General features: G+C 37.3%; 4 protein-coding genes and 1 pseudogene across 7 annotated transcripts; 2 read left to right on the forward strand and 3 right to left on the reverse strand.

Annotated features, from left to right (window-relative positions):
* Positions 1–1,038: 1,038 nt before the first annotated feature.
* ERICH3 (glutamate rich 3) lies at positions 1,039–96,941 on the forward strand (the record flags this gene model as incomplete). The annotated part of the gene is given in 19 exon segments (XM_080801687.1): positions 1,039–1,126; positions 2,132–2,157; positions 2,159–2,230; positions 2,232–2,289; positions 2,292–2,481; positions 24,100–24,193; positions 26,668–26,793; positions 30,593–30,664; positions 32,504–32,632; positions 37,313–37,471; positions 41,742–41,960; positions 53,791–53,971; positions 61,114–61,300; positions 65,126–65,424; positions 70,635–70,871; positions 80,863–81,309; positions 90,243–90,365; positions 93,832–96,163; positions 96,855–96,941. Coding segments are annotated over 18 exon segments (5,004 nt in total). The 3' UTR covers positions 96,129–96,163; positions 96,855–96,941.
* Positions 96,942–117,007: 20,066 nt separating this feature from the next.
* LOC308341472 (serine/threonine-protein kinase TNNI3K) lies at positions 117,008–429,278 on the reverse strand. Of its 2 annotated transcripts, XM_080801433.1 has the most exons (26): positions 429,174–429,278; positions 428,473–428,581; positions 411,948–412,033; positions 410,519–410,616; positions 388,753–388,863; positions 320,408–320,506; positions 315,133–315,271; positions 309,090–309,234; positions 308,899–309,003; positions 305,523–305,617; positions 304,784–304,933; positions 288,174–288,260; positions 287,532–287,588; positions 286,464–286,556; positions 286,324–286,381; positions 286,006–286,200; positions 285,153–285,257; positions 212,011–212,063; positions 211,635–211,687; positions 207,370–207,502; positions 195,672–195,781; positions 169,414–169,473; positions 166,396–166,565; positions 120,748–120,827; positions 119,360–119,439; positions 117,009–117,536 (listed from the first exon to the last, which is right to left on the reverse strand). In XM_080801433.1, the coding sequence occupies exons 1-26, from the start codon at positions 429,211–429,213 to the stop codon at positions 117,516–117,518; spliced, it is 2,532 nt and encodes an 843-aa protein (XP_080657559.1). In that variant the 5' UTR covers positions 429,214–429,278; the 3' UTR covers positions 117,009–117,515. The 2 variants fall into 2 exon arrangements, with proteins under 2 accessions (XP_080657560.1, XP_080657559.1); XM_080801434.1 differs by lacking the exon at positions 119,360–119,439 and having other exon boundaries at positions 117,008–117,536.
* On the forward strand, positions 176,568–190,611 carry LRRC53 (leucine rich repeat containing 53; the record flags this gene model as incomplete). The annotated part of the gene is given in 6 exon segments (XM_080800060.1): positions 176,568–176,655; positions 178,994–179,809; positions 185,091–185,606; positions 188,282–190,371; positions 190,375–190,509; positions 190,513–190,611. Coding segments are annotated over 6 exon segments (3,744 nt in total).
* On the reverse strand, positions 319,135–319,616 carry LOC308341474 (large ribosomal subunit protein uL23-like; annotated as a pseudogene). Its single transcript has one exon. The product of its transcript is annotated as a large ribosomal subunit protein uL23-like (transcript).
* Positions 429,279–455,008: 25,730 nt separating the features above from the next.
* Positions 455,009–462,787, reverse strand: FPGT (fucose-1-phosphate guanylyltransferase). 2 transcript variants are annotated; one of them, XM_080801435.1, is made up of 4 exons: positions 462,656–462,787; positions 461,191–461,358; positions 459,864–459,956; positions 455,009–458,069 (listed from the first exon to the last, which is right to left on the reverse strand). In XM_080801435.1, the coding sequence occupies exons 1-4, from the start codon at positions 462,735–462,737 to the stop codon at positions 456,610–456,612; spliced, it is 1,803 nt and encodes a 600-aa protein (XP_080657561.1). In that variant the 5' UTR covers positions 462,738–462,787; the 3' UTR covers positions 455,009–456,609. The 2 variants fall into 2 exon arrangements, with proteins under 2 accessions (XP_080657561.1, XP_080657562.1); XM_080801436.1 differs by having other exon boundaries at positions 456,970–457,252.
* Positions 462,788–490,690: the final 27,903 nt, after the last annotated feature.

Here is a 490,690-nt window from a genome sequence, read left to right on the forward strand (position 1 = left end):
ATAGTGTATTTTAATTTCCTTTCTCATTCCGCCAGTGAGCGAATACCACTTTCTATTTGCACAAATGAATTAATACGTACCAACTAGTACCTGTATAAGATTATCTTATTTACACCATCCTTAGGGGTTGGCAGCACTTGGGCAAATTATAATGTCTTTCTCTAGTACCCCCTCCCTCCTGGCCAATTTTTATCCAGGTGAAATGTAGCAACAGGGAGCACGAAGGACACCATCCAACGGGAGCCACAGGCAGTGGGAGTAGACATCTGTGGGGGCAGATCTGGCTCAAGTCCCAGTTGTGGCTGCACAGTGATTAGGGACCTATAGAAATTCCTTGTTGAAGCATAAGATGACTTTCACATCTCCTACCTTTTTTCTTGGACAACCTCTGCTTTTCTCTTTCTCTAACCTTGGTTCCCCAAAACAGCCTTGAACCCTCAGTCTCAGGATCTTGGCTGTTGAACTAGAACTCTATTTTCCCCCTGCTGGGATGGTTCTGATCTTTCAGGTCAGAAAGTTCTGATCGTGGAGGAAATTTGACGCCTGTGGCAACTCACAGGAATCATGGGGGAAGGAATGTTGTCATTGTTAAAACAAAACAAAACAAAACAAAACAAAACAAAACACCACTTGTGGGCTTTGGAATCAGACAGATTTGGATTTGAATCCTGTTTTTTTCCACTTAGGAGCTAAAGTAGAGTTCAAGCAAAATAATTAACTCCTCTGTGTCTTAGTTTGGATAGCTGTGAAGTGGAGGAGAAAACCCTCCTCACAGAGTAGAGAGGAGGATTAAATGAGATAATGAACAGTTAGTAAGTTCCCATTAAGTGCTGAGGAGTGTATTGAGTAAGCGGCCTATAAAAATACTACCATTCTGACAAGATATTAAAGAAATCTGTTCCCTTCATTTATGCACCAAATGTTTGTTGAATTGCTGTTTGCTTCTGAGAAGACCAAGAAATAAAATCCATGTACCACACAAAACAGAGGAGCTCACATTCAAGTAGAAAAGGCAACCATCTGCCAGCAAGTGCAGTCATGCAGAGTGTGGGTATAAAACAGAGGTGCGTAGAATGCGGCCCCGATGTGGGAGACATCAGCACACCTGGGGATATCCAAGAAGGAGGTGGGCAAGCTAAGGTTGAAAGATGCATAGAAGTTTGTCAAGTGGTCAAGGGAAGAAGAATGTTCCATTCACAGATAGTGTGAGATCTGGTTTTGCTAGTTTAGGATAGCAGAGGGGGAGAAAATGGTTACAGTGGGCCTGAGGAGGGATGCAGGGGTTCAGTTATGAGGGACCTTGAATATCAGGTGAAGGAAACTGACTCTGACATACTCAGTGGGTCTTTATGATGTGTGGGAGAGCAGAATGCTGTTAGTGAACTATGTCCAGTCTCCCTGTAAGTGTGTCTGAGCTAGAGGGGAGATCCATGGAGGGCTCAGTCACCACAGATGTGTCCAACCTGTCCCTTACACACGAGGAGCCTGAGGCCAGAGATCAAGTCCTACAAAAAACAACCTGACAAAGCAAAACAGGACTCGGAATAGTGTCATCTAAGTTCAGTGCTTTAGGCTTCCTCCACACCCAGGCCCTGTCATGTGAATCTAGGCTTTTTCACGGAAGGCCTGCCTTCTCTGTGCTGGATTCGAATACAGGTTCCATTCTAGCATCCTTCCCTGAGAAACTGCACCATCCCACCTTCTGGACTTCAGAACTATGGGCACTGCCTGCTGGGAGTGGGGACCTCAGTGGGAGCAAGGATGGCGATTTTTCCGAAGAGGAAATGAAGTTATTGCCATGCTTTCGAGATCTGAATCAAAATCAAAACCCAGAACAGATTGAGAAAAACCTATTTCTTTCTCTTGAACTTGGAATCCAAGGACTGTTTTACAACTGGAAACCCATGCATCACAGTGGCAGCTCTGGACTTTGATTACCTAACCTGCAGCCACCACCCAGCCCTTGCTTCCCCAAGGCCTAGCAGGAAGCACACCAGCCTAAATAGGTGTGCGTGTGTGTGTGTGTGTGTGTGTGTGTGTGTGTGCGCGCGCGCGCGTGTTTCAGATTACAGGTGCCTGGGGAACGCGCCCAGGGCAACAGAGCAGGGGCCTGGGTTTCCTCCCACATTAGGACCCAGAAAACGGGGCTGGAAGCTGAGCTTCACTTCCAGCTTCCCCAGGCTCGGTTCCAGCAGCGCTTGGGGCTCTCCCGAACCTCCGCGCTCGCCTTCCCTCCTCCCTTAGCAACCGCGAGGCTGTGGATACCGCCAGCGGGTGGGGGCCCGGGAGGCTACGGGGCAGCTCTGGGGAAGCGGCGGCCCAGCTCAGGTGCCCGGAGCACGGGCGGCCGCAGTGCGGAGTCACCCGGCGACCGCAAGTGTCGCTGCGCCAGTGCGCACGGGGCCCCGCGCACCCAACCTCCGCACCTGCCGCGGGGTCCAAAAGGGATCTTGCAAAAATGAGCCATTCTCACCCGGCTGGGTAAGTGACAACTGGAGCTTTTCCACCCCGCGGCTGGTGGCGGCTTCAGCCAGCGGCCCCTCCTCCTCCCTCCTGCAGCGGAGAAAGGGGCTAGAGGGGAAGCGAGAGGGAGGGCTGGGGAAGAAGAAACAAATAATAGGAATTCTGGGTTGCACTGAAGATGGCAGAAATCCCAGGTTTCCCATCTCCTCCCTCCCTTTCCTCGCTTCTTTCACCGACGTTCGCCTCTTTGAAATTTTCACTCTGGAAGGATTAAAAAATGGATGTGAAAAACGCATACATTAAGCAGGGACGTTAGCTGGGATCAAAAAGATCCTGTGGTGTGGGACATGTGCGTTTGAATGCAAAAGTAGAGGTCACCAAAATATGCATTCGTTTGGAGATTTGGGACTGAGAGAGAAATTTTCACTGTGGCCTCTTGCAGAGAAATGAGGTGTGAGTTGATTTAATGGCGAGGGAGGTTTTACTGTGAAGGGTGCCCCTTATTTCAGGGTCATGGGGGATGTTTAAAAGTATTTTGACCAGGGAAGGTGGTGTGATACTGGAGAGGAAGGAGAGAAGGAAGGAATTGTGCCCTCCTATGTTTACACATGATCTCCTGTTGCTTTGGGCAGGGTGACTCCTCAGAAGATGTATTTGGCAATTATTCAATCTATTCTACAAAGTTAACACAGTCATTATTGGATGTTGTTTAAAAAAAAAAAGTCTCTGTCCTTTTGTTGGAAGGGAGAATATCCAATTTCCTCCCGAATTAAACAATGTAATGCATATTAGATGGTTTTTTATTATGATACATCTAGTAAGCAGATAATATCCTAGTTGATCTTGCAACTAATTTGAAAATGTTTTCCTTTTTAATTGGATTTATTGCACATTTTCAAGAGCAGCAAATTAGTAGAGGACAACATATTTAAGATCATTTGGGGTTTGTGATGTCTAAAAGACCACATTAGTCGTTGTGTTTAGGATTGATAGTTGAACTTAAAGATTTTTATTTTTTAATGAATTCTCTAAGTGTAATGACATAAACAAAATGTTTTAAAAACTGGAGGTATACAAGGTGCCATGTTGGAAGTCAATTTCAGAACTCTTTTTGGAAAGCAGTGTAGCTACGACTAAACAAGCTTCTTCCCATTTTATCTCAAATTGAATTTAGTTTAGGTCCTTTACCACTTTGAGGCCGAACTCCTGTGCAATTTTAGTTAGCCGTGGGTCATGTGGGATGTAAATGGCACTATTTTTCTGCAGCTGCTGTTTGCAGTATGTCCACATACGGGAAAATGAATGTGTCAGTCATGGTTGTCTTCCTATGTTTTTCAAGTTTTTGGCTAAGTTAGAATCTTATTAGACCATTTAATCATCCATTTTAAAATGTGGAAAAACCTGTAGCTGCTTATTAAATTGTGCATGATTAAGATTTCAGAAACTGAAGTGAAATTTTTCTGAAGCTCCATTAGTTCCAAGCACATTGGGAAAAAGGAAAATTTATGATCTAGGGAAAGAGTATGCTTCATGGTACTCTTCAAGAAAGATACTAAGATGGCAGCACTAATTTTGCACTAAAATTGTAAGCTCCTGGAGAGTAGGCACCGTGTCTTATTAATCTTTGTGCCCCCTTCACCTAGGACAATGTTCTGCATAAAGTAAAGCTCAGTTAATGTTTGTTGAATGAATGGTGTGTTCTGACACTGCCTCCAGTCTAGAGGTGGATGTATTCACAAAGGAAAAGTGTATTAGAGCTGAACATTTGTTACCATAAGCTGAACAAGTGTTTGCCATGTGCCATGCTATAGAATAATGTTTTACATGAAATACCTCATTTAATTTCCCCACCCATTTCATGAGGCAGATTCTAGTCACCCTCATTCTCACAGGGAAGGAAACTGAGGTCTGAAAATTTTGAAAGGTCTCACAGGTAGGCAGGTGTCAGGGCTGGAAAGATAAAACCAGGCCATCCAGTTTCATTGCCTGTGCACTGAACAATTACACAGCATTGCATCTCATGACCAGTAGCTGAAATGTATTGGAGCCCTAGATGCATAGAAATTCCTATCCAGATCAGACCAACATCTGACAAGTGATTCCTGTACATAACTATCTGGCATTTTGATATATAATTAGAAAATTATTTTGTAATAGTGGGTATATGTGTATTTTTTTGTTTTTAGTTCATCAAAAGTAAATGAAAACAATAAACATAAGAATAACAACTCTAAATGCCTTAAAATTCATCCACGAAAAAAATTATTCAAATTGCTGAAGTTTTTCGTCAATATAAGTAGTGATTCTTTTTCTTGACTATGCCACCATTTGGAAATAATAAAAGCTTCAGTAGCAAATAAAAGGTTTCATTAAAGCTGAGAAAGCTTTTCCATCATTGCTGAAGCAGTTTGTACTTATTACATTTTAAGGATAAATGGTAATGAAGTGCAGTGGTACAATAAAACAGAAATTTCAAATCCCTAAAATTCCACCCATCAGTAAGTGACGCCCTGATGCTTTCTCTTGGTGCTTCCTTTGAGTGCCACTGCTTACTTAATTACGGCTTGAAACACTTGATGTAAAAATTGCGAAGGGCCTGTGCTGACTTGGTTCAGAAAGAGTTTGGAGTAAACAAAAGTGGTCTTAAAAACTTCTGCCAAAGATTATAATAGAGACTTTGAATCTGAGCTGCATTGTAATTTGGGCGAAGTCAACTATAAAACACAGCTCCTGGCACTGCCATCTCTCATGCAGTTGTTTCAGAGTGGAAAATTTCAGCTCATAGTCCCTCTAGTTCACTAAATCTCACCCTGGGTTGCTATTGGTGTGTGTGCGCGTGTGTTTGTGGGTTGCGCACTAGTCCTGGAGGTGGCATGGGGATTTTATACCCCTCAGTCATGCATGAGGATAAAATGATACGGCTCTTCTAACTCCTTCAAAGGATCGTCTCTGAATCCATGTGAAGTTGATTCCCTGTGTGAAAGATAAGCCTGGCTCTAAGTAGAGATAGTCACACTCCTCTGTAAATTTGCTTTGAGGAATTGGAAGAATGGGGAGCATTATGGTTTATGACAAGATGAAAATGCAGAAGATGTATGCTTGGAAAGATTGCTCCAAGGTTTAGACACACTTTTTTTTTAAAATTTAGACTTATTAATATATATCTTTTTAATGTAAACAAGTGTTTCTGTACTGACGGAGTACAGATCTCCTTCCACTTATGACGGGGTTATGATCCAATAAACCCCTTGTAATATAAGTCCAAAACGCACTTTATTCACCAAACCTGCTGAACATCGTAGCTTAGCCTTGCCTACCTTGAATGTACTCAGAACACTTACATTAGCTTACATATTGGGGCAAAATCATCTCACACGAAACCTATTGTATAATAAAGTGGTAAATATCTCATGCAATCTATTGAATGCTCTACTGAAGGTGAAAAACAGAATAGCTGTCCGGGTACATACGGAATGGTTTAAGGGTATCAGTTGTGTATCCTTGTGACTGTATGGCTGACTGGGAGCTGCCACTGCCCAGCATCACCAGAGTGCATCATACCACATATCACTGGCCTAGGAAAAGATCAGAATTCAGAATGGTTTCTCCTGGGTGCTTATTGCTTTTGTACAATTGTAGTCAAAAAGTTATAAGCCAAACCATTGTAAGTTGGGGACCATTGTATACAGAAGTATGGTATAGAAAGAATTAACACATCCCTAGTACTCGCTGGTAACTCAGTCCTTCTTCATCAAAGGCAGGGTGAAAACTGTTGGGAATGAAATTGTCAATTTTTAGATAGTGGATGTATATATCCAAAAGTGACAAAAAATTATAAGCCCACCATGTCATTTACAATTGGAATGCCCATTGCAGTTTGTCTCTGCCTTTTTTTGTTTGGTTGGTTCAACAGGGTACTTTTAAAAATTGTGATATAATTAACACATAACATTAGTTTCAGGTGTATGATATAATAATTCAATATTTGTATGTCCCACAAAATGACCAACACAAATACTTATATGATCTCACTTCTATATGAAGTCTAAAGCAGCAATAACAAATGAACTAATAGATACAGAGACAGGGAAGGGGTGGAGGGAGGGTGGTGATGATATGAGTGACGGGAGTCAAAAGGTACAATCTTCCAGTCGATAAATAAATCATTACAGCTAATAATACTCTTTTTTTTTAAATTTGAAAGTTGCTAAAAGAGTAGATCTTAAACATTCTTATACACACACACAATTTGTACCTATGTGTGGTGATGAATGCTGACTAGATTTAAAATTGTGCTGTCTCTGCCTTCTTACCAAAGTGTACTGCTTTGTATGGCTGTAGCAACTTTCTAGTCTCTTCGTTGCTCACCACTCACTCCTACTACCAAAATTATCTCTGTCACACAGGAAATCAGACTTAAAGTCATTAAATATTTGAATTCAAATTGGGTAGTTTCTACTCACCCTCTTGTTACATATTAACCATTTAACTTCAGAAATAAATTGTTTCTGATTAAAGGAGGTAAATTGAGTGTGTTCATTTGTCTTGACTTCTCTGATCATCTATTAGAGAGTCTGCTCTTTTTGTTATAGATGGGATCTCTTCTCTTACCCCTTTGCTTAACAAACCTGTGCACATACATAGATGGAATTGGAAGGGATTTATTTGTACATCACTCGGCTCTTTGAATTCCTTCAGAGTTATAGGCCAAAAATCACATAGTGATCTGTCGCCAAAAAGTGTTTTCAGGGATCTTTCAATGAGATCCTTCAATTGTGTTGAAAGCAAAGGGTTGGACTTTACTTGAGATCATATGTGTTGCCCAGTCATGAAGGCACTGTGTTAACATCTGTGCAATTTAGGTTGCCCCTTTTATTTTCCAGGTATCCTCCTAAATTCAGTGCACCCTGATAAGACACTGGGTGGTGAGAGGTGTGCCCTTCTTTTGTAAAAATGGAAAGATGATTATAAAAGGGAAGGGGGATGCAGATCATTCTGATGTGGAAGAGCATTTTCAGTCAGATCAGTTTTAGGCTAGCACTGAAGAAACTTGAGGGTCTAGAAATTAATTCCCCTAAAACTACCCTTGCCCGGGTTCCATTAGGAAAGTCTCTAGGTATCCAAGGAATGTGCGTATCCCAGTATGTACACTCCTTGTATAGAGAACGGGGTACTGTCAGATGCAATCTTCTGTAGCATCCCACATCCTTTCTCGCAATCTTTGCTGAAGAAAGGTCTCTCTAACTGTGAAAAGCGGAGACTTCCCCAACTTACTTTGATTATTGGTAACTATAAAAGTTTTTCAGGGAGGTGAGAAAATAAAACTTCTGTGACCCAATTTTCAAACCTAAAATCAGCCTCAAATAATCTGGGCCTGGGTGTTTATATATTTTCAAGACTCTAAGTTTCCAGAGATATCCTTTTCTTTTCTTTTTTTTTTTTAAGGTCAGTTTCTTTTTTAAAGATTTTATTTATTTGACAGAGAGAGATCACAAGTAGGCAGAGAGGCAGGCGGGGTGGGTTGGGGGGAAACAGGCTCCCCGCTGAGCGGAGAGCCTGATGCAGGGCTCAATCCCAGGACCCTGAGATCATGACCTGAGCCGAAGGCAGAGGCTTAACCCACTGAGCCACCCAGGCGCCCCTCCAGAGATATCATTTTCAATGAAAATTTCAGATTCTGGAAGATAGTACTGAAATAATCTTTTTAACTTTAATAATTTTTGCACAAACCGAGAGTAGTATGCAGATTGAATTATTGGATCTTTCCTGCCAATGATTTACTCAGTTCCCCCCACAAATAGTTGAAAATAGTGTAGACTTGGAATGATTCCATAAATGTCCATGGGTTTAAAGTAAACTATTAAATTAAGTGGTGGTAAAATTTGTAAAAGAGGAAAAAAATATCTAGGATTCAAAATTCATATAGATCTGCAAACATCTTTGTCACCTTTCCCTAAACTTGAAGTCCCAAGTGATATATTATAAATATGATTTATATTTTTCGAAAGGATAAGGGAAGAGGACCATCAGTTGAGTCACAGTCAAAGGAAAACCCTTGGCACCTCAAACACAAATAAATATAGTGAACTGATAGACTTTTATGCTTTCAGATAAACTATTTAAGGTTAATGTATTTATATATAGTTACCTTATTAAATTAATTTTTGGTTTGAATGATCAATTGCTGGTCCTGGTCACACTGAGTAAGATTTGGGCAATGCCCTCTAATGTGACTTATTTGAGTGTATAGACACTGCATTTTGATTTTTCTTTAGTTTCTTGCTTTGGCCTACCTCCATGGTTCTGAAACTTATGCATACAAAGAATTACTGAGTGGTGCGGCATACACAAAACCATGAGTATCATACTTTATGGATTAAGCTCATGATTTTTAAGAATATTTTTGACAATATAATACATTTGCATCTTGTGCTAACTACAACCCAAATGTTAGGTAGGATTCCACTATACCTCTGGTTTCTAACCGATCAGAAGCCTTTTTTTTTTTTTTTTTTTACTAACTAGAAGCTCTACATAACTGTCTTCTTCCAGGAATTCCAATTAGGGAATGCATCCTTCATTGACAACAGCATTGCTGCAGGTTGTTATATTAGAAAATATATTTGGATTAAAGTAATTCACCTGAGAGTTTGCATTTCTGGATTAATGTCTTTTCCAGAGAAAAGAGAAAAAGATGTTACAAGTTCAGTAGATGCAGCTTGAAAAATCATGTCTTACCGAGATTCTGTCAATATTAGGATGAGTTTTCTTGAGAGTCTTTGTCAAAGCATTGCTTTTATAGTGAGCCACAAGACACATACTTTAGAAGTGAAGAACATTTCAAAGTGTGGATGTATGGGTCAGACTTTCTTAATGGCTTCTCATTCTCTTTAGGGTCTCTTCTGACACTTGCTCTTCTTGTTTACTGGTTTCTTTCATATGGTTAACTCTTTTTTTGGTCTATGGGCAGATGACTGAGAGTTGTAATTTCTTCTTCTGCCCAGGGCTCTGGGGGATCTCTTTGGAGAGCTTCATTATCCTCTCCACATCCATCCAAACTACCTCCATGGATGTGGTGAGATAGAGAAGGTATCTGTCCCCCTTTTGGATGGATCATCAATGACCCTTTTCTGTTTGCCGACACAGATAATTTGAAATCAAAGTGTGGGTTTCTTTGTACTCAAGAAATACATTCCTTGTTTCTATCTAAATCCATGTTACATCGTTCAGTTGGTCATCTTTTTCACTGTGCTTGTGTTTTGGGCTGAATTGTAACCACACGCAAATTCATATTTGCTGTGCTAACTCCCAGCACCTCAGATGTGACTGTATTTTAAGATATGATCCTTAAGAGGTAATTATGGTTAAATGAGGTCAATGGGGTCATTCATCTAATATGACTGGTGTCGTTATAAGAAGGGGATGTTAGGACATAGGCATACACACAGAAAGAAGACCATGTGAAGATAGAGAGGAAAAATGGCCATCTGCAAGCTCAAGAGATAGGCCTGGAACAGATTTTCCCTCATTGCTTTCAGAAGAGACCAACCCTGTTGAGACCTTGATCTTGGACATCTAGTCTCCAGAACTGTGGACAATAAACTGTTGTTTAAGCCCCATAGTCTGTGATACTTCATTATGGCAGCTCTCCAGCACTAATACAACCTGTTTGTCACTGCTGATGCTCTTTTATTATGTGGTCCTGCAAAAGCTAAAGATGGCCTTTATGAGAAATATAGTCATTGGAAATAAATGATTTAATAAAACGAGGCTCATGAAGAGTGGAGATTGGAAGCCAAAAGTTGAAAAGGGAGATAAAACTCAAAGCAAACAGAAAATATGATTAAAGCACTAGTGAGGAGAAGTAATTAAGCTAATAAGTCAATGATCTCTACTGGTTAAGTATTGAACTTTTCTTTTTAGTCTGATTCGTAATCAAATTACTCCCCACCTCTCAGCATCTTACACTAGTTGGGCTAGCAAATTGAACATTTTAAGCTGGTGATCCATTTTTCTGTGACTGTTATTATTTTCTTATAATAGTAATAAACATTTATAAATTAATGAAAATTCTTAGGGCAAAATATTGAAACAAGGGAAAAACAGCAGGGAACTAAACAGACAATATAAATTGCACATAGTAGTTATGAAACAGCATTAAAAACTAAGGATTTTAAATTGAATTGAATCATAGTGTTTTATGGTAGCAGTTAATCTGACATTCTCTATATGCCATGGATTGTAATATTTTATATTTGTGAATATTATGTGGCTCTCATATTAAGAAGTTGTCTTTCTTCATAGCTTGCTCCAAGATGTTTACAATAATATTGTTTCTGTTGTTTAGATTCAAATAAAAATAATCTGCTGTAAATTAGAATAATAGACTTGGAGGAGATCTCAATGAGTCTCCGGGTACTAGGGATACAAGTTGTTTTTATTTTCTTCCTTATACTTATCTGTATTTTGAAAAATTTCTACTTTGAGCAAAAAAGAAAAGAAAAAAGAAAAACTGCTTGACAGCCTTCCATTGATAATCATAGTAGGGTTTTTTTGTCATTTTATTTTTTCTCCATTTTCCTATGTCTATCCTACTTTTAAAGCTATACTGACAAAGCTATATTGTTTGAAAGGCTGTTTCTAAGACAGTACTATTTTTAAAGTTACACCAACAAGTAAGGAAGGGCATTCCCTCGTAGCATTCCAGTCGTCTTTATATTTCCCTGTAACTACAAAGATCTTGAGGGTAGAGACCATACCTCTCTACATATTTTGGTCCTCCATGTACTTCAGGATTATACCCTGCACTTGGCTCAGTAATTGCTGACATAAGCAATCCCCTTGAAATCAGTAGCTTGGAATCTCTCAAACTACCAGCAAATGGCTCTTTCACCATAATTTGTGGGGATTTATATAAGGTTATCACTGTTAAATTTTTCTTTCCTACAAATTTTGCTTTCCTCTCAGTCGAACTTGACACTTAGAGCTTTGTCCAGGCAGGAATCTTTCAGAATAAGAAATGGGCTTAGGGAGTGAATGAGGCTGACCTGAGGCTGCATTCTATGTAGAGGGGTATTGAAGTTCCAGTCCTTGGTGAAGAGATTAGCCCACAGAAGAAGAAAAGGGAAAGTCTGAAGTTTCAGGACCAAATGCAAGAGCATGGGGAAGGAACCAGATCCCAAAGACCTATTTCAGGCAGCAGGGGAGGTCAAGAAGCAAGTTGGGAGACAAGGTCCAAGGAAAGGTAGAAACTGTTGGGGGAGTGTGGACGGAAGGTTAGAGCATTTCAAAGGGAGCCACAAACAAGGACTTGAAGTCTCAGAAAGATTGGAACTGTCTGAAAGTCATCTTATTTTTTTGTGTCCTTCTAAGTGAAAAGGAATGATATTCCACAGGGAAAATCAATGTTTCATTAAAAAAATATGAGATGAACATGCTACAGTAGGAAGAAGAATATTGTTGGGGTCAGATAGACATAGGTTTGAATCTCAGTTGTGCCTTATGGGGACTTAGGAAAGTTAATTTCCCTGTGCCTCACTTTCCTTTTTCAAAAATTGGGCTAATAAATACCTTCCTTGCAGGAATATTGGCACATATTAGAGACTCAGTGAGTGACAGCTATTGTGTGTCTATTTTGATCTTCATGCAAAGCATATGTTGCTTAAGTCTTTTTTGTTTTTTTCTTGTTTAATTTTTCCAGCTTTATGGAGATGTAATTGACAACATTATATAGGTTTAAGGTGCACAGTGTGAAGGTTTCATATATGTATGTTTTATGAAATGTTAGTTAACACATCTTTAAATCTTTAACATCTAATTCTTAAAGTACATCAACTCAATGGTAACTTCCAAAATCCACCGAGCATTTAGTATATGATAAGCAATTTGCTAGGTTTTTAGTATTGACTCATTTAATGCTCTCAATGATTTTCAAAAACAGCACTCTTATTATTTCCATTTTCAGAGGAAAATAGAAGGCACGGGGAAGTTAAGTACCTTGCCCCTCATTGCTAGTCTACTCAGTAGCTGATATGGTTAGATAGTTAAGTTTCAAACTGAGGAAATTGGACTTGAGAAGTGAAACTCTCAGCTACCATACTCTGCCTCCTCAAGGATACTGGTGGTAGAATAATTTAGTCATGCTGTTTCCCTGCTTAAAACCCTCCATGGCTACTAGAAAACTGGCCAGTCCCAGACCCGTTGGGCATACCATCTTACAGTCCACTCCTTTGACTTGTAAACAACTGTTCCTTTTATTAAGCCAAACTGTTCTCCCTGTACTTTCCCTCATCCTTTAGGATGCTCCTGCCTTCTTAGCATCTTTCACAGGTCAACCACGCACTTATCCGTCCAACATATGCTTTCTCTTTAGGCTGAGCCCTTCAGGACTGTTGACTGGACCTTGAAGAACACAGTTCAGCTTAGTGGTTCAAGCAGAACAGTCCCTGATTCGAATGGTGGATCTGCCTTTAACTAGTTATGAGCTGCTCATCTAAGCACTCTATTATTTTAGTTTACTCTTCCGTGAAGAGGGTGGATAATAGTACTTTACAGGGTCGTTTTGAGAATTAAAATACATAGCTCATGTTAGTAGAGTGTTTACTGTGTGCACTACAAAAATGTTAATGATCTACAAATACTAGTGATGAAAATTATTGGTTTCTAGAGCTTCCCCTCCTGTCACCTTTTCTCCAAACACCATCCTTATCTCCCTTGGTTTGCATGCTATTTTTCTATTAATGCATATTTCTTTAAGTGTTCACAATTTATTTTTTTCTCTCCAAAGAATTGAAATTCTTAAGCCTCCAGAGAAGAGCTTAGAGGCTCAAACCTCTTCTTTTGGGAACTGTCTACCTTAGGGAGTCCCAGGCCTACTGACTTCCCATGCACTAGTTTCCTGTTGCCTCATCTGTGAACACTGCAAAACTATCTCGCCAGTAGTCAGCACAGTTGGAGACTAGTTTTGTTTTTACTAGTCACTTCAAACCATCATATTAAGGCTATAAATAAAATAATATTATGGTTCTCATCTGTCTGCTTCGTTGGAATAAGCTGAGAGAAATTGTAAATCAATATTTAGCATAATTGCTAAGATCTGGCAGGTTTGGATACAAATAAAAAGAATGAAGAATGTAATATAAAATCATTTATATAATATTAGTTCAATCACCCTCTATAAAGTGGCAAGCAGCAGAGACTCATGGTCTAATTTTCGTTGGCAAAGAATTTTCTTATAAAGGTTTGGAAAATAATTGACCCTTATGTCAATTACTCTTCTGTATTGGTCTTTCTTCAAGTCTCTTCAAAAGGTTTTTCTTTTTTTCCTGTCTCCCTAGGAAATTTTCTTTCAATGCAATTTTGTAGCATACTGCAAAAGCATTTATTTGACAAAAACAAAACAAAACTAACATTGTCAGCATGATCATCCACACTGAGCGTTCTGAATTTTTAAAAAAAGCCAAAATATGTAAAGCATGCTTTTGAACCTCTTTTGGCATAAACTACTTTCAGTTATTATCCAAAAGAGGTTATGATCCTTACACATGGATTTTTTTTTAAAGGTTGTATGTCAAGGAATTGGACCAATGTATTTTGTTTCCATTAACGGATGTATAATCTCATTCATTTGGCAAGTATTGAAGTGTTTACTGTAGATATGGCATCACCGTACAACTTGTGAGAGGAAGGGATACATGGAGGCATCTTATATGAGTCTAAAGGGAGTGATCAAACATGATGAAAGAAATTCTGGTGCAAGGTAGCAACACAAGGGCCCAAGGAAAGGAACAGCTACAATTCTTTTTTTTTTTTTTTTTTAAGATTTTATTTATTTATTTGACAGAGAGAGATCACAAGTAGACAGAGAGACAGGCAGAGAGAGAGGGGGAAGCAGGCTCCCTGCCGAGCAGAGAGCCTGATGCGGGGCTCCATCCCAGGACCCCGGGATCATGACCTGAGCCGAAGGCAGAGGCTTTAACCCACTGAGCCACCCAGGCGCCCCAACAGCTACAATTCTATGGGAATTCCTGTGACATCCTGGCATCTTCTTTTTGAGTCCTTGGATGTGAGTTTACTGATGAGCTTTGCCTCCTTTTATAACCTCAGTGTCCTGAATGTAAAATAGGAGAGTTGACTAGACCTCATGTGGTCATTTCTATAATCCCGTGGCTCCAGGTAAATACATTTCCAGACCAGTAAACTTAGATCATCCACTTCAGGAAGCAGTCACAGCATTTGACTTCATGGTGATAATTGCAAAAAGAAAATTGAATTCGCCAGGGTCATGCATCTTGTAAGGGGTAGAATTAAGAATTTGACCTCAAGCTTTCTAGCCCCAAGTCTCATCCTTTTTTTTTTTTTTTTAAATCTCATAAAATTTATTTTGGGCTGAAGTATTTGATATAGATTTATTTGCCTTTAATATCTACAGGAAAATCATTGCACCTATTAAGAGTTAAGGTGTCTGGTCTTAAATTTTCTCACTCTTAAATGACAGAGATGCAGTTTTCAGTGATGGGAAGCTACACAGTTTATTTTTTTCTTTATTTGTCTGGTTATTTGTGCTGCTTTCAGTTATTTTGTTTGGAGAAGTTGTTCCTGTTTAAATTTTATTAACTTCTTTGCTAAAAATCTTGCTGAGATGCAAAAATCTTAGTTTTAGTTGGTTGTCTTGAGTGTGATGAGTGTCCTTATGGAGTTGCAATTCTGTAGATTCTTACAAATCTTTTTGATGGACAGTGAGAAAGTCAAATGGGTCAAGAGGTAGAGCTCTATTGCTTGTGAATTGTAGCAAAATGGCAAGCAAACCACAATATCCTATGATTTGTTTAACTTGCTTTCCCAGTACAAAGACTTGATAAGTGAGTTGCAGAAACATTTTATCTGGTTGTCATTGCTAGAAGCCTGCCTTGGCAGTGGAGTTTTGATGTAGGCCCTCCTGGAACACTATCAAACTCTACAAATTGCAGATTTAGTGACCTCTGAAATGCAAAGCACCTCTCGATTAGGCTCTTGTCTTTAGCAATAAAACTGTGCTCATTCACCTAAGTCTTATTTGATTTTGTTGAGCATAAAATGATGTAATCAGTTTTTCCAGATTTGTAGGTGAGTTGAACCTTTCCGTTTGTGGCAATGTAAAGAGATATCTTGCATAAAATTTCTTGATTGAAATGCTGCTGAAAATGTCAATGTGTTTGCTAGAGTCCTCGTGTTCTTTTTGTTGGGGATAGGAAATGGTTGAAGGAGTATATGAGCCCCTTTGGTCAAATATTGCATATAGAAGATAAATTTCTGGATAAAACTGTGTAAGGCATACTTCTGTATGTTGACTCATGTAATCAATCATTTTATTTAATAGCTCCTGTGATATATCTTGCTACTTATTTTTGAAATTAGTTAGTGGTGTGCTGGTAAACTGGAAAGAAAAAAGCCCAGATTTATAGTGTTTGTTAATTTCTGTGGTGTAAATACTCCCACGATGGCCAATTTCATGCTAACAATGGCTTGCAAAAACTCCTGAAAATCTTAACGGTTATCTCATTAGAGCCAGTATGAGTCAGCCCAATACTCCACAGTTATTACTTTTAAAATATAGTGTTGTATGCTTTCTAATTGTTTTATGTGGAAAATCCTTCTCTCTAATCTCATTTTGAGGCTTTTAATGGTAGGGATCCTGCCATATTCTTTCCTCTTCCCCAGATTTATTTATATATGTGCAGTAATTAAGCATACATAGTGACCTATTACATCAATATTAAGAAGGTTCTTTCACATTTTAACATTACTAAAATCATTTGTGCTTACATCAATGGCATGCTATAATGTAATTGGCAAAATTTTCTTCTTTCTTAGTGTTTCATATAATCATTATTTGAATTTCATGAAATATGTTAAGTGCTGATTAATTGATGTTTGACACAAGTGCAATTACATCCTATGGGCTAAACTGTCTTTTCACATATTACATTCGCCTAAAGAAGTTATCTCTCTATTGTTATCCTTATGAGAAAAATCTATTGTTTAAATATATTGACTCCTTAGCGTACCTCCTGTTCTTTTGTCTTAGTGCTCATATTTGGCACATCAGAATTTAGGCTCCAGTTTATGTTATACATCCTGGTATGGTGCCAAGAACTGTCTTCCTCCATTTGGGAAGTGTCCCTTTTGAAAGTGAGGATCACTGGCATGATTGAACGTGGCCCTTGAACAGTGTATATATTATTGCCATAACATTCAGCATCTAGTGTTTCTGCTCCCTGGCATCTGGCATATAGGAAAAGCCTTGTGATAGGCAGAATAATGAATGCCCCTCAAAGAAGTCCATCCCTGTATTAGTCTTCAGAACATGTGAAATTTACATGGCAAGGGGAAATTAAGTTTGCACATGGAATTAAGGTTGCTAATCAGCTGACCCTAAAAGAAAATGGGGGGAGCCTCTAGAATGCAGAAAATATCCTTCTTTAGAGGCTCCAGAAGGAATATAGTCCTGATGACACCTTGACTCTAGTCTAGTGAGACCCATTTTGAACTTTTGACCTCCAGAAGTATAAGGCAATAAATTCATGTTAAGCTACTAAGTTGTGGAACTTTGGTATAGTAGCAGTAATAAACTAGTACAAGCTTCATTAATTCAGATAGGCAAAACCACAATTTGATCTAAATAAAACTGGTTGTGTCAAAATTATTCTTTATATTCTCTCTGAACAAGTTTGCTAGGGAAATTTGTATCATAAGGCAGATTGCAGAAATATATATTAGAGAATAAGATAATTTAAAGATTTCAGAATATTGTTTTTATGCTAATGATATGGCTACTTACAAATGAAGTTATGCATTAATTTCATTTGTAAGTATTTTCATTTTAAAATTTTTCTATTTTTGTACCAGGGAATTTATGGAATTACATTTTTCTGTGATGATTTCTTGATTCTTATTTGTCTGTCATCATACTTAACATCCTGGTCCCCACCTTAGCAAGCCCTGGTGAGTGGTGTTCCACTGTGACTTGGCAAATATTATAAGGAACAAGTTTTAGGTTATATGATCTTTAGCAAGTGACTTAAACTAAGGTTTGTTTTCCTTATCCACAAAAGACAAAAAAGACAATTGTGCTTTCTGTTCTGGACCACATGCTTGTGTCCTCCTCAGATTCATATGCTGAAACCACAATCCCCAGTGCAATGATATTTGGAGCTGGGGCTTTTGAGAGGTAGGTCATGAGGATGGAGCCCTCATGATGGGATTAGTGCCCGTGTAAGAAGATAGGAGAAAGAGCTTGCCTTTCCGTCTGCTCCGTGCCACATGAGAATACAAAGACCAGATGGCTGTTCACCATCCAGGAAGAGGGCCTCACCAGGAGCCTGACTGTGCTGGCGCATTGACCTCAGACTTCCAGCCCCCGGAACTGGCAAATAAATATCTGTTGGTTAAGTCACCCAGTTCATTTTGTGACAGAGTCTGAACAGACTCAGAAAATGGTTCCAAGAAGTGGAATACTGCTATAACAAATACCTAAAAATGTGGAAGCAGGTTTGGAATTGGTAATGGAGTAGTGACTGGAAAAGTTTTGAGGTGCAAAAGGTTTTTTCCAGCTTTATTGAGCTATAATTGACATATAATATTGTGTAAGTCTAAGGTGTACAATGTGATGATTTGATAGATGTTGATATTGCAAAATGTTTACCACAATAACTTTCTTTAACACGTTCATCATCTTGCATAATTCTTTTTAAAATACATAATTTCTAAGCAACTTCCAAGTATGTGATACAACATTGTTAACTGTATTCACCATGGTGTACATTAGATCCCCAGAACTTATGCATCTTGTAACTGGAAATTTGTACCCTCTCACCAATATCTCTTCATTCCTCCTACGTGCAATCCCTGGCAACCATCATTCAGTATTTCTATTAGTTCATTTAAAAAATATCCACGTACAAGTGATATTGCACAGTATTTTTCTTTCTCTGACTTACCTAACTTAGTATAATGCCCTAAAATATATCCATGTTATTGCGAATGGCAGGATTTCCTTTCTTTAATGTGGAATAATAGTCCAGTGTGTGTGTGTGTGTGTGTGTGTATGTGTGTGTGTGTGTGTGTGTGTGTATTCACCACATTTTCCTTATCCTTTTATACATTGATGGACACTTAGATTGTTTCCATGAGTTGGCTATTATGAATAATGCTGCAGTGAACTTGGGGGTGCAAATATCTTTAGAAGATCATGATTTCATTTCTTTTGGAAGTATTTCCAGAAATGGGATTGATGGATCTTATGGGAATTCTATTTTTAATTTTTTGAGAAACCTCTATACTATTTTCCATAGTGTACCAATTTACACTCCCACCAATAATGTGCAAAGGTTCCCTCATCTCTCCCTTCTCACCAACACTTAAAATCTCTTATCTTTTGGAGAACAGCCATCTTAACAGATGTGAAGTGATTATCTCATTGTGGTTTTGATATCCATTTCCTTGATGATAAACTGAATATCACTTCACATACTTGCTGGCCATTTGTATTTTTCTTTCTTTCTTTTTTTTTTTTTTTTGAAAAAATGTCTTTTCGGGTCTTCTCCTCATTTTTAACTGGATTGTTGTTATAGTTATTATGCTTACTTTTGAGTTGTATGAGGTCCTTATATATTTTGGATATTAACCCCATATCAGACATATGGTTTGCAAGTATTTTCTTGTGAAGGAATTTTCCTGTAATTCTGGTGAGAGCTCAAAAAATAAAAGGGAGCTGGAGAAAAAGCTTCCTTCATCTTAGAGAACACATAGATAATCGTGTATAGAATGTTGGTAGAAATACGGATGGTAAAGGCCATTCCAATGAGGTCTGAGTTGGAAATGAGAAACATGCTATTGGAAACTGGAGGAAAAGCGATCCTAGTTATAGAGTGGTGAAGAACTTGGCCGCATCTTGTTCATGTTCTAGTGTCTTGTGGAAGGTAGAACAACCAAGGTATAGTAAGTCACTTGCTCCCAGTTACAGAACCAGTAATGGTGAAGCCAGGATTGAACTGGAGCTGGAGTCTTGACCACTGCCTCTGTCTCTCCCCTTAAAGGTAGACAGTTTGGGGAGAGGCAGTGCTGGGAGAGGGCTTAGGTTCCAGATCGCTGAGGCCAGAAGAAATTCTTCTATCACTGTGGTACGTGAAGAAGTGTTACCCTAGTCAGGCTTTTCTATGACTGGCTCAGGTTAAATGATAATCTTGTTTTAGAGATTTTCCATTTCAGGAAGATGGGAGCGCTGTACTAGCTTTCATTCCATGGGCCTAAAAGAAATCACGTGAGACTGTATGTGGCAGGGCTTTGTAATCTGCTAATGGGATGGGAATATTATACTTCTTGCCCAACTTAGGGCACAGAATCTGACATGGAGACACTTAAATATGCATTATCTATTTGTGAATGAATCGACCTATGACACAGGAAGAAATAAAGTATGCCCACGTGCTCACACACACACACACACACACTGTATGTATATGTATACTTTCCCCTTGTATACTAGATTGGGAACTCTGTGGGTGCAGTGTCTATGCCATCTCTGAATCACTGGTATCTTATGGAATGCCCTGAAAATAGTCAGTGCTCAATAAATGCTTTTGATTAATAATATTATAGTGCTTGTCTTTTCAGATGGGGTTTTTATGGGATAGATTCTCTTTGGGGGCAGATGGAGGGATTGATAGGAACCACCGACTTAATTACTTCAGAGCTCCATTTATATATTCTACACAGTGGGAGGCAGGGGTTCCAGGGTTAAGTGTTGAAGGACTGCAGCTGGGAAGGCAGCACTCCCAGTGACTCAGCAGCCTGCTCCTCTAATCCCTACACCGCAGGAATGTGGGGTGTTTATCAGAGTGGAGGAAACAGGACCCGTCATAGAGACAGGGTCATTCTGTTTCCTGGGGGACCGTCTTCCCTGGTGCATTGAGCCAGATAGTGGGTTGTTCTCCACTTGGTGACCAGAGGATGGGTAAGTAGGCTTGTCCATCAGATGAAGAAGCCAATGAGTTAGGCCTCTCTTAGCATTTAGCTGTGGGACTTGGCATGAACAGCATGGTCTTTGAATGATATAGTCACAGTGGCCTGGTAAATGCTGTGATCAGCGCAGTTGTTGATCTTATGGACCACAGCAGGGAGGATCATGGGACAGGGTAGCACGACCAGAAGTCCAGCTTTGACCAGTGGTGCAGAGAGTGACTTACAAAGGGAGTGGAGTGCTGCAGGTGCAACACAATCACCTCAGGTGAGGTGACCTCATCTGGCCCAGGGCTCTGCTGAGGGCAAGAGAGAAAAGAAAAGGGTGTGTGTATTGGGGGAACAGTGGCAGTGACTGGAGAGGACAAAGGCAGAAACATCAGAAAAGCTCTACTAATCAAAATTTGTGGCCGGGTCAGTAAAGCTCTTGTAATTGAGCAAGTGCAAAGGGAGGCCACAAACCCATACCAAGCACACAGGAAGAGAAGCAGAGCCGAGAGGATTAGACAGACCACGGTTGTGGCTGAGACACAGGATTACTACCATCTCCCTGTGGAGGTTTCATGGTCTGAACAAGGGTGACATTTGCATGGATACAATAGAAATGTTTGCTTTGACTGCTAATGTAGTCCCTTCAGTCTCCTAGGACAGACTACCACAGACTGGGTGGCTTAAACAACAGAAATATATTTCTCACAGTTCTAGAGGCTGGGATGTCCAAGATCTACGTGCCCGCAGATTCAGTGTCTTGTGAGAGCTGCTTTCTGGTTCAAACCGGGTTGTTTTCTTGCTGTCTCCTTATGTGGTGAAAGGGTCAAGGGCGCTCTCTGGGGTCTTTTTTATAAGGGCACCAATCTCATTCATGAGGGCTCCACGCTCTGATCCTATTACTTTGGAAGCCCACCACCTCCTAATACCATCACGCAGGAGTTAGGATTTTAACATGCGAATTTTAGGGGGAAGCAAACATTCAGTCCTTAACAACTGTTTTACTAACTCTGTATATAATTTACTTTAGTACAATTTCTTGTTATCAAACAGTTTGTTACTCTAAAGTTTCAGTTAAAAAAAAAAAAAATTAGGCACTGCTGAAAAAGAAATCAGTGACCCCGGATGGACCCAGCTAGTTATTTTTCAAATTTTCTGCCAAGGCCAGATATATGATAGTCAGGGAAAGAGTTGTTTTACAAATAGCATCCCAACCAGGGACTTTCAATCTTTAAAGGTGAGAAAGCTGATGTGTTCAAAGGTTTCAACTCCATTGGACCTTTCGGTAAGACTGGAGGAATGTCATGGACACATACTCATTTAGTATGAGGCTGAGGGGGCAGAATTAGGATGAGGTGTCGCCAAAGCTGGCTGAGCATTATTCTTAGGACCTAAATATTGAAAAAGTTACAAATTCTGAATTGAAAAAAGGGGATTCTTTTCAGCCAGTAGGGAAGTTAAAGTTCATGTTATCCTAACTTTTTGACCCTATTTCATTTAATCAGGGTTTTAGCACTCACAGCTATCCCAAAACTATTGATTTTTTTTAAACTAGAGCCTGAAAAACAGACAAAAGACTATATATGATATCTGTCTAATAATTTATCTTAAGAATCTGTGAACTGTGGAATCATGATTGTTAGGACCAAGAGACACCTGCTCACCTTTCTGATAAGAGTTGCTGAAAAGATATTCTGAGATTCAGAAAGGGTAAGGGATACAGTGTTGACCTTTTGGAGACAGGAAACCTTTGATGAACTATAGGACACCAAGACAGTTCATTTAAAAGATGGTTTCAAAGCATTATCTGGGGCTGGTTTCGTATGTGCATTACAGAAGCCCTCAGGTTGTCTTTTTACATAAACCCCATGAAATAATGGCTTCTCGTGTGGCATCTTGGCTTCTGGGCTTTGTAACTGCTTTCAGTGTCTTTTGTGGACAAAATTAAACTTTCTTTACCATTTGACAGCATATAACTTTCCTAAGATGGGCGTTAAGGAGAAAAGAAGCAGGAAAAGGTCACCAATACCATCTCTATGTAATTAAGGCAGCTAAATAAAATTGTCACTAATGACATTTACTTGACTGTATCATATGCGTCCCTGCTGTGGCCTCCAAGTAAGTTAAGGATTAAGTGCTCGTCACATGTATAGACTGTGAATCTTTGCTGCAGGTAATAGGGTATACATTTTTTTAAAGACAGCCTTATTTTAGGGATATGTTTAGGCTTGTGAATTCTCCCTCTTTGCCTCTTTCTCTCTACCTGTCTCTCTCTGCCTTCAGCTCTCTCTCTATATATACATGTATGTACCTACACTCACATTTATGTATATGGATGAACACACGTGCCTACCTGGATATACACATGTAAATGTGGGTGCATATGCTTTTGTAAGGTAATGATAATCAGTGGAGGGTAAGTTAAAACTTAGAAAAAATAGCTTTAGGGCCGCCTGGGTGGCTCAGAAGGTTAAGCGTCAGCCTTCAGCTCAGGTCATGATCCCAGGGTCCTGGGATCAAGCCCCGCATCAGGCTCTCTGCTCAGTGGGAAGCCTGCTTCTCCCTCTCTCACTCCCTGTGCTTGTGTTCCCTCTCTTGCTGTCTGTCTCTCTCTCTGTGTCAAATAAATAAATAAAATCTTTAAAAAAAAATAGCTTCAAACTTTGATTGTAGACTCGGAGTGACCACCTTCCAAGGTGTAAGATGTAATCAAGGAACAAATTTGTTTTCCTTTAACTCTTAAAATAAAAGACCCTAAAAATCAAAAGTAATCTATGAATTTTGCGGGGGAGGGGAGGAGTTCTGGATGTGGAATTCTTGAAATTGTGAGAGATATAGAGACATAGCTATAGATATAGATATGGAAGTTAAGACTTCCAGGCTGCTAAACTTAAACTTAGAAGTTTATACCAGTAGGAAAGAGACCCAAACAAAATTGTGTTTTCCCCTATTGAACACATCATTATTTGGGTACACAACAAATACTTCCATAGGGATACTAAGAATCACACAAGATCCTGCCCTTCCAATCTTATGTGATATGTAGTGTACCTCAAGGTTTTAGGGAAGGGGAGTGGAACATCCAGTTTGCACTGGGGAATATTTGCTGGGAGAAGAGATGATTGTGAATCTCTGATCCTATCCACTAGCTAACAGGTCAGAGAGAGGCCTTGGCAGTAGTGTCAGCGTTGTGTCCTGAAGATATGGAAGAATATGTTGAGGAAGTACATTTAAGTTTGCTGCTGGAATTTAGGGTAGGGGCTGAAGAGTCCTTGGAAGGAACTCCAGATTTCTCATCAGGCTTCCTCTGAGAAGACTTTCCTGACAACTGGAGTTGGTAGTCTCCCTCTCTGTGTCCCCATGAGTTTTGCATATTTCTATTGTTGGATTTTTCACACCCAGTATAATTGTTCATGTCTGATTTCCATACTTGTCTGCAAAATAAACAATGTCAGGACTGTCTCTCAGTTCTTATCATAAAACCTGGAAAACTGTAAGTCCTCAATACCTGTTTATTGAACACATACATGAATGACTAGCTGTCTGGAGGAGTGAATGATTATGCACAGTTTGGGGATGAGAAAGTCAAGAATCGCTTGGCTATCAGGCAGCACTTCATAAAACCTTAATGGTTCCATTTTTCTCTTCCAGATTGCTGGCGGCATATAATAGTCTTACCGATAAACACCTGACTGGATATTTCAACAACACAAGGATAAGACGGCATCTCTTAAGATCAGGGCTGGTAAGATTTGGCTTATTTCATACCTGCCCTCTTGTTTCATTAAATCCAGTAGTTCCCTCTCCCTTTTCTGGTTTCTTCTTTGAGCTAATTAGGGACAACATTCTCGTCGCTCCTTCATTTTAGAAAAATTACTTCTTTCCAGAGCTCTGATTTATCTTTTTGAAGCTGTGTTTCAAAAGATAGGAAGAGAGGTCACAATGACCGCTAAGGCTGCTTATAAATTATTGAGGAAAAACCCTAGGAGCTTCCAATAGCATATTTTACTTGTTTGTTTATTCATTCATTTATTCAACACATATTTATTGAACACATTGTATGAGCCAGGAACTGGTAGGGATTAAGCATAGAGAATACTTTACTGTCTTCAGGAAAAAAAATTGTTATTTTTAGTAATCACAGAATATCATGTGGAAGATATGAACAGTTCAAAATTTCCCCTTGAATTTTAAAAACCTGTTTCATTTCCTGGATGGTTTATTGGTAACTTCCGTGTCTTTCCTTAGGTCCAAAACTATCATTTCCACAAGATTTCCATTTCTCTAAATGTTCTTAATGTGAAAACCTTTAAAAAATACTATAGTTGTCCATTGAAAGAAGTGGGTGTGGTTATAGAAAGTGTGAGTAAGGATTTTAGCTGTTTACCTTCTTAAAACACAGTGAATTTCCTTAACCCTTGTTGCCATGGTGTTGAAAGGATATGCATTGTGTTTCTAATTGTTGTTATGTGCTTGGCACTCTGGCTGGGTAGGTCTCCAGAGAGCTTGCTTTTTGTCTCCCAGGGCTTTGTTATCAGACAGACCTGGCTGAAACCTGGCTCTGCCATTTACAAGTCATAGACTCTTGAGCAATTCACACAGCTCACTTTCTTAACTCCAGCTTCCTCAGTTGTTAAATGAAGACAATGCTACCCAGCCCTCAGGATTGCTGTGGCAATAAGAGATGTGTCATAAATGCTTGTTGCAATTATTGTGGTCACTATTAACATTACTTCTTTGGATAACAATCTGCGAACTTTATGTATAAATGGGAAGGACTTGGTATGTACTCATCAACACATTAACGAGCATTTTTTGAACATTGGTTACGCGCATGACAACTCAAATAAGGAAGATTTCTCTAGTACGGTGGTTCAAATACAGTTCCTGACTCAGCAGTGTTCAGCATCATTTGGGAACCTGTTAGAAAATGCAAATTTTAGAGCCCCACCCCAGACCTATTGAGTCAGCAGCTGTGGGCGAAGGCCCACCAATCTGTTTTTCAACTTGTTTTCTGATTCTGATGCAGGCTTAAGTTTAAGAACTTCTGCCCTTGTAGCAGCTTCCAATCTAGTTGGGGAAATCAGATCTCTCAGAGGGGAGAGGACGAGGACACCTGTTAAATGGGGAGGGGGCCACAGTACAAGATGTTCTCAACATTTTTTCTCATTTATCGTGCTATTTGTTGGAAACAAATAGCACGATATCCCATGGACAGACAACACATTTCAAAGACTGAGTTATTTGTGATTGGAAACACTTTTTAGAACGATACCCCTTTCTTCCATTGGGAGAAAAAAAGCTATATAAGAAAAGATCATCAGTATCCAATCACTTGTAACACAACTCTCCTTAGTCTCTGAGCTCCAATACATTGAACCAACAGTGTTATAAAACTAGTTATCAAAATTAAGGAGTATGTGGCCTTGGATTAGACCTGAAGGAGCAGAGCATAATTAAGTGGAAAGGAAGAAGATGAACAATCCAGAAAGGACAGCACCTTCCTTCTGTTTACAGAAGATACAGAAACATAATACCAAATAGGCCCTTAGGAAGGAGTAAGAGAAAAGAAAAACAAGTAAATAAAAAGCAGAAACTACGACTTCTGGCATTTTCAATGATGCCAGTTGAAATCAGTCTGGAATATTTTATATCTGCAGCCCTGCATAATCTGAAAAAAATCTGAATCATGACAAATTAAATTACATTCTGGGTTGGAGAGTGGAAGGAGAAAAAGCAGTGTGAAAATAATGAAACCAATTATTTTTAAAACAAACTGATGAGCACCTCTGTAGCTTACATGTTTTGACCTTCAGAGTCATTTCCTGTAAGATCATCAGTCCTGTGATCACTGCTCCTATTCATTGTTTCAAGGTGGCACCACACCTCCTCTTCCCAAATGTGTTAAAAAAAAAAAAAAAAAAGAAATGAAAGGAACACCTGGGTTCCATCAAGAAGACATTGTAACTCTAATGAAAACCTTGTTTTAAACGTCAAGTGCACCACCTGTGTGTGTTTTCTCAATGATGGGTATATGAGACTGATTTTTTTCTTTATGAAATATTCATTAAAAGTGAGCATTTATCAACTATAGTGGTATACTCTCTTATGCTTAGAAGACACTGCCACTCTCTCTGTCGCTTTCTAGCTCCCTTTTTGGTAAGGAACAGTACATTTTCTGCTTTGTATTTCCATGTCTGTTTTATTTATTCATGTCAGATCACAAGAAGTGGAAGGATACTTTCTGAAAAAGAATACAAACTAAATATCATGAAGAAGGATCACCAAAAATATATCCGGGAGTGCCTAGCTCAGGCTATTTTCCATAAGGTTCTTGACATGGAGGTAAAGTAATTACATTTTCTTTATAATAGATACTTTCTAATATGACAATTAATAACACTCCTATACCCAGAAGCAGAGGAATTCCTCTTGTATTTCATGGAAAAGGAATGGAACAATGTTCCCTGAGAAATACTCTTCTTCTCTCTAGGTAGCAAGACGCCAAGAGACTAAGCTTTTCTCCGTTTCAGTTAGGGAAAAATATGGACATCAGTATATATTTTGTGGTATTTAATTTAACAAATGTAGATTTTTAATCCATAATGGCTACTCAAAAACATACCGGCCCTCACCATCTGTACCTCAATTTCCATTTGCTAAAAAAAAAAAGTGACATCTGTTTAAATATCAGTAATTCCACTGCCATGAATTATTTCAGATTTGTTATTCTTTTAAGGCTCTGAAGCTAAGCCGTATGCTAAATTTCAGGGAAGAAGCATTGAAACATCTGCTGTCCCTCCTACTTTAGGCCACATTGGTCAGCGTAGATTCATAAACTAAGCATCAACAACTTTTTTTTTCAAGACTGACATGGCATTTTTAGTAGGATATCTAGCTAACTTGATAAATTATTTTAGCCTTGCTCCATGGAACTTATAGTTTCAAGCATCAACACCATTTTAATCTCCATGAAAAAGCATGTCACTTCTTCGCTTGGCCATGCAGCAGTAAATCAGAAAACTTGGCTGGTGAAAGCATTGAACTGTGAGTGCAGTAAACATTTATGAACAACTGTAGAATCACCAGTAAACCAATACTAAGTGTAGTGCCACTTAAAATATTTATTATTATGCTACCATTATATTGAGCAAGTGTTGCATTCAGATAAGATATGATCTGTTAATTTAGGAATTCATTTTATGTTTTATATCATGTGCATGAATTATGTGGGATCATTGTTTACGGTCCCCAAATTCACTTGCTTATAAGAGTATTAGTCGGAATTCTGCAACTAGTGTTAAGAGAATAGTACAGTAAATTAATCTATACCTAGTTTCAAATTTAACCAATAGGTACCAAGTTCGGTATTAGCTTTGATCTTTGAAGTTTAGTTTTCCAAATTTTCATGTAATTGACACATCATAACTGTTAAATATGTTATTATTTAAGAGTCTTCATACATTCTTAAAGTTTGGAATAGATACCTTAGATAAGTGTTAATATGTAATATATAATTTTATAAAATGTAATATATAATTGTGATATATAATATATTAATATAATTAACAAATGGAATATCTGTCTCTAAATTGTCACGTGTCTCACATTTAGTTTATGCCAATGCTGTTTACTAATGCTGTTATATATTAATATTCATGTATTCATACATACAAGAAACGTCAGTCATTAACTGTAGGCTTACCATGGGCCAGTATGAAGTTATGTGATGTAGCCATGAGATGTAAAAACAAAAAAAAAATCCAAAGCCAAAAAAAGCAAAAAACAAAATAAAAAACTATTGTGAAAAGTGATCACATGCTAGGAGAGAGGAAAAAACAACCGGGCTCAAGGAAGATTGGGATGATGACTTGCCTCTGTGAGAGTCAGAGGAGGCTGAACAGAGGTCCTGCTCTTTGAACTGGACCTGGAAGGCTAAATGAGGCACCACAGGAAAGCCTGAGAAAGGCATTGGAGAGACTGAGGACCGCAGGCCTGAGGTAAGAGAAGAGAGGACACCGTGGCTGGGCAAGAAAGCTCACTGAGGCCAGACCACACAGTGGGTTGGTTGAAAGAGCAGCAGGAAGTGACACTCTTCAGTAAGCCGGGCCCGGTTTCTGGAGGGCCTTGAGTCCCCAGCGAGGTTTGGAGTGTAGGTGATGAGGCGATGAGATGTTTTTTCAGCAGGGGCGTGAAATAAATGAGCAGAGCCGTGTTAGAAAGATGATGTTGCTAAAAATGTGGGAGATGGATTAATGAGCTGGAAAAGATTGGAGGTGGGAGGTCAATTAGGAAGCTGTTGCCGAAGGGTGAGGGCTAACAGCAGTCGTGGAGACGCTGGGGAGAGGCAGCTCTCCCAGATGAGAGGAGATGTGAACCGGGAGAAAGATTGACACTGACTGAACGAGGAGGGGCTGGGGAGAAGGAGCCAGAGCACCGCTGGGGGGGCGCTAGCGCGGCAGGTGGCGCGCGCGCTTGATGGCGCTCAGGGACTGCCGCGCGGGTGGGGGGGAGGCTGGGAGCTCAGGGACTGCAGCGGGACTAGGGGGGAGCTCTCGCCTGGTGGAAAACCAGACCCCACAGAGAGCTGGCAGGCTCTCACAGCTGGCAGGCTGCCGAAGGGTGAAACCCAGAAGTACTGGGGAAAAGAAGGAATTTGGTGTGACCGAGAAACAAAGACATTGGTGGCCTTGGTGAAGACAGGGAGGTTGAGGGAGAGGGCTGCAGATTTGGAAACAAATGGACAATGGAAAATGGCTGGTAGTGAGTGTAATGAGGTGTGGTGATCAGAGGGTGAGAGAAGAAGGGTGAGGGAGAGAAGAAAGGCAAGTGTCTGAAGAGGGCTGATGATGCTCGCTAGGGAAAGATCGAGCCTGCAGGGAGGGTCCCACGGGCTGCACGAGGGGATCAAGGACACAGAAAAAACACTTTTCAAATGCCCTCAAATGTGTCTGAATGATTTCAAATAGTATTGTAAGCAGCTTACTTTTACATGAGGTTTATTTTTAAATTATATAATTAATATATTACAGAAAATTAGGAAAACTCAAGAATGTACACAAAGGAAAATAACTTAATAGAATCCTTCCTCTCAGAGAGAACTGCTGTTGACATACATTTCCTTTTAATCTCTGTTCACATTTATGCATTAATAAAAACATACTAAAAATGTGGGGCCAGAGTCTTATGAAAAGTAAATAGGGGCGCCTGGGTGGCTCAGTGGATTAAAGCCTCTGCCTACGGCTCAGGTCATGATCTCGGGGTCCTGGGATGGAGCCCCACATCGGGCTCTCTGCTCAGCGGGGAGCCTGCTTCCCCCTCTCTCTCTGCCTGCCTCTCTGCCTACTTGTGATCTCTCTCTCTGTCAAATAAATTAAAAAAAAAAAGTAAATAAATAAGAGCAAAGAAACAGGAAGTTAGTGTCCAGCAGACTGAGCCCCAGATGACAGTTTCACCACTGACCAGATGTGTGACCTGGGAGCAAGTTCCTGGTCCTCTGCCTCCGTTTCTGCACTCATGCAATGAGACCGCTTAGCAATTAGCATTGTTCAAGAAGAGATGACGCCCACATGATGCCCCTTCCTGGCGCAGGGGCAGCCACACAGTTTGAACTTGATCAATTAAATTGTATTTCTGTGCAATTCCATATTTTACATTTTTCCCTCATGACATGTATTTTCCATTTTTTCTTTACAAAATCTTTATGAATCTTATTTTAATGATTATATTCTATCCCGTTATATGGATGTGCACCAGCGTTAACCATCCTCTTTAAGATTTATACTGCTTCTGAATTTTTACTTTGAAGAAAAAATTCCTTTCAGGTAGCATCTTTGTGTATAACACAGATATGTTTTCTTTTAATTCCGATTTCCTCCTAGGTTTGGAAGTGAAATGTGTCAGTTAAAGGGTAGGGACACTTTCACTGCTTTATATTAGGAATCGGCTTTCCAAAGAGTTGTACCAATTTATATTCCCACTTGCACACTTACACAGGTGATTCTTCTCCATCTCAGTGACAAGGTGGAGGAGGGGGTAAGTGGGGAATACAGTCAGCTGGTGAGATTATTTTCCTCTAAAAAAAAAAAAAAAACTTTGCTGTAATTGACATGATTCTCTCCTCTCTTCTTTCCCTTGTACTTAGCGTTATCATCAGCTTGAAATAAAAAGAAAACTGGAGACCTTAGCTAGGAAGGAGCGAATTCAGAGATTTAAGGTAAGGAGCTACATAATTCTTTTACTTCATAATATTATTTTATAATTTTAAAAAGTCAGTGGCACCACTATTGATGCTTTTTGAGGCACTTTACTTTTGAGTACTCTTGGCTGAAGTCAGTTGATGGTTTCACCAAGACTCTATCTTGGCCCCCAAAATAGGGGCAAAGCTCATGGCAAAATAGGGGCTTCTTCTGCAACTTTGTAAAGTATAAAGCTTTCAAAGCAAACATGGAAACACCCTTTTCAAGTTTGAAGTTTTGTTTTTGTCTTTTCTTGATTGATATGTGACAGAGACCCAAGGATTTTTGTTTTGTGTCTGAAAAAACTGAAAATAGATGGTGATGTTGCCAATGTGATGGAAAATGGCATTCTCAGAATTATCCAGTGGCACATTTTCATGCACAGGTGACCCTTGAATATAGTGGGAAAGATCTATCTTGGCAAACAAAAGCCTAAGATTTAGATGTTCTGTACAAGGCATTTAAAAATTTCCTTATTTGTTTTTATTTTTATTTTTATATTTGATATCCCTTCTTTGCAGTCAACTTATGAAGCATATACATTTGAATCAGGGGTTGAGAGGCTCAATTAAGCATGTCTGAAAGATTTCATTTGAGGTTGGCAGTTTTATTCAATTTCCTGAGCCAGTTGAATCAGGTAATTCTTCATTTTCAGTGTCGTGTCACAAATGTGGGGCCCAAGATACATTTCACAAACTAAGGAATATTTGTAAACCTTCTGGAGAATACGTTGCCACATATAAGGTGGTAATTTTTCCCTCTTGCCTAATAGACTCAAATCTGCCTATTCCATCATGATTAAAAGAGAATCTTGTTACAAAAGTATTGTTAAATAACAACAGATAGGTCATTTTTTCAAGATCAGAAAAGTTGGGGATGCCTGGGTGGCTCAGTGGGTTAAGCCTCTGCCCTCAGCTCAGGTCATGATCTCAGGGTCTTGGGATTGAGTCCCGCATTGGGCTCTCTGCTCGACAGAGAGCCTGCTTCCCCTCTCTCTCTGCCTGCCTCTCTGCCTACTTGTGATCTCTGTCAAATAAATAAATAAAAATCTTAAAAAAAAAAAAAGATCAGAAAAGTTGGTGTGTAGAGATTTGTGGTTAATTCAACTTTGCCAATATTATCCTACATCAAGGACTGAGTTATAAATTCTCTAACTTACTGCTGGAATGTTGGTGGAGAAAAATGGTCCCTGGAAATAGTGACAAACGCTGCCGGAAGCCGTGTGGGATTCACTTTCACCCCGGCTGGCGGACGCGCTGACTAAGCACGTGAACATGTTACAAACCTGGCAGAAATTCCTGAGAGACACTCCAGTTCCTCCCTATATGATTTTTATTTGTAACAATTTTCACTTTGTAGCTGCATTTGGTGAAAGACCTGTGATTTAAGTTCCCCATATAATATGCAACCTTTTTGCTTGGGGCATGATTTCATTATTTTTTTTAAGGTAGAAAAGTAGTAGTTTCTGGTAGTCTTTACTGACCAAAGCTGTGAGGAACACCGTGCTTCTTGTAGTGATCTGCTTAAAGCAGATTCATAAACATTGCTGCTAAAATCCACTGTATCCATAGCTGTTTCTTTGGGTACAGCCGTTTCTTCTAATATAGCAGACTGAAATTCCTGCCTCTCATTACCACACCCAATGTACCAGTACAACTATGGAAACTTTTTCTGTCATGATAGACCTCAGGAGGAACACTTTTGAAAGTAATGAGAAAGGACTTCTTTAGTAATACAGTATCTCTTAACCGTCAGGCAGTAACCTAACCTTCATTGCTAATTATGTATCAATTTGTTCAATCACTTTCTTATTCTAGGGAGAACCCACAAGGTGGTCTATAGAAAATAACATGCCAGTCCTGTCTCCCCACCCCCCAGCTGGCCCAAAGACTAATCGTGGCCATAGCGTCCTGGTTGATGAAGGACATTCCAGTCCAGTAACACTGGTGAGTCATATTAAATACTCTATCATGTACCATTCTGACTAAATAATATATACTTTCTAATTACTCTCAGAAGGAATTCTGAGTGCTTTTCTGTATAATTCTGTGAATCCTACTGAATGCCAGTGTGGTCTTCTATCTGTTCAACTGTCTTTATTGAACGTCTCACTTTCAATCAGTATCACCCTTGTCAAATCCATTTTGCTTGTTAGTGCTAGAGTAGTTTCTTTAAAGTGCAGATTACTTGTTACTTACATACCCAAATACCACAGAGCCTTCACTGGCTCTGTGACATTTTTTAGAAAAACCTAGACTTTTTCACCTGACATTTAAGACCCTAAGCCATATGACCTCAATTTAGCCAACCCAATATTTCCCCTCATGATTACCCTTTAGCACTCTACAATGCAGCAAGATTGAACTACTAGTCATTCCACATATGTCCTGTGTTTTCTGACCTCTGGACTTTGTCCTCACTGTTCCCTCCACTCTCACCTTATCTGTCAAACTTATTTTATGCACACAAATTCAATCATACCGTATAGCCTGTTGGGCCAGATACTTATATTTGTGTTTCTTTTATCAAAGCATGGGCACATACTCTAACGTAAACATAGTTAAATGTGTGGGGATTCTATTTAAAGAAATTGCCCAAACCAACGTTTCATCCCAGTTTGATTCATTTATAATATAGAGATGGGATTAATTTGAAGGAAGGTGAGGTAGCTTGAAACAATATATAGGTACAGGAAAAGATTTGCAGAATATTTGCTGGAGGTTGATGGTTTAAGTTGTAAATGAATTGCTTGGTCACATCTTTATTCTTGCTTTGTGTGGCCTAATATATTTCCTTGTTAACATGAACTTTTTTTGGATTGCACAATATTTAGGGAGAAATTGCAAAGCTTTCACAGATTGTTGAAGTAGGTTCATCTCGTATAGTGTTAAGCTTTGACATTTCTCAAAGGTAAATATGTTTTGACATTTCCCGATGAACAGCTCAAGTTATGAAAATCAACCATTTTCCCTTTGTTGTTACCATATTTCCAAGCTTCATTTAAATGTAGACATACACAAATAATGCTTTTTTTTTTTTGGATGGCAAATTCACTAGGCTCTCAAAAGCTTAAACTGGTTGAAACAAAAGAAACAATCAAGTGCTGTTTTCTATCTTCCCACCTGTTTCAGAGGGGAAAAACCCTTGAAAGGCTTTCTTTTCAATTTTCCAGCTGAACACCCTCAATAAGTAGTTTATGATACATCCAGGAGATCTTAATGTGGCAGGAGTGAGAAAGTAATTTTAAAATTACAGGAAACACTGACACCAGCACTTCAGAAGCCTTTCTGTCTGGTAAACCACGATTCTTCACTTGGTCACCCCCTAGGGTGCTTCTGCACCGTAAAGGATACCTATTGTGATCTTGGAACTGTGGTTCCCATTTTACAGAAATTCAAATCTTCATTTTCTTTCTCTCAGCCTGGATACATATCCTTTAAATTTGACTCCTGACCAGCAAGTGCCTTGGAGATGGAGATAATAATCCTCTTGGGATATTGCTGTTGATTTTTCTTTTAACTTTCTTGAAAAAAGAAAGAAAAAATCCAGTGAATAGTTATTGCACTTGGTCACTAATTGAACCTAAACCTTCAGAGTAGCAGATAGGCTTTTAGCTGCACCATTCCCATTAAAACTGTGGAAAGCCATTCAACTCATTCTGCACAAGCTTGGAAAATTCACCCCCAGAGATCGTCTAGTAAGAATTAGAAATGCTCAGCTAAGCTGGGTAATCACCAGGTAGTCAATTTCAATTCACATTCTAGTACAGTTTTGAAAATGTTAAGCTACAGAGCCATATTTATTCCAAGAAAATATATTGCAAACAGTTTAAAATATAGCAAATTTAAGGTGGCTTCTGATGTGAACTACAACAGTTTGTAGCTCACAGCTGTTAGTTGAATGATGCAAATTTGTTTTTAGATATAAATGTAATCAGTTAAACATTTGACTGCCATATTCATCTAACTGAATGATGTTTGTATGCAAATGTGGGAAATAAAATTTAGAGCGCAGAAGCCAATAGATCATGTTCTAGTTTATAGTAACCTGCTTTCTTAAATTCCTACATTAGATTTTCAGCATGCTTGTGTTCAGTTGAATTACTTGACAAGAGACAGTCTTAGGCATTATTTGTTTCACATAGTTCAAAAGAATTCTTTTGGGTGATCTGATTCTCTTGTTCAGAAACCTCTAGTTGGATTTATCTTTGTGGGTTTTAAGATATTTTGCCTTTTGGCTCATGTACTCTCCTGTCCTGTTTCTTTAAATCAAATGTTGCCTTAGTCAATCCACTTGGCTTTCTGTATTGGTCACGATATAGGTTTGTATGCAGAGACCCAAAATAACAATGACTTAAATGTAAGGATGCCCTCCCCACCCCAACACACTTAGGTGAATCTCAGCTGGTGTGCTCATCTCTACTCTATGAAGTCATCAAAAGCTCAGACTCCTAATTTGTCATTAATCTGCCAAATTTAGTGTGTTGCCCTCATTTACATAAGCCAAGATGGCAGATTGCCGTGTGAATAGTTCAGCCACAGGGAAGTGGGTAAAGGGAAAGTGATGGCACACTTCTTGTAAAGGCATGATCTGGAGGTTTCCTATATCACTTCTGCTCACATCTTATTGACCAAAACTGAGGCATATATCTGTACAGAGTTGCAAGAGATGCTAGGAAATATAGTCTTTATTTATGATAGCCATGTTCCCTGATAAAAAATTCTGTTACTAGTGAGGAAAGAAAAACAGATATTGGGGAATATTATTTCTGCTACCCTTCCCATGTCTGTGTCACAACTGGCTTTCTACCTACCTAGATACTCAAATTTATCATTTTTCTTCTCTGCTCACCCATTTTCTTCCCTTGCTTATACATTTGGATAAGATGCTTTTGTGAAAACTTGAATTTTTCCTAGCCTCGTAGGTTTATTCCAAATAACATTTAATTCTAAGTTCTGTTAGGTTTTAGATATTCTGTTATTGTTGTTTTGTCTGTTTGGCAGTATTTGTGTAGTTTATTTGGCACTAATTGTCATGTGTTGCCAATAGATGTTAAAAATTACTTTTCAATTTTCTCATACTGCGTATAGTCGGAATCCAATGAATGTTGACTTAACAAAATCAGACATTTGGCCACATATGACATGCTTGTCAAGATGGCACTCAGACCAATTTTTGGTGGTAGGAGCTGCCCTCTCATCATTTTTTTATGGATTACACAATGCTTTTCCAGAGTTGAATATTTGTTGTTCACTGCTCTTGACTCAGTGCATTAAGCATTGTTCATGAGTCATTTATACACCATCCTTCTAACCTAAATATACATGGATTATTCTTAACAGGTTTCCAACTTTTTTGTCGTAATAGAACAACAGGTCCCAAAGACTTGTTTTTTGTTTTTTCTTTTTGAAACATTGCTCATTTTTATACTAAACTTACAGTGTTCTGTCAGTGCCACAAACAGCATTTCTAATGCTCCATACTGGTCCTTTTGGTATTCTCTGCAGTACATTCTTGATTGGAAAATGCATCAGTCAGGGTCTCAGCAGGAAACAGATGGCTCACACATATAGGGTAATTAGGAAGAGTTTAATAAAGAAACTACTTACAAAGATGTCAGCAGGGTTAAGAAAAACCCACTGGGGATGTTAAGTATGTTGGGGTCAGCACCCTGGGAAGCATAGCACCTAGGCCAGAGAGGGAGAGAGAAGGACTGGGTCCCAGCACCAGCAGGCAGTCCTTATAAGCTAGGAGAGGACGGCCTGACAGGTGCTCTCGATTCTGTAGAGAGACCCAGCTGGCCCATCACAGCCTCGGTGGGAATGGTTCAGAAGAGTTAAGACCTCAACCACTAGCCTCTTGTCTTCTGATCTCCTGCCAGCACCTTCACTGGCCAAGTCCAACCAACATCCGGAGAGTAGTAGGTGTCATCCATGAAGAAATGACTCCCAGATGGCAGAGCAGGGCAGAGAAGGCAGAGAAGAAGAGCGAATGGAAACTATCCAGCCTGGAAAACATCTCCATTTTCACACAGTGTTTTCCAATTGCCAGTTACTGGTTCTCATTTTTACTTTCCTGGCATTTCTAGGGAGAAGTTGAAAAAGTGGTAATGCATTATAGTTAAGCATCATCTCTCTCCTTTTTGAATCATATTGTCTGCTTTTACTTCACCATTTTGAAGATGTAAAGAACTTACAGTAGTTTATGTTGAAAACATTTAAACAGAAATGAGTCCATTCCAATCATACTCCTTTAGATCTCGAAAATAGGAACATTATTCAAGGTAACATTTGATTGAGCAAAACCATTTTATGCACTGAATAAATTAGGTATTGTCAGCAAGTTTACAAAACGAATTAAATACGGGAACCTAACAGAGAACATTTCCTTTGTCTAGAATACTCTATAATTGTGGCATTTAGTTATGTAGAGGACTTCCACGCCATATGTTTTAACAAATACTTTGGGTCATAAGGCTATGTATAATGGAAGGACATAATTAAAGTTTAATCTGTTCAGTAAAAAGGCACCATTAATTACTCTAGGCAATTTGTTGGGTTATTAATTGGTTCTGGAAACATGTCAAGATACTAATTTAAATGGAATTTTTTCCCCTAATTGTCTAGACAGCCCCTCGACCATACACTGCCCCAGGAAATATGCAGCCTCCAATTCGATTAAAGCCTCTTCCCAGTAATCCTGTGGTGGGAACTGTTCCAAAGATAACTTCGGGATCCAGATCGAAAACCTCATTGCTGGAAAATGAAGCTCCATTTCCCATTGGGGTAAATGTTACTTCTTCAAGAAATATCTTTTTATTCTTCATTGGAATATTAGATTATCACAAGTTTTAAGATGCAAGATTCAATTAATCTACTCAGTGAAATTTATATTATGCACTTATTAAGCATTTACTAGGTACTTCTGTTTAATTATATTTTACTTTAACTGGAAGGCCTATAATTTCTGTGTTATTAAGGAAAATGAGAAGGAATAGATTTATAATAATATAAGGTTATCTTTCATTAATTTGAACAGTTGTATGAAAAACAAAGAGAAACTTCTTATATGACTTCTATCAGAACAGACCCAGTGTTGACTGATTCTAAATTTTACATACATGGAACCTAGAAAATGAAACTTTCCAAGAATAGGTTTGCATTTGCATGCTGACTTACTTTACCGTCAGTGTATGAAATTGCTTCAAGTTTGACTCTGGAGAAGGTTGGATATAGAAGAAAAAGTATGTCCCTCTTTAGAAAATGGTGAATTAATCACACATATGAGCTTAACTTTGCTTCCTTTTCAAGGTTATGTCTCTGGTAATTTTAACTTATTTTAAGAGAGCACCAGAGGGAAACATGGTAAACATAAAATACAAGTTACTCAAAGAGGGACAAATAATGAAGACATTCAGTAATTAGGGAGGGTATCGTTGTATTTCTAACATGAAGAAGAAACATTTGCCAGCTTAAGAAGGAACCTGTGTCATGAGAACAATTGTCACTGTGTTCAAATGGGTGAATTTAGTTCCATTTCTTATTAGGAAACCTAAGACATATGAGATTAAGATTTTTTTTTTTTTTGAAATTAAGATATTTTTATCTAGAACTGACAGATAACCTGGATACTAAGAAATTAATCCAGACAAATAAATGATTGTGTTTCATTATAAAAGTATAATATAACTCTACAAATAATAACCAATATTTTATCCATTTAATACGCTCTTCAGGTTATGAAGCACTTTTCACAAACCTTATTTTAGTTAATTAAACAGTATTTCCTAGAAAGAAGGAAAAATTAAATCAAGAGTGGTAGCGCTTTGTCTAAGGAGTAGTTCTTAAGTCTAGGCAGAAGCTTTTGGGGCATCAGTCAGTTAGGCTGACACTCTAGGATCTGGGGTCCACATTGAAAGCCTAGAGATTTCCTGTTTCAGCTAGTGTCCAGGAACAGATACATCCTGAGACATTGCCTCAAGTTAACAAGAATAACACAGAACAAGCTCATCTGTCTCCCTGTAGTAAACCAAAATCAGCAGCCAAATCATAATCAAGGGCCCTAAATTCACCAGATATCAAATAATCAAAGCTGTAGAAGCAGTCCATTATCCTGTTATAGACAGACCTCCGTGAGAAGCCAGATCACAATGAGAGGGTTGCCTAGTGAGCATGGAATCAGAATGAGGGTATATAGGGGAATGGAATCAGGTTAAAATGGGTTGATGTACCTATCTCATCTTAGGAATGGGCTTGCCAAAGGTACCAGAAAACTCAAAGGTCTTTGGCTAACTCCCTGTGTCTTTCAGGGATAACTTTGCCATTAGGACTAGAAATATTTAAAATCCAATGGGTGGGATTTTCTTTCCCCTAGATAGTGCTTGGATGGGTACATTCCACGTTTGTCAAGGTGATTTTATTATTTTTTCTAAGCTCCTATACTTTGATAGATTCTTTTTCCTATTAGGTATGTAAATACTACTAATCAAGTAATATTCAAGTTCTGCCAGCTAGGGAGGGATTTTTTTTTTCTTCAGCTGATTTTCCAGTTCTGCTCTGAGCCATTGGATGGATTTATTAGTTAAATCTGCATAGGGCCTTTTATTTTCCTGTTTGCAAGTTTTGGGGTATGAGTAATTGAGGGATAGGCACTTAATGGTAACTTTCTTAGGCTGACAAGACTGAGTTTAATTTCATATTAATTTAAACTAGCTAAACATACACTTTTCATTCAGTAAATATTTATTGGGCACTTACTATGGATTAGGTCCTGCTCTAGGCATTAGTGATATATCAATTATCAAGGCCTACAGAAGTCTCTAACTTACGGGAGCTTATACTGCAATGCTGTATAACCACGCTGTCAGAAGACATGTTATTTTTCCATGGTGTCGATGATGAAGAAGATTTAATGTAAAATCAGACAAGAAATTTCTAAAGAAGTAGTAGTCTTTATGAGTGCTGAGTATGTAGTGAGTACCCACCAAATTCTTATTGTTTTCTTAAAACGTAAAAGTTATGAATGTGGGAATTGTTGGAAGGGACAACAGACATTAGCAAGTTTCTAAGTATCAGGAGTGAAGGTCTTCAATTTAGGCAAAAACAATCTGGTCAAAAACAGAGTGGGTTAAGATGCAATTGAGTAAAAATCATGACTTAATTCATAATGATTATCCTTACAATAAGAGTTTCTCATACACTATTGGTAAGTATAGAAATTAGTATAACTATTTGTGAAGGCAGTCTGGGAATATGTACCAATATTTTAAATGCTCATGCATTTTTACATATAGGAATTTATTTTAGGAATATACAGATATGTGAAGAAGAATAGATTCAAGAATACTCAGTATTACAGTATTTGGAATAGTGAATAATTGAAAATACCTAACAATTTAATAGGATGTTGTTTAAAAACATTATAGTTTATTAAATTATGTTAAACAAAAAATATGAGGTAAACTTATTTTTAGCAGCATGGAAAGTTGTCTAAGACACTGTGGGCTAAAAAAGCAAGGTAAGGAATGGCATGGTAATTTTTTAAAAAATTTATTAAGCCATTTCCAAATAAGGCATACAACTGACCGATAACTACTTAGAAATAATAATTTTTAAAAATCTCCAAGTCCCCAAAGTTCTGGATTCATTGATTTTATTCTTATTATTTTCACTTAATTTATATTTGTTGTTACAATATCAATGCACACCATCACAGAAAAATTGGAAAGTGTAAGACGAGAAAAATGAGAACATAAATAGCTCCTGCAATATCACCTATTTTAACAGTTCTAAATTCATTGTTGAATATCTATTTAAATCCCTCTCTGTTCACATAAATGTTGTTTTCGATCAAAATATAGCCTATATGTGCCTTTATTTATCTTGCTTTTACTTATTAGCAGTGAGAAATGTTTGGAGAATGACTCCCATTTCTTAAAATAACTTTTTACTCTATTTAAGCATCTCAAAGAATAAATTGGCTGAAAAGAAATGTACCAAATAAATTGGTATAAAATAGGTAAAAGTGATTAAAGATGACTTCAAGTTTGGAAAGCTACCTCAGATGCACAAAAATGACCAATTTATGAAAATACCAAGATTCAAATATATTTGAAAAATGTGATATGATGATTGATTATACCTTTGGTGCTTTTTAATTTTTGATTAATACAGAGATACATTTTTTTTAAATAATACAAAGATATGTAAGGTGGAAAATGGTATCTCCCAATAATCTAAATCCCCAAAGGCAACCCTTAGTTCAAAGTCTTCCAGTCATCCCTGATTGTATCAAAATCCACATACAAATTCATTTAAAAGAATTGTGTGATCACATCACATAGACCTTTTTATGTCAGGATGAATAGATTCATAGTATTCTTTTTGAAGCCTGGTGAGAATCTATTACAAAGACAAAAAAAATTTTTAGTTAAATATTCTCCTTTTGATCGTTCAACTGAATTTGTTGTGTGTGTGTGTGTGTGTGTATCCTTTTACACATTTACATCAACATATTGTACAGTTATCTTGGTAGGATTTATTCCTACAAGTTGAATATGTAGGAAAAAATAAGCTGAATAGAATCTTTGGGTCAGAGTCCGCATTTGGTTCCTTGCCATTATATTATCAAGGAATATTATAACCCCTTGATGGATGAAATCAATGTGAGAAAAGAACTAACACCCCATTGTTAAGTGAACTATCCAACCCTGCCTCAAAGTACAATACTTCCACCTCCTTGATTTTAAATTGTTAAAGATTTAATGGATTTAATGGATTATTAAGGAAAAATCCCAAAGTACTATAACAATGTCATCACTGTGTATCTGACATAAAAATACACTTCAATAAGGTTAGGAAATCATGAAAATTTAACTTGCTGTAGATACTACAAAATGGCATTTTTCAATTAAAAAAATGAAGTGTTTTGAGTTTGCCTATTATTATCAGTTGTATTTACGTGCAATGTAAATCATACAGTCTTGTCTTTAATTTTGGGTTGCATCAGTCACTACTACTGTTTTACTGGTTGTTATGTCATGAAATGTGATTACAGGGCAAGAAGGCAGTGATGAAGTTCAAGAGCTCTATGGACAACTCACAGGGAGTGAATCGCTATCAACTACCAAACATTAACAATTACATGATGCCTATTCCTCCTCCACCTCCTCCCCCCAGTGGAAGAATCACAAGGGAAACTAGACTTGAATCATGGAGAAGGAGAAGATTCCGTCCAACCACTGCTCCAAATGGCTTAGATCCTCTCTTTACCAGGGTGAATATGTAATCAAGTTTTCTTTTATTAATTGAGCATAGATTACCTTGCGCTATTAAATTTCTAGATGTGCCGTACAAATGAATCTAGTGAAATCAAGTGCAAAATGCCTTTATATAAATATAATAATTTTATAAGTGTAATTATAAGCCTGGATGAGTCTGAAATCAAATATTTGAGTAGCTCAGTTCAGTAATTAATTTAGCACTATTAATAAAAAATCCACTAAATCTGGTGGTCAAATTTAGTTTATACTGTGCCCATTTCTAAATTATTTATTTCCTTCAGTTTGCCCATTCAATCACATGTTCTGAGAAGCATTTTGACATTTAATTTGTGAAAATTCAGGAACTTAAATATACCCCAAAACATAATATGCCATATGAAATATCTTATTAAAGCTCCTTTTAATGATTTTTGGGAAATTACTGTATGATACTTAGAAAATACTTTCTTTCAATGTTCTCTGAAAATATTGTAGCTTGTTGTACTCATTTTCTCAAAGTGCCAAAGAAAATAGTCCTACGGCAAGTTAGACTTTATATAGATAGATAAGGGCTAGTATGAAAGCAGAAGATCCCTTAGCTTTTATTGTGTAAAATAATAGTAACTTATAATATATGTATATAATTTATATATATTTATAAAATATGTAATTTATAATATTTATAAAAATAATAGTAATAGTAATTAGGTGTAACTGCTGTGATTATTAGCGGTTAGGAAGTCTGAGTTTCACTGAGAATCAGGGAGTGTGGTATGGAGCGGCCCAGAGGGCACACTGGTTCCTGTAAACCTGCCTCACTCCGACCTGCCTTACTCCCCCCTTGTCCATATCTCTGCCCCAGCAGCTCTCCTCATCAAGGACCTCAAAACACTGGACCTGTCTTCCGTAAGCTTGCTCCAGTTGTCTTTCAATTCCATTTTCACCAGTTTTCTTCCTTTGTTGTGGTTTCGGACAAAACACTGTATTCCCTCGTGTCTGAGGCCACTTCCACGCTGTGTCCTCGATTTTTACCTTTTTCCACTGCCCGTCGTTCTCCTCTCTGACTTGGATTTTCCTCCTCCTGTAACACTTACCGCTGCCGCGCTGCGTCTCTAGGCTTTGCCCAGAGTGACAGGATCCTCTCTTCACAGCCCTGGATTCCTCTTTTCTTCTCTTACTGCGAAGTTCTCCGCAGCGTAGTTGACTGTAGCTTCATCTAACAAACAACCCTGGGCAACTCAGCTGACAATGGCAAAGGTTTCTTTCTTTTTAACAGTTTCCATTTAAAATTGTTTATAAGATTACTTTACTGCAGCATCTCCTCGTTTCTTCCTTCTATTTGTCCTCTTTCCTTTCCTACTTGGCGAGATTTGGCCTTACATTCAAGGATCTTTTCGTGGTCTTTGTCCAAGTTCAGCCTAGGGATGACCCCCTGGGGAGGCTAAAAGCCCACGTGTATGGTTGAGCTGTGCCTTCTCTCGCCGCACTCCTTCAGCGTCGATGGCCCATTTCTCTCTGTCAACCTGGACGACTTTGCCAGTTTGCTGACTTTTGTAGTGCCCCACACAACACGTACTTCATCCCCTTTTCAGAGGGGTGTGACTCCAATGCCGTACTTCCGTCTCAGCTCTTCGGAAAGAGGGGAAGATGTGATCTTCCTGTGAACGTGGGAAGGTGCATTGAAATGCCACTCACGGTTCTTGCTCTTGTCAGAAGTCACAAAAGGATTGAGCTTCATTTTGGCCGCTGGTGCTTTGGCAATGGCCGTACAAGGGAAGAGCAAGGTTTATTGCTTGTTGCCATTATCATCTGGTGTTGGTCCGCTGCAATTCGGGGACCCAGACTGGAGGAAGAGACCCTGTCTGGGGCATGCTGCCCTCATGGACAACAGAACCGTAGAATGTTTCTAAGATTCTACTCAGCATGAAACATGTCACGTATACTTGAATTCCGTTGCCAAAGCATGACAACAAATGAGTAAGAAGTATCATCCTCTCACAGAGTGGGGCAGTGACTATTTGGAGCAATAATAAAATCTACCACAGCTACTAACTTCCAAACTCTACATGCTGGTGTTGGTCTCCCTCCACTAAGCCAGGCAACGTGTGCTTTTGAAGGATGCTGTCTCTACGTAGCAAACACAGTGATTTCCTCACCATATTCACATGCTGGCAGCATTAGATTTTCTGATGTTAAAAGTCTATTACTGGGATAAACTCTACCCAGTCATACTTAAAAAAAAAAAAAACACACACAAAACAGTTTAAATATCTCCTAAACCGTAAGAACCTATTAAATCTATATGTGCGGGGCCCCTGGGTGGCTCAGTAGGTTAAGTGTTTGCCTTCACCTCAGGTCATGATCTCAGGGTCCTGGGATTGAGTCTTGCATTGGGCTCCCTGCTCAGTGGGGAGCATGCTTCTCCCTCTGCCTGCCGCTGCTCACGCTCTCTCTCAAATAAATAAATAAAACCTTAAAAAAATAATAGTATTCAAGCAAACAGCCATGTACACATCATTATTTCCTAATGAAGTAGAGCACTGCTGCATAGCCTGAGCCCCCATTTCCTGCCCCATCACATCTCCTGCTTCTCCACAGAGCAACCATCCTACTGACTTCTGTGTTAACTGAGTCCTGTTTTTCTTTGAAACTCTATCATTTATAGGCATGAAACTTCAGACATAAGCTCAAATCTAACATTGTAATAAACAATATTTACAGGAGAAATAAGGTGAATGGAATCTTTGGGTTAGAGTCTGAATTCGGTTCCTTGACAGTTTAAAGAGCCTCTTCTGGAGAAGTCAGAGAGGGCAAGTCATGAGTGTTTCCTAGGAAAATGGGGCTCACCAGGGTCAGGGCATCTAGTCAGGTCTTGATGTGGATCAGCATGGCCACGGGACACCTGGCAGAAATATGATCAGGGGAATGGGTTTCCATAGCTGGGCACAGAGAGAACAGTGACTCCTCCAGCCTGTGGTCAGGATGAGTATCGCAGACAGGCACGAGAGCCAGCTTCCTCTGAGCACTCTGCCCCGAAGTTAGCAACACAGCATGGTGTCAGCTGGCATCCTGGCTTCGAAAGACCTTAACGTGTCTGTCTTTCTGAGTTACAAGGTTTTAGCCTGATTTGGCCTTTTGTTTTGTTTCCAAACTTCTATTCTATTTGGGGAATGAGACTACATTAATGCTACACTATACTACACTAATGCTCTAATATTCTTATCTTTTTCTCTCCTATTTTCTATTTCTTAGTCCTTTTGTTCTACTTGCTGGAGATTTCTTCAGTTTTATCTTCCACACATTCTACTGAGTTTTTTCTTCTGGTGCCTTTTTTAAATTCTAAGAACTACTTTTGTGTTCACCGAATGTTACTTTTCAAAAGCATCTGGCTCTGTAGGATTTTGATTTTTTGGTATTTGTGGAGACTTCTTTGTGGGCTAATATATGTTCAGTGTTTGTAAAGAAAATGAGCCTCTCAGTGTTGGGAGTAGAGTTCTACAAATGCCCATTAGATAAGAAATGTTAATTATGTCATTCCCATTTTCACATGCTTAGCATTCTTGTTTATCTGCTTTCTCAGTTCCTGAGTTCTAGAGATAATTCATTCTCTGTAATCGTAGATCTGTCCGTTTCTCCTTGTAATTATGTCAAATTCTGCTTTGTAAATGTTGAGACTACCTGGCTGTATGCTCTTAGCTTTAGGATTGCTCTATCTTACTGATGAGGTGATTCTTTATGATTAAAAAAATGATCCTCTTTATCACATTCCTTTTGGCCTTAAAATCTCTGTTGTCTCACGGTACTAATTTTCTTCAGATTAGCATTTAATATATAGTATTTAATAACATATATATTATATATATTCTTTTACTTTCAGCCTTTTAATGTCTTTGAATTTAAGCTTCAGCCTTTAAATGTATTTAGGTAGCATGTAATTTACACATTAAATTCACTCATTTTATGACTAGCATCCTCAAAACATCCTCCAAGTACTCTTAAAAGGGGGGGGGAGAGGGAAAAGACAAAGAGATATGGCTTGCTGGTGACCCACCCCTGTTCCCCTAGGAATGTGCAGAACATAGTCTCTGCCTTCTGTGTTGTATGTCTCTAGGGGATGGTCCATGGAACCAAATGACAAGGTGTGGTACATCCCACAGCCCAACGAGTTGCCAGTGTGCCCCATTGCTTTGTTTCCTCTTGTTCCAGGACTGGCAGAGCTTTTATACTTCTTTACAGAATCCATGTGACTTCTTAGATTTTGCTCTGAGGTTTTCCTCCACATATCCAGATTTTGTCCTCACACAGTATTGTTGGTTACCTATTCTATACAGCAGTCTGTTAAAATGGGGATGGTCCTATAAATAGTGTTTATGAATATAAAAAGATAGGCTTTCAAATAAGAAACTACTTAACCATTATGGTTATTAATTTAAAAACAAAACAAAACAAAACAAAGTTGGTTTCTGTTTTTTATGTGTTTTGTGTAATCGAGCTTCTCCAGGCATGAACGAGGCTGGGCTTCTTCTATATCTAGTCAAGGCCCCACCCCACCCCTCAGGTCCCTCAAGAGCCCTGTGGCATTGCTGATTGGTGCCTGATTGGTAGGGTCTCCTGCCCCTCAAATTTGACATGGTGAAGCACGCTTCTCCATTCAGGTACCTTGTATCTCATAAAGCAAGACCTTTTCCTCAATAAAAATCTCAAAATCTAGGCTCAAGACCTAGGCTTCCTTCTGTCTGCATCCCACATCAGTTAATTGCTAAATCTTCCAGATAGAGTATCCAATAAAAATATAATGCAAGTCACATATGCAACTTTAATTTTCTACTAACTACACTAGAAAATGTAAAAAGAAACCTGTGAAAGTAATTTTATTAACATAACTTTGTTTCATCAAGTATAGTCAACATACTGTCATTTCAACATGTAATCAGTGTGAGTTTTAATGAGTATCGAACAATTTTTTTTCATACCACATCTTTAAAATTCAGTAAACATTTTATATTTATGGCACATCTCATTCAAATGAGCCCCCTTTCCAATGCCCCCCAGCCAACAGGGTAGGCGGCTGCTGTCTCAGACTGCACAGCTCTGGCACGGGGACATGCGCTCATGTGTCCTATTCCTTTCTCAGTGCTATATCCCCAGGTCAGGGGCTTGCTACCTCATTCTTTACAGGGCTGTTGCAGTCATCTATGGGCTTAACGTTCTGCCTTTAAATCGACAAATAGCTCAATTTAGCTTTTATTGATTATGACAAGCACTGTGCTAGGTGCTGAGGTTACCAAGATGAGTAAAGCCAAATCCTTAGTCTCAGAAAGATTGCAGTTTAGCCCAGGAGTCAGAAATATCTACAACTAACCATGACACATTGTGGTGAGTACACTCATGGTGGTATAAATAAAGCACAATGAGAACGCAGAGAAAGGAAATGCTAGCTTTGAGGAGATTGAAGAGCGCTTTGGAGAGAAGATGGCATTTGAAATGGGCTTTGAAAGATGAGTAGGAAGTTAGCAGATGGAATCGGGGAGCAGAGGGTCAAAGGAAGAAAGGGTAAACAAGAGCAAGCAAAGTCCATCTCAGTATCGACAGATTCTACGTAACGAAATTAAATGAAGCTTGAGAGAAGAGCTCCCAACATGCCCCTCCCCTGCTTAAGACCTTCACCGGCTTCTTTCCTAAAGAAAGCAGGTATATTCTGCCTGGTTCTTTTAAAATGTAGATTTTATTATTGTTCGGGTATGTTGAGACCTATAGATCAAGAGATGATTACCACTGAAAAAACAGTTTGTCACTTAACAATTCCCAGGAGAGACATGCCATGTATATTGGTCAGGGTTCTATCCAGAATGTTTGACCACATGTGGGCATTGTGGCCCAGCTACATTGATAGATAAAATTATCCATCACACATGTCACACGGAGCCACCCAAGGCACCAGAGTTAGAGACTGGGGAAGTGGGAGGGAAACGTGGGCAAGAGCTTTTGTTGTGGTTTCTGAGAGAAGGAACAGGAGAGACAAGGTAAGCAGGTTCAGGATTGAATAATATGATAATTTTGGCAGGTGTTGGAGTGTGGAGGCTCTCCCTGAGTTGTCTGCTGCTTGATCCAGGGTGCTTAGGGCAAGAGAACGTTGGCCCAGAGTTTAAAAGCCAGATAGTGGAGGTAGGGGCAGGGTGGATGAGCTCCTGATGGGTTAGTTTGTCCATGAAAGGCACTCTTCCAGGCAAGTCATTTACCATCTCTAGGAATGAGTTACTCTGGGAGATGTGTCTCCCCCAGGGTCAGTAAGGCTCCAGATATCAAAACTTCAGAGTACAAAGACATGCTTAGATATGGGCATTCAAGGGCTTTCAGATTTTGAGTCCTTTCCAGCTTTCCACTCCCATCCAAGGCAAACTCAACTACTCCCTGGACCCTCAGCTGGTTGGTCCACCACTTCCACACCTCTGATCTGTGCGTTTTTCTATTTCTACTTTCGGCAGGCTATTCACTCACTTTTAAATCGTCTATACATTTTTTCCTATTCAAATTACCTTTGTTGGCTTTTAATGCAATAAAATGTTTATATGCCGTGTTGACAGCAATGGTTCTACCTTCTATTTAGTGAACTTTCAGCATGTGCTGGGAGTTTTGCTCCATGCGTTACATACATTTCCTCATTTAATACACACGATAAACTCCAGAAAGAGATAAAATAATGTCTCCATGTTAAAGATGAGGAAACTGAGGCAAGTAAGGTTAACTAAAAATAGGCTGGCCAAGGTCACATAACTAGTTAGTGACAGACTACATACACACGCTCAGTAGACTGACACTTAGAGCCTGCATTTGTAATCCTCAAACCCAAATTATATGGAATTTATCTATAAACTTGTTTCTCTCAAATCCCTGGAGATATTAATCACAATCAGTCAGGTGTTTCCTCAGTGCCAGATGCTCTCTCTCTGTGAATGCCTGTGGGCACCTGAGATAGAAGGATGTGTTCGAACGCACTTTTCCCAGCCTCTGTCAGAGGCTTTATGTTCTGTAGTGATTTCTGTACATTGTAATAGGATCCCTTCTCTTCCTCTCTTCAAAAGGATTTTCTTACTTATGCCCCTTACTCTGTTCTTCTTAGTATCAATACTCATGTACTTTTATTATTTGTTACTTCTACTCCCAGATTATGAAGCTTATTGAGGGCAGACATTTGATTTTACTTATATTTAATCAAGTGTTTATTAGTACTGTGTTCACAAACAGATATTATTGTATTATCCATACAAAAAATTAAACTCTTAATTATACTATTTATGTAAATATTATGGAAATAAATTATGCCTTCCAGACATAGATCCTTTTTCTTCAACAACCAATAGAGCCTAACAAATGTTAGTTTTGCTAGAGAGATTGCACATTTCTTTTGTTTGATTTTATTTTAAAATATTTTTTAAAAATTTCCATTTTAATCAATGTCTTATCTTGGTATTTTTTTTACTTGATTTTCCTCACCAGTAGACTGAGATTTGAGAATGAAAAAGGAAAGGATCAGCATGATTTTAATATAAGGTAATTCAACATATCTCATATAGGTTTGATTTATTTCAGGCACTTTCCTTTCAATAATGTTTTTGCTTAAAATTAACATTGCAGTTCAGTAACTACATCACTAGAAAGGACTTGAAAAATGGTTTAAATGTCAATTCAGCAGTCAAAATATCTTAGCAGCTGGCATCGCAGAATTAAACAATAGAAGGGAGAAAGAACCAAAGATGCTTCTGGAGGTCTGCAGCCCTTGGAGTTTAAGGGCAGACCTCGTAAGCTTTTCAGACCTTAACAAAAGCAAAATGCAGCTGGGTAATTTCTACCTCTTAGCTGACTTACTGAATTTATTCTACTGTGGGAGATGAGGAAGGGAAGGCTCCTGGGTCCACTCATCATCCTCAAAACCTGGAGCTCCAATACCTCCAGGAGGATGGAGGCATTTGGGGACATGCCAGGAATACGCATGAGACACGGGTTACAGGGTGGTCAGAAAAATGGGCAAGAGGAGAGTGAAAAGAGGGAGCATAGGAAAAGCAAAGGAAGGCGCAGGAGTGAACAAGGAAAAACCAGCGTGAAAAAGAAGAGAAAGAGAGAAACCAAGTGAGTAGAGCGAGCAGTTTCTATTACAACCAGCTGCTTCCTGAAGCCTTAGGCTGCAAACCCTGGAGGGCTCTTCCTCTGGCTCATTTGGAATTTGCTCCCCCTGCGGCCTGAATCAGAGTCAGCACGGGGACAGCCTGCTGTTCCTTATACAGGCTTTTAATCCATCTTTGTCAGAGGTGTTGTTTAACAGGACACCGTGAATCAGTGTTAGTGTTGTGGTACCTATAGAGTTCCTATAAATGCAGAAAGCTTCTGATGTAGGGCGGGGTCAACTTACTGTGGCTTCTGTCTCAGCAGAGGACAGACTGTGGAATCCCTAATTGTTCCATGTCTGTGTCCAGTCGGATCAATTTTACGAGGCCCTTGCTAGGTGTGAGCACTGGCGAGACACCGGGGGCATAAAGATCAGTGAGACATGCTCTCATCTACCAAGAGGGAGAGGAATGCAAGGCAACAGTTTCAAGGCCATGTGACTTAGAGAGTTCTATGGTTCGGGATATTAAAAACACCTGGGGAGTGTTTGGGGCACTCCAATTAGTGCAGCTGCTGGACCTTTAAATGTGTTAAAAGAAATTGCAAATAGTTGACAGATAGGAGGAGTTGAAAATATAAGACATTTTTTGTTAATTGAGGAAGGTTGACCCTTATCCCATGGATACTGGGGATTGTTGGAAGACCTTAAACAGGAGAGTCACATGATCTATTTAGTGACAATAGTTCACTCTGACTGGGGAGATACGAGGCTAGAAGTGGGGAGACGAGCTAGTAGAGTGACTACATCCCAGCTTTCCTGAAACAGTTCAAATTCGTGGGTTTTTTTTTTTCTCCTAGCATAATTATTAATAATGTCTTTTTCACTATGTCTCCCAGTTTGGATGATAAATTCCATGGCCGCCCTACTAACTAGAGATTTATTGCAGAGGTCTAGGTAAGACTCCGTGGCACCCGGAGTTCATCAGGGCTTGGCTAAATGGATGAAGAGGAATTACCGCTGAGCGCTATCAGTAAGAATAAGCCCTTTGACACCCTCTTGGTCTCTTTAATCCACCTCTCCTCCCCAATTCAGGCCTTAGCACAGATTAAAAAAAAAAAATCCCAGTGACAATTTAGTATATTAATTGAATGGTAGGTATTGCAATTACATAATCGCTGGCCAGTTAACCACCCAATGAGCTTGCTATTTATTTGTCAGCTCAGATTGTACTTGCCTGAGATATCTGAAAAGAAATGAGAAGGAAAGTCGTAAGCAAGTGGTGCAGAAAGGAAGGAAGATAAGCCTTAGTCGTGCGTGGGCATGAGCCCCTGCTCCGGTTCCTGAAATGGAATTTTCATGGGAGGTTTTGATATTTGCTTGAGGATGGCAGAAAGGGCCGTGAAAGCTTGCTAAAGTTTCATCAGTCTGGGTCCTTTATAACCTTGGAATATGGTAAGTATAGAGGCAATTTAGTCAACTGAAAGAAACAATTGTTCATTTCCTAGTGCATGTATTTAATCATGAGCTGTCACTCAGGCCTCCTGTTAGAATCCAGAAAAGGTTACATAGTGGCAATAATTGGGGAATATTTTTAAAAAGAAGGAAGTAACTAGACCCAAGAGAAAAGAGATGTTGCTGTCAGGTACACGCTTTAGAAGAAAAAAAAAAATGATTAAGAGTAAATGAAAAGGTGAAGGGCTGTCATTTCCTTTATTTTACTTTTAAACATTTCAGCTTCTCCTTTCTCATTTTGTACATCTGAGGCAGGCCTTTCCTCCACCCTCATCTCACTCTTACCTTGCATTTATTTATTTATTTATTATTATTTTTTTTTTAAGATTTTTTATTTATTTGACAGAGATCACAAGTAGGCAGAGAGGCAGGCAGAGAGAGAGGAGGAAGGGAAGCAGGCTCCCTGCTGAGCAGAGAGCCCAATGCGGGGCTCGGTCCCAGGACCCTGAGATCTTGACCCGAGCCGAAGGCAGAGGCCTTAACCCACTGAGCCACCCAGGCGCCCCTCTTACCTTGCATTTAGATAGAGCTTATCTCCCAGAAGTTCACAGGGCTACCTCCGCATCCATGCCACTTTGGAAAGTATTGCTTAACAAAAAGGAGGTGCTCTTATTTAATCCGTCCTATCATTAAATGTTCTAGTGGGAGCCGGATTTGCCATAGGCCGGTGATGGTGGACTGGGCCCCAGAAATGCGTGTCACGGCTGTGTAGCCGCCCAGGCAAGAGCAAACTTGGCGTGGCTTTGCAACTTGGAGCCAGGCCTGCCACCATCCCTTCGCTTTCAACTGTGACTCAGGGAAATGTTTCTGCAAAGAATTATCCAGTTTGCTGATTTACCTTTATAGCTACTGATGTCCTTGAATTATTTTTGTTGATTACCTCTCTATTTGGGAGCTCTGTTTGCCATAGGCAAGACAGTTTACTTAAATTTTAAAGGTTGGACTTCCTTCCCCATTTACACTTTATAGACTGTCATTTGCAGAATTTCATTTAATCAGATTTACTTCCTCTGGTTTTTGCTTCAGAGAAATGGAATTGAATGAGAAAAAAAAATCCTCTGAAGTGGAAGGGGATGGGTTTGAAGATGGAAGTATTTTAGTAGTTCCTTCAGAAATTCTTGTTGCAGCTTTGTTATTTGAAAAAAAATGCATCTTTCCGAGGCATCCATAATTCAATGAAATCAAACGCAAATAATTGCTTTGAATTCACTGAAAGTTGGTCTCTTCACATTTTTCATTTAGTTGAAAATTGATTTTTAGAAAAGTGAAGTAGATTAAATGTATTGCCCGGCCTCTGTATAATTGTCGAGCTAACAGTATTCTTACTAGGCTCTCTTGAAAGTCTCTCAACCAGCATCCTTTTCTTCCTTTTCCTGCTTCTTTCCTCATCTTCCTCTTGGAGGTTAAACACTTTGCTCATGCACTCTTGTGAAAATACTTCAGAATATAAATGAGGATACCAGGCAGAAGACATTTCTTTTCATCTCTGGCATATCAATTTATTGTTTATTTTATAAATAAATGTGTGGACACCATAGAACGGGGTTTTGTTGTTGCTGTTGTTGTTGGGTTTACTGCTCGATAAGAGAAATAATATTAATAATGCTGATTTTTCACTGAATGAATGCTTCCTGTAAAGATGGATAGTCCCAGGCATATAACACAGGTCTCTAATTCTCAGAGTGACCCTAGAAGGAATCGAGCATGTGTCATCCCTGTCTCACATAGAGGAAGTTTGGGGAAGGATACATTGACATCGCTGAAGTGTAAAGATAAAGCACTCAATTGCAAAAACAGTTGTTAAATCACAAAATCAATTCAAATGAGAACAAAATTATGTCACCAATATTTAATTAATTTGATTTGAATTTTTATCTGAGAAAAAGCTGAAAGAACCAAGAGCAGTTTCCTCTTAGTGTCACTGATATTTCTGTTGTATGTAAAGTGTGCACACACACACACACACACACACACACAAGTAGAATAAAAAGTGACAAACTTTGTCCAGATCTCTGGCATTTATACTAAAAATACAAAGCCAAAATGCATATAAATTGTTAGATTTCTTTGGTAACTGGCTTGACTTTTTGTACACTGGGAAAATTGACATTTTATCAAGGTTTTATTGCTAGAGAAGAGCCTTTTCTACTCCTCCTATTAATACCGTATCATTTCTCTCTGATTAGAAGGTAATTAATTAATAAACGCCCTTCTTTTGTTGATTCTAGGATTCAAGAAAGATTCATAAAACACCACCACATAGTAATGCAGCTATTACAATGATCTATTTGGGGAAAACTGTGCACCTGTCTCATGATCACCCAGACTTCCGGGATGAAATAAAAGTTTATCAACAGCATTGTGGTGGGGAAAACCTTTGTGTCTACAAAGGCAAACTACTAGAAAAAGGTACACATAAAATATGAATTTTTTACGTTGCTTTAAGTTGATGCTATAGATAAGCTATTGTTGGTCTCCTACCAAAATGACTTCAATCACTCTATGAAATTATGCATATCCAGGGACTTATAAACCAGCTGCCTCAAAGTAAATCTAGATTTACTGCTCCATGATTGAAACCGAAGCAGCAATTACTCTTGCAGATTGTGGAAGAAGGAATTTGGAGTGATTTAACCTGGTAACAGATTAATTTTGGGATAGAGATATATGATCATTAAAATGTTGCACGAATAAACTGTCCCCCAAATTACAAGTTAACTATTTGGCCTGCCATAGTGAATTATACCATACATTATTCTAAGGGAAAAATACCAGATTGGCAATTTGTTCTTTAGAAAAATGTTGAGATAAAATCACAAATCCAATAAACTTCAGGGTGAATCACACCTAAATAACTTGGTGCAGAATTTGGGTAGATGGATTTTAGTACATTTCTGCCTTCGTTTGATCATAAATCCATGTTTCTTAGCAGAAGATAATTTTTATATCCAATATAGGGCTTCACTTATTGTACTGAAGTGGTTTTCATCAGTGTTTAGTTGTGCGGAATAGCAGTAGAAAGGACAAGTTGTTACAGGATTATATTTGTTATTTCCTTGCTTAAGAAACTCTGTTTAGAATGTAATTGCATTTTTACTAAGTAGAAGAAATATTTATATCTGGGCTATCTTGATACAAGTTTAGGGAGTCTTAGGAGTTGGGGGCAAGAACGCAAATTGTTACTTTTGGCTTTTCTGATTTCTTTCATCACTCAAAAACAGTGACTGTTAGTTCTAAAAATTTCAAGTACTTAAAAAGAAACTGGACAGATTTAGGGATTAAATATTTAAAATTTTCCACTATAAGAAAGAGTAAACATTTGAATGGTAGTTTTAACTTTATGAAGATTTATAAAACTTATTTATAAAAAATAATGCTCAGTAATGCCAGACACTATTTTTCCCCATTTTATGTACCTGGCTGAAATGTAATTTACTCTGCCATTTTGTCATAGCATTTGAGAGTTCATTCCTGCTGTATTGTAGATGAGGAAAATGAGAGAAGTCCAGGGGTATGATGGCTTCCTAAGTTCATATGCAAATCTTGGGGTCTGGTCAATAGCAGGTCCTGGATGGCCAGTTAGCTATTCTTAGTGGCAAAAGGTTTCTTACATTTTCCTAATATGAGAGTTATGAAACCCCTAATGATAGTGCCATAGACACACTTAATTTTTAAAAGTGTAACTTTCAGGAATTAATTTAGAAGAATTGCTGAAATTAGCTATAGTCTACCATCGGAATGAACATAATGAAACTTTTCCTGGGTCTGGGATCACGCTTTCTTCAAGACAACGCTTATATGTCTATCTGCCTGCTGGAGAACATGGTCCATACAAAGGAAACAAGAACAAGGCTTATCTAGCTGGATGGTTTTCAGGGAGACCACATGTACTCTGTGGTAAAGTGCAAAACCAAAGAAAGAGCGAGGCAGAGTGTTCCTTGGCTGTGCTGTTTTGCATCCCTGTTGATCCTGGGACTGACTTCTGTTGTGTCACTGGACAGACTTCAGTTAACAGGATGGAATGGGGAGTTAAACAATTGAATCCTCTTCACATAATAATTTTGTCGCAGCTTGCCCTTTCATTGCCAGGAAAGTAATTGTTGAAAATTGAAAAGTTGGGTGGCTCAGAGTTGACTTGTGGTTCAGCAATCTTAGCAATTTAGCTGGTCTGAAAAGAATCTGCCCGTTTTATAAATCAAAGCTGTGCATGATTCAGTGAAATGTGAATAGGTTTTTAGAAGATTTCTGTTTAAAAAAAAAAAAGGCGTTTAACGTTCTGCTTGGAGCAGTAAACTAATTAAAAGTGTGGCATTTGTTAATTTGTCTTGCTTTTAGATGAGAAATAACAATAAAATTAATTATTTAGGAATGTGGCAAGTGCATCTTTTATTCCCTTAGTAATTCACTGATGTCCTACAGTCTGATTGTAGACATCAAGCCACATATTGATGGTTTATTATGTACACCTAGGAAGTCACAGAGTAATTCTGCTACTTGTAGAGAGTATAGTTCTCTGTGGGCATTTTTACTTACCATGTTCATCCTTTCAAATGAGGCAAACCTTGGCCTCCTGGGTTCATGTGGTTACAAAGAGCAACGTGACTTTTCTTTTCCCTGACCTTCGTAAAATCCCTTCCTTCTCTGCCCCATTTTCCTGTATTTTCATAACCTGATCCTTTGCACGGATTAGCGCATTCCTCATTACTCCCTCACAAACCAACTGCTTCACTCTTTTCCCCACCCACCGTGTGTTATCTTGTCTTTTGGAGCGCTATTTCTTTGTCTGCAGTAGGACAAAGGATTTTAAATTCAAGATAGGATTTTAAATTCAAATTTTATCCATCTCTTAAGATTCACATTGAGGCTATGAAGCTTTCTCAGCTGACTTCTGCTGTGGTTCATAGCTCTCTCCATGGCTGTGGCACTCAGTCTCCCCTGAGACCCCAAGCATTTCATTACTCTATGACTTACAGTAACTGTTTTTTATTGATCTTTAACTTGTTATATATATTGAGTTTTTAGTTTTTAAAAATAGCTTTAGTATTTAGTATTTAATTTAGTATTTAGTAGTATAGTTTTTATTTATTTATTTATTTAGATTTTATTTATTTATTTGACAGAGAGAGATCATAAGTAGGCAGAGAGGCAGGCAGAGAGAGAGGGGGAAGCAGGCTCCCCGCTGAGCAGAGAGCCCGATGTGGGGCTCGATCCCAGGACCCTGGGATCATGACCTGAGCTGAAGGCAGAGGCTTTAACCCATTGAGCCACCCAGGTGCCCCTAGTTTTTAGTTTTTAAAAATAGCTTATTGACCTATAACTTACATTCCACAATTCACCCATTGTGAGTGTACAATGCACTGATCTTTAAGCATCTTAGAGGGTTGTGCAGCCACTAGCACAAACCAGTTTTAGAATCTCTCTCACTTCAGAAAGTTCCCTTATGCCCCCTGGCGAAGAACACTTTTTTTTTGTAGCCAGCCATAGGCAGCCACTGATCCGCTTCCAGTCTCTACAGATACGTCTTTTCTGGACATTTCGCATAAATGAAATCATACAATAGGCAGCATTCGTGTCTTGCTTCATTCCGTAGCCTGATGTTTCAGAGAGCCATCTAGTCCCAGCATTTATCAATGGTTGCTCTCTTTGTAAAGCACGGAATGTATTCTACTAGCTACATGCACGTTTGGGCTGTTTCTAATTTGGGACCATTGTAAGTCATGCTGTGATAAATATACAGATACAAGGTTTTGTGTAGACATCTGGTTATTTCTCTTGAGCAGATGCCTGCGAGTAGATTCGATAGCTTTTTTCTCCCCCTGAATATGGGCCACACTTTTCTGCTTCTTACATACATGTCTTCTGACTTTGTTGTTGTTGTTGAAAACTGGACATTTTCGATCATGTATTACAGCAACTGTGGAGTCTAGATTCTGATGTTTCCCTCTGGTAGGTTATTGTTCTCCCTCTTTTTGTTGTCTGTTTAGTAACTTCTCTGAAATCCTTGAAATCCATGCCCTCCCCGCTCCTTGGTAGACAGCCAGTGCAATATCTCTGCTCAGATTTTATCTCTTTTTATTTTTTAGGCAGGCCTCCTTGGGTCGTCTCTGTGTTTTCATAGTTTAACGATCATCTAGTGATTTGTCGGAGGTCATGTTCAAAGACTTTGACCCAGTACCAAGTCAGAAGACTTTGAATGAAGGACAGCTGCCACCTTGTACCATGGATCTGTGTGTGGTGTATTTGTTTCCCGGGGCTAATGTCACAAATCCCCAAAACTGGTGGCTTAAAACAACAGTAATTTAATTCTCTCAAGGCTCTGGAGGCCAGGCATCTAAAATCAGGTATCATTAGCAGAGCCATCCTCCATCTAGTAGCTCTAGGGGAGAATCTTCCCTTGCCTCATCCAACTTCTGGTGATTCCCAGCAACCCCTGGCATTCCCTGGCTTGCAGTACAGCGTCCTCTGTCTTCACGTGTCATTCTTCCCTGTGTGTCTCTGTGTGTCCTGTCCTCTTCTTGTAAGGACATCAGTCACTGAATTTGTTTGACAAAACGGATGATTTCATCCTGATCCTTCACTAGTTGTATCTGCAAAGACCCTATTTCCGGATAAGGTCACATTGTGAGGTTCTGGGTGGTCGTGGATTTTTAGACAGCAATATTCAACCCAATGTAATGGTTCAGGAGTTCATCCAAAGTTCAGGCAGTTTTCAAGTCCGCTTTAACTTTTATTTTCCACCAGGCTTTCTTGTGTTTTCTTTGTTTGTGGGTGCAAGCTCCTGGTAGGCGAGGGATATGTGAATAAGTTGGGCCTACTCCAATCCATGCCACTTCCCATCAGCTGGGGATGTGTGGAGAGCCTATCTGTGTGTCTGTAATTGCCTTATGGCCTGTATCTCCCTGTTAAGTTTCTGGCTAGTCCACTGGCCTGCTGCTTGCCCTAATTACAAGGACAGTCTCAGCTAGCAGGATCTCTGACCTTCCACGTTAGCTTGCCTCTAAGATTGTTCCTTGTTACTGGTAGTGCCCCTGGCCAAGGCTTTTTTGTTTTCGGCTCCAGATGAAGTCAGCCCCCACTGACAGGGAAGCTGCTGGTTATTTATGGCCTGCCCTTCCCTTTTAGAACTCCGATGGTGAAATGCTGGGGGGGGGGGGGGGAGGAGGGGGAAGGGAGTAGCCCCAGGCAAGAATGTCTCAGATTCCCTCTGTTCTTATGAAAAGTTCAGTAATTTTTGATGAATAACTGCTATTCAGTTTGTTTTAAGTTTTTGGTCCATTTTTAGAGACAAAATTTTAAGGGGAGAGGATGTGGGGACCTCACTCCGGCAATCTGTCATATTATTTTTGTTTCTCCTACTAAATAATAACTTCTTGAGTCAGGACACCATATTTGATCTTTTTTTCAGTATTTTAGTTCCTCTTTAGTGCCTAAAACAGTGCAAGCCACTGCCAGTCAACCATGAATCATCGCACTTTACAAATAATGTAGAATGTCTTCTAACACTGTACAGTATATAATCCATAGGGCTACTCAGTGAAGCGGGTAGACTGGATTGCTCCCTCCACCCAACTCCTCCACCCACTCCCATGGCCCATCCTCATTTTATAGATGAGAATTCTGAAATGCAACAGTTCAATGACATACCAAGGGACATTCAACTTATAAGTGAAGAACTAGGACAGGGACTCAAATCTTCTGCCTTCTGGTCATTATATATGCTTTCCATTAATCCATGCAGACATCATTAAGTCAGGGTTGGAAAGTGTCACTTAATTTTAAAATGTAAAATTAAAAAAAAATAACAAGGGAAGAAAAGCAGAGGGTGTCAATTCTTGTTCAGTAAGTTTGAAAAAAAGAGAAAGGAACGGAATAATAGGGGAGGCACTCTCTAGCCACATGACTACATGATGGAAACAAGAAGTCCACCTCCTGGGCCCGTTCTCAGCACACTCTTCCTGGGCTGGGACCTCAGGTACTTTGCAGGTGTGATGCTGCAGCAGAATAGATCATAGGACATGAATGTCCCTTTCAAGTTTCTGGAAACAAAGCAGTCAAACTTGCTTTCTAGTCAATACTTAGGAGCCCATATATCATTAAGACAAGTGGATTTTTGTATATGTTGTATCTTAGTTTCCCCAGATGCTAACTTTTCAAAATTCTCTTCCCTTGCGTGTTTAATTGTATATCATAACACTAACATATAAATGATGGAATTAGCTTTCCGGTAATTCTATTCTTTAGTACAAGTTGCAACTGATTTAGACAGTTTTTAGGGGCAGAGTGTGGTATGAACATAGCATTTGTAGATGACTATGAAACAGGTTAAAATAATAATTCATTAATTAGTTCTTGGGGGTTTTCTATGCCATTGTCCTGCGACCTGGGGGAACAAAGATGAGTCAGACTAGTTCTAGCTCTCATGGATTTCACAAACATGCAGGACAGCAGACATCTACATCCGGGTTCTCACAGGGGGGTCCCTGGACCAGAAGATCAAGCATCACTTGGCAACTTAATAGAAATGCAAATTCTTGGGCTGTAGTGAATCAGAAACTCTGGGGGGACGCCCAGCAGTCTGTGTTACAATAAGCCTCTCAGGATATTCTGATGCACACTAAAGTTTGAGAAGCCCTGGTATAGCCATATTTTTAAACAATTATAATAACAGCAACAAGAAAGGTATACAGAGCAGAGAGATGAAATGATCAACTCCATCACTAGTGCAAGTGGAAAAGTCCAGGGAGAACTGTTTTGTAGGAAGTGACATTAGAAGTGTCATGAAAAGGAGGTTTCTGAGTCGCTCTGTAGCATAGGGTTTTCTTAGACCTAGAATTTGGGATCTCTAGGGTGAGATCTTTCCAAAGTGCATTATAAAGACTTGGGATGATAAAAGTTATTAACTACAAACAGTGGTTCTTAATTTATTGGTAGGACTTTTGGGTGGGTGGGGGGACAAGGAGACCCAAATCCAGGCAGAACTGAGAATGGATTTGAGATGGAATAATTCTACCTCATCCATATATGTATTAGGCTGGTTCAAGTCATAGTTAAAGACACACATTTATTTAAATGCATTACTGAGCTCACAGTAGCCTTTTGCCATATACATTATCAGTAGCTAAATAGCAAGATGGAATCTAGAGAGATATTTGGACTCCAACACTGATTTCTCCTCTTACCGTATGATCTTGGATAAATTACTGAGTTTCCTTGAACTTTAATTTCTACATATAGAAAGTAGTGATAATAATATTCTCACGTCATGTGTTCGTTGAGAAATAATACACCCAAAATAATCAGGCGTAATGTCTGGCCATAATAAGAGCTCATAAAATGTTATTATTTTATTAAAAATCAGAGTTTTATAATGCCTTGGAGTATTTATCGTAAATAAAAGTAACAGCATGTGTTTTTATGACTTAAAATTGTCCTCAAATTAAAAAGGTGATCTAGAGCATAATATTGTACTTATCTAATAGAAAAATGTCATTTTGAACATATTAGTCCAATGTTAGTTGCTTTCACTGATGTATTTACTTTTTTAATTCCAGAGACCTTTCAGTTTATTTCCAAAAGGCACCATGGTTTCCCCTTCAGTCTCACCTTTTTCCTGAATGGGATGCAGGTGAACAGGTTAAGCTCCTGCTGTGAATATAAGCATCGAAAAGGTTCCAGACTTGGAGGCAAACGAGGCTACTTTGGGTTTGTGTGCGTGGAGAGATCATCTCCTTGCTACAAGTATGGAAACAAATGTCCTTTGGTAGAGGGCAAGTTTTGCTACGTTCTTTCTTTTTATGCTTCTACTGATGCATTTCTCAGCATAGTTTGTTAACAAAGATTATCAGTGTAGATGAGCCTCAAATATCTAAGTTAAAGTTTGCTTATTATAACCGGGTGTGTTGTGTTTGAAATTATTAGATATAAATTAGATTTCCAGATATATTCTGTAAAGGGGATAAAACTGGTGGTGTTCCAAATTCTGCTTCTCTCGCTTTCCCTTTCCTCACACTGCTTTAAGTTCTGTTTCTGAAGTGAAGGAGAGAGGGCATTTTATTCTCATTCTTCTTACGAACTGGTTTGGGAGTCCAAAGCCCATGCCAAGCGTCTGTCTTACATGGTTGGGCATGACCGGTCATGTTTGCATCATGGTGTGGCCCAGTTCTCGTTCTCATGCCCCTAGTTTGAATCTCAGGCATAACAAAATGCATGATAAAGGGTCAATTTTGACTGTTGCTTGTCAACTTTCGTATTGGACATTCTGTTTGAAATGACGACACTTGCTTGTAGGGTTGCTTTCTTTCTTTCTTTTTCTTTTTCTTTTTTTTTTTCTGAAAGTACTCATGGAGAATTGTATATGCCAAGCCAGAAAACAGGAGTGAAACAACCAAAGTTCCTGCCCACGAGGAGCCCATTCTACCGGGGGAAAAGCAAATAACATATAAAGGAGTTAAGGAGATGGGTGTGTTGAGGTCAATTGCAAGTTCTCTGCTGATGGTTTCTATATTTTCTGTCAAACAAGAATTTGTCAGCCGAGGTTAAGCCTTAAGGAAGAAGGCACTGGAGGTTTCAGGGGGTAGAAAACATGTGGAAGAGTCATCCAGCCAGTGGGACAGTGAATAGTAGGAGTGCCCAGGTGTACCAAGGACCCACCTGAGGCTGTTTTCCTGTTCCAACTCAAATATGCTTTCTCCATATTGGTGGGCAAGTCATTTAACAAATTTGTGTTTGACTCCCAGGAAAGCTAATGAGCTATATACAATCATCCGTGCACAAATACATTGTACTCTTTGAGAGTTGCTGTATACTCCAAGCTGTAAATGTTTGGTTATAAACACTTCCTATGAAGGTTTTGTCATCAGTACTAAAATCGGATTGATGACATCTACTTTCCTATTTAACACTTATTAGTCTAGGTACAATTTTTTATTTGATTTCATTTGATTCCCTCTGGCTTCTTTGATCTTTTCAAATAATAAAAACAAAATGGTTGTGATGCTAAAGAATAAGGATTGTTAGGTCTGTTATCTTTTAAAAAATATTTTATTTACATAATACAAATATAAATATTTATAAAATATAATATAATTCATTTATAATATTACATAACCTCTTTGGGGCGGTGACATCCACCATAATACTTCTAATTATTTTAATTTGAATGTCTCTAATTTGTTAAAAAAGAAATTAATTTTGATTCATTTAAAAAATACTGGCTCTGGAACTTTGGTTATGAGGAGGGAATTATTTAAAACAACAATAGGGAGTTCTAGTTCTCAAAATGATCAGGCATTACCTGTTTAAGGTCTTCAGAAAACAAGGCAGGCTCAGCAGTGGTCATGTCCAAGTGGGGAGGTTCCACGCTTATACCCATCCCTCAGTCATGGAAACTGAAGAGACGAGCTAGTTGTTTTCAGCTGCTAGAGTGAGGCAGAGGGGGAAGAATTGCCTAGCCAAGTAGAAAGCAGGCTGCACTGAGCTTCAGTAATCAGAATCAACACCTCCAATTACACTCAGGAGTCAAATAGGTAGTCAGTGACGAGGAAAGCACAGATGTCGCTCACTTTGTTCGTCCAATTCCCCAGAGCAGCTGGGCAATAAAAAGTCTGTGCATGCAGGAGGGAGGCATCAAAGCCTCCATGTAGTCACAACATAAACTAAAAGTAACAGCAGATCAGATGCTCCAAATCGATGGATTTGGTGTTGCCATTGATAAGGGAAGAACAGCTTGAACAGAAGGCAATGCTAGTCATCATATTCTGTGAAGATTCATGACACCTTTATTCCACGGAAAGCAGTGTGTTAAGTACATCATCATTACAGGCAAGAAACATTTATCATGCTTAATATGGGGGAGGTAAGTGTATTCTTATTATCTCATTTTTTACAGCCTGATAGTTACTTTGAGTGCAAATCCTTTTAGCTTTATTTTATGGGGAGATATTGAAAAGATAAGTGATATAACTAAGTTCTCATAAGCTGGGAGAATTGATTCCTATGCTGCTTCTAGACTGGGGATGGCTGAAATTCAGTGACATCTTTAGCTCAAGAAATTACCATTGGATCTGATTCACGCGGAGGCGGTTTTCGTATTTTACATATTATTTCTGTTCTTCCTGGACGGACACATCTTGACTACATTCAGATTCGCTTTCACCTGTGCACTCTATTGATTCCATTTTCCAATAAGTCCTGTAGGGAAGGAGACACAGGTGGTTCTAGAGGATGAGGCTAGGGGAGGTTGACAATCGCCAGGCAGCTTTCTCAGGTCCCAGATCACCTCTAGGCCTTGGTGCAAACTTCTCCAGATTGTGCTCGTTTCTGGTGAAGAGTATGAACACTTTCCCTGGTGGGAAGTCCTGCAGTGTAACATCTGTCTGTGGGGCCATCCTTCTGGAAGGGCTACACCTGTAATCTAACAATATCTTTGTACCTTATTGTGAGGGGATGGAATCTAGCAATCCTGAGCCAGGGTCCAGCTCCATCCCTAACCTGCTCAGTGAGCTTGGGCAAGTCATGGAGGCCTGCCAGCCTCAGTTTCCTCATTTGTCAATTGTGATGATAGTTTTTAATGTATCATCCTGGGTAGGGTAATGAATCCTGTAAGATAGTGGATATACAGTACCCAGCAAAGAGCTTGGCACAGAGGGTATACTCAATAACCTTACTATTATCATAATCATATTTTCATTAACGTCTGTAGTGTTATCATAATTGGAATTTTTATTTCAATATTAACTTGAGAGACAGGGAAAAAAGCTACCAAAGGATTTATTCATGTTATTTTGTTATAACTGATCTTTAAAATATTTTTTAATGTCTTAATGCATTCAGATCATCTGCTTGTTTCACCAGATTTGACTTGGAATGACTTCATGACCTCTACAAATTGTTGCCATCTCCAAAGAATAAAAGCTTATTGCCAGGAAAAGTCACCAAAAGATTGTTGTACAGGCTTCAAAAGGCCATTCTAAAAACAATGATGACAGTTCTATTAAAATAAGCATGCAAGCTCTATGAGGTGTTTATTTGAAGGACACAACAACATTTGAGTGTATATGTTTCTTAAAAAATCAATCATATTTATTTAGAGTCAACCTTGTATATAAGTCTTTTGTTGTTGTGTTGTTGGAATAACAAATTATCTAAGACTGAATGGCACCTTTCTTCTGATTATTTTTATCTCAGCTTCCCTGTTTATATACCTGAATGTTCTTTTATCACATAATTTTCATTTAAGAACTTGAATGATACGTTTAGTGGACTCTGTAATAAGGCTAAAAACATGCTTTAAAGGCACAAGTTTTAGTTTGAGACAACTGTTCTTAATTGTTAAGTTGTTTTCTTGTTTATTACTGTGGGTAAAATTAATAATTGTGTTCATGTATAAAAATTTGGTATGAATGAGAAAATAGTTTATTCTAATGAACTATGTGTATTATAATAAAATATTTCTTATAATATTCTTACTGGAATAAGAAAGAAGTGATTTAAAAAGCTTTGAGCTTCCATTGTGTTATATATAAAAGTTAATAAGTACCTTATGTGTATCTATTTTTTTCATAGGTGCATTATTGCAATGGGCCTTGACAAAAATCCAACTTCACCAAAACCTAGGAAAGAGAAGAGTATTGAGAAAAGAGAAGAACTGAAGAAGGGTGAGGGGAAACTGAGGAAGGATAGAGGGCACAAGATACCAAGAAGGAGTGAGATGGAGGGGAACAAAACATCTTCAGTCATTTTTTCAGCTCAAGAAGAAAAAACAGGGATTGTGGAAGTGAGGACAGCTGTGGAAGAAATGGAACTTAAAGGAAAACCGGGACAAGATGTTTGGGAGGATGCCCAGGAAAATATATTTAAATACGGTAATGGATTCTACAGAGTTCTTTTGTTGTTGTTATTGTTGTTTTGCTTCAGTCTTTAAAATGCCCTTGTGGAAATGTGCAGCAAAACCCACTATTACAGTCTTCAGGCAGCTCTGTTACATGGAGGAATCCCTGACCACCTTTCTTCTCTGCTTTGCATGGAGTCCTGTGTCACCCACCTCAGAGGAGGGCAGGCCTCATTCTGGAGAGGTGAAGGTGTTTGCAGGGGCAGGAGGGGCATTTCTGTCTGCATGAGCCAGAAGCTCTATTCACTTCTGCAGAGAGAGACTTGGTTGACCAAAGAGAATTTTACTTTTTTTTTTTTTTTTTTTTTCTTCAGTATTTGAATGTACTTGCTTTGGTGAAATTGATGCTTGGGATTAGGTAGGCACAAAATGCTTATATAGTACTAGGAGTATTCCATAAGTAAAAACAGTTGACATAGGCTCGGGGTCCCAGAGCAGATCTGTCTGCCTTCCTTGTTATTCTCTCTCGTTCTCTTCTGCTTCCTCCCCTCCCTCCCTCTCTCCTCCCCTCCCTTCCTTCCTACATTCCTTCTTCTCTCTCTTCCTCTCTCTCCCTCTCTCTCTCTCTCACACACACACACACATACACACACACGTACACACTCTCATATGTAGAGTAGTGATAATCACAATAATGAAAGTGCCAGGCACTGAGCACTGGGCCAGAGTTTTCCACACACTTTTTTTTGTTTTGTTTCGTCTTGTTTTGTTAGAAAGAGAGGGTGCGTGGGGGGTTGTGGGCAGGAGAGGGCAGAGGGAGAGAGAGAGAATCCTAAGCAGGCTCCACGCCCAGTACAGAGCCCCACACTGGGCTCAGTCTCACGACCCTGAGATCATGAATTAAATCGAAATCAAGAGTCTGATGCTTAACTCACTGAGCCACCCAGGCTCCCCAACACACACTATTTAATTTTATCCTTACCTTTCATCGTGGTAGATATTATTACTCCCTCCATTTTGTGGGCTAGGAAACTGAAGCTCAGACAGAGAAACAGAAAGCAGCAGATCTACGATTTACACCGTAGGAGAGGAAAGGTTTTTCTTGGACCCATTTAGGTTCTTTGGCTGGGTCCTTGTAAATGAGACTGACAGAAGAGATTGAAACAGGAAAAACGGACAGAACTGTCTTAGCATGTGCTTCAGACATACACCCAGGAGCACTCAGTGCTGAGTAACTCAAGGGGGTGGTTAGAACTTGGGCTTATGTAATAGCATCTTAGCAAAAGAACAATAGACTTTTAGAAGTGACAAGACAAAGGAAAAGCACTGAGCTTCTGGGGCAGCAAATTATGGGAAGGCAAATATATGACAAAATTAATGCTAGATAAAGGCTGTTTTCAATGAGGTTTTTGATGCTGATTCCTCGGGTGCTTTTTTCTGGACTGATAAGGGTGTAGAGCTGTCTCCTTTGATTAACTTCTGTCCTTCCTGGGTAAAAGGGAGAAGGGAGACACCTTCACAAGTTTATGTCCTGCTTTTAGGCAAATAGGCAGAGGGCAGAAAGCTCTTCTTTAATCTGCTATTTCTCAGTTGCCTTCAGCTCAATATAATCCTGATACCAAAGTGGCATATTCTGGGCCCACATACTCTGCCACACTCCAGTGCCCAGGCTTGTCTAATTCCCACACCCAGACTTCCCACACTGTACAACTTCCTATTCTGCAAAAGCTGTCCTCGATGTTACCTGGTTGTGGTAACCAGAGTCAGAAAGGGAGAGCCACCTGTGTGTCCTGCTTACAGAAAGGAGACAGCGCTGGAATTAGAGGAGCATTAGCCATGGGCTGGGATGACCTGTGGAAGAACCGGCATCGGGAAAGGGACAGATCCTAGGTTCCTCCTCCTCATCTCATCTTGCTGGTGCCCAAGGGTTTCAGAAACCCAAGAGAAGAATTACAAAGCTATTATAGCACTGGACTTTGTTTATTACTGAAAGAATGTGATCATCTTAAAAAAGATTTCACTTGTAACACTTTGACCCAGTTTCTCTCTCTCTGTGATCCCTTCTAGTCTTTATTATCTTAGACTGAGGATTTAAAACTATCTACGGCAATAGCAGTAGCACAGAGATGAACAAATCAGACATGTTTTTATGTGTTTTAACTTTCAAGATGTGTAGGTTTATTAAAGCCATGCTCAGGAAAGGATTAATATTCTTCTTCTTCTTTTTTTCCTTAAACCAACATGGCCAGTGTTGGGAGTAGTGAACTTTATGCCTATGCTATAGCTTTCCCCAAGATCTTTCTTCCGGGTTGGCTAGTTAATGGATTTAAAAAAAGAAAAGAAGGAGAAGGAGGAGGAGTGGGAGGGGGAGGAGGAGAAATAGAGGCAGCCAGGCTTCAGCTCTCTACAGAACATCCACTGATGGGAAAGGGCAGCCAGAAACTTGAGTGGAGGTCAGTGAGAAAGGGTTGCAGCTGGATTGATGTTGACCTCACGTCAACTCCCTTCCTCATTAGTGGGGATGGTAAACAACAAGCTAATTAAATTCCTTGGAAGAAGGAAGACGAGATGGGAGAAACAGAAGAAATTATGAAAAGGGATCCAGAAAGCATGCCACCGGTTCACTCATATTGAGAAGATACCACAAAGGAGGTGGCTCTGAGCTCTCGTGCTGATTGAGTGCTCGTGGTGAATGGAGGGGTGATATGTGTGATGACCGCAGTGGGTAGAGCAAACAAGGGCAGCCTGGAATTTCGTACTTTGAGAGAAAGCACAGAAGCTCCTGCGAAAGAGGATGTGTGGACTGTTCTTCTGGTTCACTACATGTTACTTCAATTTTATGCTCTGCTTCAATAATATAAGTGTAATTGTGTCCTAATTGTGGACACTTGTACTTCTCCAGTTTTAATCAGGGGCCTCCATTAGAGTGTATTTTTCTTGGTCTATGACCAACTCCTTCCACCCCCATATTACTACTAATCCCTAATAATTATTAGACAATGTATGGCCCATGACACTGTGCTAAGCATGTTCCAGGGATGATGATTACATTTTTAAAAAGATTTTATTTAATTGAGAGAGAGGGAGAGCACACAAGCTGGGGGGAGAAGGAGAAGTGGGCTCTCTGCCGAGCAGGGAGCCTGACGTGGGGCTCGACCCCAGGACCCTTAGATCATGACCTGAGCCAAAGGCAGACGCTTCTCTGACAAAGCCACCCATGCCTCTGTTCAGGGCTTCTTGCTTTAATAGACACCACTGCTTTGTGAGGCAGGTACTACCATGTCACGAATGGAAACGGAACCTTGAAGATGTTGAGCAGGTTGTGTAAGGTCACACACTTAGCAAGTATTTTCACTTGGACTTGGACACATGTCGGCCTGCCTCTAAAACCCTCATACGTCACCACTATGTGACACTGTTGATGGAATTATAGCAGTTCACTCATGTTCTTTTTGGCCCCTGCTTGTCCTGTGACCAGCAGCAAATGTCTGTAGATTGACAGATGCATGTGTTTCTCTGTAGTGCCTGGGTGTGTGTGTGCACACGTGTGTTCTGTGGCTAACCTAGACTCCTCCTTTTATGAAGTCTTCCATGATCTCCACATGACTTTCTGCACTTTTTTTATTCCATTCCATCCATTTGACACTATTTCACATAATTAGTCAGGAGCCCTATATGAAAACCCATAGCAAGAACCCTCAGTGTACGGAGGACCATGTATAAAAATGACTATGAGTCCCGTATCTCTTCTGTACTTGCATCTCATTTCCTCCACAAAAATTGGGGATTCCTTGGTGGCAGGGGTTGTGTTATTGTAGTGTCTCTTACCTTGCAATTTTACCTTTTCTACATTAAAGAGTCTCATAAAAGGTTTATTGATTGACAGTGACTAGGTCAAGTGAGAACTGTCCTATCATTTGGCCTGAAATAGTTGGAGAAAAATATTGTTTTTATTAGTATTTCCTGTTTGTTTCATATGATATAAACCACACTTTTTCTTATTTACAATTTTGTTTTGCAGATAATATTTCACATTTCACATTCCCCATATTGAATCTCTTTCACGAAAACCTTCTTGTGACGAATTCTCTTTGTTTGCCTTTCTTCGTTACAGTTTCTGATTTCACTTTCCCCTTACATCTCCCTCATACAATCCCTGCATTAGCAGAGCTTTCTTCACATGCACAGGGCATGCATTTCTAAATTAAGTTTCTTTCATTGGGGCAGGGTGGATAGCTCTAAGTAATTACCTGAGAGGTCCCCACCACTGGCAAGGAAGCCAGAATATCTATTAACTAAAACACACAAAATAGGGAAAGCTTTATTTTCCCTGTAAATTTTATTTTAGAGATAATTGTTTATTTGCTTAATTGGTTCTGCATGAAATCCTTTTGCTCTCTATCCTTGGCATGTTGTCATTTCAAGATTCTTAGTTTTGGGTGGAGGAAAAAGGGGAACAATTAAATATGAAAGGTGAAAAATTATAACCACAAGGGACAGCTGGAGTTTATCTGATGTGACAATTTCCTTTTTCTGGTATGGATTTGTTGCACTTCTGTTGGGAATGAAGCAAATTAGTGGCTGTGACAGGAATGTTCTATTTTATGAGAATTTTTTATTCTTGGAATGTAATTATTTCCTTGACTGTAGGGATGAATAATGCATATGATTTAGGTTCTGGTCTAGGTATAGAATCCCTCATAATCCCTTTTTTTGATGTCCATTTGGTTCTCAAAGAATGTGCTATTCACAGTATTACTTCTCAGGGCCTTTGGACTTGATTAATTGAATTTTTCCACTTCACTATTCATTAACTTGATATCCAAATATTTTGACCATTCTTCATATGAAATATGACCTCACTGGGTCTCCAAATTAACTTTCATTATTATAATCCTGTTCTCTTCATTTTTAATTTATTTCTAATTTATTGTTTTCTATCAAGTTCTTCTCTTGTCCATTTTGGTTATTGTAGATGATGATGTCCATTTATAAATGAACTTTCATTAGGTTTCAGACTCGTCATTTGGAGCTTTACTTCCTTTGTGCTCTTGTGTATATAACTGATTTCAATCTTTGATCATTTGCTGTTGGTTTTCCATGTTCAGTAATTGTGTGAAAAAGAAGCAAAGAAAGGCCCAGAGAAGAGAGGGTAGTGGAGTCAAAGTTCTCATTAAAGTAAAATGGGTTAAGTATCAGAGATTCTATTTTCCTTCTCATAGTGGTGATTTTTCTTCCCCTCAGAATATGAAGAAGATTTTGAAGTAGATGAGGAGAAACAAGATGAGAAAGCTAATGAAGAAGGACAGGCTGATGATCAAATGAATGGGACGTCAAAGTCACCCTCAGATGATGAAAAAGACCATTTAGACCCTGAAAAGGAGAGTGAAACCTCGTCGCAAAAGGCAGCGGATGCTGACGACAATGTAAAAGATGAAGGTGATGCGTGCTCTGACAGTGAGTTGGAGGAGGATAAACAAGGCAAGTTGTTGCCCAGGTCATGGGACATGAGCTGTTCACCAAGCGTGCTCACTACTTTCCTTTATATTTAATGGGATGATCCTCTTTTAAGGGAACATTTAGAGCCTGGATCCCTAACCAGAGGATGGTGATCAGTCTTCCATAAATACCTAATTTATGGGGTCACTCCTTAATCCCTTCTTTCCTTAGTTTGCTGGGATTTTTCGCCAGGGCTCAGTAAGGCTTGTAGTGACATGCCTTCTGTTTACTTAGAAAGTTACTCCTTTTCTTTTTTTTCCCAAATCCCAAAGTATCCCATCTTACATACCTATATAGACACACACACACACACACACTCATGTGCATGCATGTGTGTGCACACCATTTTATACCCTTGGAAAAATGAAAAGTATCTTCGATTCAGTTAAAGGGAAAGTTTGAGATTCCTGCCCAATTCACTTTTTTGTCTTCACTTACTTTGTACACAGGGTGCTGGCATCTTAGTTTCATGGAGGGATTATCTCTCTTGGCAAAGGCAGTTCTCTCCCAGTCTGCAAGCCAAAAATGACTTTGAATGTTCATGGAGAAAATATAGAAAGGTTTTCAGGTAGAGAAAGTTGCCCTTATCATCTGAGGCATATTTCAAGCATTTTAAGACTTTCTAAAAGAACTTAGTTTCCCGAAATAATGTTCAGTCAAAGAAGGAACCAATTTCCTGCTGTCCCATAAAAGGGTTTGACCAAGGTTATGTGATTCTTAGTTAATCTGAGATCTCTCCTGGTACATTGAGGGTATTTACTAGTTATACATATATGTTTGTCTTTGCAGTTTGCTTTGGGCTGGAGAATGAGGTCACATTACGAGGACTTTTTTTTTTTTTTTTTAAAGATTTAATTATTTATTTGATGGAGAGAGAGGGGTGGGGCGTACAAGTAGGGGTAGAGGCGGGCAGAGGGAGAGGGAGAAACAGACTCCCCTCGGAGCAGGAATGCGGAGCTCCATCCCAGAACCCTGGGATCATGACCTGAGCCAAAGGGAGATGCCCAACTGACTGAGCCACTCAGGCGTCCTTATGACGACTTTTTAAATTACTGTTCATTTCCCCCATTCTTTTCTCCACTCAACATTTTTTTACTGTATAAAATTCAAAATTTTGAGTTAGAGTAGTATATTGGGATAATATAAAATAAGAGTAAATTCAGTAACCAAGTAATCATAAGAGCAAATATTTTAGTTACACTCTCTCGAAGAAATAATTTAAGCAAACCTATTCTAAAATTTCATGCACACACATAAAGGCAATAAAATATAGAAACTGTTTAGAGTAAAAGAGAAGATAATTTTACTAGGAACCGTAGGTAGGACCATCACTAAGCTTGAACTAAAAATTTAATCCTGAGTTTCCTGACAGTCAAAGCAAAGAATGAAGCACCATGAAAATTTAGAATGATGTTCGCTATTAGTAAACTCAAAAAGAAAATTTGCTGTCACTTTTATTATAGTTGAAAGATCCACTCAAGATTAATGGCCAGGCATTGAAACATTTTTTATAAAGTCTAAACTAGGCCCTTTCTATAATTTCTCTTAATACTTACATTTTATATTTCCAGGCATGCTTAATATATAAGGTTTTTTTTATCAACTTGAATGTGCATATTGGATTTAAGTTTATATTCCTATATGGCATAGAGAAAGTGAAAGAATTCTATGGAAAAGTGATATCACATGAATCAAATTTTGAATAAATTATACGAGTGACTTGAACCTGGAAAAGAACTAAACATGTGTTTGCTTATAAATATAACTGGTTCAAAACCCAGGGACTCAGTTTTTCATTTCTTCAGTTATGGTGGGGAACTAACAAGTGTTGATTTCATGAAGATTCAGCACATTCTTTTAATATTTGGTCATCTGGGATTATCTTTGTGCTACATAATCATCTTATTTTCTTAGGGTCAGATGGATTTTTTCTAAAACAGAACAAATTTTTATGTTCAAACAGAGAGGGATATAGGCAGTACTTGGATCTTCCTCGGAGGGAAAGCTTTAATCACTTAGACCTGTGATTATTGAATGACTGACAGAATAGGTAAGCTTTAACACTGAACACTGCTTGCATATAAATAATTGGAATCCTATGTTTGGAAAGGGATCCAGAAGGTATTGTTTATTAAGACTCTGTACTAAGCACTGTGTTAAATATTTTATATGAATTATCTAATTTACCTCAAACAGTCTTGAAAAGCAGGTACTTTTAATCTCCATTTTACAAATACATAAACTTGGATATGGTGGGATTCCAAGGAACTCACACAACCAGGAAGCAGTGGAACCAAGACATAAACATTACCCAACGTCAGAGCCTGGATTTTGGAGAAACAATATAATATTGTTACAAATGAGAAAATATCTCTTTTTATCTAAAATAAAGCAAATCCCCCCCCCAAAAGGATTCTGCTTCCTCAAGACTACATTTTAGAGGCTCTTGAGCTCTTCATCTTCTTCTCTAGGCTCTGTTTTTTGTTTTATTTTTGAAGAAAAGACAGAAAAATGGACATTTTCTACTTTTACTCCAATTGACCTTTCTCCTCCCTGGATGGACTTCCTTGTCCACTCCCAGGCATTGAGCTCAGTTCCAGCGGAGGCCCCTCCTCCTCCGTGACACTCTCCCACCTTGCCAGCTTTCACTGAGCTCCTTAGTTTATAACACTATCATTCAGTAATTCATTATTCTCTTATTCATTATCTCTTATTGTTTCATATGGTAAATTTTACCCGTCAAATTAATTACACAATTTAATAACACAAAACTGTTACACTCTGAAAGCTAGGACTGTATGTTGTCTTTGTTATTTTTCACAGAGGTGATTTCCTCAAAAACATTTTGTAAATATTATGCAATTACTTGATTGTTTTAACACCAAGAACAGTAAGATGCTTTTATTCGCCATGAATAAAAACACCTTAGAATTTTATTGGAAAAGATTGTATATAGTTAGCTGCGTTATTGGGTAGAGAATATATAATATTTTTGAAGAGGTATGTACTGAAAGCTACTAGAACATATAAAATCTAGCCCACAAATGGGAAATTTAAGAGCCAGAAATTAAATTTGCCAACTATTTTATTTTATTGCTTCAATAATGATATTATTAAGAGCTCTTTTGCATTTTTGGTATTTACATTAAAACTTTGCCAGTATTTTGAAATAAAATCTCATTGCTTATTACTCTTTCTTTCCTCTACCTCCCAGCTCTTTTATTTCCCATCCCTTGATTTTGATAACCGGGCCTCGTGTTATTCAGAAACATTCCTTTTAACATGCAGAGTATCTGAATTAGAGATTTCATCCAGCAAACAAAGTAGCATGTATTAAAAATGATAATGACACAGTGGGTTCCTTGGAACACTCTATTAGAAAGCCAGACAGCATTTCATCTTCAGAAGAGTAAGAGGCATATTGTGACCACTGAATCTGAGACACCAGTTCATCCTTTTTACTGACATGATTAAGAATCTTGCTGTTAGTATTTGGATGTGTTTCATTTGAACCTGCCTGCACCTGTTCCCAGAGGGCAAACAATTGCCCAGGCTGTCACTCTGGTGACAAGTCGGCCCCATTTAAAGTGCCGGCTCACAATGGCATGGGCCCGCCTTGATGAATGCTCTGTGCTGAGCAGCTCATGAGTGATGAGCTCTGGGGAACGAGAGCCACGAAGAGAGCACCCTGGTTTAGGCATGACGTGTAAGACTTTCCGTCGTTTAAAAAGAATGACAGCTTCCTTTTCTCTGCATTTGTGTTGGCAACCCCAGGCGCTAAGTCACTGGTTGAAAATATATTGTCATCGATGAATGTTATAAGGTTGAGGGGAAAAGTGTCATGTCGCTGAGAATATACTTTTATACTTTCACGGACAGTTGGGATGATAATGCTTCTGAGTAAGAGGTAAAGAATCAATAGCTTCTTCTTCTTCTTCTTTTTTTTTTTTTAAAGATTTTATTTATTTATTTGACAGAGAGAGAGAGATCACAAGTAGGCAGAGAGGCAGGCAGAGAGAGAGGGAAGCAGGCTCCCCACTGAGCAGAGAGCCAGATGTGGGACTCCATCCCGGGACCCTGAGATCATGACCTGAGCCGAAGGCAGCGGCTTAACCCACTGAGCCAGCTAGGTGCCCCAAGAATCAATAGCTTCTTATGAGAAAGATTTCAGAGAAAGAGAGAGAGAGAGAGAGAGAGAGAGAGAGAGAGAATATGAATCTCTTCCCAGAATTGCAAAGAATAGAGTATAAGAATTAAAGCAAATGGTTTTTGAAGTAAGAAAGATAATATTTCACTTGTTCTATTTTCCCTATAGTTAGCATATATTTATATTAAAGAAACTTATAGACTTTTAAAATTCCAGAGTCACAAAAATATTCTATTTACTTATTGACTTCAGGAATTTCGCTCTTCATTTCCTGGCCTGACTAATGAAGAGAAGCATATGAGGGGAGGCTGCTCCTTCCATGTTGAAATTATAGGTGCTGTGAAAACACATTCAGTGGACATCAGTGTAACTTGACTTTTCCTTGAACAGAGAGGCCTACGGGAAGCCTGTGGATGGCCTTCTGGTCAGCATCTATATGTCTGATTTTTTTTTTTTTTTTTGCATGATTGTCAAATTTTAATTTTTCTGAAAAGTCAGAATTCCTCAATCTATATTCACATTTTGATTACTGAAGTAGGAAGTCATGACTTTTTTTTTTTTAAAGATTTCATTTATTTATTTGACAGAGAGAGATCACAAGTAGGCAGAGAGAGAGAGAGAGAGAGAGGAGGAAGCAGGCTCCCCGCCGAGCAAAGAGCCTGATGCGGGACTCGATCCCAGGACTCTGGGATCATGACCCGAGCTGAAGGCCCAACCCACTGAGCCACCCAGGCGCCCAGAAGTCATGACTTTTAAATGCAGAATCATTTTTGTCCACATAAAACATTTTCCTCTGAGGTTCTTCTCTACAGTTTTGAATCTGCCTTGTACACAGCAAAGGTATTATTGGGCTACCCAATAAAATCTTAATCTTAGTGCATAAATGTAAAAGGACTTAGGCAGCACAGTGTGACACAGTATTTGATTATATTCTCAGGATTTTAAGTATTCATTTTAATATTTTAAAAAGTGCAGATAAAGGTAGTTACGGAGGAAGTTTTAAGCTTTTTCAATTTTTTCGTCTCCTCCTGCTAGAACTGCATTTACCTGTAGATATTTATTCTTACAAAGTAATGTGTACATTTGTCTCATTGATGAATTGAGTCATGAATTATCAGTGTGAGGACATATGCTCTCCCTTAAGACAAATAACTAGTTACCGTTTATAGTTGGAATTTAATGATTTCTACTTTTATTTTCATTAAACATACATTCAATCTACAATATTTATGAGTATGGAGCACTTGTCTAAATAGGCATTATTGTACATGAAAATATTGACTAAACCACAGTATCTAATATAAAATAAAAACAGATTTTTATGAGCTCCTGTGTATAATCAAGATAGGACTATTTATATGAGTAATAGTAGGACGTGTAAATTCGTGTGTCACAGCCAGTTTGAAGACCATAGGAGCAACATGCACGCAGATTTTGTTGTGAACCCTTGGACCAAAGAATGGGAGAGAGATGCACTGTATTAGTTTGGAGGGGTATTAGATCCATTGGGTTGTGGTGAAAGCTAGTTGTTTTTGACTGAATTTACATATTTGTACTGAGTTTGTGCACTTAAAGTGTCCATGGGGCCTCAAGCTAGTGAACCCAAAACAAAGTAGTTAAAATCAGGGCACTAATGAAAAAAAATGAATTTAAACTATAGTAAAACCATGCTCTATACTAGGAGGTGAGAAATGATTCAAAACAAAGATCAGGACTTACAGTTTGTTCAAAACAGATAATAAAGCTGCTGATAGCAATGAAGAGTGTTAATAGCTGCTCCTGAGAGAGCTGTCCATGGTCACTGTGAGGAGAATGAACAAACACCTGAGGGAACGCGTACAGTTGATCTGTTGTGCTCATGCAAAAGGAGGCAGTGTCCGGCTAGAGTGTGTAATCTCTGTGGAAGCAGGGTCCTGGCCTGCTTTTTTCTCTACTGTGTCTTTAAAACCTAGCACGTTGCCTGACACATAAGAGAACTATTTTCCATTTGTCATCCTGGGGTGACAAAGTTAGTTAAGAGAAGCAATAGTAGGTCTGTGACAGTGGGTGCTCTCTGTTTGAAGGCCTTTTGGCAAGTAGAGTAATCTTGGTTTTACTATAGTGAGTCATTACAAAAAATATGTTTTACAAAACTTGCTACTTTATAGCTAATGGGCATTGGGTATTATTTAACTTCTCTGGGCCTTACATTCTTTTAAAATTAATTTAATTTAATTTATTTATTTGAGAGAGAGAGAACGAGTGTGAGCGGAGCGGGGAGGGGCAGATGGAGAGAAAGAGGCAGAGAATCTCAGGTTGACTCTGTGATGGGCGAGGAGCCTTAAGCAGGACTCGATCTCATCACCCTGAGATGATGGCCTGAGATGAAACCAAGAGTTGAATGCTTAACCGACTGAGCCACCCAGGTGCTCCCCTTACTTTCTAGATCAAGAAAAAGAAGATAGCTATTTCATGGGGTTAAATGAAGTATTTGTAGAGTGCTTACCTCCATGTTTGGTATGCAGTAACTGCATACATAATCATGATCATGTTTTTATTTATTTATTTTTCCTCAGCAAATGGTTACTGCAATTACTTTTCTTCATATAATGCACAGGGTGAAATCTCAAGAAAGAAATGTATTAGACTGTACTTAACGTGTATGATTCCATAGAGGGGGAAAGACTGGAATTCATAAAAGAATCATTATTTGATTTTGTGTCATGTAATTTCTACAGTGACTTACAGAGAGAATTAGCCCCATTTTACGTCAAGGAAAGAGAGGCTTAGGGAGGTATGTGGAATAGCCAAAGTCAAAGCTAGTCAGCAGCCAAGTCATGATTGAAACACCTAGTTTCATCTTACAGAGGAACATATTATTTTCTCTCAGTCTCATGTTGTGTGAAATAGAAGTCATGCGAAAAAAGGAACAGTTATCAGTGACATGAAGAGAGAAGACAGTGAAGGGTTTGGAGCCTGATTGAATGCAGGGTGGAAAGTCAGAAATGCCTCACAGAGCATGCACTCAAGGCACCGCACCAACCAGTGCACATCGTTTCTTTACCGTAAAGATCAAGAACAGATGCTTTGAGCTTCAGTACCTATAGGGATCCATGCAGAGACAAACAGAATTGGGTGGGAGCCAGCTTTGCTTACTAACATACCTTCAAGATAATTTTTTTTCCTCCTCCTGACAAAAAATATTAAGTATGTGCCCTCAGAGTTCTTTCATTTAAAAAGTTCTTTTAGACAAAAATTTCTATATAAAAACTTGCTTCATTTCTAAGACAATAAATAAAATTAGTGATGAAAATCCCATTCCATGGCCCTGAAACATTTTGAGCTTTTATTTGTAGGCAAAGTCTTGCCTCAGTGTCTGCATGAAAATGAGAGAAAGAAATGAGAGGGAAACTAAATTGCACAGCAAGGTTAGAGAGAAATTGGAAAACTGAAATGAGTTTATATGAGAGGTCAGGTACCCTTGCCTCTTGAAGGCCATTCATTCTCCTGATCTTTCTTCTCCAAGGGACTGACTCAAAATGAACCAGAGTGTGTTTCAGCCTTTTGAAATAAAGTAACACAATTAATGGGAGCTATGAAAGAAAGGTAGGGGAATGCTCATTTTTCTTATTATGTGAACAACTCTCAGAGACAAAAGTGAGTCATGATATCAATATTAAAGATGATAGATTTGAATATTTGGGGGAGTACAGAACAAGTATAATATTGCCTTCTAGCTAATTGTGCAATTAATGAGAGCCATTGATTGAACAACTAGCAAATACGAGTTGTTTTTCTTTAAAAAAAATGTGAGATGCTTAAGAGAGGGTGAGATCATAGTCCCTTAAGTTTCTGAAGTGGTACAAATGAGAGAGAGAACAACTGTCCTTGATCTGCTGTGTTCCCTACTGAGAGGCAGATTTTATAAAATGGAGATAAAGAATGAGTGGTTAAGGTATGCGTTCCTTTGAGAAACAGTGGTCATCTGGTGCCTGTCAAAGCGGTTGGGAGATAAGGACAAATAGAATCGTACTGAAGGGGTTCTGTTGCTTAAAGGCTTTTTAGAGTTTGTTTCTTTACTGCCGTGTAGCATCTCTCAAATCTTTGTGGAAACTCTGATAAGTGTCTGTGACTATACTTAAAATTCTAAGCCCTGTCATGGAGAGTCATTTGAGCTGGAGGGTGTGAAGGGAAAGGATAAGAGGGAAGACAGGTATTTCTTCCCTTAAAGTCTGTATCAGCTGCTACAGCCATCTGTGTAGCTGCCAAACAGAAATAAAAGGAACAGAAAAGAGTAAGGAGCACACAGAGCAGAGAAAACAAGAAAGTTAGGCAGCATTTAAGTGTAGGCTATTTCATTTGAAAATATAGTCTATAAAAAACTACTGTAAACACAGATCTGTTGGTGAAAAACTCAGAAGCAAATTTGTATTTCTCTGGCCCCAGCATATGCCGTGACTTTCAGGCTGCGCATCTTCCTTCCAGAGGTTCAGTGTGTGTGTGTGGCTTTCTTGGAGATTTTTGAAGGGGCTTGTGGGTAAGTATGTATGAAACCATTTCCAGTTTTAGTCAATCTAGTCTGTGTATCAGTCTGTGTATCAGTCAATCTAGTCTGTGTATCAGTGGAGGCCATCAGCACATGGCCTCCATCTCCTAGAAGCCCTCTGACTGATTCCATGTCCCATCTCCCAGTTCTGGCAACCCTCTTCCTCCTTCAGAGGACAGGCCTGGGCTGCGGAGCTGCTTCACTTGCCCAGACAAAGAGTCAGGAAAAGCCAAGGAGTTTACCTTCCCTTGGGGGCGGGGGCGGTGGGAGGTGGTAGCCACCTCTGACTGGAGCAGAGTATGAAAGCCCGACTCCTTCCCAAGAGAGGAACAATTCTAATACAATTTAGACCTCAGAGGTCTCTGTGGGATCAGGCTGAGGTTGAGATGTTGCTTGAAATAGCTCCCTTGATTGACCTCTTCCCTTCCCTGCCCTGCTTCACCTACATCTGTAAGAGTTTCTCCTGGAGCATATCCTTAATATATCACATGAACCCTGACCTCAGCATCTGCTTTGGGGAAACGTGGAATAAGACAACATGTCCTCCTACACACACGCACACGCACGCACGCACACACACAAGCATCCCCTCAGAATATCTTTAAAGTGTCTTGGTATTATCAGAATGCATTGATCTTTCTAGTACACCTTGCTAGCTGGATATGGTTAGTATTACAGTAGATAAAAATTTAAGTTTTATGCACAGAGAATACTGTGGCTAATCAAGATGATAATGAATAAGCGCTCTTACTGAACAAGTAAGAGTATTCCGTTTCTTCTACAATGAAATAGATACAAAGACTTTCCAATAAAATGGCTTTCAAAAATACATACATACATACACACATATATACATACAGTTGGTTTTCAGCTAAATGTGATTTCCTACTGAAAACATCTAGAGGGCTGCCTAGATTGTTCAGTTGGTTAAGCAACTGCCTTTGACTCAGGTCATGATCTCGGGGTCCTGGGATGAAGCCCCCTGGAGCACCCTGCTCAGCGGGGAGTCTGCTTCTCCCTCTCCCTCTGTTCCTCCCTCTGGCTCATGCTTGCTCACTCTCATTCTCTCTCAAATAAACAAATAAATAAGTAATCTTTTTTAAGAAAGAAAAACGTCTGGAGACTCACAGATTACATAGGTTTTTCTTTATCTTGACAGCTATGTGCAATATATGTGAAAATGGTACTAAATCTATTAACCTATGTTTTAAAAATTCAGTATAATTATTATTAACCTAATTCCCACAATTAAATCAGTTGTTTTATGGAAAAACAATGATGTCATCATTTTAATTTTTTAGATATAAAGACTGCTTCATCCTCCTCCTCCAGAAGTCACCCATGTTCTAGTTGCAGTGATGAGTCTGCCCTGGAAGATAGAGGAGCCCACACTGAAAACAGTCCAAACAGAAGGGCCAGGAGTTCATCTTCCCAGGAGCTGAGTGAAAGTGATGAGCCAGGAAAATCCCACCTTCCAATTGAGGATTATTTAGAAGTTGAAATTGAAGACCAAGAAATCATAACAGCGGATGTAGAGACCAAACCTCTGCCCATAGAGGAACACTTGGAGAATGTTCTTGAAGAAAAAATGGAGAAAGGAATGCAAGTGATTGCTGAGGGCTTATCTGAGAAGTCCAGGGAACATCTTTCCATAGAAGAAAAAGAAAAGGATAAGAGTGAGCTTTGGGAAGGAAGCACTGCTAAGGTGGAGGACAAAAAGGCAGGTCCCAGTAGGGTGGAAAAAGATGGTAAGTATGGCCATTGAGTTGACCTGCCATTGTTCCATGCATGGAAGCTATTTGGTCCTTGCATTTCTGCCAAAGCTTGGGAAATACGATTGTGATAATGCCAGAGGCATTCAATTTTTTTCTTATTTCTCTCTTCATCACATAATCATACATGTAGTTTCAGCTTGCTGTGTCCCTTCTAATGCATTTTAAAAGTTGATAAATCTTATATAGCTTGTTTCCTATTTTCTGTAAATTCCTTCTTGTGTTAATTCTATTTCAAGAATCAAATAAAACACATTATATGTCTGAAGGCAAGGGTATGTGTGGCTTTTTAGAGATTACTTAATACTAGAAATACTATTCTTAGCTATACATATATGCACTTCTACACACACACACACACACACACACACACACACACGCATACATAGCTAACATTGGTAGGTGCTCACAATGTGCCAGTTCTAAACACTTACTTATATTAACTCATCTACTCCTTACAACTGCCCAGTATCGCCTGAGTTAGGTTCTCTTATCATCATGTCTTTTTTTCACAGGTGACAAAATTGTGGCTCAGTGAGGTTAAGTAAATTGTCAAGATTATATAGCTCCTAAGAAGCATTCCTAGGATTTGAATTCAAGCAGAGTAGCTCTGGTTTTTAAAGATTTTTCTATTGTATCTGTGTAATAGGAATTTAAACTTAGATAAAAATATGACAGTTTCATAGAAAACTCCAAACTTTATTTTGAGTTCTTCTCTGAAACTGAGTGACTTCCTGACCCAGTGGTCCCTGGGTGAGTATGCAGGACAGTTCCATTTGACATGGGAAGAGTGAAGAGTGTCCCACAATAATCAGGTCCCAGGACTTTCAACATATGGAAGATCTGATGCCTTCCTCAACTTTAGGGTACTGTTAGAGAACCAAGTTGTGTCCTATGGACAGCTGGATTGTACCTGCCAGATGTTTGGCTCTGTTACTCCTCTCCTTCCCCTGTTCTCTCTCATCTGTCTCCCCTGCCAACATGGTGGGCATTCTTCTCGATTCCAAGCTAAAATCTGTTTTCACATTTTAATATTACTAAAATCATCTGTTTTAAAACTTATGAATACTTTTAATGTCTCTAACTTTTTTTTTTAGGACCTTAAAAGCTGTTATTAAACCACTGGGGCCTACATCTAGGAATTGAGGATGTTGAATAGTTATCTTTCAATTATCAGTATTATTCACCTTCTACCATGTACAGGGCTCCATGGTCAATAAGAAATGTGTATGAGAGGGTGCCTCCCATCACATGTTAAGGGGAAGGCGTGGCACACCAATAATTGGACAAAGGTCAGTAATCATTCATAAAGCCAGAGAAGGTACAAATGCTATGGCGTTTCAAAGGAAAGGGAAAGTCCCATTTGGTTAAGTATACCTTGAATGTTTTTGTGAAGGATTTTTTTGGGGAAGCCTTTAAAGGTTAGATATGATTTTTAAGATCGAATGGAGGAAGAGAAAAGCATTCCAGATAGTGGGGTGTAGCAAATTCAAATAACTCTAGAATATACAGCTTGACAAACTTCGATCCACAGGCCCCATCGGGCCTACTGCCTTTTTTTCTCCTCCTGCATTGTTAAGAATGTTTTAAAAATGTTCTGTTTTTAAAGTCTTCCGGTGGTTTGAAAAAATCAAAAGAATAATATGTGGTGACAAAAAAAAATTAAATTCAAATTTCAGTGTCAGAAAATAAAGTTTTACTGGAACAGAGCTCTGCTCACTGGCTTATGTATTAATAATGGCTGCTCTTGCATTGCAAGGGCAGAATTAAGTAATTGCAGCAGAGACCTCCTGATAGCTCACAAAGCCCTAAGAATGCATTCTCTGGCCCTTTATAGAAGAAGTTTGCCAACTTCTCCCCTGGGAATAAAGACCTCTGAGATTTTCAAAGAGGTTTTTCCGTACATGAGTTAAGATCCTCGTTAAGATATATTTGAAAACTTCTTACAAAATAATTCAAGTCTTTGATCATGGATTTCATTGTTCAGTTCTAGAACCTATAATGTACCATCGAGGAAATTTGTACAACTTGGCAAGCTGCTGCCCACAAAAGGTAGAGAGGATGAAGTTCAGTAGTAACAGTGACATTGTTATTTCTTTAACTTCCACTTCAGAAAACTAGATTGTTGACCTGGCCTTGTGTACCTAGACATCTTTTCGTAAAGCAAGATGCATGTAGTGTAGGTTGTGTTTAGGTGATGGATGGAATAGCAGAAACGTTGGGCTAGGATCATGCCACTTGGAAGAAAGTGAGGTGGGTTTTTTCTGAATGTGTGAAATGAAAAGTGTGTAGGTTTATCATTTTTCTTACATATTATGGGAAGTCTGTGTTCTTGACTTGATAACATCTATAATTCTAAAGCATTTTGTTATCTTTTTATTAAGGCAGGTTTGACACTAGATGGCAAGGTTTGTGACTTTTTATCTTTCTTAAGCTTTAATAAATGTAGCAGGTCTCTTTGTCAGTGTATATTTTTCATTAACTGCTTATGACATAACATGAAATAACAGTCAGAATATAGAGAAGAGTAGATTTTAAAAAAATTACCCATAGGTTTAGCGCACACACAAAAATCACCTTCAATATGTGGTCAGTTTTTTGATTTCTAAACTTAGGGTTTACAAAGTCATGTTGTCATAATTTTGATAAAATGTTGTGTCCTGCTTTTTATTCTTATTGTTATACCATAAGCATTTTTATGTTATTATGTAATCTTCAATGTCTGTGTGTCATCCCATTCTCTGGTTTTCTTGTAAGGTAACCATTCCCCTATTATTGATATTTATATTTTTCCCTATTTTCACTATTATTAATAGTACTCTAATATCTTACGACCTAAGGTAATTTAAAATCTATAATTATTTTTTTAGGTTAGGTTCCTGAGAGTATCATTTCTAGATCACATATTAAGGCTTTTGATAAAAATTTTTTCTTACAAAGGATTGGTTGAGTTTAAACAATACAGTTAAAACAATACAGTTAAACAATACAGTTTAAACAGTTTAAACAATACAGAACAGATAGAATGAAAAGAAAGCTGGTCCTCCTTGTCCCACCTCTACTCTTTCCCATGCAACAGTCATATCTGCAGAAAATATTTTTTTAGGCCTGATTCCAGAAAAATTTCTCTCTATACATATATAAAAATATATTCATATATTACATATGTACATACATTATTTTTATAGATAGATGGAAACATGATACATTTTGTTTTACCACTTGCTTTTTTTTCACTTAATACTGTATCTTCAATACCTTTTCATATTAGCACATATAACTGTACTTTATTCTTATTCACTATACATAGTATTCTACTGTATTGCTTTAGTATTTTATAACTTTGAAAATTTTCTTAAAAATATGTTGCCTTCTGTGCAAGAACCGATAGATTTGTTCTATGGCCCATCTTCCACAAAAGAACAAAATTTCTGGGTTATGGAGGCCTAGAGGCAGAGGGAATAAAATACAGTGGAAAATAAAACATTAATAGATTTTTTTAAAAATGGAAAATATTCAGAATGATGTAGAAGGATTAATGCTATCAAAAACCAAGGAGGCGTAGATTATAACTCTTGAGTGCTGATGTTTTTAAGTATATTTAAGGAAATGATACAATAAATGTGTAAATATTTAAAATAATAGATAAAGAGAGGTCAGAAATAGTTTCAAAGTCCCTTATATGAATAAATATTTCTAAGAAAATTTCAGATAAAATAAACTAGGTCTTGACTTGCCTGATGCCAAACAAAGAGGTTATGACTAGTTCCTCTTTCTTAATGAAGTTTTCTGTTAGATGGATCAGGGTGAGAGGGATGGAACGAAAGTTAATGCTTGAGAAAAAGGTCATGTAGGTGACCATGCTGCATTCAATCAGAAGGCATGGTAAAGAGTGAAATGTGTATTATTTTATTTAGATCTCTGATTAGAACCTTAGGTCAAAATGGGGGCTAAGATAATGTATAGAAGATTATCTCTCATATTTGTTTGGTGCTGAATTATGAACTGTGATTATGTTAGGAACAGGTCTGTGGGCTACAAACTTACAATCAGTTAATGATGTTTTATAGTGTCCCAACAAATACAACTTAATCTGAATTGTTTTCACTTAAGATCATAGTCATGGATAAAGTAGTTAAGTTCTATATTCAGTACCTTTGTACCTTTCAGATTGATAACATAAGGTGATATTTTTCCTTCTATTTTATATGTCTCACTTAATTGGGCTTTGTCTAGTCCACCAACAAATCAGGTGAATTGATATAAAAGATGTGTTGCATCCAGTGAAGTGGGTAAAGTAAAAGATTGTAATTGCCAGCTACAATGGGACAATGTCCTTGGGAGGCAATTCAGGATGATAGGGCGTAGTGTTATTTTAATGTGTTTATTTTTCTCTGTTATCTTCAGTTTAAGCTGTCTTAATGCACAAAGATTGCTTTGTGTTCTAATAGTGGAACAATTTAGGTAGATTAATTTCGGAAGTAATATAATTTATACATTACAAGTATAAATACAATGTTAAGAGTAGAATGTTATAAAGTATACTGTAAAATGTATATGGCAGCAGGCACTTTATGCTTTTCTATGTGAATGAGAGGACGTCAGCATGCTTGGCCAGCTTTCTAAACCTAAGTAATGTAAAGCCATATGTGGTCTGATCGTCATGCAGGCAAGTTAGATGGTCCTGAGGAGAGAATAAGGCCATCATGTGTTGTGAGTTGAGGTCTAAAGTACTGGGGTATTCTGGACTAAGTGTAGAAGAAAAACCAATCAGGGTAAGAGGACAGAGTAATGGTTTGAGGAAGGGGTGGTATTTTAGGGATGGCCTTTCTGATGGGACATTTGCGCAGAGACCAACATGAAGTGCAGGGCAGAGGCACCCTGCCAGCTGGAGAAAGCCCACAGGAAGCAGAGGGAAGAGCAAACTCAAGGACTCTAAACAGGGAGCATCCTTGCTGAGTGAAGCTTCCGGAAGGGAGGCTGGTGTGACAGATGCAAACAAACAGATGAACCAGAAAGTGGCGGAAGATGAGGCAGAGGGAGAAACTTGTATGCCATTGGGAGGATTGCATTCTAAGATAGAACGGTTTGAACATGCAAATGACGTGATCTGAAAGTTGCAGAAAGATGATTCTCTACTATTCTGTACTGCATAGAGGATAGATGTTAGCTCTCTGCAGCTGTTATCTCTGAACAGCTGTGGGCTTGAGTTTGTAATTAGTCCTGGGTTTGTGTGGGCCGTGTTGCAATGCCGGGAGGTAAGAGCAGGAGCATCTTCACTGCGTAGGTAGAGGGTGTTAGTCACGAAGTCTGTCATGGTGACTTGCTGGGAAGATAATTGATTGGCTACACAAAGAATGATCGAATCACACGCAGGGTATTCAAGGTCACTGGGAAACTTGGGATAAACTTGGATAGATCTTACTCTTCCTTTATAGCTTCTTACATTCTTAAAATTCAGATGAAAAGTTTCCTCTTTGAAACTTTCTTCTGTTAGTGAGTTGCTCAGCATTATTAGTATGTTTTGAGATTGGATCCAGTTTGTTTTGTCTCAAAACAAGCGGAGAAGTGGGAATGATTATAGAAAGCTTGCCTACTAATATTGAAAATGATATCCTTGCCACCAGTTTTCAGTTACAAAATTATAGAAAGAATTGGTGGAAATTGTGACATTGTTGGCAATGCACAGGGTCATACAGCCTTCCATCATTACAGGTGAAATCATTTGTTGATACCTCCTTTTTTTGAAGAACATATAAAAACATATATCAAAAGCTTCTAAAAATATGCTCTTTGAGCCAGCAATTCCAATTCCAGGAATTTGCCCTAAGGGAATAGTCAGAAAAAAATACAAAAATGATTGTAAGTGGTATTTAAAATAGATTTATAATCACACATACACCCACACACAAATGGAAATAACTCAATATTCAACATCAGGCAACTGGTTAACCACATTTTAGTAAAAATCTATTAGAACTTCTATGTAGTTACCGAGGAATCTTTTTTTATTTAATGATATGTGGAAAAGGTCATAATATGTTGCTAAATTAAAAAAATGGGATACAAAATGCTATCTATACTAAGAGGAGAGTAAAAAAGATACATAGAGATCCACCCAAATGTTAACTAGTAGTTCTGAGTGGTGAAACTAGGATAACTTTTGTTTTATTTTTTATACCTTATAATCTTATAAAGCTTTAAATAAGGATATGTACTATTTCCCTATTTTGGGAAAGTACTGTATATATTATTTTAAAATATGCTTGTTTTCATAACAAAAAAGCTAATATCAGGTAATAATATTTTGGTATTTAAAAAACATCTTAAAATATTCTATACTATTTGAGTGGAAAAGCGCTTTTCTAAGAATTCTCGGAGCAAGCCTCTTCCACTTTGCTTTGAAGGCTGTGAGAACAGACAGTTTCCTTTGCTTTTAATGGTCATCTTTACAGAGAGGGAAGGCCAGGAGCCTCAGGGGGTCAAGGGCTAAGTAGTTAAGAACACAAAGTGATGTATTATAGTGCTGGCGCCGGGCTCAGTGGGCACAGTCCTCATTTCCTCGAGGTGGAAACCCTCAAGGTTAGATCCTGGCCAAGTTCTTGCTTTTAAGTTTCAGTTTCAGAACATCTGAGGAAAAAAAATGACCACCGGAGGACTTTTCTGGTCTCACACCTCATAAGTCCTTGATGCTCAGGCCAGGGTCCCATTCTTGCTGAATCTGAAGCAGGCAACACCTAACTGTATATCTACTTCCAAAAGCCTTCTCATCTACTTCCAAAGCCTAACCCTCCAGGGGCAAGCCAGGAGATGTGGCCAGGTGGTGAGGACAGTCCTGAGACAGAGGGACTACATGCTTCACTGTCCATTCTGAGTGAGTTGTAATTTCCAAATTATGCTAGTACCGTTTGGCTTCTTAGAATAGTCTTTGGTTCAATAGCTGCTAATTATTTTGATTATTAATTATTATTATGATTATGATTATTGTTATGATAAACAATTTTTCATTAAAAATTTATTGCAGTATAATTGATGTATATTATTTTAGGTGTATAACATAAGGATTTGATATTCATATGATAAACCATACTTATTCATAGTCTATGGCTACTAGGGAAAAAAATCCAGGTACCTCGTAGGCTCTGATGAAACAAAACTTCAAATCATTGTTGTGAAATCAGACTTGCTCCCATCCCCCTGTCCTACCGTCTTTGAGATTATTATTGCTCAATTAGCCAAGCAGATTTATACACAAGGACCTAAAACATTGCATGTTTAAACTCATTGGTTAATACTGTTAACATTATTACAGTGGGCAAGATGATTTTAATTTATCTGTACAATGTTTACAAGTTCCTAAAATAAAGACTTGTTTGATAACAAACCCTACTATAATCAAATTGTCATGAGTTGATGTCATCTCTAAACTTATTATTATAAAAATCTTTTTTATTTGGTTATCGGATGAATGAGGAAAGTTGATGTTAAAAATTATTTAAAATAGAATTTGAACTATTTGATATACCTCTTTTCATTTCCATATTTATTCTCTTAATATTAATAAAGTCAAGTCATTCCATTTTTGCCCCCAAAAGCCACATGAGGCAGACATTTTACTATTTGCTTCTAAACACAGATGAATCAATAAGTAACTAATTACCCCTTAGCAATTCACCTTAAAGTGTGCAAGAGACCACATTCTAGTTCTGTTTTTCTCAAAGTACAGTTTTTGGATCAATTGAACCACAATATGTGAGAGGAAAGAGAGAAAAAAAGAAAGAAGGGAAGGAAGGAAGGAGGGTGGGTAGGAAGGAAGGCAGGCAGGCAGCCAGGAAAGCAGAGAGGGAGGGAGAAAGGGAGGGAGGAAGGAAAGTGTATTTTGGAGACATGTTCTTATCTGGGAGGGCAGATCTAGGTCTAGTGTTATTCCAGTGAGCTTTAATTCACCAGAAGGTGGCATATTGGTAGGTGTCTGGGATTTAGGCACATGGATCATTGGATGATAGGTAAGGGATATAGACAGGGACATGCCAGAAATTAAAGACAAATTTAATTGATATTACAGTGTTGCCTAGAATCATACCAGATTGGTTGGTAATACTTATAATCAACATGCTCATCATCATCATAGCTATTATTTATTAAGTGCTTAGGTACCTCCTTATAAGTAAAGATAAGCATGTACTACATATATTTCTTTATTTAGTCCTTCCAATAACCACTGAATAGGTATCTTTTTTTGACAGATGGGTAAACTGAGGCTTAGGCTTAGGTCAAAGAACTTCCTTAAGATGACATGGTTAGTATGGAGTATGGGACTTGAACTTAGGTCATTGTGTTTCTGAAGTTCCATGGCTGGTTATCAGCTGCAGAGAATAGGAATTTCTACAACAGCTTTTACTGTCGAATATATAGGAACCATGCACTAGCTTTTCTTGCTGTGTCCACATGGTGTGAGTATTGGGGTCAAATCACTAAAATCTACTAATGTATGAAATGCTCATAGTATAGTCAGCTCTGATAGTCTTAGCAATTTCAAAAAGCCATGATGACTGGTGTTATAAAAGCCATGACATGTGTTTCTAGAAAGGAAAATGCAACTAAACCTTGTTTTCCATCATTTCATTGCATGTGCATTTGGCTGATCTGTCACTGCTTCTGGCTGTTGTCTCTTTTCAGTATTTCTTTGCATGGATTTCTTTACTTCATGATCTGCCATTGTGTTTTCCTTTTTGAAATCATGGCTTGGAAGCGATTTAATCTTCATAGATTTAAAAAAAGAAAAGGTCACATTTTAATGTGAATACTTTAAAATTAACCCCACTTGCTAAAAGGATGTGAGAGAGTTCAGCAATGTTCCCATGACCTGTTTTTAATGCCTTTTGATATTTCCTGTGATCTCCAATCAGTTGGACAGACTGTCACTGAGGCTGTGGAAACTGGCAGCCACCGGCACTATGACACCGAGTCTGGTGTTAGCAGCACAGACGAGGAGAAGCATTCGAGGAAGCTGGAGAATGACACAGGTGCAGGTGAGGGCACATCATTACCTAGGAAAGACCTTTAGAAAGGCTCTGCGAACGACAGCCCTGTTTTCATCTTTCACCCCCCCCCCCCACCCTTGTTTCCTCCTTCTTCCACCTTTATTTTCTTTCCACTAATGAATTTGATGGCAGGAGGTGGCTGAGAGGCCTTAGGGGGAGCTTTAAAGCTGACATCAGATATGAATGTTCTTGTTCTTTTTTGAATACATTAGTGCCTAGATTGGAGGGAAAAAAAGGACTTTAAAGTATAAAAGAAATATTGGTAGGGTTTTTCAGATCAGTCTTATTTTCGTAGTCAGCCTCCCTGTTAGGTGACTAGGTAGGAGGATTTGCCCAGCTGGCGCACTGGAGACAGAGCGGGCCAAAGTACATTTCACAGTGGTTTATTCGAACTCCTTATTTTTTTAAATTAGGGAAAATCAGCATATGACCTGGCTCTTGGTGATGAGTATTCCAGCTGCAAGATTGCCAATTAGAGTGATTCAACAGACCATGACTCATACCCATTGGGTCAAACACCCTGTGTCCTTGAAATCAGGTTTCCCCGTATCTAGTAGAGGACTTTTAAAAACTGCACTGATTTGAATATATGTATGTGTATATGGGGGGGGGATAGCGTTATTCATTTTATTTATCATATGGTCACAGTATCCCCACCTCTAATTTTTAAAGACAGTCATTAAGCACTATGAGGTGTTTGAGATTTTACTCTATTTTCAAGCAAACAAGTTTGCCAGCCACAGTTTCATGATGTGAGCAGAAGACACAAGACTCTTGGGTCAGAGAAAAAGGACTTTACTACTCACAACAAATAGTAGCCAGAATATTTGCACTCACACTGGTTCCCTGAGCTCCAGTTACCTTTGGGGAATGTGGAGTGGGCCAGGTGGCACTTGAACATGAAGTAGATGAGTTACAGGAGGAGGACCCTAACTGCTTAGGGAATCCAAATCTTGTATGATGAGCATTCCACTAGAGGAGATCTGGTATACCTCCCAAACATTCTGCAATGCAGGCACTGTAGTTGTTATTGATCAAATCTGATTCAAACAAGAAAATATAATTTATCATAAGCAGGAAGGGAAGTATGGAAGGAAGACCTCATAGGGCTTTCTGTGTGTCAGAAACCCTGCAAAGCATTTTATGGTTAACTATGACAAGGATTCTTTGAGTCAAGCATTTCTGCTCTCATTTTTTGGATAGAAGAATGAAGGCTTAGAGAAATGTTTGTTGAACTTGTTTTCCAAGTGCATATGGATAGTAAGTGGCAGAGCTGGCATTCTTATCCAGTTCTGTCTGACCCCTAAGTACATATTCATTTCATAAAATTAAATTATCTCCATTTGTGAATATCACTCTCTGTCTTATATTCTTTTTTTTTTCCCCAAAAGCCCATGAGGTTGCTGTCAAAAACCATGTCATGTTTCATACTCATACTTCTTAGAAGGATTTCAGTTACTCTTTCTCTCTTACTTCAGGAATGTCATGTCTGACTTCCCTATGGTGTGCATGTTCATATAATAGCTCAGCTGGATGCCATTAGCCCTTTCTCTCCTAGAATTTAGGCATAGTATATTATTATATGGTGGCTAGGCAGTTTTATTCCCGTTTTCCTTAATGTTCTTTAATCCATAAATTTAAAGACCAGTTTATAAAACAGAGGACTTTATTTAAATGTTTTTCATAACTGACTTTTTAATATACTTTCATGTGAGAATTTGAATAGCAACAGATATACTATTAAAGAGACTTGACACACATTGTTTTAATTTAATTTTGTTTTAAATCTAATAATCATAATGAGATACAATGGATGGGTGAAGTGAAATATGAAAAATGAAATAAAATTCTTTCAAGTGAGTTGGCTACATGTTCTCTGAATGAACATTTGGCTCCATATTTCCCTCTAGCAACTCATAGCCACAATTTAGTAAGTAACTGCTGTGATGTGCTGAGGACCACCTATTAAAGTCACCACTATCCTATTGGTAGACCTGAAATTTCTGTTACTTCTTTGAAAGAAGTCACCAAAAGTTACCTTCCAAATATACTTTTTGAGGGAAATGTAGTATCAGCTATTACCACCTTACTTCAAAATGGTTTATTGTGCTAGCTGGCAAAAGGCCAAGAGAATGCAACAAAGAGCAGTTGTGTTTTGTGTTAGGAGGGGAAATGGAATGATCAGATAGTCCTGGATGGAGTATCAGAACAGGGATGAAGTGATGAATAAGAACAGGGCTTTAGGTTTCTGGTAGATCCTTGGTAATCAGGTGGGGTGTGGGGGTTAGATGGCTGGCCAAAAAGACAAGCAATAAAAAAATACGAGGAAGACACATTTGCTTACTTTCTAAGTTTACATAATTTAGAGGTTGACACATGGGTATGATAACTTCTAGCATCTGGTCTAGTGTCTTCTATAAGTGAGAAAGATTAGAGTGATAGCAAAATTATTAAGAAGACCATTTTAGAATTTCCTATCTCCCTAAGTATTATTTTGCAGTCAGAAAATGTAAATGCTTTGGGTATTTGGCATGACATCCTTTTATTAATTTTGCATGGGTCATTTCAACAGAAACGCATGTATTTTTTAAATAACAAGAAACGCATTTGAAGCCTTTAAGAAACATATTGAACTTAGATTTATTGAAGTATGATAGTTAGTACAGCCAGATTTGCCAGGGAATTATAGATGAGAACTTATGAAATACTTCAAGAAGGTTATTTATGTTGAAATTTGTCCCAGACTACAAAGTCCTGTCTTGTTCTGTGATCCTGTTTTGCCAAAGGCAAAACAGTTTCTGAATGTAGGCAGGGAGGTATCCTGACCTATAATACAAATTGGTGTCTTTAGTAAAAAGCCTTACCTTGAGCTAGAAAGTTATTTGATGACTAAATCTAGATATAGTAGCTTTAAAACGTGAGAGTAATATAGGGGATAATAATCAGCTACACTGTATTGTGATTGTGTTGCTGAATGCCCACATGAATACAAGAAACACAAGCCAAGGACACACATATTATGATGCTCTAGGGCAAAGTGATTTCTAAGAAGATGAAATACTGGTTTTTTATTCCATAATTTTTCTGCAAGTCCTAATATTTCAAATAAAAGTAGGCGATGTGTGTGTTATATTAGAGATTGAGAGAGAGAGAGAGAAGGGGGGAGACCACTCTAAGATATGGAGATATTATTTGTTTTCAACATTTCTGGTGTTCAGTTTTCCTTAAATATCAATGTGTCCATTAAACCGATAGCACTTATTTTCATCACGAAGAGCCATTATTAAATCATGGTGCATGTTACAGTCGATGGCATCATAGGATCAAGGAAATGGTTAATATATAAGATCAATAGCTTCTTGATATTATCTATGTCTCATATATGGTTATATAGAATATCTCCTCCGTGGGCACTCTGGTTAAAGTAACCATGTTTTCTAACCTTATTTCACAGCACCACACAGGAATTTCATGTTGGAGGAAAGGGCAACACTCAGCTCAGACACGGAATCCAACCAAGGTGTATCAGACGTGTACACACTGCAGAAGGAAGAGGCAGTGGAGGAAGATGAACTTCCCCAGCACGGGGATGCTGACACAACGGAAGAGAAAGGGGAGGCAGCACCGTGGGGAAAAGCAAGGGTTGAGGAGGTTCCCTTGGGGGAGGGGAAGCCAACAGCAGAGCAGCCAGCATTAATAGAACAATTTACAGAGGAAAGAGAGCTCCCTCAGGGCAGAGCGAGTGGGGCTGAGGCAGAAGGTGAAGGGGATCAAAGGCTTGATAAAGAGGAGTTAAGCCCCAGAGGGATAGAAGCCACAGGAGCCTCTGGAGGTGTGAATGAAGATGAGGCTCTTGAAGAGCCAGCCTTGTTGCCAACAGTGCTGGAGACTGAGAAGGCAGCTGCTGAGGGGGAGTGGGGCTCCCAGAAAACAGTGCTTGCAAGTGACGCAGCAGCTCTGGATTCAGAGTGTTTGCAGGAGGCCGAAGCCCTGAGGGAGGCAGAGGAGAGAGAGGCTGAGAGAGCAGAGGCCGTGAGCACAACAGGGTCTGGAAAGCCTGAGGTGGTGACTAAGGAAGAGCAAACATCTGCAGACCTAGAGGACCTGGGAGCCCCGGGAGATGCTGCCTCTGAGAGAGAAGGTGGTTCAGCAGAGGCAATGCTTAGGGGAGAAGAACCGGCCGAAGAGAGGAAGGCAGCCATGGGACCAGGGACACCCTTGAGCTCCTCAACTTGGGAGAAGGCTGAGGCAGCCCGGATGGGGCTTTCGGAGAACAGCCTGGAAGACGAGGAAAGGGAAGAGGTTGGGACGGAGGCAGAATCTAATAAAGAAGATGACAGGAAAGAAATGCTACCCGGGGAATTAGGTGTAGCAGAAGAAAGGAAGAAAGCTGAGAGGCCAGAATCCCCACTGGAGGAAACTGAATCTGAGAGGGAAGAGGTGACAGGGGCAAATGCAGGGCAGGGTGAGCAAAAGTTTAAAGGGGAACAGCAGGAAACCTTGAAGGAAGTGAGACCCGAGGAAGAGACACAAGTCTCCCAGAATGAAATGGAGTGTGATGCGGAGGGTGAAGCACCCATCGCGGGGCTGGAGTTGACTGAAGACCTAGGGCTGCAAGGAGGAGATTCACTGAGAGACAGAGGGGGGACCATGTTTGAGGGGGCACCTGGGTATGAAGAGTCACTGGAAAACACAAGTGCTCTGAGCAAAGAGGAAGAAGGGGAAAGACTGAGAGAACCCTGGGACCCAGAGCACAAAGGCAGAGCAGAGCTGCTCCAGCGGGAGAACGGGGCTCCCTTGGGGCAGGACCAGGGACGGGGCCCTGAGGGAAAGGATGTGTTAGAAGCTCCTGAAACTGAACAAGCAGGAAAGAGGCAAGCGCCGGAGGCAGTGATCACAGCCACGGGTGAGGCCCAGGAGCGCGCAGCCAAAGATCAAGATGGTCTCTTGGGACTGGAAGTGGGGGATGAAGAAGGGTTTTTGCAAAGGCAGCAAGGAGCAGCGATGACCCAAGAAGATGTTTCTGAGGAAGATTCCATGATGGCAGAAAAGCCGAGTGAAGAAGCTATGGATGAGGAGGCAGATAAAGAGTGTGCTCCGGTGACAGGAGTGAGGAGGAACGGGGACACAGAGGGGGATGGGAGCTGGCAAGGAGGAGCCCTGGTGGCTGAGGAAGTTCTCCACCAGGAAGACGACGCTGCAGGAATGGCTGCAGAGCAGAGGGAGGTGTTGGCAGATTTGAAGACAGCTGAGGGGAAAACAGAGGCAAATAAAGCCTCCTCCCCGTCAGATGTTGCTGGCGAGGAAACTTGGCACGAAGTGGAGGGGTTACTAGGGAAACCGGCAGCTGCTGAGAAGGTGGTGGCAGAGGAAAGAGCTCCCAGCAGGGAGGGGGTGCCGGGGACTTGGCCAGAGGCTGAGGTGGGGGCTCTACAAGAACCTTCAGACCCAGGAGGGAAGGCCCCACAGCTAGGGCAGGATCCAGAGAGCCTGGGAGTCGAAACCATGCAGCGGGCAGAGTCTGTGGGAGAGGAGGCTGGCCCGGGGAGCTGTGAAGACGGGCAGGAGTTGGGTGCAGCTCAAGAATTCAGCCCAGGAGTGTCCCGAGGGAGAGAGTCAGAGCCTAGGAGAGACAGTCTACAGGGCCTGCAAACGCTCACTGTAAAACCTGATTACACGGAAAGCCAAGAGAGCCAAGAGCTTACAGTGCAAAGAGAAAAAGAGAACGTGCAAATGCAGATGCCTCCTTGAACAGCATGAAGGCCTAAGAGACTTTGGGGCAGAAGGTGAGTTTAAGCCTGCTCTGTTTGCAGGATTTAACAGATTCTCCACCTGAGATTCCCTCCCCTTTGGTCAGGCTCAAACCTTCATCTGTCCCTGCATACACCTGCACCCAGCAGTGTCAATTCTCAAGGCTATGCTGCTTAGCCCCCAGCCCCTGAGGACAGGAGCTGGAGAAGACCGATGTGATGGGGCCAACGCGCACACAGGCACCCACTTCTACCCCTTTTGTACCCCCAAGTCATGTTCTCTGCTCTGCAAGCACAGTTCTCTGAGGAGGTGAAACCCATGTCTCCTTTCCAGGGTCCTGGAGATGAATTAAAGAGAATGGGTCACAGGGACACACCACAGACAAGAAGAATCAAACTCTATTCCCAAATTCATTTCCCTTTGAGTGTTTAAAAGGATGGCTGTGATTACTTGCCTTTAAATGGGCTGTATGCCTTCATTTCTGCAGTTTTTGTGAAGTTTAATATACATATAGCATAAATTATAAAATATGAAAAATATATACACATCATAAAAATATATGTAAAATATTGCAGATAATATTACAGATTGTAACTAAAGGCTAAAATTATTTTTAGCATTTCCTGTATTCCTGCTATTACCCTGATGCTGTCTTATTCTCAGTGCCCGGTTTCTACTATTCTGAGTGATTTTACACATCGTTCTGTCCTTTTTATTATTTTTCAGGATGTTTGAAAGATGTCTTCTGGAAGACTTAAAGACTTAAAGAAAGATTCACCCAAGCATCTCACTTCGACTTTGGATTTTTACCTCTTTTTTTTTTTTTTTTTAAATCATTTTGCTTGTCTAAGCTGGTTCCCAGTCCAGCAGTGTTGGTCAGTAGCACAGAGAACACCTTAAAATTAACTGGATCCTTCTGTAGGACCCTCCTTAGGGGCCGCAGTTTCTAATGGAAGACCGTGAGGCTGATATGTATTCAACATAGCTAACGTGTCTATTCAAATCCAATTGATAGCTTTCAAATGTTTGACTTTTACCAAACATCACCTGAAAGGCTCAGTCCTCACATCTGGGGTTTGTTTAAACTTCTTTTTATTTATAATCAAATATTAGTTCCGGTTTCATACATTAGAGTTTTATTTAAAGTCTGTGGCTTGGGGCTTTAATGACTTGGTTTGTGAAAATGAGCTCTAGAGGTCCTTCGTTGTACACTCAGTGCTAAAAATTGCTACAGCCCCTGTAAATCCTTCCAGAAAGGGATTCTATGGCATGTTGACTTACTACACTTATTTATTCATCTTATTTATGCTAGAAGAGTAAAGTGGCAATCTTATTTCAAAATGCCCTTTGTTGTTTTTTTTTTCGTTTGTTTGTTTGTGTTTCTGTAGTTTTGCTTTCTGAGGTAGACTTAACTGCTTGTAGCATTTTGTCCCTGGGGGCCTTATTTATAGGTCCATTCAAATGTAAATCGGAATAGTAAATAATTAAGCTGACTGAAATGAGTAACAATAATTATAGCAGGTAAACATGGCACATCAGTACACACACCAACATTCTAGACTCTAGATTCTTTGGTTGATGTCATTTGATGGAAAAAAAACTTGGATTAAATTAGTGTGCTGCTCACCTGCCCGAGTTCTGTTATTTCAAACCTGTGAACTAACCTTGCAGGGCATTGTAAATCAACAGTCAGAATCACTTTCTAAATTACCCCTTGATATTACTAGAAATAGTTGTGCATCCGTGTGCCTACTGGGGATTATGATTTCCTTGAAGACGGCTTTGTTCCTATATCAGTACCCTAAAAGGCACATATGTTTGGCCATGTTTTCTCCCATGAGGAGATGAACAAAATTTCCTAAAGCAGCGATTCTCCAGCTGGACTACACATTAGACTTGTGCGGAGCACTTTCATGAATGATTCAACCCCCGCGCCCCCCCCCCCCCGCTAAGATGTGGGTTTAATTACTTTTAGATGGGTGTAGGCATCAGCTGTTTTGTTTTTTGGGTTTTGTTTTTTGTTTTTGTTTTTGTTTTTAAATTCAGTTGATTCTATTATGTAGCTAAAATTGAGGACTGGTGCCTTAAATCATACAATCTATGCAGACTGCCCTACACTCTATGTCCCTAGGGAGCAAGCATGTTATCTTTTTAGGTATGTTTCATTTTAATAAAGGAGCCCTTGATCAAAGGTATAACAGACCCGTGGTTCTCAAAAATGTGGTCCCTTGATGAGGATATCAGCATCACCTGGAACTGTTCCAAAAATACTAATTCCCGCCCTCCTCTCACACCTATTAAATTGGAAACGCTGTGGCTGGGGTCTCGCAGTGGGTGTTTTAATAAGCCCTCCAGGTAATTCTGATGGACTCTAAAGTCTGGAACTGCTGTTGTGGACTCTGGATTGTACTGAGGATTAATCTCAGGAGGAAAATGGACTGCAGAATCATTGTGAACTTTCTCTGCCTCTTTCGTTTTCTGGGCCTCCGTCTTTCTCCTTTTCTCTAGGAAAGGGTACTCACTATAAAAGTGATGGATTCAACTTGAAGCTTATTTTTATTATGACTGTAATGATGTGTTTATGACATCTTCCAGCCCCAGCCCCCACTAAGGACGAGTGCCTTTCACAGTGCACCACAGATCGCGATGGTCTGTCTTAGGATTAATGAGTGCGTTTCATCTACAGTATATCCGATTTCATTTATTACTGATCTGCGTTACTGAGGAGCTCTCCAGTATTTGTTTCCTAATCTCAACCTCAATGCTACAGAGCACTTTGAATACATAGCACCTTATAAGAAAGATTGTACACTTGTTAATTCTATTGAAGAATGAGTTTTGTACAATGTGCTAAATGGAAATTGCATTGAATTATTTTTATATTTAACACATTCGATCAAAACATTCTGTAACATAATCCTACAATCTGCATGTGGGTTTAAGTGTGAAATTCAGTGTTGTGATATTTCGATTAAATGAATTTCTTTCTCTGCAAATACTATGTTGACAAAACTATTTGTATGTTCAGCTGAACTGATTTTCCCCTCTAGTTTCATTATTAAAAGCATAAAAAAACTATACATTTACAAATAAGACATGTGAATGACTCTTTATAAATAAGACTAGACTTTGAGATATCTTCTTTGTCCTTTCCTTATGAATTTAAACTCTATAAAGCAGAGAAAATTTGTTTCATTGGGTTGTTTATATCGACTGTCTGAAAACATGTCTGCATTCATACATGTCTTTCCCATACATGGGGTAATGTCAGAGAGGAAAGTTATTACCATTTCCTAAACAAGTAAATAAAAGCTCAATAAAGTTAAGTGGTTTGTCTAAAATTGTGTTCAATCTCAAGACTTCAGATCCCAAACTCTGATGTTCTTCATCTCACACACTATCTTCTAGGAAGAGGTATTGTAAATACATAGCAAGGTACTATATGTGCACTTCTAAATGTTTTCATTTACTGGTAGGAGGAAGGAAAAGACTTGCAAAGAAAGGAAGGGAGGGTGAGTTTAAGAGTGATTTCAAGAGATTCCAGCTCTATATTCCCCGTTCTCTTGCACCTCTTACACCTGGCCACAGGTGTAAGGAAGGAAACTTCTTTTAAAAGATGCATTTAGGGGTGCCTGGGTGGCTCAGTTGGTTAAGCGTCTGCCTTCGGCTCAGGTCATGATACTGGGGTCCTGGGATCAAGCCCCGCATTTGGCTCCCTGCTCAGCGGGGAGCCTGCGTCTCCCTTTCCCTCTGCTGCTCCCCCTGCTTGTGCTCTTGCTTTCTCTCTCTCTCTCTCAAATAAATAAATAAATAAAAACTTAAAAAAAAAAAAAAGGTGTATTGGGGTGGTTTAGAAGGGGAAATAACAAATCTCATTAATATATACTGTATCAGAAAGAAGGCAGTTATATTTACAGCCAATCAAAGAATAAGGTAAATTATTTAAATAATTCAAGAGAAAACTAGACAACCAGAGTAAAGGTAGGCAGAATTAGGCTATTTGAAATTTGTTTATTTATTTATTTATTTTAAAGATGTTATTTAGTTGAGAGAGAGAGAGAGAGAAAGAAAATAAGCAGGGAGAGGGAGAGAAGTATTCTCCACCGAGCAAGGAGACTGATGAGGGGCTTGATCCCAGGACCCTGGGATCATGACCTGAGCCAAAGGTAGATATTTAACCAGCTGAGCTACCCAGGTGCCCCTGTAAAAATCTTTTTAAGTTGAGCCTTTGCTGTGGCTTTATAAATTCTTGTGTTATAAATTTAAAGTTGATTTCCATCATACTTCTAAATCAGTAATTTTGCCACAATTGTTGCCCTTGGAAAATGATTGCTTAGGAAAAGAAAAGAAAGCCTTAAAGATTCATCTAATAAGTGAAATATTCTACCAGCTTCAAGGACAGCCCAGGAAAGGCCACTTCTGACCTTGGGCAATATTTCCTTCTAGTCCTCTATACGTACCTGATTGTGTCATTTAAAAAAATCTCCCTGTCAACATGGTCAGCAGCAAGAGGTACAAGGGAACAGGAAATAAATATAGCTAGAATTCCTTCAACGTCACTCTTAAGCCCACCCTTCTTTTTTTGTTCTTTGTTTTTTCCTTCCTCCTAATACCATGCCCTATGATAGGAAAACTATGACAGGTAATATAAATTCTGTCAGATAAAATGCTGGGTATTGAGAATACACATTCCTTTTGAAATTCCTTCCAGAAGTCTTATATTGTTTTATAATCTGTGCAACCCTTACAATACTTTGTGATGATGCGATGCCCCCATTTTTCATAGGGAAAATAGAGTACACAGAAGATTCCTGGGACAGAGAATCTTGTGCCAAAGTCTATTTAAGAACGAGCTCTCTACCTCCTTTGTCAGATCCTTCCTGGTTTTTTATTAAATATCTACTTATAACTAAGGTTATGTTAAGGAAAAAGTGTAGGGGAAATCTCGTACTTGTTCAGGAGCTTGGTACTAAGGCGACGTAGAGATCTTCAGGCTGGTGTGGGTGTATCCCTGAGGGGAAATGAAGCTTTTCAAGGGATTCACTAGCAAGGCTACTTTGCAGGTGTTCAACCATCATATGCACTTACGTCATGAAATGGACCTGAAACTAGTTGCACTCGAGGTCCTCCCTTTTGCCAGTCTCTCATTCTCTCTTAATAATAGGTGTCAACTCTTCATTTACCAACTTACTGTGTTGCCTCCAAGATGTCACACATGATGAACAATGTGAAATATGGTGTAGGTATGGAGCACAGGAATGGCCTCGATGACTGGTTAACAAATCCTTCTGCAAGTCAAGTGGTTTTCAATTCTTTGTTTTCAAGAAAACTAAAGGAGGACTTAATTGAGTTGTCAGCTGATAAGGTAGTAAAATAATTTTTGGTATTTTGTCAGTCTGTGCCTTTTGGTAAATCACTCACAAGGAGGTCAGAGATGACACTGCAGTACAATACACCAAACCACTTCCATTTCCCATCGATTTACTTATGTGACATGCATAAATACTACCTTGTACATCATTACAAATAAAGATGGAATAGAACTGATTTTCAACACTCTCATTTAACAGTAAATAATGTTTGTTCATACATATACAAACTAATTAAAAATAGAAGTCACCATCTTAAGAAATGCATTTCTGCTCTTGCTTTTTATGGATGATGGTTATCAAAATGTATAATACATGTATGTTGTTTTGGTCAAATGCATATTACTCATTGTTGTAATGATAGCTTAGTCTAGAAGAAATTTTATGTGTAGAAGCTTATGTTCATAAGAAAACTTTTTAAATCAACAAAAAAACCCAGACTCTTAACTGTGGAGAAAAAACTGATGGTTACCAGAAGGGAGATGGGGTAGGGGAATGGGAGAAATAGCTGACGGGATTAAGAATAGACTTATGATGAGCACTGGGTAATGTATAGAATTGTTGAATCACTATATTATATACCTGAAATTAATATAACACTGTGTGTTTATTATACTGAAAATTTTAAAAAATGTTCAAATTAAATTTTATTTTTTATTAAAATTTTTAGAGATTGTATTTATTCATTTGGCAGAGAGAGGGAGAGAGAGCAAGCAAGCACAAGCATGGGGAGAGGAAAAGGGAGAGGGAGAAGCAGGCTCCCCACTGAGCAGGAAGCCCGATGCTAGGCTTGATCCCAGGAACCTGCGGGCATGACCTGAGCAGACGCTTAACCAGCTGAGACACCCAGGTGCCCCAAACTTTACTTTATATAACAATTTAGTTACAGAGAAGTATGAAAAGGCAATAAAAAAAGACTTTCAAACATACAAATACACTACAATCAGATAAAAATCTGGGGCAAAGTGGAATGGAAATTAAAAAAAAATAACATGAGATTTCCCAATGCTAAAGAAGAACTCAGTTATGTACTTTTGAAAATGGCTATCTTAGGTCAAGTTCCCTAAGAAACCCTCTAGAACAGAGGTCTATATACAGGAAGTTTACTGGGACGTGGTCTTGGGAATAACACTATGGGAGAGTGATGGAAACTGAATGGGTGGGGAGACAAGATGGGTCTTGATGTCATCACCCCTGAGTCTGTAGCCCATCATTTGGGGAGCTCGGGAGCAGCTCCTACGGCAGAGGGGCCAGGTCTCTGACTTCGCACAGTGGGCCAGTCCCTGATGTTGGCTGTTTCCCCAGGAGAGAGCCTACCTAACCTTTAACTAGGTTGCTCTCTTCAGTCAAAAGCACTTCCCCTAAAGAGACTCAGACGAGAGCCTGCAGCAGACCCCACCCCAGGCTGCTGAATCAATGTGTTGACTCCGAAGGGGGTCACGTGTTGACACCCCACAGGATCCAGTACGTGGATAAAGCTAATATGAAGTTGTGATAGCATTTTGATTTCTTTGGACACATTTAGGAAAGAGACGGAACTGTTTTATCTTAAAACATCCCATTTTATAACATGCTATGATTTACATCTGTAACTACTATTTAAACTTACATGAAAATTTATAGATGTCAATGAAAAAAATGTGTATGGGGGTTCTGACAGCTTTTTAATGCTCACTCGGTGTTATGTGAGCAAAAATATTTGAAAAGCACTGGTGTAATGGACCAGGTGAATAGCCCGTGGCTGCTGTTTCTCAAGCTGCAAGGCATGGCAGCTGTCATAAATGAGTTGCTAGAATTTTGATTAATGTATGAAGTTTGTTTTGGCTACATACTACTAAAGTGATCGTCTGTCGGAAAAATAAATGAGTGGGTCATGCAGCTTGGGGTTGGTACAAGGAAAAAATGAGAGTCCTAGCACAGCATCTGGCTGTTTCCAGGGAAGGAAGTGAGCCCTTGGAGTGTGTCCAAGAACACAGGCAGTCAACAGTGGTACTCAAACAGCAACTCCGAGCTAGAGGGCAGGGGTCAGCAAAGTCTTTCTATAAAGGAGCAGATACCACACATTTTAGGTTTTATAGGACATAGAGTCACAACTACTCAATCCTGCCACTTCAGGGCAAAAACAGCCAAAGACAATATTTAAATGAGTGTGGTTCTGTTCCAATAAAACTTTATTTACAGAAGAAAGGTGAAGTACCGACTTTGGCCTGGGGTCTGTATTTTGTAACCTGTGCCAAAAAGCAATCAGGTAAGTAGTTCTGTAACTATGTACACTAATCCTCACTTCCCATATGCCACAGAAATGTTACTTTTCAAAAATACTCCTTAATCTTAAAAGTTTGGAAAGGAACAAATTGCCCTTTAATCCCTTTGGTGGAATGAATGATTAGAATCTTTCTCTCTCTCTCTCTCTTTTTAATTTTATTTATTTGAGAGACAGAGTGAAAGAGAGAGAGCACAAGCAGGTGGAGGGGGAGAGGGAGAAGACTCCCCGCTGAGCAGGAAGCCACCTGGGACTTGATCCCAGGTCCCTGTGATCTTGACGTGAGCCAAAGGCAGACGCTTAACCAAGGAGCCACCAAGGAGCCCTCTTTCTCTCTTTTTAAGACTATTATTAAATCTTAGCCAGGCTTTCAGGCCATCCCTCGCCTCCTTCACCGTCTTCTCTGGTACATCTGTTAGGGTGCAAACATGAGATGCTGTGAAGAAGGAAAAAGGAGCTGGAGAGTTCTGACAGTCACACTTCATGTAACATGGGCTGACTTGTTCTGCAATAGAATGTCAGCTCCAGGAGAGACGAAATGTGCTCTGTTCTGGCACACGTCCAATTCACTGTGCCAAGAACATGGTCTGGCACACAGCACATACTCAATAAATACCTGGTCGATGAATGACTACATGAATGAAAACAGGTCAAAATAATGTTGTTATAGGGGGTCCTGAAAATTTTTAAGTCCACATTTAGTTGATGTTGATAAGATACAGGAAGCATCTGAATTTGTTGACTGAAGAGAAAATGATATTTCCATAAAACTTTGGAGGTAATAGGGACACTGGAGATTGAAGACTCTACCATTTCTTTTGTAGATACCAGGTTGAGAAAGCGGTGGCCCAGGAGGTCTGACGAATGGGCTCCACGTGGGGACAAGACAGGATTAGAACTCCTGCTTTTGGTCTACAGCCTATTTCACTTGACAGTGCTGCTGCTTGTCAGATTTTCTTTTTAGAGAAGCAAAATCCTAATTTCTAATCAAATTCATTCTTTCACACTTGGTGGGTTGTTTTTGTTTGTTTGTTTCACTCTTAGGATCGCTAACTCAATTTTGCTTTTGCAGACACCGAAATGCAAGTTTTCAAATGCAGTGCAGGTGAAACATTTTGGTTGTTTGGATTATAGACGTCTCTAAGGTTTGCCATTACCTGTTTGTAACCCCTATTGACAATGCAAGTGTTTATAGTTAGAGACAGCGGAAATCCCACATACTAGTCTTCTTAATGCACACACACCACCCCCCCAATGCACACACAGGTCGAGAATTAATTTAAAGAAAGTCTCTGAGAATGAACACTCTCCCCACTGAACTAATCATAATGTTAGTGGCTGCCTACTTAGCACAGAATTCCACAGTAGAATTCAGCAAATTAGCACCTTTCTAAGCATATACAAATTGGCTTAACAAACTCAAATCTAAATCTCTGGTTTTCCATTTTAGCTGCACATAAGAATTCTCCTGAGGAAATTCTTTAAATCTCTGAGGGTGAGAGTCAGGCATCAGGACTTTAAAAAAATCTCCACAGGTGATTAATACATGTAGTCAAGGTTTTTCACTAGAGACTTCAAGTCTGAATAACTCCTGATTTGAAAAAGTAGTCTGTCAATATGATTTCAGAAACCTAATTTAACAGGTTTAATACAGTTTCACAAATTTTCTTTTATACTATTTTACTCATTTTATTCTTTTGCTCATCAAGTCTCGTAACGCTGTGAGGAAGGTATTATTAGCCCCATTTTCTAGATGTTGAGACTGAGACTCAAAAAGGTGAAGTGACATATTCAAGTCACAGAGCTAGGAAGTGTCCCGGTTAGGATTGAACCCAGAAGGAAATGGCTCTATCTGCAGTAGAATTCTCAACATTTATCTTGCATTAGAATCTCCTGGAGGGCTGATTAAATTAGAATTTGATAGAGTTTCCCATTAAGGTTGCAGGGCACCTGAGAGTTTGCATTTCTAACAAGTCCCCGTACGATGCTGATGTTGCTGGGCTGGGGACCAGACTCTGAGACTGTGCAGTTCAAACTGTGTTCTAGAACACCTGCCAGGCAGGTGATAACAGATGTGCACAGAAGTGTGAGGACCCCTGTTCTCAAAGGTTCTTAGCTTGGGCTGCACATTAGGATCTACTGGGAAGCTTCAAAAAGTCCCGGTGCCAGGCTGCACCCCCCGACCATTAGCATCACCGGGGAGTGGACCCAAGACCAGTCCTTTCTAAAGCTTTCCGTGCAGCTAGGGTAGAGAATCACTGCTTCAGAGTCTTAGCTGCAACGTCATATCCTGCCCTCCATGTGGAGATGAGGGCTTCCAAAACAGTACCGCCACAGGTACGAGAATAATGCTGGTTGTGGTGAGTCGCCCAGATGATGTACAGAAGTATCGAGTCTCTCTATTGTACACTGGAAACTAATAAAATACTCTATGTTAACTAACTGGAATTAAAAATTAAAGAAACAAACAAGAATGATTCTGGGATCATTTCTCTGTCACCTGGGAGGAAATATTTGAGTTCTACTCTCTTAGGCTCCAAGATGCTTATAAATGTCCTCCCCTTCATCACGGAGGCCCCTTCTAGAGGAGAATGTTTCTCCTTCAATCATTAGATGCTGTTGTTTTCAGGTCGTAACCTCCCTTTGTAAACTGTAAGACCTGTGAACCTGAGTCTGGGAGCATTTGTGGCTGGGTTAGCTTCTGGTCAGCCATCGCATGTTAAGTGCCATCTTGCAACCGAGAGAGCGGCACTCATCGCCATTTCTAGCCTATGCACCTCCTGAGATCCCATGTGAGATGGTTGTGCACCCCAAGCCACCCAAGCCAAGGGATCCCCACTACTCTGAGCACCTCTCATCAGTATGATAAAGAGCTCCACGCTTGTCCAGTCCACACCTGAAGGAACAGGACTTCAGCTGATCCTAACGGATTGGGCAAGGGCCAGATCACCCTGCCTCCCAAAAGTTATTATGTCCCGGGAAATCAGGGTACAATATAAACAAGAATGGTTTGAAGAAAACCAATGAAGAGGAAAAGAAATGAGATAAGGGTAGCCTGAGGGAAAGAGATAGAAAGAGACAGAGGGAGTCTGGATTATACCTTGCCGGTATGTAATAATTTGCACTCACGGGCCATTATCACACAGACCTTGCATTGTTCTCATGAAGTAGAACCTAGTAGCAAACAGAAGAAAATAGGGCAGGTCTTTTAATTCCTATTTTATGAAGGAGCCAAAAGCTCTGAAATTTTTCAACTTTTCTGTTCCTAAGTGTGGCATACCGTGTTGTCTCTTCTGAGCTGCCTGCCAATTCTTTTATTTATCTGTCTAATCTTCTGCTTAATGCATCATCGAGGTTGTGCTTTCCACAATTTTGTCCTTAACGTTGTATTTAGTCTTTAATCCAAATCTACCTGTTCATTTTCGATGATCGCATGCTGTTGGCTAAGTTTTTCCTAATTCATGTCATTTTGTTTTAAAAATTTAAGTATTTTATATGTAGTTATTTTCTATTCTGAAATAGAGTCTTCTAATAGTGAGCATCCCTGGCAGTCTGGATCTACAGGTTGTTATTTCTGCTGACGTTCATTCATACGGGTCTGTTTCTCATTTGTTGGTGAATATTGAGTTAATCTTCATTTGTGAATAATTCTCTCGGGATCCAGTTTAATGTGCCAGTCTTCAATAAATTTTCCCCTTGTGTGGACTCAAGGCTTAGTCTCCAATTTCAGTTCTAATATTCCATCACTCTCAGGGCAACCTTGCTCCTCCCTTGTGCTCACCCAGATCACGGATGGTTTTAGCTCACTTTATAATTTTTTTTTAAAGATTTTATTTATTTACAGAGCAGGAGAGAGCATGAGAGAGCAGCAGAGAGAGAGAGGGAGAAACAGGCTCCCCACTGAGCAGGGAGCCCAATGTGGGGCTCCATCCGAGGACCCTGGGATGATGATCTGAGCGGAAGGCAGATGCTTAATGGGCACCCAGGTGCCCCTAGTCTACTTTTTAAAAAAGAGTTTCCTTAGTCCTTGCAAGTTCAGCAGTAAAGTAAAAAAATAAGTTTTGTTTTTTTTTTTTTAAGATTTTATTTATTTATTTATTTGACACAGAGCGAGACATAGTGAGAGAGGGAACACAAACAGGGGCAGTGGGAGAGGGAAAAACAGGGACCCAGTGCGGGGACCCTGGGATCATGACCTGAGCCAAAGGCAGATGCTTAACGACTGGGCCACCCAGGCGCCCCTAAGTTTTTGGTTTTTTTTTTGTTTTTTTTTAAGATTTTATTTATTCCTTTGACAAAGAGAGAGAAAGTAACAGACAGAAGGGAAGGGAGAAGCAGGCTCTCTGCTGAGCAGGGTGCCCGATCTGGAGCTCAATTCCAGGATCCCAGGATCACGACCTACGCTGAAGGCAGACACTTTAACCAACTGAGCCACCCAAGTGCCCCCAAAATTAAGTTTTATGCAGGATCGACTTGTATTGTAGCAGGAAGACTGTAGGCATAATCAAAGTAATTACATCATTACTTAATTATAAAGTAAGAGTAAAGGTGCCTAATAAACACCAATATTTTTTCAAATATTCATAGGCACAAGTTCCCCCAAATAAGGTTTGAATTGACTATGAAGGCACTAGCAGTTGAGACAAAACTTTTAAACAACTAAAGCTTCTTAAATGATGGTTTAACACAACTGTCTTAAAAATGGTTGGGAAGAGATTTTAAAATTGCAGTACACTTGTTATTGGTATTTAACAGTGCAGCACTCTGTTTAGTGGCATTTAAAATTGTAATGATCTTGTTGGTGGTATTTCTTCCCGTATTTCAACTCCAAGGAAGAGTTCATATGTGGGTCATGGAAACAACTAGGTTGTATGAAACTTCAGAAAAGCAAGGATTTACATATTCTATCTTCTGAACACCTCATTTGTCAATTGTTGTCACTCTCTTGTAGCTTGTCCACTGAGGCTGGTGGAATAAGGGCTCCAGCCTCTTTCTGTTTAGAAGTGAGTACCAGGCCCCTAAAAAGAGGGGGGGAAGTCCAATGTCAATTTCTGGGTTTTGAATCAGTCCTACAGTTAAGTATAAGATGTTCCACTGGAGGAAGCTAGGTGAAGATTACACAGGACCTCCCTGTACTCAATTTTTGCGAATTTCTGTGAACTGACCATTATCTAAAATAAAAAGTTAAATAAAAATATAGCAGACTGGAAACTCGAGTAAGGCCTAAAGGCAAAGGGGTGTGAAGGAAGAGGTTGTGCCTGTCTCCCACCAGGCCTTAACAGAGTGGGAAAAGGGGACTCATTGTGGCACACTCATGGTTTATCCTAGTTCGTGGGCTGGAGCCCTAACTCGGGATAGCAAATATCATTTGCTGGCTGTGAGATCCCTGAGTGACCTTGCAGGGTGACAAGCCCCTGCATGAGGGTGTAGAAAACCAGTCCTCTTCTTGGAGACCCAACTAATGGCTCCCTTCAGATGTTATGTTGATAGTTATTAATGCTATGTTTACAAATAAACACTACAAATTAGCACCACAGGAAAAATGAACTCCGTGGAGTCTACAAAAAAAGAGGAAATATGTCTTTTACGGCAGATTGTTTTAAGTTATAAGGGGGTAAGGGAGGACCTGTTTTTAACCAGGCTAAGAACATAAACAACATTTGTGAACATTCATAAACACTCCTGTTTGTTGTGGTTCTGATGGATTGCAGCGTGTGCTTATAGTATGAGGGAGGAATCATTTTCGATACAGTAGTAAGACATTTGATAGGAAAATTGCAAATAAGGAGGTGTCTCTCTGTGATTCTTGAGCTGTATTAATATTTTAAATCAATTAACAGCTTAATGGATAGGGTGGGAAAAAGGAACAAACTGATTTAGCTTTAGCAAGCAGCTTGAACATTCTCCACCACTATTTTACGTTTTGCAGAATTTCCATTTGTATTAATAACTTATTACTTCTATTAAACATGCATTTCCCCTAAAGCCTAATGTTTCTTCAGTGGAGACCAATTAACTAGGACAGTCTTTTCTTAGCTAGCCAATTATTTTAATTATTAGAATTTTTAAAAAATGTGCTTGCTTTGCATACATTTGACCAGTTGAACTTGCCCCCCAAATGCACTGACTTAGTATTCTAGAAAGTGGAAGGTTTTTGGTGAATATGTGGAAACCAAAAAAACTTTTAGAGCTCTGGGGCTGTTGCAGAGCAGTAGACTAACAATCTTATGTCCATATGCTGTTGCTTTTCATCCTCTTCTCTACCTTTAATTTGGTGCCTTTCCAATCCAGCCCGACCCTTGTTAATGAATTAATTCAGTTTCCTTGTTCTCTTCGTCAAGAACTCTGGCTTGAAGGTTGGGCAGGCAATTACCGAAACTTGGGAGGACCTAGACTGTAGTAGGTGGGGCTCTATGATGACAAAACTTGAGGGTTTGTTCCCTTATTCTTTTGGGACTGGTACTAAAAGGTACGTGAAGATCATATTTAACAAGTGTGGAAGAGTTAAAAACCAAAGCCATACAAAGGCATTTCGTTCGTTAGACCTCCCTGGGGGTGAGGCCGGCTTACACTATAAGAATGAGAAGTACCTTGGAGATGGAGTTTGTCTGGGAGTTAGTGTCTCCTGGTAATGCCGGGAAGCCAGTCATTTTTATGCAAACGATAGACCTTCCTGAAAGGCAGGTAAAAAGTCACTTCTGACATGCAGAGAGACACTGAACACAAGGGAGTAAAATAAAGACCAGTGATGATGAGATGGCTAAACGGAAACATACTAATAAAGTAGGAAAATGAGTAAGCAGATCAGAGGAATGAGAGAAAGAACAAGAATCGAAAAGGAAGAGGAAAAAGATCAGCTTACAGAAATCTAGGGCAACGGGCCGTAAGGTACTAGGACTACTTTTGCTGCCGGTCGGGTACTTTAAAAGGGCCTGATCACACATAGTCGTGCTCAGTACAACGTCTCACATGCAACAGACTGAACCAGAGTGAAAACGGTGTTAGGTTAATTACAAAAAGAGGCCATGAGCCTGACATGGTTCTAATACTCAGCACCTTATGTAAGTAAACCAAACCCCAAGCCTATCCACGGTCTCAAGGTTCAGAAATCAAAAGCTAAGAACAACCAATCACAAACAGCCAACTAAGCTTTTCCAGATAAGGCAGCTGTTCAAGTTGTAGCCAACCCAATAATTTCCTTGCTGTGCTTCGGTGTCTGTTCTATGAAAGTCCTGCTCCCGTTTCCGGTCAGTGGCGGGGTCCTGACCATCTCTGGTTTGGTGCTGCCCTATTGGAATAGATTTTCCCTCAAAGAAACTCTTACCATTTTTTTTTAAAGATTTTATTTATTTATTTGACAGAGAGAGATCATAGTAGACAGAGAGGCAGGCGGGGGCGGGGGGAGCAGGCTCCCTGCTGAGCAGAGAGCCCGATGCGCAACCTGATCCCAGGACCCTGAGATCACGACCCGAGCCGAAGGCAGCGGCCCAACCCACTGAGCCACCCAGGCGCCCGAAACGCTTACCATTTTTAATATGCCTCGCTTTATCTTTTAACGGTAGGGACAACAGGATACTCAAATGGCGCTGAAAGAAACAAGGCTAAAAGGGTGATCTTAGCCTGGCCGTCTCCTGAGCCCCTCGGTCATTGGTGAATTCAATCTTACACTAACTGAATTATTCTTCAATCACCTATTCCTCCTTTCCACAAACCACTCCTTCCTAAGGAGGAACTAGTGGTCAAAATTCAAACCATGGGCATATTGTCTGTCATAGTTTGGTTTTCCCGGAAGGCAGACCCTGGGCAAGAGCCCACAAGCCGCTCCCTTCTTCAGTAAATCAATCCCTGCAACCAGAAATGAGGCAAGTGGCAGGAATGTGCAGGAAAGGAGGGAGAGCCGGCCCTACGGTATGGCATTGAGCTGGATACTGCTGGGTGCCAAGGGCCACTGATTCTCAGGCTCATCAAGTTGTCTTCTGAAGCACTAAGAAGGACTGTGCCTCAGGACAAGGGATTGTGGTGGAGAAAGGAGAAGAATGTATTTCCCGGCTCTGATCTCCCATTGGTCAAAGGTTTCCTCCACAGGTGCACAAGTGTGAGTTAATAGCCAGGTTGAGTTGCAAAGGCCTAGAAAACGGAAGACATCTCTCCCCAGGCAATAAGGGAGCTTCATAGCAGTGATCCCGGAGGTGTGGGGCATTCAGGAGCCTCCTGGCCCCAAAGGAGGTATGGGGTGGTCAGGTTTCCCACAAGATCTTGGTTGTGACGATGGTGGGTGACTCACTGGTAAATGGCATAGATGAGGCCAAGAAGAACTGAAATGGCACTTGAGAGGTGTCTAAGACTTGGTCCTCGGAGACACTCGTAATTAAGTGTTTATGTTTAATTTAACTGCATCGCAAATCTGGTTATAATTTTATCCACATTGTGCCTTTTGTGTTATTCTTGCTTTCTTTTTTGTTACCTTTCTTCTTTGTTACCTTTTTGACCTGAACTTAGGGCTGTCTTATAAACACTTCAATTTCCCCGGCCAAGATCCTTTCATTAATATCCAGGAAATAAATGATTAGCCCTTGGTGCTTGCTTGATTCCTCTCTCAGTCATGTTATATCAAGCATGGCCAATTGTTATGGAACATTTATCACGTGCCTGGCATGGGGATATGTGCTCTCCATGCGCTGTTTTTCTTAATCTTCTCTGTGAGGTAAGAATCACTATATCCACTTTACACGTGGGGAATTGGAGGATCAGAGAGACGAACTAACTGGCCCACGAGAGGTCCCATAACGAGGGGTCAAAAAACAGAACAGTCTGATTCGAAAGCTCACACCCTGAACCACTCTGCCAGTGCCTCTCAAAGTGTGGCCCCAGGACCAGCAGCAGCAGCGGCAACTCCTGGGAGCTTTGCCAGAAATGCACATTCTTGGGACCCCACTCCAAACCTTCTGAGTCTAAAACTCAGGGTTTATTTTAATAAACCCTCTAGCAATCCCGACATGGGCTGTCGCTCAAGAACTGCTTGATGCTATTCTGCTTCCTACCGTCTCCTACGTGGTGTAGGATAAACACACGTCAGCTAGTGTCCCATTCATTTTTATTCTGATTACTTCAAATTATCCTCAATCTTGACATTGATTTTTTTTTTCCTTTGGACTAATTTGAGTTTCAGGAAAGGAAAAAAAAAAAAAAAAGGCCCTGAGTGAAGAACCTGATATTCTTCACTGTGGATTAATTTTTGAAGTGGTGTTAAGCAGACCATCAATTATTATGAGTAGAAAACTGAAGGGCAAACCTGCATTCAAATTATTTTTATTGCATTTCATGGTCTTGCTGGACTCTTACCATTTACTGATTAGTTGAGATAAAAGAAGAGATGGAGGTTAGTGAAATTAGTGAACTGCAAAACCTTTTTTTAAAGATGGCGAAGATACCTTTCTTCTGCATATGAGCCCATTGCTTAAAAGACAGATATTTGAGATAATATTCTTTTTATCTCACTAATTAAACATAAAGCTCGACTGAGAGCGCTTTGGAGACGTGTCCTCATCAGCGGGTCTTGGCACCCGTGGCAGTGTTTTAATTCAAGACGCCTAATTTAATTAGCACCCTGCCACTGGGTCAGCTGCTGGGCTGCCTGGGATCTCTGGCCTGAGGAGAAATGTGCAACCCCTGCTCTTTTTATTTCTAGTTCGCCTCATAAAAGGTAGGATGTCCAAGGAGGGAGAGGAACTTTGCTTCTCCATCATGTTTTGCATATACTGCTAATTGAGTCGACAGTCTCCGACCGCAGTCTGTTACTACGGCAGCTAAGTCTTCAGCTGATCCTGGGGAAGGGATTGCCGGTGTCCAACGGTTCCTCTTTGCCCTCGTGGCTCTTGAAAGATGGAAGGGAACTGATCAGAAGGAGCTCTTTGGTCTGCATGCTTGAGTAACTGCACGCACCACAAAACTAGGAAGGAAGGAGGCATTCAGATCCTACTGGTAATGGTTCCACTATCTCTCCTTGCTTTCCCTACCCAGTGTGCTAATGAGGAGAGGAAAATGTGAGACTCCTTGGCTTCCCTAATTGCTGTGCTTTGCCCTCCTAACTTTTTTGTTTCTGCTTATCACGGTGAGAGTCTGGCTTCTGTCAATCATTTCTGGTTCATTCTGCCTAGAAAATAACAATGTGTATTTTTTGAGCCTTGAGATGATTCCAGCCCCTTCTTTCCCATAATTAAAACAGAGAAAATGATGATGATTATGTTTTTGGTTTTACTTTGCAATAATGAGCCACAGCAATCAGGAAAGGTTTGTTTTTCTAGTCCCTGAAACTTTTCCTGGGCTAATTCCCAAATTTTCCTCGGGACTGCAGAACAGCAGATTTGCTGGCTCTTACCATGATTCTGGATTGTGAACATTGGCTATTTTTATTCCTTTTCCTCCACACAATAGAGGCAGTCCTGTGTGGTGAACAGATCATGGGTACTAGTGCCAGGCAAACCTAGTTTTGAAACCTGGTTCTGTTCTATACTAGCTTGGATTCATTATCTACTTGAGCAAGCAAGAAAAAAATTCTCCCTTTCCGGAGTTGTTTGGAGAACTAAGCGACAATAATTGCATTTTAAATCCTCTGAAACAGTTCCTGCCACATAATAGGTGCTCAATACATGGGTTTTCTTGCTGTTTCTACTTGCTATTTCTCCCTTGTTGGGGGATGCTTCTTGGCTCTTATATTTGATCTAAAGGATTTGATTTCTCTTCTGATCTGATTACAGTATAAAAAGACATCCCGAAACGAGCCAGTCCTAAGGTTGCTGGATCTTGGCTCACACTGCCTCAGAAGTGTAAGCTCAGAAGCTCACTGTTCACGAAAGCGGGGTTTTAGGGACAATCTTCACATTAGAGAAAAAAATCTCCACTCTTCTCATGCCCTCCTCTCCTCATATAGCTCTTTGGTTGCATGGTGATATAACAGTAACAATTCACAACAACAACAACATGTACAGTATCTGCTATTGTGGGCCAGGAACGATACAATAAACTTTATATTATTTGTAATTCTTATAGTAACTCTTCAAGAGAAATGTTATTATTACCATCTTACAGTTAATAAACTGGAGCTCAGATAGGTTGACTTGTCTAGGGTCACAAAATTACTGTAGAAGGTCTGAGTAACTCCAAAGCCAGTGGTTATTGTTTGAGGGAGACCAGGAAGGAAGGAAGGAAAGAGAAGGGAGGAAGGAAGAAGGAAAGGAAATTAAGACAAGGAACAAGAGAGGGAGAGGAAGGAATCAGGTTCTTCATTTCAGATGGATTATCTAACACTAGCTTTTTTTCCTACCACCAGCACCCATTTTTTCCCTCTGTCCCAGCAAAATGTCAGCTTTGGAAATGATTTAACCCAAATAATCACTCTGTTGGAATAACTCTCTCCTGGTGCTGCTGTAATTTGGCTTACAATTATAGCTAATTGAACATCTTCGAAGCGAGCTCGGTGCTGCATGCACATAGAAAAAAATTAATGTGCTAAGCATGCGAAAACATGATCACAGAAGTTCATTTTTATCAGCAGAAAAAGAAAGCAATTAGTGAGACATTTTTCAGCAAGGAGAAAAGACATATAGACATACACACACAACCTCATGGTCTCAAGACAATCTCCAAGATGATCCTTGGGTCCCATTAAAGGTGCAATAATGAAGAGGGTTTGTGAGCTACAGGTTGGCATCTGTGAAAAGGTTCCCCTTCTCAGGAATCAAGACACATTAGTCTCATTATTTGCAGATCCTTGACAAGACAAGAGGCAGAGGGAAGCAGTAACCTAAAGAGATACATTGTAGAGAGAGGAGGTTGTTAATTAAAGGAAACAAAGAAAGGGAGCTTCACACATTTGTTCTAGAAAATCCCCTTCTAAAAGAGGTATTTCAGAAACAAACTGTCCTTTCTTTGGATAGGACCTCCATTCCATGGGAATCTGGGAGGACACCTGGTTTATCCCCAGCGCTGTCCTGATTATATATACGATCAGCATTACACCTCCTGTCAATCTTTTAGTTAAAACTGGTTATTTATTTACTTACTTATTTTTAATTTTTTTTAACCATCTATGCTATTTCAACTCAGCTCATGAAAGGATTAAGGTCTGAAGAACCCCAGCTAGGTGCTGGTTCATTGCCTAAAGTAGCCAGAGCGGAGGACTAGAGAAAGAACCATAGAAACGGGTGGTCTTTAGCCAGCCCCTTACCAGAAGGCTTTATGCTTGGATGGCCACTTGAGGCTCCTTGTTCCTGCTTATCAGAAAGACCCTTGGCAACTTGCTAGGCAGGAAAGAGCACCTATGATTCCAGAATAATTTGGTGGGGAAATGAAGAGGCTGCAGGCTAAAAAGGAGTGACTCTAAGGGGAAGTATCATGGTTTTAACTTCTACTGGACTGGCACTTGGCTTCCCCTAAGCCATTCGGAGGACTTTCAACTTTGCAACCACAGGTCATAAGTCTCAGAAGGGTTTTAGAGGTGAGGTTGCTGTTCTGATAGAAACTGCTCTCAAGAGACATAATCTCTAATCAGTAGGAGGAGAGGGGAGGATTTAGGAGCTCACCACAGACAGGAAAGGAGCCATCAGCACTTTTAGTTCCATGTGTATATGAGCCCACGATACCCAGGAGAAGAAAGCAGATTTGCCTAAATACAGCCAAAGCCAGGCTGTATATTCCTTCCATTGCTGTTCAAGCCCCCAGTTGTCCTCTGATGGCTTGGAGCAGTGGTTCTCAACCTGGGGCAGTTTTGTGCCCCCCCGGGGACATCTAGAAATGTCTGGTGGCTTTTTCAGGGAGCTGTTACTGGCATCTGGGAGTAGAGGCCAGGAAGCTGTTAAACATCTCATTGTGCACTTGATCCTGATATCAAGAGTCACAGGCTTTACTGACGGAGCCAGCCAGGTGCCCCCGGATGTCTCATTTTTTGCAGGCCACTGGTACCTCAGATATCCTTCCCGTGCACCGTGCTAGACTCTGGTATGAACAACGGGTTTGTATTTGTAGTGTAGTGTCATACCTATACCAAGAGCATCTACGATATCTTGGAAGGTATACATTGGGCAACAAGATGCCCAAACAAAGCACAGAGCACTTGCTATGATACAGAAAGGAGGCTAAATAACTAAGTGCAGTATTTTGCAAGCATCTTGATCTGAAGGTCATTACCGATATGTCTTAAAGAAGGTATACTCAGAAGATGTCTTGTTGGAATGAGATACACTTCTGAATCCATTTTGTGTGCCAACAATCTTTAATCACAGAGCCGGACACTAGCGGTAACATAATAACATAAGAAAATGAACAGTATTCTAAAAAAATCAAACCCACAGTTCTCAAACTCAAGTCTAGATAATTCAGTCTAGGAAAACATAACAATTGTTAAGTGCCCACCACAGACTTAGGCCCCATCTCTAAGTAACGATATAAATTTGTTCTTTCAGTTACAAAATTCAAACCAATTCTTTAGATACATTCTGTCTTGGTTCTTTTGCATTTCACTGCTTAGCCACAAATCCAAAACCCAACTTGCGGTAGGGAATTAAATAGGACCAGAATAAACAAGCCAATTTAAGGAAACCTTAGAGGGTAAAAATATTATAATTGGAAGCAAGCCTGCCGTAGTTGAAACTGTTGCTGTCAGTTTGGGGGAAAACTCTCCTCAGGTATCTGCGGAATGCTGTCAGCCGCTGTCCTCAAAGCTGCCACTATTCGGGCAAGAATGAAAATGCATCGGGCTCATGGGATCAGACACGTAGCCTGCAACGGAATAGAAGTTCAGCTGTTACTTAGGGCTTGTGGCCTGTCTTGCCATTTTTTTCCTAACCAGCCTCACCCAGTGCACCACACAGCTGCCAGGCATCTTCTCCCGGCTCCTGGGCTCAGGGTCTGGGCAGAAGTTGGTGGCAAGCCATTGTAAAACAAAGGCAAAATTTAAAACGCAAACAGAGAGCTGAGACCAGGGGAACACACATGAGGGGTGTGTGATTGGGACCCAAGCTGGCCACATCTGGAGTCAAGAAGGGGGTCAGTTCAAGAAGGTGGAGTATTGCTATGGTGAGAAGCCTGGGCTTCTGTGTCAGGCACATCTGGCTTTAAACCCTGACTCCATGACTTACTGGTTCTGTGGTTTTTGTTCACTTAACCTTTGTAGGCCTCGGTGTCTTCATTTGTAAATAGGACATTAATCCATAAGGTTGGTAGCATAGACCAGACCATCCGTATAGTGTGTGACTCCGTGAGAGGCAAATGGTGGTGATAAAAAGAAGGTAGAGGTAAGCACAGAGCAGAAGGAAAGAGCCGCTCTCTACAGCAGGTTGCCTTTGGTTAGGTTTGATTTTGTTTTTCCTTCCTGAGTGCCTGGTTTTTAAGTGGACCTCAAAGCTTAGGCCCAAATACCAGTGGTATTTGATGCTCATTGAAGTACTGGCCCCTGCTGTGTCCAGAGAACAGGCAACTTGTGGCTCAGGACCAGGCCGCTGCCCGAGAGGACACAGGACATGTGCCGGGAAGCCGTTCCTTTTCCACTGCAAGTAAGGAAGCCGCTTGTTCATTGCTTCTGTGAAAATGGGCCCATTTGTCAACAGCTAATGCTGCTTCTGCTCCCCTTTGATAGCTGAGTTTTCAGAACCGACTCAGTCTTCTACATTTTTGTCAAGGTGTCTAGCAATATGCAATTGGATAGGTTTATTTATTTTCACAAGAAGGCTCTCTGGCTAATCTGTTAGGCAGCACACACACTCTCCTGAATGGACATGCCGGGGGCTGCTGCTGACGGGTCCTCCTCTCGCTCCCCTCCAGTGGGGGGCTGGCCCCCGTCAGAGAGGAGGAGGAGGGTGTGTGTGTGTGTGTGTGTGTGTGTGTGTGTGTGGTGGGGGCGCTGAGAAGAGGGGAGGCAGGATCAAGATACACATCACTGAATCTTAATTTTGGGTGGACTTACATAAAATCTACATCCTAAAGCAAAATATTTCCTCTTGTCCAGCCTGAAACTGCACCTTCATTCCAGGCACAGATAGACGTTTTGATAAACTAGCGATCCTTTTATCATCCGTTTTCTCTTGTACCACATACAGTTTTACTGGCCTGTGAGGCTCTGCCATGCCCCTTCCCCTTCCAGGGGAAATCTCATTGGGGGTGCTTGTTCCTCAATGTGGGGCGGCTCTTTCCGGGATGGGTGGCAGAGTTTTTTATTGATGTGTCATTGCCAGAGTTGGATGACAGGTACTTGGGGGGCTGCTCCGCTGAAGAGGGACCTGCGTGAAATTTGACCACAGGCTCTAGGAAAAGACTGACCAACGTTTGCATGTTTTGTTACTTGAGGGTGAAAAGCCTCAAGTACAGTGAGAATTGCTCTGTGTGTAATCTTATCTTCTCTAGCCCTGCTCTTTGGGGGCAGAGAGGAAGAAACAGTTCCTAAAGTAGCTGTTTTACCGCAACTAGCCTATGTGATGAAAATGGAGGGCAATTAAATGTTCTTTCTTGTGCAGCGGGATGTTCCCAGGGGGGAGACAGTAAATCTGTCTCCTTTGTCTGTTGCTCCATCCAAACACCCTAATGTTTTCTTCCACCCCAGTACACACATGCGGGGGAAGATCCAGCTTCTGCATTTCTGCACCTCTTCTGTCTTCTCCACCTTGAGGAATTCTGCTCAGTCTTATTCCTTTAAGAAACAGATCGTTAATGAAATGCTTCGTCTTGAAATGTTTCCTCCACCATGAAAGGGAAGACTTCTGGTCAAAGCACACATTTCAAAGGGTGCCCTATATTTTGTGGTTGTGTGGTCACATCTGTGAAGGTTTGAAAAAACGATATTATCTCTATGAAAAATGTGATGATGTGACACTTAGAGCACATTTTCCCCTGTTACTAGACTGGCCAATTATGTTGTAAAGCTGATGATAAAAAGCACTCGGCTACATTCTAGACACGTCCTGGGAGTCAGAACACAAAGTTTCCTCTCTTTAATGTTCCCAAGTAGTTTGTCTGCATCTATCCAGAACTATTTTTTTCCCTTCATTTCTTAAAGGCTTTCTTATGCCTTAGGTAATAATACTAGGCAAACAAGGTGCATTGGTGAGGATCCCAAAGCTGAGGGCTTTCCGGGTCTACGGCCATCTAAATCAGAGAACCAGGAACACATCATCCAATTTATTCTTCCCCAAACCCAGTTCTTGTAATAAATCTGATCTCTTTAGCTGACATACATTTTTTTCAGTCCTCCATATTGTCAAGGAAAGTTCCCATGAATAAATGAGCCCATTGTGCTAAAATTCCAATTAAATATAGAGCCTCTCAGGCTTAGAGGTTGGAAAAAGGACATTACAGGCCTCGCACATTAATATGGCAGCTGGTGATAAGGGCGATTACCCATCCTCTGGCTTCCAGGGGCCTGCGGAGAGCTGTGTTAACTATTTCAAAGAGTTAATTCCTTCTAAAGTATTAATTCCTTCTAAAGTAATCCTGTGCAAAATGGATACCATCAATGATACCTTCACCTCCTCTTTAGATTTGGAGGAGATGGCTGGGTTTACCTTTTACCCTTGGGTACTTTCTAAAGGGGAAGAGCTCCCAGCATATGATGTAATTGTGGAGACTCCTGTCTTGTTTTTCTCCTCCAGACATACCTGCGATGTGGGGCTTAGACGCAGTGAACTCAGTAAAGTGGCAACTAGGTTTTGGAATATCATAAGACGCAGGCGACTGTTTTCATGAGGAGAGTTTTATCTTCTTCCACATGGACCCACACTGATATACATATACAAATACACAATGCACACACATCACTAAACTCAAAGATAAATGCAGAGTTATATAAGACAAGATCAAAGTTTATACTTTTACAATATAGTATCTGTAAAGCATCTCATTTCTCGTTATTATAAAAAACAAAATCTTTTCTTGTTATCAGATAAATATCACCTTCTCAGGGGCAGGTCCCTTAATCGATCTGAATAATCTATAGACTTACCATATTTGTCAACGGGGGGACACTGGAGACCTCTCTTCATCTCCTCCAAAGACAGGCCTTGAGAGGAACACTGTCCAGCACTAGAAAATTCCGAGAGACATATGTTTTCACACTATGAAAACCATGGTGGTGGTTTCCTTATAACATTTTTATAAAACAAAATTTATTCACTCAGCATAGATCCCAGAAAACTGACAAAATATACAAAGGTGTTTTTTGTTGTTGTTGTTGTTGTTTTTTTTAAGATTTTATTTATTTATTTGACAGAGAGAGAGAGATCACAAGTAGGCAGAGAGGCAGGCAGAGACAGACAGGGAAGCAGGCTCCCTGCTGAGCAGAGAGCCCAATGAGGGGCTCGATTCCAGGACCCTGAGATTATGACCTGAGCCGAAGGCAGCAGCTTAACCCACTGAGCCACCCAGGCACCTCCAAAGGTTTGTTTTGTTTTGTTTTTTTTTGTCTTAAAGATTTTATTTATTTATTTGATAGAGAGAGAGATCACAAATAGGCAGAGGCAAGGAGAGAGAGAGGGGGAAGCAGGCTCCCTGCTGAGCAGAGAGCCTGATGCAGGGCTTGATCCCAAGGCCCTGAGATCATGACTTGAGCCTAAGGCAGAGGCTTAACTCAGTGAGCCATCCAGGCGCCCCTCCAAAGGTGTTTTGTTTTGTTTTTTTTTTCTCCAAAGGTGTTTTTAATGCTACAAGTGACTAGTTGGGAGAGAGTTCAGAGTTATTTGGAGTAAGTCAGATCTGGGTGTGAGTCCTGCCTCTTCCAGGGAGGCTACAAAGGGCATGCCACCTGTTCTCAGCCTCAGTGTATTTATTTGTAAAATGGGAAAAATACATAAATAATTCCAGTTTGTTTTGATGATTAAATTTAATAAAAAGGAGTGTTGATTCTAAAACCTGAATTAATATCATTGTAAGACTTACTCAAAAGGAATCAATCACCAGAACATTATTATCTGAATAATAATCAATATCAAGAAACCAATGACAGGACATATTGTTATTATTATATTGCTGTTGTTACAATGGTAACTATAAGAGATAGTGATGATAATGTTTATTTCATGATTCCTTGTAGTAAGAATTTACCTCTCTCATCTCACTTAATTCTTATCACTACCAAATCATTTCTGTCATTTTACAGGTAAGAAAACTGAGGTTGGAGCCATTAAGTAACTTGTCACTCAGGTTTGGTAATTGGCTCATCTAAGGGTCAAACCCAAGGCTTTTAGATTCCAAAGCCTGCATGCTTATCCACTATTCAAATAGGAGTTTCTTCCTAGTTCCTGGCCCTAATTAGTCCTTCTCTTCCTCCAGCTTCTACTCTTTTATCATACTGGTTAATTGGTTTGCTTCCTTTTTAGCTCTTCAGACTCAAAACCTGAAGCCAAGGAAACCTTCACCCTCATAGTGAATCATATCTGTCAGTGAATTATATACCTGTGGTCTCTCCTATGTTCACGTCAGTTTATACAACCATAAGATGGGAATCATAACAAAACTTGGCTTATAAGGTTAATCATGAGAACTAAAGAAATAATAAGTTTAAAATACTTTGAAAAGGGCTAGCATTTAGGAAACAATACATGTTACCTACTTTTATTATTTATAAAGGTCCAACTCAAAGGTAACACTTCCTCAGTCTTCTTGGAAATCCCATCTAGGATTTTATACCCTCTAGTACTTATACTTCTACCACAGTGCTTATCAGAATCTGCCTTGGTGTAGCACCATCTGTATTTGTATGCTAGTGAACCTCACTAAATATTCCTGGAGGTCAGAGGTGCTGTCTGACATCTTTGGATCTCCCATAGTGCTTAGCTGGTACTTTGTAAATAATTAAAATAATTAAAGTGTGTACAATAAAGTTATTACAAAATGTTCATTTGAAGAAGTTAGATTTTTCTAAACTCTAATATAAATGCACACTATTTAATTTACTTTGCCTTAAAATGATGACATGTTTTCTTAAGAGATAAAGTGAAGTTCTTTTTTAGGGGAAAACAATGATTAAAAAGAAGAAAAAGTATTGACTTAAAGTGGGACATGGTATTAGCTGAATCAACATTAAGTGGCAAACCACACTCAGTTCTGGGCAATCAAATGTCCTATGAGATATTTTTCAAAATAAAACAGACCTGCTGATACCCTAAAATTTACCTACTAAAGCCTCTTTAGCAATCTAACTCCTTTTAAGAAATGTACTGTCCATAGTAGTCTTGGCAACAACAAGATAATGGGGAATAAATATTTTATCATCAAAAAGGCTATCTGGTTTCCTAGGAATAAAAACCCATCCCCAAGCTGTCTTATTTATTCAGTTGCTGAATGCAATCATGCCAGGGGACTTAACCTTCCTGCCCAAGAAATACCACATGGGCTGGCTCTGGACACTGTTCTAGGATGACAGACAGATGGAAGCCAGGCACGCCCAGGTCAAACAAAGCAGGAGAAACCAGACCCTGATCAATGGAACTAGTTGTCCTCAACCCATGTGCTCTGACCCAGACTTCAGCAGGAGTTTCGCAGAAGCCCAGAGTCTAAGGGACACACCAGCAGGACCTGTGTTTGCTGAAGTTGTGGTCAGTGAAACTCGACGGGTCCAGTGATGTCGCTGCCCCAGGAAAGTTAAGTGTGAACTAATGGCAGGTAAGAAAAACACTCAGCTTTTCAGTGTTTCACTATTACTAGTCAACTAGGTAGCCTTCTTTATACTAAGAGGATGCTGCATGTCATACATAGGCATATATATGAATGATAAAGAATATTATATGGGTAATTTCATGTGTATGTTTAATGGGAATGTAGTGATATTTTCTCCTTTAAAGAGAAGAACAGAATCTTTATGTTAGTTTTGCACACAACCCCATTATATCGACATTTCTTATTTAAGTACTAAAAAAGGTTTCAGTCGTTTTAGGCTAAATAGTTCAAATTAGCTCTGTGATGTATATGTAAAGATAAACACAATCATCAGCCATTGTCTCTTACAAAGGCACACCAGGGGATGAATAATTTATCTAAAATGAAGAGCAGAACTAAAATTCAAAAAATATTTCCTGCTTTTCAATCCAAGCTTTGTGTGTATAGACTACCTAGTAGATGGTTAGCTAAATAGACCAGTTCATACTCAACCCCAAAATATGTAATCTGCATTTTTGTGTGTGCATGCCAGTCAGACCATGGTTTGCCGGCACAAGCTAGCATGTTTATAGTCAGTCACGTGGTCTGCAAATGGACTTACACACCATGAGCAAAGACAAGAACATTCTAAACTAGGAAGCTATGTTGGCTGAAAGGAACACAGAGATAACGACGTTCATGACCAACACATTAAGCAAAAAGTATTATCCAAACCCAAGTCAATCAATATGTATATAAGATTACAGAAGAGCTATGAAAAGTGAGGAAAGTGCTAGATGATAGAATGTATCCAAATATAGCTTCAGTTCTTCAGAGCAGGAGGAAGGCAGAGTCTATAAACTAAACTAGTGGATTAATGTACATTCTAGGCAAAAATCCAGAAAAGAATATTAAAACAGAGTTTTTCTGTACACTTAAAAAAAAAAAAAAAGCACTGATTACTAGAAGCTACCATGGGCTCAGTAAGAAAAAAAAAAAAAAAGACACCGTGTTAGATTTGCTTTATCTTTTTTGTTGAGGATAAATTTAAAGGGGAACCCATACGCAAGAACATACATCTGGATTCCCGCAGATACTGGACAGAGTTTCTCCCGATTGCTTGGAGGTAAGAAGGGGAGATCGGTGCCAAATGACAAGTGGTTAGATTGAATTGTCACTGGTTGAATAAATGAAGAACTGACACAGACTTCAGGTAAGTGACATTCTCCATCTTCAGGGTAAAGGCTGAGCCTAAGACACTGGGAATAGTTAAAAGACAATATCACATTTCCTAAAGTTTGAACTGCCCCCAAACAGATTGAGTTTTTCTAGAAGGGGACACTGTCCCATCTCTGGAAGTTTTTGAGATATGGCTGAAGTACCTCATGGTAGTGGGGGCTACAGAGGGATCCAAATGATGGGACATTCCAGGTCCCTCCATTTCTTATGTTCCATGATTCTTTGGAAGGTAGTTATGAACCACGCAGACTTTGTGAAACTGGTTTTCATATGTTGGAAAGGCAGATGAGATTGCATTTCCCACTTAGGCAGAAGATTTTTATCTTCCTTATCTGAAGTGTCTGCCATTTGGCCAGGACCGAACGGCCGATTTCCACACACGTGCCACGCATACATAGCTACTCATTACTGCTCCTACTTGAGGTGGTGTTTGCAGTGTTTCGTCTATAGACATTTCATTTCAAATAGTCACTGAACCCTGATATTTGCCGGAAGGAACCAGCTCTTTTCGTGGTCTATTTCTTTTGTTTTTGTTTTTGTTTTTGTTTATTTATTTGACAGACAGAGATCACAAGTAAGCAGAGAGGCAGGCAGAGAGAGAGAGGAGAAACCAGGCACCCCGAGGAGCAGAGAGCCTGATGTGAGGCTCCATCCCAGGACCTTGGGATCATGACCTGAGCCGAAGGCAGAGGCTTTAACCCACTGAGCCACCCAGGCGCCCCTCGTGGTCTATTTCAAAGGAAGAACCACACTGCCATCTAAGATGAAGCAAATGGAAAGTGTGGAGAAATCGCTTTCACATAAACCCATCATTAAGGATTTGAATGACAGGTTGTGTAAGGCTGGTGCTAAAAACCCCTGAGCTGCTTCACAGAAGTTTTTTTAGAAGATAAATCTGTAGACTCTTCATGTTGCAGTGTCTGAGAGGTGGAGAAAAACTCCAAATCACTCTGTCATCTCTTACTCCAGGAAGGTATATTGTGAAGCAAAGCCCGTGAGGAAGTAAGAAAAAGACTGTCTAAAGAGAGTCCGGGGAACTCGGGTGCCTTCTCTCCAGAGTGGTGGGAGTGGGCAGGGCCACAGCGAGTTCAAATGGCCCCATTCAGAGCCTCAAAAGCAGCCAGGACGGTGGCTTCCAAACTATAGTCTGCCAAATGCTTTTGGTATTGGAGCAATGGATCATGGTTTTGGCTGTGGGATTTCATGAATTCTCAGAATATCTGCTAGTGCCATGATTGCCTTTGACTGAATTACATTCCAAAGGAGACATCAGGTGGGCATCCAGTCCAAAAGAAACCATCTTTATGACATTCTTCCAAGTGTGGTTTTTGCAGAGCCGGGGACTTTGATTTGGTGAATTATAGCAAATGAATAGAGTCCACATGGCTTGAAAGCAAGAGTGAAATTGAAACAACTAAATAAGAACAAAGAGACACAGAACAGTAAGTTCTACCATGATGATAGAATAATGATTTCCTAGGTTTGTAGAGGGCTTTGTGGTTGGCACATAATTTTATACTGATTAGCTTAGAGCATTTTTACCAACCCCCCATGAGGTATCTGGGAAGGCATTAACTTTACCTCCATCCTATACCAGGCTCCAAGTTTGAACAACCTGCAGTAACTCACAGAGCTAGCAAGAGACAGAAACAGAACTTGAACAAAAGGTCTTCAGACTTCCAGCCCATGCCCTTTCTTGTAAAGCATGCTACATTTAATAGCAGCCCATGTCAAGCTGTTGGTCTGTTACCATTTGGGGAGCTCCCCGAATTCGTCATGAGTTACAGAGTTTTGGATTCTTGGCATATAAAGACAAACACGACATTCCTCATAGAGAAATACCTTTCTTCATCATAGGGGAACCTATGATGCAAGAAAGCATCAGCTTTCTCATGTCCTGCTTAGTTAGATCTTTTAAACATTTTTTACTTTCCCCTCTCCAACAATGGCTTACCTGTCCCTGTGCCAAAACTTGAGACACACACACTAAACTTGCTAAAGGAGATGCTTATGCCTCCCCACAACTGTCTGATCTTGTGCAAGGTTTTCTAAGCTATATGCATGGATTCATCTTCCTAAACACTGCCCTGGCTATGTCGAACAGGAAACCATTAGGTTACTAGTGTGATTAAAGACTTCAGGCACAATTTTATTCCGTTCAAGTTAGTCCAGTTAGTTTTTATGCAGCTAAAGATGCCCTCAGGCTACTGGTAACCTAGAAGATTTAGTCATTTGGTCTTTGCAAACCAACACCATCTAAGACCTCACGGCTTTGCAAATATGCTTTGTGGTTTGTTAGGACTTTTTTTTTTTTTTGGGGCCATCTGTCATAATGATGTTACTTATGAAAGAATATTAGTCAGGGGATCGATGGCATATGCACCTTTATCCCCTTCCTCAAGAGGAATGTACCCAAGTTAAAAGTCATTTCTTTCACTCAAAATGAAACACATACAGGTAACATCTAACCAGAATTTCAGTTCTTTGACACTAATCTAAGGGACTAATAGAAAGAAAAGGTAGAGAAACAGCCTGCTGCGATCCCTAATAAAGGTGTTTACACAAGGAAAATAAATGCTTTGCCATAGAAAAGGCTACTAGAGTAGCCTTTAGCTGAAAACAAATAGATCTATTTAAAACAGATCTGTCACAATGGATAAATGCCTTTCTATGCCTTGCAATGTCTGTGTAGCCCACCTTTTCACTGGTCGAAAGAGAAAGACGACATTTCTATTAGAAATGGGATCACCTTTGGCCTAACTTTGAAATAGTCCGGTCAGACTCTTATGAATAAGCATTTGTTAATTTATCAGCTAAGTTCAAAATATTTATTTATTCATGATTTCATCCTGGCTGTTTTTTGAACATTATTTTGTCTTTGTCAATATTCCCTACTTGATAACATCCTAAATTAAAACAAATTTATTGCTCCCATTACAGTGAATGGGCAATGGCCAAAGTATTTAATGGGGCCAGAGGTCAGTGCAAAATATCTCTTTCAGGAAAATCAAACCCATCAGCTTTCTTTCAGTGGCAAATGTCCCCAGGCTATAAAAGGCCTGAAAGACTTGGCAATGGGTCATGGCTCTGTTTGAGCCATTAGGCAAATATCCAAGGTCTCAGGCTCCCCCATTTTTAAGGGAAAAAGCAATTAGGGAAAGAATTATGAATAAGGGAAAATGCAGCAAAAATTGAAACTGTGTGCCAGTTCCTTGATGGCTCATAAATTTTTAATGTGCTCAACAGTAACCTAACAATACCACGGCCTCTCAATTTACCTATATTTTTAGCAGGTATGAATGAGGAATTGTGCAATCCAGTAGGAGGGGCACTTCGCATGCCTTGACTGCTACAACTAAGGACCACCCTTTAAATACAGTAAAAACTCACTTATCCTTCACCTTCTGTACTTACTATTATCCAAAAAGAGGGAAAGTACTTGAAATTTTAATGGGAGCACGATGGTCATAAAGCTCACCTCTCACTCCTCCATTTTCCTGCCTCCCATTTTCCCAAGAAGGAAGTCGAAGCTTTGTGAAGTGAAATGACCTATCCAAGTTCATATATCAGGGCTATTGTGAAGTCAAGAGATAACCTGAAATTCTATACTTCTAGTCTTCTTTGATAATTTTTATTCCTATTTTTAAGGAGAAAAGGGAAACAAAAATTTGTTGCCTACCTGCTAAGTGTCAAGGACTCTGCTAGATGCCCTGCAAATCTTATTACATTTACTCCATCTTACAACCCGTTTTACACATGTGGGAAGGGAGTCTAAGTCTGGTACAGGGTCACACAGCTGTAATTCAAACACAGGCCAGGCAGCACACAAACAACCTGCTTTTCTTAACTCTAGCTCTAGAAAAGATTCCAACATTATTTTATTTTATTTTTAAAGATTTTCATTTATTTATTTGACAGAGATCACAAGAAGGCAGAGAGGCAGGCAGAGAGAGAGAGAGAGGGAAGCAGGCTCCCCGCTGAGCAGAGACACCCCCCCCCCCAATGCGGGACTCGATCCCAAGACCCTGAGATCATGACCTGAGCCAAAAGCAGAGGCTTTAACCCACTGAGCCACCAAGGCGCCCCAAGATTCCAATTTTATACCTATAACTTTGTCTCTCTCCTCTCCGTGGTTGATTATCAAGCCCAAAGCCAGGTGCTGTGCTCAGTGCTAAGAATGCAGATATGAGGGGCACCTGGGTGGCTCAGTGGGTTAAAGCCTCTGCCTTTGGCTCAGGTCATGATCCTAGGGTCCTGGGATCGAGCCCCACATCTGGCTCTCTGCTCAGCGGGGAGCCTGCTTCCCCCTCTCTCTCTGTCTGCCTCTCTGCCTACTTGTGATCTCTGTCCGTCAAATAAATAAATTAAAAAAAAAAAAAGAATGCAGATATGAGTGTGATGGACATGGACTCTACCCTTTGGGGTAAACAGAAATGTAGACATGTACAGGTAAACTTCAGTGCCTGGGAACACAGTACATCCAGCACAGGGTACCCTCCCTTCACAGAGGAAATGCAGGACAAGCAAGGGTTCTCAAGGGGAGGGGACTTCTGGGATATGTATAGGTTGGGGCATGTGCAACATGAAATCATGGCTAAAGTAAATGTATAAAATTTTAACTTTTCACTTTGAAACAATCTCAAAATGAAGGAAGGGTGCAGCAATGGTACATTTTTTTTAAAAATCCTGAACCATTTGAGAGTAAGTTGCCAATCTGATGCCTATCATTTCCCAAACACCTTAGTATGTTTCTAAAATAAAGACATTCACCTATATAGCCTAATACAATCTTTTGATTTCTCTTACTCTCAGATGCCATTCAAGACTTGTGCATTGTCTCAATAATGTTCTTTCCAGCAAAAGGATTGGATTCAGAATCACACAGTGCATTTAGTTATTCTGTTTCTTTGATTTCCTTCAATTGGAGACAGTTTCTCAGTCTTTATTTGAGTTTCATGACCCTGAACATTTTTGAATAAGCCAGTTATTTTGCAGAATATCCTTGAGTTTGGTTTGTCTGAGGCTAACTAATGATTAAATTAAAATTATGTATTTTTGGCGAGAAGCATCACAAAAATGATTCTGTGTTCTCTTCACTGTATCCCATCGCATTGTCATTTGACCCATTATTGCGCTCTTAATTTTCATTACTTGATTAAGGTGGTGTCTGAGAGGACCCACTATTACAAAATGACTCTTTTCATAATTAATAAGTATTTTGTGGGGAGTAACTTTGAGACTATATAAATATTCCATATCTCAACCAAATTTCAATGTCTTCACTTATTTATATCAGTATAGATTTAAAGTTACTATTTTATTCAATGGATTATAATGTTACTGTCATTATTTTGCTGCTTAAATTATCTTATAGTTGGCAAGCAGGAGCCCCTTTAAGCTGTCCTTTGATATAGACTCATCTTTGAGTATCTCTTTACTTTCTGGCACCAGACGTTCCAGGCTTACTTTGTGCATTCCTTGTTCCAGCCTTGAAATCTGCCGTTTTTCCGAAGTACCCTGTTTCCTTTTTGTTGGGAACAGCATTTAGAAATCAAGATCTGGGTGCTTGGTGTGTTCCTTGTTGAAGTGTTGCTGCTCCCAGACCCTCTCACTGAGCAGGTAGAGGTGAAGAACATGCGTGTATATACATCCATGGGTAAATACATTGAGACCCCTCCCGCCACCCTCAAATCATACATTCATACCTTTATCTCCAATCCAATCTAACATTACAGTGTTCATTTAGACAGTGAGAAACCTGGTTCCCATTATCATTAATATATTTACTTGTTTGATCATTGCTCCCAAATGTACAAATCTCTGGGTGCTGTCACACCCCCATCCCTCAACACATATCGGGACATCTTCCTTTACCCCATGTGGGTTCCACTGTTGCTTCCATGTGGCTGCTTCCCTTCCCCTCTTGGGTTCTGACACCCCACTCTGGGGTATTTCCCACCAGTCTGCCCCAAGCTGGTGCCTCCTCTCTTACCTTGGGCTCCAGTACTCAGTACAGAGCTGTGCCCCGTGTGATGCCCTCCTTTCCCTCTGTGGGTTCCCATCACCAGCACAGGGCTGCCTGCTACACTTATAGCCTCTTTCCCACCCTCATGCTCCAACTTCCTCACACCAGGCACCTTCTTGTAACTGACACCCTTCTCAATCTGCACAGAACCACTGTGGCCACCACCACCCTGCATAAACATTCTTCCCATTGTGCATGGGATCTGACACCTCACGTGGGGTCACTGCTTCACTGACCTGTCTCACGGATGTCCTCCTTCCTAGGCTCGGACTCCGACCTCCCATATCAGGTTTCTCCCCCTATGGATGCCTTCCTTACAATACCTGGGCTCTATTATCTTGGCCTGGTAGCCCAAAACCCTTGTGGAAAACCTTCCTTCCTCCCGCTCTAGGTCTGACACCTCAGGCCAGGCAGCTGTCACCCACCACCACTCTCATTACCCACATAGACATTCTCTGTACCCTGCTTGGATTCAGACATCCTGTTCCACATCTCGTGAAGACGTCAACCTTGCTCAGCCCTATCTAATGGCTTTTGTAAGAAAGGGGAAGGGAAGAGGAGTAACCAGGATGAACTTTTAAAAATGTTAATCAGATTACGTCATGTTCCTGTTCAAAATCCCTCAGGGACTGCCCAACACATGCAGAACAACATTCTCATGCCCTGTTCTGGCTGATGAAGCCTTTGTGGCTTGGCATCTACCCTGGGCGGACTTCACTCTGTAACACTCCCACCTGCCTCCCGTGCTGTATCTACAACAGAGGACTTCGATTTCTCCTCTTTTTCCTGTCTGATGAACTCTGCATTTGCTTTTTCCCCCTGCTGCATTCTGTTCCCCAGGCCCTTCCTTGTTTTCATCCTTCTAACCAGCCCATCTAAACTAGCCTTCCAGTCACTCTGTATCTTACCAACCTGTTCTAACTGCCTGCATAGTACTTACCACCATCTCATTTTCTTGAGTATTTGTTCATTGTTTGTCACCTGTGTAGCCAGATGTAGTACTCTGCCTTGATCTATTTGGGCAGTCACCTTTAGAATTTTCTATACCTGCCCATGGTTTCCTGTGTCTGTCCTTAAAGGTGGGGATGCATAGCTAATTCTCCTTCCCACTCACCTTAATGAGCCCCCACCAGGGAGGAGCAAGAGTTGGTGGATAAATCCTCCATCATCTTGTTCTTTGTTGGGAAAATTCTGAGCCATGGCCCATACCCTCAGAGGACACAACATGAAATTAAGCCTTAGTTACTCAGGGCAGTGACTTACTCATTAACGTACCCCTTTATTTACTTTTCTTTCCTTCACTGTGCTTGAGATCACATCCTGGGTGGGGGGCGGGGGGGAGGGGTTCACGCAAATCCTTGTCTCATGGTCTTTTTTTTGGAGGAGCCCAAATTAAGATGGCCTGACTCTTCCAGCTGGAGGGCAAGTTTCACGACCACAGGGACTGGTTTGTCTCATGTACTACTGTGTCTCGATCCCCAGTGCCTTAAACGAATTGTCATGAACTAGGTATTCAATAAGTATCTACTAAATGAATGAATAGTGATTCCTCCCCTGCAACTGTACTCGTGCTTATTTTTACCAGCTCCTGCCGTTTCTTCAGCCATTGCCCAAGAATGAGCTGCATCCCCCTGTTACACGCACGGGAACAGTGACCTCTGCAGAAGGCTCCTTGCTCCTCTTTCCTGTCCAACCTATTCCACCCTCCACATCTTTGCCAGAGAAATCTGCAGATGATTCTTGGTTAGGGCATCCTCATACATTCAGTGGTTTCCGGTAGTCTTACAGATACGCAAGTGAAACGAAACGCCATGGAGAGTCTCTCTTCAAACTTGGCTTCTGGGATAGAGGTGACGGCCATATGGAAAAGAGGCAGGGACCACAGCGGCCTCGGTGCTGCTCGAGGCATTGGCTCTCGCCATCGGCAGAACCTGCCTCATAGTGCATATTCATCGGACCAGCAAGTGGACTGGGGATGCTGCTTTATGAATCTTTGCGTCTTCTGGGATTGACCAGGGGAAGTAAATGGGCTGACTTCTTGAAGGTAGCCTTATTATTTTTCCATTGGGGAGATAAGTTTCCAATGTATTCAGTTTCAGAGCTACGTGACTTGAAAAAAATTTGGATTTTTTAAGTTCCTAGAACAGGGGTCAGAAAATGTTTCCTGTAAAGGGGCAGATAGTAAATATTTTAGAATTTGCAGATCATAGGGTTTCTGTTGCAACTGTTCAATTCTGCTATCACGGCACCAAAGCAGATATAGACAATATGTAAACAAACGAGTGTGGCTGTGTTAAGAAAAACTTTACAAAAACAGGCAGAGAGTTAGATTTGGCCCGTGGGGCATAGTTTATCAACCCCTCCGTTGGAGCAACAGATAAACCCTCTATGTGATGCTTCTCTAAGCCATCTTCCACTTTTGGGCCAAACAGTGCGAACCCATTGAGGTAGGATCTCCACTCATCTTTCATTTTAGTAGTTCCTCTTAGAAGAGGAATAATCAAGATGGAAATACATGAGCTAATGGCAAAACAGAAAGAAATAGAGTATACATTTATTCCATGTTTACCATATATCAGATTTGTACAAATCACATTCTCATTTAACGCTCACTGCAACATTATGAAGGAGGTGATATTCTTATTTTCATCCTGTAGGTAAGACACGTGAGACTTGGAGAGCTCAACTAACTTGCCTCAGGTCACACAGCTTATAAGTAGTCGAACTTGAATTTGAACTCGGGCCCGTCGGAGCCCAAGCTTTTAACCACTATTTTATAATAATGGCCCCTGGGTGGCTACATAAGTAGAAATTACAAAACCAATTTTATTGGCGGAAGATAAAAGTGGCAAGTAGATAGGCGCCTACAGAGCAGTACATATTCGTTTCCCCTTTTGGATTGAGAAAAGTTCAAAGGCCATCTCTGTTGATTGAACATCTCCAGGCTCTGTTGTATGGATTCAGATCCCTGCAAGAAATTCCATGTTCCTTTGTTCTTTATGACAGGCCAGTCTGAATGGAAAGATTTGAAAACTCCCTTAACTCTTTGAACATGTAGAACATTGATCTTCACAAACCATTTGAAACACCCTAAGGAGGTTACAAAATTACAAGCAATGTTTTGGGTTTTTTTTTTTTGTTTTAAGTGAATGTATACTAAACCTCTGGGACCTTTGCCTCATCATACAACACCAAAGCTCTCCCTGCCTCCTCTGTGTATTCTTTGCTGTCAGACCCTGAATAACAAAATGGTATTATGTTGCTAGGGTGCCTTGTTCTTATTGAAAAGCTCACCTCCTGCCAGTAACGTGGGGGCTCTTACCCTACTCTGGTGTGATGTGCTGCGAAGCTTCTTTGAATCCTGGGGCAACCCAGGGTTTGACATTTCCTGATGAGCCCACCACTGCTCCTGCCTTCTGTTTTGGCAGAAAGACGACTGTGGCTTCTGTAAGAAGTGTCCTGTGACTGGCTGCATAGCTAGACCTCCAGGGTTAGTTTTATGTTGGTATTTATGAAGCCTTGAGACGGGGCACTCCAGACTGCACCCGCTTTCAGAACGGGAGCCGTGTTCTGTTAGTCACCTCTGCGGCCCTGGCATCTGGAGCCTGGTGCAGAGTATGCTCCCCACAATATTTAATAAATGAATCTGATGGACCTGAACTCCTGGTCATGTCCCCGGCCTCCTGTGTCAGCCCCAGTGCTCCGGGCAGGCTGGCTGAGTGGTCAGGAGCATAAGGTTTCTAGTTCTGGCACCACCACTGCCAAGTTGTGGCTTGGGACCAAGTTACGTAACCCTCCCCCATGCCTCGCTTTCACTCCTGCTCCCCAGCGCTTGGGTAGCTGCCCTCGCTAGTATGTGCTCCATCAAATTGTTCATCCTGGCTTTTCCCCCATTTATCAGTCTTCCCAGTGCCCAGCCCACAGCCTGGGCTAAGTTAAATATTTATTACATAATTGAATGAGAGGAAAGTAGGTTTAAAAGAGTGAAGGAATTGACTACCACTCCTCTCAGTGCCATAAAGTACACCAGGTCGGGTGATCCTTTTAAAAGGCAGCGTGATCACGTGACTTCTCCGCTCAGACCCCTGTGGAGGCAGGTGTCTCAGTCTCAGGAAACACCCAAGTCCTCCCAATGGCCTGTGTCTCCTTCATGATCTGGCCCCCTGCCTCCCTGCCCTTCTCTACTTAGTCTCCTGTTACTTTTCCCTAGGATTGTTTTGCTCCTTCTGGTCTCCTGGCTGTTCCTGGAATTCACAGACATGATCTCACCTCAGGGAATTTGCACTGACTGTTCCCACAATCTGGAATGCTCTTCTCTAGAGGGCTATGGTTTTCGAATTCACTCTGTTCACATCTTTGCTCACATGTTATCTTCTGGCTGAGGTCTTCCCTGATCTTTCTGTTGAAAATTGCAAATCACATCTCTTTCTGTGCTCCCTATCCCTCACCCCTGCTTTACTAGATTTCATAATTTTCTTTAAAAAAAAAAAAAGTCACCCTCCTTCCTCACTAGAATAAAAGCTCCATGAGGGAAGGGATTGTTTTGTCTGTTTTATCTGATGCTGTATTGCAGAACCTAGAAGTGTAGGTTCTGAATAAATATTTGCTAAATGAATGATTGAGATAAAGAATGTCCACAGCCCTCAGAAGTGAGAAAAATGGAAAATCACTTACGAAGTTTCTTTCTGGAGACATTTATATGGCTTTTCACTGATGTATTTTCTGTACAATTTTTAAATAGCAAAGGGTTTCGGGAGGCCCCACAGTCAGTCACCAGCTGGCCCTACCTCAGGTCTGGCCACAGCCGATGGCACTAGGCAGCAACCCTGGGGTCCACAGAGTACCAGGTGCAGAGAGTCTGCACCATACGCCCCTCCCCCCTCCTGGAGGGGCCAAACCTGTCTACTCTAGGCAGGCAGAGGCACCTCTCTGCAGATTTCCAAAACCAGCTGAACGGGGCACGGATCGGGCTACGAAAATACCTAATAGGCTCCTCTGAATGCTTCCAAATACTATCTGGTATCAATTATGACATAGTTCACTGTGTGCTTTCAAGACTTTTCACAGAGAAGAATTCACTGGAGATTTTGTGGGCACTGCAGCAAAAAAAAAAAAAAAAAAAAAAAAAGTTTACTCAACTGTGTTTGTGGCTGGCCACAATACAGCTGTGGCCAAATGCCAAAGTTTGCAAAAGCACTTCTCTGGTGAAAGCAGGAACTCCACATTTACCTGTGCCTTTGGACCTGGGGCTTGGGAGAATTGCCTCCTCCTCTTAGATACACGACCCAGGGAATAGCAAAACACAAACATCACACTCACAATTCTGTGGTACGTGACTTTTAACAAAGCCAGATGTTTCACAGAAGGATCAATTAGGATAACGTTTCTAAAAGTACTTTTTAAAATCCTAAGTGTTAGAACACCTATTTCACCTATGTTTATAATCTCATTTAACCTTTGTGGCAATCATGAGGGATGAATGTTATTATTATCGCCGTCATTATTTTTTGTGAAGACACTAAAGAGCAGAAAGCTCTGGTCCTTCTCCTGAGGTGAGTAATGGGGCTGGCAACAGGGAGGAGAGGACTCAGGACACACATGCAATGCTTCACAGTGTTGACACAGGACAGGAAGTCCTGCGATCTGCTGGAGTGAAGTGAGTGTGTGGGCTTCTTCCCTCTCATTAGTAACTTGGATTTTTCAATTCCGAGTGGACATTTGGGCTCGGTGTTAGAAATTTGGGCCTCTGATCATGAGCCAATTGATGATTTGAATCATGCAAAGATGAGTTTTAGGTATTTACAGTCTCATCCTGAATTCCCTCTATAGGCAAATAGACAACGTTTCCACTAAAGTCAGGGGCTAAGGTAAAAAGACAACAGATTTTGAACCTGAAAAAAACACCAATTTTAATCCACATTTGAATCCATAATAAATATTCCAACCAGTAAATGAATGTTATCCTGGGATTGCTTCCTTGGGTACTGTGTGTGCGCAAACACACGCACGCGCACGCGCACACACACACACACACACTTTAAAGACTTAAAAAACAACTGCTTTACATTTTTGGAATATGTGGGGGAAAGTCAGATCCCCTCTTTTTCATGCTGTTTTTTATAATATCCTCAGGAGTAAGTCGTCTATACCGTGTTGGGAAAATAAATCATGCAATGCCCACTACAAATATCCCCCAGGCACCACTCTGGAGGTGTACCCCTTCGGTCTACCTCTTAATATAAGATGCCCCACTGAAAGGAAACCGAGTCTGGGGAATGGGTAATCCGAGCTGCCCCACGTTCCCATAGGAACGCTAGGCGTACACTTCCTTTATTTACGGGCATGGTGCAGAGGCTGCCTCCTTCGGATTCTGGCTCTTAGCAAGTGCAAGCAGCAGCTCCAAGCACAGAACTGCCCTAAAATGCCTTTCTTTGAAGCCCCGGAGTCCACAGTCTACTATTTGTGTCTGGCCCTGATTCATCACGGGCCTGAATGCTTCACCTGCTATGTTCAGCTTCCAATAGAGCCTGAACCAGATTTAAAAAAAAAAAAAAAAAATCCCTGGCCAGTGAATCTCAGCATGAGAGAGTAGGAAAAGTGAGAAGGGTGGGAACTAAAGTAGATAGTAATTACTTCCTATGCGCTGTCTTTGGAAGGATATCGATATATCTCCTTCATCTGGATTTTTTGCTCTACCTGGATCCCAGCTACCTGTTTAGACAATTAACAACAGTTAGATGCAGACCCACAATCACCCTGGGCTTTTGAGTGGTTATGATTCATAGCACAAATGGCATTAAAAAGAGACCAGCACAGGTTTTAGAGAAATTTCTACTTATTTTCAGGATCAAAACACTTAATATTTACGTAGAAATAACTAGAAACATCCATTTACAATTTATTCATTCATATTTGCCTGTTTGATTCTGTGTCCCTCTTATCATAAAGTTTATAATGCTTTGCTGAAAATGGTCTGTTCAGCAGCTCTGTGAGGGCAGGGATTGGGTCCACCTTGTTGATCACCATATCCCCATGCCTGGAGGATAGGGGGTCCTTATCAGTTATTTGCTAAGCAAAAGAAGGAAGAAAGGAAAGAAATTTAAAAAGCTTTATGAAAAAAGTAGCATTTAATGTAGAATATGTGTGCGTGTTTGTGTGTCTGTGTGTGCATGCATGTATATGATTAGGTAGGAATTTCTCGTGCTGTAATATCTATTTCATATAATAGCTAACATTTATTAAGCAGTAACTATGTACCAGATGTTTTAAGGTTTATGGACATTGTTTCACTTAATCTTCACAATAATCATGAAGCAAGTACTAATATTTTCCTTGTTTTATAGATAAGGAAGCAAATAGAAAGAGGTTAATTAGTTTGGCCAACATTATGCATAGGAAATGGCTTTGCCAGAATGTGGACCCAGCTGGTGGGACTGCAAGAATGTGCCCCTTATCACCATTGTGCACAGTCTCCATATATGTCACAGTTCCTCCTCTGCAAACCCCCCGGTGACAGGGAGAGGACATCCTCTAAAAATGTCCTGGGGCTAAAGCTGGTTGTAGAGCTCTTGCCCAAAGGAGAAATACTGTCCATTCTGGGTACTCAGAGCACAGAGAATTGGATCTGTGTTCTCAGAGATAGGACCCCAACACTGCCCTAGGGAACATGGGACTATTCAAGCTCCTTTTTACTTCTGCTCCCATGTCCCCACTATTCCCAACTGAATGAACTGAAGCCTCAAGCAAGTACCCCAAGATGAATCAACGTCACACGGAACTTCTAGGTCTAAGTTTAGTGAGGGGCTGCCCTCTTTTCTGTTAGTCTGACTTCAAGTTCCTTCACAGCTGCTTAACCCTGTTACAGTCCAAAGGGTCTCCTCTCTGTGTCACCCCATAGTGGACCAAGACTCCCTACCTCTCACTATGTTCCAGGGCTCCCTTCTATCTTCCTTCTCTTTTGCTATCAGTGTATTAAAAATGGAGGCAGAACAATAACATTGTTCTTTTTTTAAGTTGTAAGACATAACTTTCGATGTCAGAAGACAGGAATGAGAGAGAAGGCTGATGGAGATAAGCAGAGACTGAGGAAGAAAGAGCCGAGGCAGAGGAAGTGACCAGTACAAGGGGCAAGACCTGGGAGAAAGGGAAAGGCTAGACACAGAAAAGACAAGCACTATTTCTCTACCTGAAGATAAATAGAAGAAGATTCGTGAAGTTTTTAAGGAAGTTTATAAGGATCGAGGAGGAAACTTGGTGGCAGTCATGGAGGTGGTCTCAAATTTTTAAGAAAAGTAGGAGGCAAGGTCACGTGAATTCTGTGAGTGTATTTAAATGACATGAATTTACGTTTTCATACTAAACACCTACTCTGAACCTAGTTCAGTCAATTTTTGGGGGGGGGGAAGAACTGTCATTCATAATCCAGGCATAGATGATAAATACTTTACAATTCAGAATGGTGAACATCATAAATGTTAACCTTTGGTTTTTTATTTATTTTATTTTATTTTTTTTAACCTTTGGTTTATCTCAGCCATAATGTATCCTCATTGTGGATACCTGTCCTCACTTTGGGAAAATTCATGTATAAAACAGAAGTTTCTTTTAAAGATACAGTCTGTGGAACTGTTTTGTAAACCATTTACTTAATAAAGAGATTCTTAGAAGTTTTCTATTACTCTAGCATCCTTGTAATTTAGTTTACAAAAATCAATCTAAGGACTTTTAAAAGTTGTACTTTTAAGGTAAGGTAATTTGTTTTAAATTGAAGACTAAATGCTTTCTCAGGATGCATATTTGTAAATGGCGTTTTAAAAATGCATGCTTTACTTATGGAAAATAAATTACATAAAAGCAAAATGTGAAACCCAAAAAGCCAATACAATAATTTTGAACTTAAAAAACAGATATTATTTTGAATACCATTTATGATGGATGATGACACTGACAGTAGGTTTCCCAGATGGGCTTCTGATAAAACAGACACCAAAAACTTAGTCATGATTAGCAGAATTCACTAAGACCCCGGTGCAGGGCTCAACAGGAGCTGTTGATGTGGGAGCAGGAGAACCGGAGGTCCTCTAGGGATAAGAACAACATCGTAGAAAAAACCAAGAGTCTACAACTGCCCTTAGGTTATACTGGTCCTGGAGGTAAAGAGGAAGGAGGAAAATGCCGTGGAAACATCATATGCAGAAACCATAAATAAAGGGAACAAAGAGCAGGATACTATGTGGAAGCAGGAGATACCTCAATAAGAAGACAGAATTTCCTTCTATCCTTTCAATTCCTATTGAAGGGCTGGATAATTCCTCTAGCCACCCTGACCAAAGCATAGAGGGTCGCCTCTAATGGCCCTTTTATCCTCAATCAGCAAACCTTCTGTGTCCCTTCCACCAGGCCAATATTTCCCAGCATCTGTTGCCCACTCTCGGTTTCTCCTTACTCTAAGAAACTCTTGGTCTGTCACCTGCCCTCTAGCATCCTACACATAGCTGCCAGACTCATCTTTTCTGAGCAAGAACTCTGACTAGGTCACCACTTGCTTGAAAACTTTGAATGGCTTCCTAGTATATGCTGAGCACAGTCAAAGATGATTACACTAAGTATCGCTTAGAGCAGTGGTTCTCAAAGTGTGGTATCTGAATCATCAGCTTCAGCATCCTCTGGGAACTGATTGGAAATGCAAATTTTTAACCCTGCATCACACCTCTGGGAGGAGGCCCCGCAATCTATGCTTTAAGAAGCCTTCCAGGTGATTCTGATGCATAGTAAATTTGAGAAACGTTGGCTTAGTGATTAAGACCATGAACTCTGGCTTCAGATGGCTTAGTCTCAAATCCCCTCTCGGCTTACTAGCTATATTCCTTACACAAGTTGCTACTTAGGTCTCAGATTCCTCATTTTAAAAATGGAGGTCTGAGATTGCTACAATGAGTTATAAACAGATCATATATAATGTATAACATGGTGCCTACACGTATGGAGCCCTCGATAAATATCACCATTACTAAGTACTGTTATTAAAGGCTACCTCTGCACTGATCCCGAACTACTTCCCATAGTCTGGCTCAGTTGATCCACTCACTGTTCCGGGCAGGTCTTATGCCACTGGCACATATGTGGGCTCAACTGTTTGACATATGAATCAGTGAGGAGTGAATGCCAGAAAATTCTTGATAATAATTAAGTGCCTTAGGGAAGGAGCTTAATTTGAAATTGAATGCAGTGAAAATTCTAATGAATGTTAATGAGGCATTGATTTACTATCTGACCTGATCATGATAAACCAGTCGCTTTTATTCCTATCTGTAAAATGGGATTAATGTCATTAACCTCCTTCAAAAGAATTATCCCTACAGATACATTGTACATAGAAAGTTCTCACAGGTGTTGAAGGTGATTCCTCTGATAGATAATAACGAATCTCATTTGCCAAAATGGGGACAAGCCATAAATAATCTCTCCATCAACACATCGGGAGACTGGGGACAATGATGTTTCTGTTTTATTTGGAATTTTTATCAGTGTTTCCTCAATTCTGCTCATGGGAAATGCATTATAAAAACGTCTTTTAGGCTTCTGTCACATTTGGGTAGATGATGCTAGAGAAAATACTGTCTGTCCTGTGGTTAGCAATTACTGAGATCATTTGTGTGAATTGTCAATAAGGCCATGCCTCTATGTAGAATGTTCAAACACTGGAAAATACCAAAAATAAGCTGCCTTAAGCTATCATAGTAAGGGTTGGGGAAAGTGTGGATGTAGGAGAGCACATCCATTACTACTTCTGCAGAAATACAATGTTTGTATTAGTGATGAGAATATTCAATGCCTCCTCCACATACGAAGTAGATATCGTGTTACCATTGTTAAACTGTAGCACTCTCCACGACTTGTATTTCTCTTTCAGACCTAGCCAGATCTTAACTAAAGCCTCATCCTGCCAATATTGTAACTGATGTCCTCTGCCACTAGACAGCTCCTTCCTCTCTCCAGGCCACAGCAAAGTTGTGGAAATGACCCTCCTTTAAGACAAGGGTGACCATGCTATCTACTGCAGAGATGCCACGGCCCAGGTCCCTAGCAGCAGACATGGTCTGCTTCTCCAGGCTCAGTGCCTGTTGAGCTCTGCCTTATACGGATAGGCCCCAACCCAATGAATTTCTTGGTCACAGTACCCTCACACAAGCCCCACAGTAGATGGCCTCACTGTCTCAAGTACAGGCATTTACCACATTGTATTGACTACACTTTTATCATCTTCAATCAGGAACCATGTCTTATTTTTGCCTTTGTCTTCAACATTAGCAAAACGCCTGGAAATTCGGAACCCTCTCCCTATTCTAGTAAGTAGTGCTCAAACAGACGAATGAATGAGTGGATAGCAGCATTCATTGACTAGTCTTCAACATTTGCTAATTTTTTTCCTGGCTCATGGGAAATTTCAGAACAAAAAGACATGGCCAGATTTTTAAAAATCTTGAAATACCTGAGTTATGATCAATAAAATTATAGATAAAAATGATTTACTCTTCAGATTCACATTCTCAGCACAATTTCTGCTGGAAGATCCCTGGAGGATGACTTTATCAGGAAGTGGATGATCTCTCTCCCCCACCTCCCTAGTGAGGCTTTTAAGATAATAGTACTATTCTCTATTCACATTCTCCACAAAAGGCAAATTTCTCCTTCCTGACTGAGTCAGATATCAGCATTTTGTGGGAATAAAGGAGGTAAACTGGCTCTTCAGGGCATTAGGCTGGCATGGGTACTATAGTCCTTTCAACAACTGAAGATCTCCAGTCTAAAATAAGAGCCAACTGAAGAGGACTAGGTTTCTGAAGAGGAAAACCTCAGACTTACCTTAGATTCCATCACACTTATTGTTTGACCTACCTTGAATGTCCTTGTCAGATCCCGCTTTTAATTATTTCCATCAGTGATCAGTCTCCAGGCCTCACCTGTTGTCTCTGCCCGAGTCAAACCTTGATCTCCTTAGTTTGACTAAATCGGATGTCAGTCACCTGCCCGACCTCAGTTGTGTTTGACCTCAATTACCTGCAATTTCTTCATGACTCCTGCCTTAATTAGGTCTTCACTTGTGCCTCTTGTAGAACTGGTTGCCAACAGCAACCATCAAAGAGACCCCCCGGTGAGACCTCAGAGAGCACACCGTCTCCCAGTGTCCTTGTGACATGTATCGGTAGTACAAAATATTAGAATTTAACTATAACTTTGGTTAGTTACATATTTTTTTCTTTCTGAGAAGGCACCCCGGAAAATGTCTTTTAAATCTCAACTTAGGTATGGTGTGGTTTTTCTGTACAACCACAAAGGATGAAGGGAAATAACAAGTGACTGCTCTTTCTCACTCAGGGCATCAGCCTAACATCAAGTCTCCGGCTGGTTTTGTTCCTAGGCTCGGTAAATTTCTTTTATCCCGTGTGTTCATTTCCTAGGGCTGCTGTAACAAAATTCCGAAACTGGACACCTTAAAACAACAGAAATTTACTCTCTCACAGTTCTGGAGGCTAGAAGTCCAAATTCAAAGTTGGTTCCCTCCGGAAGCTCTGAGGGAGAACATTTTCCCTGACTGTCTCTAGCTTTTGGTGACGTGATGTCGTTCTCCATGTTCCTGGCTTGTAGATGCTATCACCTCTGCCACCATTGTCTTCACATAGCATTCTCTCTCGCCTCTTCTTAGAAGAACACAACTCGTAATGGATTAAGGGCCCACCATACTCCAGTATGACCTCAACTTATTACATTTGTAAGAAGCCTATTTCCAAATAAGGTCACGGTTTGAGGTACTGGGGTTTAGGACATTGACCTGTCTTTCTGGGGGACACAATTCAATCCATGGCAACCCCTCACATTTGAAGCCATAGCCTTGACCTTGTGTTCATCATGCATTCCAAACAGTTTCGTATGCTGTCCTGGGAAGAACACACATGGGCTTTCTGGTTAGTCAGACTGGGGTCAACCCCAACCTCCCTACTTACTATTTCAGGGCCTAATTTCTGTTTTGATCAGTTCTGCCATCTTCAGAGTAAAAATATCTACCTTGCAGGTAGCTAGGAATATTTAATTAGATAATATAAATATGGTACATAGTTAATTCTCAATAAACTTATTGAGAATTTCCTCCTGTAATGAATGGTTATTAAATAGCAGAGAGGGGGAAAAAAGCAATTTCTATTAAAACAAACCTTTACATCAATGTTTCTCTTGGACTTAATAATGAGCATTTCAGTACAAGCACACATAGAGTTGTACCAATTGCTGAAAGGATCATAAAGCCCTTTCAGCTTGTCAGCTTGTGAACCTCTAAAAAAATGTAGAGTTGCGGGTAAATGTTTTAAAAACAATTACTCCTGACATTTTGGTAAGAATGCATTTATTAGACCATGTCTTATACTTGATTGTGAAAATAAACAAGGGCCTAAATGATCTGGCTTTAAATGCTCTATAAAATCTCTATTTCAGTACTCTGTTCTATGATTCATCAAGGAAGCTTCCATTTTGGTGTGCCCGGGTAAATCTGGCTATGTGAAGCCTTTCAATTAAAAAAAAACAACAACAACGTGGTTATGGTTTACTGCTTGACAGTCTTTTTAAGGGAGAAAAGGCAGGCACTGAATCACCAAGATAACTTTATTTAAACTTAATTAGTTGTTGGAGGATTATTTACTCTCCTTAGTCTATAAAAAAAACAAAGGTCTGTCAGCACCAGATGCATCTGATTTTTGCAGATGTGGCTGTGGCTTCTGAAATCTTTAAAGATTCATCTTAAATATGCTTTCAGGTCTCCCTTTTGTGAAACTTTGACAGGATAATAGAATTAGATTTGCTGAATTTCACTAAACTGTAAAGTAACGTGTCATCAGCTTCACTAACTTCTCAAAAAATATTTCTCTCTGGTAATGCTCATCAATCTAGCTTTTCAACCCCTAAACATGAAACTCTGAAACAAAAAGGATGACTCCATCAGTTTCACAAGTGACAAGATGTTAAACATTTAACACTCCCACATTGTAGCACCAGCTGCTTCTGGATAATGTAGACTTGCTTAGGTCTGGTTTAGAGAGAAAGAGAGGAGAAGAAAAAGAAAGAAGGGAGGACAGAAAAGGAATAACTCATAGTGAGAGCGCAAATTCTCTGCAGATGTGGAGGATTCTGAAGAGGGATGTGTCTATGGAATGAATCTTCCCTCCGGAGCGAACGTTGCCAGGGAGTCACCACCAGATCCCCAACTCCTAGCAGTGCCCTTGTGTTTCTGTCTGTCCAAGGACTCACTCTGATTAGAGCACTAAGCACACTGGATTAAAACGATTTGTTCATTAAGAGAAGGAACGGAGTCTCAGTCATGTACATTTCCAGATTCCACTGTAAGTGCTCAGTAAATGTCCGCCGAGTGAATGACCTGGAAAAGCACATGCAGCCCTCGGGCTCATGCCAATTCTTTGTCCACAACCAATTCCTCCTTTCAGCCACTTCTGCTGTGTTCCCCGGCCAGCCAAACAGCACTGACTGAGCAACCCGGGTGGTTGGTTGACCTAACGACAAAATCCTTTGGCGAAGCCTCTGTGAACAATCCAAAACTAGCATCAACTTTATAGAGTCAGGAGTGTTTTCTTTTTTAAGTGTCTTGTCGTGAGTGATGCTTAGGAGATGGCAAAAGTCATCTATGGTTTTCCATGGTAAGCCATTTTCCTGGGCCAAGGCAGAAAAAGCCAACTCTGAGTAGTTGCATGGTCTGCCCAGTCATACGCTTGTTAAGAGAGAAGTTTTCCATGTGGAGTGAGGCATGCCATAGCTGAGTGCCCATTTTGAAAAACATAGTACGAAGCTCCCTACAGGGAAAACAGAACAGTATAAATAGCACCCTGTCAGTGGTAGGTATCGGTTCTGTCATCAATGAGCTTCTGATGAGGAACTACCATGTGCTCGATGCTATTCTAGGCACTAAGGATGAAGGCAGATGGGAGTGGTGTGGGAGTGGAGATGCATATAAAGAGGAATAAGGCATATGGCTGAGATGCTGGGCAGTTAACTCAGTAGGTCTCGGTTTTATCATTCACCTTTCAATCTAGAGATTAGCAAACTACAGGCTGTGGAACCTTTGGGTAATTTCTTTCTCTTTTTTCTTCTTCCTTCCTTCCTTCTTCCCTTCCCTTCCACCTAGAACTTTACATTTTTATTTATCTTTCCCCACCATTTAAAGAGACAGCCTCACCATTTAAAGAGAGACCTCATGGATCGATCGTGTCATCAGTGTAAGATTAGTTGAGTGTCAAGAGCCACCCCTGCAATGCTGCCTGGTTGGCACAGCTCCAGAGGCTGTTCTTGGGTTCAAGGTGGACCTCTACTGTGTCTACGTCACTCCTGTCTCATCTGTATCACTACATTTTCTATACCCACCCGAGTCTTTTTGCTGAACCATTCTAAACACAGCTGCAGAAATCATGCTCGTTCAGTCGCTTGAAATTTGGACTCGTGCCCCAGTGTGATTTCAACAAAGACTACTGGTTGCAGTATCCAGTCCCATTAAGAGCCTCACATGCTCCCTGTCTGGATGGAGAGTCTGAGGTCTTAGTGCCTGTTCACTGAGAGAAGGAATGGGGCCTCACTTGTCTCCATACTCTTATTTCTACTTCTGCCCATTTTAAATCTTTATTCCTCTCTTCTGCTATGTCACATCTCACTCTCTGCTGTTCCCCACCTCTCTACCTTGGTCCCGATGCTTTCTTTCCCTAGTATACCTTTCCTTCCCTTGTCTGTTGGGCTAATTCTCCCAGATTCAAGTTCGGCAGCATTGTCCTCAGGAAGCTTCTTTTGACCCTCCCCAGATGCCAGAGCATCCTACTCCTGGCTCAGTATTTATCTTCCCACTTGTTTCTCTGACCTCCACACTAGACTGCATTCTGTCAGAGCTAAGGAGAGACGTTACCCATCTTTAGATTCCCAATATTGACTCAGGATCTGGCACATAGTAGATGCTTAATATATGTTAGATGAATACATCTCCAGTGGAACAACCTAAGGAAAGAGCAATAAATCAGCAGTAGCAACAGAATAAATGAAGGGTCTGGACAAGTGAGGGAACATGATGCCTACATCAGGCTTTTCTCATCTATATGTAAAATATTGGTAATCTTTTAAGGAAAGAAAAAATGGGAAAGACAAAGAGGGAGGAAAGAACAAAAGACAACGTATTCAATTCGCCAAGAGTGTTTATGTAAGACTAGCTATCAAAATACTGGGGGCTCTCTGGATAGGGCCACATACAGTTCTATGTACCACTAGGACCCCAACACGTTTTTGTGAGATAGTTGGTTAATTCCATGAACTTTCCAAATCTAGCCATATTCAATTAAACTTTGTATACTGTTCAAGTTTCTATATGTTTCCCTAAGATAAAGAGGAATTTATTTAAATAAATGTAACACATAGATCTTTGTACTTGAGGACAAATTATAGGGCAAGTTGCTAGCCTAATTCAACGGGCAGTAATTGAAAAAAAAAATACAAGAATCTTGATAGTATTCCTCCTTCCATTTAGATATAAGAAAAAAGGAAGGGAATTTAATGTCCTTTGTGCTAAAGAACTCAGTAAGTAAAAATTTGGAGGTGAATAATGTGGTTTAAATTTCCTAAGTAGTCTTTAAACTCAGAATTGTCTGCATTTTAAAAAAGAAAGAAAAATAGGGGCGCCTGGGTGGCTCAGTCCTTAAGCTACTGCCTTTGGCTCAGGTCATGATCCTAGGGTCCTGGGATCCAGCCCCACATCTGGGCTCCCTGCTTGGTGGGGAGTCTGCCTCTTTCTCTCCCACTCCCCTGCTTGTGTTCTCTCTCTCACTGTATCTCTCTCTCTGCCAAATAAATAAAATCTTTAAAAAAAAGAAAGAAAAATAGCCAAAGAATATACAAGTGGCAGAAAACTTATTTTAAAAATATGAACTTCATGGGGCGCCTGGGTGGCTCAGTGGATTAAAGCCTCTGCCTTCAGCTCAGGTCATGATCTCAGGGTCCTAGGATCGAGCCCTACATCGGGCTCTCTGCTCAGCAGGGAGCCTGCTTCCCCCCCTCTCTCTCTGCCTGCCTCTCTGCCTACTTGTGATCTCTCTCTGTCAAATAAATAAATAAAATCTTAAAAAAAATAAAAATATGAACTTCAGATCACTTAATATCAGAAAGTAGTTCACAAGTACATTCCATAGTCAAATACTCTATGCCTTAACATATGTCTTCAGTTAAAAACAACACCAACATCTTCATGTGGTGTTTTGTCATCAATTTTATTTATTTTATGATTCTATTTTTCTTCTCTGGGCTGATTTGGTAAAATAGCATTGAAGAAAAGAGTGTAAGCCTCATCCTTCCTTGAACAATAAAGGATTATTTTTTAATAGAATGGAAAATGTTTATTTGGGCAAAAACAGTATATTTAGATTTGTTGTTTCTCAAGCATTTTAAATCTTTTCCATTTTTGTGTAGTATTCTAGCATTTATCAGGCACATTCACAATTAACTATGGTTTTCTTTTCAAGGCTTGCAAAAAAAAAAAAAGAAAAATTAAAATCCTTGAAAGTAATTTCCCCTGATTTCTGTCATTTTCATGTAAATAGCTGCTGGATAGAAAATATCCAGAAACCCTGACTTTAATCCAAATGGCAACTTGACTAGGGAATGGCCAACATTATTGAATTTGACAAACAAGCAGTGGAGATAGGTGAGGAAAAGCTATGAGAAATTTATAGGTAAAGCTGGTATTTAATGAGAAAAAGGAATGTCCTACTATCTCAAAGAGAATAAGTGATAAAAAGGAGAGCAGTGTGTCTGAATTAGGATTCTGAGTTCCAGGCAGATATAGACTTTCTCAGCCTCAGAAAGGTATTTATCTATCTCTGGGTCGGACTCTAAAATAGTAGAAATTATGTCTAGTTTAAAACAAAAACAACACAAACTTCCCAGGGATAATATTAACTGTTTTATATGTATTTTCTCCAGTCCTTGCAAAAACCAGACAAAGTAATATCACGACACCTACAGCAAACTTGGGCCCCAGTTCACACTGTTCTTAGGAGGCAGAACTGGGATTTGAACACAGGTAGGTACCTTTGGCACCTAAAGTACATGGGCTTTCCAGTGTAGCACACCAGCTTCCTCTTGTGTTATTAAGTCATCCCCTTCCTCCTGAGCTGCTCTTCTATAGGACACCTGTCCTGGGCTACGTTCTAACCCTTAACTCATGGTCGGTATTCCCAGAAGGCTTTTGATTTCTTGCTAAAAAGATATGGAACAGAAAAACATGCTAGTACACACTGGCTGCCTACATCTGCTATTTTGTATTTATTTTTAAAGCTTTTTATTGTAATTCCAGTATAATTAACATACAGTGTTATATTAGCTTCAGATGTACAATATAGTGATTCAACACGTCCATACAACAACACCCCATGCTCATCACAACAAATGCACTCCTTAATCCCCATCACCCATTTAATCCGTCTCCCTGCCCACCTCCTTTTGGTAAACATCAGTTTGTTCTTTATGATTAAGAGTCTGTTTCTTGGTTTATTACTTTTTTTAAAGATTTTATTTATTTATTTGATCACAAGAAGGCAGAGAGGCAGGCAGAGAGAGAGAAGGAAGCAGGCTCCCCGCTGAGGGGAGCCTGATGTGGGGCTGAGGCTCGATCCCAGGACCCTGGGATCATGACCCGAGCTGAAGGCAGAGGCTTTAACCCACTGAGCCACCCAGGCGCCCCTGTTTCTTGGTTTATATCTCTCTTTTTTTTCCCTTTGCTCATTTGTTTTGTTTCTTAAATTCCACACGTGAGTGCAATCATATGGTATTTTTCTTTCTCTGACTTATTTCGCTTAGCATTAAATGCTCTAGCTCCATCCATGTTATTGCAAATGACAAGATTTCATTTTTTATGGCCGAATAATATATGTATATATGTATGTGTATATACACACACACACACGCACGCACACACACATATATATATACTTATACATATATATACACGTATATATATACCTGTGTGCATGTGTGTGTATATACACATACATACATACATATATTATATACATATATATATATGTATATATATGTGTGTGTGTGTGTGTGCGCGTGCGTGTGTGTGTGTGTATATCTCCATTCACCTATCAATGGATACTTGGACTGCTTCTATATCTTGGTTATTGTAAATAATGCTGCAATAAACTTAGGGTGAATGCATCCCTTTGAATTAGTGTTTTTGTATTCCTTGGGTTCCATCTCCTAAGACCAGTGTGACCTTGGGCTTCTTTGGATCCATATTTAAAGAACTCTTGGCGTGCGCTTGCCTTGAAATATTCATAATGGACAATATGGGGATCTTACAATCAGAGCACTATATGATATCTATAACTAAATTCAGGTAATGATTTACTTAACATTTCTTTCAACATATTTGTTTAGTGTAATGTATTATGCCGGTTGGTATTACAGATATAAAATTATTTCATATGGATGGTTCTGCCTCTCAAGGAACTTACACAGGACAGGCATGATACTAAGTAGAAAGTGGTAAGAATTAAGGTAAGAAGCTTTGGCTAAAAGAGAGAAAAATCTTTTCATCAAGCATAAAGTTGGGATTAGGAAAGCGTGGAAGGAGAGATGACATAACCTTGGAGGAGTTGGATTCAGAAATATAGTGATAAAGGGGACAGCATTCCCAATATACCAGAGCTAGAAGGGTTCTCAGAGACTGGTAAGTCCTGTGCTTCTTAAATTTTAATGCACATTCACAAGTCATGTTACAATGCAGGTTGTGATTCAGTAGGTCCTGGTGGGGCCTGGTCTGAACTTCTAACAACAGGCCCCTGCTGCTGGTATGTGGGCCACACCCTGAGTAGCAATGATCAAGTTCACATGCCTTAGAATAGAGGAGAACCCTAAAACCCAGGTCAGGAAGGGACTTGTTCATGCCACACAGCTGATTAGTATTGAGGGCAGCTCTCTGTCTCACACTGCCGCAGCTCAGCAAGTAGTCAAGAGATCCTGGGCTTTGGAGTCGGACTGATCTAGGCTCAGTGTCGGCCCTGCTGTTTACTGCTTGCAAAGCCTGGGGAGGCTATCTATCCTTTCTGTGCTCCAGTTTTCCCATTTGCAGAATACTGATAAATAATCCCTACCTTGTAGAAGAGCTGTGATAAGTCAAGTGATATGAGTGGTGAAGAAAAAATGCACAGCAGTGTCTGGAACATAGTAAATAATCAAAACACATCAAGTGCCTTCTCTTTCCCTTTTTTGACCAAGTTAATGTTGCCGTCAATGAACATGGCCTGATCTCAGTTATTATCTCCCCGAGGACCTAGGTTGTGCTAGCAGCCAGTTTTAAGTAAGGGGGTGGGGTGGGGTACTTGACACTGGCTAGCAAATTGGTGCCTGATTGAGGCCAAGAATATTCAAAATATTCTTCCTTCCTTCCTCTTTTTTTTTTTTTTTTGCTGTCTCTTTGGAAGAGGATTCGGGAAGATAATCATACCCGTTAGTGAATTTTTCATACTTCTTTGCAGTTGAGGCCTTTAAAACATCTGCTCATTAATAGAAGGTGCTCAGCTAATATAACGAATATTAACGATAGAGATTTTTCATTCCATTTTGGTTAATACAGGAATTATCTTTTGTCTGGATCCACGATTTTTTCAGTTTGTTTTAACGGCTTACCTACACACCAGGAAAAACTCAATCTCATAGTTGCCAAGGAGATAAATAAGAAACAATAACTCCTGAAACATCTTAACAAAAAAAAAACAAAAACAAAAAAACAACTTTCTGTTCCAGATACCAGGAAAGGAAAAGGAAGCATGTTGCCATTTTTGCATTATGTGAGGGTTAGAATTTGTCTGCATGGGAGGTGCAGAACATGAAAAGAAGAGAAAAAACCTCTATGAGGAGTTAAACCCGTTGAGCGGTGCAGAGCCTTTGTGAGAGCTGCTTCAGAAATCTATTTAGAAATCATTGCTCTTGTATCTGAATCATTACAGAGGCACCGGCATCACCCACTTCTTATTACTGCAAACATAGCAACAGTTGCCATGCTGGCAAGAGATTCGCGGCGCAAACACTGGAGTGGGGAGGGAGCCGGGCGGGGCCGGGGCTGGAGTCCGGGCTTCGGAACCGCGCTCGGTGCCGCCTGTACAGATTTAATTAGGCCGGGGGTTCACTCTGGTCTCCGTGCTGTGTCCTGTCAGACACTTCAGTAGCGCAGAAGCAGTCTCAAAAGCAGCACTTTTGGACCAAGTCTTGCTTTCGGTCATACACAAATGTCACCGCCCAAGGCAGGATCGGTGGGCTTTGATGTACCAAGAATGGGCCTGGGCCCTCGGCTCTGGGTTTTGGTTATGAATGGAGAAAGGCCCAGGCTTTCTTTTCATTTCCAGGAATTAAAAAAATAATAATAATAAAATTAAAAAAAAAACCCTCATAAAACTCTGATCGTTAGAAAGTCAGGCCATTCGCTGTGCCACTCTGTCATTTCATCAAATTGAAAACGGAGAAATCGGTCTCCGTTTATTTAGCACTTTGCCTCTGGCGAATCTTTGCAGGTTCTCTTCCCTTGGCCGGGAATTAGTTAATTAGGATTACAAAACACTTGAAGAGGGAAGTGCACTCCCGGCTCACCTTTTGGGTGACAGGGGAGCCCGTTTTCGATTGCTAACAAGCCCGGCTGAAGGACAGAAAAGAACGTGAAAATCAGCGTCGGAAGAGCCACACGGAGAGCCGGAGAGCCACGGCTCATGCTCTCTCAAGCGCCGCTTGCCACCTAAATATGTCACTGGCTCACTCTTTTCGTGTAAATCTGTTATGCCTGACAATACATGCAGGTCCTTAAAACGTATAAAAAGGTGCCAATTTTACACACCTAGGGCTTTTCTCGTATTTTCACTTTTATTAATTTCCTATTTTTCATCACTTCGTCTTCTGAACAGAGTATTCTGGTTTGCTTTTTTTTTTTTTTTTTACATTTTTTATGGAAAATGTCTGTTTCCAACTGAGGGTGCTTTCGAAAGGCAAGGAATTAAAGGAAAGGGATGGCATTTTTTTTCACACGCTCCGAACTCTGCAGCTGAACCCAGCCTGCGTTCAGTGTGCAATCTCGAAGCCTCTCTCTCAGTACAGCAGTCATAAGGGCTGGAGGCCCCACGTGTGGTTTGTCAACTGGTTGCTAGGCGGCGCTAGAGAGCAAGGCAGCTCGAAAGAGCCTCTCCTAAGACTGACTGCTTTACAGTTCGCAGGGGCTAAAGGGAAGCTCTTACAGAGAGCTCCATCCCAATTTAGCGCAGACTATTTCCAGTTCTGATAATTTGTAGGATAGCAGCAGCATAAAATGCAGGGGGCACTAGCAATCAATTTATAGTTTTCTTTCTACTTTTTGTGTGTACGTGTGCATATGGGAATTGTTCGCTTATTTCACTGAGGTGCTTTCTGGGTATGGCGCCTGGGGCTGTGGTGGAGAGGTATGTAGATATAAACAGATAGCTATGCTAGTTGTTCGGCCCTTCGTGGAAGAAGTTTTAACTCCCCGCAAGACCCCTCTCCACTCTCTTTAATCTCTCCTCCTTATTAGATGACACTTGGGGGCATAATGAGGTGTACCAAGTACTTTCACACCCTCATATCAATGTGATCAACTGTGTATTTTTCTCTCTCAACTCCATACCCTATGGCATTAAGAAAATTTCTGCTTTTGTTAATTAGAAAGATTTATGGGCACCTCAAAAAGACTGGAGCTTAAAAAGAAAGATAAAAGGCAACTGACAGGCATTATGGCACTTGCTTAGATTCTAGCTGCCCTCCTTTGGCTTTTACATTTTTTCAGCGAAGACCCTTAAAAAAGCTTGATAACTGACCTTCAGCGAGTGAATGTCACAAAAATTACACATCCCAGAGGTGATAACTATCCTGAAAAAGAGAGTTTTCTTGTCCCTAGATTAGGCAAGCAACGTTTTAGTCTTCTCATTATACAAAAAATGTGAGCGAGGCCCATAGAACTTGCCGAGCGAGTTTGTAAGGCAACACTTCCTATAAGCTCAGAAGACATTGCTGAAGTGAGAGTTACATACTACTGTGATGCTCTGATACACACTGAGGTCTTCTGTAAATCCTTTAAATGTCATATTTTAATCAACAATCTTTAGTGAGTAGGGAGACAGTTCAGGAACCAAAGATGCTATCTTTCTAATGTCTCCTTACATTTATAAATCTTAAAATTGTTTCCATGTGGCATCAGCTGGAAGGTTGTATTTATGAGTGAGAAAGGGCAGTGTCTGTTTTCATTTCCAGGGTTAAAAAATTCTTGAAATCCTCATCATTAGATAGGTTATTTTTTTGTTCCAAATGTCAGCTACAAATTACTTAAAAGAAATACAGTGAATGCAATTGGTTACTGTACTAGAGAATATATTTAATGAAGAAATGGGGGAAAAAAGGAGGCCTAGTTTTACAATGTATTTAATTCAATAAAGGAATCATACTAAAGTAGAGTTATCCTCAAAACTGGTCCCACGTTGTCTAGAAGGGAAGAGTTTATCTTTTTATATGTACTGATTGGTTTTTGTGGCTTTTAAAATGTGGCCAGGGAGTCAGGCTGGCTTCCAGAGACATGATTAAAGAAGACAGAGAGGGCAGGGTTAGGCCATGGCAAGCTGGTGTATGTGTAGCAGATACGGAGTTTGCTGTGTTCAGGCTACGTCTATATCAGTGCAAGGCAGCTGGTTATTAAGGTCTGTCACAAGCAGGCATAAACTGAGGTAAACTGGCCAGGATCTGAGGTAGTCGGAGTGAGAAGGGATAATTTCCCTGCAGTCAAAGGTTGTATTGGCTGCAGACTGAGAGGGCTCCAGGTTCCAGTGGAGCTGGCAGAACTTGATAGGTAGGCAGCTCTCTGCAGGTTCTCAAAGCCCAAACCAGAGGATACAAGTTCCTGCCTCCTAAAGATGGTTCATACATTCTGGTCAGGCTGAGCCTCCAGAGACATCGTGGTGTAAGGGAAACTACCAGCAGGCCCAGATTCAACTATCAACTATCATTTTCCCACTATGTAGCATCATACAAATTACTTATATCATTGGAGTCTCGTTTGTTTTGTCTGAAAAATGGAAACCATGAGGCCTACTTCACAAGATTGTGGTGAAGACTGAACAGCATTAATATTTGTGAGGGCCTGTCATGACCATTCATTGATTCCACAAATAGGTATTTAGCACCTACCATATGCCAGACACTGTTTTAAGTATTGGAGAGACAGCATCAAAAAGAAGAAAAGCAGTTCATGCTCTCATGAAATTTATAGTTAGTGTAGACACCAATGAAAAAGTAAATGATTAGCTAAAATTATGATTCCAGGTCGATGTAAGTGCTTTGAAGATACTGATTCCTATTGGCCTAAAGCCTGACTTTTGTTGAACCACACAGTGGGAAACACAGCCTGGGTTCAAGCAAGGTGGGAGGTCAGATAAGAAACAGTGGTATAAAGCTAAAATCTGCAAACGACAATCCCAGAGTGAACCAGGAAAAATAAAATCTACTCTACATAAAGAGATGAAGAGGGTTAGTGTCTGTTTTGTCCTCGGCTCCAGGTAAAATGAAAAAAAAAAAAAGAAAAAATGAAATATATACCCTCAGAAGTCGCATGCACAGTTCACAAAGTTCCAAGTTTAAAAATAGAAAATACCACTGCATGTATTTTATGAAAAACTCCAAGTGGAAGTTCTGAAGGGGTCCTGTGGGGTTCGTATACCTATATGATTAGCGAGAGCAAACACAAAGCTTCTGTGAAGTAACCTACACCAAATAAAGTGCCAAAAAAAATTTGGAGAGATAAAGTTCCAAGGACCTGATCTCACAAAAGGAACACAAATCTTTAAATATGTGATGATTCAGGAGCAAGAATCAGCAGAAACAATGAACTACATAATTAGACATATAAAGAGTGATTAGAAATTACAGACCTTCAGATATAGAATATTAAATAAGTGTGTTTGAAGAAAGAAAATAATCAATTAAAAGTATGTGGAAGAAACATGAGACTTTCACACTGTCACACACACATTTTCTAGATATAGAATAGAAATTAGAAATAAGTTGAAATAGAAATGTAATGAACAGAACAACATATTAGATTCAGTTACCAAGAGAATATATGAACTGGAAGACAGATTTGAAGAAATTACCGGAAGTCATCATAGAAAAAGTAAATGGTGGGAAATATTTATGAATAGATTGAGAAATGTGGAAAATTGAGTGAGAAGATCTAAACTTCTAGAGTTCCACAAGGGAAAAATAAAGAAGATGGGCTACAGAAATATTAGAAGAGGTAGTGGTGAGGGATTATCTAGAATGTATAAAAGATGGCAATTCTCAGATGCTAGACACCCAAGAAATTCAAAGCAAGATAAATCAAATCCATTAAAACTATATATCACATAGTTAAATGTAGGCTACCAAAGACAAAGAGAAGTGCTAACAGCAGTTATAAAGGGTAGACTGGAAATAAAATAAATAATTAGATCCATAGGTGAAAGTTTAAGAGCAGCAAGGAAAGTCAGAAACATGTTGAATGCATCTTGAAGGTATATGCAAAAAGTTAATTAAACACCTCAAATCCCATATTCACTAAAGTATCTTTCAAGAAGGAGGGAGAATAAGGGTGTTTTCCACATGTTTACTTCTAACAGAGTCATGTGAAAGGAATTTTTAAAGATGTATTTGAGGAAAAGGAAAATGATCTACGAGGAAGGTATGAAATATAAGTGCAATTAATAATGAAGCCATTAATAAGAGTAAGTCTAAATGAACCATAGCTGGATAAAACAATAAAATAGTATCTAAGATGTAGAGTTAAAAAAATCATGATGAAACTAAAATAATGACAGAAATATGTAATTCAGGAGAGAATGATTTGCAACTAAAACACTCCAAAACCTTTTGTTTGGGAGATCTTCTGTTTTATTAACAAATATATTAAATAAAGAATTTGTTAAGTTAAATATGTTAAGGTTTCTAAGCACCCACCAAGAATAGAAAAACAGAGTGCATATTCAGGCTGAAATTAACACCTCAGGAAACAACAGGTGTTGGTGAGGATGTGGAGGAAGGGGAACCCTTTTCCACTGTTGATAGGCATGCAATCTAGTACAGCCACTCTGGAAGACTGTATGGAGGTTCCTCAAAAAGTTAAATATAAAGCTACCCTACAACTGAGCAATTGTACTACTAGGTATTTATCCAAAGGATAAAAACAGTGATTCAAAGGGGGACATGCACTCCAATGCTTATAGCAGCAATGTCCACAATAGCCAAACTATGGAAAAAATGCAGATGTCCATTAACAGATGAATAGATAAAGAAGATGTGTTACACACACACACTCACAGATTTGGCCATCAAAAAGCATGTAATCTTGCCATTTGCAATGATGTGAATGGAACTAGAGGTATTATGCTAAGTGAAATAAGTCAGTCATGGAAAGACAAATATCATATGATTTCACATATATGTGGAATTTAAGAAACAAAACAGATGAACATAGGGGAAGAGAATGAAAAATAAGATGAAAACAGAAGGAGACAAACCATAAAAGACCCTTAACTCTAAGAAACAAATTAAGGGTTGCTGGAGGGGAGTAGGTTGGGGGACGGGGGTAACTGGGTGATGGATATTAAGGAGGGCACTTGATGTAATGAGCAGTGGGTGTTATATGCAACTGATGAATCACTAAATTACCTCTGAAACTAATAATACTATATGTTAATTAAATTGAATTTAAATAAGAAAATACAAGTTTTTAAAAATGAAAAAAAGAAAAACAGAGTGCATATTCAAAGAATAAAAAAAAACAAAAAAAGGGTGAGGAAAAAAGAAAAACTACAGAGAGTAAAATAATATGGTGCCAATGAATTCAAATTATTTCAGCAATCAATGAATAAAACAATCAATACAACAAAAGGTATATAAGAAACTTACAGAGAAGATTATGAAATCTATCTTAAAGATATTTGCTGGGAATGGCCAGAAATCCCTGTACCGATGGATGAAAGATTACTGCAAACTTTGCTGTGAAAGAGAGGAGACATCACGGGGGTCAATGCTCAGAGACGAAGACCCTTCGCTTTTCTTTGCTAATGCTTTTATTAGTCCCTCAGGATATCACTGTTTCTCAAGCACTTCAAGTGTGACAAGCGGTCTTGCTAAAACTGGGAAGCTCTGTTTACCAGAAAGATACGATATGCTAATCTGCCTGTTCTAAGAGTTCTGCTAAACATAGCCTAAGGGACAATGCATCCATCTCTTAGATCACGGAGCAGGATGGCTGTTTGGGCTAAGAAAGTTTCGAAACTGGGGCGCCTGGGTGGCTCAGTGGGTTAAAGCCTCTGCCTTCGGCTTGGGTCATGATCCCAGGGTCCTGGGATCGAGCCCCGCATCGGGCTCTCTGCTCAGCGGGGAGCCTGCTTCCTCCTCTCTCTCTCTGCCTGCTTCTCTGCCTCCTTGTGATCTCTGTCTGTCAAATAAATAAATAAAACTTAAAAAAAAAAAAAAAAAAAAAGAAAGTTTCGAAACTCCCCGCCACATTCCAAGAGCAGAGTGGTCATGAAGGCTTTGGTCTTCCAAAGGCCCACCCCATTGTCCGAAAACTTCCTTCGTCCCCTGCGGCTTCTGTGTTACATTTTAGCAAGCTAGGTATTATGGCTGAGTTCATACTCTACATTAGCCCCAACAGATATTAAAAAAACATTTAAATAAATGCAAAATCCATGAAGCTCATGGGAGGGGAAACCCAATATCATAAAGATGTCAGATCTTCCCATATTGATCTATAGGTTTAAAATGCCTATAATCTGGGGATCCTGGCTGGCTCATTCAGAAGAATATGAGACTCTTGATCTCAGGGTCATAAGTTTGAGCCCCACACTGAGTACAGAGATTGCTAAAAAAATAAAAAATAAACTTGAAAAAATCTATAATCAGAATCTTATTTTTTTGTGTAGAAAATGCAAGCTGATTATAAAATCTATATGAGTGAAGCCAAGAAAAACCAAGAATAGCCAAGATGACACAAACCCTACCAGATATCAAGACTTTAAAAATGCTACTGTAATTAAAATTCTGTATTACTGACATAGGGATAAACAAGTATTCCAATGGAACAGAATAGAAAAACTGAAAACAGATCTATCTAAATGTAGATCCTTGATGAATAAAAGAACTACTATTACACATCAGTTGGGGAAGGGATGCCTTTGTAGTTATTTGTTTGTTTATATATTTATTTGCAAAGAAGGAAAAGAAAGTTTGCAATCATTATTTCATGTTTGTTCATCCTGTTCTCTTTATACCTGGACCACATCTCCAACATCTGCCTCTTCATTGATACCTCTCCTAACTGCCTCAACAGAAGGCAATCTCTTTCTGTCCGTCTGTCTGTCTCTCTCTTTTCTAATAACACACTGGGAATGAATGTTATCAGTCACTTCTCTCCTCACACAGTTCAGGTACCTCCATTCTTCTTTAAAAAGAAATAGGTAGACATCTAAAGCTCTAATGGTGAAAGAGTGGTGTAGAAAGAAGTCTGAATTATCTGGTGGTTCATTATTTTGGATAAGAACATACCTGAACTTGATAGGAATGCAGGGGTCAAAAACTCTGAGTGCCGGAGTTTTACTCTCTTAAAATGCAGAAATACAAAGCATGGCATTTGTAGCCCAACTAATGAATCCTCTAATTTATTATAAATAAGTATATTTAGTATTTACCACATACAGTTAAATTATAAATGAGATATTGTAGGCACCTGAATAAAAACAAAAGAGAAGACAATTTCTGTCCCTGAAGTATTTATGAGCTAAAAATAAATAGTTACAAGACAAAATAATGTAAGCACATGAAGTGCCACAAAATGCCATGGCCTTTGATAAGGCACAAGTGGGGACCGGGTAGCCCCAGAAAAGGCTCCCTTATGATATGATTGAGCTGACTGAGCTATTACTGAAGGCTTATTAATATTTTGGCAAGACTGGTCAAGGTGACAAGGTTAAAAAAATATAGGATACAGGAACAGGGTAACCATAGGTTAAACACAGGAATGTATGGGATACAGTAGAACTTCTAATCTGTCTATAGCGTGCATTACCAGGGATGCTACTGCTATTTTGTGCAGGATAATTCTTTATTTTGTGGGATTGTCCCAAACACTATAGAAAGTTCAGTACTCATTCAAGAAGAGAAGAAATGACAGCAACTCTCTGCTTAGGACGCCTGGGACATATGATGCTCAGTGGGAGGTATGACTGGAAAATGTACCATTTATCATTTGGGATTGCAGGAGGACATGATTTCACTTAATTTTAGAGGTAATGGAGTATTACTGGTGGTTTTATTTTATTATTATTTTTTAATTTTTTTTTAAGATTCTGTTTATTTATTTGACAGACAGAGATCAGAAGTAGGCAGAGAGGCAGGCAGAGAGAGAGGGGAAAGCAGGCTCCCCACTGAGCAGAGAGCCCCATGCTGGGCTCAATCCCAGGACTCCAGGATCAGGACCCGAGCCAAAGGCAGAGGCTTAACCCACTGAGCCACCCAGGCGCCCCTACCGGTGGCTTTAAAGTAGGGTACTGACATAATTGGAGTTCTACAGAAGGACGGTTAGTTGCTGGCAGTGGAGCTTTAAGTGAATTAAGGTCATAATGGGAGAGAAGTTAAAACAAAAGCAGAGCAGTCATGTGGGACAAACGGACTGGGGGTTAACTCTGTGTGTGTGTGTGTGTGTGTGTGTGTGTGTGTGTGTGTGTGTGACGTGTGTGTCCGTGTGTGTGAGAGAGAGAGACTGGAGCCATGGATTGTATGAAATCATAAGAAAATTCATTTAGAGGGGCGCCTGGGTGGCTCAGTGGGTTAAAGCCTCTGCCTTCGGTTCAGGTCACGATCCCAGGGTCCTGGGATTGAGCCCCGCATCAGGCTCTCTGCTCCGCGGGGAGCCTGCTTCCTCCTCTCTCTCTCTGCCTGCCTCTCTGACTACTTGTGATCTCTGTCTGTCAAATAAATAAATAAAATCTTTAAAGAAAAAAAGAAAATTCATTTAGAGGAGAGAAGCAAGGTAGGAAGAGCTTAAAGTGGTCATATCTCCTTGTTGAGACTGCTGATTGTGGTGAGCTGGCAAGAGATAGAAACTGGGGGAGAGGAAGGCAGGGAAAGAAGGGAGGGCATTTACGGAGGTGGAGGGAAGTTGCAGTAGGAGAGGTGGTAGATTAAAAAGGGAAGTATTGGCCTTTGGTGACGAGGAGACAGGATTGCTCCTACTTGATAAACATTCTGCTCCAAGCTGGCAAATGGCCACGAACGCCTCCCTGCTCTCCTTTCTTTTCACACTCCCTAGGAACATCAGTTTCAGGGCACTGTCATCACCCACAAATCCTGCATTCCGGAAAAACTAAGTGTAAATTAAAATTTTATGACTTACATTCAACTTTTTTAAGTTAAACCGCATTGCAAGTGCACTAGGCAAACTTCCTATTTAAAGGAACCCTTTGATGGACCCTTTCCTAATGTGAGAAGTTAATTCCAAATGTATCTGTTTTACAGTTGCAGTCCCTGGATCTCTGGTTCTCCTCTACTGGACGGCTAACTAGGTCAGAGCAGTCTATTCTCAGAGCCCAGCCCCACACAAACACTAATTGGTTTTCGCATCTGAAAGGTTGTGTATCACTCTGTCATTTCTAAATTTACATGATGTAATCCATGTAAGAGATGGGAGAGATTTCATACCCAGTGGGAGGGGCAAGTGCCACATGCTTAGTTTTCCAAATATATCTAGAGACATAAAATATTTTAAAAGAGGCAGCCCCTCAGGAGCACCTTCCTCCATCTCAGATTGCAACAGTTTGTGGTTTTAGTGGGAACTGGTAGGTCCCTATGACCTGCCAAGAAAGTAATCTGACAGTTTCCCACCTTGACCTGTATTTTATGAAGGAAAACAATAATCATTAAAAAACAAATATGCAAGTAAACAACAACCAAAACCCCCATCAAATCATGCATTATAAAACTGCAGGCTGTGAACTTCATAACCCAAAACTGAAAAATAAATATATCATTTTTAAGAAGTTGTGGAGGGCTGAGAGGCCCAGAATTGGGAGCATATATCAGTCAGGACCACAGGCCAAATCCTGTACCTGTATTTTAAAAGCATGATACTAGGCTAAAAATTACACCTTGTGTGATTTTAACAAGTTAGAATGCTCCTCAGATCAGCAGTTACTAGCACATTGTAAAGACTTCAGGGAGAGACCCCACAGGTAATTAACCTTCAAAATGGTGTCCTTTGGTCACAACTGTTGCGTCACCTCTGCCCTCACTTTTCTCTTCCGTGTATCCCACTGGTTGCATCTCCTCCCCACAAAGTGACTGGCAGGTTAGCACGGCAGGGTTCCCTTCTCGCCTGCTTCTCATACTTGGGGGAATGTTGCAATCATCTCAGAAATCTCATTTCTATGGTTTTTTTGTTTCTTTTTTTTTTTTTTTTTTCCATCTGGGAAGCTTTAAAAGCTTCTGATGTCTGGGTGCCTCCTCCCCCATAGGTCTGGGTGTAATTGGCCCTGGGCATTGGTACTTGTAAGAGTTCCCCAGGTGATTCTCATGTGCGGCCAAAGTTGCGAGCCTCTGTCTTCCAGGCTGTTGAACTTGTGGCCTTGCTGGAGGTACTCCATCGGTTCCTGTATCCTCAGGCTCTTTGACCTTAAGAACCTATCGATCTCTGGTCTCACTTGCTCTGTCTTTCAGAATAAAAGCTAAAAAGGCAGGCGGAGGAGAAGTCGCTGAATTCTTTCCCTGATTGGCTTCCAGAAGAAGCTGGAAGAAGTCCAGCAAATACAAGTATTGGCAAAATATATCAAGCTTCTGAAAAGTGCCACCTCTTGTGCCAGAGAAATTCAGAAAGCATAGAACAGTCTTGGGTGAGAATTCCAGTTCTGCCTCCACAAACTTAGGAAAGTTACTTCTCCTTCCTGAGGCTCAGTTTCCTCATCTATAAAAATTGGAATGCCTACTTCCTGAGCCTTACTTAGATGACTACTCAAAGGGTCTGAAATAGCACCCAGCATGCAGTAGGCACTCAATAATGATAGGTATATACATGGAAAGCATACCGAAATTAGTTAAAGCTCTTTCACGCATTATGTTCCAAATTAATAATAATCATGATTTTTTGAGCCCATTTATTTCAATTCTTTATCTATGAAACACATGTTTATTACATATCGACTTTATGCCAACCATACTGCTAGATACTAGGGATGTGGTTATGAATAAAACACACATGATTCCTATCTTAGTACATCTTACAGCTTAGCTAAATGCTTTATCTATTTCTGGAGTTGATTTCAAGCAGTCCAGAGATTGAACTTGCTAGAGGGATGGTACAACCAATAAACAAAACTTCCATGCACCCTCACAGCAAATACTCAGGATGTCCTACATTATTAAGAGAAATCTGAGCCAAGTAGAGAGATGAAGATTTAACAGAGTTCTCCAACAGCTGTGAGGGGCCAGAAAGCTATAAGGAACCTTAGGAGACTATCAAAAGCAACATCTCGAAGACCTGATGGGTTTTTCCCACCCCATTTGGGCAGTTTTATGAGCAACAGTTTATTTCTCTGGGTTCTTTAAGGGCCTACTGGGAGTGCAGCTGTGTCTCCCATGCTGTGCGGCTGTCTATGTGTTGTAAGGTGTATGACTTACCTACATTACTGCACCTTGTAGTTTTTGGTTTGCTTGGGTCTCCTGGCATCTTTTAATCAATCACTCCCTCCCATGACAATACTGCCTCTCTCAACAGCAATCCTAAAACTGGTATTACTATCTCTATTTTATGTATAAAACTTTAAGTAACTGGCCCAAGGTCATTGGGCTGGTAAATGGCAAAGCTGAGATTGAACCTCAGGTGTATATGGTTCCACAGCTCATGCTCTTAACTTCTGCTCAAAGTAGACAAATTTCAGGTGACTGTGCTTTGGAAATATCAAAATCTGGCTGTTCAGAGAATTAATTTTAAAACCGCAAGTAAAGAATGAGAAGAGCAGATGGAACCAGGAGACGATGCTCTGACTGAACCTAATCTAATCTTGGCCTATGAGCCTCTTATGAAATTATGTAAGAGACTGGAATCTGATAAAGAATTGCGTCCACTTTGCCTGGTTATCAATCAAACCCACTGATACTTAATTTTGTGACATTCGGTAGATTAAAGGCTTTATGATTCGGATTCCCATCTCTTCATAGCAGCAGCTGCAACTCTTTTGTTAGACTAAGAATATAATAACTATGGCGAAGAGACCAACATCAGCAATTTGTATATGGCGTAAGATCCTTGCTCACTCCAGATCATCTTTCTCCACTTTCAGGATACACATTCTTACTGCGATGATGGAATGTGTGAGTGAGTGTGGAGGCATTTATGTGTGTGTAAGAGAACACATGTATAGCAACTTGCAAATGCTCTGGAGCTCATGTGAAAGCACAGAGATTTTAAGCCAGTTTTTCCAGATTTCCATGGTTTTGCAGTATAACTTTCTATGGTATCCATCCAGCTCACAAGTGACTGCCTTTTTCATTCCCCATCCAGAATAGGGGTACCTGGCAGCCATGTTTATATTAATGAAAAATGACCCCACTGCCATGCCAGCCACACTTGCTAAGACCAGGGGTGGCCACTTGATCCAAAAAAGGGCCAATCGCATTCTCTCTCAGAGCACACTGCTTTTATTACTAATTCATTATTCATAGATATTCACATGTCTATGGCCTTTGCCAAAAGACTTTGCAGTACTTTCCACTAGAGGTTGAGTAAATATATTTTCTCTCCTGGATATTGGACTCAGCTATGTGACGCGCCCATGGAATGCCATGGGGTACCACTTGAACATAGGGATTAAATGGGCATGTGAAGTTGGGCCTGTCCTCTTGAGTTCCTAGCCTTTGTCCATGAGAAGAACATGTCTCAAGTTGCTGCTGCGCCAAAGACAGGGAAAGACATGTGGGATAGACTTTGGATAAAACCTGTGCTCAGTCAAGCCACCTACAACCGGCTCAGAGACACATGAGCAAGAAATAAATACTTATGAATGTATGTTCTTGGATTCTGGTATGGATTTTATAGAGAATTATTATGGCATTACATAATTGATATATCTCTCCTTGAAACTTTACAGTTAAGCTGAGAGACAAAGAGACTGTCTATTGGGAACTGGGGCATGTAAATAGTAGAGTTCATTCTGGAAGAATGTTGAATTTTTTTTCTTTTCTTTTTTCTGACTTGCTCCTTTGCTTAAGTTCCCCCCCCCCCTCTTTTTCACTCTTTTTTTTTTGAGGTAAAGTTCACATAACATGCAATTAATCATATGAAAGTGAACAATTCAGTGACCTTTAGTACATTCACAGTGTTTTACAACCACCTCTCTCTAGTTCCAAAATAGTTTCATGATCCCAAAATAAAACCCTGTACACATTAAGCTGTTACTCCTAATTTCTCTCTCTCCGCAGCTCCTGGCAACTACCAGTCTGCTTTATTTTTATTTTTTTAATTAAAAAATTTTTTTTTACTGGATTTACATATTACCTTTTATGGACTGAGTTGTGTCCCCCTCCCACCAAATCCGTATGTTGAAGCACTAATCCCTATATGACTGTATTGGAGATAGGGCCTTTAAGGAGACGATTAAGGTTAGATGAGGTCAGACTGAAGCCCTGATCTCACAGGACAGATGCCTTTATAAAAAGGTGAAAAGATTGCAGAACTCTCTTTGCCATGTGAGAACACAGTGAGAAAGGGGCCATCTGTAAGCCAGGAAGATGGGCATCGGTACGTCCCACCGGAGCCTGACCATGCCGGCATCCTGATCTCAGATTATCAGCCTCCAGAGTGAGAAAATAAATGTCTGTTCTTTAAACTACCCAGTTGTTAAGGCAGCCTGAACTGACTCACACACTTATTCTGGGTATTCATATAAAGAGGATCATATAACATGTGATCTCTGTGGATGGCTTCTTCCAACTGAAGGCATATTTTCTAGGTTCATCCTTCTTGAAGCATGTATCAGTATGTCATTCCTTTTTATGACTGAAGAATGTTTTATTATGTGCATACCACAGTTTGTTTATCTGTTCGTCTGTTAATGGATATTTGGGTGGTTTCCGCCTTTTGGCGATTGTGAATAGGGCTACCACAAATATTTGAGTACGCGTATTTGTTTGAGTACCTGCTTACAGTTCTTCGGGGTATATACCTAGGAGTGGAATTGCTGGGTCATAGGGTCAGCCTCAGTATGCTGAACTCTTGTGGTGCTCAGATCCTCAAAGCTGTGTCTTGGTTCCTACAGAAGGAATCCTTCCTTGGATGCCATAAGATAACACCAAAATGCTTTCAGTAAATTCCTTTTGTTGCTGTAGTTAGACAGTTCCGTATTAAGCTAGAGGTAACTGCTGTTATCTGAAACTTAGAGATCTTAAGCAAATAAATAATATAATTTCTGTTTTTTGGTCCTATAACATTAATAGAATATTATATGAAAAATGGGCTAAAAACTCTTACTTCAAAGTTTGCCACAGAGATGGTAAATCCCCCGTTAACACTAACCACATTGGGTGAGGGTCTTGATGGGTTCTGGTTAACTGGACCATGAGACTGTTGTTTAGATTGCCACTCACCTTTGGGACCAGGCAGCACAGGACCTCGCATTCAGAGCATATTCCAATTCAAAACGACTCCTTAAGGCTGCCACGTGGCTCCGGCCAGGCCCACCCCGGCTCACCAGGCAGTCAGAAGAAGCAGAAGGTGAGAGAGACCCGCTACTGTTACTTGATGCAGGAGACATCATCTGAGTGAAGAAGGGGTAGTTTCAGTCCTTTCATAAATCCGACAGGCTTAAGGCATAGAATAGAATATGGATTTCTTTTAACTTTCTATTCTAGGATTTCTCATATTTCAATTTCTATTCATCTCAGTTTGCTTCCGGCATTTCCTATTGGCCTCTGATGACAACACATGTCTAGCTTAATTTACTTTTTTGACCCAGTTCTAGGCTGAGAGCTGGCCCATTCAACTAATACCATCTTTCAGAATACACGGTATGCTCAAATCAGATTCATAACATGGATATTTAGAAGGTGATTATTTAATGGTTGAAAGATGACATTTTTCACTATGGTGATGAGATTCATGGCAGAGTTCCTTTAAACTGTAGCTTAAAATTATCCCCTCTAAATGAAATTATTTCCTTTACGTAAAATGAATTTACACATGTTTCCAAGAATACATCCATTTTATAAAATGAGGGATGCTTTAATGTCTGGCAAGCATGAGGACTAAAGAGAGTTGTTGGGGGAGAATTTTTAAAAATAGTTGCAAATAGTTAAGTGTAGCTAGAAAATAGAAGAGGATGAAGAAAATGAGACAGAGAAGAAAAAATGGGAGAGTGGTTTTCTTGAATTTCTGACGACCTTGCTGTTTACCTAACCCAACTGAGCACACTCGTGCTTTGACATTATAATTTCATAAAACATGTCGGCAGTAGATTTTGGTTTAAAAATAAAATATATGTAAATTCTAGGCTCTTCACAGTAGCCAAGATATTACTAAGTGAAGCTCTGAGAATCATGTGTTGTCAGTGTTGAAATGAACCTTCAAACTCTTCAATGATTGAATCTCTTCCGTGCCTCCTTTTCAAGTTAGCTATGCGAGCTGATGGGGAGTCTCGAGTGATGAGGACCTCACTGCCTCTAGATCTGCTCATTTATCTTAGGACAGCTCTGACAATTAGACACTTCTTTCTCCTAAAAAAAACCAAACTGTAGTTACACTTCATTTCCATCTGTTGGCCCATAGAGAACAAGGCCAATCCATTTGCCATATGATCATTTTTCAGATGTTTAAAAAAATAGCTCTCAGGCTCATCCTAATTTTCTCTTCTCTGGGGCAAGCATCTCTGGTTCCTTCAATTGGTTCTCACACCCATGATTTTCAATCCATTCATCATTCTGATCTGTCTTCCCTAAAATTTGTGTTCCAGTTATAATCATCCCTTTAAAAGGACCTAACTGGGTACTATTTTGTTTGGCCATCTCAGAAGAGAGAGGAATGATACCCATCCTTTATTTTGTAGCAAGACAGCTACTTTACATTCTAACTCCCTAAGAGCTTATAATCCACTAACATGCATGATGCTCCTAAACCATATCTCCACCATTTGACATACTTACTATTGTTTCTTTGACTCTGGTATGTGATGTTACCATTTATTCTTGTTAAACATGCCGTATCATTTTATCTTCCAAGACATGGAATTCCACAAATCAAGCCCCTTAAAGTTGATTCTGGGCCATTATTTGGTGCAGCCCAGTCTGGCAAGTTCTCTTTGCCTATAGTTATTCATCTTCTGTACTGGTAGAGATTGTGCTAAGAGGCTCGGTCAGTATAAGAAGCCATACTAGTTTAGGAGATCCTACCATTGTCTCTATTTCTGGAATCCACTTTCTCATCTAATTGGCTATATCCCCAGGCTTGGAGCAGTTTTGCCCTGTGAAACACAAAGGTTCAAAGTGAGAGGACACTTGGAACTTAAGCCTTAAGTGTCTCTCAACACTCAAGGCCTCTGGCAGATGCCCTTGTTAGTAGGGGCTGCTAAGCCCCACCATATATACTACTACTTTTCTCTGCTGCGTATGTTTCAGGACTGAAGAGAAGGGAATGGACGTTTAATGTCCAAAGACAACCTGCCTCCTACAAAAAAAGACTTCCTTTTTAGAAGTTCCTTTACAGAGTTAGGAAACAGCCATTTGTTGCAGGCTGCCACTGAGGGCCTGGAACCCTTTCCCAATAAACTGGGTTCTAGTGACTATAAGCTGAGATTTTGTTGCTGTTGTTGTTGTTGTTTTAGGGGACAAAAAATGGAAGGTTCCACTTTGGGATTGATGCTGTTGATGCTATTTCCCCCGTTTTGCTCCTTCCCATCATATGCATGTGTATTTGTAAGCCTATATATGTGATGTCCACTCCTGTCCGTTGCAGCACTCATTTGCATTGGGAATATATTATTATTTTTGAATTAGTGCTCATGTGTTAGCTTCCTTGCTTATTTTCAAGTACTATCTCCTGACCAGGTGTATAGAAAATTAAGGCAATTAGAGAGAAAAAGCAAACAGCTCCTTGATATTAAGGGAAGAAAATTCCATTAGGCTGATTACCAACATATATCACTTCATGCAACACATGTGTGGTATAAAAGCAATGCATCCCAATTAATTTATGCACTAATTTTAGTGATAATTTCCCTTTCTTATTGAGCATAGACAATGGCTTAATATTTTAACTTATGTTTCACTGTAGGTAGGAACTTTTGTAGAGAAAAAAGTTGATTTACATAATTACCTTCTAACATATTTGCTGTATTTTCAAACTTTTACAAATTAATTTTTTCAAGCTGGGCTTGCCTGTGTCCATTTGCCTTACTGATTACGTGCTGTAAGGCCCCAATTCATGCTGAATTTGCCTTTGTCCCTATGGATTCAGTCATTCCACCTTAGAAGCTTAATGAACAGGGTAAATATATGAATGAAGTTATGGACCTTCATACCTACTTTCTATGAGCACCACTTGCCTATTCCCGTACCCCCTTGGATATTCAAGATTTTTTTTTAAAGACGTATTTCAGAAGCTAAAGTTCTTACCTCAATGTTGCAAAGACACTCTTCTAACTTGGTAACAACTTCAGAAAATTCTGGTCTTCCCTGTAAATAAAGAAAAGACTTTTTTCCCCCAAAGAATAAAAGGGAGGCAACTCTTTGGATTTTAAAATTGGGTATTTGCATTTGTAAAGAATGAGATTAACAATAAAGTATATTTTTATTTAAAATACACTTGTATTGAAGTGTTAATTGAATGTTCATTTGCTGTTCAGGGAGGGATGTTGAGTCTTCTTCTGATAAGAGTTTTAAGTCAGAATTTGCAACTACATTCAGATAATGAAATAGTGGAAAAGCTTTAATTAGCTTTGCATGCTTTTAAATGGCAGGTTTTTCTCTTCAAAATGAAAGAATAAAAGTGAATACTAAAAACTGTTAACTATCTCAGTGCCTTATAATACACTGCACAATGTGTCTGTAGGAAAAGAACTGCTAAAGCAAATTTTGTAATTAGCTTCATTTTGAAAATGTCATCTCAGATTCAAAGCTAAGATCAATAGAAATCTTATGACTATGCCCTATTTTAGGGGTTAAGATAAGCTTTTTATATTCAAAAGCTGCCATTAAAGACATTGTTCATTATGAACTTCTGTGTCTGATGAGTTTAGTTAAACAAACATTTATTGTATTCTGAGTACATTCCAAACTTTGTTCTAATTGCTCAGGATATAAAGATGATTATGGATCTATGGAAAAAGTACTGGGGATTTTAGAAAATGTTGTTCTTTTTGGAAGAGATTATATGCCTCCTTTTGTCAGATCCTAGGGACTATATAACCTATCATTTCTCCTTTATGAAACTTTTACTGCTAGGAGGTGGATAGCCCAATTTAACATTCAGGTGCAGTAACCAACTAATTTAGATTCTTAGTAGAACAATTTCTCCCTTAATATCTAGCCCTCCCCTGAGGACACTGCTTCCCCAGAGCCCTCTCAAGTGAAAGCTGTTTTTTTCTTGCGTATTCCTGGTGCCCCTAAGTCGGTAGGGGTGGTGATGGGGTGAGTGGAGCTCTGGGTCTTCCTTATTGTCATTGCAACTTCCAAATGGCCTCTCTTCTAAAAACCACCAGTTTATGAAGCTATTACACCAGTCACTGTCCATCATTCTTTGAAGGCTTTAGTGTTTGGCTCCCTGTCATGCTAACATTACTCAGTGCTTTTATTATCCGTGCAACTAATCATTATAATGGCCTGACCTCTAGGTTCCTTTGTCTCCTCTTCTGCCTTGACCTTACACTCCACCTTCTTCTAGTCACTTAGCTTCTGTGTCCCATCCTAGACCAGTTGCTAACAAGGTCTGCAACCCTTCCATGTTTCTAGCCTGTCAGTTTCCATCAGATCACTCTCTAGGCTCTACTTTCTTTCTAGATTATTCATTTTAAAATTTTTTTTTATTTTTTAAAAGATTTTATTTATTTATTTGAGAGAGAGAGAGAGAACATGAGCAAGGGGAACAGGGAGAAGCAGGTTCCGATGTGGGGCTCAACCCCGGGACCCCGAGATCATGACCTGAGTGGAAGGCAGATGCTTAACTGACTGAGCCACCCAGGTGCCTCTCTAGCTTACTTCTTCTGCAACCCTGACTCCAACAATCTTTAACCACACAAACCATCTTGCCACTTAAAAAAACCCAACTTTATATTGTGAATGTTTTAAAATATACCCTAAAGGATTAGAGAACAATTTAATAAGCCTCCATGTATCTATCACTCTGCCTTAAAAACTGTGTTTATGCTAATATCGTTCTATGTAGGTACATATGCCTGCATCTACTTACCTACCTATCATCTAATCTATCTCCCTTATTTTTTTGTTCATCTTACCATCTTTTCTTTCTTCTTCTTTTTGTTTCAAGGTCTTTTTTAAATTCTACTTAGGTAACATATAGTGTAAGTTTGGTTTTAGGAGTAGAATTTAGTGACTTATCACTTATGTATAACACCCAATGCTCATCACAAGTGTCCTCCTTAATGGCCATCACCATTTAGCCCACCCCCCACCCACCTCCCTCCATCAACCCTCATTTTGTCCTCTATAGTTAAGACTCTTATGGTTTGCCTGTTCATCTTACTATCTCTTCACTGTCATTTACTCACCTTGTTTCCTCCCTTACTTAGCTTACATTTTATTAGCAATCATAATCACTCTCTTCCATACAGCCTCAGTTACCTTGCCTTATCATGCATTTTGTACACTACTGGAAAAAAAAAAATTCCCAGGGCACCTGGGTGGCTCAGTTGTTTAAGCAACTGCCTTCAGCTCAGGTCATGATCCCGGAGTCCTGGGATTGAGTCCCACATCGGGCTCCCGGCGCCATGGGAAGTCTACTTCTCCCTCTGACCTTCTCCCCTCTCATGCTCTCTCGCACACTCTCTCTCTCAAATAAGTAAAATCTTAAAAAAAAAAAAAAAATCCCAATCTCAATTAAATCCATCCTCACCAGTCTTAACTTCAAAATCATGTCCTGAGGTGGACTCTCAGTACTGCCTAGAGAGCCTATTACACATTTTTGGCTCACTCACTCTCACACTCCAGATACTTCTTTTGGACCTTCTCTTCCCTCAAACTTCTAATTCCCGCTACTACATTGACCATCCACCAGTGTTTAAATCCACATAATTTGCCTCCACTCACATTTCTATGGAAAGTTCATCTTCCTTGGCACTGCATTAAATGCAAATAATCATTCCTTTGTGCCTGAAACATCTTTAATTGGATCTGAGGTCACTACTTCTATTTTTCTCCCCTCTCACTTGTTCTTCCTCAGTCTCCTCTATTAGTTTCACTTTTCCTTTTCATCTTTAAATTCTGTGATGTACCAGGACTCAAGCTTTTGGTTTCTTCTCATCTCTCTTTAGAGTTAATTTTTTGAGGGTTTAATTCTGTCTCATGGCTTTAAAGGACAACTCCCAAATATCTATATCTAGCCCAGTACACTCTCTTAAACTCTAAACTCACATATGCAATTTTTTATATTTATAGTCTTCCCTGTTTCAGTAAATGGCAACTCCATCCTTTCACTTAGAGAGGCCAAAAAAACGAAGACTTGTCTCTGACTTCTCTCTTTGTCATACACTTGCTTTTAATCCACCAGCAAATCATATTCAGAAGGCATCCGGAATCTGAATGGTCAGGGAGCATTTATAGTGGCTCAACCTTCCCCCAGACAACTGTAAGCTCTGGACAAAATGCAAAAGATGGCTACCTAAGGGCAGTAGAGAGGGAACAAAAGCCAGTAGCTTCTGGAGGGGAGTCACTTGGAAGAAAGGAAGGGCATGGAGTCGGTTTCCCATCTTTTTATTTATTTGTTTATTTATTTTTAGCAAAATTTACCCTAAGGGCAGGTCCCATCCACATCTTAGGGAACAATTAAAATTCTTATGAAAGCCTACAGGTTTGCTTAAAGAAGCAGATGACAAAATTCAGGCAATCAGACTATATTAGCTATGGTTTTTAACAAAATATCACAAATTTAATAATTTAAAGCAACACCCATTTATTATCTCACAGCTTCCATGGGTCAGGAAGTGAGTGCAAATTAACTGGGTCCTTTGCTCAGGGTCTCACCAGACTAAAATCGAAGTGTCAGCTAGCACTGTGATTGTCCTCTGAGGCTCAAGGCCTCTTCTAAGCTCTCTGGTTTTTGGAAGAATTCATTTCCTTGTGGTTGTCTGACTCAAGTTCCTGTTTTCTTGCCAATAGTTGTTTAGAGATGACTCTCAGCTTCTGGAAAGTGCTCACAGTTTCTTGCCACATGGTTCCTATAAGTAGTTCACAACATGGCCATTTGCTTTCATCCTGGGCAGCAAGGACGTGTTTCTCTTCTTCCTCTGTGACCAACTGGAGAAATATTCTCTGCTTTTAAAGAGCCCATCTGATTAGATCAGGCTTACCCAGGGAAATTTTCCTTTTGCCATATGAGGAAACATAATTATAGGAGTAATCATATTTAATCATATTTGTAGGTTGTTCCCATATTCAAGTGGAGAAGATTATCCTTGGCATATATACCAGGGGTCAGGGATGTTGGGGCCATCGTAGAATCCTGCTTATCATGCGTGGGCACTAGAAAATGAGGGGAGACCCCAGAAGAATAGAGTCTAAGAAAGGGAGCCCCAGAATCTGCATATAAACTCTGTTTAAATCTTTGGCTGGTCTCTGGAGCACATATGCATGGAATGGACTCCAAACAGCTCAGGTAGGTTTAAAGAAGTGAACTGAGATTAGATTCTTGCCTGATGCAGGGCTTTGTTCTTACTATTTTCTCAGATTAGAATTATCTAACTCTTACTCTCCACCTATAGAAATCCTCTGCCCTCAAGGCTCAATCCACAAGATACATCCTTCTTAACGTGTTCAAGTGGTTCCACAAAATAAGTTTGCAACTCTCTTTAGATTTATTTAATTCTTCCTTGGGCTATGACTAGGCATTTACATGTTTATGCCACTATGTAGAAAGTGCTTTGAGAGTAAGCAATGGTTTATTTACTTCTGTATACCTAGCATGTTCCATTGCAAAGGATAGCTTGTTTGAGCTCAAATTTGTTATATGAAATTGCATCATGATAACAAAAAAGTTATCCATAATCTACCTCTCTTTTTCATCTAAACCACCATCTTCTCCTTTTTGTATTATTATAATTGCCTTATAATTACTTTTGCTGCTTCTGTTCTTTCTCTATCAAAAGTATTCCCAACATGGTAGCCAACCTACATGCTCAATGCTTTTCCTCTAAGTTTAGGAATAAGACAAGAATGCCCCCTCTTGCCACATTTATTCAACATAGTATTGGAAATCCTAACCAGGGTCAACTAGGCAAGAAAAAGAAATAAAACATCCAAATTAGAAAGGAATAAGTAAAACTATTTGCAGATGTTGTGATATTATATATAGAAAACCCTTCAGACTTCACCAAAAAAAACTGTTGAAATTAATAAGTCCAGTGAAGTTATGGATACAAAACCAAATACACAAAAATCTGTTACATTTCTATACACTAATAATGACTATCAGGAAAAGAAATTAGGAAAACAATACTATTTATAATTACATCAAAAAGAATTAAATATCCAGGAATAAATCTGACTAAGGAGGCAAAAGATCTGTACACTGAAAGCCGTAAGACATTGATGAAAGAAATTGAAAAAAAACAAACAAACAGATAAATGGAAAGATTTCCATGCTCATGGATTGGAAGAGTTTGTATTATTAAAGCGTACTACCTAAAGCAATCTACAGATTCATGCAATCCCTACCAAAATTCCAAAGGCATATTCCATAAAAATAGAACAGAGAATCCTAACATTTGTACAAAACCACAAAAGACTTTGAATAGCCAAAGCAATCTTGAAACAGGCTAAAGCTGGAGGCATCATGCTCCCTGATTTCAAACTATATTACAAACTATAGTAACCAACACAGTAGCCAAGATACTCATTTTGTTTTTTTATGTATTTAAAATATTTTATTTATTTATTTTACAGAGAGTGAGAGTGAGAGAGTGCATACGCAGGGGGAGCGGCAGAGGGAGAGGAAGAAGCAGACCCCCTGCTGAGCAGGGAGCCTGATGATGCAGGGCTCCAAACCAGGATCTTGGGATCATGACCTGAGCCGAAGACAGATGTTTAACCGACTGAGCCACCCAGGTGCCCCTAAAATTATCATTTAAAAATGTACTACAGATTAAGTAATGCCACTCTTAAAAGCCCCCTATTAGGCTCATCTGATTTGGATACAAAGCAAAACCCTTCCATTCCATTCTGTACGGCGCGCATAGCCTGCCCTCCCTATTGCCTGACGCTCCCTTCCTGCTGCATCTGTGGGCAGGCTAACCTCCGCAGGCCAAGCACACCACGCTCTCAGGGACTTGTGCATTTGCCATTCTCTCCACCTGGACTGACCAGTGCCTTCCCTTCTCCAGGTCTTTGCTCAAATGTTACTTTGTTCACCATGTTTTAGAACCCCCAAGCTAGTGCTATCTGCTCCCTTTCTTACTTCATTTATTCCATAGCACTTATTACCAGATGACTTAACAGATATTTCCATATTGATTTTTGTTGCCCATGAGGGCAGGGATTTATCATTGTCACTACTCTATCCCCAGTGCCTGCAGCAGTGTTCGGCCTACAGAAAGCAGTCAGTACAGAGGGTTGAACGAATGACAGAATTCATGATTTTATGTTTTATTTACATTTTATTTAATTCTCAAACTATGTTATTATATAGGTAGAGCGTTTTTATTACAATGTGCTTCAGGTTTTCTTTCCCCCCTAAATCAATCACGTAATACATTATAAATACATAGCCTTTTTGGAATATTATATTCAAATGATGTTAACATTTCATTGGAGGGCTGAAAAAGCATAAAAATCATGGTAAAATCTAACATTTCTTAAACAGAGCATTCCATTTAATTTTTACAACATACTCTATAATGTAGGCATCTGTTATTTCCATTTTAAAAATGAAAAGGCAAAAAATAAGAAAAAATGAATAATTTACCTAAGACACCTTAGTCAGTAAATAGCAGAGCTGAATTCAAAGCTAGGTAGAGCTTATGATCTTGGTGCTCCTTCAGACTCCCTCTCTAAGTATGGCATCTAAATCTGTAAAGAATACTTCGCTGGTGTTTATGTAAGATGCAGTGCCTGAGATTAACTTCTGCAAACTAGAAAGAACCCTGGAGATAGAGTCAAAGGATGTGAGGTCAAATACCAAATAGCTATGTGACTTTAGGTGGTTTATGAACCATTCTGAACTTTAGCCTTTCAAGCCTCCAATTGCATTGCAGAATTAAAAGAACTAAATAAAATCATGTATGTGCAAAAGCTCAATAAGCTGTACAGTAGTTTACAGAGTAATTTAGTTTTTAAATAAACTACTCTAAGGGGTGTGCCCTGGATATGAGCTCTCTAAATTTATGGTCAAATGCTTTAGAAGTTTGGTTTAAATTATACACGAATTAAGAATTCTAGCTATTCACCTGGCATCTTGTGAGAACCCAAGGTGGCTCATTAAATAGCAGAAATCACCCAAATGCCTCATGAGCTGAACATACTGAAATCATGGTAATAAATGCCAACGTCACGATGTGCCTTGCCCTCTCCTTTCAGGTGGATGGCTCATGCTCTTTGCCATCATGCTGAGGCTGGTGGCAGCTTGTCCTGCGTCATGCGTGGTGTGCACCAGAGATGTAACCCTCTGTCACCAGCTAAACTATATAGTAGGTAATAAAACCAATAGCTCTAAAAAGGAGTGTTAAGTGTATCTGGCAAATTCGCTGCCATGGCTTGCATTGTGCTGAGTGCTCTTTGGGCTCAGCCTGATAGAGGAAAACTTTCAAAAGGCAAGCCTTTCTCAGTGAGGAGAGACTGGTAACATTATTTTCCTGTTTCTGGTGGTCTCAACCAAAACTATGGCAAGAACTTAGTTACCTTCAGAGGTAACTGCGATATTTTGCTATTACAGAAGAATACTACCATTTCATGCAGCCACACACATTTTTTAATAATAGAAAAAAAATCACTTTAATTATATTTTTGTCCATACTTCGTGCAGTTTTGAACCCTATCACTTGCTGGGAAAAATATCAATGAATCAGAAACCTGAACTGCAATTGTTCAGCATTAGTAAGATTAAGTGATGTACTAGCAAAACAGATTATTATCAAAGTGCATCTAATTTTGAAAGTCTAGTCTTTTTTTATTGGTGGCAAATGAGCTGTAGAAATGCTAACAAGATACACTGCCTGTATTCATTACATATTGCTTGCTTAAGTCAACAATTTAATAAGACACCTTATTAACAAATTTGAGGAGAATGTGATTTACATCCTGATATCCAAGAGAAGATAAACAAGTTATAAGCTCTTCCATCGGAAAATTTTCAGAAACAAGTCTGAGTTAAGATGGAGTGAAAGAAGACAATTTCATTTCTAAAATCCTATGACTCAATGAAAATTAAGAGATAGAAGTTATCGTCGTCCCTGACAGGAGAGAGACAGTTTCAAGGGTAGTTGGTTGTACACTGTTTCCAATTAGTATTGAAAACACTTAAACACTAAACTCCTACCCTCTCAAATAGATTTCCTGACTTCACTATAATTTTATTTTTTTCCTGATCAGAGATAGCTGATGTCTGTAAGAAACATTGCAGCACCTCTATATCTTCCTTCTCATTTACGGAATGCCACATTCATGAAGTTAAATTTCATAAACACAGAATAGTAAATGGATGACTTGTGAGCGGAGCTCGTGTTTATTCCTAGACAAGAAGTAATTGACAGAATCAATAGCCTGTTCCCTCAGAGTCGACAAATCCCTAGAGAACTGGGGATCCATAAAAATAAAACTCCCTTAACCCATATCAAAAACAATACTGAGAGAAACAAAATGCTAAACTGGCCAGAATTAATAGAATTCAAATAATCAGCAATAAATACTATACAGAAAAAGACAGACCACAATTTGAGCTTGTTTGTGCTATAGAGATGGGAGCATTCTTCCAAAAGAAGACACCATGAAAATCCTTCTTTCACATTTTTGAAATCTCTTTGTTTCAGCAGTACAGTGTGAATTTCATAAGGGAATTGTGATTTGCTTCCCCCCTGGTTGATTGTTCTAATATCACCTGTAGACCTCCCAGGGACAATGGACTCTTCCGTCTTTATGGCACTGTCATTTGCAGTCAAAACAATTTTAGCATGATAAAGATGTGTTACAATAACTCCTGATTATAATACATCTTTATTGAGTTAAAACGCTTTGATTTCTAATGACAGAGCAGTGATAGCTCTGAGGTGATTATGGTGAAGGGATTTAACAGTTGGAAGCCCTGAGTACCACCTGTCATCACATGATGTACTTCATTGGAGGGAACAGATATTAGAGTGGAGGCCAAGATGGCCCAGACTATAATGAGAACCCCACTGACAGATCCTCAGGTCGTCTGGAGAGAATAGAGATCCTTACCAAGTTGCCAACTTTTAGCCTGGAGCTAAAAAGGAGAAACCAACACTCCTTCTCACTCCTCCCACCCAACTTATACCTTTAGGTTTGAGAGAAAAGATGACTGAGTTCACAGCATAAATATACACTGCTCGTGGAAAACTGGCTATGAAGCTTAGCCACGCGTGGCTCGTGGGTAAATCTGTCTTGGGCCAGCAGGCCAGGAGTGGGTCAGTACACAGCCTCACAGAGAGGAAGCCGAAAAAGCCACTTTCAAAAACAAAAACAAAAACAAAAACAAAACAAAAACAAAAACAAAAATGGAAAAAACATTGATGGTGATAATTCCAAACAGTGAATTAACTTTGACATCGAAAGGAACAGATGGGTTTATGTTTCTCAAATAAACATGTCATAGAAACAAAGAACATAAAAATCCATCATTCTGATAAAGAGCCAGCTTCCCCTTAAACAGAGAAATCAGGGAATTTTTTTCATTTTATTGTTCTTACCCAGGTGATAAGATTGCTCAGAGGGCACTGAGTATCTTTGCTCTCCACTGTATTCCCCTCCCACTTGTGTGTATCTTGCTGCTAGTCTGTGCTTTTCTTCCCCACAGCAGCCCCTGTGACCACGAAGGTTTTAATCATCACTGATGGATACCTCTCCTCTATAGAGAGCACAAATCTATCCGTCTTGTTTAATCTTGCCTTGCTCTCCTTGAGCAGAAATGGCATCGCGGACGTTCGGGAAGATGCCTTGCATGGCCTCTCAGAGTTGCGGACACTGTTGCTGGAGCACAACCAAATATCCAGCTCTTCGCTCACTGATCTCACCTTCAGCAAGCTTCATGGTCTGCAGGTGCTCGTGCTTAGCAATAACGCTCTGCGTACCCTGCGGGGGTCCTGGTTCCGGAACACCAAGGACCTGACCCGGCTCCACCTGGATGGGAATCAGATTACTAACCTGACAGGCACTTCTTTCGGAGGCGTGAAGCTGCACAGTCTTAGGCATCTGGATTTATCTAACAATTTTATTTCCTACATTGGGAAAGATGCTTTCCAGCCCTTTCCTCAACTACAGGAAGTGGACCTTTCTCGAAATAGGTTGGCCCACATGCCAGATGTTTTCACTCCACTGAAGCAGCTCATCCTTCTGAGTTTAGATAAGAACCAGTGGAGCTGCTCTTGTGATCTCTACCCCCTTGCCCGATTTTTAAGAAACTATGTTAAGTCTTCTGCTCGCATGCTCCGGAATGCCCAGGACCTAAGTTGTCAGCCATCTGCCGCAGCTGTGGCCACTGCAAAGAGTGTGCTAAAGCTGTCTGAGACCAACTGTGACTCCAAGGTCTCCAACTTCACTCTGGTTTTAAAGAACAGAAGTCCTCTCCTCCTGGGGCAGGATGTGGCCCTGCTGACTGTCCTTGGCTTTGCAGGTATGCCAGGGAGAAGTGTACCCAGCTCATTTCCATGCTCTTAAAATACACTAAGTGATGCCTTTCCCAGGAGATTTGGGGAAATTTTCCAGGGCTTGTGGAAGAGAGAGGTTGTCAGTAGATGTGGGAGGATGTTGATTGACCTGGAACAGGTTGCAAGAATTTCCTGTTGCAGAGAACCTAACAGAGGAAAGGGTCTTGGACCAGAATTCAAGAACTCTAGTCTTGGTATAATAACCATTGTAATCCTGAGTCAGTCACCTTGCCATCTAGATTCAGTTTTCTTGTCCGTAATGCAGGAATAGTATATACATCTTATCAATCTTCCGTTTGCCACGGAGCACTGGGGCATTCATTAAAACACTAGAAATAGGGATTAAAAAGTGAAGAGACATTGTCTCTTTCTTCAAGGTACTCTCATCCGTGTGCCCTTCTGTGGTTAGTAAGAATCAGTGGGCTTAACCAGGTGCATGAGGAGTTGGTAGTATGGCAATCACATGCTTCCTGCTCTATAGTGCTTGTACAGCACAGTCATTAAGTGTATGAGCTCTGCAGTTTGATTACCCAGATTTGAATCCTGGCTGCCCTCTTACTTGCTCTGTGACCTTGGGGAAATTATTTAACCTCTCTGTGCCTTGCTTTCCGCCTATTTGGGAGTTTGAATTCTTGTAAGATTTCTGTTTATCAACTCATTCATAAACTTGGCCCATACCTCCCCAGACTGACTAAGGAGAAGATAATTTTCAACTCTAATTTTTCTAAGGTAGTTTAAACATCTCTTAGCTATACATCAACTATTGTTACCTCTCACTGGGTGAATAATATAAAATGATACTTAATATCATTAGTCAAAGACCAAATATACATGAGATTTCTTGAGTTATCTACCTGGATGTGTGTTTCCCCCCTATGCTTGCAGTGCGTGGTGAAATCCTTTGCACTTGTGGGTAACCATGGTGATGAGGTGTGTGTGTGTGGGGGGGGGTGCCCCAAAGCTAGAACACCAGAGACTTGCAAATGACATCCAGGACTGAACTGATGTATTTTGAATATGTGCTATAAATAATTGTTCCATAGCAGGTTTCCAGTGAAACCTGAACATCAGATTTTTAACTCCTGACAGTTACACTTTTAATCAGAATAGATGGGGACCAGTGTCAGGTCTAAACAATGGAACTACCATCGGCAGTATTCTGATTCACTTGGAAGTGAATTTAAATCCTCTCAGAAAGATAAGTTATTTTAAAAACTATGTAACCATGTCAGTAATTATGTGTGTTAAGAAATAATTTACCATAAAAGACAAAAGCAATAGGGCAGGGAGTTTTACTTTAAATGTACTAGAGTAGTAGAACTCAAGTGCTAGTTCTACAGAATAATTAATAGAAATTCCAATAACATACACAGATGCACATGTAAACAACATGTTGTGAGGTTCAAACAGATTTGGGTAATGGTGGATTAAACAAAGTGAAGTAGGTTTCTTTACTGCAGCATTTTTCTCATTTCTAATAAGCATCATGGATCGTTAAGAGGAAAATATAATGTGGAATGTTTCTTAAATTTACTTAATCATTAACTCTTTTTTCACAGAGGATTTCATTAAATTAGTGTTTTGTAGGGCATCATTTTGGAAATATTACAATAGACTAATTTTCAATATCTTCTAGGTATTTTCTGTATCTATTTTCAGAAAAAATTTACTACCAAATTACATTGGATATAAATTGGATATAAATTCTGGAAGATTCAAAGGTTTTGTCAAAATAATAGGAAGCTTATTATGCATGGACAAATTTTGATAAGTTATAAGTATGATAATACACAAGTTAAGTTATAATGTGTGAAAGTATCATTATGTATCTCTCATTGAGTGATTGTTAAAAATGTTTTTAGGAGGGGCGCCTGGGTGGCTCAGTGGGTTAAAGCCTCTGCTTTCAGCTCAGGTCATGATCCCAGGGTCCTGGGATCGAGCCCCGCATCGGGCTCTCTGCTCGGCGGGGCGCCTGCTTCCTCCTCTCTCTCTGCCTGTCTCTCAGCCTACTTGTGATCTCTGTCAAATAAATAAATAAAATCTTTAAAAAAAATGTTTTTAGGAAATATGTGTCTTTAAAAAATTCCTACTATACAATTTATTCTATTAAGATTCTATTCCTTCTGACGTAAAAATGTAATTAATAATCTATAACTGTAGATTGTGGGGAAAAGACTTAGAACTATAATTTGAGGGGCGCCTGGGTGGCTCAGTGGGTTAAAGCCTCTGCCTTCGGCTCAGGTCATGATCCCAGGGTCCTAGGATTAAGCCCCACATTGGGCTCCCTGCTCGGTGGGAAGCCTGCTTCCTCCTCTCTCTCTCTGCCTGCCTCTCTGCCTACTTGTGAGCTCTGTCTGTCAAATAAATAAATGAAATCTTAAAAAAAAAAAAAAGAACTATAATTTGACCCCTGATTCCCTTTCTTTCTTTGGCTATAGAAAAATCATCAAAATTCCAGAGAATATAAAAAATGAAATTCAGTGAATTTAAAACTAATAAGTGGTTGTTTGGCATCATACTCTAATATCTTAAAACCTCATATTCTGTGAATTGGTTAATGAAAGGAGAAAGATTTCATGAAGCTGTAACATTTCCAACAAGGACTTATCATTAAAATTTGCTTTTTGTTGTTGTTGTTTTTCCAACTCAGAAAGATTGTTAGAACACTTTTTAAAAATAGCAACAATGCCCATGGCAATGAAAATTCAACTATCTTCTTAATAGCATGTTCAGCCTGCCTACAAGCTTCATTTGCTGCTTTTTGCTCTCTGCACTAATAGAAAGTGACCATACCTGAGTAGTAATGTGATGCATACATAGTTCTAGCATCAACAACAGGAGAGTGAGTAGATCTTCGCCATTTAGACACAATTAGAGGAAAAACTTTACCCTATAATCAGATTATGCCTACTCTCATTTTAATGGCTGATGCATGTGTTTAAGAAAATTTAGATCTTTCTTTTCTTTATTATTTGGCTTAGTAACTGCATCAGCCATACTAAGTATTCTCTTAATGATTTTATTTTTTGGACTTTCTCTCCACCCACGCCCCCACCCCCCCCAACAGCTGAGTCTTCTAGGACCTAATAGGGAATATCAAAATGAAACAACAGCAGTAGGAATCATAACCATAAACCACAATGATGATTCACTGAACCTATGATCGAAGTTGACTATGTGTTAAATGTCACATATATAATCTCATTTAATTACTGAGTGGTATTAATCATCCTCGTTTGATAGGGGAGAAAAAATAAGTCTCAGAGAGGTTAGAAAACTTGCTCAAGGAAGGTGTCAGAACAAAGCTTTGAATCCTGAGTTTTCTTACTCCCTGTAAGACATATGGAGTGTTTCTAAAATTTTATTATTTTTGTATGTTTTTAATATTTTAAGGCCAAAAGTCTTTTTTGGAATTACCCTAGCTCTAGGCAATAAAGTATCTGATCTAAGTTTTGCTAGTACTTTTAAAAAAACTGTTGTGTCTTTAATAGAGATTGAATTATTTTAAAATGTGATAGTACTAAGAATATACTATCACAAAAAAATTAAAGTGGGGCTTATAAGACCTCAAGATCTGGTAAACTACCTAAAGCTTGATGGTTTTTTACCAGAGGCTGCTATTCACTTTGGTTAATCTTCATCTTTAACAGAAAAATGAAGAAATCATGGCCTGATACTTTCTCTTTTCTTTCAAGTTCAAAAAATATCATCCTGTTTTCATTAAAGTTGTCTATAGTAGAGGGAACCAGGCATGGTGCAATCAATCAAAAAGTCTAAAATGTTGACCTCATCTCTTTCACTGTCTTCATTTCCAGAGTCAGGAAACTGAGTTTTCCAGGGGAACTGACTTGCCTAAGGTCACACAGCAATTTATGGTCAGAGCTGGACTTAGAAAACAGAGCTCCTAACTTAGTTGATACTGACACCATGCCTACCCCATCACCATTTTGGAGATTTGTAAAGTTAGACCACTCAGTGCATTTCATTATGAAAACTCATAAACAGAATCCCTTCTGTTTACTTAAGAATATTCAGTAAACATTCCGGTGAGCCTGTGTGAGAGTTGAGGGTACTGGAGATAAGATGTCGAACAAGACTGTAAAGGTCCATTTCTTCTCAGTGCTTAATTCTAGCAGGGGAAGAGAGACAGTGAACAAGCAAGCAAGTAAGCGAACACAGTAATTTTATACTGTTATAAGGGCTAGGAAAAAAGGAAATGACTGGGACAGAGAGGGAGGTGGGGTATAACCCTAGAGACTTTGGTTTGAACATCTAGGCAGTTGAGCATGACTTTTGCCAAGATGCAAAACGGTGAAGTAGAAACAGGTGAGACTCCGCGTGTGAGTTTGAGAAACACTACCCTTTGCAGTTTTATTCAGAGGATAAGCTATACATATGTAGAACATGATGGGACAGTTCCAGACATCTGAGATTAGATGTCAGTCATGATTTTGTGGGAGTTCATAGAAGGGAGTGATCTTATGCAAGATGGAAAAAACAGCAAAGGTATCGAGAAATTCAGAAATACAGATTTAGTTTTTAAAGGATAAATAAATTTCAAAAAAATTTCACATAGAGATAAGGGAAAAAACTGCAAGAGTCACTAGGGGCATACACAAAACCTTAGAAATACCTTAAGACTAATGAACTGAAGAGTTTGAAACACAGTGTTTAAATAATGAAAAATGAAAAATTAGGCAAAGGAGGGAGGTTACAGCCAGACTGCGCTGAGACTTGGATGCCCAGGGATTTGGCCTTTATGCTAATCAGAAGTCAATGACTTTTTCAGAGGTAGGGGGTGAATCTTTAGGGATGAAAAAAATATGACAACAGGAGGGGGTTATGGTATATGGGAATTTCAGGGTATGTACTAAATGTAGTCTATTCTTATTCACTGTGGGATTAAGAAATAGGAAATTTGGTTTCCTACAGGCAGAAGAAGAATTTTAATGCAAGAATGAATCTCAGTCCATGAAAAAAACCTCCATTTTTCCACCAAAGGCATTCCAGATGGTATTTTTCTTATAATTTTTAATAGGCTACAAAGAGAGCTCCCAATTAACAGACAGAACAATGTTGATTAAACAGCCTCTGTCTGCACCGGTATTTTTCTTCATGGTGATAGACTTCCCACCCATTCTGATGCCCTTTAAACCATTAACCTTGATATTTGTCGATTTCACATTTGGTGATTTATATGTTTCTTCCTTTGATGTTATCTTTTAATGGTCTCTCTATTTGTCACAGGAGCTGTTGGTCTCACTTGCCTAGGTTTAGTTGTATTTAACTGGAAACTCCAACAAGGCAGAGCAAATGAACACACATCAGAAAACCTTTGTTGCAGAACCTTCGATGAATCCCTGTGTGCTCATGAGGCAAGAAATTACCACGCTAAGGGATACTGTAACTGCCACTTAACTCAGGAAAACGAGATAAAGGTCATGTCCATTGTGGGGTCCAGAAAGGAAATGCCACTTTTACAGGAAAACAGCCATCAAGCAGCACTGGCCTCTGAGTCCACAGCCCCTGACGGATCATTTAGAAACCTGAAAGGTAAAGACCATGGGGCAGGCAGCACTTTCTTCCGCTTTGGTGGCAGACTGCTGCAGTCGGGATGTTCAGAGCCTCCTGGGAATACGGCAGCTTTTAATGAAGCAGGCTTACTTACAAGACATTGTCCAAAGAGAGTTAAAGAGCTAAGGAATCATGAGCCTTGGGGAGTCCAACCTCAAACTTTGCCACAGCGTGTAACAAGAACAATAGGTGAGTTGCCTTGTTTTAGAAGATCCCACTCTGTTTAAATTCCTCCAAAAGGCATAATCTCCTTTAATTTTCTTAACAGTAGAATGCTATAAAAATCATTGTGTAGCACCAGTCTGTCCTTCTTCTAAAGATACTAGATCTGTATGGGGTGTGTGTGTGTGTGTGTGTGTGTGCGCACGCGTGTGTGTGTTTGGTGTAAGGTGTAGATGAGGACTCCCCCACCCTTAGGAGCTGAGAGTAAGTATATCTTATGCCTGTTGGAAGGTGAGTTTGTGACCCAACACCTAACAAGTTTCTTTTTCTTCTTCTTCTTTTTTTTTTTTTTTTTTTAAGAAAAGCAGGCTTTTAAATAGCAATATGCTGTTAAGATTTATGGGAGGCTGAGTATCGGCTTCTTTTCCGACATCCTTCGAGCTCTAACGCCAGTTCTGCAGTAAGCAACCTTCTCAGAGCCTGACATGTTAGAAGAATGGGCCTTCTAGTGCTAGTGATTCATTTCAGGAATGATGTCAAGACACACACTTTGCTTGCTGAGCTGTCAAGGATGATAACTTTCCAGTCCAGGGAAAGTCAGGACTTAATTCATCGTCCCATGTTGGGAGCCAAGTGAATCTGGCCATGACATCTACCCACTGTACATGGGCAATGTCAATATTTAGGTGGAGGCAATGAATTAAATGTCTTCCTTTTCCTTCCTGAATAGTAAGGTGATGCTTTCAGGCTCAGCAGTGAAAACTTTGACAGCTTTTCTGTAAAGAGGTTCCTGTCATTTATTTGAATTGGTTTATAATAAGCAGAGCTTTCTCTCAGAATATGAACGGTGGAGGTACTGCACCAAGAAATTCTCACCATCAGGATATGGCCCTTAAGATGGATTTGGGGACAATTGGAAAAGAATGAAACTGCATGTTATTTGCCATTGCATTCCCCAGACTCCAGTTCTTACTAGTTTCTGGGGACTGATGATTTGACTCAAGAGAGGAATAGCCAAAGTTAAAAAAAAAAAAAGTCTGCCATAGAAACCAGATCAGACTGGCTTTATTTTAGAAAGAAATAAACACTTACCCTTTCAATAGAGCCACACTTCAGGTAGATGTTTAGCTTTGTCCAATGCCTTAACTTTTCTGTGGGAAACCCTTTTACTGAAGGGAATGTTGTCTCTTAACCACTTAAAACCCAGTCCCTTGTTTCACACAGAGAACACAGTTGTTTGTCAAATCAATACATCTGCTTTTGAGAAAGACTTGAAATTCTGCTACAAGTCAGGCATTGTACTGGAGATGGAATGAATAGGTATTGGAAGAGAAAACAACCAAGGCTACATTTGCTTTAGAAGAGAAGTCAGTAAGAGTCAATGTCACTCTGATTATGTCTTCAAACTTAGAAACACAGAATCCCAGTATTTCAGGAGGAGGGAAGATTTAGAGTTGATCTAGTCCAATAGTTCTGAATATTTATCTTTGAGTCACAGAACTCTCTTGGAATCTGATAAAAGCCAAAATTCTTTCCCCAGAATAATTTTATATCCACATAAAATTCCCATCTAAGTCTTATCTCTTGATACCCATTGAGTAAGTAGCTTCCCCAAGGTCCCCCAGAAAGTTGAAGGCAAATCTTAAGAGTCAGATGCTAGTGTGAAGACTAGCTCACGTCTCCTATCTCTGAACAGAAATACTCCTTTCTTCCTTTGGATAAAACAGACAATTTCAGAAGACAAGAGAAAGTATACTGATAAGATGTTATTTTAAACCTAATATGCATTGTAGTTAAGACGATAGGGTTTAGTGTCAGACAGACCTGGGTCAAGTTCTGCCGATATGGACATGTGGAAATGTGATGGGTAGGAGAAGCATTTCACGTCTCTAAGCATCTTTCTTCATCTATGAAAGAGATAGGACAACAGGACTTGTCCAGTGGATCAGATCTCTTGCGAATATTAAATGAGATAATGAAGGTACAGTATTTAGCACAGTGCCTGGCTCTTAGTAGATGCTTAATCAATGGTAAATGTTACTATTATTTTTGTCGTTAGTATTATTTAACAGGTATCATTAATATCATATTAACATGTATCATTTAAAATTCACAGAGATTACTGCAATACAGACCAGACCATATTACAGAATACTCATTCATTTAACAAATATTTAATTAATCCTATATTAAGTGATGGGAAATAAAACAGGTATGGCCTCTGCTTTGATGAAGCCAGTAGTAGTATCACAAGTATTTCTTTTTTGTTGTTGAAGGTATCTTGTGTTTGAAACCTAAACACTACTCAATACTGTATCATGTTCTTCCTAATATTTAGTTCTAACTGGGAAATTAATGCAGAAAAACATTGTGATGGCCATTTGAAAAGAGCTTAGATATTATTCATATTTAAAGCTAACCTAACCAACAACTAATGTAAAGATGTACAACTATGAATGTTTTTATTTCTAATTCTGTAACTTTTAATTCAGCATTGCGACTGACTAAAATGTGGCCGTAAAGAGTAGCTTTGTAAACTGCCCAAAGTCTTTTGTGTGTTTGGTTAAAAATTAGGAAGTATTCAAGAATTGCCATCATCAGAGGAATCATTTTTTGCACCTTTCATAGGTTTCTAAACATCTGTTTGGTTGGGGTAATAAAACTCTGCTCAGTGCTAAATTTCTGCATTTATTGTTCAGCAGATATCAACAATGACACATTCAGGAGGAGATATGCAACATCCGCTTCAGTGTTGGCAAGAGAAGGTCTTGAAAAGCATTTAACAAATGAATCATGGCAGCCTCCAGTAGAAAAAAAAGACAATGGCTTACAACCTCACAGGCCGAGACATTTTATTATAGGTTCATCATCCCAGCCTTGTGAGCCTGAGGAACACTGTGTAAAACAGATCTTACAAAAACATAGATCAAAATATGATGATCCTTGTGGACCATTAAAACGGAGCAGGCCTAGCTATTTTCAGCCAAACAGTTCTCTTATCTGTAAGTATGTGCCCTGTGATCAATTTCAAGATTATGTGAAAGAAAAGAAGCCAAATCGTCAAGAACGTTCAAAGGCCAAGAAAGAGCAGATCCAAATTAACAGCGCAATAGAAAAATTCCTTATGAGGGAGGACAACACAGAGTTATCAAGGTTATCAACAAAAATCAAGAAAACATGTTCCCCTAAGAGGGTTAGCTTCTGTGATCCTGATTTAGTAGAAAAAAGTCGTCTGGTAATGTCATCTAAAACATCAACCCACTGGAAACAGCAGAAAACTCAAAGTAGTCACCTGACCAAGTTGGATCTCAAAAAATGTGGCAATCCTCAGGAGGGAAACAAAGGAGGAAAACTGTCTACTGAGCCACAGATTCCGAAAAAGAAGAGAACCAGTCAATCTGACCTCAAAGGGAAAATTAAAAAACAAAATTCAAGGATAAAATTAAACTCACACCCTTTCAGAAAAGTCAAAGTCCATCCAGAAAAGTCATCAGAACTCCCAAAGAAATGCAAACAGGTATTGTTACTGCCGCATAAATTACCTAAAGCTTCTCAGAAAGAAGCTGATATAAACCTTGTGTCCTCTGCAGATTTTCCCCAACAGCCAGTGAGTAACAACAACTATGATAAACTCACTTCAAAGAGCATGCCTCTCAAACATGCTCCAAAGCAGACCCCGTATTACCAACAAGACACTAAAAAGACTCCTCCGCTCAGTGCTAATGACTTACCTGTAGTCACCCAGAGGTCCAGGGAAGGCAGTTGTCACCCTAATGGCCTCATTCCTGATAGCAATGCATCAACGCTGCCTCTACCCACACCCGTCATAGCTGAACAGAGGCAGGCAAGCTCTCAATTTTCAAATGAGGGAGTGGAAGGTGCAACTTCCCTTGCATTGGAAGTACCCAAGTATCTACTAGCTACCTGGGAAAATATAGGAAGTGAGGTTTTACCACCCAGCGTTTCCAGGGGGTCTACTGACCAAGGGGCAACAGAGCCCACTGAGCACAGGGAGCAGGACAAATCCAAGATCATTGAGCCAAATCAGTTTTCTTTGTCCCTGGGGAATCAAACACAACTTGTAGATGGCCACAAAATGGACACCAATTACGAACATACCTTAAATCAAAATGAAACCTTGGAACATGTAGAGCAACACTCAAGTCACACACAACTTGGAAATGAGGAAAAAATGATGACCAAATGGAAAATATCAGATCAAATTATGGAACGTTGTATCACGGATGAAGGAAATGATGTAGGGATAAAACCTCCTCAAAGAGAAACTGATGATTCTGATCTCATTTCCTCTGAGACACAAGCCACAGGCGACCTAACTTCGATGAAGACAAATTCTATTCCATACCAAAATAGAACAGAGATTCCCAAAGATATCAGTACTTCTCTTAGTAGTCAAGCCATTTGGAATCCAACCAACAGTGACAAAAAAGAAATTGATGGCACAAATGTATTGCCCAGAGATGATGGCGCTGAAACACTAGGGATAAAAATATTAGGGAAAGAAGAGAAGAAAATGCTGGATGGAAACAAGGCAGATTCTAGTACATTAATTAGGACTGCACAGTTGACCTTAAAAGGTAGTAGAAAAGAAATGCAGCAAACTTGGGAAAATGGAAAAAGTGAAAAACATATGTTGTATGATTCAAGCTCTGCTGAGGCTACCATTACAGCTAAGGATTTGAGTATCACGTGTTCCCCGGAAGCTGAAAATAGTCCTCGTAGTGAAATAGATTTCAGAATTAACTGTAATTTGCAAGACTTTGGAGGAGTTTAAAATATTCAACCAGATAGAGATGACAGAGCTCATAAAGGAGGTGCAGTGGCAGTGCAGACACATCTAGTGCTTTCCTCTTCACTAGACTTAAAAGACAGGAGTTTTGAGACAAGAAATAACGTGCCTCTAATTCCTTGAAGAATAAATGAGGCTGGAAGCTCTGCTCCAAAACCTACACTGAATCCGCCATCTGCTGACTGTGGCAATCCCTCACCTTTAGAGGCAGAACTCAACTAATCATCATTTTCTATTTTAGCTTTCTTCAAAAGGACACACAAACACCCCCTAGTCTTTGCAGGCATTCCAAATGCATTCTTCTGGAGGAAAAGTCCTCAGGAACTCTTTGTTGTCAAGGAAGTAAAAGTACACGACTGAATAGAACGCAAAAATCAAAGATGGAGCCACAAGATAGGTTTGACACAATTAATTGAATTTGCTTCTCTGAGAAATAGAAAAATGGGAAAGAAAAGTTTTGCCTAGTTCTGGGAAAGAAAGCAAACATTAAAAAAAAAAAAAGCCTTAAGCAAATGAAAGATTAAAGAAGAAAAAAGTACTTGAACAGATTTACACTTGATGTTTATTTTATGGAAATTACTATACACATCTCAATTAGTGGTATTACAATATTGCTTTCTACATAGATGATTATATATTCATATTTGTGCCTGATCTGTTTTCCTAATTATGGTATGAAAATAAAAATTGAGCTTTGTTTGTTAACTGTAGTCTAGCTGATATGCATATTGCTATATTTCAACCATTTGCAACTGTTCTGTTGACAATTATCCTAGATCTTAAGTAGAGTTTTTAAAACCTATTATTTCTCTAAGAGAAAAAAAAAAATAAGGATTTCCAGGGGATGTAAGCTATTTCTGTAAAACCTGTAAAATCCTCCAAATCCACTAGGTGGGGATCTCGGCTTCAATCATTTTAGAAGAACAAATGGGGCTTCAAGATCAACACAACGGATCCTGAACAAAGGGAATTTTAACAAGCTTTATTGCCAATTGTTATTAACTTAAGATTTTGAAAACTAAATAACCTATTAGTATGTAAGCTTTCAAGGTTTGATCTCTTGAGTTTAGCATGTCACTATTGTTTGGTGTGAGTACCTTGTGCACAGGAATTAAATGTCCTTATAAATATGAGATTTAAAAGCAATAGTAGAATAAGCTTCTCTCATTCAAAGCCAGACTTATTGGAAAGATAGAGGTATATTCAAACAATTTTATTTTTGACATCCCAGTAAAACAGTCAAAGCATACCTTCATGGTATAGAATATTACATTTTACCTTTCCTAGGGGGAAAAAGGTAGTACTTTCTCTTCTTCTATCTATATCTAATATATTTTTACATATTTTATATATTTATGTAGTCTCTAATATAGTTTTATATAACAGGATCTTTATATCTGCATCCTGCAATATTTGTATAGCCTAAAAGACTATAGAACAATGTAAATACTGCTTACACGCCCTGCCTATCTTCTGTTTTCTTTCCTATTCAGAATTGCCAGCAAATGATGTAACATTCTTATTTTGAAACTCTCTAACCTTATTCCCTCTCTTCTTTCTGTTTTCTCCTTGGATTCAAAATTTTCTTGCTTTTAACTCCAACTCCTCTCCCCTCTATTTTTGTTCAGCCTCTCTGCCTGAGCTTAGCTCCTATGCCATCTGTCTGCCTCCCCTGATCCCACTTCATTTGGTTAAGCGCCTTTAAGGTGAGAAGAGCATCTATGCCAACTTCTTGCACAATAACTTTATTCTAATTGACAGTTCCCTTAGCTTTGTAGACCAGGTTAGGTTTTTTTTTTAATCTCTTGGTAGCTATCTTTCTTTTTTCCTTTTTCTATTATTATTAAAAACAAAAAACAAAAACCACCTTCACCTTAAAGCAGAGCGCTTGGCTTTTTCTCCCACTGCCAACAATGTCCCTGATACCCAAGAGCCTAAGGAGTACTCTGGTCATGGGCTAATTCTCAGAAGGCGGTGATGATGACAGCTCTCCTGGGCTCCTTCCTCTTTTCCATTTCCTAAATCCAGTCTTTCACCTCCTTAGGATGTTGTTTGCTTTGAAGTAGTTCTCAAGTTTGCCCTTGCTCCTGAATCCCCATGGTAACCATTGTAGTCTTTGTCTTGTAATCAACTGGATTAATGCAACAGCAGCTCAGCCCACGCTCAGACTTCAGTGTCTTTTGCTCCTGTTTCAGCCCCTGGTTCTCTGCCTTTACCGGGCACAGATCGGCTGAGGTGCTTGTTAAATGCAAAGTCCCAGGCTCCATCCTAGACATTTTGATGCAGGAGCTTTAGAATAGGGCCCTGGAATCTTCGTTTTAACAAATTTTTCCGGGTAAACTGGAGTATGTAATATGCAGCCCGCACGTTAAGAAACAACGCTCAATTACCCTTAATCATACTAGAATATAATTCAGTGCCTGTCTCACTAGAGGAACCACACGCAATTCTCTAAGTTATCAAATCTTTTCATGCCAAGTTCAGACGAATTTTCAAAAAACAATTACTTTTATCATATTTCTGCACCTCTTTAGGGACAAAAATATAGTTGCCTGGGATTTCATATCTGCTTTTCTCACTGTCCTCTTCTGTCTTTGTAGGTCTTGACTAAGAAGACATATATAGGAGATAATAATATGGTTCAAGTTCAAGGAGTGAAGCAAAGACAAATATGAAAGAAAGAATGAGTAATGAAGTTGATAACCTAGAAAGCAAGGACCAGGTGTTAGTGTCTCAGATCTAAAGATGAACTTGTTTCAAATGATGGTATGGAGATCCAGCCCCTCAGTGGCTACAAGCTTCCCATAACTAATAAGCCTCTCTCTTGTGTCCTTTCTCTCAGTGAATTTGCACACCTTCTCTTTGCTTGGACTGTTTTTCTCTCTCACCAAACCCCTCCAGTCAGCAAACTCCTGTTTATGCTTGTGACCTCAGCTCAAGTGTCTCTTCTTCCAGGAAGCCTTTCCTGACCTACATTATCTCTTTGTCCTTCACTTGCCAATTCCTTTAGTATGCATTCTCATCTACTCTTGTTTTCCTCAGTCTGGCTTATAACTATAAAATCATTTGTTCATTCAGTTTATCCCCATTTGGCTACTAGACCTTACTGAGGCTCCCTGAGCACAGGTCTCCACTGAATCCCCAGCACTTGTTCCTGGGGCTGTGTAGAGACTCCATAAGTCATTGTTGAAGGAAAGAATAAGAACTAGCCCATCATTTCCCTTTTCCTCACCACTGAGCCTGCTCACACAGTGAAGACGCTATTGAGATGGGCACAGCGATGATGTTTCAGGCACGTCACATCCAGTAGCTCAACTTCATGATGCTGAGATGGAAACCACAGCCAAGCCAGGGCCCACCTGACTGGCAAGCCCAGATACAGCTGGCTAGTCAGAGACTTTGCTTCCTACTATGCTTTTCCCCCATCCTTCTCCCTGAACTGCATTCTCAGAGCCCAGGCCCTGGACTGATTGGTTTTGCTGCTTACCAATAAAACTTTTCCACTAAACACTTGAGTTTGGGGTTCTTTGTATTTTTTTTTTTTTTTTAACTTTAAGCATACCCTCCTTTAGCCCTAACCTGGTTCTCTTATTTCCTAACGTGTTATTTGTGACATCCATTCTACCTCCAAAAATACTTTTAGAAGTTGCTAATGACTTGCTTTTATCTTCAAATGAAAACTTCCATATATTCCCAATTTATAATCATAATCATGAAGAGTCCATTAATAAAAGCAAAAGGGATACCCTTGACAGTTTTTTTAAAATTTACTTTACATTTTTTGTTATACTTTATGTTATACACACTAAAGAGAAAAGGAAATTTCAGATTAGCTTTTTTGACACACTTATTTCTAGAAAATATGCCTGAGGTTCATATTGAATAAGCAAGGAAAGCTTTTCCCAAACTATTTTAAGCCATATAATTTTCAAGACAAATTATTTTTTGGACACTGAAATTCAGATGAGGGTGTTGGAGGCTTTGATAAGCAATAGTGGTGCTCATTGATGTACTCAATTGATGTACTCAATTGATGTACTCAAATATTTTTGAACATCTACTAGGGATGGTTCTAGGTGCTGAGGTTTCAACAGCAAACAAAACAAAACAAAAAGTCCCTGCTTTCCGGTAGTGAGAAAAGATTCAACACCAATAAATATATAATCTGTGAAACAGAAGGGTCAGGAGAAGAGATTACTTCTTTTGAGGTTACTCAATCCACATGCCATAATAATCTTTATTTTTCTTCTTAAAAGTCTCCATGTACATTTGTGCAGCTGGGTAATGACTTGGTCTGGGTTTTGCCTTTAGAAAAAAGAAGTGGGGAACTTGGCTTTCTCCTTCCAAAATCTAGACTGGGGCTTACTCTATTTCTCCCTTGGTGAGGTACTTCCTGAGTTAACAACAGCTACACTTTTGTGAACTAATGTGAACTAATTTCCTCTACTCAGAGCAGAAGAATCAATGTGGGCTGACGTAACACAAGGATTTCAATAGACAACAAAACATGCTGGCAGAGAGAGCTCAGACACTGTACTAAACGGTGTTATCAGGAGAGAAGTTGAGGAGTCTCCTCCTTTGTCATTCTCTGAGAACAAAGACATTCTCAAAATGTCTGGTACAGATAAGAAGAATCCTGTCTTGTAGACAAGTGGTCTGAGATTTCATGCTGGGATTATAGGAGTGTAACCCTTAATATTCTTAGATCTATGATCATATTTAATTTTTTTTCACTGTTTACATATCCTACTTTATTTATTCCTTCCATAGCCTCGATCCCACCATCTGTGCTCCTAACTACTTTATCACATTACTGCTTAAAGAATTAGGGAAGGACTAGGACTTGGTCTCTGGCTTCATGCTTGAGGCAGTGCTACTAAAGACCACTCGTTACCGGGTCTTCACTGAAGGTCTGCCTCGTGGTGAAAAGCTAATACAAATCCGTCTTGTGCCAAACTTCTTTCTTCAGAAAATGATTTAAGTATGGTTCAAGTGTAGTTAATAAAATTGCAGCTGAGATGAGACTGTGAGTCATCTGTCATACCCTGGTCTCTCTTTTGCTAATCAGTTGTGAGAAACATTTCAAAATCAGAGAGCAGCGGCTTAGAAATATGAGATACTCAGACTTCTTGCGGCAATTAGAGACTAAAGAGCAGAAGGCAAATCAGTCTTCCTGCCTTGACAGTCTTAAAATACACACTAAAAGTAGACTTTGGAGTTACACTATTTGTGACAGATTTTGACCATAACACATTTTCTAAGAGGAAATAAGAATTACTCACTTCAGGACATGCATTCCACCCTCGCATGAGCAGAGATGATATGGGCTTGGGGATAGAATAACCAATGGGAGGTCTGATGTGGTGGTAAGCCATGTCTGCTGCAGCAGCCGCTAGGAACCAAATGAACATGTCAGTTCTGAGACTCACATATTTGCCTCAAGAAACATGAACAGACAAACAAAGAGTCATCAAAAATCAATCTGTGCAACATTAGCAGAGACTCAAAGATAGCTCTATGCTATTTTTTTTTTTTTAATGCTTGAACAAAATGTTGGATAATTCGATACTATCAGGTTATCTCTATAATTGTCCATTCATTCAGTTGTTCATTCAACAAATTGTGAGCAGAGGGAACACAAAGAGGATCAAAGAAGCATGCAAAAGAACATACAAAGAGCAAGCAGTTTGGGGTGTGTGTCTGAAGTATAGGGTATACACATAATGTTATAGGAAGTAAGGACTGAAAGGCAAACTGGACCAGACGATACAATGTCATAAATCCAGGCTAAAGAGCTTATCCTGTACTTAGCAAGACGTGCCGCTGAACTTTGCAGTTCAGAAAACGCCCCTATCACTTGGGCAAAATAGATTATTTTTTAAGCTTAAATACCATTAGTGGTTATAAGAATGTTGGGATTTTAAGATTTAATATTTATAAAGTAGTTACTATTTGCTAAACTTTGTTAGATACTTCAAATCCATCATTTTAGCTAATACCACTCATTGACTGAACTCCCTAGTGTTACCTGTCTGCTTGGATTTCTGAATATTGCTCATCTCAAACTCCCCATTACGGTGTGGTGATTCTTGGGGCTTCGCGGTGGAATCTTGACTGTTGCATATTTTCCTGCTCTGCAACCTGTGATTTCTGTAACTCTCTTGGAAACCAAGTTCATAGGTACTTTTATTAAACATATTTTGTATCAGGCAGCATGGTAGATACATACATAAGCTTTTTCAAACCTCCTAACAATCATTCAAAGTAGGTATTTCTGTGTGTGTGCATGTATGTAACTAGTTTTTAATTTGTGAAAAAATTAAATATAATTAGTAATTGGTGTAACCTCTTGTTCCAGATTCCACGCTCTCTTCAACCACTTCACACTGAAAATACTTTGTAAACAACACCTGAAGCTCTTTTTATTCGTCAGAAAAATTACTCTGCACCAGTGGGAGGCCAAAGTCCCAGGATGTTGACTTCCTCTCTTCCAGGTTGTGATGTCATCAACATCTGTCTGTACCTTAGTAAAATTTGTGGTATGACCTATAACTACTGCCTCTCTTACACTAAAGTTTGCTCCAATTCACTTCTGTTTATAGATTTACTAATTTAGTGAAATTATATGTAAGTTAATCAACATTTTGCTTTATGGATCAGTCGGAATTACTATCTAATTTTGACAAATGTAACATTTATACCTGTTTTCTTTGGAATTTTAGAAACATAATTAGAATAAAATCTTCTTCAGAAAGGACAGTTGTTAAAATATTTTGAGTATTCTTAAATACTCTTTCTATCATTGAGCTCATGCCCAATCCAGTATATGATTATGTAATATTTTTTCCCCTAAATATCAACATTTTTCCAAGTTATTTAACTTTAGGTTAATGTATTTTTAATGACTCTGTATTCTGTATGATTTACTTAATCATTCCTCAATTTTAGGATGTTCAAATTTGGGCATAAACACTTCAAAGTAATCGTCTCCAGTATGACTTTCCCAGTTTCACAGACTATTTATGATATTTTGAGGGGTGAGATTAACCTGCCAAAGGGCATAGCTGAAGACTTTTGACACATACTGATAAATTGTTTTTCTAAAGAGTTGTATTAATTTACACTCTCAGTGGCCAATGTGTGAGAGACTTTTCATTACATCTGCACCAGTATTAGGCTTTCTCATTTTATAAAAGATTTTGTTAATATGAGAGGCGAATATATCAGCTCATTTCTTCTTGTTTAAATTTTGTTCTTTGATGAATAGTGAGGCTTAATATTTTCCTAAGTATTTATTGGTTATTCGTATTTAAAATTTTAAGTTCATTTTCTTTGCCTGTCTGGTATTTTACTATTTCCTTCTTTACAACAGCAGTTCTGATTGTACAATTGCTCCAAGTTGAGGGCAGAGTCAGGAATTCCATTTCTACTCTTGTTTTCAACGCCGTTTGTAGAATATTTGTATTGTCACATTTGCCAGCCTTTTCTAGCCACTATTAGCTATAGTTATATTTGCTGACACTAAGAAAACAAAGAAACAAAAGACTGGTCAAAACATATTTAGCAAATGTAATGTCACTTATAAAATGTGTCTTCTGTGTCACAAAAAACTAGGTGTGTTAGGTTTCTCCCATTGGCTACTCTTGACTATTTTTAATTCTTTTTGGAATGAGGTAAATAAATAAGCAAACAAATTAACTAATGCTTAATAATCACTGATCTTTAAACTCTACTTTTTCACCTTATGACCATTTGGATATTGTTGAACTGGTGCAGCTATAAGCACATAAGCCAGTGTAGTGAACACATTTAAACTAATTATACATATCCTAATGGGTGGGGAGGGACTATTCATAAAGTGAGTTAAACTCAGATGCAGGTGCCAAATGTCTCCTCTGAAACCCTTTTAGACTCTGATATCAAGTCTATAAAGTTACTTGTTTGCTTCTTGGCACTGCATCTGGAAAATCAGTTTAAGATGAACGATACTTAATTCTTCATTATTCAAAGCAGATTCTGCAAGGTCTTGGCATCTCCGTCTCCTTTTTGCTTTGTGCACTCTTGGCAGTGATGCCACTCATTAGCACCTCCACCAGAAAGTGGGCAATGTAACATGAGGGGTCATGGAATTGAGATTTGTCACCTCTGAGATTACTTTGTCAGTCTTGCCTAAGTGGCCATGTTACACCAACAGCTGGGAAATTTTCTGGTATTCCAGATTCAGGAAAGAGACTGTCAGCCCCTTCATCAAATTTTTTACCTTGATTGCTACATAAAATATGTTAAATGATTTATGTACATGTTGGTTTCTACTTTTACAAGTGAAACTTTGCTATTAAAAGAGAATAAGGCTAAATTTAAAAATATCAATAACTATTTATTGAGCACCTACCATTTTTTCAGCACTGTGATAATTATCAATGATTTAGCGAAACTTGTAATCTAGTGCTAGAGTTAGGACTATCTAATAGATCTTTTTACAATGATAGAAAGGTTCTGCAGTGTTCAACATGGTAGCATTTGCCTATTAAGCACTTAAAATGCGGCTATTAAGCACTAAAAAGGTGTGACTGAATAACTGAACTTTTACTTCAGTTTCAGTTCACATAAATTTAAATTTAAGTAGCCACGTGTGTCTTGTAGCTTCCATAGTGGACTGCACAATTTTAGAGCATAGCTTTTTCTCACTCTCATCCTGAATGAGGCTTAAATTAAACAAGATTTTGTGAGTCAGCCTCAAAAGTTTATATAACCATAGTCTTGATTTGTGGATTTAAGTTCTTTATTGCTTATTAATACTTTATCAAGAAAAAAAGGGATATGACTAGAGATCATCAACAGGCATTCTGTACGGCATGTGATAACCTTCATTCACTTATTCACGTGAACAAATGTACTGAACATTCCATGTAGGCAATAATAAGCTAAGAAAAAAAGTGTTAGGCTTTTCCATAAACTTTGGTAAATGAATGAATAATTTTTAAAAAGATGAATTACTGGACTTTTCACTGCTTTTTATGATTCAATAACAAATTCGGAAAGGTGATCCTTTTTTCCTGAAATGTTCTTGTACGTACCCTCTTTTCTTACAGTATATTTAGTGTCCCTTAGGTCTTAGCTTAATGAACTGTCTCTGGGTGCCCTTCCTATGTACTCCCATAGCACCTGGTACTACAATAGCATATATTACATTATACTTAATTGCCTATTTATTTGCTTGCCTCTGTAAATAGATCACAAGCTCCTTGAGCTCAGGAATTGTATCTTTTCACCATTGTATCTCCCGTGCTTAGCACGATGACAGCTAATCAGTAGGCACCCAACTGATATGCACCAAACGAATCAATAAATGAGGCAGTTCAAAATACGATTTCACTGGAGATAATACAGGTCATGGTATAGATGACTCAGTAAACATTTGTTGTACAAATAAATAAGGATTATGGATTAATGCCAATTGCTATCTTGCTCATTATTATGTCTTTAGGACAGAGCACAATGCCTAGTCACTAAGAAACACCATAGAATGAATATGCTTAGTTTAATATAAATTATGACACAATTAGGTAAATGATTGAGATCTGGTGGCATATTTAGTTCATACTTCTATCTTTTTATTAGAACATTTGGGGAGGGGGCTTCTATAAACTGAAACAGTATCACCATTAAGAATTGGCCTTGGGGCACCTGGGCAGCTCAGTCAGCTGGCATCTGCCTTGGGCTAGGGTCATGATCCTGGGGTCCTTGGGCTTGAGTCCCACATCGGGGTCCCTGCTTGGCAGGGAGTCTGCTGCTCCCTCTACCACTTCCCGCCTGCTTGTGCTCTCGCTTTCTCCCATGCGCTCTCTTATGTTTCTCTCTCTCAAATAAATAAATAAAATAAAATTTAAAAAGAAAAGAAAGAAATGCCTTTAACAAGGAAATGTGATGTGGGGGCCTAATTTCTAGTCCAGTTTTGCTTTTAACTCTGTGAGAGATCCTAATTAAGCTAATTTGCCTCTGTGAGTATTAATTTTTGTACATGTAAGATAAAGCGTTGAGGACATTGTGTAATAGTGATAAACATGGGCTTTGGGGACAAGGAGCCATGCACTTAAGTCTTGACTGTCCCTCTTACTGGTGTGTGATGTTGAGCATATATCTTATCCTAATAGAAACTAAACCACAGGTTATTGTTAGAATTAAGGGAGATAGTGTACAGAGAGCATCTGGCACATTGTTGGTTCTCAATAAGCGTTAGCTGTTGTTGCTGTAATTATCATCATCTACAGAGCTAAGGGTTTCACCGATCCCTTTTACTCTGAATCTAGAGAACTAGATATCAAAAACACTGTATATTTTCTGTTCTGTTTAGATCAGAAATCATAGTTCCTTTGGAGGTTTTCTGGGAGTCTGAATACCCAGTAAAAGGTTGCATTGAGTTACTGCAAATTACAAGGCTACAAACCATCTCATCTGTCACCAGCCCCAGCTCATAATGCAATACGGCCACGGTGGAGAGGATGACTATGCAGCTCTTCATGGCGAATTTAATTAGCTATATTGCTTATGGATAAATTGGTACTAGATTCTGAATTCCTAAATTAAACTATCACTCTTACGTTTTATAAAAATAAATCCAGGCATCCATATAAAAAAAGAGCAATAAAGTGCAATATTTTACTTGTAAGCTTTGACGAAGATAAAACTACTAGAATTTTTTTTTTCAGTTTTGATTGTGTGTATGTGTGTTTTGAAAAACACAATTGATTCTACCTTGTTGTTTTTATGGGCTGGGCTTTGGTAAAACAAAGCAAATGCGGACCACTCTCCCAGCAAGCGCTAAGACACATTCTTTGTTAAACTGACACTTCTCAATGATATATCACCAGAGCATATAGCATCTGAGAGAGACCATGAGATTGCAATCTTGAGATTGCACTAAGAATGGCTTAATTTTTTAAACCACATCCCATTCTCATTACAGACTGTCAGAAGAATAGATTAATTTCCACCGATGTCTATTCTCATTGCAATCTTTGTCAGTGTAATGAAGTATTGGAATGTTAATATCAGCTATGTTCAGAGAAATATCACCATCCATTGGACCGATTTGATCTTTCCAGTGATCTCTGTAGTGATTGGCTGGCTCTACTCTTTTCAGTGATAAACTGATAAAGATTAGCACAACAAACACAGGATTTCAGAACTTTAGCTCAATCCTATTTTCCTATCACATGTCAAAGCATAGTCCACATCATCAACGTGCTTATGCCTTTTAAGGTTATTATATTTAGGATGCTTTAGGATCCTAATCATATATGGGGAAGAACATCTAATATTTAAACAGGGGTAGCAAACACAAATTGCTACAAATATGGGATCCTGTGATATAACTGTGTCTCTAAATGTACTTAAATTCTTATTTTTTACAATCATATGTGAGACAAAAAAAAAAAACTTGCAAGCCATATTTGGCCCCTATATTACAGTTTGCAACCATGAGTTAAAACCTCAATATGAAGTCTCACCGAAATCTGGCTAGAATGAATTGGCAGATGTTCTTAATTTGCTGTCACATCAGAGACTTTGATATAGCTTGGCATTAAGGAATCCCAGGACACAGAGTTGAGTCTCCTTGTGAACCAGCTGGCATCACACAGGAAAACAAAAGGAAAACAAGAGGCTTTTTCTTTGGCCTCAAACTATAATCCGAAAGTGATCCACAAAATTTGGTACCTGGCTATAAGGGAATGGGATTGGTTAAGATACATATCGATGGATTAATTTATCCTAGATTTCTTCTTCAGTTTGTCATGATATATCAGAGGAGACAGACCCAGGAGAGACGTAAAATCTGGGAAGCAGGTGTTGGTTTCTTTCTCTGAAATGAATCCAGTGCAGCTCTTGTTTGCCAGGTCATACCAGCTCCTTTTTCATCTTGCCTGGTTCTTCTCTCTCTGCTTGGCTTCACACCTTGGCTCCTTCTCTCTCTAATCTTGTCACTTCTCTCACAAATCTGCTTTCTTCCTGGATCCATCATCTTCCTGCTGGCTCAGCCAGAAGCCTGAAGTTAACCCTGACTCCTCCCTCTCCCTTGTGCTCCCACCTTGACCCCCCACATGCAAGTCCCATTCAAATTTCCCACAACCAGCCTCTCCTTTCTCTTCTAAAGCCACTCCCCTAGTTAAGGTTTTATACATTCTTATCTAGAATACCTGGGCTCCTTGCACTTGGTTTCAAGCCTCTTCAATCCAGAATTAGCTTTGTAGCAAGAGAGAGCATTCAAAAATAATACTAGTGTTGTACTATTGCCCTGCTCAAACTCCTGCAGCGACTTTCACTGCGAACACACAGGCCCTTCACCGCCTGGCTCTAGGTTTACATTTATAGCATGTGTCTTGTGATGGTTTTCCTTGTATTCATCCCTACTGAATTATTTGTGGATCTCTCATGCCTCTGCACCTTGCCCATACTGCTTTCTGTTGCAACTCCTTCTCTACCTCCCCACTGTTTATCTATTTAATTAGTTTTCATCTTTTTGCAGTTCAGTTATCACCTCTTCTTAGATTCCTTCTCTGATATCCTCTCCCCCTTTTTCATAGTCTGGACAAGAGACTCCTCCAGGGAGCATTTTCAGCACTCTGCTTCTCTCTAGTTGGGACTTAACCTCTGCTCTTTACTATGACGGCCTGAGCAATGCCCTATTCCTCTCTGTTTTCCTCTTAACTCTAGCACAGTTCCCAGGCAGAGGAGCCCTCAACAATAGCCTAAAAATAATAATAGTAGCTAATATTTATTGAGTGCTTCCAGTTCCCAGTCACCATTCCAGTCTTTTGAGGTAGGCCCATTATTATCCTGCTTTTAAAAACAAAGTGAAGTACAGCTAGGTTAAGTAGCTTGTATACAGTTACAAGGCTCATGTTCTTACACATTATGCCGATTCTCTTTAGCCCATATGGTGTTAGCCTGAAAAATGCTTTCTTAAAAACTGAATTAATTGCCAACATTCAGTTTTCTTCCTTTCTTTTTCTTCCTTTCTCTTTCTTTCTTTCGTTGAGAGAGAGAGTGTGAGCATGGAGGCACAAGGGAGAGAAAGAATCTTGAGCAGTCTCTATACCCAACACAGAGCCCAACATGGGGCTCCATCTCCCCAAGATCAGGACCTGAGCTGAAATCAAGAGTTGGATGCTTAACTGAATGAGCCACCCAGGCACCCCAAACCTTTAGATTTCTACACAAACACACACAGAAATTAGTTTATATGGTAATAGTGAGCAGTGATCCCTACACTTCTGCATGGCACTGTTTGGCTGGAGCTGGGAAGCAGCTGTCCCCTGGAGTCAGAGCATGTGACTTCCTGTCCATCACACTGTCCTGGGTCGAGCATTTGCCCATTTCCCCTGGCCCTTTGGGCATCTGGTCTCAGGTGATCCATAGAATGCCAAAAGTGTTCCACTTTTGTATTTCTCTCAGGAGATAGGGTACTACTACTAAATCCAGAAGGATGAGCCATGTTGCTACTACCATAACTGATAATGTTGTCATACATTGTAGTCATGGATTTGTTCCTCTTTGTAAGTGGCTAATATGTAGCTTATATTGAATCTGATGCTTCACACAATTTATTGCTGAACATATGCTAAATTGCCTAACCACTGCAATGATATAAGGAGTCTCATTTCTTGATGCATAGTCACTGTCCAACTTTAAAAAATTCAACATTTATCATAAACAAACTTTCCAATAAAGTACTATAAGTTCTAATATCTGGGATATTGGAATCAAGTTATTCTTAGGCAAGGCTTTTAACTGTTTTACTATATAATATTCTCTCTTTAAATGGTAAATATTTCTGGGTGGTCCCTGACAGAAAGGATCTTTATCTCTCTGAAATATTCATGTGTAATTAGCAGAGGATAATGGAGTAGAGAAAATTCCAAAACTGTATGAGTAAAATATGATAAATAATATAATAAATGATGACTTGGGGCATGGAGGAGACTGGATTAACTCAGTATTAGAGAATTAAGGAAGATGTTTGGGGAAGAAGTGATATTTAAGCTAAGATCTAAAAATTAATTAGGGTTCATATGACAGTAAGTGAGCAAAAATGTCTCAAAGGAAGTGGGGCAGAAGAAGGGAAAGAAGTCAAATGGCATTAGTTACAGTGATAAAGACAGCAGCTTTGACTAGCATGGTGGTGGGTGAAATTTTTAGGAGTTAGATTTGAGGTATATATCTTATCACTTCTGTTTTTTGTTCATTGTTGTTCACTAGTCTTTGTGCAAGAAGGTAAGAAAAAAGATATAAAAAGATATACAGATTGAAAAGGAAGAAGGTCTTTATTTACAGACCACAAAATCATCAATGTGGAAAATCCCAAACAATGTAGAAAAAAGGTACTTGAATGGATAAGTAAATTCAGCAAATATGTAGAGTACTAGGTTGATATTTAAAAATTAATTATATCTCTCTTCTAACAAAGAACCATTGGACATGGAAATTTTAAAGAATAACATGTACAAGAGTATCAAATACAAAATGCATAGAGATAAGTCTAAAAAAATGTGCAAGGTTTGTATGCTAAAAACTACAAACACACTGATGACAGAAATTAAAGAAGACCTAACTGAAGGGAGAGCTACACCATGTGGACTGATTGGAAGATTCAGTATGCTTAAGTTGTCAATTCTTCCTAAATTGATCTATATAAACTCAATGTAATCTACCCAAAATTTCAGTGGGCTTTTTTTTTTTTTTGGTAGAAATAAACAAGCTGATTCTAAAATATACATAGAAAAGCAAAAAAGCCTAGAAGAGCCAAAGCAATTTCTATAAAGAAGAACATAGTTGGAAGGTTCATCTAACCTGATTTCAAGACTTAAATGTAACCTTACAATATAATATGGTATTAGAGTAAGGGTAGACATATATTAATAGAACAGAGTTCTAAGGTAAGGCATAGTTCTTAGAATACTCTTAGAATAGAGTTCTAAGGGTAGACATATATCAATAGAACAGAGTTCAAAAATAAATACATATATGGGCAATTGATTTTTGACAATACTACCAAAATAATTTAACGGAGAAAGGAAGTTTTTTCAACAAACTATGCTGGAAAATTAAACATCCATATTAAAAAACAAATACATTTTTATGATGAATTTTTAAAAGATTTTTTATTCATTTGAGGGGAGAGGGTAGCGCAAGCATTGGGAGCCACAGAGAGAGAGGGAGAAGCAGGCTCCCCACTGACGCTGGGACTCTAGGATTATGACCTGAGCCAAAGGCAGATGCTTAACTGACTGAGCCACCCAGGTGCCCAAAAAACAAATAAATTAGCAAAAGAATAACAAAAGTTCATACCTGTGCCATTAAAAAAAAAGACAAATATATTTTAAAAATATCAAACCTAAACCTCTCAGAGTTCTTTAAGAAAACATAGGAGGAAATCTTTGTGGCCTTATTGATGCAACCATATTTTAGAAAGGATACAAAAATGTGATGTACAACTTTGATAAGGCAGACTTCACTGAAACTAAAAACTTCTTTCAAGACATTGCCAGGACTATGAAAAGGCAAGCCACAGACTAGAGAAAAATACTTTCAAAATGCATAGCAGATGAAAGACTTCTACCTAGAATCTAAGAACTCTTACAAGTGAATAATAAGGCGATGTGAACAAACACTTCACCAGAGAAAGAGGCGTGGACACACATAAACACGTGAAAAGATTATCAACGTCATTACTTGTTAGAGAATTAGAAAATAATACTATAACAGCATACCATTAGATACCTACTTAAACGGCTAATATTTTATTTTAAACAGGTGACAAAAAAGTCTTGGCAAGGATGTGTAGCAACTGGAATTCTAATCCACTGCTGGTGGGAATCCATAATGGTACAAACACTTTAGAAAAACTCTTTTCATAAGATCTAGTAATTATCTCTTACATATTTATTCAAAAGTAATAAAACCATCCACACAAAGACCTAAATGGCTTTACCTATCTTATTCATAGTAGTCCCAAAGTAAGAATAATTCAAATAATCATCAACTTGTGAATGCATAATTAAATTGAGACATATCTACACAATGGAATATTACTCAGGGACAAAAAAAAAACGAATTACTAAAAATCAACAACATGATTTCATTTATAGGACATACTGGAAAAGGCAAACCTGTAAAGCCATAAATCAGATGAGTGATTACTGGGGGCAAATTTCCAGTCTCATGGTGAGTACAAGAAAGTAAATAGAATGACAAAACATAAAATCACCTCAAATAAAATGAAGAGCAGATGCAAATAAAATTTACCTTAAACCTCAAGTATGTGTATATTTTTCATGTGATTAGACTGCATACCTCTACAGTCTACATGTACACAGAGTCTAATGTATATTATCGCCCAAAATTAGGCTCACTCACAAAGCCCCATTTTTGGAAGGTATCCATTTATGTAATACAAAATTACCAGGAAGAGCAATTCCCTTCTATAATGTGAGACAAGCAGAAAACAGTCCTGAGAGTTTATTTTTATGTGTTGCTACTTTCAGCTCACCCTTATATACACACTAAAAAGAAGCATCTAGAATCTAATCTCAAAAAATAGATATTACAGTGTCTACATTATTGGCACACGCTTTAAAACAAATTGAGGGGCGCCTGGGTGACTCAGTCAGTTAAGTGTCTGCCTTTGGCTCAGGTCAGGGTCAGTCTCAGGGTCCTGGGATTGAACCCTGCCTCAGGCTCCTGGCTCAGTGGGGAGTCTGCTTATCCCTCACCCCATTGCTTGTGCTCTTTCTCGCTCTCTATCTCTCTCAAATAAATACAATTTTTAAAAACAAAACAAAACAACCAAATTGAAATTGTTTACTTAATTCTCACCTTGCCAACCCACCAAGAGTATTACTTTTTGGAAATAAGTGTTTCTTGAAGTCATGAAAATGCACAGAACTCTGGAAAACAGAGAGACTTGGCAGGATGTCTTACCTGGCTTGAGATGAGCGAATGGAATTTCACCGGTGAGGAGTTCCCATAGACACAGAGCATAGCTGAAGACGTCAGCTTTGATGGTGTATCGTGTGCACTGCGTGAACACCTCAGGAGCCATCCAGCGGAGGTTCTGTGTGTCCAGAAACATCCACAAGTCATTTACCAAATGTTTAGTTATCCCGTTGCAGAACACTGTTTTTCTTAGTAAGGATTTAAGTGTTCTCACATTGTTCTCAAAAGATATAAACATAAAATAACATTGATTGCCCTATACTGTGCAATAAACTGGTGTGTTTATACATAAACAGTAGGTTTTCTATTGTTGCTCATTTTTACAAAGAGCATTTTTTAAATCATTGGAAGATCATGAGATTCATAATTCTTCCAAAAATATTGCAACAATATTAATCATCAAGTAACCCTGCGTCTTATAAAATGATGATCACAGCAGCAGCATTTTCTGTTTACTTCTGAGCATCTTACCCCTAGAAGCCATATAGGCTTCTGAAAAGCCAATCACGATTCATCCAAGAGCTCTATGCCTCCCTGGGGGTGAATCACACATGTGGGAGGTACCTTCCCTCCTTTAGATCTTCAGGTTGTAATTTAGGAAGTCACTAAATTAGACCCTTAAACAGTGCCTTCATGACTGAGGAGAGAAAGGACCTTAGGGGAGGACCCAGAATATTCCTACAAAGCAGGTATCTTACTGGCAGGATCACATCTGTCACATCGCCTTTGTTGGCCCAGTTGTGTTATTTCCGAATGCGGTTTGCGCAATAAGTATTCCAGGACCAAAGTCTATAAACTGTTATAATTTTCTCTGTACAAAGTTTCATATTCATGTTTTGATGGCATTATTTACATTCTTTTTCACTTGCAGTTATATACTTTTTGATTTTAAATATAAGTTTCCATTCTGGGATGCAAATGCATAATTTTGGTTTATTTGTGGTTTAGGGGAAAGAGCACTAGGTTTTGAGTCAGGAGATGAAAATTCCACTTCTAGCTCTACCACTGCCTGTTTGGGCAGCTCTGGACAAATCTCATATGCTTCCCGGACCTCAGATTCCTCAAAGGCAAAACAGAGGAGGCAAGCCCTTCCAGGTCTAAAATCCCATGGAGCCATAACCTTATCAATGAACTTCACCAAACACCTTCTTTGTATGTTCACTGAAGGAAACCAGTATTCTTTTATTGCTCTTCCTGAAATTCTATGCAGAGCTGGCTGCTGATAATTCTTTTGAAGTGTCTACCTTATTTTGAAATCATGCATAATTACAGCATTCCAAGAATATCTCTATTCCGATTATGGTACTTATATGCAATTCTTTCACATGAGCTTTCACATTTCAAATAGCCTCCACTTATGTAGCAGATTATGCATTGTGACACAACATTGCATAAGTGGAAGTAGGCATACAATGTGCCCATTTTTCCACAGGGGAGTAATAGAGTAATTAGCCAACTTACACAAGGCCACATAACTAGTAGGAAACAAAATAGTCTTCAAAATAAATCTAGAGTAGTGCTGTGCTTAAAGACTACACTGCTAGGATAAAAAAATTACTTGTTGTTGGTTACATTCAATTCAATTTTTTCCACAAAAATTTATTTAGCCAGTCTGGATGTATTTGAGAGTCACCTGGGGAAACTTTTAAAAGATACAGGCACCTAAGATCAACCCCAGGCCAATGAAATCAGAATTTCTGGGGGTTAGATTTAAGTGGCATACTTTTTAAACAAGTTCCTGAAGTGATTCCAGTGTGCAGCTGGGGTTAAGAACCACTGATTTAGCTATCTCTATGTCCCAGGTCTGTGTATCCTGTCAAAAAGAGGACTCATTCTTTTCTACCTCCCTTACCTCATATCTTACCATTCTCCTCTTGCTTACTCCACTCCAGTCAGTCTCTTCTTGAACACACAGAGAATTTTTCTGCCTCAGGGCCTTTGCACTTACTCTGGATTGCTCTTCCCCCCACATGGATGACTGCTGGCCAGGTCTCTCATCAAATGTTATCTTTCCTTCTTGCCCTATCTAAATGGCACCCTACTACTCTCCATTCATATGCTGTGCTTTGTTTTTTCTTCATAACACTTGTCTCTTCACAATATTGTCTCTTAACAATATATATTCTGTTAATTTGTTCAGTGTCTATCTCTTTTTAGTAGAATATTAGCTCCATAGGAATAAGAAAATTAATTTGTTCACTGTAATATCCCTAGTTCCTAGAAGAATGTCTGGCATCTAGTGAAGAGCCCATAGATATTTGTTGGATGAATGAGTGAAGTCTAATTGGGGAAACCAGCATGCATAATCCTGCTTACAATACAACACGGTCCGTGATGTGGTTCCTGCCTTCTGCTCTAACTCATCTTTCACTCTCTCTTCCTCACACAGTGCATGCCAACAATGCCAACCTATTTGAAGTTCCCCTAGGAAGTCTGATATTTCTCATTCTCCCCTGTGACTTTGCTCATACTGTTGTTCATTCTACCTGCCACTCCTTTCTGTTTTCCCTACACCTAATTTATTCTCATTCATCCCACCTGAGCTCCCATAATGCTTTGTCACACTTTATTTACCACTGAATTTCCACACTGCTTTCAATATATCTGCTTATTACCATGTTTTCCCCATTAGAAAATGAGCTCCTTGAGATCAAGGACTAAATTTTCTTCACATTTTGCATTTCTCATCTTTTGCAGGCCCTCAATAAATGTTTGTAGACTGAATAAATAAGAGTTTAGCAGTGCAAAATGCACAAAAGCACAGACAGAAAAGTACATGGGGAGGAGGTAGCAGGGAGGAGATGTTATGGAAGGGAAGTCACTTAAAATGGATAAAATTTCCTGGGTCTTTCGAGATGAGTAGACTCCTTTTAGGTGGAGTGGAGTAGAAGGCTATCCAGGTAGAGAAAACCACACTAGGAGAGTCACAGGGCTACGAAGGTGAGTGGCGTGTTTGGGGAATGACCAGGAGGGTTGTGTGCTGGGCTGTAGGGGATCTGAGAGAACTTACTGTGGGAGAAGGGGTCACAGAGTGGCTCTGAGCCAGACTGGGGAGGACAGGAGGCTGCTAGATAATGAATTTGGATTTGGCCTGTGGGTAGTGGAGATATATATAGATATATATGCGTATATATCTGTAAATAAATATATATGCATATATATCTTTATTTATTTATTTATTTATTTATTTATTTATTTATTTATTTATGTGTGTGAGAGAGGGAGAGAAAGAGCACGCATGCACAGGGAGTGGGGGTGCCCAGAGGAAGAAGGAGAGAAGATATCTAAGCAGACTCCCCATTGAGTATGGAGCACGACATGGGGTTCGATCCTGGGACCCTGAGATCACGGTCTCAGCCAAAATCAAGACTGGGATGCTTAACTGACTGAGCCACCCAGGTGCCCTGGGTAGTGGGTATCTTTGATGATTTATAAGGGGAAGTGAACTGACAGAACCCAATACTTGGCTGATGTTGCAAAGAATGAACTGGATGAGAATCCTGGAGTTAGAATCCTACTTCTAGTTCAGAAGAGAGATGATGAAGGCCTTCACTGAGGTGGAAAATGAGAGGTTGGGTTGAACTTAAAACAAGCATGCAAACAGACAGAAAAAGTGAGTAAAGCCAGTAGAAGCAGGGAAGGAAGGAATGAAAATTACCTCAAACTTGGGTAATTAAATAACAGAGGTAGTCTAGAAAGAGAAGTTACTTTTGGGGGGTGGGGGGAGCAAAGGAGAGAGCAGGTAATGAATTTAATAGCAGGCATTTTGAGTACAATTATGCCTGCTTCAGATGTTACAACTTATATTTTACTCAAATATTAATGTTTGGTTATGTGACATATTGCCTTATAATGTTAAAGTTGAAAAAAGTTGTTAATAGATGCTGGTTAACTACAAGTTCTATAGTTAGTTACTGATTAAACATTCACTCCACTGCTTAATAAAGAAGATCTAAAACTGAGAACCAATTAACTATGCCTGCCATGTACTTTTTTAAGTTATATTTTAAACAAGTTGTGTAATACTTTGCCCATAGCCTTTCCTAAGTATATATCTAATCTATTTTTCTGGTAGAGCCTTGAAAGAGTTCTTTTGAGGGCTTACTGAAAATAAAAACATAAAACATTATCCTGCCCCTGGGACGATGACAATGCTTCCAGTTAAAGCTGCTCTCATCTCACTTCGTCTCATGCTGAGTTTACACATTTTAATTGTTTCATAATTATAGGGAACACAAGCAGCAGCAAACCCCAGGTTGTTTTGTCATGTTGTCTTCGTCTAGAGACTGTAGAAATCTTGATTCTGAGGGAGAGAGAAAACAAATTCATGTCAAAGGAAATATCTTTAAAAACAAGGTCAAAATCACAGATAAAATTTTGAAACCCCGTGAACCTCTATCTTATTTAAATGCTCACTTCCTTTTTTTAGTTGGGGATATCGAAGGAGAAAAACTGAAAATAAATGATATACTTTTGAGAATCAGGGTCACTGAAATTTGAATGACTTAGAGAAGCATAGCTGTCAGCGTGAAATTCATTTTCAGAGTCATCAGACAATATTGGGCACCAACTAGGAAGGAAGAAAGAGACTGATGTCATTTGGGGTATTATTCATGGAAATCTCACCTCCGAAATCTGCCACCACAGCATGCCCGTCCTCACAGAGAAGAATATTGTGACTATAAGAAACAAAACAAAACCAAACAAAAAACTATTTTCAGTGGACTTTATTATTTCTGAATCTGGCGACTTAAGGAAGAGAATGATATGTTGTTTACCCAGATGATAACAAAGCTCCAACAGATGACCAGAGATCTTAAGTTAGTGCGTCTGATTTTCTTAATTTTGCTAATTCAAAATGAATATATACAAAATCATTTTCTATCTAACTTGGAAAGCACACGCAGTATCCAACTTTGGGTATATCATCTAAACTTGTCAAAAAGTCCCATTAGCTGAAGATCAGTTTTTCAAATCTTTGAGGTTCAGTTGCTAATACAATTGTAACAGACAGGGTCAAAGGCATCTGTGAGCGTATGAGAGTCAGAGCTAGAGAACCAGCTTGCTGGAACCCTAGGCATAAGGATAGTTCAAGTCAGAGCCCAACATGAACACATGTGGAAAATGTCTTGGCCAATATCTTTTGGCTACAATTCCAGGAAGAAGGAGTGTTTTTAAACCTGATACTAGCTATCCCACTTTTTAAGGCTTTAGGGAAGAAAATGTATAAAGGTCATCAAAGTCTTTCCAAACCATAATTCAAGCTAGATTAAGAATGTCCTTCCTTTTCAAAAAGTAAATCAAGACTGGGAAAGTCCCAAAAAAGGTCGTTCCTCACACATAGTTGGTGGAATGAGTTGTGGGATATCTTACAGACGAGCATGTCTTTGAGTGCTTCTTACTGAATGCCTTTCTTCATGCTCATTTCACATTTGGCTTGCAAATAAGTCATTTCAGAATTAGGAGATCCTTCACTGGATTTTTTTTTTTTTTTTTTTTTTTTTTAGTGTCCATAGGCTATCCCATGTTTTATTGCCTCTATCCTTAGTTGTTTTGCTTCATGATCAATATAAAGAAAACATTATTATTTTCTAGTCCTGAATAAGTCCCAAATAAGACATTGACTCCTTTACACAAATGCTTTTTAGTGTTGACTGGAGCTTTATGAGAAAGTTACTTTTGAATTTCCCTAGTATTATTAGTGAATTTTAGTTCTGATAGAGACTTAATCCTCTTTCAACTACCAAAAATCCAGAATGTGTTTAAAGTCACTTTGTTTGGAAAGACCCAGTGTAGAAGTAATCAAGGATGTCAAAACAAAACTCTGAAATGTTCTTTTTAACCACAAATTTATCAGTTACTACATGTGATGACTGTCATGATAAAGAACTTGATAGCATCAGGAGCTCTCTGGAAGTTCAAGTACAACAAGAAAAATGCATCTAATGTTGTACCACTAGATTCGTTGAAGGATTTATGGGAGTTTCAATCCCACATCCCTTGGCCTATCAAAGGATAATAGGTGTTTCATTTTAAAGATATCATTAAAACACATACTGAGGGGCGCCTGGGTGGCTCAGTGGGTTAAAGCCTCTGCCTTCGGCTCGAGTCATGATCCCAGGGTCCTGGGATCGAGCCCCACATCGGGCTCTCTGCTCAGCAGGGAGCCTGCTTCCCTTCCTCTCTCTCTGGCTGCCTCTCTGCCTACCTGTGATCTCTGTCTGTCAAATAAATAAATAAAATCTTAAAAAAAAAAACAAAACACATACTGAATATGGAGTCCCCAACCATCATACATTTATGTGTATAGCTTCCTGTCTGTTATTTTGTTTTAATTCCAATTAGTTACCCAGAACAGTGGTTATTAAAAAAAAATATTTTTAGGACTATCATCTCAAGATGTTAAAACAGATTTGTAAATGGAGCTGCTGCTCTAGTTCAATATAGGGAAAGCCTCCCAGAACATCTGGTTAAACCTTCACTTTTTCCATCATAGTAGTCATCCAGGCAATAGCTTAAAATCACGGATCTGAGAACCCCCAGAGAAGTTACATCTATATGGAATACTTATTTATTTGTTTGCTTAAATTTCGCCCAAAGTAAATATTTTATGTTAATAAGAGCTAGCTGGAATTGGGGTGGAGGGCTTAGCAAAACTTTACCCTTTTATCAAAGAAATTTAAGTGAATTAGGTCACCGGCACATCCAGGGCATCATGGTATGAAAAGCAGGATACCTCAGGATGCATGGATTATGCTCAGTGCTATACCTCTGGTGTTTTTAGCATACACATTACCTCGGAGCATTCAATAAACATCTGTTGAACAAATAAATCAAAAGAAATAGAAAATATTCATGAGTACTTTTCAAATACCACTCATCAATCTACTGATAAATATTTAGAATTCACAGAATCCTACGATGGGAAGAGATATTAGAACTTAGTATAACCCTCTTAGTTCCTAGAAGAGTCCAAAACTCAGAGAACTTGAGTGTATCAATGGAGATTACACAGGTAACTAGTAACAGTGAAGACAAAGATTCTAGTTCATGAAGGTCACTCTCTCAGATCTTAGAACAGAGACTGGGAAACAGTAGGTGAGAAATGCATTTTATGAATCATTCTTGTTTTAGGCTATGGACCTTTCCTCCAAGATGATATTTAATTTCCTCATATTATCAAGATACTCTGAGAGATGCAAAGTGAGGCAAGTTATGAATTTCATCTTTAAGGAACTTAAAATCAGCTGATAAAAATAAAGATGAATGTGGCTTATGTAAGAATTCAAAGAAAATAGTGTAGGTTAAAAAAAGAAATTATTTTTGAAGTGGGACTTGAGGGAAAGTCTGTAAGTCTATAAATATAGATTGGATGAATGTTGGTCATGTATCAAGAAATTTTCTATATTCCAGGATACACAGTGGTAAATGAGACAGGCAAAGAGTTTGTGAGCAGACCTAGTGAGGAGGAAATGGGGCAGAAGAGGGAGAAAAGAAGTCTAAGTTGGGGGATGATCTTAGAAAGGTCAAGAGTTAGGGATACTTATAGTTTCTATCAGGAATTATAGGAAGATCGACTTCCTAATTGGAGTACGTGCTGTAGAATAATAGAGGAAAATTTAGTAGAGGTCGTGTTGGATTATTACAAGGAAAGATGAAAGTGGGAAGGGAGTTCTAGGCCTGATACGTGCAGATAGAACTCTTGCGTTCTTAACACACAATAGCAAATTACACAAAACAAAGGATGAAATGACAATTTAGGAACATAAGGTGATCTGAGTTCATACCAGCAAATGGGACCAAATGTCAAAAAGGATACTATGAAAATAATACTGCAGAACTTTAGGAAGTGCTGGAACAAAATAAAATTTTCTATTTACTTCAAGATTGTCTTTTGGATTTGTCCATTCCTTCTCTAACCACTCAGTAACCATGGAAACTAACTTTAAGAACTACCTCTAAGATTCAGCCATTCATTTTTTAGTTACTGCTGAGTCATGGTTCCTATTATCCGGAGTGAAGTAAATGGAGAGAGATAGGCAGGGGTGAAGCTGAGAGAATCTGTGCTAATCAGTGACAGCACTAAGGCTTTGTGCTGGCCCTTGTGGGGGGTCAGAGAATCATCAGCATCGGGGTTGAGGATACCTAGGGAAGGGGAGGAGCTTAGAGCTGAAGTCAGTTAAGACAATAGAAGTGGTACAATTATTATTAGTGGTAACTTCAAGAGTTTATTACTGAGATTTGTCCTGAATGGCAAGTTTTGAGAGGAGTGAGAATAGTGAAAGTTGTGGGGCAGTAACAGAGAGGGAAGCAGTAAAGAAAAAAGGGAGTAAGTATTGCGTGAGAGCCTTCTGTAGGAAAGCACTGGTGTTTTCATGATTCTTCCATTCCTCATGGAGCCACTATGTGGTTGGTATTAGCATATCTATTCTACAGATGGATAACTGAGGATCACAGTGGTTACATAGCTAGTAAGAAATGGAGGCAGCATCCAATTCTCAGGCTCCAGAGTTTGCCCTTTTTAAGGGGAAGCTGACTCGTACATCATCCAGATAGGCCCTGAGGAGCCAGGACTCTTCAGCTTGATGTCTAGACAGAAATTACAGAAAGTCTACTTGAGTGAAGAAAGATCTGACAGCTAGTGCTAAAAAATCTGTGTTCAATGTATATGACTATAAAGTAATGAGAATGAAGTCAACAAGCTACATGGAAATAAATTGAATACACCTCTGATCCACCAAGACACAGCAGGCAAAGATTAACCTTCTTCCCTTGTAGAGTGTGGTTAATAGGTCATATGTTGATGAATGAAGCACGATCCCTGTGAACAGGATACCTGCAATCTGACCAGGGAATCCAGCTAGGCACACAAAGAATGTCATCAGGATCAGAAGAGTGAAAGGAAACAAGATGATGAGAATTCTAAGATTTTTTTCTTCCCTAGGAGACCACCTGGGTGGTTCATTTTTATCCATTTGCTTCTATATGAAATTCTGGGGGGAGACAGTTTTGTTACACATGATACTTTACAGAGTATCTTCACGTACATAGCATTTGGTGAAAATATCCCTGTGAGTCAGACCCTTTTGATTTGAATTTGATAGATGAAAAAACCTGTCAGTAATTGATTGAACTAGCCCTTTAGTCCAAATCCTATTATCTGGGGGAAAAGGACTGAGAAATAAGGAGCAGTAGATGAGAAGAGAGAGTTACAGTGGAAGGAAGGAGGACAATGGTGAACAGATGTTTTAATATACACACGTGTACACATATGCAATTTACACACACACACACACACACACACACTTGATGCTTAAACTCTGAAAACATCTTTAAGGGTGACATGATGCTGAGGAATGATCTCCATATGGCAGGAGGTTTGGTAACCATACAAGGAAGTTCACCCTCTTACACTGTTGGTGGGAAAGCAAATTGGTGCAACCACTTTGGAAAACAGTGTGGAGGTTCCTCAAAAAAATCAAAAATAGAGCTACCCTATGACCCAGCAATTGTACTACTGGGTATTTACCCCAAAGATATGGATGCAGTGAAAAGAAGGGCCATATGCACCCCAGTGTTCATACAGCAATGTCCACAATAGCCAAACTGTGGAAAGAGCCAAGGTGCCCTTCAATAGACAAATGGATAAAGAAGATATGGTCCATATATACAATGGAATATTACTCAGCCATCAGAAAGGATAATTACCCAACTTTTGCATCAACTTGGATGGGACTGGAGGAGATTATGCTGAGTGAAATAAGTCAAACAGAGAAAGTCAATTATCATATGGTTTCTGTTATTTGTGGAACATAAGGAATAGCCTGGAGGACAACGGAGAAGGGAAAAATGAAGGGGGAGAAATCGGAGTGTGAGACGATCCATGAGAGACTACGAACTCTGGGAAATAAACGGAGAGTTTTAGAAGGAAAGGCGTTGGGGGGATGGGTGAGCCTGGTGATGGGTATTCAGGAGGGAACGTATTGCAAGGAGCACTGGGTGTTATATGCAAATGATGAATCATGGAATACTACATCAAAAACTAATGATGTGCTGTATGGTGACTAACATAACATAATTTAAAAAAAAAGCATACAAGGAAGTTCGAGAGATAAACATCAATAAGTTCTTCATTCTTACAGTAATTTTTGGCATTTCTGGATCTAACATTTTGATTTCGTCTAAACGAGTGTGATTCTAAGAGTCTGTGCTGTTTGTGGACTTGAAATTTTGTTGTGTGAAGTGAGGCTCAAGCTCTGAAGCAAGCAGCTTAGCGGATGAGTGTGCCAAGTCACCCATGCAGCGCCAGTAGCTCAAAGGGTTTTATTGCTGTCTTTGGTGATCATGCACTACAGGAGAAACAGTATGCTGGAATGGAAGTCACCAATGTGGATTTCTGCACAGGTTTACCCTTCTTGCTGGGAAGGCCTCATTCTGTGATAGAAACCACAGTGTCTGCTTTCAAAGAGATAACAATCTGATTGGGAATGAAATGCAGACTGAAAAGGAAGAAACATTACCATACAATAGGTAGACTGTAAAGTGGCTTTTATAGTCAGAGACCTAGAAAAGAATATAGTGACTGTGAGAATTAATTCTGGAAAATATCATTAAAGTAAAAGAGAAGGTCTTAAGAAATAGGATGAAGAGAAGGGAGTATGTAGGAAAAGGACCCAGAGTCAGAACACCTGGTTTTTGCTGTTACTAGTCCCATGCATTTGGACAAATAATAATTTCAAGTTTTTGAATCTTCCTTTCTTGTCTTTAAAACTTATGAGAGGAATGAAGAACCAGAGATCACACATACATGGAGGGGCGCTTAGTCAATTAAACGTCTGCCTTCGGTTCAGGTCATGATCCCAGAGTCCTGGGATGGAGTCCCACATTGGGCTCCCTCAGTGGGGAGTCTGCTTCTCCCCCCCACCCCCCGCTCCTTCTCTCTCTTGTTCACTCTCTCTCAAATAAATAAATAAAATGTTAGAAAAAGAGATCACACATGGAGCTTTGTAAATTCTGAAGTGCTAAATAGGTATTGGTTATTACTAAAATATGGAAGACCTAGCTTACAGAGTGTTTGTAGTGACTTTCCGAATCAAAACCCACGGGAGAAACTGACTTCACTATGGAGTATTTCAACTCACTGTAGCCCTAGACAGTCTCTTTTCCTTCCATTCCCATTGTCTAATTCTAAAAAACTGTTGCTACTTTGATTGAATGACTGCATTTCACCTAAAGGAATCTTTGTTCCCCTGACTGCATTGATACCGCAGTATTTGGAGTAGGCTCTAGCTTTGTCTCTTATCATGAAGCAAATGATTTGGGTCAATTGTTTATGTAACAGAACTGACTATTTGTCTCTTTGAAATGTCTGTCCCTTACAGATGACTCCACAATAAAGTTCTTTTAACCTTAACGATGTATGCACTTAGCAGAATACAAAATATAACTGAAGGCAAGATTTACTTCATCCTATGCGAATACAGTCCCTGCTCTGACCTTCAGTTCTTTCTTCCATAGTAACACAGTTCACTTTCAGAAAAGAATAAGCTGTTTTCAATGTGGGGTGTGTGTATGTATTTATATCTTTTAAGTATTTTCTCTAGTTTTCTTTTATACAAAAGTGAATGGAAGTTAAATTCTGCTGGTTCTTTCTGACATTTTTTTTTTTTTTTTTACTCCAACCTCAGAACTGAGTTAATTTAATGAAGTCATTATGTAAGCATCATGAGTCTTTTCATTTTAATTGCCTATATTGAAAATTTACCTAAAGTGCTTAAATGATTCATAATCAGTTGGTTATGCACTATAGTCCAATACTAATTGTCACTATTAATCAGACTGGCCTGATTATTGGACCGTTTTCCAATTCTGAACCATTTTCCAATTCTGACTTACTTCCAGAGCCAGACTGGAGTTCATGATGGCCTTAGAAGGATCAAGGTGACTTGCTACTCTCACTCTGGTACCATTAAGAGTTTTTTTTTAAGCCACTTAAAAAAATCCACATAAATATTAATTCATTTTTTTCTGAATTATAGAGCCATGTAATTGACTGTGTCCGTTGCTACTAACAAACACTAGTTTAAGGGCACCGTGGCCAACCTCTCAGTGTCCTTATTTGAAGAGATGACAGCCTCAGAAGTGTAAACCTAATAATGCAACAGCAATGCTCTCCAGACTTGCTATAAGCCACTGTTTTCTGATAAATGCCTGAAGGTGATTAACTTACATGATTAAAGACACATGGCTATCGGCATGCCTGGAAGCATTCCAAGGGTTAAATCAGTGGAAGCAATTAGGCTTCATTTTGAATCTCATCACACTGTGAAAGTCATTAGTTTACAAACACATCTGCCTGACAAGCAATCATTCAGACCTGATGCTGAGGAGTCCCAGATCTGCCTGCTGCCACATTTTGCTGGTGGTACTACTTGATGGCCCAGAACTCTCTGCTCCAGACCTCCCTCTGGGGAGTTACCACATTCTTGACTTTCAGCAGAGGCAACTACACTGTTTTATCCTATTACGTTCCCCTTAAAAACCCTTCCTAAACCTTTGCCACTAACAAAATGTGGCTCTGTACCTCTCAATATGTAACCCCCGTACCCTGAGCGGCTTCCAATTTGTCTCAAGTGTAATGTAAGGTGCTTCCTAGATCCTTGAAATGCAGTGCAACTCACCTCTACTCACTTTGGAGCTTTGCACCCTTTTCCAAGTCATGTAGATCATCTCCTCGCAGTCACAGAAGCATTCTTTCTCCCTCCTTGCCTCCCTCCCTTCCTTCCTTCCTTCCTCCTTCCCTCTGTCCCTCCCTTCTTTCTTTCTCTTCCTTTTCTTTCTTTCTTCTCTCCCCTCCCTCCCTCTTTCTTTCTGACATTTTTCTTCTTTTTTTTTTTTTTTTTTTTTTTTTTAGATTTTTATTTATTTATTTGACAGAGATCACAAGTAGGTACAGAAGCAGGCAGAGAGAGAGGAGGAAGCAGGCTCCCTGCTAAGCAGAGAGCCCTATTCGGGGCTTGATCCCAGGACCCTGAGATCATGATCTGAGCTGAAGGCAGAGGCTTTAACCCACTGAGCCACCCAGGTGCCCCCTGATATTTTTCTTCCACTGATTTTACATTTTTATCCCTGCTTCTTACATCATAGGGAACAAAAAACAAGTCAAAAACTCAGTATCTTCATGAGGGGTGACTGCTGGGGATCCTGGGTTTGAGCCCTAGACAATGGAGACAACACATTTAGGTTCAGAAACCTTGTTGGTATTTCCTTATTATATTATATTATGTGGTGACTGGACCCTCAGCAACCACTCGAAGGTCCCTCACAATTCGGGCAGCACACAGAAACCGGGTTAACAATTGTATGGTAACATTGGGAATCATGTACTTTGCTTCATAGCCTAATAACCTAATATTAACCTAATATTCTGGGCATCTGTGTACCTTTGGGCCCAACATAAACTGTTCCACGACTCCCACCATATCCAGAAGATTTTGTTGTTGTTGTTTTTTCTGCCAGAAAAGTGAGGCCACTGGAACTCTATCTTTTGGATTTATTTCATCAGGGCACTCCTCCTTGACAAAGGCCAGAGAATCCCAAGCCTAGGTTTCCCTATTAAGCCCTGTGAAGCTAGTTCTTCACTGACAGTGAAAACTGTGATCTTATTTTTAATGCTGCCAGAAAGCAACCCTAGTTGGGCTTTATCATGCTGATTTAAGATAGTTTGTATCTACCATTGGTTCTTAAGAAGAGGCACTTTGGGGAAAAACCCACATTGACAGCAAAATTGACCCCCAAACTAATTCAGGAATAGCAATATACAGATCTTGAACATAATACAGGTAAGAGAGAAGAAATTTACCAAAGCCCCATATCATTAACTTCTAAACACTGAAAGCCTAATTTCAGTGAACTCTTGGAAACCATGGAAACAGAACACTTCAATGAATGCAAAGGATTGTAGAACCTTGACTTTTTCTAAAACAAACTTCAGTCTGTCAGTAGAAGTATATTTGAAGGCTTACCTCTAAAGCTATTGGATTTGTCCCATTGCCAGTGGGATTGAAGAGGTGGATTATAAGATTTGTATTGTTGTTAAACCCGTTTATTGAGAGTGAGGTGAAAAAAACTCCATACTCTTCACTTGCTATTTGCTCAACACCATGAAATGCAAGTGGAAGAGTGATAATGACTGAATACATCGAACGACACACACGCATGCTATTGATTGTGAGGTTTCTACGAGTTAGTATCCTAGAATCAACAAGCAAGCACAATTGCTGTTTCTAGGTATGGCTACAGTTTCGCTTATGTCCATTTAACAGGGTATAATCGTATGAGGATGAGGCATCTTAGGTATGCAAACCGCAAAATCTGAACTCTATACAGGAAAAATTTGAAGAGCTTGTTTTTTTGGTTTTGTTTTGTTTTATTTTTTTGTTTTGTTTTTGTTTTTTTGTTTTGTTTTGTTTTTGCCAAGATCACCTGATTCAGCCCCTGACTACTAACTGCTCTTTGTGCTGCCTCACCTACTTCCTTTTCCCTGCTCTCTGAGGATCTAAGCATGTCTCTAGCCTCTGTTCAGTGTGTTATATGGATGCTAAGGGCACCAACGACTCCTACTGAAAAGCATGCTAGGACTCTTCACACCCATGCTTAAGAAATCAGATCTAAAACTGTATTTCTGTGGCCACATGCCTTCTGAGCATAAACACTCAGACACACAAGGTCTGTTTTAACCCTCTATCTCCGCAGGATGAAATTAAATCCTGGACACTAATGGGGATAAAGAAACAAGGCTGGAGAGAGAAGGAAATAAGAACACAAATATATAAAGACACATCCAAGAAGAATCTTTTGAGTTTGGTGTGGTAGCAAAACCATTGATATTTTGTGTGCCAATTTCCTGTTTCAAGAACTCGAAGTAGGTGTACATGTGTTGAGCAGAGGAGGGATGTGCTTAAGAACGGCTGAGAGGAGAGCTGGGCTTTACCAACAAAGAAGGTTTCATGAATTAAGGAGAGCAGCTCTGGACCTGGGTGACTCCGCGAGAGCAGGCCAGGCAGCTCTATCTCTGACAAGCAGAGGCTGTGCTCCTGCTGAGCTCGACCTCTAAAGGAGCTTCTCCTTCTAACCTGAGCCACCAATGAGTGTTTAAAAAAGGATGGCTTCAGGGGAATTTGTTCACACCCTTTTGGGAGGCAGGGATTTGTAAGTAACTCAGGAAAGAAACCGTTTACCTACTGAACTAATCGGAAGCAATGGCTTTTACTGTAGTATCTCTATCTCTTCTTAGCATGGGAAGACTAAATGCCCGTATCTGTGCAAAAGGCCAGGTTAAAAATGTACTTAGTCCCACATGCCTTCCATCAGGGACACTTTGAAAATTCAAAAGAAATGAACAGGTCTATTTTTTAAAAACTCACTGAACCATTCAGCTTCTCTTCAGTTGCTGAGAAGAGGAACTGTAGGTTTTTTTTTTTTTTTTTTTAAGGCACTAGATAGTTTATCCCCGTGGGATAGAACTATTAGTCATAGAAATATAAGTTATCAACCATGACGGTTTAGGGCTATTTTAGTTCTAACCCTTTGTCATTGCTGTGTGACTGTCCCCACAATACCATCAGCTCCTACCTCCCCTTCTGCTTCCCTTTGTTCATGCTGTCTTCTCCAAGTCTGAATTCACTTCCAATTTCCTCTAAATAAATATCCCCATTTTTCAACACCCTGTCCAGTGATTTCTTCTTAGATGAGCTTTTCCAGTGCTTGTCTCCAATAAGATTGTAAGTTCCACAAGAGTGAGACCCATGAACCAGGGAAATAATTGGTGATCAATAAACTCTTATTGAATTAAAATTTCTTCTTGACACTGCAGGAATAAAGGACAAGAACAACTGGGAACAATGGGGGGATTTTATGGAGAGATGATATTCAGCTGTAACTTTTCCTAGATTCCATAGGATGAATTCTGTAGTTACTCAGGCCAAACTGTTGTTTCATATTTCCTATAAAGGTCCAAATTTGTGACTCTGAATAAATTCTCTGAGACTTATTATATTAATTTTCCCATTTTAGTCTTACTCCAGGCAAATTCTTATCTGTCAGCTACTTATATAATCAGCATTTCCTCAACAAATATTTGGGTAATATTTACTTGGCATCCACCACACTGCTAGATATTACGCAGGACACAAAAAGCTTTAGAACAAAATGAGCTGAATAAACACTTCTCACTCTACTCCTCTAATCACTGACTGCTATGCACAGGTCAGAAACTCTATTCACCCCATTTACCCCATCCCCCATGCTTTTCCAGACCACATAAATCCTAGCCTTTTTTCAAGAACAATTTGAAATCTTGCCTCCTTTTTGAAATCTTACCCAAATATACAAGCCCGCACCAATAAATCCGAGACTGAATGCCAATAATACACTTTTCAGTTCCATACATTTGGTACTTAGTATACGCTATTTTTTTTTTCTTTTTCTACATATCTCCTATTTCCCCAGATAGTGCAAAACTATTCTTAAACCAGTTTTTTAATCCTTTGCTCTCTAGGACTTGGCAAATTACAGCAGCTTAAGGAACATCATGGTTGTGAATAATTAATATAGCTACTGATAGAACACCTTGCTTTTTTCACAGTAATCCTCTGCACAACGTTCTATTGTTCTCCTCCCCTTCATAGTCAACATTCTTGAAGGCTTTTCTTACACTTACTTCTTCCACTTCTTTACTGACCAGCCCCTATTCAATTCACTAGTCTCACCTTTTTTCCTTCCACTCTTTTTTCCAACATGAACAGCTGTGCTGCTCAGTGCCATGGACTCTTTAATCCTTGAGCCATCTAGCCCCAAGCCCTTCTTCTTCCTGACCAAACTTGCTTCTCTTCTTGTAGTGCAGGATATCACCATGAATCAAGTTACCCAAACAAGAACCAGAGAATCATCCTTGATTCCTCCTCGTCCTTTAACCCCCTCAGTCACCATGTTCTACTGATTCAGCTTTTCTAGTATGTTCCACATCGTCCCAGTTATGCTTTCTATGCATTGAGCTCTTTTTCCCTTTTGACAAGTCAGTAATCCAAAAAAATTTTGTTAGTAACCCATTTGTAGAAAGTATTACCTATAGGAGATCTTTCAATGCTAAGCATGGTGTTAGGTATTAGGTAATAATAATAATTAACACATACATCACTATGTACAAGGCATGGTTCTAAGCAATGTATGTTAATCAATTATGGTTAACAATGTCACACAACCCCATGAGGTAGATATAATTATTTTATAATTTTGAACATAAATGGAATAGGATAAAGGTTAAGTAACTTCCCCAAGGTAACATAGCTAGGTACTTTGATTTCCTCATCTCATTTGGTCTTCACTGTAGCCTTATATGGTGATATTAATATTTCACCTTACACCTGAGGAATTGAGGCTGAGAAGCTTAAAATAATTTTCCTAAGGCCACCCATTTGGTGAAAGTGTCAGAATTATGATCAAAATCCACATGTAGTTGGCTTCAAAATTCATTGACTGTCCTCCACACATGCTTTGACAGTCACCATACAGAGTGGTTTAAGAAAAATTAAATTGGAAAGTATAGACTAAATTTCTCATCTGTTGCATTAATTTGGGAACATTTGTTTTGAATATTGTTTTTTAATGGAAGCAAAGAGGACAAGTGTTAAAATAGTGAAGTCTGTAAGTTAAAAAAAAAAAAGTAAGTGCAACAAAGCACAAAAAATAGTGACTAAGAAGAAAAGGCAGAACACAGAGAGGGGCGCAAAACAGAACCAAGTGAAGGAGACAGAAAGGGTGGGAGAGTGGGGGTGGTGGTGGAGGGGACCTATGGGATCTGAAGGAGGAGCTAAGCTGAAGCATGAATTGCCTCCATGGTGTTTAGAAATCTAATGAGAATGTGTTAATAGAAAATGTGATATGTGACTAAATAGTTCAACAACATGCATATTTCATGATGTCGGCTTTATGTGACTGGGTTACTCAGGAGTCTACCAGCTGAAACAAAGCCAGAAAAGATACTAGGTGATTTTATTCTTGCTTACCAACAGCTACCCAGAATTTGCATGCAACATGGAAATGGAAGATGATTAGTATTCTAAAGAAGTCTGTAAGCTATCTAACAAGTTGTGGATACTTTGTATTCTGCACTTACCCAGTACTGCAGAACATTTTGTTCCTAAAGAATTTAGTAACTTTTTTTTTTTTTTTTTTTTGGTTTTGACCTTTTTTGGGGGAGGGTGTTTGGTTTTGATTTGTGTGTAGTTTTTTTTATTTAACTCTATAATGATGGAAACAACAGTTGTAAATGTTACTCACACACAGGTTTCTTTGAGTTAAAGAAACAAATGCAAACGTGTCTGGTCTCTAGAAGATGATGAAAGTTGGTTAAAGAGTGTGGGTGGAATTTGGAAAGAATAAGGGAATTTAGGTTCAAATATCAGTTCTGCCATTAAGTCTACTGAGTGACTTTGGTGGAAGATATTAATTTACCGAACTTCAAATTTCTCTTATTCGGGATTATGAGTTTTTAAAATAAAGATTAAATAAATAATACTTGTGAAAAAAATCCATACTTTATGTTCCTGACACATAGTGTTTTCTCAATAAAGAAAGAAAGAAAGAAAGAAAAGGAAGTGCCAGCATCAGAGAATTAATTAGTTGATTTCTTAAAAGAAAGACTGAGGATGACAGTTCAAACAAATGATATATTCCTCATAATAATAAATGATAATACATATTTATCTTTACTTTGTTTTATCTTTTTTCCTTTTTTCAATTTTTGTTTATTTAGTTGACAGAGAGAGAGACACAGCGAGAGAGGAATACAAGCAAGGGTAGTGGGAGAGGGAGAAGCTGGCTTCCCACCACCGAGCAGGGAACCCGATGCGGGGCTTGATCTCAGGACTCCAGGATCATGACCTGAGCCAAAGGCAGATGCTTAATGACTGAGCCACCCAGTCACCCCATATCTTCACTTTATGACGTGTAAATGGGGATGTGTGACCAATTTTAAATATTGAACAAAAGAACAAATAACCTTACGTAGAAATCACCTTAAGGCATTAGGTCTGCTAGAAGACACACTTACCCTTTATGTTTCCAAAGATCATAAATGATTACATATCTCAAAATGGTTAATTTGGCCCTCAAGTTTAAAAGCCCTTTCTTAGGTGGAGTCGGTACTTAGAAGAAACCATTACACTGAAAAAATTAAAAAAACAAAGCAATCCAGTGCTCTTGTTTCTTCCCTGACTTGCATGTTACTCTCAGTTTTTCAGATTCTGCCCAACTGGGAAAACTTCTAGAAGGTTGCTCCATGGAGAGTTTTGTGATCAGGAGGATGTAAGAATACCGGCGGTAGTCATCTACACAGTGGGCCTGACAAGATCCAGCAAATGCCCACTGCTATGACACGGCTTTTGTCCTTACTCTTGCCAGCTTGTCAGGTTATGTCACTCCTCTTGTTCTTAATAATCAGACTAAGTTACGTCTCCTAGTGAAGTCTCTACCAATTTCCTCATTTTACAACCATCTTCCTTTCTGATTTAAACGCTTACAAGCTATAGTATAGTGGAAAGAACAGTGGATTCAGAGAAACAATAGACTCTATAGAGTCCAGACTCTGCCTAGTGTCTTTTTAAAACACTCAAATGATTTATTTCTTAATCTGTTGCCTTAAATTCTCTTATCTTTAAGAATTGTCTTGTCAGGTTATGGTAGAGATTAAACAATAAGTCTGTAAGACCTCAGTGATTTGCAAAACACTATTAAATGTAACTCTTTGTCATTTGTGTGTACTTTTGTATCCTCCACTCAGCTATAAGTGCCTTAAATGCATGAACCATCCTGTTCATGTTTTTGAAGCTTCAGGAATTAGAAGTTGGTGGGTTTTTCATTTTTTTTTTTTTTTACACACTGGATATTCAATAGATATTATCCATGCTGGCAGCATTGTCGGGGTTGTCAAATATCAGGAAGAACATTTAAATGTCATAGGAACTCTAAAGAAAATCCCAGTAATTTCTCCCTACCTAGAAGCTAATGGGTATCTGAGGATGACTATGGATGGAGGTAAAATATGCAAAAGATAAGAAAAGAGCAAAACTAATTAAAATTCTGGACAGTATAAGGAAGAACAAGCCATTTTCCCCCTTTAAAGTGGCATGAAATTCAAAGTCAAACCGTTACTTTCAAAGATTGATAAAAGTCACATTGCCAACTTGAAAGAGGTAGCATGTGATAATGTTTCCTCTGACACTTATTACAGCTATTGCTACAACTGGCATCTGCGGAACGTTACATCTTAATGCCGACATTGCCTTGTTACAGCTTGAGTGGAGGTACTGCAGTTTGACTACAGCTGCTTTATGACATGATAAAGAATTCTGAAAGTTGTGATGCTATTTTCAGTGTCCTTTCCTGATAAAGTAATAGTGTGGGAGATATATGTTGGTATTTGATAATTTTGAAAGCTTTGAGAAAGCTACGACAGCTTGGCAAAACATAGCTGGCCAGAAAACTTCTTTGAAATATTTCTCAAGCCCTGTACCTATCCTCAAAAGCAAAGTGAAAGTCAAGAAAGACAGTGCGTGGAAGCAAATCCCAGCACCTGCCGCTTGCAGTCTTGCTAGAATTCTTTCTTGTTCTTTTCTCCTTTTGTTTGAGTAATTGGATGCATAGAATGGATCATGTGAAATCTGAAATGCTTATTTTCAAACAGCAGTTTTTAATGTACAAATTTAAACATAGAAAACATCTAATAAATGTTTACTTGCAGTTTTAGTCCTCCAAATATATTAGGATTTCTTCCACATAATTTCTGGCTTATACTTACAGAGATTTCTACCTCTGGTAGTTAGTTACACAGGCATGAAAATTCATGCAAATGTATTTATTCAATCATTTCATACATATGTGGTAAAGGACCAAAATGAACATCTCAACACCAAATACTAGTGAGATGTGGAGCAATGGGAAGTCTCCTTCATTGCTGGTGAGATTGCAAAATGGGACAGCCACTTTGGAAAACAGTTTGGCAGTTTCGTACAAAAGGAAACATGACTCTTAGCAAAAGATCCAGTAATCATGCTCCTTAGTATTTACCCAAAGGAGCTTAAAATTATGTCCACACAAAAATCTGCACATGGATATTTATAGATTTATTCACAATTTCTCAAACTTGGAAGCAACCAAGATACTCTTCAGTAGTTGTATGGATAAATAAACTTCGGTGCATCCAGACAATGGGATAATCTCAGTGCCAAAAGGAAATGAGCTATCAAGCTATAAAATGACATGGAGGGAACTCACTGCATATTACTAAGTGAAATAAGCCAGTCTGAAAAGACTGCATACTGTGTAAGTCCAACTAGATAACATTCTGGAAAAGACAAAACTATGGAAACTGTAAAAAGCTCAGTGGTTTCCAGGATTAGCAGGAGAAGAAAGGAGGAATGGATAGAGCTTGGAGGATTTTGAGGGCAAGTAAAAGCACTCTGAACAATGCTGTAATGACAGACATGTCTCATGTTAAATTTGTTCAACTCCATAGAATGTATAACACCAAGAGTAAGCCATAATGTAAACTATGGACTCCGAATGATATGATGTGTACTATAGGTTCATCAACTTTGCAAATATACCACTCTGGGGGGGCATGTTGACAATATGTACGGGGGGCTATGCATGTGTTGGGAAAGAAACTTATATGGAAAATCTCTGTACCTTCCTCTCAAATTTTCTTTGACCTTAACATTGTTCTTTAAAAAAAAAAAAAAAAAGTCTTATCAATTTTTTAAATGCATATCTCTCCTAAAATTTTTGTCTTTTGTCTTTCTTCCTGACTCATATGCCTCTTGATTTCATTCTCTCTTTGGATATTCATTATTTTCTCTTTTGACGTATAGCCATTTATGTTATGTTATATCCTTCTAAAATACTGTAAAATATTTGAGTACAATATATGTCTTACTTATCTCTATACTTAGCGTTGTGCCTGGCATATAGCAGTCATTCCAGAAATGCGTATTTAATGAATAAATTAAATAATACTTAACTTTTGCCATCCATTTATATTTGTTATACTACTTTGATAATATTTTATACAGCATATCAAAATATATAACACTTACTATATCAACATTTTCTAGCTGACAGCAGAAAACTAGGGAGAAATTTTGCCTGAGAAATAATTGACTGTGTCATTTAATACACACCCTGAATATCTAAACTGGAGACACAAGTTGTTGGAGACTCTTGAGTTTCCTTTTGAAATATCAAAAAAAGTCCACAAAAACCACAAAACACACATACATATGTTCGCACACACATCACAAATACATATACTTACAGAGTTACAGGAGCACTGTAGTATATATACAACATACAATAGCACAAATCAGTGATTTGGTAATATGTGTGTGTGTATGTGTGTGTGATTTGCTCATCTTTTGAAGAAAACAACCTTAATTGCAGCATGGATAACACAGTGGTTTGAATGGTGGCCTCAAAAAGATATGTCCATCTTCCGATCTTCACACCCTGTGAATATTATCTTACGTGGAATATAAGGGTTTTGTAGATATGATTAAAAATCTCAAGACGAGATTATCCTGGATGATCTGGGTAGGCCTTTAATCCAGTGGCTTGTGTCTTTATAACAGACAGAAGAGAAGGAGACAGAGACGTACACAGGAGAAGGTGATATGCAGACAGAGGCAGAAATTGGAATGATGTGGCCAAGAACCACCAGAAGTAGAAGGAGCCAGGCATAGAATTTCCTCTAAAGCCTCTAGAGAGAATGAAACTCTGTTGACACCTTAATTTTGGACTTCTAGCCTCCAGAGCTGTAGGGGAATCAACTCCTGTTGGACGAAGCCACCACATTTGTGATAATTTGTCATGGCAGCTATAGGAAACTAATAAAGATGGATTAGATAGGAAAATAATTCTCTGCTACCTCAAAGACAGAACTCTGAAACAGAGCAATACCAGAAACCAAGGAGGAACTAGGAGAAGGCTCTCAAATTTTCCTTCATGAATATCACTTGCCTATTACATGGGACCATTCAGCCACATCTAAACATATATCGGGAAATTATAAAAATTTTTAATGATTGAAGATATCCTACAAGCATCCAAGAAAGAAACTAAGTTAAACAAAGGGATAAAAACCATGTTTACTCTAGGTTTTTCCTTGGTGACTTTGCGTGACAGAAGGCAATAGAGTAACAGTCTGTAGCATTTGGGGGTGGAGTAGTGTTTTAACTAAACCATTGTGCTACCACTCATTTACTGAACAATTATTTATTGAGAGGGTACTATATGCTAAGAACTGTTACAGTCACTGAGGATATAGCAGTAGGCAAAGCAGAAAAAACTTGTTTCTCTCATGAGACTTACATTCAAGGGAAAAAAGATACACAACAAACTAACAAATATCTATTTCATATAGTGATGAATATCAGAAAAAGACACAAAACACAGTAAAGTGGAAAGGGAATATAGAGATGGGGTTTCTAGTTTTCATAAGTAGTTCAAGAAGTCTTCCCTGAAAACACAATCTTTGAGCAGAGGCTTGAAGAAAGTCCAAGTGTGAACCAGAACGATGCCTGACACAGTGTCCCAGAGAGAAGGGATTGTAAGGTGCAAGGCTCTGAGATAGTAGTATACATGGGGGCTTTAAAAGCATCTGCCTGTAAGCCAGCCAGAAGAGAAAACTTTGAGAGAGAAAAGTGGAGGAAGAAAGAAGCAAGAGAAGGGAAGGTGAGCTTGAAGACTCCTGTGAAGAAGGAGGGAGGATTGGGGAGAAAGTGTCCCGAAAGGCGACATAGTTCTAAGAATGTGTTGGCCAGTGGGAAGTCCTTGAGCCAAAGTTACCTGTTAAACAAGTTCATTCCTTGTAGGAATGGGCTTGCATTAATACCCTGATCGTGCATGGTCATGGCTGGGAGAATCCTACGGGAAATGTGTCCCTGTCTTGAACATGGGGGTAGATCAAGAAAAGAAGCAACTGGGGCACTCAGTTATGTTCCTCAAAAGAGAAACGATCGGGGTGGGAGGCACATTTTCATAACTACCACAACGTCTAATACTGTATCTGCTATCACAAAGGAAAGATGGCTCTCCATCTTTTATGCATCTCTTAAGAACTAGAATTATGTATCTACCAAGGTCTAAAATAATATCCTGTATAGCCACAGTGCCATTTTTATGGCCCTGAAATTTCACACTGATGCAGTTACATTACCTGATATAACCTGAGATATTTTAAACATTCAAGTGGAGATAACCAGTAGGCAGTTAGCTATAAGCTTCTGAAGTTCAGTGGAGAGCAAAAAAGTGAGAGACAACCAAGCCAAGCTTTTATTAATATCTAAAAGTAATGAGTGGAAATTATCAAGATAGTCAAAGGCTCAAATTACACATACATCATGGGGTCTTACACAAAGATACACTCTAGAAGAAATGAATGGAAAATAAAAAGACAGAAACGAAGAAATTGTTTTATAATAGAACTCCAGAGAACATTACTACCAGCAAAGTGCGTAGGTTTCTTTCAAACGAGAGTGGTGATATAGCAAAATTATATTGCAAGAGTGAAAATTATTCTTGAAAGACAAGATCTTTAATAAGAATAAGAAAAATGTATTAATAAAATTCCATGTATCTAATCTAGATCATATTATAAAATATTAAGGAGTGGGAAATAAAAGCACATAAAAGTCCTTGCTTTCAATCCGGGGAGTCCAAAGTTTTGATGTGGTTCTCGGACTTACATAAGTTATCTTTCCAAAACCATGCCTACTAATTTAAGGCCTCTATCTCCTGGAAAAACCTACTCCAATAATTTTTAGGAAGCTCAGAACTCCTATTTCACATTCAGTCTCATAGATACTTCTTTTCAGTTGCTTATGGCAGTTCAACAGTCTCTGTTTCAGTTCTACTGTCTCTCATAAGCACAGGCCTTACACGACACACCACGGTCTCTTGGTGGTACCCACCATGACATCCAAGGTGATTATCACCAGAGGTCGCTGCACATCCATGAACTGAAGAAAAGACTCCATTCTGAATTCCTCTGGTCTTTAAATTCCCGTGCTGTGCTTTGCTTCATGTCAAAGTAGGAAAAATACTCTCTCAGTCCTCAATTATGTGCCATATTTGAACATTTGAGAACCAGACATGCTGCTGTGTGAAGAGCAACTGTGATTGTAATGCACAGCCGTTTCTGCCAAAGATTTCAGAGCTGATACTCCTAGGAGGAGTCTGGGACCAGGCTGAGCCTGGGCTATGCTCAAAGTTTTCCCCTTTCCACATGGATGATTTTTTTGTGTTCCTCTGTCTATAGAACTCCTTATGCCAACCACCTAAAGCATAGTTTCTCTTGAAAAGAAAACTGGAGATGGCTACACATCAGTAGTCATAGCTTGGTCAAAGCTAGGGATCCTGCTTCCCTCATAACAAGCAGAGAAAAAAGGTTCAATGAGGTTTATAAAAATGTAAAGATGACCATAATCCAGAACCAAGAACAGAATGTATATTGCTCAAATCACAGAAGAAAAAATAAAAATAAAGAATATTTAGTCTATATACAAAAGGCATAAGGAGATGGCAAAAAAAAATCAGTAAAGTAGAAAGACTATAGAAACTAGAAAGTAGTAAAATCTAATATAAGTATGATAATAAATGTGACTATAGTTAAGACCAGTATTAAAAGAGAGATTTTTACAGGAAGGTTTTTTTTTTTTTTTTAAATTTCTTAAAAGATTTTATTTATTTGAGAAGAGAGAGAGAGAGAGAGAGCATGGAAAAGGGGAAGGGCCGAGGGGGAGGGAGAAGCAGACACCCACTGAGCAGGGAGCCTGACACAGAGCCCTTTCCCAGGACCCTGGGATCACGACCTGAGCTGAAAGCAGACACTTAACAGACTGAGCCACCCAGGCACTCCCAGTCTGTAACTTCAAGCTCATCATAGAAGCTCAGCAAGACAGGTCATGTGGCTTGAGGGTGGCCAAGATGGGATCTCCAAATTCAACTGGAGCCCTAGCAGGAGAGGATGGTGGGGTTGTGAGGGCTCGGAAATGCAAGCTGATTCCCTACCCCACCGTCTTGCTTTTCCTTCATTTCCTTGGGTGAATGCTGGAGCAGCCATTGCTTCCGCCTCCACCTGGACAGCAAGCAAGTTGAGTGGGTGTTTTGGTGGGGCCTCATGGTGCCTGGGAGGAGATGGAGATGGGGAGGTTTTTTCTTACTGTATAAATGAATATTTGTACGATTAAATTACACACACACACACACACACACACACTAAAAAACAACAAAAAACAAAAACTCCTAACAAGCAAAAAGAGTGAAAGCAGTGACAGTAAAAATTAAAAAAAAAATTGTATTAAGGAATAGACTCTCATGAATATACATACAGAGGACAAGGCAATTCACATTAACAAACCATTTGAGTAAATGGTTTGTCAGAGAGTGAAAAGGGAAGTGTAGAAAGTATAGCAGAGTAAGGAAAACAGGAGACTCTGCAAGGGTAAGAGTTGCTATTTGTTCTAAGATGGTCAGGAAAGGCCTCACTGATGAAGTGACAGCTGAGAACGGAAGGAGTGAGGGGGACAGCCGCATGGATAGATGGGGGAAGAACGCTCCCGGCAAGCGGAACGGCATGTGCAAAGGTGTGAAGTTGAGCATACTTGGAGTGTTAAAGGAACAGCAAGGGGGCCATTGTGACTGGGCCAGAGTAAACCAGGAGACTAACAGGAATGCGTGTCAGAGAGTTAGCAGGGATCAGCTTAAGTGGGCCTTTCAAGGGATTGTGTTTTGACTTCTATTGCAAATGAGCTACGGAACCACTGGAACATTTTGAGAATAGGAGTAACATGATCAGCTTTAAAAAAAAAATGACTTTTGCTGCTTTGTTGAAAACGGAATGAAGGGTTAAGGGGAGCAAGAATGGGAAGAAAAAGATGAATTAGAGATGTATTGTGATGGTCCAGGTGAGAGAGAAGAGTCATTGGGATCAGGGTGGCTGCGTTGCACATAGTGAGAAACAGTCCAATGCCGAGCACACATTCTGGAGACAGCTGACTGAATTTCCTGACTAGTTAGATGTCTCTTGAAGCCGTTGATTTGCTTGTTTGTCTTCCTTGCAAGGCTAAGAATTCCATAATAATAGAACAAATGTATGATTCAGCTTAGATCCTTTGCACTAACATAGCATTTATCCTATAGGAAGCAATCAATATTTTTAAACTAAATTTAATTTCTATATACAGATATTTAAAAATGGGCACCGTGGAATAGTAATAGACACAGGACAATGTAAAATGCCTCAATGTCATTCAGAATTTATTTGCCCATTATTGGACATAGGTTCAGGAGCAGAATAACAATCTAAAGTACAACTGGAGGAAAGGTTAAGATTAATATGCTAGATCAAGTGGGCATATATTTCTTTCACTGCTATAATTTTTTCATACAAAACTCCATGCATATTTTATTCTTTAAAATGAATCTGCTACTAGATTCTTATATCATAATGTCAAAATATAAATTTTAGAAAAAAGACATAAGTACATTTGGAACTATATAGTCAAAGTTGTTATAAAATAACCAACATAAATTATTACGTATGGTTAGAACACTTTTAAGCAAAAACTTTAAGGAACTTTTAATAAGTGGTTAACTTAGATGCTATAAGTGGGATAGTAATAAAATGAGAGCTCAATTTTAAAACTGTTACTCTCAATACACTCAATACACTCAATGATCCATTAGTTCAAAATTTTTAGAGTAGGTTTTATGAAACTAAAACTTGCATAAAACTCCTACACTACTACCACACAGCAAATAACCATTGAAAAGGATGTGCCCACTGTTATGAAATCCAACACACAATATGTAGCTTACAGTATTCTAAGTGCAAAATAAATATACCAGCCTTAATGCCTCTACCATCATGCAGCTGAAAGAACTAATTGCAACTGATTTCAGTGAAATCTATATATTGTTCTAACTTTACATTTCCTATTCTCTTCATAAGAAAGGCATCTTGAGCAATCTTTGGAAATAAACTAAAATGTACAATAATTTGGATACACACTAAAACACCAAGTGCAATATAGTACCTTACTATAAACATAATTTTTTTTTTTTTGGGCACCTCTTTGCATTCAAATTAGACAGACCTCTCAACATTCTTCATACAGAACTTAAAGAGCCTGCAATTTACTTCTGTGAAAGTTGAATTTGTTTTTAGGTATAGTAAAAGTAATGATACATGTAGTTTGCATTAAAGAAATTTCATCAGAGGGGATCAGTTAATTTCTTGAACACTAACATTTAAGACTTTATAAAACTCTTGAAATTTAGGAAGAATATGTGGCTTTCCGGTGACTGCTACTTTATAAGTGATTACCACTATTTTAGAAACTATAACTTTCTTAATATAGCTTGGAATTATTTATGAAGAGGTATGATATATACTTTATGTAGTGAAATGTATTGTGTTTCCATATTGGGAAAAAGCTAGAAAGTTAAATAAATCACATCTTACAGTGATTGTTTTATATTAAGATCTAGGATTTTCCACTGTGTCCAATACAATTATGAATGTGACCAATCTATCTACTTACTACTTTTATACTTTTTAGAAGAGGCTGTCTTATTTCTTTGCTCCTACAATGCCTGACATATGGTAAACATTCAATAAATGGTTAAATAAATGGTTACTATATGAATGAAAGAATAAATAAATGAAGGACTTAGCCAACCAATCAATAAAGGTGGCATCATTAATCTGACATCACTGTTATAATACTTGTATTGAATTGTTTTTCTAGCCATAATGGCTGTCTTTTTCTGAATTACCACATTTCCTTATCTGGCATACTCTAAAGTCATGGCCTATATTTGAGGAACAGAGAATTGAAATTGAGTATGATCAAGAAATGGTACAAAATTATGTGGCCTGTTATTGAGTCAAGGTGAGACAATATTTCATAGGGATCTTGAATAACCCAAACATACGTACACTGACTGCATCTACCTCTCCCTCCCTACTCCTCTCTTGGGCTTCCTCACGTGGCAGTGGTACAGAGGGCAGGTTTACATGAACAAGTACTTTCCAAACTTCCACTTGTGCCATGTTAGTTGATTTCCCTTTGGCCAAATTTGGTTACCTGTCCAAACCCCAAACTGATGTAGGAGCAGACTACCTAGGTTTATGGCTACCTAAAAGGCATGATTCATGGGGTAGTGTGGTATTGATACAATAATACACCAGAGAGTAACCTAACTGATTGTATATTCTGGGGCATCACCCTAGAAGCAAAGTAGAAGAGTGATTAGATGTGGGGAAAACAAAATTTGGGGAGGGCTTTCAGTGACTATTTCCACAACTAAGGGAGAGTACTCGTAGCTCAAACTAAAAGGATAGAAATGGGGTAGAGGATAGTGGGTAAATTTGGAAGGTATCTACGAGTTACAATAGAAAGACTTGGTATATTTGGATATAGGAAGGAGAGACTAGGAATTACACAGGATGATTCTAAAATGTGAATCTGGAAAAATGGTGGTACCACTTCTGAGAAAGAAACATTGGATGAGAATGATGCTATGATTGCAAATTTGGTGCTGGATATTTTGAGTTGGAGACTCCTTTGGTATCCAAGTGAGAAAGCCAAATAGGTATTTGAATATTTAGGTCTAGAGTACAGGGAAGAGGTCTGTGCCAAAGATAAAGATTTGAGATTATAATTAAAGTCATGGGATCACCTAGAAAAAAACTATTGCAATGGGATAATCAAGGTAGAAATTCAGACTGATGAGTATGGTATAGGGAATCAAAGAAGAAATAGATAGCTCAGTGCCCCCAGCTTTTGCCAGAAGCTTATCTGTGATACTTGTTGAAGGCACCAGCCCTCCTTGACTCATCTACCTATCTTATCATTGAACCTAATGACCTGCCATCAATTAATAGGTATATGTTCAAAAGGTATTTGGACATTATTAGGAAACAATTTTCTAACTTGCCTAATTTCTTCAGCCTGGAATACCTGTTCTTCATACCTCTGTGTGCCCAGATATTGTCTGTCCATCCTTTAAGGGCAGCTTCAAATATACTTTCTCTAATTCGTCTTCTTCCATGTCCACTCCTCCTCTACTTTATCTGTATCTCTTATGTTTTTCTCTTCTTCCTTTTGACTATCTCTTTTTCATCTACCCTATCTTCTTGAGAACAGAATTGTTTTTTATTTACCTTTCTATCCCTTCACTGAAAGATACACAGTAGGCAATCTAGAAAGGTTTAGTGAATACATTATGCATTGGCAGAATGTCAGGCAGCAGTCACAGTTCTTTAAAGCTATTATTTCTGGACAGGATGGTGTGTGTGTGTGGACGGGGTGAGGGGAGATCCTTATTCAATGCACATCACATAGTTTGTTACCTATTTGACCTACTCATTATATTCCTTTTTGCTGCATTTGTACGAAGTGAATTTCTAATTGTGGGTTGTCTCAGGTTGATACCTACAAGAGCCAAGAAGTTTTACCTACGGTTATTATCCCCTGTTTTAGATAAAAAGATTTTATCTCAGGGTATCCACACTCAGTTGCATCCCAAATGGTTTATAATGATGATAATTAGCATTTAAATAGAACCTTACCTATTCAGGGACCTTACAGCCATGCTTATTATTTAATGGAACGGTCACACTATTATCCTTCATTGAGAAATCTTCAAATATAAAAACCTACAGAATATAGATATCATAAAAGCCTAGGAGCTGAGAGAGTTAGTGATGCTATGCATTTTGTTAGCAACTTCAATTTTATGGTATAAAATTGAAATGTGGAAGGCCATTAGTACTTTTTCAGCCCTGAAACTTAGCATGCAATGTATGCTCTAAGGTATAACTATATAAAGACAAAAAAATTCCTTCCACAATAACCAACCATTTGTCAAGGAGAGAAACCTTTACTTTTCAACAAACTCTTAATCACCATAGGACATGAGTGAGCACTGAAAGAAATCAGTCTGTTTGAAAGTCTTGGTGAGATCATTCAATGTAAGTCTCAGGCTGTGATAACTCATAAGACACTACTGATTTTCAGAGCACTGTAAGAGTATAGTCAGGACTTCAAAGAATAAATCTCAATTTAAGATCCCTATTGGCTTTTGACAGTTATCTCATCATCTTTGGCTATTATACTACCATTTCTCGGAAGGAATGCTAGGCCCCCCCCCCCTTTCTTGCCTTAGATGTCAAGTTTATTTCTGGTCTTTCATGGCTTAATTTTACAACTTGTAAGCTCTTAAGAGAAATATAGGAGAAGTTCTGAAACCAGGGCCATGAAAGAACTGTAGTAGAACTTGAGGTAAATTGCAAAATGCAGATAAAAATATGAATTTCTCATTCTGTTAGAAACTAAATGTATTTTCCTATTTCTTAGGAGACACAACTTTTATTTTCTCAGGAAATATTGGAGATTCAAATATTAAGGGAATCTGTAGTAGTGGAAAGAATACTAGATTAAGAGTCAGAGTTAGAGTTCTAATATGCTTTTACTATTAACTAGCTGTATGATTTTGGGAAAATTAATATAATCTCTGGGAAGCCTTAAGTTCTACATTTAAAAAATAAGAAATTGGAGTTAATAGTTACTTTAATTTTATATTTAAGGTAAGTTTCTATAAATGGAAATATACAACCGAAAAATAGAAACAGACTTTATTGATGTGATTAGTAGCCTAGATTCTCTAACCATATTTTATCAGAATTAATCATGTAGAACCCCATTAGCATCTTCATCAAACAAGAATTATTTTAAAACAAAATTGTTCTTTCATTTAAGCTTTAAATTACTCCTATACCACTAATGAATTAGCAGAAAGAGAAATCAAGGAATCAATTCTATTTACAATTACACCAAAAACCACAAAATACCTAGGAATAAGCCTAACCAAAGAGGTAAAATATCTGTACTCTGAAAGTTATAAAATACTGATGAAAGAAAATGAAGAGGACACAAAGAAATGGAAAAATATCCCATGCTCATGGGTTGGAAGAATAAATTCTGTTAAAATGTCTATACTATCCAAGGCAATATACACATTTGATGCACTCCCTATCAAAATACCACCAGCATTTTTCAGAGAGCTAGAACAAACAATACTAAAATTTGTATGGAACCATAAAAGACTCCAAATAGCCAAAGCAATATGGAAAAAGAAAAGCAGAGCTGGAGACATCGCAATTCCAGACTTCCAAATTATAATATAAAGCTGTAGTGATCAAAACAGTATGGTACTGGCACAAAAACAGACACACAGATCAATGGAACAGAATTGAAAACCTAGAAATGAACCAACAACTATATAGCTAACCAATCTTCAGCAAAGCAGGAAAGAATGTCCAATGGAGAAAAGACAGTGTCTTCAACAAATGGTGTTGGGAAAACTGAACAGCCACATGTAGGAGAATGAAACTGGACCACTTTCTTACACTGTACACAAAAATAAATTCCAAATGGATGAAAGACCTAAATGTCAGACAGGAAATCATCAAAATCCTAGAGGAGAATACAGGCAGCAACCTCTTTGGCTAAGTGGAATTAAAAAAATACACACACACACACACACACACACACACACACACGTATGTATGTATTTAAGATTTTATTTGTTTACTTGAGAAAGAGAGAAAGGGGAAGGAGGAAGGGGAAAAAGAAGAGGGAGAGAGGAAATTCCAAGGAGACTCTGCCCTGAGGGTGGAGGCTGATGTAGGGCTTGATCTCAGGACCCTGAGATCATGACCTGAGCCAAAATGAAGAGTTGGATGCCTGACTAACTGAGCTACCAGGCACCCTGGACTTGCTGGAATTTAAAGAAAAACTTGGAACAAACAATAAATAAAAGCCAATAAAAATAAATTACTCCTACTCTACCTTTTGGCATGGGCATCTTTAGCCCAAGTCAAGGGTTAAGGTATTTCCATACAACCTGTGTTTCCTAGAGTATCTAGGAATCACTGATTCAGTTGGAATGTTGGTACAACTTCATCCACTGGCTTTCAGAATACACTAACTTATCTATGTGCTGATAACAAAAGAATAATAAAAAAATTACTTGCAAAATCTATATAAATGTAAGCAGGAATATGAAATAAAATAGTTACATATTATAGAATACAAAGTGTTATGCATAGAACCTCAAATAAAACCAAAACAATAAAGAACTCTTCCTCATACTTAAAAATAAATGACCAAAAAATGCAACACAGATCAGAGCAAAGAGCACTGAATTTTGAATAAGGAGATTTGGGTGTCTCCTGGTCATAATGGTGAGGAGCCTGAGCTCTGTCCTTAGTCAGACTTGGATTTGAATACTGGCTTCTGGACTAGTTACGTGATCTTGAGTAAGCAACATAACATCTCTTAGCCTCAACTTCCTCGTATGCAAATTGGTGATAAATGTGTCTTTCCTGGCTGTCTTATAAGCCATTGAGAAGATCAAATGATTAATGGATGGAAAAGTATTTATAAATTGCAAAGTGCTATGCCAATGTAATTTTCTTTACATTGTAGTACTTCTGGTACTAAGAAGACAGTTTGTTCTTTTGGCTATTTGGAGGCATTAGGTAAGTGTCATCTTTCTTGAAGTCTTCTACATTTATATATAATGAAGAGAGTTTTTTTTTTTTAATTAAGGGGTATGTGTGATGAATTAAAACAAGTTTTCTACAAAAAGTACAATACCACAAAATGTCTTCTACAGACTCGGGGTATGAAGCTGTCAAGTTCAATGTCAAACTATACCTTAGTCTGATTGACTTCAAAAATATAACACCATGTTGAATTTGGATTTGAATCACTGACTTTTGATTTGTTTATCATGACACATTAAATAAAGAAAGGTTTAACTTTCTAGGCCTATGACTTGTGACTAACTTGAGTTAACTTGATTAATAGGGAATTCAAAATTAGGGTGTTTATCTTTCCTGACCTTGATTTGTGAGAGGATAAAATTTGTCACATGGATGTAGATTGCCTAGAAAGAATGACTGAGAAAATAAGAATGCAAGCCTGACAAAAACAACAAAGGGAGAATTAAAGGAAAACTAATATTTGGTATATACCTGCTACACATTTGGCAGTATGGAAAGTATTTTAGAAACACATCTTCATTTGTTTTTTATAGGGACAATGTACAGACGGCGATATTAATTTCAGTTTTTATGCAATAAGAAAGTGAGGGGGAAAAAGATGGAATACTTAGTCTGATCTAAGTGGCAGAGGTACATCAGTTTCAGTGATCACTCTCATCCTTTCTAAAGCCAGTACTGCATAAGAAAGGTGAGCCACACTTTAAAATAGTCATCAGCTTAGCACTAAAAACCCCACTCATATATTTGTAAAACTTTTTGGTAGAAAGTAAGGTTGAGTGGTAGTTATGAGGTGTAAGATTCTTATTTCTAGCTACATGTGGTGAGTTTGAGAGAAAAACATCTTGTTGTTCAAGTGGTGGAGGAGGATTTTGTAGGAACTTGGAGATCTCCCGGAGGAGAATGGTTACTGCATTGCCAGTTGGATTGGTAATGGTGGTACAAGCACTGGCTGAAGCAGAGAGTAAAATAGTTGACATTTATGAGTGTGATCTATGAGGATAAATGACATGATGAAACTAGAGAGAAAAACATGAGCATATTCCTGCAGGGCCTAAAAAAGAAATAGTCTACTTTTTGTCTTATTTGGGCATTGTAAGTGATGTCTCCTTACATCAGCATATAGCAGATCCAGAGAAGCAAAAGCCCTAACATCTTCTGTGGCTGGGAGCTAAAGATAGGTTTATCTTGTACCTCCTGTACAATTTATAATAAGGGAAGGAAGAGAGATTAGAGACCAGATAGCTGTCTGGTATCAGAAGGTATCATCTCCACTTAGATTGTAATATTCTCTATACTTAAAGAACAATTTTGAAAAATGTTTAAATCATTATTTTTATTATTTTTAAATTTTGGGCATAGCACTATTCTTCCCCCTAACATTCTACATATGTCTCTGTCTCTGACAGAGACAAGGTTTGGGCTCATAGATAATGGTTTTCTTCTTTTCCAGAAATTAAAACAAAAAGAACTAGGAAAAGGCCAAAAAAGATAGGAGCAATAATCATTTGCCTTGCTGAATTCTTCCAAATCACCAAGATGGCTGTGATTCCATCTTTTCTATAACACTGAAAGAAAATAATGCATGATAATTCAAGTATTTCAGAATGAAGAATGTGTGTAAGTCTTGAGGAAGAAATATAACTATCCAAGCCTAAACTCTACTCCAATATGTATTTTTAGAAAAACAACACAACAAAACTTGCAATTATGCCAAGGCAAAAAAACAAATCTTTAATCATAAGGCCTTAAAAAATGGTTCCCTGGACAAAATTTTAGTAGAAATTAATACTATTTTAATGTCCTAGTGATATCTGCCATCACATTTCCTTTTTGCATTAGGTATCAGAATCACATTTCCAGTGTATCTTATTGTATATTAGAACTCTCTGCTAGAAGGCAAAGCGGCATAACTGCAATAAAAGATATTATACAATTACAACTTCCAAGGAGTTCCCAGTTAATGCAAATCTGAGAACCCCTGGAAGACTTTCTAGTGTATATTAACCACATCATCAAGAGTTGAATTATTTTTCATGCAATATTGACTTTCAGTGAGGAGGGGATGGCAAAACTGCGAGCAAACTAATCTTCACTGATTCTTCCATTAACATTGGCTTTTTCTGTACCTTCAAATGTACCTGCTAATCCTGTGTGTTCATTAGCTTCAGAAGAGCTCAGATCAACAACTGATTTATTGTAGATAGTTTTGACAGAAATGTATTTTGACTTATACTAAAGACTCTGGTTTGACAAGTGGAGTGATGGAAGAGGAGGAGAAAGAAAGGAGCAAGGAACAAGTCTTTTAGCAGTTAACTTGATGTGGGCTATTCATGGAGGTTCTTTGTGCTAATAGGGGAGAAACAGAAACATTCTCTATGACCGTGGTAAATGGCATAGGCCATTCACACTAGACTATAATTTTTGTTTATCTTAGTAAATGGAAAACCTTAATATGAATTGTGGTAGGCAGAATTACAGCCCAAGATGTCCCCATTACTGTGAATATGTTAATTATATGTGACAAAAAGGACTTTGTAAATGTAATTAAGGTTACAGACCATAGAGTCACCTAAGCCCTAAATCACAGAACTTTCTTAGTTCTGGAGGCAGAAGAGATGTGGCAGAAGAAATCAGAGAGATCTCAAGCATGAAAAGGATTCAGTGTGACAACTTGCTGGCTCTGAGATGTAACGGCAAACATGCAAAGACTTGAGAGACATCTCTAGGGCCTAAAAGAAGCTCCCAACTGATAGCCAGCAAGTAAACAGGAACTTCAGTCCTACAACCACAAAACTGAATCTGCTAACAACGTAAATGACTTTGGAAATGGGATCTTCTCAGAGTCTCCCAGTAAGAGCCTGGCTGACCAATACCCATTTGGGGGTGAAGGCGGTATTTGCCAAGAAAATCAGCCAAGCCAACCCATTTTTAACTTTAGAACAGGCAATAAGTTTATATTGTTTTAAGTTGCTAAATTTGTAGTAATTTATATAGCAGCAACTAATTATCAAAAACTAATACACAAATATAACTAAATATGAATATGTTCATGTAAGTAAAAGGTCAACGTTCAGATGTAAAAATGTCAGATTAGTACTCCGCTGATGTTTTGAAAATCATGGGGAAATAACACTACCTCAGTTGGCTTATTCTAATAAACTCAAAGATGTTTACAGGGAACCCAGTAGTTGATCATAAGAAACCATGTTTCTTACTTTCCACTCCTAGAAAATATCTTTTTTAACCCTCATTCTTTTGTCTAACTAGCCTCTTAAATTTATCCTCCCGGTGTGCAGTTGGATCTGCCTAGGATCCTAGGCAGTTTTATCTTCTATACCATGAAGTTGTATAAATATTATTTCATAAACAGTTTGTCAAAATGTCTATAGTTCTATGCCTATTGACTTTCAATATTGGTTTATTTTCTTATTATCTCTTATTTCTTATCAGCTTAGATCATTGCCTGTTTCCCTATGAGTAGTGTTATTTTTTTTTTAATTTTTTTATGTTAATAAACAAATAATGTATTTTTATCCCCAGGGGTACAGGTCTGTGAATCGTCTGGTTTACACATTTCACAGCACTCATCATAGCCCATACCCTCCCCAATGTCCATTTCCCCACCACCCTCTCCCGTCCCCCCTCCCCACCGCAACCCTCAGTCTGTTTCTTGAGATTGAGTCTTTTATGGTTTGTCTCCCTCCCAATCCCATCTTTTCATTTTTTCTTTTCCTACCTCCTCCCAAACCCCCCCACCTTGCATCTCCATTCCTCATATCAAAGAGATCATATGATAGTTGTCTTTCTCCAATTGACTTATTTCGCTAAGCATGATACCCTCTAGTTCCATCCACGTTGTCGCAAATGGCAAGATTTCATGTCTTTTGATGGCTGCATAGTATTCCATTGTGTATATATACCACCTCTTCTTTATCCATTCATCTGTTGATAGACATCTAGGCTCTTTCCACAGTTTGGCTATTGTGGACATTGCTGCTATAAACATTCGGGTGCACGTGCCCCTTCGGAGCACCACGTTTGTATCTTTAGGATATATACCCAGTAGTGCAATTGCTGAGTCATAGGGTAGCTCTATTTTCAGTTTTTTGAGGAACCTCCACACTGTTTTCCAGAGTGGTTGCACCAGCTTGCATTCCCACCAACAGTGTAGGAGGGTTCCCCTCTCTCCGCATCCTCGCCAGCATCTGTCATTTCTTGACTTGTTCATTTTAGCCATTCTGACTGCTGTGAGGTGGTATCTCATTGTGGTTTTGATTTGTATTTCCCTGATGCCGAGTGATGTGGAGCATTTTTTCATGTGTCTGTTGGCCATCTGGATGTCTTCTTTACAGAAATGTCTGTTCATGTCCTCTGCCCATTTCTTGACTGGATTATTTGTTATTTGGGTATTGAGTTTCCTAAGCTCTTTATAGATTTTGGATACTAGCCCTTTATGTGATATGTCGTTTGCAAATATCTTCTCCCATTCTGTCAGTTGTCTTTTGGTTTTGTTAACTGTTTCCTTTGCTGTGCAAAAGCTTTTGATCTTGATGAAATCCCAATAGTTCCTTTTTGCCCTTGCTTCTGTTGCCTTTGGCGATGTTCCTAGGAAGAAGTTGCTGCGGTTGAGGTCAAAGAGGTTGCTGCCTGCATTGTCCTCAAGGATTTTGATAGATTCCTTTCGCACATTGAGGTCCTTCATCCACTTTGAGTCTATTTTCGTGTGTGGTGTAAGGAAATAGTCCAATTTCATTTTTCTGCATGTGGCTGTCCAATTTTCCCAGCACCATTTGTTGAAGACGCTGTCTTTTTTCCATTGGATATTCTTTCCTGCTTTGTCGAAGATTAGTTGACCATAGAGTTGAGGGTCTATTTCTGGGCTCTCTATTCTGTTCCATTGGTCTATATGTCTGTTTTTGTGCCAGTACCATACTGTCTTGATGATGACAGCTTTGTAATAGAGCTTGAAGTCTGGAATTGTGATGGCACCGACTTTGGCTTTCTTTTTCAATATTCCTTTGGCTATTCAAGGTCTTTTCTGATTCCATATAAATTTTAGGATTATTTGTTCTATTTCTTTAAAAAAAATGGATGGGATTTTGATAGGGATTGCATTAAATGTGTAGATTGCTTTAGGTAGAATAGACATTTTCACAATATTTGTTCTTCCAATCCATGAGCATGGAATATTTTTCCATTTCTTTGTGTCTTCCTCAATTTCTTTCATGAGTACTTTATAGTTTTCTGAGTATAGATTCTTTGCCTCTTTGGTTAGATTTATTCCTAGGTATCTTATGGTTTTGGGTACGATTGTAAATGGGACTGACTCCTCAATTTCTCTTTCTTCTGTCATGTTGTTAGTGTAAAGAAATGTGACTGATTTCTGTGCATTGACTTTATATCCTGACACTTTACTGAATTCCTGTATAAGTTCTAGCAGTTTTGGAGTGGAGCCTTTTGGGTTTTCCACATATAGTATCATATCATCTGCAAAGAGTGATAGTTTGACTTCTTCTTTGCCGATTTGGATGCCTTTAATTTCTTTTTGTTGTCTGATTGCTGAGGCTAGGACTTCTAGTACTATATTGAACAGCAGTGGTGATAACGGACATCCCTGCCGTGTTCCTGACCTTAGCGGAAAAGCTTTCAGTTTTTCTCCGTTGAGAATGATATTTGCGGTGGGTTTTTCATAGATGGCTTTGATAATATTGAGGTATGTGCCTTCTATCCCTACACTTTGAAGAGTTTTAATCAGGAAGGGATGCTGCACTTTGTCAAATGCTTTTTCAGCATCTATTGAGAGTATCATATGGTTCTTACTCTTTCTTTTATTAATGTATTGTATCACATTGATAGATTTGCGGATGTTGAACCAACCTTGCAGCCCTGGAATAAATCCCACTTGGTCGTGGTGAATAATCCTTTTAATGTACTGTTGGATCCTATTGGCCAGTATTTTGGTGAGAATATTCGCATCTGTGTTCATCAAGGATATTGGTCTGTAATTCTCTTTTTTGGTGGGATCCTTGTCTGGTTTTGGGATCAAGGTGATGCTGGCCTCATAGAATGAGTTTGGAAGTTTTCCTTCCATTTCTATTTTTTGGAACAGTTTCAGGAGAATAGGAATTAATTCTTCTTTAAATGTTTGGTAGAATTCCCCTGGGAAGCCGTCTGGTCCTGGACTTTTGTTTCTTTGGAGATTTTTGATGACTGTTTCAATCTCCTTACTGGTTATGGGTCTGTTCAGGTTATCTATTTCTTCCTGGTTCAGTTGTGGTAGTTTATACATCTCTAGAAATGTATCCATTTCTTCCAGGTTGTCAAATTTGTTGCCATAGAGTTGCTCGTAGTATGTTCTTATAATTGTTTGTATTTCTTTGGTGTTGGTTGTGATCTCTCCTCTTTCATTCATGATTTTATTTATTTGCGTCCTTTCTCTTTTCTTTTTGATAAGTCTGGCCAGGGGCTTATCAATCTTATTAATTCTTTCAAAGAACCAGCTCCTAGTTTTGTTGATTTGTTCTATTGTTTTTTTAGTTTCTATTTCATTGATTTCTGCTCTGATCTTTATGATTTCTCTTCTCCTGCTGGGTTTAGGCTTTCTTTGTTGTTCTCTCTCCAGCTCCTTTAGGTGTAGGGTTAGGTTGTGTATTTGAGACCTTTCTTGTTTCTTGAGAAAGGCTTGCACTGCTATATATTTTCCTCTCAGGACTGCCTTTGTTGTGTCCCACAAATTTTGAACTGTTGTGTTTTCATTATCATTTGTTTCCATGAGTTTTTTCAATTCTTCTTTAATTTCCTGGTTGACCCATTCATTTTTTAGAAGGATGCTGTTTAGTCTCCATGTATTTGCATTCTTTCCAAATTTCCTCTTGTGATTGAGTTTGAGCTTCAGAGCATTGTGGTCTGAAAATATGCAGGGAATGATCTCAATCTTTTGGTACCGATTGAGACCTGATTTATGACCCAGGATGTGGTCTATTCTGGAGAATGTTCCATGTGCACTAGAGAAGAATGTATATTCTGTTGCTTTGGGATGGAATGTTCTGAAGATATCTGTGATGTCCATCTGGTCCAGTGTGTCATTTAAGGCCTTTATTTCCTTGTGGAACTTTTGCTTAGATGATCTGTCCATTTCAGTGAGGGGAGTGTTAAAGTCCCCTGCTATTATTGTATTACTGTCGATGTATTTCTTTGATTTTGTTATTAATTGGTTTATATAGTTGGCTGCTCCCATGTTAGGGGCATAGATATTTAAGATTGTTAGATCTTCTTGTTGGACAGACCCTTTGAGTATGATATAGTGTCCTTCCTCATCTCTTATTATAGTCTTTGGCTTAAAATCTAATTGATCTGATATAAGGATTGCCACCCCAGCTTTCTTCTGATGTCCATTCGCATGGTACATTGTTTTCCACCCCCTCACTTTAAATCTGGAGGTGTCTTCGGGTCTAAAATGAGTTTCTTGTAGGCAGCATATTGATGGGTTTTGTTTTTTTATCCATTCTGATACCCTGTGTCTTTTGATTGGGGCATTTAGCCCATTAACATTCAGGGTAACTATTGAGAGATATGAATTTAGTGCCATTGTATTGCCTGTAAGGTGATTGTTACTGTATATTGTCTCTGTTTCTTTCTGATCTACTCCTTTTAGGGTCTCTCTTTGCTTAGAGGACCCCTTTCAATATTTCCTGTAGAGCTGGTTTGGTGTTTGCAAATTCTTTCAGCTTTTGTTTGTCCTGGAAGCTCTTTATCTCTCCTTCTATTTTCAATGATAGCCTAGCCGGATATAGTATTCTTGGCTGCATGTTTTTCTCGTTTAGTGCTCTGAATATATCATGCCAGTTCTTTCTGGCCTGCCAGGTCTCTGTGGATAGGTCCGCTGCCAATCTAATGTTTTTACCCTTGTATGTTACAGACTTCTTTTCCCGGGCTGCTTTCAGGATTTTCTCTTTGTCGCTAAGACTTGTAAATTTTACTATCAGGTGACGAGGTGTGGACCTATTTTTATTGATTTCGAGGGGCGTTCTTAGCATCTCCTGGATTTTGATGTTAGTTCCCTTTGCCATATTAGGGAAATTCTCTCCAATAATTGTCTCCAATATACCTTCTGCTCCCCTCTCTCTTTCTTCTTCTTCTGGAATCCCAATTATTCTAATGTTGTGTCGTCTTATGGTGTCACTTATCTCTCGAATCCTCTCCTCGTGTTCCAGTAGTTGTTTGTCTCTCTTTTGCTCAGCTTCTTTATTCTCTGTCATTTGGTCTTCTATGTCACTAATTCTTTCTTCTGCCTCATTTATCCTGGCAGTGAGAGCTTCCATTTTTGATTGCACCTCATGAATAGCTTTTTTGATTTCAACTTGGTTAGATTTTAGTTCTTTTATTTCTCCAGAAAGGGCTTTTATCTCTCCGGAGAGGGTTTCTCTAATATCTTCTATGCCTTTTTCGAGCCCGGCTAGAACCTTGAGAATTGTCATTCTGAACTCTAGATCTGTCATGCTACCTATGTCTGTATTGATTAGGTCTGCAGCCTTCGGTACGGCCTCTTGTTCTTTTTTTTGAGGTGAGTTTTTCCGCCTTGTCATTTTGTCCAGGTAGGATTTGCTTTCTCCTGCTGTGGAATTCTGCTGTTTGGTGACTGAAGTTGGTTTTGGATCGGTTTCTTGTTGATCTTCTGGGGGAGGGGCCTGTTGTAGTGATTCTCAAGTGTCCTTGCCGCAGGCGGAATTGCACCGCCCTTGCCAGGGGCCGGGCTAAGGAATCCGCTCGGGTTTGCTTTCGGGAGCTTTTGTTCCCTGAGCGCTTTCCGTAGAGTTCCGGAGGACGGGAATGAAGATGGCGGCCTCCCAATCTCTCGGCCCGGAGGAGCCGAGAGCTTGGGGTTCCGCTCCTCAGTGCACTCTCAGAGCAAAGCGCCCAACAGCCCCGCCTCCCTGGCTTGTGGTCGTGCCTCGAGGAAAGCAGTCAATTGTTGGAGCTGGAGAAAAGCGCCGGGTCGCTTTTGTCTCCGTGGCCTCCGGCCGCGCTCTGAGCCCACCCAGCCTGCGACCGGCACAAGGTAACCCTGGGCTTAGAGCTCACTCCTCGGCTTTGTCGCTGTAGCCGGCTTCCCCGCTCTAATACCTGTGAGCTCTGCGGCACTCAGACACCCCCAGTCCTTCTGTGACCCCGCGGGTCCTGGGATTATGCTGACCCCGCCTGGGTTTCCCCCCAGTTTAGCCTCTGGAGCGATGTCTCCCAGTGGAGCCGACTTTTAAAAGTCCCGATTTTGTGCTCCGTCGCTCCGCCGCTTGCCGGGTGCCGGCCCCTCCCCCCGGGGTCTATCTTCCCGTCGCTTTGGATTCACTTCTCCGCAGGTCCTACCTTTCAGAAAGTGATCGATTTTCTGTTTCTGGGATTGTTGCTCTTCTTCTCTTCGATTTCCCGTTGGATTTGTAGGTGTTCACAATGGTTAGATAAGCTATCTAGCTGATCTCCTGCTACCCGATGTCGTCTCAGCCTGCTACTTCTCCGCCATCTTGACTCCTCCCCTCGAGTAGTGTTATTTACCACTTTCCAATTCTAAAAATATAGAGGGGATCCCAGATCATTTGCTCAGAATCCTTCAGTGACTCCTCATAGCTTCATACTCATTTGGTTAGCCTAAATAATCCTGTATATTTTGGTTCTTGCTTAATTCTTCAGCCTCATATACTTTAAAGACCTGTATCTCTTCACCTTTCATCAACCACACTGAGATCCTTAGGTTCTTCACAGCTATTTGTGTACACTGCAGCTTCTCCGACTGCCTTGTCTTTATTCATCAACTGGATAAACCAACTCATAATTCCGGGCTCAACTTAGGCACCTTCTCTTTCTACAAACCTTCTCTGCCCACATGTAGTCAGGGTTAGATCTCTCATCTTTGCATTTTTATAGAATCCAGTGCTTAACACTATGATTATACAGTGTTATTGTATTGGCATTATCAGCTTACTCGATCTCTCTTTCTTAAACCATAAGCTCCTTAATAATTCAGAATGGACCTTTTTCACTTTGCTTAGATAATGACCATCACATACAAGGCATTAAATATGTAATGAATGACGGAATGAATAAATGAACTAATTAATCACTCAATCAATCAAATCAGTTAACAGAACTCTTGTTCTTTAGGGTTTGAAAAAACCAGAGTCAGAACCAGGAATTCAGTTAGTAGGGGAAGAGTAGCTATAAATACAGATAAGAATTAGAACTAATAACACTGGAGATTCAGATAGGGGATGAAACATAGGGAACTGAACTTAGACAGAATGAATCCAAACTCTGGGGGATCACCATCAGTTAGTGGTTCTCAGTGTATGATTCCCAAACCAGAAGCATCAGTCTCACCTAGGAACTTGTTAGAAACACAAAGTTTTGAGCCTAACCCAGACTTACTATATCAGAATCTCTGGGAATGGAGTCTAGAAATCAATGCTTTAATAAGCCCTCCATATGGTAGTCTGATAACCACTGGCATAGGCCAAGTGAATTAGATGGGGAACTTAGATTTTAGCAAGCAGTGTCAATTATCTAAGAGATCAAGTTGCTGGGAAGAAGGTACAAAGCTAAGAGACACTAGATATGAAAAGTTAAGCTACGAATCCAGATGGAATTGAACAGGCATAGAGAGACAGAGCAGTAGTTATAGGGAAACAAAAGCAAATAAGACTGCTCTATTGAACCAATATTTCCTAAGGTGGTAAGTCAATAGGCTAGTGGATGATGGGAGGGGTAGATTTTGATACATCCTTAGGAATGATATAAGAAATGGGAATAAGAATTCTTATTTAATAAAGTCTTTCCAGGTGATTCTGATATGTATTACCTCTTGTTTCTAAGTGAGGTGCATTATTTTATTATAATCCATATCGAAATATTCTGACTTAGAACCAGAGCTGAGGTTTAAGCATAGGTAGGAAGTAGCCAATCTAACTCAAATAGCAGGAAATGAGGGTGGGGAGCAGGTTCTCAACTGACATACATTTCTAAGCAGAAAACACATAAAGAAGATTGAGAAGTTTTAGTTCCTTACTCAAATGATGGTAATGAGAACAGTATGTAGGCAAAATGAAGCACAAGAAGTAGAACTATAAAAACAAACACTCAGCTTACTCTTCATTATCCATGATAATGTGATTAGCATGGACTTCAGCCAAGTCTTCAAACTATGTTCCTCATTAGCTATGTAGAAAAATTCTTAACAAGGAACACAATTTCCATGTGGTTGTGTACATGATGCCAAAGATTCATGTAAGAATGAAAACGTAGTAGATTATTTGGGAATCTCCCCAAATCTAAATATTTGGCATTGTATAAACAAAGCCACTGATTTATTTTCGCTTTTCATATAGATGTTTTGGTAGCTATAGCCAGTAATATGTTCTTTCTTTCTTCTGGCAACTTGATATTGTTTTGAATCTACTGATCAAATGTTTATTGAATCCTACTACATGTTCATCCATGCCTAATTGAGTTAACAATGTGGTATCCAAATTTGATGGTAATACAGAAGAGAAGAAAAATAAATGTTACTTCTGAACTAAGAAAATTCAGAACAAAATATAATCCTATTTTCTACATGGAATTGAACCTGAAACTTGATGTTGACAAGTTAAAATCAGTAAAGAGGATGTGACTTGAGAGTTCCACTTTTGGTAATGGCAAATTGAACCTCATTCTGCAAGAAACTAAAGAAAATGTTAAAAAAATAAAATCCATTTTAAGGCACAAAACAGCTAAAAAAGAGTGCAGAATTAAGGAACAGATCAGGAGAAGAAAACCTGCCAAGATGAGCCCAAAACTGGGGAGTTAATTTCTCCCTTTGAGAATCTTTCTGTGCCATTTCTAAATAAATAAGCAACAGAATTGGATATGTTTGACCACCAAAAGACATGTAAGGAATGTTCAGAGGAAGATATTCTTACTATGAAAATAGCTCAAATATCCATCAATAGTAAAATGGAAAAGTAAATGTATTTGCTGAATGGAATACTATAGAGTGTTTTAAATGGTTGGCTTCACAAAAAGAATGTTAAGCATAAAAAGCCAGATATAAGTGTCTATGAATCTACACATATAAAATTTAAAAAAAACAGGGAAGACTAATCCATGGTATTCTACATCAGGAACAGGGAAGGGGTAATGGTTAGAGGTCTGACTTAGCATCTTACCTGCCATTGGTCAAGACTCTAGTGTATCTCTAGAATAAGGGAAAAAAATGAGTCTTCCACAATGTACAGAACAGAAACCAATTTTTCAGTGGGTTTTGGGTCCAAATTCTGAGTGAATAATTCCTTACCATTCCTTACTTGGTCATAGTTCTCTGTACATTAATTTTCCTCAAGGACTTCTAAAGGAAGAGCAGTATATTCACCATCAAGGCAGGCTTTAGGCCTCCTGGGTTGCCCACTGAAATATCATCTTATTACTGCACCACTCCATCATTTCCAAGAGTCACATAATTACTGTCAAGAGTTGATATAAGCAGTCAGGTCATTTGACTGAATGCTACTTTCATTTATCTACACTGGGATAACTTTATGACGGAACAAAAGTTAGCTATTGAAAAACAAAGAAATAAATTTAAAAAATATGAAGGATGAGACTACTCATATTATTCCAACTTGAGTTTTTCATTCGATGTTCCACATATACAGCTCTAAACTTTGTATCATTTCTATGAATATCATTTAGGATGGCAATAATAAGCATAGATCTGAAATTGCCTTTTTCCCTCTTAAAATAATGAGCTCCCCTCCTGATGCAAATACTATGGGTGATCCAAAGCCCAGATGTATTGGCAGACCCTTGCTTGAAGAATTTAATATTGAAAAATAAAGTAAGCAGAGTTTTGAAATAATTATATAGCAATTTTATTGTTTGAATTTATATGGCAAAGACATATCTGATCATATTTGACATCTTATTTCTTTTGTTATTTCCTTCTGTGTTAAGCTGTTATTCTCTCTCTTAACCTCCTAATGGGAGAATTATATTTGAGCAATTGCCTCTCCAGCAACATTTATGAAAATGAGTAGAGTACTCTGAAAATACTTCTCTTTGTAGCTCATTAAAGGCTCTTTTCTAACTTGTTCACATGGACTATGGATTATTTAGCTTCCCCATAACTGAGCAGTAGAATTTACCAAACAATGGCAAGCTATTTATATATTTTCCTTTTTGTTACAAAATGCAGACAGGTACATGCCTTTTCATTGATAGTGTTATTAAAGATTCAATACCACTTGTGAATAACAAAGGACTGAATTATATAGTTAAGTACCAAAATTGATAAATAAAGTTTTAAAAAATCTTTCTTCCCACTGTGAATGCATTAAAAAGACCTTTTCTTTAGCTCATCACAAAGAAATGTATAAAGTATTAAAATGGCTGTGACCTGGAAAATCACCCAAATATGACATTCAGTGTGTAATATGTATGTATACATATGGATTTGAATGAGTTATAGAAAGAAATATGTCCATGTTTTTATCAAATCTATTATCTATATAGAAGAAAAAAACTTACAGAGGCTATGCTCACTCATTCCCCTTGCCAGTACAGAATAGCTACCTAAAAACTGCCTTTTAGAATAAGGCTCATTGTTAATTTTGAAAAGTAAGAAAATGAACCTTGAATTTAAGACTCTAAAACTTATTTAATATTCTTGACATCCTATTTCTAGGTGCTACTAAGGTTAGGTCTCTTTTGGATTGTAAGAATCATACAAAACTTTTCTGATGTCTTCTTTTTCCTGATAAGCCAAGATGTGGAAATTGTTCATTTCTCCGCTCCCAAAGACATCACTGCAATAATCTGAATTTCTTCCCATTCCTTTCTCTCCCACCAAAAGTCATTGGTGGACTCTTTTTTTTTCTTCCTTTTTAATTGTATCACCTCTTACTAAATAGCTCTAGAGACAAGTTACGCTATCAAACAGTGCTCTGAAATGTTGTATAGAATTTTTGTCTAAGCTTTAAACTGGGCCGGACCTCCCTCACCCTATTGGTGTTTATGGCTGTGGTATGTATGAGTACTCAGAGTTTTCCTTCTGGACCCTCATGAGTTTCCTCTATCAGCTCAACAGCAGTAATTATTTCGGTATTTTAGTCATTGCTGTTTTTATTTTTTATTTTTTCACTCTGGATGAAAATTCTTATTCCATTAAGTCCTTGTTCAAATATCACTGTGCCTGTGATCTCTTTAACATTCTTTGTACAGTTGGCTACATTTTCCTCTGTACTTTCATAGTACTTGGTTTATCACTCGGCAATTTTGTTTTCCCACTAGGTTTGGAGCTCCTGGAGGGTGGAAGCTATGTCTTAGTTAAATTTGGATCCCCTAGTACAAAAAAAATCATACGCAGAAGACTCTCAGTTCTTGCTGAATAAATGAATAAGCCAATAATAAGTTGTAAGAACAAGGCGAGGATACATATGGTTCTCCGAATGGCAATGGTTATTTCATGGGGATTACACAGTTGGCAAACTGTTATTTTTGCTGGCTCAGCGTATACTCATACTTCTTTATTTTCTATGGGGAGTCCCCCTCCTCACTTTTATTTCATGAGGTTCATGTAGATTTAAGATTCTAGGAGTGGTTTATGAATTATCTATCCAATCAGAACATTACATTCTATCTGTAGTGATAAGCTTAGAAATTTTTTTTTTTTAAGATTTTATTTATCCATTTGACAGATGGAGATCACAAGTAGGCAGAGAGGCAGGCAGAGAGAGAGAGGAGGAAGCAGGCTTCCTGCTGAGCGGAGAGCCCGATGTGGGGCTCGATCCCAGGACCTTGAGATCACAACCTGAGCTGAAAGCAGAGGCTTCAACCCACTGAGCCACCCAGGCACCCCAAGCTTAGGAATATTTATTCTAGGACAGTGTTGGTAATGTGAAAGTAGAAGACCTCATCACACTGCAACAGTGGCCACCAGGTAGAGAATAAAAATCAAGTGAACAATAATAAAATTAAAAAGAGAAAAAGCCTAGAGATGGAGAAAGACCAAGCTTTGATGATATCATTTGGAATCCTAGACCTAGCTGTGTTTTAAAACACATCGGCTGAACTTTTCAGTTATGTAAGTGAAGATCTTTTTCTGTTTTGCTTGGACCAGTTTGAGTGGCTTTTCTTGCCACTTGTAACTTTAAAAGGCCTGTCTAGTATAGTTTTTAACAATCTAAATTTGCACTAAGCTTTGTCTAAAGATTAAATATATATGTACTACACGCATGTGTATGTATATATACGTGTGTATATGTACATATATACTATTTATACATATGTTGTTATTTTTCAAATATATGCAATACTACTATAATAAATAAAATACAGAAAAAAAATTGTGCATAAAGTGTTATTGACTTTAGACCAGCTTGGTTATGCATTCTCTCACTTGATAGACTCTAAACATCTAATAGCATCCCTTGAGGTCTGCAAAACCTTTCAAACCAAATAAATTGTCATATTCAGAATCTTTGTTTTCACTGATTTACATCTGCTACAGTCCTGAATCTATACCCCCATGTTTGGTAAATATATATTGATTGATTTCAAACATAAGAGAAATTTTCTGCACTAGTTTAATGATAGTACCTTGAATTATATGATATTGTTGATTTGCAACCATTTTAACCAAAGAAGGACAACTTCATATGGTTCAACCTAATAACGAAATGAATTCACAAATCAATCAGTATATTTTTACTGTTTTTACTGTGTACAATACAATACTATTCCAACAGAAGTAGAAATAGCAATTTTATGAGTATTTGTTACCTGACTCACCTTACTTTTTTGTCCAAACTGACTTACGTGTTTAGACATAGTCTAAGAGATAGAGATTGTCTGGGAAATTAATTTCTCTTTCTAGGTATGAAATAGCCATTTCAGATACTTGAAAACCAGTAGCTCTCTCTCTACCATTTAAACTCACTTTCTTTTTTCCCTCCATTTTGATAGATAAACTGTGGCTGTGTAAGGTTTTGTTTTTGTTTTTTGTTTTAAATAATTATGTGATTTTTTTTTCCTTAAGCTTTCAAATGCTTTCCTTACTTACCTTTTCCCAGAAACCTTTATCATCCTATCTGTATCCCCTTCTAATTCATTATTCCTTTTTCTCCTCACTGTTTTAATTACCTGAGATATCATCTGGAATGAAAATGAAGCTCGCCCTGCAATTCTGAGAATAAAGGAAATATAAAACCAGTGCCCACTCCCTTTCACCTTCACCTCAACCCCTCCCCAGCACATTGTTTTCTGCTAATTGTCACAATAACAGCCATGCTGATTATTTATTTGCCACCTTTGTGAGGACTACATGTTCCGTTTCTTCACAGTGCCCAGGGTGCTTGTGGAACAAAGGAACACAGCTATAAGAGGTTTGTGTTTGAGCAGAAAATGTTCCCAAAATTCTAGATGCAAAATAGTTTCTTTTGTATTCCTGAAGACCCTTATGTACTGCCTGAATCTTAATTATGCTTCCCAACATTTGCAAAATTAAAACCTCAAATTAAACATCTCATTAATGTCGTTCCTTTGCAATTTATCCATTTGTTTCAAAAATGATAAAGGGGGAAAATTATGCATTTCAGGAAGTACTTGGTCTTAATACCAACTCACATTTATTCGAATGTCTCAGAAAACAGAAACTGCAAAGCCTGTTGTGGAAAGAGTGTGGAATAGAGGAAGTCAACCAAGTGAGTAAACATGAAATGGAGGATTATCCTTATTTGTGGAGAATCCATTCCAGCAAGAAATTGAATCAGGGGCTTCTGCATCTAAAACAGTGGGGCTAGTCATAGAACCAGAGGGAAATGACCTTTTAGATGAGAACTAGACTAGACTAAGGGCTATGAGACAGCACGGTCTAGTGGCCTGAGAAGTACAGAGGATTCAGAGATTGGGGTTAAATCCCACTTCTTTTAGTTGCCAGGTTTAAGAAACTTATTGTAATTCAGCAGACTCATACTGAGTCCTGACTGCTGCCAGGCCCTGAGCCAAGTGCAAGGACTTTGCTCACACAATTTGATGCTTCTAACCTGCAACATCAATTTTTTCCTCTTATCAGATTATTCCATCAGCATGCACAAATGCTCTAGTAGGACCCATCTTTAAAAGCCTTCCCTGGCCCACAGACCCCTCTAGTTACAATCCAGATTCTCACTTTCCCTCGTCAAAACCTCTTGAAAAATTTATCTTCACTCCCCTGCCTCTCATATGCCCCCTAAGGCTTTAGAAAAGCAGCACAATGAAGTAGTAAAGACTCAGTCCTGGAGTCAGCCTCGGTTCAGTCTAGGTTCAAATCCCAGCACTGTCAGTAACTCTGAGGCTAGTTACTTGATGTCTCTGTGCCTCTATTTCCTTAACGGTAAAATGGAATAAAAACTGCATCTAACTCATAGTTGAACTGATGTTTTCCTGAGCTTTAGATTTTCATTTGCAACAGACTTCTTTTTTCTATTTAAATTCAGTTAGCCAACATATAAATCATCTCTAGTTTTTGGTGTAGTGTTCAGTGGTTCATCAGCTGCGTTTAACACCAAGTGCTCATCACAACACGTGCAACTGACTTCTTAATGTCTTTTCTTAAATAGGCTGCTCATATTTAAAATGGCCACAAAAGATCTCTTGATTTCTGTTTCCCGAAAGCTGTTTTCCAAATAACATCTCAAAAAAATGGCATCTGTGTATATTGAGGTTTTCTTTTTCCATCATCTCTCAAAGGTATCCAGCCACAACCTAGCAGACTGTACCTATAAAAAATATCAAAGCTACTGACTTCTCTCCATCTCCACTGTAAGCATTCTAGCCTGGTTCACTTTCATTCCTCTCCTGGAACCCAACACAGACTCTTGACTGCTCTCTCTGCTTCTAGTCTTGCCCCATATTAGCTCATTCTCTACATTACATTTAGTATAGTCTATGTTAAAAGCATTTACTTACTAAGACATAACCTTCATAAAGACAGGATCTATTTTGGTAACCGTAGTATATCCAGTGCCAGAGAGCTGGCATAGTATATGCTCTATAAATATTTGTTGAATGAATAAATAAATAAATCAGATCATGTTTCTCTCCTGCTTGAACATCTCAGTGGCTTACTATCACATTCAAAATAGAATTTGAACTCCCAAGTGGTCCATGTGCCATATATGAACTGGTTCCTGTTCAACTGAGATTTTATCTTCTGTCACTCTAGTATACAGTATGCGTCAGTCACCCTGGTCTTCTTCCTCTGTGTGTGTGTGTGTGTGTGTTTGTGTATGATATATATGCATGTCATGTATACTTCATTCCAATGCAGGGATTTTTTACTTGCTCATCACAACTACACATTTTATAGCACATTTTTAATTATCCAAAATTATTTTGCTTATTTGTCTTATCTCCCCTCACCCCTCATGCACATCTAATCTGTATGCTTCACAAGAGCAGGAGGAACCTTTGCCATGTTGTTTAGTCTTGTATCGTCAGCACTGAGCACAGTACCTGGTACACAGTAGGTATACAGTAAGTGTTGGTTGAATAAAGGAATGTCAATGTATAATGTTCTCACTATAAGATGCACTTCAATGGAACTCAAAAAACACATCACCTCCACAGTCATCTGAATCAGGAAGATTTCTGACAAACAGGGACAGTACCCACTATTATACCTTTAAAATTAGAGAATATAAATGTGTTTCTAGACGCAGAATCAGAGCAGCACATCTCAAAATGTATCTCAAGGAATATTATTTCCTTTGGAATGTTAATAAGTAAGTTGTAAATTGTCAAAGAAGGTGGTGGAATATGTCATTGAAATTGAACAATCATTACAGAACTTCTAATGTATTTTCTGTATCGTTAAAAGTAGGAGGTACTAGAATTCTGAAACATATCCTTTTAGGTAAACACTGAATTAAAGAATCCAGTGGTTACTGGGCTCATTGCAAAGCCCTCCTCATTCTTCTTAAACTTGTTCTATTTAGTTTTGAAATAATCATGGACATCCTCTATTTTTGCTCTGCCCGTGCTCTCCCTGTCCATTACTTTTCAAAGGTCTCTGCTGGTATCATTGTTCTCTCCCTAGACATCCTGGACTTCTTGAGGTACCTGACATTTCTGACATGTTACTTCTAAAATTCCACCCTTTTCCCTTTATCTTTGCGACTATTCTTTTCTCCTTTCTCTAAAAGTTTCTCCTCCTGTATCAGCAGTTCCTCCCACTGCTGCTTCTGTTGGGACTCTATATATAAAGTCAATTAATCCCAGAGCCATTGCTGTCACTTCTTTGAAATAAACAATTAGTGCTTCATAACTTTGAAAGATTCCAAGGCACGACTAGTCATTCAAAAAAAAGTTTTTGAGCATTTATTATTTATTAGGATCTATGCTTAGTGTAATAGTACTAAGGTAAGCAGAATGGTCATAAGCACCGCCCTCATTAAACCTATAGTCTCTCTGAGGTGACAAAATGAGAAAGGCAATTCTGATTAAACAGAAATAAGTGTTAGGAAGGAAGCAAGTGCCTTTACAGAACAGAAAGGAAATACCTAGCCTGATCTAAGAGGACAGGCACATTAGAGAACATGTCTAAAGGAAAGTAACATTCAGGGATTTTCCAAAAGCCCTATCCCATACTCCTCACAATTTCCCATAAAGTAAAGATGATTACTTCACTAGCGTTTCAAACACACGTGGTTGAAGTCAGTTTCAATCTTTGCATCTTGCTGCGTGTATCGCCATTTACCCTGACACCCCGGCTGAAATCTTGGTATTTTTCAATCCTTTTTTCTTCTTTACTTTCGATTTGGACTAGTTACCAGATCCCGTCAATTTCATCTCTACCATAGTCTATAATCCTTACATTCTGTTACTTTCTCATTGCTACTATCTCAGTTCAGACTCTTATTACTTCTGGCCTGGACTGTTTTAACTTTCTCCCAACCTATGGCAAATGCTCCTGTACTAAGCCACTCTCTATAACATTGCCAGAGGTGTGGTTTTTTTTTTTTTTTTTCTTTACATTTGTCTAATGATGTTCTGAGTCTGCAGTCCATCCCCTTCCCTTGCCTGTTAGCTAACAATGAAATACAGCACATACTCTCCAGCCAACAATGTACACACAGAGTTATGGGTGCTTTGAGGAAGTTTAAAGTTTGCATTAACTGCCTGCTGCAGGTAGCATGCAGATATGATAGACAGTAAATAAGAATTCCTAGCAAGAAGGATAGCTCTTGCACTTTCCTAGATTTCTAGTGGTTATCCCACTTGAAAGACTAGAGACAGACAGACATCCCTGAGAGATGTGTCTCAGGGCAATGTGGAAGTATAGAATGGTATTCTGTGCTTATGATATGACGGTAGATTTTCCAAGAGTCAAAATAAAGTAATACAATACCCTGAAATATGAGAACCATCTCCCTCATTCTTCTTTTTTTCCAGATAAATCAGAAGAACTAAGCTATGATTTTTTTTTAAATTACAAAAGTAGAATAGTGTCAACTTTTAATTATCTATGTATAAATTATTTTCGGTGATCCAATATTTCCTTTTTACCTAACCAGATCTCAGGTGCCTAAGTTAAGGCAAGGTCTTACATCTCAGAAGAGGAGAGGAGAGGAGAGGGAGATTACTTGAGAGGCTTTGACTATTAGAAGGTATGTTTTTAATATTGACCTTTGGGCTACTACTTTCTTTGCGGTGCCATTCCTTCTGCATGTTTTCTTCTTCTTCCTCTTCTTCTTCTCTCTTTTTCTTTCTCGGGATAATTAGTGAATTAAAGAAAGCACATTATCATCAGGAGGAAGAATTTTTGTTGAGTGGGAGAATGGGAAGGCAGAGAAACAATTACTAAGCATTTTTCCTTAGAATTTCTCTTTGCAACCCTTATTTGCAGCAAAGATAGGAGAGTTAGAACTTTGATAACATATATGTAAGTATGTTTCAAATGATCCTGGAGCCATTTTAGGTGAAGGGACAAAGAACTAACATTTATTGAATGTTTACTATATGCCAGATACTGCTATGAGGTAGATACCATTCCTATTTTATGAATGAAGAAAATAATTATTTAGAAATAACTTGTCAACCATTTCAGCATTATGGAGTAGCAGAGCTTGGATTAAGCCTTAATATTTCTGACTTGAAAGCACACAGTCTTGGGGCACCTGGGTGGCTCAGTGGGTTAAGCCTCTGCCTTTGGCTCAGGTCATGATCTCAGGGTCCTGGGATCGAGCCCTGCATCGGGCTCTCTGCTCTGCGGGGAGCCTGCTTCCCCCTCTCTCTCTGCCTGCCTCTCTGCCTACTTGTGATCTCTCTCTCTGCCAAATAAACAAATAAAATCTTAAAAAAAAAAAAAAAAAGAGAGAGAGAGAGAGCACACAGTCTTTTTGCCATCCTGGGATGTATTCTCTTTGATACTACCATGACTCTTAAAACTGCCATAGCAGTTCTTAGTTGCTGTATTGTTGGCCAAAGCCTAGAGAAACTTCTTTTATAAGAAATGATACTGAAAACTAGTGTGGACAAGCCAAGCCAAACTTTTGGGAGAGGAGCTTCAGTTCTAGAAGTCTCAACGGTTTTCTTTTGTAACAAATTCCAGTTCTGAGGGTTTACCTCCAAAGTGGAAACTTCTTATGTATAAAGTTTTGTAAACTTCCTGATTGTATGAGCATGCGATTAATCTATGACTTTAACAGCACTTTATTCATCAAATGCTTAAAATAAAATTTTAAATTTAGTTAATTTATTTGCTTTTTTTTGGTTTCTTTCACCTAGAGTATACTCTCCATAGTCCTCACTCCTATGAGAACAAACAAACAAACATAATTTTCCTTAAGATATTCTGAAAAATATGAAGCAAAATAGAAACAAATATAAGATATTTGTAATCTTCAATTGTTGAGACATCTGAACGAAGGAGGTAAAAGATTATTGAGCAAGAGAATCTTCCTTCCTTCAGTGCTTGTTTGTTTTTGCAGCAAAAACTATTTGTTAAATGTGTCTGCTAGATTAAAAGAATATATATAGATGACATATACTGGGTAGCTTTTCTATAGAAATTTTAACATTTATAAGTAAACAAGTGGCTCTCTGAAATGGCTAAAACTGCCTTGCCCTAACAATAAGTACAAAGGCTTAGTATCCAGCTAAATTTAGAAAAATAAGTCACTGCTCAAATGAAAACCAGCTGATCTATGCCTTTCTGAATCATTTATAGTCATCAAGGAAAAAAAAAACTCAATTTATCACAAATACCTTCACTGTGTTGTTTATTGTCAAAGGCTGTACATTGCTCATTTCCTTCTGCCAACTAAATTTGGATTGTCCGATCCAATTTTCAGAATTTGGGCTAAACTGGCCTTTGATCAAAGTGCAAGGGGAACATTTTCCACAGACCAGTTATTTGACACACACTTTTTCATCTGTTGAGATGTATATAGAGATGCTCTACAATTTTCATTTTGAAGAGGGAATCTAATTTTGTATTTCTGGCACATGAGTTGGGCTGTTTATGCTATCTCACTTCTGTGATCTTGATTGTAAATTAATTAATTCATTGTATCTTTTCTGAGTCACAGCATCAATGTTCATTAGATTCCATAGATTTCCTCCTGTGAACGACATTTAGGAGATAGCTACATCCTCATGATCCACAGTTTCATGCTGCATATCTAGCAGCACACTGCTTTTAATCAACTTGGTGATATTACGGTAGCTTTTTTTGGTTCAGATGTTGTGCTCGCTAGTTTGCAATTTTTGATGTCTAATGTCTCCAACCCACCAGTTTTCTGATGATATATAAACAACCCTGGCCTTTTCTTTGCCATTCAAGGTACACACTTTCACATCTGGCTGAGGAATAGATCCCAGTACTGAATACTGTACGCATTAAGACCAGAACCAGCAAGAGTGAATAGAGCGTAAGTGTAGAGTCTCAAAGATTCTTTCTCATCTCCTTTCCTATAAATGTCTAGGGTCCTTTGACTAAATGCTAACATTTGTAGACAGCTAACTTGACCTCAGTACGATATAGATTTGTATTCAGTAATGTCATCTGAGTAAACCTTTTCTTCCAATTCAGTTATGTTGATTCTTCTCCATTAGGTGGAATTGGAATTGGTTTTGATATCCTCAATGAGGTTAATTGTCAAACGACAACTTCTCCCTTTTAAGGTTTTTAAAAGGACAATACCTTTGGTTTATGACAGAAAGGTGCCAAATCATACTACTTTACATACTTTTTTTAAAGTTTTCACTTTTTTAGTTACCACTTATATTAGACAATTTACTTGTATCCACATTAGAAGAAAGAAGTCATCTATTTAAAGATGACAATTCAATGATTTTTAACAGACATATACCTCTGTGGAATCGAGATACAAAGTATTTCTGTCACCCCAACAAGATTCCTAACTCCCTTTGCAATTCATTCCTCTCTTAGCCCAGCCCTAGGAAACCACTGATCTGAATTTTGATGCTAGAGATACTTTGCATTTTCTAAAATTGTATATAAATGAGATCTTACGGTATATATGATTTTATGTGTGTTTTCTTTCACATGGCATAAGCTGAACAGAGAGACAGAAAATGTTGACCATATTTGAAAACATGGTTGTGATAATTCCAGTCAATTAAGAGTGAAAAGTAGCTGGGAAATGAAAAGAATGGCTTAGATATTTGTATTAAAGAAACCAAAGGAACTTTGAAAAAATATATATAAATAGAAGTCATAATACATTTGTGCTGCTGAAACCACAAAGAATATTAAAAACAAAAACAAAAACAAAAACATAAATCCTTGCCAGAGAGTAACTTCTGGGTCAGCTAAAAATTAAAAATTTTCCATTAAGGCATCAAATAATCACTGTATTTAAGAAACTGATCATCAACATAAAGCAAAATTGTGAAATGATTAATTTAGACATAAAAATATAACAAGTTCAGGGAATGTCACCACTGGTTTTTCAGGTTCACATGAATCTGATTTTAGTTCCCACATACTCTTTTCAGAGGATATTTAAATAATTTGACTGTGACAAGCCAAACTGTTTTGAGACCTCATTGAAAGTCAAATGAAAGCATTAATCAAATGCAAAAATATTCTAGTCAGGCACAGAAATGCTGCAGGTTAGAAAATAAAAATGTTGCCTGTGAGAAGGAAAATCAATCAATTCAGAAAAAGCAGGTATTGGTTCAAATCTACATAGTCAGTAGTGACTAGAAATCATTAGAATTTCAGGGGATTATATTTTTTTCTAAAGAATCATCAGATAGTCTTGGGCTATGTCTACATTGCAAAATCAGTTTGTTTGGCTAACTTTTCACCTGAGTAAATTAGAAAATCAGAGCAGTCAAACAACTGATCATATCTTTTTTTCTCACTGTCTTCACTGTGTTTTTGGACAGGCTTTAGTGACTAGCATACAAAGAATTACAGCACAAAACAGCTAGGTAAGCGACTTGTAGAACAGCAATCTTGAGGGGAAAAAAAAAGAAGAAGAAGAAAAAAAGTACTTTCATATTACTAAATGCCACTGAATTTTTCAATATTAAGTGAAAACTACCTTTTAAATTCTGCTATGAATTCTATAATATATGCCTTCCTTGGTAAGGTAATCTAACAAATACTGCTTTGTTATTTAATCAGAGCTGCTCCCTGTCTGTGGGACTAAATAACTAAACATCCCTATGTTTTAGGTAACTATGGATCTAGTTAACTGCAAAATATGGGTAATAACCTTAGTCTGTCACTTACCATCTGTATCACAATTGCTTAATCTCTTTAAGCCTTTCTGTCTTTATCTGCTTAAAAAAGATAGCATATAGAGTTATAAGTATTTATTAAGCTAATGCTTATGAAACATTGAGCTCAATACCTGGCACAAAGAAACATTAATAACGCTTTTATATTCCTTCAAATGCTATTAGTTAATTCATACATTTGACAAATATTAATTGAATTTTTATTAGGACCCAGTCACTGTGCTAAGTATAAGGGAATATAAGGGTACAAAACCCATAGCCCCTGTCCTGGTTAAGCTTAAGGTGTAGCAGGGGATACATGCAAATACATGACTAATTTTCATAGAGTGCTATCTACCCTGAGATAAGCAAGAGCTGGGTATTCTGTGGGACTATTTAAGAGGGCTTTCTGGAGGAAGGAGTATAAATTAGCCAGGAGAAAATTGATGCTAGAGGAAGGGAGAGAAGGAACAATGATGGGAAGACAGGAAAGAAGGTAGGGCAGGGGTGGATGTTTCCATCAGAGTGAACAGCATATGTTAAGGTCTGTATTAAATTTACCTTTTCAGATAGAGACTTCAGATGCATTTCAACTGAGAAAGAAACACACACACACAAAGTAAACTTTGTTTTCTGTTTACTGCTTGCAGTGCTAGGAAACAAGCTTGGCAAATAACTGTTCTTTAGCCTCATATTTAGGAAGCAGCCAAGAAGAAACTTTATCAAACTCAGAAGAGGTTAATAAAAGTTCAATGCTAAAATATCTGCCCTTAAGGCCAACTATATCTCAATAGAGGGAGACCAAGAACATCTTTCTCCTTCTTTATATGAAATGGGAAAAAAAAAATTAAAGAAAGAAAGAATTAGAAGCATGTAATCAATCCTTTCCTTTACAAATCCCAGCAATTCAGGAGACTGCCACCGGCTAAATCTTTCAGAAACTTCAGACAGGAAAAAGCCTATTAAAATGTGCCCCATTCCCAAAGAAAGGGTCATTCAAGATCCTCAGACCCTTAACTCTGAATAGACTTAATGAAAGCCAACTGCTATTTTAAGAATTTAGAAGGGGATTTCCCTCCCCAAAGAAAAGAAGCCAGACATCATCAATGCTCTAACACTATTTCATCTATGAACCAGGCATTGCTTTTCACTAACTTTCTGCAGATTGTTAAAGCAGTAAATGAGGGTTTAGTGACTGAGAATACAGTTCATCACACACAAGGCTTAAAATATAATTGATACAAAGACCATCCCTCCAAGATTAAAGAGTTCTAATCATTCTGTGGGACTTGCATGCTCTTTTCTTCTTGCTGGTCAAGGTAATATTAAGCCTTTCGGAAGAGGAGTATGTTGTTCTCCATGCCATTTAAGGAACTGTGACACTTTTCAACTTGAGTTGGAAGAAGATAATCCAGACTACCCTACAAAGTGTACAGATCCAGCAGCTGGATACAAAATGAATCTTACTCTAAGATTTCTGGCAACTCAGTTTCATGTGATTAATAAAAATGATACATGGATTTCTCTTGTAGAATCTTTCTCTAGTGTTCTCCATGTAACATTGTCCTGACACCCCTATTAATTGCAAGGCTATCTCAGTGAAGAGGTAGATGTTAGACATCATTATCTCTACTTGCAAATGAGAAACCTGAGACAGAAAGAAGCCAAGTGATATAGCAACAGTGTCCCAGAAAGAATGGGGATAGAAATGAGAAAAACGATTTTCTCCTGTGAATTAAGAAAGCAAAAAAGATGTGATGGGATGAATTCTTCCTTTTCTCTATTGAAGGAAGGGCAGGGGCAACCTTTTTACTGTTAATTTTGAAAATATCCTTCCCTAGTCTTTAGAGTGAAAAGGATAATTGCTGAGTTGAGTCATTGGCTGAGCTCATTGGGCATAGAGAAGAAAAGCTACCTAACTATATGGATGCCCACAAATGCTCTACAGATCCAGGGCTCTCCTACTTGACTTTTTTCCTGGCATGATCCCTGGGATGTGCCTCTGATGAGTGTTCCCCTTCTTTGCCATTGTATTCACTAACAAATGATTGTTGTGTGGTTGAATGGCTGGCATTTAAATTATATGCCTAAGATTTGTGAATGAGCTATAGGAAGAAGAAACACCAAGAAGGGTCTGGGATAATTAAATAACCCAATACTCAGCTGTGTTTTTATCCATATTGTTTCTGATCCGCATCTACCTAATGGAAATGGCAGACAGAATCCCTGTTGCAAGACAGAACCAGGAAGGGATACAGAGTTCTCAACGAAGGCAGTGATCTAGGATTAAAATTCCCTGGTCCCTCTTTATAGATAGTGACAGATCCATAGTCAAACAATCCACTTATCTCCTAGATCTTTATGACAAGAAGAAATTATCCATCTGAGATATTATAAGCAAAGTCTGTAGTAATACAATCAAATGGAGGGACACGCCTTTAGAAACATCCAACTCAATAAATAAACTTCAGCATTAAGAATATTAAGTAGTCTGTTGTTGAGCAAGATGGCGGAGGAGGAGACTTAAAGTTCATCTGGTCCCAGGAGTTCAGCTGGATAGTTATCAAATCATTCGGAACACAGTTTGTAAACTCAACAGGAGACTGACGAGAAGAATAGCAGCAACTCTAGGAACAGAAAAGTGACCACTTTCTGGAAGGAAGGAAGTGATGTGTGAAGTGAATCTGAGACAATATATGGAAAGATGGACCTCAGGAGGAGGGGCCGGCTCCTGGAAAGTGGTAGAGCAGCAGAGCACAAAATCAGAACCCAACTGAGGGACATCACTCCAGAGGCTAAGTGGGGTAGGGGTGGGGGGAGCCCTCGCGGAGACAGTGTGCTCTCAGGACCTGCAGGGTCACAGAAAGACCAGGGGTGCTTGAGTGTGGCAGAGCTCCCAGGTATCGGAGCAGGGAAGCTGGCTGCAGGGATGGAGCCAAGGAATGGGCTCTCAGTTTGGGATTACCTTAAACCAAGATCTGTGGCATAGCTGGGCCACTGCTCTTTGAGCAGGGACCCCACAAGTGGCAGGTCTGGGGAGAAACCCCTCCTTTCTCCTCTGGGAGGAGCTGCATGGGAGCACATTGCAGGAATCTGCTGGGTTTGGAGACTCCAAACGGGGACATGCACCAGAGATAGAAATGCTCAGTCACAGGCCAGGTGAGCATGGAGTGCAGGTGGAGACCAGGGAGACAGGAGGGATTGACTGCTTTCCTCTGAGGGCGCACTGAGAAGAGGCGCCCCAAGCTCTCAGCTACTATGGGGGCTGGAGATTGGGAGGCTGCAATTTTTGTTCCCGTCCTACAAAGCTGTACTGAAATTGTTCAGGGAACAAAAGCTACAGAGAGCAAAAGCCCAGCCCCTGGCAAGAGTGGGGCAAGTCCGCTTCAGGCAAAGACATTTGAGAATCACTGCAACAGGACCCTCCCTCAGAAGATCATTAAGAACATCCAGCCAAGACCAAGTTCACCAATCAATGAGGATTGCAGAACTCCAGAGCACCACAGGGGAATGCAACACAGAATTCATGGCTTTTTCCCCATGATTATTTTTTCAAAGTTAAATTTTTTAAATTTTATTTTTTTCTTATTCTATTTTATTTATTTTCCTTTTTCTTATTTTAACCTTTTTAAAACTATTTTATCTTATCAATACATTTTTTTAAAAAATCTTTTTAAATTTTCATTGTTGTAGTCATGTTCTGTCCTTTCATTGTATTTAGCCTTGTTTTTTGTATACATATAAGCTTTTCTTTCTTTAAAATTTTGGACTACAGTTTCTTCTAACAGATCAAAATATACCCTAAATCTAGTGAGTGAATTTGTTTTAGTCTCAGCCTGATCACATCCTTTCCTCCATTTTTTTTCTTTTTTAAACCAATTTCTTAACCTATCAATTCCTTTTTTAGAATCTTTTTAAATTTCCATCTTTATGGTTATATTGCATCCCTTCATTGTGTTTACCCTTATTTTTGTATATATATAAATTTTTCTTTCTTTAAAATTTTGGGAGGCAGTTTCTTCTAACAGACCAAAATACACCCAAAATCAAGTGTGTGGCTCTGTTCTATTCACCAGTCTAATATGTGTGTGTGTGTATAATAAAAATATAGATAAATAAATAAATATAAAATATAAATAAATATTATAAATTATATATATATTTTCTCCTTTCTCCTGCCTCAGTTTCAGGTCTCTTCCACTTTGGTTAGTGTATATTTTTCTGGGTTTGTTGTTATACTTTTAGTATTTTGTTCTCTCTTCATCTGTTTTTTTTTTTTTTTTTTTTTTTTAGATTTTTATTTATTTATTTGACACAGAGAGATCACGAGTAGGCAGAGAGGCAGGCAGAGAGAGAGGAGGAAGCAGGCTCCCTGCTGAGCAGAGAGCCCGATGCGGGGCTCGATCCCAGGACCCTGGGATCATGACCTGAGCTGAAGGCAGAGGCTTTAATCCACTAAGCTACCCAGGCGCCCCTCTCTCTTCATCTATTCTTATCCAGGTAAAATGACAAGGCGGAAAAATTCACCTCAAAATAAAAGAACAAGAGGCAGTACCAATGGCTAGGGACCCAATCAATACAGACATTAGTAAGATGTCAGAACTAGAGTTCAGAATGATGATTAACAAGGTGCTAGCTGGCCTCAAAAAAAGCATGGGAGATACTAGAGAATCCCTTTCTGGAGAAATAAAATCCCTTTCTGGAGAAATAAAAGAGCTAAAATCTAACCAAGTTGAAATTAAAAAAGCTATTAATGAGATGCAATAAAAAATGGAGGCTCTTACTGCTAGGATAAATGAGGCAGAAGAGAGAATTACTGACATAGAAGACCAAATGATGGAGAATAGAGAAGCTGAGAAAAAGAGAGATAAATAACTACTGGATCATGGGGGTAGAATTTGAGAGATAAATTATACCATAAGATGAAACAATATTAGAATAATTGGGATCCTAGAAGAAGAAGAAGGAGAGAGAGAGGGGCACAAGGTATATTGGAACAAGTATCAGAGAATTTCCCTAATTTGGCCAGGGGAACAAGCATCAAAATCCAGGAGGCACAGAGAACTCCCTCAAAATCAATAAAAATAGGTCAACACCCCATCATCTAAGAGTAAAAATTACAAGTCTCAGTGACATAGAGAAAGTCCTGAAAGCAGCTTGGGACAAGAGGTCTGTAACATACAATGGTAGAAATATTAGATTGGCAGTAGACCTATCCACAGAGACCTGGCAGGCCAGAAAGGACTGGCATGACATATAGAGCACTAAAAGAGAAAAATATGCAGCCAAGAATACTATATTCACCTAGGCTGTCATTGAATATAGAAGGAGAGATAAAAAGCTTCTAGGTCAAACAAAAAAGAGATCTGCAAAACAAAAAGAATTTGCAAACGTCCTACAGGAAATATTCAAAGGGGTCCTCTAAGCAAAGGGAGAGCCTAAAAGTAATAGACCAGAAAGGAACAGAGACAATATACAGTAACAGTCACCTTACACGCAATACAACGGCACTAAATTCATATCTTTCAATAGTTACCCTGAATGTAAATGGGCTATATGCCTCAATCAAAAGACACAGCGTATCAGAATGGATAAAAAAAAAGACCCACCAATATGCTGTCTGCAAGAAACTCATTTTTGACCCAAAGATACCTCCAGATTTAAAGTGAGGGGGTGGAAAACAATTTACCATGCTAATGGACATCAGAAGAAAGCTGGGGTGGCAATCCTTATATCAGATCAATTAGATTTTAAGCCAAAGACTATAATAAGAGATGAGGAAGGACACTATATCATAATTAAAGGGTCTGTCCAATAAGAAGATCTAACAGTTTTAAATATCTATGCCCCTAACATGGGAACAGCCAATTATATAAACTAATTAATAACAATAACAACAACAACAACAAAACCACATCAACAATAATATAATAGTAGTAGGGGACTTTAACAACACCCTCACTGAAATGGACAGATCATCTAAGCAAAAGATCAACAAGGAAATAAAGGCTTTAATGACAGTGATGACCAGATCAAGGGTGTGACTCTTATATTCAGAATATATATTCAGAACATCTCATCCCAAAGCAACAGAATGCACATTCTTCTCTAGTGCACATGGAACATTCTCCAGAATAGATCACATCCTGGGTCACAAATCAGGTCTCAACCAGTACCAAAACATTGGGATCATTTCCTACATATTCTCAGACCACAATGCTTTGAAACTAGAACTCAACCACAAGAGGAAAGTTGGAAAGAACTGAAGTACATGGAGGCTAAAGAGCATCCTACTAAAGAATGAATGGATCAACCAGGAAATTAAAGAAGAATTAAAAAATATTCATGGAAACAAATGAAAATGAAAACACAACTGTTCAAACTCTTTGGGACATAGCAAAGGTGGTCCTGAGAGGAAAGTATATAGCAATACAAACATTTCTCAAGAAACAAGAAAGGTCTCAAGTACACAACCTAACCCTACACCTAAAGAAGCTGGATAAAGAACAGCAGATAAAACCTAAACCCAAAAGGAGAAGAGAAATAATAAAGATCAGAGCAGAAATCAATGAAGTAGAAACCAAAAGAACAGAAGAACAGATCAATGAAAATAGGAGCTGGTTCTTTGAAAGAATTAATAAGATTGATAAATCTCTGGCCAGACTTACCAAAAAGAAAAGAGAAAGGACCCAAGTAAATAAAATCATGAATGAAAGAGGAGAGATCACAACCAACACCAAAGAAATGCAATTATAAGAACCTATTAAGAGCAACTATACGCCAGCAAATTAGACAGTCTGGAAGAAATGGATGCATTTGTAGAGACATATAAACTACCAAAACTGAACCAGGAAGAAATAGAAAACCTGACCCATAACCAATAAGGAAATTGAAACAGTAATCAGAAATCTCCCAACAAACAAGAGCCCGGGGTCAGATGGCTTCCCAGGGGAATACTACAAAACACTTAAAGAAGAATTAATACCTGTTCTCCTGAAACTGTTCTGAAAAATAGAAGTGGAAGGAAAACTTATGAACTCATTTTATGAAGCCAGCATCACCTCGATCCCAAAACCAGACAAGGATCCCATCAAAAAAGAGAATTACAGACCAATATCCCTGATGAACACAGATGCGAAAATTCTCACCAAAATACTAGCCAATAGGATCCAACAGTACATTAAAAGGATTATTCACCACGACTAAGTGGGATTTATTCCTCGGCTGCAAGTTTGGTTCAACATCTGCAAATCAATGTGATACAATTCGTTAATAAAAGAAGGAACAGAAACCATAGGATAATTTCAATAGATGCAGAAAAAGTATTTGACAAAGTACAGCACACTTTCTTGATCAAAACTCTTCACAGTGTAGGAATAGAGGGTACATACCTCAATATCAAAAAGCCATCTATGAAAAAACCCACAGCGAATATCATTCTCAATGCAGAAAACCTGAGCTCTTTTCCCCTAATGTCAGGAACATGGCAGAGATATCCGCTATCACCATTGCTATTCAACATATTACTAGAAGTCCTAGCCTCAGCAATCAGACAACAAAAAGAAATTAAAGGCATCTGCATTGGCAAAAAAGAAGTCAAGCTTTCACTCTTTGCAGATGATATGCTACTTTATGTGGAAAACCCAAAAGACTCCACTCCAGAACTGGTAGAACTCCTACAGAAATTCAGTAAAGTGTCAGGATATAAGATCAATGCATGGAAACCAGTTGCCTTTCTACACATGAACAACAAGACAAAACATAGAGAAATTATGGAGTCAATCCCATTTACAATTGCACCCAAAAATGTAACATAACTAGGAATAACCCTAACCAAAGAGGCAAAGAATCTGTACTCAGAAAACTATAAAGTACTCATGAAAGAAATTGAGGAAGATGCAAAGAAATGGAAAAAGGTTCCATGCTCATGGATTGGAAGAACAAATATTGTGAAAATGTCTATGCTACCTAGAGCAATCTACACATTTAATGCAATCCCTATCAAAATGCCACCAACTTTTTTCAAAGAAATGGAACAAATAATCCTAAAATTTATATGGAAAAAGAAAAGACCCCAAGTAGCCAGAGGAATGTTGAAAAGGAAAACCAAAGTTGGTGGCATCACAATTTCAGACTTCAAGCTCTATTACAAAGCTGTCATCATTAAGATGATATGGTACTGGCACAAAAACAGACACATAGATCAATGGAACAAAATAGACCCTCAACTCTATGGTCAACTAATCTTCAACAAAGCAGGAAAGAATGTCCAATGGAAAAAAGACAGTCTCTTCAACAAATGGTGTTGGGAAAATTGGACAGCCACATGCAGAAGAATGAAACTGGACCATTTCCTTACACCACACACAAAAATAGACTCAAAATGGATGAAAGATCTCAATGTGAAACAGGAATCCATCAAAATCCTTGAGGAGAACACAGTCAGCCTCAGCAACTTCTTCCTAGAAACATTGCCAAAGGTAAAGGAAGCAAGGACAAAAATGAACTACTGGGACTTCCATCAAGATCAAAAGCTTTTGCACAGCAAAGGAAACAGCCAACAAAACCAAAAGACAACCAACAGAATGGGAGAAGATATTTGCAAATGACATATCAGATAAAGGGCTAGTATCCAAAATTTATAGAGAACTTATCAAACTCAACACCCAAAGAACAAATAATCCAATCAAGAAATGGGCAGAAGACATCAACTGACGTTTTGGCAAAGAAGACATCCAAATGGCCAACAGACACATGAAAAATTGCTCAACATCACTCTGATTCAAGGAAATACAAATCAAAATCACAATGAGATACTGCCTCACACCAGTCAGACTGGCTAAAATTAACAAGTCAGTAAATGACAGATGTTGAAGAGGATGCAGAGAAAGGGGAACCCTCCTACACTGTTGGTGGAAATGCAGGCTGGTGCAGCCACTCTGGAAAACAGTATGGAGTTTCCTCAAAAAGTTGAAAATAGAGCTACCCTATGACCCAGCAATCACACTACTAGGTATTTACCCTAAAGATACAAACGTAGTGATCCAATGGGGCTTGTGCACCCAAATGTTTATAGCAGCAATGTCCACAATAGCCAAACTATGGAAATAACCTAGATGTCCAATAACAGATGAATGGATAAAGAAGAAGAGGTGTATATATATACAATGGAATAGTATGCAGCCATCAAAACCCCAACGACGTGGATGGAACTAGAGGGTATTATGCTAAGTGAAATAAGTCAACAAGAGAAAGACAATTATCATATAATCTCTCTGACATGAGGAATTTGAGAGTTAGGTCAGGGGTTATGGGGGGAAGGGAGGGAGAAAGTGAAACAAGATGGGACTGGGGAGGGAGATAAACCATAAGACACTCTTAATCTCAGGTAACAAACTGAGGGCTGCTGGTGGGTGGTCAGGGGAGGGATAGGGTGGCTGGGTTATGGACACTGGGGAGGGCATGTGCTATGGTGAGTGCCATGAATTATGTAAGCCTGATGATTCACAGACCTGTACCCGTGAAACAAACAAAACATTATATGTTAATAAAAAAAGAATATTAAGTAGTGAAAATATGCTTTCAGAAAGATAAAGAAGAAAAACGACAATAGCTAAAGCATTTTCTCATTTGAACCCAATAAAATAGGTAACATTATCATCTTATATATTAGAAAACTGGTTTTTCAACAAATTGTCCATGGACACAGTTAAGGTATGACAGAGGTGGTATGTGCAACTGCATGGTCTGGCTCCATAGCCTTGGCTCTCAGTTGGTTCATCTGCCAGCCTTCCAGGGGGGTGGCAGGCCACACCAACACAGATTCCCAGAGCTGTCCATGCTACAGTCTCAGAATACTGACCTTAGCTGAAAAGTTGCTTCCTCCCAAGAGCGATAGGGAGAATTTTGAAATAAAAAACGTTAAACAAGAGAAGAAAGTTCACAATTATCTGTTTCTCTTTTCCTCAGTGAGATTCAAGGTATAGCTATTGGAAATTCAATCAATGACAAAAGAAATACCCACCTATTAAGACTGTTTCTCCCTTATTAGCTAGAAATTCTGGCTCTGGGTCCTAGGTAGGTTTCACTCAATTAAATTCCAGAATCTTAAGAATACAACAACGTAAATGAATCTCAGCAAGCAAGGGTTGAAAATGATGAACCGAGAAATGCACAGATAACCACAAGGCAGCATTAATATCATTATTGAAAGGTTAGCTGCTCAGGAAATCGACAAGGTGCCAAGAGGGCACTCGCAGTGCCTCCCAAGAAATGAGAGCAGAGGAGAAACGAAGCTGAACAGAGCAAAGCCTTTGTTGACATTTTCAAAAGCTGACTTTATATAGGCCGTATCCCTCAAGAATGGAACATGGCAGTATAAGGAACCAGTAACACTACAAAATTGCAGGCCAGTAAGGTCACCACCAGTCATAGGGAAGATTTTGAAAGGTTTTAGAGGATCAAGAGGGGGCATCACTACTACTCTTCCAAATTCAGCCCCTGGGGTGAGGAAAAGCACAGCTGTCTACCTGGCTTTGGGAATTCTCAGGGTATGGCTTGTTGTATTACAGAATGAATGACTTTGTCGTGAAATGCTCTGGAAGAAGAAATCCTGAGGCCAGGTTCAAGGGTGGAGTAGTAATATTTTTATGTCAATTCAAAAGTGACTTCCGGAATCACAGAATTCCTGTTTTCAGTCAACCCTGACTTCCTGTGCTCTTATACAGATACATTTATTTCGTACATACACACATGATCTTGTGTAGTGTTTCAAATAGCATACAGTGGTTTAGAACCCACCTCTAAAATAAGAGATTCAGGGATTTATCTGACTGGAACCACTGAGGCAAAGTTTCTGATGGAAGTGAGAGATGGCAGGGTTGACAGGTTTGTGTGAACAATATGATAGTGTGAGCAGAATGAATGAGTTTTTCTCTGACTTAAATATACCTGTTTTAATTTAAAGAGAGTATGTGTCTAAGGGAATTTACTTAATGGGGTGTTAAGTAAGAGCACTATTTTTAGAATTCGTGGATGCAGCCAAAATTAAATGAGACGTTCTAATGCAGGCAGCTGAGAAAGGAAGAACATTTTAACTGGCCCTGGGAGGAAACTTCAGCTATTTCCGTCGGAGTACAAAGAGAGGACAACTCAGGACTAAAGGACATTTTAGTAGTGCAGCAGGGAAGAGGGAGGGACCTATTTTAATGCAGGATGAGGAACCTCAACCAAAATGAAATGTGATGGGAATGTTTGGGACATTGCCTCTGGGAACTGTGAGAATCAGGTGAGAGGCAGGGATGAAGTTACATTCAGAGAAGATGAGGACAAGCTGGATGGTGATTTTCTATATAAATAATAGGTTGGAACTTGAGAGTTCCTGAAACTTCATCTGGAAATTTAGGGAGTTGAGTACAGACAGACTGACTTAAAATGGAGACCAAGCATGGCAGAAATGGAAATGGAAATTAGGCCTGAACATCAACACCTGAATGGAGCTCATACATACGATTACAGTAATTAGTAGAACTAAATGGTTGAGGAATGCCTTCTGCTGGGTATAGTACAACAAGGTTCTCTGACTGGAGTGATCATAGTCCTTCTGTGTTTTAATTTTCACTCTTAAAGAAAAATGTGTGTATATGTGTGTTTTAACTGATATAGAAAACATGTAACTGTGACTTATGTTTTGAATTTATATAGTCTAGTTCATATTCTTTTATCTCATTACAAAACAGGTTTTGCTCTTGAGTCATGTTTTGATTCAGGGACATATGTCTCCGTACTCCCAAAGCTATTTTCATATCTTTAATGTAATTAACAATAGTAAATGAAAATAATCATTTCAAAATTAGTTCACATATAATATGCTTTATTAAAAAGCTTTCACTACATTTCCCAATTAGTGGTATTAGTTTATAAGTTGTGAACATGTATGTATAAAAGACATTTAGTATGTGATTAACATTATATTAGCACAATTGATTCAAGCAAACGTAGACCAGACTTCTCAATTATTATCTTTACCTAAACCCTAGTAATTGTCATCACTAGTGTGAATAGGGTGAATGTAGCACAGATTGTTAGCTACCCATGAAAACTCGTTTCTTCTTCTGGGCACACAACTAGACTGTATTACCCACTACCTGCTGCAGTAAGAGGCATAGCCATAAGAGTGAGCTCTAGCCAACAGGATGTGACTCAAAGTGATGTATGACACGCTCATGTCTGGCCTATAAAATGTTTCATGCATATCTTACATATTCTCATCCCATTTATGCTCAGTTGAATGGAGATGACCCCCAAGGAGACCCTGCAAGCCCATGTTTAATTTGGGTCTTGAATAACTTCATGGATAAGGGCCACACCAATAACCTGTTTGTTCACATAGTGAAGATACAAACTTCTATTGTTTTTGGACCATTATCCATTTTGGGGTCTATTATTGTAGCAAATAACCTACACTAACAAATTCAGATTTCATCTTGGAAAACTGAATAGCTTAGTTCCCCCTCCCCATTACTCAAAGCAATAATAAAGTTCACAGAGAACATTTTAAAAGATTAATTGGAAATCTGAAGTCACAGCACAGTTTTGGACAAAACCATTTCAGAACTACAAGCATGCCTTAAACCCAAGGGCCCTACGTCCTAAGGCATTCATTATAGGTAATGAATAAACTTTTCTTTTATGCATTCTAAATGGTAGAGCTATGTCTCTTCTTTGGGAGAATTAAGACAATTGTCCCTCATAACATTTTCCATAGGACTTAATTTTTCAGAAGTCCAGTTGAGAAAGGCTGGGAACATCACAAAAACATGGAAAATGTAGGCTTAAATGTAAATTGATATATAATTCACATATACAGTTTATATGTCTTTATCTTTCTATATGTGTATTGATTTATTACACGTAGTTAGGTATTCTTCCAGAGTTTATAGTCTTGAACACCCTTTTGATCTGTGGGCACTGCAATTGTCCAATATTGAAACTTATACTTTTGTTTTAGCTGTATACAAAATTTACTGATACTGTTTCTAGTATCAATCATGAATTATAAATTACATGTAATTATAAATTACACAAGAGTGCCTTATGTATACATAGCACAACTTCCATGGAAAATACTGGATTTTGGGACCTATTCTAAGCTGTAGGTATCGTGGGCCTCTGGATCTCAGGCTTTTGCATTCATTATTTAATGGATGAATGAATGAATGAATGATGAACAAACGAATGAATTTTGTATTTTGGGCAATGATTCTCAAACATTTATAATTCTGGGGTGCCTGGGTGTTTCAGTTCGTTAAGCAACTGCCTTTGGCTCAGGTCGTGATCCTAGAGTCCCAGGATTGAGTCCCGCATTGGGCACCCTGCTCAGTGGGGGGTTTGCTCCTCCCACTGGCCCTCCCCCATTTCGTGCTCTCTCTCTTTCATTCTCTCTCAAATAAATAAATAAAATTTAAAAAATTATAATTCTACAGTGACTTAATTCCTCAATATTTCCACTGCTCTCTGGCAGCAGAGAAGGATGAGATTGTATGGCAAATAGAATAATTGGCATTAACACTTGAAGGTTGTTCTCACTGCTGCCTGCATATTGGAATCATGAGGAATGCTCTCTAAAAATATGATACCTGGGCCCTGCCCCTGTAAATTCTGAGGTAAGTAGCATCAGGATTTTTTTTTTTTTTTAAAGTTCTCCCATAGTTTCTAATGTGCAACCAGGGTTGAGAAAACTGTGCTAGAACAGTATTTCCTCTTCTTGTTTGGTCATAACAATTAGCTGGCAATCTCATTTAAAAGTTTAAGTTCTTAGGCCCAATATAGGACATTCTCAATCTATGCCTTTGAATTTGTGGCTTTTTTCTTTTTTTTTAAATGAGGGTCCCCAGATGGTGCTTATGATTGGGAAATTTGGGAAAATACTTCATTAGACTCCAATCTCTTCTAGAAAAAGTGCTACGGGCTATCATTCTCAGCTGTATCCCCAGGCATAGCACAGACTCTGGCTCATATGAAGCACTCAAGTATTTATGTTAATTTATTAATTTATTTACTTTTAAAGTGGAAATGGAGGAGAAAATTTTGACAAAATTTTGGATGCCACGTATGACTGGCTTGATACTAGAGAGTTACATAAGTAGCGTTATGAAGGATTTCATGAGTTTCAGTGGGTTCTTTCAAGACCTAACTAATTATTGTATTGTAATCAATTGGTTTGCACTTAGGTATTCAGAATTCTTTGCAATATGGTATTTGCCAGTAAATATTAAACTTTATCTGTATAGCCACTTATTGGAAAAGTCACAAGTGAAAGGCACATCTGAGAGTGGACTCTAATTTATGAGAACTGAGGAATACAACTGTACCTAATAATTCAGTAATTAGAAAAAAACCTCATTTGCTTATTTGTATTTGCTTTTTTCAAATGTCAAACTTTTATATTTATAATCGATTGAAAGATGAATGCATACATCAACTGAAAAACAATTATTAAAATTTTTTATGAATTTTTTTCTTTGATAGTTTTTGAAATCTTCACTGATTGAGTTAAATGTCATCTTCAAAATTAAAATTCTTCCAGCCCTTACCAACTTTGTCATTTTATGGTATTTGTCATTTGTCATCAGTAAATTGGCTGTTTTTAACTTGTCATTAATTATTTTCCTTTATTTCACCCAAAGAAGCTGACACTCAAAACCAACGGTAATTGTTCTCAGATGTAGATCTAGACCCCCCATTAATTACTTAAAAAGTAATATAAAGTTATATAAAAAGAAATATTGGTATGCATGAGAATACTGTGGAGTATTTTTCAATCCTGACATATAAGGGGACAAGTGAGGGATTAATAGGGATAACAAATGTCATTTGTATAGTGCTTCACAGTTTACGAATTGTTTTCATATACATATCTCATTGGAGAGCAATGGCCACTCTGTGATGGAAGTACCACTATTTCATTGCATAGAGTGTTGTTCTACTATATACTAATCCAGGGAAAAGGCCATTCATTTGATCCATATATGTTTGCAGTGATGTTTGGTTTCAATGTCAAACAATTTGGAAAACATACTTTCCCAAGGGAACACAGAGAGCTGTTAGTATTCAGTAACAAGCTTTAAAGCCTTTAGCTATAAACCATGCTTTTGCAAGCTCCAGTGCTGCAAAATGAATATATAAATTGGGCCAAGTGCAAGTTGGTAAGTTGGTAGGTAGTGGGGTCTACAACAAATTGGAATGTGCATTCCTGTATAAAGCTATATACATTTTAAAAATATTTAGGGGCACCTGGGTGGCTCAGTTAGTTAAGCAGCCGACTCTTGATTTCAGTTCAGGACATGATCTCAGGGTCCTGGGATTGAGCTCCACATTCTCCACACTCAGCAGGGAGTCTGCTTGAGATTCTCTCTCTCCCTCTGAACCCTCCACCCCCCGAAATAAATAAAGTCTTTGGAAAAAATGTTTAAAAAATATTTAAACACTACAGAGCAAGGGAAATATATCTGTGTGCCTCATATGCAGTTTCTATTCCACTCTAGCAGAACATGGGTTGTAAAGGAAGAAATAAATCAGGAACACAGAAACACAAGAAGATCATATGAGAAATGATTTGCATCACAGGAATTGCATTTAAGGACCGAAGCACAAAGAACAAAGTTGGTAAATGTCTGATGCTAATCCAATATCATCAGCCTCCTTTATCTCTGTGTTCTGACTTGGTTTTGTTGTTGTTGTTGTCTTGACAGCATAATATAATGTTAAGAACACTGTAAGTTAAGAATGTGACCTTGGACTTAGTTTCCGTATCAGGAAAATGGAGATAACAATAGCTATATTATAGAATTGTTATGAGATTAAATAAGAGCACATATGAAGGGCTTAGCAGACCTCCTTTCATGTTGTGAGTGGTAAATAAATGGCAGGTGTTATCATCATTCTCATCATCATCATTGGAAAGAACCCTTTCCTTACTCAGCCCTTCAACTTTTCCTTAGTAAATATTTAAAGATCAAAATTAACTTTCAGACCTGTATGGTAAGAAGCTTGCCAAGGGAAAGGCAGAGAGTTCTTTCCTCTCACTCATATAGATCAACAACCACAGAACCAAAGACAGAGCGTCCCCTCATCTGTAAGCTGATCAATAAGCTCAAACAGCCCCTTTGCTTTAAACCATAAAAAGTATTGGGCAAAGTTAGTCAGGCTCTACCTAAAAGCAGCCATACTTGGACCAACTAGGCCATTGCTTTCTTGAAATGATATTCACAGAAATGTTCCAAGAATTTGGTTCAGTTAAAAATGCATTGATCAAACATCTCTGAGATAAAGAGAGCAGGATCTCTGCTGACATGCCCAGATTAGTGGGAGAAAGAAAAATGTAAACAGGTCATTTCAATGCAAAAATGCAAACATGTCCAAGTTCCTTACTCCGATGTGCATCTTTCCCTTTCCGTCTTTCAGTGGGGCTCCATAAACATTGTAGACATGCAAGGGTTAATCTGCTGTGAGAACACTGAGGGAAGACACATACCTGTTCTTCAAAGTCTAGCTTTAGCTCTATATCCTCCAGGAAGCTTTCCACTCTACTTTGATCTTCGACTTACTTGAAATCCTTTGAAAATTGCTGCTTAATCATTTTGGTCCTTAGTCATTTTCTACCTTACACGGGAAAGAAATTGTTTCCCAGTATATGGTCTATGTACCCCAACAGTATAGTAAGTCCAGAAGGACTTACACTCTTTTGAGAAATATATAATGCTATATCCACATTAACCTGAAAAACTCAATGTTTATTTTTGGCAGACTAAAGATTAGTTAAAAAAGAGTTCATAAACAATAAATGTAATAGTTTCAGACTCTATTATATTGCAGACACTTATGAAACCATGTTTTGTAAAATCTGAATATGTTTTGGTACAATTTAAAGCATTTAGGTTAGATTAGAAACAGAAAAAAATGGCAAATATAAATAAATCTGTTATATAGTAAATGTTCTATTTGTACTTTTAATCAACATTTATATATTTGGCCCTGTTTTATAACCTGGTGGTAACAACTTGCCCTTACAGGGCAACAGAACACACATTCATTTGCCCCATAATTGAGGAGTTACAGCTAAATAAAACCTTCAATGATCACTCATTTGTTTTAGTACCACATGCAAAATGGTTGGGATGACAAAATAACACTTCTAAAACTCACAAATCACCAGTTTATATTATGCTAATTTATCACCTAAATCTATTTCCTAAGTACTGTTACTGAAACTCAAAGAAAAAATGTTTATTAACATAAATGCTTTTAAAAGAGAGGTAAGAAAAAACCCCTAATAATAGCAAAGAAATGACTTTTGTGTGAAAACTAATAAATAATTTTAAATAGATTGAATCCCATACATATTTACTTTCAATATCTAAGTTTCAACCACCCTCATATCTAATTTATTTTCTCTCTCCTATCTTTCGTATCTGTCTCTCCCTTTCATTTCCACTGCCACTAGTGAAATTCTGCTTTTTATTACTTCTCATTTAGATTACTGCAACAACTGTTTCACTAGTTTCTTGACTTCCCCATCAAGTCAATCTTACAAAGATGCTGGATTAATCACCCCATACTACAATTCTGAATTTGTGATTCCTACCTCTACCACTTCAGTGGCTACTTCTTTCTTACAGAACAAAGTCTAAATTACCTTCAGTCTAGGATTCACTGGTTTCTGTGCTCTTATGCCAACTTATCTCTTTGAATTTCTTTCCCAATCTTTTGTTTCCTACATTACGAACACTATGTACATTCATATACACTTCATCCACTAAAGTGAAACTATTCATTGTTGCTAGCTATGCCTTTAACTTTCTAATCTCTATCTTCTTAACGTCTTCCCTAAGCCTAGGATACCCTTTCAAATTCTATCCATCCTTTCATGCCAAGCTCAAATGTCCCTACTCCCATGAAGAGGTTTCTAAATTCCTCAGAAGTAATTAATATTCTTCTTTCTAAAATTTTATAGAATTTTTAAACATCTCTCTTATAAAACTTATTACTTTATACCTACCACACACTTAGGCAAGTATTTTTCTCCTCCACTAGAACTATGAAAGCTCCTTGGAAAGGGAGTCTCTGGCAGCTTCACCTTGTAAGCTCTAATATGCCAAGTATAAAGGCTTTAAACATGGTAGATACCCAAATACCCAAATAGTTGTTGAACAAAAGGCTGAATAGAGTAATTACTTTTTTAGGAGATTCAGAATTGTGGACTGTATACATAAGATTATATATGGGTTCTATATGAATGTTATTGATAATAATGAAACGAAAGTTAATTGACTTTCAGTAATCTGACTTGTTTCATAAACTAGATCAGAGGTTGTCCAGCTATTCTCCGTAACACATTCGGGATTCCATAGAGGTGGTGTAAGGATCTCTCTCCTTGGCAGTAGAAAATGGTAAGTGAACAGATTTTTGTACCCTGCATTCTGTCTTCGACTAAAGCTGCTACATTTTGTGTATTGGCCTTCTTGTAAGATTATGCTTTGAGAAAGTTTTCACTGTTTAAATTTTTTTTTTTTAAATCCTTGGGGTTTAACCCCCTGGTACACTATAATTATGTTTCAAGTCTAACCTACATGAGAACATCTTCACATGAAAACTAGGTAAATGAGCTGCTGCGTTTTGGCTGAATTTACCGTTAGAAAAATACCAAAACGGTAGTACAAAAATGGTGTTTCAGGTAATTTAAATCAGGACCCCCTGGGGCGTCTGGGTGGCTCAGTGAGTTAAGCCTCTGCCTTCGGCTCGGGTCATGATCTCAGGGTCCTGGGATCGAGCCCCGCATGGGGCTCTCTGCTCAGCGAGGAGCCTGCTTCCCCTCTCTCTGCCTGCCTCTCTGCCTACTTGGGATCTCTCTCTCTCTGTTAAATAAATAAAAAATCTTTAATAAAAAATAAATAAATCAGGACCTCCTGTAATACCTGACTTTGTATGACACCTGACATGCTCTAATAGTCATTGATCTAAATTCTGTATCTGACTTTATTGACTTGAGAACTAGCTAGCTGGTGAATCTTACAGACATCACTCTCTTGAAAGATCCCCGAGAGGCAGTTATATAGCTTTCTATTTCTGTAAAAGACAATGACAAAACTTTCTATAGCTTAGCCTTAAAGTAGTAGTCTGTTGCCTAAACCACATAGTTGAAAATCCTGATTTGCAATATATCTAAGTGTAGTTACACTGTATCTTCAGTGAAGATACACTGAATTCTTAGATTTCTAGTCAGTTACACAATTCTATGTTCATTATTTAGGGGGGGAAATACCTGTTTAAGTCACGGTGTATAATTGGCTGTGTCAGGTTGTGAAGGTACTCCATACCTTTGGCAACATCTACTGCAATAATTAATTTAGACTGCAAATCAAGAATCCTAGAATTTAAAAAAAGATTTAGTGAGGATGAAGTGTTCAAAGCCAATAACACGTCTTTCTAAAAAATACCAGTGGAGTGCATGATTTGTTATTCTGTATATCATTCAGCCTTTTTTGCTTTATTGAAGATTATGCTAAAAATTAAAAAAAAATCTGGAAAAAATAACTTCTACCTCAGATCATGCTTAATTATAAATCAATTCAGATACCAAACCTTCATACTTAAAATATCCCTCTTGATTTTATAATATTTATAATGTTATACTTAATTTTTTTAATAATAACATAAAATGGATTCTACTCTAATAACTGAGTGAAACCACACTCTAATTATTGCATGAATATATCTAGGAAGTGAAATAAATTAGATTTTTGCAAGGCTATTCTTTTTTAAAACTTTAAAAAATAAATGCTGTGACCCTTGGTAATCATTTTATTCTCAGCTTACATATATCTGCTTTATTAGTATGTCATATTTAGCCTAATTATTATAAGCTTCAGTTGCTAATTTAAATTCCTTGAATTTGTTATCCCCAACTGAATTCCTGTTAAGAAAGCACAGAAGTATTTCTATTCACTAAAACATAATTATTGGGCATAAATTACTAGCCACCTTTAAAATGCCACATTTCCTAGCAATCAGAGATTTCAGAAGGTAAAGGGTTATCCAAGAGGAATGCCTCTGAAGTACTGCAAGGATAATTCCAAAGACACGTAAAATAGTAAGTCAGAACAAGAGAACCATACCTCTTCTGTTCATGAAGGAGGGAGAACAGAGAACCCCCTGATATGTACTGAGTGACGATGGCAAACTGGCTGGGATCATTCAAGCAAGCACCCACAAACTGAATTACACAGGGATGATTGAGCCGGCAGAGAATGGACACCTCTCGGCAAAACATATCCACATCTGATTTGGAGCAGTAGGTGTTGGCTCGATAACTGGAAATGGCAGGAAGAGGAAATCCTCAGTCAACAGATGGATCAAAACAAGGCGCTTGCTGTGCATATGCATCTAAAAGTTCACAACTCTTGTCTGATGCTAAATTTTCTTTGTTTGCTTACCGTTTTATAGCCACTATTTTATTCCTGCATCGTCCTTTATATACTTTCCCAAAAGAACCTAAAATTGTTTAAGAGAAATGAATAAACACATATTATCTTGAGCTCATGAACTAAAGCAGACTAGTGTTTTCGTAGGTTACCTGAGCCGATAATCTCATGGAACTCAATTTCAGAGAGCTGAAGATGGAAATGTGAAGGCAATCCAGCCCTTAGGAGGAGAACATCTGCTTTCTCTGCAAATAGGAATTGTTATTTTATTTTTTAAGACAAAAAACACACATAGATGTGTACACATGATACACATATATACTTTACCAAAAATGTCATTCCCTAGTAACATTTAATTTTCCAAATACAATTGACTACTTGGAGATAATAAAACCTTATCACAAATGATCTCTATCCTTTTGCCGTTAAAAACACGTTAGTTTTCTGTCTCTGTTCCCTGACCTTTGTTATCAGGGCTAAGTGTTTATTCCTAATCTGATCAATAACTAGCTTGTCTGTGTGACATAGCAACCCTGGAGTACAGTTCATAGCACATCATGATAACGAGTTTTATCTGGTCGATCCCTGCAACGTATCACAATGGGCTTAGCCAAATATCCATAAGCCAAACCTCAAAGGGATGCCAATTAGCTGTCAAAAAATAAGTGCATGAATCATTCAGACGAAACATCTCACACCAAAAATAATTTTTAAAAACTGAAAATTCTAAAGTTAAATATGAATTTATAGTTGAATCATATATGTGTGTGTAATATATATTAATTTTCCTGATTCAATGGTATTAATTTCTGTGTGCAGCACACACTCAAAAATTCCCCAAAGCATTACTTATTTGGGATCTTTTGGAAAATAACTTATTTTTAAAAATTTATTTTCCTATGGAAAACCTATTCCCAATTCTCCTTAGAGATATTAATATTTGTAATTTAGACTTAATTAAAAATACAAACTATAAGAATTTGGTCTTTCTTTAATAGTGGGGAAATTTTCACTGCTATACCTTCATGACCCAAGATAGCATGTGCAAAAGAGTACAGTGGGTAAGGTTAATCATGGAAAGAATGGTTTGTTGATAATATTGGTTATGCATGCAAAGTAGTCATCATTTATAATGTGTAAAACAAAACAGAAAGTTATCATACTTGAGGCAATAGTTATCCTTTGTGATAAAATATAACAACTGTCTTATATTAAAATACCTTTTGTCATGCTTTTAATCTTCCCCAAGGGGGATGGAAGAGACACATAGGAGCCATCTAGAAATCAAATTATATTATAGAGTTGAAAGTAGCATTTTTTCTACATAAACATAAAACATTATCAAAAGAAGCAGGTGACAAAAGAAATTTGCTTAGAAAACCAAGTGAGAATATAGTTTTAACCCAGGTCTTTTTCTGGATACTGAAACTGTATAGCAAGTGTTTATTTAGAGAGTACATAAAAAGATTAAAAAAAAACAAAAAAACAAAAAACAAGGTGTAGTAGACTCTGGCAGATTTAATTTGTATCTGGGTATGAGTATTCTCTGGCCTGCCTTAATAGATTACTGAAATGGAAAACGACTGCTCTCAGCTCAATCGGGCCTTCCTGGTCATGCATAGGCCTCGTAAACATCTAGTCCAGGGAATGCTAAACCTGGAGGGACTGCAGATTCATGAGTTAGAAAACAGCTTAAGTGAAGGCTTCTTTATTTTCAGCCTCATTCAGACATAAATTTTCTTAAAATAAAGCCAATCTGACATGCCCTCATCCCTAACCCTAGAATAATAGTAATAGAAATAAAGGTTTACCTTTGGGCACAATATTGTAATAACAACAAAGACTTATTAAGAAAGGGATACCTCCTCCAGGCTGAGAATATTCATTACAGGGCAATTCATCCTGCGGTCTCTTATAATGCTTCAGGAGTGTGACAATAGCATCGTGTCCTTCATGGAAAGACAAAAAGGACAAAGGGTCTTAATTTTTGTTTGATTTATTCAGCTCATTATACAACTCAAAAGTGATTAGAGGTGGCTTGAATTATATGATATGTCTTGAGAGATAATATATTGTAATAGGAATTCAGTACTTTCATCCATTCATTCATTCACCTACTCATTCATTCATTCAAAATAATTCACTGAGACTCTACTACATGTGCAGCACTGTGTTAAGCACTATATTGGATAGTAGGGGTACAAAGAACAAGGTGACTATAGTCCTATCCTTAAGAAGCTTAGTGTAGTTGAATATAAATGAGAATTTCTAAATGAGGAAATATGAGGTGCTAAGGATACCATTAAAAGGGTAAAAAGCACATATGGTAACCAGGAGAGAGGGATGTATTTTCTTTGAATGATGCATTTGGTTGGCAACTGCAGCAAAACATGGCACAAAGATAATTAACATAGGTTTTTGTGGCAGGAGATAGCTGTCTTCCTACAAATATTTGTACTCCCCATTCATGGGGTGATTTTGCCCTGAGAATGTCTGTCTACTCAGGGACAAGTTTCCTGTTGCCTTTGTAAGCAGATGTGTCCTTGCAACAAATTCTCAACAAGGCATAAGCAAAAGCAATGCCACTTCCAGCTCTGGGGTTTAAGAAGAAGGTGAACCTTCTCTGCTCTTCCCTTTTGCTGGCTGGATGCAGAAGGTTTTAAGGCCCTAAGGGATGGGAAAAAACTATGCATTGACCAGAAATGCCCTCACTGGACTTCTACACAACTGATAAATTTCTATTGTATAACACGACCCAAATTAGGGCGTCTACTGCAGTAGGTAACATATTGTGAAAAATAAAAAAATGCTAAATGCTCTTCTGAGTACACCCATGATTTTTAATAGAACTAAAGTTTTTTTTTTTTTAAGATTTTATTTATTTATTAGACAGAGCTCACAAGTAGGCAGAGAGGCAGGCGGCGGGGGGGGGGGAGCAGGCTCCCCGCTGAGCAGAGAGCCCGATGTGGGGCTTGATCCCAGGACCCTGGGATCATGACCTGAGCCGAAGGCAGAGGCTTTAACCCACTGAGCCATCCAGGCGCCCCAGAACTAAACTTTTTGATACTATTTCATGTTTTAACTATAAAAGTAATCTATTGAAGCTAATTTATACAAGAGAAAAACAAAGTCAGCCTTAAAGACCCTGCCAAGAGACTTGTGAAATGCAATAGAACTCATTGTAAAAATGGCAAATTTTAGCAATTGAAAAATCATATGTGCTTATCCATCCCAGAGGGTTCATAGTTAACACTTGTTCAGAATACACCTAATGTATAGAGTATATGCTGATAGTTATGCCTGTTTATCAAATCACCTCTTGAAAAAAAGGAATGAAAATTAATAGAGCATGCAAGATCATGAGGTGGAGTAATCAGATTAAAACTTAGATTAAAAACTAGATTAAAAGCTTTTCCAAATGTAATATCCCAATACCAGTTTCTTTTAAGAAAATCAACAAGAACATTGTGATGAAAATTGCTAAAATTTGTAGCAAAACTTAAATCTACAGAGTTAACAACTAGTGCCCATTTTCTTATCCATAGATTTCAATTCATGACTGATTGATCTGTAATTTTCTCAAATCACAGACATAGGTTATGATGAAATAAGGAGGAGCCTGTCCTATTAGCACTTTTTCTTTGTACTCTCCTGTGCTCACAATCAGGGAAACCTCAAGACCCAAATGACATGAGCCAACAAGCCCATTTCTAAAGAGCCTAATACAGGCTCAGTTGGTTAAGCATCTATCTTTGGCTCAGGTCATGATCTGGGAGTCCTGGAATGGGGTCCCATTGTTGGGCTCCCTGCTAAGTGGGGAGCCTGTTTCTCCTCCTTCTGCCTGCTGCTCCCTGCTTATGCTCTCTTTCTGTCAAATAAATAATAAAAAAGTAAAATTAAAAAATTAAAAAAAGAGCCTATTAGGCAGAAGGAACAGATAATGTAAAGGTTCCAAGATGGGAGGAAATATGACACCTTCAGAAATGAAAGGTGGCCTGTGTGGTTGGAATATCACAAGCAAGGATGACAGTGGTTCCAGAGTTGGGTGGAGAAATAGATCAGCACATATCATGTGCAGAAGGGCTTCACAAACTTTGTAGTGTTATACACACATTCTTATACAGAATCACCAAGAGCATGTGTTATTTATTTATTTTCTTTAAAGATTTTATTTAAATTCAAGTTAGTTAACATATAGTGTAGTATTAGTTTCACAGGTAGAATTTAGTGATTCATCACTTAACATATATCCCAATGTTCAACACAAGTGCACTCCTTAATGCCCATCACACATTTAGCCCATCCCCTCACCATCTCTCCTCCAGCAACCCTCAGTTAACCTCTCTAGTTAAGAGTGTTTTATAGTTTGCCTCCCTCTCCGTTTTTATCTTCTTTTATTTTTCCTTCCCCTCCCTTATGTTCATCTGTTTATTTTCTTAAATTACACACGTGTGAAATCATATGGTATTTGTCTTTCTCTGACTGACTTATTTCACTTCACAACATCATTGCAAATGGAAAGATTTTGTTCTTTTTGATGGCTGAGTAATAGTTCATTGTATATATACTACATCTTTATCCATTCTTCAGTTGATGGGTATCCGGGCTCTTTCCATAATTTGGCTATTGTTGTTAATGATACTAGAAACATCATTGTGGATATGCCCCTTCAAATCACTATTTTTGTATCCTTTGGATAAATACATAGGAGTGCAATTGCTGGATCATAGGGAAGCCCTATTTTTAACTTTCTGAGGAACCTCCATTCAGTTTTCCAGAGTGGTTGTACCAGTTTGCATTCCTACCAACAGTGGAAGAGGGTTCCCCTTTCTCTGCATCCTCACCAACATCTGTTGTTTCCTGAATTGTTAATTTTAGCCATTCTGACTGCTGCAAGGTGGTATCTCATAGTGGTTTTGATTTGTATTTCCCTTCTGATAAGTGATGTTGAGCATTTTTTCATATGTTTGCTAGCCATTTATATGTCTTCCTTGGAGAAATGTCTGTTCACATCTTCCACCCATTTCTTGACTGGGTTTTTTTTTTATTTTTTGGGTTTTGAGTTTGGTAAGTTCTTTATAGATTTTGGATGTTAACCCTTTATCTAATATGCCATTTACAAATATCTTCTCCCCTTCCACTGGCTGTCTTTTAGTTATGTTGATTGTTTCCTTTGCTGTGCAGAAGCTTTTTATCCTGATGAAGTCCCAATAGTTCTTTTGTTTTGTTTGTTTTGTTTTGTTTTTTGTTTCCCTTGCCTCTAGAGATGTGTCCAGTAAGAAGTTGCTGCAGCAAGTTAAAAGATGTTGCTGCCATTGTTCTCCTCTAGGATTCTCGTCTCACACTTAGGTCATTCATCCATTTGGAATTTATTTTTGTGTATGGTATAAGAAAGTGGTCCAATTTCTTTGTTCTGCATGTGACTATTCAGTTTTCCCAACACCATTTGTTGAAGACACTGTTTTTTTTTTTTTTTCCATTGGATATTCTTTCCTGCTTTGCCGAAGATCATTGACCATATAGTTGTGGGTCCATTTCTGGGTCTTCAATTCTATTCTATTGATCTATGAGTCTGTTTTTGTGCCATTACCACACCGTTTTGATGATTATAGCTTTGTAATACAGCTTAAAGTCTGGGATTGTGATGACTCCTGTTTGGTTTTCTTATTCAGTATTCCTTTGATCCTTTGGGGTCTTTTCTGGTTCCATACAGATTTTAGAATTCTTTGTTCTAGCTCTGTGAAAATGCTGGTGTTATTTTGATGGGGGATGCAATGAATCTGTAGATTGTTTTGGGTAATATAGAGATGTTAACAAAACTTTGTTCTTCCAATTTGTGAGCATGGAAAGTTTTTCCATTTCTTTGTGTCTTCTTCAATTTCTTTCATCAGTGTTTTATAGTCTTCAGAGTACAGAATTTTTACATCTTTTGTTAGATTTATTCCTATCTTGCAGTTTTTGGTGTAGTTGTAAATGGGATCAATTCCTTGATCTCTCTTTCCTCTTCTTCATTATTGGTGTATAGAAATGTAACAGATTTCTGTGCATTGATTTTATATCCTGTGACTTTGCTGAATTCTAGCAATTTTTTGGTGGAGTCTTTCAGATTTTCCACATAGAATATCATGTAATCTGCAAAGAGTGAAAGTTTGACTTCTTCCTTGCCAATCTGTATGCCTTTATTTCTTTTTATTGTCTGATTGCTGAGGCTAGGACTTCCAGTACTATGTTGAACTACAGTGGTGAGAGTCGACATTCCTCTCTTCTTCTTGAAAAGCTCTCAGATTTTCCACATTGAGGATAACCTTAACTATGGGTCTTTTTTTGGTATGGCATTCATGATGTTGAGGTGTGTTCCCTCTATTCCTACTTTGTTGAGGGTTTTTATCAAGAAAGGATACTGTATTTTGTCAAATGCCTTTTCTGCGTCTAAAGAGAGGAACATATATTTCTTACACTTTCTTTTATTAGTGTGACATATCACATTGATTGATTTGTGGATGCTGAACCACCCCTACAGCCTGCGAATAAATCCCACTCCGTTATGGTAAATAATCCTTTCAATGTACTGTTGGATCTGTTTAGCTAGTATCTTGTTGAGAAATTTTGGATGTATGTTCTTCAGGCATGTTGGCCTACAATTCTCCTTTTTTAATGGAGTCTTTTTCTGGTTTTGGAATGAAGGTAATGCTGGCCTCATAGAATGAGTTTAGAAGTTTTCCTTCCATTTCAAATTTGGAACAGTTTCAGAACAGGCATTAATTCTTCTTTAATTGTTTGTTAGAATTCCCCTGGAAAGCCATCCAGCCCTGAACTTTTGTTTGTTGGGAGATTTTTGATTGCTGATTCAACATCTTTGCTGGTGGGTCTGTTCAGATTTTCTCTTTCTTCCTGTTTCTGTTTTGGTAATTTATGTGTTTCTAAACATTTATCCATTTCTTCCAGATTGTCTAATTTGTTGGCATATAATTGCTCAAAATATTCTCTTATAATTATTTGTATTTCTTTGTTGTTGTTTGTGATCTCTCTTCTTTCATTAATGATTTCATTCATTTGGGTCTTTCTCTCTCCCTTTCTCTCTCTCTCTCTCTCTGTGATAAGTCTGGCTAGGGGTTTATCAATTTTTTTAATTCTTTCAAAGAACCAGCTTCTAGTTTCATCGATGGAGCATGTGTTAAACCACAGATTCCTGAGCACTACCCCTGGAGATTCTGACTGAAAGGTCTATAGTGGAACCTGAGAGTTACTTTTCTAACAAAGCCCCAGGTGGTGCTGATTAGGAGTCCATACTTTGATACTATGGATGTGGCGCTCTGGAGTTTAAGATGAGGATTTGGATTTTAATGTAGGTGAGATGGAGGACCACTTTAATTAGTTGAAGGACACAATTTGTTTTACTTTTAAAAAAGATCCTTATTTATAGATTAGAGCTATGGTATGTCATTCTAAGGCTGTTGTAAAGATTAAGTGAGATAATGCATGTGCCTACAATTCTAACATGTAAATATGCCTTTCAGATATTTTCACTGCTTTCTTGCCTTACAAGAATTATAAATGAACTTGGAAACTCTTTCATGGAATGTCACATAAATTTTTCTAAATATCAATATATTCCATTTCTATTGTTGTTGTGGTTAATTACTGCAAACTTAGTGACTTAAACAATACTTTATTATAGTTCCAGAAGTCAGAAGTCCAAAATCGTTCTCAATGGGCTAAAGTCAAGGTGTTGGCACTCCTTTCTAGAGGTTCCAGAGGAACATCCACTTCCTTGTGTTTTTCCAGGCTCAAAAGGCCACTGACATTTTTTGGCTGTGGTCCCCTTTTATATTTTCAAAGCTATCAATGGCTGGCTGAATCCTTTTCACTCCATATCACTCTGACCTCTGCTTCTGCCTCCCTCTTCCACATTTAAGGACCCCCGCTATGATTTTGGGCCCACTGGGATAATCCAGGATAATCTTTCTCAAAAAGTCATCTAATTAGCAGTCTTAATTCCCCTTTCCCATGTAAGGCAGCATACGGGCATAAGCTGCTGGGAACTGGACCTGGACATCTGTAGGGGGCCATTATTCTGCCGACTGCCCCTAGTGTGATGAAAATTTCAGTGTCCTCTGTTTGCATGTTGGTGCTGCCTTCCATTGAGCACCTCCTTTTCTTCCTCATTGCTGATGGCTATTTTAGTCTCAGGATAAAAGTAGCATCACCAACAAAAAGTTCTCTGAAATTAAAATACCCCTTCATCTGTCCTGCTGCTAGATTCATAGGTTCTGAGGTTTGTCTGTCTCCAGTTTAATAGGACCTATGGTGCTTTGAGTTGTTTTTTTTTACTAAATTTGGTCTTTAAGTGTTTGGAACCAGAAAACAAAACAAAACAAAACAACACAAAATTTCTTATTTCTGTTGCTCCTTTGGGAAAAATAAAATAACGTAAACCCCACACATTTACCCAAGCATAACAAAGCTTACTTAAATCACAAAGTCCACCTCCCTGCCTGTCTCAGCCTTTCTGTTGGACTGACTGTGGCTGACAGCGGAGAGGGCCTCCTGCTTTCCCTAGTGAAGCAGAAAGCCGCATCTTGAATCCTGACGGTCTGTGTAAGTCAGTGATCACACCCTTGATGTTACCTTTCATTTCAACAGCTCTCTTGGCTCCACTTGCTCTGAGCAGTTTTAATTTCCTGCCAGCACAGTGGCACAATTTGCTGGCATTTTCTTTGGGATGCTTTTCATCAAGAGCCTAATGAGTGCCTGGGTTCTGGCTGATGATAAGCATGAGGCTGCCAGGGAAATGCCAAGAGGCCCCTCGGCTCTGGAAGGCATCTCCGCCTGATTTCCCACCTCCTGCTAACTGTGGGCTGAGGCGCACACGCACGGGAAATTCTTCACTGCTATCATTGCTCTGACAAACTACCAAAGTATATGCAAAGAAACCTGAAAACCATTAAGGCCCGGTTCCCTGATACTTGGTCACAAGGAGTTAAGCAGAAAAATGCCCTGGTGGAACTCACTAAATGGACTTGCTGAGGCAAACTCCTGATAATGGATATACCCAGATAACCAAGGCACACTAATGGAACACATCCAGAGATAATCAAACTTCCACTAATTAAATAAAATGTTTTCCCATATCTAAGAATTTACTATCTACATCCAAGTATTTCACCCCAAACAGGAGGTTGCTATGTTATTAGCCTAATGCAGTTATAATAATGCTTTGCACTTTCAGAGGATTAGAGCCCATGGAGGTTTTGTCAGCTTGGAGTGTCTTTCATTTCCTGCATTCCACCCTTCAAGTCTGTCTGTATTACTCAAATTCCATACTTTCCCTTTAGTTCATCATCTTCTTCTTTTCCTTTCCTTATACTTGGAGTGATTCCTCCCAACTCCAAACCTCCTTGCTTTTAACTTTCTGCATATCTTTATTTTATAACCTAGATTGTTCTTTAAGGCTACAATCCATCCAAAGGGCTGTTACATAGACAGCTTAGTATGTATATCATGGTCATATATACAACAGAGGATCCAAAATTATTCAAGAAGGAAAAGGACACATTTTACTATATCCCTATAAGGGTATCTCTCTGACCCCACCATTTTGTCTTAGGAACAATGAATGCTGTTTACTGCTATGAAATATTACTTTAATAGCAGAAGAAAACTTGCTATGAAAATTATTTTAATTACTAGGTCTGAAGATTAATAGTAAATGACACTAGTACTAAGATCTTCTCCCTGATGCTGTGACTCTGAGGCCCTCTGGGTCTAAGGTAGAGAACATAGGGATTAGGTCTTGATTACATAAGCCAAGGGATTCCTATTGACCTCACATGTTCAAAATGCCTAGGTTATCAAAGTAGCAGTCTCAGCCCTTCTTTGTACATACCTAAAGGAGGAAGCTTTCACAGCAATTATATAGCTGAGACTTGGCTCAATATTTTGCTACCTCCCCTTCCCATGATTTTTTTTTAAATTTTTTAAAAGATTTTTATTTATTTATTTATTTATTTATTTGACACAGAGAGAGATCACAAGTAGGCAGAGAGGCAGGCAGAGAGAGAGGAGGAAGCAGGCTCCCTGCTGAGCAGAGAGCCCGATGTGGGGCTCGATCCCAGGACCCTGGGATCATGACCTGAGCCGAAGGCAGAGGCTTTAACCCACTGAGCCCCCAGGTGCCCCACCCCTTCCCATCATTTTAAAAAGTCACTTTCCAAATGCACTGAAAAGTGGGATCAAGGATGGCTCCTGAAGTTTGCTCTTCCTTCTGCCAAACTTGGCCCACACATTATCGTTTAAATAAGAGACAAGAAAAATTCAAGACTTGCTATATCTTCTCATCCCTTAAATCCAAAAGATAGTTTCATAAGAAAGGGTACACACATCCCTCTTCCCCCATATTCTTGTCTGTTAATCACCAAATCACCAGAACCAAACAAGAACGCCACCAGTCCTTCTTTACCTTGAGATAAGAACCCACAATCATTAACGTTTTTGACAAAAGAACTGTATAAACCAAGTTATTTAGCATTCTTCTTTCCCTCTTTTCTCTCCTTCCCATTTGGCTTTTCTTTTCCCATTAGAGATCAGCTCAAGTAACATCTTCCCAGGGAAGCCCTCCATGACTTCTCGATTTTAAATAGTGTCCTTAAACTTTTTACCTTAAACTTTTTATAGTGTTGGTTTTTCTTTTTGTTTTATTCATGAGAGTTTTTTTCTGATAGTTTCTACTTGTTTTCTTGCTCATGACCCACCTCTTCTGCTAGAAATACAAACTTCCTAAGAACAGGGAAAATTTGTATGTCTAACTCATTGTTTTACCTCAGTTCCTAGCACAGTGTCTACCACATATTGGGTTTGTAATAATTTTTTTTGAATAAATGACTGAAACCAGGTATGAGAAATAATGATGAAATACAAATGCCCCTAATCTTATAATGAATGCTTTCTAGAATAAAAGAAAAAAAATAATGATACAAGTGCTCACATTTTATTTAGCCAAGTTCTAGGAAGGAAAAGGTAGAGGATGCTGTGAATGTGCTATTCATAATAGCGCTATTTTACAGGAAGCTAGAGGGGTCAGGAAAGAGTTCCTTAAGGAACTATCTTTTAAGCTGAACTTGAAAGATAAATATGAATTGATTAAGCAAAAAGGGAACATAAGACTCAGAGGGGAATATTTCACAGTTGCAATGCATAGAAAGAGGAGTTTTATTTAGAACTTACTTTAAAATCATCTGTCTATTAAAATTTAAGTATTAGAACTGTGTAGTTAATAAGAAACCCACAGTATTTAAAGAAATATCTCCAGAGACAACAGAAGAGCAGTGAGTGGCATTCTTGGGAACATCTACCATATTATGATGAACTAGATGCCATTAGTGAGACAGGAAATTGAATGCTATGACTGGGATATCAGCTCATTCTCTAATTCACTTCAATAAACAAGTATTGAGCACCTATTAGGAATCAGTCATTGAATTAGCTTTTTGGAAGACAAAAAATTAATAGCTCAAATGTTTGTTCTCAAAAAGTTTACAATCTGGTAAGGGGCAGAGAGTTTCAATATGCAATGGTAAATACAGAGATAGAGATGCACATATGGTATAATAAACATAAAGAAAGGACATGTATGCTAGCCTGGAACATCAGCGAAGACTTTCCGTAAACTCTGTAAACTGAGTATTGAAAGCTAAGTAGAAATCAGAAATTGAGAGTGGAGTGGGTTAGGGAGAATGAGGGATATCGAGATAGAGAAGACTGTGTGAGAAAAGGCTTGGAAACATGGAATAACATGATACACATGGAGAAGAAGGAGTATATTTGTATTATTATCATGTGAATAGATACTGTTTCACAGGATAATTGTGCACAGATGATAAGTTAATGCATATGAAGTATTTAGAATATGCCTGGCACTGAGAGAACCCCCATTGAGTGTTAGTGATGTAGTGGATTTAATGATGATTGCAGAATGTGGGGTCATTCACATAACAGTGACTGGATATGAGGTTTAAGAAGTAGGAAGGGCATAGGGCATGGGCACAGGGTATGTCATGATAATACATTGTAACTTTTTCAAGAGGTAATAGTGTGCCAGTGAACGATGTTAAGCTGGGGAATGCTATGGCCCTATTTACACCTTGAATACTTCTTCAAAACTACAGTTAGAAAATGGAATCAAAGAAGCTGAAGAAAAAAAAAAGAAAAGAAAAAAAAATGAAGAGTAGTTATGAAGCTATTAAAATGGATCAGGATAAAGATAAGATTATGAACTAAAACAGTGACAGTAAAAATTAGAAAAGAAAGGATGGATTAAAATGTACCTGTGAGGTAAAATGATGAGAACTTTTGGAAAGAGAGATTGAGGGAAAAAAGTCACCAAGCATCAATCCAGATCTCTGACTTCAGTGACTAAGTGGATGGTAATGCCATTAAATTGACAGAATGAATAAGAGATACGGTAGGAGAAACGGACTGATGAGGACAAAAAAGATACTAAGTTCAATTTTGGACTTGTTGAGTTTTACACACTCCTCAGATATCCAAGTAAAAAGATCTAGCATGTCAGCTGGTGTGGTGGTTTGAAAACACGGTCACAAATTCTGACACTTGTCCATAACTGAGGGGGAAAACCCTGCTATTGTGAAGAGACTTGCAAATTTGTGTTGAATTTTAAAATATCATTTTACATATTTGTATGGTACTATACAAATTAGAATAATGGTTTTAAATTACTTTTTAAATATTTTGATTAGTGATTTTCAAAACCTCTTTAACCTTGCTTCAATCCTGAGGTTTAAAAATATATGGTATTACTTGATTCATAAGAAATATAAATACAACAAAACAACACTTTTTTTTTTTTGGTTTGTTTTAAAGATTTATTTATTTATTTGAGAGAGGGACAGAGATGGGGAAGGGGCAAAGGGAGAGAACAGTTAAGCAGCTCCCATTGAGTGTGGAGCCTGACATACGGGCTCGCTCTCATGACCCATGAGATCAGGACGTGAGCCAAAACCAAGTCAGATGCTTAACCAACTGAGCCACCCAGCCCCATAACAACACATGTTTTCTATATTCCAGGTTTGTCCGGTGGTGGTTGGCAGGTATATAAACTCTTCATTAGAGAGTTTATAGACGATGCCCATCATCATATTTCTCATTCTACACTAAAACATGTAAATTAGGAAAGACTGAAATTTGGGACTTATGTGAAGCTTGACTGAACCTTTTTTATGAAGTTAATAATAGTGGATACCATTATTTTTACTGAGAATCTGTTATGTTCCAGACATTTATTTATTTATTTATTTAAATTTATTTATTTGAGAGAGAGAAAGAGAGCATGAGATGGTAGAGGGTCAGAGGGAGAAGTGGACTCCCTGCTCCTCATTTTAAGTCTGAAGATTAAGGCTTAGAGAGGTTAAATGACTTGCCCAAAGTCATTATACAATTAGGATGGAATTTGAACTGAGATCTGATTCTCAGGTGAGGTAGTAAGAGCTTAAATTCTGCAATAAGACAGAACTCTGTTTGGTACCTGCTCTCCACTTAAGAGCTGGGCTGTTTGGGCAAGTGTGATTTGGCAGATTGAAGTCTCAAACTTTTAATCTGTAATAGAAAGGCAATACCATTTTAAAGGATTATGTTGATAATTTAATTATACCTACATTTATATGTATGTGTAATAGGCATGTAATGCATATGTATGCATGTGTAATAGGCATGTAATGAATGTAAGTTTTTTCTACTATCCATTTTAATGTATGGGGCTTTTGTTTTTTTAGTTTCAAATTTTTATTTAAATTCTAGTTAGTTAACATACAGTGCAATATTGGTTTTAGGTGTAGAATTCTGTGTGTGTAGCTTTTTATATTGTTACTAAGTTTCAAAAATATTTTACTGTGTGTAAATGTGTTACCCCCGCCCCCAAATGAAAGTTCTGACCATTCTAATGAGAGTTGGTACTATTCCATTTGCTTACTTTTTAGAGGAGAGAGTAACTAAACATGTAGAATGTAACCAGTACACACAAAATTGCACATAGATTTTGAAATACCATCTAAATCTTTCATTTATTCCTTTTACCCCAGACTGAATTCACTCTAGCACACTAAACTAGGTAACTATACTCTCAATAGGTAAGAATTCAAAATAAAGAAGTTTGGGAATTTATTATCCATTGATGGATATTTATCAAAAATTTAATGAGTCCAGCTCTTCTGCCTTCAACTCCTTCCCAACTCTTATCTTTTAGTTATTTTTTTACTGGTTGAAAACTGTAGAAACTCACAACTGTAAGACTTTATTAGTTTTAGAGAATACACTATAGTATGTTGACTATAAATAATTCACACCATACTACACTTGTCAAAAGGAATGAACAAAGTATATATCATGGTACAGGAGCCTTGATTTTTATTGTTTTTGCTCACTTACTCACTAATTCTCCAACTGCAGCTCCCTGTCACTGTGAATTACAGTCGTTCTGATGTATACAAATATTGTATTCTGCGTAATTACATATTGAGATAGGAGCCTCTGTAAATTACTTTAACTGGTGTCAGTACTGAAGCAAATAAGAAGTTTTAAGTTCTGTTTCTGGTTCGGGTTATTTTCTGACCCTAAACAGCCTGACATAAAGAAGTGCTTTTCTTTGTCAAAGGCAGCCTTTTCAAATCTAACTGCCAGGCACACTATTGAGCTATGTGCTCAATTCTAATTGGCTGAGATCTTTTCAATTTGGCAGTTTCATCTTTAATGCAATGGATGCGAGATTATGTGTAGGTCTTTTCAATGGGTTTTCCATACTGGTGATTAGGGCAGAGGATTTGAACATAAGCAGGCTGCTTGCTATTTCTTCTGGCCAATTTAAATTGATTCATACAAGTCCTTTGTACCCCAGGGAAAGGGCAGAACAAATCCAAGTGAGTGAGACAGCTATCGCTGCTCTCAGATGGAATAGTAGAAAACAAGGTGGGGGGTTGGGGGTAGCCAAGTTGAGGAAGGGAAACACTCTAAATATTGTAAAATTAGAGTTCTGAGTAGTCTAGCAGGGAAATATTGAAACTTAACCAATAGGTTTCTGTGTAGAATCAAGGTCACCAGGAAAATTATTTCCAAGATTGATTTTGATATCTTTAGGTTAAAAGGGCTATGTAAATGGAAACTGTTCTTTATATTTAATCCTGCAGGGAGCCATAGTGAGTAAACTCTTTTCTGAGCTTCCAAAAGAAAGTTGATAACTCTTATAAAACTCTAAAGCATCTCTGAACTGAATGTGTTGTATCAGAACAGCAGAGGGTAAACTAAAAACTTTGTAACAGGTAAAAAATTTTCCTTAGAAGAATGGAGATGGGTGCTATTGAGAAAAATTCCCATTTTCTTTTAAGAGGGTAGAGAAAGAAAGAAAGAAAGAAAGAAAGAAAGAAAGAAAGAAAGAAAGAAAGAAAGAAAGAAAGACTAGGATAAGCTATTTAAATTTGGCACTTCCAAAAGTACTCCTTTTTAAACAGACAGACCCTGGCTATAAGGCTCCCTTCTGGTTTATCTCTTCAAGGAGAGAACAAGGTACAGGATAACCATGATTGGACCATTTCTATAACATCTCTATCCTATAAAGTAGGAACTTCAAATGAAGTTTTAGTGTTTCCTCAACTCCATCTCTAAGTTGCTCAGGAAAATCCTTCGTATGCCACCTCAGTTAATTTGGGGAATCCCTCTCTGAGGGAGAAAGGAAAGCATTTCTTTATTCAAAGAAAACAGGGACAGTGCACTGTTGACAATATTTCAATATTTCAATCTCCCCTGAAACATGAAAACAATGCAACATTTTTCTAGCAAGAGAAAATAACAACAATTTCATTTTGTTGGTTTTGACTTGTTCTGCTCTAGAACATATGCAAAGCATCTGTCTCTTGAGTACTGACATTCAATTTGTTAAAATTCATAGTAATAATGGAATACAACACTGATGCCTAGCACATTAGTTGAACAAATAAGGGTGACAAGTATGGCAGACGTTGCAGAGACCAGTGGGTAAATCCTCTAAGCTAAAAGATTTTTGTTGTTGTCATTTGGTAGAAAATCTTGGGAAATTATACAACGATTCATTGTTTCTTAAAGTGCAGAATTCCATAAAAAGTAAAACTAAAGCCAGTTTTCAACCATCACTCTCAGTCAACTAAAAACAAACAAAGCCAACCCCTGTGAAGAGCTAGCTACAGCAGCTATATCTGAGCTGTCTTCCGGAAGACTAATGCTTTGTAAACAGTCTTTCTCTGAAACTCAAGTTTCTTGAGAGACACTGTCTGAGATTCACATGAATAAATGCAATGTGATGAGTAAGTAGAACTTAGTAAGCCCTCCCGAGGCTTCAGAATATGTAAGATTCTTCAACTGATATTCAAATACAGAACTACCTGGAATTTATTTTATACAAATTGGAAGGTCCTTATACCTAACAGAAATGCATCCAGATATTCATCAAAAGTCATGCACGTGAATGTTAATAGCAAAGGTATTCTTAATAGTCCTCAACTAAAAATTATCCAAATGCCCCCAAGCAGTAGAATGAATAGTGATATAATAACAAAACAGTATGCTATACAATGGGAATGAACAATATACAACTACCTAAAATAATATGAGTGAATCTCACAAATTGTTGGCCGAAAGAAGCCAGACTCAAAAATGTATATACCATGACATTGCACTTGTACAAAGTACAGAGAGAGGCAAAGCTAATCTGTACTCCAAGAAGGCAGTGGGACCCTCTCTGGAGAATGACTGGAAGAAAATGTAAGTGTGGTTTTTGGGTGCTGGCCATATTCAGTTTCTTCATCTGGATGCTGGATATTGGATGTGAGTTCAGTTTGTGACAAATGATCGAGCAATATAATATGCAAATGTGTGTGCATGCACATATGTATTTATACACTACTCAAAAAAGAACATATAACATGATAGGGCTACATCCAACTCATTCCTTACTTTACCATGTCTGTTCACATGTCTCTATTAAAGTAAGTCCTATAATCATTTTCTCACTAGCAGTCTTCAGATCTATATTTTTCTTTCTCTCTATGTGCTTACAACTTGCCTTTTTTAGCTATCAAATTCCATCTCTCTTTTAAAGATTTTATTTATTTATTTGACAGAGAGAGAGGTCACAAGTAGGCAGAGGCAGGCAGAGACAGAGAGGAGAAGCAGGCTCCCCGCTGAGCAGAGGGCCCGACGCGGGGCTCGATCCCAGGACCCTGAGATCATGACCTGAGCTGAAGGCAGAGGCTTAATCCACTGAGCCACCCAGGCAACCCCCCATCTCTCTTTCAATTGATAGAATTTCATGTCTCACTTCAGGCAGAAGATCTTTTAGATCAAATTGGTAGCCTAAGAAATCTTCCACACTTTTTTAGTATGGACATCTAAGATTCTAGCATTTAAAAACAGAACACTTCTTTACACAGTTTAAACATCCTAATAAGACAGCAACAGACAGGCAGCAAAGTTTGATATATTTTATAGTATTTACTTGTAACCCTCCGAGTTCAATGACAATGTATACTTTTCCATTTCACTTGAAAATTTAAACTCCATAGGAGCTTATGCATATATGTAAAGCTTGATGATGAGGTACACTATATCTTAAAACAATGATGAAGTGCTATTTCCCCTTTGGTTATTTCTAGTTTCCTCTCCTTAAAATGTAGACCTCGTTATTGATAATCTCTATTTCTGAACTACTACCATGACCACTGTTACCAGTACTGAAGTACCAATTATTAGTACTTACCATGCGCCAGCCAGTGCTGTAATCAATGTGCATATATTATCTCATTTAATCTTTATAATCTTGTAAGTAGGAGATGCTATTATTCTCATTCTTTCAGAAGAAACTGAAATTCAGCAAGGATAGATGACTTGCCCAAGATCAAAGAACACAGCTTGATTTAAACCTAGGTGTTCTCATATCCAAGTCCAAAGTTTCATTACTTTGAGCTCACGTAAGTTTACACATAGGCACTAATCATTGGTTACCTTACTTTTTCTAGTTCAGGCATTGTTAGCAAGGTCATATGTAACAAATATTCCCTTTCTTCATATTTATTTAATTTGAATCCACATGATAATTCCCCTGTGTAAGAGATAGAGTTTAGCTCTATGTCTACTAAGAAAGTAACTATTATTACTTATCATAATTTTGTTTCTCTATTACCTAGGACTGTTGTAGCTCATTCTATTTTCAAAGTGCCAGTATCTAGAAGGCCTTCAGCTCATCTGAAGCCCTAGAGTCGCCTTCTCTAGTAGTTCTCTATTGACTCTTTGATCAAGTTCCCAAAGACTCAAATACAATCTGCAGAGGAAATGGGAGTGCATAAGTCAAACAAGTAAAATAATTATTAATGCATTGACATAATCTATGCACACAGTTCAATGCATCACTATGGAGAGGCAATGATGAAAAATATACCTTTTTCATAAGCCCACATCAAACATGTCTGCTCATCTTTTTCACCACTAGACCTGCTGGGATCACAAGCTACCAGATTCATATCAGCTCCATTATCCAGTAAGAACTGAACCAGGCGAATGTGACCATGGTAGCAAGCAGAGTGCAATCCTACAATAGAATGAAAGTATGAAAGGAGAAAAGAGGAAAACTAAACCCAAATTTTCAAAAGACAGATATTACCATATCATAGCATTGTTGCCAGAGATACGAAGCAAAGATAGATGTCTTTGATAAAGAATTAATTCTATATTGAGCAAACACAACATACTTTGAGCAAAAGAAGTATCCTATTCTAGTTGATCTAGATAGGTTGCCTTATGTTTAGCTCAATTTTTAGTATTTCTACATGCACTGAAATTACCAAGAACAAATGTTGGCATCTCTATATAAGAACTAAGACCTAAAGCAAGTGTTTTTCTTGAGCAGCAAGAAAAACAGGCAGTGTGTTCAGTCTGATCCTGGTATGGACCATAATAGATTCATCAACTGTAGATAATTTACTGCAATAAAGAAACTGATCAAAAGTCAGTCTGCTTTTTATTGTCACCATGCACCATCAATTCTAAAAGATGTCAGTGATAAAATAATAAAACATCCTTCCTCATTAGGGTTGATAATGCCATCTATTCTTCTATTCACCACTATTCTTGAGCATTGATATGAATCAAAAACTGGTGATGTTTCACCAAAGTCTTACCTGTGTGCCCATCCCTTCCTTGGTGGTTGATGCTTATGACATTTTGATCAAGCAGAAACTTAACCAGGTCAATGCTCTTACCATAGGTACAAGCACTGCAAAAATAAAACAAAAGGAAAAGACTTCTGTTATGAGTTGAATTGTGTGCCCCACAAATTAATGTGTTGAAGCCCTCTTACAATTTCACAATGTGACTGTATTTAAAGGAGTACGATTTAAAGAAGTATTTCAATTAAAATGGAATCATTAGGATGGGCCCTATTTCAACATGACTGTTGTTCTTATAAAAAGGGAAGATTAGTACACAGATGACACAAACTAAGGGACAATCATGTGAAGACAGAACAAAAATGTGGCTGTTTATAAGCCTAGGAGAGAGGCCTCAGAAGAAACCAAATCTGCTGACATCAAGATCTCAGTCTTCTAGTCTCCAGAACTGTGAGAAAATAAATTTCTGGTGTTCAAGCTATCCAGTCTGTTGTACTTTATTATGGCAACCCTAAAAAATGAATACAACTCTGATTCACCCAGGCAATTCTAGATGCTAGTGTGTATTTAAGAGTATTAAAAATACAAAGTAGGGAGGAGGAGGAAATGAGAGAGGAGAAGGAAGTGATAAAATATAAGCACATATAGCAATATAATCCCAAGATTCCCAAATCTGGTCTTTCAAGATAAGAAGTTGTATAAAATTTCTAGTATCTTATTATTAAATATTTCCCATGATATTCTTTTTCATAAAAGGAGGAAAAATATTGCAGGACTTTCATGCATTTTTAGCTACAAGACCTAGGCATTCTGTAGGACAATTGCATGGGGGAACCCAGAAGGGTCCTGAGAGACTTAGGTGATACCTGGACTTGTGATTCGCATCTGAAGTAGCAGGGGGCAGTTTGTGGGACTGAGCCATTAGCCTGTGGGATCTAACACTAACTCCAGGTAGATGGTATCAGAATTGAATTGAATTGTAGGACACATACTTACAGAAAATTGGAGAATTGTTTGGTGTGGGAAAAACTCACCCATGACCAGTGTCAAGTATTTTGGAAGTTAAGTACTGAATTTTGTAGAACAAAACAGATAAACAGTGTGTTTTTCCTTCCAAATTTGGTTCTAGAAGAGGTAGTTCGTTGGGTCTTAATATTTCCACTTCCTGGGATGATGTTGGCAATCTTTTTTCTTTAATAAAATGTCATTATTTTCCTTAAAGAAATACATTATTCATCTAGCTGAACTGTTGTTTCATCTATGAAGTCTTATGAACCAAAGGCTGAGTTCATTGCCATCTCTACTCTTTCTTTGTCATTTCAGACTTTGGCATTTCAGACTTATATTGTGTTATGATAATGGCTACATTTCTGATTACCTTGATACCTTACAACAGAGTTGCTTTAAGAAGGGAAGGGATGGTGTCATCTTAAATGTTCCTACCACTGTCAACACAAGGCAAGTCCTTAATAAGGACATAACACCACACTCTTAATGTTCCATTGTCGGAACTGCCTCATTGATTCTTTTCAAAGCAACCATTTACAGGAATTGATGAGTTCTGAATATATACATGTATACATATACATATATATATGCACACACATATATGTGTGTGTACATGTGTGTACATATGTGTACATGTATATATACATATGAAAATGATAACAGTAATGTATTCAGTGCTTTCTATTGAGTGCAAGGCACTGTAAATTTTACATAAAAAATTTCAGAACCAGAGTGAACTCCTAATGTAAAAGGAGTTTCTTTTATAAATATGTGCTTAAAATGAATAGAATAAAAATATTAATATGTTATTCCTAGTAGCCACAGGCTTATACAAAATAAAACGACTGGATATATACTTTTAACTTGCTTCACTAAACTAGTCATATAGACTGATCTGGAGGTGACAATCATCATTTGATTATAGTTGGTTCCAACTTATGTGCACAGAGTAGCAAGATGTTTTGAAAACTAGCCTGAGGTGTCAGCCTTAACAAGCATGACCTAATGGGGAAAGAGGACACCAGTAACCATTTATATCAATTCTGCCAATTATCCTCTTGGGGAGAAATTCCACTGACCCATTTTGACTGAAAGCATGATCTAAAGAGTTTTTGCGTCTGTTTGGTTACAGAGCATGTAGAACACACACACAATATTTTGGTACTAGAACATGAAGATATATAAGAAGCACAGAATTTGGAATCAGGCGGGTATTTAATACATGATTTCCTAGTCATAGACTCTTTGGCAAGTTACTTAGCTTCTCTGAACCTCAGTTTCTCATCTGCAAAAGAGGAATAATAAATCCTACTTCATTAAATGGTTATAAGGACTAAATGAGATAATGGCATATATTCTGGCATGTACTCACTACTGCATAAATGGTAGCTTTCTTCGACTCCCTTTTGGCTTATCTTTTTTTTTTTTCTGATAAAAAAAATCCAAGCATCTAAGCCATATTGGGCAGACTGATGCCTTATCAGGAAACATAAGGCTCATACTACTTCAGTATGAAAAAAAAGTCTCCTCATTTCTATTAGTCACCAGTACAATACAAACACTATGTAAATAACATATTAGTCTCAAATACATTTTTTAGAAGTTGCAAACTAGCCAAGAAATTTGTAATGTGTAGGTAAATGATCTTATAGCCAGGGTTTATTAAATTCAAAGTACTATGTTTTTATTTTTATAGCAAAATAGTAACTCATTGTTAAAAATGAAGGTTTCAAATTTTATAAGACATCTGCCTTACTTTCGGATATTTTAGGGAGCTATGGTTCTGAATTTTTAGCAGCCTTTCCCTCCTTCTCTAGAGCACACTGTAAAGGACTCTCACGCATTCCTAGAAAGGAGTTAATGCCTTCTTAGGTATCTCAGTGGCCACCCTGACTAGGCGTTTACAGGCTGACAGATGGATGTCTTAGATAGGTAGATACATTTGCACATAAGGTATAAGTGGTAAGGAAAAATGTGTCACATTTGATGCTGATGAATTCTGGTAATGAGATTCTTGTCGGAGGAGGATTATGGGCACTGCCCCTTTTGGCAGCTTTCTGCAGAGTGAAGTGGAATAGAAGCAATATGCTTACAGATGTTGATATGCCTGTTGCCTTGACAACATCAGTCCCTGTCTTTGTGGCTGCTGCCAGGAATGCAGCATCTGGCTCCAGCCCCCATCTGTTGTACTGACTGCAGCATCTGCCTCTACCTTTTCTTCTGTGCATCTAGCCTGGACTCCTTGTCCTCTGCCCACCCTCTGCTCTTGCCCTCTGATTGCAACATCTGTCACTATCCATTCTCGCTTTTTGTACACAACTTCAGGTGCCTAAGGGTACCAGCTACCCTTAGTGGCTATTGAACTTAAACATTGTTTTACCTGTGGAAAGCTGTTTCACTGAAGATGTTTTCTTTAGTCAGGCTTTCAGTTCCCGATATTTGAATGATTTCCTTGGCAACGTCAAATTTGCCATTGTAGCATGCCCTAGAGTAAAATAAAATATCTTGGTAATAGTAAGAAGGTACGTGTGGTCCAGCTGGAGGACACATGGGACTGTTCATATTACTCACAGGTGCAAAGGGGTATCTCCATAGATATTAACAACATGTGGCTGAACTTCGCTATCACTCTGGAGCAGGAACTTCACTATATCATGGTGTCCAAAGCGAGAACAGAAATGGAGTGGGACATGGTCTTCATTGTCCTGGGCATTCACTGTCATCAACAGGAAAAGAAAAGGATGTTATCTGGATCCTCTGTGTCTCAGGTTTCTCATGTGTGGTGTCAGGAACTTTTCTAAGTGCCTGAGAGACTCCTGGAAATTGCCAATTAATGATAATAATAAAGGAAATTAAGTGCAACCAATTTAAAAAGTTATAATTCTGTTCTATTGCCCATTACCACATTAAACAGGCTTTCTTCTAGCTTCCATAAATTCTATGGAATGCATCTAATAAAATCTACCTTGCACAATGGAATAGTTCAGGAAACTAATAAGCATCCAAAAGATCCTCATGGCCTTATTTCCACAAGGATCTCCTTCTAAATTGATTTTTTTTTTTTCTTCTCCTGTAAGATGTAAAAAATTACAGATCCTGGCTAAAGCACCATTCCCAGATATTTTGGTTCAACAGGTCAGGGCGGGGCCTAGCACTGTGTAAGTTTACAACATTATTTAGGAGTGTACCCTTGACTGAGAATTATCATACTACAGGATACACAGCATGGCATAATGAAGAGACAAGCTCTAGAGTGAGGCAGACCTCATTAATTATATTTCCTTAGACAGTTATTTAACATCCAGCTGTTTCCTCAGTAGTGGGCATCTGTCCTCTCTTTGGCTCAGCCAGCCTCATGACCCCTTTGGACATTTGGGAAATTCCCCATACTGAGACTACTGACTAGAGGCCAAGACCATGTTTAATCATAGGAGCTGAAAATATGCACTCCAAGCCTCCTTTGCAGTGAGAGCCCAGGACTGGCAGAGAGTGGCCCTATGTCCCAGTGTAGGCTTTATCCTAATATAGTTTTTCAGAGTGACGCCCTCACTCTCAACAGTGCCCTGGTTTGGACATTTATCTATGGGATCCTCTAATCAACACATTACGTCAGACTCTGACGTCAGAGCTGAGGACACAGAAAAGCAGAACCTAATCTATCTCGGCCGTGCAGCTCCATCCGGCTTCCAGCGGTAGTGATTCCACTTACAGACGCAGTGCCCTCCATGGTTGGTTCCAGAAGAACGAGTGTTGGCATGTGAGCCTAGCAGTTGCAATGTGTCTTCAAACGACTCCTTTTGGGCTGTGATTATGGACATTGATCCTCACTGTGAGAATTCCAAACCTGGCTTTCCATCCTGTTCTGGGGAAGATTCTGTGCTCTGACTGATATCCTCTAATATATTCCTTTTCTGCTTAAATTAGCAAGAGTTAGTTTCCAATGCTTAAAGATAAGAACACCTGATTGATACATACTCATTCCTCAACAAGTATAAAATGATCACTGTATGCCAAGTACTTTGCTAAGTGTTGGAGATACTGATTAATTATTAATTAAGATGGATATAATAACAGTACTGTTGCAGGGATGCTGAAAAGATTAAAGGAGGTCGTGACAAGAAAGTACCTAGCATGGTGCCTGCCACATATTAGACACCTAATGAAAGTGTCTATTCTTCTTTTCCACTAATTTCCCTCCTAGAAACCTGCTAAATGCCAAGGCCAATATGCTATAAATATATAGAATCTATACCCTCAAATAACCTGCAATCTCATTGATTATGCAATAATTTTAGGCCAGAAGTAATAACTGAACACCAAGATGCTAAATTCTGGATCTGCTTTAGTGCTCAATTTTTAAAACTAAAATAATTGAAATATCTGCTCTATAGTTATTTATTGTATTTGATTAGTTTGTTAATCTGTAGAGAAAATAGAATTCAAAATAGAAAATAACAGTCCTTAACAAACCCACTTATTCTCATTCTTATATGTATCTATAATAAAAATTATTCATAGAATCAAAAGAATTGAAGAAAAATAAGTAAGAGATATGTAGGAAAGAAAAAAAGTGAAGGTAATAGTTAATTTTGAAAAATGCACAAGTAGTTTATTATTACTGTTGTTACAATCATCACTTAACATTTAATGAACACAGGCCTTGTCACTGCTATATTTGTAGACAATGATTTTTATTTTATTGTCCTGCAAGATCTAAGCCAAAGGGAAATCTTTAACAAAGTCATTGAACTTCTCCTCCCAAGGCTGTTGTTGAAAAATAAATCTTTGAATCTTTTTTATTAATGAGTGGCTAAGAAGGACATCCTTTCTTCAGAAGAATGTTCCTGGTTATTCTGATTATCTTTCTTTTTATGATACTTCTCCTTTGTTCACATTCTGTTGGAAGCTAGGGAAAGTTCAATACTATGAGTGAATGCTTTAGAACAGTAGGGAGTCCAGGGCAACTGGAGGTCACATAAGAGTTCTTGAGGTCCAGAGGGGACATTGTAAAGCAGAATGCAGCACAATCTTCCATTAATTCATAGTTTGCCTTTGGCTCTCCCTGGCCCCACCCAACATTATTTTTTTCTGCTCCAGTCAATAAACTTCAAAGTAGATTATCTACTTGGTGAATTACCTGCAGTGGCCTAGACATTCTTCTCATCAAAGAAGATATAAATACCAACTGAAGGGACAAGCCAGGTGAGATCTGGATCAGACATAGAGTTTATATATACACATCTCTATTTCTGCTTCAGCCATTGTGTTCTACTTAGATTTGTCTTGGATTAATGTGTAGTGACCAAAAAAATGTATATATTATTATATCTTATCTGAGGGAAACTGAATGTATGAATGGTATTCTATTTGCTCTAATTTCACATTTTTACTGAGAGTTAAATAAAGAAGAATTTCAAGCAAAGAAATAGATGTAAGTCATTCTTAGGAGAGTATTTAGTGCCTAGCCTTCTGCTTTGAAGAGCGTTTATGTTCAGTAATGTCTTAAGCGAATGGGTGGGTGGATGGATACTACTTGCTTATCTCTGCTTATTGATCTTAAAGATAAAGTAGGGTGCCTGGGTGGCCCAGTTGGTTAAGCAACTGCCTTCAGCTCACATCATGATCCTGGAGTCCTGGGATTGAGTCCTGCATAGGGCCCCTGCTCAGCGGGGAGTCTGCGTCTCTCTCTGATCCCCTTCTTTGCTTTCTCTCACTCTCAAATAAGTAAATAAAATCTTAAAAAAAAAAAAGATAAAGTAAAAATTCCCACAGTAACCCAGCAATGTTAGGTACTTCCCATTAGCTTTCTAAAACAACTCCCAAGTGTGTCTTAAATACATTTTCAATAACAAATCTGTGTACTAGCTCTGGCAAGATAGAGTTTTAGAAATAAAATACTTCCTCTTCCTGGCTAAGTCTTAGAAATTTTTGTGACTTTATATAATATCCATTTCTATGTAAAAGGAACTGTAGCACTTACGCGCACTTACTAATCAGATGACAAAAAAATAATAAATCCTGAATTTAAAATTTTCCATTTTTAACTTTATTAAAATGATAAGTTATGAAGGCTTGATCACTACTTTCTTCTTATGGGGGCCAGCAATATTTTGACATTTTCAATCTCATCCAATAAGCATTACATTTCTCCTTTTTCATTTTTCTATGTGGTACAAAGAAGACTAGAGACTTGAAACATATGTGACTGAATAGGTCAGTCTCCCAAACATGCTTAACTAAAGAGGTTGCTTTCAGAATTACATTTTGGCTAATTTTGTAGGCTGAATTTATTTTCATTTGTGACATTCTGTTACCATGGAGACATACTGTAAATACCAGATTTTGAATTGTGTCCCTTTTGGGGTCATTAATTCACTCTTCCTCCTATGTCCATTTACCACAGGCAAGGGTCAGATCTAAAATAAATCATCTGGAGGCTTAGCTACACTTTGGAATAAATGAACTAGCTGATAATAAATCTAGTACAGTGTCCAGTAGCACAACAGATCTGGCTTATTCTTTGCAATTGGTTGAAGTACAAAAGGGACTTAAATATCAAGTGTGTATTAGAAGGGAATAAAAATACATAAAATTCTGAGTCATGCTGTCTCTTGATATTTTAAATGATTGAGTAGAAAGCATGTAGAGCTTGTGTGAATCAGAAAGAAAGGGTTGAAAATTACATCATATGATGCTGGCATGTAGGGGGAAGACAGGTGCAGTATACATTTCAATGCCTTTTGTAGAAGAGAACTTTGATCCTGGAGACATGCTGATCAATGATACTCATTTTGACACCACTGAGCTTTGGAGTTGCACAGAGGAATAAAAAGCTGAGGTTGGCATCGATAATAAAAGGAAAAAAAGTGAGCTCTTCCTGGCCCTCTGGAAGAGCGAGGCAGTTTCAAAAACACAATTATGTGTTCAGTGCTTCATACAGGTGTACCTTTGCCTATTCTAAACCAACAAAATCAAAGAGACTGCTTAAACAAGGTCTAAGGAACAGTATTTCTTGCATCCTGACAACACAGGTTATTTATGATAATGCTATAGACAAAAATACCTCAGTTATTGCATATTGGCTCATAGAAAATGACACCAACTATGTCTCTCAAACTTTAGAAAATAAAATGGCCCTTTTTCTGACATGGAAACTGCCTAAGCCTCTTCCCATAAGCATCTCTGGAAGGCTTTACATTTTCCTTATGTGTAGGTGAAAACATTGATTAGTTTTATTAACTGAATATTGATCTCAAATTTGGACCAAGGCACTGGCAATTGAGAGCTTTGACAACCTTGTCCTTTTGTAAATGTGCATAGTTTCTGCTGCAAAGGCCAGCAGCTCTTACAGCTGGGTTTTTAATTAGGTCTCTTGGGGGTCAATGGAAGAATGTTGGATGTGCCTGAGAGAATTTAATGACAAGATGTAACTCTGAGTGAATTCGTGTCAGAAAATAAAGTTTGTAAGGAAGAGAAAAAGAAAGAGAAAGAAATAACTTTTTTCAACATTCTACTTTTAATTGATTTTCCAAAATTCATCTTATAATTAAGAAAATTAAAAGTTGTGGGAAGTTCTATTCTGTTAACCATATCCTAAAATCTTTCTGTATGTCCTAAAGCTTTTTTTTTTTTTTCTCTCAGCCTGATCACACTGTAATGCTGTTTCACTAAAAATAATTGTAATATCAAATATTGGGGAGGATACAGGGAGCAACTGGAACTCTCATATATTGCTACGGGAGTAAAAATAGTACAAACACTTAAGAAAACTGTTTCTAATTTCCTATAAAGTAGAACATATGCATATAGCAAATATATATATATATATATATATATTTATCCCCCCCAAGGGAGATTAGTATACATGTTCACAAAAAAGAATTGAATGTTTCCGGCATTTACACATTCATAAAAGCCAAACACTAGAAACATTCAAGCATTCATTGGGAGGATGATGGATAATCAAATTGAGGAATATTCATACAACTTTAGCAATAAAAAAGACAAATTATGATTTGTACAAAAACATGGATAAAATTTAAAATAATACTATCAGTCAAAAGAAGGCAATACTAAATTGTACTGAACTCCAAGAACAGAAAAAACTAACCTATGGCAATAGAAGCCAGAATATTGATTAACTTTTGTAGTTAAAGCTATATACTGAGAAAAGGGCACAAATGAGCATTCCAGAGTTCAATTTTCCATATGAAAATATTCAATATCTTGGTCTGGGTGGTTTTCCATGGATAGTAAATATTCACTTAAGTCAACATTTACTTAAGATTTGAGAATTTTGCTATACGAAATTTTACCTCAATTAAAAAAAGGATTAGTGAAAAATAGCAAAATGAGAATGATTTATCTAAGGGAACCACTTACTTTTATTGAAGCATCTAATATGTTAAGAGTTGAACTAAAATGTATATAAAATGATTGACATATGGATTTAGTTATTACATTAAAATAATAAATTATAATTTATGGAATAAATTAGTATATGCAATTAATCAGCTTCAAGAGTATTCTCTAATAAATAAGGAAAGTGCAAATAAAAAATACACATAAAGTAAAAAAAAAAAAAAGCAAATGTCTTCTAAACATATAATCTTACCATCTGCTTTGCTGCCTTCCTCCATCAAGAGTTTTGCAATATTAAAGAATCCTTTTGCAGATGCTAGGTGGAGGGGCCTGTCTCCAACTTCACCACTTACATTTACATCAGCACCAAATTTCAAAAGAAGGCGAGTTACCTAAGGAATCCATTCATTTAAAATTAGTACCAAAATTCAAACAATAATGCAAAGCTTTCAAAAAATATGGAAGAAGACATATCATTAAAGCTTTGTCTTAGATTATTTTTACCAGAAAATAACAGAAAATTCTAACTCGATTGGCTTAAGCAACAAAGAATTTATTATTCCATCACTTAACAAGAAGTCTAAAATCGGAGCAATTTCAGGGTTAGTTCTTCATTGTGCATAAATAATCCTCCCTAGAGTCACCCACAATCTTCCCTGAACCATCTTTTCCAAAGTTTTTTTCTGGCCAGAGCTAGCAGTGTTTACTTGCTTCTTGATTTTCACAGCAACTCCATGCCTAATGGGACACAGATGGTCATCTTGCTACTGGAGTTCTGGGTTCTTTTCTGGATTTGTGAGGACATGGGAAATAGATGCACTTGCTTGCAGCATCTTCCTCAATTAGCTGAGATCCACATTCAAAAGGAGAGAGAGATGAAGTATTAAACAATTTAGAAGTCTTCCAGGAATTGTTTCAGATAATTTACAAGATTTCTTTAAGTTATTTACCTGTTCACTTATAACCTTCCAAATAATTTCTCTAAATCTGACATTGTCTCCTCTGGCTATTTCAAAAGTCAATACAATGATCCTGAGAGGTAAGTAAGAATGAATTTGTGCCATCAAAATAACTCTTATGGGAGGAACCCTCAACTGACCTAATGACCACTGAGGTGTTAGTATAAAAGTGAATTCAAACTCTAAAACTATTTTGAATTTCTATGTGGTAGCAAATAAACATCTCAACTATATGGTACATACTTGGTGGAAATTCTAGGCAAAAATTAGCAGTGTGGGATGGGGGAAACTTCCTCTTGAGTATGGTAGGTAAAGAACAAGTGTCCTGAAGTTAGGTTTTATCACCTTTAAAAATTATTTGACCTTTCAAAACTTCAGTTTCTTCATTATTAAGATGGGAATCACAATAGCTCCACTTCATAGGGTTGTTACAAGGATTAAATAAGTTATCACATGTAAGACACTTAGAAAAGTGCCTGGCACTCAATAAAATGTTAGCAGAAGTGGTAGCACCAATGTGGAACATGCATATTTTATCCATTTATTTGTTAGCTAATGGGCAGGCCAATACTTAATTCAGAAAAAATTGGAACAGTAAAAGTTAGTCTCAAGAGCTGTGCATTCCTAAGCAGATATTTCCACTTACAAAGACTCCATAAATTCTGGTTATGTGACTTTATAATGGACAGCTTTAAACTATCTTTGAAATCGATTGTCTATTAAGCACTATTATTATATAGCTAGGAAATATTGCTCTTGGTACAAAACATCTACTCTTCCACTTAAAAACAAGTAAATAAACAAATGGCAAGGAACATGGAACATTAGGCACATTTATATATTGAATGTACCATTCTCCTGTCAGCATATTTTAGCAAATGACAATAGCATCCATAAATTACTTATGTGCTGTCTTCGCACACAGAAAGTGAGTCCCTTATCATAAAAAGGCCATCCACATTTTAGCATAATTTTATAAGACTGTGACTATATATTCAGGGAAAGTAAACAAATTTAGCTCTTCACCCAACGTGCATGGAAGCTCTTTATGTTTCGGTGGGTGAGGAGGTTAATCACCAAAGAAGATGACTCTACAAATAACATGCATTGTGTACATCCAGTCTGTGCCTAAAGTCAGAAAAGTATGGAATTTTTTCATCATCTGGGCTTTTCGGTCCTGTACTTTCTGAAGCATTTTCAGTGCCCAGCTCTCCAGTACACTCCAGTGCACTCTGAGCAGCACATCAAATGAAATGAGAAATCTTTCCTAGCTATAGGTCACGCTTCACGGGTCTGAAAGTGTCCAAGCATATGCTAGCTAGCAAAGAAATAAAGGCACAATGACTAGAAGAGCACAGGGACACAAGTAAGTTTGAATTTTTAACTTGGAATCCTCAGACAGTACAATGGCATGACCTCTACAAAGGCAAAAAGGTATAATTTTACTCCATACTTGAGTAAGACTAGAGATCTAGAGATATAAAGTGAGGAAGAGTGAAAAAAGGATGTCAAAAGAACAGTTAAGTTTTAATTATCGAATTACATGTGTATTTCTGTTTTATTTGGTTCTATTTGGTTTCTTAAGGCTAGCTAAATGGCAATGTTTGAAAGTAGCACATAAAAATTTTGTCTTTCAAAATGTTAAGGTTAAAAATCAATGGACTTACTTTGTCCTGGGAGTATGTTACATAAGCTTTTTTCCCTGTATATAGTGTGGTTTTTAAATCATTAGGCATCTACCTCTTTGGAAAAGTTTGGCCATTCCATAAGATGTTAAACATGGTGTTACCATATACGACATCAATTCCACCCCTAGAGGTACCCAAGAGAAATGCAAACAGATGTGTATATCAAAACTTGTACATGAGGTAGAGAAGGAATGGGTGAAATAGATAAAGGGGATTAAGAGTACACTTATCTTGATAAGCATTGAGAAATGTATAGAATTATTGAATCATTATATCATACACCTGAAAGGAACATAACAGTGTATGTTAATTATACTTGAATTAAAAAAAAAACAAACCTGAATGTTCAAGGCAGCATTATTCATAATAGCCAAAAAGTGGGAAAAAAAAATCCACGTCCATCAATTGATGAATGAATAAATAAAATCTGGCATATCCATACAACAAAGTAGTATTCTACACTAAAAAGCAAGGAGGTACTGATACATGTTATAAAGTTGATGAGACTTAAAAACACTACGCTAAGTGAAAGAAGTCAGTCACAAAAGACCATATGTTGCATGACTCTATGTATAGGAGGTCTCCAGAATAGGTAAAACTATAGAAATGGAAAGTATATTAGTATTTTCTTCAGGCAGAAGAGAGAGGTCGGGAAGAAGTTGGAAGTGCTAATGTGCACAAGGTTGCTTCTGTGGGTGATAACTTTGTTCAATTAATTGTTGTGATGGTTGTACACTTTGAATATACTAAAAATCACTGAGTTGTACAATTTAAATTGATGAAGTATATCTCAATAAAGTTGTTACAAATTTACAAAATCTATGGACTTTGGAGTTAGAGCACCTGGCCTTGAATTTAAGCAAATTTCCTGGACTTTTTGATTTGTTTCACTGATAGAAGAAGCAGCAGCAGCTCTTAAGTACAACAAACAACTTTGGGCTTTGGGATCAGACAGGCCTGAATATATATTTCAGCTCTTCTAACCAGCTGCGTGACTCTGGCATGCCACCTGACCTAAGTGAGTTCATGTATATCATTGACAAGAAGATGCAAATAACAACTAATTTTAGGATTGTGGAAAAATTACCAAAAAGAATAACCCACATAAAAAGCTTATCCCACGGTGTGAGATCACTCATACTTATTAAGTGCATCAGGATGTCGTAAAGGTCAAATAAAACTACTCATTGAATGAAGACACACTTTCCATTTAAAACATTCTCTCTATACAGTATTATTTTATTACAACACACTTGATATTAGATAATTAATTATTTTATAAATAATTATGTATTTAAATCAAATTATGTTTAAAGCACATACAGTGATTTTTTTAAAAAAAATAATTGTCTAGGTTATTCCATGTATTAGTTTCCCACTATTGTAAATTGCCACAAAATTATGGGATTCAAATAGCACAGGTTATTCTCTTAAAGCTCTAGAGGTTAGAAATCTAAAATCAAGGTATTGGCAGGCTGTAGTCTCTTTGGAGGCTTTCATTTCCTCACTTTTTCAGCTTCTATAGGTTGCCCACATCCTTTTTTTTTTTTCTTTCTTTTTTAATGATGAAAAAAAAAACCTGTTTAGATTTAGCCAGCTGGACTCAGTTTAGATGATCCCAATTTTGTTGGCAACACCAAAAGCATCATAGTCAGGGGCCAGCTGAACATATGCCTTCTTCTTTCCATCAGGTCTGATCAAGGTGTTGACTTTGGCCATGTCAATGTCGTAGAGCTTCATCACAGCCTGTTTGATCTGGTGCTTGTTGGCCTTGATATCCACAATGAACACAAGCATGTTGTTGTCTCCTATTTTCTTCATGGCTGACTCAGTAGTCAGGGGGAACTTGATGATGGCATAGTGATCAGGCTAGTTTCTCCTGGGGGCGCTCTTTTGAGGGTATTTGGGCTGCCTTCAGAGATGCAGTCTTGGGTTGTCAGAATGTAGGTGATATGTGGATCTTCTTTTTTTTTGTGATTGTGGACGCCTTTCAACACCACTTTCTTGGCCTTCAAAGCCTTTGCTTTGGCTTTGGCTTTGGCTTTGGGAGGGACAGGGGCTTCCTTCTTAGCTTTCGGAGCCATCTTCATAAAAGGGATTTCAGTTGCTTACATTCTTTAGCCCGTGACCCCTTCTTGTATTACTTTAACTTCTTGCTTCTGCTGTCACATCTGTTTCCTGCTCCCTAGTATAAGGATCCTTGTGATTACATCAGGTCCACCCAGATGATTGCAGGATAATCTCTCCAACTCAAGATTCTTAATTTGATCACACCTGCAAAGTCCCTTTTAGGATATACATAAGTTCCGAAAATGAAAACCTGAACATATTTGCAGTCTACCACATCCCAAGACAGTAGAAAAGAAGAAACTCAGTTTCTGAAACACACATTTTTTTTTTTTAATTGCTGGGACAGTGTTCATGATTTGTTTTATTGTTACTGTCACTAGCATCATCATAGTAACAGTTATTGAGCATTTGCCAAACACTTTAATATCTCATCATATCAGCAACCCTATGAGCTAGATACTATTAATATTTTCTCTTTTATGCAGATGAAGGAACTGATGGTCAGGGAAATGACATAACCTATACATGGTCACAAAGCTAGGAATTTTTCGAATTCAGGCTGACTGATTCCTGGGATTGTATACTTACACCACTGCCTCCCTTGGGTACTAAGACAGTCAGTAAAAATGAGTAACTTGGCAGATGCAGTATTTCTAAGGATCTGTAAGTTCCTCAAGGGTGGAGCTGATGAGAATATGGCAAAAATAATTCAAAAGATATCTTAAATATTCCTTCTTTGAGGCTAGGACAGATAGCTCAACAAAAGCCTGGAAGGTCCCCTAGCCTTTGGGAATACTACTGTCAGACTTACCTGTTCATGTCCATAGTATGCTGCAATGTGCAACGGAGTGAAAAAAACTGCATCTTGAACATTGACATTAGCTCCCTGTTGCAGAAGGACATCAGCAGCCTGGACAAGAAAGAGAGCTCAGTTAAGACCTTGATTTGGGGCATCTGCCTATTCAAATTCATTTTACAACCATCATGCACAATGCTTCTTCAAAAGTCACCATCCTGAAGCAGTTTTCTTTCATCTCCCTTCTCTGAAACCTCTGACGACTTGTTTTTGTCTAGAAAATGAAGACCAAACCCCTTAGTGTGGGTTTCAAACGCCTTCTCAATCTGACAGTATTCTTTTTAAATGAATTTCCCATTACTCCCTTTCATACACTCAATTACATAGTAAAACTGCATTCCATTTCCTGCTCCTTTGCGTCTTTGTTTACATCATTTCCTCAGCCAGGAATTATCTTTTGCCCAAACTACAGATATTTAAACCTAAGCTAAATACCTTCTCCTCCAAGATTTCTTTGATTTTCCTCCCTTCCCTGTCAGCAGACTTGCTGAAATTATCTTTCTTCTTCATAAATTTCATGTAACTTTCTTTCATGCGATATATAGCAACTGAATAATTATATGCATGCCTTTTCATCCGTACTAAAGAACAAATCCTTTAAGGACAAAGTACATCAGGTTCATCTTTATAATCCTGACCTGGCCTGTTGCTATGCAAATAGTAATCATTCCATAAGCATTTGTTGAATGAATGAGTGGATGAGTGAATGAATGAATGAATGAATTAAATAATGAATAAATGAGCAACTGAAAAACACAAGGAGCTGTTGGCCAATTATCTTCATTGAAAATTATGCATTGTAAAAAATCGGCTAACCCTTCAAATTTCTTCTCTCAAAGACCTTTTTCTAAGTCTCACTTTCTGGAAAATTGGTTGGAATCATTTCCTTCAGATGTGCTCATTTTTATTGTGGATTTTAATGCATTGTCTATTCTTCCTGTCAAATAATATACATTTAGGAAAATTTTCAAAAGTCTGTTAAGCTTAGGAGACAACACAGGAAGATAGGATCTAAAAGTTCAAGGACTTATGTTCCAACACCTCTTCTATTAAAATAAACAAATTGCCTCAGTAAAGTTTCCTATCCTGTTTGAATCATAGCCCTTCAGAACTGGAGAGGGACCATGGGCAGACATTACATTTCAAACCCCTATTTTTTAAAGATGAAGAAACTGAAATGAGAAAAAGGAAGAAATTGAAAATGAGAGGAAGTAGGACATTTCTCAAAGTCATGGAGCAAGTCAGTGTCAGCACAGAATCTTTAGTCTCTTGCCTCAAGCTTTGTTTCTGAGTGCTCTGTGGTTTTAAATAGTTTATTCATTCAATCACCCATTTATTCATGTATCAACACACAATTTATTGAGCATGTATGAGCTAAAACTGTGTTGTTTTGCATGCTTATTCTCAGAATTTATTCAATCAGCATTACAACTGATTGTCGTACAAAGTTAAGGAATTCTTTTTTTTTTAAGTACAAAGAAGTTTATTGAAACATTATAATAGTAAAGAAAAATGTAATGTTCTTTGTGGAAATAATATTATGTTCTCAAAACTATCTTTTCTTTATCTTTATCTCAAAACTTTTTTATTAACTTGGAAAGGGGTCTATGAAATACCTTTAAGTCAAATAAGCACATGCATTCATATATATATTTATATATATACACACACATATACACACACACATATAATTGTTATGTATATACATATGTATGTATATACATTAATAATTTTAAAGAATGGAAGGAAACATACTAAAACATTAATAGTAAATAGCTATATAAGGTGAGATTATAAAGGAACTTCACATTTTTCTATTTCATAACTTTTACCATGATTTGTATTACCAGGAAAATATCTTCTATTTTGAAACAAAAATTAATACAAAATACCAAATTTTAATATGTTGGAGAGTGATTTCACCCATATTTTTATTCCTGTCTTTCAAATGAAATCACTGTTCTAGATAAATATTTACACCATCCATGAGCAGCAGTAAAATAAGGGACTTTTTAAAGCTTGTGAATAAAGTTGTGATTTAAAGCTCAACACACTTGATATTGGAGCCACAATAAAACTGAGTTGACGGCTTTGAGAAAAAACTTCTACTAACAAAGCAAGATCTATAGTTCCAAGATATTTGAAATTCTTACCAAAGAAACTCCATATACAGTAGGAAAAATAATCAAAGTTATGTTTTTGATGGATTTGATGATTAATAGTGAACAAAAATCAGAAGATAAAATATAATCAGTGACAATGCATTAGAGGTAATAGAATGACTGAGTTTAATGTTATAGGCTTTTCAACTAGTTTGGACGTAGCTACTCCTTTGTTCATTTATATTGTCTAGCTACCCAAGAAGGTCATTTACAAGATCAAAGGATTGTGAATTTTCATTAGATTGATCGAAAGCAGCTGGATATGTTCTTTCAGCGAAAGATACACATTTGTTTTTTTTTTTCTTAATTTTTTAAAATTGTTTTTTAAAAATTCTTTTCTCCAAGATCTTCTTTAAATTCAAGTTAGTTAACACATAGTATAATATTAATTTCAGGAGTAGAATCTAGTGATTTAAAAAGATAAGAAATTCTTGTGAGGACATCTGAAATTTCTGGTGGTTTCAAAAATATAAACAGGCTTGGGGAACCTCAGTGGCTCAGTTGGTTGTGTTGGCTCTTGATTTCGGCTCATGTCATGATCTCAGGGTTGTGAAATCAAGCCCCAGGTTGGGCTCTGTACTCAATAGGGAGACTATTTGAGATTCTCTCTCTCCTTCTCCCTCTGCCCCTGTCCCTTTGTGTGCACACACGCATGGTCTCTCTCTCGCTCTCTCTAAAATAAATAAATCTTAAAAAAATCTATATTTATATCTATATCACCTATATCTATATCTATATATCTATATATATTTATATCATCTCTATCTCTATCTCTCTGTCTCTATATCTATATATACAGATGTATAGGCTTCTGTACACACCCAGAACAATATTTTTGCTAACAAGTGATCCATAGAATACATAATGTGTATAGTGAGTTGATTTTCTAATAAAAACACCATTAACATTTATTGAGGGCATATTACGTGTCAGACCCTGCACTAAGTGCATAAACGGTAATTTGAATGTCCTGTTTCACCCCAAAACAGAGAAAGATAAGTACCTTCTTTTCCATTTTAAAAGTGAAGAAACTGAGCCTCAAGGAGGCTAGATAAATTATTTGAGTTCCTACAGCTAGTAAAGGCAGAACTGGAATTCAAATCTAGGTCCCTTTGACTTCAAACATTTTCCATCAGGCCCTTTGTGTGACCTTGATCTCATTAACACTAATCTTTAAGTAAATGAACTAACTAAGAGGAAACTTTCAGTAGAAGCTCTATAGATTCAGCTTGGAAATGAATATCAGAACCATTTATATAAAACACTTGGTATCTTAGACTTTACATGCCTGGAAGTTCAATCTTAGGAAACTTTATAGAAGGTCACAAATGATCAAGTAAATGAAGCTTTTTACAATTTCTCTTATTTTAAATATAGCATAGAGTAAAGTAGACAGCATGCATTTTTATTGTAATAGGGATTCTGAAATGTTAACATACAGTGCCAATTTCTTAGTCATGGTTCCAGAACTTACTTTGATTCTAAAAGATAACGGCTCTTAGACTTCAATAAATGGTCCAAAGCAAACTTTTTTCCTCCTAAATCTGCACTTTCCCAGTCATTCAGAAGGTCGATCTTTTGGCTGAGCATTAATTATGAAGTGTTGGCCTTCTGAGAAACTGTCAAAAATGTAAGTCTTAATGAAACCACAGAGTCATTATTGAACAGTAGGCTTTATTTAGTTTGTTTAAAAACTCAAGGAAATATTTAACCATTGAGTGCAATGTACATTGGAATTATTTGAATAATGTCATATGTTATTTATATGAGTAGAATGCATTTATTGATCTTTATTTCTTTTGGAGTCATCATGGAGAAAGTATCTCTAAGCAATCTATGGGAATATAATGCATTGTGATGTACAAATATGACTGTCATGTAGCTAAGACAAATATACTTGTATTAAGATTTAGGCTGGAACATACATCTATCATTTAATCCATGCTTCCCGTCTCCAAAACTTCAAAAAGTTGGTGAAGCAATCTCACATTCTTTCTACTACATGAAGCCTCATAAAGTCACAGTCTGAATTATTTGCCACTTTGCAAAGTATATGATAGGCATCCAAATAATTGCTGAATTGGATTGTATTTCTAGCAAAAATTATACATACACACACACCATTAGTTATAAGGGAATTAAACATTAACAATCAGGACACAATTATATGATAGAAATTTTAAATAATTCAATTCAACAAACATTTATTGATCATTTATTTATTTTTAAAATTCAATTAGCCAACAAATAGTATATCATTAGTTTAAGATGTAGTGTTCAACAATCCATTGGTTGAGTATACACAATTAACCTTTTGCAAACCCCAGTGCCTGCTCCATGCCAGGAACTGTGATTAGAGTTTTACATGTACACATTATCTCATTAAGATTTTTGTAAGTCATAAAATCTGTTGTCTTAAGATTTTTTGATAGAATACATAGTTTTGATCTTTTTCCTTTGAAAATATTAACAAAACTACTAGTGAAATTGTAGAGTAGAAAAAAGGTTATCACAGAAAGGATATCTTTGTAATCTCTAGACTTTTTTTAAAAAAGATTTTATTTATTTATTTGACAGAGATCACAAGTAGGCAGAGAGGCAGGCAGAGAGAGAGGAAGTAGCAGGCTCCCTGCTGAGCAGAGAGCCCAATATGGGGCTTGATCCCAGGACCCTGAGATCATGACCTGAGCCTAAGGTAGAGGCTTTAACCCACTGAGCCACCCAGGTGTCCCAATCTTTAGATTCTTTAAGGAAATAAACTGTATTATATTTAGATTTGTATAACTGACATATAAGTCAGTATTATTATTATTATGATTAAAGGAATGGTGTTCAAATATGGTCTGGTAACTAGGTACCTTTTACTGACCAAAGGATAAGCACCAAAAAGTGCTTCCCATTAAGTAGTTGTTTTATAAGCATAGAAAATGAATCAGAGTTCCTTATTTTGATAGTAGGAATTACTATATATATTACACTTTACAGATATTTTTTATTTACCAGTTGACTCTTCAAAAGATCCAAGTGGAGTATCTTAAATTTTCAGGTGTATTTGAATATGTATTTATATATTCTGCTATTTCTTCCTAGAAAGCCTCCTTTCTCTTTCTCTGCATGCCATATAACCAGTCTCAAGGTCAAGCTCATGTTCTTCATGAGAAGTTCCTACAAATACTTCACCATATTGATCATTTCTGGATGCTTATACTATTTGTCCTCACAATTTAATCTTCCTTTTAATTATCACTGTGGGTAAACCACTATTATATAAAATTCTTAACTTTTTTTTTTTCATGTTCTAAACTTGTGCCAGTGAAGTGTAGTAAGTTTGGGACTTCAGCAAAAATAAATTTTCACTGGAATTTAATCATAATTAAAATAGTCAAATCTTATCATTTAAAATTCCAGAGATTCTAAAAGTAATGTCTATAAGAGCAAAGGCTCTTATTGTTCTTGCTTACTGAATACTTCTATAATATGACTTTAACTTGTATGACTTGGTACCATTTAGCACCCCCTCTATTCTTCATATTATGAAAGTCATCAACAGCACTGAAGAAAATAAAGGCCATATCAAGAGGAACCAAATGTCCAATGGGAGAGAAGTAGAATAAAATAAATTCTGAGGGATAAAATGTCAGTCAATATCAGTTGAAACTGCCAAAATTAGGTACAGTGTCTTCTACCTAGTAGATGTTCAATAAATACCTATACTTTTAAATTAAGATTTTCTTTCCTTTAAGTGATATATCATTTTAATGACTTTTTTGTTGTCTTCTTCAAATGTATGCTTATACTACTGTTTTCCTCATGATTTATAGTTTATTTAAAACCACAATTTTCTCTTCTGTATACATTTATCTAACTTTTACTACTAAGATTTACAGAGAGCAGAACCATGAGACTACACTAGGATAATAAACATTGCCTTTTTTTTTTTTTTTGGAAAATCTGTAGTAGTAAAACTTTAGACAAAAATGATTTTTAAAAATTTAAAAATTTTGAATTTTTTTAAATTTAAATTTTAGAATTATTAATTAATTAATTAATTCTCAGTTAACGTACAGTGCTATATTGGTTTCAGGTATACCCATATAGTGATTGCACAATCCTGTACATTACTCAGTACACATCAAAAGTACACTCCTAAATCCCCATCACTTATTTAACCCATTCACCCACCCACCTTTCCTTTGGTAACCATTAGTTTGTTCTCTTCAGTTAAGAGTCTGCTTCTTGGTTTCTCTGTCTCTCCGTCTCTCAGTCTTTCCCTTTATTCATTTGTTTTGTTTCTTAAGTTCCACGTATCAGGGAAATCATATGGTATTTGTATTTCTCTGACTGATTATTTTGTTTAGGATTATACTCTCTAGTTCCATCCATGTCTTGCACAGTTTGTCGGAATGCAAACTGGTGCAGCCACTGTGGAAAACAGTATTAAGTTTCCTCAAAAAGTTAAAAATAGAAATACCCTATGATCCAGTAATTGCTCTACTGGATATTTACCCCCAAAATACAAAAACACTAATTCAAACGGATACATGCACCCCTATGTTTATAGCAGCATTTTTTACAATAGAGGAAAATGTTTTCTAAAGTTTATGCCTCATGAATTCAAAATTATCCCAAAGACATTAATATGCAAGTTGATTTAGATTTGATATTTTCCAATTATTTCCATTTCTAACTTTCAAAAACTGGTTCTCAATTGTGTCCCCTTGAACCATTCCCTCTCTCCTAAACCTTATAGACAATACTCTTAAAAGCAGTCTATCTTTTGTTCACATTTCCTCACCTCCTATTCAATCCTCAGCCCACTACAACCTGGCTTCAGGCCTCACCACCTTAGCATAATTTCTGTGGAACATGACAGGAAAGGCCTCCTAACTGACCATTCCAACAGATACTTTTTAGCTTTTTCCTTATTTTAATATTTATTTTATTATTTATCTGCTCCTTAACATCCTATCCTTCCTTAGGTTGATTGACATTGCAGTCTTTGAGTTTGCTCCCTACCTTTTTGCCAACTTATTATTATTCCTCTACAGAAGTGACTCTCTGTTCAACTCTTAAAGAGTTTCTTAAGTGTTGCTTTTTCCTCACTGACAAGTGTGCTTCTTTGCGATCTCCTTTTTCTGCTCTAATTCTTTTGTATTAAGTTAATACATGCAAAGCAATTAGCACAGTACTTGGTATGTAATGATAAGTATTCGATAAGTGGCAGCTATTAGTTATTTTGCAGTATACATTCTCTGGTTGATTCCATCTACTATGACTGCTGCTTCTGCTGCTTCTACTACTACTACTACTACTACTACTACTACTACTACACACACACACACACACACACACACTCACCCCTCTCCAGTTGCATGTGCTTTTTCCAGACTTCCTCTAACACAAAATCTACCTTCTTTGGCAACTATTCATCCTGTTACGTATTTCTACTCTATTTCCCACTGCTTTTTTCCCTGAGGTGATAGAGTCCTCTACATTGATCTGTCACTTATAGTTTAATTCTTATTAATGTGAATGAAGCATTAGAAGGCAAAGGGAACTAATATTTCTTCAACGTGTACTTTGAGGATATCTATCGGCTAAACAGAATATCTCTTTCAGGTAATGCTTATAGCAATCTCATGGAAGTTTATCAATATCCCCACCTTAAAAATAAGAATAATGGAATTCAGAATTACACAGCTTGTAAGGAAAGTTTAAATTCACCAAAGTTTAAATTCAGATCTATGGAGGTCCAAAGCACCATACTATTCCATGCTGTTCTATTTCTTATGTGTGTTATTATTTGTGGCCAGTTAGCAATTCCTTGCCATCTTATACAGTCCTGCAGAAGATATAGCTCTTTGTAGATGTTGCTCTTCAAAGATTTTCAGAGATGTTCATGTAGCCAGTATATCAGTAAGAACGATCCTGCCTATATAGCAATGTACACAACAGCTAAACTATGGAAAGAACCCAGATGAATGGATAAAGAAGATGTGAGATATATACATATGTGTGTGTGTGTGTGTGTGTGTGTGTGTATAATGGAATACTACTTAGCCATTAAAAATGAAATCTGAAAAATAAAGATGTGAGATATATACATATATATGTGTATATTCCATATGTATACACATATATGTGTATATATACATACATATATTTATATATAATTGAATACTACTCAGTCATCAAAAATTGAAATCCTGCCATTTGCAATGACGTGGATGGAACTAGAGGGTATTATGTTAAGCAAAATAAGTCTTATCAGAGAAAGACAATTATCATATGATCTCACTGATATGTGAAATTTAAGAAATAAAACAGAGGTCATAGGGGAAGAGACGAAAAAAATAAAACAAGGTGAAACCAGAGTGGGAGACAAACCATAGGAGACTCTTAATCATAGGAAACAAACTGAGGGTTGCTGGAGGGGAAGAGGGTTGCAGTAACTAGGTGATGGACATTCAGAATAGCATGTGATGTACTGAGCACTGGGTATTGTATAAGACTGATGAATCACAGACCTGTACCTCTGAAAAACAATAATATATTATGTGTCAATTTAAAAAAAAGAGATTAAAAAAAAAAAAAAGAATGATCCTGGCTATGTAACTGTTTGCAGTTGACTGAAAAACAAATGAAGCAAAATTTATTTTAAGTAGGAGTTGTTTATTAGGAATCTTAAAGAGTCTTATATACTACGGAAGGATGTTTGGAATTTTTCGTAAAATTTTTCCTTTTAGGAACTCACTAAGGTATTTTAAGTAGTAGTAAAGTATATTCTGATTTGCATCTTAAAATGACTCTTCTAGTAATAGTATAGCAAATGGACTGAAGAGGGAGCAAGACTGGAAGCAGGGTGATCAGTTAGCAAGGGCCCACAGTAAGTTAAAAAGAAAGAGCTAAGGATCACATGAACTGAGGTAGTAGTAGTGGCTTGGAAATGAAGAATGGGTTTCAGAGATAATTAAGATGGTAGAATCATATGACGGCATATAAGAGGACTGGTGAGAGATGATAAGAAATTGATAAGAAGTGATGACTTTAAAAGAGGAAACCTCTTAGGGGAGATGAGCATGAAGATAAAAATTTTGTCTACTTCATGAATTTAGGAAGTGGGAACATTACCTACAGTCTCTGCCTCCCAGATTAATCACTTGTAGCAGCCAGTTTCTTCCAATTCTTCTTTGAAGTTCAATTTGTTCTTATCCAACACCACAAGCTGTTTCGATTGAGGCCAATCCTTCAATCAAGATGTGAACATAATTCTCAAATTTTCAAACAACTACCAAAAACTATGTTAATTAAAGATGCCAATAATTGTTTGCCCATTCGTATTGAAGCTTGTATTACTTAGAAAACATTTCAGATAGTAGCATTTGCTTTATTAATAAGAACTTCTTTTGACTTTATGCTCTATTTTCTGTAAAATTTTCTACTTTTAAATATATACACTCCTTGACATCCACTACAAATGTTAGGTGAGAACTCTCTACCATGTAGTCACAGAGTTTTTCACTTACAGCACTCACTGAATATTTTTGTAATGACTTTTTTACCTGACATACCTCTAATTAAATATTTGAGTACAAAAACTTATTGGAAAATAGTTTCTTCAGGCTGTCACAGAAATGAGGTTCTCTTATGTGATCTTTCTCTTATTATCTCAGGTTAAAATTAAATTTGGTCTGAAAATTACTTAGAAAATGATTCCACAAGATAATATTATCAAAGAAATTAAAGGGAAGCTCCATATTCTTAAGTTGTAGAAATAGAGCTGAAGGATATATTAACTTATATACATATATAAAAAAAAGAATTCATCAATTATATAAATGTATCACTTCTCAGGAAATGATGAGAACATAAGTAGAAAAGCTGTTGAATGAAGAAGAGTAATGAGAAGCAGTGAGGTCAAGGCTGGAGATACAAGTGGTGTGTATCATTTTATGAAAGTAATAATTGAAGCCAGGAGATAACATCACTTCCGTAAGGTAAGAGGAGATATTTATGGGATATTTACTGCTAAAAAGGGATAAGAAAAGGAGCCAGCAAAGGAAAAAGTCATCTAAGAAAGAAAAAGGTAACAAAGGAATGCTTATTAAGGAAGTCCCTGGAAGAGATAGTTTTAAGAAAAGAGGCACATTTTCTAAGCCTTCCATCTAATAATCATCTTGCTGTGCTATTTTATATATATATATATATATATATATATATATATATATATATATATATATATCGGCATTTCTTTATGTGAGGGTCTTATTTTAAAATCCTTGGATGAGAAAACAGGCTTTCAACATTTACTATGTTATGAATATATCATGTTCTTTGCATTTCAAAACCCATAATTTTTTTTTTCTGATGAGATTTACTTATGGAGCTTGCCAAAGGCCCAACATTTTTCACTATATTCTGATTGAGGAGACTTGAAAATTGTAGTACCAATTAGGCTTCCTCTCACTGACGTTCCTCTCCGCACTGCAGACACCCTGGACATCAGGACCATGAAGGGCAAGTAGCACCTGACAACCAGTTTTCTCATGACTTTTGTTCTCCAGCCCAAGTCACCTGTTCCTCCATCTTTGGCTGCTCCGCCAAAGCATTTTGAAAACAAGTGATTTGCCTCTAGTTGAAAAATCAACTTAAAAAAAAAAAAAAGATTTATTTATATGAGAGAGAGAGAGAGAGAGAAAGAGAGAGAGAGGGGTAGGGGGGAGAGACAGAGGGAGACAGGAACTGTAAGCAGATTCCATGCAGAGCCAGAGGTAGGGCTCAACCTCAGGACCTTGAGATCATAACCCTGAGATCACAACCTGAGATCACACCCCCGAGATTATGACCTGAGCTGAAACCAAGAGTTCTGATGCTTAACCAATTGTGCCACCAAGGTGCCTCTTAAAAATCAAGTTCTAAATTATACTTTGAAGGTGAGTTAGAATTGATTGATAGAACATAAGAAGGAACACATAAAGATTTGGCTCTTAGACAAGGATAAATAATAAGAATCCTCCTAAAAAATTATGTATCAATGATTAATTTCCCACAGCTGGAGTTTAAAAACAAAGAGGACAACATCAACAATTAAGTCTCAGGCTCAAGGGTTAGTCCTATTACAAGCACAATATATGCAATATTTAGTACCTCCCTTTGTGAGCTTCCTCATTAATTAATCCAGAAAACTCACTATTAGATGAACTGTAAGATACTACCTTAATTCATATTAGAATAGCAGATGTGGGTAATTAATTGCAACCTATAGGCTCTTTATTTAACAATGTAATTGAAAACGCTGGTCTGCAATAACTTAGAATAAGTGACACAATGAAATTGGTAAACACATAGTTGTAAAAATGTTTTAACTGATTATGAAACACTAAGCACTGACAGGTATAGAAATCAATTATAGACAATTTTCTTTCTAGAGAAGGAGTTTATTAAAACAAAGAATACACATCATCTAGTCAAAGATCTATTATCAGGACAAAAAACAGTAGGCATAATGATGGTAAATGCATAAACCATTCCACTGGTTATATTAAACTAAGATATATACAGGGAGGTTAAAAATAGAAGGCTACCGTGAAAATAAAAAGAGGCAGCGTATCAAGTCTGTCCAAATAGTTTTGGCTTCAGAAAAAGAAAGGGCCAAGAGATAACTGTGGATGGAACTCAAGCCCAGACTTTTCTAAATCTCATCACATGGCTAGCTAATGGCAGAACCTGCATATAAAGAAACCCAGACAGGCTGGTTTCAGAGCCTGCAGGCCTAACCACACTATACTACTCTACACCATACTGCTGTGACCAGAAACCATTACTCTAGGATCCCCATTTTTCAGACATTTCAAACAGTATTTATAAATATTTGTATTTATGAACTCAGAATTCAGCATAAGTAACATAGAATTGGGTTGGGTGGCACCCAGTGTGGTAGGGGCTTGGCCCTAACACTTCTCCCTCTCTCCCTATATGACCTCTGAGGTACCCCTGGAACCTTGGACATCCAGAGAATGTATACTGGAACTCATTTTTCCACAAACAAGAGCTGCTAGCTGTTGGAAAATAAAATTGTCAACACATCTACTTGTTAGATCTTCTGCTCCTAGGAGAAAACTGGGCCAAAGAACATGAGTGGCCAAATTTCCTGGGTTAACAGAGTCCATATCTTTCATACAGAATATATAACCCTCTATGAATCCATTTCGGTATTTCTTTGTTACTGTCTTGGAGAAAATATAAGTAGTATTGGCTATACATGAGGTCAAGTAGTTCCCTTGAGTCTGGGCTTGACCTAATGACTCACTTCTCATGAAAAGAATATAGCAAAGCTTATGATTACAAAAAGATTGATTTTATTTTATTTGCCTACTCTAGATTTCTCCATCACTCTCTCTAATGGGAGCCAGATGTCTTACTGTGAGCTTTCCTATGCATAGGATCACATGGCAAGGCACTGATGTCTCCGGCTAACAGCCAGAAAGGATCTAAGTCGGCTAACATCTATGTGAATGAGTATGAAAGTGGATTCACTCTCTTTTGGTCCTTGAGATAATTAGAACTCCTTGTGAAAGAACACCTTGTGAAAGACCCCAAATCAGGCAATCTAGCTAAGGTGCCCTGAAATTCCTGAACTACAGAAACTTCAAAATAATAAATGTTTGTTGTTTTAAGACACAAAGTTTTGGGATAGTTTTTTGCATAGCAATAGTTAGCTAATATACTATTGTGCCTCTCAGTTCATTACTGAAAACATCCAGGTCAGAACTGACTTCTACATTACTGTCTACTTGTGAATATTAAAAGAGGAGTGACAGTTCATATCAACAAATATTTTTAAACATCTAGGTATTCTAAGCACTCTGCTGGGTTCTGGGACTCAAAGATAAATTAATTGCCCAAAAGTAATATACAGGTTTGTGGAAGAAACAAAATGAAGTAATTATGATATAAGGTAATTATGGATTTAATGGAGATAAAGCATGGGGGTATCACAACTAAAGAAAGAAGGTACAAGTTACAAACTCAGGGGAAGATAGAGAAAGTTATAGAGGAGAAATGTAGACTTGGGACTTGAAGTAGGAATTTGCTAAAGAGAAAAGAGAAGATCAATCAATTCATTCATTTATTTCTCAAACATATTTGATCATTCAACAGTACCTAGCATAGAACATATAGTTGCGAAATTCTATTATTAAAATCTATGTCAAAATTTACTTGCTTCATGAAATCTCTTTATACCTCTAGGCTCATTGAACTAATTATCAAGACATGTGATTAAATATCCTGATAACTTTAGAGTCATATTGAGGCTCATAAAAAGAATTCATTACAGATAATCTTCCACAAATTACTGATACTAGAAATATGCATTTTGAAAGAAGCTACTTTAAGATTTCATCTTGCATCCAATATACAGTAACAGAGACTAGTCTGGAGAAGCCAAGGTGGCTAGAATTCGTAAGACAGAGTACCTAAGACAAGAGAGCTACACCAGAAACCTGCAAAGTTTTGTTCATACCATCTTCTTGTAAACACCCCTCATATGTAACCCATTGTCCAAATAATTTGTGTTTACTCTCTAAATATTTTGAAACTCTTCTTGTTTCCATCCTTACAAATACCACTCACAGCCAGACAATCATTATAGATTTCTGCCTCATAATACATCTCCCTGCATAAATTCTTCTCATTTAGTTTAACTTTTCAACCAAAGTTATCTTCTTAGAATAGAAATCTGATCACATTACCACTTCTTAAGAACTTATCATTACTCTTAGGAGACAGAACTCCTTAACTCAGTTTATCATCCAACCTAGGGAAATTTTGAATAAAAATTAATTATACTTAATTACATCAAGCCAAAGACATAGACCAGGACTTTCCTGAGGCATCAGGAATATGTTGTTACACTACAAATAAGTGCCTTGGTTACCTGACCCCTAACCTTTTCTTTTCCCACCACATCCTCTAGATCTCTCTTAGTTCCAGACACACACTCTTTTACTGTCTCCTTGCCATATTTTATACAGTCAGAAAGCTTTTACACATACAATTTCCTCTCCTGGAAAACTCTGTCTCAACCCCTCATTTGTGAACTAGAGACAGTGATTTTACATATTTTGGAGGGTTATTTTAAGGATTCAGAGTTAGTATGTAAACTACTTAGTTAATAGCACTAAAAGTGATCATTACTACTATCACTGCTATTATTAATACTTCTTCCTCTCTTTACTTTTTTTAATATAGAGAAAAATTTTATTAGGTAACAGAAAAATAAATGCACTCTACAAAACAGAAAATAATTACCATCCAAAAAGGAATAGAATGGGAAATGATATCTCACAAGAACACCATTTGACAATAATAATTAATAAGATCTGGTTTAGTAGTCACTAACTCCTTTAGTGCTTTTTTGTCTGGGAAATTCTTGATCTCTCCTTTGGTTCTGAATGGTGCCCTCCCTGGATAGAGCCTTCTTGGCTGCAGGTTTTTTTCCCATTCTTTTTTTTTTTCTTTAATTTAAATTCAATTAATTAACATATAGTGTATTACTAGTTTCAGAGGTAGAGTTTAGTGATTCCTTGAGTTGCATATGACACCCAGTGCTCATTCCATCAAGTGCCCCACTTAATGCCCATCACCCAATTACTCCATCCCATCCCCCACACCTCCCCCAACCCTCAGTTGGTTTCCTATAGTTAAGAGTCTCTTCTGGTTTGCCTTCCTCTTTTCATCTTATTTTATTTTTCCTTTCCTTCCCCTATGATCTCTGTTTTGTTTCTTAATTTCCACATTTGTCTGGAGAACAATATGGAGGTTCCTCAAAAAGTGAAAAATTGAGCTAACCTGATGAGCCAGTAACTGCACCACTAGACATTTACCCAAAGGATACAAACATAGTGATCAAAAGGGGCACCTGCACCCCAGTGTCTACAGAAGCAACATCCACAATAGACAAACCTGGAAAGAGCCCAGATGTCCATTGACAGACGAATTTACAAAGTAGATGTGGTATATACAGACAACAGAATATTACTCAAACATCAAAAAAAATTTTTAACCACTTGTAATCAGAGTTTTCTTCCCATTCAGCATATTGAATAGATCATTACACTCCCTTCTGGCTTGCCAGTGTCGATAGAGAGATCTGCTCCTTCCATCCTCGTGTTCATTGCATCAAGCCTGTTTCCCATCTAAGTTATTGTATTTTTACTTATGATTTTTTTAACTCTTTCATTTTTGTGGTAAGGGCCTCCTTAAAGTCCTCTATTCTTTTCTTAATCCCAGTGAGTAGCCTTAGGATTGTTGCTTTCAATTTTCCATCAGGCATGTTACTTCTATTTGTCTCACTTAGGTATCTGGCCATGACTTGATCTTGTTCTTTCATTTGGGATGAATCCCTCCATGTTGGCATTTTGTCTAAGTCTCTGCCTTCTTCTCTGTTTGCTTCCCACTTTGGAGAGAAATGGCTTTATGAAGAAGAGGGTGTGTAATTGCCCAGTGTCTGGCACTTGAACGAGTGTCTTTGGTATATGCTGCATGCACTCTGCTGCTGTGGTTTGGCTGCTCTAGTCTTCAGGCCGGTCATCTGCAGAGGCTCCCCTGGCCTGCTGTGGATAGTGTTTGGTCCATGGCTGGAATGTGGCCAGTTTTGACTAGGTGTGCTCTGCTCTGCTTGTGAAATGGGACCTGATGCTACTTGCACTAGAACTGTAGCCCTACAGAACTCTCCAGTCAGTGGCTGAGGTATGGGCTGGGATCTTGCTGCTCTTCTGGGCAAGGGGCCTGCCACACTGGGACTGAGGCAAGCTTGACTGAGAAGGGCAGAACCACCAAAGCACAAGGATGTGGGGCTTGGCCTGGGCAGGTTAGGGGACCTGTGCCCTCCCTGTGTTCTTATCGCCTGCCTCAGGTGGCCCTGCATTGATGCTGACAGATAGGGAGGAAAATGGCACCGGCTATCTCCTTTGTGGCGGGACAGCAGTCTCTGAGCCTGCTGCCTTTCAGGAAAGCACTCTGAGAAGAACAAATGATCTCTCCCAGGTATGTCCCAGACCCTTTCCTGATTGCTGTTTCCAGGCCATCCGGCCCTGGTTTGTGGGCCTGCCTCCTCACCAGGAGTGGTGTGGTGTCTGTCCTATGGTTTCTACACCAGCCAAGCATGCCAACTTTTTAAACTCCAGGCTTTAGGGATGTGATGTGGGCAGGGGCCTGTGCTGGTCTTCACCCAAAGGACCAGTGTCTCCCTGTGCTGGGACTGAGGTGAGCTTGACCCAGAAAGACAGTCTCACCAGAAAACAGGGAAACGGGGTTTCGTGGAAGCCAGTGAGGCAACCTCTGCTTGCACAGTACTGCCTCGTGCTGGTGCATCTGTATTTCTGCTGAGAGGCGGGGAGAGAAATGGTACAGGTGGGCTCCTGTGTGCCCAGAGAGGTGTCTCCAGGAACATTACCTCTCTGTAACTCCTCCAAGAAGGGCAGATCATGTCCCTGCAGTGTGCAACAGGCAGTCTTCAGATGGCTATTTCTACGCTGTCTGTCACAGGGGTGTTTGCCTGCCTTTTCCGCAGGATTAGGGCAGAGCCCTCAGTGCTCTAGGCCAGCCCAAATGCACCAACCTTTTCAACTCCAGGCTTGAAGCCCCACGGGCTGAAAGAACTCACAAAACTCAGCCCCCTCTCTTTTCCCCAGCAAATAGCTTTGGGGAAATGTTCTCCTTGTGGGTTCCCCTGTGTGGTCCTTTGTCTCTCGCTCTCTCTCTTGCTTGCTCTGTCTCTCTCGCTCTCTCTCTTGCTTCCCTGACCGCAGCTTCCTCTCCTCCACAGCAGTTCTGATCCCTTCCTCCTCCAAACCACGTGTTTGACCTTCCTAGCCGCTTTGATGAGGCTTCTTCTCCCCCTTCAGTCGTGGAGTTTGTTCTGTCAGTCTTCAGGCTGATTTCTGGGGTATTTAGGATGATTTAATAGTTATCTCCTTGTATTACATGGACAAGACCAGCCTAGAGTCCTCTTACTCAGCCGTCTTAGCTCTCCTCTCTTCACCTTATTAACATCTACTTCGGTCCTTGACTTCTAAGCCAAATTATCAGCTCCTCAGAGATTCTCCCCCAACTTCCATGACCATGGACATATCCATTCAACAAATATTAATTGTGGGTCTACCTTGTTCCAGGTAGGCCCTGTACTAGGAACTGAGGATAATGGAGAGAAAACAACAAAATCCGTCTTTTTTTGAGCTGGTGTTTTAGTACAGAAAACAGTACAGTAAAGTAAATAAACAATAGGCTGTTATATAGTGATAAGTGCTGGAAAAAAATAAAGGAGGGAAGAGATTAGAATATCAGAGATTTGAGGTTTCAGTTCACAATAGGATGATCTGGGAAGAACTTATGGATAAAATTACATTTGAACCAGGGTCTTAGGATAAGAAAGTAAGATAGTTACTAAGAGCAATGTAGACAGTCAGAAGAGCAGTGTAAATGTCCCCAGACAGGAGAATGCCTGCTACGTTCAAGGAATTCAAGGTTGATAAAAAATGAATAAGAATAGAGTGGGGATTATAGTTAGGTAGAAAATGAGTATTTTTTCCTCTGAATTACATAGGAGGCCTTTTGGGTAGATCAGAGGAGTGACATAATCTGATACACATTTTAAAAGATTCATTCAGGCTGCCTTGTTAGAACAGGTGGAGGGGAAAACAGTAGAAGGGAGACCAAATTACCCTGTTTCAGGCATGACACCATTGGTGATCTTCCTAGCTCTTATCACAGTGACAATTTTATGTGTGTTTGTCTGATTATTTGATTTCCTGTCTTTTCCACTAGATGTAAACTCTGTGAGGCTAGGAATTGTATATAATTCTGCTCACGATTAAATTACCAGTGTCAAACACAGATCTTGAAATCTATTAGTTCCTCAATAAATATTTGTTGGATAGTTGAGTGAAGGAATGAATGTATATTATTATGTTCCAATTTTTATTTCTTTAACAGATTGCAAGCTCCCAGGTGATATTTAAAGCTATATTTTATACTTTTTTCGATTTCTATCACAACTAGCCTATAAATGGTCAATAAATATTTACCAACTTGATTTGCTTTTCCCTAGTCAACTTTTATGTCTTCTATGCTATAAATGTTCTTGAAGAAAAACTTGTAGACTAACAAAAGAAAACTTCCAAAAGTCAAGATAAACTTTAAAAAGTCTAAACAAGGAACATGAACTCTTAAGGTCTGCATATTGCCAGAAACTATGAAACTCACACAAGGGAAAACCAATGATGGATTTTTTTTTTCTTGTCTTTTGGGAAATAAGACTTGATAATAGAAGTTTATTTATAATCATAGTTGCAAAATTGCCTCTAGGAAAGCAATAATAATGGGGCAAGTTATCTTGTTTCCTTGTAAATCCAATTTAAAATAAGAAAAAAAACCAAACTAAAACTCGGTCATATTTGTCAAAAATATACTGAGAAAACCAAAGCTACAGTATTTACCACAAGTCTCAGTCCAGTTTACTAACACTGTACTATATAAATGTGGGCATTAATTGGTGGACTGAAATATGCAATAATAATACATTTTTTTTGTGCTTGGCAATACTTGATAAGTTTTAAATACACAATAAATACATTATTCATTCTCTAGTGGTTCTCTGCTGGGCTGAAAGTATATAATGTTTTAAAATACGATGCTCAGAAATAGTATTTAAACAAGGCCAATAATGGAGTCTTCACTATCTCTGATTACTTTTTCTTCTCTAAAGAAATCTTTACTTGCAAAATTGCTGTTATGAGCTCTCTTTCACTATGTGTCAAATTCCCATTACTAAGTCAAAACAGAACCTAATTTCTTTCCATGAACAATTTGTATGCAAATCATGGAGTATATGCAGCATTCATACAACAGAGAAATTCCAGTGACTTTGCCTCTTTCCAGAAATATCCTTCAATATGCTTGTGTTTTGGTCACAATTAGTGCAGGTTTAGTAGAAGGCATTTTATAATTCTTTCACGATTCAACAAGCAATGAGGTAGAGACCTAAAGCACAAATTTCAAATTGTTTTCATTTTCTTTAACCTGTTTCTCAAGTATAAACTATGAACAATACAAATAATTTTCCAAAGCTCTAGCAACATATAACCTGTAGTTTCAGAGGCTGTGGAGTGTCATTATTATTATTATTTAATTAAACACACTTTCCTCCCCACCCTCAATTCTAATCAAATTAGGGAAAACAGAAAATATTTCAAATATATATATATGATTTTCCCCTCTCAGTTCTTCATTTAATTGTGATTTTGATAATTTTCCTGTGAATAATATTTTCAGTAATAGTTTTGAAATTGTATGAGAACTAGGGCAAACTATGATTTGCAACCTTTGCAGTCAAAGAGGATCCCATACTTAGAATGGCCCTGTGCTTGTTTTAAGGCTCTGCTGTTGCTACTTTGAAGTTATCCCTAACTTTTTTTAACAAGAGCCTCCCTATTTTGTTGTTGAGACCTGTAAATTGTATAATCAGTAAAGATGGCTAATCCAAGTAAATTAACTAGTCCAACATTTAAGCAAACTGATAATATAAAAATTTCTGAACAAAGAAGCAAGCAATAGGTGGAAACAAGAATCTTTAGGTCCAAAGATAGCAGCTGAAGCAAATGATACAGCAACAAATAAGATAGAAACAGATGACTAAAAAAAAAAGTGACATTTTCATTTTGGTAAATATTTTTAACAAAGTTTCCTTGTTACTGAGTAAAAAAAAGTATTTTCAGTGCTATAGAAACTAAGCTCTAATCAGAATTGATCAAGAAAACATTTATATTAAAAAGTTTTGAAAAACAAAATTTTCTTGCTTTTATAGTTCTTCTGAAATACACTTAGCACTATAGCCTTTCACCAAGGACAGATGAAAAACAGATAATGGAAAGTGTAATTTCCAAAAAATTATCTCATTGACATCTTGGGCATGACCTTAAGAACAAAGCCAAAAGTAGAAGTGGAAATACTAAAGGATATAAGTGGATATACTAAAGAATACACAAACAATGGAGTTTCTCCTGTTAGCTTCTCTGAGGAAGTTTTCCATAGGTCTTTCTCTTTGGCTATACAGAAAATTGATTAAGAGCTCAGTTTTTGAAGTCAGCCAGTTTGGGTAAGAATTTAGACTCTGATACTTAATAGCTGTGTGATTTGGTGCAAATTAACTCATCTCTTTGAGCCCCAGTTTCTTCAATAAAGCTATGTGATGATTAAATTAAATGGCATAATAATAAAATAAGTAAAAGACCTGACTAAAGTAAATCCTCCATAAATATTCATTTCCTTGGCTCTTAGGTTAGAGCATCAACTCTGTCAACAGCATAAAGAGAGCAGCTTCCTACCAGATAGAATAGGCAGTGAGATGCAGGGGATCCAAATCATGCCTGGTGCTACATTTGCAAGTCTAGCTCCAATGAGCCACTCATTCATTGGGGCTGAATTTGTGAGAAGATTCAGTAGTTGGGAGTTCTTAGTGCACTAATACAGTCCAGCAGGCAGATTATTATCCCTTGGGCAACCAGTTATCCTCAATGAGGCTTTAGAAGCCAGGACTGAAGTTTAGAAAGAAGTTTGACAAGGTGGAGATAGGAAAGGAGGAGCCTAAACTGAGAGCTAGACCTGAAAATTGGTGTGAGGAAATTGTAACTCCAGGGCAATTTCAGATTGAGTAAACCAGTCATTCCTTTACAAGTACCTAATGTCTACTCTGTCTTAGGAGATAAACACAGCTGCCTTGTCCTGGATTTAATGAATTTATTGACTAAGGTAAGAGACAAATAAGTGTGACATCAACATAGAGAAGTATGCCGAGATAAATCCGGTGTTATGGGACAAAGATGAGGCACTGAACTGGGGGAGTGACTTTTCCAAAGAGATAATGCCTATATTGAATATTGCTTAGAAGGCTGTATAAGAGCTATCTAGGAGAAAGGTAAATGAAGTTCTAATCATATAAAGGCTATAGAAATACTAGGCTCTACGGTCTAGGAGGAGAAAGATTCTCAGTTTCATAGGAAGAGACCAGGTAAAATGTGCCTGAGGCTGTTTGAATATACTATCTGCTTAGGTTCAGATTAGTTAGTCCTAAAGCAGCAGAACTGAGTCTTCTCTGGAGAGCTCAGGTGGTCCAATGGGATGAGCTAGGAAGGCAGAGGCTAAGAAACTGAGGTAAGGAGAATAGGCACAATAATAGAGGAGATAGTAACAAAGCTGGGAAATACACAAATAATCCCCAACTCTCATTTTCGTTAGTATTCCCCATTTCTCCTATCTGAAACTTTAAATCAGTGACTAATAAAATGGCTAGATAACATGGTTTCTTTTCCTTCCCTCCTTCCTTTTAAAAAATTTTATTTATTTGAGAGAGAGAGGGCAAGAAAGAGAGAGAGAGAGAGAGTGCACGAGCTGGGGGCAGGGAGAGGGAGAAGCACCCTGCTGAGCAGGGAGCCCAATGTGGGGTTCCATTCCAGGACCCCAGTATCATGACCTGAGCTGAAGGCAGACACTTAACGGCATAAGCCAACGAGGCAACCCCCCCCCTTTTTTCCCCCCTAATTGCCCCACAATACCATTGGTAAGGCTTAGCTTGGACACGTTGCCAATTAGAAAACAATCTGGAATAATCAGAAATCAATCTCTTATTCTAATCCGTCCTCATTACATAATTTAAATTCCTTATGTTGATTTGGATTGAAAATGTAAGACCTCATCACCATCTTTCCTTAAACCTGCAATGACAGGAAGACCAGTCATAAATGACCTCAGTAGGAGACATCTTGTTCTTTTTTCCTCATGTTTTATTTGTCCTTAACTTGTCTCTATTGCAAGTCCATGAACAAGTTCTGTGATAGCTTTACATATTACATAAATGTGTCTCCCTCGACCCAAACCAAACAATGCCATATGCTGTAGGACATGTATATCTTAGGATAGAGGATCGCTGAGAAGCTAGAAGGACCTCTGGCTTCTGATCTCTTAGGCAGGTGACTATTTATAATAAGTGAAATTGATGGTGATTTATCCTATTTTTAATAATCTATAAAAGAGAGTTTCCACAAGTTCTTTGTATTTACATCTCCTTCCTGACTTTCTTTTTATGGCCATATGCTTCATAAATTAAAAAAAATAATAAATGAATGAATAAGCATATGTAAATTTCAATACAAGAAATATAATAATCATATATTCCCAGAAAATCTGTTCATCTTTTAAAAGAGCTAAGAAACAGACAGCTCATACAATCTCAATACATACAGTATGAAATGGAAATCACAGAGGTTATCAAAGGTTGTTAAATTTTATAAAGTTAGAAAGGCAAAGATTCATAGTTTATCTTTCCATTACTCATGAGTAGGCCAGAATGCTGTGAAGTTTGTAAACTCCTTCACAACACGTACCTACACAAAATATATTGTATTTGTCACTTAGCAAAGACTTTTATGTAAGAAGCAGGGAATTTTCTGTGCACAAAATTTCAGTATTCAGAGGAGACACTTGAACAAAGAGACCAAAATTTCATTTTCAGGTCCACGGCAAGACTCACTCCCATTTACATGATAAAATATCCTAAGAACAAAGAAACCTCAAATTTGGTCCAGATAACAGAAATTTCCTAATTACATTAAAAACAATTTATTGTCCTTGACACCTTCATAAAATGTGCCCTGGGAGTTTATTATGGAAGGAAACACTTGCATCTACTTTTGTCATGTGTTAAGTATTACTTTATTCTGGGTTAATATATTTTAGCTATTTTCATAGAAAAACTAGGGGGTGTAACATATCTAATCCTAGAGTTCACTGGAACCAAGGGGACTTATAATTGGACTAATGACTTTTTTTCTTTTTTCTTTTTTTTACTATGAGGGAAACTAATTAAGTAATAATTTAAGAAAAGAAAAAAAAAAAAAAGAAAGAAATCTTCACTGTCTGTGATAGATTTTTTTCCCTGACAGCTAGAAGCCTACAACTTCTGAATTAATTTATCTGGTTATGAGAACTGAAAACTTATTAGAATAATTCAGTTTAACTCCTAAATTGCTCCATATTTGTGAAAGAAGAACAATGATTAAAAGTTATGCTTTCAAATATCAAACAGCTCTAAGTTTACTGTATAACATAGTTCAAAGACCTTGAAGCTTGCACCTTATTAATTGTGGGGAAAAGAAAGGAATTTATCCAATAATAAGCTAATCTACAACTTGAAATATCTATCCACAAAAGATACAATGTTTAACAGGGGACCAAGTGATTTAGAGTCATCTAAAGTTTAGCCCTACTTTGTAAGTAACAATAGAAATTACAGTAAGGTGGTAGAGACTCTCCATCCACTTGGCTACCTTTTATCCTCTCAGCCAGAAGGAGGTGCTCCATCATTGAAGCTAAGTGAATAAGAAGGATCATGTCACGAAATTCAAATAGGAGGCATGGCAGATATGTGTGGGCTAGAAAGGAGAGTTGATTTTTCACAACGCTATGTGTAGTCAGCTATCTCTTTAGAAGCTACTCAGAATTAGTTTAGTGAAGGAGCATCTGGAAATGATATTGGCAAGATGGTACAGTAGGATACCAGACTTTGTCCTCCTGCCTCCCTACCCCCCCCAAAAGAAACACAAAAAACAAACCAAACCTCACAAATCCAAGGAGCTATCCATGAAGGAAAATAGGCCCAAAAGGAGGAGGGCCCAAAAGTTCAATTAAGAACCTGTAGCAACATAATGGGACAAAAAATGGAGAATAACTACACACATAGGATTGCTGGGGGAGACTGGCATAGCTGAGATGTCTAGAGATGATTAGGAGAAAAGAAAGTCAAAGGCTAACAGTATCAGCTATACAGAGAATGACACTATGGTCTCCAGTGCTCTGCATTGCAGAGGACCCCAGTAACCTTTGCTCTGATTATCTCAATAGTCACAGAAGCTGAGGGCAGCCAAAGACTCACATGGCTTTCACAGTGGAGAACACATAATGCTTGCTGGTGTGGACTTCAGTGGCCAGATTCACAAAGGACACTAGCAATTTTGGCCACCAAGGTAATCAACAGGCACTGTCACTGAAAACACCTGGAGAAGGAAATGTTGCTATGCACCACTCCCACCCCAGAAGGAACTGCTGTTGCACCACCTTGGCACTGGGGCTGTCCCTTCCCTCAACTCTGGACATGCCTGGGACTCTACAGCAACAACTGCCCTACACATGCCTGCAATCTAGACCTATGGCAGCACCATAAGCATCTGTACCTCAGCCTCCAGAGCCACAGCCACAGTGAACATGTCTGTACCTCAAACCTCAGGGCCATGGTTGCTTGGCATATGCCCATTCTCTAAGCTCAAGTCCTGTAGGCACTCTGCAAGCACCCTCACCTAGGATGGCAGAGCCACTGAGAAGGCCCATGACAGAGATCCTGGAGCCCCTATAGTTTCATGTGTGCCTGAACTCTTGACTTCAGCTTTACCACCACTCCATGGACTCCAGGTTCTAGACCCTAGCTCTGTGGCTGTCTTTCAGGTATCTATGCATCAGATACGGGTGCAACCACAACTATGAGTACAGTGATGAGCCAGACCTGATATCAAGAGGGAGCCCTTGTCCACAAATTCTCCCAGAGAAAAAGAGATCAAGAGAATCCCAGCAACCTTTTCACCAAAGAACCCAATAGCCATTGCTGCCACTGTGGATACCCACAAACTTGGCTGCTAAGAACTCCTACAATCTTCACCAATGCTGACCACAGTTGACAGAGCTACAAGGAGAATGTCCAGGTAAGCACTCCTCAGAGCTAGAACTGGCACACTACACTCAGCTGGCACCCTCATGCTCACCTGTGGATTAAGGTCTTTTTCCACTTAAAGCAGTTACTAAATTCTAGAAGTGACTGCTCCATTAAGTGTGTACACATCAATACAAGGCTATAAGAAAAACAAACAAAACAAAATCAAGGAAACTTGACACTGTCAAAGGAATACAGTGATTTTCCAGTAACTGACTACAAAGATATAGATACCTATGAATTGATAAAGAATTAAAAGAACTGTTTTAAGGACCTCAGCAAGCTACAAGAGAACACTGACAATTCAACAAAATCGGGAAAACTATACATGAACAAAATGAGAACTTCCAAAAAATGAGAGAATTTATAAAGAAGAACCAAACAGACATTCCGGAGCTAGGGAACACCATGAATGAAACAAAAAATGCAATACATAGCATCCACAGCAGATTTAACCAAGGAGAAGAATCTGTGAATATATAAAAAAAAAGATTATTTGAAATGACCAAATTAGAGAAACAAAAAGATGAATGAATGAAACAGACTGAAGAAAGACTATGAGATTTATGAAACATCATCAGAGAAAAATGCACATATTATGGGAATCCCAGAAGGAAGAGAGAGAGAAAGAGAAAGAGAGAGAGAGGACAGAAAAATTATTTAAAGGAAGTAATGGCTGAAAATTTCCCAAATCTGGGGAGAGATACTGATATCTAGGTATAGGAAGCTCAGTGGCCCTCAAACAGTTGCAACACAAAGAGGACTTTACAAAAAGACATTACAATAAAACTGTCAAAACTCAAACACAAAGCAGCAAGAGAAAAGAAACTCATCTTATCTCATACAAGAGAACCCCCATCAGTCTATCAGTGAATTTTTCAGCAGAAACCGCAGACTAGGAGAGAATGGGAGGATATATTCAAAGTGCTGAAAGCAAAGCAAAGCAAAACAAAACAAAACAAACAAACAAACAAAAACAACTGTCAACCAAGAATATTTTACCAAGCATGCCTGTCCTTGAGAAATGAGAGATATTTTTCCTACTTTTCCTGAGAAACAAAAGCTGAGGGAGTTCATCACCAAGACTTGCCTGAAAGTAATTGCTGAAAGGAGTTCTTCAAGTGGAAATGAAAGGACAATAATTAGCAATATGAAAACATATGAAAGAAAAAACCCTCAGTAGTAACAGTAAGTATATAGACAAATTCAGAACACTCTATTACTGCAATGGTGGTGTGTTACTCAATTTCAACTTTAGTATAAAGATTAAAAAATAAGGGGTGCCTGGGTGGCTCAGTGGGTTAAACCTCTGCCTTCAGCTCTGGTCATGATCTCAGGGTCCTGGGATTGAGCCCTGCACTGGGCTCTCTGCTCAGCAGGGAGCCTGCTTCCCCCCTCCCCTCTGCCTGCTTCTCTGCCTGCCTCTCTGCCTACTCATGATTTGTCTGCCAAATAAATAAATAAAATCTTTAAAAAAAGATTAAAAAATAAAAGTATTAAAGATAACTATAATTACAAATATTTGTTAATGGATACACAATATAAAAAAAAAGTAAAATGTGCCATCCCAGAAACAAAATGTGAGGGGGAGGAGGGGAAAACAGTAGTTTTTGTGTGCAACCAGAGCTGTTATTACTTTAAATAGACAGTAAAAACTATAAGATGTTTTATATAAGCTCCATGGTAACCAAGAAGTAAAAACCTGTAGTGGATACACATAAGATAAAGAGAAAGGAATTAAAGCATACCACTATAGAAAATAATTAAATATCAAAGGAATACAACAATAGAGGAAGAAAAAAGCAAGGAACTATAAAGTAGCCAGAAAACAATGAATAAAATGGCAATAATAAATCCCTATGTGTCAATAATTATGTTTAATGTAAATGGATTAAATTCTATACTCAAAAAACATTGAGTGGCTGAATGATTAAAAGAAACAAGACTCTGTGTCAGAAAACTAGAAAAACAAGAACAAATTAAATCCAAACCAATCAGAAGAAAATAAATAGTAAGAATCAGAGCAGAAGTCAATAAAATTAAAAACAGAAAACCAATAGAGAAATTCAATGAAAACAAAAGCTGGGTCTTTGAAAAGACTAATAATTTCACAAACCTTTAAGCTAACTAACAAAAAAAGAGAAAGGACACAAATGACTAGTATCAGAAATGAAACAGGGTCTATCACTATGGACTCCTTGGACATTTAAAAGTAGTAAAGGAATACTACGACCAGCTCTATGCCCACAACTTTGATAAACAAGATGAAATAGACCAATTACTTACAAGACACAATTACCAAATATAAACAAGAAGAAATAGATGATCTGAATAGGCCTATATCTATTAAAGAAATTGAGTAAAAAATCAGTAACTTTCCCAAGCAGAAAGTATCAGAGCCAGATGGGTTCACTGCTGAATTCTATCAAATTAAAGGAAGAAATTGTATTGATTCTTTACAATTTCTATCAAACAATGGAGTGAAAGGGAATAGATCTTAACTTGTTCCATGAGGCCAATGTTACTCTATTACTAAAACAAAACATATCACAAAAAAAGAAAACTACAGACCCGTATCTCTGATAGATATGAAAATCCTCAATAAAATATAACAAAATGAATAAAAAATAAAAAGAATTATACACCATCACCAAGTAGAATTTATTCTAGATATGTAAGACTAGCTCAAAATTTGAAAACCAATTACTGTAATCCATCCCATCAACAGAATAAAAAAGAAAAAAACACTTGATCACATCAACAGATGTAGAAAAGGCATTTGACAAAACCCAACACTCATTCATCACAAAAACTCTTAGAAAACTAGGAATAGAGGGAAACTTTCTCAACTTCATAAAGACTATCTACAAAAAACTTACAGCTAACATCATATGAATGATGAGAAAATCAAAGCATTCCCTCTAAGATTGATTACAAGGTAACAATATCCCTCCTCACCTTTCCTTTCAATACAGTAATAGAACTCCTTGTTAATGTAATAAGGCAAGAAAAAGAATAAAAATGTACACTTAGGGAAGGAAGCTATAAAGCTATGTTCACAAATGGCATCATCATCCAAGTTGAAATTCTGAAAGGAACCACAAAACTTTCCTAGAACTAATAAGCAATTATTCAAGATTGCAAGGTACAGGATACACAAATGTCACTTGCTTTCCTATATACCAACAATGAACAAGTAAAATTTAAAATTAATAAACATAGTATCATTTACATTAACATAAAAATACTTAAGTGTAAATGTAACAAAATATATACAAGATCTACATGAGGAAAACTACAAAATGTTGACAGACAAAATCAAAGAACTAAGTAAATGGAGAAATATTTCATGTTCGTGTAAGAAGATTCAAAAATCAAGATATCACTTTTCCTTACTTTTTATACAGATTTAATGCAATCCCATAAAAATCCCAGCAAATTATTTTTTGGATATTGACAGACTGATTTTAAAGTTTATATACAGAGACAAAAGATCCAGAAGAGCCAACATAATATTGAAGAAGAACAAAGTTGTAATACTGATGCTACTAAACTTCAAGCCTTTCTATAAAGCTACAGTAATCAAGATAGTATGTTAATAACAAAAAAAATAGATCAACAGGACATAAAAGGGAGACCAGAAATAGACAGACATAAATAAAGTCAACTGATATTTGACAAAGGGGCAAAGGCAATACTATGAAGCAAAAATGTCTTCAACAAATGGTTCTGGAACAAATTGACAACCACATGCAAATGAAAATCTAGATATAAACCTTACATCCTTCACAAAATTAACTCAGAATGGACCTATGACCTAAAAGTAATGAGAAAACTATAAAACTCTTAGAAGACAACCTGGGAACAAACCTAGATGAACTTGAATATAGTGGTTCCTTTTTAGATACAACACCAAATACATGATTTATGAAAGAGATAATTGATGAGCTGAACTTCATTAAAATGAAAAACTTCTGTTCTATTGAAAGCAATACCAAGAGAATTAGAAGACAATCTAGAGACTAGGAGAAAGTATCTGCAAAAGACAAATCTGATAAAGGACTTTTACCCAAAATACAGAAAAACTTTTAAAACCCAACAATAAGAAAATGAACAACTGATTTAAAAATGGGCTATTAGAGACTCTTAACAATAGGAAACTGAGGGCTGCTGGAGGGGAGATGAGTGGGGGGATGGGATAACTAGGTGATGGTCATTTAGAAGGGCATGTGATCATGAGCACTGGCTGTTATATACAACTGATGAATAATTGAACTCTACATCTGAAACTAATGATGTACTATATGCTGGTTAATTGAGTATAAATTAAAAAAATTTTAAATTTAAAAATTTAAAAAATGGGCTAAAGACCATAATAAACAACCACCAAAGAAGATATAGAGATGTAAAAAAAAAAAACAAAACCAGAAAAAATGCTTCACATAATATATCAAGAAAATGCAAATTAAAACAACAATGAGATATAAACATACATCTATTAGAATGGCCAAAATCCCCCACCAAATGCCAGTAAGAATGTGGAACAACAGGATCTCTTATACATTGTTGGTGGGGATACAAAATGGCACAGCCATACTGGAAGAGAGTTTGATAGTTTCTTATAAAACTAAAATACTCTTTTTTTTTTTAACTAAACATACCCTTGCTATATGATCCAGCAATCATACTTCTCACTTATTTATCCAAAGAAGTGAAAACTTATGTTCATGTGAAAATTGGCACACAGATGTTTATAGTAGCTTTATTCATAATTGCCAAAACTTAGAAGCCACCAAGATGTCCTTCAGTAGGTAAATGATAAACTATGTTACATACAGAAAATGGCATATCATTCACTGTTATAAAAATGATCTATCAAGCTATGAAGACAAGGAGGAACCTTAAATTCATAACGCTAAGTGAAAGAAGCCATCCTGAAAAATATATACTGTATAATTCCACATATATGACATTCTGGAAAAGGCAAAGCTATACAGAAAATAAAAGATTGAAGATTTTCAGGGGTGGGAAGTAGGAAAGAGATAAATAGGCAGACCACTGAAGATTTTTAGGTCAGTGAAAATACTCTATGTGATGTAAAGATGGATATATATCATTAAACATTTGTCCAAACCCATAGAATGTATAATACCACAAGCGATTCTGAAGGTAAACTACAGACTTTGGGTGATTATCATGTGTCAATGTAGGTGCATCCTTTGTAAAAAGTGTACCAGTCTGTTTAGTTATGTTGAAAATGTGGGAGGATATGCATCTTTAGGGACAGAGGGTGTATAGGAAATCTCTGTACCTTTCTCTCAACTTTGTTGTAAACCTAAAAGTGCTCTAAACAAATTAACTCTTAATTAAAAAAAAATATAAGCAAGACCCGAGTTTATGATTTACATATAGGCTGAAAGTGAAGAGATGGAGAAAGGCATTCCATGCAAATAGAAAGCAAAGGCAAGAAGGGTAGCAATACTTATATTAGGCAAAATAGACTTCATGTCAAACCTGTAACGAGAAAATAAAAGGAGATCATTATATAATGATAAAAGTATTAATTCACTGAGAGGATAAAATAATTATAAATACATATGAACCCAATATTGGAGCATCTAAATATATGAAACAAATGTTAACAGCTCTTAGGGGAGAAATAGACAGATATTTAGTAATAATAAAGGACTTTAATATGCCACTTTTAACAGTGTGTGGATCATCCAGACCAAAAATCAATAAGGAAATATTGTACTTGAAATACATTTTAGACCAAATGGGCCTGACATTCACAGAACACTCCACCCAACAGCAGCACAATATATTCTTCTCAAGCACACATGGAACATTCTCCAAAAAAATTCATACGTTAAGTCACAATATAAATCTTAACAATTTTAAGAAGACTGAAATCATATATCTGTTCTGAGCACATGGTAAGAAAATAGAAAGTAGTAACAGAAGTAAACAAAAAAAAATTCCTGAAACTAAAGAAATATGGAAATAAAACAACATATTCCTGAACAATTAAAGAGTCAAAGAAGAAATCAAAAGGGAAACATCTTGAAAGCAATGAAAATGTAATTATATCATACCACAACTTATGGGATGCAGCAAAGCAGTCCTAAGTGGACAGTTATTACAAAATGCCTATTAACAAAAAATAAAGATCTTAAGTAAAATCCTAAGTTTATACCTCAAGAAACTAGAAAGAGAACAATAAACAAAGTCCACAGTTGGCAAAAGGTAGACAATAAGACATGTCAGAGTAGAAATAAATGAAATAGAGACTAGAAAAACAACAGAAAACATTTATGAGACTAAGGGTGGTTTCTTAAAAGACAGTCTCTTCAAAAAATGGTGCTGGGAAAATTTGACAGCTATGTATAAAAGAATGAAACTGGGCCATTCTCTTACACCATACGTAAGATTAACTCAAAATGGATAAAAGACCTCAATGTGAGGCAGGAATCTGTCAAAATCCTAGAGAAGAACATAGGCAGCAACCTCTTCGACATCGGCCACAGCAACTTCTTTCAAGACATGTCTCCAAAGGCAAAGGAAACAAAAGTGAAAATGAACTTTTGGGACTTCATCAAGATGAAAAGCTTCTGCACAGCAAAGGAAACAGTCAACAAAACAAAGAGGCTACCCACAGAATGGGAGAAGATATTTGCAAATGGCACTATAGAAAAAGGGCTGATATCCAAGATCTATAAAGAACTCCTCAAACTCAACACTCAAAAAACAGATAATCACGTCAAAAAATGGGCAGAGGTCATGAACAGACACTTCTCCAAAGAAGCCATATAAATGGCTAACAGACACATGAAAAATGTTCATCATCATTAGCCAACAGGGAGATTCAAATCAAAACCACATTGAGATACCACATTATACCAGTTAGAATGGCCAAAATGAACAAGACAGGAAACAACAAGTATTGGACAGGATGTGGAGAAAGGGGAACCCTCTTACACTGTTGGTGGGAATGCAAGTTGGTATAGCCACTTTGGAAAACAGTGTGGAGTTTCCTTAAGAAATTAAAAATAGAGTTACCCTATGACCCCAGAATTGCACTACTGGGTATTTACCCCAAAGACACAGATGTAGTGAGAAGAAAGGCCATCTGCACCCCAATGTTCATAGCAGCCATGGCCACAATCACCAAACTGTGGAAAGAGCCAAGATGTCCTTCAACAGATGAATGGATAAAGAAGATATGGTCCATACATACAATGTAACATTACACCTCCATCAGAAAGAATGAATACCCAACTTTTGTAACAACACGGATTATGCTGAGTGAAATAAGTCAAGCAGAGAGAGTCAATTATCATATGGTTTCACTTACTTGTGGAGCATAAGGAATAGCATGGAGGACATCAGGAGAAGGAAAGGAAAAGTGAATTTGGGGAAATCGGGGAAGGGAAGGGAGAGACAAAGTATAAAAGACTGTGGACTCTGAGAAACAAACTGAGGGTTTTGGAGGGGAGGTGGGTGGGCGGATAGGTGATACTGGTGGTGGGTATTAAGGAGAGCACATATTGCATGGAACACTGGGTGTGGTGCATAAACAATGAATCTTGGAACACTGAAAAAAAAGATAAAATTTAAAAAAATATAAAGCTGGCAAATCTTTAGCTGGGCTAATTACGAAAAAAAGGTTGAGGATCTAAACAAATAAAGTCAGCAGTGAAAGAGGAAACATTATAACTGATGCCATAGAAATATAAAGTATTATGAGAACAATTACATACCAACAAAATGGATAGATAAATAGATAGATAGATAGATAAATTAGATAGATAAATTAGATAGATAGATAAATTCCTAAGAATATGCAACCAACTAAGACTGTACATTGAAGAAACAGAAAACCAGAACAGACCAATAATGGGAAAGGAAATGGAATCAGTAATTAAAGCCTCCCAATAAATGAAAGTCCAGGATTGGGTAGCTTCACTAGTAAGTTCTACTGAACATTCAAAGAATTAATACCAGTCCTTCTCAAACCCTTCCAAAAAACAAAAGAGGGAACACTTCCAAACTAATTTTATGAGGCCAGAATTACCCTCATACACAAACCAGGACATTAACAGAAAAGAAAATTAGAGTCCAATATCCCTGATGAATATACATGCAAAAGTCCTCAGCAAATCACTAGCAAACCTAATTCAATAGCATGTTAAAATAATCATATACCATGACCAAGTGGGATTTATGACTTAGATGCAAGAATGTTCAACATACACAAATCCATGAATGCAATACACCACTTTAACAAAATAAAGGACAAAATCATATGATCATATCAGTATATGCCAAAAAAGCATTTGATAAAATTAGTGTCCCTTCCTTATAAAATCTCTCAATATTTAGGTAGTCAGGGAATATACCTCAACATATTAAAGGCTACATATGACAAGTTTACACCTAACATCATACTCAATGGTGAAAAGCAAAAAGTTTTTTCTGTATGATCAGGAACAAGACAAGGATGCCTACTATGGCCACTTCTATTCAAGATAGAGAAATTCAACAAGAAAAATAAATAAAAGGCATCCACATCAGAGAGAAAGAAGTAAAATTTGTCTCTGCTTGTAGATTACATGATCTTATCTAGAAAACCCTAAAATTCCATCAAAATCTGTTAGGAAAAAAAATTCAATAGAGATGCTCAATACAAAATCAACATACATAATTTGGTTGTATAAAAGTCTGAAGATACAGGGACACCTGGGTGGCTCAGTCGGATAAGTGTCTGCCTTTGGCTCAGGTCATGAGATTGGGTCCTCCATCAGGCTCCCTGCTCCGTGGGTGGTCTGCTTCTCTCTCTCCCTTACCCCTTCTCCCTGCTTGTGCACTCTCTCTCTCTCTCTCTGACAAATAAATAAAATCTTTAAAAAATAAAAAAAATCTGAAGATACAAATAAATGAAAATATAGCCCCTATTCATGGATTGGAAGAATTAAAATTCTTACAATGTCTATATTATTCAACTAAGTATACAAATTCAATGTAATTCCTATCAAAATTCCAGTAGCAACAGAAATAAAAAAGAAAGAAAAAACTTATATGGAAACCACAAAACAGTCCAGATAGTACTCACTTTAACATCCCATAAACTGAAATTGGAATGATACAGAGATGATCAGCTTGACTCTCAGACCACAGCATGGGAAAAGATATTTGCAAATGACATTACAGCTAAAGAGCTGATATCCAAGATCTATAAAGAAATTCTCAAACTCAACACTCAAAAAACAAATAACCTAGTCATAAAATGGGTTAGAAGACATGAACAGATACTTCTCCAAAGAAGACATACAAATGGCTAACATACATGAGAAAATGCTCAACATCACTAGCCATCAGGGAAATGCAAATCAAAAACACAATGAGATACCACCTTATACCAGTTAGAATGGCAAAAATCAACAAAACAAGAAACAACAAATGTTGGTGAGGATGTGGAAATAGGGGTCCCCTCTTACACTGTTGGTGGGAATGCAAGCTGGTACAGCCACTCTAGAAAACAGTATGGAGGTTCCTCAAGATGTTAGTTAGAGTACAGCTACCTTATGACCCAGCAATTGTACTACTAGGTATTTACCCCAAAGATACAGATGTAGTGAAAAGAAGGGGCACATGCACCCCAATGTTCTTAGCAGCAATGTCCACAACAGCCAAACTGTGGAAGGAGTTAAGATGCCCTTCAACAGATGAATGGATAAAGAAGATGTGGTACATATATACAATGGAATATTATTCAGCCATCAGAAATGATGAATACCTACCATCTGCATGGATATGGATGGAACTGGAGGGGATTATGCTGAGTGAAATAAGTCAGGCAGAGAAAGATAAGTATCATATGGTTTCATTCATATGTTGAACATAAGCAATAACACGGAGGACCATAGGAAAGAGAGGGAAATCCAAAGGGGGAGAAATCAGAGAGGGAGATAAACTATGAGAGACTATGGATCCTGGGAAACAAACTGAGGGTTTCAGAGGGGAGGAGGTGGAGGGGTAGTAACATGGTGATGGGTATCAAGGAGGGCACATGCTATGACAAGCGCTGGGTGTTATTTGTAACTAATGAATCACTGAACACTACATCAAAAACTAATGATGTACTATATACTGGCTAACTGAACATAATAATAAAAAAAGATTAGTATGCTGCTGTGCAACAATGATGTACAAATTTGTGAAGCCATTCAGATTTTTAATTATTGAATCACTATATTGTACACCTGAAACTAATACAACACTATACGTTAACTATACTGGAATTAAAAAAAAAAATTCAGAAGCTAAAGCAATCTTCAGCAAGAACAATATTGGAGCCATCACACTTACTGATTTCAAATTATATTACAAAGTGATAAAAATCAAACCATATTGTACTAGTTTACTAACATATTTAGACCATTGGAACAGAATAAAGAGCCCAGAAATAAACCCATGCATATGTATTCAGCTAATCTTTGACAACGTTGTCAAAAATATAAAATGTGGAAAGGCTAGCCTCTTCAATAAATGATGTTAAAACTAACAATTCAATAAAAAACTTGATATCCACATGCAAAAAAAAAAAAAAACTGGATGCTTATTTTATACTTCACACAAAAATCAACTGAAAATGTATTCAAGACTTAAATGTAAGACCTGAAAACCATAAAATTCCTAGATGGAAACATAGGGGAAAACCACCTTGACAATGCTCTTGGTAACGATTTTTTCCCTTTTTTTTTTTTTTTTGGATGTGACACCAACAGCACAGAAAACAAAACAAAAATAAATGAAGGGGACTGTATGAAACTAAGGGATTAATATCTAAAATACATAAAGAACTCATACAACTAAATAGCAAAATATCTAAATGTGTCAATATAAACATAGACAAAGGACCTGAATAGACATTTTTAAAAAAGAAGACACACAAATAGGGGTGTCTGTGTGGCTCAGTGGGTTAAGCCTCTGCCTTTAGCCCAGGTCATGACCTCAGGGTCCTGGGATCAAGCCCTGCATCAGCTTGATCAGCAGGGAGCCTGCTTCCACCTCTCTCTCTGCCAGCCACTCTGCCTACTTGTGATCTCTCTTTGTCAAACAAATAAATAAAATATTTTTTAAAAATTTTAAAGACACACAAATAGCCAACATATGCATAAAAGATGCTCAACATCACTAATAATAAGAAAAAAACTCAGATCAAAATTACAGTGAGATATTACTTCATGCCTGTTAGTATGGTTATTAGCAAAAATCAAAAAAGTAAGTGTTGGCAAGGATATAGAGAAAAGAGAACCCTTGTATGCTGTTCATGGGAAATATAAACTGGAACAGCAATTGAAGAAAACAGTTTGGAGTTTCCTCATAAAATTAAAAATGTAACTATCATAGGATCCAGCAATCTCACAGATGGGTATACAGCCAAAGGAAATAGAGTTGCTCTCTCAAACTGATATCTGCACTCCCAGTTCACTGCAGCATTATTCACAGTAGCCAAGATACGGAAGCAACTTAAGTGCTCAATAGATATATGAAATATGATCTACATTTGTAATGAAACATTATCCAGCCTTTTAAGAAAAGGAAATCCTGCTGTTTGTGACAACATAGATGGACTTAGAAGACACTATGTTAGGTGAATTAACTCAGGCACAGAAATACAAATACTGCATGATCTCACTTTTACATGGACTTAAAAAAAAATCAAACTCAATGTAACAGAGAGTAGAGTGGTGGTTACAGGGGTTGAGGGGTTGGAAGAAACAGGAAGAAGTCCTTCAGAGGATTATAAACTCTTGGCTAGAGGATGAATAAGTTTTGGAGACCTAATGTTACAACATGATGACTATTTAATAATATGACATGATGACTAGTTAATAATAATGTATTATACACTAGAAATTTGCTAAAAGAGTAGATCTCAAGTGTTTTCCCCACAAAGAAAGTTGAAACTATTGGAGGTGATGAATATGTTAATTAGCTTGGCTATGGTAATCATTTAACAATGTATATTCAAAACATCATGTTGTGCTACTTAAATATATACCATTTTTATTTGTCAATAATACCTTAATAAAGCTGAAAAAAGTCTGCACAGCAGGACCTGCACTGGGAGCGCATTTAGCCTCTCCAAAATTGGCTGCTTATAAATTAGCAAAACAGAGACTTGGTAACATATTGCTCAAACATCTGCAGCTAGTAGGTATCTTTTCAGAACTTCACTTCTGATTTAAACCCCATGCTTTCCAAAAATCATTTTTTCATCCCTAAACTGATAAGTTTAGTTGTCTTATTATTTTATGTATATGATTTATATATCTATAAAAACTAATGAAATATAAGTAGGAAAAAAGTAGTAAACAATTTATCAGTAGTCTATATTCAGAATACTTTGTATGCGTCTGTAAATTCTTACTTTATTCAAAAGAAAATAAAACAATAAGTTGTGTTTGACCCATTACAAGGACGAAGGACATTTCTGAAGATCAACCTGGAGACTTGCATTTAAAGAAAAGCTTTGGCCTCATATTTAAAGTGTGATGAATAAGTGTGTATTTATATGTCAAATTAAAACAAAATATTTTATTTTACATACACCTGTGGTATGTATTTTTTTTCAAAGATTTTATTTATTTACTTATTTGACAGACAAGAGATCACAAGTAGGCAGAGACGCAGAGAGAGAGAAGAGGAGGAAGCAGGCTCCCTGCTAAGCAGTGAGCCTGATGCAAGGCTTGATCCCAGAACCCTGGGATCATGACCTGAGCCAAAGGCAGAGGCTTTAACCCACTGAGCCACCCAGGTGCCCTATGGTGTGTATTTTTAACATTAGCTCTCTCTTTTACTAATGTTTTTTTAATTAACTAATTAAATTTGGGTCCTGATCACTTAAGATACGAGGGCTTTCTAAGGTCTGCACAATGCATTACCTAAGCTGCCAGGAATACTGCTGGGCTAACAACATAGCCCTCAACTATCTGCCTCTCTAGAGATTTTCCTTGGTGAATGAGAGCTGCCCTACCACTAGAATCTAATGACTGATTATTTTGCCAGTATAAAAGCTCAACCTTCTCATTCTAACTTGGAAAACTCTCAAAGGTCATCCCAGTTTCAGAGCTCTCTGTGGGGCTGACTGAGCTTTTATTTAGACTGTATCACTGTCCGATTTCTGCCTAGCTCAGTCCTGTTTCCTCCCCTTCCTTATTGGTGTTGATTCTGAAGGCATACTCCAATAAACATCCTGATGCCTAATGTCAATGTGAGTAGGCTTCCTATGAGTCCTGCAATAGGCTTCTACAGTGCTTTCCCTTTAATTTGCAATCAGCCTGAGAGTCAATGTTAAAGTTGAAGATCTGACTTAAAAACAATGCAGACATACAGTCCCTGCTTTCTCTTTTCCACTTCCCAATCCTCTCTCCATGCCTCCTTCTCCTATGAAGGCCCACACAAATGGATGTTTGACATCCTATTTCAGTATATTATAATTTTCATTATATCTCATATAATATACCATATCATTATAATTAATAACTATATATTATCGTAATAGTCACTGCTGCAATAAATGGACTCAAATTTATGTTTCAAGCCCAGTAGAAGTTCTTTACTTTCTCATTTACTAATAATAACTAGGTAAACAAGATGGCATGAAACCTTCTTCCACACGGTTGTTTAGAAGTTTCTGGTATTTTCACCTAATGTTTTATTGAAGAGCTGGCTCCATTCCAGTCAACAAGAAAGAAGAAAAGTGTATGGAGGAGGAGCTATGGAGGTTTTTGGAGACCACACTTGAAAATTCTGTGCTTCACTTCCATTGAATGTTCAGTTCTGAAGCCAAATGAAACTGCAAGCAAGACTGGGAAATTGAGTCTTCCTGAACATCAGGAAGGAGAACAGAATACAGATTTTGGTGAGCAGCTCTGCCATACTAGGGTCATCCAAAAGCTTCATCTCCTAGGACACAAATGTGTCAATTTTCTGCACACAAGTCTTTTTCAGGGACTTGTAACTGATCTATGAATTTAAATCCCCTTATATTAGACCCTCTCTGTATATAAGCATTTAATGTGACTGATGCTATTGATTTTTATGTTCTTATAATTTAAATACAAAGAAGTGCACATATTTAAAGTTTACAACTTGATGAATTTAGGCATATGTAAATTCACGGTATCGTCACTACAATCAAGGTAATAGACACATCCAACACTTCTCAGACTTTCCTGAATGTGACACCAAAAGCACAGGCAACAGCACAGGCAACAAAAGCAAAAAGAGACAAGTGAAACTGTAACAAACTAAAAAGTTTTTGCATGGCAAAGGATACAATCGACAGAATGAAAAGACAACCTACAGAATGGGAGAAAATATTTGCAAACCATATATATGATAATGGATTAATTTCCTTTTTTTTTTTTTAGAGATTTTATTTATTTATTTAACAGAGAGAGAGACAGCTAGAGAGGGAACACAAGCAGGGGGAGTAGGAGAAGGAGAGAGAAGCAGGCTCCAGGCTGAGCAGGGAGACCAACATGGGGCTCAATCCCAGGACCCTGGAATCATGAACTGAGCCAAAGGCAGATGCTTAATGACTGAGCCACCCAGGTGCTCCATAATTTCCAAAAATATGTGAAGAACTCCTATAACTTAATAGCAAAGAAAACAAGTAATCCATTAAAAAATGGGCAAAGGACTTGAACAGACATTTCTCCAACATATGTACTGGCTATACATATAGCCAATATGAATACGAAAATATGCACAATATCATTAATTATTGGGGAAATGAAAATTAAAATCACAATGAGATGTTACCTCACACCTGCTAGAATAGCTATTATTAAAAAAAGTGTTGGTGAGGTTGTGAAAAAATTAGAACCCCTAAACAGTGTCGGCAGAAATATAAAATGGTACAGCAGTTATGCAAAACACTATGGACATTCCTCAAAACATTAAGAATGGAAATCCCAAATGATCCTGGAATACCACTTCTAGATGTTTCAAAATAATTGAAATCAGGATCTCTCTCTCTTTTTTTTTTTTTAATTGTCATGAGTGCACTTATTTTTACTGTGTTCTTAGTCACCATACAGTACATCATTAGTTTTTGATGTAGTGTTCCATGACTCATCATTTGTGTATAACACCCGGTTCTCCATGCAATCCTCCTTAATACCCCATCACCAGGTTACCTATCCACCCACCTTCCTCCCTTCTAAAACTCTCAGTTTTTTTTTCCCCCAGAGTCCATAGTCTCTCATGGTTTGTCTCCCACTTCAATTACTCCTCCTTCATTTTTTCCTTCCTTCTCCTAATATCCTCCATGCTATTCCTTATGTTCCACAAATAAGTGAAACCATAAAATAATTGACTTTCTCTGTCTGACTTATCTCAAACAGGTATTAGCACTCCCATGTTCATTGCAGCATTACTTACAATAGTCAATATATAAAAGCAACCTGTGTCCATTGAGAAATGAACAGATAAAGAAAATGTGGTAATGAATAGAGTAGGATATTATTTAGCTATAAAAATATTTTGCCATTTGGAATGACATTCATGAACATGGAGGACATCATGCTAACTGATATAAGTATTACAGAAGGACAAATAACTGCATGATTCCACCCATATATCTAAAATAGCCAAACTTTTATAAGCAGAGAAGATAATAGCAGTTGCTGGGGGCTGTTGGGTGGGGAAAGTAGGGAGTTGTTCAATGGGTATAAAGTTTCAGTTATGCTGTAAATTCTGGAAACCTGCTGTACAACATACTGCCTATAGTTAGCAATACAGTATTGTATGCTTCAAAAATTTTTAAGAGGAAAGATCTCATGTTAAAGATTCTCACCAAACACAAGACAAAACAATGGGAATGTGTATGAATTTTATAGGTGGTCATATCTTTACCAAAATTCCTGTATACATTTCCAAAGAAATGTACAATCACACATTATCAGCGTATTTATGATGAATAAAGGACGTAGAACCTGCATATATCAATACCAGCCATGATACTAGGCTCTTCAGCTACATTTATTTCTCACAAGAACATAAAAAGTAAATCCAATTATTATGATTATGTTAGAGATTTAGGGTTAGAAATAATCATCCCACCCCATGCAAGTCCAACTCAGTAATAAACATTAAAATTGAGATTCAAACCTAAATTTTCTTGCCTCCGGAGCATATGTACACTTTTAATCAATAGGTATACTGCCTCATGACTGGTGTCTGCTAGAAACTAGAATAGGAATTATGAATAACCATGCTAAATTTGACTCCAGCCTCTTAGTAGAAGTGTGGTCTTTACTAAACCTAGAACACCAAAGCTTTGGGTTTAAGATTTCAGTGCTCTATGTTCTTCTCTAGCAGCTCTTGCAGCTTTGACTTTGCCCTCTGGCAAATCATTTATGTGCTTCAATCTTCACCTCTAACACTGAAATGATAATTCTATCATTTTCTACTCAAGGAGTTTCTACCAGGAACAGTAATAAACACTGGCAGAGGGTCGGTCTGAGTTATAGTTAAAGAAAACCCTTAAAAAGCTGATATGTGATATAGATATTTAAATACACAATGAAATATATGACTTTGTGAGTGTGTTAGGTCTTTTTAAAGTCAATTTTTCACACAAAAAATCAAATCTTTTGGCCCACAGTCTAGATTTAATTCATCTCTAGCCAATTCTTTTCAGAAATGTTTCTCTTTCTTACCATGTCCCTAGATGTCCAATGGGTTGCTTAGGTTTCTGTTTCTGGTACATTGTTACAGATTCCATTTAATCCTGTCCAAAGAATTGATAAGGCAAAGATAGTTCTATAGGTAAAGAGTGAATTCAAAATGGAAACAGAATTGCAAGTTATAAAATTAGTTAGAAATTTGGAAAACTATTAGAGTGTGAAGAAAAAGAATTAGATTTTTTAAAGGAGTTTATTTATTTGAGAGAGAATGAGAGAGTGTGCACAAGAGCGCATGAGCCTGGGGTACCGGTAGAGGGAGAGAGAGAAACAGATTCCCCACTGAGCACAAAGCCCAATGTTGGCTCCATACCAGGAACCTAAGATCATGACCTGAGCCAAAGGCAGATGCCTAACTGACTGAGCCACTCAGGTGCCCCAGATTTTTCTTTATGTCATTTGGTACATCTTCAACTTAGTATATTTACATGTCAATATCAGCAAATAATTCAATTTAATACAATATGAAAAATATTGGCTTTCCACTCCATAGATGACATACAAGTCTCACCATAAAAAAGTCATAGCTTCCCTCTCCAGCATCTTTCCAAATCCCTTTATTTTAAGCTTCAAAGTTTAGACAGAACTTGTATTTCCCCACATATAACATGACATTTCTTTCTTTCTTTTTAAATTAACATATAATGTATTGTTTGCTTTGGGGGTACAGGTCTGTGAATCATCAGTCTTACACAATTCCCTGCACTCACCATAGCACATACCCTGCCCAATGTCCATAACCCAGCCACCCTATCCCTCCCTCCCACCCCCCAGCAATCCTCAGTTTATTTCCTGAGATTAAGAGTCTCTTGTGGTTTTTCTCCCTCCCTGGTCCCATCATGTTTGTTATACTCTTTCTCCTACCCCGAATATTCCCATATCCAACAGAGTGACTTAATTTACTCATCTATTACATGAGGGTAATAATATCATCTATCTTATGGGGTTATTCTGAGACTATAAAGAGATAATCAATGTAAAGTGCTTAGAAAATGACTGACATATTGAAAACACTTAATAAAAGTTGTTTTCATGAATAAGGAGCTTAATCTGTGTTATATTTTACTTTCCAATAGTTCAGCCAATGACATACTGCTGGTACAGAAATCTACTGTATCAAAAAAATATCTTTTGAAATTGCTTAAGTCTACTTATTTGATATATCACTGTAAAACATTGGGCGCACACAAGCAACATGGTAAAATAGCAAGATAAATAGGATTACACACATATACACTGATAAATTATCTAAACATAAAATGCACCTCAATGTTCTGTCATAAGGTACAAAAGCCAGTAAGCATCCAAACACATAAGGTCAACACAAGTCAGCACACCTCAGGTTAGAGGCTGCTACATTTATGGTGACAAATAATTTGACATGTTTCACAAAATCAATAATTTAAGAGTTCTTTATTTCTGTTTTGCCTCTCTAAAGAACAGGGCCACACTCTGTCTCTTTCCACATCTGATATCTTTCAGAAAGAATAATACTGAGTCTTAATTTAAAATGAGTGATGTAGTACAGTTTTAGACCATATATCTCTTCAAAGCTGTCAGTTTCCTTTCACCACTTTTCCTATATTCCAAAAACAAGTTTAAATTAAACATAGATCGACAATAAATCTGCCACTTGCTGTCTTATTTATGGCACTTTTAGAAGAGACACTGATGTTCTCTTATAAGCCAAGATGGACAGATCCCTTCAGAATTAAAATTAAAACACCTAAAATATTTTATAGAATTTTACTGGCCATGAGATGTCTACTATTTTGCTGATCTTAGTATTATTCCTTCATGTGTCCCCTATATAAGGTTAGGGAAGCATGTTCTGTACAGTATAAGGGAGAAGAGCCCCAATTTTCATGGTCCAAACTTGGTAAATATAAAACTACAATATGATTTGAGAACTTAAAAGGAGAGAAAGCTACAGTAGAGGTTGCTTTATCCAAATACCTAGGACTTGATTTATTCTAGATATATGGTACCTCTAAAAATTTAGATGATTTAAAAAAATGGAGTGATAAACAAATTAGAATATATAGCATGATAAAGATTATAATAGTCAAATTGCCATTGTGCATTTATATTTAAATGCAACATACACACACATGACCATTTATTACCTGAAAATATTTACCTTCAAAATTGTATAAATGGCCAAGAGCTTTTACAACTCACTACAATCATTCATTACTATTTGTCTTACCTGACCATATTGTGGTGTGTGAGTCTTTGTGACACCAATATGAAATTATCTGTTTTTTTTGTGTGTGCCCATTTTCTACTATTTGAATAGGTACATCTATTGTGATTATCTATGCCTACTTCACCACTGCATGCTGGGTGTGTAGGAGGCAAACAACTTGTTCCTTTATTTTACATGAATCCAACTGAGATAAATCATAGTAGAAGCACCAAACTCAAGAATTCTCATCCATACTTGAACTGATTTATTTGATGAGATCCTGGAGTTGGAGATTGATGTAGGAATAGAAGGTGGCTTATTTCGAATATGGCATTGAAATAAATAAATGAACAAAAAAAGACCCATAGTTGTAATGTCATGGAAATGGAGTCTGATTTAAAAATTTTTAAAGGATGTAAAAGGCCAAAAATGTCAGTGAAAACTTAAATAGTATTTAAAAAAAAAATCAGCACATTTATACCCCTGGATATCAAAACTTATTATAAAGTTTCAGCAATGAAAGCAGAGTGCTTTTCATATACAATAAACAAATGGAACAGTAGGATAGAATAAAGTGTCTAGGAATAGACCATCCATATTCAGGCTCTTAATTTTTGGCATAAAACAAGACAGGATAAACAAAAGTTCAAAATATGTTGGTAGATTTAAATCTAAATATACAATACAAATGGATTAATCTTTAAAATGATGAATTTCTGGGTAGGATAAAATAAAATTCAATTACATGCTATTTATAAGAGACATCTCCACAGTAAAACATTTATAAAGGATTATAGTAAAAGGACAGAAAAAGATATACCCAATAAATTCTAAGCAAGAAAGATTGATACTGCTATATTTTTATGAGAAAAATTGACTTCGTGGGTAAAGTAAAGCATTGCTGGAGATAAAGAAGGTTAATTTGCTGTAATTAAAGCATTGATTTCACCTGGAAACTGTAATCATGTTATACTTGTGCATATTTAGTATCAAAATATATTAGGAAAAATGTACAGAATTAAAACAAGAAACAGATCTATAGTCATGGTAGATTTTCAACACATAGTTGATAACATAAGCCAAAAGAACCCCCACAGAGGTATATAAAAGATATGAAGGACCAAACACTTGATCTAATTGGCACATACACCATACATTAACAAACAGTACCTGAATGCATATTCATTTCAAGAACACACAGAACTTTCACAAAATTGATCATATACTGGCCCATATAACAATACTCTGTACATTTCAAATACTGGGAAACAATGACAATGTTCTCTGAGCACAGTGTGAATTAACTTTAAAATCAATAAGAAAGAGTAAATAAAAAATACTAAATTTATAAAGTTGGAAGCCTACTTCTAAATAACTTGTGGGGGAGGAGTCAAGATGGTGGAGAAGTAGCAGGCTGAGACAACATCAGGTAGCAGGAGATCAGCAAGACAGCTTATCAAACCATTCTGAACACCTACAAATCCAACAGGAGATCAAAGAGAAGAAGAGCAACAATTCTAGAAACAGAAAATCGACCATTTTCTGAAAGGTAGGACCAGCAGCGAAGTGAATCCAAAGCTCCAGGGAGATAGACTGCAGGGTAGGGGCTGGCTCCTGGTAAGTGGTGGAGCAATGGAGTACAAAATCAGGACTTTTAAAAGTCTGCACCACAGAGGGACATTGCTCCAGAGGCTAAATCAGGGTGAAGCTCACGCGGGGACAACGTGGCCCCAGGTTCCACAGGGTCACAGAAGGATGGGGGTGTCTGAGTGTTGCAGAGCTCGCAGATATTAGAGCGGGGAAGCTGGCTACAGAGACAGAGCTGAGGAGTGAGCTCTCAACTCGGGGTTACCTTGAACTGTAATCAGTGACACAGGCCACTGCTCTGTGAATGGGGTCCCCACAAGACTGGGGAGCCCCCCAGAAGAGCTCAGGGATTTGTGGGGTTTGGAGACTCCAGGCGGAGCTGTGTGCCAGAGACAGAGACACTTGGTCACATGTTGGGTGAGCTCAGAGCGCAGCTGGAGGCCAGGAAGACGGGAGTGATTGAGCGCTTTTCTCTAAGGGTGCACTGAGGAGTGAGGCCCTGAGCTCTTGGCTCCTCCAGGCCAGAAATTGGGAGGCCACCATTTTCATTCCCATCCTCCAGAACTCTATAGAAAGCGTTCAGGGAACAAAAGCTCCTGAAAGCAAACCCCAGCGGATTACTTATCCTGGCCCCAGGTAAGTGCGGTGCAATTCTGCCTGGGGCAAAGACACTTGAGAAGCACTACAACAGGCCCCTCCCCCTCCCCCAGAAGATCAACAAGAAATCCAGCCAAGACCAAGTTCACTTACCAGGAAGAGGAGCGGAATTCCAGAGGAGAAAGCAAAGCATGGAATTCATGGTTTTCTCCCCATGAAGCTTTAGTCTTGCAAAGTTAATTAATTTTTTTTACATTGTATTTTTTTCCCTTCTGCTAATTTTTTTTAACTTTTACCCTTTCCTCTTTTAACATTAACTAGTTTATCTTAACAATACCTTTCATTAAAAAAAAAAAATCTTTTTTGAACCTTCATTATTATGGTCATATTTTATCCTTCATTGTATCTAACTTTATTTTTTGTATACACATAGAGTTCTTTCTTCTAAAAAATTTGGGGTACAACTTCTTCTAATAGAACAAAATACACCCTAAATCTAGCACTGGGCTTGTTCTAGTCTCCAGCCCGTGCAAATTCTCTCCACTTTCTCTTTCTTTATTCTCCCAACCAACTTACCTTATCAACTCCTTTTTTAGAAATTAAAAAAAAATTTTTTTTCATTTTTATAGTCATGTTCCATCCCTTCATTGTGTTTACCCTTATATATGTATTTCATTCTTTAAAATTTTGGGAGGTAGTTTCTTCAAAGAGACCAAAATACTCCCAAAATTAAGTGGGTAACCCTGTTCTAGTCACCAGTCTAATATATATATATACACACACATATTATGTGTGTGTGTGTGTATATATATACACACATATATCTATGTGTGTATATATATTCTTCTTTTTTGTATTTTTTTGTATTTTTTGTATTATTTTTTGTATTATTTTGTATTTTTTTGTATTTTTCTTCTTTTTTTGTATTTTTTCTTTATTTTTTTTCTTTTTTTAATTTTTTTTTTCCTGAACTTCTTTTTACCCTCTTTCTCCCCCCATGATTTGGGGTCTCTTCTGATTTGGTTAAAGCACATTTTACTGGGGTCTTTGCCACCCTTTTAGTATTTTATTTGCTCCTTCATATATTCTTATCCAAACAAAATGACAAGATGGAAAAGCTCACCACAAAAAAAAAGAACAAGAGGCAGTACCAAAGGCTAGGGACTGAATCAATATGGACATTGGTAATATGTCAGATCTAGAATTCAGAATGACGATTCTCAAGGTTCTAGCTGGGCTTGAAAAAGGTATGGAAGAGATTAGAGAAACCCTGTCTGAAGAAATAAAAGCCCTTTCTGGAGAAATAAAAGAACTAAAATCTAACCAAGTTGAAATAAAAAAAAAACTATTAATGAGGTGCAATAAAAAATCGAGGCTCTTACTGCTAGGATAAATGAGGCAGAAGAAAGAATTAGTGATATAGAAGACCAAATGACAGAGAATAAAGAAGCTGAGCAAAAGAGAGACAAACAACTACTGGACCACAAGGGGAGAATTTGAGAGATAAGTGATACCTTAAGACAAAACAACATTAGAATAATTGGGATTCCAGAAGAAGAAGAAGAGAGAGAGAGGGGAGCAGAAGGTATATTGCAGAGAATTATTGTAGAGAATTTCCCTAATATGGCAAAGGGAACAAGCATAAAAATCCAGGAGGTGGGACGCCTGGGTGGCTCAGTTGGTTGAGTCCCTGCCTTCGGCTTGGGTCATGATCCCAGTGTCCTGGGATCGAGTCCCACATTGGGCTCCTTGCTCGGCAGGGAGCCTGCTTCTCTCGCTCCCTCTGCCTGCCTCTCTGCCTGCTTGTGTGTACTCTCTCTCTCTCTCTCTGGCAAATAAATAAAATCTTAATTTTTTTTTTTAAATCCAGGAGGTGCAGAGAACCCCCCTCAAAATCAATAAGAATAGGTCCACACTCTGTCATCTAATAGTAAAATTTACAAGTCTTAGTGACAAAGAGAAAAACCTGAAAGCAGCCTGGGACAAGAAGTCTGTAACATACAATGGTAAAAATATTAGACTGGCAGCAGACTTATCCACAGAGACCTGGCAGGCCAGAAAAAAACTGGCATAATATATTCAGAGCATTAAGTGAGAAAAAGATGCAGCCAAGAATACTGTATCCAGCTAGGCTATCACTGAAAACAGAAGGAGAGATAAAAACCTTCCAGGACAAACAAAAACTGAAAGAATTTGCAAACACCAAACAAGCTCTACAGGAAATATTGAAAGGGGTCCTCTAAGCAGAGAGAGACCCTAAAAGTCATAGATCAGAAAGGAACAGAGACAATATACAGTAACAGTCACCTTAAAGGCAATACAATGGCACTAAATTCATATCTCTCAATAGTTACTCTGAATGTAAATGCCCCAATCAAAAGACACAGGGTATCAGGATGGTTAAAAAAACAAAACCCATCAATATGCTGCCTACAAGAAACTCATTTTAGACCCGAAGACACCTCCAGATTTAAAGTGAGGGGGTGGAAAACAATGTACCATGCTAATGGACATCAGAAGAAAGCTGGGGTGGCAATCCTTATATCAGATCAAGTAGATTTTAAGCCAAAGACTATAATAAGAGATGAGGAAGGACACTATATCATACTCAAAGGGTCTGTCCAACAAGAAGATCTAACAATTTTAAATATCTATGCCCCTAACATGGGAGTAGCCAACTATATAAACCAATTAATAACAAATCAAAGAAACACATTGACAATAATACAATAATAGTAGGGGACTTTATTTATCTATATTTTAAAAATATTTTATTTATTTATTTGAAAGACAGATCACAAGTAGGCATACAGGCAGGCAAAGAGAGAAGGGAGGAAGCAGGCTCCCTGCTGAGCAGAGAGCCTGATGCGGGGCTGGATCCCAGGATGCTGGGATCATGACCTGAGCCGAAGGCAGCGGCTTTAACCCACTGAGCCACCCAGGCGCCCCAGTAGGGGACTTTAAACACTCCCCTCACTGAAATGGACAGATTATCCAAGCAAAAGATCAACAAGGAAATAAAGGCCTTAAACGACACACTGGACCAGATGGACATCACAGATATATTCAGAACATTCCATCCCAAAGCAAAAGAATACACATTCTTCTCTAGTGCACATGGAACTTTCTCCAGAATAGATCACATCCTGGGTCACAAATCAGGTCTCAACCAGTATCAAAAGATTGGGATCATTCTCTGCATATTTTCAGACCACAATGCTCTGAAGCTAGAACTCAATCACAAGAGGAAAGTTGAGAAGAAGTCAAATACATGGAGGTTAAAGAGCATCCTACTAAAGAATGAATGGGTCAACCAGGAAATTAAAAAAGAATTGAAAAAATTCATGGAAACAAATGATAATGAAAACACAATTGTTCAAAATCTGTGGGACACAACAAAGGCAGTCCTGAGTGGAAAGTATATAGCCATACAAGCCTTTCTCAAGAAACAAGAAAGTTCTCAAGTACACAACCCAACCATACACCTAAAGGAGCTAGAAAAAGAACAGCATAGAAAGCCTAACCCCAGCAGGAGAAGAGAAATAATAAAGATCAGAGCAAAAATCAATGAAATAGAAATCAATGAAAAAGAAACCAAGAGAAGAGTAGAACAAATCAATGAAATTAGGAGCTGGTTCTTTGAAAGAATTAGTAAGATTGATAAACCCCTGGCCAGACTTACCAAAAAGAAAAAATAAAGGACCCAAGTAAATAAAATCATGAACAAAAGAGGAGAGATCACAACCAATACCAAAGAAATACAAAGAATTATAAGAAAGCACTATGAGCAACTCTATGCCAGCAAATTTGACAATCTGGAAGAAATGCATGCATTCCTAGAGACATATAAACTACCAAAACTGAACCAGGAAGAAACAGAAAACATGAACAGACCCATAACCAGTAAGGAGATTGAAACAGTCATCAAAAATCTCCAAACAAACAAAAGCCCAGGGCCAGACGGCTTCCCAGGGGAATTCTACCAAACATTTAAAGAAGAATTAATTCCTATTCTCCTGAAACTGTTCCAAAAAATAGAAATGGAAGGAAAACTTCCAAACTCATTTTATGAGGCCAGCATCACCTTGATCCCAAAACCAGACAAGGATCCCATCAAAAAAGAGAATTACAGACCAATATCCTTGATGAAAACAGATGCAAAAATTCTCACCAAAATACTAGCCAATAGGATCCAATAGTACATTAAAAGGATTATTCACCATGACCAAGTGGGATTTATTCCAGGGCTGCAAGGTTGGTTCAACATCCGCAAATCAATCAATGTGATACAGTACATTAAATAAAGAAAGAACAAGAACCATATGATACTCTCAATAGATGCCGAAAAAGCATTTGACAAAGTACAGCATCCCTTCCTGATCAAAACTCTTCAAAGTGTAGGGATAGAGGGTACATTTGTCAATATCATCAAAGCCATCTATGAAAATCCCACAGTGAATATCATTCTCAATGGGGAAAAACTGAGAGATTTTCCACTAAGATCAGGAACATCTCAGGGATGTCCATTATCATCACTGCTATTCAACATAGTACTAGAAGTCCTAGCCTCAGCAATCAGACAACAAAAAGAAGTTAAAGGCATCCAAATCGGCAAAGAAGAAGTCAAACTAGCGCTCTTTGAAGATGATATGATGCTATATGTGGAAAACCCAAAAGACTCCACTCCAAATCTGCTAGAACTTGTACAGGAATTCAGTAAAGGGTCAGGATATAAAATCAATGTACAGAAATCAGTTGCATTTCTTTACACCAACAAGACAGAAGAAAGAGAAATTAAGGAGTCAATCCCATTTACAATTGAACCCGAAACCATAAGATACCTAGGAATAAACCTAACCAAAGAGACAAAGAATCTATACTCAGAAAACTATAAAGTACTCATGAAAGAATTGGAGGAAGACACAAAGAAATGGAAAAATGTTCCATGCTCATGGGTTGGAAGAATAAGTATTGTGAAAATGTCTATGCTACCCAAAGCAATCTACACATTTAATGCAATCCCTATTAAAATACCATCCATTTTTTTCAAAGAAATGGAACAAATAATCCTAAAATTTGTATGGAACCAGAAAAGACCCCGAGTAGCCAGAGGAATGTTGAAAAAGAAAACCAAAGTTGGTGGCATCACAATTCCAGATTTCAAGCTCTGGTACAAGGCTGTCATCATCAAGATGATATGGTACTGGCACAAAAACAGACACATAGATCAAGGAACATAATAGAGAGCCCAGAAATAGACCCTCATCTCTATGTTCCAATAATCTTCGACAAAGCAAGAAAGAATGTCCAATGGAAAAAAGACAGTCTCTTCAACAAATGGTGTTGGGAAAATTGGACAGCTCATGCAGAAAAATGAAACTGGACCATTTCCTTACACCACACACGAAAATAGACGCAAAACAGATGAAGGACCTCAATGTGAGACAGGAATCCGTCAAAATCCTTGAGGAGAATACAGGCAGCAACCTCTTCAACTTCAGCTGCAGCAACTTCTTCCTAGAAACATCACCAAAGGCAAGGGAAGCAAGGGCAAAAACGAACTATTGGGACTTCAAGATCAAAAGCTTTTGCACAGCATAGGAAACAGTCAACAAAACCGAAAGACAACTGACAGAATGGGAGAAGATATTTGCAAATGACATATCAGATAGAGGACTAGCATCCAAAATCTGTAAATAACTTATCAAACTCACCACCCAAAGCACAAATAATCCAATCAAGAAATGGGTAGAGGACATGAACAGATATTCTGCAAAGAAGACATCCAGATGGCCAACAGACACATGAAAAAATGCTCCACATCACTCAGCATCAGGGAAATACAAATCAAAACCACAATGAGATACCACCTCACATCAGTCAGAATGGCTAAAATTAGCAAGTCAGGAAATGACAGATGCTGGCAAGGATGCAGAGAAAAGGGAACCCTCCTACACTGCTGGTGGGAATGCAAGCTGGTGTAACCACTCTGGAAAACAGCATGGAGGTTCCTCAAAAAGTTGAAAATAGAGCTACCTTACGACCCAGCAAGTGCACTACTGGGTATTTACCCTAAAGATACAAACGTAGTGATCCGAAGGGGCACGGGCACCTGAATGTTTATAGCAGCAATGTCCACAATAGCTAAACTATGGAAAGAACCTAGATGTCCATCAACAGATGAAGGATAAAGAAGAAGTGGTGTATATATATACAGTGGAATACTATGCAGCCATCAAGAGAAATGAAATCTTGCCATTTGCAACGACGTGGATGGAACTAGAGGGTATTATGCTTAGCAAAATAAGTCAATTGGAGAAAGACAACTATCATATGATCTCCCTGATATAATAATACATTATATGTTATTAAAAAAATTTTAAAAAAGGTGGATACATGGCTTAGCTCATTAATTTTTAGTCTTTTTTTCCTAATCAGTTGCAAACGACATGATGATGACAGCTTTGAATTGCAATTTGCATTAATTTCCTAATTAAGTCTATATATTTCAAAGTTCTATTTTGGCTATATTGTTCAAGCTTCTATATGTAATGTTTTGTTAATATTCAGTTCAAACTATTTTCTTATTTCTACTCTGAATTCTTTTTTGACCCACATTTATTTATTTATTTATTTAATTTTTAAATTTTTTATTATTAGCCCCAGGGGTACAGGTCTGTGAGTTGCCAGGTTTACACATTTCACAGCACTTACCATAGCACATACCCTCCCCAATGTCCATAACCCCACCACCCTCTCCCTAGCCCCCTCCCCTCCACCCCCCTCAGTTTGTTTTGTGACATTAAGAGTCTCTTATGGTTTTTCTCCCTCCCGATCCCATCCTGTTCCATTTATTCTTTTCCTACCCCTCAAACCCCCCATGTTGCATCTCCATTTCCTCATATCAGGGAGATCATATGATAGTTGTCTTTCTCCGACTGACTTATTTCACTAAGCATAATTAAGCCATGTATCCACCTTAAGAAACTAGAAAAAAAAATAACAAAAGTAAGTCAAATAAATTTGAGGATAAGAAAAGATAGGTAAGAGCAGTTAGAACCTATCCCTCTTATTCCAATTAAAGAGGGAGGAATGCTTTATGAGGCCAGCAATACCCTGGTAAAAAAAAGCAAGACAAAGACACCACAAAATTATGGACCAATGTCCCTGATGAACATAGGTACAAAAATCCTGAACAAAAAAGCAAATTCAACAATCCATTAAAGGGGTCAAATACCATATTTAAGCAGGATTTATTCCAGGATGCAAAAATGGTTAAGCATATGAAAATCAATCAATGTGATATATCATATTAACAAAAAGAAGGATAAAAATCATATGCTCATTTCAACAGATGCAGAAAAATCATCTAAAAAAATTCTACATCTATTCATGATAAAAACCCTCAAGAATGTCAGAATAGAGGGACCATACATCAACGTAATATAGACCATATATGACAAACCCACACCTAACATCACACTCAATGGTGAAAAGCTGCAAACTTTTCCTCTGAGACCAGAAACAAGACAAGAATGCCTACTTTTGCCACTTTTTTTCAAAATAGTATTAGACATCCCAGAGCAATCAGGTAAGAAAAAGATATAAAAGACATCCAAACTGGAAAGGAAGAACTAAAACTCACTATTTGCAGATAACATGATACTATATTTAGAAACCAGTAAGGACTCCATCAAAAAACTGTTAAAACTTAAAAACAAATTTAGTAAAGTCACAAGACACAAAATTAACATGGAGAAATTAGCTGCTTTCCTATACATTAGAAACAAGCTACCAGAAAAAGAAATTGGGAGTACCTGGGTGGGTCAGTCAGTTAAGTGTCCAACTCCTGATTTTGGCTCAGGTAATGATTTCAGGGCTGTGAGATCGAGTTCCCCCACTGAACTTTTCAGTGGGTGTGAAGCCTGCTTAAGATTCTCTCTTTCTCCTTCTTCCCCAACCCTGAACATGCATTTTTTTTTCTCTCTCTCTCAATTAATTAATTCTTAAAAAAGAAATAGAGAAAGAAAGAAAGAAATTAAGGAAACAATTCTGGGGTGTCTGGTGGTCTAGTCAGTTAAGCATCACCTTTGGCTCAGGTCATGATCCCAGGTCCTGGGATTGAGCCCAATGTTGGGTTCCTTGCTCAATGGGAGGCTGCTTCTCCCTCTCCCCCCAGTTTGTGCTCCCTCTATCTTTCTCTCAAATAAATAAATAAAATCTTGAGAAAAGAAAATAAAACCATCCCATTTACAACTGGATCAAAAAGAATAAAATACTTGGGAATAAATTTAACTGAGGAGGTAAAGGACTTATATTCTGAAAATTATAAGACACTGATGAAAGAAACTGAACAGAACACAAATAAACGAAAAGATATTCCATGTTCACAGATAAGAATTAACATTACTAAAATGTCCATACTACCCAAAGTGATCTATGGATTTAATGAAATGATCTATGGATTTAATGAAATACTTATCAAAATACCAGCAACATTTTTCACAGAATGAAAACAAAGAACTCTAAAATTTGTATGGAACCATAAAACACCCCAAACAGCAAAGCAATCTTGAAAGTAGAACGAAGCTGAAGATATCATACTCTCTGACTGCAAAACATACTACAAAGTCAGAGTAACCAAAACAATATGATAATGGCACAAAAACAGACATATAGATCTCTGGAATAAGACAGAGAACCCAGAAAAAATTAATTAATCTCTTCAACAAATGGTATTGGAAAAGCTGGACAGCTACATGCAACAGAATAAAACAGGACCACTATTTATACCATATATGAAAACAAATTCAAAATGGATTAGACTTAAATGTAAGATGTAAAACCATAAAACTCCTAAAAGAAAACATAGGCAATAAGTTCTGTGACATTGGTCTTAGCAATATTTCTTTGGACCAGTCTTCTCAGGCAAGTGAAATAAAAGCTAAAATAAACAATGGAATTACATCAAACTAAAAACTTACTAAAGCACAGTACAGGAAATCATCAACAAAATGAAAAGGCAAAATGAAATGAAATGAAAATGAAAATGAAAAGGCTAATTATTGAATCGGAGAAGATGTATGCAAATCATACACCCAATAAGGGGTTAACACCCAAAATGTATAATTGTAAGTTCTTTATACATTCTTATTCCTGTGATCTATATGTCTATTTTTGTATCAGTATCATACCAATAGGATATTGTGTGTCAATTATGTGTCAATGAAAACAAAAAAATAAATTGAAAAGGTAAGAGCAAAAATCAATGAAAAAGAAAACAAACAAAAAATAACAAAATCAAAAGTTGGTTCTTTGGAAAGTCTTATAAAATTACTAAACTTCTGATAACAGTAACAAGTAAAAAGAGACCAAAATAAGCAGTATCAGGAATGAAAAAGAACATACCAATATTGACGCGATGGAAAATAAAAAATATTAAGAGGATATTGTGAGCAACTTTGTGTGTTTAGTGAATACTTAGACTGTCTAAGACTTTTCAAATAGGCAGTAATTAAGATACTGTGATAATTTTCCTTAAATATTCAAATAGATCAACTGAATAAAGACTTAGAAGCAGATTCACAATTAAATAGATATTTGATATATGAAAGGGTTGGTACTATAGACCAGTAAGGAAAAAATAAGCTTTTCAACAACAGTTGCCAAGACAATTGAATACAGAAAAAAATTAAGTAGGATCCATACCTCACACCATAATCTGGAATCAATTTTAGATGGTTAAAATACTTAATATTAAAGATGAACCACCAAACTTTAAAAAGATAATATAAGAAAATAACTTCACAAAACCCCAGGGATTCTTAAGCAATATATGAAAGCATGAACTATAAATTTGAGGATATTTATAGGATATATAATAATAAAGGAGAAAGGAGAGATAATTTAGTAACAGTGATTAAGATGATGACTATAGTCATACCACCTAGGATAGAATATCACTTACTCACTTACCAGCTCTGTGATCTATAAATAACCCTTGTCAAGTTATTTAACCTTTCTGTATTTCAATCTCCTAATTTATAATACAAAATTAATAATGATATTTATCCCTTAGCTGAAACAAGAAAATTTATGCAATATGCTCAGAACATTTCCCGGCTCATAATAAGCTTTTTATAAGTGTATAATTACTATTTTTTAATTATTGTTCATGGGCCACCTGGGTGGCTCAGACGGTTACGTGTCCAACCCTTGATTTCAGCTCAGGGCATGATCTCAGGGTTCTGAGATGGAGCCCTGCATCAAACTCTGCACTGCATATAGAACCTGCTTAAGATTCTCTCTCTCCCTCTCCCTTTGCCCCTCTCTACCTTTCTCTCTCTCTCTCCTTCCCTCCTTCTAAAAAAAAAAATAGTATTCATAATACATTGAAAATAATTTCTGTGAATCAATTAAAACAGACTAACAATTCAATCGAAAAATACACAAAGGCACCTCACGAAAAAAGGTAACTGAGAGCCGCATACATGTGAGAAATGTTCGGTATCATAAGTGAGCTGACAAATACAAATCAAAACCAAAATGTGGGGCACCTGGGTGGCTCCGTGGGTTGGGCCGCTGCCTTTGGCTCGGGTCGTGATCTCAGGGTCCTGGGATCAAGTCCCGCATTGGGCTCTCTGCTCAGCGGGGAGCCTGATTCCCTCTCTCTCTCTCTCTCTCTGCTTGCCTCTCTGCCTACTTGTGATCTCTCTCTGTCAAATAAATAAATAAAATCTTTATTAAAAAAATGTGATACTATTCTATATCTACCAGCTGAAGGGAAAAAACACATCTAGTATATTAATGTCAGTGAGGATATGAAGCAAGAAAACAATCATACAGCCAGTTATACACTGGGTGGGACTGTCAACTAGATCAACCCCTTCAACATTCACATACTCTACAACCTAGCTATTCTAATCTTAGATCTATATCCTAGAGAATATCTTGTGATAATATGCTAGGAAATACATACAAAAATTATCATACAACATTGTCTATAATATCGAAATATTTAAAATTATTCAAATGTTAATTAAGAATAAACTGGATAAATAAATTGTGGAAGAATGAGTGAATCACAGCTACACAAATTAACATGGATCTTAAATATTTAATGTCGAATAAAAAAAGTCACAACAAATGTGTATTTCCATATGTAATATTCAAGAACATGAAAATGTTAAGAACAAAACTATATAATTCATATTAAAAAGATACACATACATATATATACCAAAGAAAGCAAGAGAATAGTTATCATAAATCTAGAGAGAGAGTCACAAAAAGTCACATGAAGCTCTTATGAGGAAGCCTATATATATATATATATATATATATATATATATATATAAAATGAAGTAAGTATATAATATATATAGTATATATATATATATATCCTTTTATACACATGATACTTTTCTCAATAAAAACAGTTTCATAGAAGAATGTGTTGCACAATTGGAAAGCTGTCCCAAGTATGTTTTAAATAAGAAAAAGGCTTCAGAAGCATTTAGTGTGATTATAATTTTGAAGAAAAAAAATACATATGAGAAAGTCTTGAAGAATATCCATCAAAATGTGAACAGTAGTTACTTTACCTTTGGGTAGCGATGAGGTTGAAGTGTTAGTCATTAATTGTGTAGCCAATTTTGTAAAGTTATATTTTTATGAAAATGTATTCAGCCTACTAATAATTTAAGCTAAAAAGAAAAAAAAGAATCTTAAATGTAAAATGAAGCTTAAATAACACCATTGTTTCATAAGTCTGCCTGAGCTTCTTTCCATGTAACTGTATAAACTTGTGCAATGTCATGTTTAATGACTACTTGTATTGTATCCATACTACTTGTATTGTATCCATTGTATCCATGGATCAGCTTGATTTAATCAATATTTATTTAGATTTTTTTCTCATTTATTTTACATGAGCATTCTTGCAATCCAATTTCCTATTATTTCCATAAAATAAATTTCTAGAAGGTGGTTTGCTAGGTCATAACCTATGAAAAATTTTAAGGCCTAAAGCACAGAGTTTTCATCATTATTTTGACAGCAGTACATCAAAGGTAAAGTTATTTACTTATTTATTTATTTTAGAGAGAGTGAGTGAGTATGTGCACATGTGCACTGGGGGAGGAACAAAGGAGAGGGACAGACTACCCACAGAGCATGGGGCCCAACATGGTGCTGATCCCATGACCCTGAGACCATGACCTAAGCTGAGATCAAGAGCTAGTTGTTTAACCAACTGAGCCACCCAGGCACCCCACCAAAGTTAAATTTATTATTCACATATTGATACTGGGTTTGTTCAATTACAAATTTTATCTAAACTCTCATTTGAATTTAAATTAAAAAAAAAAAACAATAAAGATGTTCACGTTAGAAAAACAAATAAACTCTCATTTAAAAGATTTGGTGACCCATGATCCCAGGGTCCTGGGATCAAGTCCCAAATAGGATTCCTTGCTCAGTGGGAAGCCTGTTTCTCCCTCTGCCTGCCATTACCCCTGTGTGTGCTCTCTCTCTGACAAATAAATAAATAAATAAATAAAAATCTTTAAAAATCAATCAATTAATAATAAATAAATAATTTGGTTTTCTAAATTAGACACAATCTCAACAATTCCACAAGTTCCAATGAGGGTTCAGACTTGGTCTCTTGCCAAAAAGAAGGAAGTATAGAATGGCAAAGTATCTCAAGCAAAGAATGCATCCCATACGTCTCTGTAACTCCATACTAGTATCTTAATATGAGGGAGTGCCTAAAGAGTGTTTAATTAGCTGAAAATTACAAAATTTGTCTGATTCACAGGAGATTCTCACTTTCCTGGGGATACCCAGAAAAGCTAGAAGCAACTACTTAATAGAAACAATAAGACATCACTAAAATAATTCTAAGGCTTTTACTATAATATAATTCCACAACTTATTTTCAATGATTTACATTTTCACAATTGCTAATGGGAGTACCAACATCTAAACCAGGTCACGTTCATTATTGGAACAACACATTTCCACTCTTCTTGCATCAGCAATGTGAAAGTTGTATATTCAGTTTGGCAACCAATTAGGCTAAAAGATATAAAATCAAGTTGGAGAGGGATTAGACATATAGTAATTCTCTAAGTATAAGTTTACTGGGGAAAATAGCAGATATAAATAATCTGAAGACCTTTATTTATCTTGACAGTTCATAAATGGCTCACAAGCTATCATTGCTGAGGCTGCGTAATAGCACAGGACTGTGAGTCAGTAACTGATTTTATGCCAGAGAGCACAATTCACATGTGAGATTGGAGACAACACTACTGATTAGAATGGAGATTAGGAAAATTCAGCCAAGTCATAGAGACATGCAGATCTAAAAGACTAATGATTCTCCCTTATGGGTATGTTGGACTTCTTTTTTGTGGAGTAGAATAAATTTAAACTCTGTTACTCTCTTTTGATGGGGTCAAACCTTATTAGATCGAGTCAAAATTCCTCCTTTATATTTTAAATGGGAGGGCACTTATTGTGATGAGCACAGGGTAATGTATGGAAGTGCTGAATCACTGAGTTGTACACTTGTAACTACTATTATACTGTATGTTAATTAACTTCAATAGAAATAAAAACTTAAAAAATAAAAAACTTAAAAAAAATCCACAAATACTTGGCAGATGCTGGGAGAAGAAAATGAAAGTTCTAGCTTAAATGAAGCTCTATTTGACTATTTAAAAATTTTGCTTTAACTTAAAATAATAAAGATAATATTAACATATAAAAATAAATAAATGAAAACTTAAAAAGATGTATTGAATGGGCAGAGAGAAAATTTTAAAAACAAAACAATCATTATTTTTGTTTACATAGGCTGTATACTTACTTCATTTTATAGATTTTATAAGAGAAATTTGTATGAAGCTATTCATGAAAATTGCTTGTGATTTTGTAAGCTACTTTCCTTAAGAAAGGTATCATTATAATCTCTTGTGCATTTACTGAGAGGGGAAACCATTTTCCTCATTCTGCGTGATTTGTAAAAGAACACTTGAATAATCATTAATTTAGCCATTCAACAAACAATTATTAAAAACCTACTATATGCAAAAGCACAATACTAGAATCTGTGAGAGACATAAAGATTTTCACATGCAGTTCTTATGCTCAAGAAAAATATATAATGACATAATAAAATAAAACCATGCTTATAAAACAAGCAGTGTCAAATGCTATGAGAAAGGTATAGATAAAGTACTGTTGGTGATTAGAAACGTGAAAACACATCAAACTAGAGGAATCTAGCAATTTCATGAAGGTGGCATTTCAGCTCAACTTTGAGGATGGGTGGGAGAGGCAAACTATAAAGAGACTATAGTGTGATAAAAAGCATAGGGAATATAAATGCATAATAGTTCATTTAATTTAGAGCGTGTGTTGTAAATGAAAATCATGAACACCCATGGCTGAAAAGGTAGGAGAACTGGATCACCACTTAATCTCCTGCTGGGTGTATTTCGGAGTCAGCAAGTTTCTTGGTCAGGGGAGTGACCAAAGCCATGTGTTAGAGAATCTGGCAAAATCTCAGGAGAATTTAGGATAAAGTAGACTGTAAAAGATTGGAAGACAGGCCTTATAAGTCAGAATGCTATTGCAGGAAGTCCGGTAGGATAATGATAGTATGAATATAGAGTAAGATAATGACAGTATGAATCACAGAATGAAGTACCATATTGACCACTACCAGTAATATCTTTGATTGCTCTGGACAAAAGATTTGCATCCATTGCCCTTTGTCTTATTTAGTTTGGGTCCCCCCCTCAATTTCCTGGATAGTTTAATGTATGGTTTTCAGGAGAGAATTATTAAAATGATTCTTCAACTCTTGCCAGGATCTTTCTCAGATGTGGAAATCTGCAGTAATTATGAGACAGCTCACCCCAGAACTGAGGGAGCTAGTAGCCTGCTTCAGGGCACAGAGAAAAGTAAAAGACAGAAAGGTTAAAGATAACTTTAAGTAGTTACACTTGAATTGCATCTCAAAGCAACTCCAGAAACCTTTGTGTGACTTCCTTAATAGTTCCATGCTCTATAATGGCTATATTAGTCTGATATTCAGTTGTGAAAGAACAAGTGAAAAGAGGCAGAGGTGCCAATTACCTTTGAGGGACACCTCAGAAGAGAGATGCTGTGACAGAAGGCAGATGTTGAGAGCCACTCGTGGGGGCTCTAGCCTCTCACTCCCACTACTCAGACCTCAGAAAGTTTCTAAAGGTTCTTTGGAGATCCACCAAAGGGAGCCATTTGGGAGAATAGCTTACACAATGTTTAGAAAAGATAAAATACTTAAAGAGCTCTATTCCCTAAATGCCATCCCAGAATGGATCATACCTGAGAGAAAGTAGTTGGTACTCACCTCTACTTTATTACTATATTAAAGAACAGGTAGAAAGTATTGGTTTTCCCGTGTATTCCTAATTGAGGGAACAAGAGTAGCAACTTCCTGCCATCCTGGGTCGTAGGGGCTTAGAGTTTCTGAAACTCTGGGGATGTGACTTAAGCAAGTTATAGAAAGCTTGATTCATAACTCAGCCATCAAATTCCTGGTAGGGAATATGGCATTAAAAAAGGCTAAGTGCACATGCATTGAAATCTATAGCTGTTTCTTATCAACTGTCACAGATACCTAGCACAGAGATTATTTCCGCCTAGCTGATACATTGCATAGCATGATTTATACATAAATATCTATCTTATCTTTATCTATCTATCCTTTTTTTAAAAGAATGTAGGGAGTACCTAGGATATTGGAATCAAATTCAGTGCACAGAAGGGTTGCCATAGAGAGGCAAATTCACACAAAATGCTGAATGTTTACAAAGATAATTCTCATTCAGGTTGATTTGATTAGCAATAATCTTTGAATCTAATTTCTCAGGTAATGTTTCTTTCATCATTTGCCATGGTAGCAAGCTGATGAACACTTCATTTACATTTTTATTAGCCTATAAAGCTTTTCCTGCTTGTGCTCTTTTACCTCACCCCAAAAGCAGTACTTAATGTTTAATAATAGTTAATTGAACCCACGGCAAAGATTTGAGTACAAAAAAAGTGACACTCAAGGTAATGTCCTCTTGTTATCAATCTTACAACTGATACACACTTAAGGTACTGCTTCTGAAACCATAAAATTACTGATTATGATATATAATCTATGATCTTAGTCTCTAGACCAAAAGCGTAGGCAGTAAGAGACTGTCTCCTTGGCTTTAATAAACAGTATTCTGTAATACTGAGCACATTCAGTAATTAGGACATACAGCTTCTTAGTTTTGACTTCTGAGAAAACCACTCTTGAATGCCACAGGAGATGTGGTGTTTCTAAATCAGGTCTCAGTTCTCCAAGACTATGTGTATAATAAAGGTTTAGTTTCATATTTAACCATTTAATATGAAGGTATATTAAACTTTGGCATTACAGTCTGCAAATGACTTCAGACCAAGTTTAGAGTTCATGCCAAAGAATGGTAATTAGAGGGACGCCTGGGTGGCTCAGTCTGTTAAGCATCTGCCTTCAGCTCAGGTCATGATCCCAGGTCCTGGGATCTGGCCCCATGTCAGCTCCCTGCTCAGCGGGGAGTCTGCTTCTCCTTCTGCTTCTCCCCTCCTACACCCCCACCCCGCTCAAGCTCTCTCTCACTCGCTCTTTCTCTCTGTCTGAAATCATTAAATAAGATCTTTAAAAAAAGGATGGTAATTAGAATACCTATCAATCATTCATGGCATTCACTAGAGTGATATTTAAACAATTATTTATAATAATGTGCCTTAACTGGTATATTTGGCCCTTGCTGTGCTTTCTGTGCCTGAATTGTAGTAGCCTGTGATGTTCATATAGGATTTGTTTCTCTGCCTGCAAAATTTTGGGAGACATCAGAGATAAGGCAATGGTGCTGCACACTGTGAAATGACACAGGGTTCATTCAGAATGGAGTTCATAAGGGACTACTGTCTATTCATTAGACTGGAGGCAGATCCAATACTTTTTAGTTATAAAATTTCTGAGCACATTATCTCTTTAAGAGAGAGAGAGAGAGAGACCACATTTTATAATTCTGAGCATTCACTTGTTTGTGCCTTTGGGGAGAAAACTAAAGCCATTTTAAAAGAAATAACTTAGAGAGTCAGAAGCTTCATGGTAAACAAAACTCTCTCCCGAAACATTCAGATGATTTAGTTAAGAATGAACTGGAACAACATCAATTGCATTTCCTTGAAATCAGAAATAAATTCCAAAATAACTGGGAAGCATTTCTGAAGCAGTGTTTGGATAAGTGTTTACAATCTGAAAAAAGGATAAGGTAGGATAGAATAAATTCAGCTATAAAAATAATACTCTCACCTGCACAAAGTGTATATGAAACTGTGACTTTCTGTGAGAAATAAAACACTCCACAGCCCCTATACATTATATATTGTGTCATCCCAGACATGCTTTTCTGCTTGCTATTCAAACAGTTGTCTACAGCTACCGATAATTGATTTGTCTCCTGATAACTTTAGAAACTACTGCATGAAACACCAAAGTGTAGCAGCTTTTACAAGTTATTTGACTAAGCATAAAGTGTTTTACACTTTGGGTTTGTGTGTGTATGTGTATGTGTATGTGTGTGTGTGATGTGCCCACATACATGCATTATACATCCGTGGGTTCTGGCGCCCATATACTAAGGACCATATAAAGTTATTCTTGAATTAATTACTGTTGCTTAAATTATATATGTAACAATGTCTGGGCTTTAGATAGTAAGATACTCAGTTTATGCTTTGTTTTCTGCATATATTTTCTGTGTCTTATGGCTGTAAGCCTGTTTTAGCAACACATACAAGAGTCAAGAGGGAATAATTATTCTTTTATTTACAAGACTACAGATTTGAGTAGGTTTGAGTCCTACTCATCTCATTTATTTATTGTCTGAATGGTCCTGTGGGAGTCATTTATTTCTTTAATCCTTAGTTTCTTCATTGATAAACTAAATGTAATGGTAGCCATCTAACAGGAGAGCCAAATAACAAATGCACATGAATAATCAAGCACTACCAAATGTTAGCTAATATTTTTCATTTTCATGGTTGAGGGAGCATATGACGTATGTGTCTCCTGGATGCAAAGGGGAGAAAAGGGTTTAATGCATTTTTGTAGTTTGCTAACAGGATCTTGGGACTTGTATAAAGCAGTATATGCACATGTATTTTTTTGATGGATAAATCAGGGAGAAGTAGTAAGACCCAGGACAAGCACTATTTGCTTCCTTTTCAAAGCACAGTAAGCCTAAGTCTGAGTCTCAAATTGCAATCACCATGTCTAGGAATCCACAGCACATGTTCTCTTCTATTATTGAAGGAGACAGCTGCCTAGTCAATGTAAATTTTATTGCAAAATTATTTAATAGAATTCACAATTATGGGAGGACAAACACACTTGAGGCTCTAATGGAGTTTCTGAATTTTATATGTGTAGACAAAGAGGGCTGTCAGACTTAGCATCAGTTATTGTTGCACAGAGACAGGTGGGCGATAAAAGAAAGTGACTACTAATGAAAGGGAACTCCCACTGATCCACTGCCACCATCTCTGCTAACCAAGAGTGAAAAATAGGAGTGAAATAAGCATCTAAATTTTCGGTATAATAAGTAAAAACTGTATGTATTTTATCCCATTACACTCATTGTCCTTTCTACACCATTTGATATCCAAGATCCTTTATCTACTGAAATTCTCTCTACTCCTAATTACTGTGATAGTACAATCCCCTTGTTTTCCTCACACCACTATAACCAATGCTTCTTTGTCCTTCTGTTACTGGCTGTTCAGTAATTCCGCAAGTCTCTATGGATAGGGGTTCAGTGCTTCACTATCTGTTAGACCCAATTTATAACTTTCAGCTATCCTGGTTTCAAATATCACCTCTTCACATATAATTTTCAAAAACTTACACTAAACCTCAATTTCTCTATTGAATGCTAGATGTGTATTTTGTTATGTTGTGTATTAATTAATTGTGTGTTGTTATGTTGTGTATTAATCATAAATGATTAATGAATATTTCCACTTGAAAATTTGGATGTTGTTAGTAGATCAACATGTTGGAGCAAATTGATTTCTCCTCCAAATTGATTCCTTTACCCAATCTTTTATCTCTGTCTGTTTAATCATTATATCATCACTCTGGAATCCATACTAAACACTTTGTTCAAAAAAATCCTCTTCAATATGTTATTTATCAAATCTCCAGTCATTATCTTGTTCAAAAAGTCTCAATGGCTTGTCATTTCCTGTTGGGAAAAAAATCCTATTAGCTTTAAGTGTCTTTAAAGAGGAGGAATTTCTGTCTTCTATTTATCTCTTTATCTACTACACCATCTAGGCATGTGTGTTATAAAACATACATAATAATTGTTTATTGAATTGAATTAAACTCCTTGGACTTATATTCTCAGTTTCCTTAGTCTGGTCCATTCCTAATATACAAATTTACTTGTAGGGACTCTTCACAATCTGCTCATCTAATGTTATTTTCACTCTCCTCTAAATGTGTTCAACTCATTCTCCTGACCATTTCTGGACATGAGTCCTCTTTTCTCTGTCCAGTTCTCACTACTCTTTAAAGTTCAGCCCAACTTCAAAACCTCTCTCATAAATCCTCCCCCAGCTCTTTCAGTCCATGTTGATCTCTATTCCCAGTGAATTCTTAACACTCTTCATTTTGTGTTGTCATTTCTTGCTATGTAATTATCACATTTCTAATTGTTCCTAATTACCAAACTCACTCTGATCTTTGACTCTTTCCCCTTCCGTCCTTCCTATTTTACTTTTGAATTGTTTATGATTTTTCCTGTATATTAATTTTGTGTGTCCAGCTACACTATAATGCCTTAGAAGGAAAAAGTATGTCATATTTTCTTATATCATTCCCAAATTCTAGCACTATGCTATAGAAAAAGTAGAGGTTCAAAAATATTTATTAAATGAATAAATGAATATTGGGGAAAGAAAATATATTAGAAGTGAGTACTTATTGCAATTAATAGCTTTGGAAAAATAATTCAAAGAAAAAAATTCTGCATTTGAATATGATGCTTGTAGGTTTTTTGAATATCATTTTCTTTTATTATCTGATTTGTACCTTAATTAAGAAGGGAATAAAGGTTAATGTATTTACACTTGCTTTATGCACCAGCAGTGATTGACAATAAAAGTCACTAAATGTTTACAACAGCTAAAAAGTAAGTTGGAGAATCCATGAAGAAAGGCAAGACAAGAGTAGCAGCCTATCTGGAATGATTTTGGTAAAGTTTGCCCTAAGGCTGGTAGAATTATATTTCCTTCCACACCATGATTTACAAAGCAAGAAAATAGCTATTTGAATAGGAGATGAAGAGGCTAAGCTCTTAACCACCTTGCTTTTGAAACTTGTAATTCTATCCCTCACAAATGTAATCAACTCAGCAGTAGACAAAAAGGATTCTGCCATACCACCCCCACTCCCTCAACCGTGCCAGCATTGAGAGTTTGAATGTATCTCACTGGAACTTAATGTCTACCTCAACAATTCTTCCACCCAGACTTTTTAATGTTTACCTTCCATTACTTTATCACTGGCCTCAGTTGTTCTCTTTTTTGGAAAACACTGGTATTTAGGTGATTCTAATGAAATTTCTCCTCTTATAAGTAAGACAGATTCACTTATATTTACAGTGAATCTCACCAAAAAGATCTATTTTGGGGAGAAATAAGAGCTAGTAAGAGGTGGAAATGTCAGCATGAAGGAAATTATTTTGCTCTCAATGAGATATGTTAATATTTATTGAATGTAAGAGCCCTTTACAGTGATGCTGTTAAGGAAGGTGGATCACACCCATTTTATAGGTTTTATGTGTGATTTTATATGTAGCTCTGCTTGCTCACAGTTGGCGTATGTGTGTTAGCGAAGAAAGTACAATTTAACTTATAACATGACTAAAAGGGAGAAATACGTAACTATTTAATAATAAAGATATTGTTGTTACCACAAATAATATACAGTGTGAAAATCATGGGATTTTGAGTAAACTGACCAGGATTCCAGACATGGCTCTTTTCCTCAATGGCTTTACTATATGTAAAGACAATGGCTATAGAAGAGCCATGGTTTTATATCTACAAAATGGCAGTGACATTAAAAACTATTTCATGAGGATTTGTGAGTAGATTAAATAAATAATACAAAGTGCTTTGTATGTATGAAATTAATATTTTAGTAATTAAATCTAAGACAAGATCCAGAGTCCTTCCCATGGTTTTTAAAAACACTTTGTGATCTCGTTTGTAAACATCCACCTGACCTCATCTCCATCACTTTATCTCTATCTCATACCACACTAATAACTTTGGCTTACTTGTGTCCCTGAAACACAACTAATTCTTTTCTGCCACAGGTTCTTTGCATGTGTTATCACATATATTTTATATATAGTTTCACTATGTAGTTTATTTTAAATGGTGTCCACTTCTTCATTCTTTATTTTACCTTATTTTATTTTTCTAGTACATATTACTAACTGATATTATGTGTTTTCTTTTCTTTATTGTCTATCTCATTCTCTACAGCTAAATTCCAAGAAAATGGGGTTTTGCCTTGTTTTTTACTACTCTCACCTCAAAACTAGAACAATATCTGTGGCACAACAGATGCTTAATAAATCAAATAATACATAAGTGAATGAATGATATTTCATTCTTAAGCCATGAGACAATCTGAAAAGTTTTATATAGATTCTCTAATTTAATCATTAAATAAGCCTATTATAATTTCTATTTCATAAATGAAAAAAAGCAGAGATGACAGTAACTTGTTTGAGGTAAACACAGCAAGTGATTGCCTGACTCCAAAATCTATGCTCTTAATCACTTCTATAAAGCCCATGTGTATCCAGCCATCTTTATATTAATTGATGTTTTATTACATTGTTACAAAACAGCCCAAATTGACTATGAAAAGAACATTTATATAGCTTAACTTGGTCCTCAAAATAAATGTATGTGTTCAGTAGCTAAAAAATAAATCAACTCCTAGAATCTGAAAAGCAGCTTTTGAAAATAGTTAGGATCAAGAATCAAGAGTCAGGTCTGTTTTCACAGGTGACCAAGGTGAGACTTACCTCCAGATGACCCGCTATTGTAGCAATATGCAGGGCAGTGAGGCCACCATACCCAACCTGCTGTATGTCAGCTCCACTGTGAAGTAGAGAAGTGATCAATTCTGCACTGTCCTGTAAAGAAACACATCTTTAGTGTTACTTTTCTACTAATAGCAGGTTTGGACACTCTGCAACAGGATATATCGATTTGCTGACTATCAGCCAGTTTAGGTGCTCAAAGAAAACCTAAGTGTGATTTCTGGCATAAGAGCACATGAGACAGCAAAGAGCAGCTCTCATATGGTTGAAATGTATGAACAAATGACAAGGCTATTCAGTTTCAATCAATCCTCTACCACTTGACCATGAAAGATAGAAAGGACATTACCTGTGGTGAGGCTCTTGCAAACTCAACTCAATCATATGTGTAGGTCACTCCAATAAATGTGCTTTCTCTGGCAACTGCATGATTGGACCGACTGCAGTGGACTATTTCCTGGTAATTCAGTAATTGCTTCTTCTCTACATATGTGTCATGGCTCCTATACATAATTAATGACACATAGTGTCATGAGCCTATACATAATTAATCAGTAGTGTCTTTCCTAACTTGACTCATTTTGACAGTGAAAATGTTTGAGGTAGAATTTAGGCCTTTGAGTTAGAATAATTTATGCAATCGCCAAGGAGATGCTTACTTTCCTCATACTATTATTTGCACTGTATTTCTGTCTTTGGAGAGATAGGGAACTTTTCACAATATTAATAGCAATTTACATTCACTGAATTTTTATTATGTAATTAACTTTTCATATGCATTAACTTATTTAAACCTGGTACATGGTAGGACCTTCAAAATGGTTAATAAATAATAAAAAGTAAATATTTCTCTAAGTTATTCTATGAAAAATTACTATTATATACTTTATTTTATAAGTCAGAACACTCAAAAGAGTGATATGGATGGTCATATTCATAAAACCCCCAAATTGGAAGGGAATACAAAGAAAGATCTACATGTTTAACCCTTTCTCTAAGTAAGAATTCAAACCACAAATTCTTTAATAGGTCTCAAACACACTCTATGGCAAGAAAGTCAAGTCTTCATGAGAAAGGCCATTGCACTTAACCATAAACATATTATTTCAAATACTGTTGGTTAAGAAAATCCACTCATTAAAAAAAAAAAAAAAGTTGGTTTCTTAAACCTGTTACATGTAACTGAAAAAAGAAGTTATAAAAAAGTGAAAAAACTTTGGTAAAGAATTCTAAATAGCAAAATTAATGTTATAGTTTCCAAATTTTCTACTCTGCATACCTGTATTTTAAATTTACCTCTGTATTTAAATTTTACCTCTGCATACTCTGCATTCCATTGGCCCCTTCTGTTCAGATATAGACTTGCGTTTTCTCCATTCATTTTTTTTCCCCGACTAAAGCTAAGCTAATTTTATCTCTGTCCTTGCCTTCATTTTCTCAGCTTCCATAAAAAGTTATTGATAATCACTCCTGACAGCTGTGATTCATTTCTTTAGTTAATCTCTAGCTATGTATACCCAAATCTTACATAAATCCCAACTGAGTTCACTATGCTTTTTGCACATTGAATTTTGCTCTTTCTCATACCATCTCTTCTCCCTTTGTGCTTGCCTTATATTATTGAGAGAAATTGCCATGCTAGTTTCTTCCACCTAAGGCTGAAGGACTCGCCACTGTCCTGAAATCACCTATTCAGTTTCAGAAGGTAACCTTGTTTACCAAATCCAATGTCAGTCCTTCTTCTCTCTATAGTCAGATGATCTCTTTCTTCTTGCCTCCTCTTTTTGTCTGCCTTCAAAAAGTGAACTTAGGCGCACCTGGGTGGCTCAGTGGGTTAAAGCCTCTGCCTTCAGCTCAGGTCATGATCCCAGGAGGGTCGGGCTTTCTGCTCCTGGGGGAGCCTGCTTCCTCCTCTCTGCCTACTTGTGATTTCTGTCTGTCAAATAAATAAATCAAATCTTAAAAAAAAAAAAAAAAGTGAACTTAGCCTCAAGATACTTTCTCATTCCAAATGCCACCTTTGGCAATTCATACACAATCAGATAACTTCATCGTTAGTCCAAATTCCTCTAAGTCCAAATTCCAAATTCCATATATCCTGCCTATCAATAACATCTCAAATTAAAAATTAAAAATTGCTCTTGCAAATACTATTCATAATTTTCCCAGTTTTATCTGTCATCTCCTAGTAGTTCTTATTCACATTAATGACATTTTCTTACTCTAAATATCATTGAGTCCTTTGACTCAATCAGTTTCAGAATTCTGTTGGTTCTAACTCACTAGTATTTCCTATATTTTTTCTTATTTCTGACATCACCCTCCATTTTACAGTCTTCTCACTAGTCTCTGTGATTAAGCTTTTTCCTACTGCAGTCCAGCCTCCATACTGCTACTAAATAATTATTCTTATACATTGTTTTGATGACATTATTCTCTTTTTCAATAAACCTTTCATACACTTAACAAACACTTCTTGAACATGTATGGCATGTGAAACTGTTCTGAGCAGAGGGAACATGGCACTGAATAAGACAGTTAAATTTCTGCTTTCATGGAACTTATATTTTTACTGTGTATATGTAAGAGGAAAGAGATAAAATAAAAAATAAACAAGACAATGTGTGGGTGGCTCAGTCGGTTGAACATCCAAGTCTTCATTTGGCTCACATCATGATCTCAGGGTCCTGGGACTGAGCTCCTCATCAGGCTCCACATTCAGTGGGGAGTCTGCTTGGGATTCTCTCTCTCCCCTCTCTCTCCTGTCCCTCTATCTCTGCCCCTCCCTTCCTCCCGGCACATGCTTTCTCTCCAAAATAAATAAAAATAAATAAATAAACAAATAAAAATATTATATACAGTATTATAAAGTACCAATGACTGTGAAGGAAAACTAGCAAATAATAACGTGGCTACTTTAAATTGAGCAGTCAGGGAAAGCTTTACTTCTCTGAGAAGATACACTTTGAGATAAATGGTAAATACCAAAAAAAGAGAAATCCAAGCTACAATTTCAAGGATAGCCACTGAAGATTAAAGAGCAGCTAAGTGTGAAACACATAATTTCCTAAGATGGAAATAAACTTAGTATGTTTGAAGGCCAGTGTGTTGTAGAAAGTTAAAAATAAAGAAAGGAAAAGTAATGTTCAAGAGGAGGTCTAAGACATATGATCTTATAGGGTTTGTAGGTCAGGGTATTTGGTGTTTGAATTTTTCCCAAGTACTATAGTTGGCAGGAGAATGACATGATAATGAGTTAGGGAAGAACCAGGAAGATGTGGTTTTTGAGGTAGAAATAAAATATTTTATTTTTCACATGTGAAGTTTGAGATACTTACATGAGATCCTTAGGGTTAAGACTGTGGGTACTAGAATTACCTCCCTAAGTTAGAACCCCAGCTCTGCTAATGACTATGTCAACTGGAGCAAGTTGCATAACTCCTTTATACTAAGTTCCTTCGTTATAAATAAAGGGGAAAGTAACTGTATGTCCTGATGTGATACACATACAAACTATGCATTCACAACTGATGTGATAATACATTCAAAGTACTTGAAATACATTCAAAGTACTTGGAAGGTACCTGTCAAAGTAATGCTCAATAAACTCATTGTCATTGGACATAGAAGACTGGGGTTCAGTTCGGTCCTTAGTGAAAACTTCCAAATAAGAAAGTGAGTTGACTCCATCATCTAACTCCTGTTTTTCCTTTGCCTTTACCTTCTCCCTACAACTGCATGTCCTCTGCTTCATTAGTTACTGCCTGAATTAGTCAAAGTATTAAAACATAGGAAAACTCTGAAGCATTACTGGAAATAGGAAATGTCTATCAGTTCTGCTTCCTCCAGGAAAAAAAAAAGTAATTCACAGGAATTAACTCCAACATCATGAATAACTATTATTATTATTATTTTTTTTTAAAGATTTTATTTATTTATTTGACAGACAGAGATCACAAGTAGACAGAGAAGCAGGCAGAGAGGGAAGGAAGCAGGCTCCCTGCTGAGCAGAGAGCCCGATGCGGGGCTCGATCCCAGGACCCTGGGATCATGACCTGAGCCGAAGGCAGAGGCTTTAACCCACTGAGCCACCCAGGCGCCCCAAATAACTATTATTTTTAAATGGTGAGGACTAAAGACAGGTAAGGGCTAAAGTCTCTGAGGTAAATAAAAAGATATCACCTTAAAACATTTTTCCCTGCAGATGGGTAGGCATTTAAATTCAGAGAAATGGAGAAAGTCTTTGTAAGCACAAAATCACTTTTTAAAATAGAAGGAAAACATGATAAACTTAATCAAATAAAAGTATTAAAAGTACAATAAGATAAATGACAAATTGGAGAAATATTCACAATATATAACACTTACAAGAGGTTTGTATATTTAATAATTGAAGAACTTGTAAAAACCACAGGCAGATGGGTACTCTTTATCGACAAATATCTATTAATGAATGTCTACCTTATGACAAGCTCTATACTAGGCTATGTTAAAATAATTACACATAAAGCAATGGAATATATAAAATACTTATCAGGCAGATTCTAGTAGTGCACATCCATCCTTTTCTCAACTATCTTTACATTTTTTTCTTACTTGGCCAAAATTTGTGGAATGTAAGAGAAGGTATGTCATGATTTCTTCAGAATAGTCAAATGGTGAGGTCAGTCTGAAGTACTGTTCTTTCATATCTTGTTTAGATTTCTCAAGTTGACCTCTGATTGACCTAAAATTATTTTTACTAGATAGTATAAAGATAGAACTTTTACCTTCCCAAGCTATGCTAAAGAGAATGTAACAAAGCAAGCATTTCTTCTTAAGAATTGTTTACTATGGGCTAAATGCCATATAAAATGTTTTATTGACATGATCTATTCCAGATTCACAACTTACCTATGAGAAAAATACTATTATCTTTACCATGGCTGATAGTAGTCAGACTCAAAGAATTTAAAGTACTTGTAGACCCTTAAGTAGATTGTAAGTGTTGGAGCTAGACATAAATTCTGGTCTGTTCAACTCCAAAGATCATGCTTCACATTTGACGATCCATGGTGCTTCAGTTGATCTTTCCTTAGTTCCAATATCAAAGAGAGGATGTACTTTTGCAGTATTTTGTTGCATTTAACTGATGAGTCCCAAATATTTTTCCCCTGCTCTACTGAAGTATTGAGTTCTAATGGAATAATTTAAAAAGTCAGCAATGTCGTACAGACATTCATATAAAATAACATAGATAAATTTTAAATATAACAAAGCTGAACTTACTAATTGCTTGGACTCTATAATATATAACAAGTATCTCAGGGCAAATTTTTTAAAAGAATGACCCTTAAGAATTGGATAGGGAATAGCCTTCTAGGGAACTGAGAGATTTTCCCTTATGCAGTATCTAACCAAATTTATACTATGAGTATTCAATGGAACACACAGCAGCATTCTAAAGTGTGGGACGAATAAGCCTCTGTTATGCATTAATGTGTATAATATTAATTAATTAGTTAATTTTTTTTTTAAAGATTTTATTTATTTATTTGACAGACAGAGATCACAAGTAGGCAGAGAGGCAGGCAGAGAGAGAGGAGAAAGCAGGCTCCCCGCTGAGCAGAGAGCCCGATGCGGGGCTCGATCCCAGGACCCTGGGATCATGACCTGAGCCGAAGGCAGTGGCTTTAACCCACTGAGCCACCCAGATGCCCCTAATTAGTTAATTTTAAAGATTTTTTTTTTTACAAATTCAACATTGTTTTATTATAAAAACAATTTGGATATAGAAGAAATACATTTAACCATATAAAGTCCATGCATAAAAAATTTATAGCTAACATCATACTCAATTTTGAAATTTTGAAAATTTTTCCCATAATACCAGCAACAAGAGAAGGATGCCACTTTCACCACTCTTAGTCAATGTAGTACTGGAAGTTCTAGGTGGAAAAGGCAAGATAAAGAAATAAAGGCATCTAAATTGGAGAGGAAGAAGTAAAATGTTTTATTTTTCAGAAGAGATTTTCTCTTTTACAAATTAAATATTTTAATTAAAATATAATGTATTATTTGCCCCAGGGGTACAGGTCTATGAATTGTCAGGCTTACACACTTCACAGCACTCACCATAGCACATACTCTCCCCAATGTCCATAACGCAACGACCTTCTCCGTAACCCCGCAGCAACCCTCAGTTTGTTTTGTGAGATTGAGTCTCTTACGGTTTGTCTCCCTTCCAATCCCATCTTGTTTCATTTTTTTCCTTCCCTACCCCCCAAGCCCCCCACTCTGCCTCTCAAATTTCTCATATCAGGGAGATCATATGATATTTGTCATTCTCTGATTGACTTATTTCACTCAGCATAATACCCTCTAGTTGCATATGCGTCATTGCAAATGGCAAGATTTCATTTCTTTTAATGGCTGCATACTATTCCATTGTGTGTGTGTGTGTGTGTGTGTGTGTGTGTGTGTGTGTGTGTATATATATGTATGTGTATATATATACCACTTCTTCTTTATCCATTCATCTGTTGATGGAATCTAGGTTCTTTCCATAGTTTGGCTATTGTGGACATTGCTGCTATAAACATTCGGGTGCACGTGCCCCATCGGATCACTACATTTGTATCTTTAGGGTAAATACCCAGTAGTGCAATTGCTGGGTTGTAGCGTAGCTCTATTTTCAACTTTTTGAGGAACCTCCATGCTGTTTTCCAGATTGGCTGCACCACCTTGCATTCCCACCAACAGCGTAGGAGGGTTCCCCTTTCTCCACAACCTCGCCAGCATCTGTCATTTCCTGACTTGCTAATTTTAGCCATTCTGACTGGTGTGAGGTGGTATCTCATTGTGGTTTTGATTTGTATTTCCTTGATGCTGAGTGATGTGGAGCATTTTTTCATGTGTCTGTTGGCCATCTGGATGTCTTCTTTGCAGAATTATCTATTCATGTCCTCTACCCATTTCTTGACTGGATTACTTGTGCTTTGGGTGGTGAGTTTGATAAGTTATTTACAGATTTTGGATGCTAGTCCTCTATCTGATATGTCGTTTGCAAATATCTTCTCCCATTCTGTCAGTTGTCTTTCGGTTTTGTTGACTGTTTCCTATGCTGTGCAAAAGCTTTTGATCTTGAAGTCCCAATAGTTCGTTTTTGCCCTTGCTTCCCTTGCCTTTGGTGATGTTTCTAGGAAGAAGTTGCTGCAGCTGAAGTTGAAGAGGTTGCTGCCTGTGTTCTCCTCAAGGATTTTGACGGATTCCTGTCTCACATTGAGGTCCTTCATCTGTTTTGTGTCTATTTTCGTGTGTGGTGTAAGGAAATGGTCCAGTTGCATTTTTCTGCATGAGCTGTCCAATTTTCCCAACACCATTTGTTGAAGAGACTGTCTTTTTTCCATTGGACATTCTTTCTTGCTTTGTCGAAGATTATTGGAACATAGAGATGAGAGTCTATTTCTGGGCTCTCTATTATGTTCCTTGATCTATGTGTCTGTTTTTGTGCCAGTACCATATCATCTTGATGATGACAGCCTTGTACTAGAGCTTGAAATCTGGAATTGTGATGCCACCAACTTTGGTTTTCTTTTTCAACATTCCTCTGGCTACTCGGGGTCTTTTCTGGTTCCATACAAATTTTAGGATTATTTGTTCCATTTCTTTGAAAAAATGGATGGTATTTTAATAGGGATTGCATTAAATGTGTAGATTGCTTTGGGTAGCATAGACATTTTCACAATACTTATTCTTCCAATCCATGAGCATGGAACATTTTTCCATTTCTTTGTGTCTTCCTCCAATTCTTTCATGAGTACTTTATAGTTTTCTGAGTATAGATTCTTTGTCTCTTTGGTTAGGTTTATTCCTAGGTATCTTATGGTTTCGGGTGCAATTGTAAATGGGATTGACTCCTTAATTTCTCTTTCTTCTGTCTTGTTGGTGTAAAGAAATGCAACTGATTTCTGTACATTGATTTTATATCCTGACCCTTTACTGAATTCCTGTACAAGTTCTAGCAGATTTGGAGTGGAGTCTTTTGGGTTTTCCACATATAGCATCATATCATCTGCAAAGAGTGCTAGTTTGACTTCTTCTTTGCCGATTTGGATGCCTTTAATTTCTTTTTGTTGTCTGATTGCTGAGGCTAGGACTTCTAGTACTATGTTGAATAGCAGTGATGATAATGGACATCCCTGAGATGTTCCTGATCTTAGTGGAAAATCTCTCAGTTTTTCCCCATTGAGAATGATATTCACTGTGGGATTTTCATAGATGGCTTTGATGATATTGACAAATGTACCCTCTATCCCTACACTTTGAAGAGTTTTGATCAGGAAGGGATGCTGTACTTTGTCAAATGCTTTTTCGGCATCTATTGAGAGTATCATATGGTTCTTGTTCTTTCTTTTATTAATGTATTGTATCACATTGATTGATTTGTGGGTGTTGAATCAACCTTGCAGCCCAGGAATAAATCCCACTTGGTCATGGTGAATAATCCTTTTAATGTACTATTGGATCCTATTGGCTAGTATTTTGGTGAGAATTTTCGCATCTGTGTTCATCAAGGATATTGGTCTGTAATTCTCTTTTTTGATGGGGTCTTTGTCTGATTTTGAGATCAAGGTAATATTGGCCTCATAAAATGAGTTTGGCAGTTTTCCTTCCATTTCTATTTTTTGGAGCAGTTTCAAAATAGGTATTAATTCTTCTTTAAATGTCTGGTAGAATTTCCCTGGGAAGCCATCTTGCCGTGAGTTTGTTTGTTTGTTTGTTTTTGGCAGATTTTTGATGACTGCTTCAATCTCCATACTGGTTATGGATTGGTTCATGTTTTCTGTTTCTTCCTGGTTCAGTTTTGGTAGTTTATATGTCTCTACAAATGCATCCATTCCTTTCAGATTGTCAAATTTGCTGGTGTATAGTTGCTCATAATATATTCTTATAACTGTATTTCTTTGGTGTTGGTTGTGATCTCTCCTCTTTTGTTCATGATTTTATTTACTTGGGTCCTTCCTTTTTTCTTTTTGGTAAGTCTGGCTAGGGGTTTATCAATCTTATTAATTCTTTCAAAGAACCAGCTCCTAATTTCATTGATTTGTTCTACTCTTTTCTTGGTTTCTATTTCATTGATTTCTGGCTCTGGTCTTTATTATTTCTCTTCTCCTAGTAGGGTTAGGCTTTCTTTGCTGTTCTTTTTCTAGTTCCTTTAGGTGTAGGGTTAGGTTGTGTACTTGAGAACTTTCTTGTGTCTTGAGAAAGGCTTGTATGGCTATATACTTTCCTCTCAGGACTGCCTTTGCTGTGTCCCACAGATTTTGAACAGATGTGTTTTCATTTCATTTGTTTCCATGAATTTTTTCAATTCTTTTTTAATTTCCTGGTTGACCCATTCATTCTTTAGTAGGATGCTCTTTAACCTCCATGTATTTGACTTCTTCCCAACTTTCCTCTTGTGATTGAGTTCTAGCTTCAGAGCATTGTGGTCTGAAAATATGCAGAGAATGATCCCAATCTTTTGGTACTGGTTGAGACCTGATTTGTGACCCAGGATGTGATCTATTCTGGAGAAAGTTCCATGTGCACTAGAGAAGAATGTGCATTCTGTTGCTTTGGGATGGAATGTTCTGAATATATCTGTGATGTCCATGTGGTCCACTGTGTCATTTAAGGCCTTTATTTCCTTTTTGATCTTTTGCTTGGATGAGCTGTCCATTTCAGTGAGGGGGTGTTAAAATCACCTATTATTATTGTATTATTGTCGATGTGTTTCTTTGATCTTGCTATTAATTGGTTTATACAGTTGGCTGCTCCCATGTTAGGGGTATAGATATTTAAAATTTTTAGATCTTTTTGTTGAACAGTTTTAAAGATTTATATATTTATGATAGAGAGAGTTGTGGAGCAAAGGGCAGAGGGAGAGGGAGAGAGTCTTAAGCAGACTCTGTGCTCAGTGCAGAACCAGAGGTGGGGCTTGCTTTCATGACCTTGAGAGCATGATCTGAGCCAAAACCAAGTGTCCAACCAAGAGTCCAAGAGTCCAGTGTTTAACCAACTGTGCCACCCAGGAGTTCCTGTATGCTGTTTATTTTTAAACAAAAGAAAATCCATGTGTTGGTTGAGTAAGGCTTGGACAAATCTGTCCAGCAAATCCTTGAAAAAGTGGATTTGTGATACAATAGACCATTAAAGATTTATGTAAATGGGTAAAAACTTTTTATAATGTTAGCAAGTCCAATTTTCTACTATGCATAAAACTGTAACACAGCATCTAATATCCTGCCTGTTGTTAGCTCTGTGATTGTTACTACAGATAAAGCCAAGATGAGACCCATTAGTGTCAGAGAGCTTAGATTCTCTACCACCAAATCTCATAAGTTAAATACACACACACACACACACACACACTCACTCAGTTGTTTGTTGTTGTTGTTGTTTGTTTGTTTTGCTAAATTTATTTTAGAGTAAAAAATAAACTAGGAATTTTTAATGTCTAAAATTTACATTCTTCTGATTATGGAAATATGTCCTCTGGAGGTTTTAAAACATGGCACTAATTCATTTATAATCTTCTCAAATAGATGGGTTCTGACCAAAAGAATGTGGTAGAAGTAAACTATGTTTCCTCTAAGGCTAGGTCATAAAAAGCAACATATATTCCTTCTATTTTCTGGAAAACTTATTCTTGAAGCTATTAGCTACCATGTAAGAAGTCTGACTTCCTTGAGGCATCCAGGCTATAAGGAATCCCAGGTTACACAGAAAAGCTGCATATCATTTACAAACTTTCCAATCAAATGACCAGCTACAGCCAGACTTACAGTCATTCCAGCCCAAGCACCAGATATGTGAAGCCTTCAGGGGATTCCAGTTCCCTGGTTGATGAAGTACCCCAGTCATTTATGTCTTCTCAGCTGAGGCCCTACATACAGTTGAGCAGAATTAAGCCATCCCTTCTGTGTCTTATCAGAATTCTTGAACTGAGAATCCATAAGAATAATAAAATAACTGTTGTATTAGAGGACTAAGTTTGGGGTGATTTGTTATGCTTCAACAGACAACTAGAACATGTCATGGCAGAAAATGTAGAAAATAGAGTAAAAGAATAAATAACAATTTATAACCTGTAGTACCACCATATAATCACTATTATCATTTATGCACGTTTCCTTCCATTCTTTTTCTCAGGTATGGACCTTCATGAAACTAGATAGAGCACAGACTAGCACAGCAAAGTAAACTTGTGTTTGCATATAATGGCCACTTCCTACATTTGAGACGTGTTCCCCAACTTCTTAAGCCATGTTTTTTTTTTTTTTTTTCTATAATGGAGACTAATCTCAGAGTTGTTGTGAGGATTAAATCAAATAATGTAATGCATTTTGCATAATGCTTAACATAATTTTTGTTATTAATTATTATCTACACAATTGAGCTATATTACATATAGAGATAAATAATTTCCCTTTTTCATTTGGTATAAAATAATGAGAATTTCCCATTGTTTGGCAGATGTAGAGATATGCTATTCAGATTTCCCTTCAAGAAGAGTGTGCTGGGAATGTGGTTAGCTGGCAGCATCCCTTAGCTAGCTCTTTCAAGGATCCACTGCAGCAGTAGAGGTGAGATCTTTCCAAGGTGGTCCCCAGTCCTTGACTGGGAAAGCTGATGGTAAAAGAACCATCATTGGTAAAAGAACCAGCCATTGCCGCTCAAGCATTACTCCTCTAATAGACAATTTTTGCTCTGGAGTTCCTATTGGGCTGGTAAAGATTTTAGTAAGTCTGCACCGTGGTCTGACAGCTTCCCCAGACTATTCTACTGCCTTCCTTGCCTTTCATAGGTGTCACTTTCAAATAAATCTCCTGTACTCCAAAATCCCTTTCAGAGCCTGCTTTTCGAGAACTCAACTGGCATAACATATCATAAAATATGTTTTTTAATGTACATTTAAATAAAAGCTAAACTGGGATTTGAACTTAGACTTTCTGATTTTAAGTCATATGCTTTTCTCAATACAACATGTCACCCTTCACCCCTAATATTCTACTCTCAATTTTTTGCCTTTCATGTGTAAGCCCTGACCATGTGTTATTCACCTGTAAAAAGGGAATCTAATACCTGCTGTATCCATTTATAGGGTTGTAACAGGATCAAATTGTATAATGTATGTATAATGTTTGCAAACTCAAGATTCTTACAAGTATAAATTCATATATTAATATTAATGTCCTCCCCAAGATTGACCTATGAGAACATTCATCTTATATCTTAGTCCATTTTATCTCCAAATATCTTTAATCATGAAATACCTCATTACCTTCACCTGCAAGATGTCATAGCTGGGCTAAATTATTTTCTATAATACTCTATCTAGCTCAAATAGTCTAATAGTCCCCAAAATGTCACATCAAGCTGTAAGGAAGACCAGACCTTGGTTTGGAAAGATGATTGGGTTTCTCGGGGTGGAAACAGGCAAATGTAAGTATATATTTTAATAACATGCTTACTTAAGTATCTTTACAATGCAAGTTACCCAGCCCAGTAATTATTATAGCCTATTTGTGCAAGTAAGGAAAAAGGTAAAAAGGCAGTTTTGTAGTCTTCAAAGAGTATTAAGGTTTCTTTTAAGTCAAGGGAGTATACAGAGCTTCAGTATGAAACATATTTAGTTCCAGGCATTAAAGTTTAATGGACTAGAGCTGCCTCATGCATCACAGACATCTCCAATGAAAGGATCCATTAATCAGTATAAAAATAACTGCTCATGAAAGTTCACACCTACATTCCTCTTGTTGAAACAATTCTGAATTTACCTCTGCAAAAGATATCACTTATTAAAGGTTGGTGTGACAGGAATACTTGACTTTGTTTGAAATTTGGAAAATAGGAAAGAAAAAAGAGAACACTCTTAGACTGAGTATCTGTACTCAAGGTAAGACCTCTAAATTTGTTTTTGAATTTTTTTTCTCATCACCTCTGTTGACCCTTCTTCCATTTCCTGGTGTTCAATAATACAAAAAGAAAATATCAGAAATTCTATTTTTCTTTATTTATAAAAAAGAATTAAATTTTACTAATATTGCACATGAAAATTTGTACTGGTGGTCTCAGTTAATGTATCAGTAAGTTATGTGTCACATATAATACCCAAAGTATGATAAATAAATACTTATAATTCCAAATGGAGAGAAGTTGAGAGTTACTTCTCACTTTTTTCTTTAGCATTTAGTACCTACAGATGCATTATTGCTCATGTGTGTTAAACTTAGTGGCTTTATAGATTTTAATATCTAATTTTAACTGAATTTATCTCTAAAAAATTGGCAGATTATTTTTAAAAGATTCTTGTGGAAAAAATCACAGAAGAAATGTATATCATTAATATAAGAAGAAGGGAAGGAAAATAGCAGAGCTGGCATGCTGGCAATTTTCTTTCTAGTAATTTGAGCTTTTTGTAAGCCAAATTTCCAGGTAAAATTAATGAATAGCTAATCATATTTGAAAATAAGTTTGTAAAAATATTTTGGTATTATCAAAAAGGAGATATGAAATATGGATTTACACCAACACATTTTAACACTGTCTGCCAGAGAGTATATTTTTGCTTAGACCTATTTGTTGATAATTTTTTTCATGATTACGATTTTTGAACAAATATATGCATTTGGGGAGATAATTTTATGTAGCATATAATAAAAAAACTTGGAATCCATTGATCTAAGTGTAGACTTCACTACTTTGATGTTTTTAGGATTACATATTCTCATCTCTTTAGAATGTTATAATCCAGAAAATGTGATCATTTTTGTTTGTTTTCGGTATAAAATGGCTGAACATTAGGGGCACCTGAGTGTTCAGTCAGTTAAGCTTCTGACTCGGTTTTGGCTCAGGTCATGATCTCAGGTTGTAAGATAAGCCCTGTATTGGGCTATGTGCTCAGCATGGAGTCTGCTTGGGATTCCGTCTCTCCCTCTCCTTCCCCTTGTGCCCCCATGTTCATGGGCTGGCATGTGTGTGCTCTCTCTCTCTCTCTCTCAAATCAATCAGTAAATAAGTAAATAAAATCTTTTTTTTAAATGGCTGAACATTAGGTCTTCAATAAATATTTGTTTGAAATGAAAGTTCAACAATAATAATTAACTTTTAACCAAGTACATGCTACATGCTAGGTATTTCACTAAGTACTGTGTATGGTTTGTCCTTTTTTTTTTTTTTTAAAGATTTTATTTGCTTATTTGACAGAGATCACAAGTAGGCAGAGAGGCAGGCAGAGAGAGGAAGGAAGGGGAGCAGGCTCCCTGCTGAGCAGAGAGCCGGATGCGGGGCTTGATCCCAGGACCCTGGGATCATGACCTGATCCGAAGGCAGAGGCTTTAACCCACTGAGCCACTCAGGCACCCCTGGTTTGTCCTTTTTAAAACTATAAACCACTCAATAAAATATGCTCTTCTATTTCCTCCATTTCAGAGACTGAAGAAGAGAGTAACTTGTTTAAAGATGCATAGCTAGTAAGTCTCAGAACTGAGATATGGAAATAAATAGCCTAGCTCCTAAGCTTACAGTCTTTATTAAGGTATATTATATCAATCGATATCAAGTATTATTTGTGCTAATGCTTGGATACTCATTAATTTCTCAAGACTATTTATCAAGGATCTTTTATAGGTCCTTATACACTGAGTAATTAAAGAAAAAGACTTACTCCCAATGCTACAAGTTCACAAAACAACATATGAAATACCCAAATAAATAACTGTAAGTGCTGTAATATAAAACAATGTGAATTTGTAATTGAAACTCCAAAGAGAGTATAATAAAATCTGCTTGGAAGTTCAAGAAGCCTTGAGGGAGCTCAATTTATCTTGGTTTCAAATATGTAATAATCTCTTAAGAAATAAAGAAATCAAAATATATTTAAGCAGAAGAAATAATAAGAATAAAAACACTGGAGTATGAAAAATGCTTTTCCTAAAGAATGAAGTAATCTAGAACAGTGCTTTACAAACTTTAGTATGTAAAACTGTCAGCTGGGATTAAGAACAAAAAACAAAAACTCATTCTTGTAGGTTAGAGATGGGATAGGGAATGAGGTTCTGCATTTCTAAAAATCTCTCATTTGAGGCAGGAGCTGCTGGTCTTCTTACCACAATTTGAGTTGCAAGACTTGAACAATGATCCTTATCATTTAGTTTACATCAAAAAACTGCTTACATCAAAATTGCCCAGGTTGTTTGTTAAAATTTTAGGTTCCCAGCATATTCTGTATGTACAAAATTTGATTGAAGTGAGATGTGGAGGGAAATATCCATTTTAAACATGTAGTTACCATATCATTCGTATGCATATTAAATTTGAAAACCATTAGAGTTGAAAGAGCAGTGACCGTAAGAAAGTCTGAAAAGTGATTCCAGCAAAATTGTGAATTAAGGGATTTTGAATATCTTATTTAGGAGCTTGAATTTTATTATGCAGGTAATGGATAACAACAGTAATTTTTAAACAGAACATTGACATTACAGATTTGTGCCTTATGCAGATCATTTTGGAAGTAATCTAAAAATAGATGGGGGCATGACTAAATAACATGTACAGATTTCCCCTACTGACAAGTAAAATACATAAGATGGAACAAAATGTATGACACAACTGTTCTAAGTCACTGAAGAACATGAACAAAAGACTGTGATCTTTGGAAGAAGGGAAAGACATAAGGTAAGCCTCCACAATATTCCATGAGTGCTCTCACTTTCTGCCTGAGATATTTCTCTGTCACAGAAGAGAAAGTGAAAGGGTAATCATAATGAGTTAACAATCGAGATTAAATTTCTGGGATTATAAAATGACTGCAATTTGTTAAAAGGTAACTGTAGCAGAAGAAGCAGCTACACAAAGAGAGGACTATAGACATCTGCACTGAGATTCACTATGGATTTTTGAGTTGAACTATGCAGAAACAGAGAGACTCTTTAGTAGATAAGATCACTGATTTATGGCTGGAAAGTATATGGTAATTATGGAAGAGATCATGGAGCAATAGGAAATTTTGGAGTGCCAGAAACCATAATGGAGACTTTACTAAGTGACTTGGGCAATCAGGTTAGATATCAAAAATCCATACCTTTGGAGTAAGAACCATATTCAGGAGTAAGGACTACATCCTAGAGTAGGAGGTATGCTTTTAGGCTAAGTTTGAAACTCAAATAGACCCAACCTCACAAAAAATCAAATCAAGATTGACTAGGTGAAATGTAACTGCCTTCCAAAAACAAAACAAAACAAAACAAAACTCAACATCTTTAAAGGAAGATGACATGATGATTTATTGTAACAAATAACACATAATGTCTAACATCCAATAAAAAATTTAAAAATATGTGAAAAAACTGGAAAATGTAATATACAGTCAAGAGAAAAAACATTCAATAGAAATAAACAATGGGGTAATCCAGATATTAGAGACAACAGATTAGGGATTTAAAACAGTCATTAATGATAGATTCAAGAATTTAAAGGAAAATATGGAAAAGCAAAGGAACAGATGGATAAACATAGAAAAGAAATTGAAATTATATTTTAACATCAAGGGAAATCCTAGACCTGAAAAATATGGTATCTGAAATGAATAACTCTTAGTAGATTATCATCAGATGGGAGATGGCAGAGGAATCATTTTTGAATTTGAATTCAAGTAATTAGAAATAATCAAAATTTAAAAACAGAGAGAAAGAATATAGAAGAAAACAAACAGAGTGTGGAAGATTACCAAACATTCTAACATGCATATTTGAAAAAATAATGATCAAAATTTCTGAAATTGATGAAAGCATAAACTTACAGATTTATGAAGCTCAATGGGCTCTAAAAAGCACTGTACAGAGAAAATCATACATAGGTTTATTATAACCAATGTGCTAAAAATTAAATATATTTTCTCTAAAGGATATGAAGTATTTGTCACAAAAATTCTAACAATATATTGGAATTTATAACATATATAGATATAATGTATAAGACAATGTATATGTATTATATATATAGATATAATGTATAACATATATAGATATAATGTATAAGATATAATGTATAACAGATATAATGTATAATGTATATAGATATAATGTATAATGTATAAATATAATGTATAAGATAACATATATAGATATAACATATATAGATATAATGTATAAGACATATATAGATATAATGTATAAGACAACAAGATAATGTATATATAGATATAATGTATAAGAATGAAGATAAAGTGGAATCATACTATGGATGGTTATGTTTAAAGTGAAATAGACAGTGCATGTGTTTATTGAAGATCTATAATATAATCACTAATCAGTTAAGAAATAAGGCGTGTAAGTTTTGCTAAGAAAATGAAAAGGCAAGCCACAGATGGGAAAATTTTGCAAAATGTATATCCAACAAAGGACCCATATCCAAATACATAAAACACATCTTTTCTTATAATTCAGGAAAACAATAAACCAAATTTAAAAATGGGACAAAGATTTGAAAAGACACTACAGCGAAAAAAAAAAAGGTGATAAATAAGCACATAAAAATCTATTCAACTTCATTAGTCACTACGGAAATGCAAATTAATCAAAATATTAATATATATCCAATAGAAAGGCTAAAATAAAAAATATTGACAAGTGTTGGCAAGACTATATAACATAATCATTAGAAACAAACACATTGCTAATGGAAATGGAAGATGATATAACCAACTGGTAAAGGGCCTGGCATTTCTTATAAAATAAACATGCACTTATGATGTGATCCACCAATTACATTCCTACACATTGCCCAAGAGAAATAAAAACAAACGTTCAAAAAAGATCTGCATATGAATATTAACAGGAGCTTCATAACAGTCAAAATATGGAAACAAGTCATCTGTTCATAACAAGTAAATTGTTGAACAAATGGTACTATATACATAGAAAGGAATATAGATCCACCATAAAATAAATGAATTACTGAACATACAACAACAGTATTATGCTAAGTGACAGAAACTATATATAAAAGAAAACAGGGGCGCCTGGGTGGCTCAGTGGGTTGAGGCCTCTGCCTTCGGCTCAGGTCATGATCCCAGGGTCCTGGGATCGGGCCCCGCATCTGGCTCTCTGCTCAGTGGGGAGCCTGCTTCCCTTCCTCTCTCTCTGCCTGCCTCTCTGTCTACTTGTGATCTCTGTCAAATAAATGAATAAAATCTTTAAAAAAAAAAAAAAAAGAAAACATACTGAATGAACTGCATTTAGGTAAATTCTAGAAAGGGAAAAATTATACTGATTGAAAACATGTATGTTTTCCAGAGGTCAGGGGGATAAAGGAAGAAATTGACTACAGAGAGGGTATGAAGGAAATTTTTTATATGATAAAAAGTCCTATATCATGACTGTGATGACAGTACATGACTATATACATTTTTAAAAGTCATCAAATTGCCTACTTAAAATTGTGAATTTTATTGTATATAAATTATACCTCAATAAATCAGCCCCTATTAAAAAAAAAAAAAACTAAACAAAAACAAATCAAAAACAAAACAAGTAAGATGAATGCTAACCAGCCACATGGAATTAAAAAACAAAACACCTGTTCCATTATTATTAGTGAAAGCAGAGTTGCCCTACTGGTAAAAATTACCCAGCTTTGAGTTGGACCCAGCATGCCAAGGTGTATGATTAAATGAGCTGCTGATGTGAAGAATAAAAAGATGTGAAAATCAGATTATTCATTTTGTGAGTGGTAAGAAAAAATAAAGTTCACTTGAAATATTTATAAAAATCCAAATAAATATACATAAGTAACTAACTGTTCTGTGTGAACCAAAATATTAAATCAAGATAGGAAAGGGGGGGTGCCTGGGTGGCTCAGTGGGTTAAGCCTCTGCCTTCAGCTCAGGTCATGATCCCAGGGTCCTGGGATCGAGCCCCACATCGGGATCCCTGCTCGGCAGGGAGCCTGCTTCCCCCTCGCTCGCTCTCTGTGTGCTGCCCTGCCTACTTGTGATCCCTCTCTCTGTGTCAAATAAATAAATAAAATATAAAAAAAAAAAAAGATAGGAAAGGGAAGGAAATAAAGGCAAGGAAATTTCTTTCGGATAAAAGAGATTCTGAGACAAGAAAACTAAAAATAAATGATTCTGGAATCAATTCTAAACAAGAAAAATATAAACAGCTTTTTATAAATGACACTAATAAGATAACTAACCAAATTTGAATCTGGACTATAGATCATATTATTGCATCAATATTAAATTTTCTGATTTTGATCATTGTATTGTGATGATGTAAGTGGATTTTCTTTTTCTTAGGCAGGTTAGGGAATGGATAATTAGAACTAGATTTAATGCAGTGGTAGTATGAATGGTTACTTTATATTCCTTCTGTGTTTTAAAGGAAATTGTAAATTTAATTTGGTTTTGCCTTTGTTAAGGAATAAGTAGAATAATCATGCACTCTATTATAGCCTTTTCAAAATTTTTGCCTACCTATGTCCTAAGACTCTAAATTGTTTACACTTGCTAAAAAATAGCTAGTCCATATATCCTTCCATAAAATATATGAAAACAGAAGAAATAGAGCAAAGGCAATTCTAAATATGGAAATTTAGTTTTGATAAACAGAAGTAGAAGAAATTCTGTAAAGATTGTAGCACTAAATCACTCAAAATGCATTTCTATGGTTGTGTTATATTATTAGGAAAACAAACATATAGAAAGGAACCCCCCAGTCAGATTCGGAATTCATGGTTTCGCATACTGCCTTAAGTTGCTTCTTATTCTTTGGAGCTCTTCTACTTTCATCTCCTGCTAGACAGCAGAAAAGCAAGATCAGATTCTGCTTGCCATATCCTGAACTCAGCCTCAATTCAAGTTTCACAGGATGATTAGGAGGTATTAAAAACAAGTTAGTACATAACTGATGCTTTCTCACAGGAAAAAAATGACTAGGCATTGGCTGGGCTCAAAAAAGGATGAATATTAGAGCATCTGCACTATGAATCACAGGAATATGTGAATCTGAATCATGGGAAAATATGGTTTCTTTCCCTTCACCATGATAAACTCTAAAGGTTTGGGGAGGGAACCTAGTGAGAAATGATTCTGATACGAGCAACAGCTGCCCCCCTCCCAACTCCTGCACATACAGAAACTGAAATAAAAATAAAATCCTGTCACAGATTCATATAAAATTAAGAAAGAAAAAATATGCAATATAATGAGAGTCTGAGAGTATAAGCCAACTGCACTTGATTCCAATCACTATTCTGACCTTTACTAGATATGTAACTTTAACCTTCAGTTTCCTTTTCTATAAAAAAAACCCTATTATGCATATCACTAAGTTATATTAATAGTTAAAGAAATAATGTATATAAAACCTAGTATAATACTTAACTCATAAGTGTAGAGTAAGTAAAATTATATATTAAAGTATTATGATTAGGGAAGAAACAATTTATATTTATTTTATATATTCTATACATTTATATTTTTGACAATTTCCAGGATATATCCCAATACTGAATATCCCAGTTTTTCCAAGCCAGTTTTATATTTACCTTCTGATCAAGTACCGAGATTAGTTGGGAAACAGGGACTGATGCAAGGAAATAAACTGAAGAAAAAGTAGGAAAATTAAAAGAAGGAAACTAAAGGGAACTCTAGAGGTATTTTTTTTAAAGATTTTATATATTTATTTGAGAGAGAGAGAGTGTTGCATGAGTGACCATGTGAGGAGTGGTGGAGGGAGGGCAGAGGGAGAGGGAGAGAGAGAATCTTAAGCAGACTCCTCACCCAGTGCAGAGGCCCATGCAGGGCTTGATCTCAAGATCCTGAGATCATGACCTGAGCCAAAATCAAGAGTTAGATGCTTAACCAAGTGAGCCACCCAGGTGCCTCTAGAGATATTTTTAATTAAGGTAAATGTTCAGAAAAATAAATGTAGCTTCAATGTGCTTTTTTCATTCTCAAAGACAACATCATCCTCTACTGCACAGAGGCAGCTTCTTCTCTTGGTGAGAAGCTCTGGCAAAGGGACCAGAAGGCCAGGTCCTAAATCCAGGCTAACCCATTAACTAACCATGTAATCTCAGAGACAATAATAGTATTCACTTATAGTTTCTTGTGAGACTTAAATTGGACAGTTAAACATGGAAAGTATTACAGAGTATGTGCCTGGAATATAGACGATACCAGGTCAATATAGAGAAAGAGCTTCCCCTAGTAATGTAATGCTTTAGTCACTCTGAATGTTTTTCATGATTACCAATTTGCCGACTACCCCCCCCACACACACACACAGGAAGAAGAAGAAGAAGAAGAAGAAGAAGAAGAAGAAGAAGAAGAAGAAGAAGAAGAAGAAGAAGAAGAAGAAGGAGAAGAAGAAGAAGAAGAAGAAGAAGAAGAAGGAGAAGGAGGGAGGAGGAGAAGGAGGGGAAGAAGGAAGAGGAGGAGGAGGGGAAGAAGGAAGAGGAGGAGGAAAGGAGGGAGGGAGGGGGAGGAGGAGGGAGGAGGAGAAGAAAGAAGAAAGAAGGAGAAGAAGGAGGAGGAGGAGGAGGAGAAGGAAGAGGAGAAGAACAAGAAGGAGAAGAGGAAAAAGAATAGGAGGAAGAAGGAGGAGGAGGAGGAGAAGAAAAAGAGGAGGAGGGTGAAGGGGAGGAAGGGCAGCAGCAGTCTGAAGATACACATCATCTTAAGTTGTAATACAGTATTATGGGAACAAAAATACTGTACCTTGTAAACTGCCAAGTGCAAGGCTGTAAATCCATTTCTTGTTAGTCGAGATGGGCGGAGCCCTTTTAACATAAGGGTTCTGATATGTGACTTGTTGCCTTAAAGAGAATAGTGAAAAAAGGTTAAATTGTTGTGGGAGTAGACCAAGTGACTTTCAAATCTCTCTTTGACTTAATGATAAATTCACACTGAGGTATGAATATGTCAGACTTGTGGCACCTGGGTGGCTCAGGTGGCTCAGGCAGTTGAGTGGTGAGTGTCTAACTTTTGGTTTTGGCTCAGGTCATAATCTCAAGATCCTGGGATCGCCATGCCTTGGGCTCTATGCTTAGCACAGAGTCTGTTTATTTCCCTCCCCCCTGGACCAATATGCTGGGCCTCTTGCTCTCTCTCTCTTAAATAAATAAATAAATGAAATCTTTAAAAAAAATATCAGACTGCTATTCTGCAGGCCATTTGTAAAGTTTTCTATTAATTGACATCCATCCTTAGTAGTGAACACTTCTATTACATGTATAGAACCTTGTATCAGTGGTGTTTATTTAAATCATTGTGTTACACTTTTTCTGTAGTACTCTCATTATTGGTTGGTTTTGAAACATAAAAACATGAAAATTCATTTTAATAAACAGTGAAAAATCTTAGATAAAAATCTAGTTGCACAGGATTCCTCAGAACATCATTAGCAGTAGAGTTTCTTTAGATCAGAGAAATCTGGAAGAAGGAACCGAGGTTGGGAATGCATGTTTAAATTTGGGAGGAAGATCTGTTGAGTAGAGTCTGTTTAGTTCTGTGAGGTGCTTAAGGAATATGATTAGAGTTGATATTTCCGCATTAGTGTTTTTTATTTAAAACCTGAGTTTAGTGAATACTAGTTTGTATTAACAAAGTAAATGTTAATCATTCATTAATAAATTTATTAAGTATTTACTATATGCCAGTGCTTGGGATACATTAATAAACAAAACCAACAAAATACAAGTCCAATTAAACTCTAAATCTTCACTTTGATCAATCTTCACTTTGAGATTTTATCTTTGGCATTTATCTTACCTTACACATATTTTACTGCAGATTGTAAAGCGATTGCATGATTGTATTTTAGGGAATGCTTTAAGTGCTTCTGAATTTAACCTAATCCCTGACTGGCATGCCCAATACTAAATTATCTTTTTTTTTTTAGTTTTCAAGCAAATTAAGTGACTTGATTCAGGATAGAAACAAAATGAAACTTAAATTCAGAGCTAAATCCATTGGAACATCTGCCAGGTAGTTACTGCTTCAACTGAAGTTTATCAGGGTTGTAGGGACAAAGCAAAAGAGAAAATTAAGCATGAACAGAATTCTCTTGTAGACTATTAAGCAGCTCAAATCATTGACCATAGATACATATAATTAGTTTGTAAAATACTGAGTTTTAAGCACTCACCTCCACAAATGCAACATAGATGTAGTAGAGACAGCCCATTCTCTGTGCGGTAATTTAAGTTGACTTTATTGAAGGCATCATCAGAGCTGAAAAAAAAAAGTTTTTCATATGACCAAAGATTTCATCTTTTAGTTTGTTATTTTTCAGTTGAAAAATTATGAAAGGAAACCTGTTACTATAAATTCAGAAGTATATCTTTTCTAGGATTTTGTTGTACCTAGGAAAATAATTTTGAATATGCATCCATATGAAGCATACTTAAAGTAGAGAGAACATAATATGAAAGTTTGAGAGACAAGTTTAAATTAAGGACCTTTATGCAGTTTTGTGTTCTACGTATAATTTGAACTTTTCAAGGAATTTTATGAATTGAAATTTATGTATAATAGAAATAGAAAACAGACATTTGAAAGCAAACTCATTCACATTCAAAATTTCACATCATATTTATGGAGAAAGTCAAGAAATTCCCTCGAAAAAGAAAAAAAAAGTGGCATTTGATGAGATTGGAGAAAGGAGTATAATCCCTGCTGTTTTACAAATTCTGCCTGAAGCAAAGTTTCCTTGTACTTTGATGGGGTCAGATTTCATAGATAAAAGAGGTCTAAACTCTGATCAGGTACTATGATAAAATCCCTGGAGAGGAGTAGTGTTAGTGATTCAATTAGTAAAATCCTTGCCTTTGTGTGAACAAAGACCCTTGCCCCAGGAGGGCCCTAGAGAGGCAAAGGTACCCTTGGAAAAGGAATATAAAGCTAAAATGCTTGACCTCTTGACCTTGTTGGTACTCCCAGGGCATTTTTCAGTAGAAATGAGATCACATCCTTGGCCTCCTAGGTTAATTTCCAGTGGCTTCCTGCCTATTTAAATCTCCAGCAGCTTGAGTGAGATAGCATACTCTTTGGTGAGTGAGACTTCCATATCATTTGTAAAGTACTTACACTTGAAAGGTATGATAAATTCAGGACATTATCTTCAAGACACCCAGTTAAGCACTTCAAAAGCTATTGGAATATTTAAAATAGAAAAGAAAAGGTGCTATTTCCAGGGTGCTGCTAAAAAGAGAGAACCTCTAAATCTAGAGACATTGAAGGATCTCTCTTGGTGAAAACTTTAATTAGCAATGGCAAGCCCAGTGGTTTGTTTTCATAGAATATTCTAGAACATCCTCATACTCATAACCTTCTTGGTTTGCATGTTGAACTTCCCAGCTGCAAAGTCCACAGACATGCTTATTCATATTGAGAAACATACCTCAACTTGCTTCGGAATGCTATATGTAGAAGTACAATAAACTCAGAGTCATCCTTAAGAATGCTAATAATATAATAGAGCAAGGAGACAAGGATTTGGGGGAAAATAGCTAGAAGTTTAACTCACTCCTATCTGCACTCCCCCCCACCCAGTTCAATGAATGATGCTAAAAAAATATTTCGGATGAAAATACTACTGTTTTAAATGTCTATCTAAAATGAACCTAATTGTAAATGGTATATTTATTTTATGGTATGTGCAGTAACTGCAAAAAATAACATGGTTCTTGGAAATATGCAGCCTTTGACTGAGTCAGGCTTCTAAACTCTTAAAGCCAATTGTATTACAGATGTCCTGCAGAAATTAAACTTAATAGGTAGTACTAAACAGAGCGCACTCAGAAGCCCAGACTTACAAGTGCATTCACAGAGTTCTTCTCAGTGATTATGACTTCAAATAGTATAGGTTTTCTGAAGAGCTGAACTTTGCTTTTAAACCTAGGTGGATGGGATTTTTCTCTTAAAGTCTGCAGGAAATCAGTGTCCATAAATAAAAAGGGAAAGGAAACTGTGACTAGCCATTGAAGATGTTGATTGACAATGATTTAGAAACCCTGAGCTGCATTGGCTTTTCTTTCCTGGTCCTTCCATTATCCAGCAATGAAAACACACAATAAGATCAAAAGACAGAAAACAAAGTATTGGGTGGGGAAGGAAAAGGAAGCCTTCTCTTAAATGTAAAGAAATATATAACCTTTAGCCTAAAAGAAGAACAGGGAAGGAAGTACCTTTTGAGCTAACTGTAATGAACTTAAGGGCAAATGCTGAAAGAAAAGGCTTGGAAGCACCTCTGAAGTAATAAACCCTTGAGAAAATTAGTTTTTCAGTGTATTTCTAATATTATACAGCAATACCTGCCATGTTTTGATGTTTTAAAAGCGGAAATCATTTTAGCAGTGTAGGGAATCCTAAAGCTTGGTCCTTGTATTGCAGTCCTATCCTGCTTCTGCCTTTTAAGTAGTTTTTTATTTTTCTTCCCCTCCAATTTGGACAAGTCATTAAACCTCTTCAATCTGTAATTTCTTCAGTTATGAAATGATTAAAATAATGCACAGAGATTGTATTGTTGTGAAGAATGCATGAGGTAAGGGCTTACTGTAGTACCTAGCACATATGTTTTCAACAAATGGTTATTTTATTATTATTACTATTGTTAACAAGGTCACTGAGCATAAAACTTCCCCTGCATAGTTTAAATCTTGGGAGAATTTTAGCACAATTTTCCCACCAAGTTTGACCTTCTTCAATCTCTCACATCTGATAACCTGTAAAATTTCCTGATTTTGACAATCCTATAGATGTAAGTATTTTGTGCTCATGGTGACTCTCTTCCAGGCTCCTAGAAAATGTCTGACCTTGTCTTCACATGCTTTTAAAAAGACTTTTAAAAAGTCTTTTAAAAAGACCAAATTGGACGTTGTGACACTTAGCACCTGTCAGTGACTGAGAGCAACTACTAGAATCATAATTTTGTAATGTAAGTCCAGGGGCATCATGGGAAGGCTATTTTCAACACTGGAGATATTAAAATAACTAAAAAGGAAAAAAGGGGAGAGCTTAAAAATCCAAGGGGGGGAAAAAAAGTTGCACTAAAAGGTTTTATGAGAAGATAGATTCAATTGCTTTCTTATTTCATGATCTATCAATCATCATCAAATGATGCATTCAATTAGTCTGGCACAACACCTACTGAACACCAACTGTGTGCTCCACCTCTGTTCTTAATAATCACCTTACCATGTTCTCAACAGTCTATTTGATTTAAAACTACTCATATGTCCTGGATCCTTTAAGTGCATTAGTCCTGGATAAATGCACGCTAGATAGAATTCTACAATTGACTCCAGCATTAGTCCTGATTTCTAATGCCCTGATCAGCTTTGCAAAGAAAGTAAACATTGAATAAGCAAAAAATACAAGATACTAATGTTTATTCCTTTATTTAAAATAAGAATAATCCTAAATGTATAACCATTATTTATATAAGTAAAATTGAAAGCATGAATTATATTAGTGACTTCTTGTTCAACAATCAATTCTTAACTCACTGAATCTTAAAGTAGACTTGACCATTCATATGTGACTTGGTATATAGTCTTAAAGAGCTCCTTGCTCAAAACTATTGCCTGTTATTTTGTTCTTCTCTTGAATTATATCCTCCTTGAACTCATGCAACTTCTATTAATGCCAACAAAATGAATCAACAGAGAATAGACTCCCACAATATTTGACAGTCAAGTGCAATTTTAATAGTACAATTTTTATCTTAACTTTAATAACTGTAATGTAATTTTTTAATGAGTTACTTTGGGGCTATATTTGAATCCTAATTCTCACTTCCCATTAACTTCTAGTCAAATGTTTCTGTTTTGAAACATGTAATTAAAATATTCAAGGTTTTAATGCAATCATTCCTAGGAGAGAGATTTCATATTCTCTTCTTTTGCCTCTTCTAAAGGAACTGTGTGTGTCAAATTCACTGTCAATTGAACATCACTTATGTATTCTAATACCCTAAGCTCAATTTATTTTTTAATTTTCCCTTACATTTTTCATCACCTGCCATGTCATACTGTAACTTAACATATCCTAATGAGTTCGTAGTGCTTGCTGAGGTATGGATGAAGTTCCTAATTAAAATGAAGTCACTATTATGAATATTTCTAACAGTAAATTCTGTCCTTAATCATTAAAAATGGTAGTTCTGTATCCAAAGGTTACTTTCTTTCTTGTAGCATAATGAACTCTTTTCTTAGCCTTTACCTTTTATACAGAAAAGTATACAGCTTCATGATCCAATTATACTTCTTTCTCATGACCTCATCCTTTCAAGAAAATATATGACATGACCACAATTGGAAACTAATTAAAATGTAACATTTGAACAGTTGGCCAAAAATAACATACTACTATCCAAAACATTCTGATAGGTAGATGCATTTTCTAAATTAATTAATTTGCTGAAATTTAAGGAAAGAAGAAAAGGATTTGTTTTAGATCATCTAGTTTCCCAAATCGATAATTTAGGTTTCAAATGGCTGATTGTAAATTTTTTTTTGTTTTATTTAACTTCAAGTTAGTTAACATACAGAGTATTATTAATTAATTTCAGTAGTAGAATTTTGTGATTCCTCAGTTACATTACATCAAGTCCCATTACATCAGGTGCCCTCCTTAAAGCCCACTACCCAATTACCCCATTCCCCCACCCACCTCCCCTCCAGAAATCATCAGTTTGTTCTTTGTAGTTAAGTCTCTTATTGCCTCCCTCTCTGTTTTTATCTTATTTTATTTTCCTTCCCTTCTCCAATGTTCATCTGTTTTGTTTCTTAAATTCCACATGAGTGAAATCATTTGGCATTTGTCTCTCTCTGATATTTCACTGAGCATAATACATTCTAATTCCATCCACATAATTGCAAATCGCAAGATTTCTTTCTTTTTTCTGCCTGAGTAACATAGCTATTCATCAGTCGATGGACACTTGCACTCTTTCCATATTTTGGCTACTATGGATAGTATTGCTATAAACATCGGGGTGCACCTGCCCCTTTGAATCACTATTTTTGTATTCTTTGGATAAATGCCTAGTAGTGCAATTGCTGGGTTGTAGGCTAGCTCTATTTTTAACTTCTTTAGGAACCTTCATATTGTTTCCCAGAGTGGCTGCGCAAGTTGCATTCCCACCAACAGTGTAGGGGGGTTTCCTTTCTCCACATCTTTACCCACATCTGTTGTTTCCTAAGTTGTTAATTTTAGCCATTCTGACTGGTGAGAGGTGGTATCCCATAGTGGTTTTGATTTGTATTTCCTGATTATAAGTGTTGTCGAGCATTTTTTCATGCATCTGTTAGCCATTTATATGTATTCTTTGGAGAATGTCTGTTCATGTCTTCTGCCCTTTTCTTGACTGGATTTTTTTATTTTGGGATATTCAGTTTGATAAGTTCTTTATAGATTTTGGATACTAGTCCTTTATTTGATATGCCATTTCTAAATATCTTCTCCCATTCTGTTGGCTGCCTTTTTTGTTTGTTTGTTTTTTTTATTTTACTGTTTCCCTTATTGTGCAAAAGCTTTTCCTCCTGATGAAGTCCCAATCATTTATTTTTGTTTTTGTTTCCCTTGCTTCCTGAGACATGTCTAGTAAGAAGTTGCTGCAGCCAAGATCAAAGAGGTTGCTGCCTGTGTTCTCCTTAAGCCTTTGATGGATTCCTGCCTTACATATAAATCTTTCATCCATTTTGAATTTATTTTTGTGTATGGTGTAAGAAAGTCATCCAGTTTCACTGTTCTGCATGTGGCTGTCCAGTTTTCCCAACACCATTTGTTGAAGACACTGTCTTTCTCTCACTGGATATTCTTTCCTGCTTTGTTGAAGATTAGCTGACCAGAATTGAGAGTCAATTTCTGGGCTCTCTATTCTGTTCCATTGATCAATGTGTCTGTACCATACTGTCTTGATGATTACAGCTTTGTAATACAGCTTGAAGTCCAGAATTGTGATGCCACCAGTTTTGGTTTTATTTCTCAATGTTACTTTGGTTATTTGGGATCTTTTTTCATTCCATACAAATTTTAGAATTCCTTGTTCTAGCTCTGTGAAAAATGCTGGTGTTATTTTGATAGAGATTGCACTTAATATGTAGATTGCTTTGGGCATTATAGACATTTTAAGAATATTTATTCTTCCAATCCATGAGAATGGAGTGTTTTCCCATTTCTTTGTGTCTTCCTTAATTTCACAACATTTCTATAGTTTTCAGTGCACAGATCTTTTACCTCTTTGGTTAGGTTTATTCCTAGGTGTCTTATGATTTTTAGTGCAATAGTAAATGGGATCAATTCATTGACTTCTCTTTCGGCTGCTTCATTGTTGGTGTATAGAAATACAAAAGACTTCTGTGTGTTGATTTTATATCCTGTGACTTTGCTGAATTTCTGTATCAGTTCTAGCAATTTTTTTTTTTTTGGAGTTTTTTGCATTTTCCACATAGAGCACCCTGCCATTTGTGAAGAGTGAAAGTTTGACTTCTACTTTGCTGATATGGATGCATTTTATTTTATTTTATTTTGCTTTCTGATTGCTGAGGTGAGGACTTCCAGTACTATGTTGAACAACAGTGGTCAGAGTGGATATCCCTGTTGTTTTCCTGACTTCAGGCGAAAAGATCTCAATTTTTCTCCATTGAGAATAATATTAGCTATGGGCCTTCATGTATGGTCTTTAGGATGTTAAAGTATGTTCCCCCTATCCCTACTTTGTTGAGGTTTTTTATCAACAAAGATGTTATATTTTGTCAAATTCATTTTCTGCATCTATTGAAAGGATCATATGGTTCTTATCCTTTATTAATGTGGTATATCACATTGAGTGATTTGTGGATGTTAACTACCCTTGAAGCCCAGGAATAAATCCTACTTGTTCCTGGTGAATAATCCTTTTAATGTACTGTTGGATCTGATTAGCTAGTATGCTGTTGAGAATTTTTGCACTTGTGTTCACCAGGGATATTGATCTGTTATTCTCCTTGTTAGTGGGGTCTTTGCCTAGTTTTGGAATCAAGATAATTCTGGCCTCATAAAATGAGTTTGGAAGTTTTACTTCCATTTCTATTTTTTGGACATTTCAGAAGAGTAGGTAGTAATTCTTTAAATGTCTAGTAGAATTCCCCTGGGAAGTCACTTGGCCCTGGACTCTTTTTTGTTGGTAGATCTTTGATTCAATTTCTTTGCTGGTTATGTTCAGATTTTCTATTTCTTTCTGTTTCCATTTTGGTAGTTTATACTTTTATAGGAATTTATCCATTTTTTCCAGAGTGCCTAATTTGTTTGCATATAATTGTTCATACTACTATAATTGTATTTCTTTGGTATTGGTTGTGATCTCTCCTCTTTCATTCATGATTTTATTTATTTGGTTCCTTTCTCTTTTCTTCTTGATAAGTCTGGCTAGGGGTTTATCAATCTTATTAATTCTTTAATGAACTGGCTCCTAGTTTTGTTGATCTGTTTTATTGTTCATTTGATTTCTATATCATTGATTTCTGCTCTAATCTTTATTGTTTCCCTTCTCCTGCTGAATATAGGCTTCATTTGCTGTTCTTTTTCTAGCTCCCTTAGGTGTAAGGTTAGGTCATGTATTTGAGACTTCTTGCTTCTTGAAGAATGCCTGTATTGCTATATACTTCCCTCTTAACACCACCTTTTCTGTATCCCAAAGATTTTGACCTGTTGTGTTTTCATTTTTGTTTGTTTCCATGTATCTTTCTAAATTTCTTCTTTAATTTCTTGTTTGGCCCACTCATTCTTTTTTATTTTTCAAGATTTTATTTATTTATTTGAGAAAAAGAGCACTGGAGAGAGAGCAAGAGAGCACAAGCAGGGGGAGTGGCAGATAGAGAGGGAGAAGCATGATTCCCACTGAGCAGGGAGACCCATTTCAGGGCTCCATTCCAGGTCCCTGGTCACGACCTGAGCCGAAGGCAGACACTTAACCACCTGAGACACCCAGGCATCCCCCATTCATTCTTTAATAGGATGTTCTTTAACCTCCATGTATTTGTGGCCTTTCCAAATATTTTCTTGTGGTTGACTTCATTTCATAGCACTATGGTCTGAATCTTTTTATACCTGGATATACCTCAATCTTTTTATACCTGGTTTAGTCCTGATTTGTGACCCAGTACATGATCTCTACTGGAGAATGTTCCATGTTCACTCAAAAAGAATGTATGGTCTGCTGCTTAAATGTTTTGAATATATCTATTAAGTCCATCTGGCCTAGTGTGCCATTCAAAGTCCTTGTTTCCTTGTTAATCTTCTGCTTAGATGATCTGTCCATTGCTATGAGCAGGGTGTTAAAGTCCCCTACTACTATTGTATTGTTATCAATGCATTTCTTTAGGTTTGTTATTGATTTGTATATATTTCGTGCTCCCAAGTTAGGGGCATAAGTATTTACAGTTGTTAGATCTTCTTGTTGGATAGACCCTTTAATTTTGATATAGTGTCCTTCTTTATCTCTTATTACAGTCTTTGGTCTAAAATCTAGTCTGATACAAGGATGGCTACTCCAGCTTTCCTTTGAGGTCCATTAGCATAAGAGATGGTTCTCCACCCTCTCTCTATCGGGAGGTGTCTTTGGGTCTAAAGTGAGTCTTTTGTAAACAGCATACTGATGGGTCTTGTTTTTTTATTCATTCTGATACCCTGTCTTTGTTGGAGCAATTAGTCCATTTACATTCAGGGTAATTATGGAAAGATATGAATTTAGTGCCATTGTATTACCTGTAACATTGCTGTTCCAATAGATTGTTTCTGTTCCTTTCTAGTCTTTGTTACTTTTGGTCTCTCTCTCTCTCTGCTCAAAGGGTCTCCTTTAATATTTCTTAAGGATTGGTATAGTGTTCACAAACTCCTTTAGTTTGTGTCTTAGAACCTTTTTATCTCTCTTTCTATTCTGGATGACAGCTGCTGGATTAATTATTCTTGGCTGTATATTTTTCCCACTTCAGAGTTTGACTATATCATGCCAATCCTTTCTGTCCTGCCAGGTCTCTGTAGACAGTACTGCTGCTAGTTTTTTTCCCACTGGCTGTCCTTTGCAGAGATCCTCTTTGCTTGCAGTGGGGACTATTTGACCTTCATGTAGGTGTGTTTTGATTTGTTTGTTAAAAAAAGCCTGGAAAGAAAGAAAGAGGAAAAAAAAGAGCCTCATCCTAAAATAAGAGAAAATGAAAAAAAAAAAAAAAAGAAAAAACAAACAGACAATAAAAAAACTACAAGCCTGATTCCAAAGAAAAAAAAGAGGCGGGGGGGGGGGGATAAAGAAAAACAAAAGAAAAGAACCCTGATCCAAAAAACAAGACAAAACAAAATAAAAAAAAAAAAAAAACACAAGAGAAAGAGAAAGAGAAAGGAAATGAAAAAACAAACTCACAAACAAAAAACTGTAAGTCTGATTCCAAAGGGGGGAAAAAATAAAAAAGGAAAAAAGAAAAGAAAAAAAGAATAAGAGAAACAAAAAATACAGCCTGGTCTTATTTCCATCAGAACTGAAGGGGACGCTGTGAGGTACTGTATAATCAGTACAGTTGGTGTTTGTGGTGTGCTGCCTGAGTTGTTCTTCTCTGAGAGAGGCCTACTGTGCTGGCACAGTTAGTCCTGACCCAGTAAAGAAAAAAAAGCACTTGCCAAGCACAGGGGGTGTGGGGTTTGACGAAAGCGGCTCCCACCTCCACTAGGGGCTGCTGTGTTGTTCCCTGCTGCCTGGCTGTATTGGTAGTGGGAGTAAAATGGCAACATACCACTCTGTCCTCCAGTTGGGGGCTCTCACACCCCCCGCTGTTCTGGAAGCCCTCATGCAAAGATGAGGGTCACAGCATGCCTGGTGCCCATCTGTCTTGCATTTATCTTTGGTGCCCTTGGGATTCAAAACTCCAAATCTTAAAGTAATGGCACCACTCTGGTCTGCTTCATCCTCTGGGTTAGAGGCTTGCTGTTCTCTGACTAGTGCTCTTTGTCCCAGAAAAAGAGTTTTTCACCTGTGTAGTGTGCCAATTCTATGCTTTGGCAACATGAAAAGCAGCAACCAGGTTATCCGGCCTCTGTGCACACTTGTTTGCTGCCAATGAAAGGCCATTTGCTGGTGCCTGCAGTGTCTTTTGTCCTTGGAGAGGATATAAACTTTCTTCAAAATGTACTCCAGGAAGGGGAACGGTTTCTCCCAGTGAGACCTCTGAGATCCCTATTGCACTTTGTTCAAGCTCCTGGGTCAGAGCTGTTCTACTCTCCAGGAGCACAAGCTACTGCAACTCTCCCACAAAAGTCACAAACTTTCCAAAAGCTCAGAGTCTAAGCTATATTCAATGTTTGTAAAACATTTGCACCACCTAGTTCCCCCAACTCACCAGGCTGTGGTCTGAGAGGTTTTCTTCTTGTGCAAACCCAACGCCACACTCTCTCAACCCCTCTCTTCCTCTCTCCCTTTTCTCTCCCGTGGGAAGTGTTCCCTCCCCTTTGCAGCCTGGCAGCTTTCCTCTCCCCCAATTCACTTCCATACATTTTGCACCTGCCATGTTGTCTTCCTCCAGCTGTAGAAATCCTGCTTCTAATCCTCAGATTGATTTCCTGGGTGTTCCAAGTGATCTGACCTCAAGAGAGGAGGAAAGCCCCTCATGCCCCTACTTCTATGTCATCTCCAGTACTTCTCAACTCATTCCCCATGTAAATTCTTATGTAGTTCTTTGTGGTGGTTTCTGATTCTTGTCCCACCAAACAACAGAAACAAAAAAAATAATCAATAAGATTTGTTCTCAAGGTATATGCCCAGGAAACACCCAGAAACATATTTGCCCAATATCACAGAGATTCAATCAGCAAACTAACAACATGAAATATATTTATTCATTCATCATACAACAAATAATTACTGAAATGTTTGCAGATAGAGCAAGAATAGCTAAGGATAATAAAATTGAGACAATAATAATTTATTGTGAGGCTTAGATCTTGCAAGACTTTTATAAACATTAGCTGCTATAATAATTATTCTTAATAAAGCACTAATATTGATTATTATATTGATTATTTTAACAATTTTATTGTTTTGCCTTGCATTTGAGAAGGGAGATCAGAAGTAGAAAGGGAAGATAGAGGCAGTATGGGATGAGAGGGAAGAATATAGAGTAAGGATAAAAGGCGGAAAGATAGTGAGAGCTAGTGAGGTAGCAAAGCTAGAGGGAGAGAGAGACTGAAAGGAAAAAGAGATTGAGATCAAGCTGTTGCATAAGGATTTTATAAGCTATTACTGTACAATTCTTATTCATAACTAGTTTTACCTAGACAAGCAAGAAAAGAAATACAGAGGTAGGTAGTCTTGGGACAATGTGAATTGTCTTTCTGCTGCTGTGGTGGTTTATTTTGTTTCATTGCTAATTAGCATGATGTACTAACCAAACATGCCAAATAATACTTTCACACTATTTTAATATTATAAGATGACATGTTCTCTCTTAATATTCTACTTCTCAACTTGATGCAGAATTTCACTATTTTAGATAAGGTCAGCCTGCCATATTTCTGGAACTATTCATTTGACATTAGCTAAATTTCATAATTGGTTATAGCTTTGAAAAAGTAGAATTTTGGAAGATATTTCATTTGGAGGATAGGTATGGTGGACTGCAGCTGGGCCCAGTGGAACTTTTCAGGAAGAAAATGAGCACGAAGGGCATGTATACATTTTCTCTCTTCTCTCCTCCTCTGAACACTTTCAGCATGCAAATACTACAACTGCTTGCCCATGGAACAGAGCATTCTTCTGACTATTTTTGTTTATTTATCAAGCCTAATCAATTTCAAAGTGGGGGTATTACCATTATCAACCACGGTATAATGATTCAATGTGAAAATAAGATTTAAAATGAGAAAAAAATAGGATTATTTTGATTATTACTGAAATACCATGGCATTGGAACAATATAACTTCTCTGCAACCTCCTCAGTGACATCAAATTTCATATTACAGATTAAGCATATAAAGAGTAGTCCTGACAATTAAATTAGAAGAGCACAGTTCTAAAATTTCTAATGACTTAAAAACATATTGAAACAAAATAATTTAATTGAAAAGCTTTTAAAGTTACATGTGGAGGGCCATCATGGAGTGTTTTTCAAACATTGAAGGTGGGGTACATGTTTCACCAGGTGTAGGGGTGGGGGACTAAAATATAGTCTTCTACTCCCACCCCTAGGAGTAGTTCTAATACACAGGATATAGCAAAATTGTGGAATGGTATAGAGAAAATGAAAATATTTCAAAGAAAATTCTGATCCATAATTTGATCCCCCCCCAGGTTGAGAACAAAGATCACGAAGATTACACATTTTGAAATTAAATTAAATTAAATAAAATACAAGTCAATACAATCCCAGTACAATCATACATGTTGTTTATCCTAGTTCAAGCCAATTTAATTTAATTAATCTCATTTTCTTTAGGTATAAAATGGCAAGTGCAATGAATGCTTGCCTCAAAGGTTGCTAACATAAACAATGATGATCAGTTTTTAACGAAAATTTTTGAGCATTTACCATGTGCCAGTCATTGCGCTAAGCACTTTACATATATACAGTTAGGACCGTATGAGCTAATGTGTATTAAAACACCTAGTAGCTTGTGATCTCTCTCTCTGTCAAATAAATAAATAAAAAATATTTTAAAAAATAAATAAATAAAATGCCTAGTAGCATGCCTAGAACATGACAGGCACTAAGTTGTTTGTTTTTCTTTCAAGTGCTATACAAATAGGTATTATAAATAAACACAAATATAAATAAAGCTAAATAAGACAAAGAATTTGCCGCTAGAGAATACATATACTAGTGATTAGGCAGACTTGGAAATGGATAAAGACAACACCATGTAGTGAGTGCTATTACATTGATAAACAAAAAGATTAGAGAAAGCACAGAAGAGGAAATACAGACAATGGTATTCCAATGTACCACTTCTATCTTTCCTTCTTCTGTCTTCTCTTTTTCTTCATCTCTTCCTATCTTTCATCTATTATCTCAACAAATGTCCAAACTTATGAGTGAATGCAACTTTATTGTGGATGATGAGAGAACATTCCTTTTCCTTTCCCCTTCTTTACCCTGCCAAACTCTTATCCCAAAGCTGCTATAAATTGGCACAAGAAACATAATGGTTTAGTTCTTTTTACCTTTTTAAAATTTAGTACTATGTTCCTGTACACTGTATTGTGTATGAAAGCTATACCAGGAGATCATGTATGTGAGCTAACAGAAGCCTTGGTGGACAATGATGTGGAAAATCTCTTTTAATGAATGAATGTATTATCTACCTGGAATGCCATAAAGAACTTGTTAGCAAACAAAAACAATAAAAACTCCCTAAACCTCCCAAATACGTGTTTATACCAGTGATCCTCCACCTGTGACTCTGGTGTTAAATGCCTCTTTTTGAACATCTTTACCCTTCTCCTCTTATCTATATGTTTAGAGAAAGCCTGATGTCATGAGGCATAACACAGTTGTTCATCACAGGAGTACTTCTTACATTATATAAGGCATGGATAAAGATGAGAAAGAAAAAGGCTCTAACATTTATTTAATACCCAAAATGTCCTAGATACTCAAATGTGATCTCATACAATACTATGTTTCATCTTCCTAAATGCTTTAAATTTTGGTGTGGGAATCAATGAGTTAGACAATTTATATTCTCAGCACTCCATTCTTTTCTTTCCTTGTCATCCATCATTTTATTCTAGAGAAAAGAAAATCCTCAGAACTTTGCCCTCGGCATGACTGACTTTCTTTCCCAGTGACGCTATCTGTCTTAATGGAATCAGACAGAGTACTCCGTTTATGTTTGTTTGTTTGTTTGCACCCTTGAATCTCTGTAGACCATACTAGTTGCCTCCTTTCTCTTCTCATGTTCCTTAACCCTTCACCGATATCACTTCAGGCAGAGTTTTCACTGCAACTTGAATATCTTTCTAGAAGTAGTTTTTAAACTTTAGGAGAAGTATCATTTTTAGCATGCAAAGATATTATCTGAGGACCTTGTTAAAAATTCAGGTTTCTGGAAATCATCCCCAGAGATTCTGATTCATTTGATATGGAATGGAACCATGGAATCTAAAATTCTAGCAAGCACTGTTGGTTACTCTACTGTAGGTGGCTCTTAGCCCTTGGAGAAACATGATTCTAGGCTGGGGATAATCTTCTCCTTAAGCTTCATTATTATCACTTTTGGCTAATGGGACATTTCTGTCACTTCCTTAATGGCTTCAGCACCAGGCTGCCAGTCCCCTTTTCCATAAAATGCCGTACTATTCTTCTTAGGAAAATTGACATCTATTTTGACGAGACTTCTAGTACTGTCGCCAAATCCCTTTTGATCACAATCTTTAAAAGTTAGATTTCAGATTTTGGCATCATCTTGAATTATTCTAACATTTCACATTTTTACTTTTGAAAACATATTAAAAGATTTAATATTTTCATATTAAAACATTTAATCCTGACTTCCTTACTTTCTAACTTAAAAAACTATTTGTTACTCCCACTAGATAATAAAGTTTTCAGTCTGTCCCTATTTATCCATTCATGATAATAGAAATTTCCAATTATTCCATGCCTACTGTGTGTTAGGCCCCTAACTCAGTACTATTTTGCAAATACCGTGTGAGCTTATTATTAACCTCATTTACAGATGCAAAGGAGGCTCAACAAAATTAAACAACATATCCAAGGATACGTAGTTTGTAAATAAAAGAAACTGGGTTTAAAACTATGTTTGCATTACTGTAAAACCATTACACTGAGTGACATAACTTTCTTACTCAACTTAGACAAAATGGTCAAGACATTTTTTCTTCTTGACTCCTCTAGACTTTCCATGGTACTAGTAGGAAGACCTCTCTCAGTAGTCAGCTGACCTTGCTACAAATTAGAGTTCCACCACTTACTAATCCTATGATTTTGATAAGATACTATGTCTCTAGTCCTTAGTTTATCATCCATCAGAATTCATATTTATCCCACAGAGTCATGGTGAGAATTACCAAATGTCTTGTATTTGATGGGTCTGGAATAACAACTTGAATATAGTTGAAACAATAAATTCTGAACTATATTCTTCCTGACACTGTTTCCTGCTTCTTACCCTAATACTAGTTAGTAAAAAGGAGGTCACATTAATCATATAGTGGAAATGTAGGAAAAATCAGCTATAGCAGAAGCTGTTAAAAAACAATGGTCTGTCATTGATGGAGTATGAGAGAAACCTATATCTCAAGCCTATTGTTAAGCTTAACCCTTAAAAGGATGTCTATTTAAATTAGCCTTGACATACCTGCACAGTACTTCTTAAATTAAAAAAATAAATTAATAAATGAGTTTTTGAGTTCTTGAAGTTGAGGAAAATCTCTTTAGTTTAACCACATTTCATTCAGCATATTTATCTGAGTCAATAAGAACTATAGGATTTATGATTAAATTCTACATTTGCATCTCTTCTACAACAAAATAAATATGTATGTATAAATCTATTATACCAGCATCAGTCAAATCTTTACAGGAATTTGAAAAGTTTTCCCATAACTGATCATGTTCAAGTACTTGCAAAAGTCAGCCCAGGATTTCTCACCACTAGTATCGATGCTGATTTATCATTTTGGGCCAAATTAACACAGAGAATCAACTATTTCCTAAATTATAAATTAATCACCTGAAAAAGCCTTATTAATCCACAGACAACTTCATATAAACTATATTATACATGGATAACTTTAATTGCCCGCTACGTGAACTTTGTATATTTACTATAGCTGAAATTTAGGTGAAAAATATGTCATTTGGTCAGTGCTTCACACTTGTTTTCCAAGTAAAACAGAGGGAGTTCTTTGTCACCAGTACATTAGATAAATAACGCAGGTAAAAGACAACATGGCTGATTGGCCTGCATGGAAGTTTCCTCAGTCAGGCAGCTAACTTACACTGACCCTCCAAAATGCATCTAGTTTCTCAATGCCAGATTCAATTTCTCCAGAAGGTTGCTTGTGTATAGAAGGGTCCTGCCCCTCTTTTTTGAACATTTTGTGTCTTCCAAGGTTGTGACACTATGCCAGATTATTTTTCTCTTGTTATCATGAACAAAACCCACTGAAAGCTTGAAGTCAGTATTACACAGTGTTATATGATTGTTCAGGGGCAGAATCATACTCAGTTCCATTAAGGGACAGCCTCTGAATGTCGAGAGACCAGAAGGTTTGTTAAAATTGGACTTATCCTAGTAGTTCAAAAAGAACAGCATGGCCAATATTCTACCATCACCTGGGAAGAGAATTTTGCTTTTTGTTGCTGGCATGGCTTGCAAGAAAGACCTAATTCCAGGAAAGATTATTCAGATCAGCAACAGCTGGTATTCAGAAGTCAGCCCTTATTTGCCTCTCTTTTTAAACTTTAGCAATGGAAGCATGTAAGTCATTTTTTAGGGAGATATTTGCATTTTAGGGGCTATATGAGTGCTCAAGAAGGGGCAACCTTATATTTTAAGGCCTAACATGCCCGGTAACATCTGAGATTCTATGGGTTGTGTTTTTAAATATACATGTATCGAAAACAAGATAATTAGTAAAGATACTTATACCAAGAAAAATTAACTCTGAGAACTTTACCTAAATATGTGCCTTAGTTCTGCAAGTTCTTTTTCTTTGATCCGCAGGTCATCTTCTAATCTTTCTATTATAATAACATAAGATTCACTGACTTTCTTCTTCCATTCATCTAGTAAAGAAAAACAAATGGGACTGATTCATAGCTGTGCTTTGCAAAATGCAGACACAGATCATAACATACAAGTAATTAAAACTCAGTTTTTTATTCTAAATTCTACAATACTTAATTTAAATTACTGATTGTGAGCTTAAAATACAGATGTTTATATCTAAAATGCAATCATATTGAATTGTAGTAATTAAGAACCCATTTGATATTGGATAATATATTTACATAAAAGAATATATTTGCCTTATTTCTTTTGATTTTATTGCATTTTAATTATATCAATCTCTAGTTCCTAGACAAAGGTTTTTAGGTTTCAAATACTTGATATTTAAGATATAATTCTAAAATCTCTATATTCAGCAGTATTCCTAAGAATGTTTTACCTAACAACTAATATACTTTTGTAAGACATTTTCTGTTTTCTTTAAAAATCTTTCAGAGAAAAATAATTTGAGTTCAGATAATCTCAACAGTTTCATATAATACATTGTCATTTTCTCCATGTAAAAATTAACAGATACTCCAATGATGTGTTAATTATCTATAACTACTATTTGAACCATGTTACATTTAAGGATATAAAAATAATTACCAGTGCAAGTTTGGGTTGGTCTAGATTTATAATTTCCCATTTGTTAGAAGTTTCTTCTTTTTCCCAGTGCAGTTCCTCAGGTTACAAGATTCCAAGTTCAAGTGCAATGACAGTCCAGTTGAAAAATACTTTGATAGTCTGGCTAAAAATAAGCTGACTGCCAAATGGAATGTCATGCAACAATGACAAAGAACAAAACAGTTTGTGCTTTCAAGGGTGAAATCATAAAGGGAACTAATCAGTCTGTTTAAAACAGCTGTATCAAAAACAAATAGCAAATGTTTCAATAGGATTATTTACCTCCATCAATTGATTATCTATCCATGCAGAGCTTCATGAGACATTTAATAGGTAAATCTAGAAAGTTGTTCAGTTACATCTGAGGTTCACAAACAGCTATTAAAACTATCTAGAGCTCCTTCCTAATCAGTTTCCCCTGAGTTAAAGTAATGCCAGTTGGAAAAGAGTGACTGGTGATGGAATTCCCCTCTCTATATAAATACTGGGAACCCACACCCTCTGACATGCTACTAATAGAAATAAGTGTAAGTATTGCCTATATTAGAAGTACAAAATTATAAGAAGAAATTCTCAACATAGACCATGATTAAATTTTACCTGTGTTGATTATGTTGAACACCATAAGAATCATAGATAAAATCTAAGACACTGAGTTCTACAAATGGCAATTCATAAAATAACAATGATGAGAACAATATCGTGAGTAATAAGATTGAACGCTTCTTGTGTGATAGATACCAGTCGGAGTGCTTTATATACATTTTGTCATTTATACCTCATATGTTGCAGGATTCTGCAATGTATATATATCATTCCTATATTATGGATGAGAAAATCCAGATTTGCTAGTAGGCGGACAAGTCTGGAATCAATTCTGGGTCTATATATTTCTGAAGTTCAAGGTAGATATTATTATTGTTAAAGTCTGCCATAATTCTTCTTTCATTCACCTTCCATTTACTTCATGGGGTTCATTTCTCTTGGCCTTTGCATATTTCTACTGATATAAATGAACTCAGGGCATGATGTAGAAAAAATGTAAAACATAGTAAAGTTATCTGATTTTTAACTATGTATTTCTTTTGTATAATATAATTATACCTAGAGGATATAGATTTTGATCTTGAAATTCACCTCCAGAGGATATAGTTTTAATGTAACAGGTATGAATGTTACATTTATTATAGTTTAACATTCAAATAGTTTGTCTTTTTTTTTTTTTTAAAGATTTTTATTTATTTATTTGACACAGAGAGAGAGATCACAGGTAGGCAGAGAGGCAGGCAGAGAGAGAGGAGGGAGCAGGCCCCCCGCCGAGCAGAGAGGCCGATGTGGGGCTCGATCCCAGGACCCTGGGATCATGACCTGAGCTGAAGGCAGAGGCTTCAACCCACTGAGCCACCCAGGTGCCCCAATAGTTTGTCTTTTTGAAGTAAATGCTAAGGTAAATTTAGGATTCCCCACACCTTTTTCTCAGCAAAGGTAATCTATGCTCCAGAGAGTGGGCTTCTATACCTATCAGATATAGCTAGAGAAGTAGATAACCTGACTTCATGGACATCTCTGCCCACCCACAGATATAACTTTCCTTATCTCTCTTCATCAGTATATGCTGCCATGGCTTTTGCTGTTTGCTATTCTGTGGGGGCTTCTGGTTACTTGTCCTATGCATTCTGCATTTTCCTTGTTTGAAGGCCAGTTGCACCTGCTTTCCTTTAGCACTTATGAGACACATATCTCCTCATGTCAGAAAGTCTCTGTTGTCCCCAGACAGACAGCCTTTAGGCTCACTGGCCCAGGCACCTGACTTCCTCAATGCTTGGTATTGAACACCAAGTATTTAGTATAGTCCTGAACGCCATACTGGGTAGACTTCTTTAAGAGACTTGTGTCTCCCAAGGTGTAGCCTTGGGAAATAATGCACAAGCTCTCCCTTCTCTCAGATTTCCCTAAAACAATCCATGGTTTCCATACTGTGAATCCAGAGGGTCAGATATGGGAAGCAGGACTGCAGATCTTGAGGACACCTAATCTATTTTTCCTGATCTTCTTTTTCTCTCTACTATCTCAAGTCTTACTCCAGTATGTGTGTGCATGTGTGTATGTTTACTGCCTGTACCAACAGTAGGAAAACCTAGTTCTTAGATTATTTTGCATTATTTTTCCAATTTCCTGTTTACGATACAAATTTGATACATTAATTTTTAGGGCTCTTCCTTTTGATTTTCAAAAATAGTTCTATTCTTTCAGAAAGGCTGGCTCTTACAAATGAAAGCTTTGATTTTCAAAAGCTACAATTTGTGCTATTAGTTTACAAATCCAATCAGCAACTCAACTGAATCTTGTTATACTCTGGAGCAATAAATTTTGTCCTCTGCCCCCTAAAAAGGTAGGATAACAGCATAAAAATTCAGGAAATGGTAACCCCAATACATAAAATATTTAATGTTATTAAACTATAACAATTCCCTACTTTCAAAGGAACAAAATCTACAAGCCACTTCTAAGAATATGAGTTTAGGTCATGGGTTAAGGGCAGTGGAGTAATCCTCCCGCATGCCTTCTGGAAGGTGAAGAAAAGGCTGGAATAAGCAAATGACCCAGGATAATATCTTTCACTTTTCTTTCCTAAGGGATGTAGGAGGGAATCCACATGGAATCAGGAAATATTCTCCTCACTACTGAGTATATTTCTGTAAAAATTACTTCTTTCTATGTTGAGTTGGCCAAATGCTCTAGATTGAATCCTACTCTTCACCGTTCTGGACTGCCAAAAGTTCAAAAGCATGTTATCTCATATATTATCAAAAACACAACCTAATTATAAAAATGGTAAACTTCTCAAACTTTAGCGAGTGTAGATGCCCCCCTAAGGAGCTATGCAAAAAAAAAAAAAAAGAAAGAAAGAAAAGAAAATAGAACTAGGGTTACATCCCTAGAAATTCTTATTCAGTAAGATCAGTACTAGGGCCAAGGAATCTGAATTTCAACATGAATGCTTAGTGATTCTAATCACTCAGGTAGATGCTACCCGAGGCATACTTTGAGGAGCACCATTTTAAGGTTGCTTAAAGTGAACTGCCTACTTATCTGAAGGTTTTTGTGTCTTTGAATTCAATGTAAGAGAAGAGAGAAGAAAACACTATAGTAAAGAAAAAAAGAAGATTGTTTAGATTCTCAGAGTTTTATTCTATGGAAATCACTAGGGCGGTAGATGATTTGGCTGTATGACATTCTGGAAAAGGCAAAACTATGAAGACAATGAAAAGATCAGTGGTTGTTGGAGGAGCAGGGAAGGGAGAGGAATGCATAGGTGGAGAACAAGAATTCTTTAAGGTAGTGAAATTATTCTGTATGATAATGTAATGGTGAATACTTGGCATTATGCATTTGGAAAAACCCATAGAACTATAAATCACAAATATTAACTATGGACTTTAGTTAATAATAACATATCAATATTGGTTCATCAATGGTAACAAAAGTACCACAATAATTTAAGATGCCAATAATAGGGGAGACTGAGGAGGGTGGTAATAAAGAGTATATGTGAACTTTCTGTACTTTCTGTTCAATTTTTCTGTAGATGTAAAAGTTTTAGTAGAAAAGTTTAATAATTTTTAAAAATTAAGGAAAAATATAAAATAAATAAGACCTAAAATAGTAATTTCTTAACAAGACCATTTGAGCTTGTCAAGGAATATTTATAACTTATAAGGAAAAGCCTTCTCAAAGGAATATATGACTCATAGTAAGCAATTTTTCTTTCATACTTTTTTTTTCATTCAAAATGTCATGGTAGATTTAGTAAATACCTTAGTTCTTCAACTATTCCTTTTTGACCAACCCCCATGTTCTACTGAATTGCCTAAATCTAATGTTAATGTCTCCGTCTTTTCAAATGATTTATCAGACCACTTCAGCACATACATAGATATGTTCTAATACTCTTTCAATAAGCCTATTTACATTCTTTCTGAATTTCTTTATTTTGGGTTCATATTATTTATTTATCCCTATCTACACTTGTGCATCTGCTATTTATATTTCATACTAGTCTCTTCATAAATATTTAAAAGGATGCTCTCAAGATGAAAAATATAAAACTGACCTTGACACTTCTACCTTTATGATTCCAACAGATAAATTATAAAGGACATGGATCCCATGAAATCAAACTGATGTCCTTGGAACAATTCTTAACAAATTTAGGAATCTGAGTTCATTTACACTTAAAACCTAAATTGTTCTTTCACTGTACATGAGTTCTTATTAATATGTTCCAAAGTTTAGGGAAGTTTAGATTGTTGATGTATTATTTCTGGTTGACAAGCAATTTAGAGAATTATTGCTTTAAACATAGAATTACTAATTGGTATACATTTAGGCTTTTTCCTTGTGCTTAATAAACATAAAATTCCTCCTATTAAAACAAAAATTTTTTAAAGATTTTATTCATTCATTTGACAGAGAGAGAGAGAGCAGGGGGAATGGTAGGCAGAGGGAAAGGGAGAAGCAGGTTCCCTGCAGAGCAGGGGGAGCCTGCTGTGAGGCTTGATCCCTGGACCCCGGATCATGATCTGAGCTGAAACCAGTCACTTAACCAACTGAGCCACCCAGGCTCCCTAAACACAAGCTTCTAAAGAAAATTTGTCTATTAGCTAAGATAAAACTATTCAATTAAAAATTATTTGATCAATTTCCTTTTAAGCATAAATTTCCACATTTAAAGAAGTATAATTTGTAAGATTCTTATTAAACAAGTTTCCTTTCTTTTCCACTAGAATTCCTGAAGTATGTTGGATGGAGCTATAAATTACCATTATGAATCTGAACATTACTGAGGTAATATTTCGATTAATTCTTAAAAATGAATAGGACTTGACAATATATAAGAATGAAAGTAAAGGTAAAAAATCAATTTCGCAGTAATTTAAACAGGTGTTCTCAGCATCTCAAAATGTGAGGGTATATTAAAGAAAGAAAAAAAGTATATTGCTATTTTTGTTTCCAATATACTACGACTGCAAATGCAAAAATCTTAATTTTTCCTTTGCCTTCCTTTGTTGCTGGGTAAACATGAAGTAAAGTTTATTAAAGAATCTAAATAAACAGAAATGAGTCACATCTCTGTCATTGGCTAAAACTTTCTTTTCCAAATTGATGGGGCTTCTTTCAATTGTCAGTTCTGCTTTTTATTGGTGGATTGATTGATCTATTCGCTCAGTAAGCATGTACTATACCATGCACTCCAAAGTGCTCATGGTGGCCAGGGAGAGACACATAAACAGGCAATTGCAATAAAACATTTGCCCTATTATAGAGATATAAGTGATTGGTAATGAGAAGGTACATATAATAAAGCCTAGATTCCACTTAGAAAAAAAATATCATTAAAACCATCAGAATAATATAAACTTCATGACACAGGCCATTTCTACTTTCCTTTTATCCTTCTTTCTCCCTTCCTGAGTCAACTGGCCTGATAAGGAAATAACACTATGTTATAATTTATAGTTCAATTAATAAATTATTGTCTTTAGGCATAACACTTCCATGCCTGAGATTTCTCATTTAAAAGTCAAACAAATAATCTCTGGCCATACCACTCTGAATGCACCTGATCTCTTCTGAAAATCAAACAAATTAACAAAGAAAAAAAAGTGGAAGAGGGAAACAAACATAGTTCTACTTACATTGAGCTTTCTTATCACTTACCAATTATCCACTTGGGGCTATTTCTCAAAATGAACAGAAAGCTAATTTTATGTAGGTTGAGCAAATTACTTACAGGTTCAAAAAGTGGATTTATAAAACATGTGCTTGTTAGAAAGCCTGCAGAGTGATTCCATATGACCAATTCTTTGCTTAGTCTCTCTAAGCAGAAACAATCTCAGTAAGTAGTCTGTCCAAGCACAGTTAATCATTATTTCTAATTATATCTTGTCCTGTATCTTCTTAGTGGAAGGATAGTGATAAGAGTTATCATGCCATACACTTTCATGCCATCCTCCTGCAGTCCTATATCATACAGTGCCAAAAATGGCATCAGTCTTTGGCATGCACTCAGAAGTTCATGATCCCCCTTCTGTTCACATAGCCCAGCTCAGCATCCCACCAATTAGAACTGACACTGACTCAACTTAACATTTTCTATCCATTTTATACTGTAGTTGTGGAACTAGACTGGGTCCCTTCACAGCTGAAATTTCATATACATATAATCTTGAATGTCCTGAAGAGAAATTAAAAAGGATTGCTATGGTTAAGTTAGTGTGAAACTGTTGGGGATACAAAAAAGTCAATTTTGGGGCACCTGGGCTTCTCCCTCTGCTTCTGCCCCTAATCCTTGCTCATGTTCTGTTTCTCATTCTGCTCTCTCTCTCAAATAAATACATAAAATCTATAAAAAATAAAATAAAAAGTCAATTTTTACTCACAGCTCTGTTAATGGATTAATCCATTTGGTGGGGTGAATCAACAGAAAGCACAGTTTATAGGGCTACACCGCTTTGATTTCTTGTTGTAGGCATTATTGTCCCTGAAAACAATTATTAGGGGACTTGTTATAGCAAAGTAATATTGGAGTACATCCTAATGTCAGCATACTTTTGATAATAAACACAAGTTTCCAATTTTATATAGTCAATATATGTCATAATAAGTTTGTGTCTTATTTTACTGGTATCCAAATAACATACACTTCCCACTTGATATTCAAATTTAATAATCTAAGTGTATATATATACATATACACATACACTTAAAATATATGTAAAATTAATGATTTCAATTAGAGTTTATGAACAAATTACATGTTTTCTTTACAATTTTACTCCCTTTCTTAAAATGGATTATCAAGAGTACTCCATAATTGTTGTGAATTTCAAGATAATTTTTTTTCACGGAGAGTCATTTTCAGAAGTTAACACTGCATTTAACTGCATTTAAAGTAAGTGTGTATTGTACTTTCCCTAGTCTGGTAATATGGAGAGTGACTGCCTCTACTATTTTTGCCCATACCACTCATGAAAAATCATATTAAGAATTCAATTGAGACGTTAGCACCTCTGAGGAGCCTTTATAATTCCATAAACTATTTAGACCACCTTTTCCTTGATGTTCTCACTCTATCTAGTTCTCTGATTTACCCCTTGACTCCATAATTATGGTCACTTGAGGTCTATGCCAACGTGAAAAAATGTGAACTAGACTTAGCTCAGTTTAAAAACCTTCAAAAATTGTCCTCAATGGAAGAGATTCATGTTTGGAATTACAACGTGGTAGAAACTGTTAGAAGCAGCTCCTTCCTCCCCAAGGATTCCCCACTTTCTCCACAGTACAAACCCTACCATTTAAGATCAACACCTTTTGAGAGCTAAAATAATTTGATGCAGATACTTCTAACTTGGGTGTCTCTGATGCCTAGGTTTATTAAGTCATGGCAGAATATACTGGAGTTAAATTCCAAATCTTGAGTCTAATTGTTTAAGTTGGCTTACTATGTGATACCATTTCCTAACTGCTGCCCAGAGTTGCCCAAGTTGAAGTCTGGATCTGATTAAATAAATAGTAACCTAAAATTGTTCCCTTTTTTACTATTCATATATGCAGCCAGAGAAGTGATGGAGCCTGTGGGGAAGGGTCACAAGGCATTTGGAATTTGTGAGGGCCTTAGGCATATCAGAATGAGAGATAAATGCATGCCATCAATTGAGGTTTAACAAATTAATTCTATCATCATCTTTCTGAAACTTTCATTTCCCATGATGCTGAAAACCATCTTATTTAGGTACATAGTAGTTAACTTGTTAGCTAATCACAATAGTTATCTACAGATCCTCTAAAGACCATACTATCTCTCTTTGAAATACTTGATAATTCTCATTTCTTCTACTGAGTCTGGACCTGCATTAATCTGCAAAATCATCTAAAGATGATATATTGGGGCTGCATCTTTTAAAGTTATTAGAGGCAGCTGCTATACCTGTTCCTTTCTGATGACCACGTACCTTTATATTTGTCCAGTATGTACAATTATATATATGTGTAAATAGTATATATACATAAGTATGCATACATTACATACATAGGTACATTATATATGTATATACATTGTATCTATCACACATATATACATATCTACCTATCTATCTGGTACAATAACAGCAGGAAAATTAAAAAAAAACTTACTCTACAAAGTAGATTTTGATGCTGTCATATGGATGGTGCAAAAAACCACACACTGTACAACTTCAGAAAAGGAAAGGGTTACACTGGGCTGGCTATAGAAGGTTTTTTGGGCATGGCATGACTTGAAATAGGTCTTGCTGCTTGAGAAGCTTTAAAAATCTTGGAACAGAAACGACTATTTTAAGTTTGAACATATGATAAAATGAGAGCTTGAACACAATTTAAATCATATCACTTTAGAGGATTCAGAGAAATTATTAAGACAATGTTCATTAAAATGTCTATTATTGCTTATACAATAAAACAAATTAAACAAAACTGAGGACATCAAGGTAACTTAAACTTCAACTTGGATTCTTTTTTTTTTTGAGACAAATAATTGATGGGATTAAGTTAGGAAAAGTCATAAATAGCAAATGACAAACAAATTACATAAAGTGGCAGCAACAGGAGGAAACAGAAGGAGGAAAAATAACAATAAGAGTTTCAAAAGGAATAAAAAAGCAAACCAACATTGCTTGGAAAAACTAAAAAAACCCCATAATTATCAGAGGAGAGAAGCACTTGGGGAAGTAGTATAAGCCAGTGTTCTATCATTGAGAGGAATATGCAAATTATATATGAATTCATGGTATATTATGTCAAGAAACATACTAAGGAAAGTGAGTGGTTTAAACAGAAGCATCACATTACAAAGAGGATCATAAAAGTTTTTAACGTAAGTCTACTGAAATTACACTTGAAACGCAGTGTTCAATGCAGGACACCTACCTCATTATTATAGAAGAAAGGTCATAGAAAAAAAGTTTTTCTTGGATATGCAGTAAGGGATTATGAAATATATTTATCCTAGCTAAAGGGAATGACTGAACATATTTTCTAAGTGCTCCTTTAAACCATTAAATTTTCCTAGATATCATAATTAAATAGGCAGCATATTATCATCCATTTAGAAGGTGCTTTATTTGTTTGCTTTTGTTTTAATTTGAAAAAGGCTTTCCAGGGGCACCTGGGAGGCTCAGTCAGTTAGCGTCTGCCTTTGGCTTCTGTCATGATCCCAGGGTCCAGGGATTGAGCCCTGCCATGGAGTCATGTCAGGGCTCCTTGCTTAGTGGGGAGTCTGCTTCTGTCCCTCCCTCTGCCTGCTCTCCCCCTGCTTGTGCACCCTTTCTCTCTCTGTCAAATAAATAAATAAAAATCTTAAAAAAAAAAAAAGAAAGAAAAAGGCTTCCTAGTAAAGTTTTATCAACCCATTCCAGACTCACATGGACCAGTGGCCCCTAGTGTTTGTGTATCTTGACTTTTGGCTTAATGCAGATCACAATGAGTTAACAGTAGAGCTAGGAACCAAACTAAAACACTGTCCAATTTTTATACTTTGCCCTATGTTGAGCTTTATGCTTAACTAGAAAATTATGTTCTGTTTTTATTCACTGGAAAACTTTGAAGATGATTTCATTGCTTTAGCTAATGTCTGATTATGGACTATAAAATATGCATTTATGTAAGTATTTTTGTTGTTACTGTTATTTTTCTACCAAGAGCCATGAAAGAAAAGGTTTATGCAGTGTAGCTAACTACGTAAACATATTCTTTTTGCTCTTTAAATCAGATTGATATAATAATGTTGTATGTGGTGTCATTTCTATATCAATAAAAAAGCCACCTGCATACTGGATTTTTAGTTCAGCACAGATGATGATAAAGTCTTATAAAGACAAAAGGTAGCTATTCATGTCTAAACAAAAACATTTCCCAGAAATATGTGTTTAAAGAGAATATAAACTATAGGATTAAACACTAAAGTTTTGAAATCTATTTTTTGAAGTTCAGAGTAAATAAGCTCCTGTGAAATATCCATATTATGTTAATATGCTTGTGAGCTTCCTCTTTTCCAGTTCTCTCATTTCAATTCTACAGTGTTGTTCTTTGTGCACTACTTATGGTTAGGCAAAGTTATCACAAGGACCACCACCCTCCCTTAATTTATAGTGTTTTACTAAGAAGTGATTTGTGGGAAGATATTGGATTTTTATTTTTTTATTTTTAAAAAAATTATTTGCTTTCCTATTCCTTACTGTCAAAAAGTCAACTTTGCCATTTGGTAGCCAAATACTGGAACAATTACCCCCACTTATCTCTCTCTCTCTCTCACACACACACACACACACACACACACAAAACTATACTACCTTCTCTACTCTCTGGGATAATTGACCCTGTTTAATTTATGAAAGGTACATGAACATTTTTATGAAGGACTATAAATTAACCTAAACGTTGGGTATTTCCCCAAGCAGCTCCTTCTTACACACACTACACTTCAGACAGGGCTTCTTTTAGAGCCTCTCCTATCGATCTTCACAAATGCTATTTCCACTATTTACTCTCTCTCCTTCTGTCCACCTCAAAACAAACAAACAAACAAACACCTCCATAAGCATGTCAATTTTTATTATTCCTTCAGGTCTTGATATAAATTTTACTTCCTTGAGAGGCCTGTCCTGATCATGTACCTTTTGTTAGTCCCTTATGCTGACTGCCCTTCAGGACACATGGCAGTTTGTTTATTATAGCTCTAGTCACAAGTTACTACAATTACTTTTTTTTCCCCTGTCTTGTCATTTGCTAGACTAAAAAACCCTGAGAGCAATGAAAAGTGCCCTACTATCTAGAAAAGACCCTGACACATAATTAACATTCAATATATATTTGATAATTTGAAGTTAGAGAAGTGGTCTATATTATTTGTTTTAAATAATAATCTTACCCCTGAGGAAATTATATATACCAATTTCCTATTTCAAAGCACATACACTGAACAAAACCTTTTGTCTGCTTATGCATATTTTTTATATCTTCAACAAATATTTATTGAAATTTTATATGATGAGCCTTATATGAGGTGTTGGTGTTAAAGTGGTGAACCAGACAGAAAAGGTGCCTGCTGGTGGCTGTATTCAATTCCAGTGAAGGAAAAAGAGCAAAACAAATTAACAGATAAATAAATCCAAGCAGTAATCATGGTTACGAATAAAATAAAACAGAGCAATTGAATAGAAAATGGGGCTGTGTGTAGGTAGATAATTCTCTTTTTTTTTTAAATTTTTATTTGTTTTCTAAAATTTCTTTTCGGTGTTCCAGAATTCATTGTTTATGCACCACACCCAGTGCTCCATGCAATATGTGCCCTCCATAATACCCACCACCAGGCTCACCCAACCTCCAACCCTCCTCTCCTCCAAAACCCTCAGTTTGTTTCTCAGAGTCCACAGTCTCTCATGGTTCGTCTCCCCCTCCAATTTCCCCCAACTCACTTCTCCTTCTATGCATATTTTGGCTTCCTCTGTAACAGATTTAGAGTGATTTATCTCTATAGCAGGCATTATGCTAGGTGTTGGGTTGTCTACCTTGTTATATGGCTTCTTTAATGTGGACTTTAAAGGGATTAGGGTCTAGATGTTTACCTTATCCTGATTTTTTTTTCTCTTTCCAAATTTAGCATTTTCTTTTTCATTACATTCCATGACCATAACATTCATTATAAAGATATACCATCTACTGGTACCATCCCCTTTGCTAACATACCATGCCCTGGTATGCCACTGATAAAAATACACCATTGCTAGCAAAAAAATTTAGTAATACGTCAACAGAATAAAGACATAATTTATGCATCATATAAATGATAATAGAGGACTGATATTTAGATGCTAAATATTAAAAATATTGATGAACTAAAATAATATAAGAGCAAACATAGTCATTTTAGGGAAAAGCTTGAACCCAAAAATATAACTGGAGTGTGGAATTAATTTTTGTCTTGTGTAAGTTGGAAAAACACACATTTGCTCTTAGGTTCCAAAGAATCAGAAGGTATCCCAAGGCAACCATGGATTGGAGATTCTTAGATGGGATCTTGGACATATTAAGCTAGAACTTCCCCAAAACTTTTTATTCTTCGGATTATGGATCAACTAGAAGTAAATCTGTCATTCTTTATTCCAGACTAAAGGAATTGTATAATGGGTTCCTTTGGTATTAAGCAAAGCAGGAGAAATTAAAAAGAAAGTAAAACAAGATCTCTGAGAAATTAATGGCCATAAATACACTCACTACAGATTTGCCCTCTGGATATGCAAAGCCTGGTAGGCTACAGAACCTAAGGTGAATTTCTATAAAACTGTTCTCAACTCGTAATGCCTCTCCAGTGTCCCAACAGAAGCAAATGCCAATGTTTGAGGAAGGTCCTTTCATTTTAGGCCATAGAGAACTCCTGCAGATACTTTACCAAGGACAATGAGCAGCAAACAATCAAAGTTAATCAGACATACAAGAAAGCATGGCAACATGAGCTGAAAAATCAGGTTCAGAAGCAGATCCTCACTGATTTCTGATAGTAGAACTATAAAATACAGTTTAAAAAACAACTGTGCTTGTTTACCATATTTAAAGGCAAAAAGAGCAAGAATGAGAGAGAAATAACAATGAAAAATGTATCTCTAGAGAACAGGAAGCTCTAAAAAGAGAAAAGAAGATTTCAATGAAAATAATACTCTGAATTGAAAAATAAAAAAAATTAGAAAGTTATCATTTCATCTTTCCCAAAATATTTTTAAGAAACAGTGATTAAATTATGTTTTCATTTCTAATTCACATCTGGAATTTCAACCTGAAAAGAAAAACAAAATATATGCACCCTCAAAAAATACTGATCAACTTAATAATAAATGGCAACAGTTTTATTGTGTTATACATTTGAAGTTTTAGAGACCTAGCAAATTAGTTTTTAAAAAAATATTCATAAAGTTTAGCTCTCTCCTTTACCAATGCCAGCTATTATTGTTTTGTTTTTTTGTTTCTTGGTTTTTTTTTTTTTTTTTTTTTTTAAGATTTTATTTGACGGAGAGGGAGATTGTCAGAGAAGGAACACAAGCAGGGGGAGTGAGAGAGGGAGAAGCAGGCTTCCCATGGAGCAGGGAGCCTGATGTGGGGCTCTATCCCAGGACCCTGGGATCATGACCTGAGCCAAAGGCAGATGCTTAACAACTGAGCCACCCAAGCGCTCCACCAGCTATTCCTGTTTAAAACTCCTTATTTCAGATTCCTAATATTTCAGAGACTATTGGGAAGCAACTATATTTATTTTGTCTCAGTAATTTTCAAATACACATGGACTCAAAGCTCAACCCAAAATATGGTTAGCATTGGACACCTGTTATTTCTTGATTCCTTTCTGAAACAAACATTAGAAGTCCCTACTATGATGATGGTGTATTTTGTGTACTTCTTGGAATAAATAATGCACAGGAATCATTCAAATGCATATTCAGTGGGAAGCCATCTGGCTCCATGTGAATTTATGAATATTTTAGCTTGCTCAGCTAGTCAAAAGTAAAATCTGGCACTTGGGATTATCATGTAGATTTGTGACATATATTATAAAAATTTGCTTCTATAAATAAATGATTGACACATTTACTAAAGCATAGTTTCTTTCTTTCATCATGGATTGAGTCCACTTAAACTATGTATGATATTGCATGCTTGGAAGTTTGGAAGTCATCATAATTCAACTTGAATTAGAACATGCAATGTTTTATTAAAATAGTTGCATATAAAAAGAATCTTGGCACTGGGTTAGACTTCATAGTTTATTGTAGTGAACACTATGATGTGGCACCCAAATTTTTTTCCAATAAAGGGCTTATTACCCAGCTACTGGGAATGCTGTCAGTAGAGAGCTTTAAGCCATCAGCTCCATTCACAGATTGCCTCAGCCATAGAGAGCTATTTTGCCCAAGATATTCCTTTCCAAGATGTCCATATCTAATGATGATTGATGTGCAGTATAAACTGTGGCTACTCAGGGCCAACTTAGGATAGCACTAAAGTGTCATTCTAGCACCAGAATCCCTCTTGGCATGAGCCTGTCAAGACTGTCATTGGACCTGTATCACAGTTTGACTTCTCCCTTATGTTCAATCCTACTCTGTTCCCTCCTTGTATAATTATTAGTCCCAAACTCACTCATTAAGATATATGCTGCACTCTAAACTCCATCTCAGATTCTGCTTTCCAGGAAACTCAACCGGCTATCATTATCTAAACCTACCTCTTACCAAAAAAAAAAAAAAAAAAAAAAAAAAAAATTCTTGGTAAAACTCTTGGTAAACTGTCTTCCAGTCCCTTTGCTTATGGTACGAGGCATCTCATTTCCTCAGAAGGCAACCCACTGTATTATTGGGCAAAATTATTTCTAACATTGTATAAATGTTTTCTTCTTTGTAACATCTGTAACAATATAAAATCAACTTCATCACTCCACTGATTTAATCATTAATAGATTAAATGACATTCTGATGTATGTTCACAATTTATAGAATTATATTTTTACATTTTTGAGAATTATACTTTGATAATTAGAAATATAGGTTTGAGACTTGATAGCACATGGATGATATAAGAATGGATGACATCCCATAGGAGTGAATGTGGACAGAGAAATGTAAATACAAAGACCTGTGACTTTTCAGTGATATGAGGTACAAATGATGATAAGGAATGAGTTAAGGAGATTTGAAAAGTGACAAATAAGTTGGGAAAAAAACAGTAGTGTGGGGTTCCTTGAAGCCAAAGATGAATGCATTTCAAAGGAGGAATGATCAATTGAGACAAATGTTGTTGAAGGGAATAAAGATGAGAAGTACAAGGAGTACTGGATTTATCAAAATAGAAAACACTGGGAAACCTCAGAACAAGTTCAATGAAGTGGGAGTAGGGAAAGAAAGACTGAGCTGGGTTGAAGACTAAATGGGAGCAAAGATATTGGAGAATGGAAGTGCAGAAAATTTATTCTAAATTTTTTATTGTATAGGGGAGCAAAGAAATGAATAGCTGAAGGAAATGGAGTCGAGAAATAAATTTTTAAATATGTTCTATTTATTTGTCAGAGAGAGAGAGAGCGACAAAGAGTGAGAGCACAAGCAGGGGGAGGGACAGGCAGAAGCAGAGGGAGAAGCAGTCTCCCCGCTGAGCAAGGAGACCAATGCAAGACTCAATCCCAGGACCCTGGGATCATGACCTGAGCTGAAGGCAGACACTTAAACAACTGAGCCACCCAGGTATCCTGAGAAAGAAAATTTTAATTAGAGGAAAAAAAAAACAGTATATTTGTGTACTGATGAAAATGATCCATTAGAGAAGGAAAGCTGTTGAAACGAGATCTAGAGTTAACATCATTACTGGAGTGGTATCCTGTTCATAAGAATGTAAAGTTACAAAAAAAGCATCACATTTCAATGTGGTTTTCTAAATGATGGTGTTTTTAAAAACAAAATATATGCTCATTTGAGGTTAGACAACCTTAGAAATAATACAATATATTCCCAGAACCCATTTCAAAAGTTGTACTTTCCCTGGAGTGAGAAGAATACTGCAGCGAGGACAGAGTCAAGGTTGCAGAGCCTTATGGAGAAGCGCGCTATCATCATGAGTAGGCAATAAAACTGCTTCAAGTTCAGTTGGTAAGAGTGAGCGATCTTAGTTTCTATACACAAAAACTTTTCATAGATTCTATTCATAGTGTTAAGTTCAGCCTCCTCCCCAAACCATAGGAATCACTATTCAGTAATACTCAGCAGAGGCTATTACTCCGAAAAGGGTTGTAGTAATAAGTGGTCAGTCACTAGTAACAGGGATGATTTTTGGTTGTACTCGTTTCCTTTATGCCCAAATTTCAAAGTTAAAGAAAGCATCTGTACAACAGGGATAAATATATATTTATATCTGTAAAGTTCTAATGAAAGTGGATCTTGGTTATGAAAGGCCCTCAGGTTCTCTGATGCTTCTTGATGTAGCTGGTTAGGTAAATATACACCTAGGGTTTGAAATACCCACCTAGAGTTTTCTCTGGAGAGAGCCGAACTGAACAACCCTCTAGAATGAGGATTTAAGTTCCCAGAGATAATCTAGCTGACTTGTGTGTATACATAGTGATACATGTATCACTCCATGTATACACTCCATGTATACATGGAGGAGAGAGAGTTGTCAGACATAATTTTAGATTCAATAAAGTGACCAGTAAAGAAATTCTTGGTAATGAGGACGCTAAAGGACTTCTAAGAACAAGAATAGTTATTGTTTAATTTGCTGTTTTCATTGGTCTAATATATATCCTTCTTCTAGCATCACTGCTATTATTCAGAGATACTTGTGTGAGAAGGGCTTTTTTTTTTTTTTTTTTTTTCCTGGAGTGGGATGAAGTAGTAGCTATGGGGAAAGATAGAAATTCTGAGACTTACAATGACTCAAAGAATGAAAAACAGGCAGTCAACTCATTGAATTGTGAGAAACTCACATGTAAGCCCACACAGAACTAAATCAACAGAAGTGGAAGCTTAAAGAAAAAAGTGATTGTGAAAATATATGCTTTCTAGGAATTCACAGATATTTAGGAGAATTTTAGACTACTATGAGGCTAATAATGGAGGTTGAGTTAATGTTGCCTATATCTAAAGGGGGAAAAATTCCAGCTGATATCTGATTACATAGAGTAAATATGGAAAGTATATATATATATATATATCAGCACACACTTTATATATATATATACACACACACACACACACACACACACACACACACACACACACATACACACTGTGTGTGTGCTGAAGAGCTTGCAGACTATTACCAAGCAAAATTCCACAGAAAAAGAAGTGCAGAATGTTAAGGAATAGGATGATTTGCCATCCTGAACAGCAATCTTTAGGAAAGCAAAATAGGATGTAAATAACAGATGAAAACAATGCAGCAAGATTGACATGGCCATAATATTCTCTGTCCTTTCAATGCCCAGTAAACTCAATGCCAATCTTTTAAAATATCTTTCTTTTGCAGTCTCTCTGAAACTTCACCTTCATGCACAATTATAAAAATCAGATGATAGTTTCTGATTATTGCACATAAAGAAGGTGTTGTACTGCATTAGCCTAGGTAATAATAGTAGATGGTAGTTTTCATAAGATCTGGGAGAAGTGAATGCATTTTGGTTATGTTTTCAATGTGTAGACTTCACTTAATGAAGAACTAGATGGAAAGGTGGAAGGAAAGTATGTGAGGAATCATGGATGACTTCCAGGTTTTTGCCTTTAGCAATTTGGTGGATGATTAGAACATTTATCTAGATAGAAAAGACCATGAGGATTGACAGAGGAAGACAAAAGCACTTTAAACAGAGATGCCTACTGAATTGTTTTCAGTGAGGGAGAAGAGACACAGCAGGCAGGTATGTATACAAAACTAGAACTCAGTGTTGAATATATTATGACCAGTAGAGACAACTTCAAAACTGCTATAAATGAAACATACAAAATAGACAGTATCTTGATGAAATGATATGGCTAAAATAAGTTTATTTTGTTGTTGCTTATTTCTTTATTTTTATGTTTGTGAAATTACAGCATGTTTGCTGTCTAGATATGGATAGAAACAGACTGCAGATATAGGAAACACAGATAATTTGGTAACTTGCTCCTTCTGTACTGAGCTCATGGCAAATGTTTCTATTGTATTTAAACATTAGTAACAAGTAAAAAAGAATTTCTCCAAAACTCTATACTTTCTTCCCCCTTCTCATAGGATAGCTTCCACAGACAGCTTTTGATTTGACTGGATAATAGTTAATTAGAAACTCTATTAACTTTAACCAATTATAATGAGTGATGATCTTTCTTATTAAATTTCATTAAAAATTGATCCCAGTGATATATAAGCAGTGAATTTTATAAGTTAATTTATGTCCTTGTCAATGTGTCTGTACATTTAAAATCTGCACTTGGACCACTTGTTATATCATAATTATTTCTTTGTGTAGTAAAAGTTTTCCAGTTCCAGATTTTATTAAAAGCATTTGAAACTTCTCTGAAGAACAGGATATTGGTGGATATAATTTACTTTCTCAAACCCCAGGGCTAAAAATAATAGGAAAGAAACCAATCATGTAAAACTTCATTGAGTAGTACAACATTTTTCAACCTGCAAATGAAATGAACACTTACTTGATTTCCAGAGTGGTGTTTTAAAAGATTTTTGCCCCAAGATGTAAATGCTTTAATTCTTTTCTGGGCAATATGACATTCTCCTACAATGAAATAGTAAATGAAAACTAACTTGAACCATCTGAATGTTCTGCAGAGAGAAAAGAGTAGATATGGTGAAAAAAATAGATTTTAAAAATCATTCATATTACCACAAATTGTTGGTTGGAGCAAAGATTTTAAGAGCCTTTAAGGAGGTTGCAGATTCAACAAGCAAATCAGTAACACCATAAAACAGTGCCCAAATATAGACATTAGAGTTTAGATTGTTTTAGCAATACAATTAGGCACAATTGAAGGAATATAATTTGGGCACAGAGAGCTGGGAAATGACAGTAGCAGATGGATTGTACCAATCTGCAGCAATCAGAGATGAATCGCTTGGTTTGAATGGTTGAATTTTATTCTTTGGAAGCCTACAAGATTCCTACAGCCAGAGGCTTCAAAAGAGACTATTTCGTCCAACCAGCCCAGAAGGAAACATTAAGTCTGTTACCTTCAGTCATTTACTTGCATGGACAATAATGCCCTTGGGATGAACATCTTTAGACACAAATGTCAATAATCAAGCTGCTTTACAGGTGGATGATAATAGTGACTAATTTACAGGCATTTTTCCACTTTACCTCCTGTTCTTGAAATATCAGTGTGGTTGAAAATTGGCAGTTTTTATTATCCTTTTACTCCAATTTTTGGGTGCATTTTTGGTATTGAGGTATAATTGATGTACATTATATTAGTTTCAGGTATGCAACAAGATAATTTTATATTTGTATATATTGCAAAATATCACCATGATAAGTCTAGTTAACATGTCACCATACATAGATACAGAATTTTTGTGTGTGTGATGAGAACTTTAAGATCTACTCTCTTATCAACTTTTTTTTAACTTTCCTATCAACTTTCAAATATGAATATAGTATTATTAACTAGAGTTGTCATGCTATCCGTTACATCACCATGACTTATTTATTTTATAACTGGAAGTTTGTACTTTTTGACTCCCTTCACCTATTTGGCTCATACCCTATCCTATTTCTTCCAACTATGAATTTGTTCCTGTTCTCAGTATCTATGAGGCTTTTTGTTTTTGTTTCTGTTTTTAAGATTCCACATATAAGTGAGATCACAGTTTTTGTCTTTCTCTGTCACTTAGCATAATACTCTCAAGGTCTATCCATGTTGTCACAAAAGGCAAGACTCCTTTTTTTTTTTTTTGCAGATGAATAATATTCCATTATGTATATGTATCACAATTTCTTTATTCATCCCTCAATGGACAATTAAATTGTTTCTGTATCTTGGTTATTGTAAATAATGTTGCAACGAACATGGGGATGCTTTATCTTTTTGAGCTAGTGTTTTTATTTTCTTTAGATAAATAACCAGAAGTAGAATTGCTGGATCATATTATAGGTCTATTTTTAACTTTTTGAGGAAACATCATACTCTTTTCCACAGTGGCTGCAACCAATTGACATTCCCACAAACAGTGCACAAGGGTTCCTTTTTTCTACATCCTTGTCAACACTTGTTATTGTCTTTTTTATAACAGCCATTCTAAAAGGTGTGAGGTGATACTGCATTGTGGTTTTGATTTGCATTTCATTGATCATTAGTGATTTTGAGCAACTTTTCATGAATCTGTTGACTATAGCATGTCTTCTTTGGAAAATATCTATTTGGATCCTCTGCTCATTTTTAAATTGGATTGTTTTTCTGAGTTTGTAATGAGTTCTTTTTGTATTTTTGGATAGGGTACCTGGTTGGCTGAGTCAGTAGATCATATTACTCTTGATCATATGGGTTGTGAGTTCAAGCCCCACATTGGGTGTACAAATGACTTAAAAAAATTAAAAATCTTCAAAAACCTGAAGGGATGTTTTATATATTTTGGATATAAGCACCTTATTAAATATACAATTTGCAAATATTTTCTCCCATTTAGTAGGCTGTCTTTTCACATTGTTGAGAGTTTTCTTTGTCTTTATATTTTAATGTAGTCCCACTTATTTATTTTTTATTCTGTTGCTTTTGCGTTAGGTGTCACATTAAAAAAATCATCACCAAGACCTACGTCAAGGAGTTTACTGCTTGTTTTCTAGGATTTTTATGGTTTTAGGTCTTATGTTCAATTCTTTAATCCATTTTGAGTTAGTTTGAATGTACAAAGTAATATAGTGGTCCAGTTTTTCCAACACCATTTATTAAAGAGACTATTCTTTCCCCATTGTATCTTATTGGCTACTTTGTCATAAATTAATTGACCATATATGCATGGATATATTTCTGGGCTCTCTATTCAATTCCATTGATCTATGTATTTGCTCTTATGCCAATACCATACTTACTCTTTTGATTACCACAGCTTTGTATACAGTTTGAAGTCAGGAAGCATGATGCCTCCAGCTTTGTTCTATCTCCAGATTGCTATTAGCTATTTGGGATCCTCTGTAGTTCTATACAAATTTTGGGATTGTTTGTCATGTATACATAAAAGCTGCATATAAAAATTTTTGACAGGGATTGCACTGAATATGTAGATTGCCTTGGATAGTATGGGTATTTAACATTGTATTTAACAATGTTAATTCTTATAATTCATAAGCATAGGACAGCTTTTCACTTATTTATGTGTTCAATTTTGTTCACCAATATACAGAACTTTCAACTCCTTGGTTAAATTTATTCCTAGGTATTTTATTCTTTTTGATGCAATTGTAAATGGGATCATTTTCTTAATTCCCCTTTCTGATAGTTTGTTATCAATGTATAGAAACACAAAAGATTTCTTTGTGTATTAATTTTGTATCCTGCAACTTTACAAATTCATTTATTAGTTCTTATATATATATATATATATATTTTTTTTTTTTTTTCCCCTGGAGCTTTTGAGATTTTCCATATATAGTATTGTGTCCTCTATAAATGGTGGCAGTTTTACTTCTTCCGTTCCAATTTGTATGCTTTTTATTTCTTTTCCTTTTTGCCTAATGCTCTTCCTAGGACTTCCAATACTATGTTAAATAAAAGTGGTAAGAGGGGACATCTTTGTCCTGTTCCTGATCTTAGAGGAAAAGCTTTCAGCTGTTCACCATTATGATGTTAGTTTTGGTCATATATGGGCTCTATTATGTTGAGGTACATTCCCTCACTATCTCAGTCACTATCCTTAAATCTTGAGATTTTATTAAGAAGGGATGTTGAATTTTGTCAAAAGCTTTCTCTATGTCTCCTGAGATAATCATATAATTTTTATCCTTCATCTTATTATGTGATATCAAAGTTATTTTTACTACTTTTGTCTTTTAATCTTCAGACTAGCTTTACAAATGATTAATCCCCTATCTTTACTATATATTTACCTTCCCAGTGAAATTTATTCTTTCATATGTGTTCTTGTTACTAATTAGTACCCTTTTCAGCTTAAAGAAGTCCCTTCACCGTTTCTTGCAAGACCAGTTTAATGGTGATGAACTCCTTTAGTTTTCGCTCATCTAGAAAACTCTTTATTTCTCTTTCAATTCTGAGTGCTAATTGCTGGGTAGAGTATTCTTGGTTGGAATTTTTTTTTTTTTTTCTTTTCACACTTCAAATATATTGTGCCACTCCCTTCTGGCCTGTAAAGGTCTTATGGTCTTATGGGAGTTCCTATGTAACAAATTATTTTTCTTTTGCTGGTTTTCAAATTCTCTCATCTTCAACTTTTGACATTTTAATTATAGTATATCTTGGTGGGATCTCTTTTGGCTCATCTTATTTGGAACACTCTGGGCTTCCCAGATCTGGATTCTGTTTCTTTCTTCAGCTTAGGAAAATTTTCAACCATTATTTCTTCAAATAAGATTTCTGCCTCTTTCCCTTTTCTTTTCCTTCTGGGAGCCCTATGAAGTGAATGTTAGTTCATTTGGTACTGTTTTGTAAGTCCCTTAATTTATCTTCATTTTTTTTTCTCCATTCTTTTTGTTATTGCTTTGATTGTGTTCTACTGCACTTTCAGTTAACTGATCCTTTCTTCTGCTTCATCTAGTCTGTTGCTGAACCCCTCTAGTGCATTTTTTTTTTTTTTTTCAGTTCAGGTATTTTATTCTTCAGCTCTGTGACTTCTGTTTGGTACTTTCTTATACTTTTCATCTCTTTGTTGAACTTTTACTGTGTTCACACATTCTTCCCTTCATTTCAGTGAGCAAACTATCTTTATGACTGTTATTTTGAACTCTTTATCTGATAAATCACTCATCTCTGTTTCATTATTTTCCCCACTTATGTTCTATATTTTACTTTCACTTGAAACACATTTCTGTTTCTTCATTTTGCTTGACTGTGTTGGTTTCTATACAGCCAATGAAAAAAACACTTCTGTCTTAAAGAAGTGGACTAATATAGGAGATAATGCTCATTGTTCAACTGTGCCCCAGCTCTTGGTTTTCTCTCAACCCTTTATGCTTGTCCAAGTAGCTATTATGTCTTTAATAACATCTAGTACTTAAGAATATGCTAAATCTGTCAGTGTTTCAAAGGGGAGAATCTCAATGCCAAGATCTGGGCTGATTAGAAGCCAGACCCTTAGGCTGCAGCTCTTAATACTATGCAAATATATAGTCCTAGGGGACTGTAAGCATAAACCCCACTGGCAAAAAGAGCCAGGCAATCTGGAGGTGTCCCTTGGGCCGAAGAAACAAAACTGAGGATCCAGACAAGTGTATAAGCTCTCCTCTGTGAGATACTGGTGAGCTGGAGCAGGGAGGCAGGGAGTGCCAAGATGGCATCTGTAACTCACATTCCTTGAGAGTAACTTGGTGGGCCACTAGATGAGTACCAAACTTGAAGCTTGCCCCTGAAGCTGAAGCAAAGAAGCAAAGAAACTGTCTATTCAGACTCTCTGCCCATTTTTAATTGATTTTTTAAAAAAGTTTTAATTTAAATTCGTTAGCTAACATACAGTATATTAATTTCAGTGTACAATTTAGTTATTAAACACTTCCATACAGTACCCTGTGCTCATTCCAATAAATGCACTCCTTAATCCCCATCACCATCATCCTCTCACCCACCTCCACACTGATAACCATCAGTTTGTTCTCTATAGTTAAGAGTCCATTTCCTGGTTTGCCTCTTGTTTCCCCCGATGCTTGTTTTATTTCTTAAATTCCACAGATGAGTGTAATCATATGGCATTTTTCTCTTGTTTTGCTTGACATACTCTCTAGCTCCATCCACATCATTGCAAACTGTATGATGTCATTATTTTTTTATGGTTGAATAATATTCCACTGTGTGTGTGTGTGTGTGTGTGTGTGTGTATACACACCACATCTTCTTTATCCATTCATCAGTTGATGGATACTTGGGCTATTTCCATAGTTTGGCTATTGTAGACAATGCTGCTATAAACACGGGGGTGCATGTATCCCTTTTCACTAGTATTTTTGTATCCTTTGGGTATATTCCTAGTAGTGTAATTGCTGGATCGTAAGGTAGTTCTATTTTTATATTTTTGAGGAAATACCATATTGTTTTCCAGATTTTTTTCCTAAGATTTTATTTATTTAAGAGAGAGCATGAGCAGGGGGAACAGCAGAGGGGGAAGGAGGGGAAGAATCTTAAGCAGATTCTGTGCTGAGCCTGGAGCCTGTGACGGGGCTTGATTTCAGAGCTCTGAGATCATGACCCAAGCTTAAACCAAGAGTCAGACACTCAACCGACTGAGCCACCCAGGTGCCTGTTCTTCAGATTTTTTATTTAAATTTTTAACCTGACCCAAAATTGTATTCTCCTAGACCATAGCTCACTGGCAAGTTGCCAAGTTTGGCTTACTGTGGCTCAGGCAGATAGCTCTGCTAAGGAAGGAACTAATCCTTTCTCAGATGAGACTCATGTTTTGTCCCTCATTAAGAAAAAAAAAAAGTTAGAAATTTCTGTAAATTTAAACAATTGAGAGTATGTAACACTAGTATGCTATATAAAGGTTAGCACAGTGGTATTGGAGGGAAGGAGAATGTGTAATAATCTTTAATAAAGTTCAGTACAGGAAATAATGCAATTTTACTAAGTATAAACAGTAAAAGTTATGTTCTTCAACCTTAATAGAAATTGTCTAAACAAAATTTTATAGGCACAAAAGATTTAAGTTAAATGAGGAAGCTAAGTTACTTCAATTTTTTCTTTTGTACTAAGTGAATTTAAAAAAGGTAACTTTCAAGTAAATTTTAAAAAGTTCTTTTTTTGGGGGGGTAATTTAGTCCTTGATACAGCTGAAAATTTATTTCGATAAACAACACATAAAGCATTTGAAATCCTTTACAGAGTTTTCGGCAAATTAAAAATATTTTTAAAGCTGTTTCTTTCCATCTTGATTCTCCTAGACTACATCAAAGTGCCTCAATTCTGGGCCTCTAGTTCTCAAATCCAGAGGACATCACAGTGTACATAAAATACCATCCCTGATTGTGTGTAGTAAAACAATTACTAGCTGTCTGTGACAGTCACTCATACATTTTGCAGCAGGTACTTTGATTTCAGCTCTTTGCTGAATTTCACAATCTTAATATAAATAGGGATGTTGCTTAGCCTCAGAAGATGAATGATCATCACAGATTATGGGAATTAATTCTGGATTAATATTATCAAATTATTGTGATTTTCAGCATATCACTTAGATATTTGAAACTTTACTTCAACTTAGTATATAATGATAACATGCTTTATTCTGTTTTGCTTAGTTGTAGAAAAAAATGCCTGAGGTAGATTAATACCAAATGCTGGATTCCCACACCCCATGCCTTCCTTGATCACTGTTCATTATTAACTGAGCCATAAGTTTATGGGCTATATTTAGTTATAAATAACAGCCATCCTCTATAAAACTTGAGAGTATATGGAATTTAAAGCCTGTTATTTTATGAAATAAAAATGATAAATCAAGAGGAAATGCTCAACATTTTACTTATATATGCATGGGACTATCACTTTGGTTGAGTTAGATACACTGTTCATGAACATGTTTGTTACTACCCCAAGTAATGCATCTCAAGGCAAGAGAAAATGCCAAATTCTTTGGAACTGATAACATTTCAGAGCAACTAGAATCCATACATTGTGCAGAATGATGATTAAAACAGTGACCACCAATTTGTCAGAAACCTCCCATTTGACTTTGAATGGAAGCCAACTATCTTCTAGAGGCATGTGATTACACTAAGGCAAAAATGAAACTGAATTTTGCTAAATAGTAAACCATCAACATCAAAACTTACACAACAGGTATCTGGTGTTGACAGTTTTTAGTCAATCCAGACAGCAGTGTGGTGATGGCACTCTTAGGACATATAGCTTTACCAGGCACTCTTAGGACATATAGCTTTACTAATATCTTTGATAACACAGAAGATGGTACTGGGTAGAAGCACATGGATATCAACAACTCCTGAGTTGAAAAGTGTTTCAGAAGAGTTTGATTCTGAAAGAAAGCATTGTGCCATATTTTATTGGTAGTTTTTTTTTCTTTTTAGTGGAACATAAAATAATGGTAACTCTTAATAATCAATGGCACTTAGGTGAAATACAGTATTAAACATTCACTCAATGATAGACACATAGTATCTTCTGAAAGCTCTGCAAGTAAATCAGTCAGTGCTAAACCATGGCTATATCTTTAGTTTTTCCTTGGAAAGAACCTTAAAAGGAAAAAACAAAACCAACAAAACAAAACACAGAAATAGACTAATTGAACGTTGTAGGCAAGCCATATCAAGTATTTTTATATTGACATGTTAATATGTAAATCAAAGTACCACAGACTAGTTCTTATTTCAATTTACTCACGTTAAAACACAAAACTGACAAACTGTTTCTCTAATTACTACTACACTTTGACATAAAGACCTTTCACATGCATGCTTACAGCAAAATAGGGACACACAATTTGAGATTCCAGCCAATTTTTAGTTTCTTGGAGCTGTTTATCATCTGTAATTTTCTTCTTCAGGCTCCTTTCTGCTGCCTACCTTTGGTCAATTATTACTTCTCAGTATCATCACCAGTACAAGGACAAAAAATATGAAATAGAGAGTAAAATAAGTCCATCTGGTAATTTAACAGTTCTAGTAAAGGGATTAATAAAAGGATATAAGTAATGTCCAAAATGAACTTATACGATTATTAATGAATCCCAATTATTCCTACCACTTTCCCCACACGGATATTTGAGTTTTGTACATGTACATGCTTTTGTATAAATGGAACTTGAGGGAAAAATTTTGAGATATAGAAACACATGCCTGGGTGGCTCAGTCATTAAGTCTCTGCCTTCTGGCTCAGGTCATGATCCCAGGATCCTGGGATACAACCATGGCCCAGCTCAGTGGGAAACCTGTTTCTCACTCTCCCGCCTCTTGCTGTCTCTCTCCCTGTCAAATAAATAAAATCTTAAAAAAAAAAAAAAAAAAGATATGGAAACACATATTCACATTTATAAGGTAAAATAACACATACACACTTTTAGTTTCATTTCAGTAAGAGCAATAAATGAGACAGATTTTCATCATCAATTTCAAAGCTGTTTGCATCTAATTATTTATTAATTACATAATCACAATATTTTAATTGATTTTATCTGAATTTGTGAGCGATTGGTTTCTTTCCAAAAAAGTATTTCTACAGTATTCTTACAGTGCTCTGAAGATCCTACAGTATGCCACTTTTATCAGTTCATCAGAATAGGACTACTATGCTCGAAGACAGAAATGCCAATAAACACTTAGAACTGTACTGAAACCAAAGCCCAAAAGGAAGATGGAAAAACTCTAAAGGTATGTTTAGAAAATTACTTAAAACTACTATAGTATTATATGAGCACAGCTATGCTCCACAAATCCACCTTTAATAAAAAAGAAAATTAAAATAGTGCTAAGCATTAAAAAATCCCTTTTCTGAGCTTACACCCTTGAAAATATTCTTTTATCAAAAATGGAGAATTCACATTTTTATGTTATTAATATGTTACAGTAATTGTTAATATAATTTGCATTGATTCACTTCAATGGAAAAATAAAAGTCTACAGAAAACTCTTCTATTTGTAGTCTTGCTCAATCAAGAATGCCAAGGTGTAGGATATTTAAGATGTCTCTAAATCAGATTTTTTTTTTGTATTTAAAGTAATTTCTAGAAAAATTTGCTCCCTATAAGTTATCATGTCTTCTACATCTTTGTAGACAAGCATTTCTTCAATGGACAACAGTTTATAGTTATTCAGGCTGAATGCTGATTTGTTCTGTATAGCATTTAACATTTTTAGGGATATTGTAACTGAATCACTTAAAGAAGAACAAACTGGGAAAATACGAGCATTCCACAAACTTAAACATGTCTTGTTTCCAGAGAACAGTTCCTCTGTAACTTTCAGATTCCAAATATCTAAGCATGACAGGAAACAGACTCCAAAGAATTGAAGTAACTTTATATCTGACAATGTTTTAACATTCTTTTTCAAGTTGTCTTGCACTCCAAATGCCATAGTTGAATACCTTAAGTGTCCATTCACCTTCAAGCTTAAGGAACACACAAAAGAATATGCAGGCAGAACAGCTGCTGTTATGATATGACACCCACTAATAATGCAGTTTTCCCCAACTGAAACATCAGGCCCCAATCTGGAATACTCCACAACTGAGCCAGTTGCCACAGAACATCTTGAATCCAGGATACTTTGAATGATACAGGATGTATTACCAGAACTTTCCGGTATTGCAGAAAAGGTGCTAAAAGCTATGGACTGTAAGCCAAGCTCTGACTTTAAACTGCTATCTGAAGTAAAATGAAACAAATATTCTTCGGTTGTTCCAATGTGATAAAATTCGGAGTTATTTAGAACAATAACATTTAATGAGGTTCCTTTAAGAAGATGAAATATTCTCTGCCTAATGTCTATCAACTCTGCTTCTTCTTTAGTGACATTCGCTGTGTTTCTGGTGTACTCCACAGTTGCTCCAGGTCCCAAAGCTTGCAGAAAGTCTCCATAGGCATCTATTTCACAGTTCAATGTGCCTATTTTCTCATAAAAAGCGAGTAGCTTTTTTGCTGATTTATGATCCATATAAAACAAGCTGTCCGTGTAGACATACTCAGAGTCTAACTTAAGAGAAGGAGTATTACCCCTAGCAAAGTCCTGTTGAGAAATATTTCCCCGTCTATATACAGCATCAAATTGATGCATCTCTTCTATGCTGGGCTTATGAAGGAAACGATGGCAAGACCTGTATTCAAGGTCTCTATATTCTAATTTATCACAAGGTTCTAAGACAAATACTCCATGTGTGGTACCAACAGTCAGACTAGAAGGATGAGCTAAAGCAGTAAAGCCAGGTTTGTCAAATCTAATAAACTCAAATTCTCCGATACTATAAAGTTCAATATCATCTGCACAGGTAACCAGAATCCCAGGATTCATATGCGAGGGGAAATCAATGTACATGGCTAGTTTTAATTCCAACATCTGATAAATGGGGTTACCAAAAGGTAATGCAGTGAAAATTTTGCCCAGAGCACTTGCATTTGGAAGGCGTTGGCTGTAACCACCTATATAAAAATAACAAAATAACTATTTTAAAATATTTATAAGTCTCTTAAGATTTTAGAAAATCTTATAACCAAAATAGCTCTAAAAAATATTTAACATATATAATACAGTACGGTAGCTCAGGAAAGAATAGTAAATTCCAGGTTACAAATTCAAGACCAATTCTCCTGTAGTGATTTGGTATAATGAAATGTGAGATTAGGAAAGAATTCTATTATATTATATTTTAGAGGCTTTGAATTGCTTTGAATCAATTATGCAACTAGTAAAGAGAACCGTGGGCTAAAAAATGATCTTATACCCATATTTTAAATGATAAATTGAAATTACAATAATGTTTGAACTCCTGTATTAAGAATCCACTTCACAGAGGGGGGAAAAGTTACAAAAACTAAAATACCAATTCTAAAATAAAATTATTAAACAGTAATTTCCAGATGCAGTGTTTTTCCTCAAATTATTACACACATTTAAAGGAAGTAAAGGTACATTTACTTAAAAGCATTTAAAATTTATACTTGTTTTTAATTTAAAGTCTTTTTCAATCTGAGTCTTATGACTTTAATTCCTTGAAAAGCATGTTCTCTTAAGTACATTAAATACCTTATATCATTTTTATGTAACTAATTATACTGAGGAGCCACATTAGATAGTAGAAAGAGACAAAAACAGGTTCAAACTCTGGTTCACCACTTTTTAGTTGTTCCATCTTTGGATTTACTCCAAATCAGCAAATGTAGAATACTTGCTTTATTGTGTTTTATGTAAAATACTCGGCACACAATATGTTGTTCAACAAATGAGAGCTAATGCTTTCTACTTTTCTCCTTTTCCAAAGACTAGCCAATACTTAAGTTCAGCATTGTAAGATTAACCTTTTTCCAACTATGTATTTTCTAGTGTCTAACTTAGATTTTACTAAGTTGGTAATAAATAATATTGGTTCCAGAATAAGCTATAAAGTTGAATTTTTCTACTTTTTTAGAGTTAGTCTTAAAATCAGAACTTGGATGCTTTACTTGATACCATCTTTACAAAGAATCATCGTCTGTATATGAATCATAAGAAATAAAGTGCTTTGAAAGCCATGTAGACGAGTGGCTCTAAAATACCTGTCCCTGAACTGGTGCCAGTCTATAATAACATTTTCATCAGCTCCAGTACATACAGAAAAATAACAGAGGTTTGCATATAACCTGAATTTTCATACAACTAAGTTTATTGAATTAAGAAAACTATTCTCCTGAGATTATTTCTTTCCCACTTGCCTGCTCTAAAATGTCCTCTTTTGTGTGTGATTTTCCCTCTTACATACTTTCTTGTCCTCTCCGTGTTTTGTCACCACCCTTTCTTTTGTTTTCAAACTCTTTTAAGGATAGTAGACTTTTGCCACCAATAATCAGATACAAATGTATGGTAGGTTTTGGCAAAAGTCTGGTAATCACAGTGCTAAGCCAGCCTCTCCCCTACAGTAATAATCCCTTTTAAAGCATTATCAAGAAATGTTCACATTTTGATGAGTTCTATTTTAGGAAAATAATTTTCTATATACATACTAAAAACAATATCCATGAAAAGCTGATGATGTATGCGATCTATAAAGATACATTTGTGAAAAAACATTATGTTGCTTACAACTTTAAAATGCCTAGAAAAACACGAAATATGTTTTCAAAGTACAGTAACTTCAAAGAAAAAAATTTTTAAAAAGAAGTATTTGCAAGGTAGAAAAAAGTCCCCAAAATATCAAAGGTAAAATGTCAATTAGTGAAAAAGAAAATATGTAACTTTACCAGAATGAATTAATAGGACGGTAAAAGAATTCCATTTATTGCCATATAGTTTTTCCAAACATCGAAGGGCACAAAGTGTGGATCCTCCATTTCCTTAAAAATAAAAGTTAAAAAACGCAATTAATTTCATAGAAACTTACTGAAAATTTGTAATTACGGTAAAAAGTTAGGTGTTTTAAGTTTGAGGATAGGGCCTTTGGCTAACAATTAACTAGCCAGAGAGCAAAGGATGGGCAAAAGAGTCACATTAAACACACATTTCACAGTATTTAAGTAGATAAATGATTAGCAATGAAATCCAGAGATTAGCACTTGGTAATAAATGATGAGCACTGAAATCTCCTGAAAATAAAGAAGTAATATATTAGACAATCTGCAACACAAAAAGACAGTAAGTACACATGTTCATTTGAAATTACAAACTAAAAAACCCATTAAAATAACTCTCCCACATGACAAAACCAAATATTTGAGTTAGATTTCCTTTCTAAAAAGTTTCCTAGAACCTGATGTTCTTAAAAAATATCTTAAATATAACTACACTTACTAGTTACCTTGGGCAAGTTATTTAACTCTCTCTGCCTCAGATTCTCATCTATATGATAGGAACCATAAAAGTACTGTCTGCACCATTATGAGGATTAACACAGGTTAATTAGAACAATGCCAATGTCAGATATAGATACCCTGTGTGGTATCAAGAGGCTTCAGCTTTGAGTATCACAAAGAAAATGGCCCCCAGAAAAATAGCAAGTATTTTTATTTGCAGTGGAAGGTCAAATGCAAGGTTGACTTAAACTGGATTTTTAAAGTATCTGTGATACTTGGGCCATTAGACTGTGCTCTTTTGCTTTCTGAATCATGGTTCCAAGAGGCTAAGTATGTGTGTGTGTTTATTTTTTTCCCCTGATTTGCAATCTTCATGTAAATTTCTGAACTATGGAGTTGGGAGGGACCTTAAGAGTCCTAACAATAAAGTCCAAAAGAATATTCACCACCTAAGTAAATTTATTAACATTAATAAAATTGTCTTTTAAGTAACATTCTGTGAGTTTTTCATGGTAAGTCACAATGTGTAAGAACAACTGCTATGGCTTTAATCTTTCTTAAAAATTTTATATTAAATTTTTATAAATTTATAAAATTTATAAATTTTATAAAAACTTATATTAATCTCTCTTTAAAAATTTATATTAAATTTTTAAAGTTTGGAAAGACTATAGGAGGAAAGATATAGAGCTCATAAACTTGAGCCATAGGAAAGCTTTTCTTCAGTGACCATTATGCCTAGAACCTATAATTTAAATCTGACCCATAGAGAGAGTACCGATTTTGACTCCAGCAGGATCAACAAAGACATGATATTGAACTCCAAGGGGTAGCTCCTTTTTTTTCAGCTTTTCTGATAGCTGTTGCTTATAAGCAAGCTCCTGTTTTTCATCAGCTGCTGTTATTGCAACAATGTCCCAGAATTCACCAGCTGCCACAGGTTTGCCTATGTGGAAGAAGTAAGGGAATAAGTATTAGAAATCTCTAGCTGCTATAGGTTTACCTCTTTGGAAAGAAAAAAAAAAAAAGATTATCTTCATAAACCTATCTTCTCAGAATTGGAGAATAATTAGTGGCTAGATAGGATAATTCAAACTAGTTCTATTGAAGATCGTTCACAAATTTTGATTTTTTTCTCTTAGATTACTTGCTCCTTTTATGGTTTACAGTTCACTTATTTAAAATTCTGAAAGTTGTTAGGTTTCTTAAGAGAAGTACTTTCACCTTACTAAAATTTACTTCAATTCTTAAATAACAAGAGACAAAAAGAATAAATGAATCTCCAGCTGTGAAAATCAATTTTCATATATCAGGACCATTTATTGGCTAAGTACAATTCAACCCAAAGATCCACTCCTCCAATGTTGCTATTTATAAATTTAGATCCTTTATTTTTTATTACCTTAAGTTGAGCAATTCAAGTTTACAAAGGCTTTGAAGTATGACCTAAAATTCTGGATAACAGAAAGTTCCCAACTCCCTGATGAACTCATTAAAAAAAAGACTCAATTTTTGGTAGACAGTTGGAAGCTCTTCTGTATTGGTACACAAGATGATAAGGATTCTTATTAGTTAACAGACAGGATTTGTCCAAACCTAACAGTCCTGAACATTTTGTCTTCCAAGTATTATTTCCTGTATTTTTAATGCAGTAACTTCATCAAAAATATAATTTTATTAGATAGTTGTACAAAGAGTGACAAATAACACACCTTTATTTATTTTTTGATACAAACTTCCCTTTTTAGATTTTAACCTATAATTCCTCTGTGTCTTGTTCTATTTTTTACCCAGTTTGCATTCACAGCATGGAACGAATTGGTGAAGGAGGTAGGGGGACTGTAGAATGCTAAAATCAGATATGTACTGATCAAAACACTGTGCTTTAGATCATTTAGATTTATTTTAAATAACTTCTGTTAATGAGCTAACCAAATGCATAACTTGGATTTACAGCTTCACTAATCAGATTAATATTTTCTTTCTTCTTCCTTCTTATTTTGATATATATATGTTACTAGGAATAAAGTCAAAGAAATAAAGTAACAACATAACGTAAGGAAAGGGCAGTGGCAGAATTAAAAAAAAAAAAAAAATCAAGAAGGGTGTTAGCTACAGCTGGGCCTGCGTCCTAAGCCCCAAGGTGAGAAGCAGACAGGAAGTGACAGTCCAGGAAATTTCCCGGTACGTAAAGCACCCTCCCTGTCCACTGCCGGGAATAGCTGGGGTTCCCTCTTTGCTACCTCTCAGCTCTGAAAACTTCCTCAATTTTCGCAGGGTGGCTTCTCGCAGAGTTACGCCTAGTGGTGCAAGCGCAGCAGCCATAACAACACCTTCCCCGAAACCAGCAGAAGCCTTCAGTCTCTGCCTCCCGGCAGAGCACGCATGCGCACCCGAATGTAACCCGTTCATGGGTCCGGTTTCGCCTCTGACCCGCCCTTTACGTGCGTCACCCACGTAACCACGCCCCCGAAGCTCTGGCCCGCCCCAACAAAACCTGGCGGGACCGAGTCCAGAGTCTGGCCTCGTTTCCCTAGCAACGGTCTCCGGAACAAATGAACACCTAGCGATTTGACGGACTGTGCCGGGTCTGGGCCGTTTGTTCCCAGCTCATAAGGCCTTGCAGCCCAGCTGACCCAGTGAGTGGTTCAGGTTGGGCGATAAAATTGATAGAACCGACCCGTTAAGAAGACAAAGCCACAGTTTATCTTCCAGCTCTCTCGAAAAGTGGTTCCTCCTTTCTAACTCGCGGTTTGTTTCAGCCAGGAACAGTACCCAAAGACCTCTTGACAGTTAATTCCCCCCACCGTGTCGTCATCTGAAGACATTTGCTCCAAGCCCAAGTCCAGATATATACTCTGAACATTCAAAATCTGTATTCTGTTCAGGAACCTTAGGTTTGTGGTTTTTTTTGCCCTTGCAGTTCTTAGTAAGTGAGCCTCTCCACCCCTAAGTTTTGAGTTCACTTCATGGCTTTTGTAAATTGTAAATAATTCAATCTGGGACCAGTCCCTTAACATTTGTGGTATTAGGTTTATTTACTGGCATTCTTTTGTATATGCAGACTGATCAAGAACTTTAAATGACATTACTGGGAATAAGTCAGACCTATTAGATGTATTTTTAGTAGCTATCTATAAGTCTTTATCTTGTAAAGCACAAGTTTATAATGAGTTTTACAGGTTAATCTCTTCATCTTTACATATAAGAAAATTATGAAATCAGAATAATGACTTAGTGAAGGCCTCACAATCAGTAGTAGAGAAGACTTAAACATAATTTTTCAATCCCAAACCTAGAAATCATCTACCACACCATGCATTTTGATTTATTTTAGAAACCTGTCTTCACTAAACTTTTCATCAATGCCATAGGCAGGCATTCAGGGCTCTACAAGGTCTTGCCATGAACTTAACTTAGGTTTTTTTGTTTGTTCGTTTGTTTGTTTTTCCTAAAGACCTGGCTGTGCATTTAATTTTGTACTTAAAGAGAAATCATTTGGGTAAAAAGGGAGATTACCTTTCATAGTTCCATCGTTTAGACGGTTTATTTTTGTTGTTGTTGTTGTTAATAAAAACAAAACATTGAGAACATTTAGACAAAACAGAAGGCTTTGAGTAAGGTGAGAACAAAAAGGAGTGAGCGATACAGATCCGAGAGGTGACAAAAGCCTAAAGAAAGGATTTTGTTTTTTTGTCCTGGGTAAAACAAAGCCATTGCAGAGTTTTGATGTGTCTTGCCTTGTGTCTAAAAAGATCGCTCAGAAATGTGAAAGTAGACTATAGTGGAGGGTGGGGGCAAGGATAGAGTTGGTGGAGACTTGGCTATGATAGTATCAGTGGGGATGCTGAGAAATTGACTAGATTCTGGACATATTTTTGAAGGCACTGTCAATACAATTTGCTGATGGCATGGGTATGGAATGCTAGAGAATGAGAGAAATCAAATTGACCACCTGAAGGATAGAATGGCCGTCAACTGAGATGGGAAAGACTATGGATGGAGAATGTTGGTGGGATATTAGGGAGAGTCCAGAATTTGGTTATAGACATGTGGGATATACAGATGTATGTCTATGCAGTACATATGTATTGGAAGTTTTTATGTGTGTATGTGTCTGTAGGCATTATACATTTGAGTTTGGAGTTCATGAGAGAGGTCTGGGCTAGAGCAATAACTTTAGGAATCTTCAGCATACATATGGAGTTACTTTTATTTTATTTGACCTTATTCTGCTTTTTTGAAAGTTTTTATTTTAATTCCAGTTGGTTATCATAACCTGTAATATTGGATTCTGGTGCACAATAAATAGTGATTCAACACTTCCTAGACTACCTGGTGCACATAACAAGTGCACTTCTTAATCCCCATCACCTCCCATGTAACCCACCCCCCCACTCACCTCCTATCTGGTAACCATCAATGTTACTTGGTTTGCCTCTCTGCCCCCCCCCCATTTACCCATTTGTTTTCTTTCTTAAATTCTACATATGAGTGAAGTCATAGGATACTTGTCTTTCTCTGACTGACTTATTTCAGTTACTATTATGGCTGAGTAATATTCCATTGTGTGTACCAAATCTTTTTTTGTCCCCTCAGATCTAGGATTAGGATTCAGTTTTAGGACCAGAATAATGGTTAGGGTTAGGGACAGTGCAAGGGTATATGCCTACTATCCTGCAGTTCTGAGACTTCTCCAGAGGTATAACCTTAGGTTTAGAGTTATGGCTAGGGGTTAGAGGGAGTTAATTTTAAACTACAGAACTAGATGAGGGGAAGAAAGGTTAATAAAATTTATAAGCTCGAGAATTGTGCATACTAACAAGGTAAACAGTGAAAAAGTGACCATATAAAGTTTTGGATAGTGGTAAGAACTGTGAAGGGACTGAAACAGGCTGATGTAATAGACTCTATTATATAGAGTATTAAATACATCATTTCTTGGACCTGGGAAGGATGGCCATAGAGATTGATGTTTTTTTTTCTGATATGATTATTCATATAAAATGTGCTGAAAGTAAATATACCACATTATAAGCTATGGTTTTTGTTCTTCCCTATTTTCTGTTTTTCTCAAATGTTCATTAATATAATTTTAAGTAAAAATGAAAAAAATATTGAATATTATGTGAGTGGAAGAAATTTCCTTGGAAGTTGATTGTAGAGGGTAAAAAGTCTAAGGATTTAAGTTTATGTTTAATATAATCAAACAGCGTGATATGGTTGCTAAATAGTCATAAGCCACAGTAACCAGAATAAAATATACCAACACAGCTAAGTACTAAAATCATTAATTCTGTATAAGTAAAACATGATGGAAATGATGTATTTAATCATGGATTCCACATTTCAAAAGGAACATAAGACAAACTGAGCTATAAATAAGTTGAAAATGATATTCTGTAGAGGAATTTGGGCTTTTTTTCTATGGGAAGATAGTAGAGAGTATCTGAAAAAGTACCATAAAGAAAAGTGAGAATAGATTTTTAAAAGAACTTTACTGAGGCATAATTTATGTACCATAACTAACCTGTTGTAAGTGAACAATTAAATGATTTTTAGTAAGTTTACTAAATTGTTCAACCACTACCCCAGTAAGATGGCTGTGCTTGTTTATAGTTAATGAAATGTTACTTTTATTACTATAGATATAACTATGACTGTTGTGTGTAAGTTGTAGAGAAGCACAGTAAATTTGTTTCCAAACACTTTTTTTTTCCTACTTCACAAGACACTGAAGAAGACAAGAAGATACTGAAGCCAAATGAAGAAGGTCCTAGATCATGGACTATGATGCTTATGGTGCATGGCTTGATCAGTACATGCTAAGGCTCTGACCTTTCCATTTCTTGTGCTTTATCTCTCTGTTCAACTATTGTTCCTCCTCCTACCCTTTCTGACATGTAGTGTAAGCAAAAAAATCTTTTTTTATTGTTCCCCTCATTTGGATTTATTTAGCCAGCTAGCTTGTTCTCAGCTTATTTCTTTAGCATTTATTTTCCCTTGTTGAAGGAACCCTCACCCTTCTGACCCTTCTGGAGAGCCAAGGACAACTTTTTCCCCCTAACTTCTATTTGCTGGCCTCCCTTTGTATTTTTTTTTTAAGACTTTATTTTTTAGAGTAGTTTTAGGGTCACAGCAAAATTAGAGGAAGGTACAGAGATTTCCAACATATCCCCACATATACTTGCAGGTACATAGCCTACCCCATCAATATCCCCTGCTAAAGTGGTACATTTATTATGGTTGATGAACCTATTTTGACACTTCATAATTACCCAAAGTCCATAGTTTACCTTTCATTTCAGTCTTGGTGTTGTATATTCAGTGAGTTTGGACAAAGCAAGATGACATGTATCCCTCATTAATAATAATCAGAATTTCACTGCCTAAAATTTTTCTGTGTCCTGCCTATTCATTCACCTCATGAACTCTGCAACCACTGATCTTTTTACTATCTCCACACTTCTGCTTTTTCCATTACGTCATATAGTAGAATCCTTCACTATGTAGCTTTTTTAGTTGGTCTCTTTCACTTAGTAATACGCATTTAAGGTACACCATGTCTTTTTATGGCTTGATACCAATTTCTTTTTAGTGCTGAGTAATAGTTCATGCCTGGATGTACCGCACTTTATCCATTCACCTACTGAAGGACTTCTTGGTTGCTCCCAAATTTTAACAATTATGAGTAAAGTTGTTATGAACATCCATGTGCAGGTTATTCTGTAAAAATAAGTATTCAAATCCTTTGGATAAATACCAAGGAGTGCAATTACTGAATCTTATGATAAGAGTATATTTAGTTTTATAAGATATAGCCAAACCATCTTCCACACTTGCTGTACTATTTTGCATTCTTATCAACAATGAATGATAGTTTCTGTTGCTCCACATCCTTGCCAGCAGTTGGTAGTGTCCGTGTTCAGGATTTTGGTCATTCTAATAGGTGTGTAATGATAGCTCATTGTTGTTTTAATATGCCATCTGTATATCTTCTTTGGTGAAATGTCTGTTGAGATCTTTGGCCCATTTTTTAATCTGGTTCATTTCCATATTATTTAGTTTTAAGTGTTCTTTGTATATTTTGGATAAAAGTCTTTTTTCAAATGTGCCTTTTGTAAATATTTTCTCCTAGTCTGTGGCTTGTTTTCTCATTCATTTGACATTACTTTTGAAAATTATATGTCTTTCATTTTAATGAAGTATAGGTTATGAAATATTTCTTTCATGGGTTATGATTTTTATTATTATACCTAGGGTCACCTTGATTTTCTTCTAGGTTATCTTCTATGAGTTTTAAGGTTTTGTGTTTTACATTTGGATTATATATCCAGTTTGAATTAATTTTTCTGAAAATGTTAAGTCTGTGTCTAGAGTCATGTTTTTGTTTGTTTGTTTTGCATTTGGATGTCCAGTTGTTTCAACACCATTGGTTAAAAGTCTATCTTAGCTTCTTTGGCAAAGATCAGTTGACTATATTTCTGTCTGTCTGTTTCTGGACTCTGTTCTGTTCCATTGGTCTATCCATTGTTTTGACAATACTACATTGTCTTGACAACTTTATCTTTATGGTAAGTCTTAAAATCTGGTAGTGGCATTCCTCCAATTTTGTTCTTCTTCAATAGTGTGTCAGATATTATGGGTTTTTGCCTCTTTGTATAAACTTTAAAATCAGTTTGTTGGTATTGATAAAATAATTTGCTGAGATTTTGAATGGCATTGCACTGAATTTATAGATCAAGTTGGAAGAAACTGACATCTTGATAGTGAGTCTTCCTATCTGGGCTATCAATGCACATGGAATCTCTCTCCATTTATTTAGTTCTCTGATTTTGCTCATCAACAGCTTGTTGTTTTCCTTCTATAGATCTCGTACATATTTTATTACATTTATACCTAAATATTTCATTTTTTGGGGGGTGCTAATGTAAACAATATAGTGTTTTTAGCTTGTTCATTGCTGGTATGTAGGAAAATTATTGGCTTTGTGTATGAACCTTGTATATGCAACCTGTTAAAATCACTTATTCATTTCAGGGTTTAGTAGTGTTTTTTTTTGCTTGTTTGTTTTGTTTTGTTTTGTTTTATTGATTCTTTTGAATTTTCTTTTTAAAAAAAAATTATTTATTTATTTGAGAGAGAGAAAGTGAGAGAGTGAGCACGAGCTGGGGTAGGGGCTGAGGAAGAAGGAGAAGCAGACTGTCCGCTGAGCAGGGAGTTGGGCTTAGCACTAGGACCCTGAGATCATAACTGGAGCCTAAGGCAGATGCTTAACAGACTGAGCCACCAAGGTGCCCTCTTTTGGGTTTTCTATGTAGATGATCATGTCATCTGTGAACAAAAACAGTTTTATTTCCTTCTTCCCAGTCCTTATATATTTTTAAATTTCCTTGCCCTGTCTTATTGAAATAGCTAAGAATTTCAATAGGATGTTACAAGGCAGTGATCAGTTGGAATATCCTTGCCTTGGACCTTAGTGGGGTCTTACTGGGAAAGCTTCTAATTTCTTATCACTAAGTATGATGTAGCTACAGAAATTTTTATAGGTATTTTTATCAATTTGAAGAAGTTCTCTATTTTTTGGTTACTGAGAATTTTTATCATGACTAGTGTTGGATTTGATAAAATGATTTTTCTGTGTATGTTGAAATGGTCATGTGATTTTTCTTTTTTTCAGCCTGTTAATGTGATGGATTACACAGATTGGTTTGTGAATGTTGAACCAGACTTGCATACCTGGGAAAAATCCCACTTTGTAGGTGATTCTTTTTATATGCTGTTGGATTCAATTTGCTAATTTTTTTCCGAGGACTTTTGGATCTGTTTTCAGGAGAATATTTGTCTGTTCTTTACATTCTTGTAATGTCTTTGGCCATAGTGTTAAGATAATTCTGACCTCGTAGAATAAGTTATGTTTTGCTTCTATCTTCTGAAAGGGATTGTAGGGAATTGGTATTATTTCTTCCTTAAGTTTGGTAGCATCCCTCAGTGAACTTATATGGGTCTGGTGCTTTCTATTTTGAAAGGTTATTAGTTATTAACTCAGTTTCTTTCATAAATATCTGCCTATTCAGATTGTCTGTTTGTTCTTGTGTGAATTATAGCAGATTGTGTCTTTCAAAGAATATGTACATTTCATTTAGGATATTAAACTTTTGTGCATGGAACTGTTCATGATATTTCTTTATTATACTTCTAAAGACCATGGGATCTGTAGTATTGTCCACTCTTTAATTTCTGGTATTAATAATTAAAAATAATATTAGTGATTAATAACAATTAACAATTTGTGTTCTCTCTCACTTTTTTTCTTTGATCTTTCCAAAGAACTAGCTTTTGGTTTCATGGATTTTCTCTATTGATTTTCTGTTTTAATTTCATTGGTTTCTCCTGTAATTTTTATTATTTCTTTACCTACGCTTATTTTGGATTTTATTTGCTCCTTTTTTTCCTAGTTTTCTAAGGTGAAGTTTAGATTATTGCTTTTAGATTTTTCTTCTTTATATATGCATTCAATGCTATAAATTTCCCTCTAATCACTGCCTTTGCTACATCCCACAAATTTTGATAAGTTGTATTTTTATTTTTCATTTAGTTTAAAATATTTTTAAATTTCTTTTGAGGTCTTTGACCATGTTATTTAGAAATATGCTGTTTGATCTCCACACATTTGGGGGTATTCCAGCTATCTTTCTGTTATTGATGTGTAGTTTAATTCCATTGTGATCTGGGGCAGACATTATATAATTTCTATGCTTTTAGATCTGTTAAGTTGTGTTTTAGGCCCAAAATATGGCCTATCTTGATAAATGTTTATGTGAGCTTTTGATGAATATATATTCGATGGTTGTTGGATGAAGTAGTCTGTAGATGTCAATTACATCCTGTTGATTGATGGTGTTGTGTTTAACTATGTTCTTACTGATTTTCTGTCTGCTAGATATGTTCATTTTCTGATAGTGGGGTTGAAGTCTCCAGCTGTGATAGTGGATTCATCTGTTTCTTGCAATTCTATCAGTTTTGCTTCACTTTTGTTAGGTGCATAAACTCTACCACTTGGTATGTCTTTTTTGGAGAAATGACCCTATTATTATTATTATGTAATGTCATTCTTTTTTTTTTTTTTAAGATTTTATTTATATATTTGACAGAGAGAGGGAGAGAGTGAGCACAAGCAGTGGGAGTGGGAGAGGGAGAAGCAGGCTCCCAGATGAGCAGAGAGCCTGATGTGGAGCTCCATCTCAGGACCCTGGGATCATGACCTGAGCTGACAGCAGATGCTTGACTGACTGAACCACCCAGGCGCCCCTGTAATGCCATTCTTTATCCTGATAACTTCTCTTGCTTTGAAAACTGCTCTGTTTAAAGTTAATACAGGTACTCCTGCTTTCTTTTAATTGGTGTCTGCATGGTATATCTTTATCATTTTATATGTCTTTACCTTTAAAGTGATTTTCTTGTGGACAACATATACTTGGGTCTTTTTTAAAATATTATCTGATAATCTCTCTTAATTGGTTCATTTGGACCTTTGACATTCATAATGATTATTTATATATTTGAATTAATATTTGTGATATCCATTCTTGTTTTCTATTTGTTGCCATTATTCTTTATTTTATCTTCTGTCTTTCACTCTTTTTATGGCTTTTGTGGTTTTAAATGAGCATTGTACATGATTCCATTTTCTTTCCTTTCATAGCTTCTTGGTTATAGTTCTTATTTTACCATTTTTAGTGGTTGCTCTAAAGTTTCAAGTCCACATTTATAATTAATTCAGTTCCATTTTCAAATAACACTCTATTCCTTCCCAGGTGTAAGTACCTTATAATTAAAAATAAACCTGATTATTTTCTTCTGTCTCTTATATATTTGCTTCTTTAATTTCACTTATATATAAACATTCATGTATGTATGACATATGTATAAACTTAGATAATTACTTATATCATTTGTTATTAGTATTTTGACAAACTTTTATGTGTTAGATCAATTAAGAATAAGAAAAAATAAAAGATTTTTATGTTATGTACAGTTTCTTTCCCAGTGCTCTCCTTTGCTTTCTATCGGTCTGAGTTTCTGAACTACATCATATTCCTTTTCTCTATAGAACTTCTTTTAACATTTCTATTGGCAACAGATTTCCTCAATGTTGTCTGTGAAAATGTTTCTCCTTCATTTTGAAAGGTAATTTCAAAGGGTATAGAATTCTAGGTTGGTGGGTTTTCTTTTTTCTCTCAATACTTTAAATATTTTATTCTATTCTCTTCTTGCTTAATAATTTTATATGAGGTATAGATTTCTATGCAAATGTTTTTCTAGATTTTTTAAATCAGTTTTTACTGTTTTATATCCATCTTCTGGCTCATCATCCTTTAGTTTTTTCAAGCTTATAGTTACAGTCTACAAGCATGGGATAGAAAAATAAAAGTTGAAAACTGGTGTTTTCACAAAGGCTTTTTAAAAATTTTGAACAGAAATATACAACCTTCTAAATTTTATAAAGTAAATACATTTCAAGGACAGAAATTAAGATGTCTAGATTACAAGTGCATCTTTGGCTCATTGTTCCAAATGACTTTTTATGGTATCTGAAACATGTGGAATATACCACCAAAATGTAATGTTTTAAGAAATCAGTGTTTTTATATAAACTTACAAACCAACTGGAGTCCATTTTCATTTGCCAGGAGATATAGAATATTGTAATTGTTCTACTAGAACTCTTCTCCTTAATTTTTTAAGTACATTATGTGTGTGATGTAAAATCATGGCAAGTTTTTCATCAAAACAGTATTGACTCAATGAATTTTTTGGCCAAATAAAAAGTATTCCTTAAAAAATAATTGCAATGTTTAGAATGGGCTTAAATATATTGCAGACATTCTAAACTAAAAATAGTTTGCAACCATGATAGATATAAAATACTATTAGTTATATTTCCTACAGTTAGATTTTTGAAAAATAAACCATTATTTTTCCCCTTTTTTCATGATTTTATTTCATTTACAGAATCTTAGCAAAGTTTATGGTAATTCTGGAGTCTATTGTACAGAATTCACTTAATAATGTCATAACTGATGCTTGCAAAATAAGTTCTTATAACATAGATCACCAAACCAAATATTTTTATTTTAATATACTTAAAATAATAATGTATTTGTACACCTGTCATCTAAAGTTCCAGTGACTGAGTGCGATGCTCAGAGGTCAATGACACTCTGAGCAGAACATTTTTTTTTTTTTTTAAAGATTTTATTTATTTATTTGACAGACAGAGATCACAAGTAGGCAGAGAGGCAGGCAGAGAGAGAGGAGAAAGCAGGCTCTCCACGGAGCAGAGAGCCTGATGCGGGGCTCGATCCCAGGACCCTGGGATCATGACCTGAGCTGAAGGCAGAGGCTTTAACCCACTGAGCCACCCAGGCGCCCCGAGCAGAACATTTTTTTTTAATTTCTTTAAAATGTTTGTTAAATATCCACTTGAAAAGGAAATAAACAAACAGAATAAGTTTTTACTTTTCAAAATTTAATTTAGATATTCATTAATTATAACCTTGTATAGTTACCCTTCATATATTTGCTACCAATTTTTTTTTAAATGAAAAAAGCTGGGAATAAAGATGAGACTTATAGTTGATGTACATTATAGTTTATAAAGACATGTTTTGTTTTGTTTTTTAAAGATTTTACTTATTTATTTGACAGAGATCACAAGTAGGCAGAGAGGCAGGCAGAGAGAGAGAGGGGGAAGCAGGCTCCCATGGAGCAGAGAGCCCGATGGTGGGGCTCGATCCTAGGACCCTGGGATCATGACCTGAGCCGAACGCAGAGGCTTTAATGCACTGAGCCACCCAGGTGCCCCAAAGACATGGTTTTTATAGTGTGATTAAAAATGTATGATAATTTTAAAATTAGTACTTTAGTTGATACAAACTAGGTTTACTGACAATGATACTAATTTCTTTTGAACTACAGGACTTCTTTGAAATTGTAATTAGAGTCCTGATGCTTTATGTAATATGTTGCTATACTTAAATTTGCCTTTTGAACATTGTTTTATTATTTGAACTTAATGATACACACATTTATATGTGCATTTTACAAAGTAATTGTAAAATTATCAAAAATAAAAAAGGAACAAAACTGCCTGGATTCCACTTTAATTGTCATATTTAAGTTTGGCAGTACTTGGTACACAGGCTTTTAAGTAGGTATATTGAAAACCAGTTACAGTGGTTTTCAGCTTCTGTTGGTGGGCAGTGTAATCATCTGGCCCTGTAGCTGCAGAGATAAGATTCATGAGGTAGACTAATGGGGCCTGAGAATTTGTGTTATTCTAGTTACACTGATGTGCAATAAAGAGTAAGAAATAAAATTAAATGTTGCATGAGAATCTTTTCTTCTTCAAACTGACTGGGCTATGTGACAGACTATTTAATTGAATAGTTTGAATAACTGAAAAATACCTTATATTCTGAATGTAGAATGCTAGTTCTTAAAAAAAAGGAAATATAGTGTACTACATTTAATCTTATAACTTACTAACTATATATTAATCTTTCCTTTGGATAGCAATAACGTGATCTCAAATAATAGTGTTCTATCCTGCAGTGTTTTTTAATATTAAGGTTTTTTATATGTTGACAAATAAATACTATTGATGGAGATGACTATTGTTGCAATAGAGAACACAAATATAAATGATTCTACTATATGAGAAAGGCTGATTTTAAGATTATTTTAGAATTCATATCACCAACTAAAAAAATCAGTTGAGAACAGCTTAAGAATTAAACTGATAAAACAAAGATCAGTTAATAGTAACCAAAAATGTGTTTGTAGGCACCTAAGATGAGATTCAGTATTTAAGCATTTCATTAACCCTGAATGACCTAGCAGATAAGGAAGAAAATAGACTTTCTAAGAACCACAGAATTTTTGGAGACACGTTTTTCCATCTCACTTAAGATCTGAAAAATAAGTAAAAAGTTGGTTGTTTTTCAATGTAAAAGACCCCTCATATGATCTCATTAAAATAACATTTATAGAATTGCTAGATACTTATAGAGAGTTATGGGATGAGATAATGACAAGATGCGCCCATCCCCAAATATTTGAGAATATAATCAAGGATTATAATAATTTTTTATAAATGTACTTACTGAAAATATATTTACTACTGATTTTCTATTCTTCTGCTTACTTTGGGTTTAATTTGCTCTTCTTGATTTACTTTCCCAAGGTGGAAACTTAAATTATTGATTTTATATCTTCTAAGGTGAATTCAATGCTATAGATTACTCTAAGCATTGCTTTCACTGCAACCCACAAATTTTTATAAGGTTGTTTTCATGTAGCTAAAAATATTTTTAAATTTATCTTTGAGTCATGTGTTATTTAGAAATACACTGTTTGGTATCCATGTATTTTGATATTTTCCAGCTATTTTTCTTTTATTGATATCTAGTTTAATTCCACAATGTTCTGAGAGAGACATTGTATGCTTTCTGTTCTTTTAAATTTGTTAAGGTATGTTTTATGGCCAGGATTATATTTTATCTTGGCAAGTATTCCGTGTAAACTAGAAAAGAATTTGTAGTCTTCTGTTGTTAGTTAAGGTAGATAATGTCAAAGATCCAGTTGGCTAATGGACTTCAACTATGTCCTTACTGATTTTACTGATCTATCTGTTTCTGATAGGGGGATGTTGAAGTTTCCAAATTTAATAGTGGATTCATCATGTCTCCTTTTCATTTCTCTCAGTTTTGCCTCAGGTGTTAATGCTGCTTTTAGGCATATGCACAATAAAGATTATTATGTCTTCTTGTAGAATTGTCCTTTTATCATTATGTAATACCCTACTTTATGCCTGATAATTTTCCTTGCTCTGAAATCTGCTCTGTCTGAACTATTAAAGCTTCTCTAGCTTTCTTTCTTTCTTTTTTTTTTTTTTAAGATTTTATTTATTTTTTTATTTGACAGAGAGATCACAAGTAGGCAGAGAGGCAGGCAGAGAGAGAGAGAAGCAGGCTCCCTGCTGAGCAGAGAGCCCTATGTGGGGCTCAATCCCAAGACCCTGAGATCATGACCTAGGCCGAAGGCAGAGGCTTAACCCACTGAGCCACCCAGGGGCCCCTCTAGCTTTCTTTTGATTAGTGTTAGCATGATATACCTTTCCCCATTACTTAATTTTTTTTTTTTACCTTTTTTAATGTGTGCCACAGAAGAATGAATATTTTTAATTGAAAATTAATTCACATACCATAAAAATCACTCCTTTAAACTGTACAATTCAGTGAAAATATTTCTTTTTTTTAGTGAAAAATATTTCTAAACAAAAACAATGACTTGATTTTTTATCAACAGCTTTTCATGTTGTTACCTATTCTACAATATCAGTTTTAATGCTTTCGTAGTAGTCCATTGGCTGTATTAAATAGCTTAGTTAATTATACTGTTTAAGACATTAAGGATTTTTTGGTATTAAATGAATATCTGTATATACTATCTCTTTTCATCTCCATAATTTTTATTATACTTTTTATTTGGGTTATAATTGACATAATATCATATTTGCTCCAGATATACATTTAATGATTAGTATTTGTATATATTGTGAATGATCAGCACAGTAAGTCGAGCTAACATCCCTCATCATGTTGTTACAAAATTTTTTTCCATGTGATGAGAACTTTTAAGATGTACTTTCTAGCAGCTCTCAAATATGCAATACAATATTATTAATCAAAGGCCTCCAGCTGTGCATTACCTCCTCATGACCTATTTATTTATAATTGAATATTTGTACCTTTGGACACCTCGACCTATTTTGCCAACCCTTACCCCTGCCGCTGCACCACCAATCTATTTGTATCTATGAGCCTGATTTTTTTGTTTTTGTTTTTTTCTTCAACATATAAGTGAGATCATCCAGCATTTGTCTTTCTTTGTCTGATTTATTTCACTTGGTATAATACCCTCAGGGTTCATCTATGTTATTGCAAATAGGATTTCATTTTTCTTATGGCTGAATAATATTCCATTTTATGTATATACCACATTTTCTTTATCCATTTATCTGTCAGTGGACACTTAGGCTGCTGACATGTCTTGGTCATTGTAAATGCTATTAGAATAAATATGAGGGGTACATATATCTTTTTGAGTCAGTATTTTCTTTGTCTTCAGATAAATATTGAGAGTAGAATTACTGGATCAAGTGGTAGTTTTATTGGGGTGCCTGGGTGGCTCAGTCTTTAAGTGTCTGCCTTCAGCTCAGGTCGTGGTCCCTAAGCCCTGGAATTGAGCCCCACTTCGAGCCCCACATTGGGCTCCCTGCTCAGCGGGAAGCCTGCTTCTCCCTCTCCTACTTCCCCAGCTTGTGTTCCCTCTCTTGCTGTCTTTCTCTCTCTCTCTCTCTGTGTCAAATAAATGAATAAAATCTTTTTAAAAAAATGGTAGTTTTATTTACTTACTTATTTATTTATTTATTTATTTGAGGAAACTCCATACTGTTTTCTACAGTGATTATACCAATTTACATTCCCATTCGCAGAGCATAAGCCTTCCCTTTTCTTCACATCCTTGTTATTTCTTGTCCTTGAGACAATGGCCATTCTAGCAGGTATGAAGTGATATCTCATTGTGGTTTTGATTTATATTTCCCTGATGATTATTGATAGTGAGCATCTCTTCATGTACCATGTTGGCCATCTGGATGTCTTCTTTAGGAAATGTCTATTCAGATTCACTGCCCGTTTTTTAACTGGGTTTTATTTTGGTAATCAGTTGTATGACTTCTTTATATATTTTGAATATTATCCCGTTATTACATATATGACTTGCAAATATTTTCTCCCATTCAGTAGCTTGCCTTTTCATTTCTTTGATGATTTCCTTTGCTGTGCAGAATCTTCTTAGTTTGATGTATTTTTACTTGATGTATTTTTGCTTTTGTGTCCTTTGCTTTTTGTGTCAAAACTGAAAATCACCACCAAGGCTATTGTGAAGTACAAGTGTTTTATCTATTTTTTTTAAAGATTTTATTAATTTATTTGACAGAGAGACACAGTGAGAGAGGGAACACAAGCAGGGGGATTGGGAGAGGGAGAAGCAGGCTCCTCGTGGAGCAGGGAGCCCGATGTGGGGCCCGATCCCAGGACCCTGGGATCATGACCCGAGCCAAAGGCAGATGCTTAACGACTGAGCCACCCAGGTGCTACTGTTTTATCTATTTTGAGTTAATTTTTGTGTATAGTAAAAGCTGTTGATCCAGTTTTATTCTTTTGCATGTTGCTGTCCAGTTTTCCCAACACCATTTATTGGAGACTCTTTTCCCTGTTGTATATTCTTGGCTCTTATGTTGTAAATCAATTGACCATCTATGTGTGAGTTTATTTCTGGTCTCTCTTTTGTGTTGTATTTAACTATATTCTTATTCCAATCCCATACTGTTTTGATTATCATGGCTTTGTAATGCAGTTTGAAATTAAGGAGCATAATGCCTCCAGCTTTGTTGTTTCTCAAGATTGTTTGGGCTGTTTAGGGTTTTTTGTGGTTTTATACAAATTTAGGGTTGTTTGTTATATTTCTGTAAAAAATGCCATTGAAAATTAGCTAAGAATTTCACTGCATACGTAGATTACTTTGGGTAGTATGGGCATTTAACAATGTATATTCTTCCAGTTTATGAGCATGGAATAGCTTTCCATTTATTTGTCTCTTCTTCAATTTAATTAATTAGTTTCAGTGTATGGGTCTTTTCCTTGCATTGCTAAATTTATTCCTAGGTATTTTATTCTTTCTGATGCAATTGTAAATAGAATTGTTTTATTATAGTTGATCATTAGTATATAGGAACACAACAGATTTTTGTTGGTTTTCTTTCCAGCAACTATACTGAATTCCTTTATTCAGAGCGGTTTTTTTGGTAGAGTCTCTAGGATTTTCTACATATAATATGCTATCTGAAAATAGTGATAGGTTTACTTCTTCTTTCCAATTTGGATGCTTTTTCTTGCCTAATTGCTCTCTGGACTTCTAATACTGTGTTGAATGAAAGTGGTGAGAGTGGGTATCCTTGTCTTGTTCCTGATCTTAGAGGAAAAACTTCTTGCTTTTACTGTTGTATATGATATTATCTGTGGGTTTGTCATATATGTCCCTCATTATGTTGAGTTATGTTCTGTCTATACCGTTTGTTGAAATACTCAGTTTATCATAAATGAATGTTGAATTTAGTCAGGTGCTTTTTCTGCAGTGTCAAGATACTCATATGATTTTTATCCTTCATTTTGTTAATGTGGTATATCATCACATGTATCAAATTGTGGATGTTGAACTATCCTTTATTCCCAGGCATAAATCCCACTTCATTATGGTATGATCCTTTTAATGTATTGTTGAACTTCGTTTGCTAATATCTTGTAGAGGATTTTTGCATCTGTGCTCATGAGGGATACTGGTCTTTGACTTTTTTTGTAGCGTCCTCTAATTTTGGTGTCAGGATAATGCTGACCACATTAATGAGTTTGGAAATGTTTTCTCCTAATGTGAGGCTCTATTCCAGGACCCTGGGATCATGAGCTAACGGCAGACGCTTAATGACTGAGCCACCCAGGCACCCTTAAAGTGATTATTTCGATAGCTGGATTAATATCTACTATATTTGTTACCGTTTTCTATCATTGTTCTTGTTTTTGTTCCAATTTTCGCCTTATATTCTTTTCTGCCTTTTGTGCTTTAATTGAGCATCATTTATTATTTCATTTCCTGTCTTATCTCAGCATATTTGTTTTCTTTTTTCATTTTTTTATTAGTTACCCTTGAGATTGTAATAACTCAAGTCCACTCTCAAATGACATATACTATTTCACACGTGGTATAAATATCTTTCAATAACAAGATATTTCTAATTCTTCACTCTTGTTCTTGCATTATTATTGCCATTCATTTTATTAATATGCATACAGAAATTTACATACATATACATAGATAATCAAATACAGTTTTGCCATTAGTATTTGAGCAAACTGTTACCTGTTAGATAAACTAAGAATAGGAAGAATAAAAGGTTTTTATTTACTCTTCACTTATTTCTTTCCCACTGCTCTTCCTTATGTAGATCTGAGTTTCTGAACAATATTATTTTCTTTCTAACAAACTGCTTTTAAAATTTCTTGCAAGGCAAGTCTATTGGCAACAAATACCCTCAATTTTTGTTTGTCTGAGAGTCTTTATTTTTCATCCACTTTAAAAAGACAATTTCACAGGGCATAGATTTTTATATTAGTGAGTTATTTTTTCTTGACAGTAAATATTTCACTCAATCCTCTCCTTGCTTGTATGGTTTCTTAGGAGAAGTTGGATATAATCCTGATTTTTGCCCCTCTATGGTTAAGGTATCTCCCCACTGGTGTTTTGTTTTATTTTTTGCTTGTTTTTTTTTTTTTTGTTTTTTGTTTTTTGTTTTTTGCCTTAATCCTGTTTGGTGTTTTCTGAGCTTCTTATATCAGTGAGTAGGTGTCTGACATTAATTTGCAGAAATTCTCCCATCATTACTATTTTAAATATTTCTTCTTTTCCTATATCACTTTTGTCTCATTATGGTATTTCCATTATGTATATGTTACACTTTTTTTTTTAAAGATTTTATTTATTTGTTTGACAGACAGAGATTACAAGTAGGCAGAAAGGCAGGCAGAGAGAGAGAGGAGGAAGCAGGCTCCCCTCTGAGCAGGGAGCCCGATATGGGGCTTGATCCCAGGACCCTGGGACGATGACCTGAGCCAAAGGCGGAGGCTTTAACCCACTGAGCCACCCAGGTGCCCCTATGTTATACTTTTTGTAGTTATCTCACAGTTGTGCAATACTCTTTTCAGCTTTTTTCAGTGATTATTTTTTCTCTTTGATTTTTGGTTTAGCAAGTTTCTATTAACATATTCCCAAGCTCAGAGATTCCTTTTTTAGGCATGTCCAGTCTACTAAAGAGGCCATCAAAGGTATTAATCATTTCTGTTACAGTGGTTTGGATCTCTAACATATTTCTGATTTTTTAAAAAATATATCTTTCTTTTTATGCTGTCTTTTTTGTTTGTTGTTTATTTTTTCCTTTAGAGTCCTTAGTATATTAATCATGGTTGTTTTAAATTCTCAGGCTGATAATTCCAACAGCCCTGTAGTATCTGAATCTGGTTCTTATGCTTGTTGCATGCTGTCTTTTAGTATGCCTTGTAACCTTTTTATTGAAAACCAGACATCATGTTAACGGTAAAAAGAACTCCAGTAAAATAGTGTGTGATGTGGTGGTAGGTGTGGATAGGTCTCAGTTCTTGTAGTGAGGCTGTCCTTCCTAGGCTGTGAATTTTACACGTATTTTTTGGCTCTCCTACACCTTAGGTGGGACAAGGTGGCCAGAGTAGGCTGGAATTGTGTACTTCCTTTCTCCCAAATGGAAGGCTTGGTGGGGATATAGTTGAATATTTCCGTACTTCCCCGTCAGTTAGGCTCCGGTAAAACCTTGGTTATTTATTGTGTGTTAAATATATTCTCTTGAGGGCAGGCCTTGTTAAGAAGAGCAGGGTAGTCTGGTGTATTTCAGATTTATTCCTTTCTTCTCTCTTTGTCAGAGCCTGAGCAGATTTTTCTCTAATATTCACTCTGAGGACCTGCTAGAGCTCCCGAGTGTTTAATCTCACAAAAGCATGAGGCCTGGAGTTTCTAAATCTGTGTTATCAACACTTAGCCTCTAGTTACTTGTCAGTTCTGGTTTCCTACCCTGGCACTGGTTCCTGCAGAGGTTTCTACTGGTGAGTTTCTCTTCAGTAACTTATGGATCTTTGTATCCACCTGCCTATCTCTCTGATTTTTGATCCAGTGGTTTTCCTTATACCTTCACTTTTCTGATAAATCTAAGAAGAGTTGCTGATTTTCATTTTATTCATTATTTTATTTGTTAGCATGGTATAACAACTTCTAAACTCCTTACATGCTGTATCAGAAACCAAAAGTGCCTTAATTTATTTTTCGAAGACTACATTCTATCTTGAGTTGTTAATTGAACTAGATTTATTTTAGTAACACTTATTTATAGTACTTGTTATGTGCCAGACACTATTCTAAGTCTTTATGCCAACTCATTTAGTCTTCATAACAATTATATCCATTTAGTACTGTTGTAATCCTCATTTTATAGATGAGAAAACTAAGGCATATAAGTTGGATACATAACAAACAGAGGGTATATAACTTGCTTGAGGTCACCAAGCTCAGAATAAACTTACATTTGTTTCTTTTTTTCTAACTACCTTATAAGATCAAAAATAAGTTCAAAAATCAAAATAACTTACTTTTTAACCAATAGATTGTGATTGAGGTAAAGTTGTGCCAATTAGGCTTACCCTTTAGAGGGCCTGACAGGTTCTCTTATACTTCTTTGGCCCCGAGTCAACCATGGAGAAAATCTTACTACACTACTACAAAGACACACAAATAGAGATGTGAGAGAATGACATAGTGAAGGCTGGTGTAGATGGAGAGAACCTGGAACAGTATGGTGAGAGAGACCGATACATCCTAGCATCCCAACTGAACCTACTGTCAGTGTTCTTGCCAATGTATCAGACATTTAAGTCAGACATCTTGGAGGTGTCCATTCAGATAAGCCCTACAAGACTGAATCTCTAGTTAATATCACTTGGAAAAGAACTGCCTAGTTGTATAAAGTCAACCTATAGAATCCCGAGAGATAATAAATTATAGTTGTTTTAAGCCCATAGATTTTGGGGTGCTTTGTTATGCACCATAAATAAATGGAAAAATATACATTCTTTTTGTAGGAATTTGGATATTGGTGGTAGAGAATTCAAAGGGAAAGATTTTAAGGAATTAAGAATGGATCTCAATCTAAATGACAGATACTTTGCCATTTGTACTTAGAAGTCTTTTTTCCAGATTTTTTGAGAGGTAATCAACATAACGTTTAAGTTTAATGTGTATCGTACGATGAATTGATACACATGTATATTGCAAAATGATAATCACAATAAACTTAGTTAACACATCTGTCACCTCATATAATTACTATCTACTTATTTATTTTGTTATGAGATTATTTAGGATGTATTACTCTCTTAACAACTTTCAAGTACAAAATATACAATATAGTATTGCTAACTATAGTTACCATGTTGTATGTTATATTGCTCGAACTTGTTTATCTTATATCTGGAAGACTGTAACCATTTCCTGCAACCCATTTTGGCCACCTCTGGCAACCAATAGTTTATTCTGTACAGCATTTGTCTTGCTCTGATTTATTTCACTTAATATAAAACCTTAAAAATCCATTTATATTGTAGAAAATGGTAGAAAATGGTAGGATTTCCTTTTTCTCATGGCTGAATAATATTCCATTATGCATATATGTATGTACTGTGTAAGCGATATCTCTAAGTATTACATTTATTACATTTTTTTAACTGTTCATCTGTCAAGGGGCACTTAGGTTGTTTCCATACCTTGGCTGTTGTAAATAATGCTGTAATGAATATGGGAGGTGCAGATATCTCTGCATGGTAATTATTTCATTTCCTTTGGGCACAAACCCAGAAGTGGAATTGCTAGATAATGTGGTAGTCCCATTTTGAGGAGCCTCCGTACTATTTTCCATGGTGACTGTATCAGTTCACATTCTTACCAACAGTGCACAAATGTTTGTTCTCTCTTCTCCACATCTTCCCCAGTGTTATTTCTTATCTTTTTGAATATAGAAATTGTACAGTTATGAGGTAGTATCTCATTATGGTTTCATTTGCTTTGATGATTAGTGGTGTTGATCATCTTAATAAATGGCTTCTTGGCCATTTATATGTCTTTTTTGGAAAAAAAGTCTGTTCAAGTCCTCTGCCTATTTTATAATTAGATGATGATTGTGATGATGATGATGGTTGTTACTGATTTGTATGAGTTTCTTTTATATTTGGATATTCACTCCTTATTAGATTAATTGCAAATATTTTCTCCCATTCCATAATTTGCCTTTTCATTCTGTTTATTGGTTTTTGTTTTTGTTTTTTTGTTTTTTTTCTGTGCAGAAGCTTCTCAGTGTGATGTAGCCCTACTTGTTGATTTTTGCTTTTGTTGACTTTGTTTTTGGAGTCATATCCAACAATCATTGCCAAGACCAATATCAAGGAACTTTTTCCCTATGTTTTCTTCTAGGAGTTTTATGGTTCCCAGTTTTTAAGTCTTTTGATTTAATTTTTGAGTTAATTTTGAGATTATTTTTATAAGTGGTATAAGCGGTCAGATTTAATTCTTTTTCTAATGAATATCCAATTTTCTCAACACCATTTATTGAAGATTTTGTCCTTTCCCTATTGAGTATTCTTTGTTCCCTTGTCAAATATTAGTTGACCATATATGGGTAAGTTTATTTCTGGGCTCTCTATTCTTTTTTTTTTTTTTTAAGATTTTATTTATTTATTTGACAGACAGAGATCACAAGTAGGCAGAGAGGCAAGCAGAGAGAGAGAGAGGAGGAAGCAGGCTCCCTGCCAAGCAGAGAGCCCGATGTGGGACTCGATCCCAGGACCCTGAGATCATGACCTGAGCTGAAGGCAAAGGCCCAACCCACTGAGCCACCCAGGCGCCCTGGGCTCTCTATTCTTTTAAATTGGTCTGTGTGCCTGTTTTTATGCCAGTACCATAGTGTTTTGATTACTCTGGATTTGTAATATGTTTTAAAGCCAGGAAGTGTGAGCCCTCCAGCTACATTTTCTTTTTCAACATTGTTTTGCCTAGTTGAGTTTCTTGGGTTATTGTTATTGTCCCATATTATTTTAGGATTATTTTTTCCTATATCTTTGAAAAATACCATTTGAATTTTAAAAAGAATTGCATTGAATCTGTAGATAGCTTAGGATAGAATGGACATTGTAAGAGTATTAACTCTTTCTGAATGCAGGATCTTTCTGTTTGTTTGTGTCTTTAATTTCTTTCATTAATGTCTTAGAGATTTCAGTTATATATCTTTTACCTCCTTGGTTATATTTATTCCTAAGTACTTTATTCTTTTTGATGCTATTATAAGAGGACTGGTTCCTTCATTTCCTTTTCAGATGCCTCATTGTTAGTATATATAAAATGAAATTGACTTTTGTATGTTTATTTTGTGCCCTCATCTTTACTGAATTTTTTTAACAATTTTCATGAAGTCTTGGGGATATTCTATAAATAATATCATGTTATCTGCAAACAGAAAGTTTAATTCTTCCTTTCTGATTTGGATTCCTTTTTTTCTTTTTCTCTAGCTCAGATTTCTAGTATTATGTTGAATAGGGGTGGTAAGAGTGGGTACCTTTGCTTTTTTCCTGATCTTAGAAGAAAAGCTTTCAACCTTTCACCATTGAATATGATGTTAGCTGTTGACGTACCATATATGGCCTTTGTTATGTTGAATTGTAATCCTTTTATACCCTCTTTGTTTAGACTTTTCATTATATAAGGATTTGATTTATCAAATGCTTTTTCTGCATCTATTGAGATGATCACATGATTTTTGTCTTTTGTATCATTTTATAAGTACTTTGCACTGATTGAGTTGTGTTGTTGAACCATTCTTGCCTCCCAGGGATAAATCCCACTTGATCACGGTGTATGATTTTTTAAAAATGCTGTTGAATTTGATTTGCTAGAATTTCGTTCAGAATTTTTGCACATATATTCATTAGGGATATTGGCTGTTATTTTTCTTTTCTTTAGTATCCTTATCTGGCTTTGATATCAGGGTAATGATGGCCTTGTAAAATAAGTTTGGAAGTCTTTTCTCCTGTTCAACATTTTGGAAAAGTTTGAGAAGGACTGGCATTCATTCTTCTTTAAATGTTTGATAGAATTTGCCAATTAAGCTCTCTGTGGTTGAACTTTTCTTTGGCAAGAGGTTTTTTAATTATTGATTCAATCTCCTTACTAGTAATTAGTCTGTTCAGATGTTCTTTTTATTCCTGAATAAGTAGACTGTATATTTCTAGGAATTTATCCTAGGTTGTTCAATTCTTGGTGTGTAATTGTTCATAGTATTCTCATGATTCTTTGTATTTATTTGATATCAGTTACTATGTCTTCTCTTTTATGACTGACTTTATTTATTTGGGTCCTCTCAGGTTTTTTTGGTGGTTATTGTTGTTAAGTCTAGCTAAAGGTGGGCAATTTTGTTTTATTCTTTCAAAACCCAACCCTTAGTTTTGTTGTTGTTTTCTTGATTTCATTTATTTCTGCTCTGATCTTTTTTTAAATTTCCTTCCTTCTGTTAAATTGGGTATAGTTTGTTGTTTTTCCTCTAGTTCCTAGAGGTAAGAAGTTAGCTTTTTCAAGATTTTTTTTTAATGTATGCATTTATCACCATAAAAGTCCTGGTTAGAATTTCTTTTGCTGCATTCTGTAAGTGGTGGTATGTTGTGTTTCTATTTTCTTTCTTTTTTAAAAATTTTTATATTTTTTTATTAAATATATAATGTGTTTTTATCCCCAGGGGTACAGGTCTGTGAATCGCCAGGTTTACACATTTCACAGCACTCATAGCACATACTCTCCCCAATGTCCATCTCCCCACCACCCTCTCCCGTCTCCCCTCCCCCCAGCAACCCTCAGTCTGTTTTTTGAGATTGAGTCTTTTATGGTTTGTCTCCCTCCCTATCCCATCTTCTTTCATTTTTCCTTTTCCTACCCCCGAACTCCCCACATTGCATCTCCACTTCCTCATATCAGGGAGATCATATGATAGTTGCCTTTCTCTGATTGACTTATTTCGCTAAGCATAATACCCTCTAGTTCCATGTGTTTCTATTTTCAATTGTTTCCAGTTGTTTTTTTTTTTTTAATTTCACTTTGATTTCTTTGAACCATTGATTATTCAGGAATGGAAGTCTTAATTTTTTCTGCTTCTAAATTTACTATATCTCTGAGGAAAGTAAAAAATAGCCGTATTTATTGAAACAAGATTCAGTTCTAGGTCCAAACTATGAAAACTACAAAAAAAAGTGCCCTGACCTCAGAGTGTATGTAATTTAATTGGAAAGACAGCCGTTAGATTGTATAACATATAAACATATAATTTCTAAATTGGGGATGTAGGTATGGCACAGGAATGTAAATTACTAAGAGTTAATTAGACAATGATTTGCTGAAGAGGGTTACACCAAGAGAGAAGTAAATATGACATCCTTAAATAGCAGAGTTAAGCATAGCAAAATTCAACATATTTCCTTAACTAAGAATCCATTATTGTTAGCTGTTTAGAATTCTGATTATTGAATTAAAAAGTTAATATTTCAACAATTCAATTTTATTTCACCACATAGTTAATTTTATTGTTTTCATAGAGTTTACATTTAAGCATAAAATAATTAGGCAAACTAGATTTTTTAAAAATTCTGAAATTTTAGTTCCCTAATCATTTTGATATTTAATGTTACAGAAGGTTTTTTAAAAATATGTCTATAATTGACATCTTTTTAACTCAAACTAAGAAGTAGTTGTCCAAAATGAATAAAAAGATATTCAATTAAGTATATCATGACAATTATCTCAAATTTGGATTTGTGTGACCTAATAATTCTCTTTTTTCTCAGACTACATGTCTTATATGCAAGAAAAAGTTTTCAAGTGAGGCAATAACACTAATCACACTAACTCACTCATTAGGTATTATTAAAAAATTATTTTGAACATATTTAGGCATTTTGAGGAAGGGGTCAATGTTATCTTATGTATCAGTATCAGTTAACTTCACAAAACAGTGTCCTTGAATTTCGCGGAGTAAGTAACAAGGTTGATCAATTAATGGCTAAAGTTAGAATGCTTAAGTAATTGCAGAACCTTTCATTTAGTGTGATTACCTAGTATGTCTGAGATCAATAAAGGAAATAGAAAAAAATTCTACTTTTGAATAATAACAGTGGTGGATTATTGACATCATGTTCAAGTGACATATGAATCACATTGAGAAAAATTTAAAATAAAAATCTTTCATTGCTTGTTATAAGTTTATAAACAATAATTATACTTAGTAACACTATTTAGAATCCCTGAAAATAAATGCTAGAAAGATTATATCTCCTACAAAGAAATAAAGAAATACCAAAATGAACTATTAGAGTTGGAATAATCTGTGTGGACAATGGATGCTTGAAGTAATAGTTTATCTATCAATGTGTTACTGTCTATACCCACACACATACACACACACAATTTTACCAGTGCACTGACAAAAGATGTAAAGTCATGCTGTTCTATGTTGATATGTTTTATTTGTCGAGAGATTTTGCTATGAGCTATGATCTAAAACACTTTAACTTCAGTTAATAATAATGCATTAGTTAATAACAATTAGTTAATAATAATGCATTAAGATTGGATCATTAATTGTAATAAATATACAACACTAATGCAAGATGTTAATAGGGGGAACGGACAATAAGGATGTATATGGCATCTCTGTGTACTTTCAATTTTTCTGTAAACTTAAACAGCTCTAAAAAATAAAGCCTATTAATAATTTTAAAAAATCACTTGGCTAAAAAAAGAAAGGAAAAGAATAGTTTGGATATGACTCCACTTTGCAGATTTCTTACAAAATTACTATTGACTCAAAAATTGTATTCTATAGCTGAAACTTTTGAGCACCCCATTGTCTTGAAACATTCTGATTTATACCCGAGATGTGGTCTCTCATAAACCCCTGTGATAAACCAGAGTTTGCCTGTATTAGGCCAAAATGGAAAAAAAAAATAGGTTTTTTGAAAGGAGAGCTTGAGGAAAGACTTAAGGTCTTTTCTAAATATGGAGTCCAAATAATGGGACACCTTTTGTATATTGCCTTTCATTTGAAGACCTATAGAGCTTGGTAAGTTTGTAAAGATTCATTCACATCTGTTTATTTTATATCAGGGTCTTTATATTTGGAAGACTGTTTTACTTGTAGTTTAGCTGGTCTTTCACAAGGTGTCCATGACTTACCCAGGTTTATGCTAAATTACATATTCTTTGGCCCTCAGCCCAAAGATTCTGATAATGCAGATATGATATGGGGCCTAGGAATCTGCTTTCTGTTTAATTCCTTAAATGGTACTTAAGAGTTTGAGGATTACAGTTCCCAGGCTTTAGCTAGGATATAAAAAATAGCTAATCTCTTGAAAGAGTGTGAGGGTTTAGCTGGATTTCCACATTTATTTTCATTTGGATTTTGCTACCCTAGTTTACTTCCACATAGTGGAGATTCTTCCAACAGGAAAGATAGTTAATCTTACTAAATGCTCTCAGATAGGCCACTTGAGTTCAAAAACTCTCTTCTAAACTATCACTGGGTGACTGTGTTTTGTGAAAGCTAAAATTACCTACAGTAAAGGAAATTTCAAATACATGAGAAATACTATGTAAAATTACATTAAAGAACTTTGATCTAGAAATCTTACATAAATTTAAATTAGTCACATTTTAATACTGTTAGGATTCCTGATCTTAATTGCTTAGTTGGATTGAACATAGAAATAAATAATGTGATTGCAAATTGTCTCTTTAAGAATTTTGTAACAATTGAAACCCTGTATTGAGCCTTAATTTCATTTAGCTACATTTTCAGCCTCTTACACAAATGTTAGCGCTATCCTGACTTGGAAGCTTATCATTCAATGCATTTCTTTATTTAGCAGAATATTTTAACCAGAATTAAGGCATAATAAGGTATCATTTTCTTTTAGTTTTCTTGCCTCAATGTTTTACTTCTTAACTGTTTTTTACCAAATTCCATGTTCTCTAACTATCCTAGGAAAAAGGAATTTTTTTTTCCTTTTACTGATTAGTTGATTGGCAAGGGCAATGATAACATTTTTGATTTGTAGTTATATAAATTTCATACTTTTAAAATGCTTTCAATTACAAGGTTTTATGGGAATTAATTTTGTTTTAATTTTTTTTTATTTGAGTATAGTTGATTTAGTTTCAGGTATACCACTTAGTGATTTAACAGTTTTATACATTATGCTATGTTCACCACATAAGTAGCTACCATCCGTCCCCTTATATCACTATTACAATACCATTGTCTGTATTCCTTATGTTGTATCTTCTATTCCTGTGACTTACTCATTCCATAACTGGAGGCCTGTATCTCTCTTTCCCCTTCACCCACTTTGCCCAGCCCCCTCTTATTTGACAACTATCAGTTTATTCTCTGAGATACAGGTGTGATTCTGCTTTTTTTAAAATTTAGATTTCACTTACAAATTAGATTTTTTCTTTTTCTTTTCTTTTTTTTTTTTTTTTTTTTTTTTTTTTTTTTTTTTTTTTTTTTTACCTTTTTACCCATTGTATTCTCACTAGCTATTGGAAATTTTTTTGTTTGTTTCCAGATTTATTTTTGGAAGTAAAAAAAAATACCTATAGGATAGAGAAGAGCCCGTTTGAAAAATCTAACATAATTTACTTTTGCCTGATTCCTGTTAGCAGAAGACTGAAATGAGAACAAATATGCTCTTCCTCGCAGCTTTATAAATTGAGGTTACAAGGAAATCAGGTCCAAAAGCCCAAATATTCAAACTAAAGCATAGGAGAAGCAGTAATAAAACAGTAAAAGATAAATATTGAGCCTAAATTTATTTCCCCAGGTGCTCATTCCCTATTGGTTAAACATATATAAAATACAAAGTTTGAGGATTATAAACCTCAACAATGTACCTAATTTCTGTTTTACTTTCTAAATCTCTAAGAGCATAAAGTCATATTCCATAGCATCGGACTTCCCTATCATCTTGGAGGTTGATATTGGAAACAGTTGGTATCCAGAAGGCCTAAGAAAGCAAGGTCTACTCTGGTCAGTCTTCCTTCCACAAGGAGGAAACAGAGGGGAAGAGGGTTCTTTTGTCTTGAAGGGTGTTCACTCCAGTCTGTCCCTTTACCCCTAACACACTAACACCTGTGCAGTATGCTCTGTTTTGGCTTCTCCTTCCTTTTCCTAAGTTTCAATAGTATTTTTTCACAATAAAAATATACTGAGTTAAGAACTATCAACCGTTACTTTTTTCTGTTCCACAGAAAAATATTAGGGGGCTAAAAAAAAATAAAAAATAAATAAAACCATTCAACTGGATTGGAAATTCCCAGCATGTGCTGCTAAAAACTATTAGAATGTATTGTTAAAATAAGAGAAGGGAGATTGCATCCAGGGAGATACTCTTAAAAAATGAAATGCAGGGAGGGTAGTAGAAGTGAGGCAA

Source organism: Martes martes, assembly GCF_963455335.1.
Source record: "Martes martes genome assembly, chromosome: 4".
NCBI lineage: Eukaryota > Metazoa > Chordata > Mammalia > Carnivora > Mustelidae > Martes > Martes martes.

Bases quoted from the DNA above. Each gene is read 5' to 3' on its own strand.
- LOC308341472 (XM_080801433.1), bottom strand. From the start codon at position 429,213: ATGGGAAATTATAAATCTAGACCAACCCAAACTTGCACTG. The intron at 207,503-211,634 runs GTTTGCTGCTGC...CTGGACACACAG, and splicing joins ACATGACAAAACAACCTGGG to AACCTCCGCTGGATGGCTCC. The intron at 195,782-207,369 runs GTAAGACATCCT...TTTGGTTCCTAG, and splicing joins ATTCGCTCATCTCAAGCCAG to CGGCTGCTGCAGCAGACATG.
- FPGT (XM_080801435.1), bottom strand. From the start codon at position 462,737: ATGGCTGCTGCGCTTGCACCACTAGGCGTAACTCTGCGAGAAGCCACC. The intron at 461,359-462,655 runs GTAGCAAAGAGG...TCTTCCACATAG, and splicing joins GAAGTTTTCAGAGCTGAGAG to GCAAACCTGTGGCAGCTGGT. The intron at 459,957-461,190 runs GTACTCTCTCTA...TTTATTTTTAAG, and splicing joins TCCTGCTGGAGTCAAAATCG to GAAATGGAGGATCCACACTT.